The sequence below is a fragment of the Anabrus simplex genome, chromosome 1, assembly GCF_040414725.1.
Source record: "Anabrus simplex isolate iqAnaSimp1 chromosome 1, ASM4041472v1, whole genome shotgun sequence".
Classification (NCBI taxonomy): domain Eukaryota; kingdom Metazoa; phylum Arthropoda; class Insecta; order Orthoptera; family Tettigoniidae; genus Anabrus; species Anabrus simplex.
The window spans coordinates 1,238,047,753-1,238,559,647 of NC_090265.1; the positions used below are offsets into that span (position 1 = coordinate 1,238,047,753).

The following is a 511,895-nucleotide window of genomic DNA, read 5'->3' on the forward strand; positions in this document are numbered from 1 at the left end:
GCCAACCCACGTTCTCTTGCTCAATCAGTCAATCAATCAACCAATCACTACTGATATGCATTTAGAGCAGTCACCCAGGTAGCAGATTGCCTATCAGTTGTTTATCTAGTCTTCTCTTAAATAATTTAAGAGCTCCTGGGGCCCCTTTTTAGTCGCCTTTTACGACAAACAGGGGGTACTGTGGATGTTATTCTGCCTCCCCAACCCACAGGGGTAAAATAATGGGTGGTGAATGAGACAGAGGTGTATAATTATTATTTTTTTTAAAAGATATTTTGCTGTTGTCTTAAAGCTAATATAATACATTTTTACCTTTCACATAAATTTATAATAATGGCGTGTGGCCTCCGGGGAGGTCTGCTGCAGGTCTTTAGAGTTGACGCCGTACAGGCGATCTGCACGTCTGTGAGGATGAGGCCCTACCTAAGGTGAAGTCTAATGCTGAAAACGGCACGAACACCCAGTCCCCGAGCCATAGGAATTAACTAATGAAAGTTAAAATCTTCTACCCGACCAGAAACCGAACCCGGGACCCCCTGGACCCCTTGGACCCAAGGCCAGCATGCTAACTATTCATGAATAAAGCCGGACAACATCAAATTAAAGTAGGTATATTGCCCGCTGTCAGTAAAAAGAAACTGTCAGTTGGTAGTACTGGGGCTGAGATCCATTATGCGGCCAAGGCGGCATTTACTTCAATAAGGAATTTTATTTAGAGATATACATCAAGACAGTTAATTCACTCATTTAGTTTCAACATTTGGAGATTCATTTGGAAAAAAGGCGTGTTTCTATTTTTCGTAAGAGTTCATCTATTCGCTTATTTCAGTCGATTATCTACCCGACACAGAAAAATTTATTCATGGCGTATATAACTGAATGATATTTGAAACTCATTCCATTATTTGATTTGATTATTCATTCGATTATTTAAATAATCGGATATAAGTTATTGGATTATTGAAAGTATCCCATTATCCCATCACTAATAGGGTGGACATTTATCCACTCAAAGAAGAACTGGCCCTGCTCGTGAGTTTTGAGACTGGCCCAGGTAGAGAAACCTGTTCTTACTAATCCTCTTCCAGGAATTCGTGAGTTTTGAGACTGGCCAAGGTAGAGAAACTTGCTCTTATAAATCCTTTTCCTGGAATTCGTGAGTTTTGAGACTCGTGAGTTTTGAAACTCGTGAGTTTTGGGACGACACGGGCAGATGTATGTACTCGTATACATTAGCGACATCTATCTCGGTGAGGAAAGCAGCAGGAAACTACTTCACTCCTCATTTTCCTAGTATGCCTCTTCAATGGAACCTATAACGCTGGATGTGCCTTAATTAAGGCCACGGCCGCTGCCTTCCCAATTGATACATATTTTAGCTGTTGTAGTGCAATAGAGGCCGGCCCCGCGATGTAGGGGTGGCGTGGCTGCCTCTTACCCGGAGGCCCCGGATTCGATTTCCGGCCAGGTCAGATACTTTTACCTGCATCTGAGGGCTGGTTCGAAGTCCACTCAGCCTACTTGATTAGAACTAAGGAGCTATCTGACGGTGAGATAGCGGCCCCGGTGTAGAAATCCAAGAATAATGGCGGCGATGATCCGTCGTGCTGACCACACGACACCTCGTAATCTGCAGGCCTTCGGGCTGAGCAACGGTCGCTTGGTAGGCCATGGCCCTTCGAGGCTGTTGCACCATAGGGTTTGGTTTGGTGAAATAGAAATGTGAACAGTTAAAATATCATGAAGTAAAAGTTGCATCCACTTCGAAGGAGTATGCTCTCCACTATGGTTAACAGGCTGCTAACTCGCTCCATTTCCTGAGCATTTCCTAAATTGCTTCCTTTTAATAAAGGAGTTGAGACTGAAGTGGTGTAGTCTGTTGTGGCTTCCATTAAGCTGAAGGAGGAAACTCGAGCTATATTTCAAAACCCTTAGCTGAGCTTCTGTTGTCCTCTATTGCCATGATAATCTCACAGCCCCATTACTGAAGTTGAGATGTCACATTGCAGAAAGCTGTACGTACTTCGTGCTACAGTCTGCTTTACTACTGCGAATATTTCTACCACTGAATCGCCGTGAAACAGTAAGCATACTGGTGTTGAAACTCTGTGTTGTCCGGAAATATTATTATTATTATTATTATTATTATTATTATTATTATTATTATTATTATTATTATTATTATTATTATTATTAAGTGAAAAATAGATCCCGGGGAATCACTGGACAGGTGAAAGGAATATCTTGAAAATTTTCTCAGCGTAAAAGGAAAGCTTTTTGGTGATGTCGAGAACAACCGCGCTCATGGGGAGGAGGACAATGAACGTTGGTGAAATTATGCTTGAGAAAGTGGAAAAGGCCTCTGTGGTGTAGTGGTTAGCGTGATTAGCTGCCACCCCCGGAGGCCCGGGTTCGATTCCCGGCTCTGCCACGAAATTTGAAAAGTGGTACGAGGGCTGGAACGGGGTCCACTCAGCCTCGGGAGGTCAACTGAGTAGAGGTGGGTTCGATTCCCACCTCAGCCATCCTGGAAGTGGTTTTCCGTGGTTTCCCACTTCTCCTCCAGGCGAATGCCGGGATGGTACCTAACTTAAGGCCACGGCCGCTTCCTTCCCTCTTCCTTGCCTATCCCTTCCAATCTTCCCATCCCTCCACAAGGCCCCTGTTCCGCATAGCAGGTGAGGCCGCCTGGGCGAGGTACTGGTCATACTCCCCAGTTGTATCCCCCGACCAAGAGTCTGAAGCTCCAGGACACTGCCCTGGCGGTAGAGGTGGGATCCCTCGCTAAGTCCGAGGGAAAAACCGAACCTGGAGGGTAAACAGATGATGATGATGATGAAGTGGAAAAGATGGTAAATAAACTCCATTGTCGTAAAGCAGCAGTAACAAAATTAGACCTGAAATGGTGAAATATAGTGGGAAGTCAGGGATGATATAGCTTCACAGAGTAATAAGGTAAGTATGGAATGTTAGTAAGGTACCTTCTGATTGGATGAAAGCAATAATTGCACCTGTCTATAAGCAAGGGAACAGGAAGAATCGCAACAACTATCAAGGTATTTCATTGATCAGTGTACCAGATAAGGTGTTCACTGGCATTTTAGAAGGGAGGATACGATCAGTGATTGAGAGGAAGTTGGATGAAAACCGGTGTGGTTTCAGACCACAGAGGGACTGTTAGGATTATAATTTCAGTATGCGTCAGGTAAATGAAAAATGTTACGAGAGGAGTAGATGGTTATGTTTGTTTCGTAGATATAGAGAAGGTACATCACAGAGTACCGAGGGACACGATGTTCGCCGTACTCGGAGGACAATGGGATTAAGTGCAGATTATTAAAACCAATCAAAGTCGACTCTGGTGAAAGTCAACTCAAGAGAAAATATAAGTGTTATTAGTTATATTAGTGGTGTTATTATTTAACTATATCGCTGCATCTACATTAAGTAATAATATCGTAAAAAAAAATAATTTGGGGCGTAGAAAGACACGATCCACCCTTAAGTAATCCTTTCTTCCCCAAATGTACTTCAATAACCTATTCGTCGAGAATTTCAACGGTATGAACGGTTTGACTATGTTGTCGAAAATCCTTTCTTGTTTCTTAGCATTTTCCGCTATCATCTCTAATCAGGCTAGTATCTATTAGCCACAGTAAAGACGGTTCTCAAATGATCTCGATGGGAAACAAACATATAATCAATTTTAAATCGATAGAATAGAATATCGCGAAGAACCTTTTCAAGTTGGCGGGTTCAATCGTGGCTCAGTTCGGTGGTATTTGAAAGTGCTCTAAAACGTCAGCCTCGTATCGGTAGATTTACTGGCACTTTAAAGAAGTCCTGCAGAACAACATTCCGGCACCTCGGCTTCTCCGAAATATCCCTGTGTGGGGGGGGGGGGCGGTAGAATAACACACACGGTATATCCGTCTGACATTAGAGGCGACTTAAAGGGCCCCAGGGGCTCTAAGCCTAAAAGCGTGGGTTGGCGACCACGGGGCATTACTTCAACTTACTTGTGCCAGGCTTCTCTCTTTCACCCATCATATCCAACCTCCCTTGGCCATCTCTTGTTCTTTTCCGACCCCGATGGTATAACGTATAGAGGCGTAGGGAGTCTCATATTCTCGCCATTGGTGGCTTTTGTCTTTCTTTGTCCGATACCTTCATTTCTGAAGTGTCGAATCCCTTTCAGTTTTTCCCTCTGATTAGTGTTCATATAAGATGATTGCCTAGTTGTACTTCCTCTTAAAACAATTATCGCCACCACCGCCACCGTCTCCAAAACCCGTAAAAGTAGTTAGTGGACGTAAAGCCAATACGAAGAACCTATTTCACTGTAAGAGTTCTCCAGTAGAGACCACGGACTTTGGATAAATGCCGTATATCCTAAAATATCAGTTGACACTGCATGGGACTTGTTCACTATTATAGCTGTCCGGCTCCATGGCTAAATCGTTAGCGTGCTGACCTTTGGTCACAGGGGTCCCGGGTTCGATTCCCGGCAGGGTCGGGAATTTTAACCTTAACTGGTTAATTTCTCTGGCACGGAGGCTGGCTGTATGTGTTGTCATCATCATTTCATCCTCATCACGACGCGTAGGTCGCCTACAGGCGTCAAATTTAAAGACCTGCACCTGGCGAGCCGAACCCGTCCTGGGATCTCCCGGCACTAAAAGCCATACGCCATTTCATTTCACTATTATAGCTGTGTTCACTAATTTGGCTTGTGTGTTGTTAGGCACTCGTAGGATTGCTAGAGATTTCCAAGGGTTTACTTTCTGGGTGTGGTTGTTAGTCCAGTCTTTAATGTTCGTGAGGTGTTTGTTTAAATTGTTAATTGCTTCATGTGGGCTTGATGTCATGTGCGAGTACAATAATGATTGCTTATCATCGATATGTGCAGGACGATCTTCGTGTATTTTTTGGATAACAGCCGGACTGAGTAGCTCGGATGGTAGAGATCGGTCTTTGAATGTTAAAAGGTTAGCGAAAAATTGAGAAATATCGTATATATATATATATTCCATAGTGGCAAGCCAAATCACATACGAGTGTTAAGGTATTAGCCCCAGTTAAAAATTGTTGGTTTTAATTTAATATCGTGTAGCTATTTCTAGCCGAGTGCAGCCCTTGTAAGGCAGACCCTCCGATGAGGATGGGCGACATGTGCCATATATAGAAAACTGCGTGTTGTTGTGGTGGAGGATAGTGTTATGTGTGGTGTGTGAGCTGCAGGGATGTTGGGGACAGCACAAACACCCATCCCCTGGGCCATTGGAATTAACAAATGAAGGTTAAAATTCCCGACCCGGCCAGGAATCGAACCCGGGACCCTCTGAACCGAAGGCCAGTACGCTGACCATTCAGCCAACGAGTCGGACTAGAATTGTTGGTAAGTCTAAGACACTGAATGCAATTTGTAACTTCTACATCTTCTTCTTCATCTGTTTACTCTCCAGGGTTGGTTTTTCCCTCGGACTCAGCGAGAGATCCCACCTCTACCACATCAAGGGCAGTGTTCTGGAGCCTCAGTCTCTGGGTCAGGGATACAACTGGGGAGGATGGCCAGTACCTCGCCCAGGCGGCCTCGCCTGCTATGCTGAACAAGGGCCTTTCGGAGGGATGGAAAGACTGGAAGGGATAGACAAGGATGAGAGAAGGAAGCGGCCGTGGCCTTAAGTTAGCTACCATCCCGGCATTTGCCTGGAGGAGAAGTGGGAAACCACGGAAAACCACTTCCAGGATGGCTGAGGTGGGAATCGAACCCACTCCTACTCAATCGACCTCCCGAGGCTGAGTGGACCCCGTTCCAGCCCTCGTACCACTTTTCAAATTTCGTGGCAGAGCTGGGAATCGAACCCGGGCCTCCGGGGGGTGGCAGCTAATCACACTAACCACTACACCACAGAGGCGGACAATTGAAAACTAAAATCTTGACATTTCCATCACCTAACGGAAACGAAAAATAATTCATGCAGTAAAGGTAAGGTAAGGGTGTTTTCTGCCTGAAGGCAGGTCCAAACCTCCGCAGAGGTGTGCTTGAGCCGGAGATTACGTACGGTAGGGTGACCAGTTTCTTTCCGCTCCTCCATTCCCTAACCCCCACCAACAGCACGTGGCAACCCATCCAAATCTTGACCACGCCTATTATTGCTTAACTTCGGAGATCTCATGGGATCTGGTGTTTCAACACTGCTACGGTCGTTGGCTCATGCAGAAAAAGTATATTAATAATAATAATAATAATAATAATAATAATAATAATAATAATAATAATAATAATAATCTCATGTGAGGTTTTTCAATCATTTAGTTACTTGCTGACCTCAGTGACACAGTTCGTTAATTGTTGCCTCTGCCCAGGATTGTGGTTTCGATTCCGATCAAACCCGTGGAATTTGAGAAAGTTTAATGCGACAATTCCTAGTAGTAGACTTTCGGAAAGTTGAAGAATTATTGTGAGAGAGAACACATAATTTCGTGAACCCTGACGACGGACCCTTCGTGAAATGTTACACACGTATCTCATAGATCACCTTCGCATTTAGAGGCAGATACTTTTCGTATCGCCCATAAAAATTCCATCGATTTGCTGTGGACAAGGTTTTCCATTGTATGTTCATTCCTCAGCCCTAAGGCTGGTTGGATCCTCAACAGCTCCACCATTAAATGGTATAGATGGCCTAAGCATCACTGAAGAGGCGTACTAGGGAAATGAAGAGTGAGGTAGTTTCCCGTTGCTTTCCGCACTGAGCTATTATATATCTGTCTACCAAGCCCACTGAAATGCATGCACTAACCAACCCTATGAGCAACAATTTTACACGATTCATAGAAAAGACTGGTAGCACAGCTAATGACATAACTAGCATCGCTCATACCCCAGTCACTTTCATATTGTCAAAGCCAAGGATATGACAGAGACAGATCAGATCAATGGAAGTAACAACATTGCTCTAGCGCATACCAGGAGGTATAGTGCACTGTAAACACTAGGCCTCGCCAGCATTCCCTGCTAATATTGCACTTGTGAACTATACATTGTGTGGCGCTATCAGTGATATCAACAGCATTGTGCTCAAAGCGGGGTGGGATCCTCGTCCCTGTCAGGAGTTAAGATGAAAATGAAAATAAAAACCTACAACCTGTTTTCCACTCAGTGACCGGGTCAGGGATGGAATGAATGAAGCCTCCATCTTGCGGCGAGAATAGGAATTGTGCCGGCTGCCGAGGCCTGTCGTACTTCTCTGGGACAATGATTAATGACGACAGATGAAATGAAAGATGACAGGGAAAACCGGAGTATCCGGAGAAAAACTGTCCCGCCTCCGCTATGTCCAGCACAAATCTCACATGGAGTGACCAGGCTTTGAACCACGGAACCCAGCGGTGAGACGCCGACGCGCTGTCGCCTGAGCCACGGAGGCTTACAGGAGTTATGCTGATAATGTTTATTGTTATTAAGGAACAAAATAGTTTCCTCTTCGTGACACTAATTGGAGTAGAAAGAGGAACGTTACTGACTGCCCACAGAATTAGAGTATACCGAGCGAGTGGTTGAGGGGTTTGGGTCACGTAGCTGTCAACTTGCATTCGGGAGATAGTAGGTTCGAACCCCACTTTGGGCAACTCTGAAGATGATTTTCCGTGGTTTCCTATTTTCACACCAGCAAATGCTGGGGCTGTACCTTAATTAAGGCCACAGCCGATTCCTTCCCACTCCTAGTCCTTTCCTATCCCGTCGTCGCCTTGAGATCCACTTGTGTCGGTGCGACGTAAAGCGAATTTTAACAAAATTTAGGTACTGATTGACTAAAGAAAGGGGAAGAAATGAAAGACTCCCTGGGCTTTTCGGAGTTGGAAAACAACAAAAGCTGACAAAGGAAAGTCGGGAAAGTTAATAATAGATCAGATGATGAACAATGGCTTGAAATGTCGATCAGAATATTTACTATCTCTCAGCATGTACATGCTGTAATAAGTAGTATTAATTTGGCAGCGTACTTCAGAGTTTTGGATTTTTCCGGAAGTGTAATACTGTAGTATGTTCTAACGGTTGAAACTTCGGTGTGGGCCCTAAGCTATCGCCGAAATAGCATGCTGCAGCTGGCATGGAGGACGATGTTCTGTTATTTGTTAGCACCTTACTCATTACTCCTGGATTCAGGAGGCCAAATGGACTGTATTGCGATTGACCTATCCAAGGCATTTGATAGGGTAGATCATGGAAGACTCCTGACAAAAATGAGTGCAATTGGACTAGAAAACAGAGTGTGGCTATATTTCTAGAAAATAGAACTCAGAGAATTAGAGTAGGCGAAGCTTTAGCTGACCCTGTAATAATTAAGAGGGGAATTCCTCAAGGCAGTATTATCGGACCTTTATGTTCTCTTATATATATCAAAGATATGTGTAAAGAAGTGGAATCAGAGATAAGGCTGTTTGCAGATGATGTTATTCTGTACAGAGTAATAAATTAGTTACAAGATTGTGAGCGGCTGCAGGGTGACCTCGATAGTGTTGTGAGATGGACGGTGGGCAATGGTATGATGATAAACGGGGTTAAAAGTCAGGTTGTGAGTTTCACAAATAGGAAAAGTCCTCTCAGTTTTAATTACTGTGTTGATGGGGTGAAAGTTTCTTTTGGGGATCATTGTAAGTACCTAGGTGTTAATATAAGAAAAGACCTTCATTGGGGTAATCACATAAATATGATTGTTAATAAAGGGTACAGATCTCTGCACATGGTTATGAAGGGTATTTAGAGGTTGTAGTAAGGATGTAAAGGAGAGGGCATATAAGTCTCTAGTAAGACCCCAACTAGAGTATGGTTCCAGTGTATGGGACCTTTACCAGGATTACTTGATTCAAGAACTGGAAAAATCAATCCAAAGAAAAGCAGCTCGATTTGTTCTGGGTGATTTCCGACAGAAGAGTAGCGTTACAAAAATGTTGCAAAGTTTGGGCTGGGAAGACTTGGGAGAAAGGAGACGAGCTGCTCGATTAAGTGGTATGTTCCGAGCTATCAGTGGAGAGATGGCGTGGGAGGACATCAGTAGACGAATAAGTTTGAGTGGTGTCTTTAAAAGTAGGAAAGATCACAATATGAAGATTAAGTTGGAATTCAAGAGGACAAATTGGGGGCAAATATTCGTTTATAGGAAGGGGAATTAGGGATTGGAATAACTCACCAAGTGAAATGTTCAATAATTTTCGAATTTCTTTGCGATCATTTAAGAAAAGGCTAGGAAAACAACAGATAGGGAATCTGCCACCTGGGCGACTGCCCTAAATGCAGATCAGTAGTGATTGATTGATTGATTGATTGATTGATTGATTGATTGATTGATTGATTGATTGATTGATTGATTGATTGATTGATTGATTGATTGATTGATTGATTGATTGATTGATTGATTGATTGATTGATTGATTGATTGATTGATTGATTGATTGATTGATTGATTGATTGATTGATTGATTGATTTGTTCAGACAATGCAACCAATTGTTGACTCAAATGCTGAGCACTGGTTGTTATTTCTTTATTGGTGTGCGGACGTCCTGCCAAAACTAATTGGTCTAGCTTAACATGTTCAGGAAGTGTGAGACGAGCCATTGGTCTAACTGTTTGTTCCTCAATTGATAATGAATTCTATCTGTGTTGAATTCTGGGAATGAACGCCATATTTATTTATTTTCATCCAATAGCAATATTCGCTCAGCCGGCTAATTTGGAAAATGTAGCTTGATTTGTGATATATTACTATAAAATAAAATGACAGGCGGGTGGGTAGCAATGAACACTTCTTTCCTGCGTAAAATTTGAGGTAACTTTTCTAAGAGTCAACTTGCTAAATTGTGTGTCTTAACTCTTAAGCTTTAAACTTAGGGTCCATGCTGAAGTTTACCGACTTAACATTGCCATATAATAAAGTAAATATTTGATTCCCAGTTGTGTGCAGCAGTTATTATTAGATAAGGTACTAAATGTTATCAAAAAGCATTTCTGTGTGCATGTAAACATACATAAAGGGACCTTCAACTTGTTCGGCCGATTAAAGAACTGCATAACTGTCATTTACCACATATGTACACCTACATGTGAATAATTGGTGAAGACGACGTATAGTTTACAGGCCCTTGCAACTTATGATTGATTCAAGTCAACTCTCTCAAGCATATAGGTATCCAGCAGAGCAGCAAATTAGTATTTAGGCTAGAGAGTGATCCTTAAAATCAGCGCTGCAAAACTAGACACTTGAATGCCTTCTCATACTTTATTAATGATGATGTTAATTGCTGGTTGCAGTCGATTTGTGGTTCATGCTCTTCACTGTCAGATGGTGAACGAGCTTTTGCCTAGTTGTCTCATGACTAAGTCATCATCCTCTTCTCTAGTCTCTCGTAATTACGAGCAAGTGGATGCATTTACTGACGGTAGGTTTTATATGCTACCTAGTAGTCAGGAAAAAAAGACACACAAGAAAATTCACATTAACTGTGAGGTGAATTCAGAAATACCGTCGTACATTCCCCTAATACTGAAGTGAGTAATTTCGCTTGTCGGCGTTCAAAAGGAAATGTCACAAAAGCATGAGTTTGAGGAAAACTAATTTTAATGTCTGAAGGGCTTTCCACGAATCTCCTTTTCGACTTTAATCATAATAGATTCTCATTTAACGAACTGCATTACTCTGTTAAATTACATTATTGTTATTCTATCGAATACAGTACAGAACTCATTTTTCCCCACTAGCGAACGTATTTCCTTCTAAATGCCGACCACCGAATTGTCCCTAATGGTCCGTATTGATATCCAGCATGCCCCACTATGGGCGGAGGGTAGAATTCATCTGCGCTCCCCCTGCCTTTCAGAAGGGGTACTAAAAAATGCAAACTTCAGGTGGTTTCAAGTTGGTAGTGGGGCTTGGAGACCACCAGGCCTCTGGCTGAATCTGTCATTGCTTCCATCTGCTTTCAACTTTCTAATCGTCCTCCCTTGGTGAATCCTTGTTCGCTTCCGACACTGAGGATATTAGGTTCGCAAGGCTTGGAGAGTCTTTCACTCACGCGCTCTTCGCGCCCCTTCTCGTTCTGTAGCCCAAACTTCCATTAAAAACATCTCAGCAGGCCTCCCTCCTCATCAACAGCACAATTGTTCTGCAAATGTCATCCTCCAAATATCTTGGGACTCTAGCGACTGAGCACAGCGATCTTATCTAGGAATTGGCAACCTAAAATTTGTTCAATAGTATGAGGGTCCTATTCAGCAGCAGAGATCTCAACCTTCAGCTGCGAGTGCAAATGTTGCGATGCTATGCTTTTCCCTGCCCTTCTGTAGAATTTCGAAGGCTAGATGCTCAGCCTTTTGTTGCACAGGCGGATTGAAGATCTCACAATGTAGTTGTACAGAAGAATGCTTCGAATATCCTGAATAGCAAGGAAAACCAATGAGGAAGTCCTCAGCGTGTTAGATAAGAAAAAAAGGCTTCTAACAACCATCAAGGTGTGAAAGCTCAGGTACATGAACTTCTCCAACTCATCATTGAGGGACAACGATCTATGTTGATATGGAGAAATTCCTGGCTTAAAGACTTGCGCCGCTGGTATGGACGAACTTTCATTAAAATGATTCGAGCCGCTGTTTCGCGAGTTATCATAATCAATTGGATCGGCAACCTTCGTAGGGAGACGGCGTCCTAAGAAAAAGAGAAGAAGAAGAATCCCATTTTTCGAAGGGTCGGACCTCTTCCACTTTTTCTGATTATTGTTGAGAAAGGACGATTGCCTAATGTACTTCATCTTAAAACGGTGTCATTCAACATGAGTTCTGATCTATTGTATGGAAGTCGTACCGTCTGCAACTCTGTTACCGTTTCATTGTGTCGTTCTTAACGCCTTTCTTTACTATTTGCGCGTCCAGAACATTGCACATACATACATACATACATACATACATACATACATACATACATACATACATACATACATACATACATACGTACATGACAAGCTGACTGGCTCAGATGATAGAAGCGCTGATCCTCTGAGCCCAAGTTGGCGGGTTCGATCTCGGTTCAGTTCATTAGAACTTGAAGGTGCTCAAATGCGCCAGCCTGATTTCGGTACATTTACTGAAACGTTAAAGAACTGCTGCTGGACGAAGTACCGATACGTCGGAGTCTCGAAAAAATCATCATTACATATTACTATGCTTTTCAGTGTTAAGCCCGTAAATACAGAATCAGTCAATGAACTGAGAACCTCCACAGATTCCAACTGCAACTAGCACCGTGGTTTCATCCAATTCTAAAACTCTTGTCTTGACGTCATTAAAATCTGAGGTTAACCATTATCTTCAACGTCTTCCTCTACTGTCGCTTTTCCCCCTAGGTAAGCTATACTCTTCTACTCCCATTATATGACCCAAACACCGAAGCTGATTCCTAGAAAGAAAAAACTTCATTTTCTAATTGTTAAAACACGAGTTATTATTATTATTATTATTATTATTATTATTATTATTATTATTATTATTATTATTAGCTGCTTTACGTCGCGCCGACACAGATAGGTCTTGTGGGGTTCGAACCCACTATCTCCCGGATGCGAGCTCACAGCTGCGCGCTCCTAACCTCACGGCCAACTCGCCCGGTATTATTATTATTATTATTATTATTATTATTATTATTATTATTATTATTATTATTATTATTATTATGCAAAGCCTCCGTGGTTCACGCGGCAGCGTGCCAGCCTACCACCCCTGGGTTCCGTGGTTCTAATCCCGGTCAATCCATGCGAGATTTGTGCTGGACAAAGAGGAGGCGGGACAGGTTTTTCTCCGGGTACTCCGGTTTTCTCTGTCATATTTCATTCCAGCAACACTCTCCAATATAATCTGATTTCATCTTTCATTCATTAATCAACGCTCCAGAGGAGTGCGACAGGCTTCGGCAGCCGGCATAATTCCTATCCTCGCCGCTAGATGGGGCCCGGTCGAATGACTGGAAACTAGCTGTGGATATTCATTATTATTATTATTATTATTATTATTATTATTATTATTATTATTATTATTATTATTATTATTATTATTATTATTATTATTATTATTATTATTATTATTATCGTATGACCTCAGACAACGAGACCTTCTGAAGAGGTGCTGTCTTGTGGCCTGCCCTTCATTTTCTTGATTTCAATTATGCACCTATCTAGCAACAAAATAGGAATGCTAGAGCTCTGTAATGGATGTATCATTATATTTTCTCTTAACAGACAAGCAAACTACAATGCTATATTTGAACATCTAAAAACTCAGGACATCCAATACAGAGTCTGCTCTCAGTACACCTCAGGCACAGAAACAGCTATACAAACTGAACCTAACATGCAGCACTCAGCAGCACAAACAGATGACACTGTAGATGATGCACCCCTCACCTCCCCCCTTTCCCCCCAACCCGAAACCGATCCCGGGACTGAGATCCCATTAGTCTCACAACCGGGCACGGACACAGCCAACAAATACACGCAGACCAGGCGCAGACGTAAAAAACCTGCTCCCAGGCCTGCCAGACAGCCAACACATACACCCACACAGACAGTGACTCGAACCCACGACCCACCCCGCCCCTCCCTTGTCACACAATGCTTCAACTGCCTTCTACTACACCACTCTGCAGCTACTTGCTCTGCAGCTACCCGCTGCAATAGATGTGGCGGCTCACACCGCCACACTGATTGCACGGTACCGCGGGACCAGCCGAGGTGTGCAAACTGCCTAGGCAGTCATGCCGCCTCATTCCCTGGTTGCCCCTTTATCAAGAAGGCAGTGAAGGAACACTATAGACACGCCAAACATTTACAGAAAAACACTCAACCTACAGCACATACAGCCAAACATTTACAGACAAACACATACAACTACCAATACCCCACCCTACTCGAACCCAGGACCCTGCATCCAGCAACCCAGAAATCAGACCATTCAAGACACCACCACCATCCTAAACCTCCTACTGCTAAACCTCCTATCGACCCATAACCAGAACCCCCCACCCCCCATGCCAAGCAAACAAATTATCATAGACTAAAGTCTCCAAGTATCCCACCCCCGCCAAGTCAGCAAGAACATGCCCTCACTTCCTTAACCGCACAAACACCTCGCTCCTCAAAGCTCTAACTAAACAAAACACTGGAACACTCGGCCACCGAAGCGGGTGCACCACAACGAACTGCCGCATTTCCAATGCTGTAAACTTCCACACCTAAATGCTGTATTTCTAAATTATAGTATCATAACCACCCGATACTCAGGAATATAAATATATTCCAGCACACAATCCAGCGGCAAGGCCCGGTCAATCACAGCAACACCGGGCGTGGTCAAAACATGGATGGGTGACCACCCAGGCCTAGCCCTTGCCGCTGGCCCAAAGCAATTTAGAAACTTTTAATAACATCCAGTCATGGCACGTAAAGAATAATGTTGCGATTCACCATATTTTCCATACAACAGCACTCACTCTACAGTTTTAAACTTCACCATTTATTATTATTATTATTATTATTATTATTATTATTATTATTATTATTATTATTATTATTATCACTCTCATATATTTTATTCTTTTTATACTTATTTTTCTACAACAGGCCAGGTGAGGAGCGCGGCATAGCGCACCGGTACTGGCACCGCAAACGTCACCCCCTAGGGGGTGTCCAAACAGTAATATGGCGCAGTTCCTCTGACTGAGTTAATTTAAATGTGCATTGTATTATAATTATTCATAGCAACGGTTGTGGTTAAAGTAGTATGCAGTCAATCAGAAGTGAAGACCTTTATTTATTCATTCGTTTTTCATTCGTTTTACTTTCTTTTTCTTTCTTTCTTTCTCTCTTTCTTTCTTTTCCTGTTCTTTCCTTAGGATGTCTTAGTTGTGTGATATGAATTCAGCTTACCAAGAGCTCACCTCGGCGTTGCGGGCGAGATCACTTCCCGACTCTTTTCAAGAAGCAAAGAGAACTTTTATAGCTTCATCTCCCATTTTTCATCGAAACAACATCTGGTAAATCTCATACTCGTGTTTATTTCTTCCGAGTGTTCATTTCTCCACCGAGCACATGGCCACAGGCAAACAACTTGTGGCAACTCACCGTGCTTTTGCGCTCCCGTTCTCATGACCTAGTCTACTACCTTATAATCTCTTTAGAACAGCTAGATGAACATTTTAAAAGAAAAGTATACATTCTTTATTCTTGAAGGGGTGCCCATGTGAAAGTCGTTATTATTTTATGGTATCCTGGAGACTTCCTTGCAGTGTTCTAGGATGTAGTGGTTACGTAGAAATAAAAAAATACCATAGGGTAGGGTGGCATGGAGGGCTGCACAAACCAGTGTATGGACTGATGACTCAAACCATAGTACGATATGAACAAACAAGGATGTGTTGTTTTACATGACTGACAATATCATGACCGTAGCCACGATATTCAATAAGAACTACTGGGCTGTAGCTTTCGATTTCAAAAATACCACATGCACTGTTCAGCATTTGAAATATGACTATTTTGGTTGAAACGAATGATAAAGAAAATATACGAGGGTTTACCTCCTTTGTTGTCCAGAAACAAGGGAACGGAGTTCGCTCTCATCTACGTATCGATAAATTTTAGTCACACCGATAGATTGCTCAAGTCAATAAATGGCGACGGGAGGAACTTTTATAGCTTGAATTGATTGTGATTTTGCAACATTCGCGGTCAGAAAAACTCTCTAAACTCTGCGTATTCACCTATTTCTAATAGCCACCCAACAGTCCATAAGACCTGCGGCTTGGTTTTATCACAGCCCACGCACAGTTTTCAAACCATATTTTAAGTGCTTAAATCCAACGAAAATGATGGCAATTGAACTAGATAAAATAGTGACTGAATGGGAGGCTAAATTTCTAGAAAATTAAACTCAGGGAATTGGAGTAAGTGAAGCATTATCTGTTCATCTAACGATTAAGAGGGGCTCCTCAGTACGGTGTTATTGAGATAAGCGGATATCGTTTCAATTACTGAGTCCCTCGCTAAAAACCCGTGTGTCAAACAAAGTATATAATAGACTCTTTAATTATTTCAAAACTATCAAGTTTAGCAAAAATTTAAGAATGGGAGGTAGTGAACCTGGCCTTAATTAAGGTACAGCCCCAGCATTTGCCTGGTGTGAAAATGGGAAACCACGGGAAACCATCTTCAGGGTTGCCGACGGTGGGATCCGAATCCAGCATCTCCCGAATGCAAGCTGACAGCTACACGACCCTCTTTTGTCTGGCCCAATTGCCACTATTTTCGTTGGATTTAAATACTTAAAGTATGGTTTTTAAAATGTGCGTGGACTGCGATGAAGCCAGGCTGCAGGTCCTTTCGACTTAGATTACGTTGGATGGCTGTTAGAAACAGGTGTGTACGCACAGTTTAGAGAGCTTTTGTGACTGCGAATGTTGTAAAATCACACTATTTATAATCTCCAGAGACTAGATTACATCGTTTTATGTTTTCAGGCTTATCTATCCGCATGGTATAGAGAGAGCAGTAGGTTCAGACCTACTTGTTTGTAGCTAGTGACGCACTGCCGACCGACCAACCGAGCAGAGGAGGGGTAGCCACGATTCAATCGTGGCTGTACACCTCTGCATTCGGGAGACGGAAAGGGGCTGGTCCCCGCCGTTGGCTGTCCTGAGAATGGTTTTCCGTGGTTTTCCATTCCCTTTCACTAAGGCAAATGCCGCGACAGTTCTTATTACAGGCCATGGACGCCAACCCCCTCACGTTCACCATAGATATCTATCACCACCATAAATCTCCTGACTGAGAGATGGCGTCACCTTCTAAGAGGCCCGCCTCCCCATTCAGAAGACCAATTAAAACAATTTAGTAGTAGTGTTTCCACATCAAGATCTAATGCATAGGCACAATAAACCTGTTAAAATTTTAAATCTGTTTAGATACGCGCCCGTTCACTAGTTGTAACTGAGAGCCATACAAGCAGCTGCTCGGCTTCCGGAAGCTGGCTGCCTGAATATTGAAGACCACTGTGGTACATTGGACTACGGCAGTCAGAGGCGTTTGTAGCGGACAGTTATAGTATAGTGCTCGAGTATAAAGATAAAGCAAAATCTTTTATATCTGTACATTCATATTTAGTTATGTGACATAGTACTCAATATCAGAGACATAGTTCAATGTTTAACTGAAGGATATCAAACGGTGATGTGCTGGGGTCGATATTGCAAGTTTTGAAAAATAAAGACCGCGCGATAGGCCTTGTCCAAATAAAGTATGTAGTTACTATGGGACCGAGCGAGTTGACCGTGTGGTTAGGGGAGCACAGCTGTGAGCTTGTATTCGGGAGATAGTGGGTTCGAACCCCACTGAAGATAGTTTTTGGTGGTTTCCCATTTTCATATCAGGCGGATGCTGGGGCTTTACCTTATTTGTAGGGCCACGGCCACTTCCTTCCCACTCCTAGCCCTTCCCTATCCCATCGTCGCCATAAAACGTCTTTGTGTCGGTGCGACGTAAAGCTAATTGTAACAAAAAAAGATCACCATGGGTTTGCCATTGATGTTTTACTAATTATTTCGTAATTATAAACGAATTTACATATCTTCAAGACTATTAGATCGAAATTATTTTCCCCGCTGGGTCAGTAGATGTGCTCAGCACAAGCTCAAGCAGCTCGGAATACTCCTCGCGATGCTCGGCCGCTTTCACTTTGAAACGGTTCCAATAAGCCTTTTGACGTTGGTGATTTGGACTCTCTCGAATGCATTTTCGAAACCTTTTATTGTCCAAATGCCGCGACATTTTAACAAAGAGATACATTCTTCGCACTTCTCCACACCAGAATTTTTCCAAATGTTCACCACCATTTGCGTTGTTTTTCCGTACATATGTAGAACCCATCAAGCTGAATCAAACAATACCTCACACGACGTACTACCGCGCTGAAGTACAGAGCTACATTAACTAGCAACATTTCTATACTATTCATAACGGGGGCTGGCTACATAAGAAATGACATGACTAGAACCGTTCACATCTCAGTCACTTCCATAATGTCAAAGTCAGAGAGAGACTGAGACAGGCTCAATGTAGGTAACATTTGCTCTAGGCCCAGAAGACCTAGTGAACTGTGCTGTGCGGCATGGCGATTTTAGTACCTACTGCATCACTTGTTGAAGTCATACCGAGGTCAGACTATTGTTGCTATGTATAGTGATCTGAGAAATTGAACACTTGTCATCTCACGTGTTTTGTGAAAATAACTTGGATTTTAAAACATATGTTTTCTGGCAGATAAGGCACACATTTCAGGACAAAATTATAACTCTCAGCGTCTCTGGAGACCCCCTTCCTCTTCTAGTGTCGATGATCATCATGGAGTAAGTTTTGTGTTTATCGTATCGTGGATGTCGAACCATTCCGCGTCCAGAATTATCTTCTCTACCCTCTTCCGCGTTTCCCTTCTACCTTGTATTCTAGAATCAGTTGTTATTTCGGAAAATAGGCCGAAATAAGCTATTTTCATATGTTTTGCGGGAAAAACACTTCTTATGATTTCCCGGCGCATCCTCATTGGTGGTCTACCCATGGGATTTTGAATATTCTACGATACATCCACATTTCATAAGCATGCAATGACTAAGCCTTCAGTATCTATCTTTCGACATCTTACAGGAGCACTGGTAACACATAACTAAGGCCCGAATATTGATGGCGTAAAGAATATTTTAAAATGCACTGAAACATGTTAAAAATGGCTTTATTAAATGACCTAAAAGTCAAGAAAATGCACAATAAAATCCTTCAGAATAGGTCAGACACAATCTTACAAAGTACATCATATAGGCATTTTATTTGGAGCCTGTCTGAAGAAGAATACATAAAAGAATGAATAATGATTAAAAAAAGAAATAGCTTGAAAATAACTCGATATAATAAAAGACGATTTGTGATATTAAGATCTACAGAAACATTAAAAAATTATAAGGAACAACTTGAGAAATTAATTTCTACAAAATTAAAGATTCTTTCGATCACCTCATCGCCGGACCACAGATATTTTAGGCCTGTATTTGTGCAGACAACTACTGTGACCTTCTGCGCCGTAAAACATTTCCACCGATAGTTATTGCGTTAGCAAAACAATATTATATTGAAATGTTTTATTTCAATATTTGTATAAGTACTGTACTAGTTAAGGCTTTCAGACGTAATTTCATAAAATTATATGGTAACAGAACAAAAGGGACAAAATAATCTACAGTAAAGTGATAAAATTGTCCGCCTCTGTGGTGTAGTGGTTAGCGTGATTAGCTGCCACCCCCGGAGGCCCGGGTTCGATTCCCGGCTCTGCCACGAAATTTGAAAAGTGGTACGAGGGCTGGAACGGGGTCCACTCAGCCTCGGGAGGTCAACTGAGTAGAGGTGGGTTCGATTCCCACCTCAGCCATCCTGGAAGTGGTTTTCCGTGGTTTCCCACTTCTCCTCCAGGCGAATGCCGGGATGGTACCTAACTTAAGGCCACGGCCGCTTCCTTCCCTCTTCCTCGCCTATACCTTCCAATCTTCCCATCCCTCCACAAGGCCCCTGTTCAGCATAGCAGGTGAGGCCGCCTGGACGAGGTACTGGTCATACTCCCCAGTTGTATCCCCCGACCCAAAGTCTGAAGCTCCAGGATAAAAGTGATAAAATTCTCAAAAATTGTCATCATCATCATCATCATCTGTTTACCCTCCAGGTTCGGTTTTTCCCTCGGACTTAGCGAGGGATCCCACCTCTACCGCCTCAAGGGCAGTGTCCTGGAGCTTCAGACTCTTGGTCGGGGGATACAACTGGGGAGTATGACCAGTACCTCGCCCAGGCGGCCTCACCTGCTATGCTGAACAGGGGCCTTGTGGAGGGATGGGAAGAGTGGAAGGGATAGGTAAGGAAGAGGGAAGGAAGCGGCCGTGGCCTTAAGTTAGGTACCATCCCGGCATTCGCCTGGAGGAGAAGTGGAAAACCACGGAAAACCACTTCCAGGATGGCTGAGGTGGGAATCGAACCCATCTCTACTCAGTTGACCTCCCGAGGCTGAGTGTACCCCGTTCCAGCCCTCGTACCACTTTTCAAATTTCGTGGCAGAGCCGGGAATCGAACCCGGGCCTCCGGGGGTGGCAGCTAATCACGCTAACCACTACACCACAGAGGCGGACCTCAAAAATTGTACCGAACAATTCTCCAAAATCAAAGAAAACGCTGTTAAAATTTAAAAACCCAAAAATTCAAATAATACAAAATAAAAAGGATATATTTGTAATCGAGGTACCATGAACAGAGTTTGTATATTCTGTATCGGAACATTTCACCTGACCACTCAATGAATGTTATCAACATGCACATAACACTTCACGACACGCCAACGAGATTCGAATTGAAAGTCTTGTTTACATACGAGGTAATCTGGTATGTGGCAGTAATAGAGAAAGAGCAACCTGGCTTTGTTTCACTGTTTCTTCCGGAGCATGGCTGTGAACTGCTCCGGGAGGAGTCTGGTTCTTGCAACATCTGTAATTCATTGCTCCTGTCCCTTGGAGGAGTCTTTCGATTCAGAAGCATGTTATACATTATTCTGTGCTAAACTATAATTCAAAGTATTGGTTAAATCGTAACTTTGCTGTCATATTTATACTCACACATACGACTTCATCTTCCTATTTTCACTTCCGTTCGCAGCTTACAAGGGGGCATTCCCTACTCGTCACCACCGATTTCACTCAAATTTATAGAACATGCAGCGCTTGGCTAGAAATGAAAGTACCCGAAGTGGGAACTCCAGATGGCCAAGCGTATAGAAAATAAAAATGTTGTTGCTGATGCGGCTCTCGCACCGTATAAGCCACTTACGCTAGCGCGCACGCCGAGCAGTTGGCGTAGCGGTAAGAGCTCGGTCTGGTAATTCGATGGTCGTGGGTTCAACTCCCCGTGTGCATACTGGTTTTATTATTTTTATAGTATTCATTTTCCAACTAAACAAAGAGGTGAATAATTCATTTTATTTATTTATCTATACGCAAAAGGCATAGAAAAGGTAAAAAATTGGGATTTAATTGTCAGACTTTTTTGTACCTGCGCCAAGAATCTATTGTTTGTATACAGCCGCCAGGAGCAATCTTCACTTGTCAGGTGAAAACCAGTCTTACAGAGAAACGACTATTCACGTTTATGGCACATTCCCCAAGGAGGGAGGTAGCCAATAAAGGAGAAAAAAGAAGAATTTTTGTTTGAACACCTCGGGAAAGTTCGCAACTCCAAATTTTCTACAATTGTGCGCTCATTACAAACATGACGTCCCATATGCCTTTTGCATAAAAAAAGTAAATTAAAATATTTGAATAATATAAAAATTGAAAAAAATATTCTCCGCACGTGGAGTCGAACCCACGACCATCGAATTACTAGTCGAAGCTCTTACTGCTACGCGAACAATTGCTCAGCGTGCGAGCTAACGTAAGTGGCTTATACGGTGCGAGAGCCGCGTCAACATTATTATTATTATTTTTATTTTCTATACGCTTGGCCGTCTGGAGTTCCAACTTTGGGTACTTTCATTTCTAGCCAAGCCCTGCATGTTCTATAAATTTGAGCGAAATCGATGGTGACGAGTAGTGAATGCCCCCTTGTTAGACCTAATAGTAGTAATGTTTGCAGCACACAGTGCGAACTATAAAGAAATGAACAGCTCCCGCTGGTTTTAATGAGTAGAGTAATTCAATTGGACATTTCTATTAAACTTTCAGGACATACTCCTTTATCCAAAAGCATGACCTACATTGTTTGCTACATCTTAAACGACACACTAAGTGAAGCATACAACAAAGATACCAATGGAATAAATATCTTAAATATGTCCCCTGTTACCCACCTTCTTATATATATATATATATATATATATGTAGAGCAAAAGGTGTCAAATATCTAACCACGACGTCTTATTTTAAGTGTGATTTCTGATCGAACCGTTCCGTCTTCCCCCAGGACTAGTATATTGTAATGGCACGAACTGCATATCTGCCATAACATGTATTATATGTATATAATTTCAAGGATTATATTATTTCATTAATATATATTTAGCATTTATTTATTATAATATTGTAACTTATAACATAGCAGTGTGTAATAGCCTGGTAGACTGCGAATCAGAAGGATAGAAAATGATTGATAAGTAAGGGTAATCCCCCGTGTTTAATGAACTAAAAGTAAGTAAACTCGTGTCCTCCCTGACAGTATTGTAAGCGATGCAAGAAAGGTAGCTGGCAGGTGCAAACATCATGTCTTCTGAGGAAAAGGAGTATGTCGGTATTTCAAGGAGCTATGTTTTGTAGTGTGGCTCCAATGTGAATAAGGCACAGGTCAGGTGGCGACTGTGCATGTTTTATAACAGCGGTTTCCAACTGACCACCCGAGAATTTTTTTTTATAGCTCGTTCAAATAAATGTATTAATTTTCATACCCATTACTTCGTCATAGTTACGAGACTGGCTTTAGTCCAGCAAACCCACCTGCTTTACCTAGAAAGCACGTGTGTTGAACGTATATTATTATTTATGGTCTTCAAGACAACGAGATCGTCAAGTATAGGAACCATAAACAACCTGTACGTCGAACTAAATTTTTACTGTGACTCTTAACCTCATCTTCAAAAATGTTTTTTTTTTTTTTTTAAAGAGGATCCCCTTTGAGTACGGCATTAGTAAGGCGGTTTGCAAACATTCAATGCCAAGATTTTCTAAATATTATCAGCTAGCCACAAATCATCGTATTAGCGTATCCGTTAACTTAATCGTATACACTTTATTTAATATTAGGTTATTTTGCTGTGTAGATATTTCTGTGTGTTTATTCAGTTACACGTTTGCCTATCCGTAAAGTACGGTGTGGGTGAAATAAGACCTAGGAGTGCCGGATCACCGGACACGACCTGAGATCTATTGACTTCAATTGTGACTAATTTCACTTCATATTTGAATTTATATTTATTCGGAAGTTCATATTCCTGGCAAGCAAGAGTTACTTGATATTTTGTACACTCACAATGTATGTATAATGTAAATGTATGGACTCATTTGGGCATCGAAGCGTTGTAGAAAAAAAGAAATATACGGAAAATAAGTACCACCTGGTCATCTCATAGTTTTCATAACAATACATTGGAACACTGACGTTGCATTTGAATTGCCTCTCTACCTCTAATTCATTGTACACACCTGCTTAACATCTTTGTCAAAGTGTGTTCCGAGTAACCTCGATTTTTTAAAATGAGAATGAAATATCATGTAAAGAGAGTGAACATGAACAGGAGTATAGAATGATGTAGAGTAAGTGTGGAATGATGCGAAGGCATAGAAAACTAAGGAGATTAGAGGATGAGAGAGCTAGTTGATTTAGTGTAATAATAATAATAATAATAATAATAATAATAATAATAATAATAATAATAATAACAGTGATTTTACGTGGCACTATTTTTGCGGTTTGACGGGAGTTCTTTTATGAGTCGGTTAATCTACTGACGCGAGGCTGTTTCATTTCGGAAACTTCAAATACCACCGGATTGAGCCGAAATCGAATTCTCCAGCGCAGACTAAGAAGATCACCCAACCCAGCTATTGTTTCTCCGCATGTAAGAACTCTCATTTCGCTAATATATATGTATTGTTTTGTCAGTCATTATTACGTCCTCTATAGGCCTAGTTGAAGATAAATAAACAGATCAATAGACTTGGCAGTCATTGAGGTGTATGTCGTGCCGCAACGAGACAAATCGCAGGAAAGCAGTACGTTTCGTGAAGAACATGAATGCACGGAAGTGTCGACCAACTCCTAGGCCTTTCCTATCCCATCGTCGCCATAAGACCTGTCTGTGTCGGTGCGACGTAAAGCCCCTAGCAAAAAAATGACCTAGATGTTAGGCTCCTTTAAACAACAAGCAACACATCCGATCACGACGATTCTAATACATTCCCAGATAAATTTTCATTATAGACTGTTATGCTTTACAGCATTCAACCTGCGAACCTCTGAGAATTTACTATGCGCCTCGAAACCAAACCAAACCCCCGTGTTGCAACAGCCCTGAAGGCCCTTGGCCTACCAATTGGCCGCTGCTCAGTCCGAAGGCCTGCAGATTACGAGGTGTCGTGTGGTCGGCATGACCAATCCTCTCGGCCGTTGTTCTTGGCTTTCTAGACCGGGGCCGCTATTTCACCCTCAGTTAGCTCCTCAATTGTAATCACGCAGGCTGAGTGGACCTCAAACCAGCCCTTAGATCCAAATCCCTGACCTGGCCGGGAATGGAATCCGCGACCTTCGGGTAAGAGGCAGACACGCTATCGTTAGACCACACAGACGGTTTATGCGCCTCCACGATCCTCTATTCGCAACTATCCCTGTGGCTTCGTTCAGTTATCTTGAATCGATTCCCGGCTCTAGCACGAAATTTGAAGTGCGGTACGAGGGCTGGTATGAGGTCCACCTAGCGTCGGGAGGTCAACTGAGTAGAGGGAGGTTCGATTCCGTCCTCAGCCGTCCTCGAAGTGGTTTTCCGTGGTTTCCCACTTCTCCCCAAGGAAATTGCAGGGATGGTACCCAACTTAAGGCCATGGCCGTATCTTTTCCTCTTCCTTACCCGTCACTTCTAATCTTCCCAGGGCCCCTGTTCAGCATAGCAGGTGAGGCCACCTGGGCGAGGTACTGGGCCTCCTTGCCAGTTGTATCCCCGACAAAATGTCTGAGTCCGGGGGAAAACCCAGCCATGGAGAGTAAACGGGTTAAATAAATAATAAAATAAATAATGTTGAAAGTGGTTCAATAACACATTCCCGAAGAGATGAGTTGGTGGAAGGCCTGCAAGATCCCTTGATCAGTATATTTCTTTGTATGGGGCACCTAGTGTCAGTTGTTTTCAAAACGCAGCCTTCTACAAGTGAAGAACTCAGACAAAGGGTAACAAAAGCTTGCAGGAATATTCCTAAGTGTGTATTTCAAATTGTTAGACGAGCTCTCGAAAATATACTATATTTTTGTGTGGAACAAGAACATCCCCAGCATATATAATTCTTATAACATTGACTAGCAAATGTACCCGTGCTTCGCTACGGTTTTCAACATTATATACGGATATGGAAGTAAATTACTGTACATGCAGTGAAAAACATTTTTTTTTAAATTGCATGTCTCTTAGCGTTGTCCAGAAACAGCAGGGGGAGGTTCTCGTACGTCGTTTCCAGTGCAAAGTGCGAGTCCCGGTGTTGTGATGATAACGGCAGGTACACTTGCCTACTGCCATTCACAATCGAGTAGATAAGTTTTCATTATAATGGGAGGTCCCATTACCTACTGCGCGGTCACAATCGATTTGGGGAGTTTTCGTTACAATGGCAGGCGTCCTGTCCTACTTCCAGACAGATTACAGTTGAGGATTTTTTATTATAATGGCAGGCACCTTCCCTACTGCCAGTCAAAATTGAGTTGTGCTGTTATCATTATAATTACAGGTCCCTTTTCTTAATTACAGTCGTACCGAATTGGCGAGTTTCAATTATAATAGCAACGCCAATATGCCTAATGCCAGTCACAATTTAGATGGGTAAATTTGTTTATAATGGCAGTCACACTTGCCTACTCCCAAACACAATAGGTTAGGGGAGTTTTGAATATAATTGCATGCTCCCTTGACTTCTGCCAGTCAAATCGAGAAAGGAATTTTTAATTACAATGGCAGTCCCTCCTTACTAATGCTAGTTACAAAGAAGTTGGAGAAGCATCCCATTCCTACTGCCAGTCAAAGTCGATGTGGAGAGTAATGATTACAATAGCAGACGCCTTCCTGCTGAGAGTCATTATCGATGTAAAATATTAATTATAATGGCAAACACACCCTTTCTACATCGCTACAAATCGACTTCACTGAATATATAGAACGACAAACGAAATATATGCATGTTTACAATATTGCAAACCTTCAATTACAGATTAACTGCTGCTAAATGATACAGCATATCGACAAACGGATTGTACCAAAAGACGCCTCATTTAGCGGTCTAAATGGCTGGTCTTAAGATATTTTCCCCTGTCTCATCTATTTATGGATGAAATTGAGTTAGGAAAGTTGAATAGGGTGAAATCTGGGTAAGGTTTGCTCATAGTGCATTAATTTTAGGTACTAATATGACAGCTATAAGCATAGAATTTGGCTTACCTATGGATACTGGGTGGGCCAATGTTCGTGTAGAATTACATGATTCTACCTTTCATATAAGTGATTCGAACTACGAATGAATTATACGTGTACAAATAGCAAAATGTAGGTATAATCAAGAAATAGAGACAAATCTAACATATAAGGAATAGAGATACGACGAAACGTCAATGGGACCAAAGTTGTGGATCACTCCAAATTGAAGTGAGATTGTTCCATCCGTTTTGTGATACGACTTACCGTTTAGCCGCGAAATACCTCGTAACGAATGTTCGCACCGACATGAAAATTGCCTCAATATTCCAATATATTTCGGGGGTAAAAAATGTAATATTTAAAGATCTTGGAAACTTCCCGTCGATTACAGGCTAAGACATATAATTTTGCCAAATTTCAATTTTCTACCTCGCCTGGTAGATTGTGGCTCAATCTTACTTTTGGGGAGGAGAGGGGTTAAAAATGAGAACTTTCAGGAAACTAAAGCTAACAAATATGCAGATGGTCATTGTTACACCTAAAACAGATAACTGTACGAAAATGTCACCAAAATAGTCAATGTACAGACACACGGTCGTTACGACTTTATTTATAGAGATAGATATGGAATCTGCTCTACGTAAAACACCGTTTGGGTTATGTCCGCTGGACTTAGCCTGCAAAATCGACCGTTCATGATATCTCCCCTATTAATCCTCCTATCGAAAAAATTCACATGAGAAAAAAGCTTTAGAAATGGATTTCCATCAAGGTTGGTCGATTTCCAGTCAGGTTGGTCTTGTATATATTGTGAGAGAGTAAAATCACTATTTTGGTTCCCTATAAACCCCCAGTCCATTCCAGGAATTTGAAATGGCATGGACCTAAACGACCACCTTTGGACAGGTGGATGAAAAATATACTCTTTACACGCACCCGCTCTTGAGATAAGTCCGGGGGGACTTGTACCGAAAAACGGTCCGTTAATGACATCTCCCCTGTTAATACCCGTATCGAAGTGATGCATATGAGAAAAAAGTTTTAGAAGTTGATTTCCATTAAGTCAGGTAGATTTCTGTTAGGTTTGGTTGTGTACATTTTGTGGGAGGGCAAAAACTGTTTCGGTTTCGTATAAACCCCCAGTCAAACAATATTGGCCCTAAAACCTACCCAATGACAGGTGAACTTTGGTAGAAATATATCCAGTAGTTTTCAAGCTATAGACAAACAAACAAACAAACAAACAAACAAACAAACAAACAGACAGACAGACAAACACCAAAGTTAAAAAAATATGTAGATGGTAATTATTACACCTGAAACGGATAACTGTACGGAAATTTCGCCAAAATAGACAATGTACAGACACACGGTCGTTACGATTTTATCTATATATATAGATTAATGATGAACAGCTGTTATTTTAAAAGCAATTTCCCTTTTATGTGTTACAATTGTGAGAAAGGTAAACGAATAACTTAACTTGTTCATTTTAAACTGCTTGTGTGTATTGTTAAATGTAAACAAATGAAATTTAATGTCAAAGTATTAGCGTATAATATTTTTCAACTTTATTAAATACCGGTAGGCTACATTATATAATAATGTCTGTTTTAATAAATAATATTTCAGACGGAAGTTTTTTGCGTAAACCAGATTTTGACAAAAAAATGAGATTATAATATAAAAATATTGAGTTGATCTTGAAACGGCTTTCAAAATCCTCACTAAATAAAATGTAACTAATGCCACTGTGTTCCCCGCCAAATGAAGAAACATTTGCCATAATTAGTTTCTTGAAAACAGGCAGCTAGAAAGTTTTAAAAAAGACTCGTATTATACGAAAACATAAAGGTCGAATTATACGGCGTTGCGGAACTCCCCTCCCACCTTAACCATTACACACCTACTGTAACTTTCTGATTTCTCTTTTCTAGAAAATTGGCCACCAATTCCATCTATCATTTGTCTAGTCCAATAGTCTTCATTTTTTCAGTTGTAACCCATGATCTACCCCATGAAAAGCCTTGGATAGAACCAATTGATCTGATCTTTAATATCTGCTATATCTTATTGGATAAGCCCGTGTGAAGTACCTGAAATATGTGGGTGGTTTGAGGATATTATGCTCAAATACTGTATAACTGTGGGAATTTCTCATTTAAAATATTTTATTTACTTCACAATAAGATCGTACGCAACAGTCCGTCTACTTGTAACCCTGCCTAAACTCGCGGGCCCTGTTCACGTATTTCCAGACATGCTCCTACGGGGAGATGTCCTGGCGGTACAAGTTGCGATGTACACTAACAGATGGCAGGAGCAGCACATTATAGGCTACGCCAACTGGTTCACGAGGGTGTCCTCTGCGAGTATCTTGTTGGACAGAACCAGACCGAACTCGCTCTGGGAGATCCCAAAGTGACTAACCACATGCAGAATTAAACTGTGGTGCAATAGCAATTTAGTTTCCGGCTTACTGTCGTATTATAACTCACGTACGGTTAGATTCCCACCCAAAACCCTGTGCCAATGCCCTCTGCCGTAGTCCAGCTACTTTCTTTAGCTCATCCCAGTTATATCTGGGGTCGCTGGAGCTAACCAGGATCAATTTGGTTTTGGCCAGGGGATTTGAGACCGGATGCCATTCCTGAATCCGCGTGATTCTTGGGGTGAAAATCTTGACGGAGGATCGACCGGAATTCAAGCCTCAGTATTCCGGGTCAGAAGCCAGCACCTAAGTCACTGAGCTAATCACGACTCCCCACCGCCGACCCGTTCCCACTGTCGTTGTTCAACTAGAAAAACTAGGAGCGGTACTGTAGCTTTAGGAGAAAACATTCTAAACTCCACACCCAACAGCGGCTCACGTGTGCCAAGTTCCTCTCCGATATTCAAGACAGTTCATAAAAGTTTCTGGAAGTTTCCTCCCAGAAATAACTTTTCAGTGAAACCCCATATTTGTCCTAAATGTTACGTATTCGGCAGTAGCGTGGCGCGGGAATCTCGTGGGTGTCGCCGGTTCGAATATTATACAGCTGAGGAGAGCGTGAAGTTCTTTCGAGAGTTTTACTAACGTTTTATAGGGTAAGAGGGGTGTATTTTTTTCCAAATACAATATCTATATACAGAGTTATATGAAGAAGAAGAATAGAAGTATAACAATATTAATAATCAATGTGGAAAACAATAACTAAAGAACTGTATTGTAGTTGATTTTTTTAAATGTCTCTGTTAATGAGAAGTCCTTTTCCCAAAACGCGCTAGAAAAACAATGGATGCAGCATTATTTTTAGAATGTTCATGACGCGCGCGTAGAATACGGAAACTATCCATATTCTTGATACAATATTTGGTCCAGACGTTTTTTTCATTGGGGGGAAAAAATAAACACGACCAGCAAAAAAAGTATTGATAATATTTCATTATCGCACAGCCACGGTAACTCTGTATACCATGGTACATTCAAATGTCTTTCGAAACCTCCGTGTGATTTAATCTTCAAGTCTCTTAATTCAGGAGTTGGTCTGACATTCGAAATAATATTATTACTTTTCTCATTAAATGTCCGTGTTCCTAAAGATGGGTTAGGATCTCTATATCACAGTCAAAACCAAAGGAAAATGCTTTGTCAATTTAGAAGCCATGCTTAGGGAATGTAGGCGAACAAGAAAAACACTGTTATTATTTGTGTCTGACCAGCAAATAATGCATATCACCGAGAGCGACACACTCTCAACATGGTACTGAAAGTCACAGACACCCAGCTTGGGCGAGTTTGCCGTTGAACCGCTGCAGGCAACATCGGAAACATTGATGTCGTTTCGTGTATGTAGCCCGGTGTAAGAAGGATCCTTCTAACAACGTGGTGTGTATTATGCATCAGTTCAATTATTCGACATTAGATGGCAATCATATCTTTTCAGGCATGTTATGGGAATCTGGTGGACTTAGATCGCCGATAGAAAATCCACTTTATTAATAAGGAATATTGATCTAATTTCTATGTAACTGCATGTATTTGGCGGTAACACCTCTTGTATCGGAATTCATAGTAGTGCTCTACTATGTAGATTTACGAACGAGTGTTAGGACATAAATGACCATATATCACCACTGGTAATGATATTGGTTTTACGTCCCACTAACTATTTTTAAGATGTTTACAGACGCCGAAGTGCCGGAATGTTGTCCCGCAGGAGTTCGTTAACGTACTGGTAATTCTACCAGCACGAGGCTAGCGTGACTGTGCCGGGATTGAAAAAATAAACTTGATCTCAGAAAGCCACAAATTGATTCCTTAAGACTGGTCACGCCTCCCAGCCAGATATGTATATGCAGTGCGTCAGAATAATTTTCGTTCTGGTCATTCTCCTATGCTAATGTTTAAAGAAAAGTGAACCTTAAATATATTATACTGTAGGACTGCGTAAATTCCCCGTGCAACAACATCCCCTCAATACGGTACGGTAGGTCTATATTCCTTTACACACTAGCATAGAAAAATGAACACAACGAATATTATTCTGATACACTGCATATAAATATGTGGCTGGGAGGTGTGACCAGTCTTAAGGAATATAATGGGTAGGAAGAGCATTGGTTCATACGAGGTGTTAAAAGAAAGCCGTCGATATGTGCAGTGGCGGTGGGCCCTCAGGAGCACACGAGCACGTGAACACCCAATTCTAATGCATATTAACGCATTCATGGATAATTCAAAATTGTTTCCTTTGTTTCGACCTGATTGAATCAATCGATTACAAGCATTCAGCTTAAATCGAAGCTTTGTTGCACTGACAGTTGTTCGTTCGACTGACAGGAAGAACACTGGCTGTTGTGCTATGAGCCTGAAGACTATACGCATGTGCATGCCGATGACGTCACGGTTTATGCACAGATAACTCCCATGAGCGAGGAGCACGGTAAGGTATGTGCCTTTCCGTCTAAACCACCCTCAAAACAGAGATAGTATTACAGTTAACCACGTAATCGGGAGATAGTGGGTTCGACCCTGAAGATGATTTTCCGTGGTTTCCCATTTTCACACCAGGCAAATGCTGGGGCTGTACCTTAATTAAGGCCACGGTCGCATACTTCCCATTCCTAAGCCTTTCCTATTCCATCGTCGCTGTAAGACCTATCTGTGTCGGTGCGACGTAAAGCAAATAGCAAAGAAAACAGTTAACCACAAGGATCCCCCACCTCTCTTGTTACAGCTCCCAGAAGTTACTATTACCGAGCTCGATAGCTGCAATCGCTTAAGTGCGGCCAGTATCCAGTATTCGGGAGATAGTAGGTTCGAACCCCACTGTCGGCAGCCCTGAAGATGGTTTTCCGTGGTTTCCCATTCTCACACCTGGCAAATGCTGGGGCTGTACCTTAATTAAGGCCACGACCGCTTCCTTCCCACTCCCAGCCCTTCCCTCTCCCATCGTCGCCGTAAGACCTATCTGTGTCGGTGCGACGTAAAGCAACTAGCAAAAAAAGAAGAAGTTACTATTGCATTATATCGCCGAAATATTTCGCTAGTAGGTCATTCTGAACAAGTCTACTTAATCGTGGGAAGAAATTTGCTTTACGTTGTAGGTGGAGAATCGTTTCCAGTAAAATTAATTTGAGTACCGGTAAATGTGGTACGGTACCAGTACACATTGTTATGCTTGTTGTCATACCTAGGTGAACTTGGTACTATGTAAAACCAAGAAAAGTGTTCGCATCTTTTAGTATTTACTACAATAGCCTACAGCAGGGGCTCTCAAACGCCCAAATTCTCACGCATGCAGAGCGAGGCGCAAGAGCTCCGTGCACTGTGCATCGGTGTCGCTCGGTGCCGCTCGGTATGGCTCGGATCAACGCTTCGTCTCTGGGCTACTCGGCTATGCTCGGCTCTACTCGGCTATACTCGGCTCAACTCAGCCCGGATTTGGAGCGCTACGGCGCAAGTGGGGCAGAGGGAGACAGGCGGAGCGAGCGAGAGAGGCGTGAGGAAAGAGAGAGTTAGCGCTATTGCTCCAAATCGAGGAGTGGGGGGTCTGCACTCTGGTCAACCAAGCCAAGTCGTCTTTTGCACCGTGCACAGTGCATGCACCACGCGCATGCACCCTGAGAGGCCCTGCCCTACAGCATTGTACCAAAGTTGCTGTGAATTTTATTTTCACCGAGATGAGTAGCTTCGGCTAACAGTGGCCACGACTTTACTTGTGGCTTTTCGGGTGGCGGTGAGGTTAGTCTCTTCCTCCTGTCCGCTGTCCTGAGAATGGTTTTCCGTGGTTTTCTATTCTCCTCTCTAAAGCGAATGATGAAATACATCAACAGTTCTTTTTATAGGTCACGGTCGCTCCTCTAGGAGGCCCACTATCAGGGTACGGAAAGAAAACATTTTAGCAGTAGTCGTAATTTTAATATTAATAATGACGATGTTATTTTTCTACGCCCCATTAACTAGGTTACTTTCACGGCTTTCGGAGAAGCGAGGTGTCATAATTTAGTCCCGCGGGATTACTTTTACGTGCCAGTCAATCTGCCGATACGAGGCTGACATATTTGAGCAGTATCGAACACGCCAAGTTGGGGTCAGAAGGCCAGCGCTTCAACCGTCTGAGCCACTCAGCCCGGCAGTGGTAATTTTAGTTTTGTTGTACACTCAGATTAATCTCGGAAAAATTCATCCTCAGTTGCAGTGGTCGTACTGTATTATGAAAGGAGAAGGAACTTTTAGTAAAATGATTTAAGTAAATTGTTTTGTATTGATTTACGTTCTACGTTGATACATTTAAGGCGTGAACAAAAATGTTGCCACCGGGCGAGTTGGCCGTACGGTTAGGGGCGCGCAGCTGCGACCTTGCAGCCGGGAGATAGTGGGTTCGAACCCCACTGTCAGCAGCCATGAAGATGGTTTTCCGTGGTTTCCAATTTTCACACCAGGCAAATGCTGGGGCTGTACCTTAATCAAGGCCACTCCTAGGACTTTCCTGTCCCATCGTCGTCATAACACCTATCTGTGTCGGTGCGACATATTGTAAATAAACATATGTTTTGCTGTGAACCCCCTGAAAATTTTGTCACGAACCGCCACTGGATATGTCGCTGTTAAACTTTCCAGCATCTTACCTCGAAAGCATTACAAGACACAAGACAGAGTTTTCATACCTTGACGTGTTTCATCTCATTTCGATACTTTATATTATCTTCCTAATTGGCATAGGCATATGTGTGATTATAAGACTTTACAAAAAGACAATCACGACTACAAACACAATAATCCCCATGAAACACGTGTGTTTTCGCTGAATGTTCGTACATGATTGTAGGTTAGTCTTTTTAGGCCTACGTCTTTCATATTGCCAGAAAGTCTAGATATTGACCAGCTAAGAATCAAGACATAGTTCTCCCTCACTGAGTTAAAAGAAAAAAAACCTGTAGTACTTATAAGGAAATAGCTGTTTCTCATTCTTGTAGTAGTGTAGGAGGGGGAGATTATGCATTCAAAAACACATTTCTCACAATACATCAAAATCAATTTCTTATAAAAAGTGTTGTTGATATTATTTATTTAATAGTTTAGGAAGTATAAAATAACATTTCAACTTCTCAGGGAGTTTTTAAACATTACAAGAAATAAAAAACTGAACACATATTTACGTGAATATACAGAATGGCACGAAATCATACATTGTGTGAATTACCCCATCAACTTTTGTCTTCACAGTGGCATTCTATTTTCCTTTGGCAATCCTTTGAATGAAAACCGGAAAATTAATCATGGACTCAGCACCTAATAGTGCATCAAACTTACTGAACTTTGCTGTGGAAATCTACAGTCCACTATTACGTCTCATACCCAGATTCGTAAGCCCTGAACTTTTTCTTTGAGGTCGTCTCAAGGAATACGTCTAAATCAACAAGTCAGTAAGAAATACGGAGCTCAAGAACAACATTCGAACGGAAACTGATGCATTACATCCAGAAACTAGTATTAAAAGTCATGAAAGATGATCTGAAAAGAGCCCGTCCTTGCCAGGAACCGGATGGTGGTCAAGAGAATAACATCATTTGTAACCAGTAATGTGTACACACGTCCAAAGCATGAAGCATATTTCACGTTTGTCACAAAATATCGGCATTTCTTTCGAAACAAATGTGTTATTAATGATCCAAACACTTGCGTGATTTCTGCGTCATATATATGTATACCCAATTCAGGGAATTACTGGTACATAAACTTATATCTTCACAGTGTGTGGTACATACCAATACCATTACAACTTCATTATGCTGGTAAGAAGAACCACTTCTCTTTCAGAAGATTTTTTTTTTAAGTTTTGTTGTGCATCTGCCGGTTCCATTTCTCTCGTCCACAAACAGTCGTAAGCACTTTCTCCCTATCCATGAATCCTCAAGAATTTCATTAAACCCTGCAATATTTGATGCTTGTTTTATAAAGGGGCCTAACATCTAGGTCATGGGCACCCCTGCAATATTTTATGAACATATTTTGATCACACACTCCTAGTTCAATATTTTAAATTAAATTGTTTTACGTATATTAATTTACATTATACAAACTATGAAGAAACTACTCAAGAAAATCATAGGTACAGAGTACAGGCAGATTTTTAATTTGTCAAAGTTATATAGCAACACATTCACAACTCAACAGAAGAAATTCGTTATCTTGGCGTCACTTTTAAAGAAACACTCACCTTTGGTGCGAACACTTCTTTAAAAACCTTGCACAAGAAGTTAGATGCGCTTACAGCCTCACCTTTGTTAAAGGCAGATCAAAAGTTCATTGTTTTGAACAAAGCAGTCAGCCCTACTCTCGTGTATGCTTTTCAGACCGCTGAAATTACACAAGTACCGCTTAGCTTCCTGAAAACCGTCGACAAAATGGTAAAGAGCCCCCTAAAAGAAATTTTTCAATTACCCACGGATACACCCGATAGTGCTCTGTATTCTGATTTAAGATTGAAACTCCTCGGACTTTTCAAAGCAAGCTGGGAACTACATCTGCAACAAATAAGCGCATGCAACGCTCTTCGCCGAGCCAGCAATAGTTACGTTTTAAAGATACGTGATCTGACATCCGAAACGACGCATTGTCTACAGGCCCTCAACACCACAAATATTAACCGATTCTCCAATAAAGGCAGGGACCTTCCAAATCCAAGAAAAATCCGCCAAGAACTAAGAAGTCGTGAAATGGCAACTTGGTGCTCTTTGTCTCAGAAGGGGATCGGTGTAGAGTTGTATAAAGAATACACTCCGGCCAATAATTGGATTAGGCATCACCAGGGACTTTCTTGTAGCGAATGGCGAGAGACAATAAAGATGACATCAAATGTTTCTGCAGTATGAACTATTCCGGGCAGAACTCAGGACGGAGACATCTGTCGCAGATGCGTCAGAGAGAAAGAAACACTGGCTCACGTTCTGGGTTCTTGCTCCTACGGCGAAGTACTGAGAAACTCACTCACCACAAGATAAGATCACTGACTGCAGAAGAACTCCGTAGCAAAAACTTCCGTGTATGTGAAGAAGTCCACGGTTTGTCTACGACAGGGAATACAAGACGAACTGACATACTTGCCTTTAAAGATAACAACAAGAAAGGCTTCATTATCGATCCGACCATCCGATTCGAGCACCATGGTGGCCAGTCTACTGAAGGTCATCTTGAAAAGAAGAACATTTACGCGCCCACCATTCCGTTCTACAAAAATAAATACCAGCTGAATGAAGTAGAGGTTTTCGGCCTAATGACTGGTGCTCGTTGCACAATACCTGCCTTGTTCGTAGAATTCTGGCAGAAGTTCGACCTGCCTATGAACAACATCGAAGAATAGTTACCACCACCATACGTGGATCTATACACATCCTGAAATCTCACCTGTTCGGACTTCCATAACCTAAAAAATCCGTAGCATCGCTATATTTCTATGAGATAAAACATTCTCTATCCTGATATGCTTTACCTTGTCCATTGTGGCAACCCGTAATTGCGGGAGGTCGTTGATTCGTTCAATAACTATATATAACTTCATCTTCAGCATTATATTAAGGGAAAAGGTAGCTTTGGCAATTTAACCAGTCTAATAAATCATTTGTCCGACTCGTAGGCTGAATGGTCAGCGTACTGGCCTTCGGTTCAGAGGGTCCCGGGTTCGATCTTCGACCGGGTCGAGGATTTTAATCGTTTCTGATTAATTCTTCTGGCTCGGGGACTGGGTGTATGTGTTTGTCCCAACACTCTTCTCTTCATATTCAGACAACATATCACACTACCAACCACCACAGAATCACGCAATAGTGATTGTAGGGTTGGTGTCAGGAAGGGCATCCGGCCATAAAAAGAGCCAAATCCACATGTGCGACGCAGTTCGCACCCGCGACCCTACAGGTGTGGGAAAAAGCGGTAGACAAAAAAGAAGAATAAATCATTAATTGTTCTAGCCACTCGAATGTACAATGAACATTATCAAGTTTGAATTTCATAAAAGTTTCCATGGACGAAAGCACTAGGCACGCTATTGTATTAGTGTGGAAAAAAAACAATTTGTCTGGGAAATTGAACGCCTAGAGATCAGAGTGAAAATATCAAGATTGTTTATAATCGTTGTAATATAAATCTCTAATAAAGACAATTTAAGCCATACAAGTTGAAACAAGAACGTTATCAAACATATAATGGCATGTTTCGTCCAATAAAATGGACATTTTAGATGTCTTAAATCACAGTATATAAAAATGAATCACTTTAAAAAAAAAGAGCACTCGTCGTTGACATGTTTGTTTCTGTTCAATGCAGCGAGTATGGAACAGACTGTACTAACCCTCGCAAAATAACCAAGTTTGATCTAGAGGGTGCGACGGCCTGGTTGAACGACTTATTCCCCTCCTCAGTGACATCTAATATATTCAGAGTACGCACCAAAGTTTCAGGACACTGCGTAATGATGGTATTGAGGTGAGATTACCCTTTATTATTATTATTATTATTATTATTATTATTATTATTATTATTATTATTATTATTATTATTATTATTATTATTATTATTATTATTATTATTATTATTATTATTGTGCTGTCTGTTCACTACTGGATGTTAGAGATCACATATCGGAATTTCATTCGGTCGGATGCTGCATGGAATGAACCAGCTATTCTCAATGATAATCAGTCTGGTGTGTTTGTGATCCCAAACATTTCTCTTCTCCCTGTACTTCTTTTGTCAGTTAACTTGTCTAGAAAAAATTGAATTGGGATTTCTCATTATGTGATCTAAGACATCTAAAAATGTCCATTTTATTGGACGAAACATGTCGATAATAACTATCTCGTTTCAACTTGTACGACTTAAATTTTCTTTATTATAAGTTTATATTTAAACGATAAATTTTTTTAGGCGTCTCGAGTAATTCTCAGTTGGTTTAATACGTCTGTCAGATGGCTCCAAACTTCCCCACAGCCAACTCCTTTTCTCCCGATATCCTACCTGAATTTATATTATTTAAATAGATAAGGAAAATTGTCCACCTATCCAACATGGGTTTTGGACCTCAATATATAAAATTATGTTTACCAGTGTTAGTTTTCATGTAACGATTTATGATTCTTTATAAAAGACTGGTATCGTATAGAAATGATCATAAAACGCATTATTCCAAATGTTGAGAGAAAATAGTAAGGCCCACTTTCTCGGAGCTTCATTTTAGTATTTTTGTATTTTCTTCTGGGTTTGTAATTTTTTCTCATATGTTGTGCGGTGACGTGATTGAAATCATACTTTTAAAGGGATTAACTTCAATACAGATCAAGAAAATTAAGAAAATATTGCTTAATTTAATATCCGGCTCCTTGGTTGAATGGTCAGCGTAGTGGCATTTGGCCCAGAGGGATCCGGATTCGATTACCAGCGGTATCGCGTATTTTAACAGAGCCTACTGTACTTAATTCCTCTGGCTCGGGGAATAACCTTTTCATAAAAACGCAACGCATGGTACTACGAACCAGTACAGAAACGCGTTAGAGTGAAGAAGGGCATCCTGCTGTAAAGCAGGGGTAAGTCCACATATTCGATGCAATTCGCACCTGCTACTGCATCAATCTGTAGGAAAAGTGGCAGAAGAAAATCGAGTTTACAAGTGACAATGTTAGTGGAGAAGCGGAATCTGGTTATTCTCACCACAACAACTTCTCCAATAGCAGCATACTGACGTGTGCATGACTACTCTAGAAGGTGTACGGTGGTTTTACACATCGAGATGTGGACTATGGATTTTCATGGATTCGAAAATCCACCAAACTTGACCTACAGTCAGGGTAATTCTCTATTCATTGTTAAAATAAGCTACTGTGGTCGTGTCGGGGTGTGTGTATTTATGTGTACGTGAATATGTCTGCATTACTGGGTCTTGGTCACTCCTGTGGAGGCTTGCTTTAATTCCTAAAACCACTTGGCTCTCTCATAAGACTTTGAGGGACATCTCTCGATTGCTTTTAATATGTCCTTTCCAACCGTATACGATTTCTGATTTTCGACTTGGATTTCCACAAATATATCCGAGATTGTGTTGAACATTTTTATTTTCAAAATCATTTGATGGTGTTTGTTGTTTAAAAGGGCCTAACAGCTAGGTCATCGGCCCTGTTTCCAAAATCTATTCAACACAAAGTCATCAGAACCACTCAAAACTAATATTTTATACACTAATTAGGCCTATATAGACCACGATCGGAACTGTGGATTAAGACCACAACGAGCGTCGTAACTTCACTGAGTCAGAAGTTGTACTGAGTGAATTTTCTAGGCAGCGCACCCCACTCCATTCCGCGCGTGATATCGCAGTCTCCTCTGGGTAAATGTAAACTCGTGTCCTCATCCCGAGGTAGTGCAGCTCTTTTCAAGCACACCCCCAAAAACATGGCAGCACTACTTCTGGCAGTACCGGGAATCGAACCCGGGCCCTCGAGGACGGCAGGGCCGATGACCTAGCTGTAGCTACGCTACGGAGGCGGACTCCTTTGGGTGAAATAAGTTAATTGTGTTTAATATTCAGCTATCATGTAGTATAATTTGATTTTCGGTGTGATCGATAGTTTTTCATCTCCAACGCGACACTATAGCCATATTTCGTTATCATCGGGTCTTCTGTAATGCGCTGAGTATAGGAGCAAATTTAAAGACGTATTCGTGTAAAAATACTTCAGAGGATATGAAAAATGCGAGTATGAAAGGTGATATTCTCAGCGCCGTTACTTTACTCAACATTGAGATGTATTAACAGAAGCAAGAAGTGGTGTATCATATCGTCTAGCTGTACATCTACGTGGACCTTCTAGAAAGTTGCTTTCATTCCGGTAGTTCTTTACTGCTAATACAAAATGAAAGACACGAATTCTACTGTAGTTCATTCAAGTTCCCAAAGAAAAATCGATATATAGAGTAACATGCCCTGACAGACAGACTGACTGACTGACTGACTGACTGACTGACTGACTGACTGACTGACTGACTTATTCATCATCGCCGAGCCAAAACTACTGGACATAATTAAATAAAATTTTAAGGATACATTTATATTACAATGTAGATGCTTACTAAGGGAGTACTTTTGGATATTCCGTCGCTAAGGAAGTGAAACGGGAGGTGAATTTTTAATATGAGTGTATCTGTATCTCAAAAACTTAACGTATTACAGATGTGAAAACTGGTATTTGGAATCTCTTTTAAAAATAAGGAAACACATATTTTCTTTCGGAAAATCCACTTAAGAAGAGTGAAAAAGGTAAAAAAGGGGTTGAATTATTTTTATGGGGATACAAATAAGAAGTGGACTTAAACAGTACACCCCTAAGGGGTTTTGACCGGGGGGGGGGGTGAGGAATGATGACAAAATATGCATTTATATTAAGTTAAATTTTCAAATGATATCCTATGTGTTAAACAACAGAATGTTTGAAAAAAATTTAACTGTTCAGAGAGTTAAATGGGGGTTAGGATCCGAAAACAAATACATTCATTCCTTCCTCCGAAAAGGTTTAACGTACGAAGACAAAGTTCCAAATAGCGGTATATATTTTAAATCCTATGTGTGAAATTGGAAATACGTTTTAACGTCCCACCCCTAAAGTGTTAAATGAGGTTAGCTCCGTAAACGAAATTATTCATCTCTCCAAAATAGTTTGACGTACAAAGTTGTAATTTTACGAGAAGGGGCTTCTTTTATGTCCTCCTAGATGTAAAATATCGTATACTTCAAAATATATCTCCCCTAAGGGGTTTAGATGGTGGTTGACTCTCAAAAACACAATACCCACTCTTCCAAAACCGTTTCACGCACGAACTTAACGTTTTCTATGAAGGGTGGTCTTCTATGTCCTAGATGTTAATAAATATTTAAAAACATTCAACCTTTAAAATTGTATTCATTCCTCCATTACTGTTCGACGTACAAAATCAAAATTTCACAGGTTGGTCACTTTTACAGGGTTTAATACGACAGGGTTTAAAACATTCAAATTCTTCCGTACGTGTCGTACCAACTGCGGGCGTATTTTACAGGCTCAGTTGACAGTGGACTCTCCAAACTGTAAAACTTTGAATAATAACTTACAGTTTAAAACCGTAGCGAAGCGCGGGTGTCTTGCTTGTAATTTATAAAATGATGGAATATCAACTTGAGAAGGAATAAATACCATCTTATCCCTCAAAGTAATATACGTTCCATTATAGAATATTATTTTGATCTATTCAAAGTTCGGTAGATTTTCGAATCCATGAAAATCCGCAGTCCACGTCTCGATGTGTAAAACCTCCGCACTGCGTACATTAGGTGTCCACTGGAACATTTTTTGGACATTTAAAGCGAACTACAAGGAGTATTGACTGTTGTAGTTGTTTCAGACGCACCATACTCGTTAACGTGCGGTTGGGCTTTGGTAAAATCAAGTGACAATGTTAGTGGAGAAACGGAATCTGGTTATTCTCACCGCACCAATTTCTCCAATATTACTAATGCAGCAACACATTGACGTGTACATGATCACTCCAGGTGGTGTGAGTGTTGTAAGAAATCGACTACGAGTTTCTGCGATTGTCCCCATACCAGTGTCATCTAAACCCTATTGGGTGCGTTTAAAATCTGAAATAAGTAAAACAAGTGTGACCCCTTCACGAAGAGTTAATATGTGCGAAGTGTTACGAGAATGTTGAGCCTATAATTTCCAATTTATGTGGTGTTCTTCCTACAGTATATACCTAGGTATTACAAGGCGAGTTCTCGGAGCGAAAAGAAGCGAGTGTATAGCTACGACCTTAGGAATGTACATTTTTAACATTGAAATTACTACATGTAACTGCCGTATAAAGATAGAATTTAGCAGTTCCCTTTCATCATCACATTTTGACTACCATTTTACTAGTACGAATCCAGGCCTACAAAAAATTTCAACGTTTTCCAACATTTGGTCACTGCGCGCAATGCGTCTTTGTCAGTCGCATATATCGTTTCAAGTCAGCATTCACGATACACGATTATTTAATCCTATGAATCACGAAATATCTTTAATCATAGATATGCTAAGTAGTTACCTTGGTTGAACCTGCAAAATAATAATAATAATAATAATAATAATAATAATAATAATAATAATAATAATAATAATAATAATAATAATAATAATAATAATATTAATAATACTGTAAATACAAGCCGCTGTTGCTCGATGAGTAACTTGACGGGGTGCTATGACAGCACACGTATCTTTCATTCAGACTATTGGCACTCGCCTAACGGAGTGGATGTGATACACTACACCTTGCTTTTGATCGAGTAGACTGGGAACAACTTTTCCTTACCATGAAAAAAGCAGGAATTGATTGGAAGGATCGGCGCCTCATACTAAATTTATACAGAATGCAGAACACTCATTTAGAAATCAGTGGGACAAAGAAAAATCCCTTCAATATGTTCATCGAAGAAACCATCGCAGTCATGAAGGAGAAAACAACGGGGGTCAAAATTAATGGCAAACAAGTACACTCTATAAGATTTGCTGATGATATTGCCATACTAGCAGAAACAGGTAAAAGTATGCAGAGAATGATCAACATATTAGACACTTAGAATTCTGAATTGCTTGTATCAATTTCTCTCAGAACTGGAAGCCTTTCGGTGGTAACGAATTATTCTGCGCTCTAGCGTCCACTGAAGCCAATCAACAGGGTTGGTGAAAGGGGCAGGAGAGGCGGTAGCCATTTTAAGGTCACTCATTCGGTTACTACATCTACTTCAGACTGAGACAATATGGACAGAAAACGTTAAGGGGTGGGTAGTATGTTTGAGGATATTAAGTGCTCCACCGAATGAAATGGCGTATGGCTTTTGCTGCCGGAAGTGTCCGAGGACATGTTCGGCTCGCCAGGTGCAGGTTTTCTGATTTGACGCCCGTAGGCCGCCTGTTTGTCATGATGAGAATGGAATGATGATGAAGACGACACATACACTCAGCCCGCGCGCCAGCCAAATTAATCATTGCTGGTTAAAATTCCCTACCCTGCCGAAAATCGACCTCGGGACCCCTGTAACCAAAGGCCAGCACGCTAACCATTTAGCCATGGACCCGGACAGTGCTCCACTAATCTTAAGCTTCTCAATGAATCACTGTAGATACTAGTTACTCCTTGTTACTGTTGTTTCATTTTAGGGACAACGTACAGCGTGATCAAGAGGTCCATGTACTTCATCCGGATTAAGTCTGTATGATTAGTATGTTTGAAGTATGCGTATTGGCAAGTGAAATTCACCTGTGGTTGAAATTGGACGAATCACAGAGGTTTACAATACAATTCTCGTAACGAAATTGTGTATTTTTATCTTTACCACAATAGTTTGATCAGCTCTGTATATTGAACCTTCTTTGGCAATGAAACTTAAAAATAATTCGTATAACGGCTCAGTATTGCCGTACTGGTAAAGTTGTAGCCTGAAATTATCAACAAATATCCTCACACGAACTAGTTTTTACTGCACAAGTGTCTAATGCAACTGCATTTTATTTTGCCGATATGCACTATGGTGTTGGATCTCAGGGAGAAAGGCACTCAAATCAACCGGAGAATAACTATCCGTTGGACATAAATGCGATGGATGCTTCATCACTGTTCACACTTCCTCTTCTGTGAGTTTCCTCTGTTGCTCTGCCTCCTCCTCCTTCTCGTTGCGTACCGGTACCTCGTTCGGCGACTCGTCTTTCTGAAATAATGCAAGCAATTTTAAATTAGTGATATTCATGTAAGGGGAGATGAGGTGGATACGCTGTAAAAAGAGGAAGAGTGGACTGATTGTGTTTGTTTATTAGGAAAAACAGAGCGCACAATACGATTTTTTCAGATTGGTTACGGTCAAATCCCAAAATCAGCGATAGGCTGGATCCTTCGCACATTGGCTGAGTAGGCCAATATGCGAAGAGTAATTTGTCATAATTGTTATATCAACCTGGTGTATACACTATCAATTATGACCTTCTTAGAACTATCTCCTCAACTGCAAGTTAAAATACATTGACTCATTACATTGCAAGATAAATAAGCAGCTCTCAGCAAGTATTAAAGTTATGATAACTCAGATTGCAGAAACTATAAAGCTAAAGTCGATTTGACAGTTCTGAGATCATTTCTCTATGTTTCACAAGATATTTCTAATCTATAACAAAAATTATTATTACAATGACGCTTCAAATTATAAGGTAACAAGAGTTCGCAGAGAGGAACTTTATGTTTTAGGGAGGTATAAGGATACACAGTAGTAGAGCACTGCTACACATTACTATTTTGTCATCATTCTTGTCCAAACACTTATTCCAACAATACACCAAGGCATTGATGTCAGTATGGAAGAAATCTGCGTCCAGTATCTGAAGCCATGTCATGACGGCATGCTGAACAGCCGTATGATCGTTGAATCGCTTACAACCCAGGTGCTTCTTCAACGGTCCGAAGAGATAGAAGTTACTAGGTACCAGGTCGAGGCTGTAAGAAGGATGGGCTCCCCATCAGGGGAGCGACAGTGAATGCTGCCAGTTACTGAGACACATTGGAGCGTTTGCAGGTAGCAATTCGCAGAAAATTACCTGAATTTCTCTCAACAGGCACCGTGTTGCTGCACAACAATGCCAAACCACACAACAGCATGCGTAAATTGTTACAGCGCTTCTGGAGGAAAGTATGGACCATCCTCCTTGACAGATATGATACTGGAAAATTCTAGGAAGGTAAGGAAGCTAACCGAAGTGGAAATCGTCCGTGTAATAGTTTAGTGGGATTTTCACTGGCTTCCCATCAAGTCGGCAATAGTTCAAACCCAACCAATGCAACTGGGAGTTTTGAAATGAAAAGTCATGACCCTGCAGTTCGGATTCCACTTAAACCTTCTGGAGACGTGCCGTAATTATGATCACGATGTCAACCACTCACGTGTAAATTATCTACAAACTTGCTTTAAAACATTTATTATATCTAACATAGTCCTTGCCTATTCAAATTCTATACTCGGATATCACAAGTACGATTTGTTGCCCAGTAACTTCCATCTTCATTACCAATGAGTTTAGGAGTTCACCAAGGATATGCACTTTCGCCTCTGCTTTCCATCCTGTGCATGGACACAGTAACACGTCATGCAGACGTCATTTATTCTCTGTAAAACGCGGTAAGAGCCTTTCGAAGTCTTCTGGAGCTTGGAAGATAAGCCTCTCTTCCTTATGAGTCCTTTCTCACGATATCCAATAGCGTCCGCTCTTTGGTCTATCGTGCCTTCAACCGGTTGCTTTCTATACTCAATTTCTTCCAGGCTGCGTCCAGATCCAAGCAGTGTTGGTCAATCGCAACAGGGTGGTCCTCAGGTCGGCTAAACGCTACTCCCACCGGGAAGCGAAGTCATCTTCCGAACAGCGCCCTTGCAGATGTGCTTCCCGTAACCTCGTGCACTGCAGACTGGTATGCCAAGAGGAATGAACGGAGATTACGATCCGAGTCCCTCTAATGTCCACTGAAGACTATTCGCGAGTGATTCTCAATGGTTCTGTTGATTTGTTTCACCATTCCGTCGGATTGGGGATGTAGAGGCGTGGTCTTTGTTTTATGGATACCTAGCAGTTGGCAACGGTTTTGGAAGACCGATGACTCGAAGTTCCATCCTTGGTCGTAATGTAGTTCTAAGGCTACCTACGCCAAATTTTCTGACAAACGTATGAAAAGGGTTTCCGCCACCCTAGTTGCTTTCTGATTTGCATACGCCTATCGCCACTTCGTGAAGTAGTCTCACAGACGACGAGTATATAGTTATTTCCCGCGTCACTGGTAGTGAATGGTCCGGCCACATCATTTTCCACTCTCTCAATGGGCACGCCCACGTTGTGCGACTTTATTCGACTTTTATGTCACTCGTTGCTCTTCGTACAGAAGTGTTCCACGTCCGCTCGGCATCCCAACCAGTAGAACTTCCTCCAGGGTTTTCTTGACCACGAGACGTCCTCCACTTGTTCCCAGAACCATTCAACAATCCATTCCTGGTCACCAACGAATACCACTGTAAGCAGAATAACTTGTTCCTGGGACTGAGGCTACTGTCCTGTGCCCATCCGGGCCGCGGAACACGGGTAATCTTCGACTCGGGCAGTAATCCGATGTCCTTGTCGCACCTCTGCTCTTCCATCCAGGCGTCACGACTCCAGTTACCCTCGAACTCCACGGTGATCCTTCGACAGGGAGCACTGCGTTCACCATCCACGTCCACACGAGTATCCACCTTTGTCCTAGCTGAGATGGTTCAGTAGTCTCGCAGATTGTTCTGGCGTAAAGCAAAGCATTCCCGCGGTGGTCGCAAAGCGACTGTTTATCTACATACCAAAGTGTGTGGCAGCTTATGTCCAGGATGATTTGTGCTCTTTAGGAAGTCATGCCCGATGATTATCTCGTCCACGATGTCCGCCATAATAATCCGCCGTTTCACTGTCCTCCGTCCCATGGAGAATTCCGTCACCGTCGCACCGTAGGCAGGTAGTGTCTCTCCAGTGGCAGTCACCAGGCTAACGTTCGCCGGAAAGGGCCCAATTCTCCACTGCCACGCTCCCATTGGCTTGACGATGGTCCTCGTTGTTCCGGTGTCAATCAGCAATCTCTGCACTATCCTTTCAACGACTCCGTCTGCCACCAGGCTCCTACCTTCGAATCGTAGTCTCGTTATGTCGGCCTGAGCTGCTGGGACTTGACGACTATTATGAGCCAACCTTTATTTCTTACGCTTGGCTAATACCATATCTCTGACTTCTCGGCGGTCCTGACGTCAGTCTTCGGGTGTGCGTGCAGCTGCTGCTTACCGCAATTCCGGAAGGTGGCAGATCCTCGGTGTATCCGTTGGCTCGAGTCATTTCATTGCTCGTTCGCTGGGTTCCGCTTGGCATTAAGGGCGCAAGGAAGTCTATCAGGGACTTATCTTCCTGTGGCCGCGGAGTTTCGTCCACTTCCAGGTACCACACCATTGTCTGCACTCTTGATGCCCAGTACGTGGCCGAGAGCGTATTCGAACCTGAAAGGGTTGTTGGTATCTTTGTCGAGTATTCCATCTATGAAAATTTGCCTGCCGAACCGTTCGAGGAACTCTACTGGTGGTGACGAGCAGGCCAGGCGGACGAGTTAGGGAATATCCGTCTGGAACTCTTGGAGAGTCTCCATACTCCTCTCAGTTCTGCGTATCGGGCGGTTGGAAACTGAGGGCGTCCCAGTCACTTGATCATGTATTATTATTATTATTATTATTATTATTATTATTATTATTATTATTATTATTATTATTATTATTATTAATAGCATATAATTTGAGCGTTGCGTCTCAAGATACAATTTACTTGACATATTCAAGTAAAGTTATAGGATGTAGTATTTCAAGGATGAAATTATGAAACAGCCTAATGACTATTATGTTAGTTTCCATTGGTGAAAAAATGTGATGATTAAGCAAGTAAGCAAGCTTGTATTTTTACGTGACAATTTATACTGTGATCATAATCATGGACCTACAGATTTACGTTTAATCCAAACCACAGGGTCGCAGCTGTTATCTTGGTAAGAGGCCAGTGACTGTGCCACCCGGCTATCACGCCCCATAAATTCGATAATTTTGTGGGGAAACAAGACAGTTATGTTTAAACTAACATGTATGCTTTGTCTTATCTTTCTCTGCCCTACAAACAACTAGTGACACTGATAAGGTCGCCATTGTCCAAGACATTAAATTTAAACCCGACGATTAATCACCTATCAATTCTGGCTGAGCTCAGTGACATTTGACAATATGTAAAATAGACAGCTGTGCCTTATTGGCTTCTAAAAAGTTAAAGAAATTACTACGAGACAAAACCGAGACACCTCAGCATCCATTGACAAAGTAGGCATTTTGAACAGACATTGAACAGTATCATCATCATCATCATATTCTAAAGGCTAAGCCTTTTCGCTGCAGCCACAGTTGTCTATCTTGAACCAGTTTTTTCAGCTCAGCGTAGGTCTTGAGTAGTATAATTGGACAGTTCTGCGGCCACCGCCACCTCCGGCTCCCAGTGGCCACCTCCACCTCAGCCAGTGGCCTCTTCCAGTACTGCCAACTTAACCTAACTAGCGCGACAGTACTGCCAACTTAACCTAACTAGCGCGAAATTTGAATTTGTAAACAAAGCCACGTGCTTTTTGACAGCTGTCATCGACAACAACGCATCGCTAACCTCAGTACTGCCATCTTGACGGGCCTAAACCTCAGTAGTGCCAACTTAACCTAACTAGCTCGAGATAAACAAAGCCACGTGCTTTTTGACAGCTGTCATCGACAACAACGCATCGCTAACCTCAGTACTGCCATCTTGACGGGCCTAAACCTCAGTAGTGCCAACTTAACCTAACTAGCTCGAGATAAACAAAGCCACGTGCTTTTTGACAGCCACGTGCTTTTTGACAGATTTGTAAACAAAGCCACGTGCTTTTTGACAGACAACAACGCATCGCTAACCTCAGTACTGCTATCTTGATGGACCTAAACCTTAGTGGTACCAACTTAACCTCACTAGCGCGAGGTAAACAAAGCCACGTGCTTTTTGACAGCTACGTGCTGTTTTGACAGCTGCCATCCGCCATCTTTGAGCACCGTGCTGCCCTCTTTCGTCACCTGTCATCGGCAGTGCTGCCATCTTGACGGGTCTAAGCCTTAGTGCTACCAACTTAACCTAACTAGCGCGAGGTAAACAAAGCCACGTGCAGCTGTCATCCGCCATCTTTGAGCACAGTGCTTCCCTCTTTAGCTACTTACCTTTGAAATGTGGTGGCGGATAATTTGAAAAATGCTTTTTTGACAGCAGCCATCTTGCATCGCAAACCTCAGTGCTGCCCTCTTTAGCTAGATACCTGTGGTGGCAGGCAATTCCACGTGACAGCAGCCATCTTTAATCAAGAGAGCACCGTGCTGCCCTCTATGTGGTGGCGGCAAATTCCACGTGCTCTTGTTTGAAAACAAACTCACGTGCTTTTTTGACAGCTGTCATCCGCTATCTTTAATCCAGAGAGAACAGTGCTGCCCTCTATGTGGTGGCGGCAAATTGAAAAATTCCACGTGCTCTTGTTTGAAAACATACTCACGTGCTTTTTTTGACAGCTGTCATCCGCCATCTTTAATCCAGAGAGAACAGTGCTGCACTCTATGTGGTGGCGGCAAATTGAAAAATTCCACGTGCTCTTGTTTGAAAACATACTCACGTGCTTTTTTGACAGCTGTCATCCGCCATCTTTGAGAACAGTGCTGCCCTCTATGTGGTGGCGGCAAATTGAAAAATTCCACGTGCTCTTGTTTGAAAACATACTCACGTGCTTTTTTTGACAGCTGTCATCCGCCATCTTTGAGAACAGTGCTGCACTCTATGTGGTGGCGGCAAATTGAAAAATTCCACGTGCTCTTGTTTGAAAACATACTCACGTGCTTTTTTGACAGCTGTCATCCGCCATCTTTAATCCAGAGAGAACAGTGCTGCCCTCTATGTGGTGACGGCAAATTCCACGTAGAAACAAAGCCATGTGCTTTTTTGTCAGCTGTCATCCGCCATCTTTAATCACCGTGCTGCCCTGTGACGGCAAATTCCACGTAGAAACAAAGCCATGTGCAGCTGTCATCCGCCATCTTTAATCACCGTGCTGCCCGGTGACGGCAAATTCCACGTGGAAACAAAGCCATGTGCTTTTTTTGACAGCTGTCATCCGCCATCTTTAATCACCGTGCTACACTCTATGTGGTGACGACAAATTCTAAATGCTTTACAAACCCATGTGCTTTTCTGACAGAGCTGTCATCCACCATCTTTAATCACCGTGCTGCCCCGGTGACGGCAAATTCCACGTGCTCTTGTTTGGGAACAAAGCTTTTAATCCAGAGAGAACAGTGCTGCCCCGGTGGCGGTAAATTCCACGTGCTCTTGTTAGTTCGTGATTTAAAATCTAAGCTAGCTGTAAATCCCCGATTCTCGACAGATTCTTAATCCGAGTTGTCAGGAAGGGCAACCAAGAGCTTAGATACTGCTAGTTTTGCATCAGGGAGGGCGACTAGTCTTAAAAACAAATTCTTGCGATTTAAAATCTTAGTTTTGCGTCAGGAAGGACATCCGGCCGTAAAACAATAGTTCGTGATTTAAAATCTAAGAAGTGCATCTAGCTGTAAATCCCCGATTCCCCGTGTTAGACGTTGTAAAACAGATTCTTAATCCGAGTTGTCAGGAAGGGCAACCGGTCGTAAAACTATGAGGTTAGATACTGCTAGTTTTGCATCAGGAAGGACAACTCAACACATTCATGTGATTTAAACACATTTTTATCCCCAAGAGAATCGAACCCGAGACTACCGGGTGAGAGGCATGCATACTGTAGGCTATAGATTCGTTCTACAGTCCTCGAAGTATCGGCACAGTCATTCTGAGCGAGTTGTGTGGAATGCATGTGTTAGCTGAAATTGTATACGTATCTTCCGGCTCGACCTTGAGCGAGGACACTGATAAGCGGCTTGTAACTCGCGAACGTCTTCTTATGTGAGTACCATTCAAGCTCTTAAAACACAGTACTAATTAAGGTTGTAAAATATTCTGAAATAGTCCACCTCTGTAGTGCAGTAGTTAGCTGCTACCCTCGGAGGTCCGAGTTCGATTCCTGGCTCTGCCACGGAATGTGTAGCATTTAGCCTATGTAAGTTCCTAACGTAAACTATCATGATTGTACGGAGAGGTTAAAACACACACAGTGCCTACTCCTATCGAAAGAACCTGCACGGTACCGGCATGTAGGCTTCTCCTGGTGAAGGAGCTTGCACATGGTTTAACGCCTCCTATCAACAGCCCTTACTTAATGCTGGCTTTTTTGCACACCCCGCCTCACACCATAGTTTTATACGACCGGCTGCCCTTCCTGACTAGGATTTTAAATCGCAGTATACGCGATAAATTTGTTGTAGCGGGTTTTATAACTAGATATCCCGGTACCGACACATAGCCTACTCCCGACTAGAAGAAGCCTGCACACGGCTTATTGCCTCCATCCGACAAATGAATCACCGTCAAGTCATGTACTCAAAAAATCATTTTCGAAGGAGTCTGCACAAGGTTTAACGCCCCCATCAACAGCCCTTACTTATTGCTAGCTTTTACACACACCCCGCCTCACACCATAGTTTTATACGACCGGCTGCCCTTCCTGGCTAGGATTTAAAATCGCAGTATACGTGATAAATTTGTTGTAGCGGGTTTTATAACTAGATATCCCGGTACCGATACATAGCCTACTCCCGACTAGAAGAAGCCTGCACAAGGCTTATTGCCTCCATCCGACAAATGAATCACTGTCAAGTCTTGTACTCAAAAAATCATTTTCGAAGGAGTCTGCACAAGGTTTAACGTCCCCATCAACAGCCCTTACTTATTGCTAGCTTTTTTGCACACCCCGCCTCACACCATAGTTTTATACGACCGGCTGCCCTTCCTGACTAGGATTTTAAATCGCAGTATACGCGATAAATTTGTTGTAGCGGGTTTTATAACTATATATCCCAGTACCGACACATAGCCTACTCCTGACTAGAAGAAGCCTGCACAAGGCTTATTGCCTCCATCCGACAAATGAATCACCGTCAAGTCATGTACTCAAAAATCATTTTCGAAGGAGTCTGCACAAGGTTTAACGTCCCCATCAACAGCCCTTACTTATTGCTAGCTTTTACACACACCCCGCCTCACACCATAGTTTTATACGACCGGTTGCCCTTCCTGACTAGGATTTTAAATCGATATCCCGACATAGCCTACTCCTACCGAAGAAGTCAGCTTAACACCTCCATCCAACAAATGAATCACCCTCAAACACTCTTCAATCATTCTCGCTACTTCGGAAGATAGCGGGTTCGAACTGGAAGCCGTAAATGTTAGGCGAGGGACCTGCGTGATCGTCATTGCATGATCTAGCCGGATGCCCTTCCCGACGGTATAAGTTGCCAGGATTTGAATCGCGTACCCTGACTAGAAGAAGCCTGCACATAGCTTAACGCCTCCATCCGACGAATGAATCACCCTCAACACTCTCCAATCATTCTCACTACTTCGGGGGATAGCGGGTTCGAACTAGAAGCCGTAAATGCTAGGCGAGGGGGGCCTGCGCGATCGTCATTACATGATCTAGCTTTAGCTCAATACCTACAGGTAAGGAATACCGCGTATGTACCCTCGAGAAGTCGAGGATCGCGCGCTAACTTTCCAAGGCTCGAACTCTTAAATTCTGACACCTCGGCATCAACAGGAGGTTTGAATACGTCAGCCTGCAGGTGGGAGCTCTTGTTTGCATTCGTTCCGACTGTACCGCAGTTGTCAGCTCAGCGATTATCATATCCGCTTGGTAACAAGCAGCGAAGTGCTCACAGTTCTCTGTATGCGTTTATTACGTACACACGCATCTCCCGTCTGCAGTGAATATTATTCTTCAGCTTAAGGTAAGGTAGAACTGTTAATTACCTTTTTTTTTATTTGCAAAGCAACTTCTACGCTAGACATCTACATTCATATATGTTCTTTTCTTTTTAGGTACCGTTCGAAAGTACGCAATTTTATTCATCCGAGTAACAGTCTGCAGCACGTGCATTTTTTTTAAAAGGTATGTTTTCGAACTTTGAGTTGTAAAGATAATTAGGTTAGATGATGCACCCTACACTACATTCATATATGTTTCTTCTTTTTTAGGTACGACCAGAATATTATCATTCGAGTTTCAGGCTTGAACGCACGCATTTTATACATCCGAGTAACAGTTTGCAGCGCGAAGATTTTAAGGTATGTCTGACCTCTATTCGTTGAAACTTGGTTTCTTCTAAAACATCGTAACTTTAGTCTATTGATAAATAGTTGTTCTCTTTAATCCTCACGCTATAGACGTGGTATAATTTCAAACACGTACACATAGCTATGTCTGCCCTCAACTGGCTGAAAATTGGTTTCTTCCGAACATCGTAACTTTAAGCTAATCATAAATAGTTGTTCTCTTTAATCTACATACTATAGACGTAGTGCGTACATAGCTATGTCTGCCCTCAACTGACTGAAAATTCGTTTCTTCTAAAACATCATAACTTTAAGCTAATCATAAATAGTTGTCCTCTTTAATCTACATACTATAGACGTAGTATAATTTCAAACACGCACACATAGCTATGTCTGCCCTCAACAGGTTGAAAGTTGGTTTCTTCCGAACATCGTAACTTTAAGCTAATCATAAATAGTTGTTCTCTTTAATCAACATACTATAGACGTGGTATGATTTCAAACACGTACACATAGCTATGTCTGCCCTCAACTGACTGAAACTTGGTTTCTTCCGTAACTTTAAGCTATTGACAAATAGTTGTTCTCTTTAATCTACATACTATAGACGTAGTGCGTACATAGCTATGTCTATCCTCAACAGGCTGAAACTTGGTTTCTTCTAAAACATCGTAACTTTAAGCAATTGATAAATAGTTGTTCTCTTTAATCCTCACGCTATAGACGTGGTATAATTTCAAACACGCACACATAGCTATATCTACCCTCAACGGGCTGAAAATTGGTTTCTTCTAAAACATCGTAACTTTGAGCTATTGATAAATAGTTGCTCTCTTTAATCTACATACTATAGACGTGGTATAATTTCAAACACGCACACATAGCTATGTCCGTCCTCAACAGGCTTAAACTTGGTTTCTTCCGAACATCGTAACTTTAGTCTATTGATAAATAGTTGTTCTCTTTAATCTACATACTATAGACGTAGTATAATTTCAAACACGCACACATAGCTATGTCTGCCCTCAACAGGTTGAAAGTTGGTTTCTTCCGAACATCGTAACTTTAAGCTAATCATAAATAGTTGTTCTCTTTAATCAACATACTATAGACGTGGTATAATTTCAAAAACGTACACATAGCTATGTCTGCCCTCAACGGGCTGAAACTTGGTTTCTTCCGTAACTTTAAGCTAATCATAAATAGTTGTTCTCTTTAATCAACATACTATAGACGTGGTGCGTACATAGCTATGTCTGCCCTCAACGGGCTGAAACTTGGTTTCTTCCGTAACTTTAGTCTATTGATAAATAGTTGTTCTCTTTAATCTACATACTATAGACGAGGTGCGTACATAGCTATGTCTGCCCTCAACAGGCTTAAACTTGGTTTCTTCCGTAACTTTAAGCTAATCATAAATAATTGTTCTCTTCAACCTACATACTATAGACGAGGTGCGTACATAGCTATGTCCGTCCTCAACAGGCTTAAACTTGGTTTCTTCCGAACATCGTAACTTTAGTCTATTGATAAATAGTTGTTCTCTTTAATCTACATACTATAGACGTAGTATAATTTCAAACACGCACACGTAGCTATGTCTGTCCTCAACAGGTTGAAACTTGGTTTCTTCCGAACATCGTAACTTTAGTCGTTCTCTTCAATCCTCATGCTATAGGCCTAACTCACAGCCATGTCCAACCTCTATAGGTTGAGCATCGCAACTTTAGGCTAATCTCTATTGGTTGTTCTCTTTTCAGAACTTGTTGCATACGCTGTTCACCTAAACACTTTATTCGAAGAAAGAGAAGACACTATGTTCCCATGCGAGCTGTGTAAGGCAATGTTCACAAGACGTGACAGCCTTGCACGCCATGTAAAAACAAAACATCATCAGCTATCTGCTTGCGACTATAACCCTACTATGTTCCCCTGCGAACAGTGTAAGGCAACGTTCGCAAGACAGGATAACCTCGCACGTCATATAAAAGCAAAACACCCTAGCATAACATCTGCTTTATGTGATGTTTGCGGGCTGTACTTCGCTAATGTAGAGCAATACCAGGCTCACTTAGCAGAGGTACATCAAATATCTACTTGCCCTCAGGTAGTAGTAGGGAAAAAGCGTGCAGCTACTGATGTAGCTGTAGAAAGTACTAGTAGTAAAAAACCTAGGAAAAATGAACTTCAAACTATTCACTGCGAGCACTGTAACACTGATGTACCATCTTCGCATTTTCAGGGACACTTACGGAGTAATGCGCATAAAAATAATGCGTGTAGAAGTGGTAGTAACGCAAACATCGAGGAAATTAATACAGCATTTAAAAGTAGGATTGCTAGTTACCGAATTCGCACCAGTCAAAAGTTTCAGAGCACTTCAAACTTTTTAAATTGCGTTCAACCGGATGTACAACAGCTTCTTGCTAAATCTTTGTCCAATCATAGTTTATTTAAAGTTAATTTTGAACTTTTCGCCTTGTACATTAAAAGCACGGATGAATCCGAAATAACGGACATTAAATCATTTAATACGAAGAATTTTGTCATAAGTGAGTCGACTAATTTTGGTGATGTACTTAGGGATGTCTCTAACATTATTTCAACTAAGAGCGAGGGATTTCAGGAAAAAGAATCAGGGTGGGCTTTAGTTGAGATAATGTATCTAGAAGTTAACATCAATAAGTACAATCCCATGCGAGGTTCATCGTACATCGAGCTGCCGACATGGATTCAACAAAGAAAAGCTGTTGTAAACATCCAAAACAATGACGAAGCATGTTTCGCATGGGCGGTGATGTCGGCTTTAAATCCTGCGAAATCAGACGTAGCTAAGAGAACATCATCCTATCCACACTATTCAACGCAGCTAAATTTCGATAGTATAGAATTTCCCGTACAGTTAAAGGATATTAAGCGCTTTGAGGAACTAAATAACATTAGTATCAATGTGTATGGTGTAGAGAAAAAGTCCGTAGTAGGTCCTCTGTATTATACATGTCATAAGAAGAGTACTCACGTTAATTTACTCTATATTGAAAACAGTGAGAATAGCCACTTTTGCTGGATTAAAAATCTGAGTAGACTTGTTGGCAGTCAGTTGTCAAAACATGATGGTAAAAAGTGGCTATGTGATGGATGCTTGCAGTATTTCAGAAATGAAGATCAGTTAACGAAGCATTCCAAGAATGACTGCAATCATGTACGTACAGAGATACCTACTACAGGCAATAATGTTTTAAAATTTACAAATTTTACCGTTCGTGATTTATGCAGACTTTGAAGCCATCCTCACGCCATGCAACACATGCTCACCTAATCCTGACAACTCTTTCACTAATACTACGCACATGCATGTCCCGTATAGCTTTGCGTATTACATCAAGTGTAGTTACGATAGTACGCTTAACAAGTTAGAGCTGTATCGAGGACATGATGCTGCTAAAGTATTTTTAGAAAGACTTGAAAGTGATGCAGTTCGTCTCGGTCGTATTCTGAATAGTAATATTCCTATGAAGCCACTCACCGACATTCAGTTAAATGATCATGAACGTGCTACAAAGTGTAGCATTTGTGATGGGGAATTTTCCGAAAATGACCCTAAAGTTTTTGATCATGATCATTTAACTGGTTTCTACAGATGTGCCGCTCATTATAGCTGTAATCTTAAGTATAGAGTTCCTAAATTTATCCCTGTAATTTTTCATAACTTATCCGGTTACGACTCTCATTTCATCATTTCACAATTTGGAGCTTCAGATGAAAAAGTAGATATAATCCCTCAGAATAAAGAGCGGTACATTGCGTTTGCAAAGTCTGTAAAAGTAGATGCTGAGCATTCTATAAAACTGAGATTCCTTGACTCGTTTCGCTTTATGGCGAGTAGCCTCGATAAACTTTCTAGTCATTTACAGCCTGAACAATTTACAGAAATTCGACGCGTTTTCCCTGAAGAAGCGCAGTTTAATTTACTTCGGCGTAAGGGTGTTTTTTGTTACGAATATCTCGACTGCTTAGACCGCCTCGAAGAACGTGCCTTACCATCGAAACAATCCTTTTACAGCTCGCTGAATTCAGCAGATATTAGTGATGATGACTATTTACATGCACAACATATCTGGGAGCAGTTCCACATTCAAACGCTGGGTGAATACTCCGATTTATATTTAAAGACAGATGTACTTTTGTTAGCTGATGTTTTTGAAAATTTTCGCTGTGTTTGCATGAACACCTACAGCCTTGACCCATGTCAGTATTTTACTGCACCTGGGTTAAGTTGGGACGCGATGTTAAAATACACGCGTGTGAATTTGGAGCTGCTAACTGATATTGATATGGTGCACTTTATAAAAGCATCCATTCGAGGCGGTCTGAGTCAGTGCAGCGGCCGGTATTCGAGGGCTAATAATAAGTACATGCCGAGTTTCGATTCCAGTCAGGAATCTCGGTATATCGTTTACCTCGATGCTAATAATCAGTATGGGTGGGCGATGAGTCAGCATCTACCGGTGAGTGGTTTCCGCTGGCTGACGCAGTGCGAAATTGATGCTTTACAGCTACACGCCCTAGGTGATGAAGCTGATAAAGGTTATTTCCTCGAAGTTGACTTACAGTATCCTAAAGAGTTACACACTTCTCATAATGACCTACCGTTCTGCCCTGAAAATATGAAGTCCCCGTACATTGCATCAACGACGAAAATGCTCATTGCTAATTTATGCGATAAATCTAAGTATATCATTCATTACCGAAATTTAAAACAGTGTTTGCAGCATGGTTTGAAGTTATCCAAAATTCATCGCGTACTAGAATTTAATCAGTCACCGTGGCTAAAGCCATATATCGATCTGAACAATAATTTAAGAACGAATGCGGTTAACGAGTTTGAAAAAGATTTCTACAAGCTCATGAATAACAGTGTGTTTGGTAAGACTATGGAGAATGTTGACAAACGCGTTGATGTAAAATTGATTACAAACTGGGATAATATTAAGAAAAGGTATGGTGCTAACTATTTAATAAGTAAACCAAATTTCCACAGCTGCACCATCATACATGAGAATTTAGTTATTATACAGATGAATCGTGTCAAGGTTAAGTATGACAAACCTACCTACGTCGGCTTCACAGTACTTGAATTGGCTAAAACACTCATGTATGAATTCCATTACGATTATATGATGAAGAAGTACGCGCATAATGCGCAATTGCTCTACACAGTTACCGATTCGTTTATTTATCAAATCAAAACTGATGACTATTACAATGATATAAAGCCTGACTTGGGTAGGTTTGATACGAGTAACTATCCTGCAGATAATCAATATCATCTACCGCTAGTGAACAAAAAGGTTCTAGGTAAAATGAAAGATGAATGTGCTGGGAATATTATCGATTCATTTGTAGGTACTAAATCCAAGTCATATTGCATAAAACTCTTAAATGAATTACAAATAAAGAGATTGAAGGGGGTTAAAAAGAATGTCGTTCAGAATCAGCTAAGTTTTGAAAACTATAACAATTGCATTAAAAGTAATCCACCTGTTTTGCATAAGCAAATGTCTGTCATTAGAAGCAAGAAGCACCAGTTGTACACTCATTTAATTAGTAAGGTAGCCCTTAATAGCGATGATTGTAAACGGTTTGTCATTCCAAATTCTACCAACACGCTAGCCTGGGGGCATAGTAGTATTGATAAGTACTACTTTACATAAACATTATGCTAGAGGTGTGTGTACTTACGTTACGCTGTCTTACATCACAATTCGGGAGAGGAACGCTGGTACGGCAAGTCTAAACTTGTACATTCAAGAATTGCATCGAGAAGTACGCTAGGGTGAAATGATTCGAGATAAAACTTGTACATACAAGATGTAAATAAATAATGTAGAATTGGCATATTCTTTTATTTTAGGTTAGGTATCACCTTCCTCCCGCTCCTTATTTGCAGGATAGAGTTTTTGTTTATTACTCATAGAAGAAAGAAGGTGATGAGCAGTTTCGTGAGTATAGTTCGGTAAGTATCTCGAGAGCAGAATTTTTTTTTTGTCAAAAAGCACATAGCTTTGTAAAGCACGTAGAATTTGCCACCACCGGGGCAGCACGGTGATTAAAGATGGTGGATGACAGCTCTGTCAGAAAAGCACATGGGTTTGTAAAGCATTTAGAATTTGTCGTCACCACATAGAGTGTAGCACGGTGATTAAAGATGGCGGATGACAGCTGTCAAAAAAAGCACATGGCTTTGTTTCCACGTGGAATTTGCCGTCACCGGGCAGCACGGTGATTAAAGATGGCGGATGACAGCTGCACATGGCTTTGTTTCTACGTGGAATTTGCCGTCACAGGGCAGCACGGTGATTAAAGATGGCGGATGACAGCTGACAAAAAAGCACATGGCTTTGTTTCTACGTGGAATTTGCCGTCACCACATAGAGGGCAGCACTGTTCTCTCTGGATTAAAGATGGCGGATGACAGCTGTCAAAAAAGCACGTGAGTATGTTTTCAAACAAGAGCACGTGGAATTTTTCAATTTGCCGCCACCACATAGAGTGCAGCACTGTTCTCAAAGATGGCGGATGACAGCTGTCAAAAAAAGCACGTGAGTATGTTTTCAAACAAGAGCACGTGGAATTTTTCAATTTGCCGCCACCACATAGAGGGCAGCACTGTTCTCAAAGATGGCGGATGACAGCTGTCAAAAAAGCACGTGAGTATGTTTTCAAACAAGAGCACGTGGAATTTTTCAATTTGCCGCCACCACATAGAGTGCAGCACTGTTCTCTCTGGATTAAAGATGGCGGATGACAGCTGTCAAAAAAAGCACGTGAGTATGTTTTCAAACAAGAGCACGTGGAATTTTTCAATTTGCCGCCACCACATAGAGGGCAGCACTGTTCTCTCTGGATTAAAGATAGCGGATGACAGCTGTCAAAAAAGCACGTGAGTTTGTTTTCAAACAAGAGCACGTGGAATTTGCCGCCACCACATAGAGGGCAGCACGGTGCTCTCTTGATTAAAGATGGCTGCTGTCACGTGGAATTGCCTGCCACCACAGGTATCTAGCTAAAGAGGGCAGCACTGAGGTTTGCGATGCAAGATGGCTGCTGTCAAAAAAGCATTTTTCAAATTATCCGCCACCACATTTCAAAGGTAAGTAGCTAAAGAGGGAAGCACTGTGCTCAAAGATGGCGGATGACAGCTGCACGTGGCTTTGTTTACCTCGCGCTAGTTAGGTTAAGTTGGTAGCACTAAGGCTTAGACCCGTCAAGATGGCAGCACTGCCGATGACAGGTGACGAAAGAGGGCAGCACGGTGCTCAAAGATGGCGGATGGCAGCTGTCAAAACAGCACGTAGCTGTCAAAAAGCACGTGGCTTTGTTTACCTCGCGCTAGTGAGGTTAAGTTGGTACCACTAAGGTTTAGGTCCATCAAGATAGCAGTACTGAGGTTAGCGATGCGTTGTTGTCTGTCAAAAAGCACGTGGCTTTGTTTACAAATCTGTCAAAAAGCACGTGGCTGTCAAAAAGCACGTGGCTTTGTTTATCTCGAGCTAGTTAGGTTAAGTTGGCACTACTGAGGTTTAGGCCCGTCAAGATGGCAGTACTGAGGTTAGCGATGCGTTGTTGTCGATGACAGCTGTCAAAAAGCACGTGGCTTTGTTTATCTCGAGCTAGTTAGGTTAAGTTGGCACTACTGAGGTTTAGGCCCGTCAAGATGGCAGTACTGAGGTTAGCGATGCGTTGTTGTCGATGACAGCTGTCAAAAAGCACGTGGCTTTGTTTACAAATTCAAATTTCGCGCTAGTTAGGTTAAGTTGGCAGTACTGTCGCGCTAGTTAGGTTAAGTTGGCAGTACTGGAAGAGGCCACTGGCTGAGGTGGAGGTGGCCACTGGGAGCCGGAGGTGGCGGTGGCCGCAGAACTGTCCAATTATACTACTGTCTTGCACTTCACCTTCAGAAGCAGGTTCGTGAAATAGGACACTCTGGGTCGTCCTCTTCCTATTTTTTCAGTAATTCTTCCTTCAATGACATTACAAAGGAACTCCTCATGCCGCAGAATGTGACCAATAAATTTTATTTTCCGTTTTCCAATTTCAGTTATCAGATTCCGTTCTTCTCTAAGGACTTCGGCATTGCTCTTCATTTCAGTCCAACTTATCCTCTGCATTCTTCTGCAGATCCACATTTCAACAGCCTCTATTTTTTTTTTTACTTGCATTCCTAATGTCCAGCTTTCGCAACCATACAGAAGCACGCTCCATACAAAGGCTATTTTGCAAAGGCCTTCCGAGTTTGAATATCTATATGTTTGTTGGCCAGCAGATGCCTTTTATCTTCGAATGCTCTCTTTGCCGTGGCTATCCTCTTCGTGACTTCTGATATGCTCCGATTATCGCTCATGATCAGGGTTCCTAGGTAGCAAAACTGTTTCACTTGTTCTATTTTATCAGGACCAATTTTAGAAGTGTGTTATAGGTGTTTTCTTGTCTTTACACATTGTCATGGTTTTTTTTTCCCTTGTATTAATTTTGAGGTTCCATTTGCCTAAAGTTTCTGCTAATATGTTGATCATTCTCTGCATACTTTTACCAGTTTCTGCTAGTATGGCAATATCATCAGCAAATCTTATAGAGTGTACTTGTTTGCCATTAATTTTGACCCCCGTTGTTTTCTCCTTCATGGCTGCGATGGCTTCTTCGATGAACATATTGAAGGGATAAGGAGACAGTGGACATCCTTGCCTAACTCCTCTTCTTATTTTGGCATTTTTCTTTGTCCCACTGATTTCTAAATCAGTGTTCTGCATTCTGTATAAATTTAGTATAAGGCGCCTATCCTTCCAATCAATTCCTGCTTTTTTCATGGTAAGGAAAAGTTGTTCCCAGTCTACTCGATCAAAAGCGTATTGAACAGTATATTATTATTATTATTATTATTATTATTATTATTATTATTATTATTATTATTATTATTATTATTATTATTATTATTATTATTAGCGTAACCAGGACCAACCGATGGATGGGGGGGGGGGGGGGTTATAGTTACAAAATGATGACAGGACATAATGAAGGTGCTTGTGCGTGTATGGTAAGAGCATGCATGTCATTATAATGACACTGATACAAGTGAATCATGTGTCCGACTCGTTGGCTGAATGGTCAGCGTACTGGCGTTCGATTCTGAGGGTCCCGGGTTCGATTCCCGGCCGGGTCGGGGATTTTAATCGCTTCTGATTAATTCTTCTGGCTCGGGGACTAGGTGTATGTGTCCGTCTTAACACTCTCCTCTTCATATTCAGACAACATATCACAGTATACAGCATACCACAGGGATTACATCCCTCCATATAGGGTAAAACAGGGCCAAATCCACATGTTCGACGCAGTTCGCACCCGCGACCCCACAGATATGGGAAAAAGTGCTAGGAAAAGAAGAAGCAGACAAGTGAATTATGTAAATATTCAGATTGCAGTACCGATACACTTCAAAATCTTACACTAAAATGCAGAACAAGAACATTATGATCAAGGTCGAATGTTCAGATTACAATCTAAAGTCCAACTTTCGGGGCTTCTTAAAAAATAAATTCCAGAGATCTATTGGTTTTACAATTATATCTCTGTGAATGTTGAAAAGAACCAACCCATTGAGTCGACTTGGACCTGTTTATTGTCAGTTACTGTTTATTTTCTTTTGTAAAACTTCCATAAGTGCGGGTTACTGGAGGCTAGAACCTCCTCCCCCCCCCCCCCCGGCTATTTCCTTGATTACTATCCGTAGTATCCTTCGTTGACAGAACAATCAGTTAGTATGTACAAGATTACATTTTTTGTCCAACCTTCATATAGTTTCCCAGATGACACGTGGGCATGCCTCTCCCTGTCAGCGGCTTGTCTTGACACACCCACTTCCTTGCTCTTTGTGGCCCTTTAGAGTTGGCCGTGCGGTTAAGGGGCCCCCAGCTGTGTGCTTGCATCCGGCAGATAGTGGGTTTGAATCCCACTGTTGGCAGCGCTGAAGATGGTTTTCCGTGGTTTCCTATTTTCACACCAGGTAAATGCTTACCTTAATTAAGACCACGGCCGCTTCCTTCCAACTCTAGCCCTTTCCTATCCCATCGTCGCCATAAGACCTATCTGTGTCGGTGCGACGTAAAGCCACTAGCAACCAAAAATATGTACAAAGCTTTTAAAATGTTGCCGGAACGATCTCCATAGCAACTCACTATAGCAACCCACCTTTTCCTGACAGCCCTTGAAATCAAATTAAACTGTAGCCAAGGGATTGTTGTCAGCTAACAGTGAAATTCTGTAAGAAGAAAGTATGCTCCCAGACAAAATTATCCTGCCGACTTTGGTGTGCGAGAGTGAAAGCTGAGTGGACTCAGGTAACCGACATGAAAGCAGCGACAGCGATTGCTGATACAAACAGAGGTGGGTGAACAGGGCACTCGCACTGAGGAGATAAAGACTGTTGGGAATGAACTCGATGGACGAAATTGTGTGCATGAACTGGCTCGGGCGGTAGGGTCATGTGAGACGAATGAAGAAGATAGATTACCTACGAGAAAAATGGAGTGTAAGAGAGACAGCAGCCGTTGGCTAGAGTCAATTTTTAATCATTTTGAGGTACGAAATGGGAAAGTAGACGAGAGTAGAATCAAATAGAAGATTATGGATGCGCAGAGTTCATACACAGGAGCCTGCAGAATGAATGCTGAAAGTTGCAACAGTCTATAAAGAAGATACATGTGTTTAAGTAGGTAAGTAGATATATAGATATTTATGTATCTACAGTACATGGTTATTGCTCTCTTCTTCTTTTTCTTCTTCTACCACTTTCCCCACACCTTTGGCCGCGGAGGTGTGAACTATGGAGCACAAGTGGATTTGTCCCTGTTTCACGGCCAAATGCCCTTCCTGACTTCAACCCTATGTGGAGGGATATAATCAGTTGTTTCTGTGGTGGTTGGTAGTGAGGTGTGTTGTCTGAATATGAAGAGGAAAGTGTTGGGACAAACACAAACACCCAGTCCCCTAGAAAGAAGAATTAATCGAACGTGATTACAATCCCAGACCCGGCCGGGACTCGAACCCGGGACCCTCTGTACCGAAAGCCTCAACGCTGACTATTCAGCCAAGGAGTCGGATTATATGGTTATTGCGTTGCTATGCCATACATTATGTGTTCAATTTAACTCCTGATGATAGGAGATGAAGTTATATCCTTTATCCAGTTAACTTACACTCGGATGCTATTTTGCGAATTGCCCTTGATGGAGTTGATAAAGGAAACGGGTTCAACGGAAAGCGAATAAACAACACCTGCTATGCAGATTACAACCGTGATATTGACTGACAATTTAGAAGACCTTCAGTTCCTTTTGAACAGCATCAAAGAAGTAAGCAACGAGTCTGCCCTAAAAATTAAACATTCAGAAAACAATTCATGGTAAACAGCGTGCAAAAAAAATCTCTTATCTTCCTGAGAGGAAACATTCAAAAGGTTTCAAATTTCATGTAACTACGATGCTGGCTAACTATAAAAATTATTTCGGTTGTAAAAACCAAAATTGCCAATACAATAGGTGTAATTCTGAAATTAAAACGTCTTGAGTAGAACCATAACCTGCGATCCGAAATTCCTTGGCGTGTAATAAAGACGTGTTCTGACAGCTAGTTCATGGAGGGTCCGTTTACTGCCTGTCTGGCTGGGCAGAAGAGAATAGAGGTATGGTTGCCATAAAAATGTAGATGGCCCCACTGCGTCGCCATAGAGACGTGCCTGCTGTCCGCCTGCAGTTGCTAGACCTTTCACATCTCAGATCTTGGCGTCTATCGTTCAGTGTGAGTGCTATTGTATTTCTGCTTCTGTTGTGTAGTCGTTATTAAGCATATAGTATTTTATAGAACATGAGACCAAGTCATTCGTAGTCTGGCACGATACAACAGAATACAGCGGTCTGAACGAATGAAAACGATGGTGAGAAGAAGAAATGAATGTAGGAGTGTGGCGACACCTCGCAACGGCTCTGCAGTAGGCCCACACTTCTGCTCTAGCTATCAGAAGGCCTATTTTCATATTACCACTATAGTGAAGTGTTACTGCGTCCTGTTTTATGGCGTGGAAGGATGGACACTAAAGACTTAGTCAATGAACGGACTATAAGCTTTCGAAATGTCGATGTAACACAGAAAATCCAAGATCCCGTGGTTGGAGCACGTCGCCAACGAGGAGGTACTCCATCGTGCTGGGAAATAATATGAAATCTTAACCGTTGAAGAGCACAGGGAAGCAGCCTTATTCCGTTACATCTTCCGAAATGACAAATACAACCAAATACAACTGACCATTGAATGCAAGATGGAAGAAAAATATGGGCGTTAGCGGAGACGATTACACTGATAGTGGATCCTCCAACAGTGGCTCTATATCCATGCCCTGATATACGAAACGCTAAATAGAACAAAATATTATATGATAGTCGCCGAGCTTCTGCAAGGAGACTCCACCACATGAAGAAGGTTTGAAGAGACACAGAATATTATATTGTCCTGAAAAGTGTGCTTTCAAATACCGACTGCACAGCAATTTAACCACCAACGATTAATCGGGTTCGGTGTTCAGTCGAAAAACGGAAAAATGTATGTTAATTATTTGTTTTAATAGATCATAAAACATGTTTTGGACTAGTTTTAAAGTTACCGGGTGAGTTGGCCGTGCGGCTAGGGACGCGCAGCTGTGATGTTGCATCCAGGAGATAGTGGGTTCGAACCCCACTGTCGGCAGCCTTGAAAAAGGTTTTCCGTGGTTTCCATTGTCACACCAGGAAAATGCTGGGTCTGTGCCTTAATTAAAACTCTGGCACGCTTCTCATACCATGCCTTTCGTAACCCATCGTCACCATAAGACCTATCTGTGTTGGTGCGACGTAAAAAATGTCGTTGTTGTTGCTGTTTATTTTTGAAGTTGAAGCACTGATGACCTTGTAGCAGCCAACGCCATACGCGGTGGCCATACCCTATACCGCCAAGGTCTAATCCGCATTCTTGACCGTGCAGTAAATTGTACATACAGTAATAACTTCCGTATTATTTACGTAAATTGGAAGGTCTTTGATTTGTTTTGAGGGTAATATTTGAGGCATTTTGGGTATCTTTATTTTATAAATAAATTGTGTTGTAAATAAAGTGACAATTCAAATAAATTTTTATTGAAAGCATTCATAATCAAAAATTCTTAAGAATAAACATGTTAACTATTGAGAACTGCGTTATTTTATAGAGGTGATGTTTCCAACACCACATATATACAATTAGAACTTTCTATACAGAAATATATGCATATACATACATACATACATACATACATACATACATACATAATGAATCATATCGTTTCATGGTGACAGAGATAATATTTAACGCATCAGGAGCGCTGTACCGGGAGTCGAAACCGGAAAGGCGCGAAAGGTAGCTTGGATATCGAAGGGGGGGCAAGGGAACCTAGGCCGGGCATGGCAAGATGTCTGAGAGAGCGAAGAATCCAGGGAAAGGATAAAACGACTCGAATACTGTCTGGGGATTCATATATACCACCATTATAAGAAGAAACGCGGCATGAAGCAGGCCTGGCAAGGTTTGAAAATATGATGATAATAATTACTCCTGTGAACGTAATTCGACGAAGTTAAAATAACAGATAATTTTCTTATAATTTATTGTGTGCTCCCAACTGATCCAATGTGCTAAATATAATTGCCTTTCTTAGTTTGATTTGAGTGGGATGAGCGTGCGAACCAAGCTTTCGTTTGCACAAAGGATAAGCGTGTGTGTCATAGGGTTTCCCCGTATGTGGCGTCTCTGTCAAGAAGATATAAAAGGGAGCATTAAGTGGAGATGGCATTCTTTGGAAGACAGACGATGAGGCAGGGTGCGTCGTGAGCTTGTAGCAATTACACAAAACCAGTGTCATAATATATAGTGTTTGGTTAGTTTTTATCATCCGTAGCCTCGAGAAATAGCAATTACACAGAGCTAGGAAGTAATATTTTAATAAACGTTGATCCAGAAATCAGCGCGCAGATACGTGCTACAATTTTTAACAAATACTTTCCAATTACGATTAGGAGCTCTACGGAACGAACTATAAGCCCGTATGAGAGATATGTTCTATAGTTTCTTCGGTCATAACACACGATATGCAGAACTAGGAGTGACGAGAGTGTGCAGCAGGCATTTTAATTGTGTGCGTAAAGTTGCAGTTATTGACGGTACAGGAATCTACGACAAGAGCTGTTTAAGCAGGAGATCTTCCTACGAACCAGCACTCAAGCAGACGGCAGCACGATGGACCATACCATGGAACTGGACCGAGGACCAGCAGCCCAAAACGACGCTAGTGAAATTTTGGGCTAAATTCATATACCACAGTCCAGCAAGGAGGAGCCGTGAGGTCGCAATGTAACAGATAAGTTTGAACAGATTTTTCTTTAGCATGAGAGAGGGACAGATTAGCTTCGCATGTTTTTCTTTGTAAATAAACGTTAATTATGCCTTAATGGCTGTGAATTAATTATGCTTAGGACTAATGCATGTGTTCTCAGTGTTATTAGCTTTGTATCATTTGTGTATGGTTACGAGGGTGTTAGGATTGAACTAGGTTTCTACTATAATAATGTAAAGTAATGTTATTCTTATTGGGAAGTAATTTATGGAAGGTTGTGGAGCTAGGATCATTGCAATTTAAAGGACTGCATGTTATGTGAATGTGCATGAATTTTTCAGATGTGCATAAGAAATACCAACGTTACACTAGAAAGGGTTTTCGAAATAATTCTGGCAAACTATCACATGGCTATGCACGTGGCATGAACCGGAGTCTGTTGCATGAAGAAAAGAGATGTGCTGAGTATACTCTGGACATTCTGAATGACCTGAAATGAGGTCCAGCATGTAGGCCTGATTCCAGACCAGAGAGATATGTTTTTGTTTATTGAGAGGTCACGAGCGCCTGCTGTCTGTCCCGTGTTCAGGGATAAGATTTTGGTCAGCTGAGAGCTTCCTTGTACTTCAGTAGAGGGCCCATTAGCCATGTGACGGCTAGCAGATGTGAAAAAGGCTTCGCCATGTAGCTATGTGTATCTGCAGACAGATATATGCTTTTGTTTAAAACAGCGAGGGTAAGATGACCTTGCCATTCCCTCAGTAAAGGGAAGGTCAATGAACGTTGATCCGGAAGGACGACCCAGAGATGCGATTACATCACCAAGCCCGCAAGACCAGTGTGTATTTTCTGTGTTTATTTCAGATCCAGTGGAATATTTGTGATTGGTTTATTGTTCTTGTTTTCTGTGTGTCTCTATGTTCGTGTTTGTCATTTCGTTGTACACTGCTAACAGGGAAGCACGTATGCCTTTTAGGGGTTTCGAGGTTCAACCATACCGGGCGAGTTGGCCGTGCGGTTAGGAGCACGCAGCTGTAAGCTCGCATCCGGGAGACAGTGGGTTCGGACCCCACTGTCGGCAGCCCTGAAGATAGTTTCCGTGGTTTCCCGTTTTCACACCAGGCATCTTAATTAAGGCCACGGCCGCTTCCTTCCCATTCCTAGGCCTTCCCTGTCCCATCGTCGCCATAAGACCTATCTGTGTCGGTGCGACGCAAAGCAACTAGCAAAACAAAAGGTTCAATCCTCGTCTTTGCTGATGAGATCGGGCTCATATTAGCTTCAGTGTCTTTTGGGGGGGATCAGAAAGTCCTAACTAAGCATTCGTGTGGATTTTGTATCCCAGATTTAAATGAGAATAATTTTAATAGTTTTCTTTTACATGCGAAGTTTTCTGTTGCTTATCTCGTGTACCAGGACGTTTAAGTTCGATGCAAATAGTCGAGTCTATTCAAACTTATTTAAATGTACAGTGTAATGTTTATATAACGCCCCCACGGATTCCAAGATAATTGATTTTTGACTTGTTGCCACTTGATAGCTACCAACGCTAATTGCAATCTTCTTCTTCTTCTTCTTCTACTACTACTACTACTACTACTACTACTACTACTACCGCTTTTTCCACCTCTGTGGGGTCGCGGGTGCGAACTGTGTCGCACATGTGGATTTAGCCCTGTTTTACGGCCGGATGCCCTTCTTGACGCAACCCTATATGGAGAGACGTAATCACTATTGCGTGTGTCTGTGGTGGTTGTGTAGTGTGTTGTGTGAATATGAAGAGGAAAGTGTTGGGACAAACACAAACTCACAGTCCCCTGGCCAGAGAATTAATCAGAGGCGATTAAAATCCCCGACCCGGCCGGGAATTGAACCCGGGACCCTCTGAACTGAAGGTCTCAACACTGACCATTCAGGCAATAAGTCGGACCAACGCTAAATGTAATATAAATCGTATCAAGTTATTTAAGGGATTTTTTGTCCATCTTTAACTTTTAGTACCTATATCAATTTTTTTAAGAAATGTGTAATCCTCTTTCACTCACACAAATGCAATTCCTGTCCTACTTACATCTTTAAGAGATCTTATTTAGTGGTTCTTGGAGGCCAAAATTACGGACGTTCCGCGGGCGATGCCATTGAACTAGCCAGGTCAAGAGAAGACAGGAAATTTGGTAGATTGTGGCCCCACTTTATTTATTGTGATTTATTTTCTTACTGACCCAGAAAGGTACAATGCATACATACATACATACATACATACATACATACATACATACATACATACATCTTCATTATAGATTGTTATGCCTTTTAGTGTTCCTTCTGCCTCTACAAACCTCTGTGAATATACGAAACCCCGTCACCATTCTCCACTTGTAACTAGCTCTGTGCACTCATTTAGTTCTATACTTCTTATCTTTAAATAGTTACAAAGAGTCTAAACATCGTCGTTTTCGTCTCCCTCCATTTCTCTTACCTTCCATGAACGTGTCGATTATTCTCCTGGGTAACTTATCTTTCTCCATTCGTCTTGCATGACACCACCACCGAAGCCAGCTTATGCGTACGGTTTCATCAACCGAATTCATTCCTAACTTAGCCTTTATATCCTCATTCTGATTACCCTACTGCCATTGTTCTCAATATTTGTATAGGCGATCATTCACGCTACTTTCTTGTCTATTACTTCTAACTTATGAATGAGATATCGGGAGTCGTCCCAGCTTTCACTCCCGTAAATAAAAGTCGATCTGAGAGTAGACCGGTGTGAAGATAGTTTCGTCCGGGAGCTGACTTTCTAACAGAATACTGTTGATCGCAACTGTGAACTCACTCCACTAGTTTTGCTGCACCTGGATTCAATCACAATTTCTACATATACTACCCTCCTGAGTAAATACACATCCTAAATACTTGAAATGATCTACCTGTTCCAGCTTTCTATTCCCAATCTTACATTCAGTTCCCTTTGGTTTCTTATCTACTGTCATTACTTTAACTTAGGAAAGGCTAATTTTCATATAGTAGTCGTTCCACCTGGTCTCAAGTTCCAAGATATTGGACTGCAAATTTCAGCACAATTTGCCATCATGACCAAGTCGGCATACAAAGATAAAGTAACATTTTTATTACTACATTAACGTGATAATTTGCTAATACTTACATTATGTGAAAATGGCTGCCATTCCCGGCTAGTTTTCTGTAAAAACGATGACTAATATATTTCACTATGTAACGGTTCAAATCCCGTTACAAGATGATATCTGTATTTTATTATTTTATCTTTATTATTATTATTATTATTATTATTATTATTATTATTATTATTATTATGTCAGTATTATTATTTCATCTGTGAGATTACTATTATTTTGTTATAATTATTATTCAATTCCATTACGCAAAGCTTGTCCCTTGCGTATTTGTAATTGAGTGTATGCATATATACGTGTATGTAGATTAACATTAAATACCTGTACAGTGAGAGTTTCGATATATCAGATGTTGAGTGTGACATCCTTACATTGTGCAATATTGCTGGCGATTCTGCCAAGTCATCGCTACGTCATGGCTACGTCATCGTGAGCTTTTAGAAATTCGCTCAGAGAGTCGGCCGCCCCGGGGGATTTCACCATTACATGCAACGGTTTGAGGCGTTGTGGGAGTATGTCATTGTTATTTCTGGAGATTACGTAGCTGTGTCAACTAACGTCTATAAAAGGTGGCTACATCTTGTAGCGTCAGTCATTATTTAAACGGAAGCTGAACAGTGAAGAAGTCTACTAGATGAAGAGGCCTCAGTCAGTCAGTCAACGAGTGTGAACGAGAGATGGAGAAGACTCAGTGAGCCATTAATTATTGGTCATTGAGAGAGTGAGGCCAAAGTTAGTTGGTCGGTTACTTAGTTGAAGACACGGACGGAAGGGCTTACCATGGAGTCAGAGAGGGATACCATATTGACTTACAAAGAAGTCAGATGATATGGAGAAGAAGCAGTCACAAGGATGTATCACCAAGTTAGGCGTGACACATCTACAGTAAACACCAGATCAAAGGAATACGTCGTAATTACACTCAAAGTGTTGAAGGTACAGTCAAGTGAATCAGTGAGGGAAATATTTCGTATAAATTGTTAAATGTCCGGTCAAGAAGAATTCAAATTCATGCCTAGTTTCTTTCAGTTGCAATGTCATAATTTCATATTCTGATCTGTTTTATCGCAACAAGACTCACTATTTTTTATATATTATTTAAAGAATATATTTTGTTCTATCAAACGAATTCATAGTTTCATTTCAATGACAGTAAAATATCTTAACCTCAAAATTAATGGGGAAACCGAACGCCAATCTCCTTTTCCCAGAACTTATATGGTATGTTGTCAAAAGTAAGCTTATTACCCCACACCCTAGAGATAGTCAAGAGTCTCATTCTATTATTGCTGCACTGAGTGGCAGCTGGCGCCCTTCAAATAACGTATGTGTAAGTAAGCAGGTAACAAGTAAGTGTGAGTACAAGGTCCGACGAGTGTGTATTTTATTTAATGAATATTAATTTTCAGATTTTCATATTAAATGCAGATATTTCATATTTTTCAAGTTTAATCCAGATTTATGATATGTTTCAAAAGTTTGTCAGACAGTTAGGAAACTTATAACTACTGCACACAAACTGGACACGTCAAGATTCACTTTACGCATGAAAAATATAAGACAAACTATTTAGTAATATTTGGTCATATTTAGGACGCGCCCTAGAATCAGCTAACATCAGGAGGTTAAAAGCTAATCCTGTAACCTTGAGCACAAGTAAGTTTGTGCGTGACTAGTGCCATACAGCCAGATCTGAACATCAGTCAGGGTGATTTTAACCTACACCAAGTTTGAGGCTGTATTATTCAGTAGTTCATTTAACGAAAAAATAAGAAGTGAATGCATCGACTCACCTGTTTCTCAGCCTTCATCTTAGCCAGCCAATCGTAGCGGTGTCTCTCCGGGAAGCTGAAAGTGTCGGGGTGTATCAAACCCGATTTGACCTCCGCCGACGTGACGCACGCGAAAAGCAGAGCGGAGATGTTGAAAGGCACACTCATGATTGGCATCGGCACCTGTAACACAACTCATTGTTACCCACAGGGCAGGCAGCCAACAAATACAGTAACATAACTTATGCCCTATAGAGAACTCGCTTTTCTGTGCTCAACTGCTGTGTACTTACTGTGTTAATTAATTCATTGTGAAAAACCTGCATTAATTCAGTGTTTATTTTGTATGTCTTAGGTTCAGGGGATCTCGGATTCGATTCAGTTCAATTATTATTATTATTATTATTATTATTATTATTATTATTATTAGTTTTTTTAGAATTTGCTTTACGTCACACCGACACAGAGAGGTCTTATGGTGACTATGGGATAGGAGTGGGAAGGAAGTGGCCGTGGCCTTAATTTCAATTATATTATTATTATTATTATTATTATTATTATTATTATTATTATTATTATTATTATTATTATTATTATTATTATTATTATTATTATTATTCGCGAGAAAAAGTTTCAGTTTATTAGATAGTGTTCGCCGAAAGGTCATGTCAAATACTGGGTCATCATTTTAGTTGTTGTTAACTGTAGCATAGCTGTAAATTGTACATATTGTGACGGTGTCCGCCATTATTGTCCCCATTCGAGGAGGGGCGAGCTAGCTTGGTGTATCCTGAACAGTTGACGTCACCGAGGTGTTGGCCACACCCGCTGGCATGGGCTCGCAACCAGTCAAGAACGAGTCAGAAACGCAAAGCCAGCCCTTCTCAGACATGGCTCTTTCCTCTCTTTGGACGCTTCTCACCGCTGCTGGAAACCTCGACACGATTGGAGGCCGAGAATGTTCTGGGCGTTTCCAGCTTCCGGACTGTTCTGAAACCTTTAGTCCTGACTATTGAAGACGGTCAGTCAGTCAGTCAGTGGACAGCAACAGTTGAGCAGAGAGAGAGCAATCAGGCAGTAAGTGCCGTGAAGTGAGTGTTGCATCCGTGGAACTGAATTTCTTTTTTTTTTTTTTTTTTTTTTTTTTTTGCTAGTTGCTTTACGTCGCACCGGAACAGATCGGTCTTATGGCGACGATAGGATAGGAAAGGCCTAGGAGTTGGAAGGAAGCGGCCGTGGCCTTAATTAAGGCACAGCCCCAGCATTTGCCTGGTAAAAATGTAAATGTCGTATGGCTTTTAGTGCCGGGATATCCCAATTTGCCTGGTGTTAAAATGGGAAACCACGCAAAACCATCTTCAGGGCTGCCGACAGTGGGATTCGAACCCACTATTTCCCGGATGCAAGCTCATAGCCGCGTGCCCCTGACCGCACGGCCAACTCGCCCTGTGGAACTAAATCTATCGTTCTGTTGTGTCCGTCGCCGAGGAGTTTAGTCTCTCGTGTCCAGCTGTTGTGGAGTGAACGTTTGTGTACCCTGCTGCAGCGTGAGAGAGTTCGACTAGGGATAGACCAGGGACAGTGAACGAAGACTGTTTTGAATGTACGGACAGTGTACGACGTACAGAATTGTGAGACTGTGTTGTGCGCAGGTTGTGAACTAAGTGGCCGTGATAGAACACATCAGGTATAATTGTGGAACTGCCTTAGACAATAGGCGACACTAGTGGCACAATGTGTAATGTGCACTGTGCATTGTGATTGTGTTAGTCTGGAAGCGGTAGAGTGAACAACCAGTGTGACTGAGTTAGCGAGAGAAGAGATAGAGCGCAAACTGGTGTACTTGTGTGTATGTGCAGTGTTTAAGGATTAGAAGAAAATAAATTTTAGTCCTAGAATTTTAAACACTACCAGTAGCTGTGTTTTTCATTTACCATACCGATCTCGTTACAATTTTATGCATTCAACAATATTCTTTAACGTACTTATGAGTGTATACTGAGTTTTACTGACTACCTTCGTTGCAAGACAGTATTTCCAAATAAAATGGTACATGGGAATATCGAAGAGATGTCAACTAGAGAACAAAAATGGCCAACCGGACACCAGTGGGGTCCCAATCCACTGCTTTCCGATTTTGCGTCGGATGCTCTATCCCACTGAGCTATGGTGGCCTAGGTCGTATTTGTTCTGTTGGTTCGGATCCCACTACCAGCAGCCCTGGTTTCCATTTTCACACCGGGCAAATGCTGGGGCTGTATCTTAATTAAGGATACGGTCGCTTCCTTCCCGCTTCCGGGTTGATCCCCTGGCAGATGGAATGGTGAGGAAAAGGTTTATGACTTGTGCATGATACCTGTTCCCAACTAACACTACCACTGGACTTTTCCAGCCCACATCCTTGCATGTGCTATCGTTCGTTCGTAATCTGTTTACCCTCCAGGGTCGGTTTTTCCCTCGGACTCAGCGAGGGATCCCACCTCTACCGCCTCAAGGGCAGTGTCCTGGAGATTCAGAATTTGGGTCAGGGATACAACTGGGGAGAATGACCAGTACCTCGCCCAGGCGGCCTCGCCTGCTATGCTGATGGGATGGGAAGATTGGATGGGACAGGCAAGGAAGAGGGAAGGAAGCGGCCGTGGCCTTAAGTTAGGAACCATCCCGGCATTTGCCTGGAGGAGAAGTGGGAAACCACGGAAAACCACTTCCAGGATGGCTGAGGTGGGAATCGAACCCACCTCTACTCAATTGACCTCCCGAGGCTGAGTGGACCCCGTTCCAGCCCTCGTACCACTTTTCAAATTTCGTGGCAGAGTCGGGAATCGAACCCGGACCTCCGGGGGTGGCAGCCACACCACAGAGGCAGACTGCAGGTGCTATCACAAGTAAAATTTTGTACAAATTGTTAGCCCCATCTGCTGAAATCTTTTGTTTTAAAAATAGGTTATTGGTGTAGATGTTGTCTTGTATCTACCGTAGTCAATCGATTTGTACAAGATTTTAATGTCATTTCATCATATTTGCCAACGGCCGTAGCCGTATTGAAACACCGGATCCCGTGAGGTCTCCGAAGTTAAGCAACATTGGGCGTGGTCAGGAGTTGGATGGGTTGCCACGCGCTGTTGGTGGGGGGTAAGGGAATGGAGGAGCGGAAAGGAACTGGCCACCCTACCGCACGTAAACTCCGGCTCAGGAACACCTCTGCGGAGGTTCGGACCTGCCTTCGGACAGAACAACCCTTACCTCATCATATTTTATCTGTGCTGTACAGAACATACGTTTTACAGTACGTTATCTCACTAGAGACCTAACAGACATATATTTTTAAATATATCAATATCATATTGTTATATTTTATTCAAAATTCATCATCTGTTTACCCTCCAGGTTCGGTTTTTCCCTCGGACTCAGCGAGGGATCCCACCTCTACCGCCTCAAGGGCAGTGTCCTGGATCTTCAGACTCTTGGTCGGGGGATACAACTGGGGAGAATGACCAGTACCTCGCCCAGGCGGCCTCACCTGCTATGCTGAACAGGGGCCTTGTGGAGGGATGGGAAGATTGGAAGGGATAGACAAGGAAGAGGGAAGGAAGCGGCCCTGGCCTTAAGTTAGGTACCATCCCGGCATTCGCCTGTAGGAGAAGTGGGAAACCACGGAAAACCACTTCCAGGATGGCTGAGGTGGGAATCGAACCCACCTCTACTCAGTTGACCTCCCGAGGCTGAGTGGACCCCGTTCCAGCCCTCGTACCATTTTTCAAATTTTCGTGGCAGAGCCGGGAATCGAACACGGACCTCCGGGGGTGGCAGCTAATCACGCTAACCACTACACCACAGAGGCGGACTTATTCAAAATTAATACCCATTTTATGTCTTTCCAGTGCTGATGATGACTCAATTGAGCCGAAACAGGTGGAAATCTTGCAATTTAATTTAGACCTCCAAAAATTAGTTAAAACTCAGCCATAGATCACCCAAAATAGATACGGTTTATTTCGCCATCTGGTAGAGTAAAACGGAACGTCATAATTGACGTGCAGGCACCCTAGATGGCGTCGAATCAAAATACCTGCACACGGTAACTGAGGCCAATTTTTAATATTATTATTATTATTATTATTATTATTATTATTATCAGACGCATGGAAAACCATGTCCATTTACATAAAATACGAGCTCGATAGCTGCAGTCACTTAAGTGACGCCAGTATCCAGTATTCGGGAGATTCGAACCCGACTATCGGCACTCCTGAAGATGGGTTTTCGTCGCTTCCCCTTTTTAACGCCAGGCAAAGGCTCGGACTGTACCTTAATTACGGCCAAGGCCGCTTCCTTCCCACTCCTAACCCTTTCCTGTCCCATCGTCGCTATAAGACCTATCTGTGTCGGTATGACTTAAAGCAACTTGTAAAATATATACATGCACTGGCGGAAAAAAGAAAGTATCCAAACACCAAGAAGCGGTTGTGTTAGATTAATGAACGTTGTTTATACATCAGAAAGATGACGCTGATTCAAATTTTCCACACATCGTGTTTGCGTGGCGCTGGTAGCGGCCTCATGACGTTGCACATCAGGTTTGCTTTAAATACGGGCTGTAGGCCTACTGAAGAGGCTGCTGTCCAGGCCCAGCATACCAGCATGTCTGTCGAGTTGCAGACCTCGATGTGCGCCCCACAGTACAGGGAACGCAGTCGAGTGATAGCACCGACCGACGCCACCGCCGCCAGCCAGGAGGAAGAAGACGACGACGCAGCGGAGCCACTCGCTACCCCCAGGGTCACCAGGCCGGGATGAGGGCCACCAGGTAGAGGTCTCTTCCTCAGCCGAGAAGAGATCCCCGGGAAGAAGACGCCGCCCCAGGACCAGGAGGAAGAAGAACACGCCGGCCCACCAGGAGAGGGCCACCCAGCCGCAACACATTATTGCTTCCAGGACAGCAGCCGACCGAGGGGCCAGCCAGGAGAGGACCTCACCGGGTAGCGGCAATCCGGTGAGATCGAAACGTCCCCCTCGACAACTCTTGAAGTGTTTCCGCTGCTTGAGGTGGGGCCACCGGCAGGAGAGGTGTGGGCTCCAAGTGAGGTGCAACCGCTGTGGTGGTGACCACCACTACACGGCCTGCGCAACACTTAAAGAGGCGCCGGTGTGCGCCAACTGCACGGGCGGCCACCCTGCTTCCCATTGCAGTTTCCCTGTTTACCGAACCATGGCGCGGGCGGAGAGGAAGGAGGCCCGGCGTCATGACCCACCCCCTTCCAGGAGGCCCCCGCCTCCGCGGGCTTGGCCTCATTCTCCGGGATCGGAGACTGGATACGAGGGACCCCAGGGAGGTGGCGCTGTGTGGCGGGCCCTAGTGGTGCTCGACGCATGGCTCCGCAGCCGGCAAGGCCCGCGCTATTCACAGCAGTGCCCAGACGGGCTGATCCCCTGGCAGATGGAATGGCAAGGAATAGGTTTATGACTTGTGCATGATACCTGTTCCCAACTAACACTACCACTGGACATTTCCAGCCCACATCCTTGCATGTGCTATCACAAGATGTCAGGTTTTACATGTAGGCTATTTCTCCATTCTGCCTATGTGGTTTTTCCCTGGCCCTTCAATACCACACCTTAACACTATCCAACCAATACAATCTCGCCTGGTAAAGTGTCTGACATGGAAACAGGCAGATACTCCTTGCATCATTTCCCACTCTTCCCTGCTATCTCTTTCTTACTAGAAATTAATAGCATATCGGAAGCCATGTAGATTGAGTCGAGGGTTACGCGGGGGCAGCGGGCTTCGGGGGCCCCCCATGAAAAAAATACTGTGCGAGAGCGTTAGTTACCTGTGAGATTGGACGGAGTGACTGTGAGTGGGTCAAGAACGGCTTTACGACGACGAAGAGGCCGGTATCAACAGCTCACTGTGGTTGAACGAGGCCGTATAATAGGGCTACGTGAAGGTGGATCTTCCTTCCGCGCTATTGCGAAATGACTTGGCAGGAATGTCTCCTTTGTGCTTGTGTGCTGGCAGCAGTGGTCACGAGAAGGTACGCTTGCAAAAAGACCGTGGTCCGGAGGTCCCAGTGGCACCACTGAGAGAGAGGACCGCCGTATTCGGCGTATGTCTGTGGTGCAGCGGACTGCGTCTGCAGCAGCAATGCGAGTGGCAGTTGGCATCACAGTGACGCAACAAACTGTTCGAAATCTGTTACTTGAAGGACAGCTCCAAGCCAGACGTCCTGCAGCGTGCATTCCACCTGCCGAAAACCACCGTCGTCTGCGACTTCTCTGGTGTCGAGCAAGAACTCATTGGAGGATGGAGTGGAGGTCCGTTGTGTTTTCCGATGACAGGCAGTTCTGCCTTGGTGACAGTGATGGCCGTGTGTTGGTGAGAAGGAGGCGAGGTGAACGCATGCATTCCACCTGTCTACGGCTTCAACACACTAGACCTACACCAGGAGTTCTGGTCTAGGGAGCAATTTCCTATGACAGTAGCAGCACTCTCGTGGTTATCTCACGCACCCTGCCTGCAAATGTGTACGTCCGTCTGGTTATTCGACCTGTTGTGCTGACTCTCATGAACAGCATTCCCGGGGGTATTTTCCAACCCAACGTGCTCTACAGAATGTCAACATGTTGGCTTGGCCTCTTCGATCCCCCGATCTGTCCCCAGTCGAGCAGTATGGGACATCATTGAACAACTCGAGCGTCATCCACAACCGGCATTAACCGACCCTGTATTGACCGACCAAGTGTAACAGGCATGGAACTACATCCCACAAGCTAACATCCGGCACTGTACGACACAGTGCATGCCCGTTTGCATGCCTGCGTTCAACAGTCAGGCGATAACACCGGTTATTAATGGACCAGCACGGTACATCTGCGATGGCTTTTCTCGCGCGGATATTAACTTGTATTCTTGTACCTTTAATCAATTGAATGTGATACATCGTCAAATATACTGCCAAAATGTCCGGATTCTACATTCCTCATTTCATATATATATATTCCCCTAGATGTAGTGTAACATAAATACAACGAATTAATTCAAGAATTCGCCCAAAATGTACGAAGTATAACTTAAAATCTCCCGTTATAAATAACGTAGCATCATAATTACGACGCAGTCACATACAGACTCAGATATTACTTAAATATTTCTAATACCTTAATATTACCATTTACAGTGGATTTCGAACTAGCTTAACATTGTAAATAATAATAATTAATGTTATTTGCTTTACTTCCCACTAACTACATTTTTACGGTTTTCGCAGACGCCGAGGTGCAGGAATTTTGTGCTGCACGAGTTATTTTACGTGCCAGCAAATCTACGGAAACGAGGCTGACGTATTTGAGCACTTTCAAATACTACCGGACTGAGCCAAGATCGAACCTGCCAAGTTGGGGTCAGAAGGCCAGCGCCTGAACCGTCTGCACCACTCAGCCTGTCCATATTGTAAATACAACAGTCGTACAACAGTGTACCAGGCAAAGTATTCACTGCCATCTTGGAAGGGAGGATGCGATCAGTCGTTGAGAGGAAGTTAGATGAAAACCAGTGTGGGTTCAGGCCACAGAGAGGCTGCCAGAATCAGATTTTCAGTATGCGCCAGGTAATTGAAAAATGTTACGAGAGGAATAGATAGTTGTGTTTATGTTTCGTAGATCTAGAGAAAGCATATGACAGGATACCGAGGGAAAAGATGTTCACCCTGGGATTAAGGGTAGATTACTAAAGTCAATCAAAGACATTTATATTAACAATTGGGCTGCAGTGAGAATTGATGGTAGAATGAGTTCTCTGGTTCAGGTTACTTACAGGGGTTAGACAAGGCTGTAATCTTTCACCTTTTTCTGTCCGTGGTTTACATGGATCATCTGCTGAAAGGTATAAAATGGCAGGGAGGGATTCAGGCAGGTGGAAATGTAGTAAGCAGTCTGGCCTATGCTGACGACTTGGTCTTGGTGGCAGATTGTGCCGAAAGCCTGCAGTCTAATATCTTGCAACTTAAAATAGGTGCAATGAGTATGGTATGAAAATTAGCCTCTCGAAGACTACATTGATGCCAGTAGGTAAGAAATCCAAGAGAATTTGATGTCAGATTGGTGATACAAAGGTACAACAGGTAGATAATTCCAAGTATTTGGAATGTGTGTTCTCCCAGGATGGTAATATAGTTAGATTGAAGCAAGATGCAGTAAAGCTAATGCAGTGATCTCACAGTTGCGATCAACAGTATTCTGTAAGAAGGAAGTCAGCTCTCGGACCAAATTATGTTTACATCGGTCTGTTTTCAGACCAACTTTGCTTTACGGGAGCGAAAGCCGGATGGACTTAGGATATCTTATTCATAAGTTAGAAGTAACAGACATGGAAGTAGCGAGAATGATTGCCGGTACAAACAGGTGGGAACAATGGCGGAAGGGTACTCGGAATGAGGAGATATAGGCTAAGTTGGGAATGAACTCGATGGATGAAGCTGTACGCATAAACTGGCGTAGTGGTGGGGTCATGTGAGCCGAATGGAGGAGTATAGGTTACCTAGGAGAATAATGGACTCTGTTATGGAGGGTAAGAGGAGTAGAGGGAGACCAAGACGACGATGGTTAGACTTAGTTTAACGATTTAAAGATAAGAGGTATAGAACTAAAGGAGGCCACAGAACTAATTTCAAATAGAGCATTGTGGCGACGTTTAGTAAATTCACAGAGGCTTGCAGACTGAACGCTGAAAGGCATTACAGTCTATAATGAAGATGTACAGTATGTATGTATGTATGTATGTACTGTTCCCTATATAGTCAAATTCAGTTATTATCTCTCTCTCACCGAGCAAGTGGCCGCGCTGTTTGAGACTCGTAGCTATCAGCTTGCATTCGAGAGACAGTGGGTTCGAATCCCAAAGTCGGCAGCCCTGCAGATGGTTTTCCATTTTCCGTGGTTTCCCATTTTCACACCAGAAAAATACTGGGGCTGTACCTTAATTAAGCCCACGATAGCTTCCTTCTCACTCCTAGCCCTTTCCTCTCCCATCGTCGCCTATCTGTGTCGGTGCGACGTAAAGCAGAATGTAAAAAAAAAAACCTTTCTCTCTCTCTCTCTCTCTCTCTCTCTCAAGGTTATTCTGTACATACAAATGGAGAATGCAAATGACTCTCTGAATATTTCACAGTGAAATGAACAGCATGATGAGGACTATGAATATCTAATTGACGATGTAACATTGCTGTCCTGGCATGAAATCATCTTAACCATTTCCAGCATAGTAGAGATTTAAACCTCTCTCTCTGTAGCGCAAAAGCCTACTATTTTGTTTTTAAAGATCGCCAAAGCATATTCTTTGTTCATTGTTGTCCATAATGTAAAATTAAGTATTTTCTTGACAGTCAAATTACACATTGATACATTGCGACTGTAATAACGCTTAACCAATGAATATAAAAATTAAAGTAAGCTTCCTTCCTTTTAAGAGATTGTTAATACCGTGGTATTCCATGGTATTCCATTTTTACGTGGAATACGAACAACAGAGGTATTAAGTTTCAAATCCTAAACGCCACACGCATTGGCCGGAAATCAAACTGTGGCCGCCGATGAGAGAAGTCTGTCAGCTATCTCACCATCAAAACTTAAAAAAATATTAAGCGATAGACTCTTAATTACTGAAAAGGGTTAAATGTCAAATTATTTCGCAAGTGACTGATAACTGCCCAAAGCAAACAATGAGCAGTATCGTTGCTAAGCGTATTTATGCCCACTAAAAGAAATTTTACAAGAGAAACAAAATATTGAATATAACCAAACCGAGCGAGTAATCACAAAGCAGTAAAAGTGGTTATTCTACATTATGCACGTGCCCAGGAAACGCCAAAAATCAAATCATTTCGGAATTGAATTTTACGAAAATCGGTAAAAAAAACTCTTCGAACATAATATGATTTGATCTGGACAGTGTGATAATAGGACATTCACAATTGTACCGAATTACTTAATTATGGTACTGCATTTAACTGACGGAAATGAATGCTTTTATAAGAAATATTGTATTATAGATAAAAGAAAAGTGTGTAATATGACTGTTTTTCATGTTAAACGCTGAGAACTCACTCCATCATCATACTGCAACCGAACTCAGTCTGTAGAGTGCTGCTGTAAGCAAATGGTGCCTATTTTCAGAATATCCAACATAAGAATGCAACGAATTTCCACTTTATCCAACATAACAAAATATGTCCGTGGATATAACATAATTTGCTCCGGTCGTTTCGTGAGAGAGTGAAATCAAACGTTACAGTAAACTGTCTGAAAAATTTCACGTTGTATCCACTAGGCTACAACACCCGCCAAACCCTTACCGTCCCGTAGCCCATATTTGAACCTCCTCGTCCACTAATAATAATAATAATAATAATAATAATAATAATAATAATAATAATAATCTCGTGTTACTCTTATTGACCTGTTGAAGTTTTTGTAAGGCAGACCCTCAGACAAAGGTAGAGGCGCCTGCTGTGTATAGGAAAGAACATGATTTTGGGTGTTGTGTGAGTTAGAGGAATATTGAGGAAAGTACAAACATCCAGTTCTCGAGGCCAGGAAAGTCTTTCACGGTTAAAACCCCACGAGCCGGCCGAGAATCGAACTCAGGATCCTGAGATCCGATACCTAAGATGCTAACCAAATAACTACGGAGCCGGACATTGAAAGTTTTCATTCTTCATCCCGAAGGGTTAGGGCAGGACACCTAAAAGAGGCCACCCTCTCTCTGGGAGATTACAGAAGGGACAAATTACAATTAGCTTCATCAACACACACAAGATGCGACACTACGTTGTATTCGAACAAAGAGAGAAACGGACGATCAGGAATAAATGTGATGAAGTAAAAAAAAAACGGTTGCTGAAAGGTACAGAGCAGAGTCACTGTCTGTCTGTTTGTTAGGAAAGCCACACCATGCAAGGTTGTGCCAGCCAGATATGTTACTGGAGGTGCGAAAGCATGGCGCCATCTGGCCAAGCTCTTCAAAAAAAAAAAAAAAAAAAAAAAGCAGTGGCGCTTCGAAACTCGGTCAATGGCTGGACGAGTATCGAAATAGTTACTAAGTGTAGAGAGTCATTTTCACGCCTTCCGTGACCTCTCCTTTTCCTTTCCCGTTGCTCATGCTTTCATTCCCTGAATAGTCTGACCACACTCCTCTTTCTCTTCTAATGAGAAAGAGGGAATGGTTGCCTGATTGCATCTCCCCTTAAAACGATAAATCTAGGCTGGATGTCTCAGACGGTAAGGAACTGGATTTCTGAGCCCGTTGGCTTGTTCGATCCGAAGCTGAGTTCAGGGGTATCTGGAAATGCTCAAATATGCCCGACCACGCGTCGATGGATTTACCGGCATATAAAAGAATTCTTCCGGGACAAAGTTCTGGCTCCTCGACGTATCCGAAAACTGTATAGTTAGCGGGACGTAAAGCCACAACATTACTGTTATTTAGGACTGTCATCCATCCAGCAGGAATTTAAATTTTTCAACTGTCCGGACTCGGGATATCTTAAGCATAAAATGACATGAAAGTAGCAAAAAGTAGCAAAAATTATTGCTAGTGCAAACAGGTTGGAACAATGGCAGGAGGATACCCGGAATGAGTGGATAAAGGCTAAGTCAGGAATAAATCTTATGATGAAACTATACGTGTAAACAGGCTTCAGTGATGGGGTCAAGTGAAGTGAATGGAGGAGGATAGGTTACCCAGAAAAATAATGGACTCGGCCACGGAGGGTAAGAGAGGTGGAGAGAGACCAAGGCGACGATGGTTAGACTCAGATTTCAATGACAGAAAGAAGGTGTGGAATTAAACGAGAACGCATACCTAGTTTCAAATAGAGGATTGTAAAGGTGTTTAGTTAACTTACAGAGAATTGCAGAATGAACGCTGAAAGGGTATCGGTCTACAGTCAAAATGTATGTAAATACGTACCTATATGGACGGATGGACGGACGGACGGACGGGGTCCTGCGTTCGATTTCCGGCAAGGTTAGGAATTTTAACCATAACTGGTTAAATCTGCTAGCACGGGGTCTGGGTATATGTATCATCTCCATTATCATTTCATCCTCATCTCGACGCGCAGGTCGCCTATGGGCGTTAAATCAACAGATCTGCATCTGGCGAGCCGAGCTTGCCCTCGGACACTCTCGACACTAAAAGTCATACGCAATTGTATTCATTTATTTTCATACCTTGGTCTACCCCTGCCGTTCTTACCACCCACACTTCCCTCAAAAATCCAACTGAACAAGTCCTGGGTGTCGTAAGTTGTGTCCTATCATTCTATCTCTCCTTCTGGTCAAATGCCACAAAATCGTTCTCCTATCACCAAAATAATAATAATTTCGTGTGGCTATTTCTAGCCGAGTGCAACCCTTGTAAGACAGACCCTCCGATAGGGGTGGGCGGCATCTGCCATGTGTAGGTAACGGCGTGTTATTGTGGTGGAGGATAGTGTTATGTGTGGTGTGTGAGTTGCAGGGATGTTGGGGACAACACAAACACCCTGCCCCCGGGCCATTGGAATTAACCAATGAAGGTTAAAATCCCCGACCCGGCCGGGAATCGAACCCGGGACCCTCTGAACCGAAGGCCATTACGCTGAACCATTCAGCCAACGAGTCGGACATCACCAAAATGATTCAGTATCTCTTCGTTCGTGACTCGATCTACCCATCTCACCTTCAGCATTCTGCTGTAACACGACATTTCATTTCCATCGCCGAAAACCTTCGATGTATTAGGCGTTAAACAACGGTAACATCCACATTTCAAAAGCTTCTATTCTCTTTTTCTGAGCTAGAAGACACAGTGCACTGTTAACGCTAGGTCTCGCTAGCAAACGCAAGATGTATGTAAGCCTACCTATTTAGCTGTCCAGCATTAAATAGTAACAGGGTGCGTTTTATTCGCCTTCGCAGCTTAACGGTCCGTCCAGAGGACTCTCCGTTATCAATTCCCGGCCGGGTCAGCGATTTTAATCTTTAATTATTAATTCACTTGGCTGGAGACTGGGTGGTTGTGCGGTCCCAACATTCTTACAGCTCACACACCACATAGCCTACAACTCTACCTCTTCCACCACAGGAAAACCCAGTTTCCCACGGCAGATGTCATTCTCCCTCATCGCAGGGTGTGCCTTGCAGTGTTGGCTACTGAATGCATGATTCGAAGCAGTGTATCGATTCATTCAAGTGTCCGAGTGAATCAATTCACAGGAACGGCGAGCTCACGGCACACGATTCAGCTTACTCTCAGCGGACAGTGCTGAGTGGGCACTCAATGGACGTTGACGGAGAGCCGAGCTTCCGCTGCAGCGAGACAGTGAATCATGGCACATCGAATGAATCGTGAACGAGCGCGGCTCAGTGAGGCACAGGATACACACGGCTCCTTACCGGCACACTGGACACTGGCGGAGAGCCGAGCTTCCGCTGAAGCGAGACATACAGTGAGCCACGGCACACCGAAAGAATCGTGAACGAGCACGGCTCAGTGAGACACAAGATACACACGGCTCCTTATCGGCACCTTGGACACTGGCGGAGAGCCGAGCTTACGCTGCAGCGAGACATACAGTGAGCCATGGTACACAGAAAGAGTCGTACGCTATAATGGACTCTCGAGTTCAGCTCATTTGAAAATAATACCCACTTGCACTCACTGTCCTTTTCTTACAGGGAGGTTTAAATAATAGATGGATTTATTTGCAGTGTTGAAAAGGTAGTCAAAATATAATTCTGAAGTAGCTAGTAAGTAGGTAGGCTAATAGGTTATACTATTTATTAGTTTAATGAATCTTAGTATTATAACTTAGTTGACATTTGACAATTAAACTCGACTCTAGCCTGCTCTATGACTATGAGTCATGCTCATGACCACTCCAAAGTACCTGTTTTATATTGGGAAGAACGGCTCAGTATTCTCTCAGTTCATATGTCACATCGTTGCACAAGACTTCAATCATATGTGGACAGTAAGTGAGACGACTGACGCAATAACTTAACCAACAGTATGTTGAATCAGAAAACCAGCGGGCTACTGTACATCTCGGGTAGCCTATACAAAATATGACGATTTGAAAAATCCTCTATGCGCTTGCATTCGGGGGATGGTGGGTTCGAATCCCCCGTCGGCAGCCGTTAAGATGGTTTTTCATAGTTTCCCCATTTTCACACCAGGAAATGCTGGGACTGTACCTTAATTAAGGCCATGGTTGCTACCTTCCTAATCCTAGACCTTTCCCATCCTGCGTCGCCGGAAACCTTCGATGTATTCGAGTGACTAGCTTTTTTTTTTCTAAAAAAAGGAGTTCATAATATGAAGACCAGATGACAGCTGCGAGCACTGAATGCTGTTGCTGCTGTCTTACCAGTACATACTACACAGATGCAGTAGGAGCGGTGACTAATGTGCCGTGAATCGGGTAACTGTATCGATTCAGTAACGTGAACGGAATCAAATGAATCGAATCAGTAAAATGAATCGAATGTCCCATCACTAGTGCCTTGCAAGGGCTGCACCTGGATAGCATACAAAATTATTATTTCTTTCTTTCTTTCTTTCTTTCTTTCTTTCTTTCTTTCTTTCTTTCTTTCTTTCTTCCTTTCTTTCTGTTTTAATCCGTTTACCCTCCAGGGTTGGTTTTCCCTCGTACTCAGTAAGGTAACCCACCTGTACCGCCTCAAGGGCAGTGTACTGGAACGTGAGACTTTGGGTCGGGGATACACTGGGCAGGAGGACCAGTGCCTCGCCCAGGCGGCCTCAACTTCTATGCTGAAGAGTGGCCTTTTGGGGGGATGGGAAGGTCGGAAGGGATAGATAAGGAAGAGGGAAGGAAGTGGCCGTGGCCTTAAGTTAGGTACCATCCTGGCATTTGCCTGGAGGAGAAGTGAAAAACAACGGAAAACCACTTCAAGTATGGCTGAGGAGGGAATAGGAAACCCTCCTTCTACTCAGTTGACCTCCCGAGAATGAGTGGACCCCGTTCGAGCCCTCGTACCAAGTTTCAAATTTCGTGGCAGAGCCGGGAATCGAACCCGGGCCTCAAGGTGTGGCAACTAATGACACTACAGAGGCGGACATTATTATTATTATTATTATTATTATTATTATTATTATTATTATTATTATTATTATTATTATTATTATTATCCACCACTGAAATGCTCGCACCAATATCTGAAATTTCTGTACAAAAATGCGATTTATTTCGGTATTATTGCGTATAAAAACATGAATTTTGTATTCCTTCGCTTAAAAACTTTGGTTTTTAATGAAAAGTTTCGAACAGGGCTGTGTCGGGGTCGCGGCTACAAGTTTCGACGTAAAATTCGTACCACGTGATAGGTAGGGCCTATTATGGAAATGAAATACCTAGTCGGTATCGCTTTCATATTTTTTGTTGACATATTGATTCTTAGTTCTAAACAAATGTACACATCTTGAAGATTATTAGTTCCAAAACATTTTCCACCACTGGGCTGGGGCTTCAATCAGGCGGAACTTGCCTCACGACACTCACCGTTTTAACTTTAAGACCCTGCCGGTAAGACCTTTTCATGTTCGACTTCAGACTTTTTGAATTTTGACAATTCGCTCTATTCTGTCGAAAGCGTTTTCGATAATTTTCAAATCATTAACTGTCCGTGTGTCGCGATATTTCACAAGGAAACAAATTCGCACTTCGCACGATAGTTTACTGGTTTGGATTATTTGCCATCCCTACTCGAAGAGATGAAATACGCCTTTTACGCCACGGGCGGAGTGAAACAATTACATGCATTGGCGTCTCGGCTACCCGACGATTCACAGTCAGCAGCCAGTTCAGCCTTCAATACACAACACTTACTTCATGATTCGAGTATTTTTCGTTAAATGTTAAGCAAGAATTAGAAATTTCTGGAAGAAAAATCGTCTAAAAAATTTCGCATTATTACACAAGTTTGGACTAAGTTTTGATCTATGAACGATTGAAACAGAATATACTTGCTATACGTAAAATAGAATCGCGTTTCGCGAATCCGTCACTTGTAAGTATCCCTAGTCATCATTAAACGTACAATTCTATAGATTGCATTTCTAAAAGGAAATCGTAATATTAGCCTGAATAATTTGTTCTAATTTTCGTTTTACTCAAAAGTCCAGCATTTTCTGAAATAATGTACTAGATTTAAGAATTTTGACATGACAACCCTAAGCTCAGTCGGTAAAATATAATGACGTCCAGTGCAGATCTTTTGATACGACGCAGTATAGGCGACCTAGGATGAATTCTAATGCTGAAGACGGCACAAAGACCCGAGCCAGAAGAACTAACTAGCAAAAGTTAAAATCACCGATCCAGCCGAAAATCTGACCCGTGACTCTTTGGACTAAAGACCATCATGCTGACCATTTAGCCATGAAGCTAGACAAAATACATTCGTGTCCTCGTACCGAGGTGCTGCAGTTCTTTTCACACACAGCACCAATGGAGGTGAGCTGCATGTACCATTTTAACCACATTCCAGCCCTCCCGCCATACTTAAATCGCTGACACTACCGGGAATCGAACCGTCAGCTAATAATGCTAACCAATACGCTACGGAGGCGGGCAGCTCAGACCGTATTGTAAAGCGCTAGTTTTCTAAGCCCAAAATGGTGGGTTTTATCCCAGCTCTGTTCGGTGGTATTTGAAAATGCTAATCCTGAGTCGGTAGATTTACTGGCATATAAAAGAACTCCAGCGGGACAAAGTTCCGACACCTCGATGTCCTCGAAAACCGTAAAAGCAGTTAGTGGTTCATAAAACCAATAACATTATTTTTATTATTAGAACAATAATCACCCCCACCATTCCGGCTCTTTGGTTGAATGGTCTGCATATTGGCCTTCGGTTCAAATGGCCCTGGGTTCGATTCGCGGTGAGGCTGGAGATTTCATCTACTGTAGAGCGGGGCTGAGTGTTTGCGTTCGTCTTAATAGGTACACTTCTTTTCGTTTATACACAACACATCACACTACCAAACACCACAGAAGCACCAATAGTGGATGCACCCCCCCACACAGGGTTGGCATTAGGAAGGACACCCAGTCGTAAAACTGGTTCCGATTAAAATCAAGTCCAGAAATTTATTGGAAAAAGAAGAATAGAAGGAATGGCCACCACCACTTCTGCTCAGGAGGTGAGAGCCCAATCAATTGTGTTACAAACAAAGAAACCTTTGACACAACAATCCATTAAGAGCCTTGGCTTTCCAAGACGACTGCTGTCCAACTAGATGGTCTGCACATTTTTGGTGTTCCACTTGGTCAGCGTGACAACATTTTCAGCCGTATTGATTGGTTTTCGTGACCGGGCTGCTGTTTCTCGTATCAGGCAGTTCCTCAGCTGGTCTCACGAGGCTGAGTGAATCCCGTTCCAGACTTCACTCCAGAATTAAAATTCCTGAATGGTCGCGCATCGAACCCGCGGCCTCCGGGTACGAGGCAGGCATGTAACCACTACACCACGAGGCCGGCAATTGTAATCTAGCCTGAACGATGAAGGGCGGGAAGACCTGACATTAACATTAATAACCTCAATATCACGAGGTACATTGTCCTTGTGCTAGCAGACACAGATTACAGAAATAGAACAGTGAATGTATGAGTCACACTGACGTCATACTGCAGCATGCTGCGTAGGTATTCCACATTTCGTACAAGGTGACCCTGACGTCACTACTGACAATTATTACAGTTCATCCTCATGTGGTTAGCCACCCTTCTCTTCCAGGTATTCCCAATACATCAGTGATATTTCCGTGCTGGCGGGAGTCTCATGCAGAATGTTAAATGATAATTCATAAGGAACTTGATCGATCTTTTCACCAACTTCGTCACTAGGTCCTCACAAGGTGGCCATGGTTTGAATCCCGGCCCATACAAGATATATTTTCTTCTTCTACCACTTATCACACAACGTTGTGGGGTCGTAAGTATGAATTGTGTCACACATGCGTATCTGGTCCTGTTTCACGACCGGATGCCCTTCCTGACGCCAACCCCACGTCGAGGGATGCATTTACTATTGCGTGTTTTTTGTGGTGGTTGGTGGTGTCATGAGTTGTGTGAATATGATGGGGAGAGTGTTGGGATAAACACAAATTTCCTGTCCCCGAGTCAGAGGAATTAACCAGACACGTTTAAAATCCCCGGCCCAGCCGGAAATCGAACCCGGGACCCTATAAACCGAAGGCCAGCTCGCTGACCATTCAGCCAACGAGTTGGACTCGAAGTACTGTACATTACATTCGAAAAAGTGAGTTTCTTACGTAACAATGAAACTGACCAACAAATGGAATTCTCAAATGTCACTGGACAGAGAAAGAATGACTTGAAAGACAAAGTGAGTCATCTTTCTCAAAATTCGCTGCCCAGGTTCAAGTATATTACTTAGTATACACAGCAGTCAATAGAGAAGGAAATGTTCATTAACCCACAGAATTTCTAAATTCTTTACATCCGGATTGCCACCACGCAAGCTGATTTTTGAAAATGGGGGTACATATTAGGAAAGGAAAGGAAATGAGGAGTGAGGTGGTTTCCTGTCTCTTTTCTCACCAATCCAGAAGTTGCTATCTCATATCAGTCTACCAAGCCCAGTGAAATGTAGCCTACACATACCAACCAACCCTATGAGCAACACTTTCACACCATTCTTAACAGGAATGGCAATACCTACTAGAACTGCTCATACTTCTGTTACCCTCATGTTATTAAAGCCACGGATGAGACTGAGAAAGGAAGATGAAAATAACAAATTTGTTCTAGCGCATACTAGAAGGCATGGTGTACTGTAAACGCTAGGTCTTAACAGCAAAAGCAAAAACGAGAAGTAAGCATATTTAAAGGAACGGCAAAAAGAATGAAAGCAGAAAATTATAATAAGCAATCAAATGATGCAAAAATAATAATGGTAGCGGTGATGTTACGTAACCTACATCCGCCAAAGTTATACATAAATAAAATCGTAACGACCGTGTGTCTGTACATTGACTATTTTGGTGAAATTTCCGTACAGTTATCCGTTTCAGGTGTAATAATAACCATCTGCACAATTTTTAGCTTTGGTGTCTGTTTGTCTGTTTGTTTGTCTGTCTGTCTGTTTGTCTGTCCTTCTATAACTTGAAAATTACTGGATATATTTCCACCAAACTTCATATTTCGAATCCACCTGTCCTTGGGTAGGTTTTAGGACAAATATTGTTTCTAAATCCCTAAACTGTCTGGGGGTTTAAACTAAACCGTGATTTTGCACTCCCTCAAAATATATATTTAAAAAAACCAAACCCCATGGCACTAAAGCCCTTGAAGGGCCTTGGCCTACCAAGCGACCGCTGCTCAGCCCGAAGGCCTGCAGGTTACGAGGTGTCGTGTGGTCAGCACGACGAATCCTCTCGGCCGTTATTCTTGGCTTTCTCAGGGCCGCTATCTCACCGTCAGTTAGCTCCTCAATTCTAATCACGTAGGCTGAGTGGACCTTGAACCAACCCTCAGATCCAGGTAAAAATCCCTGACCTGACTGTGAATCGAACCCGGGGCCTCCGGGTAAGAGGCAGGCAAGCTACCTCTACACCGCGGGGCCGGCTCTCAAAATACACACAACCAAATTTAATGGAAATCTACCTGCCTTAATGAAAATTAATTCCTAAACCTTTTCTTTTCATGTGCATAATTTCTATAACAAGATTAATAAGGGAGATATCATTAACGGACCGTTTTTCGGTACAAGTCCCACCGGACTTAACGCAAGAGCGGTGCGTGTAAAGCGTATTTCTTACAACTTAAAAACTACTAAAGATATTTGAGCCAAACTTTATATTTAGCATTCACCTGTCCAAAGGCAGGTTTCTCTTTGGTGTCTGTTTGTTTCTATAACTTTAAAACTACTATATATACTGTATTTCCACCAAACTTCATATTTAGAATACATCTGTCCTTGGGTACGTTTTAGGGTAAATATTGTTCCTAAATCCCTGAACCGACTGGGGATTTATACGAAACCGAAACTGTGATTTCGCACTCCCTCAAAATATACACAACCAAACTTAATGGAAATCTACCTGCCTTAATGGAAATTAATTTCCTGAAGATATTTGCACCAAACTTTATATTTAGCATCCATCTGTCGAAGGGTAGGTTTTAAGGTCAACGCCATTTCAAATTCCCGGAATGGACTGGGGTTTTATAGGGAACCGGAATGGTCATTTTACTCTTCCCACAACATATAAAGTACAAGACCAACCTGACTGGAAATCGACCAAACTTGATGGAAATCCAATTCTATTTTTTTTTCTCATGTGCAGTTTTTCAACAGCAGGATAATAAGAGAGATATCGTGAAAGGTAGGTTTCTAAGGCTAAGCCCAGCGGACATGGAGCAGATTCCTTATCTATCTATATAAATCAAATCGTAACGACCGTGTGTCTGTACATTGACTATTTTGGCGAAATTTTCGTACAGCTTTCCGTTTAAGGGGTAATAATGACCATCTGCATATTTTTTAGCTATAGTTTCCTGAAAGTCCTAAATTTTATCCCCCTCGCCCAAAATCATGATTGCGTTACAATCTGCCACACGAGCTGGAAAATTGGAATTAAGCAAAATTAAGCCGGTAATCTACGGAAAACTTCCAAGATCTTTAAATTTTTCACTTTTGATGCCAAAGAATATCGAAATATGGAGGCAATTTAATTACGGTGCAGATCTCCGTTTCAAGGTATTTCGCGGCTAAACGGTAAGTCCTATCACAAAACGGATGGCACGATCTCCGTTCAATTTGGAGACATCTACAACTTTGGTCCTGTGACACTTTGTCATCTCTCTCTCTCTCTCCCTTATAGGATAGATTTGGCTGTATATTTCGATTGTTCGTAAATGTGCTTTTTTACACGTATGTTACTTAGTTTGACACACTTATAGGAAAGATAGAGTCATCCAATTTGGCACGCACATTGACACGACCAGCGGCTATATGCGAACCAAATTTCATGGTTCTAGCTTCCACATAAGTATGTGAAAAATAATGTAAAATGTTAAAAATATTCCCAAATTTCACCCCATTCAAATGTCGTAACTCAATCGAACCCATAAATATCGGAGACACGAAAAATGTTTCAAGACCAAACATGTAGAGCGATAAAAGAGGCGTCTGAGGGTGCAAACCGTTTGTTGGTATGATCTGCAGTTTAGTAGCAGTAAATCTCGAAATGAAGGTTTGCACTTACAAACGTGCCCATGCTTATCTGTCATCTATATAAATATAATCTTAACGACCGTGTGTCTGTACATTGACTATTTTGGCGGGATTTCCGTACAGTTATCCGTTTCAGGTGTAATAATGACCATCTAGCATATTTCTTAGCTTTGATGTCTGTTTGTCTGTTTGATTGTATGAGTTTTTACAACTTGAAACCTACTGAATATATTTCTACCAAACTTGATATTTAGAATCCACCTATCTTTGAGTAGGTTTTAGGACCAATATTATTTCTGAATACCTAAATTTACTGGGGGTTTATCCGAAACCGAAACCATGATTTTGCACTCCCTCAAAATATACATATCTGAAATTAATGGAAATCTACAATCCTTAATGGAAATCCATTTCTAAAACTTTTTCTGATGTGCATTTTTCGACAGGAGGATTAATAAGTGAGATATCATGAATGGTCGGTTTTTCAGGTTAAGTCCAGCGGACATAGCCCAAAAAGTGTTGTACGTGGAGCAGATTCCTTATCTATGTATATAAATAAAATCGTAACGACTGTGTGTGCCTGTACATTGACTATTTTGGTGAAATTTTCGTACAGCTACCCGTTTGAGAGGTAATAATGACCATCTGCATATTTTTGGTGTAATTTCTTGAGAAAGTCCTAATTTTTACCCCTCACCCAAAATCCAGATTGAGGCATAATCTGCCAGACGATCAAGAAAATTTAAATTTGGCAAAATTATAGGTTTCAGCCTGTAACGGACGGAAAACTTCCAAGATCTTTAAATTTTTTACTTTTTATCCCCGAAGAATATCGAAATATGGAGGTAATTTTAATGATCGTGCAGACCTTCGTTTCGACGTATTTCGTGGGATAAACGGGAAGTCCTATCACATAACGAATGGCACAATCTCCGTTCAATTTGGAGTGATCTTCACTTTGGTCTTATGACTTTTTGTCGTATCTGTTCCCCTTATACGTTAGATTCGTCTCTATTTCTCGATTTTAAATAAATGTGGACTTTTACATGCATAATTCATTCTTTCAATCACTTACAGGAAAGGTAGAATCATCAAACTATACACGAACATTGGCCCATCCAGTACCCATATGTGAGCCAAATGCTATGTCACGTAATTATCCGAAAAGTAAAGCAATGTAAGATAATCTTACAGAAAATTTAACCCTATTCTACGTTCCTAACTCAATCTGACCCATGAATAGATGAGATGCGTGAAAATATCATAGGACCAGCCATTTAGGCTGCTAAATACTGCGTCTTATGGTACAATCCTTTGTCGATATGACGTACCGTTTACCAGCAGTTAATCTGTAAATGAAGGACTGCAATATTGTAAACATGCATATACCTTCGTATGTCCATCTATATATATTCACTGATGTCGATTTGTAGCGATCGAGGAAGGGTGTGTCTGCTATTGTAATCAGTACTCCCCACACCGACTTTGACTGGCAGTAGGAATGGGGTCCTTCTCCAACTCCTGTGTAACTGGCATTAGTAAGTAGGGCCTACCTTTGTAATGAATAATTTTCTCGATTTGACTTGCAGAAGGCAAGGGAGCATGCAACTTTGTTCAAAACTCCCCTACCCGATTGTGTTTGGCTGTAGGCCTCGGTGCTCGCCATTATAAACAAACGTACCCATCTAAAATGTGACTAGCATTAGGCATAGTGGCCTGCTATTTTGGTGGAAACTCAACCCATTCTGTGTGACTGGCAGTAAGCTGGCTGGCAGAAGGACGAAGGGCCTGTCATTATAATGATAACTGCACAGCTCAATTCTGACTGGTAGTAGGGAAGTTGCCTGCCAATATAATAAAAACTCCTCAATTGTAATCTGTCTGGAAGTAGCAAAGGGGGCCTGCCATTGTAACGAAAACTCCCCAACTCGATTGTGACCGCGCAGTAGGCAAGTGAGCCTGCCGTTATCATCACAACTCCGCAACCCACACTTTACATTGGAAACAACGTATGGACACCTCCCCATGCTATTTCTCGGATAACGCTAAAGAGACATGCAATTTCAAAACAATCTTATTTACTGGACGTACAGTATTTACTTCTATATCCGTATACAATGTAGAATACCGTAGCGAAGCACGGGTATATTTGCTAGTGTAACATAAAAACTCTTATAACGGGCTGTGTGTTAAAGAGAGATATATGCTGTCGCGGAGTTTTTGTAGATCATTTTACGACGAACAATTCTTACAATCATAGTATAGATGTAGCCTTAACTAACGGTTTAGCCTGCGTAAGCTAAAATGGCGCACGAACGACATTTTTCTTCTTCGACTTGTTTCGCTGAAATCGATACTGCTCAGCTTCCTTTAAACATAGACGAATGTTTCTACACAGAAACCCTTTTCGATACGAATGGTGAAAACCGCATCAAAATCCATCCAGTGGTTCTTGAGATTAGCCCTCAAACAGAGAGACAGACAGGATCGAGGACTTTATTTTAAACTAAGTAGAGATTATATTTCCCACTTTTAAAAACTTCACTCAAGCCTATTCGTCTATTAATCTCATTGCAAGCCACCTCTCCACGGGCAACTTGGGACATACAGCTTAATTTTGCGATACCGTACTGTGAAAGGTGTTAATATAAGGAAAGATCTTCATTGGGGCAATTATGTTAACGATGTTGTAATAAAGGTTACAGTTCTCTTCAAATGTTTATGAGGGGATTTAGGGGTTGCAGTAAGGATATGAAGAAGAGGATGTATAAGTCTCTGGTAATAATGTTCCAGTGTATGAGTCACACACCAGAATTACTTGATACGAGAATTGGAAAAGGTTCAAAGGTTCTGCGTGATTTCCGACAAAGGAGTACTTACAGTATATGTAATAATAATAATAATAATAATAATAATAATAATAATAATAATAATAAAAATAATAATAATAAAAACAGACCCTCCGGGGACGCTGGGCGGCATTTACCAAGTATGGGAAACTGCGTGTTTCAGTATTATGGTGGAATGTAGTGTGGTATGTAAGTTGCAGGAATGTTCGAGACAGCGCAACAATCCAGTCCCCGAGTCAAGAGAATTAAACATTTTAAATATTAAAATCCCCGATCCGGCCGAGAATTGAAGCCGGAGTACTCTGAACCAAAGGTCACTAGCTGGCCATTCAGCCAAGGAGCCGGACTTCCTCTTGGTGAAACTTACAACCTAAAATACCTACCTGGTAGAGTAGACTCTGTCTCTTCCCCGGACGCCCAAGGGTGCAATTCCCTACCAGTCCAAGGATTTCAATTCATGACTGAGAGCTGGAACGGGGCTGAGAAAGCCTCGTGAGTTTAACTGAGTAACTGTCTGATATAAGAGGTAGCACATCCGGTTGAGAATGTTGTCACACCGAGCATGTGACATGCCACTATCATTGTACGCAGAGGCTCTTAATGGATTGATGTGCCACAGGTTACATTTAAATACTTGAAATGTCCCAGCTGTTCTAGCTTCAAATCCCTACCAGAAATTCAACACTTTTTTAAATCGTACAATTCCAAAATGTCCATAAAATTATAAGAGAATAATAAATAATAATAAATTCGTGCCCTCATCCTGAGGTGGTGCAGCTCTTTCCAGGCACAGCCCCAATGGAGGTGAGCTGCATGTACTATTTTTATCCACATACCAGCCCTCCTGCCATTCTTAAATTTCTCGCAGTACAGGGAATCAAACCCAGGTCCACAAGAACGGCAGATAATAATGCTAACCGTTTAATCGTTACGCTACGGAGGCCGGAACAATAACAATAATAATAATAATAATAATAATAATAATAATAATAGGACAGGTTTCCTAGGAGAATAATGGAATTTGTTATTGAGGGTAAGAGAAGTAGAGGGAGACCAAGACGAGGATGGTTAGACTCAGTTTCTAACGATTTAAAGATAGGAGGTATAGAACTAAATGACGCAACAGTACTAGTTGCAAATAGAGGATTGTGCCAACGTTTAGTAAATTCACAGAGGGTTGCAGACTGAACGCTGAAAGGCATAACGGTCTATAATGAAAATATAACAATAATAATAATCATAATAATAATAATAATAATACGAGGGTCGAGTCATAAGTCATGGCAACTATTTTTTTCTCGCGAACAGGGGACAACGCGGAAAATCTAAGATATGCAATTGGAAATATAGTGCATACTTATGCACAGTGCCTGAAGACAAATTCTGACTTCAGGAGATTTTCGTAGGAAAGTGACAGAACACAGGTCATTGGTAAACATTTTATTATGGTATAGGGAGCAAATACACAAGACCAGGGGGGTTCATTCCCGACTACCGCCCTTTGCTTCCAGCGTAACATCGCCTCATGCTGACGTCACGTGGAGGTCTGTCGGCAGCTGTTGCGGTGAACGATAAGGAACTCGCTTTCAGTATAGGTCTATTTTGCGGTGCGCAGTCTTGTAACATTTTCCGTATTGTGCTGATTGTTGTGTTAAAGATGAGTAAGGTTTCTAAATATAAAGTTAATTGTGCTATGGCACAATGTACTGATTGGGGATCGAAAACAACTGGTGTCTTGTACCACAGATTTCAAAAACGTGAGGAGCGCAGTAAATTACAAGGAGTCTGAAAAGACCGGGGTTTTGACATTTGATGAAATGAATATAGACGGACATATTTCAAACGATACATTGATGACCGTGTACTAGGGCCTAACAGCAACGTCCAGGTAGCGATGGTTCGAGGGCTCTTTGCTGCATGGAAGCAACCCATTTTTTTAACATTTCGACGTGACAATGACGTCAGATTGTTAAGAAACATAATTAGTAAACTTGAGGCTTGTGACATTCATACTATCGCAGTAACTTGTGATTGGGAGGGGGAATGCCAAAGTATGGAAGGAACTAAACATACACAGGGACAAGAGCTGTTTTGCCAATCCAGTCGATGATAAAAGGAAGATGTGGGTGTTCTGTGATGTACCCCACCTCTTGAAATTAATGAGAAACCACTTTTTAGATGAAGGTTTGACGTTAGCTGATGGGTCAGAGTTTTAGAAGACAGTAGAACACCTATTACAAACTCAAACAGGGGACCTATCAACTACACACATATTAATGAGGTTCATCTGAATGTAACAGGCAGATCCCGTCAGAATGCGAGAATGGCTAGTTATTTTGCAAACGCACAGCTCTGGCAGTGCGGTATACTTTTAAACAAGGACGCTGAAAGCAACTTCTTCGAGCTAGTCAAGGACACCTTCGACGTGTTGAACTCCAGAGCGCCTAAAGACGAAAAGACTCGCCTTAGAATTGGATACGGCTTAAACTTAAGGAGACAGGGAAATATTCTGAAGCGCTTTCTGGAGGTGATTACACAAATGAGATTTGGTAAACGGAAAACTTTACTTCCGTTTCAGAAGGGGTTCATAATATCTATAAACTCTCTCTTAGGACTTTCTGAAGACATGAAACATGCAAATATGTCTTACATTTTAACTGCCTTATTAAACCAAGACTGCTTGGAGAATTTTTTTTACGTATACATGGCCTAAGGGATTTTTATAGCAATCCGTCCCCTTTTGAAATTCGTAACAGAATTCGACTTCTATTACAGGGAGTAATGAAATCTCTCTCTCCTGTAATGTGTCAGTGGAAGCCGAAAATAATTCATCGCCGAGTGATACGGGTATTTTTCATCCTGATGCTGATAATGAAGAAGATTTCTTGAGCTTCGTAAGCAATGAACTATGTATAGAGGTTTTTGAGGGGCCGTTAACACCTCTACCCGTAGATGAACAGGAAGAAACGTTGGAGTTGTAAAGGATGGAAGACGAGTCAGGACTTCGAAACTGAAGACGTAAACCAGGGGCCTGTTCCACGAACGAACTTTGCAACTTTTCAACTTTGCACTTTTCACTTTTCAATTCTTACAAAGTGCAAAGTCTTTCTGTTCCACCATGATCTAGGTTGTACTTTTCAATTTCTTCGCAAAGTGAAAAGTCTTTGCGAATGACTGATCCGATCGAGTTTATTCCATGAGCAAACTGTATAGGCCTAATACTTTATGATTTTAATGCTTTACTTTTTGCGACAAACTTGACGGCATAATTGTCGTACCGTTAAAGTTTATATCATGGGAAAGAAAGGTTATTACAAGAAGCTGGCTGTGCTGGAAATTGTCAAGGAGAAACATGACATCCTTTTGTGACAACTTAAAACATAACCTCTCAAATGATGACACACATCAATGTTAACGAGAGTAGGCTTGTCTCAACACATCCACTGAGACTTTCCTAACTGTCTGACTAAATTCACAAACATATATAAATCTGAATTTAAATTGAAAAATCTAAATATCTGCATTTAACATGAAAATCTGAAAATTAATATTCATTAAATAAAATACACACTCGTCGGACCTTGTACTCACACTTACTTGTTACCTGCTTACTTATACATACGTTATTTGAAGGACGCCAGCTGCCACTCAGTGCAGCAATAATAGAATGAGAATCTTGACTATCTCTAGGGTGTGGGGTAATAAGCTTACTTTTGACAACATACCATATAAGTTCTGGGAAAAGGAGATTGGCGTTCGGTTTTCCCATTAATTTTGAGGTTAAGATAGTTTACTGTCATTGAAATAAAACTATGAATTCGATTGATAGAACAAAATATATTCTTTAAATAATATATAACAAATAGTGAGTCTTGTTGCGATAAACAGATGAGAATATGAAATTATGACATTGCAACTGAAAGAAACTAGGCATGAATTTGAATTCTTCTTGACCGGACATTTAACAATTTATACGAAATATTTCCCTCACTGATTCACTTGACTGTACCTTCAACACTTTGAGTGTAATTACGACGTATTCCTTTTATCTGGTGTTTACTGTAGATGTGTCACGCCTAACTTGGTGATACATCCTTGTGACTGCTTCTTCTCCATATCATCTGACTTCTTTGTAAGTCAATATGGTATTACCTCATAGCAGGTGGTATCCCTCTCTGACTCCATGGTAAGCCCTTGCATCCGTGTCTTCCACCAAGTGACGGATCAACTTTGGCCTCACTCTCTCAATGACCAATAATTAATGGCTCACTGAGTCTTCTCCATCTCTCGTTCACACTCGTTGACTGACCGACTGAGGCCTCTTCATCTAGTAGACTTCTTCACTGTTCAGCTTTCGTTTAAATAATGACTGACGCTACAATATGCATCCCCCTTTTATAGACGTTGGTTGACACAGCTACGTAATCTCCAGAAATAACAATGACATACTCCCACAACGCCTCAAACTGTTGCATGTAATGGTGAAATCCCCCGGGGCTCCCTAAGAAACTCAAAGGAACAGAGCTCAGTGCTAAGTGAGCACGATGACGTAGCCATGACGTGGCGATGACTTGGCAGAATCGCCAGTAGTGCCAAATATAACAACGTCACATCCACATCTGATATATTGAAACTCTCACTGTACAGGTATTTAATGTTAATCTACATATACGTATATATGCATACACTCAATTACAAATACGCAAGCGACAAGCAATGCATAATCGAATTGAATAATAATTATAACAAAAATAATAGTAATCTCACAGATAAAATAATAATAATAATACGGACATAATAATAATAATAATAATAATAATAATAATACAGATAAAATAATAAAAATACAGATATCATTTTGTAACGGGATTTGAACCGTTACACCACACACAGAAGGAAATTCGCCCTTCATTAGAAATCCCGTCGCTATATTAAGTGGATTATCTAGCCAACGTACTGTTAGGAAATATTACATTTACTAGAACATCTACGACTTTGGTAACAGTTCAGCAGATAATTGATTTTGATGTCCCATGCTTTGCTGCAACACCATGCAGCACTATTTACTAACCAATGTAAGCATACAAGAATTTGTTCTTTTTCGGAAAGGAATTGACTTATTTTTGTTGCATGTTTCAATAAATGATCGATCATTTCAAGAATATAGTCAGTCTGTGTTGGGGTAATACGAAATCACTCGCGAAATTCCGTCGAAGTGAGGTTATGAAAATTAATCCTGTCTTTGTACGTTCTCTTATTGGATTCTTCATCACTGTCCTCACTTGATGCTAACAAAAGCTCACGTTGTAACGTGTTTATATCACTAAACCAAATTCTACGCCGAGAAACTAGTGTACATACTTGTTAATTAACAGATGAAAAGGGAATCATCTCTTTGGAAGATTTATGAAAAACGTTTCACTTCATTTCTTTGCACTTTGCATTTCTGTACCAATGGAGGAACATAACAGGCTTGAAAAGTGAAAAGATTCCTAACTTTTCACTTTTCACTTTGCAAGCTAAATCTGAAAAGTGATGGTGGAACAAAATCTGAACTGAAAAGTGCAAAGTGAAAAGTGAAAAGTTGCAAAGTTCATTCATGGAATAGGCCCCAGGATGCACTTAAATACCTTGCAGCCTACTTGGCATTCAAATGTCGCTCTGTTGATGACAGCTTGGGTGATAAAGGTGAAATGTTTGCCTTACCACAGGAAGTGCAGCACGACTGGTTATCAATCATTTCAAACCGAAGAATGGTATTAAAATGTTATGCAGTTTTCACGGCCTTTGTATTTCTAAATGTGAAAGAGTAATGCAGGCTTTGACTTGTATAATGAAAATCCACAGCCTGTTTCCAGTCATTCGACCGGGTCACGAATTGAATGAATGAAGCCCATCTAGCGGCGAGGATATCAATTGTGCCGGCTGCCGAAGCCTGTCGCAACCCTCTAGCGCAATGATTAATGACTGACAAATGAAATTAAATGATATTGGAGAGTGTTGCTGGAATGAAATATGACAGGAAAAACCGGAGTACCCGGGGAAAAAACCTGTCCCGCCTCCGCTTTGTCCAACACAAATCTCACATGGAGTGACCGGGATTTGAACCACGGAACCCAGCGGTGAGAGACCGGCGCGTTGCCACCTGTGCCACGGAGGCTCTTTGACTGTTGTAATAAAATCAACATTTCCAGAACTTGACGAAAATATTATATCGCTGTACGTCAGAACTAGGACTTTCATTAGAATACGTCACCTCAACAAAAATCATATAGATGGTATGAAGAAGTATTCAGTGAAAAAGAGTCGACTGCGGGCAGCTTCAGCTTCTTCAATAACTTCCTAAGTCATCAAAACGTGAATTTTAAGTACAATTAAACCAATAACTATTTCAGTGTTTCTATGTGTGTATTGTTCTTACAGCCGGCTTTTAAGATGTAATTACGCAGAGTTTCTTCTATTTTATATCAACAGTATTATATCACTGATTGCAGGTGGTATGTAAAGTACCACTTTATTATAATAAGGCCAATCTTTTAATTATTTATAACACACTGAAGTTATTTTTCCTAATTATCGAGGTTTATGCTGCATGCAGGCGCGCGCTTCTAGCCCTCCCGGCTACGTCACGCGCGATCAACCAATGAGAGCGCTGTGAACGGGAATGGCCTACGTAATATATACTCTCTCTACCTTGACAAAAGACTACGTACAAAGGACAGGTCTCCACTGGTTACAGACCTTCGAAATAATCACCCAAGGTTTCCACTGTGCGTTGCCAGCGGAGAACTGCTATTTTAATATACGATCGTTGCTCCTGCTTGTTGACTTCCATTTTGTAACGCTCTCACTCACACACTGAACTTGGGGACATGATTAGACCCACACTGTTGTTTACATACACCACCTAGTGGCATCATACGCAAGTACATACCGTAGTTTCCAAATGCATATCTTAGATTTTCCGTGTTTTCTCCTATTCGCGAGAAAAAAATAGTTGCCATGACTTATGACTCGACCTACGTATGTGCTCCTAAATGGAAGTCGAAGTGTAGCGGCGGACAAAAACCCGATAATCCGGAAAGTCGGTTAATACGAAGTTGAAAAATTACTAAAGTTGTAATGAAATGAGAAAGTGTTTTTCTGAACGAAAATTATTGATATTATTCATGCATGAAATCAGTATAAAATAACATTGCATTCTATATTACGATAGTACTTCTAGAATTCCCATAAATTTCCGTTTTTTTAAAATTTCGTGTGGCTATTTCTAGCCGAGTGTAGCCCTTGTAAGGCAGACCCTCCGACGAGGGTGGGTGGCATCTGCCATGTGTAGGTAACTGCGTGTTATTGTGGTGGAGGATAGTGTTGTGTGTGGTGTGTGAGTTGCAGGGATGTTGGGGACAGCACAAACACCCAGCCCCCGGGCCATTGGAATTAACCAATGAAGGTTAAAATCCTCGACCCGGTCGGGAATCGACCCCGGGACCCTCTGAACCGAAGGCCAGTACGCTGACCATTCAGCCAAAGAGATTTTCGAGTGGAGTAGCTCAGGCAGTAGAACATTAGCCTTCTGAGATCAAGTTGGTGAGTTGGTGGTATTTGAAGGTGCTCAAATACATCAGCCTCGTGTCGGTAGATTTACTGGTAGCGGTATGTAAAAGAACTCGTGTGAAACTATATTTCAGCGTCTTCAAAACTCGTAAAAGTAGCTAGTAGGACGTAAAACCATATATATGTTATATTATTATTATTATTATTATTATTATTATTATTATTATTATTATTATTATTATTATTATTATACATTAAATTCATTCTATTACTTTTGGCACGCAATCTAATAATTGGAAATTGTATACCCTCCCCTACCCTGTCGGCCAACATTCTGCTGGTGATTTTTTTCGATCAACGGAACTCGAACCGGCTGACTACGGTATCAGACCATATTATTATTATTATTATTATTATTATTATTATTATTATTATTATTATTATTATTAATTTTCATTCTATTACTAGAATGACAAAAGTTTCAAATTATGTATTTATTTCTCTTCACTCATAACCGTGAAGGTGTACGTTGGGCCACTTAGAGGGTGACGTCCTCTTTCTGGCCAGAAGATATGTGGTGATTTGAAGTACAGTGAAGGACGAAGGACTATAAATAAGAACTCGTACCGGAAATTGCCTGGAAGTGAGAATGGAAAACCATTCTCAGTAAGCCGACGGTAGTGTTTTACACCCACCGCCTCCCGAATGCAGAGCTGTTAACCTGTGGATACTCCGCTCGGTTGATTTAATTTTAGTATCTGATGCTCCCCGTCTCTGAATGACTGCTATTTTCATACGAGTTGTTTTTCAAAAGTTACTTAATAGTACTCCATGTCGTTGTTTATTTGTTTGGCAGTATCCTACTTACCGCGCTGAAGAGAATGTTGAGCACGTTCTGAAGGCACGTGGCAAACAGCGCACACGTCAGTCCCAGGGCAACAGACTGTGGCGTGAGCACGAAGCAGAACCCAGACATTGCAGCTGCACATAGCAAACCATTGAACCCCCACACTCCTTGGTATACGTCCGTGTACGGCGGGGGACAAAACAGAAGTCCTGGAACAAAATGAATTCATTTACTAGCAGTTTCCCGCTGGCTCCACCCGCAATGTAGGCTACAAAGTATGGTGGTGTTTGTTACTATCCTCACCGATGTATTTGCAAAGTTTCGTGTTAGTGAAATAAAGCACATGATCTGCTGTGGTAATAGAATGTAACATTATGTCAACAAAACACTTGAAAATACATCACACAAAGAAATATAATTAAACGTTCCTTGGAACAACACTACGCGCCGAACTGTTAAAAAGTCCTTCAAAGATCTTCGTGAAGTAGACAAATGTACTCATAACTTTTCTCAGAATCTACCAATTTAAGTAGTTATTACCTCAAAAGAAATTGCTTGATCCACTGAGTGTTCTTAGGCAAAGACGAACTCCGTACCTCAATTAGAACCAAAGATATGATTGCTTCAAAGAGACAAAAAAATTGAAAAAATCAAATAATTTGAGGAAGGCGGAAGTCAAGTGTTTTGTAGTACCTGATGAAAATCTGTGCATGAATATCTCTCAGTTAAAAAAGAAATGAAGGAAACCGACCGGATAGAATGGCCGGATTGACTGACTTTAATTTTCAAAAAAAAATTAATATATAGATTTATTTATGAAACGGCTGTGCTTTTGCTAGCAAGAATGGTGTTTACAGTGCACTCACTATATCTTCCAGTATGAACTAGATCAAATGTGTTACGTTTTTGTTACGAGTTGCTTTACGTCGCACCGACACAGATAGGTCTTATGGCGACGATGGAACAGGAAAGGTCTAGGAGTGGGAAGGAAGCGACCGTGGCCTTAATTAAGGTACAGCCCCAGCATTTGCCTGGTGTGAAAATGGGAAACCACACAAAAAGCATTTTCAAGGCTGCCGTCAGTGGGATTCGAAGCCACTATATCCCGAAGACTGGACACTGGCCGCAGTTAAGCGACTTTAGCTGATGATGATGCTTGTTGTTTTAAGGGGCCTAACATCGAAGGTCATCCGCCCCGACTTTAGCTATTGACGTCCGAAATGGGGGAGGAGCTTACGGTCAGCTGTTTCCAATATGGCGGCGAGATAGTGACGGGAAGTAAACATGACAGTGATCGGGTGTGCGTCTGTAGGATTTATCAAGTATTCAAAATGTCTTTGGTGTCGTATGCGCAACTGTTGAGAGTTGTCGGAGATTTCACGCGTCCATTGGTGAAAGGGAAAGAAATATTCAAGCGTAATTACTTGATATGTGTAGGTAAAAAGTTTGAAACCGAAGATGAAACTGGTGTTGTAGCGTTGTGTTTACAATCACCCCACATCGATTCAAAACCGCACAAAGTTAATGTTGTCTTGAACAAGGGGGTGAAAATGTGAAGTGAAACTGTATATGTAAAGCGGGTTTGTCAGAGATATGTTACCGTTGACACGCTGATTCACCTTAACAGTTAAGCTACTGTAATTTTCCACTATTACAGGTTATGGAGTAATTTCTTGTTGATTTGGTCCATGCCAAGCCTTAGCCAGGTGACGGGGGAGTTACCTGTTTTGTAAACTGTAATCTTGGGGAAGAAAGAAAATAATAATTCTACTAAATAAATGTTGTAAAGCAAATAAATCCTAGGCTTTATACAGGCTTGTGTTGGAACAGCCCACATAAACTTAATGTTCTTCCATTTTTACCATCAGCACAAAATTTAGAACTTAGAACCGACAATAATAAGTATAAAAATTATAACTACCTACAGAATATGCAGACCAAAGTTGGAAAATTATAATTTAAGAGTACTATAACCTCTACAGTCACAGCTGTTTGGGGTTGAAGAATACTTGGTTTGTCCAATTCTACCAAATAATTAGGTTATGGCTTCTAATTTAAGATGACCGGGCGAGTTGGCCGTGCGGTTAGGATCGTGAAGCTGTGAGCTCGCATCCGGGAGATAGTGGGTTCGAACCCCACTGTCGGCAGTCCTGAAGGTGGTTTTCCGTGGTTTCCCATTTTCACACCAGGTAAATGCTGGGGCTGTACTTAATTAAGGCCACGGCCGCTTCCTTCCCATTCCTAGACCTTTCCTTTCCTATCGTCACCATAAGACTTATCTGTGTCGGTGTGATGTAAAACAAATAGCAAAAAAAGTTAATTTATGATGGAAAAATACTACATATTTTCTTTCATTGTTAGAAGTATTTTATAGGCAATTTAAATGCAGCGCTTAATTACTACCAGTTAAAGATATTACTCACATGTAGATAGTTAATTTACTGTCTGCTGTTACACATATGAAGAAGTTTACAAAGAGTGGATTACATTCTATGTGCGGCACAGATGTATTAGGCTACAAGTTTATCAGTATTTTTGATGTAGCTAAATCTTTGTGAATACAAATTAGAGACAATAAGTATCAATGAGTACAATAAACAGTACCGATACCTACGCTGTGGAAAGAAGTCGTCTTTACAAGAATGCAGACTGCACACTGTCATATATCACGTAACGCGTTTTCCAATTGACAGTGCGGAAACCCATCTTTCTCTCTGAACTTTTTGTACAGGAAAGTAGTGAACAGATTTCGCATCCGTTTTATACAATTTGCAACCGTATACAGAGCAGTAGCTCCTCAAATTTGACAATTTTCTTTCTGTTTCCATCACGACGTCAATGCTTCGCCATGTAAATAAATCTCACCAGTCACTATGTTGCAGCTTCAACATTCTACCGCGTGGCTGCGCCATCCAACTTTTCTGACGTCAATAGGGCTTGGTAATTAGTTACTTTCATTGACCTGCTTCGGTCTTATCCTAGGGTTTGAGAACATTAAATGTATGTCCAACCTTTGTCCCGTTTCCCTACGGGGTCTGGTATGAAGTGAGATGAGTCCCCGTAGCGAGTTTTTACGACCGTATATCCTTCCAGACATCAGCCTCATCAGACGAGTTAATGGGATGAAATTAATGAGGCGATATATGACTGTAGGAAGGGAGAGGGTGAAACTTGATGTCGGCACATAACCTACTCCTGTCGAATAGTACCAAGGGTTCTGATTAGGGCTTTATGTCTCCATCCGACGGATGAATCATACCATATGCTCCATATGAGCACTGCGGAGAGGTTTGCAACTTAATCCAGGCTTTTGGCACGCAACCTAGTGATTAGAAATTGTATACCCTCTCTACCCTACCGGCCAACAATCTGATGTTGAATTTTTTCGATCAGTGGGACTCGAACCGGATAACTACGGTGTCACCACATAGACTTCACGACTTAACGATAATGGCCACCAGGCGGGCTTTCACAACATTAAAATCATGTATTATTTTAATAGGGGGATTCGGGGTTATGGAGTCTTCTGCTCTGTCCGAATATACATTCAACTGCATTTGTACTAATGTATGTATTGAACCCATGACCTTTGTGCCCTAAGAATTTTAAGCATGAAAATTATTACAGGAGGCCCCATGTCAATTGCAATAGGAAGCTCGAATTTTTATATATCTCAGAGGCGACACGTGGCAAGGGGGGTGGCTACCTTCTGTCCCACGCTCTGAGATGTGACGTCATCCGCACGTGTCGAATGTGGAAGGACACAGAAGAAAGTTTAGATGAATAAATATATTAAATGAAAGAATTAGTGGTGAACACAGTATAATGAGGGTCCTGTATTTATCTATAAGACACTTGGCCTTTAGTAAGATGGATTTGAGACTGCTAAGCTATTTTTGTGTATTATTTCAGAAGGACGCGCGTGTCTAGCTTACCCACGCTAAGTCGACAGAAAATAGCGCCTATCAAATGAGGTAATTTAACCGGTTAATTTAATGAGATAAAATTTTAAATGTTCATGAACACTACTGCTAACGAGTTAACAAGTATGTGGTTGCATCAAAAACTCTTTTAAATACAGTTCATTTAAGTCGGAAAAGTTGCGCAAGTTTGGCGGCAGAGGGAAAATGCCTGGAGAGAGCGGGGTAATGTCTATAAATAAGAAGGGACGCCATGTTGAAACCCCTGCATTTGTATAATCGAAGCGTGAGAATGAGGGTTGAGCTGTGCAAGTAAATCGTTCGTCAAAAGAAGACTAAGTACTACAAACCTAGATTCTGCCGATGTGGCTGGGTCTTGACTCCATGTGGAAATAGTTTTTAGAGCATAAGTAATTTGATACATTGGATGGTCAAGATACCGAAGTAGTTTTGGTAAAATTTGTAACATTGCGAATAAAAGTAATTCGTTTGCGGGTAATAAATACAATTAGTTGAGTGCGATCAACGAAGACGCCGAGTGAAAGGGCATTTCATTTTTTACGTTTTATTTCCAGGAACCATGAAGAAAATTCTATGTACAGCCAGAAATGTAAAAATGGCTAAATAAATGACAGAGGGTCAGAGGTGAGCCCAAAGATGGACGCTGACGTAAAATAAGGTAGGTGACATGCCATCTTACCGCCTACTAAATCTTGTTTTATGATGTCAAACTTATATGTATTTGAAATGGGTATTTATGACGCAGTTGGTCACCCATATATGTTTTTTGTGAATGTTAGAAATATGATGAAAGGTCATTGGTTTTATTTTCTGCTTGGATAATTTTTTAAAGTATTGCGAGTGCCGTGTAATGTTGTAAAAGTTATTAATGAGGGTTTCGAAGTGATATCACGTCCAAAGTAGATCGTCATTTCCGTGAAATTATTGCCTATATTTTGTGATGTCAAATTAAGATGTTTATTCGACGTAAAATTTTGTTGGAATTTTGATGGAATTGGTGAAAAAGGATCCGTGGTTACCCATTTTCAATCGGGTGGAAGCGCTGTATGTAGTGTTGATTAATGCAGATCGGTAGATTTTGTTACGAAGTGTAACGATATTCCATGTCCGTTTAAACTGAGTCTTTGTGACAATAAATAACAGTAAAATTTTCAGTCATTTTTGTGAAAATCCAAGTTTTAAAATACGAGATCATTTTATGCGAGGTTGTTCATTATTAAAGTATTTGTGCGTATTATGCGTCGTGGATTCTAGTAAGGATTTTTATTCAAGTTCTTTTGTCAGTGAGAGTCGTCGAGTTGAAGGCAAGAGTTAGATTTGCCGTATGAGTTGAGATAGGTTTTTGTGAATCAGGTGATTGGAAGCCCGTAGTGAACCCGGGACTTCGGTGTGAGCCCGAGGAAGATTTATAATGTTTGGGATGGAAAGTAGAGTGCGAGAATCCACGCCGGTATTAAGTTGCGACGTGTACAATTATTGTAGGACATTTAAAAGCAAAATCTATGTGGATATTTCTTTGGTCAGAATATCGTACTTTTGTTCTATTTTGCGAAGTGAACGGGGTTCGTTCTTAGAAGCCAGTCAAGCGTGGCGAAAGACATGTGTTTCATATTAAAACTGACAGACAGGTAAGGGTCATTTGTGCTCAATGCCGCCAGCTGATCGAAGTTCGCCATTCGAATATAACGGGGTTGTGCGCTTACTACGTGTTAAAAATGAAACTGCATTCTTGGCAACGGAGATCATTATTTGCGAGAACTAGTTGAAAATATCATCCGGGAATGACGTGTAGGTTATTAGATACTGTGAGTGTGCTTAATTGAGATTGTAAAGTATAATTGAAACCACGACGTTAGAGTATAATGAGCGAGGTTAGCCAATTCCAGGGTTGTCCAAAATATAGAGTGGCGGTGATGATGATTGATTTGTTAGTGAGGGGTGCACAAAGCTTTATGGAATATTATGACAAGATATGACATCGTAATCGGTTTACATTGTACGGCGAGTTACTTATGGTTTGTAATTATTAGGGTTATCCAAGTATTAATAATGGTTAGGATTAGATTAGATTAAAGTGCGATGTCATGAAACAAGATATAATACTGGAAATAAATTATGTAAATTTTTTCCAGCTGTATGATAACAACATATAATAAACATGAGCGAATTAAAATTTAATTCCATCAAATTTTGAGTAGGGACTTGTGAAAGAAACCATTCGTCCGTGGAGATAGAATTTGTTGTTCATTAAGATTTCATCAAATTTAAATTTATTTAATTATTAAATTCAGTAGAAACCGTATTTATGAAATAACTTCAAACCAAGCGAATAACTTGAAGATGCATTCTGGAAATCTTAGTTTATTTTTCTGGGAATATTTAAATGTTAACGTAACGATTAAGGGGACATATCCGAAGGTAATGGATTTTACTGCCATAAAGTATTATGAGCGTTGTTGTTGTTGTTGTTGCATTATTTGACTTTGATTGAGCAGTAAATGTGCTGGGGTTAGTAAAGTGGAAACTTTGGTCATCAACCGATATAACTTAATTGTGTTTAGCCTTCAGCTTAGAAACTTGGATGGTCAGGGGGTCATCAACCTCCGGGACTTAGATTAGGGCCATATGGCACTGTAGCATCATTTTCCTTGCGGTCATTATCCACAATGACTTTAAAGTAACTTAGAAGTTTAGAGGTCGGTCCATGACATAGTCGCAGGTCACATCGATTCAATTAACGGTCCATGCTGAATAACCACTGTGTGGCACACACCGATTGGACTGCCTTAATTACACCCAGAGTCCAGAGTTCGTGTTACGAGGGCTGGATCATAAAGAATCATTATGATGGTACATGTAGTCTCTCATGGAAGCCGAAGTTAAGGATCTCCAGACTTTCTTTTCTTTATTAATAATTGAGACAATGGTTTCTAGTAAGGATGCCCATCAGGCAGTTAAGTCAAAAGCTCAAACCAGCGTTCGGCCCCTCTGTGTAAAAATGATTGTGGTGTTAAGTGGACAAGATAGAGTCCAAATTATACATGGATTACAAATTATTACTTTCTTCAGTAAATTTTTCCAAAATAATATACAAATATTTTATGAATAGACCTTTCATTTGAGTAGATCGATTAGACTTACTGAACCCTACCTTTTACCTCAGCAAGTGACGAAAAACCCGAAACGACCCAAGAGACAGATCTCATGAAAATTGCTGATAGGCAATGAAGGTAGGTATCCTTCATAGTGGACCAAAGGGTTCAGTATGTATGTATGTATGTATGTATGTATGTATGTATGTATGTATGTATGTATGTATGTATGTATGTATGTATGTATGTATGTATGTATGTATGTATGTATGTATGTAGGTAGGTAGGTAGGTAGGTAGGTAGGTATGTATGTATGTCTGTATGTATGTATGTATGTATGTATGTATGTATGTATGTATGTATATTCCGTAGCCCGAAGGCTACGTGATCCTCAAAAACTCCAGCAGCACAGACAGCCTTAGTGTCAATGACGAGGAGTGAGAGGAAAACGAGTGAGGTGGTTTCCCGTTACTTTTCTCACCGACCCAGAAGGTGCTGTTACGTACTGTATCAGTCTGCCAAGCGCAGAAAGACTTTCGCATCAGTCGTTACAGGGACTGCCTTACAGAGCGCTTACCGACTTTCATATACTGTTAAGAAGAAAGCCATTATGTTTCAGTATCGACTGATTTAAGATAACCTTAGAACTTTCAATCTATTGAAGCACGAAATATAACATTCAGACCGCCATAACATTCCTATGATTGTGTTCTTTTACAGGTATGTTACAGTGTTGAAAATGTGCTTTGACAGTCTGAAAGAAACGTTAACTTGACTTTCACACTGTCAAAATTAAAGATGAGACTGAGTCTGATCAATGAACGTAATAAACATGTTTTAACTCGTACCAGAAGGTACTGTGCAGAGCATTATGTACTCTGCATCTCACCAGAGATTTAAAATATGACAAAATTATATTTAATTAATAAAGTGAAAGTTTACAGTTATCTTATAATTAATCGATTTTAACTTAGTGTATATTGGAGGTTTAAAATAACTGTTATGTGTTAATTTAATGTTTAACTGTTAATATATAAATTCCACTGCTAGTTACTGCACTTTTAAACACTCATTTTCTGCACTGCTTTTAATTTCAGAAGGTAGGGATTGCCAAGTCCGTGATACCTTCATTTTACGAAGCGTCAGACCTCTTCCAATTTTCCCTCCGATTAGTATTAATAGATAATGATTTCCAAGTTGTACTTCCTCTTAAATCAATAACCACCACGATCACGAGTTATAGAAAGGTCTTCCCATACCTAGCGCAAGATTTATACTGTTAACAAATATAAAAACTATAATCGTGGTCGAACTTTTAAAGAAAGTCCCCGGGGCTTTTTATAGAACGTTTCATGCTCTACATTCCTTACGTATATAATCTCTGGGTATTAAAATGGTTTACACAGCATTAGCCGAGAAATAGTTCGTGTGTCGTCACTTTCCTCAACTTGTTTCGCAGAAACTGTTGCTGGACGGCTTCCTTTCATTTCACTTCAATATTAATAACATGAAAACCTTCGCCGAGAGATCCTATAGGCAACAGTAAAAACACATAAAATCTCTCCAATGGTTTTGGACTTGTAGTGGTTTAGGCAGCGTTAAGGTGAGTCTCACACATATTCCTACCGTACGTAGCACGATATTTTCTGATAACAAAATAAACACTGTTATAGTGGGTGACCTTTTAAAGTTAGATAAGCTTTCCCGGGGATTTGTTTGCAGAACATTTCATGGTCTCAATTTTAATGCCTTCTAATTCCTTCAAATGTATTGTACAATAATTTAATTTTATAAAATATCTGTTGCTCACGATCAAATTCAACTTTTATAAAATCTTTAATAAAACTTTTCATAGAATAGGACGTGTTCTATTCCGTAAAATTAATTTTGCGAAACGAACCAATTAGCGAAACGCTAACGGCCGCTACGACGAGAGAAGTTTGTGAAGCTAGTAGTTCGTAAACATAAACCACTGCCTAATCGATATGCATCCGATGGCTGCTTAAACTGCCTGCTCATTACAACATTATAACATGGCACTATATGAAATACTCCGTTTACAAATACCCACGGCAGATGGCAGCACTAAATGGCCCCATCCCTGTCGGAATGAAATAGCAGGAAATAAGGTAGTATTGTACTTATTTTCAGTGAAAATTGTGTACTGCTGCGTGTCTTTCTATAAATCAAAGAAAGGTAAACCAGAATGCCGCCAAGCACAGAATTGCGTCGAAAGTGGTTAGATATAATAGCAAGGGAAGTAAATGGATTCCTTTTGACCATTCCGTGGTTTGCAGTCGACATTTCGTAAATGACGATTTCAAAGAGACCAGTAAAGCGCGAAAATTAAAGACAGGATCTATACCCAGCCTTTTCTCTGAGAATCCAGCTTATAAACAACAAAACAACCATTAACATCGGCAAAGAGGAAGAGAAAGGATTCAAGCACAGAGGTGTCTAACAAGAGCTCTTCAAATATCATTGCAGAATATGGTAAGCGTTATATAAGTTTTGAAGTGTTGCATACTGAGTGATATAATTTCTGGAGACAATTGTACTGTTAATGTGAAAGAACAAATCAGATTAATATGCTGTCATAGATTCAATTACGAGTCGTTTGTTAGTAGCATAAAATCGTGTCAGTATATTATTATTATTATCATTCATGACGCCACTAGGGCTTATTTAGTTGTTTGGGGTTTACAGTTATACCTCTTTCTATTTCCAGTCGACTCTCCGTTTACGGATACAGAGTTAGGCGTAAATACTAGTAACAACGATCCGTGTGGCGTTCGTTGTCAAGTTGATATGTCGGATGACAGCCAAAATTTAAAGATAACAAATAGAGGGCTTCGTGTTGCGCTATTCAGAATGAAAAAAATAATAGACCAGGAAGAAAAATTACACCGATCAAGTAAACAGCTTGAAGATTGTAATACGCAACACAAACCACTGAACATTATAAAGAAAACTGCAGGTGAGGGTATTGAAATTGCCATTTATCTTCAAGATCAAGTAAATAACTTTCAGAAACGGCGCTCAATATGGTCTGAAGAATCTATAGACCTATGGCTATGTATTTGTTGGCGGATTGCTTCTCCAAAAGGTTAAGAGTACGGGCTGAGATCAAAATTAATAACTGCCACCATCACATAACATATTAGATAGACATCTAGGGACGGTGAAGTGTGGAGCTGGCATTTCACCACCAATAAAGGAAAGACTGCAATCAGAAGCAAATCATTTCAATGATCTGGATAAATTTTTCTCCCTTATTTGCGACGAAATGGCAATTGAAGAGCGGTTGCTCTATAATAAAGAAGAGGACGGATTCTATGGACTTGCCGAAGCAAAGGAAGTCTATAAAGAAGAAACTGGAATAAACCCTCAACTCGCCAACAAATTGCTGTGCTTTGTAATTCATGGGTTGACGAAGAAATGCACAATTCCGGTTGCCTACTTCATGGTGAAGGCATTACAAGAACATGAGCTTTTCCTTTTGGTTCAACAGGTTTTGAAAGCTGTCGAAGAGTGTGGTTTCTATGTTATTCGTCTTGTGACTGATACTCATATAACAAATTCTTCAATGTTCAAGAAATTTGGTGATGGAGAATTTAAGTCATGTGTAGTTCATCCGTGCAACTCCATGCGACAAATAAACAGTTCAAGAAAATTAGGGGAACATGTTTTGTAACATCTGGAATGTGAACGTTAATTTGGTAGATGGGATTCCAATGGTCGTACAGCATACCTTGAGATCTTAGCTACTCAGGGTATGTCAAAGCGGTTATACTCCTTCTGTAGGCGTAGCCATGCATTAAACTGTTAGGTGACCCCTCAAAACAAAGTGAATAGCGATGCGTCCGTGTATCGTTGTGAGTTACACAGACTACTGCGGTCATTTGAGCACGCTGTACGTAAACCAGCACATCCCATGAGACATCTTAACGAGGTTCAAGTCGGAAGGGCCGTCACTTTGATCCAGGAAAGATGAACTTTTCGTCGTGTTGCTGTGGATCTCAATGTCTCTCCGTCAGTAATTCAACGCTTGTGGAATCGCTAAGTGAGGGAGGGCATTTCACAAGGTGGGTAGGGCAAGGTCGTGGACGCATGAACAACCCCACAGGATTACCGATATTTGACCATCTGTGCGTTGTGGCGTCGTTCAGCAACTGCCAGAGAACTGCAACAAGATCTCAGGAGGGTCACTGGAGTCACGGTGTTTGATCAGACAGTAAGGAACAGGTTAAGAGAAGTGTCCTTACGACCCAGACGTCCTGTTCGAGTGCCCCGTTTAACGCAGCAACATCGCGCAGCTCGCCTTCTGTTTGGCCGTACTCACGTCAACTGGCAACTTCGCCAATGGAGACCTGTGTTGTTCACAGACGATTCCAGATTTCCCCTGACACAGCGTAACGGACGTCAACGTGTATAGAGACGCCTTGGTGAGCAGTACATGCCAAATGCTGTCCAGGAAGGCGACCGATTCGGACCAGGTTCTGTGATGATGTGGAGTGGCATCAGTATTAATGGCCGTATGGATCTTGTCGTCGTTCGTAGTAATCTTACCGCTGCGGGGTACATCGACAAGATACTGCTACAGCATGTGTTGGTTGCTGCATACGGTGTTAGCCCTGAGTTCGTACGCATACACGACAACGCCAGGGCTCATGTAGCGCGCATCACCAGAAATGTCTTGCGAGAACTAGGCATTCAAGAGACGGAATGGCCAGCAGTGAGTCCCGACCTTAACCCCATCGAGTATATGTGGGATAGGCTTGACAGAAGTGTTCGTGGGTGTCCTGTTCCACCACAGACTCTCCAAGACCTCGAACAGGCTCTCATTGAAGCCTGGAACCTGATACCGCAACGTGACCTCCGTCGACTTATACGGAGCATGCCACGTAGGTGCCAAGCTGTGATAAATGCTCGTGGAGGACATACATCATACTGAAGCTCTCCAACTGTGATAAAAATCCACCCTTGAGGACTGTTATCACTTTGTTTTCGCCCCTATTTGGACATTTCCGTTTGTGTTCCGAACATGAACGCGAATCCATCGATGTTCTTTTGTATACTCCAACGGTAAAGAATAAAGGTTTAGTTGGTAATATGGGTAAGAAAGCATTCATTTGTGCACGTTAAATAAAATGTTAGGCCCAGATGTAACAGATGTCAGAGTACATAGAGGCAGCGATTTATAAACAGGTGTGAGGTATTGTTTTTGGAGCATGGCATACGATCAAAAACATGTTCCCTTAATTTTTTTGAACTGAGTATATTTGTCTTTCGATTATTGTCATATTATTAAAAACATCAGATCTCGGTTTCTTGAGCATGATATGGCAGATAAGGTGGCATAATCACTTCATATTTCTTAAAGAAGCTGTATCACCTTCAGAAGAATCTCATAGTGAAACCAAGTTCTTTGGAAAGATGAATATACTCCATGCTGTGCAAGCTTTCTCACAACCAGTCACAGCAGCTTTGCAGTTCCTAACGGAAAACTCATCGCTCGTGACGGCAGTAGTCGATTTTCCGGTGGTTGGACCTACCATACGATTTATGAAATCTGTGTATAAATATTTCAGTGTCCATGACACCAGCGATAAAACATAGCACTTGAGGCAAAATAAAAAGGACGTTCTTTTCTACAGCAGATGAGCGTCTCCCGTGGCTGAAAGACTATTTCTGTCAATATCTTGAAGAGATAAAAGGAGCGTCCAAAGCTCTCAAAAAAGAGGGACTTACCAAAGAAACACATCAATCTATTATTGTTACTGCTTTATCTACTTCTTCGTGCACTGTTCATCTTATACAGAATGGATTTTTTTTATGTGCTTGCATGGGCCTTTTCAGGAGATCCAATTGAAACCATGTTTAATGCCATAAGAATGGGAGGAGGAAGTAATGACATTACTGAACCCGGGCTGCTCAGAATTCCATAAAGATGATTCTGAAATCCGATATTTTGAGGTTCACCGATGGTGCTAACGTTATCCACAAGCAAAATTCAAAATTTTCTGCCTCAGTATCCTCTCCCAGACTTGACGAAACAGAACTAGTGTTGCTTCCTGAGTATGTACTTGATTTAGTGGAAGATGTTTGTGAGGCCCCTGGATCAGTGTGTGTGTCACTTTGGAAACTGCTTCCCAAGCATTAGTGTGCGGTTATTTGGTGCATGTAATCGAAGAAAAATCCGAATGCAGTACGTGCTTTAATAACGTTTCCACCTCAGTTAATGCACCTCTAATGATGAACTTAATCGGACAGTCGAATAGAGGAGCCCTGCGCTATCCCCAGGCACAAATTATTGGCCTAATTATGGGCTACAGAAATTTGTTGAGACGGCTCTACCGTAATGCAAGAAATCTGCTAGTCTGCTCCAGACCTAAAGACTATTTACTACATTCTTTGTACCAGTGTAACGTTTTAAAGTGTGTTAGTAACAATAATACTAAGAACTTGTCAGAAACTGTTGTGGCCAAAGTCGTGAAACCTCTGGTTAGCAATGTAGGGAAGTATCATACAAAGTTTCTATGTGTTCATCGAAACCTCTTTCTCGAAAAGTCCTGATGCTATAAATCTCTAAAGCACTACTTTATACCTAAAATTCTTTATTTTTCTATTTTACGTTTAGATTTCCAATGTTGGTTGTATGCTTATTTAGCTGTATTCACGCAATAACTAGTGCTGTCAAATGTTGCCATCTAGCGGCGGATTGTTTGTAAGTCACCTTACACGGTTGAATATGGAATGAATGGGCAGTATAAGCAGCCACCGGATGCATATCGAGCAGGCAGTGACATAAACAAACTCCTCTATACTCCGCACGGCTTTACTTCTAAATTGATGTTTCGCAAAACAAAAATGAGCATCTCCTTACCCCTGTTGCCATCGCGCTACTGCCGCGAGAACAGCTGATGCAATATACCCACGGTAAATAGCCCTCGCAAAATGTAATACCGTACTCAGGAAAGTTAATGAATCGGGATTGAAAATAAATTCACAAAAACTACCCTTACTAATAATATCAGACTCTAAAAAGAAAATACATTATTAAGAATAAAAGAGAACGAGAAAATTACATATCACTGGCCGTTAATGGCTGGCACAGGAAGGACGTTATGGCCTACAAAGGGAACACTCCACTGATCTCAGACCCACTTTCTTGCCACTTGTCTTTCCCGAATTACACTGAGACATGCTAAACACGCACGAACTAAGTACACTAACCAATACACAGACGTAAATTAAAACTACAGCTATTTTCATACACTGAACTATTAAACCTGTATTGTACTAAATTATACTATGCTAAACTGTAAACTACGCTATACTGTTCTATATTAGAGAGATATACAATAATATGAAAAACACTAATTACTGAAGAAAAATTAAAAAGATCGCGAACCGTACCGAATACCTTACACGCTGAGCGAGACAGGTTAACCACGTGGTGTATGTAAATATTAGAGTTGGTAACTAGGTTTCGAGATCGCACTCTGCCACGGCCAACTCGATAGGTAGTTCCGGCCTGTTACACTTGACAGTTCCATAGGGACAGGGGCGTGTTCTCCTTGAATGCAAGGCATTCATTGCATGCGTTATGATAACACAAAGAACTGTCTGATGTACGATTTTAGGTTGTTTCAAGTCAAATATTAACGATTTCATCTCTCAGAAGTTCAAAAGTTCCACCCAACTGTACTAGTTCCGTTGCTTGACTACGTGTGGTGCTGGTGTAGTCTCGCCGTCTATTCCACTCTAGAAAGAAAGAGACAGCAAATGGAGGAGTTAAGGATGTAAGACATTCAATATTAAAATTGCATTCGGTGACAGACGTAGTTCTGAAACCCTCCGAATGATGTCGCTGCAATTGAAACTTGGTCAGAATTTGTCACCCCATACCCATGCTGCCCTCTGCCATCTGTTAGCAACTTGGAGAAAGTCGGCATGCATAAGTTTACAGCGAACGGGACCCACAGATTACCCCCCCCCCCCCAGCGAGAATCCAACGTGACGAAACTGACCAATGCCACTGGGGTGACTTACCTCCAGTGCATGAGTTGTGGCTAACTAGTGAGTTAATTCATTGTGTGTTTTGCTCATTAGTGAGTGCTGTTCCTGTGCTATTCGTCGCTTTCGGTGTTTCATTATATTTTGCGCACATGTGGTATTAACGATGGATGAGTCTAAAACGGATATAATTGTAAATCAGTTTGAAAAGCCATTTACTGGCCGTTCGTTTGATGAAAAGATTCAAATAGTTAAAGGCGGGAGACCTCTACTTTCCCTCGTAAATTTAAAAAACCGAAAACAAGAATTGTGTACGCACGTTCAATCCAGAAACTTACAGTAAAGCTGTTTGGCTCGAATTCACCTACATGTAATTAGGGTGAGTAGAATTGAAATTTACTATAGATTGTGTTAACTGCATGGTTACTAATTGCATGCCTCAGTGGAGATTCCAGGATACGCCACTGCATAGGGATGACATCACACTTTTAGTGCTTGGAAATGGAGGTATGGGTCTTGTTTTCATGGTGGTTTGGTAACACGTTGTTGTTATTTCAACATTATTAGAAGTGTTCGGTCGTGTTTGCAAGGGATAACTGTGCAAAAAAGTATCAGTAAAATATGTTTTTCAGAAATAGTATGTGTTAACTACTACAGCGTTGTAGTTTGAGCAGCGTGTTGTTAGGAGGTATTGCTAGGTCATGTGGTAGGTTAAGTAAATCCACCTTGAAACTATCAAGAATCATCTAACGTACTTTAAAGTTAATGATGATTATTATAATATGTTAGCGTAGTCTAAGCTCCTCTCTGCAATATGGGACGAACGTGTAAAGTGCCTGGATGTACGTCCAATTACCGTTCAAATAAGGAATTGGCTATCTCAACATTCGCGTTTCTCAGCCATAAGGAGAATTTTTTAACAGTAGGGATGTTTCTTCCAAAGTTTGAAAAATGAAAATTGAAGAACCTGGCAATTTCTGTGACAAACGTGGGTGTGTGCTGCAGAGTTGATGAGTGTTGTGTCCAAAATCACTCATACTTTTGGAAATACTTTATTTGAACACTTATTCACACCAAACAAGCATAAAACAATGACATTATTTTGAGAAACAACAATTTGCCTAGCGACCATCGTCGTACAGTCTGGTTAACAGAGCCTTCAAACATTTTGTAATATGTAATATATACCTTGAGCGCATATGTTTCCGTACTTGTATGTGATTTCGTTTGATAGCGCTTTCAATGTCATGTGTTTATAGGCATATTATTTTGTTTCTTTTGTCATATTATGATAAAAAGTATTGTATCAGTAGTATAGGAATTATACGCGTTAGCACCAAGCGTGTCACGTCACAACTATTGGTAGCAGGCTTCTATATCAAGGTGGCCGATTTAAGTCGATATGAATGGCAGCTTGGTATTGGTTGGATGTCTGTGTTTCAGCACATAACCACCAGACAGAGCCAAAATCGGCCAAAACGTCAATTTAGAAGTAAAGCGGTGCGGAGTATAAAATGACAGGATCTGGGTGGACTAATTGTAAGGAAGCTGCTAGTGTTTGTATGAGGTTAAAATGCCAATGTATCCCAACAGAAATGCAAGAAGGGAGGCAGTAAACTCAATCGCCGAATTTGTGTCAAAAGTTCGGCCGAACACAAGCCAGGCTGATGTGAAAGCGAAGATAAACGGGCTTTGAACTCAGTCCTTGGCAGCACATACACATCTTAGTTCACAATTTAGTTCTTAGATGACCATCCTGATCATTCCACGGATTTTATAAAATAATTTTACCGTGAACAACGCAACTAGTTTTCGTCATACTTTTATAAAATTAGTTGTACAACAAATTTTACGAAACAATTTACCGTGGGCAACGGGTATTATGCATATATTTTGTGTGTATCTTACAGGTTTAGGCAACTCAAGCATGTAAAACATGGCGTTATTTTCTTCCAGTTGTTGCACGGAAACGGTCACTGGTCGATTTCCTTTCTTCACAGTAATACACGGAAGCATTTTGCGGGAGATTCTCTTGACAACAGTGAAAACCAAGATTAAAATGCGCCCATCGATAATCTAGTTATAGCCGGACACCAATAATACACACGTACGTTAGGACAGACAGACGTTGAGTTTTATACTTGTAAAGATAACAGTTGTTATAGATGAGATTCTAAAGTGAAACGTTGCTGTACGTTCTGAGAGGGAGTAAGAAAACTCAATCGCCGAATTTGTGTCAAAAGTTCGGCGAAATTATAACCATAATAACATTAAAGAAGTACACTATTTAACCGTTTTAATAGTTTCTGGAGACACTAATAAACGCTCATGCACAAACGTATCAGCCACGACTAGGTCACTCACAAAGAATCAGAGGTAAGGCTTTTTGCGGATGATGTTATTCTGTATAGAGTAATAAATAAGTTACAAGAATGTGAGCAACTGAAAAATGACCTCGAAAATGTTGTGAGATGGACAGTAGGCAATGGTATAATGATAAACGGGATTTACTGCGTTGATGGGGTGAAAGTTCCTTTTGGGGATCATTGTAAGTATCTGGGTGTTAATATAAGGAAAGATCTTCATTGGGGTAATCACATAAATGGGATTATTAATAAAGGACATAGATCTCTGCACATGGTTATGAGGGTGTTTATGGATTGTAGTAAGGATGTAAAGGAGAGGGCATATAAGTCTCTGCTAAGACCCCAACTGGAGCATAGTTCCAGTGCATGGGACCCTCACCAGGATTACTTGATTCAAGAACAGGAAAAAATCCAAAGAAAAGCAGCTCGATTTGTTCTGGGTGATTTCCGACAAAAGAGTAGTGTTACAAAAATGTTGCAAAGTTTGGGCTGGGAAGAACTGGGAGAAAGAAGACGAGCTGCTCGACTAAGTGGTATGTTCCGAGCTGTCAGTGGAGAAATGGAGTGGAATCACATTAGTACACGAATAAGTTTGAGTGGCGTCTCTAAAAGTAGGAAAAATCACAATATGAAGGCAATGTTGGAATTCAAGAGGACAAATTGGGGCAAATATTCATTTATAGGAAGGGGAGTTAGGTATTGAAATAACTTACCAAGGGAGATGTTCAATAAATTTCCATTGTCATTGAAATCATTTAAGAAAAGGCTAGGGAAACAACAGATAGGGAATCTGCCACCTGGGCGACTGCCCTAAACACAGATCAGTATTGATTGATTGATTGATTGATTGATTGATTGATTGATTGATTGATTGATTGATTGATTGATTGATTGATTGATTGATTGATTGATTGATTGATTGATTGATTGATTGATTGATTGAAGAAATGTTGTGTGGCTAGGACAGTATTTGCACGAGGCTGTCCTACCTGGTTAACAGAGTCCTTGCCTTGTGTAGTCTCGTAGTTACTATCAGAATGTCTTCAGCATAATAATCAATGGCGCGTGAGCTGCCTCTGTGGGTCAGTGGTAGAGTGCCGGCCTCAGGATCCCAAGATAGCGGGTTCAAACTCGGCAGATGTAGTCGGATTTTTGAAGGGCGGGAAAAAGTCCATTCGACACTCCATGTCGTAGGATGTTGGCATGTAAAAGATCTCTGGTGACACATTTGGTGTTTACCCGACAAAATTCATTAAATCTCAGCCATAGACGCCCAAGAGAATTTCGGTTTACTCGGTCTGCCATCTAGTGGGCCTAGAGTAAAACGGAACGTCGAAATTGACGAGCAGACAGCCAGATGGCGTCAAATTGAAATGTCTGCACACGGTAGCTGAGGCCATACGATTATTATTATTATTATTATTATTATTATTATTATTATTATTATTATTATTAATGGTGCGTGGGCCTCCGGAGAGGCCTGGTGCCGGTCTTTCGGGTATGGGCGACCTGCGCGTCTGTGAGGATGGGACCCTACCTAAGATTAAGTCCACCGAGCTCGATAGCTGCAGTCGCTTAAGTGCGGCCAGTATCCAATATTCGGGAGATCGTGGGTTCGAACCCCACTGTCGGCAGCCCTGAAGATGGTTTTCCATGGTTTCCCATTTTCACACCAGGCAAATGCTGGGGCTGTACCTTAATTAAGGCCACGGCCGCTTCCTTCCCACTCCTAGCCCCTTTCCTGCCCCATCGTCGCCATAAGACCATATCTGTGTCGGTGCGACGTATAGCAAATTACCAAAGATTAAGTCCAATGCTAAAGATGGCACAAACACCCCGACCCCGAGCCATAGGAATTAATTAATGAAAGTGAAAATCCCTGACCCGACCGGGAATCGAACCCGGGGCCTATTTGACTAAAGGCCAGCAACCTAACCATTTAGCCACGGAGCCAGACTTTTTGAGCATGAATTTGTTTAAATGAAATATATGGCATGATCTGTTCTAATTAAACCGAAGGAATATTCACAGTGCATAGTATTTGCACTCAGTACCAACAACATTTGAAAATCCACAGTCTGTTGCTAGTCATTCGACCGAGTCAGGAATGGATTGAATCAAGCCGTCATCTAGCGGCTGCCAAAGCCTGTCGCTCTCCGGTGGCGTGCCAGACGCGACCGTGCCGCATGCGACCCGTACCACTAGCGACCGCATAATCTGTAACCGTGCCGGATGCGACCGGTGTTGACAAGCAAATTGTCATTTGATAAGTTGTGTCATCACCCAAGATCAGGTAAGTTAAACGAAGTGCCATGCCATTTCAGTTAGTCCTATAAGCAGCTACTGCCCCTACTTTACATAACACTTCTGGGGGAAACTCGTTTTACAACACAAAACATGGTGATGCGTTTACGCCTTTTCCCACCGGGCGAGTTGGCCATGCGGTTAGAGGCGCGCGGCCCTGAGCTTGCATCCGGGAGATAGTGGGTTCGAATCCCACTGTCGGCAGCCCTGAAGATGGTTTTCCGTGGTTCCCTATTTTCACACCAGGCAAAAGCTTGGGCTGTACTTTAATTAAGACCAGGGCCGCTTCCTTCCAATTCCTATCCCTTTCCTATCTCATCGTTGCCTTAAGACCTGTCTGTGTTGGTGCGACGTAATGCCACTAGCAAAAAAAAAAAAAAAAAAAAAAAAAAAAAAGAAGAGCCTAGCTCTCTGAAATTATTTACGACTTAGGCCTTCTTACTTAACGTGTCCTATTAGTACCAGGAGTGTCCGAGGACGTGTTCGGCTTGCCTGGTGCAGGTCTTTCTACCTGACTCCCGTGGGCGGCCTGCGCGTATGGATGTGGGATTATGATAATGAAGTAGGGAGAGATGAAACCCGGTTCCGGCACGTAGCCTACTCCTCTCGAATAATACCAAGGGGTTTGCTCAATGCTTTACGTTGCCATCCAACGGCCGAATCACCATCAACAGCATCATATCCCCTCATTCCATTTGAACACTGCGAAAAGTTTAGGATTTCAATCCAGGCTTTTGGCATGCAATCTAGTGATTAGAAACTTTCTACCACCAACTTTCCTACCCTGCCGGCCAACATTCTGATGGTGAAATTTTTTCATCCAGGCTAAGTGGCTCAGACGGCTCAGACGGTTGAGATGCTGGTCTTCCGACTCTAACTTGGCAGGTTCGATCCTGGCTCAGTCCGGTGGTATTTGAACGTGCTCAAATACGTCAGCTTTGTGTCGGTGGATTTAGTGGCACGTATAATAAGTCCTACGGGACTAAATTCCGGCACCTCGGCGTCTCCTTAAACCATAAAAGTCGTTACTGGGACGTAAAGCCAGCAACATTATTATATTTTTCTTTCGACCAACGGCACTCGAACCTGCTAACCACGGTGTCAGACTTTTATTTTAGAAAAGACCAAGTTAGCTTCTTATAAGCAATTTGCCACTTGGTGACAGCCCTTAATGCAGATCAATTGTAAGTGATTGATGGGTCGCATGCGGCACGATGCTTATCCACTCGGTCGCTATTGGCACGACAATGGCCTGGTCGCATCCGGCACGGTCGCATCTGGCACGTAACCCGCTCTCCTGTGGGGCAATGATTGATGAATGACAGATGAAATGAAATGATACTGGGGAGTGTTGTTGGAAGGAAATATGACATGGAAAACCGGAGTACCCGGAGAAAAACCTGTCCTGCCTCCGCTTTGTCCAGCACAAATCTCACATGGTGCGATGGGGATTTGAACCACGGACCCCATCGGCGAAAGGCCAGCGCGCTACCGCCTGAGCCACGGAGGCTCTAGTACCAACAACATTTTAAAACACTAAATTGTAAAGTTTCTGACTAGAAGGGGCATGTATTTCAGGAGTAACCAACAGTTTACCCTTTCCCTCAGCGTCTCCTTCTCACTTCACCATGTCTCAGGTACCGTAGGATTCAGAATAGCACTGTGCAAAGCAAACGCTGAAAAACTTACGAAGCAAATGTATACATGTATGTTCAGTCCGTCAGCGATTCCGCTGGTGGGATCCTCAACAGCTCTGCCATCAGCTGTCATAGATGGCCTAGGCGTCACTGAAGAGGCGAACTAGGGAAAGGAGGAGTGAGGTAGTTTCCCGTTACTTTCCTCACCGGAGTCAGGAGTTGCGATTACATATCAGTCTGCCAAGCCCACTGAAATGCATGCACCAACTGACCCTATGAGCAACATTTTCACACCATTCATAGCAGGGACTGGCTACATAAGGACTGGCATTACTAGCATCGCTCATGCCTCAGTCACTTTCATATTGTCAAAGTCAAGGTAAGACAGAGGCAGATCTATGAAAGTAACAAAATTGCTCTAGCCTATGCCAGAAGACATAGTGCAGTGTAAACACTAGGTCCTGCCCGCAAAGGCATGACGAAGCAAATGGCAAATGTTAACGACGAGACATTAACACACGTCACGAATTCTCACATGCCAGTGTTGTTCGGCGAGCCTTTGTTCCATTTGAAGATTAGTCACAAGGTTATCTATTGTAAAGCAGACTTGTTGATCGACATCTTGTGAAATGTAAAATGAGAACATGCGTCATACCACAGAATTCCCAGCAATTGTAGAAAATACTTGAGCAGTGATCCCAGCGGAAACAGTGTTGGTAGATATTTATCTGCGGTAACTTGTACTGTATGCAGAGTGTGCCGTCAACGTTACCACTCCTCAACTCGCAGGACGGCACAAAGTACCAAAACAATTCCATTCCCCTTATGGATACACAGTTAAGCTGCTTCTGACTGTGAATTGCAGTAAACGAAATTATTAATGCGTCCGGTTAGTGTGATTAGCTGCCACCCCTGGAGGCCCGGGTTCGATTCCCGGCTCTACCACGAAATTTGAAAAATGGTACGAGGGCAGGAACGGGATCCATTCAGCCTAGGGAGGTCAACTGAGTAGAGGTGGGTTCGATTCCCACCTCAGCCATCCTGAAAGTGGTTTTCCGTGGTTTCCCACTTCTCCTCCAGGCAAATGCCAGGATCGTACCTAACTTAAGGCCACTGCCACTTCCTTCCCTCTTCCTTGTCTATCCCTTCCAATCGTCCCATAAAGAAGAAGAAGAAATAATTAATGCAAAGCCACAGCAATCGAGTGATTTGGCTTCGGGGTTTGAGTCACGGAGCTCTTAACTTGCATTCGGGAGGTAGTCGGTTCGAACCCCACTGTCATCATCATAATCATTTTCCAGCTTCAGTTTCCTGGGTGTAATGTACAAGCGCTCGCCATCTCCTCTTAGCTTCACACATATATGTTCCAAACCATTTTCCCATCTGAGACCTCTCTCGACATCTAATTTTGCTGTCTTTTTCCAGCGTTTCATTGGCCTACCCTTGGCCTTTTTCCTTGGACAGTAAGGTCAAAGTATTTTCTAGCAGGTCTTTCGCTGTTCATTCTCATAATGTGTCCATACCACTAAGTCTACGCTTCTTCATTACACTGATAATAGTGACCTCCTATTTGCTACTTTTCTTATCTTGTCCTTTCGAGTAGTTTAATTCATAGTTGTAATGAATCTCGTTCCTGTTCTCTGAGTTCTACTATAGGCCTAAGTGAGGACTTGTGCGAAGTAGTTGTGGTACATGGTTGCTGTTGCTTTTTGTGGTGTTTTTCAGTCGCAGATTATGTTTCTGACTGGATTGTAAAAGTTTGATGCTGTCTGTGTCCTGCACTGTTGTCTTTCGAGATTGTGCATCCGTGGTACTTGAAGCATGACGAATAGAAGAACCAAGTGTGATGACTCATCGAGTTCAGGCGCGCCCCGCCAGGCAGCGCTAGAGTGTGGTAGGTCCACAATACTGATCAGCTGGTCTTAGGAATGGTGACACAGAAAATGTATTATTCCATAACTGATAAGTATATACACTGTCTTTTATAAAAAAAATGAGAGATTACAATTAAAATACCACGGCAGAGAACAATGGAAAAATATCATACACGGAAATAAGAGCTACGACCTTCATCACATGTTGCGAAAAGCACAAGTTACACATAACTCCCAGCATATTAAAATAAACACCAACTCAATTTGTCGATTACTGGACTTTCCAAAGCTTGCGTGAAGATTTGGCGGATGTTCGAGATTGTAAATCTCGCCGGATTTCTTTCATTCTGAAGAAAAATCGGCACTTCAGATAATGACAAACAAGTCTGGGGACTATATCCATAACATTTTGAGGACAACAGCCAGGTCCTGAAGGATCAACTGAAATTTTGTCTATAGAATCGATACAATCAAAAAATATTTCTCCACACATCGATTTTGAGTTCAGTTTTTCACGAATTACTTTATCGGCCTGGAAGTGAATGCCACATATACTTTTCGAAGGGCGTGTTAAAAACACTTCATTATTGCTTGAACCGTAGTCTGTTATTTAGGAGAGAACTGAGAATGTACTTTAATTATTGTCACGTAGAGAATGGGCACAGAGCGAACACTTAATGAACTTAGAAGGAAGTAGATGATTATTGTTACTTGGGTAGTAAAATAATAACTAATGATGACAGAAGTAAGGACAAAATAACATGCGGACTAGCACGAGCAAGGAAGAGCTTTCTTACGAAAAGAAATTTACTCACTTCGAATACTGATATAGGTATTAGAAAGAAGATGATTGTTGTTTAAAGGGGCCTAACACCTAGGTCGTCGGTCCCTAATGGTACGAGGTGCAAAGAAATGCAAATTAAAATTAAAACTTCAAAATGTATCGACTAGAATCAAAACGAATGGTGATTAAAAGGTATTTTCGGCATCAGAAAGCACAATAAAATAATAACCCAAGTTTTGATCAACATTAGACTGACCTTTTAGTTCTCCATTCGCTGATGTACTCCCGTCTTCAATCTTGTTTCTTCTTTTCCTAGTGGTGTCTAGATTATTTTTCCTGTTTGGAGTTTCACGGGACTTAATCTCACTTGAAAGATATTTCGACAAATTAGGGAACCTGGACATAATTTCCATCTCACACGAGACATAACCACTTTTTCACCAATCACTATAAAATTATCTGCATTTACTATTAAATCATCAGAGAAATGAACTTGACAATTTCTATTACTACGCGTTAACAAAGTATCCTTTCGTGGAATAGCTCTGGCCGATTTTCAAATTTATTTATTTCCTTCGGTGGTGAAAAGAATCTTAATACCATTAACTACTCTACCATAGCCTGACTTACAGCCAGGCACAAAACAGTACGGCATGTTGAACTATTAATTTAATCAAGCCACATAACATATGTGCTTTAAGTGCACAACACACAATGAACTGAGTTTAGGAACTGAAAGCAAAGAAAATTAAACTTATTGACATGAAATATCTCGCACAATAACATCTCCCGCCGGTCTGCTGAAGCACGTGTTGGACACCGTCGTTTGCAGTGCTCCCAGTGGCGGATCCACAAATCACCACGCTATAACGGTTGAGTCATCACACTTGTTATTCTATTCGTCATGCTTGAAGTGAGAAACGCATTCTAATATGGTTTTCGAAAAGAGGTTTGAGATTGTTCCTTCTCTGTTGATGGTCATTTATCTTCTTCTTCCTCTTCTTAATATGTTTACCCTCCAGGGTCGGTTTTCCCCTCGGACTCAGCGAGGGATCCCACCTCTACCGCCTCAAGGGCAGTGTCCTGGAGCTTCAGACTTTGGGTCGGGGGATACAACTGGGGAGAATGACCAGTACCTCGCCCAGGTTGCCTCACCTACTGTGCTGAACAGGGACCTTGGGAACGGATGGGAAGATTGGAAGGGGCAGGCAAGGAAGAGGGTAGGAAGCGGCCGTGGCCTTAAGTTAGGTATCATCCCAGCATTTGCCTGGAGGCGAAGTGGGAAACCACGGAAAACCACTTCGCGGATGGATAAGGTGGGAATTGAACCCACCTCTACTCAGTTGACTTCCCGAGGTTGAGTGGACCCTGCTCCAGCCCTCGTACCACTTTTCAAATTTTGTGGCAGAGCCGGGAATGGAACCCGGGCCTCCGGGGGTGTCAGCTAATCATGCTAACCACTACACCACAGAGGCGGACCATTTCTCTTATATATACAATTGGCTTTACGTCGCACCAACACAGGTAGGTCTTATGGCGACACTGGGATAGGAAAGGGGTAGGAGAGGGAAGGAAGCGTCCGTGGCTTTAATTATGGTACAGTCCCACCATTTTCCTGATGTGAAATGGGAAACAACGGAAAACCATCTTCAGGGCTCTCGACAGTGGGGCTCGAACCCACTATCTTCCGAAAGCAAGCTCACAGCTGCGTGTCCCTAACCGCACGGCCAACTCGTTTCTACGGCCTTTGCTTTACTCACCTTCAGCTCAAAGTTATTGAACATAATTATTGTTCCATTCAGTCAGTTTTTCTGTACTTTACCTTCTGTTTTCTACCATAACAACGCATCATCATCAAATACTAATCCATTCGGTCTATTGTCCATTTTTGAGAGACTTCATGATATTGTCCAATGACCCCACCACGAAAGATGGTTTTCCGTGGTTTCTCATTTTCACGCCAGGAAAATTATGGGACTGTACCTTAATTAATGCCACGGTGACTTCCTTCTCAGTTCTAGCCCTTTATTTCTCATCGTCCTCATAGTATGTCCGAGTCGGTACGACGTAAAACAGATAGCACAGCCACAGTAGCTGTAGCTTTGTTCATGCTTACTAACTGAAGTTACACCACATTAGCCCCTTGAGGTCAGCGGTATCGTGCATGAATCGTTATGGCTAGTTTACACCGGATTAGTTGCTCCTTCTGTGGATCAGTGGCACAGTTTCGGCCTTTGGATTCCAACCGGATTTAAATCCGGTGGAGCTTGCTGCTTCACTGATGGGCGGAAATAGTCCCAACGCTGGATGACGCCGACATGTAAAATATTTCTGGTGGCATATTTGGTGTTCATCCGACAACGGAGTTCAAGTTTCTCAATCTGGCGGAGAAAGACTAAAATAATGGTGACAAATAAATCTGTCTGCAACAAGGTAGCTGATGCTGAACATTGTTTACGAATTGGCTCCCAGAGCATACATTTTCGCTGCCCGAATTGGCTCCAAAGCACTGCATCTACCCTCACTGCGGTTCCACTTCCAACGTAATATACACCTCAAAGGAAAAGTTTGGAATATCAAGGATGAAATGCAATAATGAAGTTACAGGAAGTTGTTTATTATATCACAGAGACACCCAACCTGTATATGTCAACTTTTGTAGACTCAAATGTAAGCCATCTAATGTACAGAATGACCCCAACGTTCGTTAACATTTGACGAGGCAATACTTCACGGAATATTGGAGGTAGAGAGGTAATAATATTGACGCACATGATTGGCATGACATGGGGTTTTATTGACACCAAAATAAAGTACACAAAATGACCAACAGATGGCGCTGGGCAGCAACACGTCCGGTACAAATGGCACCAAATGCTTGACAAGAAATCAGGTCTCTCAGGACAGCAATACGTTAGTGACCCCGCATTAAACCCGTGTATGGTATAAAAGGAGCTATCGTGAGAGAGGGCGTCAGACTCGCCTGCAATCGCGGCATGTTGACGTTACCAGAAAAGGCACTGTTCGTGAAGCTTTACTCTATTGTATTTTGGTGTCAATAAAACCCCATGCCATGTCAATCATGTATGTCAATTGTTACCTACCTACCTCCAATATTCCATGAAGTATCACCTCGTCAAATGTTAACGTACTTCTGGGTCATCCTGTACGTAGGGCTTGTCTTTTTTCACTAGACCATCCGTAAAGTCTGTATCATTTGTGGTAAATAATAATAATAATAATAATAATAATAATAATAATAATAATCTATAGCAAATAAACAGTAATAATGGAAAGGTTACAAGTCATGTTTTTTAATTGGACGTTGTCCCTTCTTCACACTGCCTTATTACCGCGTATGGCCTCGTCTGGCATTGTATGGCTATGGTATGCTTGAGATCAGCACAGCAACATCATCTTGAGGAAGAAGGTCCCGTTCCTTCAGGGCAACTCTAATGAGGTATGGTATTGTCTGTGGAGGTTGGAGGTGGTTAAAAAAACCAGCCGTTTTCAACCTCTGTCATGCATACTCAATGGAGTTCATGACCGATGAATTAGTTGGCCAATTAAAATGGCTGATAGCCGCTTCTTTCATGAAGTTCCTCAATGATGCACCTCGATGAGGGCGAGGTTGATAAAAATGAATTCAGTACCACATTCATCAGTAAAGGGTTGTACAAATGGTCGTAAAATTTTATCGGTATAACGCTGGGCAATTGACGTAGGTCTACCTCGAACTGGTATCAAAGCTGTACGATGGCTATGCATAAGCCCAGACCAAGGTACGTAGAATACAAGGTAGGGATCACGAGAGAGGTGCGCAGTGGCAAAGCAGAGCTGTGACGTCACGCAGGACCCTCGCGTTGAATCTGCTCTGAGTGAGGTAGAGGTAGTTCGAGTAAGAATTGCTGTGCACGCAGATGCTAGGTGCTAATAATACACGATAGTAACATATCTGTGGTGTATAAGAAACCGTGTGTGTTTATTTTATGAGATAAAACGTAAAAAGCAGTAATAATGTACACTTTTCAGTATGCTTTGTCATGCCATTGCAGGCTGCACAAGTCATAACAGGCACGCGAAGGAACGAAACATACACTTTCATGAATTCCCTAAAACCACTGACGTAAATAAATGGTGACAGAAGTAATCAAGACATTATCGAAAGCTATCTTTCTCAGCTTCGAGGGTTCGGAAGGCTTTATGACGATCCTCTTCCGACAGCTGTGACGCGAAAGGTGAAATCATTGCTTCTAGCCTCAATGCTTCCAAGGCGATAAGAAATTCCAACTGTTCTCCGGAAGATTATGAAATATTACGCCCAAATATGTACTGATGAACTCGATCAAAACTCGGATATCGTGTGCCAGTCTAAGGCCAGCGTTGAGCCCACAACATCCTATTTTTTATCGGAGGATGAGCAAGGGTTCGTTAAAGCCCTTGAAGATCTAGTAAAACAGCTCGAGGGGAGTCGTGAAACCAAGGATCTGCTTGAAGACTTCACTGGCTATATAGCTTTTAGGATAAAGAAGAACCTCGATATAGAAAGTAATTACGGAGAGAAAACAGGTCAAACTACAAGGGGTGGAAATTAAATTTCAAAAAGATCCTCTTTTTTTTTGCAAGTTGCTTTACGTCGCACCGACACAGATAGGTCCTATAGAGACGATGTGACAGGAAAGGGGAAAGGGCTAGATATGGGAAGGAAGCGTCCGTGGCCTTAAGATACAGCCCCAGCATTTGCCTGGTGTGAAAATGGGAAACCACGGAAAACCATCTTCAGGGCTGCCGACAGTGGGGTTCGAACCCAATTTCCCGAATACCGGATACTGGCCGCACTTAAGCGACTACAGCTATCGAGCTCGGTAGTTTCAATTTTACCACGGGAAAGAACTGAAAGAGGGTTCTAACATCATCACAAACCTTACGGATATCCTGAAAAAGAAATTCTCCGAAATTTATGAGCTTGCAAGTTGCTTCGTGAGAAGCCGTTCTTTTATTCGAATGGACGCTTTAAACAAAAGTAAGACATTGAAGAGACCGGGTTTCTGTTAATACAACACCGATAAAGAAAGAAGAAAAGCAAAGAAATTCCACTGATGCTATGGATAAGTGTGTTTTGTTATATATTTTTTTAATATCAGCATTATTCTTTGTGTATAACATACCCGTTATTTTTTTTTAATGAAAGGCAATTTATTATGTTGTATATGAAACCAGTGCTAAGAATGTTGATATACAGGCTCATGAATATGGCCTATCTAATGTTAACGTGGAATTTGTCATTTCTTGGCACTTGCAGGAAAACATTTACTGTACTGATTGTATTGTGGACAGTTTCCTAACATTTGCTGTTTGTGTTGTTGACGGTGTATATAGTTTCCCAATACTGCTTGTAACAACGGACATATTTCTTGCAGTCATCAAGCTTTATGTTCGAGTCTGTAACAATTAGAGCCCCTTATTATTGTTATCATAGGTGTTGAGAACATGAACATATGGAATGGCCATTCCACTGCTATCACAGTCTTAGCATTGGTACATCCTTTTATACAGATCGAAATACTTCACAAACGCTGCTGGATTCACACTGTATTTGATCTCCTATTATTATCTCCTATTATTACTCTACTGTAATAGTGACGTGGAATGCATTTTCTTAGGTGATGTTAAAATATCAATGAAGTTATCTCTAACTTGTGGCTAAAACAGAATAGCTTACAGCTGTGTATTAGCCTACCTCATATAGAGGACAAGGCGCTGAGGGTTCAAGTGACGTCATCGACGGCCAAGCTTGGTGGGGAGACCTGCGCGTGATCCCTACCTCTTACTCTAACTACCTTGAGCCCAGACCAAAACATTACGACACCAACACGAAATGCATACACCTCTGGAATATACTGGTCATTTCCACTGTGTCCTTTACGACTCCACATTTGTCGTCGTGTACCTGGCTTAAGTGATATCCATGTTTCGTCTGCAAAACATGACAATACGCCATTCATACAACCCCCAAATTGGATGTATGATCCATTTCCTCCTCTCAACACGATGAAAAATGAAATGAAATGGCGTATGGCTTTTAGCGCCGGGAGTGTCCGAAGACAAGTTCGGCTCGCCAGGTGCAGGTCTTTCTATTCGACACCCGTAGGTGACCTGCGCGTCGTGATGAGGATGAAATGATGATGAAGACAGCACATACACCCAGCCCCCGTGCCATTGGAATTAACCAATTAAGGTTAAAATCCCCGACCCGGCCGGGAATCGAACCCGGGACCCTCTGAACCGAAGGCCAGTACGCTGACCGTTCAGCCAACGAGTCGGACAACACGATGATTCTTTAGCGGAACACGTCGAATCAGTCGAAATAACCTCATCTGGGCACTAAGCAGTCGATTGAGTAGAGTTTGTACTGATACACAGTCCCCGGTTGTCCTCAACAAGTCATCTCGTAACTGTTGAGCAGTTAAAGTTGGTCTCCTCAGCACTGTTACGGAGATATACCGGGCTTTATGTGGCATTGTCACCCTAGGTCGACTTTCCCTCGGTCTCTCAGTCACATCATTGGTCTTACGGTATTTTTTCCACATTTTTGACACTGCACTTTGGGTAACCCTTAAGTGCGCGATACTGCTGCTTGTGTACGTCCACCCTGAATCAGTGCCACAATTCTCGCTTTGTCAAACTGAGAAATACGCACTGCACATGAAAGGTAAATACTAGCAAAAGCTCGTGTTGCTCTGTATACACTACTACCAGTCTTCATCTGAAATAACATAGTTCACCCCAGGCTCAACACAGATGGCAGCGACATCTGGTGTATTGTAAACAAGCAACTGAATTACTTGTGTAAATACAGTGCTCTCTACCAGTTGCAACAGGACTTCACAAAAGCCACCACATAAGATGCTTAATCCCACAATATTCCAAACACTTTTTTTCAGATGTATGGACTTAGGACTGTCTTCGACACGTAGATCTAGTAAAAGTGTCATTTCAGTTTTACAGTGCTCTAGGCATTAGCTTAGTCTTTTTTAGTTATTTAGTTATTTGTTTGTTTATTTATTGCTTCTTACTGTTTAGTTTGATGTATGTGTTCATTTGGAAATAAATTAGATAATAATAATGGTATTTGTTTTACGTCCAACTAACTACTACTTTACCATTTTCATACCAAGCAAATGCTGGGATTGAACCCTAATTAAGCCTACTAACTCTACTTTCCCAACCCTATCTTTTTCCCATCCTTGAGTCTCCGAAAACTTTCTATGTATTAGTACGATGTTACACAAGTAGCAAAAGAAAAATAGAAGAGAAAAGACGATTGCTGAAAATTGCAAAATAACGATGTAAAATGGAAAGTATGACCTAAAAATAAAAAATAATGAATGGCGAAAACATTACGTAATAAATATTTCTGTAATTTTGGGGTCCATGATCGGGATTAATATATAGGCCTACGTTAGTATTGCCTATATGACATGTCATGAAAATCCAGGCCCGGTAATAACTCCGGTTGTTAACTTCTGGCAGGTATTTAATGAACTCTTGACGGACAAATTTCCGTTTATCTGACTTCTCTTAAAATACATAACAATGATTGAAAAGACGAAAATTGTTTTACCTGTGAGTGTAGACAGTGTGGCTCCCAGCAGACACATGAGCCCCGTGGTAGGAGAGAAGATTAATACTCCTAGGTACATAAGCGCTGCAGCTGGAGCGTTACAAGCTCCAAACACTTGGGTCATGGATAATAGTATACCAGTGAACACCTGGAACATAAATGGGATATTGACAGAAAATACTTCGTAGTTTCTTTTCTCATTTGCAAAGTGGACAAGCAATTTAACAAATCCAAGAAGAAAGGACAGACAGGTATTTTTTCATAAAGCTGGCTTGACATGCAGCGAATGTAAGGATGCTATTAAGATGAAAACCAACGTTTGCCTGTGCGTGTTCTTCAACAAAGGTCAGGGAATCTCAGGGTGCTTGCACCGGTGCATTGCGCGGCGCAAGGTGCAAAAGACAACTTTAGGTTGACCAGAGTGCAAACCCCACTCCTGGATTTTAAGCAATAGCTCTGTCTCTTTCTTTCCCAACGCCTGTCTCGCTCGCTCCGCATATCTCCCCCTTCCTCACTTGCTCTGCAGCGCTCCACCAACCGAGCCGAGTTGAGCCGAGTTGAGCCAAGTCGCCCGGAGACAAAACGCTGGTCCGAACCGAGCCGAGTCGGGATGATGAACGGTGCACGGAACCTCTGCGCCTCGGTTTGCACGCGTGAGAGTTTGGGCGTTTGAATGGCCCTGACATACTGTAGGTAAACAGCTCTTTGCTCTAAGGAGCGGACACTACACTGATTTAGCAAATGTCATGGGATAGTCACCTAATAGCGTGTGGGGCCGCCTCTGGCCCTGCGAACTGCAGTGAGACGCTGTGGAAGTGAGTCGACAAGTCCCTGGTGGTCCTCTGGACGCAGCTGACACCAAATCGTTTGCAGAGCGGCCGCCAATACTGGTCTGTTCGTGGGTGCAGGATCCATGGCACGGAGCCTGCGTTCCAGGACATCCCAGATATGCTCGATAGGGTTCATATCGGGGCTCCTGGGTGGCCAGGGCAGTCATTGGACCTCCGCTGCATGTTCCTGAAACCATTCCCGGGCGACGTGGGAGCGATGTGGCGGCGCATTATCATTTTGAAACACCGCAGAACCGTCTGGGCGCTGGAAGGCCAAAAATGGGTGGAGATGGTCTCCGAGCAACTCACATACCGCGTACCATTCAAAGTCTCTTCCAGAACAACTAGGGAGCCCATTCCATACCAAGAAAATGCACCCCAGACCATAACAGAGACACCGTCGCCCTGGACCACACCTTCGAGGCAGGCGGGATCCATCACTTCATGTGGTCTGCGCCATACACGGTGCCTCCCATCGGCATGGTGCAGTTGAAATCGTGATTCGTCCGACCATATCACGTTACGCTATTGTTCCAGTGTCCATCCCTGGTGACTGACGACAAGTGCGCGTCGTTGTGCCCGATGACGTTGGGTTAACAGTGGCACCCGTGTGCGGCGCCGGTTCCCATACCCCATAGAACCCATGTTCCTACGGATTGTCTACTGGGAGACGTGTCTAGCATGGCCTGTGTTGAATTGAGCCGTGATTTGTTGCACGGTTGCCCGTCTGTCACTATTGACAATCCGTCTCAGATGTCGCCAGTCACGGTCATCGAGGGTGGCTGGACGGCCGGTCGTTCGTCTGTTGTGGACGGTGACACCCGCATTCAACCATTCACGAAACACCCTGGACACGGTTGATCGTGTGAAGCCGAATTCCCGTACCACTTCCGAAATCGCACTTCCCATCCGTCGGGCACCGACCACCATACCCCGTTCGAACGGTTTCAGCTCACGACAACGTTCCATGTTACACCTGTCACATGCACAGCCACTGCTCACAAGGTCTCCTATACAACTGCTGCTGGCACAGGGTGCGTGTGATGCGCAGACAACAAACCTGCGCATCAGTGCTCCGCTATCCCATGGCATTTCCTCAGTCAGTGTACTTGCTCCGCTCGTGACAGCTGGTGCCGAGGGAGAACGGAGAGCAACAGGCTTCATGCATACTTCCAGTAACTGTACGAAGATAATGCTACCAAATGAATTATTTCTTAAATCGTATTAACTTATTTTTTATTTCATTTTTTTTTTTTTTTTTTTTTTTGCTAGTTGCTTTACGTCGCACCGAGATAGATAGGTCTTATGGCGACGATGGGGCAGGAAAGGGCTAGGAGTGGGAAGGAAGTGACCGTGGCCTTAATTAAGGTACAGCCCCAGCATTTGCCTGGTGTGAAAATGGGAAACCACGGAAAACCATTTTCAGGGCTGCCGACAGTGGGGTTCGAACCTTGTATCTCCCGAATACTGGATACTGGCCGCACTTAAGCGACTGCAGCTATCGAGCTCGCTATTATTATTATTATTATTATTATTATTATTATTATTATTATTATTATTATTATTATTTGTCACACTTTGTGGACGACAGGTGGAGAAAGAGTAAGCCCCACAAACTTTTCCTCCCACAAAGGGTTGAAATGTTGACGTCAATAGCCTCTGCTATGCTGAAGTAATTTCCATGCTGAGTAAAAGCTTTGGCTTGAGCGCGGTGTGGCGTGAGAATAACATAGGCCACCACTGAACTCAGTACGCATGACATCACGAGTTTCTTCTCCGTCGCTCACATATGAGAAACACTCAACTTGCTCAGATACTTTGTTCCTGTAAGTTCCTGACTTGTTCGACCACCGGATGATCGAGGTTCTTGCAGGAATCTCCGAACGATTTTGACACCATACGGTCTAACTTTATCATGCATGAATAGTGCGTTTTCTCCAAACTGCCTCACGTGACGAATCACGTGTGTCACTATCTCGTCAATGTACCGTCGAGCGATTAAGGATCCATTGTGAATGACCAAAAGATCGATTTTCGTGTCCACCCTATAACACATCCTCCTCCATAAGCATCGGCAGACTGTACAGCTGTAGCATAAAATCGCTCACCACGTCTTTTCCAGGTTCGCAGATGACCGTCTGAAAGATATAACTCGAAACGGGAGTCATCCGAGAAAAGCACAGGACGCCAGTGCCTTGGCCGCCAGTGCAGATGATTTGTAGCAAACTTTTACCACGATATCGTCTGTTCAGTGCAGATACTTGAGCGGGTCGTCTGGAATCATAAATTGACCTCTCAAAGCCTGTTTCTGATTGTTTGTCACTAACTCGTACTCCAGAAGCCTGCTGCAGGTCCTCCTGTAGTGCTCGTACTGGGAATTACTACTATTAAAACGTTTTCATTCCTCCCATGAAGGGGGAGGCGGGCCTCCTAGACGGTAACGACGTCTCTCAGAGCAGGAGATTTGTATCGAAGGTGAAGTATGCGAGAAGGTGAGAGGGTTGATGGCCTTGGCCTATACTAGGAACTGCCCCGGCATTCACCTTAGTGCAGGAGAATGGAAAACCACGGAAAACCATTCTCAGGACAGGCGACGGTGGGGACCAGCCCCTCTCCGTCTTCCGAATACGGAGGCGTAGAGCCACGGTAGAGCCGTGGCCACCCCTCCTCTGCTCGGTTGGCTTGTCGGAATGCAGAGATGTCGGATCATGGACCAGCCGTGGTCACAAGTGGGCCGCGACCCAATCTTCATCCACCGACTCTGTGAATTTTTTAATTTTTTAAGCAAGTTTATATTCCTTCCCTGAAGGGGGAGGCGGGCCACCTAGAAGGTAACGCCTTCTCTCTGGCCCTCTGTGACTTAGCGGTCGCGGAGACCTTGTAGACGCACGAAACATTCCTACCCTGGGGTTATTTCCTTTGAATATTTACTTTGAGCTGAGACACTCGTACCTTTCAGCTTACAGTGACACCTTCCAAACACCCGGATGGCAGTGGAGCCCTCTGTTATGTAAACAGGACATATAACTGTAGTAATAGTCCAACCCGTCAAACTATGATTCGAACCTCTAAATTTGTGACTATGTTCTTTATTAGTGTATTACATAGTTTCAATACTGCACATTGGATCTTCATATTCTAATACGAGTGGGTATATAATGTTTCTGTTTTAATATAACAAATTACTTGGGCATCATATAGACTTAGTATTCTTCTTCTTCTATCATTTTATCCTAAATCTGTAGAGTCGTGGGGGCGATCTGCGTCACACATATGTGGATTTGGCTCTGTTTTACGGACGGACGCCTTTCCTGACGCCAACCTTGTACGGAGGGATATAATCACTATAGCGGGTTTAATTGGTGGTTGTTAGTCTAGTGTGTTGTTTGAATATGAAGAGGAAACTCTTGGGACAAACACCAACACCCAGTCCCCAGATCAGAAGAATTAATCTCCGACCCGGTTGGGAATCGAACGTGGGACCCTCTGAATCGAACGCCTCAGCGCTGACCATCCAGCTAAAGAGTCGAACACGTGTACATCATATACTATAGCCAGGGCTGGCCACAACGAGGCTCGCGAGCCGCATGCGGCTCTTGAGTCAGTTTTGTGCGGCTCTTGACACCAAACTTAGAGTTAAATTAAATGATATAATTAATGGAATATAACGACATCTCGCGGCTGGCGTCAGTTAGTAGCAGTGATGTGCGGCTTAAAGTTATTAGCGCTGTAGGTCAGTGGTAAGACATGGGAGGTGAAGATAGTTCCGGCGCCTTCCCTTTGATAGTGCTTTGAGCGGGAGAGTGTGTCAGTGAGCCAGTGTCGTGAGGTGAAGCCAGTCGCGTTCACGTATAGGCAGTAGCGAGTGTCAATACTTTTCTGTGTGCTGTTGTGTGCTGTTTCAGTACAGTATCGACACTCGCTACTGCCTGTAGGTGAACACGACTGGTTTCACCTCACGTCACTGGCTCACTGACACACTCTCCCGCTCAAAAGCAATATCTTCCTTGTAAAGATATTTCTGAATTGGCCCAGATTGTATTTAGCTTTCATAGAAAGTTGAAGCTTTTTTGGGAAAGACCTTCATACTAAAATATTTTCTCACTTCAAATGTTTGAAGAAAATTACTGAAAACCTTCCTGACGTTCAGGTGGAAACTGAAGATTACACGAGTAAAATATCTGGCCTTGCTGAAGAAATTAATAACAGATTTAATGATTTGAGATCACTTAAACCTTCATTTTCATTCCTGGCAAATCCTTTCGCTGTTGATGTTGTGGGTGATGGCAGTCCTGTTTCATCGCCAATAACAAAGGATACAGCAGCTGTAGAGTTGGAGCTACAAGAACTGCAAGACGAAGGATTAAAAGTACTCAAACAAAGTGGCATTTCTACCATAGAATTTTGGAAGAATATTCCAGAATGAAAATACACACTAACAAAACAGTGTGCCAAAAGAGTAATCTCAATCTTTGGGACTACTTATGTGCGTGAATCACTGAACTCAACGATTAAATTCATTAAATCTACATATCGATCTGAACGAACTGATGAACATTTAAGTGAACTTGTGAGAAGTACGCTTACCAATTATCAGCCAGATTTCAAAAAACTAACAGCAAAAATGAACACTCAGAAAAAGCACTTCTCAAAAGTAAAATCTCATTCCTTGATGTGTAGCTGAAAAATAATGTTCTGTGTAGTGTAGAAAATAAATGTTCCTTCATTGGTTATAAAATGAAAAACGTGTCTTCATTTTATAAACCATTTTCTAAACATGATCCCAGTTTTTTGTCTCCTAAATTTGCGGCTCCAAGAAGTAAGGTTAGTGGCCACCCCTGTACTATACCCTTGTTATTATAAACTGAATCAGAATTTTTGGAATATTCCGGAAATTCTTAAGCCAACAGTACGTTAATGAGTAGGATTACGATGATTATGACCTAAAGAAGTACGAAATATGCAAGCAAATATGCCCTAAAAACAAGCTAAATACGACTTTAAAAGTGAAAATATGACTTAAGCATTTTAGGGATAGGCAGCAAGTATTAGAGCACAGTATTATTAACATTAAACATGCCAAAACGTTATTAGCGATAATACAGCAGATACATTTAGCATGCCAACAAACAGACAGAGCTACAGTAGGTAAGTTAAAATTTCATTTATTTAGTATCATAATTCTGAGGTGCAGTTCTCATCCTGTTTTCCTAGTAAAAAGAACCAAAAAGAGAAGCATATTAAGCATGATTTTCCGTATCTTTCGGCGTACGTTCGCACAGAATCTCTTTCTCTGAATCACGTCTTCTAAACCTGCTACCTATCTGTTTCGGGAAAATAAAGAAAAACATATCTACTACAGTATTTTTAATCCTGTGTCTGAAAATCGACGCAGATAGCATGTGCCTCGTCAAAAACGACGCTTCAATTTAAACAAATGCTTAAAATATAACCAGATATGACCGTATAGGCCAACTGACCAATGCAATTAAAATAGCCTGAATATGCATTTATATGCAACATAGAATTGCTTTAAACAGGTCCAGAGACCCATCATTCACAATTATTGTTCATATTTCGGGTAAAATGAGCTCAGGAAACTCAAGAAAATTAATGAGTATATCTAGGCTTATAACCTATTTCAACACTCATAGCCGTTTTGATGTGAGATCCCTGTTGTTGTGTACAAATCTCCACCTGATTCATGCAGGCCAAGCAAATCGTAAGATAATGCATTATAACCATACTATGATCTACACTATACACTTAAGGAGCGGAAACCCGTAGGAGTAGGGCAAGAAGGGGAAGTAAGTTTAGAAAATAATGTATTCAACCAATTGACTCTTAACGGTTCTAAACTAAGTTACTAACCCAGGATTCCTACAGACATTGATAGTCAGAGCGAATGTCAAAGGAAGGCAGGGAAATTGACTGTGGGACAGAAAAAAGGCAGGGGAGACTTTCATCTTAGGCCAAAAGTCAGGAAATCAGCTATTCTTTTGGGGACAGGAAAAAGTAAACTATACCATTTTTCCTGTTTTGAGGTTTTATTACTTCTCTCCGTATCTTTTGCGAGATGGAGTGTTCATTGTCCACTAGACAGTGAATTAGGACCCAGCAGTACTGACGAGTGTTAAGTAAAGTGCACTGAGTGGTCTTTAGAAGTACTCTAAGATTGCACACATCATTTCTGTCTGAAACACTTGAAGTTAAAAAGAATCTGAATATATTCGGGCACATCGTATACTATAATATGACGCAGCCACCGTTAAGTATGGCACTGAAGGAAGTAGTAAGAGTAATGATATAGCTAGCAAATGAAATTTGAAACAAAAGAGCATGAAAGCACCGAGAATATAGGCCTAACTGCCTCTGTGGACCAGTGGTAGAATATCGGCCTCCGAATTCCAAGATCGCGGGTATAAACCGTACAGAGGAAGTTGGAATTTTAAAGGGCGTAAAAAGGTCAGTTCGATACTTAGTATCGTAAGATCTCTGCTGACACATTTGATGTTTACCCGACAGAATTAAAACTCAGCGATAGACCACCAAACGGAGATACATTTCTCTGCCGTCCGTAGAATAAAACGAACCGTGTACGTTCACTCGCAGGCAGCGTTTGGCATCCAATCAATATGTTTGCGATACCGAATCCGAAGTGTCATACGCTTATTATTATTGTACCGGGCGGTACACCTCCACGCCGCTAATTTAAAAGTTACGCCTGTTGAAACTCCTCTGCTGGAGGAAGTCGGAACTTTATTGACGGTATTAATTTTCAAGTTTCTCAGAAGATGTCTCTACCTGGAAATTTTGGAGTTTTTGAACTGTGTCATTTTCGACGTATTTTTGTTTTGCTTGTAGTAAGAAGTGTGAACTTTCTCTTCTAGAGGACACTACTGAAGATCAACAATAGTGCACCCTAGTGCGGAGTGAAAGAACTGTTTTTTTTGGAGAAATTTTTATTTCAAAAGTTTGTTTCTTGTTAAATTTCCTTCTGTTATTGTTTAAGTTGGCTGTATACCCCTCTCTTTCTCCTTGTTTTGTATTCAACCAATCCCGAATTTCTTTTATTAATTTCTGACCAATCCGAGGTATCTTCCCCCAACTTGAATATGTTGCTGTATCCTACCCAATAAAGAGTTTGTGGGAGGGTGTTTTCATTCCCCTAACGCCTCGAACCTTCCGCGAGAGGATATAAACTGCTGATTTTAGGGTCTCCGGGCCACTTCTCTTCCATCTTTCAGTGTGTAAAGTACATTGCAGGGAGCGGGAAGCGCCTCTTTCTTCGGTGACAGTCAACAACCAGGTAATGGCCGATTAATTACTTCTTTTCTTGCTTGCTCAGCAGTTTAACTCTCGGGGCGGGTCCGAAGTTTTTCCGTTATGTAACCTTCCTTAAAAATGTAAAGAAACTGGTATCTATTCTATCTTTTAAACTACGTATTGGGATAGAGAGTGCTTAACCCTCTCGAGCTCCCACTCATATTGTTTTGAGGTGAACTTATTTTCTCAAACTATTCTTCCTTAACATTATGTAAATTTGTTTCTTTTCTAAAGTCACCTCCGTAGTATGGGATTAGCCCTTGCATCAGTGGCCTAGAGCCAAATTAGGTTTTAAAAACAAAGTGTATTAGGAGTGCAGATCGCCTCCTCTCAAATTGTTATTTTGGAGGTCATGTAATTACCCCTTTTCATTTAATAGACCTCAGTAGGTTGGGTATTTTACCCCTGTGTCTATGTCCAGTGAGGACAACTTGAAGGTGGAGTTTGGTGTGGCCTTTGAGAGGCTTAAAGTTGAGAGCGAGTGGCTCTTTTTTCGAAAATTGAGTGTTGTATGCCTCGTGGAGGCTTTTCAGTGTAATTTGGAGCAAATGTTCCTGAACATGAATGGGGTTTTCTGCCCCTCTGGTAAAACTTATTTTGAAGTAAGGTTGGGCTGATTGCCCACGAATTGTGAAGCAAGGGCGCTGAGCCCAAATCTAGTAAATATTGTACATACATTTTGTTGACTTGCTACTCTGTACCTGCAATGCTTGTTTTTTCGTCATTTTAAAAAGAAAATATAACCTTGTTAAATTTTACATTAACTTTGATTCCGTAGTTCGAGACCCGTTCACGCCCGCACCTTCTTTCACCTCTACCTACCGCTAAAACACGGTAACAGAGCGTGGTTGAATGGGTCTCAATTTAGCCCCTTTTGACGGCTAAACATTGTTTTGTTCCGAACTCTAACAATTTTCTCAGTTGCAGGAATTTTTTTTTTATTTTTTCAAAATTGTTCTGTCATCATGCCCGGCCCTCGCGATGTTCTCCATCTTAACTATTTGCGCAAAGAGGAGTTAATCTATGAATTAACTATTAGAAATGTGCAATCTGGAGGCACGGTTGCAGTAGACACAAATAAGCTTAGAGAGTCCCTTGAGTTGCCTATTTCCATCCCCACCTTGGGAGAGAAAGAAGTTGACGACTCTCTTTCCACGATCGTCGAAAATATTACTGGGCTAGCTTCTGTAGTTAGTTTTTTTGATGAAAATGACCCTTCTCCTAATCAAATTAAGCGGGTGCAAGCCAGGCTATATCACTTTTCAAATAGAGTTAACGATCTGTTGTCTCTGAAGTTGAATGACGCTCAGAGGAAGGAAGCTAGTACGCTGCTTGAAAATATTTCTGAATTGTCTAGCAAGGTCACTCAATTGTTAACGGGGGAGGTTCCTCCCAAAAGCGATCTACCCACCACAGTGAATGTAGGTAGTGAGGAAGAGCCTCCTAAGGGAGAAGCAAATAGGAAAACCATTGCTGCTCAAACAACCTCTGCCCCATTGGACGAGTCTGAACGCCGTAACTCATTAAATAACGTACGTCCCGAATTAACTTCCTTGCCATTGAAACCTTTACCTACTATGTCACCCGGGTTTAGTAGCTTGCCTCATCCATTGGCAATGTTGCTCAGAGGTATCTCTAAGTTTTCCGTTAATACCACCAGTGACGTAATTTCATTTTTAAGATTTCTAGTTGAATTTCAGGATCATGCCCTTGTGTTTTCTCTTTCTCCATGTCAAATTTTGCAAATTATCTATCCTTATGCAATTGGTATTCTCTCTGACAAAATAGTAAGAGCCATAGCTGAACAGTCATCTATTGAAGATTTTCATGCACACTTGCTTGCAAATTTTATTCCGGCTCGCGCGAGGTCATCTCTGATTCAGAAGTACTATTATCGTGTACAGCGCTTGGATGAAAAATTGGCTGATTTCATACAGGACATTAAGTTTTATACTAGGGTGTTTGCCCTTCATTTTCCTGAAGATCAGATTGTACAGGCTATTGTAGAGGGAATTTCACCTCCCTATAGGTCATATTTGTGTTTCGCGGCGTGCCCGCAAACTTTCTCTGAACTTGAAGCATTGGCCGTCTCAGCGGAAGGAGTGAGATACGCCGATTCCTTGCGTGTCGCGAAAGAACCCCCACCTTCTTTTAGTAATACACGGCCTCCACCTCGCCGACCTGTCAATTCCCGTAAATGTTATGCTTGCGGGTCGCCTGACCATCTTCGCAATAAGTGTCCACTGATCAAGTCGAGTGGGACAAGGAATGGGGCTGGTTCATCACAAGGCTGTTTTAAATGTGGGGCTTTCTCACATATCGCCAAGAATTGCCCAAACTCAAATAGCACCCCCTCCTGCTCAACTTCTGGTGCAAATTCCACCAATGCCAATAATAAAATGTGACTAGCGGCTTCGGCTGAGTCGACTAATTCTGCTTCCCAAGGCTCAGCCCCTGACAAAAAGGTCGTGAATTCAGGGAACGATCAGTCTTCAAATGCATCTTTTGAATGCCCTAAAGAATGTCTTAGGATTGCGACGGATACCCCCGCACCTATTCCTTTTCTTAAGATTGAGTTAAATAACGAGCCTATAACCGCTCTATTAGATTCAGGTAGTGTTTGTTCTATTATTTCGGACCAATGGTATTCAAAATTGAAATCTATTTGTAAATTACCTGACTATGATTCATCTCCTGTTCAATATGTTTCGGCTAATTCATCCCCATTAGAAATTCTAGGTTCTGTAAATGCCAAAATTCGTATTTTTAAATTTACATGGAAAATCAAACTGTTTGTGGCTAAGCACTTGTCTTGCCCCATCATATTGGGAGCGGACTTCATTTCTCACACTGGTCTTGTGCTCGATCTCCAGAGTAAGTCGTGCACATTCAAGTTTGCGTCCAATTGTAAAATTCCCTTGCTAAAGTGTAATTCTGTATCATGTTCTTCTATTTCGCCTACCCAGGATGAGATGTTGTTAGACCTTAGACATCTACCTGAGGAGCAGGCTGATAGTATTCGGAAATTATGTCAGTCATTTCCAGAGGTGTTCTCTGATACTCTTGGTGTTACTGACCTTATTGAATACAAAATTGAGGTCACGGATTCGATTCCTGTCCGTTTTCCACCATATAGGCTATCTCCACCTAAAATGAAGGCATTGAAAGAAATCATCGATCAAATGTTGAAGGATGGTATTATTAGGCCATCTAAGTCGGCGTATTCGTCGCCTATTTTTCTAGTCCCGAAACTCCAAGGAGGCTTCAGGCCTGTCATTGATTATAGGGCTCTCAATCGGAAGGTGGTGTTACAATCTGTGCCCCTTCCTGACCTTCATTCTTGTTTTTCATGGTTTCGTAAGGCCAAGTTCTTTACTATCTTGGACTTGAATCAGGCCTATAATCAAATTCCCCTTGCCGAAGAGTCTAAACACCTTACAGCGTTTGCCACGGACTGGAACTTATACGAATACAACCGCGTGCCTTTCGGGCTCCCCACGGGAGCAGCTGTACTCACTAGGCTACTAGATAGGGTCTTCTCCGACATCAAATTTGAGTACTTATATCACTACTTGGATGATGTCGTCGTATTTTCAGAGACTTTTGAAGAACATCTAGATCATCTGCGAGAAGTCCTCGATCGCCTTCGTAAGGCTGGGTTAACTGTCAAGTTGTCCAAGGTTGCCTTTGCTAAGCCCTCTATGTCATTCCTAGGGCATATTGTGTCACCTGATGGTGTAGCGGTCGATCATTCTAGAACACAGGCCATCCGTGATTTTAAACCTCCCAAGGACATTAAAGGTATCGCCAGGTTCATTGGTATGGTGAATTTCTTCAGGAAGTTTATTCCTAACTTCGCTAATAGAGCGGCGCCCTTAAACCTTCTTCGTAGGAAAGGCATCAAATTTGAGTGGGGACCTTCTCAACAAGCCGCTTTTGAAGATCTTAAATTAGCTCTCTGTAATGCCCCTGTACTTGCTATGCCTGATTTCTCGAAGAAATTCATCGTCCAAACCGACGCGTCGTCGTCAGCAGTAGCTGCAGTCCTTCTTCAAGAGACTGAACTAGGGAGGCGAACCATCGCCTATGCATCTAGGACTCTATCGGCTCAAGAAGCCAAGTATTCTATCTATGAGCTCGAAGGTTTGGCAGTCTTATTTGCCTTAGAGAAGTTCCGTCTCTATCTGGAACATGTCAAATTCGACCTGGAGACAGATAATCAAGCCTTAAGTTGGGTCTTAGGTAGGCCGCGTCGTACTGGTCGTATAGCCCGTTGGGCCATCCGTATTTCTGCCTTCCAATTCGATGTCAGGCATATCAGAGGTACCGAAAATATTGTTGCTGATGGACTCAGCCGTATGTTTTCTAACGACGTCGAGACCCATGAACCGGTCGGCAGTTCATCACCTTCCGAGTCCATACTATCTGATGTTAATGCCATCTTAACAGATGCTCCCATGCTCTTTAGGGATATCGAGAAATACCAACGTGAAGATCCGACGCTGGCTCCGATAATGGAAACCCTTTCTTCTGGGGAACATGTTGTCCCTTATGTTCTGAGGAATGGTGTTCTATGTTGCCCCTCGAGGCATGATAAGATGATGAAAGTTGTCGTTCCAGCTGTTCTTGTACCTATGATCTTCAAGTATTATCATGAGACCCCATTAGGAGGGCATCTTGGAATCTTTAAAACTCGTGAGAAGATTCGTGAAATGTTCATCTGGAAAGGTATGGACGGTGAAATCCGTGAACTAGTGAAGGCTTGCAAACCCTGTTTGCTTAGTAAACCAACCATGTCCACCAAGGTAGGCCTTTTGTCTTCTCATCAAGCGTCGCGCCCCATGGAACGCCTGTATATTGATTATGTAGGACCCTTCCCCCAGTCTAAGGGAAATGCTAACAAGTTTATCTTTGTATGCGTAGATGGCTTTACTAGATTTTCCTGGTTATTTCCGACTAAGCTGGCTACCGCTCAGTCCACCATTACTTGCCTAAATTCTATTTTTGCTTCTTTCGGTCCGTGCCAATATATTGTATCTGATAATGCTAAGGCTTTTACATCTAATTTATTTCGTAAGTTCTGCTTCGACTTGTCCATCTCTCAGGTAACTACTTCTGCTTATTACCCTCAACCATCTCTGGCTGAACGGGTTAACCGTAATCTCAGGTCCGCGCTTATTGCCTATCATCATGAAGATCATTCCAGGTGGGATACGTCCCTGCATTGGTTAGCTTTTGCTTTGAATTCGGCGGTTCATGAATCACATAAATTTACTCCAGCCTCTTTGATGTTCAAGTTTGTTCCCAACACGCCGCTCTCTAACCTCTGGTCTCTGAGTGACATTCTACCCGAGACAATAGATCCGGACAACATTAAAGATCTTTGGAAGAAGGCTAAAGCCAATCTTAAAGTGTCTCATGAAAAGGTTAGGGAAAGGTATGATCGTGGACGGAGACCCACCCCTTTGAAGGTAGGTGACCAAGTTATGGTCAAAAACTTTGTTCCAGCGGGCAAGGTTGCCCCCAGATTTCATGGGCCTTGTATCATTCTCGATTTTCTTACGCCGGTTACGTTGTTATTAAGTAATCCAGCCACCGAGAGGTTATTTAGGGTTCACCTGTCACAGGTGAAACCAGTGTAAATTTTGTGTCAACTTGCTTCATATAATCGTGAAAGGAATATGAAGGTTATATTTTTTTTGAGTTTTCACTTTTAAGGCATTCTGCCCCTTCTATAATGTTTTGTTTCATATGTAAGTTTTTGTAAACCTTCCCCGCGCGGTTAAACTGCCATTCTGTCCTTACCACGACCATTACCACGCTCCCGTCTCCTGCTATACACACTGTGGCTTGCTTATATTAAATGCCATGGATATCTGCACGCTGCTGGCCACTCAACCTCTCCACCAAGCCTGTGCCCTCAAAAAATGATGATGGTCCAACAATTCTGCCGCCTAGTTTTAATGTTTCAGTGCCCCCGCAGCCGCGTGGCGCCGTGCCGCGACTGGGCTTGAGGAAGGGCCCCCTCGACCCCAGCGAGGACGACATGTGCACGGCGAGCCGGAGCTCTCCTCCCGGCCAAGGCTGATGTGCGGCGCACGACCTGCTACTTGCCCGCAGCCTGTATATGTTCACCGCGGGCGCGGCGTGTTTCAACACCACTGCTCCCCTCATAGTGCGGGCGAGCGGTATCTCAGGGTACTTGAGGGGTCCGAGCGGCCTCCTTTGGACGCAAGCTGCAACGGCCGGTCTGGCCGTCCAACTTAATCAACATCAACTACATGGACAGTTACTATAAGCGATGACTACACTTGGGAATTCAACAACAAAATCTGGTGGACTTAGAAAATTTTTCCTCGATTTTAAAACTAAAGTTTTCCTTCTCAATTCAACTTCTACAAACATAAAAACTTTACTTCTCCAGTTACAACAAAAATTTTGAAACTGAATCAAACCACATTAAGAAAATCTTATAAATTCTTCGGCAATTAATCTCCATATCTACATCAAAACTTGGACCTTGTTTTCAAACAAATTTCATGTGTCACCCCTGGAGGAACTTTTTGGGGGGGGGGAGGTCTGTACCGGGCGGTACACCTCCACGCCGCTAATTTAAAAGTTACGCCTGTTGAAACTCCTCTGCTGGAGGAAGTCGGAACTTTATTGACGGTATTAATTTTCAAGTTTCTCAGAAGATGTCTCTACCTGGAAATTTTGGAGTTTTTGAACTGTGTCATTTTCGACGTATTTTTGTTTTGCTTGTAGTAAGAAGTGTGAACTTTCTCTTCTAGAGGACACTACTGAAGATCAACAATAGTGCACCCTAGTGCGGAGTGAAAGAACTGTTTTTTTTTGGAGAAATTTTTATTTCAAAAGTTTGTTTCTTGTTAAATTTCCTTCTGTTATTGTTTAAGTTGGCTGTATACCCCTCTCTTTCTCCTTGTTTTGTATTCAACCAATCCCGAATTTCTTTTATTAATTTCTGACCAATCCGAGGTATCTTCCCCCAACTTGAATATGTTGCTGTATCCTACCCAATAAAGAGTTTGTGGGAGGGTGTTTTCATTCCCCTAACGCCTCGAACCTTCCGCGAGAGGATATAAACTGCTGATTTTAGGGTCTCCGGGCCACTTCTCTTCCATCTTTCAGTGTGTAAAGTACATTGCAGGGGGCGGGAAGCGCCTCTTTCTTCGGTGACAGTCAACAACCAGGTAATGGCCGATTAATTACTTCTTTTCTTGCTTGCTCAGCAGTTTAACTCTCGGGGCGGGTCCGAAGTTTTTCCGTTATGTAACCTTCCTTAAAAATGTAAAGAAACTGGTATCTATTCTATCTTTTAAACTACGTATTGGGATAGAGAGTGCTTAACCCTCTCGAGCTCCCACTCATATTGTTTTGAGGTGAACTTATTTTCTCAAACTATTCTTCCTTAACATTATGTAAATTTGTTTCTTTTCTAAAGTCACCTCCGTAGTATGGGATTAGCCCTTGCATCAGTGGCCTAGAGCCAAATTAGGTTTTAAAAACAAAGTGTATTAGGAGTGCAGATCGCCTCCTCTCAAATTGTTATTTTGGAGGTCATGTAATTACCCCTTTTCATTTAATAGACCTCAGTAGGTTGGGTATTTTACCCCTGTGTCTATGTCCAGTGAGGACAACTTGAAGGTGGAGTTTGGTGTGGCCTTTGAGAGGCTTAAAGTTGAGAGCGAGTGGCTCTTTTTTCGAAAATTGAGTGTTGTATGCCTCGTGGAGGCTTTTCAGTGTAATTTGGAGCAAATGTTCCTGAACATGAATGGGGTTTTCTGCCCCTCTGGTAAAACTTATTTTGAAGTAAGGTTGGGCTGATTGCCCACGAATTGTGAAGCAAGGGCGCTGAGCCCAAATCTAGTAAATATTGTACATACATTTTGTTGACTTGCTACTCTGTACCTGCAATGCTTGTTTTTTCGTCATTTTAAAAAGAAAATATAACCTTGTTAAATTTTACATTAACTTTGATTCCGTAGTTCGAGACCCGTTCACGCCCGCACCTTCTTTCACCTCTACCTACCGCTAAAACACGGTAACAATTATTATTATTATTATTATTATTATTATTATTATTATTATTATTATTATTATTATTATTATTATTATTATTATTATTATTATAAGTTAGGCAGGAAAATAAGGTTCCATCTTCATGTCTGAATTTCTTTTCTTTTTGCTATTGGCTTTACGTCGCACCGACACAGGTAAATCTTATGTTGCGATGGGATAGGAAAGGGCTAGGACTTCGAAGGAAGCCGCCGTGGTCTTAATTAAGGTACAGCCGCAGCATTTGCCTGGTGTGAAAATGGGAAGCCACGGAAAACCATCATCAGGGCTGCCGATAGTGGGGTTCGAACCCACTATCTGCCGAATACTGGATACTGGCCACACTTAAGCGACTGCAGCTATCGAGCTCGGTAATTTCGGTTTTTAAATAACAAAGATTAGGGATTAGACGAGAGATGGTGTGTTCCGGCAAAGTTTGCTCTAACGAGGAGTTATAGTTGGAAATGTCATAAATAAAAATATTTCAGCTATATTTACCTGTCCCCAGTCTGCATGATTAGGATCGTAGAACGTCTCTAGAAGATCTACGTCGACCTCTGATGCATTGTAAATTTCGGTACTTGTTACGACTGTCTGTTCATTCGCGTCTGGTGACGTTCCATCAATGATGTATGTGTCATGCACGCTATCTTCTGGCAGTAAAACTCCTTGATCAGAGTGCGTATATTTTTTTTCCTGAAGTACACTTCCCAGCGCAGAAGCTCTCAGGTCTGTGAAAGAATGGTTTCTGACTAGAGGAACACTTTCTGTTATTGGAATTCCCTGATCTATGTAAGCAACATTTCTGTCCTGAGAAATGTCTACTGGCAAGGGGTTTCTTTGTGCAATGAGAGCGAGCTTAGAACTGTCAGGACTGACCGTTGCTACTTCCACATTGTCTTCTTGTCCTTCTTCCGCAGTCACTTTATCTGCTATATCTATATTGTGGAGCACTTCCATGTCGACGAAGGTATGGTTTGAGATTTCTGCAGAGAGGTCCCGCCTCATCCTAAAGCCAGAGGAGATATTGTGCTCAGTAACATGCAGTGGCGGAATGTAGGATGGTGAGTGCAAGACACATAAGAAGAGCATCATCTGTACCGTGACGAAGGGCACTGCGAAACACGGCAGGGGATACCGACCGATGGAGCCAAAGAGCGAGGATAATGCTGACGTCAGATAAACACTGAAACAAGAGCATGATGCAAGTAAAAATCACATAATATTATGGAGTCAGTCGTCATGCTATTTACAAAAAGCATTGTATACGATGAAGTTCTCGTTCATGAATCAAGTCTCATTCATTCGTTTACAGTGAAAAATCTCTTCAAACACTTAATGAAAATCTGTTTCTCTAAAAATACATATACTTATGAGACTAATAATGTTTTAAATGTTTATTCAGAGGTAACCATATTAAGAGAGGACTTCCTAACAATATTTCACTGCTTCAGGTTATCACTGCGACATTCCTTTCAGTGTTATGTTTCGTTATAAAGAATCATGATTTGATGAGGCAGCATTTCCTGCACTAAAGTCGTTCCATGTCAATATTGCTCTTATGACAACAGGGTAGCCTTATCGAAGCATCACGCTAAAAAGGCGTCGCGTGAATTTTTGATACTCAATATTTAAGTTCAAGATGAAAGCGGAAAGAAAATAAGCTGCATATTAAGCACAGTTTGCTTTTGTTTCTTCCTCAGCCTTATCCATAAAGTAAATACTTCACTGCATTAATGTTAAAAAAGAAATCACACACGTAGGCTAATTCATTACATAACACTCACTCAATACTAGACAAGTAGGCATTGATATGAAGACCAAAAAATATACGCAACACATAAATAGACGACTTCTCTAAAAAACAATAATAAGCTGCCAGGATTCAGAGTACCGGATTACGCATTGCGTGTACACTTATGCACAGAAATGGTGTCCGGACATAAACGATCAACACTGCTGTACTGAAAAGGAGGGGAGAGAGTGAAGGGGTAGAGTTGAAGGTCACTCCAGTACCGAAAGGAGGGGAAGGGAGTGAACGGGTAGTGCTGAAGACACAGTGTGTGTGTTGCTATACATCTACCACTGTGGCCATTCCAATCACAAAAGTCTTATAATGAGCTGTCTGCCTGCAGCATTGCGTTAAGCGAGGAGGTGGGAGGACACCATGCTTTGTTTATATCGGGATATCATTTCTGTGCATGTGTGTACCAGAGCGACACTGAAGGAAAATAAAAGAAGGTAATAAAGCAACGGCTGCTCCTACCATTGTGCTTTCTCCCTTGCATATGTATTTATGAAATTGGAAAGCTTCAATAATTATTTTAATAACGCGCGAGCAAAAATGCCTCATCTTTATTTCATAATACAATATAAAGTGCATTATAATATTCCTTAAACGCGAGGAATTATGCGTGTCTAAGATGTAGTGTGTTCACTCCTTGTAGGTCCATATTAGCAATATTGTTTTCTTAACATGGAATGATCTAAGAAATTATCCTCTTGGTGGCAGGATTAAGAAGCCAATTTTATAACATATGGAAGTAGTTCTCTACAAATAAACATATAAGCAACATTAAGGCTATACCTCCACGGATAGTGCCAGCTACGCCCAAGGCAACGTGACGAGAGTGTCTTTACCTGAAGATAGCGCCGATAATCATGTAGATCCAATACTGGTAGTTAATCTCCAGCCCGTAGAGCGCGGGAAGTGTGCCAGAGGTACAGAGTCCTACGAGAATCGGGCAGTAGACTGGAATACCAGCACGAATTACTGGTTTTGGCTGCTGAATAACCTGAAAAGTAACAATTAGCATAATGAGAAATTTGCAAAATAAGCTGAAACATAAGAGACCGATCGGTTAAGTGTCCCCAGGGATTTCTTCGATGAGGTAGTCTACACCTTTCGCTAGATATCTTCGACTTAGTAAAACTCAATATGTTTATAGCCAATCAACTACAAATGCCACTTGACCAATATTTCACATGTTTAACATACCGTATATCAATTATCATTCATGAAATAATAATCAGATTTATAACCCTTAAATTGACAACAATGAATAATTGTTCACTTACGTGGTCCAGGACATGGGACGAATTGAATAAAATTCAGAATTTTACAATAATTCCAAATTACAATGTACTACAAATACTGCTAATGTGCAAATTAATCAAGTATTTTGTTCTGTTCGTTTCTCATGCTAAAGAATAAAACTGTATCAAAGATCGTACACTCGTCCTGAATATTGATACATGGTATCTTACCACTGATGTTAACAGCCCAATAGAGCCTGTGATGAGTCCAGCAAGAGACATGAAGGGATCAGCTATCGTGAGTGCGATCAGGAATATCAATCCAGTTATCGGGTTGTTGGCGAACACTATCTGAAACACAAGGAAAGTGTCAAGTAGACAAGGTATAAGAATTACTGGAAATATTGCCTGGAACACAAGCTAAATACTAATTAGGTAAGCAACAAGAGTTATTGGTAAAACTATCTTCAAGCTTGAGTAACACCAAATAGGGCGGAAACAAGAGATGTTTTGTACAATACCAAATAAATCAGAGAGAGAATTGTTGGTAATGCTGTCTTTATGGGGGAGTCAATATGCGTCTAACTCCTTGACTGAACGGTCAGCGTTGAGGCCTTCGGTTTAGAGAGCCCCGGGTTCGATTCAGGTAGGGTTGGGCATTTTAATCGCACCTTATTAATATTTCGGCTCGGGTACTGGATGTTTGTGTTTGTCCCAACACACTCCTCTTCATATTCAGACAACACATCACACTACACTACCAGCCATTACAGAAACACGCAATAGTGATTACATCCCTCCTGATAGGTTTGGTGTCAGGAAGGGCATCCGGCCATAAAACAGGGCCCAATCCACATGTGTTACAAATTTCGCACCCGCGACCGCACAGGTGTGGGAAAAGCGGTAAAATAATAATAAGAAGAAGAGTCAACATACATCCGCACTTTCGCCACAGGCTAGGTTAAGTTGGCTGCACTGCCCTCGACGTTCGTCCAATAAAAGTTCATACACTTGTGCCAGTCTTTTCCTAGATAGTAAACATTATCTTGCTGTTGTTGTAGCACAAATATCACCGCTTTCTTGGTAGCTTGCACCAAAGAAGAATAGCGATCAATGATCCAATTTCTCTGATCTGGGTGTGTTTCAGAGGCCAAAATTCATCGTAAGATTCTGCTGGAAGACGGAGAAAGCGCTGTACCACGTAGAAGTTGGTATGAGTGGATCAAAACGTCTAAGAAAGGCCGAGGAAGTGTAGAGTACGAAGACAGAGCAGAATGCCTGTCCAATTTCATAACTGACCAGAAGATTCAAAAAGCTTAAGAAATGATTCTGGAGACTGAAGAGTGACCATGGATGAGGCAGAAAATATCTTTCACATCGGTCATGGTTCTGCGTACAAGATCACCCACGATCGAGATGAATGTGGAGACAGCTTCCTGAACAGCACAATCGTATGGAGGTGCATCAACGCTTACTCAACTGCTACCATGAAAGAGACGAGGCTTTCTGTGGAGAGAATAGCCACAGCAGATGTAATATAAATCTTGGCTGAGAAGTGATATTATGGATGCGGAAATTTTCTCACGGTATTGGGGTGTTTATCATAGAGGCAGGATAGGAACGATAGTAGGGGGAGTATGCATAGACTACTGATGTTTAAAAAATTGTACGCTACAATGTGAGATGAGGTCCAAATAACCTGAACAGGTGTATCAAACAAAATATTATAGTTGAAGAGCTTGTGTCACAGCATGCAAAAGTAAAAGGGATCTGGGAGTACTCATCAATCACCGTGAGGTTGTAGCGGTTTGTGTTGAACGGTAGGGGCCATTTCCAGCCTCAAACGTTCGAAAGGCATTGTGGCTTTGATAAGTGCCTTACCTCAGCACCTATCTTATATTTCAACGTAATCCACCCGATTCTTCTATAGTAAAGGAAATATTTTTTATACGAATGCAGTGAGTCATTCGCGTGATGCAGGGGTGGCAAAGAGATTGGTGAAGGGACGATGGTTTCTCATAATCCGTCTTGTGGCTGATGGAACACACTTAAACCAGCATCAGCAGCCTTATTATCACGGCCTGGTCTGTAGACAATTAAATTTCTTCTGCTTATCGCAGTTATTTCTGAGATCGCTTGAGCTACCCAGGACGATTTTGATTTTGGCCAGGGGTTTAAGAGCAGATGCCCTTCCTGACGCCACGTGACCTTTAATATGAAAATCTCCATAGAGGTTCGACAGGTCTGTATACAATATCGTAGGAATATGGAAACATTATTTTTCACAGCTCTTAGAATCAAACATGAAGGACACGGAGAGGTAAAAAAATGAAATGTCGTATGGCTTTTAGCACTGCCTTCGTGATGTCCAGGCCATACTGTAACGAGCGCGGGAAAGCAATCAGCTGATCGTTAGGGGGGAAGTTTAGCACATGAGTTAGTAGAGTTAAACATAGATTTTCGCAGTTTTATTGAAATTTTTAACGATGGCCGCATGCTCACTCAGATATATGTGAGAATGAGTCGTCATCGACTGCATTATTACGTGGAAAGTCGTTAATTAGTGAAGAAAACTTAGTGTGAGCGTGTATTTATGTGAAGCTATAGGTTAAGAAGATCGTTCTTCAGTGTTTTAATTTTGTAGTTTATTTGTGTAAAGTTACATTTATAGTGTAAAATTAATTGAGTTAATGCATTCTGTGTTTTATTATTAACCACGAATTGTATATACTTGAATTAAAATGATCAGTGAGGGAAATCACCATGCCTAAGAGTTGCTGCGTGCCTGGCTGCAAAGCCAATTATAAACAAGGAGAGTACACTCCGGTATTTGTGTTTCTTTCTGATGAAGAACCAGTTCAGTTATGGAGGAAGGCTATTTATTCCCAGGGAGAATTTAATAGTTAATCACAACACAGTTGTGTGTATCAAGCACTTTCCTGAAAATCACATCCTGAGGGAAATAAGCGTGTCTCGTCCAGATGGTGAGTTAATTTTTTTTAATGTCATAAACATGGGTAACATTAGGCCCTATATTTTTATGTAATCAGACCTACGGCTTATCTGAATTCGGTGTATTTGAAAATGCAAGTCTTATTTATGGGTATCACCGAGCTCCATAGCTGCAGTCGCTTAAGTGCGGCCAGTATCCAGTATTCGGAGACAATGGGTTCGAACCCCACTGTCGGTAGCCCTGAAGATGGTTTTCCGTGGTTTCCCATTTTCACGCCAGGAAAATGCTGGGGCTGTACTTTAATTAAGGCCACGGCCGCTTCCTTCCCATTCCTAGACCTTTCCTGTCCCATCGTCACCGTAAGACCTATCTGTGTCGGTGCGACGAAAAGCAAATAGCAAAAAAAAAAAGTATGAGTATCAAACAGCAGTGTGATTTATGTAAATCTTATCTTCTGACAGATTCAGATCTTATTTATGAATTACCTCCAGAAGTAAGATATCTGAATTTCCTAAATCGAGGGGGCTTAAAGTATCCATCAGACATGTCAATAGAACTTGGAATTGAGGTGTACAAAGTATTTTGTGTGTTAGTGTCAGATACATAAGTTATAAGATGGTATTTCTAAATTCAGACAATCCTAAATGTGTCACAAAATCTTTGGCTTTGGAGTCAATGCAGTTGGCAGATTCCCTAGTAATTTGTGACTGCGGGAAGAAATTGGAAGACCTGGCCGGACAGTGTATATATATTTGGGTGAATATATTTTTAAATAACTTTTCCAAAATTCACACATACTTGTGTATTCAACAAAAGTGCTTCAGAGAGCAGACCTACTCCATACTGGTGTAACTTCCTGTAAGAGGTCTAGGAAAGCTGCAGTGTTCATGGAGTGGAAACAGTGAGGTACAGAAATAATTTATATTTGTAATAAATAGTAATGGTAATTGGCTGCATGTTTTCTGTCAGTGGGTATGATGTGAGTGTTCTAGTTGACCGGAAAATGGATAAAATCGCTAGAATATGCATCAAAGTGTTAGGCTGTACTCACGCAAACGAACGTATATACGCGAGAAATAGAACGTTACGGAGAAGGATATGCATTGTATGTCAGAATTAACAAATATATTAGGATAGGTTTTGGTTTTATAAGGCGTTAACAGTTCTTTAAGTAATTTAAACGAGTGTGTTATTCAAGCGGAGCGTATGCGTATCGCCTTCAAGTCCCCCCCAAAGCGTGACGTCATCAGAGGTTCAGTACGGCTTGGACATTACGAAGGCAGTGCTTTTAGTGCCGGGAGTGTCCGAGGACAAGTTCGGCTCGCCAGCTGCAGATCTTTTGAATTGACTCCCGTAGGCGACCTGCGCGTCGTGATGAGGATGAAATGATGATGAAGACGACACATAGACCCAGCCCCCGTGCCAGCGAAATTAACTAATTATGGTTAAAATTCCCGACCCTGCCGGGAATCGAACACGGGACCCCTGTGACCAAAGGCCAGCACGCTAACTATTTAGCCATGGAGCCGGACAGAGAGCCAGTCAGTGTTGTCAACAATGTGGTAGTAGTAAACGTGTGGTACTTGATATTATGATCTCGTACTGGGACCGATTGACTAGTGATTGCAGTATTCTGAATAGAATGAGATAACTAATACTAATATTGCTAATAATAATAGTCATTGATGGGGTGAAACTACCTCATGGGGATCACTTTAAGTACCTAGATGTTAAGATTTTAAGGGAATGTCTTCATTATGGTAAAAACCTTAACGAGATTGTAAATAAAAGTTACAGATCTCTTCATACGGCTATGAGGGTACTTGTTGTAATACGATATAAAGGAGACGGCGTACAAGTCACTTCAGAGCTCCCAATAATAATTTCGTGTGGTTATTTCTAGCCTGGTATAGCCCCTGTAAGACAGACCTTCCAACGTGGGGAGCATCTTCCGTGTACGGGAAATGCGTGTTTTCGTAATGGAGGATAGTGTTGTGTGTAGGGTGTGTTGCAGGAATGTTGAGGACAGTCCAAACACCCAATCCCCGAGCCAGAAGAAATAACCACTGAAGGTTAAATTCTCTAACCCGACCGGGAATCGAACCTAGAGCCATTCGAACCGAAGGTGACTATGCTGACTATTCAGCCAAGGAACTGGACAGACCTCAATCAGAGTATGGTTTTAGTGTATGGGACCCTCACAAGGATCACTTGATTCGAGAAATGGAAAAGAACCAAAGGAAGTCAGCACGATTTGTTCTAGGTGACTTCCGGCAAACGAAAATTGTGTACATTTTGTGGTGGGAAGGTCGGGGAGTAAAGCAACGAGCTGCTCGACTAAGCTGTATGTCAGTGGAGAGATGGCGTGTTATGACATGAGTAGACGAATAAGCTTGAATGGAGGTTTTAAAAGTAGGAAAGTTCAAAATATGAAGATAAAGTTGTAATTCAAGAGGACGGAGTGAGGCAAATATTATTTATAGGAAGAGGGATTAGGAATTGGAATAATTTTCCAAGGAAGATCTTCGATAAATTTCTTCTTTTAAATTATTTAATAATAGACTAAGTAATAATAATGGCGTGTGGCCTCCTAAGACTCTTTCGAATTGACGCCGTATAGGCGCTCTGTGCGTCTATGACGACGGGGTTCTACCTGAAACGAATTCTATTGATGAAGACGGCATACAAACCCAGCTCCCGAGCCATTGGAATTAAACAGTGAAGGGATCAAAATCCCCGACCCGTCCGGGAATCGAACCCGGGACCCTCTGGACCAAAGGTCAGCAAGCTAAGCATTTAGCTATGGAGCCGGACATAACTAGGTGAAAAACCGATAGGAAATCTACCACCTGTTCGACAATCCTAAATGCAGACGATTGATTGATTGATTGATTGATTGATTGATTGATTGATTGATTGATTGATTGATTGATTGATTGATTGATTGATTGATTGATTGATTGATTGATTGATTGATTGATTGATTGATTGTAGAGGTACCGGGCGAGGGGCCGTGCGGTTAGGGGCGCGCAGCTGTGAGCTTGCATCCGGGAGATAGTGGGTTCGAACCCCACTGTCTGCAGCCCTGAAGAAGGTTTTCCATCGTTTCCCATTTTTACACAGGCGAATGCTGGGGCTGTACCTTAGTGAAGGCTACGGCTGTTTCTTTCCCATTCCTAGGCCTTTCCTATCCCATCGTCACCGTAAGACCTATCTGTGTCGGTGCAACATAAAGCAAATTGCAAATATGTATATAGTAGAGGTAGTAGTAACAAATATGTCGTCTTATAATTACATACTGAAATATTCCTACATATTACCTGACCATATCCTCTCAGCAAAGCGTCCACAAATTTCAGTGCTATCCAGAATGAAATGGAAGGTTTCTTAGCGAGGGCGTCACCCAGTTCTCGACAGTCCCCCACGAACAGCAACCACTGTTTAGTCCGCTGAAACATACACAATAACTCCGATAGAATGGTGGTTTGACTTACAAATTGATTGTCGCACGTATACTACTTGATGATCTGCTTGTCTTGATCGACATATTCAACACACAACATTATTCAGCTCTTAAAACCTATAAAAGAACAAACTTGTGTCCTTTAATCTTCAGCCAGGCGCAGTGCACTAGATCACATCAAGGGGCACAATGAGCTTACAGTTTCAAAACATAAGCTGTTGTTGACTATAAAACTCTTTAATGTAATTTAAATCATCCTTCAATAAAGGGGCAAAACTTTCAAGTGTTCTAAAAAAAAAAAGAATGGTTTATTGAAAACTACAAGTATTTTACTCTGAAAACCGTATATATTTTGATTATCCCCTCGCGAAATAATAATAATAATAATAATAATAATAATAATAATAATAATAATAATAATAATAATAATAATAATAATAATAATAATAATAACTTGAAATAGCCTACTAAACGTCACGCACGATCTACAACAAAAATGCCTTTCCCAAAACACTAAGATACGTCGCTATGAAACGGTTCTGAAGCCAGTAGTTATGTATGCAGCCCAAACCTTTATGCCAATAAAGGACTCATCGAAGAATTGGAGAAAAAGGAGCACAAAACCATTAGGGGAATTACGGAATCCAACTAGAGAAAATTACAGACACGATCGGCAAAAGACGGGTACGATTTTATGGTCACCTCAAACGAATGGATGAAAAAAGGTTCACCAAACAGATCGTTCAGTTGTTTGATTCAAACCCTAAAACCACGATGTCATGGTTTAGAAACACCAAAGAAGACCTTAAAGTGCTACAGATCTAACCGGAAAACGCCTTTGACCAGGGGGTTTTTCCGAAAAAATATAATGACAAACGGGCTAAACCGAGACGAACAATCGGAAAAAGGAGATGGTGTCCCTTGGACAGAGGAACGCAAGCAGGCCCACTCAGAAAAAGATGAGAGAATTCTGATCTCAAAAGAAGGCGAAGTTCACTGCCAAATGTAACAAGACTTATCGTGGTCATCGATGGCCCCAGAGAATAAATTATAATAGTAATGAGAAGAAATCGAGCACATAAGACTTTCGTGTTTACGTCATACCAACACAGATAGGTCTTATGGTGACGATGGGATGGGAAAGGCCTAGGAGTGGGAAGGAAGCGGTCGTGGCCTTAATTAAGGTGTGGTGTGAAAATGGGAAACCACAGCAAACCATCTTCAGGGCTGCCGACAGTGGAATTCAAACTCACTATCTCCCGGATACAAGGTCACAGCCACGCGCCCCTAACCGCGCGGGCAAATCGCCCGGTAACTGACAGATTTGCATTCAAACATCGCTAGAGAAGATATATCTACTCAAATACGCTATCTGCCTAGGAAGGGAAAGGGAAGATAGAATGTGAGAACTGTACCTACAATACGAGCTGCGCCCGACGTACATTAGTTGCACTCGAACTAAGTATATAGCCTGTATCTAAAATGTATACACTCCATACTTCTCAGATTCCTGGTTTGCCTATCAGTCAAAGTAAAAATCATAGAGTTAGTAAAATACAGACTAAAGGTAACATTAGAGCTGCAGTCGCATGCGAGGTTGGCAAAAGCTGGATTGTTTGACACCGTTATTACTGGAGCTTTCCGATAAACTGAAGTATCCTACTTCTCTGAAGGAAAATACTAGTCTCCTATGCAATTTAAGGCTGCACAGAAACGTTCATAAAGGTCAGTGGCGTATTATTTTACAGTATGTTTCTTTGAAATTTACATTCGTGCGTATAAAATAATGTTTTGCGTGATAATGATGTCATATAGATTGGCCTACTCGCACTGACATCGTAGCTTTTTTTTTCCTCTCAGCGTGAATGGAATTTTTTGGCCTTACCTTGAGGGCTGAAATTAACGCTTTAGGAAATATAAGGGATGACATTTTTCTTTCACTGACTGGCCATGCCTTTGAAAGTGAATATAGGGCCTACGGAAAATCATGTCTTCAGGTTGATCAAGCTGACTGTGAAAGTGTATACGAATGCATGATCCCAGTGTTAGAAGTAGGTTAACAACTACAATTTTGTTTCCTAACCAATAGGTTGATACACTGTTACTCTTCATTATAATCGGAAATGTTGATTTCTCAACATATTTCTTGCAGTACTGATAATATTGACTGGTATGTAACATGTTACTCATAGTCATGAATATTAAGTTTTTAGATAAAATCAGATTAAATTAGATTAAATTGCATGTCTTTCTTTTCCTTTCTTGTAATGCAATTGAAGTGCACGGTAGCCTATAATTGTACATAGTGCTACCTTTTTCATTTTTTTTTGTATGCGCGTTTATAGTAATAACAACAGTTATTGAATAAATTTGTGTTTATATACAGTTTGTCACTCATTTCATACAATATGTGTAGAAGCCCCCATTCACTCCTTAGCAGATATTATTATTTATAGACTAGATGTGCAACACCATGCGAACATCCGAGTCCTTTATTTCATCTATATCAGGGCCTCTCCGGGTGCATGCACCAGTGCATTGCGCGGTGCACGGTGCAAAAGACGGCTTCGCTTGGTTGACCTCGATTTGGAGCAATAGCACTGTCTCTCTCTCTTTCCCCACGCCTGTCTCACTCGCTCCACCTACCTTCCTCTTCTTAACTTGCTCCATAGCCCTCCAAATCCGAGCCAAGTTGAGCCGAGCTTTGCCGAGTCGCCCCGAGACGACGCGCTGGTCCGAGCCGAGCTGAGTGCGACCGATACACTGTGTACAGGACCTTTGCGCCTCAGTTTGCATGCGTGAGATTTTGGACGTTTGAGAGGCCCTGATCTATATAAATAAAATCATAACGACAATGTGTCTGCACATTGACTATTTTGGAAAACTTTTCATTCAGTTATCCGTTTCAGGTGTAATAATGACCATCTGCACTTTTTTAAACTTTGGTGTCTGTTTGTCTGTCTGTTTGTTTGTCTGAGTTCTTATAACTTCAAAACTACTGGATATATTTCTACCAAACTTCATATTTAAAATCCACCTGTCCTTGGGTACGTTTTAGGGCCAATATTGTTTCTAAATACCTTAACTAAAATGGGGGTTTATACGAAACCGAAACCGTGATTTTTCACCCCCACAAAATATACACAACCAAACTTAATGGAAATCAACCTGCCTTAATGAAAATCGATTTCTGAACCTTTTTTCTCATGTGCATCATTTCGATACGAGGATTAATAAAGGAGATACCTTAACGGACCGTTTTTCAGTACAAGTCCCACCGGACTTGTATGATCGGGTACGTGTAAAGCGTGTTTCTTATAACTAGAAAACTACTGGAGATATTTCAACCAAACTTCATATTTAGCATCCACCTATCCAAAGGTACGTTCATACCATTTCAAATTCCCGGAATGGACTGGTGGTTTATCGGAAACCGAAACAGTGATTTTACTCTCCCACAATATATACAAGACCAACCTGACTGGAAATCGACCAACCTTGACGGAAATCCATTTCTAAAACATTTTTTCTCATCTGCATTTTTTCGATAGGAGGATTAGTAAGGGAGACATCATAAACGGTCAGTTTTGCTGGCTAAGTCCAGCGGACATTGGTGTCGTGTCTGTTTGTCTATAACTTGAAAATTACTGGATATATTTCTACCAAACTTATTTAGAATTCAGCTGTCCTTGGGTAGGTTTTATGGCCAATATTGTTTCTAAATACAAGAACTGACTGGGGGTTTATACGAAATCGGAACCGTGATTTGGCACTCCCACATAATATACACAACCAGAATTAATAGAAATCGACCTGCCTTAATGGAAATCAATTTCTAAAGTTTTTTCTCATGTGCATCATTTCGATACGAGGATTAATAAGGGATATATCATTAACGGGCCGTTTTTCAGCACAAGTCCCACCGGACTTAAGAGCCGGTGCGTTTAAAGCATATTTCTTATAACTTGAAAACTACTAAAGATATTTCAACCAAACTTCACATTTAGCATCCAACTGTCCAACCGTAGGTTTTAAGGTCCATACCACTTCTAATTCTCGGAATGGACTGGGCGTTTATAAGGAACCGAAACTGATTTTACTATCCCACAATATATACGAGACTAACCTGACTGGAAATCGACCAACCTTGATGGAAATCCATTTCTAGAACTTTTACCTCATGTGCATTTTTCCTATAGGTGGATTAACAAGGGAGATATCATGAACGGTCGGTTTTGCAAGCTTAAATCCATCGGACATAGCCCAAAAGGTGTTGTACGTAGAACAGATTCCTTATTTATATAAATAAAATCGTAACGACCGTGTGTCTGTACATTGACTATTTTGGCGAAATTTTTGTACAGTTATACGTTTCAGCTGTAATAATGACCATCTGCATATTTGTTAGCTTTATTTTACTGAAAGTCCTCATTTTTAACCCCTCCCCCAAAGCGAGATTGAGGCACAAGCTGCCAGACGAGCTAGAAAATTGAAATTTGTCAAAATTATATGTCTTGGCCTGTAATCGACGAAAAGTTTCCTAGATCTTTAAACATTTCATTTTTTACCACCGAAAAATATCGGAATATTGAGGCAATTTTAATGTTGATGTGACCTTCGTTTCGAGGTATTTCGCGGTTAAATGGTAAGTCATATCACAAAGCGGATGGCACAACCTCAGTTCAATTTGGAGTGATCTACAACTTTGATCCTATGACGTTTCGTTGTATCTCTATTCCTTATATGTTAGATTTGTCTCTATTTCTCGATTATACCTACACTTTTGCTTTTTGTACACGTATAATTCGTAGTTCGAATCACTTACATGAGAGATAGAATCATCTAATTCTACACGCGAACATATCCCACCCAGTATCCATACGTGAGCCAAACCCTATATTTGTAGCTATCACATTAGTACGCAAAAGTGATGCACTGTGAGAAAACCTTACCGAAATGTCACCGTATCAACGTTCCTAACTCAATTTTAACCATAAATAAATGAGACATGAGAAAATATCTTAAGACCAACCATTTAGACCACTAAATGGGACGTCTTATAGTACAATCCGTTTGTCGATATGATGTATCGTTTAGCAGCAGTTAATCTGTAAATGAAGGTTTGCAATATTTTAAACATGCATATACTTCGTATGTCGATCTATAAATATTCACTGAAGTCGATTTGTAGCGATGTAGAAAGGGTGTGTTTGCCATTATAATTAATAATTTACATCGATAGTGACAGGAGGGCGTCTGCTATTGTAATCATTACTCTCCACATCGACTTTGACTGGCAGTAGGTATGGGATCCTTCTCCAACTCCTTTCTAACTAGCATTAGTAAGGAGGGTCTACCATTGTAATTAATAATTTCCTTTCTCGATTAGACTGCCAGAAGTCAAGGGAGCATGCAATTTTGTTCAAAACTCCCTAACTGATTGTATTTGGGAGTAGGCAAGTGTGACCGCCATTATAAACAAATTTTCCCATCTAAAATGTGAGTGCCATTAGGCATAGTGGCTTGCTATTATTATGGAAACTCATCAACTCGGTGTGACTGTCATTAAGAAAAGGAGCCTGTTATTAAAATGATAACAGCTTAACTCAATTTTGACTGGCAGTAGGGAAGCTGCTTACTATTATAATACAAACTTCTCAACTGTAATCTGTCTGGAAGTGGGACAGGCGCCTGCCATTGTAACGAAAACTCCCCAAATCGATTGTGACCGCGCAGTAGGTAATGGAGCCTCCCATTATAATGAACACTTACCTACTCGATTGTGAATGGCATTAGGCAAGTGAACCTGCCATTATCATCACAACTCCGCAACTCGCACTTTACATTGGAAACAACGTATGGGAACCTTCCCCTGCTGTTTCTGGATAACGCTAGGAGATACGCAATTTAAAATATACTTATTCACTGCACGTACAGCAATTTACTTCGATATCCGTATACAGTGTACAATACCGTAGCAAAGCACGGGTTCATTTGCTAGTTGTTATTATTCTTCATATAACACAAGCACAATAAATTATTGTAAATCATTTTTCAGTTTTCTCCAATCATGTATAATTTACCACTCTCCTTTTCCATTTAAGGAAGTCATTTTACAACTTAAAATTTTAAAGCGAATCAAACATTTTAGTGAAAGTTAAATAAAACTCTATACTAGACTGAAATCACAACCGAGTGTCGTATTTCTACTTGTAATCACGTTTAAAAACAGCGAAGACAATATTTTGTCTACTTTGCCCCTGAATCTCGCCAACGCTTTTAGGTCTAAAAATTCGCTCATTCGCTTCGATGAAAGAGAAAATTTTCGGTCGTTGGACAGAATTATGCCGGAAGTCCTGGCCATTTACACAAAAGATAGAGAAATATACGTATCCCTATTCTAAAAGTATATTGTTAGAAGACTTAACGCGAACGGTAAACTGATTTTGCGTTGCATAACTGCACATGAACACCGTCCTCTTTTAGCACCGTTTTCTCCTGTATTTAAGGTATTTATGCTTTATAGGCTTTCTTTCTACTGGACAGAAGCATCACAAATGTACTCTGGTCTCTGGGGATGTTTACATGTAAGAATTTTAAACCATATTCATACCCACACAGTTTTAAAATTCCTCGGTATACAATTATGACTGCAGCGGAGCGGGCTTTTTGCCAACCAGGGCAAACAGGTGAGATTTCAACATGCTCCGCTCGCGACAGTCACTCTCGCAGACGGTGGCGCCCCTGCTACCTCTAGCGGATACTTTACTAACTCTATGGTACATATGCTTAAAAAATTGTTTAATTGGTGAAAATGTTTGCGGTTGCTTCTCACAATCAGTAGCAGTGATTCCTGAAGATGGAGTCGATTCTTTCAGAGCCAACACCGGGATCTTCTTTAAGATGTCAGTCTGTACAGAAAAAATTCGCCAGAAATCCGCGAAGAGGCAAGAGATGGTTCCATGTGCTTCCACCATTACGCCGATAATGATTTTGAAAAGTGTACCAAGTTACAGGTGCAATTATTGTTAGCATATCTGCTGACTGTTCCATGGAGAATCCTAAGTTTCCATAAAATAAATAGGAAAAATGCTGCCTAGGGGAAATTAACCATAGGGCACATCTGATGTGTACCCAGATTTGACTAGTGAGCATTTCTTTCTACTGGACAGAAGCATCACAAATGTACTCTGGTCTCTGGGGATGTTTACATGTAAGAATTTTAAACCATATCCATACCCACACAGATGCATTCTAATGACGTATAATCTTATCTTGAGCGCAACTAATGAACAACGAAGTAAATAATATCTCATGAGCCGGGCTAAGTGGCTCAGACGGTTGAGGCGCTGGCTGGCCTTCTGACCCCAGCTAGGCATATTCGATCCTGGATCAGTCCGGTGGCATTTGAAGATCCTGAAATACGTCAGCCTCGCGCTGGTAGATTTACTGGAATGTAAAAGAACTCCTGCGGGACAAAATTCTGGCACGTCGTTATTTACGAAAACTGTCAAAAGTAGTTAGTGGGACGTAAAACCATTATTATTATTATTATTATTATTATTATTATTATTATTATTATTATTATTATTATTATTAGCTCAGGGAAATCTTAATTAATTACAAATTTGACATCATATATTTCCTTGTACTTCAAAACAGCTCGGATCAAGCCCTATTCTCAACGGTAACCCATCTAATGGCAGCTTTTCAGACTTATAGACAGAAATAAGCTTTCTCCGTAGATCAGTGGTAGAGTGTTGGCATCCGGGTCCCAAGATTGTGAATTCAAACCCAGCAGAGGCTGTCAAATTTTTGAAGGGTGAAAATAAGTCCATTCGACACAAAATGTTGAACGATGTCTGCGTGTAAGAGGTCTCCAGTAACACATTTGGGATCTATCCGACAACATTACTTAAATCTCAGCATCAGAGATTCGGTTTATTTTGCCGTCTGGTAGAGTACAACAGAACGTCGAAATTGACACATAAGCAGCCTAGACGGCGTCAGATTCAAATGTCTGCACAACAATATGTAGCTGAGGCAATACAATTATTATCGTTTTTAATGGTAGAAATAAACCCTTTACAAAATTGAACTATATGATCAAGTAACTGGGATGTCTTCAAAGTCTCACGTTTTTACGAAGCGTGATCGTAACAGTCCCCACAGAGTAATTATTTACTATTTAGACAATGTTGTGGGATGGATTGCGGTCAATGGTATGATGGTAAACGGGATGAAAATTCAGGTTGTTGCACCAAGAGGAAAATCCTCCCAGTTTAAATTACTGTGTTGATGGGGTGTTAGTACCTCATGGGGATCACTGTAAATCCCTAGCTATTAATATAAGGAATGATTTTCATTGGGATAATCATATTAACGAGGTTGTGAAGAAAGGTTACAGATCTCTTCACATGGTTACGTGGTTACGTCTCAAAACTCATGGGATAAAATTAGTAGCAAATAGTATCAAAACTCACGACTAAAACTAGTAGCTAAATTAACATTCTAACGAGTTTCAAAATTCTCGACCACAGGAGGGATTAGGTGCGCGGTGACTCACGCACCAGGCCTCTCCGGTCCGGAGGCCACACGCCGTTATTAGTATAAATTTATTTCAAAGGGAAAAAGGCATTATATTAGCTTTAAGATCACAGCAAAATACTTTATAATAATAATAATAATAATAATAATAATAATAATAATAATAATAATAATAATAATAATAATAATAATAATAATAATAATAATAATAATAATTGTACCGGGAGGTACACCCCAAAGCCGCGCATTCAAATTCAGCGCTTAAATGAACTCCTCTATTGGTGAAACAGTGAAACTGAAACTACACCAACTTAGAACTTTACTCAGAAGATGTCACCACAGAAATATGAATTTTGTTATTGTGCAGTTGCCTAAACTGAGTGAATTTCTCTTTGTTTTGTTTGCCATTCATCAAGAAGTTTGTACATTTTTCCACAAATGACACTACCCAAAAAACTATGATCATGCACCCTGGTGCAAAGTGAAAGAACTTATAATTTAAAGAAGTTTTGTATTTCTAGGTTTTTGTGACTGATTGATGTTCATTTATTTTTGGGTTGGCAATATTTCCTTTTCATTTCCACCAGTTTTGAATCTAGCCAATCACTCATTTCTGTAATTAATTTTCCGTCTATTACAGGCTTCTTGTTCGATTCTGAGTGTTATTTCTGAAATCAACCAATAAAGTTGAGAGAGTGTGGCTAGTTTAGTCTTGAATGATCTCGAACCTTCCCTGAGGGTTTATAAACTGCGGCTTTTCACGTTTCTTGGCCAATTGATCGAGGTCTATCTGAGTGTGTGTGTTAAGCAGGAGGCGGGCGGCCTCTTTCGTCGGCAGCTAGAACATCTACAAGGTAATGGCCACATAACTTTATTCCTTCTTGCTAACTCCGCAGTTTAACCCGAGGGAAAGGTCCGACTCTTTAGTATGCAACAACTTTTCTAAAATGTAACTTTCTTCCGGCTAATGTAAAAACTTCATAAAATCTTTAACTGTAAACCGGGGATAGAGAGTGAAGTACCCTCTCGAGCTCCCCTTCATCTTGGTTTGGGGTGACTACGTTTTTCTCTAACTGTTTTTCCTACTGTAATGTGTTAATGTAATTTCTATACGAGTCACCTCAGTAGTTTGGGAATAGCCCCTGTTTCATCGGCCTAGAGCTCTTTAGGTTTTTAAGTGTTCATTATATTGGAGCGCAGTGTGCCTCCATTCACTTTGTGTTTGGGCCAGTTATCTAACCTGTTCTTTTTCCATGAAGGCCCAGTAGGTTGGGTGTTATATACCCCTGTATAATTTATTTTCAAATTGTAAGTTGTGCCTTGAGAGGCCAGTAATTGTAAGTTAATGTTGCCTTGAGTAGGTTTGGAAAACTGTGAGCCTGTTAGCTCTTTTTCAAGTTTTGGTAATAGTAAAGAGTGCCCCTGGAAGGCTAGATATTTATATTTTGGAGAGCAAGTGCTCGTGAATTAGGGGATTTCTGCCCTTGAATAATTTGTGCTGTTTTGTAAATTTGAGCTGGGAGCTCAGGAAATGTAAAGCGAGGGACTTGAAGCCCAGGATCTGTTAAGACCACTTATCTTGTCTTTTCCTAGACTGGTTTTAAGATTATTACTGTACCTGATGTTTCATGGTTATGAAAAATGGTTAAGTTTGAAGTTCTGAAAATATGACCTTCAGTTTAAGTTTTAAATTAATTTTGATATTGTAGTTAGACCCATTCAACCCCGCACCTTCTTTCATCACCTCTGCGTTCCACAGATACCCCGGAACAATAATAATAATAATAATAATAATAATAATAATAATAATAATAATCATAATAATAATAATAATAATACACATCTGCCTCTTTCATTCACCAACCATTATTTTCCCCTGTGGATTAGGGTGAGAGGACAACATCCACAGTATACCCTCCCTGTCGTAAGAGGTGACTTAAAGGGGACCTAGGGGCTATTAAATTATTTAAGGGAAGACTATATAAACAACTGACAGGCAATCTGCTACCTTGGTGACTGTCTTAGATGCATATCAGTGGTGATTGATTGATTGATTGATTGATTGATTGATTGATTGATTGATTGATTGATTGATTGATTGATTGATTGATTGATTGATTGATTGATTGATTGATTGATTGATTGATTGATTGATTGATTGATTGATTGATTGATTGATTGATTTAGGAATGGTGACCGCCGGGCCCTTAGCAGAGTCCAAGCATTGCTTCCACTCACTTCTGGCAGGAACTGTGCTTTCATCTATCCTAACCGACTTTCCTTAGTCAACTCTTGTTCTTTTGCGACCCCGACGGTATTAGGTTTTCAAGGCCTAGGGAGTATTTCATTTTCACGCCCTTCGTGGCCCTTCTCTTTCTTTGCCCGATGCCTTCACTTTTCGAAGTGTGGGACACCGTCCATTTTTTTCTCTCTGATTAATATTAATAGATGATGGCTGTCCGGTTTTCTTCCTTCTTAAAAATGTAATCACCACCACAACCTTTTTCTTCATTGTTTTCAGCCCTTATTGATTTGTATTGACTATTTCTACATTTTCTCGGCTGGGGAAAGAACCACTATCACAAAATATCATCATCATCATTAGTAATTTGGAGTCTTTCTAAAGTCATTTAGTGACAGAATTTCAAAGATAGCGACCAGCGGCGTCGTCATATTTTGGAAAAAATTCTGACGAATTTTAATTTATGACACGATCAGTTTGGTGAGCCAAGTACTCAATACTACATCGCATTGCGCTTCGTGTAACGCGCGTGGGTGCGTGATCAAATATATTAGCCTAATCTATGCATTTTAAGTAAAGGCACCTCAGAGTGCAGGACTCATTCGTACGTGTGGAGCATGAACTTCATACAATTTTCGGAAAGCTTATCAGAGACCGGTCGTCGTGCCCGATCACTTCCAGTAAGGAAATGGAGATAGGTAATTTTAATTTCCCTATGATGAGATTGATGAGTTGATAACAACATTAGGATTACTTTTCAATCGGTTATTTCGAAAGCATTCACTATTCAATTGCCCCAATCATTCTAATGGAATTTCAAATGAATAATCGAAAAAATAATCGAATGGAAAAATAATATAATAAAAAATGAAATAATCGAATAAGCGATTATTTTGTATTTGATTATCGTATCAAATGAACGTCTAAATGTTGGAACTAAGTGAGTGAATTAACAGTTAATCTTTAATTTCTGTAAAATAAAGTTCCTTATTTAAGTAAATGCCGTCTTCTATCGCATAATGGAACTAAGCCTCAGTACTACCAATTGACAATTTCTTTTAACTAGCAGCAGGCAATGTACCTTCTTTAATTTTATGTCGTCCGGCTGCATGGTTAGCATGCTGAATTTTGGTCCAAGGGGTTCAGGGGGCCCCAGGTTCGATTCACGGCCGATATTTTAACTTTGATTTGTTAATTCCTATGGCTCGGGGACTGAGTGTTTGTGCTGTGTTCAGCATTAAACTTCATGGATTAGGAAAATGAGTATTTCCTTTTTCGTAAGAGTTCATCTATTCGCTTATTTCAATGGATCCATCCGACACACCAACCGAAAAATGTATTCATGACGCATCCGATTATTCTACGCATATAACTGAATGATATTTGAAACTCATTCGATGATTCGATTATGGAATGAATGAATTAATTAATTAACCGCATGGAAGTTATTCGATTATCCCATCACTAGTAGGGTGGGCATTTATGCATTCAAAGACGAATGGACCCTGCTCGTGAGTTCATCTCTTCGCTTATTTCAATGCATCCATCCGACACACCTAAACCGAAAAAGGTAGAGAAACCTACTTTTACTAAGCATTTTCTTGGAATTCGTGAAGTTTGAGACTCGTGAGTTCTGAGACTCGTGAGTTCTGAGACGACACGGGTTATGAGGGTATTTAAGAGTTGGCAGACTTCAATCTTGGATTGTAATACCTACCCTGGAGCAGACTGTGGTAATGATCATATACTGCTCTCTATGAAAATGCGGATAAAAATGAAATAATTGAAGAAGGTGAAAGTAAAACGGGTACGTATTACTGACAAACATATTCTCCATGAGTATGGTGAAAGAATAAGAAAAAATTCCAGCAAGTAGAGGAGGAAAAAGTTTCTGCTCAAACATGGAACAAGATGAAGGAAATCATCAATTCATCCCTTCCCGAACAAGTTCCTAAGACCCCTCAAGCAAAATATCCCTGGATTTCAAAATCTACACTACTGCTGATTGAAGAAAGGTGCACATTGAAGAAATGTGGTATACAAACTGCGGAAGATGAGGAAACATATAAAGCACTTTGCAGCAAAATACAGCGTAATTGCAGAACTGACAAGACACAGTATCTTATCAATATCTGTCATGAAATAGACCACCATCACAAACTAAGCTAAATAATACACGTGACCTTTACAAAAAGATAAACAATATCACCCGACAGTTCAAACCACGTAAAGTACATGGGTGATGAAGACGCACAGGGAAATGTAATTGGTGACAAGAAATAAGCAATAGCCAGGTCGAAACAACACTGCGAAACCTTATACTGCAAAGGCAAAAGCATAAGAGAAAAGAACAATTGCATGAAATATGACACAGAGCCTGCTATCAGTAACAAACATGAGGCAGATAATTTAAAAATGCCGCGAGTTATATGTCCCTGCCTATATTTGTTTCCTTGATTATAAAAAGACCTTCGACTGTGTCAAGTGGGACAAGTTGTGGGAAGTGCTCAATGAATGTAGAGTCCCAAAACACTTACCGTCATTATTGAAAGGTCTTTATAACAGTCATAATGCAACCGTAAGGGCGTATGGCGAATGCTCAGAATTTTGCAAAGTGACAAATGGAGTCAGGCAAGTTTTCTAGTTTTCTAGCCTACAACATCTACGCAGAGTATGTTATGAGAAGAGCACTGGATGGCTGGGATAGTGGAATTTTAATCGGTGGTAGGAAAATCAACAATTTACGCTTCGCTGATGATAGTATTATCGGCACACTTTATATGGATGCATTTGTGTAGGGGGGTGAGGAGTAAGGAGGGATCTGTCCCGGTTACAGTAGTGCTACCAACTGAATGAAAATGAAATCTGAATTGAATAGAGAATATGACCGATCGATATGAAGTTTCTAAACCGTTATTATCTTAAGCCAACAACTGTGTCACATACACAATATATACGATTTCTCGATGCGAATCTTATTCCTAGCATGAATTCTAGTTTGGCTTTGCTGTGTAATCAACAACAGTACTAGTACGTAAAGTGTACGCCAGATGTCGCACAACGATGCCTAAGCGATTCATAGTTTGTGTATCAAAGATTGCCAGTACGAATCTCAAAGATTGCCGAGGTCGACCGATTCAGCACTAGGGTGTAAATGCATCCAGATAAAGTGTGCCGATACTACACTCATTGCAGGAAGTGGACAGAAACTTGATTAATTTCTCTCTAGAGTGAAAATCATTATTTCGGATTTTGGTGTAGAAATTAATGAAAAGGACCAAACTAATGGTTATCAACCGACAAAGTCAAATCCTAATCCAAATGACAGGATGCCTGAAAGATCTGGAGTTGGTGAATGATTGCGTATATCTTGTTGGGTATTCAGCCCGAAGGCTGGTTTGATCCTCCGCAGCTCTGCCAACAGCTGTCATAAATAGCCTAGGCGTCACTGAAGAGGCGTACTAAGGAAATGAGGAGTGAGGTAGTTTCCCGTTGCTTTCCTCACCGAGCCAGCCGTCGCTATTACATATCAGTATGCCAAGCCCACTGAAATAACCCTATGAGCGATATTTTCACACCATTCATAACAGGGACTGGCTGCATAAATAATGGTATTATTAGCATCACACATACCTCAGTCACTTTCATATTGTCAAAGCCAAGGATGAGACTGAGACAGGTCAATGAAAGTAACAAATTTGATATAGCCCATACCAGAAGACACAGTGCACTGTAAACACTACATCTTGCCAGCAAAGTCATTGTGTATATCTGGGCACCATAATAACACGGGAAATTTTGATAAAGAAATAAAACGATGGATTGCCCTAGAGCGTGCCGCAATGGTTAAACTTACAAAGATCTGGCAGAACAGGGCATTATCCAAAACAGTGAAAATACTATGGGTTGAATCACTGGTGTTTTTTGTTTTCGTGTTCGGTTGTGAGACTTGGACTGTGAAAGCTAGTGACAAGATTCGAATAGACGCCTTTGAGATGTGGTGTTGGCGGAGAATGCTCCGTATACCATGGACAGAAAGAAGAACAACTGCCTCCATTATAGAATAAATGAGCATCACTAAACGTTTATCTTCCCACGTTAGTGAAAGTTACCTCCAGTTCCTGGCACACATTTTGAGGAGAGAAGGAGACAATTTAGAAAATACCATTCTGCAAGGCAAAATTGAAGGCACCAGACCAAGGGGCAGAACAACAAGTAGATGGTTAGACGAAGCAAAGATCACCGTTCTACCTCTTCACAATTCCTAAGAAGAGCTAAAGGCCGCTCAGGATGGTGAACTCTCGATAAGGATGCAGTTACTAATGAAGTGAAGAAATGAGGTCACGACGCTCAGCAATGAGTAAACCGACTGCTGATGATGAATAAGGATATAAAGGAGAGAGCGTGTAAGTTTCAGGTAAAACCCCAATTAGAGTGTGATTCCAGTGTATGGGACCGACACCAAGACTAGTGGATACGAGAACTGAAAAATATCCAAAGGAAAGCAGCATGATTTGTTCTGGGTGATTTTCGACAAAGGAGTAGTTTTACGAAAATATTATGAATTTTGAGCTGGGAAGACTCGGGAGTAAGGAGACGAAATGCTCGACTAAGTGGTACGTTCCGAGCTGTCAGTGGAGAGGTGGCGTGGAATGACATTAGTAGATGAATAAGCTTGAGTGGATCTTTTAAAAGTAGGAAATGTGTGAGTGATTGTGGATGAGCATTCTTCCGACAGCACTTTATAAAATACGAATTAATTAGCAGTCCTGCCAGCCCTGTGGTGTAGGGTAGCGTGCCTGCCTCTTGCCCTGTTGATTACTGACCGGTTCAATGCTTTTAATTCTGGATTGAGGGCTGCAACCGGCTCCAGTCAAACTCATAAGACCAACTGAACGGCTATCTGATATGAGAAACACATAACCTGGTCACGAAAGTCAAGCAGTGCGGCTGAGGATGTCATCACGTCGATCCCGTGACACTCCAATATCTGAACGCCACCTGTTCAGGAGTAGTCGTCTTAACAAGCTAAGGCAATCAAAGGACTGCGTGTGCCGCGGGTTATATATCTAGTTCTTAACTAATAGCCCACTATGTCTTATTTTCAAAATGGCCATTGGCAAATCATTTGCTATAAAGAAACTCTACACAACAGCAATGCACTTCCATAAAACGTTGATGCACTGTAATTATTTTGCTCAGATGACAGGATGCTGACCAGCCACTAACCTTGCTCTTTCATTATTTCTAGCATTGCGTATCTATGAGAGAAGGATTATTCTTAGTCATTGCGTCTTGCCTTTGTCTGTTCAGACATACTAGACTACGTAACAGTATCACTTTATAAACGTATCGAACATCGTGCGGCTCCTTGGCTGAATGGTCAACGTAGTGGTCTTCGGTTCAGAGGGCCCCGGGTTCGATTCCTGCCCGAATCAGGTATTTTACATTGTCTGGTTAATATCTCTGGTTCGGAGCTTGGGTGTTTCTGTTGGACTTAAAAAACACATTTCCATTTGCATACAACACATCACGCTACAGAAACAGGCAATATATCCATCCAGAGAAGGTTGGTGTCAGAAAAAGCATCCGGGCGTAAAACTGAGCTAAATCATTAAAAAAGTAATTAGAGAAGGGCCAGAAAGAAGAAGAAATAAACTTAACTAGCGTTTGCCCATGCCTTAACACACACAACGAAAAACGACAGTCTGTCGAACAGAAATAACTGAGAAGTTACTTTGTCATAACGGGTTACCTTTCCCCACTCTTTTCCTCTTTCACCTAACAAATAGTCTAGGATAAGTAAACACCCCTTCTCTAATCGCCACCTCAGCCAAACACAAGCGAGGTGATCCTGTCGTAGGAGGAGAACGATTGTTTCTTTAAACACTTCCTAAAGCGATACCACTGATCGAAAATACATACTGTTACGAATAAAATACTGTTTTATTAACCCAATTTGATCAAGGATGACCCAGTTAGTACACACACACGCACACACAATTATACTTGGCAATGAATGACATGTGTATATTCAGTCCTCAGCCCTAAGGCTTGTTGGATCCTCAACAGCTCTGCCATCAGCTGTCATAGATGGCCTAGGCATCACTGAAGATGCGTACGAGGGAAATGAGGAGTGAGGTAGTTTCCCGTTGCATTCCTCACCGAGCCAGAAGTTGCTATTACATATCAGTCTGCCAAGCCCACTGAAATGCATGCACCAACCGACCTTATAAGCAACATTTTCACACCATTCCTAGCAGGGACTGGCTGCATAAGGAATGGCATTACTAGCATCGCTCATACCTCAGTCATTTTCATGTTGCCAAAGCCAACGATAAGACCGAGACAGATCAATGAAAGTAACAAAATTGCTCTAGCCTATACCAGAGGACATAGTACATTGTAAACACTACGTCCCGCCAGCAAAGACAACACTTTGCTAATTACTGGCCATTTACAAAAGTCTCTTGTCCTTACAGCGAGTCTTTGGTTGACAGTCTTTACCTGTAACGGTGATCCTTCGTAATCTTGACTGACATGTCTCACCTTTCACTTTGCTTCGCACGCATCAATCACTTGGCACAGAAGTTTCATGTAGTCAGGTTCAAATCCGAGTCCGTTGACTACCACGACGCATGACTGCTGTACACTCGGATCGACTCCAGACAGGGCTGCTAACTTGCACAAACTGTGGCTTGCGTTTCCTCTAAGAGTATGTCATACTACAGACGTAGAAGGGGCTACGCTCCGCTATACAGATCGCCTAAAGCTCAAGTTCGTAAAGAGACTATAGTATTCAGTGTAACTCACGTGACCGCTCCACATACTGAACTACTTATCGCGCGTCCCTCGACAAGACAACAACACTACACCAACTACTCCTATTCAAGGCGAGCCTGCTTTTATGCACCTGGAGATGAAATTCTATTATCTTCGGGGTGCGTCCAGAATACGAGTGTTCTAGTTTCCCCTTCCAGAAAATTCACAATGACACCAAACGGAAAGGACAATAGAAGCCAAAATCGCCATGTTCCCGCAAGCCGGCCAGTAGCTCCCCAGTCTAACTCACTCACCCCTTCCAGAAAATACCGCAGGGGGCTTCGATCGGGCTGACAGGCGCATTACCACGTAACATTCTCCCCTTTCAAGAGCTCAGTTATCTTCTTCAGCTGCTCCTCCCTAAGGCGCCAACTGGTCCAAACGCACCATCTTCATCTTGGGCTCCATTGTATGCACTAGATGACGTCGTATATTCTCTTCAGAAAACGATAAGGTCCTACCCACGCTTTCTGGAGCTTGGGAGACAAGCCTCTCTTCCTCGTGGGATTATACAGAAACACTAGGTCGTTCCCAACGTACCCGGTAGCGTCCGCTCGTTGGTCGTATCGTGCCTCGGTTCTGTCGTTTTCTATCATCAATCTCTTCCGGACAGCGACGTGTACGTCCACCAATTTCCTTGCCAGATCCAGACAGTACTGGTCGATAGGAATAGGATGGTCCTCAGGTTGGCCAAACGCTAACAACCTTCCCCCACCACGGAATGGTGGTTCTCCTCCAAACAGCGTCCATAATGGTATGCATCCCGTGGCCTCGTGAAGTGCAGACCAGTATGTCAATAGGAATAGGGAAAGTCGATAATCGCAGTCCCTCTGCACTTCCACCCAGGCGTCACGCCTCCAGTTTTCCTCAACCTCCACAGTGATCCTTCGGCTGGAAACTTCGCGTTCTCTCTCCCTTTAAACTTGCAGACTTCGGAACAGAGTGTCGACCTGCAGAGTGGAGACCCTCATCGATCATTCTCTGCCCGTCTTCCGACTTCTTCTAATCTTTCATCTTCGCCTCTATCATCTTCTGGACTTCTTTGAGTCGATTTCGACGTTCCGTTTTACTCAGGCAGATTTCAGAGTAAACCACATCTCTGTGGGTGATCTATGGCTGAGTTTTAATTAATTTTGTCGTGTAAACGCCAAATATGTCCCCAGAAATCTTTTAACATGCCGACGTGGTACGACACAAAGTATCAAATTAACTTTCTCCTCCCAGTCAAAATCCAACTGCTTCTAGCAGGTTTGAACCCACGATCTTGGGATCCGTAGATGGACACACTATGGCTGATCCACAGAAGGAGCTATTTTTTTTTTTTAAATCAATAATGTCGTTTAAGTTCTTAAGACTGTTGCTCTGGGCAAGTAAGAGCAAGAGACCAGTTGTCTTCCACTTAGATTTCAAGATAACTGCATTATCACACCGCCATTTAAGGAAAAGTGGCCTTTGGAACACGGTTGGCGACGCGGACATGGTTCGCCTGCTATGCCGCTCGTTAATAGAGGATTTTACAGGAGTAAAAACCTGTCTTAAATGAAATCAAAAGACACCAGGAGAATTTTGTCCCTGAAGTCAGGTGTCCGGTTAATGAAGAGGTACTGGAAAAGAAAACACGTCAAACACTATGTAACAATAAAGATTTCCAGTCTGTAGAAAACACTAATTATACCATTATAATACACCTGTAATAAATACACACTAATAAACAATGACATGTTTCGTTCCAGAAGGACATCTTCAGATTCCATCAAATCACTTTAAAGCATGCGCATTTTGCTAACGTTTTAGCTACCGCTTTTTCCCACACTTGTGCGGTCGCGGCTGCGAACTGCGTCGCACATGTGGATTTGGCCCTGTTCTACGGTCGGATGCCCATCCTGACGCCAACCCTATATGGAGGGATGTAATCACTATTGTGTGTTCCTGTGGTGATTGGTAGTGTGGTGTGTTGTCTGAATATGAAGAGGAGAGTGTTGGGACGGACACATACACCCAGTCCCCGAACCAGAAGTATTAAGCAGAAGCGATTAAAATCCCTGACCTGGCCGGGAATCGAATTCGAAGTCTCCGAGTAAGAGGCAGGCATGCTACCCCTACACCGCGCGGCCGGATGATGTTATATACAAGTGAGATAAATTTTGAATGTAGTAGTCTTCCACTGTCTCCTTAGTAACGTTGAGAAATTTTTCTGTACTTACCTAAGCTCCTAATCGACCGTTGCCTCCAGCGACTAATGTACGCGCAACACACTATGCTACAGTAACATGCAATACCGAAAACCTTCCTCCACACACGTTTGACATAAGGAAGGACAGGCGGCTGTAAAACTGAACCAAGTACCCATGTACGACACAGTTCGCACGCGTGATGTCACCAGGGTGTGGGAAAAACGGAGGAAGAAGAGCAAGCAAGATTTAAAAAAAAAATTGTTTCTTTATTTCTTCTTAATCTGTTTACCCTCCAGGGTTGGTTGTTCCCTCGGACTCAGCGAGGGATCCTGCCTCAAGGGTAGTGTCCTGGAGCGTCAGACATCGGGTCGGGGAATCAGCTGGGGAGGAGAAGTGGGAAACCACGGAAAACCACTTCGAGGATGGCTGAGGTGAGAATCGAACCCACCTCTACTCATTTAACCTCCCGAGGCTGAGTGGACCCCGTTCCAGCCCTCGTGCCACTTTTAAATTTCGTGGCAGAGCTGGGAATCGAACCCGGCCCTCGGGGCTGGCAACTAATCACGCTAACCACTACACCAATACAACCTTACCAAAGTTAAATGCAACCCTTGTTTGTATAAGCCAAAACCAAAAGGCAACCATTACCAAAGCTATAGACACAATTTAACATACGAAAATCCCTTCAAATTCCTCATGAATCTGTCTAATGATGTTCTTTGACAGACAGAATTACAGTAACATAATAGTGCAGTGAATCAGGGAAGGCACAGATCGACTTTTTCGAGAAGGGAGCAAGAACATGAACATGCCACAGAATAAGCGGCTTGCAAACCACAGTAGTCCGTTAATGCAGCTGAGTTTCCTGCGTCTGCAGCAAAACATGAAGCCATTATATTATGGCCATTAGTTGTTGATAAACATCTTTATTTTAAGAACGAAGGAAATCGTGTCTTACATCACGCTTTAGGAAATCGAATGTAAGAATATAAGACCTGAAATAATTTACGTTTAACGCCAGCAACTTTTCATTGAATTAAATAAAAATATTAAAATTAAGATACCTTATTACTGTCGTAAGTAACAATGGCACCAGTACGTGAGAAATTAATGAAAATGCAAAGCTCAAGGAAAACTTGATAACAAACAATTCAGTTTCTGTCCTTTGGAGTACAAGAATATGACGAGGAAACTAAATTAGAATATAGGCTACAGTATAAAACTATGATACAAAGGTATGGTATTGTTACATAGACCTTTGGTTCACCCGGACATGGGTTCGATTCTCAATCAAGAAGTCGAAATATTTAGCAACGAGATTTCCACTTCCGGAATGACGTGGATTCTGAGGTTCACTCAGCCGACACCATCATGGTCTTTACGGAACTGGCTTTGCTTTACACCGTCAAGAAATCATAACTTCCTTCAGTAAAAGATGTTGTCAAACCCTCATCTGAAGTGTGTAGAATTTATAAAAATACAAGAACTGTCAAAATCCTCAGGTCAAATTTTTGGATGAATGGCACCAGTTCGTCGGAAATTAAAGAAAGCGCAAAGCTCAAGGCAAATAAGTTAACAATCAATTCAATTTCAGTCCCGTGGGATAGTCAGAAATGATTGATACTAAATGTTTCTCTTTCACAGTAACAATTTTGTTGAAACAAAATAAATACAGATTATATTGAACCCTTGAACTTACCATTCCATCGTTGGTCGGCCACGGCTGCTATAGTAGAACAATTTAGAACTCTTAAATCTTGGGTCGTTGCGGGAATAAATTCGGTCACGATCTTAACCAAACGATGGGGTTCAGAAGAGAGCCTAACTACTTGAAATGAGGAGCAAAAATGTGCTTACTAACTTTTATTAAACTGAAGAGCACGATAACATCGTTAATTTAATATGCATTCTGACCACAAAAATATAAAAAAAAATTAATTATTGATTTTTGAAAAGTTCCAAACACAGTCACATTACATCACGTCACTTCGTTTCTTCCAATGTCGAAGAGTTGCTTCGGAGAAGCTAATATGTTAGTGGACAGCGAAACTGAAAAACTGAAAAAGGGAAGACCTGAAAACCGGGCACCTATCATTCCAAACGAGAACTGAGAGTTAATCCACACGATCCGTGGAAAATCTGACTTTCAACAAGTAGAACGCCTGATTTTCTCTTAATTAAGGTTATCCACCAGTCAAATACCCTTCACGGATACGGAACATCCGCCGAATGGACCCTTAATCGAACCAAACTGACTATCAGTTGCTTTGGATAGGTTGCGAAATATCATGGGAAAGCATGGTGTTCACTACAAGTTAATGGCATCATTCACAATTGAAATAAAATTCCACCATGTATTTGTCATTCATGACACCCTTAATTGATAAGGTAATCCCGATGCTAAACGTGCATCACCCCAAACAGCTGTTCGGAAGGAACCAACAACAACATGATCCGGGAGGATCTTACGTTAAGTCGTTCTAAAGGAACAAAACTGCGAAATGCAGGAAACACTTACTAATCATGCATTTAGAAGAAATGCCAAACACTGAAGTTAATCAAAAAGTGAAAAGTCACTTGAAAATATTATTATTGAACCGATTTTCAGGTTAGAAATGGGTTTATTATGCTTAATAAATTTACCAGTCCACGCTAAAATTTACTACGATTTAAGGAATTCTTTCCCTTGACAACAATGCTACCAGTACAGATCTCTCTATTTACTGTCTGTCCCAACACACTACCGGTAAAGTGATTACTTACTTACTCTAACTAAGAATAAGAATGAAAATACGACAAGATGAAAATAATATAAATTACTGGCTGACGAATCGAAACCGCATTCGCAACTCAAGTCTCATTCTAAAACACTGAGTGTCAATTGCACACTCTCAACGAAAACGGACGTTAAAACGAGGAAACAATAAAGTCCGTAAAAATAAATTAACATCTCGAAGTCATACAGCTTAACACGCACGAAGAAACACAGTAAAAATATTTAATCTAGATCGGGTCGATGTCCCACACTTGGACAGCCCTCAACTCGTCTGATAGCAGTCCCGTTATCTCAATGAGAGCTTCGCATAGACCCTCTACAATAAATCATATCGTACTATAACCGCTACCTTCCTCCAGGCCACTTCACAAAAGAAACAAAAGGAAAAAAATCTAAACTGAGACTTGAGTGTGTACAGCTACCATCCCAGACCTATCGTCGGGCTCACTTGAAATCTGTACACCCTAAACCTAATCAGTATATACATGATGCCTTCCAAATCCTATCGTCGGGCGTGACCTAGGACGTCTCATCACCAATGACTCCAAGAATAAACACGTGACGTCCTAAATCTATCGTCGGGCGTCAAAGTGGGTCGTACTACATCTCCCTTCACATATCAGGCGAAATGCAATTCTCAAACACCTCTGATATTTAACACTAGATTTCGTCAAACAAAATACGCACGACGGAACCCACGTCTCTATTATCAAATGAATGCAAGTCGAAATACAGCAAGTGTCTACCTCTCGAAAAATACAGTAAGTGTCTACATCATTATAATATGTGAACTCAAAAATAAATAGACGTGACGAACGGTTCTCCACCTCGAACACAATCTCAGCCTGTGCACTGACGTGTTAGGGAAGCAAATGAAAATTCCCAACACACGTTTCCCCTTTTAGTGGATGCCTTCAAGATAATAATCATCACCACCGCATTCGAAATTCTCAAATCGCCTATCATCAATTCCAACCATCTTATCCATGACCTCTCCAGTTAACAAATTAAATATAACCCAACCGTGTGTCCAAAGTACTCTTTGATCCTGGAGATCGTTCATTCTCTTATCATCCATGCGGGCTTTACGTAACATAGATCACTGGATGTGTACTACCCAGCCTTTAACATTTTACAAGAGTTGTTTTCACTTGGAATCTTTCTATAAATTTCACAATGCTTCACATCATAGTCATCTCAAATTCGGATTGATTGCGGAAAACAATACAGCCTGCCTCACACAGCCTGTTCCTAAATACTTCCTCTACAAAAATACAGCTTGTCTCAACACTCTTTCTCCTCGCTTTCCAGCGGTATTACTTCCATCTATCTCGTCTCCACATACATATCAATTCATCGCACTCAATTCCTTTTCCTTCAAGATCCTTTTACATACATCGATCCCCTGGTGAAAACGACAACCATTATTAAACACATCTCTTACTTTACTATTATTAAGACTTTCGGACCTCAAGAATCCAAGAGCACACATCAACCTTTCGCAATTCAAGTATACACGATGTCTCAAAATTTCCTTCCCATTAATGACTGTGACTCTAACAAATTTTATTGACATTATCTAAATATGCTTACGATCCTTGTAAAAATAACTGGTTAAATGTAATTTAACAGAGAGGAATATCCTTATCCCGCGGTAAACATTATTATTATTATTATTATTATTATTATTATTATTATTATTATTATTATTATTATTATTATTATTATTATTATTGACCAACATTTCTGAATGCAACTGACACCTGAAATTACAATATTCGCCACGACAAATTTACACTTATAACGTTCACAAATCCGCACTTTGAATGATATCTCATCTCAACACAAAATTTTAAGCGTCGCATTTTACCGTTCTTGACATGAACTTTACACACTGAAATTTTCACACGCTGACCAAAATTTACAACGCCTTTCGCCTGATAATTACGCATATCACCCGACAATCATCTGGAAAAATTTGGTTAGGACAGACAGTAACTAACTAACTAACTACAACATAATATAAATTAGACAGACCTGCACATTGGTGACATTCTCAGCATTCTGATTACATCATCTCCAGCAACCTCGTACTTAGCCACTCATTTTCACAGATAACATTTTCATTTTCAAAAACTCACTCATCCAAACACTACCCTTCACACACACGAGATTAAAATTACCATATAAATAATGCACTTTCTCTGTAACTTGCACCACGAACTTCCCTCGTTCTGCAGTCGACTCTAACTGTCTGATGCGTTTCCCAGAGTGGTTTCTCTCCCCGCTGTTTCAATAAGAACAGGTGTTCGGCCGATAAGGGAGTCGAACTATTTTGATTCGCTTCCCCCAGACCCTCTTCACTTACAAGAGTACAGGAAATGATAACAATAAAATCTGCTGTGTATTTTTTCAACCAGCCTACACCTTCCCAGTTCGTCTGCAAACGTTCACAGCTTCTCCAATCACTTTCCTTCTTAACTAAATATATGGACCTTAGCCACGAACATGTATTGAATTATTGTCGGTCAATCTGGCGCGAATTTCTAATGACGACGGGCACAAGCTTCCGCGGCTTCAAGTTCCAGATCGACACTGCAAAATCTACGGTGGAGGGTTTCTTTTATAATTTCCGGAAGGACGCTATCCCCTCTATGAGGCTTGGTTGTGAAATCTGCCAAATTTGCTTCTAATAAACCGATTTTCATAAGACTTGTCCCAGGACTCCGGACAGACTTGCCCTTATGTTCGATGCTAATTTTATAATTTTTCTACACTCACAACAGGAGAAATAAATTGTTTCTGCCCGTGTGTTTCGCGCGTTTTCTTCCTTCCATGACCTTGGCACGTGTAGCTAGTTCGCTGGTCTCACGCTACCATGTACTTGGGCTTAACTGCACTTAAAATTTTCCCTGGTGTCTCTACCTTCACAGAGGGTGTATGAATAATTTTGCTTATTTATTTCATTATTTACTACATTGTCAAAATCCCTCGTTGTGCAGAATTCCATTAATTTAGAGAATTGTCGGGCACTCGAGCCCCGCCGAGGTGTCCCGGCAATTCACGAGCTCGCCGGGAAGGAAGAACCTCCCCACGCAACATCGGGCTCTTGGGAGCGCAAAATGGCTGCCCTCAAACATACAGTAGTTTCTGAATACCAAATAAATATTTGAGAAAAATAAAAAATTTCTCACCGTAGAATTATGGGTTCATAATCCACCTACAACGACGAAATGTTTACCCAGAAAGGGGAAATATTTAAACAGATATATTCCTTCAAAATTCTAAATTGTACATGGGAATTTTGACACAAATGAACCATGATTCTACGTAAAATTTCCCAGCCGATCTCACTCTTGACGTAGGGCTCTGTTACTTTCACGTATTTCCCTGTTTTCTTCTTCCAACAATAGGATTGCGTTACAGATATCATCAACAAAGTCTTCTCTTAAGAATGAACATTGTAAACATTCAGCGTCTTCCTCTTCTTTACTCCCACTGCTTGCCTGTCCTTGGAGTGGTGCCTCGACCTGTCTTTCTCTCGACGTGACGATCATATTTACGGGTTGTACTTCTTCTTCTTCTCCTTCGGTGACCATTTCCCCAGCTGGTAAGGCTGCGTCATCCTGTAGTGGAATTCTTTCTTCGGCTCTATGATAAACCTTTAAGTTGGCGGCATTGAATATAGCTTCGCTGCTGCCATCCAGACTCTGAATTCTGTAGGAATTATTCCTGAAACTTTTGACCACCTTGAAAGGCCCAACATACAAGGGAGCAAATTTAGCATAGATGTTTTCCTGCGGTTTTGACATCATGGGTCTCCTAACAAGCACCAATTCGCCTTCCTCTAAGGGGCGGTGGAATCTCCGGTTCCTCACCCTGCGCAACCTGCGGTCTGCCTGCCGACGTAGATGTTCTGCCGTACTTTGAATGCATAATTCCTGTGACGGGCGGGGATCGATGGGACACTGGATGACACCATGCCAGGATCTCACAGGATACCTATTGAAGTGCACGATAGAGGGAATCCTCCCAATAGATTCATGTATGGTGTTATTTACACAAGTTACTATCAGGGGTAGCACATCAACCCACTTGAAATGTTCTTGGGCGCAATAAATTCTACAGAATTTTGCAATTACTTGCATTACCCTTTCGCTAGGATTTCCCTCAGGATGTCTCACGCTGCTCAGGATGTGGTGAATTTCCATATTCTGAAGGGCAGTTTTGAACTGTGCAGAGGTGAACTGGGGACCATGATCTGTCAGGAGGAATTTCGGTGTGCCCATTTCCGGAATGATATTTCGGGAAATACACCTCAAGACTAGCTTGGTGTTAGCTTTTTGCATGGGAAATAGAGTCGTATACTTGGAGAAAACATCGATGGTTACCAGCACGAACTTGTTCCCACGCTTTCCTTTCACGAGCGGCCCATAGATATCCATCGCGAACAGCTCTTTAGGTTGTGAAGGTAAGAGAGGAATAGGCGCCTGCCTGATCAGATAAGGGTTTGCCTTGACCCGTTGGCATGTATCGCAGGTGATGATGATGTCTCTGACATTTTCCCTCAAATTCACCCAGGTAAACGTTTCTTGAATGGTTGACACAACCTTATCAATCCCTCCATGACCAATAACCCTGTGTACGTGCCAGATTAATCCCTTTCGAAGCTGCGGTGGTACCAAAATTCGGGATTTCACGTGATCGCTGTCCACGAATTTTACCAACATGTTATTCACGTACAAGTAGTTATTTGATAATTTCTGGATGGCAAAGTACCGTGGATCGTCAGCCGGAAGTGTCCCTCGGAGGAAAGAAATCATTTTTCCGCAGAAAGGATCTCCCAATTGCAAGTCTCCCAGTTGTCTCAACTCTAATAGGAAATCGTGGTCTTCCTGAACTAAGTCCAAATGATTCACGGCATGTTCTTCCTCATTAGGATTTCTGCTTAACAGGTCTGCCAAGATGTTTGATTTTCCGGAACAGTGCTCAATTTCGAAGTCAAATTGTTGTATGAACAGGGCCCACCTAGCCACTCGTTCACTAGCGACAGCTGTTTTCATTATAAAGGTCAGCGCCTTGTGGTCGGTTTTAATGATTATGTGAAAACCATAAATCATTTTCCTCCAATGTTGCAATGCCTGAACAATAGCCAACATTTCCAATTCGGTCACGCTGTATTTGACTTCGTGTGATCTCAACTTTCGGCTATAGAAGGATAAGTAATTCCTATTATGAGGCTGGTCCAAACATTCCTGATATAGGAGTGCCCCGATTCCTACGGTCGATGCATCAGTCTGTACGATAAAGGGTTTCTCGAAATCTGGATACCCTAGCTTAACGCTGTTTAGCAAGAGCTCTTTGGTCTTCCTGAAGGCCTCTTCGTGCTCGGGACTCCATTTCCACCTGTTATTCTTGTGAAGCAAGCTCTGAAGTGGGGCTACAACCTCCGTGTAATTCATGCAATGGTCCGAAAAAAAATTGCACATTCCAAGGAATTGCCTGACACTCTTAATTTTGAGCGGTCTTGGGAACTTGTCTATGGCTTGGAGCTTCACCGGGTTCGGGCGAACTCCTTCACCATCAATGACATGGCCGAGAAACAGGACCTCCTTTTGACAAAAATGTGACTTCTTCAAGTTGATTTTGAAACCTGATGCCCTTAAATTCTCCAGTAGTTTCCTCAAATCCCTGATATTTTCCTCAAAACTTGATGAAGCTAGCAAGATGTCATCGACATACCGAGTTGTAGCGGCTTTAACTTCATCAGTTAGACATCGATCTAGGGCGCGTATGAGAGCTGCACCGGCATTTTTCAACCCGAAGGGGAGACGATTGAAGACATACGTCTGTTGGTCAAAAAGGAAGCCAGTAAACAATTTAGACTTGAGTTCCAAACCGATATGATGATACGAGGATGTCAAATCTACGCTAATAAAACGTGATTTTCCTCTGAAACGTTTGATAACCTCTTTAATAGGAGGGGCATGATCATGCTCGGGGACTAGGCGTTCGTTGAGGGCACGAGCGTCCAAACACACGCGCAGAGACCCGTCCGGTTTTTGAACCCCGACCAACGGATTCAAATATGGAGTGGGCTGCTTCGAAATTAGCCCGTTCTCCTCCATTTCCTTAATAATTTTTGCAGCTTGAGCGTAATACTTGTCCGGTATAGGGTACGGTCTCCTCTTAAACGGTGTCCAATCCGTAACAGCTAGTGCATATGTGAAATTAGGGATTAGACCCGGTTTGGAATCGAACACAGATATATATTCCATTAAGAGAGCTCTAAGTTTTTCCTTCTCTTCTACAGTACCAGGGCATTCCGCGACCTTTAACCCAATTAAGGCCTCGTAATCAGTGTCAACCTCAGCTTCCAAGACGTCATGTAACTCTTCATGATGAATCCCTTCGTCATCTACACTGTCAATTTCACCAGCGACTCCCTCTAATGAATTTACAAAGTCTACACATTGGGCCTCCTCTTCGCCATATTCTAATGTTCTATCTTCTCCCAATTCCTCGTTTAGTGTAATGACTTCTGCTCCCTCTTCTTTCCTGAACTTTATCTGGTTCCTGCTCAAGTCAATGACTGCGTTGGTCTCACGGATAAAATCAGCCCCTAAAATCACATTGTAGTGCATTTTGGACATGACTACGAATGCATGAGCGAAAGTGGAATTTCCAATTTGTACGTCCAAATAAGTTTGTACCTTACAAACAGCAATTTTGTCAGGAATGACCCCTCGAATTTTTACATTTGACACCGGAATAATTGGCAGTTTATTTCGTTGTCTCAAATCGTCGAAAAGAGCTTGGGAGATGATGCTGATACTGGCCCCGGTATCTACCAAACTTTTGACATGAAAATTACAGATGCGGACATTTATTAAAGGCAATTTCTTTACTTGATTGCTCTCCTGTTTTAAATGGTCTTCCACCAAGTCATCAGAGGTAATGATCCACGAATCTATCTGTGCGACCACCCACTCATCTGACGTCTCTCCTTCAGAATCTGGGATGAGAGACTCTGAAAAATCTCCTACTGGGAATTTGAAGTTTTTTTTTCTATCAAGAGTCGACATTGACTCTTGCTCGAAATTCGGCGCAAACGGGTTCAGACCGGAGTTTCGTTGGTCTTGCCTATGTGCCTTCTGGAATTCCAAACTTTCAGCCCCGAAACAATCGGTGTTGACGTCCTGGCGCTGTATAGCCCCCTGCCATTTTTTCCTTTCGTGGTCCTTCCTTAACCCGTCGGTGTACTGAACACGTTCACGGTACCGTTCATCCTCATCACGGCGGAAGTTCTGGGTTCGATTATTTCCCCAGTCCCTGCGGTTATTAAGTCCATTCCTGAAATTTCTCTGGTTTTCTCTGTCCCCATCGTATCGCCTCCAGTAAGGGTTCCTCCTTTGTGGATAATTCCAATTACCCCTACGCCTTTTCCAATCCTCATTTCGTGGATGCGAGGGTTCCCAGTTATTGCGGAACTCACGCCTCCGCTCAGTCAACTGTGGTTTCCCCTGCTCAGGTGCCTCTGGACTTCCCTCTGGAACCTGGCTAACAGTGTTTACATGTTGCTCGTGCGATCGTCCCCCTCTGGGTGCTATTTGATTATGGGTATGATCCAATTGCCTAAGGATCATTTCTGCCTGCATAGGGGTCTCTACCTTTGATGCAATGAGCATCCTTTGTACTTCGGGAGGTACTGCTTCTGGATGGCCTGTACCAACTCTTGCTCCGAGGGCGGCGCCTCAAGTTCTCTGAACTTTACCATTTGTGCAATAAAGTATTCACTGAACTTTGTAGGGCCTATTGCAGTATAGCGACGTGAGTATAGCTCTAATCTAAGACTCTGCTGAATTTCCGTACTCCAAAATTTATTGAGAAACGCCCTCTGGAATTCATCAAAGGTATCAAAGTGGTATCGGAAGCCTTTAAACCATAAAAGTGGTGCCCCCTCTAAATATCTTTCAGCTACCCTCAACTGACGTTCCTCAGGAATCTTGGCGTCCCGGATGTACTCCCTGAGATCCTTAAGAAATCCCTTCGGCGTGGTATGTGGACCTCCATTAAATTTCTTAGGCTGGTCCTCATGTAACTTGATCATGTTAATAACGTTTGTGACCCCTGAGCCTTGAGATCGACTGGTATCTACATTTGAGCTCTGACCGTTATTATTCACATGACTGATATTTGGCAATTGACCACTGAGGTCAGAGTTAACAGCTGTCGAGGTTTGACTTAATACTTTGTCCACCTTGGACTGCATATCTACCACGCTGCTAATCCAACTGCTCACTTCGCTCTTAATGAACCCAACTTTCTTGTCTGTCTCTTCCTGGGCTAACGTGATTTCCCTTAAATCCTGTTCTATACTAATTTGCCTGTCATTGAATTCCCTGGTATGTTCATTTTTCATTTCAACTAACTCCTCTTGAATTTCTTTAATTAAAATTTCGGAGTCCTCATTAGCCACTTGGAGTTTACTAATTGCTTCCTCATTAACTTGCAACAGTTTCTTCTCCATGGTTTCGGTTTTTGACAATACCTGACTCTCCAATTCCACACTAATTTTATCTACCTTGTTGTTCAGTGACTGAATGTCCGCAGATAATATTTGACGTTGTTCCTCTATTATGGTTAACGTTTTCCCCTTTTCCTTATCACTGGAGATCCGCATCTCTACGACCTGTTGTGTAATGTCGTCCTTAAATTCAACCTGGCTGTCGATCAGCTGCTTATGCGCCGCCTGGCTCTCCAGTAAATGCTTGTCAAGTTCCTTCCTCATCTCATCCTGACTATCACATAACCTACTGTACATGTCGTGGCTTTCGTCGAAACGCTTGTCCATATCGGTTTTTAAACTGTCATGGATTTTGGAAAACTGTTCATCGAAATCGTTCTTTAAACTGACCTGCACTTCCGCAAATTGTTTATCAATCTCATTCCTAATTTCCACTCGGCTATCATCAAAACGCTGGTTGAGTTTACCTATCTCACCCCTGACTTCCTCTTTAAGTTCGGTGCACATAGTGTATGTCTCATGAACTACGTTCTTCAATCCAGCCTTCAACTCATCACTAGACTCTTTACACCTAGCCTGGGTATCCTCAATACTACTCTTTAACTCGTCACTAGTGTCTTTCAAACTAGACTGTAACTCCTCCCGAGTGTCTTTCAAACTCGACTGCAACTCCTCAATCTTACCATCCAAACTTTCATTATGAGCCTTCATGTCCTCTCTCAAATTCTCGCTCTGGACTTTCGCGTCCTCCATCTTACTATCAAAACTTTCTAACATTTGCCCTTTCGTATCCTCCATCTTACTACTCAAATTCTCATTCTGGACTTTCATGTCCTCTATCATCTGCATTAACTTCTCCAAGGTCGCCTGACCTTCCATCTCACAATACCACAAAGAATACAATAATGAGTACGCTGGCTGTCGATGCAACCAGAATACTCCGAACTACTAGGGAAAGAATTCACTACCTACTGCGTTTTCACATACAAACGCTGTTATAATTTAATACCGAAACTGACAACATTCCAACAGTTGTCTCATAAAATTTTGTTTAGGTGGCTGGTATCACAAACTTGTTTAATGAAAAGAAAATTCTAATGTTAATAAGTTACTCTGGATAAATATCCCAAATGGTTTCGCTTCCGTAAATTAATTAAACAAAGAACATGTTAACGCATAAACTTTGAATGTAATTCAGCGTTACCACTTCCAAAATTTATATTGGCAACATGACATAAGCTTCAATAAAGCTTTAAGTACTGGTTTCCTAAAATGCATTGTGACTGTTATTATTATTATTATCTACCAAGTAGTTACGCTCCTCATTAAACGTGTTAATATCTAGCACTCTCATTGGGCATAATTCGTTTAACTGTGGCTCAGCCATAATTTTCACCCGCTTGTATTATTTATAATGTGGCTTAAGCCTCAACATTATTTTATATTTTTCTAACATTTATTTTCAATGGATAATTTCATTATCGTTATCGTGACATCATATCGTTATCGTGACTTTGGGCTCCTCATCGTTATCGTGACATTAAGGCCCCAAAGTTGATGGCGCCACTTCTACTGAACCCTTGAACTTACCATTCCATCGTTGGTCGGCCACGGCTGCTATAGTAGAACAATTTAGAACTCTTAAATCTTGGGTCGTTGCGGGAATAAATTCGGTCACGATCTTAACCAAACGATGGGGTTCAGAAGAGAGCCTAACTACTTGAAATGAGGAGCAAAAATGTGCTTACTAACTTTTATTAAACTGAAGAGCACGATAACATCGTTAATTTAATATGCATTCTGACCACAAAAATATAAAAAAAATTTAATTATTGATTTTTGAAAAGTTCCAAACACAGTCACATTACATCACGTCACTTCGTTTCTTCCAATGTCGAAGAGTTGCTTCGGAGAAGCTAATATGTTAGTGGACAGCGAAACTGAAAAACTGAAAAAGGGAAGACCTGAAAACCGGGCACCTATCATTCCAAACGAGAACTGAGAGTTAATCCACACGATCCGTGGAAAATCTGACTTTCAACAAGTAGAACGCCTGATTTTCTCTTAATTAAGGTTATCCACCAGTCAAATACCCTTCACGGATACGGAACATCCGCCGAATGGACCCTTAATCGAACCAAACTGACTATCAGTTGCTTTGGATAGGTTGCGAAATATTATGGGAAAGCATGGTGTTCACTACAAGTTAATGGCATCATTCACAATTGAAATAAAATTCCACCATGTATTTGTCATTCATGACACCCTTAATTGATAAGGTAATCCCGATGCTAAACGTGCATCACCCCAAACAGCTGTTCGGAAGGAACCAACAACAACATGATCCGGGAGGATCTTACGTTAAGTCGTTCTAAAGGAACAAAACTGCGAAATGCAGGAAACACTTACTAATCATGCATTTAGAAGAAATGCCAAACACTGAAGTTAATCAAAAAGTGAAAAGTCACTTGAAAATATTATTATTGAACCGATTTTCAGGTTAGAAATGGGTTTATTATGCTTAATAAATTTACCAGTCCACGCTAAAATTTACTACGATTTAAGGAATTCTTTCCCTTGACAACAATGCTACCAGTACAGATCTCTCTATTTACTGTCTGTCCCAACACACTACCGGTAAAGTGATTACTTACTTACTCTAACTAAGAATAAGAATGAAAATACGACAAGATGAAAATAATATAAATTACTGGCTGACGAATCGAAACCGCATTCGCAACTCAAGTCTCATTCTAAAACACTGAGTGTCAATTGCACACTCTCAACGAAAACGGACGTTAAAACGAGGAAACAATAAAGTCCGTAAAAATAAATTAACATCTCGAAGTCATACAGCTTAACACGCACGAAGAAACACAGTAAAAATATTTAATCTAGATCGGGTCGATGTCCCACACTTGGACAGCCCTCAACTCGTCTGATAGCAGTCCCGTTATCTCAATGAGAGCTTCGCATAGACCCTCTACAATAAATCATATCGTACTATAACCGCTACCTTCCTCCAGGCCACTTCACAAAAGAAACAAAAGGAAAAAAAATCTAAACTGAGACTTGAGTGTGTACAGCTACCATCCCAGACCTATCGTCGGGCTCACTTGAAATCTGTACACCCTAAACCTAATCAGTATATACATGATGCCTTCCAAATCCTATCGTCGGGCGTGACCTAGGACGTCTCATCACCAATGACTCCAAGAATAAACACGTGACGTCCTAAATCTATCGTCGGGCGTCAAAGTGGGTCGTACTACATCTCCCTTCACATATCAGGCGAAATGCAATTCTCAAACACCTCTGATATTTAACACTAGATTTCGTCAAACAAAATACGCACGACGGAACCCACGTCTCTATTATCAAATGAATGCAAGTCGAAATACAGCAAGTGTCTACCTCTCGAAAAATACAGTAAGTGTCTACATCATTATAATATGTGAACTCAAAAATAAATAGACGTGACGAACGGTTCTCCACCTCGAACACAATCTCAGCCTGTGCACTGACGTGTTAGGGAAGCAAATGAAAATTCCCAACACACGTTTCCCCTTTTAGTGGATGCCTTCAAGATAATAATCATCACCACCGCATTCGAAATTCTCAAATCGCCTATCATCAATTCCAACCATCTTATCCATGACCTCTCCAGTTAACAAATTAAATATAACCCAACCGTGTGTCCAAAGTACTCTTTGATCCTGGAGATCGTTCATTCTCTTATCATCCATGCGGGCTTTACGTAACATAGATCACTGGATGTGTACTACCCAGCCTTTAACATTTTACAAGAGTTGTTTTCACTTGGAATCTTTCTATAAATTTCACAATGCTTCACATCATAGTCATCTCAAATTCGGATTGATTGCGGAAAACAATACAGCCTGCCTCACACAGCCTGTTCCTAAATACTTCCTCTACAAAAATACAGCTTGTCTCAACACTCTTTCTCCTCGCTTTCCAGCGGTATTACTTCCATCTATCTCGTCTCCACATACATATCAATTCATCGCACTCAATTCCTTTTCCTTCAAGATCCTTTTACATACATCGATCCCCTGGTGAAAACGACAACCATTATTAAACACATCTCTTACTTTACTATTATTAAGACTTTCGGACCTCAAGAATCCAAGAGCACACATCAACCTTTCGCAATTCAAGTATACACGATGTCTCAAAATTTCCTTCCCATTAATGACTGTGACTCTAACAAATTTTATTGACATTATCTAAATATGCTTACGATCCTTGTAAAAATAACTGGTTAAATGTAATTTAACAGAGAGGAATATCCTTATCCCGCGGTAAACATTATTATTATTATTATTATTATTATTATTATTATTATTGTTACCGTGTTTTGGTGGTAGGTAGAGGTGAAAGAAGGTGCGGGCGTGAATGAGTCTCAAACTACGGAATCAAAGTTACTGTAAAATTTAACAAGGTTATATTTTCTTTTCAAAATTAAGTAATAACAAAGAACAGGTACTTAGTAGCCGAAACACAATTTGAAATGTACAATTACAGAGATTACAGAATTTGGGCTTCGAGCCCTGAGTTCACAATTCTTGAGCAACTAGCCCAACTTTCCGATATACAAATTTTAACAAAGGGGCAGAAGACCCCAATCAAACCCTGGAGCACTTGCTCCAAATTACACAGTAAAGCCTCCTCGAGGCATACAAAAATTGAATTCCAAAAGAGCAATCTGCTCTCAAAGTGTAAGCCAATCACAGGCCACACCAAACTTCACCTTCAAGCTGTCCTCTAAGGACATCTACACAGGGGTAAAATACCCAACCTACTGAGGTCTATTAAATGAAAAAGAAGGTTAATTAAATGACCTCTAAAACAATTTGAGAGGAGGCGAACTTGCACTCCTAATACACTTTGATTAAGACCTGCTTGGCACTAGGCCGTTAATACAAGGGCTAATCCCATACTACAGAGGTGACTTAATAGCAATTTACATTACATTACGGAAGAATAGGTTGAGAACAATAAGTTCACCTCAAGACGATGTGAGTGGGAGGTCGAGAGGGTTAGCACTCTCTATCCCAGTATGTAGCGTTAAAAGAGAATATATGAAAAGAGTAGTTACATTTAGGAAAAAGGTTACATGGTGGAACGCTTAGAACCCGCCCCGAAAGTTAAACTGCTGAGCTGGCAAAGAAAGAATTTATTAATCGGCCATTACCTTGTTGTTGACCGCTGCTGAAGAAAGAGGCGCTTCCCGCCCCCCCTGCTATGTACTTAACACACTGAAAGATGGAACAAAAGTGGCGCAGAGACCCAAAAATCAGCAGTTTATATCCTCTCGTGGAAGGTTCTAGGCGTTAGGGGAAAGAAAACACCCGCCCACAATCTCTTTATTGGGTAGGACCCCGCAACCGATACAAGTTGGGGGAAGATATACCAGATTGGTCAGAAATTAATAGAAGAATTTCGGGATTGGATACATTCATAACAAGGGGAAGAAAGGGGTAAATACTGCCAACTTAAACAAAGACAGAAAGAAATTTAACAAAGAACAAACTCTTGAAATTAAATTTTCTCCAACAAAATAGTTCTTTGACTCCGCACTAGGTTGCACTATTGTAGATCTTCAGTAGTGTCCTCTAGAAGAGAAAGTTCACACTTCTTACTTCAAGCGAAACAAAAACACATCAAAAATGACACAGTTCAAAAACTCAAATTTTTCCACATGGTGACATCTTCTGAGAAAGTAAAGAATTAACAGCGTAGATAAAGTTCAGCCCTCCTCCAGCAGAGGAGTTTCAACAGGCGCACATTTTAAATTAACGGAGTGGAGGTGTACCGCCCGGTACAATTATTATTATTATTATTATTATTATTGACCAACATTTCTGAATGCAACTGACACCTGAAATTACAATATTCGCCACGACAAATTTACACTTATAACGTTCACAAATCCGCACTTTGAATGATATCTCATCTCAACACAAAATTTTAAGCGTCGCATTTTACCGTTCTTGACATGAACTTTACACACTGAAATTTTCACACGCTGACCAAAATTTACAACACCTTTCGCCTGATAATTACGCATATCACCCGACAATCATCTGGAAAAATTTGGTTAGGACAGACAGTAACTAACTAACTAACTACAACATAATATAAATTAGACAGACCTGCACATTGGTGACATTCTCAGCATTCTGATTACATCATCTCCAGCAACCTCGTACTTAGCCACTCATTTTCACAGATAACATTTTCATTTTCAAAAACTCACTCATCCAAACACTACCCTTCACACACACGAGATTAAAATTACCATATAAATAATGCACTTTCTCTGTAACTTGCACCACGAACTTCCCTCGTTCTGCAGTCGACTCTAACTGTCTGATGCGTTTCCCAGAGTGGTTTCTCTCCCCGCTGTTTCAATAAGAACAGGTGTTCGGCCGATAAGGGAGTCGAACTATTTTGAATCGCTTCCCCCAGACCCTCTTCACTTACAAGAGTACAGGAAATGATAACAATAAAATCTGCTGTGTATTTTTTCAACCAGCCTACACCTTCCCAGTTCGTCTGCAAACGTTCACAGCTTCTCCAATCACTTTCCTTCTTAACTAAATATATGGACCTTAGCCACGAACATGTATTGAATTATTGTCGGTCAATCTGGCGCGAATTTCTAATGACGACGGGCACAAGCTTCCGCGGCTTCAAGTTCCAGATCGACACTGCAAAATCTACGGTGGAGGGTTTCTTTTATAATTTCCGGAAGGACGCTATCCCCTCTATGAGGCTTGGTTGTGAAATCTGCCAAATTTGCTTCTAATAAACCGATTTTCATAAGACTTGTCCCAGGACTCCGGACAGACTTGCCCTTATGTTCGATGCTAATTTTATAATTTTTCTACACTCACAACAGGAGAAATAAATTGTTTCTGCCCGTGTGTTTCGCGCGTTTTCTTCCTTCCATGACCTTGGCACGTGTAGCTAGTTCGCTGGTCTCACGCTACCATGTACTTGGGCTTAACTGCACTTAAAATTTTCCCTGGTGTCTCTACCTTCACAGAGGGTGTATGAATAATTTTGCTTATTTATTTCATTATTTACTACATTGTCAAAATCCCTCGTTGTGCAGAATTCCATTAATTTAGAGAATTGTCGGGCACTCGAGCCCCGCCGAGGTGTCCCGGCAATTCACGAGCTCGCCGGGAAGGAAGAACCTCCCCACGCAACATCGGGCTCTTGGGAGCGCAAAATGGCTGCCCTCAAACATACAGTAGTTTCTGAATACCAAATAAATATTTGAGAAAAATAAAAAATTTCTCACCGTAGAATTATGGGTTCAATATTGAAGAAATTCCGTGCCAGTACCTCTGCAGGGAATTATTACGATTAAGTTGAAGTTCTATACTCCAATGACTGACACTATATTTGTTATGTATGTACTGGAAGCTGTGTACAGCATTTGATTTATGTCCGCTGATTGTGGCAGTTTCCTTCCAACTGACTATACAGAGTGCACGAAGGGTGTCGCTCAATAATCACAGGTCCTTATAAGGAGGACTGTCGTTTCGGGAGTACCGTATTCATATTTACGCAGTGAAGCATTGTCAGGAGTTATCCTGACACCTGTACTGGGCAACTGCCTGAACCAATCGTTGTAGGTGAACTTCTTATATTATCTGATAGACTCATCTAACATATATTGGACACGCACTTCAAACTGTTACTTTTCCGGATTTATAGAAGGAGAGTCAATCATTTTTAGTCCGACTCGTTGGCTGAATGGTCAGCGTACTGGCCTTCGGTTCAGAGGGTCCCGGGTTCGATTCCCGGCCGGGTCGGGGATTTTAACCATCATTGGTTAATTCCAATGGCTCGGGGGCTGGGTGTTTGTGCTGTCCCCAACATCCCTGCAACTCACACACCACACAAAACACTATCCTCCACCATAATAACACGCAGTTACCTACACATGGCAGATGCTGCCCACCCTCATCGGAGGGTCTGCCTTACAAGGGCTGCACCCGGCTAGAAATAGCCACACGAAATTATTATTATCTGATAAATTACGGTTGCAAACATTACATTACATTACATTACATTCCCTAGTTGACTGTGGATGAAAGTTGTGATTGTGATCAGCTCGCATTCGGGAGATAGTGGGTTCGAATCCCACTGTCGGCAGCCGTGAAGATGGTTTACTGTAGTTTCCCATTTTCACACCAGGATGTGCCTTCATTAAGGCCATGATCACTTCCTTCCCATTCCTAGCTCTGTCTTATCCCGTTGTTGCCATAATACCTATCTGTGTCGGTGCAACGTTAAGCAAATTTTTAAAAAAATCCAGCAATTCTTTTTTTTTTTGGGGTACTTGTTGCTGTTGTTGTGTAAACCGTGTTTCAATATCATTTTGTTGCTGTGCTATTGTAATTAAGTATTGACAACGGAATATCTCCCAAATGTAATGATTTTCTAAATAAAATAAAAATAATAATTATTATTATTATTATTATTATTATTATTATTATTATTATTATTATTATTATTATTATTATTATTATTATTATTATGTCCGGCTCCATAGCTAAATGGTTAGCGTGCTGGCCTTTGGCCACAGGGGTCCCGGGTTCGATTCCCGGCCTGGTCGGGAATTTTAACCATCATTCGTTAATTTCACTGGCACTGGGGCTGGGTGTATGTGTCGTCTTCATTATCATTTCATCCTCATCACGACGCGCAGGTCACCTACGGGTGTCAAATCGAAAGACCTGCACCTGGCGAGCCGAACATGTCCTCGGACACCCGGCACGAAAAGCCATACGCCATTTCATTTCATTATTATTATTATTATTATTATTATTATTATTATTATTATTATTATTATTATTATTATTATTATTATTATTATAGTTATGATAGAGGTATATATTTACTCTTTAGGCATGCCCTAAATTTATCTCCTCTGTAAGAGGGCACCAACGGATATTTCGTCCGGCTCCACGGCTAAACGGTTAGCGTGCTGGCCTTTGGTCACAGGGGTCCCGGGTAAAATTCCCGGTGGGGCTGGGAATTTTAACCATAATTGGTTAATTTCTCTGGCACGGGGGCTGGGTTTATGTGTCGTCTTCATCATCATTTCATCCTCATCACGACGCGCAGGTCGCCTACGGGTGTCAAATTAAAAGACCTGCATCTGACGAACCGGACTTGTCCTCGGACACTCCCGGCACTAAAAGTCATACGCCATTTCATTTTAACGGATATTTCGATGTCGTGTGCAGGTTTTTCTAGTTGACGCCCATGGGTGGTCTGCGCGTCTGGGTGTGTGTAGTTATGGTGATCATGATCAGGATGGTAAAAAGATAAGGAAAGGTGTCAGCAAATTGATCACTCTTGTCGAATAACACCAACGGTTCTACTCAATGCTTAACGTCCCCATCCAACGAGTGAATCACCATCGACAGCATCCATATGAACACTGTAGGGAGGTTCAGAATTGAACTCAGGCTTTGACACGCTATCTAGTGTATCTAGTGATTAGAAATAGTATACCAGCACTTCCCCTACACTGACAGCCAACATCCTGACTTGCCTTAACAAACATAGACACCAGGCGGGCACCAATGGCTATTAGAAAGAAAAGAAACCGAATTAAGATATTCAATTTCAGTTCAATCTTACAAATTTGCAACCATAAATTCATTTCTGATGGTAAACATGGGTTCACTGAGTGTACTCACAACATGCCACCCTCCCTTCAGTGAACTTGGATCATTCCTGGTTCTTCACTTACTCTCTCATTTACAGCACAATCGATCGTTTGGATGGAAGTATTGCCACCTGGGCCTGGCTATAACGTTTGGAAGGATTTCAAAATGTGCTTTCTTCTCCAGCCTTACGGTTACCATAGTAACAACCGACAGAGAGCCCCTGCTACTCTAAACTCATTAAACTGTGTAATTCAATAAAAACGCGTCTGTAATGTCTCGCAAAAAGTAAACAACAATTTATGGCAAGATTGTATTTGTAAGAGAGCATCAGGACTTCCCAGTTAAACTTGTTAAAGAATTATTTTTAAGATCAGTCAAGCATATCATTGTACTCTTCCTATCATGATGATTCTGATTGTTATTATACGGTATCTGTTGGTATCAAATGAAAAAAGAAAGGAAATGTCTTATTTGTCCTAACAAGTAGTTATTTGAAATATGCACTATGTATGCCAGCGCATTCGCTATAGAAGATACACTTAAATTTTCACCTCAAATATCTTTTGACTAGTTGAAGATAGTGACAGACGGTTTTCACCTAGATGCCTAACAATAAATAAACATTAAATATGTATCTCGGATGGAGTAGAGACTCTGTTGGTTCAGGAACGTGGAAATCATAGGTATTTTCGAGGAACACCTAGCAACAGTTTTAAAGGATATGGAATTGGAAACAAATCATTTTTGTAACACCCTTACACTCCTATCCTAATCGACTGCATGCTGTCCAGTAAGTAAATAAGTTAAAAAAAAATACTATCCCTTAATCCCGCTTCCTGATACGGGGTCGGGGATAAGGTAAGATGTATTATATGTCATATTTTATGACCGGATGCCCTTCCTGACGCTACCCTCAGTTGAGAAGCTAATTAATATGAAATGAATGATGGTGATTGAAATTGGGTAAGGAGGTAGAAGAAATCAGCTGTGGCCTATGAACAGGAACTGTCTCGGCATTTGTCTGGAAGTGAAAGTGGGAAACCCTAGAAAACCAATATCAGGCCGACGGTGGGGTTCGAACCACTTGTCTCCCGAATGGAGAGCTTGGCTTCATAGCTGTAGCACGTTAACACAGCGGCCACTTCACTCGGCGATGTTGTATATTTGTTAAAGTGACTAATTAAACAGATAAGGTATAATGCCCAAATACGTGTACATGTATTTGTTTATATATTGGACCGCTAGGCAACTATTGTATGACCCAAAACCAAACCCCATGGCGAAACAACCCCGAAGAGCCATGGCCTACCAAGCGAACGCTGTTCAGCCCGAAGGCCTATAGATTACGAAGTGTCGTGTGGTCAGAACGACGGATACCCTTAGTCGTTATTCTTGGCTTTCTAGACGGGGGCCGCTATCTCGCCGTCAGATAGCTCCTCAATTGTAATTATGTAGTCTGAGTGGACCTCGAACAAGCCCTCAGATGCAGGTAAAAATTCCTGACTTGACCGGAAATCGAACCCGGGGCCTCCTGAATGATATGACCCACCCTGTATTATATTACTCCACACATCCTACTAAGCTGAAAGTCTATTTCAGGTGTAACATCTCCGTTTCCTTCCTGTTCCCAGAGACATCATGTCTACCCACCATTCTGTAATTACTAAGAGTGGCTTTCAGAATTAATGTCATATTACCAACGGTTTGGTAAAAATGTACGACTTCAGAAACTCATTAAAATGCTAATCTGCTCGTACATTCCATTAGAGGGAGGCCATTTTGGAAATTAACTTTAAAACATTGTTGGTGAGATTTCTGAGCTCACATTTTAGAGTTTAATATTGATTAATCCATCAAATTCAGGAAATTATTATTATTAAAGCTGAAGTACGGTTACATGACATATCTCAGCCGTCTAACAACCTCTAGTAGAGGCGGAAAACTATCGATAGTGCTATCGATAGTGCTATCGATAGCGACCACTATCGTCTGACATCGATAGTCAGTTGCCTACTATCGATAGTCAACGATGGTTTTCTTTTTTCGTTATTGGCTTATCTTTCGCACCAACAGAAATTGTACAGATGTTTCACTGTTTGGTAGTAACTTTAATATCCCGGTTTAAAATTTAAGAACTTCATATATAGATGCCCAAAAGGAAGATACCTGACGTTTAGAAGTGGTTTAGGTGTAGTGAGAATGAAAAGTTGGCTAAGTGCAATGAGTGTGGAATACTGTAATAGAACCCCTACACCAGAATATCAGCAAATGGAATTATATTAGATCGTTCAGTATTTACAGGATTACATTTTTTCCACACGAATGTATGTGCTATATCTACCATCACCATTGTTTCCGACGAAATATCTTCCTCACGTTCATTAGAAATACCAGGTCATCCTGCGAAAAATCATTATTACTACTAACAGAATTACCAATATCATTTAGAGATTCATCTTTGATGTAGGCGAGTACCTTATTTTGTCATCAGACAAACATTTCATTCTTTTCGCGCTCGCCATTTCTGTTTACCTTGTCAGCTGGTGAATCAGAGATTGTATAACTTATAGGCGAGAGAAGATAAGGCAAATTTTAGACCAAAGGCTTCACGAAAGCAACTGAAAACTCTCTTGCCATCCGTTCAGAAGGCTGTAAAACATTTTTCCAAAGATATTACTATACCCGAGAAAATGTCGGGCGATCGCAAATGAACACTGCAGCTGAACGAAAATTTCTCGGGCGGTCAAGTTACGGGCAAGCGCGTGCAGTTCGAGAATGTCTCGGACGTGCCACTAAATAGATTTGAGTGATTCCGATTTGAATTTCAGAAATTACATAGCATGAAATAGTTGTAATTTTTACTGAATTTTTGTGTGGATTGTGTTCAGTGAAGGACCTATTTTCATGCATAATGATATGATTCGTTCCACTTTTTGAAAACTATCGATTACTATCGATAGTAGAGCTCATAATATCGGAAAATATCGATGGCGATTACTATCGATAGTTAGCCGCCTCTAACCTCTAGCCTTGGGTGACCAGGCGTCCCGTTTTTATTTTACTATTATGTTTATTGATCAGGCAAGTATCTCGTCAAGATCTGGTGTATTTAGAAGGCTATGAAAAAGGAAGACACCATAATATTGTGAGATTATCCGTTTTGTAGCTAAAACAAATCATTTTATGCTTTCATTTTTTTCTTCAGCAATAAAGCATTATGCACGCATTCAGTAGAAAATTACAAAAATGTGAGTGTAACTTAGCTAAAAGAGATATGTAGGCTATTACATTTGGTAAAAGAACGTACTTAATAATGTCCTAGTTGACATGTATATTTTGTGAATAAAATATTTAATGTAAAATTGTCTATGTGAAGAGTTATCCATTGCTCTTTCTGCATTCACTAGAATTATGATGTAACCTGTCACTGACCTCCTGAAATTATTTCATCTAAATGTTCAAGAAAAGTGCCTCCTTTCTTTTTCTGATTCATGATCTGGTCATCCTAAATTCTAGTCTCGATGTAATGTTGTAAGAACTACACAGTAAAAGAAGCTCATTAATTGCTTTTGTAGCTGCAATGTATAGCAGTCGTTTCCGGTTCAGTGAAGTAGAAATTGGTTGTACGTATTTAAAGGAGAACAAATTGAACTGGTTACAACTCCAAACTACTTAAATTAATTTTCTTTTTTTTTTAAATACTCTTAGTGAAAAGTAAATTCTTACAAACATTTTACTTTAATGAATATTTCAAACATACGGTCACATATCTGACACTATAATAGACTTTTCCTTTTTCAATCTGATATTCCTTTATTGGAAAATTCCTTTAAATACTTCACTCAGCAAAAGTATGAAAATGCCACTGTTAATTGTTAGATGATAAATGCACAATACGTGTTTCTGTAGTGGTTTGTAGGGTTGTGTTTAAATGCATAAAGGCCGCGCTCGATAGCTGCAGTCGCTTAAGTGCGGCCAGTATCCAGTATTCGAGAGATAGTAGGTTCGAACCCCACTGTCGGCAGCCCTGAAAATGGTTTTCCGTGGTTTCCCATTTTCACACCAGGCAAATGCTGGGGCTGTACCTTAATTAAGGCCACGGCCGCTTCCTTCCCACTCCTAGCCCTTTCCTGCCCCATCGTCGCCGTAAGACCTATCTGTCGGTGCGACGTAAAACAACTAGCAAAAAAAATGCATAAAGACAAGTACAACCAACTATTCCTCGAGCCAGAGGAAACAGTTGACGCGGTTCAGGCGGGATTCGATTTCGGGACCACCGGGCGAGTTGGCCGTGCGGTTAGTGGCGCGCGGCTGTGAGCAGGCATCCGGGAGATAGTGGGTTCGAATCCCACTGTCGGCAGCCCTGAAGATGGTTTTCCGTGGTTTCCCATTTTCACACCAGGCAAATGCTGGGGATGTATCTTAATTAAGCCCACGGCAGCTTCCTTCCAACTCCTAGGCCTCTCCTATCCCATCTTCGCCCTAAGGACCTATCTATGTCAGTGCGACATAAAGCCATTAGCAAAAAAGTAGCGATTTCGGGACCCTCTAAACTGAACCACATGATGGAGTAACATGTAATGTTGAAGTTGATACGCAGGAAGCCTAAATGGCGTCAGATTAAAATATCTGCACACACTAATTGAGGTCATTATTCTATGACTGTTCCCTTAATGCCGTTTCCTGATACGGGGTCGGGGATGAGCTGAGAGGAAATTATATGGCATATTGTATGCCCTTCCTGACGCCAATCTCAGTTGAGAAACTAATGGTATTTGTAGGAAATCTTAGCAACATTCTCAGAAATTCACAGAAAAACTCCCTGAAATGCTCACAGAAATGAATACACATATCTGCAGAATTATTCATAGAAATGTCCACAGAGTTACTCATAGAAATATTAGGAAAAAGTACTTACACAATTATTTATTGAAATGTATATAGAGATACTCGTTCAAATAATCGCAGAAATGCCCATACAAACATTCGTTCGAACCCATACAGACTCAAAAAATTCCACAGAATGATTCGTGTAAATGTTCATAGATATATACACTAGAAATGTATTGAAAAACTTGTAAAATATACTCGAATAAATAATCATTGAAATACCATACTCGAAGAAATATTGGTACAAACGCTGATATATCTATACAATGTTCGAGAAATTATTCGTAGAGACACTCTTAAAAATACACATAGAAGTGACTGTGGAAACTTATTAAAATATTCTTATAATGTCCAAATAAATTGAAATGGTCTAAGTCGTTGAAATATTTCTTCATCCAGGCCTTTATCCAGTATATTGGGGTCGACATTTGTTGTGGATTTGGACGAGAAACTCTATGTGCAGAGATGTGTCACTATTGCACAGCCAGACGAATTAACTATAAGCAGTTCAAATTTTCGATCCGGTTGGGAATCGAAACCGGGCCTGTACGCTGATCATTCAGCCAAGGAGCAGTACCGTTGAAGTACTACAGTGATTAAAAGAAAGAATTACCCACGGGTTGAAAAACGTCCTAAAAGAAGCAACTGGTCGAATAGTCACAGAATGCTCACGGTTTGTTGCTAATTGGAGTGTTTACAGGAAGACGGATTTATTTTGCACTTTCATAGTTTAAGTTATGGGATAAATATTGTTACGAATAAACCACTGACTGATTTATTGAACTAATTTAATCGAGTTAAACACAGTTAGTACACACATATGCACAAACACAATTATACTAGACATTGAATGATAACACTTCACTAATTACTGGCTATTTACAAAAGTCCTCATATCGGGTCTTCAGCTGGCAGTCTTTACCTGGAATGGAGATACTTCCCTAATCTTGACTGACAGGTTTTAACCCTACAGTCAACCCTACTACAGTTACTTTAAACAGCAGTTCCATGTAGTCAGTTTCGAACACACGAAAGTTGGCTATCACAATGCACGACGACTGTGCACTCGCACAATCGACTCACATGACTGCTCTACATACTGAACTCTCATTTCAACACAGTCTCGTAACCCAGTCGCGAAGCTCTAATAAGAGGAAGGTTCATCCATTTGACAGCTGAAGCGACACTAGCACCTCTAGCGGCGAGGTAGAGGCAACATGCTAGCAGACAACAGGGAACGTACTACCACTAGTCTAAAATGGGCATAACTTCTGAATCATTCATGCAAATAATGTCCTGACAAGGTTATTGTAATCCTTATCAAATAATGGAGGAGGTCAAACAATTTATTTCGATGAGGAGTTCGAGGATAACATCGAAATATTTATTTAATTTTAAGGAGTTTTTTACCGCCGGCTATAACATAAATTCGCTTCTAGAGGGCAATCGGTCGGAAGCAGGTATATACCATCGCGGACTTTTTTTTATTTTTTATGTAGAGGTTATCTATGCTCTACAGTTCGTGCGCTTATGCTTGGGGTCTATCGTTGACGGTTCAGGCAGCGTAAGCCAAGAAAGCAAGTGTCTGTACGACCGACATTTCCGACTCTTTATTCTTATTTACTGTATATCGGATCAGGGATACTGTATTATTTCACGAGCTTCGAAATATATTCAGAAGTATAAGTTATTAGAACATAATAATGTTAATGTTATTGGTTTTACGTCCCACTAAGTACGTATTTGACCGCCTTCACCACCGGACTGAGACAGGATCGAACCTGCCAAGTTGGGCTAAGAAGGCCAGCGCTCCATCATCTGAGCTGCTACTCAGCCTGGCTATTAGCACATAATAATATTACAGAAAATATAATTTCTATTCGGTTATTTATATCTGATACCTTTCTACCGTACGAGCTGTAATAATGGAGATATTCAAAAATTTATTACAAAGTGTATCAACAGCCAAGCATTGCTGACTAGGAAGTACTGTTATGCCATCAGAGTAGCAAATTAACTGGCTATGGTGGTTGTTGTCGTGATTGATTTTATAATATGCAAAATAGTAATGTTATTTATGTTATGTCTCACTAACAACATTTGCGGTTTTCTGAGACTCGAGGTGCCGTAATTTTGTCCCACGGGAGTTCTTTTACAGTAGGGCCCACGAGAGTTGAAGTCTGACGTTTAGCGCCACCGGCGAGAAAACGTTGACTAACGCTGCTCGAAAATGGCCTGTTGTTATGACAACGATAACAGAGTTGCAACATTTTAGGATGCTATCACCACGTGGGTTGGCTTGCTCTCAGTCGCTTTTGTGATATTATTCCTAATGTTACTGTGTTAGCTGTGCTAGTTGTTGCTGCTTAATGTGTTTGTTTTCAGAATATTAAGTTAGGTGTTAGTATATTTCTTTAAGTTTATCAGTGGCTAGTTGTTCAGTTTTCCTAGTTTTGTTCGTCTGTAGATATTAGCGGTCTTGTAGTGTGACTATAGTGTTAGTGTGAAGTACTCCATTATTCGTTAAGAATCCGTGTGGTTTTATTCGATCGGTTCTTTTGAGTGTTTAACAATGACTTCCAAGTCAAAAGAAACGCCAAAAAATACAACTGGCCGAGGTGTGACTGTTCGAAGCCAGGGAAGAGAAATGATTGTGTCAGTGCGGGATTTCTTTGAAAGGGAAGCAGACAGTATTAAGGAAACAGGATCTCCTCTAATTCCTTTCAACAAAGTTCAGGAACGCACTGCCAGAGCCATGGGAATTAGCAAAAGTACTGTTTGAAGGGTCTCAAAGGAGAAATTCACTTCCCCAGAAGAGAAATTAACAACTCCAGGTAAAAATAGGCCTAGGTGCGCGAATATTACGAGCATTGATTCATTCCAGGAGGATGCTATTCGTCGCCATGTGTATGATTATTATATTAGGCGGGAGCATCCCACTGTTAAGAAATTACTGTCCTCTCTGAAACGGAGTAAGTTATTTCGTGGAGAAAGAACGTCTCTGCAGAGATTATTACACAAAATCGGTTTCGAGTACAGGCGAATTAATGGAAGGATTCTTTTACTCGAAAGAGGTGACATTGTTTCCAAAAGATGTGAATTTTTAAAGAAAATTCGGGGAAATTTTTTTAGGGATATCGTATGGCTTGACGAAACTTGGGTGAATGCTGTGCACACGAAGTCAAAGTGATGGACTGACGGCACGTTGCTATGACTGGTGCTACCGGGGAGGGAGGAAGATTTATAATCGTGCATGCCGGGACGTGTGACGGTTTTGTAACCAACGCTCTCCTACTATTTAAATCGAAAAGAACTGGAGATTACCATGAAGAGATGGACCACGATAGGTTTTTAAAGTGGTTCGAACAACAGTTACTGCCAAACATAAAGTCAAACAGTGTCATTATAATGGACAATGCCCCATATCACACTGTTCAGACAGACAAGGCACCTACAATGTCGTGTAGAAAGTATGAAATGATCGAGTGGCTCGTTAGGCATGGCATTGAAGTAGACCGCACTATGACGAAGGGACTTCTTTTGAGTGCCATTGATAACGTTAAGCCCAGGATTCCTCGGTATTATGTCGATGAACTTGCTAGGAAACATGGCCACGAAGTCATTAGGCTACCACCTTACCACTGCCACTTCAATCCCATAGAACTCATATGGGCTCAAGTAAAAGATTATGTTGCCAGCAACAACAAATCATTCACCATGGCAGAGGTCGCAAGACTTGTCGTTGAAGGCATTGGACAGGTAACGCGGGAAAACTGGGAGGATGCCGTAGGACATGTAGAAAGGGAAATAGAAAAGGCGCAGAAACGGGAAGGATGTATTGACAGTGGAGTGGACGATTTAATTATTCACTTAGGCAGTTCTTCAAGCTCCAGTGAAAATGAAACGGAATGTGAAAGTGACAGTGACAGTGACAACGAGCAGGATAGTACAGGAGAGGATATGGATGGGATAGAGCTCCTTCTAGATGACTGATTGCTGTCGGCAGAGCAGTGAGTACTTTTTTTAAAACAAATATTTCGGTTCAGTGTTTTGTGTACATTACATGTCTGTACATTTTATTGCTATTTTCTGAGCAATTACGGGGGAAAGTCTAAATGTCTCCTTAATTCCATTATTGTCATTCATATTCCGACTAATTTCTTTTCTCGATGAAGTATCGTTTTCCTATTGTGTTCATTATACCGTAGTTTATTCCTGAATTGTACAGGTACCGTTAACAATCGGCGTTAAATAATAATAAAAAAACTATCAGTATGGGTAGTGTTGTTCTATACTGTAATTACCATGAGCATTTGTTGAGGTTATTGTCACAAACTGATGTTTTTGTTAGTGATTATGAAATCTTTTATATACACTGACTGACAGAGCAAATGCAACACCAAGAAGGAGTGGTTCGAAAGGGATGAAAGTTGGGGAAAAAACAGAGACGGCACGGACGAATAATTGATGTTTATTTCAAACCGATATGCAGGTTACACAATGCGCACGGCATCGACTCAGTAGGATGTAGGACCACCGCGAGCGGCAATGCACGCAGAAACACGTCGAGGTACAGAGTCAATAAGAGTGCGGATGGTGTCCTGAGGGATGGTTCTCCATTCTCTGTCAACCATTTGCCACAGTTGGTCGTCCGTACGAGGCTGGGGCAGAGTTTGCAAACGGCGTCCAATGAGATCCCACACGTGTTCGATTGGTGAGAGATCCGGAGAGTACGCTGGCCACGGAAGCATCTGTACACCTCGTAGAGCCTGTTGGGAGATGCGAGCAGTGTGTGGGCGGGCATTATCCTGCTGAAACAGAGCATTGGGCAGCCCCTGAAGGTACGGAAGTGCCACCGGCCGCAGCACATGCTGCACGTAGCGGTGGGCATTTAACGTGCCTTGAATACGCACTAGAGGTGACGTGGAATCATACGCAATAGCGCCCCAAACCATGATGCCGCGTTGTCTAGCGGTAGGGCGCTCCACAGTTACAGCCGGATTTGACCTTTCTCCACGCCGACGCCACACTCGTCTGCGGTGACTATCACTGACAGAACAGAAGCGTGACTCATCGGAGAACACGACGTTTCGCCATTCCCTCATCCAAGTCGCTCTAGCCCGGCACCATGCCAGGCGTGCACGTCTATGCTGTGGAGTCAATGGTACTCTTCCGAGCGGACGCCGGAAGTGCAGGCCTCCTTCAACCAATCGACGGGAAATTGTTCTGGTCGATATTGGAACAGCCAGGGTGTCTTGCACATGCTGAAGAATGGCGGTTGACGTGGCGTTCGGGGCTGCCACCGCTTGGCGGCGGATGCGCCGATCCTCGCGTGCTGACGTCACTCGGGCTGCGCCTGGACCCCTCGCACGTGCCACATGTCCCTGCGCCAACCATCTTCGCCACAGGCGCTGCACCGTGGACACATCCCTATGGGTATCGGCTGCGATTTGACGAAGCGACCAACCTGCCCTTCTCAGCCCGATCACCATACCCCTCGTAAAGTCGTCTGTCTGCTGGAAATGCCTCCGTTGACGACGGCCTGGCATTCTTAGCTATACACGTGTCCTGTGGCACACGACAACACGTTCTACAATGACTGTCGGCTGAGAAATCACGGCACGAAGTGGGCCATTCGCCAACGCCGTGTCCCATTTATCGTTCGCTACGTGCGCAGCACAGCGGCGCATTTCACATCATGAGCATACCTCAGTGACGTCAGTCTACCCTGCAATTGGCATAATGTTCTGACCACTCCTTCTTGGTGTTGCATTTGCTCTGTCAGTCAGTGTATATCGATAATGCCGTGTTCTGTCTTAAATGCTGGAATTATTAACACGAGCTTAGGAACCGGTCAAGGATAAATGAATTGCATTAGGCCATGCCTACATGTTTTATTAAACACTCAGCCTGTCTGAAAGGGTGGTAGGCCGCAGATGGAAGTAACTATGACAACGCAGCGTACTTCATAGTTACAGCTTTCGCCGCTCACCTGTCAGACTTCAACTCTCGTGGGCCCTACTGTACGTGCCGACAATGTTCTTGGACCATAAAACTTACCAGCGGTGGTGACATTTACCTCTCTGGATCTTTAGGAAATCTAAAGAAAGACACTCCCGGTGAATTATTCCGGTTATTGGAGCAATTTTTAGCACCACACGCGTTTCCGTAATATGTTGACTGCATTTTAATCAGTACAACTGTAGTGAATGTACAGTGTTTCCTCTACCTCGCCGCTTGGAGCGCTGTAGTCGCCTCGGATGAAAATATCATCACATCACAGCTTCGCGACTGGTATACTAGACTGTGATTTCACTATGCGTGATGTCAGTGGCGTATTCTGGAATCTCCACTGAGGCATGCAACTAGTAACCATGCAGTTAACACAATGTATTAAGTAAATTTCAATTCTACTCACCCTAATTACATGTAGGTGAACTCGAGCCAAACAGTTTTACTGTAAGTTTCTGGATTGAACGTGCGTACACAATTCTTGTTTTCTGTTTTTAAATTTACGAGGGTCCGCCTCTGTGGTGTAGTGGTCAGTGTGATTAGCTGCCACCCCCGGAGGCCCGGGTTCGATTCCCGGTTCTGCCACGAAATTTGAAAAATGGTACGAGGGCTGGAACGGGGTCCACTCAGCCTCGCGAGGTCAGCTGAGTAGAGGTGGGTTTGATTCCTACCTCAGCCATCCTGGAAGTGGTTTTCCGTGGTTTCCCACTTCTCCAGTCAAATGCCGGGATGGGACCTAACTTCAGGCCACGGCCGCTTCCTTCCCTCTTCCTTGTCTATCCCTTCCAATCTTCCCATCCCCCGCAAGGCCCCTGTTCAGCATAGCAGGTGAGGCAGCCTGGGCGAGGTACTGGTCATCCTCCCCAGTTGTATCCCCCGATCCAGAGTCTGAAGCTCCAGTACACTGCCCTTGAGGCGGTAGAGGAGGGATCCCTCGCTGAGTCCGAGGGAAAAGCCAACCCTGGAGGGTAAGCAGATTAAGAAGAAGAAGAAGAAGGAGAAATTTACGAGGGAAGGTAGAGGTCTCCCGGCTTTAACTATTTGAATCTTTTCATCAAACGAACGGCCAGTAAATGGCTTTTCAAACTGATTTACAATTATATCCGTTTTAGACTCATCCATCGTTAATACCACATGTGCGCAAAATATAATAAAACACAATGAATTAACTCACTAGTTAGCCACAACTCAAGTACTGGAGGTAAGTCACCCCAGTGGCATTGGTCAGTTTCGTCACGTTGGGTTCTCGCTGGGGGGTAATCTGTGGGTCCCGTTCGCTGTAAAGATGCCGACTTTCTCCAAGTTGCTAACAGATGGCAGAGGGTAGCTCGGGTATGGGGTGACAAATACTGACCAAGTTTCAATTGCAGCGACACCGTTCGGAGGGTTTCAGAACTACGTCTGCCACCGAATGCAATTTTAAGATTGAATGCCTTACGTCCTTAACTCCTACATTTGCTGTCTCTTTCTTCCTAGAGTGGTGTAGACGGCGAGACTACACCAGCACCACACGTAGTCAAGCAACGGAACCAGTACAGTTGCGCGGACCTTTTGAACTGCTGAGAGATGAAATCGTTAATATTTGACTTGAAACAACCTAAAATCATACATCAGACAGTTCTTTGTGTTATCATAACGCATGCAATGAATGCCTTGCATTCAAGGAGAATACGCCCCTGCGTGATGTCTACTCAACACTCCATACAATACAACAAAACAAAAAGTGAACTGAAAACAAATATCTTCTCTTCAAGGCAAGTATCTTCAGGGTGCGGCCAGATTACAGTTGTTCTAGTTTCGCCTTCCAGAAAATTCTCGGAAACATCGGACGAAATGGACAAAAGAAGCCAAGGTCGCCATGAGCCTGAAGGCTGGCTGGTAGCCTTCCAGCCTGACTCACTTATTATTTCCGGGAATACCGAAGAGGCTTTAAGATGACTGGCAGTCGTATTACCATGTAACAACATATTCAAAATCATTTTTAGCAGTAAGCGAATGTAAAATGCTTATAATCTGTACTTAGTATTGATAATGTGAATAATTAAGGGAGGTAGCGGACCGAGTGGATTAGACGGTAGAATAAAGGTCTTCTGAGCACAAGTTTCTGGCTCGATCCCGGCTCGGTCCACTGGTATCTAAAGGTGCTCAAATACCTCAGCCTTGTGTCAGTATATTTACTAGCACATAGAAGATCTCCTACGGGACAAACTCCCGACACTTCTACGTCTTCGAAAACAAAACAAAAATAGTTTAACTAGACCGAGTATTTATATGCAGTAAAAAATGTCCAAAATATGGAGTCCTTAAAATATGGCATTTAGAAATGCACTGAAAGTTAATAGTAATTTATGAAGCTCTTTACTGCAGTTTTATACGATGACTGTTAACTGGAGAATAATATAAGAATAAATGTCCAGGAGATAGAGAATGAGATATTCAAATAATTTTAGTCATCGACTATACTGACAAAAAAATATTTTCCCTTAATCATAAATTTACAGTATATTTTAAGGAATATTTGCCATGGTTCAAATACAGGAAATCAAAATTGACTATTTTTTGTATTTTTATTTTTGTTGTGTGGACGCCGCTATATAGGCCTACCGAAAACGAGCATTCAACATCATAGCTTATAACTCAAGCAAACTTAAGAAGAAGAATTCTAGAAAATTTATCCTGTATTTAATCCAGAATCCCTCTGCTTTTTCGGCAGAGATGCCACTTTCTGTATGTACATCAGCCCTGAATTTCTCTGGTATGCCATTCTGTTCAATCAATCCTTCAGTGGATGCTGTGTTTAGCATGTGAAAAATGGCAAAATTGGTAATTGGGCCTATATACAAAATAAAATAAAAACATGCATTTTTCTCCGAAACTCTCAAAAATATGAAAAATAAAATTGTTCCTATTTGATTATATTTCAGAATACGACGCTTCAGTAAAAACGTGCTTGTATATGCAAATCCTCGGTCTAGTTATAATCAAGTGTTCTATCGAAATCTAGACGTTGGCGACCTAGTCAGTGGCTCGAGCTAGGCCAGGAACCAATAATCCGGCATCCTGAGCGGAGTTTACTAGCGGTAGAGTGATGAGTTGCTTTACACTCATCGTCAAGCCAACAGCACGCGTCTACCTATCCAAGTTATGACCACGCCCAATGTTACTTATCTTCGGGGATCTCACAAGATCCAGTGTTTTAATATGGCTATGCTGTTGGAACAAAAATGGTTAGTGGGACGAAAAACCAATAAAATATTGTTATTATTAACTTATTATTATTATTATTATTATTATTATTATTATTATTATTATTATTATTATTAATACATTCGTTAAGGTCATCGATGGTCCACGTTTACATAATCCAACAGTTCTTCTATCTCTCAAACTTATTCCCTTTGTTTTGCCCTTCTTCCAGATGTTCTTAAATCTTTGTCTTCTCCTTTGACGCTCTTCGACCGAGATGTTGCATGACTTATTATTATTATTATTAATATTATTATTATTATTATTATTATTATTATTATTATTATTATTATTATTATTATTATTATTATTGTTATTATTATTAAGCTGGATCAGTGGTAGAGTGTCGGCCTCCAGGCCCAAGATAGCGGGTTCAAACCCGGCAGAGGTAGTCGGATTTTTGAAGGGCGGAAAAAAGTCCATTCGACACTCCATGTCGTACGATGTCGGCATGTAAAAGATCTCTGGTGATACATTTTGTATTTACCCGACAAAATTCATTAAATCTCAGCCATAGACGCCCAAGAGAGATCCGGTTTACTCGGTCTGCCGTCTTGTGGGCGTAGAGTAAAACGGAACGTCGAAATTGACGAGCAGACAGCCAGATGGCGTCAAATCGAAATGTCTGCACACAGTAGCTAAGCCCATACGATTATTATTATTATTATTATTATTATTATTATTATTATTATTATTATTATTATTATTATTATTATTATTAACGAAGGTAGCCAATAAAGGACAGCGAAAGTCTGGGCAGCCAATCTCGTGAAAGAATAGTTGGTGTGTCTCGTTGTTACGTTTTATTCCGACAGTGGGAAATACAGACTGATAATTAAACCACAAAATTAAATCAGAAAGCAAACATGACTGCAGTTTTACGAGACTAATCAGAGACTCCATTTCTATTTCAAAGCAGTACACAACACGTGTTTAACTTTTTGGATGTAACCTTCAGTACTTGGATGAGCTACATACTGCGTCCTTTCATTGTCGCCACTCACGAGTGTTAACTAGAAACGGGTGTTGAAAGAAGGATCGGCATTTCCAAGAATTTCGGCAACTTCGTCTACCGAAGTGTCAAATTTCGCTGCCATTGGCAACACTGGTGGTTAGTTCAATTGGAGTGAAAGAATGTTGTGCTATGACGTTCCACAAATATATTTCCAAGAAGATGGTGATGATCTTCCACGCCGGACGTACGATACCACAAGAAGCAGGAAGGATGTGGCGTGTGTAAGTGCAAGGTCAGCCAGCCGCACAGTGATGGCCAGGGGCTATTTCAGTCTTAATGTTAGCTTTTCATCGTAAACAGATATGGCTGGTTTAATAAACAGCCATCGAACGCCACTCAGACGAAACTTGAACTTTCAACTCTACGGAGTATGCGTGTCAATGGTAGATGAATAATGGGAAGTTTGCTATAAAAAAAATTAATAATGAAAATAAGGGGCATATTTGAGGTCATCCATATCAACAAATTTATAGTTCTGTCTGTATAAATAGAATTATAATTTGGTCTGTATATTTTTACCTCGTAGAAAAAAATTAATAATGAAAATAAGGGCCATATTGAGGTCATCCATATCAACAAAATTATAGTTCTGTCTGTGTCAATAGAATTATAATTTGGTCTGTATATTTTTACCTCGTAGTTCGTTTCTACCCCGATTGGGTATATAAAATTCAAACGTAGGATCAGTTCACTTTTTATCCCTCTGTTTTACGGCTTCACAGAAAACTGACTCAACAGAATTGTTTGATTAATATACAGTAGTATAGCAATATTTTCCGCCTCTGTGCTGTAGTGGTTAGTGTGATTAGCTGCCATCCCCGGAGGCCCGGGTTCGATTCCCGGCTCTGACACGAAATTTGAAAAGTGGCACGAGAACGGGGTCCACTCAGCCTCGGGAGGTCAACTGAGTAGAGGTGGGTTCGATTCCCATCTCAACCATCCTGGAAGTAGTTTTCCGTGGTTTCCCACTTCTCCTCCAGGCAAATGCCGAGATGGTACCTAACTTAAGGGCACGGCCGCTTCCTTCCCACTTCCTTGTCTATCCCTTCCAATCTTCCCATCCCCCCAGAAGGCCCCTGTTCAGCATAGCAGGTGAAGACGCCTGGGCGAGGTACTGGTCATCCTCCCCAGTTGTATCCCCCGATCCAGAGTCTGAAGCTCCAGGACACTGCCCTTGAGGCGGTAGAGGTGGGATCCCTCGTTGAGTCCGAAGGAAAAACCGACCCTGAAGGGTAACCAGATTAAGAAGAAGAAGAATAACAATATTAAGAGGCCCAAACGGCAAATGCAGTATTTCCCTTGAAAAGAATGAAATGGCGTATGGCTTTTACTGCCGGGAGTGTCCGAGCACAAGTTCGGCTCGCTAGATGCAGATCTTTTGATTTGACTCCCGTAGGCGACCTGCGCGTCGTGATGCGAATGAAATGATGAAGACGACACATACACCCAGCCTCCGTGTCAGCAAAATTAACCAATTATGGTTAAACTTCCCGACACCGCCAGGAATCGACCCCGGGACTCCTGTGACCAAAGGCCAGCACGCTAACCATTAAGCCATGGAGCCGGATAGCATTTCCCTTGATATTAGCTGTATCGAAACAATGCAAAGTCGTTCAAAAATAAAGAATGAAGGCATAGTGTTGTATAAGTTCCTCGTAGTTACGCTCCTCTCAGAAGCAATTGAACCTACAGAAGCATCACTAAAAAAAAAAAAAAATCTGGTCGTTTAAAAAAAATATATTCGTACCTTCGGCGTTCCTTACATGAGATAATTGCACAGCATGTCACAAACAAAGTGGTCCCTGGTCGTACATCAAAATGGCTACGTGGTAATTAAACGTGAAATATTGCCACCCGTCGCCTGGGTAACAGCTTTGCAAAGCTGACAAGGCGCCACACGTTCAGTGGAGGCAGACTTCCCCACTCTTACGAAAATACACCTACAAAGGCTTGTAGCGTTTGGGGTGGTGGAATTTTTGCTCGATCAGTTCGATCGGATTCAGTTCAAGACTTTTGAATGCTCTCCATTTGTTGCACGCTGTGCTCTTGCAGGAATCTCCAAACGATTATGCGCTTTAGCATTATCATGCATGAATACTGTTTTTATACCAAGTTGCCCCAAATGAGAAATTACTGTGGTGGTACTATGATCTCGTCAATGTTGCGTCGAGCAGTTAAGGATCCGTTGCGAAAAATCACGAGATCGGTTTTCGTGTGCCTGAGCACACCTTGTCAGATCAACCTCTATAAGCAACGGTAGTTTGTACAGCTATCGAATGAAATCGCTCACCACGTCTTTTCTAGAATGGCAGACGACCGTCTGAACAGCACTGGACACTTTGAATGCAAATGACCTCTAGTAATCTGCAATCTCGTACTACGATGTCGTCTATCCAGTGCAGATACTTAAGCGGGTCGTCGGGATCTTATATTGACCGCTCGAAGCCTGTTGTTGGCTGTTTGATCACTTCGCACTCCATAAAGGCCTGTTTTCACATGTAAGACTGTGCTGCGACTGTGCTTCGACCGTGCTGTGTCGTCCGCAATCGCCAAACAGTATAAACCATTCCATTTACATTGAACAGCAGTTGAGTATTTTCACATGTAGGACTGTGTCCCTACCGTGTTGGTACCGTGCTGTCATGGATCGCCAAGCAGAGCGATTACGGCCCACACAGTCGTCGCCTGGTCTCAGCACAGTACCACATGTGAAAATTAGAAACGGTCGCCCTAGTGTCGCCAAGCCGGACTTCCGTCTTATTTCGGTGGTAATCGGAAGCACTCGGTCGTACGTGATCCAGTGACCAACGAGCATAGAATAACATAGAGTGCGCAATGCGCTGTCTGAGTACTGTGCTCGTTGGTTGAGATACATTGTGTGATAGTTTGCAGTAGTAGGGTGGCGCAGTTGTCTTCCTTAAAAATAGACGAACAAGTGATAATTTTAGTTCAACAACATGAATGCCTTTATAATTCTTATTTCTCTTCTTCTTTTGTTGTAAAACAATGTACGCTGCGCAGGCAATAACTACGTCTTCTTCGTTCGGATCCATGTCTCCAACCTGTGAGCACAGATGCAATGAACAAGGACCACATGACCACAGCACAGTCGCAGCACAGTCCTACATGTGAAAAGACAGAGTAGGCGACACCGCCGCAGCACGGTCGAAGCACAGCCGAAGCACAGTCCTACATGTGAAAACAGGCCTTAAGGCTGCTGTAGGTCGTCCTGTAGTGCTCGTGCTGGAACTTCGTGGTTTCTGAGAGCTTGTAGACACACGAAACGATCCTGCCGTGGGTTTGTTTTGCTTTCGCTGCCCGTGCTTGGGCGCCGAGCAACCCTCCCAGTCTACTGGAAACGTTTCCACAGATAACAAATTGTATTCCGAGCATTCTGACAACGTACCTCAGCAAATAGACTTCTTGAAGGAGTGTACTGCACGAGGGGCTTCCGTCGACGACAACTGCTTCCCCCCCGTTGCGTGGCGCGATCCACAGTATCATTCATGACTTGTAAAGACAGACCAACCATCGTACAAACTATGAATTGAGGCAAGCATTGGGATGGCAGTGCAGCCCTCTATTTTGTAAACAAGACATATTATTGCCGTAATAATCCAATCCCCGTCATGTTACGTAATCGTACAATGTGGTTAGGAACGTCTAAAAACGTGACCAAATTTCTTTTTTGAACAGTGTATAATGTGCGTTGTGACTATGCAGAGTGTTTGAATTTACATAGGAGGTGAACTACATTTTTATAATAATTATAGTAAAATTGTCTGATAAAATATTAAATGCTAGCAACATACTTACTTTCATTGACCTGTCTCAGTCTCATCCTTGACTTTGACAATATGAAAGTGAGCGAGGTATGAGTGATTCTTGTAATACCATTCCTTATGCAGCCAGTCACTGTTAAGAATTGTGTGAAAATATCGCTCTTAGAGTCGGTTGGTGCATGCATTTCAGTGGGCTTGGCAGACTGATATGTAATAGCAACTTCTGGCTCAGTGAGGAAAGCAACGGGAAACTAACTCACTCTTCATTTCCCTAGTATGCCTCTTCAGTTACACATAGGCTATCTATGACAGCTGTTGGTGGAGCTATAGAGGATCAAACCAGCCTTTGGGCTGAATACCCAACATACATACAAGATACAATACCATACGCTCATTCATTTATAAGTGACTATATATCATCGTTGGTGGTGGTGTTTATTGTTGTAAGAGGAAGTACAACTAGACAACCATCCTCCACTAACTTTAAGAGGAAGGAAGAAATGGAAGAGACCTAATACTTGAAATAATGAAGGATTTCCTAGTCCCTGAATGCTCTAATACCGTCAGGGTCGGAAAAGAATAAGAGCTCACCAAGGGAGATCAGATAGGATAGAGGAAAGTGAGACGCCTGGCACAAGTAAGTGGCAGGAATGCCAGAACTCGGCTAAGGGCCCCGAGGTCGCCAACCCACGCTTCCAAATTAAGAGCCCCTGGGTCCCTTTTAGTCGCCTCTTACGACAGGCAGGAGATACCGTGTGTGTTATTCTACCGCCCCTACCCACATGCGGTATCTTCGTTGCGTCTGCGAAAACCGCTATAAGAAATATTTCAGCTTAGAGCTTTGGCCGGTAAGTTCTGTCATCTGAGGTTAAATATTGTACGAGTAGTTTCAAAGAATTCTCACTCTTGATGATTTATGTGTTGCGGGTCAGAATTTCTATCACAATATTATAACAGTGGTTTTCGCAGGTGCAACGATGATACGTAATTTCCGCATTTTTATGTTTCATATGTTCTTCACCGTACGAGGAACAACAACGATGATATTCGCGATTATTCGTTTTCAAAAACTTCCACGCATCTCCGGAAATAATAATCCCATATAAAAAGTGTACAGAAGAAAATGATAGAAAATCTAATTTCACTGATCATTTTACCGTAAGAGCTGTAATCATGGAGATATTTACGAAATTATACTCCATTGCTAAGTCATTCGCAAGCATCGCTGACGTAGAAATAGTTTTCAGTCGTCATAACAATGAACTAACTGAATATAGTGGTTCACTGTTTCTAAATATAAGCTGCAAAATCCTGCAATCATTATTCCCTATTGATTAGGTAGAAGCAGTGTTGCCAACCCATAAATATTTTCTCCGCTAAATTTTAGTTGAAAATCCGCTAAATTCCGCTAAATTTCGAGATAGCATATACCAGCTGTTTTCATTAAAGAGATTAACTCGACACTCACCAGTTTCAGAACAGGACTTCATCATCTTCTCCTCCCCGCACTATATGCTCTGAAGCAGATGTTCTGGGATGAGGTCCTGTGGTTTCATAATATGAAGCCACATGGTACCATTCTTTTTCGAAGTATATGCTGGCAGTTCACAGCAGCAAAGCACATACGGACATTTTCAAATCTATTTCGAAAGTTATTTTCACTTTCATTACTGTTTTCATTGTTTTTGATAAATGCGGAAAGAAATAATGTCAAACAATTTCGCATTTATATTGCACTGCCAATATTTGAGATCACTGGGGAGCTCAACCAACTAATCTTTTAAAGTGTAATTATTTAACCACTCTTTACGAAATATCTGACTACTTTTTAACCTATTCTTTCGACATATTGACGTACCAAAATGATCCTGATATCAAAAGAAACACGTTATCAAACACGACACTACCCAGCTCATCAAGAGTACAGTAACGATTGTAACAAATACCGACTGAGACTGTGGGCCAGAGCTGGTCTAGAAAACGAGTTGTAGTATGCAGCATAAGTTCAATACAACGGGAATAAGTAGACTATTACGTCGTAGTAAGTTCTATATTATTTTTTCCCTGGTGATGAAAGGTTTATATCGTTACCGCTGAAAAAAGTTATCCGTCAAAAAATCCGCTGTCCGCTAAATGGAAAATTTCTCCGCTGTTCTATTTAAAAATCCGCCAAATTTGGCGGAAAATCCGCTGAGTTGGCAACACTGTATCACCAATTAGCAGTGATGCAGCAGCGTACTGACGTTTGCATATGGAGTACGTGCAAAGGAGATCGGCGTTGCCAATACACTGACAAAATAAATAAATAAATAAATAAATAAATAAATAAATAAATAAATATAACATGAATATATTTTCAAGATTCTAACAACGACAGACATTTGCTTCACGTCAATATAGGTGTCTAGAAATTAGTTCACACAAAGACTAGGGAGTGGGTGAATAATACACGTGCTCTTAAGAGTTAAACATAATATGAGCTCATGTATTACTTTGAATTTATTCCTCAGATTAATAAATATTAGAGCCTCCGTGGCTCAGACGGCAGCGTGTCGGTCTCTCACCGCTGGATACCGTGGTTCAAGTCCCGGTCACTCCATATGAGATTTGTGCTGGACAAAGCGGAGGGGGGGACAGGTTTTTCTCCGGGTACTCCGGTTTTCCCTGTCATCTTTCATTCCAGCAACACTCTCCATTCTTATTTCATAGCATCTATCAATCATTAAGAAATCACTTTGGGAGTGGCGACTCCATCGTACTAATAGCCTATATATGATTCATTCATTACATCCCTGACCCGGTCAATGACTGTAAAACAGGTTGTAGTTCATTTTCATCAATAAATATTCTTTAGCTTTTTGAAAAAGTGCACCTATTCTTTTCCATATAAAAACGTATTTTCCAGTTAAAGTAAATGCTATTAAACATCTTAGATTGAATTGAAATCGAAGGAAATACTTCTACGGATTTTTTCCTTTTCTTGAACTTTAATTGTCATTTTACGGAAATTAGTGCATACGTATGCTAATATTGTACTATATTTAAAAATATGATTTTTCAGACTGAAAGGTATTCTTTTAATGTTCAGAATTGAGTTCCATTTTCAGAGAAAAGGCAGAAAAATTATTTAGGAGACCTGTGGAACGGTTTCCTGAGTCACATCTCATTTTATTACCTCTTACTTGTGATCTTAATTGAATGGGTGCTCGCAAAAACGGGCTAACCAACAAATTTGGAAAAAATGAGTTATGTGCTGCCATCAATTGCGGAAGGTTCAAAGTATCTTCTGTGAGTTGGGCTAACATGAGGCAATCCTGTGTGATAAGATACAACGCTTTGAATTTTATGCCATTTTATTTAGGCCAGTTTTGTTATTGCAAAATCGGGCTAACAGACGTTTACGGAGCAGGTCGTAAAGATGGCGTTGCTGTATATGTAGGATAGCAAACCTTATCCCCATGTATACTAGAGGCTGTGGGTGTTCCTTGTGTTTTTGTGCCAGATGAATGGAAAGATTTAGTAAAAAGAACTAAAGTTTAGCCATTTCAAGTAATAAAAATGACAAGTGATAAGTTTGTGAGCACTCAAACTTTGCTAGAAAAATTAACCAAGAGAATGGTATCTGTAAATAAGCAAAGAGTACTATTTAGTAAAGTTTCAGGCATACTATTTATGAAAGATGTACCATTTAAGTATTTTTAAAATATGTATATGGTATTGTTGAGGAATATGATTGTGTTGACCTTCATAAAAGGAACAATAATGGTGGTCGGCCATCACTTGCTAGTGTTCAGCTGTCACCAAAGTACTGTTACAAGGCCAATAAAGCCAGCAAAGCTTAAGGACTTCCTTGAGCTACTTGAATATGTTCCTGCAATATATCACTAGTATTACAGAGAACTGACAGCTGGCAATGGCCAAGAGGTGACTGAGGAATCATTTTCCAATGCATTAGAATATGACCCATATGACTGATGACTGTCCCATGAAGGAAAGTTATACCATATTTCAAAATAAGTCCGAAGCATCTTTATATCTAAAAACCCCATAGCACTTGTGCCCTTGGAAGGGCTCTGGCCTGCCCAGCGACCGCTACTCAGCCCGAAAGCCTGCAGATTACGAGGGGTCGTGTCGTCAGCACGACGCATCCTCTCGGCCGTTATTCTGGATTTTCGAGACCGGGAACGCCATCTCACCGTCAGATAGCTCCTCAATTCTAATCACGTAGGCTGAGTGGACCTCGAATCAGCCCTCAGGTCGAGAGGAAAATCCCTGACCTGGCCGGAAATCGAACCCGGGGCCTCCGGGCGAGAGGCAGGCACGCTACCTCTACACCACGGGGGCCGGCATCTTTGTGTCTAGTTTACTGCATAAAACACCTTTTTTGTATTGTATGATCATAAAATAAAGTTTGGTTACGAATCTAAGGTAAACTATTAACTATAGCTAGGTCAACGCAGAAGTCAATGTTCGTCCATTTTTTATATTCCTAATTTTGCAAGCACTTTTAATACAGTTCCAATATATGGTATTGATAATTTAAAGGTACTACATCAAGATAAAATAATGAAACAAATATTATTTTTATGGCATAATTTTTGTTTTTTGACATTTGCAAAAGTTGATTTATCTCTGTTCTGACAAAATGTTGGTTAGCCCGTTTTTGCGAGCACCCATTCAATTACATTTTGTGTTCTTCCCAACCATTAAATACAAGGCGAGTGAGCGTGTAGCCATGGACAAATAAGAAGGAGGAACCAAGAAATCGCCATCTATTTAGATTTATTGTTAGCAAACACATGATCACATGAACGTATAAGTGGGGTTACCAGATCACTGAAGTGGAAATAAAGTGCAATTTCCAATAACTCGTGGGAGCAAGATCAGATTTCATACAGATGGTAGGTGCGGTAGCAGTGATATAGGACGTAATGATTGTGAATAGAAGAAAAATAAATCCCAACGAAAACGGCCAGGCATGCCCTATTCAAATTAACTATCTATTTTCTATTATTAGTAGCCTCCGTGGCTCAGGCGGCAGCACGCCGGCCTCTCACCGCTGGATACCATGGTTCAAATCCCGGTCACTCCATGTGAGATTTGTGCTGGACAAAGCGGAGGCGGGACAGGTTTTTCTCCGGTTACTCCGGTTTTCCCTGTCATCTTTCATTCCAGCAACACTCTCCACTATCATTTCATTTCATCTGTCATTCATTAATCACTGCCCCAGAGGAGTGCGACAGGCCTCGACAGCTGGCACAATTCCTATCCTCGCCGCAAGATGCGGGTTTCATTCATTCCATTCCTACCCGGTCATTGAGTGGAAATAGGTTGTAGGTTTTCATGTTTTAATTTTCTGTTATTAATCTTACCTTACTTTGTATTTTGAAGAACTTCCATTTGTCCCTCAGAAAATGTTCATAAAACTGGATACAAATGAGGTATTTGTTGAACTGATTGTGAGTCAACAACAAGTTTCTCAGTGAATTACCTGACATACCTTTTTCCTTCTGGTGCCCACTGGGCTTTCATTAAACTAAAAATTATTTCCACATTGGAACTGTGAGCATAAAAGAACTTACATGACTTCAGAAATGCATAGCATAGTGACATTTTACTAACACTGAAATAGATCACCCAGTTTTCAATACTTTATTGAACTTTTTATTACCCTCCTTTCCTCAACGGAAAATTTTCAAAGTTGAAAATTGAGCAAATTCTTAATTCTACACACTTCTCAATATTTAAATACTATATGATTCGTAGCTAATGAAATGAGCTGTTTGGCTCGTTGTTGGTATCGACGCTGACTTTGCTGGCAGAGTTTTGATTAGCTATCGTTCCTACCTTAGTTTCGCCGTCTCGTTAATTCTAATCTGTTTGTTAGTGAAGATACTTCGTGTAAGAAAATAATACAAAAAAGTATAAAAGCAAAAACCTCAATAAAGAGTACATGCACTATTAAAAGAGTATGTCTGGCAATCCTCGTATAAGGAAATGAGGCAACAACGCATTCTTCGGAACTCGGTAGGTGACGCATGACGCGGAGCTCGGTAATGAGGATAGTGCGCGAGTAAACACTATTGCGTGAGCACAACAATATTGACTCGCTCTTTGACTTGCTAAACATTTCTGGCCGTTACTTCACACACTATCACATGAGCAGTTCCGGCGAGAGCAAGACATTCTGATGTGCGGTATTCAAGAATTCGACTTTCACTTCAGTGAATCAGTCTAGCACTCTGTGACTCACCTCTGAAGGTCTGAGAGTGCTTGAACCGAGTCACTGCAGTCCGCTTTATTTGGCATATAGTCATAAAAATACATTTATCTTATAGCAAACCGAATGCAGTTCCTCAGGAGCTCACAATATCTGAGACGTCGGGCTGAGTGGTTCAGATAGAAGGGTACGGTCCTTTTGGCCCCAATTTGACGGGTTCGATCCTCGCTCAAACCGACGCTTAAATAACTACGTCAGCTTCTTTTGGATCGGCATATAAAAAGACTCCTCCGGGAGAAAATTCCGGCATCTCGGGTTCTTTGAAAAGCATGGAAGTAGTTAGAAAGACGTACCGGTATAACAAATTAATAACATTATTTTGAATTTTTGAGGCGAGCATGAAAGCTTTGAATTCCAGTTGAGTTTGGTATTGCTTGTACGAGACTAGTGCCGTCTTTCTCGTGTGACTTCCCATGATCAACTCTTGTTCTTTTCCGACTCCGAATGCATTACATTTATGAGTTTTTTAGTTTCTCTACCTTCTTTAGCCGCTACACCTTCATTTCTTGAAGTGTCGGAATTATTTTACTTCTTCTTCGATTATTTGACTGATGATGATGCGAATACCCCTTGAACTGAAATATTAAACTTTATGATCAAACTGAGACAGTTTTCTACAGCCGAATACATTCGGGATTGTTAGACAGGTATGTTGTACGTGATTTAATTGTGTAGGGACATTATTATTATTATTATTATTATTATTATTATTATTATTATTATTATTATCGTATGGTTTCGGCTGCCGATATGCAAGTCTACTATCATAAGCTCTGTGCAGAAAGCTTTTAAATGACGATAACTGGTAAATAACAGTTGGAAGTTTGACTCGAGTGTTTCGTTCTTAGTAGTGTTATCAGATGTCCCACATAAATGGAATTGTTTCCAATTTTCTTCTGTCCGGTATCCTAAGGAAACTTAACGCAGCATCCATTTCTCTGGTATTTCAGTACCTTAGTCTACTGATTTATTTTCCTTTGAATCAAACTCCTGTGTGATTTCAAGTTGCAACACTGCTGATCAGCATATTATTAAAGAAAATTCAACGGAATTCGTTTGACGGAAGTATGACGACCGTAGCATGTCATGTATGTTAACACACTGAGTGCAAGCTAAAGACTGGTTAAACGTGTTGGTGGCTGGTTGAAGACGATGGAATTTTGTCGTCTGACGAGATGTGGAGTCTCCAGTTGCAACATATGCTACTTCTCCTTGCATAATTTCTGTCGAAAATGAAATTATCTGTCATAACCACTAGAAAATAAACTAAACAATGTTTCGTAGTAAAATAACTACAGGTCAGGCGGGCTACAGAAAAAGTCTTGGAGGGCCGGATGAGAACCCCTGGTCGTAATTTGGGCGTTGTCTTAGGGACTTGGGACAGTGTAAGCCATCACAGTTTGTTTCCTTCCGACGTAGCGATATTAGGGCAATCGAGGTCTAGGATTTTAACCGCCAGTTTTATGATCCCTTTCCTTCCATTCTTCATGTAAACGTTTCTTTTCGTTTCGAAGGAGAAATAGATCATAAGGTGTTCTTTACTGGTACGGTATTAAAAGGGGAAGGATATACAGTAGTGTGGGGCAGGACTGATGGTACGATAGGCATGTATATGAACGAATGGTGGGGATATAGGAGGACGGGAATCGTGTCAGTGCATTCTCAACGTAAGGGAGTAGATGAAAATGAAGAGACAAATTTTTATGAAGCACTGAGTGACATCAGAGTCAGGGTCAACAGTAAGGATAGGATAGTGCTATTGGACGATTTGAATGCCAGAATTGAAAATAGAACAGTAGGTTATGAGAAGGTGATGGGCAAATGTGGGGAAGATACTAAAGCAAGATGGAATAGGAAGCGTTTACTGGACTTCTGTACAAGTACTGTATGGGATTAGCAGTCGCAAATTCATTCCTCAAACACAAGTCTATTCACCGTTACACGTGGGAAGGCAGGGGCCCCAGATCCATGATAGGCTAAATCATGACTGACTCTGAATTCAAAAAATCCATTGGGAACATTCGGGCATTGTGGGGATTTTTCGACAATATAGACCACTATCTAATCTACAGTGAACTAAGTATCACTAGGTCTAGGTCTGCAGACGAACAAGGGTAGAAAATATCCAGGACGAGGTATACCACTCACTCTCTTACTATACTCTGAATCTGTTGAGTATCTATTCTTCGGAACATTTATCTAATGATTTCCATGGACGAGGGTGAGTCAATAAATAAGTCGCAAATCTGAATTGAGATAAAAATAAACAAAGTAACTTTCTGACATTTATTTCACTTTTCCACATATTCACCCTGTACATTCAGGCACCTATCCCGTGACTGAATGGGTGGCTATATTTCTAGAAAATAGAACTCAGAGAATTAAAGTAGGCGAAGCTTTATCTGACCCTGTAATAATTAAGAGGGGAATTCCTCAAGGCAGTATTATTGGACCTTTATGTTTTCTTATATATATATCAATGATATGTGTTGATGCTTGATGATGCTTGTTGTTTAAAGGGGCCTAACATCGAAGGTCATCGGCCCAATGATATGTGTAAAGAAGTAGAATCAGAGATAAGGCTGTTTGCAGATGATGTTATCCTGTACAGAGTAATAAATAAGTTACAAGATTGTTAGCGGCTGCAATGGTATGATAAACGGGGTGTAAAGTCAGGTTGTGAGTTTCACAAATAGGAAAAGTCCTCTCAGTTTTAATTACTGCGTTGATGGGGTGAAAGTTCATTTTGGGGATCATTTTAAGTACCTAGGTGTTAATATAAGAAAAGACCTGCATTGGGGTAATCACATAAATATGATTGTTATTGTTAATAAAGGGTACAGATCTCTCCGCATGGTTATGGGGGTATTTAGGGGTTGTAGTAAGGATGTAAAGGAGAGGGCATATAAGTCTCTGGTAAGACCCCAACTAGAGTATGGTTCCAGTGTATGGGACCCTTACCAGGATTACTTGATTCAGGAACTGGAAAAAATCCAAAGAAAAGCGGCTCGATTTGTTCTGGGCGGTTTCCGACAAAAGAGTAGTGTTACAAAAATGTTGCAAAGTTTGGGCTGGGAAGACTTGGAAGAAAGGAGACGAGCTGCTCGACTAAGTGGTATGTTCCGAGCTGTCAGTGGAGAGATGGCGTGGGAGGACATCAGTAGATGAATAAGTTTGGATGGTGTCTTTGAAAGTAGGAAAGATCACAATATGAAGATAAAGTTGGAATTCAAGAGGACAAATTGGGGCAAATATTCGTTTATAGGAAGGGGAGTTAGGGATTGGAATAACTTACCAAGGGAGATGTTCAATAAATTTCCAATTTCTTTGCAATAATTTAAGAAAAGGCTAGGAAAACAACAGATAGGGAATCTGCCACCTGGGCGACTGCCCTAAATGCAGATCAGTAGTGATTGATTGATTGATTGATTGATTGATTGATTGATTGATTGATTGATTGATTGATTGATTGATTGATTGATTGATTGATTGATTGATTGATTGATTGATTGATTGATTGATTGATTGATTGATTGATTGATTGATTGATTGATTGATTGATTGATTGATTGATTGATTGATTGATTGATTGATTGATTGATTGATTGATTGATTGATTGATTGATTGATTGTACAAGTCCTTGAAAGCCAGCAGCAAAGAAGTCCTTTGGTTGCTGTCGCAGCCAACGTGTAACCTCATAGATTACGACATCATCTGTATCAAAATGACGGCCACCCAAATGATCTTTTAGGGGCCCAAAAAGATGAAAATCACTGGGGGCCAAGTCAGGCCTGTACGGTGGACGATACAAGCGCTCTCCATCTCTGATGCTTTTCCTTCCATGGTTAAACTTCTGGATCCAATTGAACACAGCTTTCCGTGAGAAACAGTTTTCACCATAGACGGGACGCATTTCACGGTGCACTTCTTCTGTGAACAATCCTTTGGCCCACAAAAAACACAACTGCACGCTGTTCTTCTCGTGTACAGTCATGCAACATATGTGCCATCGTGTACAAACAGCCTCTGACTGACTGAATGCCTGCGAGATGTCGTACGACAAGCATACATATGCTGCCATCTGCTGGCAAAACTTGCGCACGTAATTTCAAATGGTATAAGGCACACACATGTTTGCGACTTATTTATTGACTCACCCTCGTACTTCTGACTAATGGAGAAAGACAGGTTACCTAACAGAATGATGGATTCGTCCATGAAGAGTAAGATAAGTAGAGGAAGACCAAGGTGACAATGGTTGAAACAATTTTTAATGATTTAATGGTAAGAGGTATGACGATGTACGTAGGTAACAGGGCTACAGTAGTTAGGAATAGAGGAGACGTTTAATTAATTCAGTGAACGCTGGAAAGCATTAAAGTCTATAATGAAGATGTATGTATGTTCGATAGTTATCTTCTGTTGTGAATGAGACAAATAAACGCAGCGTATTGCTACTCTCCTAACATTGTCGCTTACCCCTTACCAAAGACCTTCCGGTCGTTAGCGACGACAGTGCGCCTGCAGTACTTATTATTTATGTTAGTACCCCCTCTATCGTCTTCTTATTCTAGTTCTGTGTGTCAAATTTAGTTATCTTCTGACCCTGAAGAAATGTATTCATTTCCATGTATTTCATAGCCCTTCTCTTCCACTACCTTCAGTCTATGAGGAGAACATTATTTTCTCGCATTTCACTCTAATAAAATATTAATTTTTCTTTAACCTCCTCTAAGCCAGCGGGTTTTTTTTTTAACTTTGAGAGACCACAGACTAGTAAATTATTTTTCTATAAGACGAAGGCCCGGCCCCGACGAATTTACTCGTAAATATATTTTTTAAGTTTTTTAACTATAATAATGTTATTTGCTTTACGTCCCACTAACTAATTTTTTACGATTTTGGGAGACGCCGAGGTGCCGGAATTTAGTCCCGCAGGAGTTCTTTTACGTGCCAGTAAATCTACCGACACGAGGCTGACGTATTTGAGCACCTTCAAATACCACCGGCCTGAGCCACGATCGAACCTGCCAAGTTGGGGTCAGAAAGCCAGCGCCTCAACCGTCTGAGCCACTCAGCCCGGCCTTTAATTTTTTAAATTATTATGAACATTTATTTTAACTTATTTACGTTCATGCATTTAACATAAATATTAATAATTAAATATGGTGTATTCTTCTGTGTAGTTTTCCCCCTCATTTTGTTTTTTCAGGGTGACCGCTTTGTGGACTTCAATTGGATACATCATTAGTTGTTACGTCGCAAATACCTTCATTCTAACATTTCTTAATGCCACAATTGAACATTCTTCTTCTTCTTCTTCTTCTTCTTCTTCTTCTTCTTCTTCTTCTTCTTCTTCTTCTTCAGCATGACTAGTTCCGCAGACACGCGGGGTCGCTGATGTGGATTCGTCTCCACCAATAATTTTTAAGATCCGAGGTGACAGAATCTTTCCACTTGCTACGGTGACTACCACTAAGAGGCTTCTTTGCACATGTCATTTCCTCTCCTCATGACGAGACAATTCATCTGACTCCTGGATCTTGCCTTTAAGGGTTCGTCCAAGATGCGCGCTGGTTGTCTGAGTCAGACAGTCGGCGCTGACTGACTGACTGACTCCGAGCGGCAGGTGAGATGTGGCCATTATGAAAGCTGATTGTCAGCGCAAACAGCGCTGCCACAAAAGAAAATATATGAAATACAACTGATCAGTGTAGCATGGAACTAACAAGAGAACAGGATGCAGCTCTATTGCTGCTAAATGACAATGTTAAAACGAAGTTAAAATGAATGGGAAGTGATATACATCCAATTAATGAATTATGATCTATTTACGGGGAGTACAAACACCTTTTTTCACAGTTTCTTGCCGACGAAAACAGATTTTTCGAATATTTCAAAATGAGTTCGGATACGTTTTATTTTATTTTGTTAAAAATTAAACACAGGCGATGTTCCTATTTGAATGATCTTAAATTCGCTTATCTCATATCGGAGAATTAAGTTGAACTTTCGAAATCAAATCCTCGATATCCATCGTTAACAAAATGTCAAACACACTCAACACAAAAATCAACAGCCTGCGCGGCAGGTTGTCTGAAACCAGAATGAACTAATCATTCCGGTAAACATCTGAGTCAGACTACCAGTGCGCAGGCTTTCTGCGCGCAGGTGCTTTATGACCAGTCCCGTTTAGCAACAAAGAATATACTTATGCCGACTCGGTGCCGACTGTCTGACTCAGAAAACCACCGTGCATCTTGGACGTACCCTTAAACGCTGGTCCGCCTTTTACGCAGTCCGGCATAGCTTCATTTCATATTTTATCCTTCTTTGACACGTCGTATACTCATCGCAGCATTTTAATTTCTGCCACCTGTCACATTTATCACTTACGGTCTACGCCACCGTGCATATAATGGAGAAACATAGCGTACATGAATATTGTACAATAATCATAATACTAATATTATTAATCGAACTGCCTTTTCTACAGTGAGCATTTTTATTTGGCGTCATTCAAATTTGCCTTCGTGTCAATTTCGATGTTCCATTTCACTCTACCAGGTGGTACAGAATTCAGAACTCTGTTAGGTGACTAATTGAGGTGTTTTAATTTGGTTGTGTGAACACCGAATGTGTGACCAGAGATCCTCTACACGCTGACATCGTCCGACATGGACTTTTTCCCAGCCTTCAAAAATGTGACTATCCCAGCTGTGTTTGAACCTGCGTTCTTGAGATTCTGAGGTCGACACTTTAACACAGAACCACAGAGCGAAGTAACAGTAGCTGTCTGTGCTACAAGAGCCGAAAGCAAACTTTTACGTATGAGATTAGAGATGGCTTGGCCGGAATTTCGAAACGAATTCTTGAAAGAGTTTCGCACGTGTTGAATGTAAAGTCATCTCCGTACAGGCCACGAAGGTCCTTGGAGAGGTGGAAGGTAAAGGCTTCCACTATCCGTAACCTCGGCAACTGGTGGGGTAGAGTGATTAGCTCTACACCCGGCCACCTTTGCCCCCAGGAATTAAACTAGTACTCAGTTTTGGTGTAGGCTGAGTGAACCTGAGGGCCATATGTACCTCAGGAAGTGGAAATCTCGTTTCTTAAATTTTACGACTTCCTGATGGGAAATCGAACCCACGTCCTTCCGGGTGAACCGAGCACGCCTTTACCGCTTCGGCCACACAGCCCCTCTATGTTGAAATTATTTGTTTTTATTTAAATAATATTAAGACGATCACATTTTGCTCAGTTCAAAGCCTAACAGTTGAGGTCATCCATATCGATTTAGAGCTGTTGTACACATAATTGAGGAGTGACTGTTCAAAAGGCGCTATTTCCACTCTACGAAAGTTTTGAAAAAACGCAAGGAAGTTAGGCAAAATGCGGGTTTTTTTTTATTTGGGTGTTTATATCGAAGTGCCAAATAGACACAAACATATTTCCGTATGTTTGGCAACGGTAGGGCCAGTTTTTATTTTGCCTTTTTTGCCTATTAGAGCATCCGGTGCCTATTTGATAGTTTAATGCCCTTTTTGCCTCTTTTGAGTTGTTGTGGATATTTTCTGCTGTTATTTATGCTATTTAAAATTAAACAATGGAAAGAAAAGAAAATATGAATCCAATGTACTGTGTTCATAATAAAGAAGACAATTTCATTTTAACTTAACATATAAAAAATACATTTACATAAACGATATTTTAATATAACACATTGCATCCGGGAGATAGTAGGTTCGAATCCCACTATCGGCAGCCCTGAAGATGGTTTTCCGTGGTTTCCCCATTTTCACACCAGGCAAATGCTGGGGCTGTACCTTAATTAAGGCCACGGCCGATTCCTTCCAACTCCTAGGCCTTTCCTATCCCATCGTCGCCATGAGACCTATCTGTGTCGGTGCGACGTAAAGCCCCTAGCAAAAAAATATAACACAAATCCCTGCTGAAAACTCACTCCACAAGCCAAATGGTCGAGAAGGTTGCCAAGTCCCGTTCCTGCTATGTAAGATAAAGTGGTGGTGGTGATTATTGTTTTAAAAGAAAGAACAACTTGGTAAGCATCTTCTATTAACACTAATCAGAAGGAAAATGGAAGAGGTCTAACACTTCTAAAAAAGAAGTTATCGGCAAAAGGAAGAAAGGAGACACGAACGGCGTGAAAATAATAAACTCCCTGAGGTCCGAAAATCTAATACCGTCGGGGTCGGAGAAGAACAAGAGTTGACCAAGTGACCTCGGGTATGAAAGAAAAGAAACAGGAACCTGGCACAAATAAGTGGAAACAACGCCATACTCAGCTATGGGGAACCGTGGTCGCTAATCCACACTCCCAGTTTGAGAGCCCTTTTCCCCCTTTTTCGCCTCTTACGACTGGCAGGGGATACCGTTGTTATCACCACTAACCACAGGGGGACGTAAGATTAAGTAGTAAAATGGGATGCAGATTTGCATTTAAGTGACTTACATTATCATTATTATTTTAGTGCCCATTTTTGTCATCATAAATGCCTATTTTAATTACTTTACTGCCTATTTCCTAAATTTTAAGCACTTATTTGCCTGCCTATTTTAGCCAAAATAAATGCCTCAACTTCCGGGCTCTACATATAATAAAGGGCACATGCAACTTACGCATAATCGAGTATAATATTAAGGAATTACTTATTTCTGGTCTGTATTGGTCATGACATTCGATAGTATTCAACTACTGTAATGCATGTCGACGAAATACTAAAAAAAATTGAAATGAAAATAGCACCTTTTGAGCAGACACTCCTAAATTATGATGGCGATATTTATAGGAGTAACTAGTTCAAATTCGGTTTGGTATTAAGCTAACTGATCCGCCTCTGTGGTGTAGTGGTTAGTGTGATTAGCTGCCACCCCCGGAGGTCCGGGTTCGATTCCCGACTCTGCCACGAAATTTGGAAAGTGGTACGAGAGATGGAACGGGGTCCACTCAGCCTCGGGTGGTCAATTGAGTAGAGGTGGGTTCTATTCCCACCTCAGCCATCCTGGAAGTGGTTTTCCGTGGTTTCATCCTTCTCCTCCAGGCAAATGCCGGGATGGTACCTAACTTAAGGCCACGGCCGCTTTCTTCCCTCTTCCTTGCCTATCCCTTCCAATCTTCCCATCCCCCACCAAGGCCCTGTTCAGTATAGCAGGTGAGGCCGCCTGGGCGAGGTACTGGTCATTCTCCCCAGTTGTATCCCCCGACCCAATGTCTCACGCTCCAGGACATTGCCCTTGAGGCGGTAGAGGTGGGATCCCTCGCTGAGTCCGAGGGAAATTCAGCGAAAAGCAACCCTGGGGGGTAAGCACATTAAGAAAGAAAGATTAAGCTAACTGACTTTATATCATAGATATATTAACATATTTTGATTTCTTGGGGTCGAAAAGTTATTGATTTAATGTTTTGTACAAGGGTCAATCAAATGAAATGGGCCCGCCTACCAAATGTATACCCCAGTAAAACATTTCGTACCTCAAAAGTAATCACCAGAACTGTCAGTACAGTTATCGCACTGAGTGGTAAGACGATCAATCCTATTCTTGAAAACGCTGACGGGATGTTGACGGAATCACATCTGTACACAGTTACATACGTTGTCGTTCGACAGATCGATGTCCAAGAAAGTCTTCCATAAGCTCCCCAAAGATGTAAAAATCAAAGGGGGAGAAATCTGCTGTAGGATGATCGTTGAAGAGGTTCTCACCAAAACCTCCGACGCATACCCACAAAGTTGGCAGTGTGCAGGTGCGCGTTGTCTTGAGGAAGGATAATGCCGTTCGTTAGCATTCCCGGGCGTTTTGACTTGATGGCGCGCCTCAGTTTCTGCAACGTATCTTCATAGCGCTGCGCAATGATTGTTCACATTACAGAAAAATTGACTAACAAAGGTCAGATTGGAAAAATAAAAATTAGGATCTTTGTACAGGCAAGTGAAAGCAATGTCAACTCAACTAAATGAGCCGTTGTCACAAACCCACACTCCCAAGTTGATAGTTCCTAGGGGATACCCCCTTCAGTCGCCTCTTTCGACAGACAGGAGATACCATGGATGTAACTGCTGCCATCACGTTGTGATAACAGCTGGAACGGAACAAGCATTCAGAATGCCGCGTCATCTAGAAAATCATTCCAAACTCACGATCAGAGGAAATGTACAGGACGGTTGTGTCAATTGCTAGGTAAAGTAAAATCGTGTCCTCGTCTTGAAATGGTGCAGCTCTCTTCAGGCACACCGCCCTTGGAGGTGACCTACATGAACCATTTCAACACTCCTGCCATTCTTAAATTTCTTTCTATACCGCGAATCGAACTCGGGTCCCCAAGAATAGCAGGCAATGGCACTAGCCGTTACGCTACGCAGGCGGACAATCCCTTGGTTATTCATAATGAAATAACGGCGTTGTATGTTGCAAATGCAATGTCGCGTCTAGCTCACGCGAAGTGGTGCCAGCAGTTTGAAGGCGGTGACGAGCGAGACCAACGCTGATCGGCAAGGAATATCTTCAGCATTGATCGCAGGTGCCACTGTCAGGCGAAGTTTCATTTTTGTGAAATGCTGAACAAATATCCGAATTGACAAACATTTTCCAACAGTGAGCAGGTGAAGACAGCACTCTACAGTGTTCCGACAACCTAGGGAGTGACTTGTATCGAGAAGGAACCTAATGTTTAGTACCACATCGAATACATCCCTCCTCATTTAGTTGGCATGATGGGTGGTACATGACCGTAAAACTGAACTAAGACTACGTGGAAGCAAAAAAAAAAAAAAAAAAAAATCCGTACAGGACATTAAAGCACTTGTAAGAGTGGAAGGTAGAGCAATCCTTCTTCTTCTTCTTCTTCTGTTTACCCTCCAGGGTCGGATTTTCCCTTGGACTCAGCGAGGGATCACACCTCTACCGCCTCAAGGGTAGTGTCCTGGAACTTCAGAGTCTGGGTCGGCGGATACAACTGGGGAGGATGACCAGTACCTCGCCCAGGCGGCCTCACCTGCTATGCTGAACAGGGGCCTTGCGGGGGGATGGGAAGATTGGAAGGGATAGACAAGGAAGAGGGAAGGAGGTGGCCGTGGCCTTCAGTCAGGTACCATCCCGGCATTTGCCTGGAGGAGAAGTGGGAAACCACGGAAAACCACTTCCAGGATGGCTGAGGTGCGAATCGAACCCACCTCTACTCAGTTAACCTCCCGAGGCTGAGTGGACCCCGTTCCAGCCCTCGTACCACTTTTCAAATTTCGTGGCAGAGCCACTACACAACAGAAGCGGACGTAATTTAATGTTATATTCATAAAATTAAACGTCTGGATAATACATCTTGAACAGTCTATATCTCAGAAACATTTGCATCAGAGATTTTCCCATAGAGTCTATTTATTCATGGGATTTGTATTCTATAGATACGTGACCCTCAGTATACGTGACTTATCGGCGTCTGAGCGTGACACACTACTTGAAGATCCTTAAATTTCTTTCCTAACACAAAATGACAGCTGTTCTAGGTATATCGTCCATATTATCATGATATGTCACCACGTGACTTCTTCCTCTTCCTCTGACTAATGAGAGCCTTAATAGGAAGGTGACTTAAGAACATAGCAAATATTCAGAGACCTGTAGTGGGTGAGATAAGAAATATAACAGGTAGTGGGTGAGATAAGAAATATAACAGCCGAGCTGAGTGGCTCAGACAGTTAAGGCGCTGGCTTTCTGACCGTAACTTGGGAGGTTCCAGTGGCGTATGCTGGGATCACTAGACTTAGGCAAATAGCTTAATCATATTAAGCTATTTGACTTAGGTTACCCCATTTCGATGGTTGGTTTAGTGAACGTCAAGCCTTCAGCGTTTTGAGCTGCAGCGGCCAGCCAATAGCCATCAGAGAAGCCTGCTGTGTTGTCAAGGCTGCTTCCCAAGCTACTGCCCTGGCCTCTGCTACTGCCGATGCTCAACCCCTGATCAGTAGAGATGGTAGCCTAATGTTTAGCAAATTAAAGTCCGGCTTTGTGGCTAGATGAATAAAATGCTTGCCTTTGGTCCGATTGCCCCGGTTGAATTTTCAGAATCAACCCCCTCATACTGTTAATTCCCCTGGCTTGGGGACTGGATTTTTATGACGTCTTCGCCACTCATTTTATCCTCATTAGGTCACCACGAAGCCTATAAAAATGCCATGCACCATTATTTTATTATCATTATTAAATAAAAATGTTGAATTTTATAGCAGTCGTACCCATCGTTCACTGGTTAATTAGCTTCCTCGGAGATCAGTGGTGGTGTCCGATCCATTATCACGGGTTCGATTCCAACCAACAAAAGAGAACACTAAACCTGTAAGATTGTATTTCATTTTAGCAGATCTATCAATAAAAAGAAACCTATATTGCGCCTATAACATCAGCCCTGCACTGTCTTCCTACAAGGATGTGGACGTAAACGGGAGTTAAATACCAGCACTCTTTTATCTATATAATTAAGTGAGAAGTATGAGGTGAGGAAGTGTATACGATGAGTAACGCATGATTGATAGCAGTGGAGATCTGACGGACCGAAGCCTAGCACAGCACGGTCTGCGCTCCTGTACGAAATACAACAGCAAGCTGCGCGGGGCGAGTCGAGGGAAGAGAGACGAGAGTCTGGGCTGCAATCCCTCTCACCGATGCCTTGCTCTCAGAATACGTGCGACGTTTTTTCTCAGTGCGTTGATAGTTAGCATTGGCGATCTGACGGACCGAAGCCTAGCACGCCTATCTCCCCGGTCTGTGTTCCCGTACGATATACAACAGCAAGCCTCCAGGGAAGAGAGACGAGAGTCTGGGCTGCAATCCCTCTCACCGATGCCCTGCTCTCAGAAATACGTGCGACGTTTTTTCTCAGTGCGTTGATAGTTAGCAGTGGCGATCTGACAGACCGAAGCCTAGCACGCCTATCTCCCCGGTCTGCGCTCCTGTACGATTTGTAACAGCAAGCCGCGCGGGGCGAGTCGAGGGAAGAAAGACGAGAGTCTGGGCTGCAATCCCTCTCACGTTTTTTCTCAGTGCCTTTGGCGTTTCGTGAATGGAACAATATGTCAGATGCTTACGTTATAATGTGCTTTATACTTCCATCATTCTCAATTGAGGTTTGGGCTTCACTGATAGCCTTGGTAGCCCTCAGTATAAGCCACGGGGAGGTTCGATCCTGGCTCAGTCCTGTGGTATCTAAAGGTTCCCAAATACGTCAGCCCCGTGTCGGTGGATTTACTGGCACGGGAAAGAACTCCTGCGGGACAACATTCAGGCACCTCGGCCTCTCCGAAAACCGTAAAAGTAGTCAGTGGGACGTAAAAACAATAACATTTTTTTTTGCTAGTGGCTTTACGTCGCACCGACACAGAGAGGTCTTATAGCGATGATGGAATAGAAAAGCCTAGGAGTTGGAAGGAAGCGGCTGTGGCCTTAATTAAGGTACAGCCCCAGCATTTGCCTGGTGCAAAAATGAGAAACTACGGAAGACCATCTTCAGGGCTGCCGACAGTGGGGTTTGAACCACTATCTCCCGATTATTATTATTATTATTATTATTATTATTATTATTATTATTATTATTATTATTATTATTATTATTATTATAACAGATGTAACTTCAACAGGGTATTTCCAAAAATCTACTGCAACCAAGGCAGTTATGTATCAATTGTGGAATTTAAAAACTAACCTGAAGGAAACCTGGGTTATTGTTTGTAAAAAGAGAGGACAAACTTTCAAACAGTGAACATTAGTAGATGGATAAGACAGGTCGCTTGCCCTTGCGACTGGAGTGACTGACAGCATATAGAAGCAAGCCACTGTACTGCGGCGCGTGTTCTTACATAGAAGTATTGTATTCTGCCACGTATCATCACAGTATCTACAGTTTGTCCGAAAAATGAAAATGATTTTCACGTATGCTTTGTAGACATAATTCTCTGCTATCCCGTATGAGAGCTGTAGAACATTCGCGTCCATTCTGTATATTATTTGATTATTACACTGCGATGTAGAAACATAAAGGGGACCAAAACATGAAATATTATTCTCCATTAATATTAACCGTTCTAACTTAACATGATAAAAGTTATGTAAAATATAATTCTAGATCTTTCAATTTTCAAGCAATATTGCCGTGCGGGAAGTAATAACAGGGATATTTGCGATTATTATATAATTCATAAAATTCCAAATAACTCCGGAAATGTTAGTTCTGTCTAAAAACTGTACATAGTAAAAGTTACAGTTATAAAATTTGCGATCATTTAAATATTATACATTTTTACCGTACGGGCTATAACAGAGATATCCACGAATTTAATCGCTAATGACCAAGTGCACCAAACTTGTTTAAGATTCGGCTAACCAATGTGTACGTAAACATGGTTTAAATTTAACACCTGGTTAGAAGGAGGCGTGGAGTAATATTTTTAATCAATGTTTAGTTAAGCATGTTTAGCTGGCAGTCGAATTAAACACTAGCGTGATGTTTAACTTGCTACTGATGAATAGTGAACGCGCTTCGGTGATTTCATATTTCTTTTGTTAGAAGGAGGAATATTCATTTCTTCTTTGCTGAAAGTAGTTTACTTATTAGAAACATGGAAGAACAAAAGAGAAGAAGGTCGTCCAGTGTTTAGGATTTTGAAACCGATATTGCGGTGTAATTGCAGAAGTTATAATATTTCTCACGTCGTGTATAATCCGAGCTCCTGCTGATCTGTGCATATTACTAGTATCATCTACCGGATCTACAATTATTTTAAAGGAATCAGTGGCGTAATACCCCAATGCAGTGAGCAGTCTGTTGACAGCAGAAACAGGATGATTTTTCTAAGCTGGAAATTGTAGATGATTTTGCATTTTTTCCAGAAGAGATGTTTAGATAAGTGAATATTTTGCACAAATTTCCTATCGCTAAGTTCTTTAAAAATATCACCTCAATCCACTATTATACCTTCGCGCTTATTTTCATTCTGTTCCAGTTATAACAGTTCATCGTCAAACCATCTCCAAATCTGGCAGCCATTTTACTTTCACTGCTAACCACTGTTTATATTTGGTAACCGCTCGAACTTGACTGTTTAACTTTAATCGACAATAATCAGTGATTTAAATAATGATCAGGAATGATGCTCCGCAGTTTCATTTAAATACGCTTTAGGAAGAATCTTAACGCTGATTACGGTAAACAAGATTCGTGCACTTGGCCATAAGTGTGTCAACGCTGAGCATCGCTAATATAGAAATATTTTTCAACCGTTACGACAATGATTTAACTGGCAATGGTGGTGGTTTTTTTTTCGTGAATCTTTATAAAGTGCAAAACCACGTAGTCATCAGCCCATGTTGATCAGAAAGATAATGAAGAAGACCATCGAAATGAGAAGGAAAGCATAAAGAAGAAAAATAACAGAACAAGGGGTCACAAAATCAGGGGGGAATTGAAGGACTCGGATGCCCTAATATCGCCGAGCCAGAATAAAACTAAACGTGATGGCCTACGACGTACTAACCCCTAAAACTGATCAATAATAACATTACATTGACTGTTTCTAGACGAGATTTTTTCTCTATCTTTTCTGCTGTCACTCGTCTCCACTAGAGGGCATAACTGCTGCAATTGCACTGGTAACTAACCCAGCTGCCCTAACATCGCCGAGCTATAAGAAAACAAAATATTATGACGTAATATCCTAGACGACCCCTCTCCGCCCCTTTTCGAGCATGATGGCTGCGCGGTTCGAGTCAGGTAGCTATGAGCTTGCGTTCAGGAGATGGTGGTTTGGAATCCCACTGTCGGCAACCCTGCATATGCATAAACCAATAAACATCAAGGGAATGAGCAACAGAGTCTGATTAGAGTCACGGTCTCTAATCGGCCCATGAGTCTACCAAAAGAATGCTGTCTTCATTGAGGGAAGAAATTATAATACACATCCTGAAACACCCCCACCCCCACCCCACGAGATAGATTTCTTGTAATCTTCCCAGAGTTGTAGGGTAGTGAATAATACATTCAAGCCATTAGGCATTTTCTGCTTCACGAACAACAAGAGCCAACAGTATACGTATGAACAGTCTATTGACTGTATCGCACTGTAGTCAGTCAAAGTCTTAACTTTTGTATGCTCCTCAAATTGAGTATTTCCAATTCAGATTCAAATTTCACCCGATCTATGCTAAATAAGAACTCCCATCCAACAGTTTATACTGGGTACTCCAGATACATACTCCGCAGTAAGTTTGGTTGCAGCAATCGGCAGGCCCATGTCTTATGGTAACAGGATAGGAAAAAAGGTTAAAAGTGGAAAGGAAGCGGCCATGCCCTTAATTAAGGTACAGCCCCAGCATTTGCCTGGTGTGAAAATGGGAAACGACGGAAAACCATCTTCAGGGCTGCTGGCAGTGGGAGATTAATAAATAACTATATGCACTGTCTCCCAAATTCAAGCTCACAACTGTGCGACCCTAACCGCACGGCCAACTCATTTATTATTATTATTATTATTATTATTATTATTATTATTATTATTATTATTATTATTGCAGTTGTTGTTCTCTCACACACTTGCTAATATTGCCAGTGTGATAGTTGCTATTGCTGAGTGAAGTTTGTACACATGGTCAGCCTTGTTTGCAGGCAATCTTTCCGAAATCTGATAGTTGAAAGGGCCAAACAGAAAATTTCACTATCTTGAAGGCATAACTTGTTGAACCAAAACAACACTAGACACTACATGAGCAAATTTACGACATTTAGATAAAAATGTCATTTATGCTCAGGTGTGTGTTTGTTACTCACTTGTTCACAGGACGTCTCGCGACGGGCATGGTCATCAGGTTGGTGGTACTGAGTTTTGTGCTGTTTGAACCGCTGTCATGTTTAGTAAGATAACTATATACACTTAAGTATGATGTATTCCCAATCTGTGTGCCACAGCTCTAGTATTATACTTGTATGCGGTTCTGCAGCAGTAGATTCTCTCACCATATTCACTTCCTCCAGTCGTCTTTCCTATGTCATCAGTGGACAAGTTGCCACATGAAGCGTGCTATGTTGTCGTAGTCTCTTTTCTACATTCCGAAACATACAGGGATATAGATGTCGTCTGTCTAGATAACGTTGTGCATAAAGTGAATTTACTTGATTTTCATTTTTATAACACAGTTAATACAACCAACATATCCACAAGTTCGTCATTCGTACCTTGCATTGCACGGAGTCCTCACGCAAGGTTTCAGCAATTTCAGTTTACAACTTCTCTGCTATAGTTCCTCCCTTTTTAATATACAGTACATCCCACCTTTATAAAACCGTAAGAGAATTGGGTGCTCCTTATTTTTAACTAGCGAATGTACCCGTGCTTCGCTACGGTATTCTACATTGTATTCGGTTATCGAAGTAAATAGTGTACATGCAGTAAATAAGATTGTTTTAAAATTGCATGTCTCTTAGCGTTATCCGAGAAAGAGCATGGGGAGTTCCCCGTACGTTGTTTCCAATGTAAAGTGTTTGTTACGGATTTGTGATATAGCGGCAGACTCACTTGCCTACTGCCATTCACAATCGAGTTGGGATGATTACGTAATAATTGCAGGCCCCATTGCCTACTACGCGGACAGAATCGATTTGGGGAGTTTTCGTTAATATGGCAGCCCCCTTCCTACTTCCAGACAGATTTCAGGTGAGGAGTTTTTATTATAATGGCAGGCAATTACCCTACTATCACTCGAAATTGAGTTGTGCAGTTATCATTATAATGCCAGGCCCATTTTCCTACTGCCAGCCAGCTTACTGCCAGTCACACCAAGTTGGTGAGTTTCCATCAAAATAGCAGGCCACTATGCCTAATGCCAGTCACATTTTAGATGAGGACATTTCTTTATAATGATAGGCACCCTTGCCTACTGCCAAACACAATCGGGTAGGGGAGTTTTAAACAAAACTGCATGCTCACTTGCCTTCTGCAAGTCAAATCGAGAAGGGAACTATTCATTATAATTGTAGGCTTCCCTTACTAATGACAGTTACACAGGAGTTGGAGAAGGAACCCTTTCCTACTGCCAGTCAAAGTCGGTGTGGGGAGTACTTATTACAATAGCAGACCCACCCTTTCTCGATCGCTAAAAATCGACATCAGTGAATATATATAGATCGACATACGAAAGTATATGCGTATTTACAATATTGAAGACCTTCATTTACAGATTAACTGCTACTAAACGTACGTCATATCGACAAAGGATTATACCATAAGACACGCCGGATTTAGTGGCCTAAATGGCTGGTCCTATGATATGTCATCTATTCTTGGGTCAGATTGAGTTAGAAACGTGGAACAGGGTAAAGGTTTTGTAAGATTATCTCACATTACATTACTTTTCGGATACATACATAGCATTTGGCTCACATATGGCTACTGGGTGGGCCAATTTTCGTGAAGAGTTTAATGATTCTGTATTTCATATAAGTAATTGAAAGTATGAATTATGCATGTGAAAATTCCAAATTGACTTAACATCGATTAAAGAGAAAAATCAAACGTAAAAGGGATACAGATACGGCAAAAAGTCATAAGACCACGGTTGTAGATCATTCCAAATTGAACGGAGATTGTGCAATCCGTTATAGGATAGGAATTTCCGAAGGTCTGCACCATCATTAAAATTGCCTGCGTATTTCGATATTCTTCGGGGATTCAAAGTGAAAAATTTAATGATCTAGGAAGTTTTCCGTTCGTTACAGGCTTAAACGTATAATTTTGTCAAATTTCAATTATCTTCTTTTTCTTCTGGCAGATTATGGCGCAATTTGGATTTTGGGCGAGGCGGGTAAAAATTAGTACTTTCAGGAAACTAAACCAAAAATTATGGAGATGGTCATTATTACCCCTTAAACGGAAAGCTGTACGAAAATTTCGCCAAAATAGTCAGTGTAGAGGCACACAGTCGTTACGATTTGATTTATATAGATAAGGAATCTGCTCCATGTAAAACACCTTTTGGGCTATGTCCGCTGGACTTAACCTGCAAAAGTGACCATTCATGATATCTCCCTTAGTAATCCTCCTGACGAAAGAATGCACATGAAAAAAAGGTTTAGAGGTGGAATTCCATCACGTTTGGTCGATTTCCAGTCAGGTTGGTCTTGTTCTGTATATGTTGTGGAAGAGTAAAATCACCATTTCGGTTCCCTATAAACCGCCAGTCCATTCCGGAACATGAAATGTTATTTACGTTTAAAACCTACCTTTGGACAGGTGGATGCTAAATATAAATTTTGGTTCGAATGTCTTCAGTAGTTTTCAAATTTAAAGGAGTACGCTTTACACGCACCCGCTCGGGAGTTAAGTCCGATGGGACTTGTACAGAAAAACGGTCCGTTAATGATATCTCCCTTATTAATCCTCGTATCGAAATGATGCACATGAGAAAAAAGGTTTAGAAATTATTATCTACCAAGGTAGGTAGATTTCCATTAAGTTTGGTTGTGTATATTTTGTGGAAGTGCAAAATCACTGTTTCGGTTTCGTATAAACCCCCAGTCAGTTCAGGGATTTAGAAACAATATTTGCCCAGAACCTATCAAGGACAGGTGTATTCTAAATATGAGTCTTGGTGGAAATACATCCAGTAGTTTGTAGCACTCGCGTACATACGGCGTAATTAAGGAAGAAATAATACAGTTAAGAAAGTTGAAAGTAATAGAAAATGGATTATAACTGCGGACAGCCGGATAACGACAAATATGTAAATGCCAAGTGAATGTATTGGAAAATCAAATGCCCCTCAATAAATTATGCTAGTGTGAGTAATGGATATAATAAAGCGGTAACAGAGGAGAAATTTAGGTCAGTGATTCTTAGGTAAACAAATAATAAGAAGATGACTAATGGTGTTATTACTTAATCTATTCGAGGGCGGTTATAATATCCAACGATATTCCGCCAATATCCCGCAGATAGGCCGATTGACGCCTCTCTTGCCTTCTACCCAAGGAACAACCACGAATTTAAAAGCATGATGAGGAAAATGGCAATACGTTACTTCCCTGCTGGCATGCAGTCAGAGACGTTGCCATGGTAACCTGTAGTTTCGTTGTCGGTCTGTCGGTCACTCAATGCAGAGCATGATACCAGCGGAAAATTGTAAATTTCTCCGTCATGTGAAGAGTAAGGTAAATTATGAACATAACGAAAGTTGTTTATAATGAAGAGACGTTTCACGTACGGTAAACGAAGTTTACAGAAAATCAATAGTATAAGAGAAAATGGAGGAAACCCATTCTGGTTTTCCTATAAACCACCCGTCTATTCGACGATTGTAAAATAATATGTATATAGAAACCTTCCCCGAGATGAGTATTCTCTAAATATGAAGTTTGGTTGAGATCTATCCAGCCGTTTCGAAGTGATGGTGGAAAAACCATTCAGGTTTTCCTATAAACCCCCGTCTATTGAAAGATTTTAAAATGATATGCATATCGAAACCTTCCCCGGGATGAGTATACTCTAAATATGAAGTTTGGTTGAGATCTATCCAGCCGTTTCGAAGTGACGGTGGAAAAACCATTCTGGTTTTCCTATAAACCCCCGGTCTATTCAAAGATTTTAAAATAATATGCATATCGAAACCTTCCCCGAGATGAGTATACTCTAGATATGAAGTTTAGTTGAGATCTATCCAGCCGTTTCAACGTGATGGTGGAAAAACCATTCTGGTTTTCCTATAAACCCCCCGAGTATTGAAAGATTTTAAAATGATATGCATATCGAAACCATCCCCGGGATGAGTTTACTCTAAATATGAAGTTTGGTTGAGATCTATCCAGCCGTTTCGACGTGATGGTGGAACAGACAAACAAACAAACAGACAGACAAACAGACAAACAGACAAACAGACAAACAAACAGACACGAAACGTAAAAACCACCGATTCGGTCTTGAGTTGACCTAAAACGGATAAATATCTGAAAAATTGGCAAAACAAAAGAAATTACAGACAGCGGACCCCCTACAATTTTATTTATATAGATTTAGGGGCGGGCTCAATGGCCGGTTAGTCTGCAGCCCCTGAAACTTGGCAACTTTTCCGACTTTGTGTTGTTGCGTGTAGCCGTTTCGTGCAAGACGATGAAAGTTTCTATAGCAATTCAAGGTAGACATCTTATTCTACTGCGGAGTATGTATCCGAAACACTCGGTACGTACGATTTACGGTATTACTTTTGAACCTGGATCTGTTATCCGTAAGTACTCGTTTCACAAGATATTTCAGTTTTCTGGAAACAATTCTGTTCTCTCTTAAAATTTTCATAGCCCTGGGTGGTCATCGGGAGGTTGTCTGGGACAACCCATCTGAAGTTTTTCATTGCTGATAGTTTTAGATCTCTACTGGTACAAGTTCTTCTTTATCTACAACTTCTCTGCTATAGTTCCTCCCTTTTTAATATACAGTACATCCCACCTTTATAAAATCGTAAGAGAATTGGGTACTCCTTATTTTTAATTTAGGGGCTCAATGGCCGAGGCGGTGAAATAGTGCTCGGTTCACCCGGAAGGACGTGAGTTCTATTGTCCGTCAGGAAGAAGAAATTTTTTTAAACGAGATTTTCACTTTCAGAGGCGCACGTGACCTTGCGGTTCACTCAGACGGCACCAGAATGAGTTCCAGGTTAATTCTTGGTGGCAAAGGAGGCCGGGCGTAGAGCTAACGGCTTCACCCCACCCAGTGCCGAGGTTACTTACTTTTAATTTAATTTAATTACTTCCCACTTTATGGGTTATCATTACGAAGAAGCATATCATACCAAATAGGTTAATTAAAGAACACGATTCTTGTTGGCCGTACTTACAGACATGATATAGGACTTTGGGCTTATGCCGTGTCAAGAAAATAAGGTGAATGAGTTTAGAAGCCTTTCTCGTGGACAGTCGAGATTTCCTTCTGATGACGCAGAGCAAAGTTTTCTGCAAAACGTAAAGAATTTCACCTTATTTTCTTGACACGGCATAAGCCCAAAAGCCCATATCATGTCTACAACACGATTCTTGTTACAGAAAATATTTACAGTGCGGTTTAAGTAGTCTTCTTATGCAGGGTATGCATTTGATTTCTCAAAGTGTAAATGAACCCCTTCATCGCGAAAACACCTACGTCCTGAACAACTTATTCATTTATACTGAACCTGGCACGAATTAATTAGAAAATTGTTCCCCTACAGCCCACTAGAAGCCCTATAACGGCAACGCCCTTGAGATTGTACATGCTCTTGAAATAATTCGCCATGGACTCAAGAATCTACTTTCTTGGTCATCTAGTAACGGCTGATTTTTATGTCTTCAATTGAACTGTGGGATCAGTTATGAAGCCTGATCTCGTTTTCTTGTCGATTGCCAGGATGTCAACTCTACGAGTACTTTTCTTCGTTGCAATACATTGGACTACTTTATAGACCTCGCAGATTTTGATGGCCAGGGCTGACGCTGTGTGGCTCTTTATCAGAGAACGCCTTATGTTCCTCAGGTGATCCCCATACTTTCAGTAGACAAGAACACGTACAAGAGTATCGATCTCGTTACGGTGCCTTAAACGGGTGTTGTCCTGACACCTTCTACGGAGAGCCTTCACAGGGGTTACATTCCCATGATTCAGAACTGTAAAGTCTTTGTGTTAAGTCGAGCCTTCCTGGACATTCGTCATGAAAGAAATCAATGTCTTCGGCGTGAGTTCTTAGCTGTCACCACTTCCCGTATTCTTCTGCTTGCAACAAGCTTTTCACATCCTTAGCATCTCTCGAGGTGTAGGCTGATTACATATGCCCGGCTCAGAGAAACGATCTCTCCCTCAGCACAAGGTATAGGACTCCATTTAAGTACGACAGTCATTGTTCAACCTACATCCATTAAACTGCTGATGTTGATGAAGGATTCTCACTGTACTCTACAGAATCCTTGTCCTTTACAGTTTTTGGATGTTTACATTATAGAATTTGAAGTGTCAACTAGAAGTTGTAGAATATCCCTCCCTACATGTATATCTTATAATTTTTTCAAGGTTTATAATGAAACATTTACGAATTTTCAGTTTATTGATGTTCTGGTAAATGAAATCTCTGTAATTATAAGACTAACTGATTTATGACAGTGAATTTTTGTTCTGCTTTCATTAGAGTGCTTCAGGTGAATAAATAAAATTTCTCGCGTTTTTAATGGGGTCGGTTGAGCACCCAAGGTCTTGAGTAGAATCTTGGACCGACTGCTCTTCCTGATCCAGGAATCTCGGATTGGGAGTCACATGTTAATAAAAATAAACGTTAATAAATCATCAACTAGGCCACGGCTTTTCATATTGATGGAAATGTATGCTTTCTGATGAGAGAGGATTCTTGGTCGGGGATGGTCTTCGCTTACTGCACAACTGCATCTCTGCTCCTTTGCTGAATGGTCAGCGCAGTGCTCTTCGGTTCAGAGGGCCCCGGGTTCGATATCCGGTCGGGTCGGAGATTTTAACCTTAAATGGTTAATTCCCTTGGCTCGGAGATTAGGTGTTTGTGCTGTCCCCAAGATCCCTGCAACTCACACACCATACACAACACCAAGATCCACCACAATAACGCGCAGTTACCTACACACGGCAAATGCCACCCACTTTCATCGGAGGATCTGCCTTACAAAGGCTGCACCCGGCTAGAAATAGCCATACGAAATTATTATTACTGCATCTCTAGCTCCAAATTTTGCAGATTATCTTGGTTCTGAGGGAGAGAAGAAAGATCAATTAGGTAATGGTGATCGTTGTTTTGTTCCTTCCATCGCTCCAGGTTTCACAAGTAAGGAGCCTCTAGAGGAGTTCACCATACGAATGAGGTGATACACTTGAAAGAAGACCATTCACACCATTGAGTGTGTTCAGTCACCAATTTCTGACAAATGCACAACGTTATCCATCATACTTCAGATCTGAACCCAGTATAACAAGTATGGGTGGCATCGAAACGTCACATGAATAAACATTACTAGGGCCCGGATGTTTATGACCTAAAAATGTTAGAATAAACAAGCATTTATGACCTAAAATGTATTTAAAATATGACAATAAATATGACTTAAAAATATTTTACTCCTTTTTAGAAATCTTCAAAATCGTGCTGCTGTTTAAATTTATACTCTGTATTAAAAATATACTTTTAAAATTTAGAACATTCAATAATCATAAGTAAGTAAAAATAGTAATTTTATTGTGTATTCACCATGTAAGGGTGCGGATGAGGATGAAGTTGACAAGTTTTATGAAGCATTGAGTGACATCGTGCTCAGGGTCAACAGCAAGGATAGTATAGTGCTAATGGGCGATTACAATGCGAGAGTTGGGAATAGAACTGAAGGATACGAAAGGGTGATTGGTAAATGTGGGGAAGATATGGAAGCTAATGGGAATGGGAAGCGTTTGCTGGACTTCTGTGCTAGTATGGGTTTAGCTGTTACGAATACATTCTTCAAGCATAAGGCTATTCACCGCTACACATGGGAGGCTAGGGGTACCAGATACATAATAGACTATATCTTAACAGACTTTGAATTCAGAAAATCTGTTAGGAATGTACGAGTTTTCCGCGGATTTTTCGATGATATAGACCACTATCTGATCTGTAGTGAACTAAATATCTCTAGGCCTAGGGTAGAGAAAGTGAAATCTGTCTGCAAACGAATAAGGGTAGAAAATCTCCAGGACGAGAACATTAGACAGAAGTACATGGATATGATTAGTGAGAAGTTTCGAACAGTAGACAGTAAGCAGGTTCAGGATATAGAAAGTGAATGGGTGGCATACAGGGATGCTGTAGTAGAAACAGCAAGGGAATGCCTAGGAACAACTGTGTGTAAAGATGGGAAAAGGCGAACATCTTGGTGGAATGATGAAGTGAGAGCAGCTTGTAAACGTAAAAAGAAGGCTTATCAGAAATGGCTCCAAACAAGGGCCGAGGCAGACAGGGAGTTGTACGTAGATGAAAGAAACAGAGCGAAACAAATAGTTGTTGAATCCAAAAAGAAGTCCTGGGAAGATTTTGGTAACAACCTGGAAAGGCTAGGTCAAGCATCAGGGAAACCTTTCTGGACAGTAATAAAGAATCTTAGGAAGGGAGGGAAAAAGGAAATGAACAGTGTTTTGAGTAATTCAGGTGAACTCATAATAGATCCCAGGGAATCACTGGAGAGCTGGAGGGAATATTTTGAACATCTTCTCAATGTAAAAGAAAATCATCATGGTGGTGTTGTGAACAGCCAAGCTCATGGGGAGGAGGAAAATGATGTTGGTGAAATTATGCTTGAGGAAGTGGAAAGGATGGTAAATAAACTCCATTGTCATAAAGCAGCAGGAATAGATGAAATTAGACCTGAAATGGTGAAGTATAGTGGGAAGGCAGGGATGAAATGGCTTCATAGAGTAGTAAAATTAGCATGGAGTGTTGGTAAGGTACCTTCAGATTGGGCAAAAGCAGTAATTGCACCTATCTATAAGCAAGGGAACAGGAAGGATTGCAACAACTATCGAGGTATCTCATTGATTAGTACACCAGGCAAAGTATTCACTGGCATCTTGGAAAGGAGGGTGCGATCAGTCGTTGAGACGAAGCTGGATGAAAACCAGTGTGGTTTTAGACCACAGAGAGGCTGTCAGGATCAGATTTTCAGTATGCGCCAGGTAATTGAAAAATGCTACGAGAGGAATAGGCAGTTGTGTTTATGTTTCGTAGATCTAGAAAAAGCATATGACAGGGTACCGAGGGAAAAGATGTTCGCCATACTGGGGAACTATGGAATTAAAGGCAGATTATTAAAATCAATCAAAGGCATTTATATTGACAATTGGGCTTCAGTGAGAATTGATGGTAGAATGAGTTCTTGGTTCAGGATACTTACAGGGGTTAGACAAGGCTGTAATCTTTCACCTTTGCTCTTTGTAGTTTACATGGATCATCTGCTGAAAGGAATAAAATGGCAGGGAGGGATTCAGTTAGGTGGAAATGTAGTAAGCAGTCTGGCCTATGCTGACGATTTGGTCTTAATGGCAGATTGTGCCGAAAGCCTACAGTCTAATATCTTGGAACTAGAAAATAGGTACAATGAGTATGGTATGAAAATTAGCCTCTCGAAGACTAAATTGATGTCAGTAGGTAAGAAATTCAACAGAATTGAATGTCAGATCGGTGATACAAAGCTAGAACAGGTCGATAATTTCAAGTATTTAGGTTGTGTGTTCTCCCAGGATGGTAATATAGTAAGTGAGATTGAATCAAGGTGTCGTAAAGCTAATGCAGTGAGCTCGCAGCTGCGATCAACAGTATTCTGTAAGAAGGAAGTCAGCTCCCAGACGAAACTATCTTTACATCGGTCTGTTTTCAGACCAACTTTGCTTTACGGGAGCGAAAGCTGGGTGGACTCAGGATACCTTATTCATAAGTTAGAAGTAACAGACATGAAAGTAGCAAGAATGATTGCTGGGACAAACAGGTGGGAACAATGGCAGGATGCTACTCGGAATGAGGAGATAAAGGCTAATTTAGGAATGAACTCGATGGATGAAGCTGTACGCATAAACCGGCTTCGGTGGTGGGGTCATGTGAGGCGAATGGATGAGGATAGGTTACCTAGGAGAATAATGGACTCTGTTATGGAGGGTAAAAGAAGTAGAGGTAGACCAAGACGACGATGGTTAGACTCGGTTTCTAACGATTTAAAGATAAGAGGTATAGAACTAAATGAGGCCACAACACTAGTTGCAAATCGAGGATTGTGGAGACGTTTAGTAAATTCACAGAGGCTTGCAGACTGAACGCTGAAAGGCATAACAGTCTATAATGATAATGTATGTATGTATGTATGTATGTATGTATGTATGTATGTATGTATGTATGTATGTATGTATGTATGTATGTATGTATTATTTTACTAGCAAATGTACCCGTGCTTCGCTACGGTATTCTACATTATATACGGATATCGAGGTAAATTACGAAACATGCAGTAAATAAGATTGTCTTAAAATTGCATGTCTCTTAGCGTTATCCGAGAAACAGCATGGGGAGGTCCATATACGTTGTTTCCAATGTAAAGCGTGGGTTGCGGAGTTGTGATGATAACGGCAAGCTCACTTACCTACTTCCAGTCACATATTAGATGGGTACATTTGTTTATAATGGCGGGCACCCTTGCCTACAGCCAAACGCAATCGGGTAGGGAAGTTTTGAACAAAATTGCATGCTCCCTTGACTTCTACAAGTCAAATCGAGAAGTGCATTATTCACTGCAATGGTAGGCCCTCCTTACTAATGCCAGTTACACAGGAGTTGGAGAAGTCAAAGTCGATGTGGGGAGTGCTGATTACAATAGCAGATATACCCTTTCTCGATCACTACAGATCGACATCAATGAATGTAGATCGACATACGGAAGTATATGCATGTTTACAATATTGCAGACCTTCATTTACAGATTAACTGTTGCTAAACGGTACGTCATATCGACAAAAGGATTATACCATAAGACGCCGTATTTAGCGGTCTAAATGGCTGGTCCTATGATATTTTCTCTCATCTCATCTATTCATGGGTCAGATTGAGTTAGAAACCTTCAATGGTGTGAAACTGGGTAAGATTATCTCACATTGCATTACTTTTCGGATAATTATGACAGCTACAAACATAGCCTTTGCCTTACGTATGGCTGCAGGGTAGGCCAATGTTCGTGTAGAATTTGATGATTCTCTTTCCTACAAGTGATTCAAAGTACGAATTATGCGTGTATAATGTCCAAATTTACTTAAAATCGAGAAATAGAGACAAATGTAACGTATAAGGGATACAGATACGACAAATGTCATAAAACCAAGGTTGTAGATCACTCCAAATTGAACTGAGATTGTTCCATCCGTTAAGTGATAGGATTTCCCGTTTAGCCATTAAATACCTTGAAACGAAGGTCTGCACCGTCATTAACATTGCCTCAATATTTCGATTTTCTTCGGGGATAAAAAGTGAAAAATTTAAAAACATAATTTTGCCTAATTTCAGTTTTCTAGCTCGTCTGACAGATTGTACCGCAATCTTGATTTTGGCCAAGGGGGTAAAATTTAGGACTGTCAGGAAACTATAGCTAAAAAATATGCAGATGGTCCTCATTATTACCCCTTAAACTGATAGCTGAACGAAAATTTCGCCAAAATAGTCAATGCGCAGACACACGGTCTAGTCTTTCAAGGTGTTCTAGTTTTTATGAACATGAATGGATTAGTATTTCTTGTAATATTTTCTTTCTATGGATTTGCTTGTTGTACTCTTACTTTTGTTGTTGTTGTTGTTGTTGTTGTTGTGCAATTATATTTTAACTTTACTTTATTATCACTTGTGATGCTAAGCTAGTAGTAAGCTCAACCTATAGAATTGTAAGCTGTAATGTTAAGACCTGGAAATAGTTAAGATGTGTGTCAACTTTATATGATGATGCTGGATTTAGAATGTTAAACTAGTACCACTGAACATAAAGAGAACAAACGCCCAACTTCCCAAGTAAGGCTTTATACATTTTTGTTATTGAAGACAGTAACACACATGTTTATGTGCATAACCATCTTATAATTTCCTAGCAAATAAAAATACTACCATAAGTATAATTTTAAAAGACTTACTGATATACTTCTATAGCATAATGTTATCAAGGGATTACAGCTTACTAGTGAGTGGATAATAGAACTTAACATTTATAACTTATTCATTGCACAGGCTTGATGCTCTGTTTAGTGATCATCTTCTTCACTTTCAGAATCGAAATTTGTAGGTTCTGGAGCTCTATCAATAATCTTGCAGTCTCGGAGCGAACTGTATCAAGCATGATACATTTTTGGAATAATATTCTTTCGACAAAGTAATAACACGTCATTTTTCTTTTCTTTACAGTTGGGAAGCTATCCCTTGTAAAATTTCTGCAAAGTGCATCCTTATTGTTTCCTGATATTTTTACCCACATCCAGTTCTTGATTACCCCCATAATAATAATAATAATAATAATAATAATAATAATAATAATAATAATAATAATAATAATAATAATAATAATAATTTACCGGAAGTACACCTACGCCGGTCGGTTAAATTACGTGCCTTCTATAAGGCCATCTATACAATCTAACTTGAACTGATGCATTAAAAGATATTTTGGGTTTCAACTGTTAGATATCTCTACCATAGGTTTAATTGCTCCATCTAGCGGGGAAAACCATTATTATTTCATAAAGTAATTTGTATTTTGAGGTTTGTTAACCTGGTTCCTAGAATTGTTTTTGAATGTATCAAAGTTGTCAACACTTCAGTTGGTTCCTTCTTTAATAGTAATCGACCTACCAGAAAGTTGTAAATATTTTCTCTAGCCAATTAAAATTCGGGCTGTGTACAGGAACCCAGCCTATAAGTAAAGAGTTCTGGAAACATCCCCTCGAAAATACTATAAACGCTGAGCGCTTTAGGGCCGTATTGTCTTGATTGCTCCAGTGATTTGAGTGCGGCGTGTCCTAAGGGAGGCAGGGGCCGCGGGCGGCGTTCGGAAGGCCCAGCAACTCAAGGTAATGGCAGAATTTTCATAAACATGTGATAGCTCCTGCGGATAAGTTGAGGTGAACGTTTCAACCTCCTTTATTTCAAGTAAATTTCTACCTTTTTACATTAAGGCCATTTAGAATGGGCACTCATGCCCCCGTTTATTCGGTAATTGTTTCTGGTGTTAGTTCCAAGGAACAGTGTGTTACAAACTGTTGAGCAATAAATAAACCCACATCAGGGCAACGGTGTGTAAATACTTAAGGACAACCGACAGACTGTAAGTGCACCATAAGAAAACGGATGCCTCTACGAGGCTGGACTATGATATAATTGGAGCACAGACTCCCCTGTAGTGTACACGATTGGAGGAAATTGTGCTCTTGTAAATGTTGTACCTGCCAAGAGCAACCCAGCTCTTTTCTGTGTAAATTAGCATTTGTAATTCTCTCAAGTTTGGTACCTGATATTTGGACTTTTAAGTCCTTGTTATTGCTAGAGATGACAAGCTCATTGATGTTTTTATTCATTCAGATTCTCTATTTATCAATTTTATAGAGAAAAAAGGAAAGAAATACAATTTCAAAATTTGTTGTGTTAAGTTATGCTCTAGTAGTTAATTCCTTGTCCTCCCATTCAAACAGGACGCTCCCTAATCCTACGTGATCCGTGATATTTCCTTGACAACTGGTAGCAGAGCGTGGTTGAATGATCCTGGACAAAGTCTCTTTGGGCGGCTTTCTCTAAGATTTGGATTTGAACACTAGAAATGTTTCGGTCTTCCGACTTTTCAAAATTATCAACATTTCTTTCACTATGTCTGGCACTAGAGGGGTTCTATTGTTTGGTATTTGCGCAAGGAAGAAATCATTTATGAATTAGCTATTGGAAAGGTTCAGTCTGGTGGCACGGTTGCGACAGATGCGTCTAGACTCAAATATTCTTTAGTGTCACCTATTTGTATTCCTGTTTATGGATAGAAGAAAGTTGGTGAGGCTTTATCGACGATCACCACCAATGTTGCTGATCTTGCATCTGTTGTGTGTTTTTGAAGGAGGTGAGCCCTCCGGTAACCACCTTAAACGTGTTCAGGATAGACGCTTTCATTGTTTATAATAGAGTGCGTGATCGGTTGTCTCTTAAGCTTAGCGAAGAACATTCTAGTATGGCTAACTTCTTGTGCCAACATATTTCCGAGCTGTCCAGCAAAGTGAACAAATTGTTGTTTGGGTTTCTTAGTGGGAAGAGTGACTATGTTGTCCCATTAACTATGCATACGGAAGAGGACCCGAATAAGTCTTCTGATAGCGTGGAATCGATCAAGCAACAACAAGCTTCAGCCCCATCTGAACAGATTTCGAACCCCGTTGGATATCTACAACATCTTCCACAATTTTTTACTAGTAATGCCGCTTTCGATCCTCCTCAACCTTCGACGCCCTCTTCGGTAATATTCCCAGGCTTTAGAAGCTTACCCCATCCTTTAGCCATGTTGCTTAAAGGAATTTCTAGATCTTCTGTTAACTTCACGAACGATGTTATTGCTTTCTTGAGATTACTTGTAGAATTCCAGGACCATGCTTTGGTGTTTGCTCTGTCGCACTCACAAATTTTACAAATAATCTATCCTTACATAGTTGGTGTTCTATCAGATCATATTGTCAAGGCTATATCGAAAAGCAGTTCCATTGAAACTTTCCATGCTCACTTGTTGGCTAACTTTATCCCTGCGAGAGCCCTGTCATCTCTAATTCAAAAATATTATTTCCGAGTCCAAAGTCTAGATGAAAATCTAGCTGACTTCATACAGGATATTAAGTTCTACACTGGAGTTTTTGGTTTGTACTATTCCGAAGGTCAAATTGTGCAAAGTATCATTGAAGGAATTTCACCCTCTTATAGATCATATTTGTGTTTTGCTTCCCACCCTCAAACGTTTAGGGAACTTGAGGCCATGTCCGTGTCTGCGGAAGGGGTAAAATATACCGATACTCTGCGAGACGCTCGAGACCCACCACCTTCTTCTAGTATTTCTCGGCCACCCACTCGCCGAACTTTCACTCCCCGAAAATATAATGCGTGTGGGTCTGTGGACCATTTAGGAAATAAGTGTCCACTATTGAAAACAAGTGGATCTAAGAATGGACTTTCGTCTTCTTCAGGCTGCTTCAAATGTGGGTAATTTACTCACCTGGCTAGGAATTGTAAATTACAGAATAGAGTACCTCCTTGTTCTACCCCCAGTAACAACAGCAACTCAGTTTTACTAGAGTGTCCGGCTGAGTCCTCTCCCCTGTCCGTGTCTCCAGGCTCAGCCCAAATTAAATCTGAGGGTACTATTTCACGTAATAAGGAAGGAAGGCCGTCTAAACCTTTCGTTGAAGGTCCTAAGGAATGCCTAAAATCACCCCTGATACTCCTATATATGTACCCTTCATCAAAATTGAACCAAACAATGAACCTGTTACTACCCTCTTAGATTCAGGAAGTATTGTGTCCATCATTTCTGAAGAAAGGCATTCCATGTTGAAATACTGTTGTAAATTTCCTGAATATGTTTCTTCTTCTGTAAAATGTGTTTCGGCTAACTCCTCCCCATTAGAAATTGTAGGATTTATCCCTACGAAAATTCGTATTTCTAAATTTAGGCCTACATGGAAGTTTAAGTTATTTGTTGCTAAAAGGTTGTCATGTCCTGTAATATTAGGCGCCGATTTCATGTCTTACTCCGGTCGGGTGCTTGATCTTCGAAAGAAGTCATGCACATACAAGTTTCATAATAATGTACATATACTCATTTTGACGTGTAATTCTGCTTCATGTTCGCTTTTCTCGCCTCCTCAGTGTGAGATGGCGTTAGAACTTATGCATCTACCTGAGGGTCCGGCTAACTGCATTCGTAAATTATGTCAGTCATTTTCCGACGTGTTTTCGGAAAATCTTGGGGTGACTTAATTGAATACAAGATAGAAATTGCGGATTCGATTCCCGTAAGATTTCCTCCTTATAGGCTGTCTCCGCCTAAAATGAAGGCCCTCAAGGAAATTACAGATAAGATACTGAGTGATAATATCATTTGACCCCCCAAGTCCATGTTGAAGTACTGTTGCAAATTTTTTCAATATGTTTCTTCTTCTGTGTTTCGGATAACTCTTCCCCATTAGAAATTTTAGGATTTATCCGTGCAAAAATTCGTATTTCCAAATTTACCTGGAAGTAAAAGAATGTGGTCGCAGATGGGTTAAGCAGGACTTTCTCTAGTGATACTAATACTGTTGACTAGTTGAATACTCTTTTTCTGGTGCCAAAACCACAAGGCGGCTTCAGGCCAGTAATTGACTAGGATTGTTCCAACATCAGTACCCCTTCCCGACTGGCATTCATGTTTTTCTTGGTTTCGTAAGGCTAAGTTCTTCACCATCTGAGATCTAAACCAAGCCTATAATCAGATAGCTCTGGCGGAAGAATCGAAATATCTGACTGCTTTCGCTACTGACTGGAACCTGTATGAAAACAACCACATACTTTTCGGGATCCCTACGGGCGCAGCGGTTCTTACTATTCTGCTAGACAGGATCCTCTCTGATATTAAATTTGAATATTTTTACCATTATCTAGATGTTATTTTCTCTGAGAACTTCAAAGAACATATATCTCATCTAGAGGAATCTCTAAACCACCTTCATAAAAATGCTTTGACGGTCAAGTTGTCAAAAGTATCTTTTGCTAAACCATCTATATCCTTCTTCGGACATGTTGTGTTACCTGATGGAGTTTCGGTAGATCATTCCAGAACTGAAGCCATCCGTAATTTCAGGCCTCCCTGCGATGTTAAAGGGGTGGCTAGATTTATCGGTATGGTAATTTTCTTTATGAAATTCATCCCCAACTTCACTAATAGTGCGGCACCACTAAATCTTCTTCTCAGGAAAGGTGTCAAATTCGAATGGGGCCCTTCTCGACAGGCCGATTTCGAGGATCTTATATTAGCACTCTGCAATGTCCTGGTCTTGACCATGTCGGATTTTACAGCAAATTTATTGTACAAGCCGACGCGTCTTCATCGGCGGTCGCTGCAGTTCTTCAGGATTCTGAACTCGGAAGACGGCCCATCGCATATGCGTCTCGGACTTTGTCACCTCAAGAGGCCAAGTACTCTATATACGAGTTAGATGGATTGGCCGTTCTCTTTGCCATATAAAAATTCCGCCTTTACTTTGAGCACGTTAAATTTGAATTAGAAACTGACAATCAGGCCCTAAGCTGGTTATTAGCTAGGCCCGCTGGGCTATTAGAAATTTCAGCTTTTCAGTTTGACGTGCAACACATTCGAGGATCTGCGAATTGTGGTCGCAGATGGGTTAAGCAGGATGTTTTCTAGTGATACTAATACTGTTGACACGGAGGCAAGCCCTCCACCACCTCTTTCCACTTCTTCTAGTATAAGTGCAATTCTGAGTAATGCCGCTATTCTAGACTAGAAATTCCAACGTGAAGATCCGGTGCTGTCTCCCATTATGGAAACACTTTCTGCTGGGAAACATGTCGTCCTTATGTTTTGAGGAATGGGGCCCTATGTTGCTCCTCAAGGCATGATCAAAAAATGAAAATTGTTGTGCCAGAAGTTCTAGTACCTATGATTTTCCAATATTACTATGAGACCCAATTAAGGGGACAATTGGGCATCTTTAAAACCAGACAGAACTTAAGGGAATTGTTTATCTGGAAGAGTATGGACGACGATTTTTTTTTCAAGTTGCTTCACGTCGCATCGACACAGATAGGTCTTATTGCGACGATGGGACAGGAACGGGCTAGAAGTGGGAAGGAAGCGGCCGTGGCCTTAATTAAGGTACAGTCCCAGCATTGGCCTGGTGTGAAAATGGAAAACCACAGAAAACCATCTTCAAGGCTGCCGACAGTAGGGTTCAAACCCACTATCTCCCGAATACTGGATACTGGCCGCACTTAAGCGACTGCAGCTATCGAGCTCGGTGCGAAATTAAAGAACTGGTTAAAGCATGTAGAACTTGTTTGATTACCAAGACCACGTTTTCTACCAAAGTAGAGTTATTGTCATCACACCAAGCCTCTCACCCTATGGAGGGATTGCATATTGATTATATGGGACCTTTCCCGCAATCTAAAGGAAACGGGAATGAATTCATTCTCATGTGTGGATGGTTTCACGCGATTCTCATGGCTGTTCCCGACTAGGCTTGCCACTGCACAGACCACTATTTCTTGTCTCAATTCTATATTTGCATATTTTGGACCGTGTCAATATGTTGTTTCAGATTAACGCTAAGGCGTTCACTTCTAATTTATTTCGTAAGGTCTGTTTTGATCTATCTGTTTCGGATATCACTACGTCGGCATGTTACATACAGCCATCTCTAGTTGAACGGGTTAACTGAACTCTTCGATCAGCACTTATTGCCTTCCATCACGAAGATCTTTCTCATTGGACCAGTCCCTACATTGGTTACCATTAGCCTTTAACTCGGCCGCTTATGAGTTAACACTCCCTTGTCCAATTTCTGGTCAATCAATGAGCTATTACCAGAGAAAATAGATCCAGAGAATATCGGCGATCTATGGAGAAAGGCTAGAAATAATCTTATGGCATCTCATAAGAGAGTAAAAATCAGGTATGACCGTGGACGAAAACCCACCAATTAAAAGGTTGGGGTGGTCTAGAGAGCGGTGATAAGGGTACAGGAATCTGGAAGTCAAGTAGAGATGACATAAAAATATTAGTGTTGGACTGTAAAGGTATTGTAAAGAAAGGAATAGAATTAAGTAATTTAATAGAAAAAATACTTACCAGATATTGTAATAGGAGTTGAATCATGGCTGAAAAATGATATAATGGATGAAGAAATTTTCTCACGGAACTGGAGTGTGTATCATAGAGATAGGATAGGAATGGTCTTCCCAGTCCAAACTTTGCAAAATCATTTGTCGGTAATCACCCAGAACAAATCGAGCTGGTTTTCTTTGGACTTTTTTCCCGTTCTTGAATCAGGTAATCCTGGTGAGGGTCCCATACACTAGAACCATACTCTAGTTGGGGTCTTACCAGAGCCTTATATGCCCTCTCTTTTACATCCTTGCTACAATCCCTAAACACCCTCATAACCATGTGCAGAGATATGTACCCTTTACTCGTATTTACAATCCCATTTATGTCATTACCCCAATAAATATCACTCCTTATATTAACATCTAGGTACTTACAGTGATCCTCATAAGGAACTTTCACCCCATCAACGCAGTAATTAAAACTGAGAGGATTTTTCCTATTTGTGAAACTCATAACCTGACTATGACTATTAACCCCGTTCATCATCATACCATTGCCTGCTGATCGTCTTCTGTCTCCCAAGTCTTTCCAGTCCAAACTTTGTAACATTTTTGTTACGCTACTCATTTGTCGGTAATTATCCAGAACAAATCGAGCTGGTTTTCTTAGGATTTTTTCCAGTTCTTGAATCAAGTAATCCTGGTGAGGGTCCCATACACTAGAACCATACTCTATTTGAGGTCTTACCAGCGCCTTATATGCCCTCTCCTTTACATCCTTACTACAACCCCTAAATACCCTCATAACGCGATATGGGCCCGCCTCGTTCCGACCTAAAGTCTACATAAACTTCCTCCTTTGAGAATGTTAACATTGGAAGATGCCAGAAGTCTGGACTCAACCTCCCACTCCACCCTTCGACTGGACCGTGCTACTAGACTAGCTACAAAAACACACTAAGTCATTGGGAATGACAAGTGAGTTCTTCTCCTCGCATTAAAATTTATTAGTAACTTGGTGAGATTCATAAAAACGGCATTTACTGATTTCCATGCAACCAAATCACTTAATGAGTTATTCTAGTCTGTAGAGTGGACCTTCATTTTGACAATAAAGTCATTAAGTCAAAAAAGCCAAAATTTGACTTAGTGAGTTTCTCCAGCTATTGCGCGATTTTTATTTCCAACATAGGTTTATAATGGGCTGCCCAGCCGAGGTGCAAAGGCGTGCTTGGTTTCCTCATAAGGTCGCGGGTTTGATTCACCATCAGGAAGTTACAACCTCTTCAGAAGAGCCCTATAGCCCTGAGGTTCGCTCAGCCTACACGAAAAATAAGTACAGATTAACTCCAGGAGCGTATTCGGCCGGGCATAGAGCTAATCACACTGTCTCACTTAGTGTCAAGGTTACGGACAGTGGAGGCGCTTACCTTCCACCCCTCCAATGGCCTTTATGGCCTGTACGGAGATGGTTTTGAAATAGCTGCCTACATAACGTATGTTACGACTATATGAGCACAATTGTGAACCCCTGAGTCCATGAAATCTACACCAACAAAGGCTACCACCTGAGCCATACTGGGAGAGATACTATACAGCATAATTCTAATTTACATTATATTTTGAATGTAAAGTGTTTTCGTTATTGCTACATTTAACTATATTTTCTCACGCCTTCGTGCTTCGTGGCTGCGTTCATTGTACAGTTATTTTCAATAAGAAATCACAAAATATTGCAGTTCTGTATAAATACTAGGGTGCACATTTATGATAACAATTCTTTACTTTTTTTATGCTTAATATAAATCATTTTGAATATTACGCGTTAGGCAAGAGAGAGAAACTAATGGCTTTGTCACTTCGCTTATCCTTGGGTCTGAAGAGAATGCAGCAGTCGGGGTAAAGTTCTAATGACGCCGAATACACGTCTAGAATGCAACCTGCAAGACATCGAAGAACGAAAGAGGCTGCAGAGGTTCAGAAGGCATTGCTTGCATGTTTAATGTGCAGGAAGGTGAGAGGAGAAGGGACGAAGCGTTCCACCTGGGATCGAACCCACCAACTTGGACACAACTCTAACGCCTGGGCCACTCGGCCCGGTACACTGAGAAGAGGCCACTCGAAATTACAAAGCACCGGGGAAAATGATGGAATGGACTGAAGCAACTTGCGCGGGACAGAACTGAATACAGGAGATAGTTGGAAAGCCCGAGCCGAGAGGCAGAAGCCAGCGCTCATAATTTGGGCATAATCTTACATCCTATATCAGCTGTGGTCAGTCTTATTCGGCAACTCTATTTTTCATATCGGACGGTTCTCTCGCTAGCAACGCGTTAACCAAAACTGGCAAATATACGAGGAAGTCCCCAGACCATCCTTGTCAAGATCAATCAGTAGTGCCGATATTAAATTCACCATTGATTAGCATTTAGGGCTGTTGTCCACGAGGCAGATTTTCAATCAGTTGTTTACCTAGGATGAAATGAAATGTCATATGGCTTTTAGTGTCGGAATATCCCAGGGCGGTTTCGGCTCGCCAGGTGCAGGTCTTTCTATTTGACGCCAGTAGGCGACCTGCGCGTCGTAATGAGGATTAAATGATGATGAAGACAACACATACACCCAGCCTCCGTGCCATTGGAGTTAACCAATTAAGGTTAAAATCCCCGACCCGGCCGGGAATCGAACCGGGACCCTCTGAACCGAAGGCCAGTACGCTGACCGTTCAGCCAACGAGTTTACCTAGGATATTATTGAATGACTCTAAAGAAGTTGGAAATGTATCGAGCATCACCCGCGGAAAAATATTCCAATCCCTAATTCCTCTTCCTATAAGCGAACATTTGCCCCAGTTTGTCGTCTTGAATATAAAGGTTATCTTCATATTATGTTCCCTCCTACTTCTGAAAACTCCACTCAAGCTTGCTTTTGTCCACAATCGTTCCACGCCATCTCTTCTCCTTATTTCCAAATCTTCCCAACCCAGAAATTGTATTAATTTTTTAACTCTACTCGTTTGTCCAGAACCAGGACAAATCACGCTGATTTCCTAAGGACCTTTTCTACTTCTGTTATCAAGTAGATTAGCCCTGGTGATGGTCCCATACATTGTTTTAAGAGGAAGTGCAACTGGCAACCATCCTCTGTATAACACTAATCAGACAGACAAAATGGAACGGATCCGACACTTCGAAAAATGCAGGTATCAGCCAAAGGAAGACAAGAGCCAAGAAGGGCGGGAAAATGAAAGACGCCCTAGGCCTCGAGTGGTCTAATACCGTCGGGATCCGAAAAGAAAAAGAGTTGCCCAAGGGAGGTCGGATAGGATAGATGAAAATGAGGAGCCTGGCACAAGTAAGTGGAAGCAATGACAGGACTCAGCTACAGTCCCCGTGGTCGACAACCCACGCTCCAGAGTTAAGAGCCCTGGGGTCCTTTTAGTCGCCTCTTACGACAGGCAGAGGATACTGTGTGTGATTTTCTACAGCCCCCACCCACAGAGGGACCATATACTCGATCCATACTTGATTGGGGTATTACCAGTGACTTATAAGCCCTTTCCTTTACATCATTACTACAACCCTTAAACATCCTCATAACTATATGGAGATATCTTTATTTTATTATTTTACAATTTCCTTTAGGACGTCGCTCTGACACAGATAGGTAGGAATGGGAAGGAAGCGACCGTGGCCTCAATTAAGGTATAGCCCCAGCATTTGTCTGGTGTAAAAATTGGAAACCACGTAAAACCATATTCAGGATTGCCGACAGTGGGGTTCGAACCCACTCTCTCCTGAATGCAGGCTGACAGCTACGTGACGCAAACCACGCAGCCACTTGCTCGGTAAGAGATATTTTGCCTTTATTTACAGCCTCGTTAATATGATTACCCCAACGAAGTTACGTACAGGAGTCCCCACGAGGCACATTTACCACATACTGCGATTCTCTGAATTAAACGTAGACACCCATTCAATCACCCTTCGTTTAGACCAATAGCCCTCATTTTTGTCAATAGTCTCCCATGATCTTTCTTTCTTTCTTTCTTTCTTTCTTTCTTAATCTGTTTACCCTCCAGGGTCGGTTTTTCTCTCGGACTCAGCGAGGGACCCCACCTCAACCGCCTCAAGGACAGTGTCCTGGATCTTCAGACTCTGGGTCGGGGATACAGCTGGGGAGGATGACCAGTACCTCGTCCAGGCGGCCTCTCCTGCTATGCTGAACAGGTGCCTTGTGGGGTGATTGGAAGGGGTAGACAAGGAAGAGGGAAAGAAGCGGCCGTGGCCTTAAGTTAGGTACCATCCCGGCATTTGCCTGGAGGAGAAGTGGGAAACCTCGAGGATGGCTGAGGTGGGAATCGAACCCACCTCTACTCAGTTTACCTCCCGAGGCTGAGTGGACCCCCACTTTTCAAATTTCGTGGCAGAGCCGGGAATCGAACCCGGGCCTCCGGGGTGGGGGGTGGGGTGGCAGCTAAACACACTAACCACTACACCACAGAGGCGGACCTCCCATGATCTACCCTATCAAATTCCTTGGAGAGGTCAATAGCGATACAGTCTATTTGATTTCCCGAATCTAAGATATCTGCTATATCTTGCTGGAATCCTACAAGTTGAACTTCACAAGAATAACCTTCCCTAAATCCTGACTGCGTACATCAAACCAGTTCATAATTTCACAAGCGTGTCTAATCTAATCAGATACTTTCCCAGAGCTTACATGCAACACATGTCAAGCAGTGTCTCCTGTAATTATGCACGTTATGTTTATCACCCTACCGGGCGAGTTGGCCGTGCGCGTAGAGGCGCGCGGCTGTGAGCTTGCATCCGGGAGATAGTAGGTTCGAATCCAACTATCGGCAGCCCCTGAAGATGGTTTTCCGCGGTTTCCCATTTTCACACCAGGCAAATGTTGGGGCTGTACCTTAATTAAGGTCACGGCCACTTCCTTCCAACTCCTAGGCCTTTCCTGTCCCATCGTCGCCATGAGACCTATCTGTGTCGGTGCGACGTAAGGCCCCTAGCAAAAAAAAAAAAAAAAAAAAAAAAAAAAAAAAAAAAAAAAGTTCACTGGGGCTAAGATAGGAACTCAACATTCACATGATGTATCGCCGTCCATCGCCAAATATAACGAAGCGAGCTTTGAAAGGGATATTCTGCACTTCGGTGAGGTTGATACAGAAAAGGGAGGTATTTGCGAGCCGTGTATCTATAGAAAAGTGTCTGGGAATGCAACACATAACGATGAACAGAATCGTCTTGGTGATTTTATAAGATCTATTCGGCATATTACACCATTATTTTGTATCACTCTTGATTCGGCTTCGGTTTTAATTATTAGTTTAATTATTATATTATAAAACTACATTGTGAGTTTGAAAAATCTTGGTGGCTATTTTGCTTAGGGTCTACACTAGAACAAGAAATATTTATTGTTATTATTATTATTATTATTATTATTACCGGGTGAGTTAGCCGTGCGGTTAGCGGCACGCGGCTGTGAGCTTGCATTCGGGAGATAGTGGATTCGAATCCCACTCTCGGCAGCCCTGAAGATGGTTTTCCGTGGTTTCCCATTTTCACTCCAGGCAAATGCTGGGGCTGTACCTTAATTAAGGCCACGGCCGCTTCCTTCCAACTCCTAGGCCTTTCCTATCCCATCGTCGCCATAAGACCTATCCGTGTCGGTGCGACGTAAAACAACTAGCAAAAAAAGACCTATCTGTGTCGGTGCGACGTAAAGCCAATAGCAAAAATGGGAAACCACGGAAAACCATATTCAGGGCTGCCGACAGTGAGATTCGAACCCACTACCTCCCGGATGCAAGCTCACAGTTGCGCTCTCCTAACCGCACAGCCAACTCGCCGGGTAGTCTAAAATTCCTGTCCATCTAAAACTTTCCTGGGGTGGGTACTTTGCACCGATTTAGTCCAGTTTTACGACCGGATGCTTATTAATATGTGCATTAAAACGAACAAAATCAACCAGCCCCAAAGTTAAAATCCCCAACGCGGCCAGTAATCGAACCCGAGACCTTCTGAACCGAAGACCAGTCACATGTAGACTCCATATTCCAGGTTTTGTTACAAGTGATAGATGGCGCCAGTAAACTGATGTTCTTTCAAAAACCAAATTCTTTGAAAAAAACATTGGCAGAAAAGATAGCTAAACTGAGGGAAATTCGTCGTAATTTCTACTTCAAAAATAGATGTCACACCGGGCGAGTTGGCCGTGCGGTTAGAGGCGCGCGACTGTGAGCTTGCATCCGGGAGATAGTGTGTTCGATTCCCACTGTCGGCATCCCTGAAGATGGTTTTCCGTGGTTTCCCATTTTCACACCACGTAAATGCTGGGGCCGTACCTTAATTAAGCACACGGCCGCTTCCGCCCAACTCCTAGGCCTTTCCTATCCCGTCGTAGCCATAAGATCTCTCTGTGTCGCTGCGACGTAAAGCCAATAGCAAAAAAAGAAATAGATGTCACATTTTTTTAATTTTATACCATACATTCATCTGCAAAAAAAAGTTTCTCTTCTTACTAATGTTTGAAGTGATGTCCTTTCAAACAACTAAATTATTTTTACAAGAAAGAACTTGCGTTAATATTAGCAGAAATGTAGCTAAACTGGAGGAAATACGTCCTAATTTAACTTCAAAAATAAAGGTCATATTTTCTGGTATGAGTCTCACAACCAGTCTTAAATTATTTTTTCTGCTATAAAGTGTCCTCACACTTACCTCGGAGGCGAACCGGCGGTTGGTGAGCGGGAGCACAGGTGTCTCCTCCGTCATGGTGCTACTGAAGCTGGAAGACGAGCACTAAACAGATCATAAGTAGAATCCTTGACGGCACGAGGTGCTAAGTACTGTATCAGTGAAACGTCTACCGTCCTCAATTGTTCCCGTTAACATATACGATTACATAACAGCACCGAGGTTACACGCTGGCAAACTATCAGCACTTTCTACCATTTTACTGCACAATAAATCTATCTTTTATCTTGACTACCTTAAACTTCCTACAGTGCGTGGATTTCGTTTTGATTGTACCCCCCCCCCCCCACACACACACACACGGTATTCCAGTAAACATCATTAACGAGCTAAAGGCTACATATTGCCTAAATAGATTCTAATCATTGATTAATAATTAATTATGTGGCATTATCTTTTAACAGGGAATTTGAATGTACTTATATGGAAACACTAACGGAACATAAAATAGTGGCTGGGAAATAACAGAATGAAATCCCAGCATAGGTGCTGGAACCTGGTAGACTGATATTAGAATTTTAGCGGGAATATCATCTCTATCAGCCGAGAAGTTGGGGTAGGGGTAAATTCACAGACCCCTCGAACAACGTCAGTATCAAAGTTCACAAGAAGAGTCCCAGCAGGTAAAGGTGAAAGAACGAACGACTAAAGATATCGGATGGAAGTACTATCCGCACACTTTATGTTGGTGCATTTGTGTACGGGGTGAGGAGTAAGGAGGGAGCTGTCCCAGTATCGATAGTGCTGCCTGGTGCTGCCAACTGAATGAAAATGAAATCTAAATTGAATCGATAGTATGATCGATCGATACTACACCTTTATTTACATTAATGTACAGACAAATCCCTGTCACATTGAATGTGTATATGTATGTGCTACACCTTTATTTACATTAATTTACAGACCAATCCCTGTCACAATGAATGTGTATATGTATGTTCTACACGTTATTTACATTAATTTACAGACCAATCCCTGTCACATTGAATGTGTATATGTATGTGCTACACCTTTATTTACATTAATTTACAGACCAATCCCTGTCACAATGAATGTGTATATGTATGTGCTACACCTTTATTTACATTAATTTACAGACCAATCCCTGTCACAATGAATGTGTATATGTATGTTCTACACGTTATTTACATTAATTTACAGACCAATCCCTGTCACAATGAATGTGTATATGTATGTGCTACACCTTTATTTACATTAAGTTACAGACAAATCCCTGTCACAATTTATTTGTATATCTGTTTGTTACATCTTTATTTACATTACATCTCAGACAGATCACTGTCACAATCGTCACTGCATTCTCCTGTACTATGCATTATAATGTCGTCCATGGCTATTTCCATTACAGCGTCGTGTCTCCAGTAGTCCTCCTCCAGTTCTTTCACTTTCCGGCAGTACCCTTTCCAATCTTCGGCCGATACGGAACGGAATGCCTCGATGGTTAGTCGTCGAAGGTTAACGGCTGACATGTCTCCCGTAATGTTCCGTCCTTTGAATTCGCGTTTGATTTTTGCCCATGCCAATTCAGTGGCGTTCAGATCACAGTTGTATGGAGGGAGACGAAGGACGACGTGTCCTTTTTCAGCCCCCATGACGTCAACAGCATAAATTGTATCAGGAGGCCTGTGTTCCTGAACTAATCTATATAGAGCCTCTTTCCTTTGATTTGCGTCGCAGACAATGCCTTTCCCCTGTAGCCACTGGACCATTGTCACGCGCGTGTCATACCTCGATGGTATTTTATCCATCTGTCGAGAATGATATGGTGCATTATCCATCACTATCACAGATGCAGGAGGCAAATTAGGGAACACAGATGTTTTGAACCATTTCTCAAAATTATGGGCATTCATTTGGCCATGGTAATCGCCTTGGGTACTTCTGGCGTCAAATATTAATTGTGCTTCTCTAATGAACCCTTTCTCAGATCCAACACTTGCAATTATTAGCCTTTTCGTAGAGCTTCCCCAGGCTGTAACACCCACAACATCGTTTCCTCTCTGCCAACATTTTCCAGTTGTTGTATTATTGTCAATCCAGGACTCGTCCAAGTAAAATACTTCCTTGCCTTCCTCCCTAGCATGTTTCATTTGGACGAGGAAGCGTGCCCGCCAATCAACGACGTCTGCCCTCTCCAGCAATAAAACACGTTTGTTTTGGACTTTCTTCCACACAAAACCCATACCTTTCAAAACTTTTCGGAGGGACGTTGGGCTCCACGACCACTTAATTTCTTTCTGCAGCACAGGGATCAGTTTCTTCATGGTAGGCACCACTTTTTGGACGGTATAGAAGTTTTCGATGGTGTCCCTTATCACTCGTTCGTCGCTATCATTCAGTTCTATCTTCCCTTGCGTTCTCACCCTACGAGCAAGAGGAGAACAGCATATAACACTTGCACATGACAACCTAATAGTATCCATCATGATATTGGTTAGAACTGCTTAGATAGACTGGTCAGAGGGACCTACCTCTTTTTACCAGGGGAGCGTGGAGATTCGCCGGGGTGAGAGGCAGAATATGCCTTAATCCTATTAATAGTCGAAGCAGATTTTCCCGTATACGCGGCAGCGCGTTGAATAGCCTTGTTGAGGGGGACGAGGAGCTGTTTCTGTTTTTTCTCCAAGGCACAGCATTTTGCAACGTTTGCTATTACTTTTCGTGCCTCGCTGTGTATAACCAGCTTTAGTATTTTCCTTGGAGGAGTTCCAGGAGCTTCCTTGGATGTCGACGGATGTTCCGAACTCATGTTCCCTACTAACCTATAATATATGGGGGGGGGGCTTTGTTATATACACAACAACAGTACTTAACGTGTACGCCAGATGTCGCATGGCTTTGTTATGTCAACAACAACAGTACGGAACATGTACGCCAGATGTCGCACGGCGATGCTTAAGCGATTCATAGTTTGTGTTGCAAAGGTTGCCAAACGATATTCCGTCAATATCTCGCAGAATGCCTTCTACCCAAGGAACAACCATGAATTTAAAGGTATGATGAGGAAAATGGCAATACGTTACTTCCCTGCTGGCAAGCAGTCAGAGACGTTGCCATGGTAACCTGTAGGTTCGTTGTCGGTCTGTCGGTCACACACGCAGACCATGATACCCGCAGAAAATAGTAAATTTCTCCGTCATTTCAATAGTATGGTAAATTATGAACATAACGAAAGTTGTTTATAATGAAGAGACGTTTCACATACGGTCCACGGAGTTTACAGGAAATCAATAGTATAAGATAAAATGGAGGAAAACCGTTCTGGTTTTCCTATAAAACCCACGTCTAATCAAGATTTTAAAATGAAATGCGTATAGAAACCTTCCTCGGGGTGAGTATACTACAAATATGAAGTTTGGTTGAAATATATCCAGCCGTTTTGCCGTGATGGTGGAACAAACAAACAAACAAACAGACACGAAAAGTAAAAACCACCGATTCGGTCTTGAGTTGACCTAAAACGGATAAATATCTGAAAAATTGGCAAAACAAACGAAATTACAGACAGCGGACCCCCTACAACTTTATTTATAAGATGAGATGAGGAAGGTAATTTAGGCGCTCCCTGAAATTGTCACGAGCCACAAGTCCTAAACAGGTAAGAATATAACCCCTTGTGGTATTTCCTTGTCTCTTAACAAGGGCGACATTCCAGCGGACGTAAATACCCGTGATGCAAGTCTTACATTAAAGGAAGTTGTTCTAAAACTATGATCGTAATACTGACAGTTCTTAGAGGTAGGTCCGTTTACTGTCTGCATGGGTGGGGAGAAGGGAGTAGAGGGTATGGTTGCCATGGAGATATGCCTGGTGGCCGGGTCGAGTTAATTGGAGTTGTCAAACCTCTCACTCTGAGCGGTCTAAACGAACGAACAAGTGAGCCACAATCGTAGGGAAGAGAAAGAATGTGGCAACACCGTGTAAATGCACGTGCAATGCTCCTCCCTCCAGCTTTAACTGTCAGAATGCTTCTTTCAATATTAGGCGTATAGTGATGTAAACTCAGACGAGATACAGCAAACGCCAATTATTCAGCTTTATGCTATTTGCTTTACGTCGTACCGACACAGATAGGTCTTATGGCGACGATGGGATAGGGAAGGCCTAGGAGTGGGAGGGAAGCGGCCGGGGCCTTAATTAAGGTACAGCCCCAGCATTTGCCTGGTGGGAAAATGGGAAACCACGTAAAACTATCTTCAGGGCTACCGACAGTGGGATTCGAACCCACTATCTCCCGGATGCAGGCTTACAGCTGCGCGACTCGAACCGCACAGCCAACTCACCCGGTCTATTCGGCTTTAAAGCTCGTACTTCAAATTTCGTCACAATGCAACAAACACATTTACACAAGCAACATCGAACATCACAGTGAAAGTGCAGTACATTTCTCCATACAAAACATAACCAAAATATGACCAAATCAATAAAAAGTGGTAAAATGTTAATTTATATCCCCTATAAAATAAGGCTAAGTATGCTCATAAATGCCCAATTCGTGCTTAATTCCAACAAATAGCCGAAACGAAAGAGTGGGGATATGACACTTCCTGACCATCCGAATCCTACTCTAAATAATTGTTGAAAAATAGCTGGAAGGCTCAGACCAGTAAGCTGATGACCTTGCACATGCACTGTAGAAATACATCCATCATATTGCATGGTTGCAATTTACCCACTAATGTCTAATATGTATATTTATATAGTAAGTATATTGTTTAAATCATGGCAACCCTGCCTTCTTCGCAGCTAGAGACATTCGACTCACGAGTGGTAAACAAATCCAAACATCCAAACAAGCTTGTCAGTGTGTCTCGCTTCTATGCACAGTGCACTAAAATGCCTCGTCATACGCTGTCTGTGGAAGATAAGACCGAAGTCCATCACTTTGATAAAACAGAACATGACACAAGTTAACGTTGCCAACATTGTTCGCGTGAATCAAAGTGTTGTCTCCAGGTTGTGAAAAAAGTTCCAAAACAGTCATTCAGTAGCAGACCGACATAGTACGGAGGCCGTCTGCGCGAAACAGCAACAGCAAGATCTGGATAAACACATTTCTGTACGTAAACACCCTGCACTCACAGCTTCTAAACTGCGCCACGACCTTCCAGACATCACAGGAGTTACTGTAAGTACCCAACCTGCGCAATAGACTCCACGGCGGGGGATTGTATTCAAGAAGAACCCTTAGGACTCCTCCACTTCGACATCACAGAGTAGCTCGCATTCAATGGGCTAGATGACATTAGACTTGACATGAGATCAATAGTCCAGAATGTTGTTCACTGATGAAGTGCGAATTGGTTTACACCCTGATGACAACTTTCCCCTCAAATGGAGGGCAAGAGGGGAACGTTACTATGAATCATTCTCAGTAGAACGTTACCAACAGCTTGGAGGTTCAGCACTATTCTGGGCAGGTAACATGACGGCCGCATTGTGCAAACACAACATTCTCCGGTCCGTAATAAGTGGTTTTGCAGATACTGCAGGAGATGTGTTTACTCTACAGTACAGGTGGACAACGTACGGCCCGCAGGCCGGGCTCGGCCCGCGAAGGCATGTTATGTGACCCTGGCCGAGTTTTTATAATTTATGCTTTTCGTAGATACCGGAAAAGTTAATTAATAAAAATTTTATTTTAATTTACGATGAAAAGGGATAAAACCATAATAAAAATCTCTGAATTAATCGTAGTTTTCCTTGACATGATGTTTTTTTACTGGGCTGTAGAAAAGGTATAAGATGCATAATTATTCCCACCTTAAACGCAGGTAAGGGTTAAACTTCATCCGTTCATTTCTTGGAATTACAGCTGCAGACTTGCGTGGAGATTGTAAGGCCTCCTGCATTCCACGGGGGATTAAATAGGTACAGTTATCTTGGGACATCCACAGGAAATGGCCAGTTTATACCCGGAAAGTACTTTGATAGGTTCATTGTGGTTTACTACTTTACTGTGAACTAGCGTTCTTGCTAACTGCTGTTGTGCAAAGTATTTTAATACTTTATTTGTGAACAAAAATGTCCCTTTCCAAACGTAAAAAAGTGGATAGTGAGTGCCGTATTTTTAAAGAAAAATGGACTGACGACTATTTTTGTATTGAGAATAGTGGGAAAGTAATGTGTTTGATACGCAAGGAAAACATCTCAGTTTTTTTAAATACAACATCAGGTGGCATTGTGATTCGAAGCAGAAATCTGTATATAATAAATACGATGGGGTATTACGGAAGGAAAAGATTTGAAATTTAATGAAATGTCTCACCGCTCAAAAACAGATGTTCACGAAACAGGTCGAGGAAAATGTAGCTGCAGTCCGCGCTAGTTATAAAGTTGCACATTTATTTGACAGGAAAGGAAAACCATTTTCTGATGGGGAGTTTGTGAAGAACTGTATATTTTCTGTAATAGAAGAAATGTGTCCTGAAAAGAAACCACTGATAAATTCGGTCAGCTTATCGCGGAGCACAATGACGAGAACAGAAGAACTCGGGGGCCAATTTATGTTAACTACCTGCAAAATCTAAATCGTTCGAGTACTTTTCATTGGCTTTGGGTGAAAGTAAGTCCGTGATACAGCACAATTTTTATTTTTTTATTCGTGGGATAGACAAAGCATATGAAATAACTGAGGAGCTGGCATCTTTAAGAAGCATCCATGGAACTACAAAAGGCGAGGATTTGTTTCTTCAACTGAATGAAATATTGAAGGATGGAGCAAGGAATATGAGTGGTACGATACAAAAACTGGATTGATTGGAAGAATAACAAAATAATTTAACTAACAGAAATACTGATGTGCCTCTTGAATTACACTGCATTATTCATCAACAAGTGTTATGTGGAAAAGTACTAAATTTACAACATGTGATGAACACAGTGACATCTACAATTAATTACATTCGATCGCATGGACTCAATCATCGGCAGTTCCAGTCATTTCTGGCTGATATTGATTGTGATTACGGCGATGTAACTTACCATAGCGAAGTACGCTGGCTTAGTCGTGGTAATGTACTGAAACGCTTCTTTTATCTCGTGAAGAAATAAGCACATTTATGAACAAGAAACAAAAAGAAGTGATAGAATTTGGAGACGAAAACTGGATTTAGCAATACTTACAGATTTAACGCAACATTTAAATAAGGTATTACAAGGGAAAGGCGTGCTTTTAAATGAAGTGTATAGTTACGTGTTAGCGTTCCAAAACAAATTGAAATGATTTCTACAGCAATTAGAGAAGGGCACGTTCCCACACTTTTCATGTTGTACAAGCTTCAAGAAGCGAATTCAAACAGTTCAGTGCCATATGATCGGTTTATTAAGTTGATTGACTTACTGAAGAAGGAGTTTGAAACCAGATTTGAAGACCTTTCTGTGAATGCGGAGAAAATTAATTTGTTCGAAAATCTATTTTCAGTTGATGTCGGTGATGCACCTGTGCAACTACAGATCGAATTAATTGAACGTCAGTGTCGTTCCCAATAAGGAACAATTTCGTGAAAGGAAATCTTATTAACTTTTACAGGGCGCTTAGTAATACAAAAATTCCGGCTTTCTTAAAATTTGCGAGAAAATTCTTGTGCGCGTTTGCGAGTACTTGCATTTGTGAACAAACATTTTCAAAATTGTTTATAAAATCAAAATTACGCTCCCGAATCAGTGATGAACACATTCATTTCATTCTGAGGGTGACTATGTCAAATCTATCTCCAGACATTTCAACACTGTCACTTCAAGCGAAGGCCCAGGCCTCTCATTAATTGGTAAGTTTATTCCAAGTTACAGAGTATTGTTTGCTTTTCTCAGTTTGTTTTGTATTGTGGTTCAGGTTATTGTTTATGTTGACAAATAGCCATGTGAGAGCTTGGTTGGTTAACTGGTTGGTTATTGAAGAAGGGGCACCTGGTTGTGTGGATATATTTGTGTTAGGGAAGGTCGGGGGCGGGGAGAACAATGTGATCCCCGGTACGTTTACGAATCTGCCATTCGCCCCGCCCGCAAATTAAGTTGAGCACCCCTGCTCTATAGGACGATAACACTCGGTCGCATCGTGCAGCAACTGGGAATGGATACCTGGAGAGACGTGGGATCCCCAAAATGGACTGGCGATCGTCGTCTCCGAACATGAACTGCACAGAGTATGCGTGCACCATTCTTAAAAGAGCATCCACCACCGACGATTCGGACCCTAGGTTGCTGCCATCCAGGAGTGGGACCGTTTGCCTCAAGAAATGCTCAATGGTTTCACATTCGAGAGAACCTCAGGTTTCGTGGATAATGTGACTGAATTAAAAATTGTCTTTAATTTTTAATTTCTGCTGTTCTAACCGAGGAGGTTCCTTAATTTGTTTGGTTTAGTCACATACTTAGTGCTTTTTCTTTTCATACCGAGTCCAAAGTTACTGAGAAGTATACGTTTTGGTTGTATTTACTTTTCTGAGTTTCACATTAAATAATACGATATTGGTTCCACCTCATCGCAACAGAATCTGTTACATGCTTAGCTCTTATTTGATGTGTGTATATCGGCAGTTCCACTTTAAAAACACATAAAACACCAAGTAAGGCTTTCGCAGCCACAGATCAAAAATATAACAGCAATAACAACTTTCTTTTGGATTATTAGACCAAAGCGGTTCTTACTGCTGTGATCATCACATTATTTATATTGAAAATTATATTTTGACAACACGAACAGAATTTCTCGCTCTACATTTTTTAAAAGAATTTTGCTTTACGTCGCACCGACACAGATAGGTGTTATGGCGACGATGGGATATGAAACGCGTAGGAATGAGAAGGAAGCGACCGTGACCTAAATTAAGGTACAGCCCCAGCATTTGCGTGGTGTGAAAATGGGAAACCACGGAAAACATCTTGAGGAATTGTGCTGCGTTCGAACCCACTATCTCCTGGATGCAAGCTCACACGTCCGACTCACCCGGTGCTCTACAAATAAACACGTAGCCTACAGTTAATGAATACAGAATGTAACAATAAAGCACGACCAAACTTTCTGGACGCATTCATCACTCGAAGAAAGTAAAAAAATATGTTGCATGGACATGGGTCCGTAAACACTTTACTTCCATGTCAGAACTCATTTTATACAACTCTGCATAGAAGAAACCAGAAGTAATCGCCCACCATCGGAGGATCCTATCTTCCTTGATACCGTTGCTCCATTGTACGAGCAATGTCTTGGTGAAATTGCTCACCCTGCTCATCACTTACAGCCCCAAGTTTTCAGGAAAGAAGTCCAAATATGAATGTATGAGATGGATCTTCAGTGACATACGGCAACCCATTTCTTTTTAGTTTCTTAGTAACGTCTCTATTAACTGGAGATCATTTTCTTCCTTGCGATTTCCTAAAAATCCTTTGAAAACAGATGCAAAAGATTTTCATGCTCGTTATTCCTTTGGGTTAAGTTTTTCTCAAAAATGCTGTCCTTCAAAAGTTTTCTAATTAGTAGACCAACAAATATGCCTTTTTGTAATTTAGCATCACTGACTTTAGGGAACAGAGTCTTTAAGTATTGAAGGGCTTCTCCACTCTTATCTAGAGCTTTCACGAAATTCTTAATTAACCCTAATTTTATATGCAGAGGCGGAAGAAGTACTTTTTCACGTTGCACTAGTGGAGGATATTTAATATTATGTTCACCAGGAATATAACCTTTTCTGATAGTCCAGTCCTTCAACACATAATGCTGTGCTGTTGCTCGACTATCCCACAAACATAAAAAAACAACAAAACTTAGTAAACCCTCCTTATAATCCAAGCAACAATGCTATTACTTTCAAATCCCCACAAATTGCCACAAATCCATTATAATTTACCGCATTCAAAATTAGTGTCGTGTTTTCATAAGTTTCTTTCATAGCGACTGAATGAATGAGCCACTGGAATGGAAGGTTTTGTATTACCATTGTGTAATAAAACTGCTTTTAAGCTTAATTTTGACCAATCGATGAACAGTCTCCATTCTTCTGTATTGTATTCAATATATAATTCATCCATCAGCCCGATCACATTATTGCACGACAAACAAAATTTTTCATTGCAAAATAAGTAAGTAGTCATCTTATAAATTCGTTTTCTGAACACTGAAATCTTGGTATCTCTTGCTAATAAGTTCCATTCTTGTAATGTAGAACCTAATAGCTCAGCATTTTGTTTGGAAGAACCTAAATCCCTAAGTAGATCATTAATAATTAAATTCTGCCTGTCGTATCTTTTTTTTTTTTTGCTAAGGGCTTTACGTCGCACCGACACAGATAGGTCTTATGGCGACGATGAGATAGGAAAGGCCTAGGAGTTGGAAGGAAGCGGCCGTGGCCTTAATTAAGGTACAGCCCCAGCATTTGCCTGGTGTGAAAATGGGAAACCACGGAAAACCATCTTCAGGGCTGCCGATAGTGGGATTCGAACCTACTATCTCCCGGATGCAAGCCTGTCGTATCAGATGAGATGTTTTTATGATGTTCGGGAATGTAGGTAGGATCAGTGGAAGTTGAAGGGTGGTCTGAGGATTCTGATTGTTCGTGTTCCTCTGGAATGACATAAGCTTCCCCACTGGGTGGAGGGATAGGGACGGGAAGCTCTGGACAATGCGGCACGGATCTTGTAGCTGATGACAGATCCGTGACCACGTAACACGTTACACAAACACGTGTGGTGCCCAATTTTTATCTTGATCACCTACTTTGTAGCCAGAATACAAGTAGTATGCTTTTTTTTACAATGACTGTAATTGATCGACGTTGTGTTACATGCATACATACAGTATCATTATAGACTGTTATGCCTTTCAGCGTTCAGTCTGCAAGCCTCTGTGAATTTACTAAACATCGCCACAATCCTCGATTTGCAACTAGTGCTGTGGCCTCATTTAGTTCTATACCTCTTATCTTTAAATCGTTAGAAACCGAGTCTAACCATCGTCGTCTTGGTCTCCCTCTACTTCTCTTACCCTCCATAACAGAGTCCATTATTCTCCTAGGTAACCTATCCTCATCCATTCGCCTCACATGACCCCACCACCGAAGCCGGTTTATGCGTACAGCTTCATCCATCGAGTTTATTCCTAAATTAGCCTTTATCTTCTCATTCCGAGTACCCTCCTGTCATTGTTCCCACCTGTTTGTACCAGCAATCATTCTTGCTACTTTCATGTCTGTTACTTCTAACTTATGAATAAGATATCCTGAGTCCATCCAGCTTTCGCTCCCGTAAAGCAAAGTTGGTCTGAAAACAGACCGATGTAAAGATAGTTTCGTCTGGGAGCTGACTTCCTTCTTACAGAATACTGTTGATCGCAGCTGCGAGCTCACTGCATTAGCTTTACGACACCTTGATTCAATCTCACTTACTATATTACCATCCTGGGAGAACACACAACCTAAATACTTGAAATTATCGACCTGTTCTAGCTTTGTATCACCAATCTGACATTCAGTTCTGAATTTCTTACCTACTGACATCAATTTAGTCTTCGAGAGGCTAATTTTCATACCATACTCATTGCACCTATTTTCAATTTCCACGATATTAGACTGTAGGCTTTCGGCACAATCTGCCATTAAGACCAAGTCGTCAGCATAGGCCAGACTGCTTACTACATTTCCACCTAATTGAATCCCTCCCTGCCATTTTATACCTTTCAGCAGATGATCCATGTAAACTACAAACAGCAAAGGTGAAAGATTACAGCCTTGTCTAACCCCTGTAAGTACCCTGAACCAAGAACTCATTCTACCATCAATTCTCACTGAAGCCCAATTTTCAAAAAAAAATGCCTTTGATTGATTTTAATAATCTACCTTTAATTCCATAGTCCCCCAGTATAGCGAACATCTTTTCCCTCGGTACCCTGTCATATGCTTTCTCTAGATCTACGAAACATAAACACAACGGCCTATTCTTCTCGTAGCATTTTTCAATTACTTGGCGCATACTGAAAATCTGATCCTGACAGCCTCTCTGTGGTCTGAAACCACACTGGTTTTCATCCAACTTCCTCTCAACGACTGATCACACCCTCCCTTCCAAGATGCCAGTCAATACTTCGCCTGGTATACTAATCAATGAGATACCTCGATAGTTCTTGCAATCCTTCCTGTTCCCTTGCTTATAGATAGGTGCAATTACTGCTTTTGTCCAATCTGAAGGTACCTTACCAACACTCCACGTTAATTTTACTACTCTATGAAGCCATTTCATCCCTGCCTTCCCACTATACTTACCATTTCAGGTCTAATTTCATCTGTTCCTGCTGCCTTATGACAATGGAGTTTATTTACCATCCTTTCCACTTCCTCAAGCGTAAATTCACCAACATCATTTTCTTCCTCCCCATGAGCTTGGCTGTTCGCAACACCACCAGGATGATTTCCTTTTACATTGAGAAGATGTTCAAAATATTCCCTCCACCTCTCCAGTGATTCCCTGGGGCCTATTATGAGTTCACCTGAATGACTCAAAACACTGTTCATTTCCTTTTCCCCCTCCCTTCCTAAGATTCTTTATTACTGTCCAGAAAGGTTTCCCTGCTGCTTGACCTAGCCTTTCCAGGTTATTACCAAAATCTTCCCACGACTTCTTTTTGGATTCAACAACTATTTGTTTCGCTCTGTTTCTTTCACCTACGTACAAATCCCTGTCAGCATCGGTCCTTGTTTGAATCCATTTCTGATAAGCCTTCTTTTTTACGTTTACAAGCTGCTCTCACTTCATCATTCCACCAAGATGTTCACCTTTTCCCATCTTTACACACAGTTGTTCCTAGGCATTCCCTTGCTGTTTCTACTACAGCATCCCTGTATGCCACCCATTCACTTTCTGTATCCTGAACCTCCTTACTGTCCACTGTTCGAAATTTCTCACTAATCATATCCATGTACTTCTGTCTAATTTCCTCGTCCTGGAGATTTTCTACCCTTATTCGTTTGCAGACAGATTTCACTTTCTCTACCCTAGGCCTAGAGATACTTAGTTCACTACAGATCAGATAGTGATCTGTATCATCGAAAAATCCGCGGAAAACTCGTACATTCCTAACAGATTTCCTGAATTCAAAGTCTGTTAAGATATAGTCTATTATGGATCTGGTACCCCTAGCCTACCATGTGTAGCGGTGAATAGCCTTATGCTTGAAGAATGTATCCGTAACTGCTAAACCCATGCTAGCACAGAAGTCCAGCAAACGCTTCACATTCCCGTTAGCTTCCACATCTTCCCCATATTTACCAATCACCCTTTAGTATCCTTCAGTTCTATTCCCAACTCTCGCATTGAAATCGCCCATTAGCTTTCAAAGTTAATTCCCCACAAACATAGCAGAAACTATTTGGAGAATTTTTACATGAACGACGATTGCGATCCATTTAACATTATTTCAGAATAACTGTTACCGCTCACAACACTTCCACAATCAGAACTAAACGTTTCCTGTCACACAATACAACAGTAAGCAGCCGTATTTTCACAATACAACGGCAAGCAACCATTTTTCTTTCCATTAGTCAATTATAGCCGGATGCACCTACCCTCCGTATAGACGCATAATAAGGGTAATAAAATAATAAACCACCGCGAAGGGTAACACTCACTCAATCCACAAAAGATAAAGTATGTATCAAATGGTACTTTAAAAGAACGTAAATTATACCTCTTTCAAAGTGGGTGGGTTTTAACGCATTTTTATATGACTTGCTAACTAAAAAATATGAGTTTATAAAAAATGTGACGTGTAGGCAATTTTCCAATGCCATATTCGTTATCAGGACACACGAATTACCTAAAAATAGTTATTCTTGTCCATGTTATGACATGTTATGACAGTGTTATTATACAAAGAATTACGAAAATGTTACTTAGTAAGCCTTTTACTGCATATTAAATAACATTCTCATTATGTATTAATAATGTTTACATAATACAATTATTTGGGGGAAAATACTACAACTACCGAGCTCGATAGCTGCAATCGCTTAAGTGCGGCCAGTATCCAGTAATCGGGAGATAGTGGGTTCGAGCCCCACTGTCGGCAGCCCCGAAGATGGTTTGCCGTGGTTTCCCATTTTCACACCAGGCAAATGCCGGGGCTGCACCTTAATTAAGGCCATGGCCGCTTCCTTCCACTTCCTAGGCCTTTCCTATCCCATCGTCGCCATAAGACATATATGTGTAGGTGCGACGTAAAGCAAGTAGCAAAAAACAAAACAAAAAAAACTACAACTTGGTATGATTAATTATTCCTATTATTAACTAATTATTCCTTCCTTATGTCAGGTTCAATGTTTCTTACTTTTAGTCGTAAGTCTGAATCAATGCTTAATTTATTCATGTATTTTTCTTTTTATGTACACTACTGAAGAAAACACACACTTGTGCTAAAGGGGTCCAGAATTCTAATTTTAAATTTTCTAGAAAATAATCCTTGAAATCTGATATTAGGCTCTCACAATGTTCAGTTGTTGCTTACGATAGTTCAGAGTGTCGCTTATGGTAATACGGCAAGTTCAAAATGAACCGTAGTAGTTACGTTAATTTCAATTTTCACCCTTAACACACCACCTCTCGCTTACGCGACTCTAGCAGTATATGCAATTGACTCTACTTGATGCATTAACAGCGTAATCTTATCTTCGCCAAAATTGTCGGTTACGGTAATGTGGCATTCTAGGGATGATATGATTAGTGTGACGTTAAGAAAACAGCAAAAGAGCTCATGGCATAAATAAGAAGTGACACCCATTCACTGGGCAGTGTCGATTTGTATCACCTGCCGGTGCTTTACTGTTTTAGAAAAAGTTCTAATAACATTACACAACTTTGTCAATGTGTCCTAACAATGGCTTAACACGCGCTAACTGAGGTTCTCGACGCCTTGTATAAACAGGCCTGCCTTGGGTACCTTGAGATGATGTATTCTACTGAACTATCCACACGTTCTCAATTTTCCGCAGTCAGCACAATCCCTCTTCGTTTATTACGTGGTATATTAATTTAATTTTCACCATTCTACAATTATTTCAAAGACTTAAATTCATTTCCTTACGCCCGAGGCTGGCGGTGCAATCAGTCATTTGACCTTCTGTTTCTAAGAAAGCAGATTCGTTCATGTTTGATGTCGGTGGCATTTAATGCTGTTTAAATGTGACGACTCCCTGTTATTGGTATTTATTCATCGGTTCTTATATCCAGTACGTACAACTGATATAATAATTTATTTTTGTAATTTTGTAATGATCCCTTTAATAATCTGAGTGAAAATAGAAAGGACCAATTGAAAATGTTGTATTTGTTTCTATTTAACTCTATTTAAAAGGTATATGTATTTTTTTATTTTTTTAAATATTTTTGTGAATGCAAGCCATCTCTAACTTTTTAGATCGAAAAATAAGCGATACTCTCCTAGACATATCTGGTGGTTTTGCCTCGATTCTTGACGAGTGGCAAGTTTTAGGTCGTTTAGGGTTCACAGCTTTCGTTGGTAGACTTGAGCCTCCAGGTATCCCTAGAGAAAGAAAGGTTCCAGATCGGGGGAACGGGCTGACCACGGAAGGTCACCCTGTAAGGAGATTGGTGCTCGACCCTCTAGAAATATGTCACTTAGGAGGCTCATCAATGGCCTTCTGTGTGTGTAGTGGCACCATCCTGTTCCAACCACAAAGCACTTAAAAAATGGGTTATGTCAATGACTGAACTCCTACGGTCCTCACTAGTGGTACAAAGACAGTTGTCTAGTTCCCATTTATTGTAATTTTGTAATGGTGAAAAATAACTAATATCCAATGTCCACTACTTTGAAGTCCGGCTACATGGCTAAATAGTTAGCGTGCTGGCCTTTGGTCACAGGGGTCCCGGGTTCGATTCCCGGCAGGGTCGGGAATTTTAACCATCATTGGTTAATTTCACTGGCACGGGGGCTGGATGTGTGTGTTGTCTTCATCATCACAACGCGCAGGCGCAGGCGTCAAATCAAAAGACCTGCATTTGGCGAGCCGATTATGTCCTCGGACACTCCCGGCACTAAAAGCCATACACCATTTCATATTACTACTTTGAAAATTGCATAAACTTATTCGTCTACTAATGTCATTCCACACCATCTCTCCACTGAAGCTCGGAACATACCTCTTAGTCGAGCAGCTCGTCTCCTTACTCCCAAGTCTTTCCAGACCCAGCATTTTCGTAACACTACTCTTTTGTCGGAAATCGCCCAGAAGAAATCGTGCTGCTTTCCTTTGCATTTTTTCCAGCTCTCGAATCAAGTAATCCTAGTAAGGATCACATACACAGGAACCATACTCTAATAGGATCACTTCATGCTCATATCAGCGAGTTGAAAACTCCGAAGTGCTTGTATTCATGCTGAAGAGGCTTCAGTCCGCCTTCGTGGTAGTCAGTAAACGAGGAGTCGATGAGTACTATTCAAGGAAAAGGACCCTCAGTCACAGACTCAAGCTTGTTCTCCATAAAACCAAGGTGCTGTAACTCATTACGTTTTGTTCAATTACAACAGATTATGTACAAGCTCCCAATACAATAGTTACTTTTCCTTTTATTGATAGCTGTGTAAGGCATACCTTCTCTCTGAGACAATCAGGCCAAGATATCTCAGACTTTCATTTTCCGGGCATTCCGGCTTATAACTGCAACTGTGAAACATACTTTATGTATCTGCTTAGCATTTAATATATACATTGTGTTAACCTTGACATTTTTGTAATATTTTCACTGTTTGCCTATGAATGTTCGTGATTTGTACAGAAATGGGGCTGCTGACCGAGGCGATAATGGCATGCTCGGTTCACCCGGAAGGACATAGGTTCGATTCCCCGTCAGAAAATCGAAAAATTTAAGAAAACAAGATTTCTACTTCCGAAGGTGCATATGGCCCTCAGATTCACTCATCCTACACCAGGAAAAGGTGGCCTGGCGTACAGCTGACCACTCTACTCCATCAAGTGCCGAGGTTACGGATAGCGGAAGCCTTTACCTTCCACCCCTCCCAGGTCCTTCACAGCCGGTTCGGAGGTGACTTTGCTTTGCTTCTTTACTGATTTGTACAGAAAAGGCCTCAGTCCAGTGAGTAAGGAAAGTTGAGAGCAACTTTGACTGTAAATCATATTAAATATATCTGATTAGCGTTTTAAAATCCGTGATTGTGTTAACTTTGGTACTTTGTTCAATATGTTCACAGTTTGCCTATAAATATTTATGATTTGTGCAGTAGGGGCTCAGGTCTAGTAGATTTTCCAGTCCCTAAATAGAAATTACGCGGTTAAACATCTGCATGCTCTTACACAATCCATAACTGAACTTTAACCTACATAACGCACTTGTTTAAAGTGTTATTTGGGTGGTATATTTGTTCAAAATATTACTTTTTATGTTTCTCCGTAAAGTAACTGTTCTGGACCAAGGCCTGTTCTGCATACAGTGATTACGTTGGGGTCTTACCAGTGACGTGCACACCCTCTCTTACTAAAAGCACTGTAAATGCTACGTGGCGTCTTGGAAAGGCGTGCCAGTTCTACTGAGCAGCCCAAAGAGAACGACCGGGGCGAAAATCTGCACACCCATGCACACACATACGACCTAAAACCCAGTCAAATTCTGTTAATTTTAGAGAGATTTTATTAGTATTTCTTTCCTACAGAATGGCTTTAATTACAACGATACCATACATCTTATTCAAGCCATAATAATTACTTCTTGTTCAATGTACTTATAAGAGATGCCAAAAACAGTTCTACAGATTGTTCAGACATATAGGGACGTGAAAATGAGCAATTTTAACTTTAACGAGGTAAGACATTGCATTAACTGAAATGCTGCTACAGTATCTTCAAGTGCTAGGATATCAGTCCCTCATATAATTATGGCCAGTTCTCTGTCACTAACCTATAGCAACGCAATTTTACAGATATATCCAAGTATTCAGGACTAATAGCCAATGATGTCCCTAATATTATTTTACAACAAACTCAACAAAAAGTATCCTGAAACATTGAGATATCATTTTTTGTGAGGGCATTGTGAGAGTTACAGCCACGTACGTCTAAAGCCACTCAAATCAAAATATTTGACCGCTATAAGCTACTGTAGCATCATACCAAAAACCAGCCTTTTCGTATGGAGAGAGCATACGAAACTTCCTCACTCGCAGTAGTTGTAATCATAGGAGACATTCTACGAGTGCATCATATTGTAACAGACTAATAGTTCTTTCAATACAGGATGAAAATATTCAGAGATCGAGGTACTCACATATGTAGCTTTAGGCAGGGCCATTTTAACTCCACAGCGGACTCCTCGCAAGTAGTACTATGACTTATCAGCAGAGATACTCAAAGTCTGGTGGTATGCCACATGCTACAGTTTTGCCCATGTGTCCTTGACATGCCTATTTTGGAGGAATGTATGAAGAGCTCTATCTGTTGTATATAGTAACATGAAATGGGTTGTGTTACAAGACTTAATTTCTGATTTTAATCGTTTAACGAAACCCTGCATTTCTCCCACCATCACGGAAGCAGTATGCGTAGCAACAGACACAATATTGTGTAGGGATAGGCCAGTGCCAGTAATTGCTGCCCGCACGTGCAGAAGACAGCCGGTCTGTTTCCCGCCGAATTGGGCTCTACTCCCCTCACAGGAGAAGTGCTCTGTATCCCAGAGAGTTACAGACGTACTGTAAGCGAGAAAGAGGGACTGAAGAAGGACAGATGTAAAACTTTCCGAACTGTTTTGGGAATATTATTTTGTTATAATAACTTAGTCCGTCTTTCTTAATCCGCTTATCCTCCAGGGTTGGTTTTTCCCTCGGACTCAGCGAGGGATCCCACCTCTACCACCTCAAGGGCAGTATCCTGGAGTGTGAGACTTAGGGTCTGGGGACAAAACTGGGGAGGAGGACCACTACCTCCCACAGGTTGCCTCACCTGCTATGCTGAATAGGGACCTTGTGGGGGGGGGGGGGGAAGATTGGAAGGGATAGACAAGGAAGGAAGTAGCCGTGGCCTTAGGTACCATCCCGCCCGGCATTTGCCTGGAGGAGAAGTGGCAAACCACGTTAAACCACTTCCAGGATGGCTGAGGTAGGAATCGAACACCCCTCTACCCTGTTGACATCCCGAGGCTGAGTGAACCCGTTCCATCCCTCATACCACATTTCAAATTTCGTGGCACAGTCGGGAATCGAACCTGGACCTCCGGGGGTGGCACCTAATCACACTAACCACTACACCACAGAGGTGGACTTGTTACAATTATGCTATTTGTAAAATGCATACACCGGGCGAGTTTGCCGTGCGGTTAGGTTTGCCGGGCTGAGTGGCTCAGACGGTTAAGGCGCTGGCCTTCTGACCCCAACTTGGCAGGTTCGATGCTGGCTCAGTCCGGTGGTATTTGAAGGTGCTCAAATACGTCAGCCTCGTGTCAGTAGATTTACTGGCACGTAAAAGAACTCCTGCGGGACTAAATTCCGGCACCTCGGCGTCTCCGAAAACCGTAAAAGAGTAGTTAGTGGGACGTAAAACAAATAACATTATTAATGTCCGGCTCCATGGCTGAATGGTTAGCGTGCTGGCTTTTCGTTCAAGGAGCCCCGGGTTCGATTCCCGGCCGGGTCGGGGATTTTAACCTTAATTGGTTACTTCCGCTGGCTCGGGGACTGGGTGTGTGTATCGTCCTTAAGCAGAAAATGAAACGAAAACAAGGAAACAATGAGAAAAATAAGAAAATATCAGTAACAATATAAAATAAAATTTAAAAAATAAAAAAAAGTTAGGGGTGCACGACTGTGAGCTTGCATCCGAGACATAGTGGATTCGAATCCCACTGTCGGCAGCCCTGAAGATGGTTTCCGTGATTTCCCATTTTCACACCAAGAAAATGCCCGGTCTGTACATTAATTAAGGCTAAGGCCGCTTCCTTCCAACTCCTAGGCCTTTCTTATCCCATCGTCGCCATAAGACCTATCTGTGTCGGTGTGAAGTAAAGCCACTAGCAAACAAAAATGCATACAGTACAAAGTTTCAGTTCCCTGGGAGCATGTTTTGTCCTCTCGACGAATTTAATTATTTAAACACGAAGGAATCAGCCGCAGTTTTGGCATAATGACACGTTGCCATGCTTAATTCTGGAATGCTCATTCTACATGGTCGCTTGCAAATGAATCGTGATCTATATATGAGATGTTCAATATGAAATATTACATCTAGCCGGGGTTCTAATTCCTATATTTAGACCATAAACCATTTTGCACGTCCCTTTGAGTGTGGGGGCCGGTAGAGTACATCTACAGTATTCCCCACCTATCGTGAGAATCAACTGAAAAGGGGACTCTCAACTTGGGAGCGTGGGTTGGCGACTACGGGGCTCCTAGCTCAGTCTGGCATACCTTGCACTTACTTGTGCCTGCTTCCGCACTTTTATTTTTACTACCCGACTTTCCTTCGCCGACGCTCGGTCTCTTTCCACGGCAGCGTTCGAAGCGGAAGCTGACCGAACCATCAGAATCAGTCTAAAAGGTTCACATAACATATGTACGTAACATATAACAATGACATGTGTATGACATTGACACAAGCCTGGAATGAAACATCTGGCGGTGAGGAACGTACGAATTTGGAAAACACCGAGACGAAATAACAATAGTGAAGGGACAGGGAAGGGAACTACCTACGTACATTCTTTACGGCTGGCAACCAGATATTACTTAATTGATAGCCAGCTGCGAACGCTCGAGCTGTGCCACGTCCGGGGAGCCATCTGGTGGCGAATGAACGTACCATTTCCACTTCTATTATAACGTCTAAATTTTAAAAAGTCATTGTTTAAGAAGCATTTCTCGTGGACAGTCGAGATTTTCTTCTGATGACGCACAGCACAGTTCTCTGCGAAACGTAAAGAATTTCACTTTATTTTCTTGACACGGCATAAGTCCAAAAGCCTATACAGTGTCATGCCTATAAGTACGGGCCGTGAAAGCATCAATGGCAACATTGAAGAAAATGTTACTGATCACTGTATCCTCCCTTACGGGCGTGAGACCTGCACACTGAATGAATATGTCGAACAAAAACTTAAAACAGCTCAAAGAGGCATGGAAAGATCAATGCTAGGTTTCTCGCGAAGAGATAGAAAGAGAGCTGATGATGTACGTACAGTAACTGACAGCGTTACTGAACCTTTATGTTTTCTTATACATATGAATGATACGAGTAAAGAACTGGGATCATAGTTAAGATTATTTGCGGATGATGTTGTAAAGAGTAGTAAATGAATTACAGGTATGTGAGCGACTGTAAGGGGACCTAGAAAATATTGTGAGATGGACAGCGGACAATGGTATGATGGCAAAAGGGATGAAAAGTCAGGCTGTAAGTTTTACCAAAAGGAAAATTATCCTCAGTTGCAATTACTATATTGATAGGGTGATAATATCTCATGGGGAACAATGTAAGTACCTAGGTGTTGATATAAGGAACAATCTTCACTGGGGTAATCATATTAATAAAGGAGATTGTTAAGAAAGGTCACAAATCTATTCACGTGGTTATGTGGGTATTTAGGGGTTGTAGCAAGCATGTAAAGGAGAGGGTATATAAATCTCTGATAAGACCCCAGTTAGAGTATGGTTCCAGTGCATGGGACCTACGCCAGGACTAGTTAATACGAGAAATGGAAAAGATCCATGTGGCTCGTAGAAAGAACTATCAATGGACAAAACTTGTTCTTGAGTGGAGCGCTAGAGAAGAATACCACCGGACTGATGGAACAAGGACTTACGGAGAACTACTGGAGTTTCTTGACAGAGAATTGCCCAAAGAACTATTGCATAATTTCTTGCTCACAGACTTTAGGAGGCAACGTCATATAATGACTGAATTGGCTTATAATGAATGAATGAATGAATGAATGAATGAACCAGATACAGCTGCAATGAACTCCATTTTATACTGACTGTATAGCAATATCAAATATTAACAGTAAGAAGATACACAAGTCCGCCTCTGTGGTGTAGTGGTTAGCGTGATTAGCTGCCACCCCCGGAGGTCCGGGTTCGATTCCCGGCTCTGCCATGAACTTTGAAAAGTGGTACGAGGGCTGGAACGGGGTCCACTCAGCCTCGGGAGGTCAACTGAGTAGAGGTGGGTTCAATTCCCACCTCAGCCATCCTGGAAGTGGTTTTCCGTGGTTTCCCACTTCTCCTCCAGGCAAATGCCGGGATGGTACCTAACTTAGGGCGACGGCCGTTTCCTTCCCTCTTCCTTGCCTGTCCCATCCAATCGCCCCATCCCTCCACAAGGCCCCTGTTCAGCATAGCAGGTGAGGCCGCCTGGGCAAGGTACTGGTCATTCTCCCCAGTTGTATCCCCCGACCCAAAGTCTGAAACTCCAGGACACTGCCCTTGAGGCGGTATAGGTGGGATCCCTCGCTAAGTCCGAGGGAAAACCGACCCTGGAGGATAAACAAGTTAAGAAGAAGAAGAAGAAGAAGAAGAAGAAGATACACAATAAAATATAACAAAGAGGGGACTTAATGTTAACTAACAAGAGAGAAATAAGGCGGGATAACAGATATAATCATGCCCGTGTCACTAGTAGTGTTATGGCGAGAGTTCATATTTTTTGTTTGACAAGAAACGGGCTGTGAAGTACATCAGGCGGGAGTGTAAACTTCTTTCAGTGACTGCTGAGAGAATAGATGTGATCGAAATGAGCCTTAATGAGGAAGGATTTTGCCTATCACCGGATTTAAAAGTGGGTATTACATTAGCCTGCTTCCAAGAGCCAGGCAAAGAACCTGAGTTACAGCACCGATTGAGAATAAGAGAGAGAGAGAGAGATAGAGGGAGGGGGTGTTAGACGGTTGCCCAGTTGTCTTCTCCTTAAAGCAATAAGTTAATCACCATTTTCTAGTTATTATATTTCCCCTCCATAGCCTAATTCACTCTCATGTGTTAAGGCACTTCGGTGTAAACAATTTACTCCATCAGAATGTTGACCGTCCACCTCTGTGGTGTAGTGGTTAGTGTGATTAGCTGCCACCCTCGGAGGCCCGGATTCGATTCCCGGCTCTGCCACGAAATTTGAAAAGTGATACAAGGGCTGGAACGGGGTGCACTCAGCCTCGGGAGGTCAACTGAGTAGAGGTGGGTTCGATTCCCACCTCAGCCATCCTAGAAGTGGTTTTCCGTGGTTGCCCACTTCTTCTCCAGGCAAATGCTGGCATGGTACCTAACTTAAGGCCACGGCCGCTTCCTTCCCTCTTCCTTGTCTACCCCTTCCAATCTTCCCATCCCCCACAAGGCCCCTGTTCAGCATAGCAGATGAGGCCGCCTGGGCGAGGAACTGGTCATCCTCCCTAGTTGTATCCCCGACCCAGAGTCTGAAGCTCCAGGACACTGTCCTTGCAGCGGTAGAGGTGGGATCCCTCGCTGAGTCAAAGGGAAAAACCGACCCTGGAGGGGAAACAGATAAAGAAAAAGAAGAAGAAGAAGAATGTTGACCGGCATGGTAGGAGAGATGATGGTATACAATTTATAATCACTATATTGCGTGCCAAAAGCCTGGGTTCAATACCAAACCTCTCCGCAGCGTTTATATGGAGTGACAACATACATTGTCCATCGGATGGAAAAGTTAAGCAGACCCTTTGGTGTTATTAGACCGGGTTTCACCCTAATTTTATCATCATATCACACAAATATGAGCAGGTCTTCCAAAGGATAGCAAGTAGAAAGACCTGCGCAAGGGGAGCATAACATGTCCTAAAACATTCGCAGCACTAAAAGCCATACGCTAAATATAAATGAACCTCTAATCATAGTCCTATAAAGAGTCAGAAATTATGTCAACAACTCTGATCCTGTCTATATTATATTCAGCTGTTATAAAGTTACACGACATCTTTAGGATGGGACTATATTCGTCTCATATTATTCCCTTAAATACTCTAAATGTAGAGCTTTCTAGTAAAGCAGGTCATATCCTGAGAACTGTTTTTAAATACTGACAAACATAGCAAAACTGTTTAGCTGTAATGTTGCTATTAGACTCCTTTAGATCTAGACGAAACTTAGTAGATTGCTCAGGCATTTATGGGACGCAACAGGGTTTCATGCATTGTGGAAATATTTAACACATCAATCCACTACTCATTAACAGCGCCCAGAGGCCATGTGGAAAATCACTATAAAAATGTCTTTCTTGGCACCGACTCGTATTAGACACTATACAATGGAGAGACAGCCTCGTGTATAGGATGTTCCCAAGCATGTGAGAAGACCGAGCGAGTTGGCCGTGCGGTTAGAGGCGCGCAGCTGTGAGCTTGCATTCGGTTGATGTTGGGTTCAAAACCCACTGTGCGCAGCCCTAAAGATGGTTTTCCGTGGTTACCCATTTTTACACCAGGCAAATGCTGGGGGTGAACCATAATTAAGGCCTGGGCCGCTTCCTTCCCACTCCTATCCCTTTCCTATCCCATTGTCGCCATAAGACCTAACTGTGTCGGTGCGACGTAAAGAGATACAGTGTGAAAGCTGTGTCAGACTCAGCTACAGACCCTGTAATCGCTAACCCACACCTCCAAGTAATGAACCCTTAAATATCACTTCTTTTGGTCATACACCGTGACTGCATTCTATGCCCCCACCCACAAGAGGTAATTAGCATGTGTTTTATAACAACAGTACGAATGTTCTTTGCACATATGAACAGAAGTGTATTCTGCGGTTACTTTTATGGGGCATGCATTATTATTATTATTATTATTATTATTATTATTATTATTATTATTATTATTGTTGTTGTTGTTGTTGTACCGGGAGGTACACCTATACGCCACCCATTTAAATCTTGCGCCTTAAAGAACTCCTCTACAGGAGAAACAGTGAACTTGAAACTGGACCAACTTATAAATTTTCTCTGAAGATGACACCACTAAAATTTGGCGTAATTTTGTTATTGTGAAGATTCCAGAACTGTGTGAATTTCTACTTGTTTTTGTTTTCCATTCATCAAGAAGTTTGGACATTCTCTCATAGATGTCACCGCTAAAAAACTATGGTCAGGCACCCTGGTGCGAAGTGAAGGAACCTTTTTTGAAGAAATTTTGTATTCATAAGTTTTTTAAGTAAATGATGCTCATTTATTTTTGGGTTGGCAATATTTATCTTTTCTTTCCGCCTGTTTTGAATCCAAACAATCAAGAATTTCTGTAATTAATTTTCAACCAATCCCGCATTTCTTCTTCGACTTTGAGTGCAACTTTTGAATGTAACCAATAAAATTCTGTGGGTGTGTCTTGATTTTCATAAATGGTCTCGAACCTTCCCCGAGGGTTTATAAACTGAGGATTTTTACGTCTCTTGGCCATTTGATCAACATCTAACTTAGCGTGTGTGTCAAGCAGGAGGCGGGAAGCGCCTCTTTCATCAGGCAGCAGTTCTTCAGCAAGGCCAATTAACATCTTTATTTCTTTGCTAGCTCCGCAGTTTAACCTGAGGGAAAGGTCCGAAACCTTAACTATGAAACCTTCTCTAAAATGCAAGTTCTGCCGGCTTATGTAATATTTCATCAACCTTTAACTGTAAATCGGGGATAGAGAGTGAGGTGCCCTCTCGAACTCCCCTTCACATTGGTTTGAGGTGACTACGTTTGTAACTGGTCTTTTTCCTTTCCGCAATGTCTTAATTTATTTTTATACGAGTCACCTCCATAGTTTGGGAATAGCCCCTGTTTCATCGGCCTAGTGCCCTTTAGGTTTTAGAATTCTCATCTATGAGTGCAAGTATTCGCCTCCTTTCAGTTTGTGTTCGGGCCATTTATTTAACTGTTATTTCTTTTACACGAAGGCCCTATAGGTTGGGTACGAGATACCCCTGTTTCAGTTTGTAAGCTGGGCCATGGAAGGCCAAAAAGGTGTATACGTAAGATATTTTTGGTGTTGCCATGAACTGGCTTGAAAACTGAGAGCCTGTTAGCTCTTTTCAAAGTAAGATTACTGAATGCCTTTTGAAGGCTTGATATTGTGACTTGAGAGCCAGCGCTCCATGTATTTGGGGATTTCTGCCCTTGTGTAAAATTGTAATCTTTTGTAAAGTTGAGCTGAGAGCTCAGGAAATGTAAAGCGAGGGGCTGGAAGCCCTTGTTACTAAACAGTCACTAAAGTTTGGGTTTTCTTGCTTTGTCTAAACTTGTCATGGTACCTGATATATCATTGTTATCTCACTAAGTGAGATTATTATTATTATTATTATTATTATTATTATTATTATTATTATTATTATTATTATTATTATTATTATTATTATTGCCTTCATTCATAGTGGTGAAGTTGGGACTCATGGTCCTCTCTTCCAGTTAACCACACTTCTTTAACAGTGTACATGTGAGAAGTACACTGTGTTCCTCTTACATCCATTCTTGCGCAGTGCATTGTAATGACTTCGCCACGTTTAATCACTATACCAACTAAATGTTCTGCGGTTTTTCACTTGTTCTTTGTGAACAACTTCTAAAACGGACCAACGACTCTGTTCTTCACAAAGCCCTTTGTGATCTGCCGCGCGACACATGTCACAGTCTCATCAAAATATCATGTGAGAGCAATTATCGCTTTCTTCACTGTGCCAGAAGATGCTATTTCATATCAGTGTTATGCCTAGTGTGTCGTTTCTCAATGTTTTGCAGTAACCTATCAAAGTCTAACTGATTCTGGCATACTGCAATGTGTGTGGCTACTGTAGCTTTCCTCACTAAGCTCAGCTTCACAGGCAGCTGTCTTTCCCAACGATACCTTTGTAGTAGCGGTAGAATATCACTCACGGTGTCACCTGCCTGTCGTAAGAGGATACTAAAAGGGGCGTCCAGCGCCGGCCGCGCGGTGTAGGGGTGGAAATAATAATAATAAAAATAATAATCGTATTGTCTCAGCTACTATGTGCAGTTATTTGGATTTGACACAATCTAGGTGACAGCTTGCATCCGGGAGATGGTGGGTTCGAGCCTCCCCACTGTCGTCAGCCCTGATGTTGGTTTTCCGTAGATTCACATTTTCACACCAGGCAAATGCTGGGACTGTACTTTAATTAAGGCTACAGCCGCTCCCTTTCCACTCCTAGGCCTTTCCTATCCCATTCACGCCATAAGACCTATCTGTGTCGGTGTGATATAAAGCAATGCCTGTCGTAAGAGGAGACTAAAAGGGGCACCCAGCGCCAGCCTCGCGGTGTAGGGGTGGAATAATAATAATAATAATAATCGTATTGTCTCAGCCCACCCCTAGGCCTTCCATATTCCATCGTCGCCATAAGACCTATCTGTGTCGTGCGACGTAATTGTAAAAAATAAATTAAGCTAGTGATTTATAGTTTATTTCTAACTGCTGGTTTGTATTCTGCACTTCCATCCACACAGTGAGGATAAGGAGGATGCTGGCACACCATAGTTATCTTTTAACACGTATGTTGGTAGAATTTATCGTGATTTGCGAGCAATTAAATAAAATTAATAGATCATTTGTGGTGACCGGCGCTAGGTTATGGAATTCCCTGTCAGCTCAGGTCAGAGAAGCTAGCTTTTTATCAAGATTTAAGGTCACCTGCCGAGACTACCTGCTGAGGACAGCTGACTGTATGGTTGAAGTATGAATGTGTGCGTGCCTGAGGATTAGTCATTTTTAAGAGTTTTTAATATTGATTCGTTTTAATATTAATTTAGTATTTTTTTAAATTGATTTTCAATTCTATTAATTTATGTAGTTTTAACTATTTTAAGTACCTCAGTATTTTTTTATTAGTATGTGGTTAAATGTAAGAGAGGGCTTCGAGCCCTAACTTCGCCTCTGTAAAAAAGGCACTAATAAATAAATAAATAAATAAAAATAAATAAATAAATAAATAAATAAATAAATAAATAAATAAATAAAAATAATGTTGTCATATGCTGAAGGCCATTACTGGTAAATATTGGAGTGAAATTGATTAATAATTTATTTCACTGGTGGATTGTAAGTCTATTAACGCAATATAATCGTAGTATGCGCGAATAATGAATGTCATAACTTTATATTTATTAAATGAAAAGCGCACAATGTGCAAAAACAGTTTTTGTACAGATGGTCAACTATGCTAATGCCATTCTTATTATTGAGGTTGTCCTCATTTTGCAGTTTTGTGCATGGTATCTTTCACAACGGTCGTTGCACAGGTTACATATACAGTCTTCGTTCGGCTGGTGGAAGTTTTTTGTTTGGCAGAATCTGTGGTGAAATCCATGAGTGGCGTAACGTGTAATTACGTGCCGTAGCTCGTAATTTGCTTGCTTCCACTCTTCCGTCATTATGGCGTCCGTGGAATAGAAGTCGGATCAAATAGCATTTCGTTTCTCGTTTAAAGTTTGGCGTGCTTTCTCGTAGGGCTTGGTGTTTGGTAGACAAAACGGTGTTTTGATATCGTCAATGAGATAGTCCTCTTTGGTTAGAACATATGTTAACCTTGAAGGGGCTGACTTCCCAATGCCTAGAATTCTCTTGAGATATCGGGCCTTGACTTTTTCTATTGCCATCAGATCGCTGATTGTGAGTTTTTCCCAGATGATGCTAATCCCATAGGTTGCTATTGGTGATATGGCTGTCCTGAACAGTAGCATTGCTGTACCCAATGATATTTGTTGAGGTTGTTGAATGTTGTAGATGGCTTTTATTGCTGCGGCTGCTCTTTCTTTGACGTGGATATTGTAGGATGTTAGAGTAGTTTGGAGGGTGACTCCAAGGTACTTGAATTTCGGCACTACGTCTAGAGGTTTGTTGTGCATGGTTATTGTATTTTTAGGTGCATGTTTTCCTCCTTTCCTAAAGGTCATTTGTTTAGTTTTGTTATGGTTTATTTGCAAACCTTTCTGCCCATAATGTGAGCCTATTGAGGACCTCTTGGAGCTCTTCTATGTTTTCTGAGCCTATTGCCATATCATTTGCGTAAAGTATAAGCAATGCTGAGGTATCTGTGATGTCTGCTGTCATGATGTTGAATAAAATTGTAAGATAATATATTTTCATTAATAACGTACTAAGGTAAGTGAATCTCCATTATTCTACTTGCATCGAGATAATATCTGGTTTGGTAATGGTTGGTAACTCTTCAATTTGGCACTAATGATCGGTCATATTAAAAAAACAAAAAAAAAACAGAACAGAACAGAGTAGAATAATATTAAATATCATACAGTTTGTTGTTTTTTTTTTTTTTGCTTTACGTTGCACCGACACAGAAGATACGTCTTATGGCGACGATGGGATAGGGAGGGCCTGGGAATTGGAAGGAAGCGGCCGTGGCCTTAATTAAGGTACAGCCCCGGCATTTGCCTGGTGTGAAAATGGGAAACCACGGAAAACCATCTTCAGGGCTGCCGACAGTGGGGCTCGAACCCATTATCTCCCGATTACTGGATACTGGCCGAATTTAAGCTACTGCAGCTATCGAGCTCGGTCATTCAGTTGTAACTGACAAAGTTGATCACGTAGTAAACTAGTCGAATCTCTTATATATAAGGGTAAGTAAAACGAAGACGAGTCACCTGCCATAAAATTAAGACATTTTTATCCCACGGTCAATCCCATTGTTGAAAAAATTGCCGAGATGTCGACGGAATCACATCTGCACCCAATCGCACACGTCGTCGTCCGATGCGATGTCCACGAATGTCTTACTTCAGATCGAGCATGGGGTCATATATTGTAGAGAGTGAGGCGCACCATGAAGTCATAACCCCCGCCATGCTGTCGAACAGCGCTATCCTTCATGACAACGCCCGCCCCCACACTGCCAACTCTGTGAGGAATATGCGTCAAGCGCAATGAAGTCAAAACGCCCCGCCATGCTGTCGAACAGCGTTATCCTTCATGACAACACCCACCCCCATATTGCCTACTCTGTGAGGAATATGCGTCAAGCGCAATGAAGTAAAAACGCCCCGCCATGCTGTCGAATAGCGTTATCCTTCATAACAACGCCCACCCCCACATTTCCAACTCTGTGAGGAATATGCGTCAAGCGCAATGAAGTCAAAACGCCCCGCCATGCTGTCGAACAGCGTTATCCTTCATGACAACGCCCGCCCCCAAACTGCCTACTCTGTGAGGAATATGCGTCAAGCGCCATGAAGTCAAAACGCCCCGCCATGCTGTCGAACAGCGTTATCCTTCATGACAACGCCCACCCCCACACTGAAAACTCTGTGAGGAATATGCGTCAAGCGCCATGAAGTCATAACCCCCGGCCATGCTGTCAAACAGCGTTATCCTTCATGACAACGCCCGCCCCCATATTGCCAACTCTGTGAGGAATATGCTGCAAGCGCCATGAAGTTAAAACGCCCCGCCATGCTGTCGAATAGCGTTATCCTTCATGACAACGCCCACCCCCACATTTCCAATTCTGTGAGGAATATGCGTCAAGCGCCATGAAGTCAAAATGCCCCGCCATGCTGTCGAACAGCGTTATCCTTCATGACAACGCCCGCCCCCATATTGCCAACTCTGTGAGGAATATGCGTCAAGCGCCATGAAGTCAAAACGCCCCGCCATGCTGTCGAACAGCGTTATCCTTCATGACAACGCCCGCCCCCACACTGCCAACTCTATGAGGAATATGCTTCAAGCGCCATGAAGTCATAACCCCCGGCAATGCTGTCGAACAGCGTTATCCTTCATTACAATGCTTGTCTCCACACTGCCAACTCTGTGAGGAATGTGCGTCAAGCGCCATGAAGTCAAAACGCCCGGCCATGCTGTCGAACAGCGTTATCCTTCATCACAACACCCGCCTCCACACTGCCAACTATGGGAGAAATATGCTTCAGAGACTTGGGTGGGAAACTCTTCAGCAACCTCCCTACAGCTCCGACCCCTCCACCCCCACTGTGATTTTCACATCTTTAAGGAGAACAAGTAACTCATGAAGGTACAAGAATGGACACTATACTGTCTGGTGATGAAATTGTAATTTGAAGGGAAGATGTGGGAGGAGTCCAAGAACAGTCCTATATAGTAAATAATCAGAAGATCGAGGAATTGAAAATCAGTATGATTAAAAAGCAAGGCAAATGTAATGGCAAGATAATAGGAGGGGGGGAGGGGGGCCAAGAGATGAACAATAGAAATTGGGTATAAAGACTTAAAATCGCGGAAGGCTTCAAGTATTTGGAGAATGAAATAAAGGAGAATTCAAGATATATGGGAATCAACTGGACTAAATAAAAGGAGTCTTTTGTCACTGTATTTTAGGAATCAGTCGTACATTATGTCAACTATACAGAAGTATCACCTTCTCATATCTTTGAATAACAGGTTAAATAAATTATACCTGTCCTAAATGGTACTGTCCCGTTATTTGGCAATGACACACTAAAACAGATCTACTTTCTAAACGTCGCGAAAACGTAATTAACAGAAGCGTGTTATGTTTACATTGTGTTCTCAGAGAAGGATAACATTAGACGTTCAGAATACATCCTCCCTGTGTGTTGAAGAAGAGGCTTACATAATCAGATGCATTATGGCATGTCATTTTTCAGTTTGTTAACATGACAGAAAAGGAAGATCATCAATCTTTAGAAGAATGCATTCAGTTATTCGAAGTGTTCTGAGTGAATTCACAGATGAATATGTTTATGTGTTTGTGATCAGAAAGGAATTTCACTTTCTGGAATATATATTTAAAGATTTCACCATGATATATGGGATAAATTAGAGATTAATTAATCATACACATGTCTTCCATCAGCGGTAATTATCAGTCAAAGGAATTCAGCAGAAACCAAAAGAATTGAATTACAATTACCCTATGGATATGTGCTGTCAGTAGGATGACTGTGGTAAGATAATCTAGCCAATATGATGCATCTTTCTGTGAATATCCAAAGACACATGAGAATTCGCATTGTCTTGGTGGCAAACAAGTATTTTTGTACGTTATGTCTTTATTATACTGCTGAATATTCTAGAATAATTCTTCAACTGGCTATAATACATGTCCGCACTGATTGATTTTATTGGGAGTAGGTCATTATAAAATAATGGATTTTAAATTCTATCATACACAAAGTAATACCTTTTCTGCATAATGTAATGCACACTAGCTTTAAATCGTTCATTTTCCAGCAGAACTACCTCTCTTAAAACTCATTCAGTATTTTGTAATCCATTTTATTAACTCAGTAAAAATACACAGATTTAGTAGCATTGACTAACAGTAGCGTCGATAAGGGGGGGCGAGGGGGGCAGTCGCTCCCCTACTTTGTGGAGAAAACTTTGGCATTTGTATTCCATTTTAGCTGGATGAAACAAGCAATTTGTACAAGCCCTGTTGTCTTATCAGCTAATTATTTGCTTTAATTAATAATGAAATTATTAGCGGAAATACGCAACAAAGTCGTTCACGCGTTTAACCGATTTGTATAGCACCACAGCGAGTACTGTAGTGGAGACATTTTATGTGCTGTGAGGAAGGGTACGCGCCCATTCGTTAGTCTGGCAGTCTCTTTGGGGTCTGTTAGTTTTTTTTTTAGTTTTTAGTCAAATACTAAATTATTTTTAATTATATAATCACGCCGTACGTCTATTTAATTGTAATACATGTATAATATTGTTCCTCTCGTGAAAATAGTATTGAATCAAAATCTCAAATAAATATTATCAACACAGTTAAGTTGTTAGGCTGAGAATTTTTACCTCTCTGTCGAAATTCCATTTAGTAGCTTTCTTTTCCAGTTTTAATGTATAACGCATATAACCCCCCCCCCCATTATATCCCACAAACTCGGGTACTTTGTTGTCTTTACATTTTTTGTCCCCCCTACTTCTAACTCCGAATCACCGCTACTGATGGCTAAACTTCACACAGGAAGGCAATCAGACGTCATCTTGCAGGGATATTCTCAGCACATCAAGAGCTTTTCAAACAGTATCACAGCAAATGGAAATTATCAAACACATATATCAGAAAATGCTAAGAACTTTCTGAGCAAGCAAATAAATAAATAAATAAATAAATAAATAAATAAATAAATAAATAAATAAATAAATAAATAAATAAATAAATAAATTACATTTCCAGGCTTCGTAAGAGGAAGTATCACAGGTTAAGGTTTAGGATAATCATCCACATGATAGAAGGAGTAGAAGACGACGACGTGTGTGATTGGGTATACGTGTGGTTTTGTGGACAACTAGCCTGTTTTCTCAAGAATGAGACTGACGATCTCACGACCCTGTAGGATAAATGCCTTAACAGTTCTGGTAATTACTTTCGAGGTACGATGTATGCTACAATACTTTCTGGCAGGTTACCCATTTTCATTTGACCGCTCCTTATAAATTCTGTGTGTTTGTCATCACTAAATAGATATAGATCTTAAGAAACGCTGAATTGCCGAATATTTTTCAGGAGAATACAATAAAATTATTGGCCGATTGATCGACCGGTTGGGTGAATAAATAATGTATTTTATATTTATTTATTTACATATTTGCAGCCTTAAAACTAATTGGTTCTCCCCCTAAATCAGGCCTGGCCAATGCCCATGCTCCTGCCTTGCGCGCCGAGTACCAGTGTTGTCAACTTAGCGGATTTTCCGCTAAATTTGGCGGAATTAGAAGACTGTCGGCGGAGAAATATACCATTTAGCGGACAGCGGATTTTTTGGCGGAATTGTAGATTTATTATAGCGGAATTTAGCGTTTTATCCATTTAACTTTTTAAAAAATTTGTACTCCTGTCTGTCTCTGAGCTATTCCGTATTTCTTGTCAGGAGCTAGCAGTCACATGAGGAAAACATGTTATTTGAATTTGATGTTATGAGATCGTGGTATCATAAATTTGTAACGCGTGTGGAAATGGTACGTATCTCTTAGTTGACGAATGATGACAGATAATGAAACTGTGAGAAAGTAGCATTTATATTTATGCTATGAAGGAAGGCAGTTTAATAAACTGGCGTGTTCAGTGCGTGGCCCCCTTGAGGTAGGAGATTCACCTAGTTTGCACCCGGCAGTAAAACGCATACAAGTTTTACCTCGCCGGCTCGCAGGCAGGGGGACTCACAGATCAGGTGACTACTACTACTACTACTACTACTACTACTACTACTACTACTACTACTACTGCATGCTGCTATTGAATGGCTGGTGTTGTTTAGAGCTCCGCGTATTTGCTTAATTAAGTGGTGTTTTAAAGGCTGTGTATGGATAAAATATATTGCGATTATAGGTGGAAGTGCTGCCCTTCAGAACGCGGTGTTCTCTCTCTTTGATGAGCTAAAGAGGCATCCCTTTTCTGACAAGGTAAATAGGCCATTTATATTGCTTTAAATGATTTAAGGTTATGTTTTCAAAGAGAAAAGAGAGTAGAGGTACTGAGAATAGAAATGTCAAATCCAAAGAGGTTGAAATAGACGTAGAAAACCAAAGAGATACTATGTCGGATGAGGAGCTGGACGTAACCATGGAACTACAGAGTACGAAGACTATAGACCAAAGAGTAGGATTAGAAGAGATGCGACTAGAAATTGATAAGTTAGTCAAGCATAGTGAAGACTTATTAGCATTAGTTAAGATGACTCCCAATACCAAAGCGGAGATAAAGAAAGGTATTAAAGAAATGGGACAAATGGCAGAAGTAATCCGTAGTCGTTCGTGGGAATGGGAACAATTTGATGTGTATGAAGATCCAAAGGCTAGGAGTGATTTGGAACAGGGCACTGCCTCCAGTAAGAAAATAACCCGTGATGTTGGGACACAGGCGCAATTCAGTGACAGAGTGCTAGATATAGAGCAGACCCTCTTGGAAGCTACGTGCTTTGACGAGTTTGCGAAGCTATTGGATAAGGAATGGCCTGACTGTGTGTACAGTAACACGCACGTCATCTCCGGAAATATAGGGAAATTGACTGATTGGGATATATCAATGGTTGTAAATCCCAAACATCTTACAGAGGAGGATGGAATTATGAGAAGCATGAAGAATATGCATACAGAAATCTCTGACTTGCTGAACTCCAATCTGGAGGAAGGTAAGACGGAATTCCTGCGCACTGTTACGCAAACCTACACGAGTCGAGGAGGAGAGCGGTAGAAGCTGCGATATGTATATGTAATACCATATTCATTTAATCAGGATGGAGTAAATGACCTGCAGAGCCTGTATTCATGTCTCACCCACTGGAGAGAGATAATTGAGACTCATGCAAGAAAGAAGGTGCTGATAACTATCCCGGATACCCTTGATCGGAATTATGTAAGGAAAATCTTGGAATGGATGTTTCGTAAGAGTGATATTGAAATAGGGTGCTTGGAATCGGCTAAAACGCAGGTAAAACAGGCTGTTTCTGTGGGATTAACATCGAAAAAGAAATCCTTAAATGATAATACTCAGGAAACAGTTACGTGCAAAGCTGCGGGAAAAACGTACGCCGAATTGCTTAAAACAGTAAAGGAAGGAGTAAACATCGAAAAAATTGGCGTTAAAATAAAACGAATAAGGAAAACAGCAAAGGATGACCTTATACTTACTGTAGAAGGCAAAGGAAAGGCTGACGTATTACAACGTGAGATAACTAAAAACGTCAAGGAAATAGAGGTTTCAACAAAAAGGAAGGAGACAACAATTCTAGTGTACGGTATGGATCCGGATTTAAATGAAAACTATCTCAGAGCAGCACTCTCCTTAGAAGCTGCTGTCGAAGAATCTCAGATCAATATTACGTCCGTAAGACCGGGGAGGTTCGGAAATCTGAATGCTACCGTAATCTTGCCAACGGAACCATCGAAAATACTGTTAAAGAAAAAGAAAATAAATGTGGGATGGGCAACCTGTATGCTGAAGGAAAGAGTTACAGTTGCAAGGTGTTTTAAATGTCTTGGATTTGGACATAAAGCGACATTAAGGATGACCGGTCACGGAGCTGTCTAAATTGTGGACAAGAAGGCCATTTGGCGAAGGATTGTGGGAACATTTCGTTTTGCACCATGTGCCAAGTGGAGGGCCACCGCTCAGATCAAATGAAATGCCCTACTTACAGGAAGCTAATATTAGAGGCAAGGAAGTTGAATTTAAACGACCAATAATCGACATACTGCAGGTGAATCTCATGAGGAAATCCGACAGTCATGACATCATGTATGCGACAGCCTTGGAAAAGAAAGTAGACTTAGTGCTTGTTAGCGAGCCAAACAGAAGGCGAGTAGCCGAAGGTGGTTGGTTCACGGACAAAAGATGTGATGTAGCTGTATATTTTTTAAATGATAAGTTGGAGGTGCTAAGCATAAGGGCAGAAGAAGGATATTTGTGTATTCAACTTCAGCAATATCAGATTTATTGTTGTTATATCTCTCCTAACATCCCTTTTGATATTTTCAAAGCTGAAGTAGATGCAATAGTTCAGGACTGCATGGCGTCAGGTATTGAATCTATCATTCTCGGAGACCTAAATGTCAAGTCGCCTCTGTGGGGGGCACCAACTGCAGATCGTAGGGGAGAATATTGGGCAGAATGGATAGCGACCCTAGACTTGGTGGTTCATAATACTGGAATCTTACCAACTTTTTCCAGAGGGAACTCAGAGTCTTTCATAGACGTCACCTGCTCAACGCAGGGTATAGCATCATTCATTGTTGACTGGGAAGTTATGGAAGATGAATCTCTCAGCGACCATCGTTTTATTTACTTTCAAGTTAAGGGTTCGAAGAAGCTTAATGATATAACGAAAACGGTGTGGAACTATAATTGGGAAACTTTTAAAATTGCAATCGAGTGGATTTCACAAACTGTAGATACAGTGCAACATACTCTAAAATATGTAACTGCTGTTCTTAAAGATGCTTGTAGGACCAGCCGATTGAGGGGATCAACAAAATATAAAACACGAGTCCCTTACTGGTGGAACAATGAAATAGACATGCAAAGGAAAGACTGCAATCGCAAGAGACGAATTCTTACAAGATCTAGGAAAAAAATCATGCAGGTCAACTTAATACAATTAGAAGCTGACTATAAGGCATCAAAGAGGCAACTAATGAAGCTAATAAGGGATTCTAAGAGAAATCTCTGGCAAAAGCTATGCGGAGATCTAGACAGTGATATCTGGGGAGCGGGATATAAGATATTGACCGGTCGAATAATCAACAGGGTACCAGTTCAGCTCCCAGCTGATAGAAGGAAAGCCATAGCAATAGAGTTGTTCCCTTGTACTAATGACAGACTTAAAACGGAATCAGATTTTTGTGTTGCAGAACCGTTCACTGTGGTTGAGTTACAAGAGGTAGCACGCAATATGAAGACTGGTAAGGCACCAGGTGTAGATGGAATCCCACCAGAAGCCATCAAGTATGCAGTTGAGGTGGCACCTGGTTGGATCTTATCAGTCTTCAATGATTTATTAAAAAAGCGTGAATTCCCCGATGAGTGGAAAGTAGCCAAGCTAGTGCTGTTATTGAAGGCAGGGAAACTATCATTAGATCCATCAGCATACAGGCCACTTTGCTTATTAAACACCTTGAGCAAACTTTACGAAGGATTGATTAAAACTAGACTGGAGAAAGAACTTGAACAACAGGGAGGACTTTCTTCGAACCAGTTTGGATTTAGAAAGGGTAGAACCACAACCCAAGCTATTGAGAGGGTGATTCAAATACAGGCAGAAAGCAGTGAGAAATGGGCTGCCTTGATAACGCTAGATGTCAAAAATGCTTTTAACACTGCTTCTTGGAGCATTATTTTGAGAGAACTTCGTAGGATGAACATTTCTCAGTATCTACAACAAATAATCGTTAAGTACTTCAAAGGACGAAGAATACGATTTCATGATTTAGAAGATCTTGAAATGAGTGCTGGCGTTCCACAGGGATCTGTCCTAGGACTCACCTTGTGGAACATTCTATATGATGGTGTCTTACGCCTGCAGCTGACAAAAGGGACAACATCTATTGGTTATGCAGATGACCTTGCAATAGTGGTAATAGCAGAGAATGTAGACCTTCCGAGTAAATGAATCACTGAGACGAGTTAACCTTTGGATGGTAAATAATAAGTTGAGATTGGCTCCACATAAGACTGAGGCTGTAATTTTGAAAGGTTCCAGGAATTGGAAAAATGTCCGTTTCTTATTAAATGATACAGTGATTATCCCAGGAAAGTCTGTACTATACCTTGGGGTTCTTATTGACAGGAATTGAACATTTGGTGCACATGTGAAGGCAGTAACCCAAAAGGCAGAGAAGAAGGCATAGCCAGACTTATGCCTAACATCGGGGGACCAAGAACAGTTAAGAGACGGATTATGTGCTCTGCAGTATATTCCATTTTACTTTATGCTGCACCTATCTGGCACAATGCACTCAGGAGGAAGATTCACCGAAGAGCTATGGAAAGAGTACAGAGGAAATTGCTGCTCAGAGTTACCTGTGCATATCGAACTGTTTCGACAGCAGCTTTACAAGTTGTAGTTGCCAGTATTCCCATTGACCTCCTCGTTGTAGAGAGAAAACTTTGGCATGAAAGGGGTGCAACTATATCTGCTGAAGAAAAGAAAGCCTCGAGGAACCAACTCTTTCTAGACTGGCAAGACCGATGGGATGGCACAACCGATGTTGGCCAATGGACAAAAAAGCTAATACCCAACATAGGAGACTGGCTTAAATGTAGACATCGGCAGGTAGATTACTATCTGTCGGCAGGTCCTGACAGGACATGGAAGATTCGGCGTGTACGCCATGAAGATGGGAAAGACGCAGGGAGATGGTTGTCGGTACTGTTCTGAAAGGGATACAGTAGAACACACTTTTTTCTACTGTGTTCGATGGTAAGAAGAATGAAGGAAAGCCTGCCAACAACTTGGCCGACGACTCACGCCAGGGAATCTTGTTCAGATTATGTCAGAGAGTCCGTTTGCCTGGAACACAGTAAAAGCAATGGCGACAAGCATTATGGGGATGAAGGAAAAAGAAGAGAAAGGAAGAACTTAATAATATACATCACTCCATTCTGATGTCATGCCGACAAGCAGTTCCAGAATGGGCTGAGTGAAGAGGGCAGGGGTTTTTAGTTGGTGGAAATCCAACTCCCACACAGAGTGGTGTCTTTAAAAGATTTTCCCCTGCCATAACAAAAAACTACTACTACTACTACTACTACTACTACTACTACTACTACTGTGTGCGTATGGACCCAGTGGATCACGTAAAGCTCTAACGATACTGTTTTCTGAGTTGCCAAACAGCGCTCATCCGTTCTCCGTGGATCCTTTTTCGTTCTTCTGTCCACTTTGCTCCAGTCTTCTTTTTCACTTCGTTCTCTGGTTGCACTTTCCATCCATTAATTTTTATCCTATAGAGGTTTCTGTCCGCGGTATCATTTGAGTTCATCTGGGCTTTTCCCAGATCCTTCTTCACTTCCAGCACCAATGGAATATTTTTTAGATGTTCTATGTAGGTGAGAATCTTGTGTGTCAGTCTACTTGCCGGCAGTCTGCGGACGTGCCCATAAAATTTCAGACGCCTTTTGCGGATGTCTGCTGCAATGTTTGAAAGCTCTTCTGTCACTTTGCGTGACCTCAGTCTATATCTATCTTCTGTTTTTCTGGGGCCGAAAATTTTCCTCGGATTATTATTATTATTATTATTATTATTATTATTATTATTATTATTATTATTATTATTATTGCCCATTATTTGAGATCGAATCTCTTGGCGGAATTTTAGCGGATTTTTAGTAGTATTTAGCGGATCTTGAAAATATAAGTTGACAACACTGCCGAGTACTAAGCGGTTAGGTGCGCGGGGAGAAGAGAAGGGGAAGGTTAGCAGTCTGGCCGCAAGGTGGCAACACAGTCGCCTTGCAGTTGGTCTGTTTTCCGCGAGGTTTCAAGACTTCGAAGAACTCAGGATTGATTTCGATTTGAAGTATTTGACAGGCCTTTCTCGCTTTTGGCTTATAACTTGAGTTGATAGATCTGCAGTGCAACACCTAGCTCAAGGACATATTTCTGCAGTCCCGAATTGTGCACGACTTTTATAAAACACTTGGGGCCGATGACCTCGATGTTAGGCCCCTTTAAACAACAAGCATCATCATCATCATCATCATCATCATCATCATCATCATCATCATCATAAAACACTTCCTCGGCAGCGATATCCTCGACTGCACAGACAACCTGCTAAAGCTCTTCCAACGTCCGCTTCCATCATGTATCCGAAAGTTTTTAATTTTACTTTTTACGAAATTGATCAAATCCCGGCAACCTGCGGTTTGTACGGAATTTAACATGCGCATCTTCTTGCGGTTGTCTCTATCGCGAACCCTTGTTTTAAACACAGAACACTGTATATTCTAACCGTAAATAAACTAACACACGTTCCATCTCAGGTCATAGTGGGTGATTTTTGTTTTGTTGAAACAGTGAACGTATGTGCCTGTATCCAAAGTTCTGTTGTTGTAAAATACATAATATTATTTTGTCATATTATGTTCGATTATGAAGGCTGTGGAAGCGGGTTTTGCTTTTCATCAGCCGGATTTCACACCAATGATTGTCCCTGCCGTGACTGGCGGCATATATCCTTCTCTCTAACACATTTTCACCGAATATCGCAGTGATGGGGATAGCCGGAGCGCTCGCCAGACGTGGCCGTTAGCGTTTGAGGGGTGCTAATTGCCCTAGATGAATACAACTGAATGAAGAGTTACATCGAAATCCGAGCTAGCAAAATGCAAAGAGTTTAGTCATGCTAATGCATCTGAGATGAGAGATGTCCGAAATTGATCAGCTTGAGGCGTGATTGGTTCATGAGAGAGTAACCCCGAACTATAAACCGTGAGAGGAAGGAAAGGACTAGTAACTCTGTCTCAAGAAAACCAGCACTCAGCAGGCATCCTCAAATGAATCAACAAAGTTTCGTACTGAAAAAAAAAACCGAGTGACTGTATTGGTAGTGCAAGAATACTTGAAAATGAATTAGCACTTTTATCTTGATATTTTCGTGGTCCAGCGGCCGATGACCTAGCTGTTAGGCCCCTTTACATAACAAACATCATCATTTTCGTGGTTCAGAATACTAGATAAAATGTAATTTTGGGATTATACAATGTGAAACCATAAAATTGTCTTCTTTCACGTTCGTTTGTCATCTCTTATTAATACAAACCATTAGCATACCACAAAAGATAACTGCTTGACCTCAACTATCTTGTTCTGGCGTAAAGATCTGGTGACCCTATCGCCCAGTGGATAACCACTGCAATCAGTTACACGAATATTGGCGGTAAATCCGTAACTGGTGAGTTGGAGGGAAATGCCCAAATTCTGCCCGATCACCGTAACCGAAAGCTGTATGCCGAAAAAAACACTCTTCGTAAATTCTCCCTTCAGACGAAAACTAGCCGGAATGAAGTAAAACTAACGACCCTCGTCATGAAACATTGTACACGAATTGGTTACTGGAATGTTCGAACAATGTGGAAAGTAGGTAAATTACTCAAGTGAAGCAGAAATGATAAAATACTCTCCATCTTAGGGATTTTAATGGAAATGCGTTATTCTACTCTGGCAGAGAGAGTGAGGAACATGCACACAAGGAAGGAGTTACTATCGTTCTAAATAAAGGAGTAAGAAAGATCCTCATGAACTGGTATCCTGTGTTAGAAATAATTTTATTACAATGAGGATGAAAGTCAGACCAGTTATATTAATACAGTCATATGCATTCCCTGAAATAGTTAGTGAAATAGAAAATTACAAGTTTTATGACTAATTTTAGAGTTGTTAAAGAAAACAAGGATAACATCATAGTGAAGGGCGACCTTAATGACAGCTAGGTGAAGATAACAAGTAAATGATATGGTGATGAGCAAGCATGCGTTAGGGGAACTGAATGAGAATGATGAACATGTTCTTGGAACTGTGTGAACATTTTAATCTCATTATTTTCCCCCATACATCTTCCCGTAAAGTATCACGGATATCACCAGATGGTAAAGCCCAGAATCAGGATTTTAATCTCATTATTTTTCACCATAAATCTTGCCGTAAAGTATCATGGACATCACCAGATGGTAAAGCCTAGAATCAGGATGATCACTTTGATATAAGTAGGAAATTCATATCGTCCCTTGTGGATACACACAACTGAAGAGGGGTCGATTTAGTAAGTGATCACCAACTTAAGATGGCAAAGTTAAGATTAAGAATCGCAATAGTGAGCAACAAAACTAAAATAAGCCGAGATAAGCTTGATGTGAATAAAATGGAAGACAGCGATACCTCGGTAGAGTTCTATTTGGAATTATATAATAGATTCACACTATTGTCAAGAAAGATAAATAAAATGGCAATGAAAATGAGCCAAACACAACTGTTGAAGAGAAATGGGAGTTGCGAATTGAGAGCATGTTCAGCCCGGTCAATAACGAAGCTCTAAAGCCTGTTTTGTAAACGGTTATTTCTTACTGTTAAAGCCCTTTTCTAATGAGTTATCCTTGTTCTTAATTGTTGTTGTTTTTGAAAAGAGGAACAGAAATTAAAGGACAACAAAATATTTAGGAAATACATTCAAAATACAAAGTTTTTTGTATGGTCATTTTGGCCAGGATCCTCTCTACTGTCCTTGTACATAACAGTTTTAGAGCATGAAGATCTTGCACAGGCCTTATAAATACATTTATAATAATTATGGAACAGTCGTTAGAGTGGAATAGCTCACTGTATTTAGAATTCATTTATTTATTAAAACTTTTGATTCCATGAGTAGAAAAATAACATGAGAAAAGTTATAACAAAATGAAATGCCTGAAACAATCATGGGTATCATTAAACATGTGTATGATTACCATGTCAGTTACGTATCACATCAAAGTAAAATTTCTGCTCACTTCCCCTCTGCCAGAGGAGTCAAACATGGTTGTTTATTATCACCACTATTATACGTACATTCTGCTCTTGGATGACATAATAAATAGTGTTTGCAGCAGACTACTTAGAGGATTCTCAAATACAAGTGTAAAATTACAGTAATTAGACAAAATGTTCTTCATACAAATAAACATAAACCAAAAGTCATAGGGGTGAATAATACCCCAGAAACGAATCGTGTCCTAGAGAGTGAAAGGATAGAAGAATTCCCATATTCAGGTAGCATTGTATTTAAAGGACTAGGATCCGATATTGGGAAGGAACAGCCTACCTTTTCGCGCTTACTATATACATGGCAGTCTAATCATATATACTCAAAATTAAAAATTAAAAATCGAATATTTTTCTTATGGCGACGACGAGATAGGACATGGCTAGGAATGGGGAGGAAGGGACCGTATCCTTAGTTAATGTACAGCCTCAGCATTTGTCTGGCGTGAAACTAGGAAATAAAGAAAAATCATATTCAGGGCTGTGGGGTTCGAAACCACCACCTCCCGAAGACAAACATAAGATTATTTAATACAAATATTAAATCTATTTTATTACAAGGTTGTGAATCATGGAATTAAACAAGGGCAATAGAAAAGAAAGTAGGCTACTTGGAGCCACCGTAGTGGCCTCCACGGTATGCACTAGCCATGAGTCTTGGTGAGTGTGCTAGATACCAACTGATGAGCCCAACCTAGCACACGGGAAAGAAACTCTGGCAACCAGGAATGAGTTAGCTGGAAAATTTTTAATGTCCAATAACGGACCATTTATATTGGTATTATAAATTTACTCATTTTCTTTCTTAATCTGCTTACCCTCCAGGATAGGTTTTTGCCTCAGACTCAGCGAGGGATCCCACCTCTACCGCCTCAAGGGCAGTGTCCTGGAGCTACAGACTCTGGGTCGGGGGATACAACAGGGGAGGGTGACCAGTACCTCGCCCAAGCGCCCTCACCTGCTATGCTGAACAGGGGCCTTGGTGGGGGATGGGAAGGCCTTGGCCTTATGTTGGGACCATCCCGGCATTTGCCTGGAGGAGAAGGGGGAAACCACGAAAAACCACTTCGAGGATGGCTGAGGTGGGAATCGAAACCTCTATTCAGTTAACCTCCCGAGGCTGAGTGGACCCCGTTCCAGCCCTCGTACCACGTTTTAAATTTCGTTCCAGAGCCGGGAATCGAACCCGAGCCTCAGGGGGTAGCAGCTAATCACACTAACCACTACACCACAGAGGCGGACCATAAATAAATGTACTCATTCGGGACAAACATTTCAGGTTCCCCTTGGGAATAAACATCTATATCATCTACTGGCCAAACAGGCATCAATTTTTGGTAATGAGACAAAGTCTCTCATAGTGCATTGGCACTCCGGTGGCTCCAAGTAGCCTACGCAGTGGCTACCACGGTATGCACTAGCCATGCGTCTTGGTGGTTGTGCTAGATACCAACTGATGAGCCCAACCTAGCATTTATATTGGTATTATAAATACTTTATGTCAAACAAGTCAAGAATATGAAGCTCATTAGGCTAATTTGTACAGTAAGGGGTTTGTGTAAGTTTAAAGTTGGAGGAGGCACTTTTTCAACTATACATAGGAAAAGGCAGATTTTGGGACATAGTTTACAATAATATAAACTAATACGTTTCGGCTCTAGTCGACAACATGCTTTAATGTCGCATCTAAATGTTGCACTAGGGTCCCGAATCATCTCGATTATCTCTGTCAACATTACGATGTAAATATCACGCTGTTTACTTCTATACATGAATGCCCTGCAAACGAGCAAACCAGACTTGCTCAGGACAGGCTTTAAATACCTCAACAGAGTTCTCTCAAGGTCATTAGCATGACTCCTGCTGCACGTCACCATTCAGAAACTAACAATGAAGCTTTATATTTGAAACCTTGCAATGCTATCTGGGCTAAAATCAATTATATAAATAGCCCAAGGGAAAAGGAAGTGTCCTTAGTGTAAACCATAGAAAGTAAGACGCACATTGACAAGTTAGAACTGTGAGGGTTAGTAGCTACTCTCTCTTCTTTCTGACCCTGTCCCAGTCACCTAGGATCAACACTTCAATAGAATTAGCCCAGTTTTACGGCCGGATGCATTTCCTAACGCCAACACTATATGGAGGGATGTACTTACTATTGTGCGTTTCCTCACCAAGCGAAATGGCCGTGAGATTAGCGGCGCGTAACTGTGAGCTAGCGTTCCGGAGATAGTGGGTTCGAACCCCATTGTCGTCAGACATGAGGATGATTTTCCGTGATTTACCAATTTTACATCAGGCAAGTGATGGGGCTGTACCGTAACTAAGGACATGGTCGCTTCCTTCCCACGCCTAGCCCTTTCCTATCCCATCGTTGCCATAAGATCTATCTGTGTCGGTGCGACGGAAACAAATTGTAGTAGTGTGTTTTTTCAGGTAATTAGTAGTGAGATATACTGTATGCAGGTGGAGATGTGTATTGCGAAGAACACAACCATCTAGCTCTCGAGATAGAGGAATCATCCAGATCAGTTTAAAATCCCTGACATATAATTGCTTCTCTTTTCTTAATTCTAGCAAACACTCTGTCTATAGAAAGAAAAAAAAAAGGTTAGTCATGGGAAAGTAAAACTCCAATGTTTCTACCTCTGGAGGTGCATGGCAAAGAAACCGCCTAGAAGCCATTCCAACAATAATAAGAATCAATCAATGATCTGCATTTAGGGCTGTCGCCCAGGTGGCAGATTCCCTATCAATTGTTTGCCTAGCTTTTCCTTAAACATTTTCAAAGAACGTGGAAATTCGTCGAACATTTCCCTTGACAATTCATTCCAGTTCCTTGGTGATGGTGTTGATTATTGTTTTAAGAGGAAGACAGGAAGTACAACTAGGCAACCATCCTCTATGTAACATTAATCAGAGAGAAAAAATGGAAGGGATACGACATTTTGAAAAATGAAAGTATCGACCAAAAGGAAGAGAAGGGCCACGAAGAGCGGGCAAATGAAAGACTCCCTAGGCCTCGAGTGCTCTAATACCGTCAGGGTCGGAAAAGAACAAGAGTTGACCAAGGGAGGTCAGATAGGATAGACGAAAGTGAGGAGGCTGGCACAAGTAAGTGGAAGCAATGCGAGAACTCAGCTGGGGACGCCGTGGTCACCAAACCACGCTCCCAAGTTGAGAGCCCTTGGGGCCCCTTTTAGACGCCTCTTACGACAGGCAGGGTATACCGTGGGTGTTATTCTACCGCCCCCACCCACAGAGGGATTCCAGTCCTATAAATAAATATTTACCCCAATTTGTCCTCTTGGATTCCAATTTTATCTTCATATTATGATCTCTCCTACAAGAACCTAATTGTTGAAAGTAATGTTGAAGGATGAGAGTTGTTTTGGAGCAACTTTATAGAATTACTGTCGCTACCGCTGTACCATTGGAGAGAAGACCTACTTTGGAAATGTACAGAGTAGGTAAGTCATAGGCGAACTTTTCGATGCTGACACATTTCGAAACATCGAATTCAGGGACCTTTGATCCGAAGGCCACTACGCTAAGGGGCTGAACAATGTTAATGTAGTTACTATACTAGTTAAAACGCATCTTCTTCTTCCTCTTCTTCTTTATCTGTTTACCCTCCAGGGTCGGTTTTTCCCTCGGACTCAGCGAGGGATCAAACCTCTACCGCCTCAAGGGCAGTGTCCTGGAGCTTCAGACTCTGGGTCGGGGGATACAACTGGGGAGGATGACCAGGACCTCGCCCAGGTGGCCTCACCTGCTATGCTGAACAGGGGCCTTGCGGAGGAATGGGAAGATTGGAAGGGATAGACAAGGAAGAGGGAAGGAAGCGGCCGTGGCCTTAAGTTAGGTACCAACCCGGCATTTGCCTGGAGGAGAAGTGGGAAACCACGGAAAACTACTGGCTGAGGTGGGAATCGAACCCACCTCTACTCAGTTGACCTCCCGAAGCTGAGTGGACACCGTTCCAGCCCTCGTACCACTTTTTAAATTTTGTGGCAGAGACGGGAATCGAACCCGGGCCTCTGGGAGAGGCGGACTGTTAAAACACATACAGATTTAGTATTATGATTTTAGTGTTGTGTTGATAAGTTTAGTAAAATTGGTTTTATACTGAAAGTCGCGTTTTATATTTTCGCATTTATGAAGTCATCATTCCGTACATCGACTGGTGTTTCCTAAAGCCATATGTTGGTAAGAAAATGCCAGTGCGCATCTTCGGTGTTGTAGAACTGTAAACACCAGCCATGAGCCCTCCCAGCTCTATTAGGAACGGTCACCGCTGCTTCGCAGCACAACTCACCTCAGTGCCTGTATTCTGCACTTTGCATATCTCAACGGTTTCCTACACGTCACTAGAGACAGGCAAAGTATGAAATTTCATATTCCAAAACATGTCTTCTAGCGCTATCGGAACGAGTATTTTTATTGTTGCTTACCTTATTATACAAGGTGGAAGATGTCGCGCAGCGACTGGGTAATTGCCACCACGATCGCGCTCTAGCACCCTACATATGAGCGCACTGTATGAATTTATTCTAGAGATGAGACAATATACTGCCGGGCTGAATAGCTCGGACGGTGAAGCGCTGGCCTTCTGAACCCAACTTGGCAAGTTCGACCCTGACTCACTCCGGTCGTATTTGAAGGTGCTCAAATACGTTAGCCTCGTGTCAGTAGATTTACTGGCACATAAAAGAACTGCGGAACAAACCGGCACCTCGATGTCACCGAAAACCGTAAAAGTAGTTAGTGGGACGTAAAAAACAATATCATTATTATGATTAGAGAATGCACTGGATCTTGATATGCATATTTATAACTTTCAGGTTACTCAGTCATATGTACAACTCACCGGAAGATCATAAATAAGCAGTCACTCATTAAAACTTCTGTACTTTTCTGTTGAGTGGCTTAATGTGAAGCTGCAAAACTCTTTCATTCCTGCTCGAGCGGTAAAAGGCTAGATTGTCTAGGAATTATTTCATTCATTTTTGGAGAAGAAGCGGAAGTTTAGAAAGCTAGAGGCAATGAATTTGTCACACTTAAGTGTTTGAAGCAATACGTCTCTTAATAAATTTGTACAGTTTATGAGTTACTTCTTCGAGGCAGACGCGGGACGGCGCGGAATAAAATTGCATAACTTGCTCTAGTAACGCCACAAATGATGTTTTAGGGTACCTAAGCCCTCCACGATTTTGAAATCGTATGAGGCTGAGGACTGGGCTTTCACTCGCAGGAAGAGAAACAGATTGTAAACAACCTTCACAGTATTTTTCAGCAAAAACGAGGCTTTTGTTCATGCTAGATTTATCAGACATATGCAGTGGCGGCTCGTGAAAAAATCGTCCTACGTGCTACAAAAAACCCTAAATACGCTGTTTTCAATCTGCTTATTGCCATGATGAACAACTCACAAGTTACTTCAAACTTCTTAATAATAATAATAATAATAATAATAATAATAATAATAATAATAATAATAATAATAATAATAATAATTTCTCACAATTTATAACACAGAACAAACAAAAACATTAATTTGGAAGCAGATGAATACTTCGACAACTATCTACGAGATAAATAGTTATTTCGAGAAAGATTGTTTTTACTCACCTAATGGCGAAATACAAAGTCCATACGGCGATCTTTCTTGCTGCAAAACTTGTCGATCACCTTTTGGTTAAAGTTCTTTATTTCCGAGATAAGCTTTTTCTCTACTGATAGCATCGCTAATGCATTCAACCGTTCCTGACACATAGTATTTCGAAGGAACGTTTTAATCCTTTTAAGACTCGAAAAGCATCTTTCCGGTTCGGAAGTAGTCATTGGAATCGTAATCAAAATCCTGAGCAATTCTGTTATCTGGGCGAAGGTATCCTGCAGTTTGTTCTTCAGGATCAGTTGAAGTAAAGGAACTGCACCGTCAATTTCTCTGAAATCAGTTCTTTCATACAGAACGCTGAGCTCAGTCATTAGTCTATTCTTGTCTGGGAGTCTGTATACGTCACACACAGTATTCACTGCTTTTACAGGGAACTGTTTTGAATATTCGCTAAAATTCATCGAATCTAACAAATTTGCAACCTCTAAATAAGAAAGAGACTCAAATCTACGATCTAACTCTTCAGTGATTCGATCACAAACATCCTTAGCATCAGCCGTCCTGTAGGATTCCGTTCTGCGTTTTTTGCTTTGTGGCATTTCTAAAGAAACTTCATTTGCTATTTTATCGACAGAATCCCTGACTAAAGCAACATTCTTCTTAAAAATGCCAACAGCTTTTCCTATTTTTATTGCATCTGTCGATCTTGCTTGTAGCTGGGAGTACAAAATATCCACATGAGGCATAATTCTGTGAAAGAAGGACAGCCAAAATAAGAACTCTTCGTCCTCCAAATTGTGCCTGAGTCCACGTGCTTCTTGAACTGTCCTTACAGATTTCGACTGTTCCAGGTCCAGAAAGCATTGCAACAAAGCATCTTTGTTTTCATGCACGACATTGACGGTTCTAGACTTGAAGTTCCACCTTGTTGATGAACATCCTGGAATTCTTCGTGCTACCACTTTCTCCAAAGCTGCCAGACGTTGAGGAGATCTGGAAAAGAATGCAGGAAATGCAGATAGGCTGCAGAAAAATACGCGCGCAGCTTGATTTTGAGAGGCCGCGTGTTCTAATACGAGGTTGAGCTGGTGGGCGTAGCAGTGAATGTAATTGGCTAGGGGATAGTGAGCTTTGATTTTCTTTTGAACTCCACCTCTTTCACCACTCATCACGGATGCTCCATCGTAAGTTTGGGCGATAATTTTATCTGGATTAACCTGAAAAATGCTATTGACCTGCTGCAGTATGCACTCAGATATTGCATCTGCAGTTTGTCCATCTGGATTAAAGAATCCCCAAAATCTTTCAAGTGGTTGTCCATTTAATACGTATCTGAACACAATTGCTAACTGTAGCTCTTCAGAAACGTCAGTAGTTTCATCTGCTATAATAGCAGTGTACTTAGAGTTATGTATTTCCTCCAGTATCTTTTCACGGCAGACTTCCAGCATACAGTCTAGCAATTCATTCTGGATGGTTTTTGATGTGCCCTTAAATACCTTATTGGATTCCATGTGTTCCTTAATGGCACTGTCTAGACTGCTCATGAAATCAACTAATCCCAAGAACACTCCTGGATTTTCAGATACGGAAGACTCATCATGACCACGTAAAGCTAGTTCGAATGCCCCACAAAATTTTATACAGTCAATGATTTTAGACAAAATATACCTATTCTTCTCTATTTCTGCATTATGTCTCTGCAAATTGTCGTGATATGCCCTACTAAGTTGTGTTGCAATATTCACATTTCCTAGAGCACTTAGGTCCACTACATTATTGATGTGTTTTCTGTTCGACGAATGCTTCTTCATATACTCGTTCAAATGCCCCAGATCCTTCACACCTTTCGTACTCCAGATATCATTATTTCCAAATAAGACGCAAGGAAAACAAAACAAAGCATTTCTTATATCACAGCCACATATCCAACTGTTATTGTCGTAAACTTTACAGTTGAAATGCCTGATATAACTGGAATTTCGCCCTCTCGAAGACTTCTGAGTTAAATTTAAGACTGGAGTGGGACGACCTATTCTTTTTATGTTCACTTTTTCTTCTAATGTTCTCCTAGAAAATGGTTCTTTCATCAAACTGTCCACACTATTCATGCTGTATACTCACTTCCCAAATTGGATGATGGAAATATAAATCCTCACTAAGAATAATTTAATTTCACTTGATATACACTGTAGAGGATAAATAATTGGATAATTCTCCGTATGAACTTAAGCACCAACACAGTGATAGAAAAACACGCACCAACAATATAACCGCGAGATCAAACACCGCACAAAGCAACTGAAAGTGCTACCAACAGAATCATTGAGACCTCTTCTATTACCAGCATAAATACATTCTAATGCGGGATAACATTTAGGGTCAGTCCAAGATTCTTTTAATCACGTACGAATTCCTTATTTTTGACACAAAAGGAAGATGGATATTTTAATAAGCATTGGTTGGTTACCTTAATAACAACATTATGTTTGTGATAGATTGCCCCCAGTTACAGTTTGAGCCCAGACGATGCTACTCTCTGGTGGCAGAATCGCTTATCACGTTCAACATCACACGGCCGACTGGATACCTCACTGCGCTCCGCTAGCTAGAGCGACGCATCAAGTCGGCCGTGAACATCACGGTAGCAAGAGGCATCGAGCATTTCTACCCCCTTGCGGGAGAAAAAGTAACTATAGACGGGATCAGAGAAAGTTGATCCCGGTTGACGGTATACTCCACCGGCTACGGGGAGTGTTTCAAACTTGGCTGCGCCTGCGTATTGCTTCCTTCAGGCTACACGCCCGAGCTCATTTCTCGTGAGCACGAGCCAGGTTCCGCGGGAGAACGGCGCTAGTTGTTCGACAGATCTCGCCCTGATTTTCACAAAGCACAAATTCAAACTGTACTCAAAACAAAGAAAAGACACCAGAATAATTGTACTGAATATAATTAATTCCTTACACTTCCAAGCTACGTGCTGTAGCCCGGTAGCACGTATTGACCGGCCGCCACTGGACATATGGTTGTACAATTCATTCTGAAGATTATAAAGTGTTCTTCGAAAATGTTTAATAATGGTGTCGTCCTTAACAGTCTTTTTCGAAGAGAGTTCCTAACTACTGGTTTTAAAATCGACGAAAAGTGTTTTCCAAAATTCTACAATTTGCCTCATCTTCATACACAGGAGCAAAATTGCATATGCTTACAGTTTCTTGACAGACACTTTTTTAAAATGGTACTGCTATCACTAGTTTGAGTCCGTCGTTTCGGAGGTTTCCTAACTGCAGCGGTCACTTGTTTATGCTGAGGTAAGTCTTTGAATACTGAAGGTAGACTCTAGGATGGGTTTAAAGCAATTGTTGAGGAATTTGAAAATAGGTTTGTACTTTTAAAGGTCGTAAGGAATGGTAACGATCCACTATACTATAACAGAGAAGTAAAGACAAAAGAAGGAGGTGCAGGTTGGAAATAAATAGCAAAATGGGCGGTTATACAAATTTTAGTGAAACATGGAAGAGTAGCCTATATATAGGTACTTTAAGGCAGAAACCGGTTCAAACGCCAGAAGTATTGTCAGCAGTATGTAAATATTGTTGGTTCCAAGGATGTCCAGCTAGAGGTAGTGACTAATACTAAAGAAATATTAAAAGTTACCTATGGTAACAATGACATTTACAGTAAGATACAAAAGTTGAAAACTAGAAAAGCGGCTGGAATTGATAAGATTTCTGGGGATATACTAAAGACAATGGGTTGGGATATAGTACCATATCTGAAGTACTTATTTGATTATTGTTTGCATGGAGGAGCTATAAGAAACGAATAGAGAGTTGCTATAGTAGCCCCTGTGTATAAAGGAAAGGGTGATAGACATAAAGCTGAAAATTACAGGCCAGTCAGTTTGACATGCATTGCATGTAAGCTTTGGGAATTGATGGCTTAGATTGAATACGACGTATCTCACAAAGTTCTTCAAATCCATTATTTCCCTTAAGACTAGTTACGCCTCCCAGCCACACGTGGATATGCAGTCCATCAGAACAATGTTCGTTGTGTTCTTTTTTTCCTATGCCGGTGTGTGAAGGAAAATGAATCTTACCGTACCTCACTATAGGAAATTGTTTGCGTGACGTATTTACTAACTCCTAGAGTATAATTTTTATAAGGTTCATTTTCCTTTACTCGTAAGCATAGGAAAATAAACTCAGCGAACATTGTTCTGATGGACTGCATACTCAAATGTGGCTGGAAGGCGTGACCAGTCTTAAGGGAAATAATGGATAGGAAGAACTTTGGAATTTAGGCCATCGGAATGCATTATTTCTGATTATATTAGACATGTTTGTGAAATTAACAACTGGTTTGATAGAAGGCAGTTTGGGTTTAGGAAATATTATTCCACTGAAGTTCAAATTGTAGGGTTCCAGCAAGATATAGCAGATATCTTGGATTCTGGAGGTCAAATGAACTGTATCGCGATTGACCTATCTACGGCATTTGATAGGGTAGATCATAGAAGACTACTGGAAAAAATGAGTGCAAATGGACTAGAAAAATGAGTGACTGAATGGGTAGCTATATTTCTAAAAAATAGAACTCAGAGAATTAGAGTAGGCGAAGCTTTATCTGTCCCTGTAATAATCAGAGGGGAATTCCTCAAGACAGTATTGTTGGACCTTTATGTTTTCTTATATATATCAATGATATGTGTAAAGAAGTTGATTTAGAGATAAGGCTGTTTGCAGATGATTTTATTCTATACAGAGTAATAAATAAGTTACAAGATTGTGAGCAACTGCAAAATGACCTCGATTATGTTGTGAGATGGACAGCAGGCAATGGTATGATGATAAACGGGGTTAAAAGTCAGGTTGTGAGTTTCAGAAATAGGAAAAGTCCTCTCAGTTTTAATTACTGCGTTGATGGGGTGAGAGTTCCTTTTCGAGATCATTGTAAGTACCTAGGTGTTAATATAAGGAAAGATCTTCATTGGGGTAATCACATAAATATGATTGTAAATAAAGGGTACAGAACTCTGCACATTGTTATGAGGGTATTTAGGGGTTGTAGCGTATGGGACCCTCACCGGATTACTTGATTCAAGAACTGGAAAATAATCCAAAGAAAAGCCGCTCGATTTGTTCTGAGTGGTTTCCGATTAAAAGAGTAGCGTTACAAAAATGTTGCAAAGTTTGGGCTGGGAAGACTTGGGAGAAAGGAGACGAGCTGCTCGACTAAGTGGTATGTTCCGAGCTGTCAATGGAGAGATGGCGTGGAATGACGTCAGTAGACGAATCTGTTTGACTGGTGTCTTTTAAAAGTAGGAAGATATGAAGATAAAGCTGGAACTCAAGAGGACAAATTGGTACTAATATTCGTTTATAGTAAAGGGAGTTAGGGATTGGAATAACTTACCAAGGGAGATGTTCAATAAATTTCCAATTTCTTTGTAATCATTTAAGAACTGGAGGCCAATTCGCTGGCCATTCAGTTAGATTCTACACAAATATTGTACTAAAATCGTTCCCACCCTTTTTATACAAGGCCTGGAAATACATGCAGTTCTGCGTTAAAATGATGCTCCATTAAGTTCCGCCAGTCACCATTAGGATCGCATTGTACCACCCTAACTTCAGAATTCGTGTATTTTTAACTCACTAATGAGATTGCAAATAATGTTTGTTTTAATGAGAATTTCGTGAAAATGGTTTCCTGCTGTGTTCGGCTTTGTACCTCTCGTGAGGGAAAGTATAAAGTAGGGCGTAAAACACACAATAACGAACTCACTCTTTCGTCCCAATTAACGGAGTCGCTAGCCTCTCTCGCTTGTAGGACGATTCCCATCACGAATTCCCAACTGTAAAGCAAACACGGTGCTGTAGTAAGCGGGAAACACGATACACGAAGCCGACGGACGATACACTCGCCAAATAAAACATCAAATAAATGCGCTTGCAAATGAGGTTGCGTAAATTGCGCAAGCACATAAGAATTTATCCTAGGGAAGAGTATTGACCGTACTGGAGGATATATTGGTCAAAAATAGGAAGAAGTTAAAATAAATCGGAAGACGTTGTAAATGGAAAATTTCCAGATAAATAGGAAGTATTAGCAGGTATGCATATCCTTCCATTTTTCACTAAAATTTGGATGAGTGATCCCCTCTTCTCCTGGTCTCCCTTAACTTACCCAATGCCTGCAGAACCCACTCCATCCTCCCTTTTCTCCCTCTCACTACTGTACCCGATGCATTTACTGGACGTATTAAAAATGGCGCCTACAGAAGGTAGAGGCCAGCCAAGGCAAAGAAATGTGTAATAGGATATCGATATTGATGTATGCTAGAAGGCCATGACTAACTTAAAGCTACCACTATGAAGGCGGGGTACAATGGTGTAGAATCGATAGAATTGTTTTTTAAAAAATAAGAAGGATCAAACAGATTATTATAAAAACTGACTTAAAAAATTGACGTGGTAAGGACAAGATATCCCGAACATCGCTCTCAAAAATAAGCAAGATTTGCAATATCTAACGTGAAATTTTAAGCTGAGAGGACGGAAATATTGAACGAAACGAAGAGATAAACGTTGAAATACCGTAAAATCCAGAAGTTTTGAAAAGTCCGTCCAAATACTTAGACGCAAAGTCGTTTGGAAACAAGAAGTTGATTGAGACGTGAGAGCTCGAGGTTGAGCTATATTTAGTGGAAATAATAGCAAGGACAGCCTAAATAAAGAAGCAATCACTATAAAATATATATATATACTACGCAGAACCATGATGAATTCATATTTTCCAGAATCGACGCATATTGTCTACTGTGTTCCTGAACAGATGATGGCTTGCTAAATCGGCATAGATCAACCTGGAGGGAGATGTAATCCTGGCTGTTAAAACCACCCGACCCGTGTGGAGGAGGTCACTCTACCTGAGATACCAGTGGTGGAGATCCTGCCCAGTTCCCAATCCTAGGCCTGCGACCAGACCGAAGAGCAACTAAGGCCCGAGATATTGAATGGCGAGCTAAGTAATAGTATTAAGTAGTATAATTTCTTATGTAGAGTATTACCAGTATATGCAATAGATCTGAATAGCCTAAGCGTGAGATAATTAAGTGTGCAGTGAATATAAGAAAGTGCAGTGTGAAATATTTAAGACGATATCTCGTGACAGAATGGTAACGTGTTTACTACATTATTTTATCCAAGGATGAAGGAATACGATTTAAAAATGTGACATAGTGTAACAGCTGTTTTCAAAGAATCCCGGTTAGTTGGAAAGATCCATGAGTGATGTAATACCAGTCAAACCCAGTTACGTCACAGAGGGATGCATGTTTGAATTGGTTAAGTTAAATTACCATACTCTTTGCTGTGTGAATATATTGAAAGAATAGATTCTGAATTTGGGGTTATATGTTGAATTGTATGACAAAATGCGTTTTGAGGAACGAATTATGTGCTATTGAAGAGATACGTATCGTTGTGTTTAATTAATATTGGAGGTTAAACGCGGTAATTATAGATGTTAAATGAATTAACTATGGGTTGAATTGAAGGTTAATGATGAAATAATGGAAGTATATATGGTATTTTAAATGATATATTGCGCAGATTAACAGGGAGTAAAACGTATATGATATATATAATGTGCGATGTAGGAGCACATGTAAAGCGACTACGGAATATAAGTATGCCCCAGGGAGGAACTATAGCAAGGTATGGGCAATAAAATTACGCATATTTTAATGAAGTGTGAAAGTGGTTTGACAATAATAACAACCGGTAAAAATGAAATGTCGTATGGCTTTTAGTGCCGGGATATCCCAGGACGGGTTCGGCTCGCCAGGTGCAGGTCTTTCTATTTGACACCCGTAGGCGACCTGCGCGTCGTGATGACGATGAAATGATGATGAAGACAACACATACACCCAGCCCCCGTGCCGTTGGAATTAACCAATTAAGGTTAAAATCCCCGACCCGGCCGGGAATCGAACCCGGTACCCTCCGAACCGAAGGCCAGTACGCTGACCGTTCAGCCAACGAGTCGGACATAACAACCGGTGATGGGTAAATGAATACATGATTGTATCATATTCTGAATGAATGGTAATTGCGTGGAAGATCAAACTTGTATGCAACTAGTATGATAATGTAGTGTTGAAATATCTTTATGTAGGCATTTGCACATCTATATATGAAAAATGCTTATTGGCTATATGTATACTGAACTGGAATACGTTACATAAGAAATTATCTAGCTAGAGTAGGGAAATTATTTGAGATTTACGTAGGATATCATCGATGTTTTGTTAATCTGAAATATTATTAGAGCGAATATTTAGTTAGGAGCCGCAATTTAAATGGCAATCGGACCGAGAAACTTAGTGCGTCATTCAATATTTCATTTTCTTCACTGTAGTCTGCACCAACGAACTCAGATAATTTTCAATGTAACTTAGGTCACTGATATTTGTATTCAGGACACTTTATTCAAATTCAGTTCATTTCCGCGATAACTTGAACAATGTTATGGTTGTATTTTTAATGAGGGTGTATAATTAACACCGTGAGTGATGGAATAACTTATTGATATACCGAATTTTGACCGTGGTCTGAAGACTTTGATGTAATATATACTTAAGTGACCAGATGTAAATTTTAATAGGAAGATGAAACAAAGCAACAATTCATTTCAGGAATACGCGACCCAGAATGTTAAGATATGTAAACTTAGTTTAGGAGTAAGGCAGCGCTGACCTAGAATATTTGATTCAGTAATTAAAATATTTATTTATCAGGTTGATAATTGGAAGATTATGAGCAATATTTGACATTAACCATTTCTTTCGCGAATCTTGATAGTTTAATAAATGTGTTTCTTGATTAATTTTTATATAATGGAATGAGTTTTCATTTATAATGGTAGTCAGTAGTTGTACTTAGTGAGTAATGTTCTCGTTATGCGGATATGTTTTTCGAAAGGTTGACTGAAGTTTATGTTCGCAAAATCCATTACTGAGCGTTGAATTACGTAATTCTGAACCGCGTATGATACCGTTACTTTCTCTTTGAACACACGTTAAACCAAAACATAGAAAAATTAACCATTTTTCTGGAGGCATGAATACCCTGAGATATGTAACTGACTAGTTGGGAAAATACTGTGGTCACCCTGACCCGTAGGGTGCACTACCCTGTTCCATTTCCCTCTTCCTATCCTCTACTCTACATATCCCTTTTCTCCTGTCCAGCCCCTCTGTAATACTTCCCGGAACTCCATCTTCCCTCTGCCGATCTACCTGCAGTGACTCATACATTCCTCATTTATACTTCTCCTGGGCCCACTGCCTGAGGAAAACCCTTGCCCTCGTTTTCCTTGACCATAAATTAGCCCACCTGTCTTGCACAATATTTCTCTCCTTCCTTTCCCTACCTACCGTATTCTGTAATCCTATACCTTGATTGAGATAGACCTATTTTCATTCCTGTCCTCCATTACAAGTCTAATTATCTCCCTCAAACTCACTATCTCTTCCCTCATCTTCCTCAGTTCCCACTGCAGTGGCCGTCAGTTTATGTACTTATCGTGTATTTATCGCTGCATACAATGCCAGAATGCGTACCCTTCATAACTGTTACACTGCGTCAAAATAGACCTCTGTAGCAATGGAGGAAATGAACGCCCTAGTCACTTGTTGACACGATTTACGGAATGGATAAGGTCCGTGGTTGATCACTCGCATACTCGGCACAGACATCAAGCTCCGTTTACCTGTATGCCTACGACACGTTAACTGTATGCCTACGACACGCTACTCGTCACACTATAAGGACAATGCTGATTCCTGCCTGTGATGCCCCTGCTAAGGTAGATGGAATTAAATTTCCATTACTGAACTGAACGTCAGCACTTGGCGACCAGACTATCTCTAGAGATCTCCTGGACAAAGAAATAACATCTAATACCAGCTCTTTTCAGGGCCAATCAACAAAAACTCTCGGCCCTGCCTTAAGAATCCTACCGTATTCTGTAATCCTATACCTTGATTGAGATAGACCTATTTTCATTCCTGTCCTCCATTACAAGTCTAATTATCTCCCTCAAACTCACTATCTCTTCCCTGAGAAACAGTGCCTGCACTAGTCTCGAGAAATCTCGAGACCCCGTCTCAGACTGCCCATCACTAATATTTATACCACGTCTGCTGACGTGGAACGTTCCTCTTCCGACGTACAAGTACTTAGTGAGCGAAGGTGCAGCTTCATTGATAAATTATTAACAGTTTCCGGACGAGCGCATTTAATAACATTGTTTTTTGGGTTTTTTCTTAGACAGCCTTTTGAATACATGTGTAAATTTGTGTCCTAATATGTAATGGTATTGGTATATAGTTTGTAATTCATATGTACATCTTAAATGTGCTAGCTCTAATTATTATATAGCCTAATATCAGTTTCACGGGAGTGCAGAGCATGCGAGATTATTTTTGTTACGTGTTTAACGTAAATGCAGTTTTCGTCGTCAGTGAGAAAGGAGAGGGCCGGTGACCTAGCCCTTAATTAAGGTACATGGTGGGAAAATATGAAATCACGGAAAACCATTTTAGGGGTGCCGATGGTGGAACTCGAACCCAACATTTCTCGAAACAGAGAATCGTGTCTCCATGGTTCGGATTCCACCGCGACTTATGTTCACAAGATTTAGAATCACGTAAACTACAAGCTCGCCTGTTTTTATTATTTGTTTCCATTATGATTTTTTCTTATGCTTGAGACGCTAAATTGCTAATACAGTCCAACATTCAGTGCTGAATATAGATTAAAATTCAAATATGTGTGCGTGTGTTTTTTGTAAATCCAAAAGTTTTACGAGTGCTGTCAAAACTTTTGTAAACATTTTGAAAGAATCCGAAAAATTTTCGTATATTTTCATATTGGAAGGAAATTCGTATTATGGTTCTACAGCTTTAAATTTTAAGACTAATAATAGAAATTCCGCTTAATGTTGCTGAAGACGATCAAAATAGGCCTACTATGAATGCTGTAAAATGTTAATTAATTTAAACATAAGGTGTGATTTGATTTTTCAAATTTCACTATTTATTTTCATCACATTCTGGTGGCTCTTTCGCGCCGTGTTACACACGGGCCTTGAACGCTGGTCCTGGGTTTTAACCTCATGACTGCATGTAAAATTTGTGCTGGATAAAGCAGAGGTCAGACAGGCTTAACGAGATCTCCGATGTCCCCATTTCATTCTAGTGACGCTCTATTTATTCATTAATCATCTCCTCGGAGGTGCATGACAAGCCTCCCCAGCCGACAAGTGGACATCCTAACGTACTTGGGCGTAACCATCGACATACCTGCTCAGGAACTCTCCCTGCACTATGCTACTCAGCAGTGTATCCTGCAGCTCATCCCTATGGTCTCCGCCGCCACGGAAGAAGAAAGGCAGCAAATTGCGGGCTACTTGAGCTGGGTCATCTACGTCATGGGGTGGGCCAGGTTCTTGCCCAAACATGCCATATCGGGCGAAGTGTACTGGATTTGGAAGCTATTGACGCCATAGCTCACGCCCCCCCCCTCCCGACGCCTCACCGTAGCAGGTCCGTTCATGGACGTCCTCTCGTATGCAACCCCAAGGTCGATCTCTGCCATTGCACCCAGTTTTCATCAAGGATGGGCACAGGCCTACGGAACATCAGCGCCTATCCATGCAGCTGAAACCATCGCCACCGTGATGGCTGCTTTATGGACCATCACCGATCTTCCACCAGTGTTCAGCCACCTCCACATCTTCACAGACAGCTCCGTCGCTTTGTGGACCCTTCATGTCCATGTACATGCTTCATGTACATTTGTATCTTTTGTCTATGTATGTAAAGTTAATAAAGGAAGCAACGGAGAAGAATATCCTCCTCTCGTGGCTGCCTATCTCCTCAGCTGATGTCCCGTCCCGAGAAGTATTGTACACATTACACGCATACCCAGATCTTCTAAAATAGGGGTGCGCTCCCAGGGACGGGACTTCAGTTTAGGTAGCCACAACTAACAACTGACGCAGAATCTTCGCGAAGCGACCACTTACTCAGCCCAGATGAGCAACGGCCTCGAGACCAACCTGAAAAGCGTTAGATGGACCGTCTGAGGGAGGATATGAGACCTGCTAGTGTTCGTCCTGCGGACACTGGAGAGCAGGTGAAATGCAAGAAGGCAAACCCCACATAGGATGGGAAGAATACTAGGAATAAGATGAGAAATCGACGACCTCTGCTGGTTTTGAATCCGCGACCTAAGGATCATCCTTAGTAGCGGACGCTCTAACACTAACCTAGTGAAGTACCGGGTTGAGTATGGAAGTCACAACTTACACCGAGGAAGTAGTGTGATATGGCAGAGTAAAACGGAGCGCCGAAATTTATACGCAGACTGCGTCAGCTTAATATGCCGCCACCTGGTGGTTGAGGCCTTTCAATTGTAATTTTACTTGAAATGTGTCACTAGGGTTAAATAAAGTGCAATGATTGACTAATTAGTTGATTTACTCCTCCTGGCATATTTTCGTACCCACTAGGACTGACTGTCGAAGCCCCCCCTCTCCCCAAAATGCTCCCTGGATCCACCTCTGACGCCAATTCACCATTTTGTACAGTCTCGTCACATTGACATTGATAGAAAAGTGTTTCTTTTTTGAAATAATGTTTCGAATTATGGTACGTAAAAGGTATATAGCAGGCGTGATTGCTTATACAATGTAATTACTGTCAGGGATTTCGAAAACTTACAACCTGCATAGGCTGTATCTATACACAATTTTTCGATGTGATAACTTCGGACTCCCAGTGAATAGGTACTGAGTTATAACGAGTAAACCCGCTCGCTTCTAATAACCGAGTTGAATTATGCAATAGTGGAATTATCCAAGACCTGGCATCTTGGAGCAGTGAAGATTCAAATACTCATGATTTCATTTTCGTATTGTACTCGAGCAGGCATCCTTTATGAAGATTCCTGAAGTCTCAGATATCCTCGTGTGTATTAAGTCAACAGCTCAATGGCTGACTGGATCCTCAAATAGCACCATCAAAGGTTATGCAGTTATAGGAAAACCACAAAAACCGATAGCGGCGCTAAAATGAGGAGTGATGTGGCTTGCCATTACTTTCCCATTGGACCAGAAAGTACAACTGCAGCATGACTGACCCTACGAGTGGTGGCTTCTCGTAACACTCAGACGCCTTAAAATGAAGTAGATATAAATATCGACTACGGACAAACGCATTGTGTATAACATAATCATCATTATGCTAGAGCCATGCAATCAAGTAAGTAAACTCTTGTCCTCTTCCCGAGGTGGTGCAGTTATTTTCAGGCACACCCCCTTTGACGGTCAGCTACATGTACCCTTTTAACTACATACCAGCCCTCCTGCCATTCTTAAATTTCTGGCAGTGCCGGGAATCGAACCCGTGCATCTAGGACTCAGCTAATAGTGCTAACCGTTATGCTACAAAGGAGGACATTCAATCAAGTAATATAGGTGCATACTTTTTTCATTGAGAATGATTACACACATCGGGACTAAAGAGCGGTATAATCCAATACGCTGTGGTCGTTGCAGCAAGGCAAATCTGTTTATTCACTGCATTTTACTTCTACTAGTGGTTTAGTCACACTTACACATCGAAAGTTTTCGGCGCCGCAAGGATGGGAAAGGGCGTGACTATACATTCGAGTCATACATAGTTCTTGTTCAGGCAATCACAATGTGTAAGGTGATGAGTACATGAAACAAGACGTAATGCATGCGAAGTACGGTGCTTGTACAAAGGACGATTTACTGCAAGAAGAATACAGGCTTCGGATACGTTTCGAAGGGTTGAAAGGCAGCTGCGAGAAACGATGTCCTTTGGAATGGGCCTGTTCGGGATGTTCAGGTGACGTCTGATGGCAAGGAAGCTGTGCATAATGCAATTCAGAACCACTCGTAACAGCTGAGACATACCGTATGATCTGTACATCAGTCAGGCGTCTGTACTGCGCATATTGCATTGCAGTAAATTGTGTACGTCGAATGTTATCATAATTACTATCGGTCTTAGTTATTGTGGGTCATTTAGGATTAAAATAAATGCGTAAATATATTTACTAGCACGAGGTTTGAACCTCCAAAGACACGACTCAACTTTGGACACGGAGAAGTCGATTGCAGCTGTTCTTATATCTTAACTAGCTGATGTACCCGTGCTTCGCTACGGGATTCTCAGAAAGACTGACTTTGTGGTTTTCCTAACTGAAATTCCATAGGTCATTACAAAAACGTAAGTATGAATGTAGCGATTAAAAGCAATGCTATCATATAAAATACTCGATCAAATGGAAAGCCGCACGTTTTATCACTTTTAACGAACCGTGCTGCGGTTAGATTGCGGTGCCAATCTAATAGTCCAAACTTCCAGAGCTGGGACGACCAGGCCGCAGATTGCCATGAACACTCATCTGCCATTATTCCGCTAAATATGCACACTGTTCATTCTAATCAGTGCCTCAGAGTAGGGATTGAATAGCCCGAATGCTATGATGATCCAGTGTATTACGTACCAGTAGTATCAGAAAATGTATAAACCAGGGGAATGGCATGCTAAAGAAGAAAGTTACCTAACTCCCCAGCTACTTCCCGTCAATATTCAGGCAGGCTGTTACACTCTGTACGACTGGGCGAGTTGACCGTGTGGTTAGCGGTGCGCAGCTGTGAGCTTGCATCCGAGAGATAGTGGATTCGAACCCCATTGTCGGCAGCGCTGAAGATGGTATTCCGTGGTTTCCCACTTTCACACCAGTCAAATGCTGGGTCTGTACCTTAATTAAGGCCTAAGGCACTCCTAGCCCTTTCATATCCCATCGTCGCCATAAAACCTATCTATGTCGGTGCGACGTAAATCAAATAAAAAAATACTCTGTACGCAGCAGTAACCCTATCTACCGGACATGAGGGGCAACAGAAGACACAAAGCACAGCACGACAAACAATGATCAATGTAATGTTATTATTGATCAATGTTATGATCTTTCTATATTGTAGGCCTTCACATTTAGTTTTCTTTCGACTCTGTGATTTGTGAAATATTTTATGCCGTAAACTGTAGTTTCTTATTCTCCGACTCTAGTTTCTTATTTTCATTAAATACTGTTTACCCATTTTCTCGTAACTCGGCGCTGATATGGGCTTAGTAACAAAAATCCAAGTTCATGAATATCTTTGTGATCATAGCCAGTACGGTAACAATGTATAAGACATGAATAATAGGAAATTTAATACTATATAACCTTAGTTATATAGCATTCATCGATTACACCTCTAATAAGAAATATTTGAGAATTACATTTTAGGCCTTCCCCTAAACTACCATTTCACTTAGCGTGAATAAAATAATTTACAGCCTAGACTATAGCGACTTATTTTCTGACTTTGCATACCGATTTTCATCAAGATAGGACTACTAATAACAACAATATTTGAGAATTAAATTTTAGGCCTTCCCCTAAACTACCATTTCGCTCAGCATGAGTAAAATGATTTATAGCCTAGATTGTAGAGGCTCATCCCCCGACTCCACATACCGATTTTCATTAAATTCTCTTTAACCGTTTTCTCGTGATGCGTGTACATACAGACAGACAGAAATTACGGAAAAGTAAAAAGTGCATTTTCTTGTTACTATGGACGTGACCGATACAGAAATACCATTATTTTCAGATTCTGAGCAATGTACAGACAAAACTCTTATTTTATATATATAGATTACATTTCAGGCCTTCCCCAAAACTACCATTTCATTCGGTGTGAATAGCATTATTGATAGCCTAGATTATAGCGACCTATTCCCCGACTTTGCATACCAATTTTCGTGAAGATACAACCACTAATAAAATAAATATTTGACAATTAAATTTTAGGCCTTCCCCTAAACTACCATTTTGCTCAGTGTGTATAGCCTATATTGTAGCGACTTATTTCCCATCTTTTTCTAGCGATTTTGATTAAGACACGACCACTAATAACATAAATATTTGAGAATTAAATTTCAGGCCTTCCCCTAAACTACCATTTCACTCGGCGTGATTAAAATAATTTATAGCCTAGATTGTAGCGGTTCATCACCCGACTTTACATTCCGATTTTCATAAAATTCTCTTCAGCCGTTTTCTCGTGATGCGTGTACATACATACATACATACATACAGAAATTACGGAAAAGTAAAAAAAAAGGATTTTCTTGTTACTGTGGACATGACCGATATAGAAATACTATTCTTTTCAAATTCTGAGCAATGTACAGACAAAACTCTTATTTTATATATATAGATTTGTTAAACGTAATCGTTCAGCACTAAGGCAGTATCTGAAAATCCCTAAAGTATAAAAACTCACCGAAAAATTGAGTTTCATTTACCCCCAGAAACTCTCTGTAAACCACGCTTGTGGTGTTGCCTTTTGGGGTTAAGATGACCATGTGACATAGAACTGTACATGTGAGAAACAGACTTTTCTCAAGTCGAAAACAAGTTTCTTTATTTTTAAAGGAGATTCCAAATACCTATTTCCACGTTTGTAACATCTCCAGTTTTTGAGATATACCGGTAAGTATCCTCATAAAAATAATTCAACATTTTTCACTTCTTTTCAACCCCGTTAAGTGCCTTTTCCGAAAACAAACCAAAATACATGTTCTGTATTTTTAAGGACTTTTCACGTCTGTGACATGTTAAGTATTTGATATAAACTGTAGATATACCGGTACTCACCTTAAAAATTCGCCCGCTTTTCCAATTCTTTTCATTCCCTTGAGTAGATTTTCCGAAAGAAAACTGCGTTTTTCTTTCTTTTTAAAGGAGATTCCAAATACAGGATTTCACGTCTGTAACATCTTCAGTTTTTGAGATATAAGTATCTCATAAAAAGAATTCAACTTCTTCAGTTCTTTCCACCCCTTTCCCTTAAGCGCACTTTCCGAAAACAAATATGCGTTTCATTATTTTTAAAGGAGATTCAAAATACTAACATTCACGCCTGTAACATCTTCAGTTTCTGAGATATAAGTATCCTCATAAAAAGAATTCAGCCCCTCCTTTAGTGATTTCCACTCCCCCCCCCCCCCCCCTTCCTTTAAGTATGTTTTCTGAAGATAAAAATACGCGTTTCTTTATTCTTGTCCATTTCACCCACTTTGGGGGATGATAGATCAATCAATGGTTAGTGAGTCGTGTTTTCCTGTGCCCCCAGTACTTTTTCATCCTTTCAGATCTTGTCTTCCCCTCTTTTTCATAAATTCTGTATAGTCGTTTGGGCTTCACTCCGTCCTAGAACCTCTTTATTTTATCTTTGGTTATTTTCTCGCGCATTCATCTACATGCCTCTCTTGTGTAATTTGGAACTCTCGTAGGTCCTTCTCAGTCTCCTTAAACCAGTTCGGCTTGGTTTCCTTATTGCGGATCTAGTCGAAGATTATTTTAGTTTTCCTTCTCGGGTCCATTCTTAGAAAGTGGTCATAGAAGTCAATCCTCGTTTTCCTTATTGTGTCGGAAATCCTTTCTGTTTTCCTATACATGGTTTCATTGCTGATGTGTGAAAGTTCGTTATTATGGAATTTGGACCTAGAATTTTTCGTAGTATTTTCCTTTCCTTGATCTCCAACTTTTCCATTGGACCATATGTAGTTATAGACAGTGTTTCTGCAGCATAAAGGGCTTCAGGCTTGACTACTGTATTATGTCTGATCTTGAATTCCAGGAGACGGATTTTTTATAGGTGTCTTTCGTAAGCTGGAAGGCTGTTTCTCTTTTGATTCGTCGAGATTCCGTTGCTTTCTTCTCAAGACCATTCCAGCTGATCCATTCACCAAGGCGACATGTAACATGTTAATTATTTGACATAAACTGTAGATATACCGACATTCATTTTAGAAATTCGCCCGCTTTTTCAATTCTTTTAACTCCCTTAACTGGATTTTCCGAAAGAAAAATGTGTTTCTTTTTTTAAAGGATATTCTAAATACAGGATTTCACGTCTTTGACATCTTCAGTTTCAATTCTTTTCATCCCTGAAGATCTCTATGTTTTGTTCCCCCACCTTGAAATGTTTTGGAGGATTCTTAATGTTGGTTATAATTTTGGTTTTTCCAAAGGCGATTTTGAGACCTATTTTCTCTGCTTGCTTCAGCAGTTCGATGGACTATTCCTTGGCTTCCTCCCACGTCTCAGTAAGTAAGGCCATGTTTTCTGCGAAAGCTAAACATTTGATCTTGATACCCTTGTTCATCGATCCCAATCGAATGCCACCACTGGTTGTCTTATCCCATTCCCTGACTACCTTCTCCAAGGCACAATTGAACAGTATGGGGGACAGTCCGTCAATTCTTCCATGAATTTGACTTTGGAAAATGTATTAGTGGGAACTTCCGTAATGAGGTTTGTTGTTTTGTTGTCTAGACCGAATTCTTTGAGTTCGGAAAGGAGATTTTCCCGGAAGTCAATAAAGGTGATGACATATGTTTTTATCCTAGATTTCTGCTATGCTATGAGATTTTTAAGGTTCAAGATTTGTTCTGGACAGGATCTCCCCTTTCTGAATCCCGCTTGATATTCTCCTAACTGATGATCTAACTATGGTTCTGTTCTATATTAAGTACGGCCTTTGAGAATATCTTATACGTAATATCCAGAAGTGATATGCCTTTATAGTTGTTGCGGTTCATTTTATCCCCCTTCTTGTGGATTGGGTGGGTAAGGGCCATCTTCCGTTCTTCTGCAATCCTTTCTTTGACACAGATTTCGTCAAAAACTTCTTGTAGGGATTCTACTGCTTTCTTGTTGGCATTCTTCCAAAGTTCGGCTGTGATTGGACTTTCTCCCGATGCTTTGTTGTTTTTAAGGCTCGAAATGATCTTTTCTAGTTCCACGAAGGTTGGCGGCTGTGAGTCGGAATTGGTATTTGTTGGGACGTTAAATGCCATTTTTCCGACTGGCGTTTCACAGTTCAGATTTTCAAGGCAGTCGGTTAGTATCCTGCAGTTATCAGTGTTGTTATATGCTATATTGTCGTTCTTATCCCGTAACTGTAGAGTCGGTGACTTGTACTTCGTTGTTCTCTGTTTAAAGATTTGTAGAGACTGCTTGTCTTGTTGATTTATGTTTGGTATTTTTATTGACCATCTTTCTGATATTCAAGAATTTTTGTCTATTGCTTTTCGTTCGTTGCGACTGCCATTTGTGCCATGCTTCCTTCGTTTCAATAGATAGGCTTATAATATTCTTCCGACCACCAAGCATGTTTTTTGACTTTTGTTATAGGGGACAATTATTCGGCTTTTGATAACAAGTTCCGTTTCATTTGATCCCTATCTTGTTTGTGTATATCTTTTGTCGCAAGATGGTATTCTTTTGAATGTAAGATTTTCTCCGGGTCATATCGTTTACCTGTGTGTTTAAGGACCTTCTCCCTCCTTCTGGGGATGATTTTGTTCTTTATCTTCGACATGTAATGGTCCGAGTCTAAATTATTAATATATCTCAAAAACTTAAAAGTTTGCAGACGTAAAACTGTGTATTTGAAATCTACTTCAAAAATAAACACGTATTTTTTTGTTTTTGGAAAAATCTATTAAGGGGGTAAAACAAGGTGAAAAAGGGGTTGAACATTATTCCAAATGCCAATGTTCACGTCTGTAACAGCTTTAGTTTTTTTAGATAAGTATCCGCATTCTAATAAATCAACTATTTTTTCATCAATTCCTTCTCCACCCTTAAGTAAAATTTTCCGAAAACAAAAAACGCGTGCTCCAAATACGAATTACCACGACTGTAATATCTTCAGTTTTTGAGATAAGTTATATGAATCCTCATAAAAAGAATTCAAATCTCCCCTCCCCCAACTGATTTTCCACCAAAAATACGTGTTTATTTTTAAAGGAGATTCCAAATGTCAAATTTTACGTCTGTAACATCTTTAATATTTTTAGATGTATCCTCATAAAAATGATTCAACTCATTTTTCAATTCTTCCATTTCTTTATTTTTAAAGGAGACTCTTCATACCAAAATTTACGTTTGTAACAAATAAGATCACTATCCTAATAAAAAAAATCAACCCCCTTTTTACACCCACTTACGTGTTTTTCCCAAAAACAAAAAATGCATGTTGCTTTAGTTTCAAACGAGATAAAATATACCAATTTTCATTTCTGTACCATCTTACGTTTTTGAGATGTTCTGTAGATATGCTCATTTTAAGAATTCACCCCCTTTTTCAGTTCCCCTTAAGTGGATTTAACGAAAACAGATTTTCTATGTTTTGTTTACTTTTAGTGAGATTCCAAATACCAATTTTCACGTCTGTAACATGTTACGTTCTTGAGGTATACTGTAGATATAGTTTTTTTTTTAATTCTCCCCCTTTATCACTCCTGTTCACCCCTTACTATTTGGAGTTTTTAGAAACATACCAATTTTCATGTCTGTAGCATTTTCAGTTTTTGGGATGTAAGGATCCTCAGAAAGATGTTCAACCCTTTTTTACGTTCTAATCCCCCCCCCTTAATGGGATTTTCCAAAAGCAAAAAATACGTGTTTCTTAATTTTTAAAGTAGATTTCAAATACACATTTTTACGTCTGTAAACTTTTAAGTCTTTGAGATATATAGTCATTTAAACAATTCACCCCTCACCCCTTTTCACACCCTCAGCAACGGAATATCCAAAATCCTCCCTTAGCGAGCACCTAGACTCTAATATAAATGTATCCCCAAAATTTCATTTCCTTACGTCCAGTAGTTTTGGCTTAGTGATGATGAGTCAGTCAGTCAGGACAAGTTATCTATATAAATAAAATCGTAACGACCGCGTGTCTGTACATTGGTTATTTTGGCGAAATTTCCGTAGTTATCCGTTTCAGTTGTAATAATGACCATCCGCATAATTTTTAGCTTTGGTGTCTGTTTGTCTGTAACTTGAAAACTACTGGATATATTTCTACCAAACTTCATATTTAGAATCCACCTGTCTTTGGATAGGTTTTTGGACCATTGTTTCTAAATCCCTGAATTGACTGCGGGTTTATACGAAACCGAAACCGTGATTTTGCACTCCCATGAAATATACACAACCGAACTTACTGAAAATGTACCCGCTTTAATGGAGATCAATTTCTAAACCTTTTTTCTCATATGCATCATTTCGATACGAGGATTATTACGTACTCTATAGCAGACTCCTTATCTATATAAATAAATTCGTAACGACCGCGTGTCTGTACATTGACCTTTTTTGGTTAAATTTTCGTACAAATATCTGTTTCAAGTGTAATAATGACATATTTGTTAGCTATAGTTTCCTGACAGTCGTCATTTTAACCCCCCCCCCCCCGCCTCTCAAAATCACGATTGATTCACAATCTGCCAGACGAACTAGAAAATTGAAGTTTGGGGAAGTTATATGTCTTAACCCTTAATCGACGGAAAGCTTCCAAGATTTTTAAATATTTCATTTTCATCCCCGAAAAATATCGGAATATTGAGGCAATTTTAATGACGGTGCAGACGTTCGTTGCGAGGTATTTCGCAACTAAACCGTAAGTCGTATCACAAAACGGATGACACAATCTCAGTTCAATTTGGATAATACCCACATTTTGCTCTTTGTGCACGTATAATTCGTAGTTCGAATCACTCATACGAACGGTAGAATCATCTAATTCTACACAAGCATGGCCCATACGTGAACCAAATTCTATGTTTGTAGCTGTCATATTAGTACCCAAAAGAAATGCACTGTGAGAAAACCTTACCCAAATTTCTACCTATTCAATGGTTCTAACCCAATTTCACCCATAATTATACGAGACAGGAGAAAATAGCTTAAGACCAGCCACTTAGACCGCTAAATGCGGCGTCTTATAGTACAATCCGTTTGCCGATATGATGTATCGTTTAACAGCAATTCATCTGTAAATGAAGGTTTGCAATACTGTAAACATGCATATACTTCGTATGTCGATCTATATATTCATTGAAGTCGATTTTTAGCGATGTAGAAAGTGTATGTTTGCCATTATAATTAATATTTTACATCGATAGTGATTCTCAGCAGGAGGGCGTCTGCTATGTAATCATTACTCCCCCCCCCCCCCCATGGACTTTGACTGGCAGTAGGAATGAGATTTGACTGCCAGAAGTCAAGGGAGCATGCAATTTTGTTCAAAACTCTCCTAACCGATTGTGTTTGGAGTAGGCAAGTGCGCCCTCCATTATAAACAAATTTACCCATCTAAAATGTGACTGGTATTAGGCATAGTGTTCTTGCTATTATAAAGGAAACTCACCAACTCGGTGTGACTGTCATTAAGAACAGGGGCCTGTCCTTATAATGATAACCACACAACTCAATCTTGACTGGTAGTAGGGAAGGTGCCTGATTTTATAATAAAAACTCCTCAACTGTAATATGTCTGGAAGCAGGAAAGGGCGCCTGCCATTGTAACGAAAACTCCCAATTGTGACCGCGCAGTAGGTAATGGAACCTCCAATTATAATGAAAGCTTTCTTACTCCATTGTGAATGGCAGTAGGCAAGTGCGCCTGCCATTATCACAACTCCGCAACTCGCATTGTACATTAGAAACAACGTATGAGAACCTCCACGTGCGGTTTCTGGATAACGCTAAGTGGCATGCGTATTAAAAAATCTCACTCACTGCATGTACAGTAATTTACTTCGATATTCGTATACAATGTAGAATATCGTAGCGAAGCACGGGTACCTTTGCTAGTTACATGTGTGTGTGTGTGTGTGTGTGTGTGTGTGAGAGAGAGAGAGAGAGAGAGAGAGAGAGAGAGATTTCAATCTCAATGCAGTTTCTGATCAACACGGAGCGTTTCCCTTTGTAGTTCTATGCATTCCTTCATTATTACCTCCTTACTATTGGTTTGTCAGCAACGAATACATTATGTTTCACGCCAAGTAAGTACCTACAAAAGAATCTATCGGATGACAGAGAACATGATTTTACGTTAGAAACTGCGGTTGCATGAATCCGAAGAAACGGGGTGGCTGAAGTGGAGATAACCTTTTCCGATTAATTGCTCCAGGAGGAAATACAGCAAATGCCTCAAAAGAAAAGCAAATTGCATTAAGTGTATGTATGTCTACTCCTTCGTCCCGTTTCTTGATATGGGGTGGAGGATAAGGTGAGATTAATTTATATGCACGTTTTACGACCGGACGCCCTTCCTGACGCCCTCAATTGCGGAGCTAATGAAGATTAAATTGAATGGTAGGAAGTGGAAGGAATCAGTTGTGGCCTATGAATAGAATTTGCCTGGAGATGAAAATGGGAAATCAAAGAAAATCATTTTTAACAGCCGACAGTGGTTCCACAGCAGACGCGCGCTACCACCCCGCCCAACAAAAGCAAATTGCAACAATTAACAAATTAAAGATGATTAACCATAAATACTTAGAATATAATTTATCAAAATGTATGCTTACAAATTACACAATATATCACAGAAGTGAACCATTTCACACTGGACACAAAATTGCATCTTAACCTAGTGAATTGGAATAATACTGAACAGTACCACACAGTCTTAATTATTGGTACAGTATGTCATTACTAGGACCCGGATTCATATGCACTAAAAACTCCGAAAATATGCATGCACATATGCACTAAAAATGTTAAAAATATGCACGAAAATATTCACTAAAAATAAAACATATTGCAATTACCAAACAAATTATTTAATATTAACTCAGTGTTAAATTGATAAACAAGTTTCATTCCTTAGAAAATGATGCATGGCAGCAGGTTTCAACAGTTTTTCAATGTTTTCAGAAGTCAATGACAATCTGTTGTCGGACAGAAGTAATTTATACGCTGCAAATGATCGTTCTACGTCGACGGACGTAATTGGGCAATACTTGTACACCGGCACTGACTGCTCAGAACATTCTTCTGGCAAAGACTTTAAGGCATTTTTGCAGTTTAATCTGGTAAAACCAGGAAAATGCTGGGGCTGTACGCTTCGTTTCAACTCCTAGGCCTTTCCTATCCCATCGTCGCCAAAAGACCTATCTGTGTCGGTGCGAAGTAAAGCCCCTAGCAAAAAAAAAAAAACCCTGATAAAACACTGCAATAGACGAAGAGCAATTTAACAGATGCACGCACTTGTTTATAAGCAAACCTTGAGAGGCTACTGTAGGAGGAGGAGGAAGGAATGTCAGAAAGAAAGATATTGCTATTGTGAAAACGTCATTATCCATCCTCCTACTTTTATTGCGACACTGAAAGCATTTTCCTTGATCAGGGAATGTTTCTCATGTTGCCAAGTGATGTGCAACATACAGATTTCATTAAATGTTCATTTCGTTCAGAAATCTTAGACAATCGATCACACATAAGAGAAAAATACGTCTGTATATGCACTAACGTTCAAAATATGCATTTGCATATGCGCATATGCATTTCTAAAAAGTCCGGGCCCTAGTCATTACAAAATTAGAGAGGCATCGTCAGTCTTCATACCATCATCAGATGAAAGAAATAAGATGCACTTTTAAAATATAGACCATCTGAAAAATGTTCTGTTTCAAAGAGCACCTGTTCTTCGGAGTGCTAAGCATAAATCAGTTTTTAATACAACTTGAAAGCTTTTCAGTCTGTCGTAACACTAATTATAACACACAACACTAACGCACACCTGTAAACATTAAACAAAAGAGTAATAATAGCATATAACGTACTAGCACAATTTTACATCTTACATTTTGAAGACAGCGATTGATACGTATGAATGACATGCCAATATAAATAGGAAGGACAGCAAAGCATTTCAGATTAAGCTACTCCTTCCTGGCGTCAAGTGGTTAGTATACGAAAGAAAGAAAATAGGGGAATGAGGAAGAAGTTAACACACAAACACATGATCGACATCTAATCAATTGCCTCCCATATACAAGTACTTACCTTCATCTAAAGTGTACCCTCAAGTTTAAGGATGTAGGCAAACAAGAATTTTATAAAATGGCTGAAAATTAGGTAGATCTGTGAGTGACTTAAGATAGGTAGCTCTTCATGAAAAACAGGTGCTTTAGCACAGACTTGGATCACGGGCCGCAATGAAAGACTCAGAAGCCAATATACGGTTATGCTGCTTCTCGAAATGTAGCCATATTACTTAACTCAATACTATTTGGTACAAATGACATTCCCAAAAAAGACTTGGTAGTTTTAAGGATACTTGTAGTTAACTCCTACGTAGTAAAGTAGGAACATGGACAGGAACACACAGCATAGTCACAATGACAGACCAGAGGTGGGAAAAGGAAGCAACAGAAAGAAGAGAGAAGGATAATGGAGGCGCCAAGACAGATTAATAACCCAATTAGTCACACAATACACTCAAATATCGCTATAAAGTTTGAACCAGACAAGAACAGAGTAAAGGTATCAATAGAAGACATTTAACAGAAAAAATTATGGAAAAAAAAAGTTTTGTCTGAAAAGAACGCAGCTGACATGCCACACTATATCTAATGATAATTGTTGTTTTACGTCCCACTAGCTACTTTTACGGATTTCGAAGACGCCTAGGTGCCGGAATTTTGTTCCGCAGGGGCAATTTTACGTGCTGGTATATATACAGACACGAGGCTGACTTATTTGAGCACCTTCAAATACCACCGAACTGAGCCGGAATCGAACCCAACTCTAACTTAGGTCAGCGCTCTACCGCCTGAGCTACTCAGCCCGACACGCAATCTCTTGTCACGATTTGAGACTACCGCATGTAGCAGATGAGTGACGTCTTCACTTGCTATTTTATAACGAATTTTGCTAAGAACAAACCTATAAACTGGGCCAGAAAAGGCTGCGACTACTTACGTATTTGTGAGTGAATATGGCACGTCTGAATTGCTCTTAGTCGTACGGCTGCTGTAAGTAATGAAATAGAGATGTGTCCCGGCGTCCTGGACGCGTAAATGTCCCGGTTTCCATCAGACAGGAAAGAAAAGTTTTCATTTCATACAATTTTATCTTCCACTTATGGATCGGACAGAAGCTGAAAAGCTCTCATCGAGTCAAGGCACGGCGTGAGGGGTGGTCACTCAAGCTCCTTCATTTATCACCCCTTTACCTTAATAGTCAAGCCTTCACGGTCTATCCCACACACGGGTTTGCCTGTTTGCCAGAATGATGAGTAACAGACATGCGAACTACAGTAAGAGTTGCTGTGAAAACTAATACCCTTTTGATGTTACACGGTGGTGGTGGTTCTACTTTCTGTTATTAATTCTATCTTTGGGACAAGTAAATTATTTCATCTCTAAGCAAGTGTATTTTAAAATGAACTCGTGTTTTGCGAAAAATTAACTTTCTTCCTTGCAAGCTATAATAAGAAATGCAAATGGCAGTTACACTTAGCTAAATGGAACCAACCCCAGGGGTGGAATTTCTTAAATGAGAGAGCTATTTTGTTACGCCTAGTTGCGATTTTATTCTTTCACGTTCTGCAGTACGTGAGTGGAGTGAATATTCCAGTATCCAGCGAGAAAACATGTACAATCATAACTGACTGCCTGTTGAAAATGAAAATGAATGTTTTATTTTATACGAAGGTGAAAAATTGATGATGGATGTTTCAGGAAAATGTATTTTTAAAAAAATGCAAATATACCCTGCGTCGATTGTCCAGAAAATTTATAGTTAATTGATATTTTTGGAAGCAACGGAAAAGTAAGAAACCTTTTCACGCATCTGGCTGGGTTCGTCAAAATGTACCTTTGTGAATTTGGTGGGTATCTAATGATCTCCTGGGCTGCTATCGTATGGTTTTCTCGTGAAATTGGCGCATTTTTTTCGAAAAAGAAGCAGATGTAAAAAAAAACCTCTCACGTTCCCCGCGAGGTGTGTCACAAGATGTTTCGGTTAAATTTGCAGATTTCTTCAATGCAAAAGTGCGCGGAAATAACGGAAGTGGACAGAGAGGCCAAATGAGTTGATTTATGGGCGGAAGGCTGTAGTTTCATATATAAATGATCTAAAGGAAGTGCGTAAAAGTGCCGGCCCCGCGGTGTAGGGGTAGCGTGCCTGCCTCCTACCCGGAGGCCCCGGGTTCGATTCTCGGCCAGGTCAGGGATTTTTCCCTAATCCTGAGGACTAGTTCAAGGTTCACTCAGCCTATGTGATTACAATTGAGGAGCTATCTGACGGTGAGATGGCGGCCCCGGTCTACAAAGCCAAGAATAACGGCCGAGAGGATTTCGTCGTCCCTGACCACACGACACCTCGTAATCGACAGGCCTTCGGGCTGAGCAGCGGTTGCTTGGTAGGCCAAGGCCCTTGCGCCATGGGGTTTGGTTTTCTTTTGAAGTGCGTAAAAATCGCAATGTATTTTTCATTTATTATGCAAGTGATTGGAACTGACACGAAATCGAACTGACTTTTAGAAAACTTTTATTCTGCTTTAATTAAGTTTTAGTTAACAAGTTATAGGAAATAATGTTATTGCTTTTACGCCAAACTAACTACATTTACCGTTTTCAGAGACAAAGAGGTGCCGGAATTTTGTTCCACTTACGTTCTTGTAAGTGCTAAATCTACCGACAAGAGGCTGGCTTATTTAAGCACCTTCAAATAGCATCGGACAGAGCTGGGATCGGACCTGCCAACTCGAGCACAGAAAGCCAGTGCTCTCCATCTGAGCTAATCAGCCCTATAGGAAATAAAACAGTTGCAGTTTCATGCATTATTCTTTTAAAACTCCCCATGTTAAATGATCAACTACTAAAACAAAAACCAGTTATAGCATTAGACTTTTTCGTTTTATGCGATGGTCAACTTCTGAAGCAGTCACAGGTTTTTGAAAGAAATTTTACATATTTTGTAACACACCTTAGTTTTAATTTTCTTTCACAATATAACCAAGAAGAGCTGAATAGTGATTTCAACCGTTCTATGTTGTTACTTAAGGGTCGAAACTGTTAATGGAGTATTTTCTTCAACTGGTCAACTATTGATACCTTTACCTTACACACCACATGAGCAAATCCACATTAACTAAATCTTATTTTCACAGGAACATACACAATTATAAGTGGACTTCCAAAAAATGCCATGAAATGAAACAAAAACTAGTAATTTACTTTATAAAAAATTTCCTTGTAAAAATACCTTATAGGCCTAGGTATCAATAACTAAGTTTCTGTACAATAATTCTTATATTATAATACATGAACACTAATACTGTGAAGTATTTCACATTAATTTGATACCAACATTATACCTATTAGGAAATGTATACAGTGGTGTATTCATAATCTTTATGGCATGAAGTCCTTTGCAGTGAATACACGTAAACAAAAAACTCCAACACCGTAAAAGGAAGGGCTTTATATTAACCATTGGGGGCTACCTCTTGGAAATTACATTGTACTAGAGTTTTGCCTTCAGCTTCTCGAAGTTAATAACAAATAACACATCTTTTTGTAGACATCTGTCATCTACAGCTGGAGTTCATTTGCAACGTAAACAAACATGACAGGACAATGGCCAAGTTCTTCACACTACATTGCCGTTCCTGATTTTAAAAATCAGTCATGAAATTTGTTAAAAAGTGAACTTTCTTAGTTTACAGATTTTAGGATAGGCTATAATTTTACTTTGGGCCCTTTAGCTTGTATAAACCACCTTATGCAAGGGTATAAAAGATTAAGTTTTAATCTCTAAAAATAAATTCATAACTGTCTTCTTTTCATTTTTCTAGATGAATAAAGACCCAATGTTTGACATTTTAAGCCTATCACCCTCTAACAAGTCAAAATTTACAGCTTCTAATGCTACCTTTTTCTTACATACATCTTCATTATAGACCGTTATGCCTTTCACCGATCAGTCTGCAAGCCTCTGTGAATTTATTAAACGCTGCCACAATCCTCTGTTTGTAACTAGTTCTGTGGCCTCGTTTAGTTTTGTACATCTTACCTTCAAATCATTAGAAACCGAGTCTAACCATCGCCGTCTTTGGTCTCCCTCTACTTCTGTGATCCTCCAACAACAGAGTCCATTATTCTCCTAGGTAATCTATCCTCCATTCGCCTCACATGACTCCACCGAAGCTGGTTTATATGTACAGCTTCATCCATTGAGTTCATTCCTAACATATCCTTTATATCCTCATTCTGAGTGCCCTCCTGTTTGTACCAGCAATCATTCTCGCTACTTCCATGTCTGTTACTTCTAGCTTATGAATAAGATATCCTGAGTCCACCCAGCTTTCACTCCCGTAAAGCAAAATTGGTCTGAAAATAGACCTATGTAAAGATAGTTTCATCTGGGACCTGACCTTCTTCATACTAAATACTGTTGATCGCAACTGCGAGCTCACTGCATTAGCTTTACTGCACCTTGAATCAATCTCACTAACTATACTATCATCCTGAGAGAACACAGATCCCAAATACTTGAAATTACCTACCTGTTCCAGCTTTGTTATCAGATCACCAATCTGACATTCAATTCTCTTGGATTTCTTACCTCCGACATCAATTTAGTCTTCAAAAGGTTAATTTTCATACCATACTCATTGCACCTATTTTCAAGTTCCAAGCAGTCTTTTGGCACAATCTGCTATTAACACCAAATTATCAGCATAGGCCAAACTGCTTACTACATTTCCACCTAACTGAATACCTCCCTGCCACTTTATACCTTTCAGCAGATGATCCATGTAAACTATGATCAACAAATGTGAAAGATTACAGCCTTGTCTAATGCCTGTAAGTACCCTGAACCAAGAACTCATTTTACCATCAATTCTCACTACAGCTGAATTGTCAACATAAATGTCTTTGATTTTAATAATCTACCCTTAATCCCATAGTCCCCCAGTTTGACGAACATCTTTTCCCTCGGTACCCTGTCTATGCTTTCTCAAGATCTACAAAAACAAACACAACTGTCTATTCATCTCGTAGCATTTTTCAATTACCTACCTGGCACATACTGAAAATCTGACCCTGACAGCCCCTCTGTGGTCTGAAACCACACTGGTTTTCATCCAACTTCCTCTCAACCACTTCTTACATGCAAATGAAAAAACTCTGCACTTAGGTAGGTCAACAGTATATTGGAAATACAGCACTCAAAAGGTTAACATAATTAACACCTATTATTTGCTTTAATATAAGTTATTAAGTTATAAGTGGTGGTGGCGATTTTTATTTTAAGAGGAAGTACAACTAGGTAATCATCCTCAATATTATGAGTGTGTAATTACAGTTAATGAGAGAGGCCAACTGCACAGTACTACATCATTTTCTACCTGAAATGCAAATCTACAGCCTGTTTCTAGTCATTTCACTGGGTCAGGAATAGAATGAATGAAGCCCCATCTAGCAGCAAGGACAGGAATTATGCCAGCTGCTGAAGCCTGTCACACTCTTGTGAGGTAATGGTTAATGACTGACAAATGAAATGAAATCTAGGTTTATGCAGCTGCAAATTTACTACAATACTGAAAAACATCACTTTCTCTTCCTAATCCAGATGTGTGGTTATGGGCTACGAGACTGTGGTAATCATAATCACCACTGTTAATTCATTATAGGTACCCCAAATGAACATTTAAAATTAGCACAGATAGGAAGAACACTTACATTACAACAGGAAGTGCACACACAGACCAGGAATACAGGCTGGGAACTGCCGACTGCATACCAAGCCTCACAATATCTCGCTTGGCAAGGGTGCTTGCCTGCTGCCATTTCTTGATGCATACAGTACTTTTGTAACCATCTCTTGTCACAGGCCAGAGTAAAGTGTAGCTTTCACCAAATTCCCGGCTCATCCATGGCTGTGACAATATGGAAGCTGCTGAGTAATGACATTCAGAGCGCAATTAGTGCATCTGAGTGTTATGAAAGGTGTTGCTTATAGGATCAGTCGTGCTGCAATAGCACTTTCTGACCCAGTGAGGAAAGCAATGGCAAACTACCTCACTCCTTGTCTTGCCTAGTACGCCTCATTTTGGTGCTGCCATTGGTTTTTGCGGTTTCCTTATAACCGCGTAACTTTTGGTGGTGCTATTTGAGGATCCAACCAGCCTCTTGGCTGATGACCTAACAGACAGACAGACAGACAGACAGACAGACAGACAGACAGACAGACAGACAGACAGACAGACAGACAGACAGACAGACAGACAGACAGACGGCAAGGGTGCAGTCAAAGTGTGATAGTTGATATACAAAGCACTTCAAATAAGTAAAGAATATTTGTAACTGGCCACCAAGTAACAGAATAGGAATGTGAGTACTGCCTATAAACTGTAATAAAATTATCGTTGGCGCCTGTGCAGGAGTGCGTGCTTAAGCGAGCTGCTGTGCTTCCTAATATCCGTTAGCCAATCAGGAAATCCCTACCCTTTCCTCGGTTTGGCTGAGACAGTTACTTTTGTATTAGGGTCTCCAGTGGGACATAATATTTCTGGAACACCTTACTCTGATGGAATAGGACACATTATCATGTTACGACATGTAACTTCCATCTCTACTCCACAGTCAAAAATTCAGAAGAGTATGAACAAGCAAGAGTGGCGGAGAATGTCTTTAGTCTTATTTCAATACTTTAAGGCACATGTATGATATAATCTACAGATTTAAAAAAACAGAGCAACATATTGGATAATATGATGTACGATTTATGTAAAAAAAAAAAGAGAGAGAAAATAAAACTATTGCTTAATTTTATATTAATCAAGATTCACTTGATGAAGATCAGTACAGCAAGATGAAATAACACTCTCTCTTGTACATTAACGTAACCACAGTGGTACCACTGCTGCAAATTCTAACTTAAACTGCGGAAAGATCACCTGGCAATTCAAAACTTGTACTTGGAACATCTTTTGACCCAGAATAGTTGAGATGAGTGACATTCTCCTGCTGGTCTATTTAGGATATATGAAAAGAGTGTCTTCCAAATAGACTGGTTACATTTTCTTCATTCTCTGAACACACTTTCCATTCTCAGTACCTCTCGGAGGTCTGTAATATTTTTGTTTGATACATGTAGCACAAAAGTCTGCCAAACATGAGAGTAACAATATCTATGAATGATAAATTATCTACGTTTATGTAAAATAATAATAATAGGTACCGGTACCATAAATAGGTGACTTTCTGAACATTTTTATCAACAATTTACGCTTACATTTTGAAACAGAATATATCCGAGCAACCCATGTCCACAGTAATGGGGTTTTACTGTACACAGGAAATTGTAGACATCCATGTCCTTTGCAGTTAAAACAATATGGGTTTAAAATAATTTTAAAAAATACTCCACAGTATAATATTAATTGAGAAGATGTTCAGTTGGTAAAGATACAACTTTCTGGTTCAGAAATCACACGATTTGGCCAACACCTCAATGTAAATCTTTGTCCTAGTGTAAAATTTGATTAATAATAGAGAATTTCTGAGGATCTAGATAAATATTTCCTTGATGGTACTCAGAATATTTCTCAATATGAAATTGGAGATCTCACCTCTAAAATTTGAACTTTTGTCTCATCATTAATTGAGCAATACACCACTGTAAGTATCACAGGTTCAAATTGAATCCAATGAGTTGATCACACAGTATTACAACAATATCATAATAATAAGTTGAATCACATTATTATGACCACCTGCTAGAAGTGCCATCTGCAGCACGTAGCCCATGACATATGCCGCATAACGTGTGCAGATGAAGAAGGTATATAATGCGACCGAAAGATAGGTTATACACATTACACTTCCAACTGTCATGGATAAGGGAATCTATTTAACAGAGCTGCAAAAAGGGATGATCATCGGTTTTCAAGCAAAACTGGTCAGCATTTTGGAAACAGTGATGTTCGTGAACTGTTCACGTACCTCTGTGGTAAACATGTATCGTTAGTTGACAAATGGCACCACTGGGAATAACCATTGCTGAAACTGCAGAACTCTATGCGCCATTGATATTCGAGTTGCATGAAGGCCAACTGCCACCTCACTGTCCAGATGAACCTAGAGGCATCCAGACACGTTGCTATTGCAACAGTTCAGCAAACTCTTCTGCCAGTGGGGCTCCGGAATAGACAGAGGGTGACTGCACCCATGTTCACACAGATGCATTAAGAAAAACTACTGGACTGCAGTTGATTAGTGACAGGTAGCCTTCTCCGATGAGTTAAGTTTTCAGCTGCAGAGAACGGATGGATGTCAGCGAGAAACATCTGAAAAATCAACACCCTGCAACCATTGCTGGACGGACACAAGTGTCTGTGGGGGTAGTTTTATGGCCTGGATGATGTTCTCATGGTATTCTCCAGGTCTTATCACCCTTGTGGAAGGCTCTCTCGATCAATTTGGTTATGAATCCATCCTCGGCGATCAAGTCCACACATACATGGGGTTTGTCTTTCCTTGAGAGGATGGAATCTTCCAGCATGATAGTCACACAGCGAGAAATATCTGCACGTGGCTGGAAGAACACAATCAAGATTTCAAAGTTCTTCTCTGGTCTCCAAACAGCCCCGATCTCAATCCAACTGAACATCTGTGGGACGACCTCGATTCATATTCGCTGTCTGTCACCTCCACCATACAACTATCAACAGTTGTGGAACGCACCGCAGACAGCACAATTTCAAATACCCATGGAGATCTATCAGCAACTGACTGAGTCACTGCCAGCACACCTAGCTGCTGTCCGTGCTGCGAATTGTGTTAACTCTGGATGCTAGCAGGTGGTTAGTACTGTAATGTGATTCGACTGTGTATATTGCAGTGAAAATAAATACTCGCATACTGTAAATATGAAAATATACAGTGAATATCTGGACTGCACTAAACAGGAAGACATGAGAAAAAGTACCAAATTAATTTACATTTGCTACGTTTTAAAATGAGCAACAGTTTTGTTACACAGTTGTTTTCTAGCAGATGGCTAATTTCAAGGTTGCCATTTCAGTCAATATTGATAAGATATCTCTGCACTAGAAAATAATACTGTAAAAAAGTTCCTAAGTTCATCTTGCTCAAATCAAATTTCTGATAACTGATTTTCAGAATGAGGTGTAAACTTCATTAGAACTGTAGGAAAAAGGTTGCAAAATAAAACAGTTGTTCAAGTGATTCAATCACATGGAGCCAGAATACTACAGTACTCCCTTCAATAATACCCCAGCCATTTGAAGGATGAGCTGCCACTAGTTTCTAATAAGTGTCCTGAAGTGCAATTGCATCTTACCTACATAGTTTCATCCTTGGATTCAACACTACAATAAGGGAAGTGGGTGATGTTGATAAACACTGTAAAGATGTATTTAATTTGCAGAAGTTGAACTGAACTAATAATGAACTGTAATAAAAGTAAATGTTCTAGGAATTCCTAATACACCATTTGGAAACATTCATCATTCTCTATAACCATTCTTACTGAAAGTTTTGGCATTTTACTTTTAAACTTTTTCAAAAATAATTCATCAAGTGTATCACCATTAATATTCAGTACTTCCAAACGTTTCAAATGGCCAGGCATTGCACACAAAAACGGTTTGATATCAAGTGTACCTAACAAAGATAGGACTTTTAAATGTTCTAGATTTAAAAGTGGCTTCAAACCTTCAGCTGTAAAGCAGCCCCCATTTAAATTGAGAAGTTTCAATTTATGGCACTTGGTGATGTACTCAAGTCCCTTATCAGATATAAGGCTACAGCTACAAAGGTTGAGATGTTGAAGGTCTGTAAGACAGCCAATCGTCTCAAGACCTGTATCAGTTAATTTTGGACAGTAAATTAAAACTAGCCGTCTCAATTTCTGACAGTTTTTAAAAATTATGCATGCTAATTGATCATTGAAGTTTTCACACACACTTAACTCAAGCTCTGATAAATTAGAAACCATTCCATATTCAAACAAATCTATCATGTGCTTAACATCAATTGACCTAAAATATGGAAGCGACAAATGTTTTAACTTAGGCAGAGACTTGAGAACTTGAAAGGCTTCATCTGTCATAATATCACAATATTCTTCCACATGTAAATACAGTAAATTCTTACATGGTTCTATTATGGGGACAACACAACTTTTACTCTCACTGCACCATCGTAAAGACAATGATATAAGCTGATGCTGCTTCTTACTGATTAGATACTTCAGGTCTGCATTTGCATAATCATACAAATTTCTAAGGTCCAGATACTGAAGTGATGGGCAACCATCAGCTATTGGTTTGAAGACACACACCTTATCATCAGGTACATTTCCAGTTAATCTTAGAGCTCTAAGATTTGAACATTTGCTCAGCAGTTGAAAACATCCTTTCCTATCACACTCGATTTCAACGATAGACAAGTCTTCTAAATTCTTGCACTCGCGCACTAAATCTCTCACAATGTTATAGTTAAGATCATCCATATACAACTCTAATTTCCTTATATCTTTGCAATTCTGAATCACAGTCTTCAATACAGCATACTTCATATAATTTTCAGGAATAAAGACTTTTAATTTCGGAGACACTTTTAAAATGTTTATAATTTCTGTTTCACTTGTAGTAGTACCAGGAGTATAACGTAAATTATTCCAAAGCTCTGAATCCTGAGCAAGCACACGCCAACGACTGCTGACATGGCACACAGATAAAACTATTTCTTTCAAATGAAGATAAGAAAATATTTTTATAAGTATTTCATCAGGTAAATCTTCAATACATTTACTTGTAGCCATGATGTCTATTGCCTGAAACAATAATGCAGAAAGACAGCATGAGATACCTGTTTGCATATTCATTCTCAACAACAACAATAACAAAATAGTAGTTTAAATTTTCAGACAAAAAAACTACCAACGGTTCCAAAATGTTTCTAATAAGACTACGATACGATTAAAATAATATACCTCTGAAAATCTTTGACATAAAAAAAGACATATTTCAGTAATGTTAAACATAAACATGTTTTGTTCAGGCCTTGTCCACGCCTGAATGAATTATTTACAAAGATTATTTCAATAACTTTTACATTTTATTTAATGCACATCTATATGTAACACTTATAAGTCAGAATTAACTTGAATTATGAAATAACATCCTATGTGGAGTTCTATACACTGATTTAGTTATCTTTTAAAGGAAATAATCATGATTGATATTTTAAAAAATCTTAAATCAATAATTCTAAGTTTACCAACGACCTTTAAAAATTAAGGTCTTCAAAACATATGCTTACAAACTATAAGTTACAAATTCACAAGGGAAAATGGAAATTGCAGCACCCTAAAGGAATGAGTCGTACATGCTGATATTGGAGATAGGGAATTATGACAGCTATGTATGTGATAATGGTGTCAGGCCAATTGAATTGTTTGTATGGCTCTACCCACCTAATTAGCCATGGCCAATACAGCTTACCTGACGTGGCCTGTGAGATGCTGTGTTAGCTTGTGAAACATGTCTTGTCGATGGGTACAAGCAAGATATCAACAACTGTCACTAATTGAGACTGCATCATACAGAACCGCAAGCAACAACAGAAAATCAAGCTCCTGTGGGACTACATGTTATGTGACAAACTGGTAATAGTTTGTATACAGATGGCTTTCAATTCCATGTTCCTACACCACGTGTTCCACTGACGCCATAACATCGTCATGTGAGGCTGTCCTGGTGTCGGGAACGGTCATGCTGAATAGACGAATGGCATAGTTCGCCTTCAGTGAAGAACCACGTTTTTGTTCTGGCCACAGTAATCATTGCAATTATGTCCAATGGTGTGCTACAGAGGGGTCATGCTTTCTTATTGTCAAGAGGCACACCAGGATTTTATCATGCATCAGAGTCTGGGGAACAATTGGCTTTCATGGAAAAAATCACCATTAGTGATTGTTGAGGAGACAATGACTGCTCAACAGTATATGGACAAGGTTGTCAATTCAGTTGTTGTCTCTCTGATGGCAACTCTTGTAAACGTGATGTCTCAGCAGGACAATACCTGCCATCACACTGCAGGCATTTTCAAGGAAGCGCTCCAGCTGAATGCACCTCGTTTGCATTGCCAGAATTCTAATAATAATGCTAATTGTTTTACGTCCCACCAACTACATTTTTAAGGTCTTCGGAGACGCCACCAGAATTCTAAAGCCATGGAAGAAATGCAACTTAAAATATGAAGATTTGGTCCTTTACTGCTTGATACCTTAACAACGGCATTTTATTTTCTTTGCGTCTTGCATGTCCCATACTACTTCTACAGTACAGGTTGAAGTTGTTTCATCAAAGAATACTATATGCTTCTGCTAGCCAACAAATTCCAGTATTTTTTCTACGCACTGTCTTATCTTCGACTTGTTTTCAATTGAATTTACCCTATAAGGAAGGTTGTAAACTTTCTTCAGTGTTATTAAGTGTCCATCCTGAGTTCTGGACACAGTCTGCTGTGAATTTTCCGCTATCCACTGAATAATGGAATCAACATCAGACAGTTTAGGATCCTGCTTACCACCACATTCTTTTCGTTGGCCACTGCCTTTTTTTGAGCCAGTCATAAGTAGTCTCCATTAGCTGTAGCCATCTGTTTCCAGTTTTCACCATTTTCTGCAGCATTCAGAATTCGGTTACAACATTCCTCTGATACCTTTTGATATTTTCCTCTTTGATGTCGAATAATTTCTCCTCTGTTTATATTGCACAGGTAAATTATTATTACTTAAATGTACATGAAACAATATGGAATTGTACGGTCTATTTACTTGTCACTAAGACAACTGTAGCATTGTTAAGCTTCTCAATGCTGAGAATAAAATACACCAATACAGTAATGCTTTGTTCAGGTTTTCATGGGCTGAACTGCTTTTTCTGAAATTAAAATTGCTTTTTCTGAAGTCAAAATTACTTTTTCTGAAATTGAGGTTGAAAACCAAGAGGTGCGCTGGTGGGTCCCTGGCAAGCATAACGGAAGGATCTCTCCTCTCTGCTACTTCAGGTAGTTTCACATCATATTCACATGTGTATCTCCTTTCATTACTAAATATGCACCCTTGTTAGTAAATTCTAGATTTTAATTCTGGACCGAGGCAGGAACAGAGTTCACTCAGCGTAGCTAGACTAAGGGGGTGATTGGTAAGAGTCATAGGTGCAGCCGCATCAGATGGGTATCTGTCGAGAGACCAGAATAACAAATGGTTCATTGAAAGGGGACTAGCAGCAAGGGTTGTTGCAAGGGTGGCCATCTGGATGACTGACTGACATTTACGTGCTTAGATGATGATATGGCAAACTACAGCCATAACTAACTACCGAGGACATGCGACTCTTATTATTTATTCTCAGGTACAATAATCCCCCATTTGAATCTCAAGGTGTGGACTACACAAGAGGGACAATCATCCAGAAGATGAATACTGGCATTCTGCAAGATGGAGCATGGAAATTCTGCCATTTGAATCACCGTGGTAGATTAGAGAACCTGAAAAGGGAAACGGAAGCCTAAAGTTAGATATAGTTGGTAGGCCTATATGTGAAGTACGTTGGCAGGAAGCTCAGAATTTTTGGTTGGGCAACTACAGAATTATTCAACACAAAATCAAGTAAGAAAAATGCAGGAGTTGGTATAATGAATAAGAAAACAGGGTAATCAGTATGTTACTATGACAAGCACAGTTAACAGATTGTTATAATAAACACAAAGACAATGCCCAACACAATGTTGCAGGTCTACATGGCCAGGGTACTTACTAGTTCAGCCAATGAAGAAGAAATTGAAAGAATATAAAATGAAGAGTTAGAAGAGTTAATATAACATGCAAGAGGAGGTAAGAACCTCTTGTGATAAGACTGGAAGGCAGTAGTAGGCCAAAGAAGAGAAGGGAGTGTAGTAGGAGAATATGAACTGAGACAAAGGAATGAAAAGATTAAGTCGGCTGATAGAACTCTGCAACAGATCATAATTTATAAAGATGGGATTAAACTGCTTTCAAAAAAGCTAAATCTACATTTGCAGTGCAGTGTATAGCTAACAAAAGACCGGTGGCAATTTGGATTATTAAACATAATCCGAGAAGGGAGCCAATATTTCATCAGGCAGAAATATTAGAAGGAGCCCGTAAATCTACAAGGGCATTATTAGCAATTTTTTAGTCCTTGCAAATATCTGGCTCAAAAACCACAAACAATAGCTGTATACATGGACAAGACCAGGACACACTGGAAGGTATTAAGTTACACAAACATCATTAAGATAAGGCAGATATTCAGAAACAAGGTGTTGGATTGCAGAGACCCTCCCACGAGTGGATGTGGACTCTTGACCACAACTGGGTGGTCGTGAAATGCCATCTGAAGTTACAGAAATTGAAAAAAGGAGGGAATGCAAGGTGATGGGATGTAGACAAGTTGAAGAAAATTTTTTTTTTTGCTAGGGGCTTTACGTCGCAGTTGAAGAAAAAGAGTGATCGACTGTATCAAGGAACATGTAGCATAAGGTCTAAATGAAAAGGATGAAAGAAACACAATAGATGAAGAAAGTATCAATGGATATCTCAGGAAATACTAGACCTTACTGATAAACAGTGAAAGTACAAGAATGCAAAAAAATGAGTAGGGTTGGCAACTAAAGAATAAAGGAAATAGAAAGTGCAGGACAGCTAAGGAAGACTGACTGAAAAAGAAGTGCAAGGATAATGAAGGCTGTAACGCTGTAGGGAACGTAGATGCAGCATAAAGGAAAATCATGAAAACTTTTGAAGAAAGGAAAACTAGACATAAATACATTTCATATTGTGTTCCGTATCGACTTACAATTAAAATATTTCCTTAAATAAGAAACTGTATTGGTAAAGTCCACCTTTCAATACAATCATCTAACAGTATGTGTCTCAGTCCTTTATTGGACCTTCTTCAGCTATAAGAGTTGAATGGCATTATGAAACAAAATGAATCAGATATTTAAATTATGAATAACAGTATAGCTTTCATATTTCAAATCTTGAAATTGTCCTACTGAAAATTAAGTTCACACAATTGATCGTTGAGTAAAATGTTATTTAAAATGGCAAAAATTGAAAAGGTTTAAAACTCCATGTAGTCTTGAAGAGTACTCGAATATTCATTCCTGAATCAAAATGCTAAATGGGGTTAGTCACCCTTGTTAGACATATGTTGTAAAATTATTATACGGTCTTCAGAACGGAGATGTTTTCAATAACTAGTTCAGTCTGCAAGCCTCTGCGAGTTTACTAAACGTCACCACAATCCTCTATTTACAACTAGTGTTGTGGCCTCACTTAGTTCTAACCATAATCGTCTTGTTCTCCCTCTACTTCTCTTACCCTCCACAACAGAGTACATTATTCTCCTAGGTAACTTATCCTCCTCCATTCACCTCACATGATCCTACCACCGAAGCCGGTTTATGCGTAGAGCTTCATCCATCGAGTTCATTCCTAACTTAGCCTTTATCTCCTCATTCCAAGTACCCTCCTGCCATTGTTCCCACCTGTTTGTACCAGCAATCATTCTCGCTACTTTCATGTCTATTATTTCCAACTTATGAATGAGATATCCTGAGTCCACCCAGCTTTCGCTCCCGTAAAACAAACTTGGTCTGAAAACAGACCGATGTAAAGATAGTTTCGTCTGGGAGCTGACTTCCTTCTTACAGAATACTATTGATCGCAACTGCGAGCTCACTGCATTAGCTTTACTACTCCTTGATTCAATCTCACTTACTACAATAACTCTTGAATAGTATGTTGATTCTATCGGATATCTCATTTAAATTTAAAGTCAGATTGCTTATTTGATCTAAAAGTGGATGATGAGGTTCTGGAACAAAAAGAGGCTGTTGGTGCTGAAGAAATGGGAGGACAAATTTTGAGGTCAGAACTCAACAGAGCACAAGTGTTATGTTCTGAACACTCTACCAAAATGATATATTAAATACAAAACATACTTTATTAAACTTGGATATGCATCTGCTGCACAGCATGGTGTATCTATTCATTACAATGAAAGTCCCAATGAGAAGAACTGTTCTCTCCAGAGAGATACTAGCACACTCAACGTTTTTGAAAATGCACTACATTCTCCTCCACTTAGACTCGTGTTACACACTGAATTTTAAACAAACACTTTCAAGCTGTGAACATGTCAGATAAGTAATATAGACTGAAATAAGAGGAAGCTCAGATAAACTACCGAATTTTAAAAAGGAACTTTACTTCTCACAGACTAGTTGAGAAGAAGAAAGTTAGGTATCCGCGTTGGTTCACAAAATCTCGTGACCACAAAGGCAGTCGACAGTCGAGAATGTCTCGATCTACGGACACCTACATTTGCTGGAACATCGGGATTCTGTCGTGGTGTCATTACCCTATCAGGAGTTGGTGGATTTTCTACTGGAACAACTGGATCTTGGCGTGGTGATACTGTCAAATTAGAATTAACTGAGACATGGCAATTTGGAGCTCTAGCCACACCGTATGACTGGGCTGGTTCAAATATAACTGACTTAGGTTGCATCAGTGTCCCATGCAGTTGGTCAATATGGCGTTTCAGTGTTCTTCCTGATTCATCCAAAATAACTAGGTAGTGTCATTGGCCATACTTCTTTACAACTTTGCCAAACTTCCAAGTGTACCCGTACTTGTTATTGCAGAAAAGTCCGGCTCCAAGGCTAAATGGTTAGCGACCGAGCTCGATAGCTGCAGTCGCTTAAGTGCGGCCAGTATCCAGTATTCGGGAGATAGTAGGTTCGAACCCCACTGTCGGCAGCCCTGAAAATAGTTTTCCGTGGTTTCCAATTTTCACACCAGGCAAATGCTGGGGCTGTACCTTAATTAAGGCCATGGCCGCTTCCTTCCCTTTCCTAGCCCTTTCCCGTCCCATCGTCGCCATAAGACCTATCTGTGTCGGTGCGACGTAAAGCAACTAGAAAAAAAATTGGTTAGCGTGCTGGCCTTTGGTCACAGGAGTCCCGGGTTTTGATTCCAGGAAGGGTTGGGAATTTTAACCATAACTAGGGTGGCCAACCGTCCGGCAATTGTCCTTTTTTCATGCTTGTTCTCTGTCCGGCAGGGATTTATTATTTGTTATTAAATGTCCCGCTTTTTGCATATTGTATTCTTAGTCATTCAGTTTCCCATTGCTTTCTCTGTTGCAAAGCTATTTTTGTTGCACTTCCTCTATCTCAGTCCATATTCTGGGTACCCCTATCAGACTAAGTCATTTACTCACTTAATAATAAATCACATCTTAAGTTAGAGCTGTCTGAAGGGCCTGTCACCAAAGTGGTGACACTGCCCGACGTGGTCTGAACGTGTTCGGTCAGGGCCGGGGAATTCTCGGCGGGGATTCACCAGTCAAGTAATGCTGGCTGCGGTATAACGTAGTTTTGTGTTTGTGCTATTTGGATTTGGACCTTCTGAGTGAGTGGAGTGTTTGTGATTTTATTATGAAATTTGAATAATATCAGAATGTCATCACTTAAAAGTGGCGAGGCACAAAAGAGGAAATGTAAGTTCGCGAAGAAACTGAAACAGAAGTAACCGTGTTTTAGAGAGGGATGTAACGAAAGTGAGGTGAAATGTTATATTTGTGACTGTTATGTAACTGTTTGAAACAAAGGTGCAGGTGATCTCGAGAGACATATTGCTAGTGAAAAGCATGGAAAAACAATTAGAAGCATTTCTTCTAGCAGTAATATTGATTAATTTTTCCCGATTAAACATTCCCCACTAGACAGGAAAGTTCGGGCAACAGAGGCAACATTGGCATATCACACTGTTTCTCACCATCAGTCGTATAGGTCTATGGACTGCACATCAAAGTTGGATAAAGTGCTGTTTGCAGATTCTGCAATTGCTAACAAAATATCATGGGCTAGAACCAAAACTGAAGCTATCATAAATAATGTAATCGCCCCTCATTCCATTGACATTATCACTAAAACATTGAATAATAGTATTCCTTTGTTTGGAGTGGGTATTGATGTTAGCAACCATGGGACCTTTCCTATTGTTATACAATATTTAGACTATAAAGAAAATGGTATTCAAACTAAAGTCTTAGAACTACAAACATGTCCTAATGAAACTTCAGAGACAATACCCAATTATGTTTCCGAGACTTTAAAGAAGCATGATATTTCTGCTAAATGCGTTGTTTTTAGTGGAGACAATGAAAATGTAAATTTTGGAGGGTTTAATCATAGAGAAGCAAAAACGTATTTTCAGCACTTAAAAGTAAATTTAATGAACATATAATCGGGGTTGGATGCCCAGCACATGTACTGCATAATTGTTTCCAACGAGGTGCTGATGTACTGCCAGTTGATGTAGAGTATAATTTTAAAAGTCTTCAATTATTTCCATATCTACACAATTTGCACTGAACAACTCAAAGAATTCTGCAAGTTTGTTGAAATAAATTATGAACAGCTTTTGTGTCACAGCAAAACAAGATGGTTAAGTTTGTTTCTTGCAGTAGAAAGAATGCTAAAACTGTTTGCAGCTCTAAAGTCGTATTTTCTTTCTCAGCTTTACCTGTGGTTTGTTCATTCTACTATGCACATTTTTCACAACAAAATTTCATACGCTACATTTAAAAAAAAATGCTCTCTGTAGCAGAAGTTTGTGATATAATAGGTTCAACTCTGGCCACACTGAATGATAGGATGGAAAATAAATTCATACCTCTTAAAGTCAAAAAGTCTCTGAAATCCCTCACTGAAAATGGCTTCAAAAGAGAACTCATTGCATTTGTAAAACATGTTGTTGGTTTTTATGAAACGTGCATTCAATACCTGTTAAATTGGTGTAACCCTATGATGGAAGAATTTAAGTGTTTCCAATGGATGAAGCTTCATAGTATGAAAGATATTCAGTTTGAAGATGTTCTTCCTTGTCTCGAGTGTTTGCAATCCAAAGGTGTGGAGATTGACGATTCTAAACTTTTTGACCAATTTTGCAATGTTCAGAATTGCACTAGGAGTTGCAAAATTGATAAACGTACAACATTAGATAAGCAGTGGTGCGAGTTTTTCAAATATAGCCCTGACATTGAAACATTTAGTGAGCCGCTTAAAATTTGTCAGTTTTATTTCGCTATTCCAGGTTGCAATGCTGAAAGAGTGTTTTCCTTGATTAATATACAGTGGTCAGAAGAAAGAAAGAAATAGTGAAGTACGACTTTAAAAACATGTCATGTGAAGAGTTTTAGAATTATTTATTACAAGGAAATAATTCGTCCTTGCTGTTGAAAGTGGGTGCAGTCGATAAGTATCAGAATAAAATAGCTACAAATTCAAAATCTTCATCAACATAACAGTTATATGATATGTAATACTAAATTTTGTATGTAAATATTAAAATTCCATTTGTCCTCTGTTTTTAGAACAATTTTATGAAAAATGTCCTCCATTTGAAAATTTAGAGTTGGTCACCCTAACCACAACTGGCAAGGGGGCTGGGTGTATGTGCCATTTTCATCATCATTTCATCCCCCATCACGAAGTGCAGATCGCTTACGGGTGTCAAATCAAGGCCAAAGGCCATTATTATTAGTGCAGAAGAAGCGGACCTGAACTATCTCCCCCACTTGAAACGATTGTCCTGGTTTGGCTACGGATAATGAAGGCTGAGGTCTGATAGAGAAGAAAGCATCATGAATCCTCATTTTTCGGTTCAGGTACACTCGTGATAACAAGAATTCTGGGTGGAAAGGAAACCAGATAACGTTTGAGCGTATATTTTGGCCAACCCTGAGGATAAAGGGGAAGTAAGCCAGGCAATGTAACATGTGTTCGTCTTCCAGGAGGTGTGGCCCGTAACATTACGCACTCAGAGCTCACTCCCATCACCATTTTCTCAGGAACTGATTTAAGATATTTCTATGGTTAAACATTCTGGCTACACTGGCTTATCAAGGAAAACAATTTATTAACTGTAATTTGTGAAGAAATGTGCACGATGTAATCCCATCCCAATACATATGGCATTTAAATGTTTGATCAGCGCTGACAATAACTCCATAGGAACCAGTTTTCCAAACACCCTTGCATCTCTGATGTTCATTATTATTTAATGCCAGGTTATTTTTACGTTTGTTGGGTGAAGATAAAACATGATATTATTATTAATAATAATATTAATACATCCTATGGGAAATAAACTCAGCAGTTAATTAAAATTCAACGGCTTTATAAAGATAGAAAAAAGGGTCATTATAAGAAGGAATATCTTTATACCAATGGCAAGTACCTTCCCCTCTGTGGGTGTTTGGTTCATGTTACATCTCCTGTCATTCGCTATCACCCCTCGCTCTTCAGACGTTTCCATGTGTTATGCATCAGCATGGATCTGACCAATGAGAGAGAGTGTCAGCTGGTACTGGGCAGTTCTGAGGGCTGTACTGATTTCCTTGCCTGAAATGAATATTTCTGGCCCGAGACTTTAATGATCAGTAGAGTACAGCTCTGCTGGCAGCTTTCCACATTCCAGGGATGTAGCACTATCGAAACAAAATATTTTGTATTTTCACGTGGATTAGGATGTTATCATCTGAGGCAGAACGGAGACGATTCTTCAATATTTGAACATGTCTGCTAAGCCATTAATGGCTGGGTGACCAGGTGCAATGAATTTTTTGAAAAATTTTGAACAATAGGTGCAAAATTCATTGTCTTGAAAAATGGTTGCATTATCTCCGACAACGCTTGCTGGAAATCCATGAAAAGCAAATGTACGGTTTAGCAACAAAATTGTGGAGGTACTTGGTGTATCCTGTAAAATTTGCACTTTTGCCCATTTTGACTTGGCATCCACACAAATCAGAAAGTTGCAGTTTTCAAAAGGTCCTGCATAATCAACATGCACTCTCTCCTAGTTCTCTTCTGGTTCGTCCTATGGATGCACTGGTGATTCTGGTGGATTTGCTCTTGTCAATGAACATGTTTGACATCTTTTACTAGGTGTTCAATGTCTCTATCAATTCCAGGCCAATAGATGTAGCGACGGGCCAGCTGTTTCATCTTCATGATGCCCAAATGAGTTTTGTGAAGTTCTGAAGTTCATTTAAAACCTGACCTTAGTCTGGAAGGGATAACAACTCTATCTTGTCTAAACAGCACACGCTAATTCAGAGTATATTAAGAAACCATCCGTTCAGTCTGTAACTCAAAAACAAGTTTACTCAGTTCATGATCTTTACATGTTTCATACGGGATGGTGCAAAACGTGATCTGTTCACTTGAAATTTGAAAAATTAGGTGCGTAAATAACTGGTTAACTTTATCTCCAATGGAGATCTCTGTTGATGAATGTACTTGCTGCAGGGAAGCCTGATATAAACAGTCGACGTTTTGGTTCTCTGCACCCTTCTTAAACTGAACTGTGTAATCAAATCCTGACAATTATAAGATGCTTCAACTCTGCCTACTTTTAACATTGCTAATAGCTGTTGTTTTCGTTCTACGGATACTCAACCACAACACAATTTTTCTCCATGTATGTACATACAGTCAAATATTCCACTTGCCTCATAACCTAACCAAGAATTATCAACAATATCATCACACCAACAAGAAGAGCTCGATTATCATATTCTATTGGAACTGTCACGCGTGTTTAACATCTTTATTTTCATTTTAACAGAACCAAACATTTGTGCTCCAGCATTTTAAGAACATTCTCCAAATTTTTATCATGCATTTTAACTGACGTATTCGGTAACCCGACTCGTATTTTACAGTGTATTGTCTATTTTACTTATTCTTACAATTATTTCGGCTGATGATGTCCACCAAGAAGGACGAAACATATCCCGACATTTGTTAGTTGCTAATTAAACAGGAGATCATTGCCCTTACGGGATTTCGAAGGCTAGATTTAGATTTAGAAAGGTGGAACCTTTGACTGTACCTTTTGAAAAAGCATATCGTAATAGTTGAGCAGATGTCACCTGTGGTAGACCTTTGTTTTGCTAAAAAATACGTGTTAGCAGCACATCGTCAGTCACTAATGTTAAGTGCCAGCCAAAAACATAGGCGTAAAAGTGGTTGTCAGCAAACATAATTGCCAAAGCCTCCTAGTCTAGTTGACTATAGTTCTGTACTGATACAGTCAGTGATCACGGTGCATAAGCAACCGGCCTCCCTTCTCCATCAATTAGATGGCTAAGCACAGCAGCAACACTTGTTAGACTTGCATCAGACATCAGAACTATTGGTAATTTTGGATCACAGGGCGTTAAGACCCTATCGCTACACAACTCTGCCTTTAACTTGAGGAATACAGCTTCACATTCTGAAGTCCATATGTAATGTTGACCTTTGCGGAGGAGGCGCCGTAATGGATGTGACATGGTGAGGAAATGTGGTATAAACCTGGAGTAGTATGTGATTAGTCCCAAAAATCTGCATTCATCAACGTTTGTAGGATGAGGCATGTCATTAACAGCTCTAACTTTTTCTGGAGATTTACTAATGGTATTATGCTGGATAACATGGCCCAGATATTCAATTCTCTCTTCAAAGAAAGAACACTTAGCTCGGTTGACATGCAAATCAAAATCAGATAATCTCTTCAGACATAACCAAAAATTGTGTGTGCTCTCCTTCAGGGTCGATCTGTGTATGATTAAGTCGTCAAAATAGGCTTCTGTTTTTGGAAGTCCCCTGAGGATTTGTGAAAGGATTCGATTAAATTCAAATGGCACTGTTTTAATTCCGAAACTTAAGACGATTCATTCTGTATGTTCCACGATGTGTAGATAGTCTGGATTGTAGCACTTTCATCATCGACTTTCAAGTGTAGATATGCTTTAAACAAGTCCAATTTACAAAAGTATTAGTAATGATGTAGGCTGTTCAACACATGATCAATTCGCCTTATGGAATAATTTGCACAATTAAAAATAGGAGAGGATTTCCACCAATCAATACTTATTTATTGCATATATTAAACTACAGGACCGGTTTCGACCTCGTATACAAGGTCATCTTCAGCTGAACCATACATACATATTTATATAATGAAGCTTTGATTAAGATTGTGTTGTTAAAGGAATGCTATATGATGATTATGTACGTTTAGTCACATACAAATGGGGCACGTCTTAGCGTGAACTGGCGTATATGTCATTCTGTACAATATTGCAACTGTATGTCTAAAATATTATGTTGAAGGTCTTAAAATTAGTGTATAAAATATGTCTTACTTAAACTTATATATATATATATATATATGTACAAGATAAATACAATATATAAAAACACTTCATGCATATGAACATTCGTTCTTGCTTGTTGGTCAATACATCGACTAACTTCCGTATTTAAGTCTTATTTACAGTTGTGCACTTCAGCTGCTATTCTTGGAGTTTGTAAAATTGCATGGGTAAAAAGTTTTGTCTTCCTGTATATATGTGGGATAAAACACTTTCAATTTTTAGAAGGTGCCAAATGTATGGATGAAGTTCAATTAAAATATGTTCAGCTCTGCTGTGTGTGTTGCCCTTTTATTGGAACCAATTCATGTTGTCCTGTGGCGTCCGTAAATTTGGATGACATTGGGTTCAAAGTAGTGGCTCCTTTCCCATTTGTAGCTGTGCAATGATGTTATGTTTATTGTTGTTGGTGTAGCTGAGTTGTGTTTGACGTGCGAGCCTGTAATAATTTGCAGCAACAACTTCCTCATTCACCCCACATTTGTAATCAACACATAATCTAACTCCTCCGCCTAGCTTGGGAACGATGACCAATGGCGACCCCCAATCACTTGACGATACAGGAGATATGACCCCAGCTGCTTCTAATGAGTCTAGCTCCCTTTTAACTCATTCACGAAGTGCATAGGGAACATCCTATTCTCGCGCGAATACTGGTTTGGCTCTTTCACGTAACTGTAACTTTACTTGAAAATTTGGAACACGTCCAATTCTCTCTTCAAAAACATCAGGAAATGCATTAATTATGTCATCAACTAAAGAGATAGCGTTAACTGAATACGCCATCATTGGAGTTTCCTTGCTAGCAATTCAATACCAAGTCTCCTAATCCACAATCTTCCAAGTAATGCCAAATAGCCCTTAGGGACACTATATATATCATCTTGGATATCTTGACTTTATATACAGCTGAGACTGTTACCTTTCCGCTAGGTGTAATGATATTGCCTGAATATGAACGTAAGGCAATTTGAGATTGTTGTAAGGGTAAATCTAGATCCAGGTCAGTAAATGCATATTGAAGAAGCAGAGTAAAACATGAACCCGATTCAACTTCAAAACACTGTGTTTTTTTGTTTAGTGATACAGTAACTATATATTTATCAGCCAGGAGCAAGTTCAAATATTTGTATATGTGACAGAGAAAAAGTACGTTCTGTTTTACTCACACTGTATGAATGATCCTGGGCATCACATGGGATAACTGAAATTGATTTAGTTGATTCTAGACCTATCTGCTTTGGATTTGGAATTTGCATTAGGTTGGTGATACACACTTTGGCGAGATGACCTTCTCTTCCACAAAATTCACATCTAATATCATATCTACTGACTCAGCATTCTGATATATGATGATTCGGCTCAGCACATCAGAAACAGAGGTCATCAATTCCTAATTTTCTGAAATCTTCCACTAGAGAGAGAGAACGTTGACCTTATCGGATACTTTGATTTGGTGAACGTGTGCTGCAGGGATGGTCAGTCCTCAACGAATGGTTACTCTTGCTGTAACTGGGGCTCGGAGAACGATAACGAAAACTGTGATCTTGCCGAGAATGATGGTCTGAGCCAGCAGTAATATTATATATATCGCTGTTGTCGAATTCAGATGCTGATGAAGAGGCTTGTCTGGTTAATTCCCCACTTTTGATTCTAGACACTTTCAATAATCTTGCCTTAGCCAGGATTTCATCAAAAGAGGCGACATTGGATTGCAGTAGCTGTTCTCGTAACCAATTATCCCGTAAATCTTTTATGAACATCTTAGAAACACATCCAAAATTGAAACTGTACGTTAACACTGCCACTTGACTGTGAATTCACACTCAGCCAAATTGCATTGAAGAGATGCGAAAAAAATCGATGATAGACTGTCCCTCTTTCTGATAGATATTTAAAAAATAATGCTGGGAAACAATGGCACTTTTCTTTGGAAAAAGCATTTGTGTGAACAGTTTAACCAGATCTGTAAATGACCGAGTTCTGATCGATTTTTCGGGGCCTAGAAACTCAGATAAACTGCTGTGATGCACAGAACATATACAGACGTATAGTAGCTGTACTTTCTTTGCCTCATCTGTGATATTTTTCATTGTTAAATAATTCTCAAACCTCTCCATATAGCATGCACATTTTTCCTTCCGAGAATCAAAATTTTCAAATGGTTGTAAGCTTGAACAGTTATCGAAATGTGAGACTTCTTTTCCTGATTCTCTTTGAAATGTTGTTATAAACTGAGTAAGCAGAGTTTGTTGTCAGTTGAATGCATCTAATAGTTTAGCGAATTGTTCTGCATCCATTTTTCTGAACGTAAGCAAGTTGTTTGTGTCAAAACAGCGGTATATAATTTCGGTGGTCAATTGATAGTACTGTGTGGGATATCAGCAATACTTGAAATAAAATTCAGGAAACTCAATCGTCAAAAGTTACCAGTGTATCGCCCAGAGTGCGGCATGGGTTCATCAGTTGGATACCACACCTCCTCGAAGACACTGGCCGGCTAGCACGCCGGTAGCGACACCACTGCAAGCCATACATGTGATAAGCACAATGCAGTGCCAACGTACTAGGGGAGAATTGCATCTCCACTTGCTATATTGCCCTCCCGGGCTAGCATGACCAAAATACGGCTTCCGATTGAGATAGCTAGAAATAAAATTCAGGATATCCAACTGATGAGCCCATGCCGCACTCTGGGCGGAACACTGGTAACTTTCGACGATTGAGTTTCCTGAATTTTATTTCTAGCTATCTCAATCGGAAGCCATATTTTTGATCAGCAATACTTATATTTTCACCTCGTTGCCAACTCTTATGTTCTGAACACTCCACAGATCGGCATGAAATTTCCAACTCACCACTGGCTCTTCTTGTTGATTTACTCGGTCTACAAGTCAAAGCCACTTGAACTGCTTTAATGTTTTGCGGCGAACGTACGGTACGTGCATGTGGCCGCTTACACTCCAAAACAGATCCAGTACCTGCAAATTTGTGACTTAATCTGCATATTGTCTGTGGGCGGAGAGCCCACTGTGTGCCAAAATAAGCACGAAACCTTCTGTGTCAACGTAACACTGATCGTTGCCGTGAACAGTAACACAATCTTTGTCTTTTGTGCGACGGTCAACCGCCGTCTGCCATCGTGGCAAACTGAAATGGCGGCCTCAAAACGGAAGCGATGAACTCGTAATGACATCTGGAGTAATTTCCATGAACTGCACGAAGTTAAGCGCACAATTTGAAAGCTATTGCCCCAATAGTATACTTGTAGGATCAAAATTCAATCGGGTGACTTCTCATGCACCACACTGTATATTAAATACTTCACATACATTATTTAACTTGGATACGTATCTGCTGCACAGCATGATGTATCTATTCATTACAATGAGTCCCAATGAGAAGAACTGTTCTCTCCAGAGAGTATACATCTGTGTGTCCTTATGCTGATGATGCCAGTGCACTCAATGTATTTGAAAATACATAATAAGGCACATGACATTGATGATATACCCTCAGAATTAATGACTGCCTTTGGAGAAACCTGCATGAAGAGGTTATTCCATTTACAATAGATTGTAAGATGTATGATAAAAGAGAAGCACTATCCAATTTTAAAAAGGAATGTTTTTATACCTATTCCACAGAAAGTCAACTAACTTACTTACTACTACCTATTTTCACTGGATCAGTCGACACTGGCTAAGAAAATCGCCAGGAGCTGAATCCAGGCCTCTTAGACTATTAAACAGAGTGAAAGAGGCACGTCCCAAAAATAACAAAATAACGCAGATCTAGGGCTAATTTAAATTAAACACATTTATTATCACAAACAGGGAAGAAATCAGTCCAAGTCTGGCACAAAGGAACAAATAAATAGGGATATGGGAAGTCAGTTACATACATGATGCTCAACAATGGACCATCCACAGGGAGTGTTACACAATCTCATAATTCTTTAGTATACTTCTAGAAAGCACAGTAGAAGAATCTGATTTACAATATAATATTTCTCTCACCACACAGTGAGCACAACGCTTAAATTCAGACTCCGAAGTATTTCATTCTCGAAATAGGAAAAATAACTGAGGTACATCATCAGAATCTATAGTCTCATCTTATTTTTTAACAATCCCCACGCAGATTAAATCTCCAATAAAATCAAAGATGCCAGTGAAATCAAGAGCGGCTGAAAAGAACAAACATGGAACACAAAAGAGTAATGGGAAGGGTTGCCACAGTAACAAGAAATAAACACGCGGCAGAAAGGCAAAAAAGCTTAAAATCCAAAACAAACAGATAAATCGGCTAGGAAGGCCAGAATGAAGTAAGACAAAATGAGAACAATGATGATGATGATAATAAATAATAGCAAGGTACTTAAAAGTAGCATAGGCCCGGTAATCACACCACACTCACGCACACACTCGAGACCAGTATACGAAATATAAAGTACAATATTAGTACAGTGGCACAACACATGACAAGAATCGTGCAGCATAAAATGCTTCTGTCAACGACTCATGAGTTTGATCTGAAAGCACAGATCAGAAACCTGGATAGCTACAAAAGGGGCATGGTACACCCAGTCCAAACACACAATGTAAACAAGTGGAGGATTTTGAGGGTTAAAACACTGTATAAGGGTTGAGGGGACCCAAGTAATCCTGATTCCTACAGATGTATAGTGCTAGAGCGTCTGAAGAAGTACTGGTAGGACCGCAAAGCCCGAATAATCCCTTCAAAGAGACCTGAACGACGGGCTGACTAAAGTGATCCTATGTGGTCATAAAAGAAGAAGAAGAAAGTCCTGACGAAACTTCTGATCTTGAAACTGACAGCCATAGTGGACAAGTGTATCCCAGAAAAACAGTTCGGTTTTAGGAAATGTCGATCGACAATCCAAGCAGTAGAATGTCTACAGAACGACATAAATGAGGCCTTTCGACATCCAAAAGGGAAACTACACATTATCTTCGTTGATTATACCAAGGCATTCGACACTATCAACACAACTAAGCTAATGACGAAACTCGTGCAACTTGTAGGAGAAGAAAACTCCTATGCGATTCTGGTGAAAAATTATACTTTCGAGGAACTATATTGAAGTAGACGACGCACTTATTACCTCTAACCCGATCGACCAGACGACTGGAGTCTTACAAGGGGACCCACTTAGTCCCCTCCTATTGAACATTGCTACATACGACGTGGTGCAGGCAACGAAGACAGAAGACGTAAAGGTATACTTGTACGTGGATGATACGGCCCTGGTTTCAACATCGATCACTTTGCTACAAAAAGCGTTTGATCACCTAGTGGACTGGGCGAATGACAACGATCTCCAACTCAACAAGCTGAAGACGGTGAAAATGACCTTCAAGAAAGGACGGCAAGCAGCAGAAGACATAAAATACTCGGGCCAGCAACCATTAAGCAATGTGAACAGATTCAAATATTTGGGAATTATTCATCAGGCACAGGGGAGAACATTTTCTGCAGATGTTAGAGATAGAGTGGCCGGATCTCTGATTGCAATAAATGATATCAGACATATCAGGAAGATTTCACTCCGAACAGCGATGGAACTATTTAAATTTAGGGTCATACCCACAGCTACGTATAGGTTACAGTTAATCTGGGAATGCCTTAAAAAAGCGAACTTGAAGGATATCGAAAATGTTAAGGCCACGTATATGAAGAAAGTCATCGGCGTCTCCAAATTTTCCCCGCCCAGATTGAGCTACGAGTTGTGCAGCGAAACAATGCTTTTCCGAAGATCTCCGCCTACAGCTGGGACTGCCATCCACGCCAGCTTACGAAAAAATAGTCTCCGAACATCAAAGGAAAAAAGACATCTGGACTGACTTCTACAGCACAGACGCGATGATGACAAATGACTGGAAGGAAGCGAACTATGAGCTGAGGAACCTTGTAACAAGTTTCGCGATCCACGGCTTTCACTTCAAATTCTATTGCACAGATCGATTCCATGAACGATGTGAAGACTGTAGCTGTTCCTTGTGTGGCAAGGCTATGTGATCGATACCATGTGCAACTTTGTGAGAACCGGCGTATGTTGCTTAAGAAATTCTGCTCGGAAGAGGGTTAATACTGTGCAGACTGAGAATTATCTAAATGAAATTGTAATTTGTAATCATCTACTTATATACAGTATGTAAGTTTCTCTATGGCCATTGGCTGCAAAAAACGTATTATTAAACAACTAACTCACTGCATAACAGGTATTCAAATCATGCAGAAAGGTGAACATGTACCATACAGTATCAGCGACAAAACACAATGCAGAGCACGAACTCAAGCCAAGATGTCGAAGATAGAGAAAAATTAAAGGTCTCCAACCAAACCCATCACGCACATGAACAACTGGGCTGATACCACCTTTCGCTCTTAGCCGAAACGAGCACACATAGGCAAACATGTAAAGGAAGGGGGGTAACTGAAAATAAGTCTGCAACAAGATATAAAAGAAATAACACACAAAACGAGGGACCTCCTTATATACAGGCTTACTACCTATGGCAAACCGGGAATGATAGGAACAAACATTTCAAACCGTGAATGATAGGAATAAACAGAACGTCGAGAAGAATTAGTCATAGTTCCGACTCCAAACTCTGAGAGTCGTACAGGGTAATGTTATAAAACAAAAAAAAAATCGTCTCCATCTTATAATTCTTTCTCACTGTCAGACTGTTAAAGATCACACAACATGCAGATGAGATAGAAAGAAATGCTTTGGCAATCCTCCTAGCATGAGCTGCCATCTGTCTAAATAAGGATATACACATCGGTCATGGCATACATGAAGCCAAGCAGCCACGACAGACTGACACAAGACATCACATAAAATGCGGTATCTGAAGAATATGAAAACAAGACAAGTAGGTTACGAGGTGTGGCTTAAAAGCTAGTGATAAAAATTGTAAAAATAACCACATTATTAGTTTAGTAACTCATGCCTACAAAATTTTAACACAGGCTAGGCCTCTTATTTACAGAAGAGGTAACTGGGATCAAATACCAACAAAGGAAGCTCATCTACAAACTGTACAAAAATCAGTCTGCAGTGCTCAGAATCGAGGGCTAAAAAAAAAGTAGCAGTAATCCAGAAGGGAACAAGGCAGGGCAGCAGTTATTGTCCCCTCTCCTTTTCAATGTTTAAACAGAACAGGTTGAAAATAAAATCAAAGAGAAATTTGGAAAAGGAATCACAATCCAAGGAGAGGAAATGAAAACTCTTGTTTGTTGATACTGTTATTTTGTCTGAGTCTACAGAATATCAGAAGAAACTGCTGCAAAGTATGGACACAATCTTGGGGAAGGAGTACAAGATGAAAATAAATAACTCCAAAACATAAGTAAGGGAATGAAGTTGAACTAAGTCAGGCGATGCAGAAAATATTAGATGAGGAAATGAAATCTTACAAGGAAATATATGAATATTGTTACTTGGGTAGTAAACAACTAACAATGGTAGAAGTAAGGGCATAAAATGCAGACTAGTACAAGCAGGGAAGGCCTTTCTTAAGAAAAGAAACTTGCTCACTTCAAAAATAGATATACCAAACAAATTAGAGAAAGATTTCTAGAGCATGGCATTGTATGGAAGTGAAACATGGACAATAACTAGCTCAGAATGTGATGTTACAAAAGAATGCTGAAGGTGAGTTGGGTAGACTGAATCACTAAAGAAGAAATACTGAATTGAATTGGCAAGAGGAGAATGATTTGGTGAAATTTGACTAGAAGAAGAACATAGTACTATCTGCGCACTTTTTAGCAATAGATTTACACCCTAGTGCTGAATCGGTCGACTTTGGTTATCTTCGAGATTCGTATTGGCAACCTTTGAAACACAAACTATGAATCGCTTAAGCATCGTTGATACCAATATAATGGTCCGTTATTGGACATTTACTCATTCAGGACAAATATTTTAAATTCCCTATGGGAATTAACATCTGTATTATAAGCATCGTTGTGCGACACCTGGCATACACTTTACATACTAGTACTGTTGTTGCTTACAAAGCAAAGCCAAACTATAGAACTCATGCTAGGAACAAGTTTCGCATAAAGAAATGTTATGTATTATATATTGTGTGTGTGACACAATTGTTGGCGAAAGATAATAAAGGTTTAGAAAATTCATATCGATCAATCACATTATCGATTCAATTCAGATTTTATTTCCATTCAGTTGGCAGTATTACCGGAACCGGCAATGCTCCCTCCTTACTCCTCAGTCGAGTACAAAAATCTATCACTAAAAAGTGCGCGTACAGTACACATCTTAAGACTTCCAGGACTGCTCAGTTAGTTTTTGAGGAAAACCAGTTATGGATAAAATTCCAGACCCTGCCAGAAATCCGGAAATCGAACCCACGACCCGTGACCAAAGGCCATCACGCTAACTATTTAGCCATCGAGCCAGATTGTGAACTGATGACCCAAACAAAAACATTGCTAAATAAATATGTTGGCAAAACTGAAATAAATGACATCCTGAAGAATTAGTTTTGTTACCCAGGTTCTTGTGAAGAGGGGCTCTTGCATATGTTCGCTGAACTGTAAAGAGAGTGCACATAATGAGGGAAAGTCACTGAGAAGTGAATTAGTTTGGAGGAAGTATTCAATATAAATACTGAAATACATTGAAATCAGTGGAAATTAGAGAGGAGAGGGAAAGACTGCATCTCATTCTCCATATCTTGTACTTTTAGACAGGTGGAGCAGAGGTCTCTAACATGAGTAGCTTAGTTTCAAAGACAGATCCATTCTCCACGATTTCTAAAAATTATACTTTTCTTTCTGATACAAATGATCAGACTTTACTATTTATATATGTGCCATAGGCCTATGCCTACAAATAAATTCATCTAGAAACACAATAGTTATATGTGTTGTAGTATAGATTTCTGAAATGGAAATTAAGAAAATGATGTAAATTTGAATCTAAACTTGTCAGCTGTCAAATCTTTAACACCTTGTCATTTCTGTATCCAGTATACATATTTCAAGAAAGTTTGCATTGATCATGTTCAAAAATACTTGTTACTTGGATTATTGCCAACATTCTAGCATATTAACCAATATGCAGCTCAGAAAGTAAACTACTGACTGCAGAAATAAATGGCTATCTGTGCCCAAATCAGTGGGTTCAATCCCTGCACAGTCTGGTGGTATTTGAAGGTTCATGAATACATCGACATTGTGTCAGATTTGCCAGCACATAAAAGAACTCCTACGTGACAAAATTCCTATATCTTGGAGTCTCCGAAAACGATAAAAGTAGTTGGAGGAGTGTAAAACCAGTAATATTCTTAAACTAATAGCTATCATCCCAGTTTCATGAATCACATCACAAAATTCAAACACTACCACTGGATGCCCAGTGAGACGTCCTCCATATCGCGATTACAGATTTGTCTACTTCTGAACCTAACACATTTGTTCTCTAGTTTATGATATCTTATTTCTTCCTCAACAAAGCAAACCATCATCATTAGAAAGAGGGTTCAAATAATGCAAGAATTCACTCAATTCATTTTCGATCATACAGGCAGGTGTCCATTTCTCATCCTAGGCTACTCATGTTGACTTGGTGATTATCGTTTTACGAGGGAGTACAAAGCAAATATATTGTATATACTGTATGTGGTGCCATGACCATGAAGCATGAAATGTAGAATGACAAATGGCAAACATTTTTCCGGCCACTAATCCCATTACCCTTTCATCATGGATGACAATCGCCTGCAAGAGTTCTCTATTTCAATGCTCAAAGACACAAATCCAACAACAAAAGATCCTTGAAAATGTGTGGAACCAGTTGGAACATCAGCTACAGATTCTGGAATATTTAGATATTTTGAGAATCAGTTATCAGAACCTATAAACTTGATCATATTAACGGCCTATAATGATCCGTATCAACTACTAACAGTGACAATCTTCTAGCACTGAAAAAACAGGAGATAATGAGTCCGCCTTGTCACTACCATTCAAGAAACTAATATATTTCACTTAATCATGTATGTTTCAAGAAAAGATCATTTTGCTGGGCTGAGTGGGTCAAACCGTTGAGGTGCTGGCCTTCTAACCACAACTTGACAGGTTCTATCCTGGTTCAGTCTGGTGGTATTTGAAGGTGCTCAAATATGTCAGCCTTACGTCAACAGACTTACTGGCATGTAAAAGAACTCCTGCAGGACAAAATTCCAGCACCTTGGTGTCTTCGAAAACCATCAAAAGAAGTTAATGGGACTTACATATAACAACATTATTATTAAAAGATCATTCTCTTCTTCAGCGAACTATTATTTCACAAATTCCAATAACTTGATTAAAATGATAAAATAATTTGTTTTTAAAGATCTTAAACTAATAAAATGGTCCACTCAGATAACATTATACACTTGTTCTTCTAGGACTGAATGTAAATTAGTTGTGGCAAGCAATGTAGTGCAGGTAATGGGAACGTAGTAGGGTTGTGACTTGTGACTTCTTAATTCTTGTTGGAAGTGTGTTCTAAACCTTACAGGAATAAAGGCTGTAGATCAATTATTATTTCATTTTTCTTTCTTTTTAACATACGAGTTTGCCAATTTAACCCGGCATTACTCGCTAGGTCTTTACGTGCACCATTATATCGATGACCTAGAATGAATACCTCGTATCTCACAAAGTTCTTGCTATCCATTATTTCCCTTAAGACTGGTTACGCCTTCCAGCCACACATGGATAAGCAGTCCATCAGAACAATGTTCGTTGTGTTCTTTCTTCCTATGCCGATGTGTGAAGGAAAATGAACCTTACCGTACTATATGAAAGTGTGTTTTCATGACTTATTTACTAACTCCTAGAGTATAATGTTTATAAGGTTCATTTTCCTTTACTCGCAAGCATAGGAAAATAAACCCACCGAACATTTTTCTGATGGACTGCATACTCAAATGTGGCTGGAAGGCGTGAGCAGTCTTAAGGGAAATAATGGATAGGAAGAACTTTGTGAGATACGAGGTATTTAATCTAGGCCAGCGATATATATATATATAAATAAAAATAATGGAGGTATTTTTAATACGTCAATTTGAGAGAGTTATTTATTTAGGAACACGAGAGAGTGGAGTGGCCACACGTGTTAACAAGCTACATCTATGGAGTCGAACTCTGCATTCGGGGGACGCATGGGTCGAACCCCTTCGTTGGCTGTCCTGACAAGGGAACTGTCCATACTGTCATATCGAAATCAACAATGAAATTTCGTCGAGAGGATGAGGGGTCCATAAGAAAGCAATGTACAAACATTCAGCCACCATTTTGATCTGTAAGGTCCTAAAATTGATAAGGAAATGTCCAACAGAATTGCACGCTTTAGCGTATAGCTAGACGTGGACAGCCCTGGTGTCCAGCTGAAGCGACCAGGTTACCATGAGCTTTCTGCGCTAGCCAGTTGACACATGTTCCTTTGAAAGAGCAGCCATGAATCCGGCTAATGTTCTAGAGCCGGGCTGGCCACAACAAGGACCATGAGCCGCATGTGGCTCGAGTCAGTCTCGTGAGGATCTTGACACCAAGCTTAGAGTAAAATTAATTTATATAATTAATGGAAACTAAGAACATCTCGCGGCTGGCGGCAGTCAGTAGCAGTGATGTGGAGCTTAATGTTATAGAATGATTTGAGATGACTTAAACCTTCATTTTCATTCCTGGAAAATCCTTTTGCTGTTGTTGTAGGGGATGGCTGTCCTCTTTCATCACCAATAAAAAGGATACAGCAGCTGTAGAGTTGGAGCTACTAGAAATGCCAGAGGACGAAGGAGTAAAAGGACTCAAACAAAGTTGCGTTTCTCCCATAGACTTTTGGACGAATGCTCCAAAAGAAGGGTATAGTGCGCATTGGTATCACCTAAATATCACTATAAAATTTGTCACAAATGGAACATAATAATTATTTTTACACATAACAAGTGAAAAATCCCTGGCAAATTAAGAAATATATGTTTTTTGGAGAATATTAATACGTACTTTACTACTTTACAAGTACATTTGGTGTTGTGCTCACAGTGACACACGTATGTCTTTTGTCTTGCACTTTGAACAATTTCGTGTGTGATATCTGTGTTCACTGAAGTTCTTTGCTTTCGTTTCATTCTTCACTTGTCAATGACATCATTTCATGAATTGTATCGCGATATGCAATATTTAATAGGCGACAAAATGATATGGCCAATGTATATAAGAAAAATTCAGTGGACTAGTGATTTCGTTCGAACAGAAATAAAAATATTTATTGGTCCAGGGATCATGCTATTTTTCTTTTGACCTCCATTTTGCTGTTTGTACTTGCTGTTTGTACTGGCCAAAGATAATGAGAATCTACAGACATAGCACTCCCATTCCACGGTGCTAGCCCTGGACCTGAATAAAGTAACAAAAGACGGCACCAGCAGCGAATGGACAAAGATAATGAGAATCCACAGACATAGCCCTCCCATTCCACGGTGCTAGCCCTGGACCTGAAGAAAGTAACAAAAGACAGCACCAGCAGCGTAGTACGACATAAACCAGTCCTGTCTACAAGCCTTAAGTATGTTTTCATATTTCTCAAATAACGACGGTATTTCTTAATTTGCCAGGGATTTTTCACTAGATATGTGTAAAAGCAATTATTATGTTCCATTTGTGACAAATTTTATAGTGATATTTGGGTGATACCTTTGCGCATCATACCCCAGAAGAAAAATGCCCACTAACAAAAGAGTATGCTAAGAGACTTATCTCAATCTTTGGGACTACATATGTGTGTGAATCACTGTACTAAACACTTAAATTCATTAAATCTAAATAGTGATCTTAACTAACTGATGAACATTTAAGTGAACTTGTGCAAACTGGGGTTACCAATTATCAACCAGATTTAAAAAAAAACTAACAGCAAAAATGAACACTCGAAAAAGCACTTCTCAAAAGTAAAATCTCATTCCTTGATGTGTACCTGAACAATAATGTTCTATGTAGTGTAGAAAATAAAGGTTCCTTCATTTGTTATAAAATGAAAAACGTGTCTTCATCTCATAAACCATTTTATAAACATGCTCCCAGATTTGTCTACTAAATTTGTGGCTCCCAAAATTAAGGTTAGTGGCCACCCCTGTTCTAGAGTATGCTTTACGTTATTTCCGTGAAAAAGGTTTCTCCTCTTCCCGTGAAATAACTTCAGAAGAAAGGGAGATGGGTCAACATGTGATCGAACTAATTTAAAATCATCCCATAGGTGCCAGCATCGTCTCATGAGTCTTGTCTGGAAAGAAAAAGTGACAGTGAAAGTGATAGTTGGAAGCAGAGACACCTCATCTGCATTATCTGAAAGGGAAAGCAGCACACCATTGCCAGGAACAAGATCTGTTACGGATCAATCCAGTGAAGACACACCGCAGTCACCTAGCAAATCTACTAGTTCAAGCTATTATTCCAGTCCACAGAAGAAAGTGAAACAAACTGTAGATCTTGCATACAAGAGGAAAGCTGTAAATTTATGGTTAAATAAGGGGAGTAAGAAGCGGCTTTCATTAACCACTGTTCGCAAAAGTTGTTGTAAGGTGACGTCACTACGACAACTGTACAGGTGGAAGAACCAATTAGAATCTACATCAGTAAGCCCCACTGAACACAGGAAATTGATGTATACAAAATTACTTTCTCGCTTTACAGAAGCAAGAAGACTGAAGCAGAATGTATACGATGAAGACCTGAGACTGTGTGACCTTGAAAATTTCAAGAGAAATTTCAATGGGGCGAAACAATTTCAGTGCATGTTCTAGTTGGTTGAGTACTTTTAAGAAAAAGTACAGAATAAAAAGTAGAAAAATTACAAAATTTGTATCCCATATGTATTTGCAAGAAGACAACGAAAAAGATAATGTAGCAAGGAAATTTGTGGAAGCAGTTACAGAGCAATTTTTAAAGTACACCCCTCCTTCAATATACAATACTGATCAGAGTGGTTTTGTGCGCGAAATGAAGGCGAAAAGGATTCTATCGTTTCTTGGTGAGAAACATACTAAAACAGTTGCTCAATCAGTTAGAGCACTCACCCATTTGTACACAATTATGCCTACAATTAGTATGGCCGGTACTCTTTTTCCGAAATTATTCATTGTACTACAGGAGGCAAATGGAACTTTCGGTCCGAGAGTTTCCCAAGAAATGTTTCATGCCAGAAATATAATTGTGACAGCCATAAAATCAGGAAAAATGAGGAAAAGGGAATTAAAGTATTGGTTTAAAGAATCCTTCTTCCCATTTGCGGAACAGAAGTGTTTGCTACTGCTAGATGCCTGGACTACATATAGTGAAAAGAGCTGTCTTGAAGACATTCCTCCAGGCAACAGTAAGCGGTAGAAATTCAGCATGACTTACCATACTTTTATAGCATGATAAGGATGTAACATGTTAGAAATCTTAGGTGGAATACCTTGTAGAGGAGATATGTGTTCACTGCGACATGCAAGAACCCACTCACCGTCCCCCAGAAGTAATTTTGCTTTTATAACCTAATGCAACTTATCACACGCCACTGTCCATCGCCTAACTCTGTACCAGCATTTCTATTGGGTAAGACACAATGGCATATGACGTCACTCCCAGTAATAAAGTGAAATGGATTCCGTTACCGCCCCGCGCATAAGAAATACACAACTTTGTCACTAACATACCCTAACGTATCCAGACCAATGGAAGTGTCACACAGGATACTAGAAGCCTAGGGCCGCTTTGCAGCTTCTAACCTGGAGGCTTACACCCCCAGACCCCCTTTGATCGATCCAGACTAATGGCTTTGTCACTAACCTACATATAATTTACAAAGTTTATTCCACCTACTCAATTCCATTGGGTAAAACACAAGGGCATATGACGTCACTCCCAGTAATGAAGTGAAATTAATTCCGTTACCACCCCGTGCACAAGAAATACACAACTTTGTTACTCACCTACCGTAACGTATCCAGACCAATGGAGGTGTCACGTGGGATACTAGAAGCCTAGGGCTGCTTTGCAGCTTCTAACCTGGGGGCTTACGCCCCCAGACCCCCTTTGCTTGATCCAGACTAATGGCTTTGTCACTAACCTACCCTAACCTACATATAATTTATAAAGTTTATTCCACCTACTCAATTCCATTGGGTAAGACACAATGGCATATGACGTCACTCCCAGCAATGAAGTGAAATGAATTCCGTTACCGCCCCTTGCAGAAGAAATACACAACTTTGTCACTAACCTATCCTAACGTAAATTATATGTAATCTTAATTCAATACAGAGCCAATAATGAAATTTATAACCTTGAATACCCTAACCTATCCAGACCGATGGCTTTGTCACTAACCTACCCTAATGTATCCGAACCAATTGTTTTGTCACTAACCTACCCTAATGTATCCAGACCAATGGAGGTGTCACGCGGGATGGATTCTAACATGGGGGCTTGATCCAGACCAATGGCTTTGTCACTATCCTACCCTAACCAATCCAGACAAAAACACTGGCGTACCCTACAATCGAACCAACAGGTCTAACTGAATTAAACTGAGGGGTTGGAGAACAAATAGCGAAAAGACAGCGCCAATTATTATGAAAATTCCCATAATACAAAACAGACCACGAAACCCTCCAAAAGTGAATTTGTCACTGAATATAGAATACCAGTGTATTAAACGAAACTGTATCGCTATAACGGTACCTTCAACTAGCCATTCGGAAATTAACATTGGACATCAACGTCGTCTGGTAGAAACACAAGAAAATAGTCATCAAATTCACACACAAGGAAGGGGCCACCAAAGAGTGTAAGTCACTGCAGGGAATAGGTGAACATTCCAAATTCCAATTTATATCTTCAGTGTTCATTTCTCAACACAATCAAACCAAACCTATGGTCACCGGCCACCGATGATCAAATTTGTTACACGTTGAACATGTCAACCAACTTACGTAGTACACATCATCCGCACACACTACCTCTTAAGCTTAAGCTACCTTACCTTGGCTTCGTACGAGTCGAAGAAATAATGTTGGCTACCCTTTCATACAAAAATGAAAATCGGAAATACAGCTGGTGGCCAGGTCCAATCACGAATCACACTCGAACACTCCCGTGCAATGAATTTCATGTAGTTCTGATCCGGTTGCTACACATTTTCTGTATTTCCTGCACAGTTCAGTTCATTTCCACTCTTTTTCTGTACCAGTGTTATGTGCTTAAGGAAATTCGGGTGCGAGAGATCAAACTTCACCATTGTCCAGTCTTTCCAATACTGATCATCAAGAGCAATTGTACTGTCGTTATAAAGTAGTAAAGCGGGGGGCGGGGACAGCAGTTGCGTCATTAGGCTAACATCTGTAGAAAATCATATGACTCAGCAGCGCGTTGATACAAACTGAAAACGTTATGGAGTTTTAAAGAATTTCCGAACGAGATTTCATAAATATATTAATGAACTTCTGCTCTAATTAACTACCGTAGTAATCAGCTGCGTAGCGAAATTGATTTAGGTATTCTTGATTGCTCAAGATTCCGGGATCGCATCCAGGCGCAGTCTATTTACGGTACAATCCATATCTACTGAAAGGACGTATGATTGTTGATATAATATTTACTTGCCGCATGATTTATCAGGATATTACTACTGATTGGCGATTACGATTCACCTGGAAGGACGTGTGTCCCCGGAAAAGATAGAAATAGCCTACACACTGAGAACCAAATTAATTCCAATAAGCAAAGGTGGCCAGGCACTAAAGCCCTGTACAGACGGCGACATTGCAATCTGTTGTTACCATTTATTGTACAATGTACTGGTATGCCTTCTGTCAGTAGCACATGAACACACGATACCTTAAATGGTACAAATTCTGTCAGGAAAATGGCTGATAATGAAATCGAGTCGGTGGTAGCTGCCGTACAAGTTGTTATTTCTGTGGTAATTTTGCGACGCCGCCGAAGAAGAAAATTACGCTGGAAGAGTAGAAGATGGTGGACAAAACCGTGGATATTACGGCGAGACGAAGGTGGACACGAATTACAGTCTCTTGAATGATGAGCTGAGGACAGAGGACACTGATTCCTACAAGAGCTTTTTGAGGATGAATGAACAGGCTTTCAACAAACTGCTACAGTTAGTTGCGCCCAAACTCACGAAGCAAAATACAGTCATGCGAGAAATTCTGAGTGATTGAACCGTGTTTTCTTGAAACATATCCTCGGCATCAAAGCATCAGCGCCCATGTGACAGTTTGTAGGGGGGGGGGGGGGGGGGTGCCAGACCAAGGATACCTACGTAGTATTTTTAATATTTTGGAAGATAAATGGCAACTAGTATTCTGTGGTAGAATAACCCCCGGTGTTCACTGCCTGTTGGTCGGGAACGGTACTACCGCTTCTACGTATTACCGGTACTGACTTTTAAATCATTTTCTTGAAAGGAAAACACCTGACTAGACTAGATTTTTGCCTTTCTCTGAGAGCTAGAGGGGGGGCCGCGGCCCTACCCTGCCCCCGGGTATGGGCGCCCTTGCGATCAAAGACAATGCTCGGCATTGATTGTATGATTATCTTTATAGGTTTGTCCTTGCTCTCCGATTTTTTTATTTGCTAGTTGCTTTACGTCGCACCGACACAGATAGGTCTTATGGCGACGATGGGATAGGAAAGGCCTAGGAGTGGGAAGGAAGCGGCCGTGGCCTTAAATAGGTACAGCCCCAGCATTTGCCTGGTGTGAAAATGAGAAACCACGGAATACCATCTTCAGGTCTCCGATTTTTAGCAACAGGAGAGAGCTACAGGAATTCAATGTTCTCATTTTGAATTCCTGTAAGTACAATCTCTACAATTATTCCCGAGACGTGTGCAGCAATTTACCACAGCTTGAAGGAAACGTACATGAAGGTATGCCCATATTTTTTAAAAATTTAGTATGCTTTAAGTTACATTTTATGTGTTTACCTGATGTTTTTATGCTAATATTATGTTTTTTCTCTAGTTCCCATCAACAGAAAACGAATGGAGGCAAATATCACGGCGGTTTGAAGAATCATGGAACTTTCCGAATTGTCTTGGTGCTTTAGACGTAAAGCATCTAGAATTCCGACCACCGAGAAGTATGGGCTCTTATTTCTATAATTACAAGGGGAGAAATAGCATTGTTTTGCTTGCACTTGTAGATGCACAGTACAGATTTATTTTTGTGGATGTTGGTTGTAATGACAGGATAAATGATGGAGGTGTATCATGAACAGTCCGCTTTACTACATTGTTACCCCCAACACAAACAATTTTTCTCCTCCAGAAATATTACCTGGAACTGAAACTGCAACACCTTACACAATAGTTGCAGATGATGCCTTCCCATTGCATGAACATATCATGAAACCGTACAAGGGCAATCTTACTCAACAACAGAAAGTATTCAATTATCGTTTAAGCAGGGCAAGAAGAACATCCGAAAACGCATTTGGAATATTTTAATGGAAAAAAATGGAACTTCCAGTTGAAACTGTAGAATTAATAACATTGTCTGCATGTGCACTGCATAATTTTTTATTGGAAACCTGTGGTAACAAGTACATGGGACAGTTGGAAATGGAAGATACAGATACGTGTGTCATTACTCCAGGAGAATGGAACAATGGTCTTATGAGGATTGATAGATCTAAAGTTGGTGTACACAGATCAGGAGGTACACTTTTATGATTACAAAACTGAGAAAATGTTGCTTGGATGTGTGATTTTAACAAAGTTTAGTCCAAATTGTAAAAGTGATATACTATAGAACGAAAATATTACTTGTAAGAATGTGTTATTTTTTGGAAAGAAGTAATTTTTGACAATTCTCTCTACTCGTTTTCTCTCTCCTGTAGGTCCTCTTCCTGTATGGAGAGCAATACTTCTGAAATCTGCCTTTTAGCTTTCAAAACCAATTTCCTGTTTTTTATACTTTCCAGTGTTATGGAGACTAGTTCCCCTAGGACATCCAAGTCATTTTTTACTTCTTTAGTTTTTCTTACATTCTCAAGAATGCTGTGTGCTTTGTTAAGAATGTCTGTTTCTTGCGCGGTTGTGTCTCTGTACCTCTTTCTTTTTTTAGTAGTTACTCCACTAGTGGATGGAGTGCTGCAAGTTGATGAAGAAATACTGGCAATGGTTACAGGCTGCAGATGTTCATTTGAATCTTCAGGAACCACCCATTCTTCAATCAGAGAGGAGTCTTCAAAATCAAAATCAGGGGAAACTGTCTGAGATTGAGACTTGTCCTAAAACGAAAAGAAATATGTGACATGCGGTTAATGCTTTCTTCATTATTATTATTATTATTACTATTTATAGCACGTATTTCGATTTGAAACAATAATGAGGCTATATCTAAGAATGCATGTGATCACTATAGCCTCTATGCACTAGTGCATATACGGTAACAGCTTCAGCAGCTGTGGGGCCGACAAAATTTCCCTATCAAAATCTGTCTCCCAATTCGAACAAGTGCGTCTTTTAACCTCATAAAAGTAATAAACTATTTAATAATATCGAATAGGTTTGACAATTGTATGTTGGGGGTACACGATCATGTTAATTATAATTATGTATTTAAGCTGACTCCTTATCTCCAACACACAATTACGCAATTTATTAGTCGTAAAAATCTATGTTTTGAGATGGAACAATTTCCTTACCGTCACTATGTCATCAGAAGCTGGTACCAAACTCACTTCTGCATTACAAGTTCCTCGCCTTGGGAGAACATGTTCTGCTAGAAAACGTAGCTTTTCAAAATACCAGCTTGTCGGCTTAGGCCTATATATTTGCCCTGAGCCTGCTCCACTTTTCTTCGACTGTTTGATCTTATTCAGTTCAGCCACAAACGAGGTTCGTAAATTTTTCATTTTCATCATGTCGCTAGCAGTTGAAGATCTAACCTCACTCAATGCACCTGCAATTCTTTCCAGAGCTTCTTTTCTGATATGTTTATTGTGGTAATGTGGAGACTTGGTGTTATATAAACAAGTCTCTTCTTTGTAGGCATTGATTAAAACTTCCACTGCCAGCCTGTTCTACTACATTTTATCATACACAGACACTGATAGCACTATTTCAATAACCTGTACTAAGCTGAAATGGCTAGGAAGATGGCACAATATCTGGCGTCATTTGTTGGCATGCAATCTACAAGGAAGTTCATTGCTTGCCACCAGATTGTAAGCAGTGTCAATGTTCACACGAAAACATTGTGTTATTGCGCCACACCATCCCTTGATCTATACAGTATCGACAGACGAATATTATATTTATTTTTTTTATTTATTTTTTTTAAATCTAAGAATTTCATTTTTGTCCGTATTGAACTGAGAATATTATACAACCTTCCTTCTTTGCTTTTCTTTATCATCAACTCCTCAAGGATCCTTCATGGCCTGTACGTAAACAGCTGTGCAATCACTCATTTACAAATACAGGGTCTCTCTTATAAACACAGACTGAGCGCATGGTGTTTGTACTCTACGCTACAGCAGCTGCCTCAGCTCAACTTACGCCGCGCGCGGCCGCCCTGCTTTAAGCGTGTATACAATCTTATATGAAATCATATCTTATAAAAGATACCAGAAGTGTCATCCTTCATAAACACCATTAGGATTTTCTGCACATCAATAGCGAGAGTTATAACTGTTCACACGACCATTAAGATGAAAGCAGGCCTCATCTGAAAGGAACACAAGCTGTGGGTCGAATAAACGATCATTCAGCGATGCAAGATACCACTCACAATATCTCACTCTTGTGGCTGGATCAGCAGGTTTTAAACAATGGGCCCGCATAAACCCATACAGTTTGATGTGTAACAGCTTTGCAGCTCTGTGTGCAGAAGAAAACAAAACCCCTACTTGTGCTAATTTTGTGAGTAATTTATTCGGTTACCATTCAAGATTCACACCAATGTCATCTAGCTTTTCTTCTGTTAACTGTTTGTGTGCACGCATGTTTTTTTATTGAGCACTGAGCCAGGAGTTTCTTTATTTACAGTTACATGAATCTGTGTTGACTTCACCAGGAAACTTCTGAACAAATGCATTGCGTCTCCATCGAACTGACTCATACCTATGGTGTTGCAATGATAACTGTCTCACCAAGTTAACAGCTGAGATTATTATTATTATTAAAGCGTCTTTATTGTGGCAAAGATTCAGGCTGGCTATTGATTCTAGGTTGAACACGTGCATACTCCTTGCAAGGTCAAGAACTATGTGCGCACCTCCCGTACAGCTGCTTAGGTCTCGGAGAGTAGAAACGCCTCTGGACGGTGTGGGTTTATAGTAATTCAATAATATTACAAAAGTTTATTGAGATCCACCTATTCAATACATATTGGGTTCTTAAAATTAAGGTTTACATCTTATCATACTAATTTAACAGGACATGTTTATAGTGTCAAAATCAAACTAATCAGATAAGCTGATGATGATGATGCTTGTTGTTTAAAGGGGCCTAACATCTAGGTCATCGGCCCCTAATGGTACCAAATGAGACAAAATATAACAATTTAAAAGTTCAAAATCATCCACTGACCAGAATAAAAAACGAGATGATGATGAATGAATGGATATGAATTTAAAACAATCAGTGGATCCGACCTGCAATGCCCCACCTTCCCAGAAACTATCATAAACAATAGTATTACTGACCAAGGGACTGCTTCTAAAGCACAATCCTGAATCGAGGATGCTTGATGTCTAAAGGGGTCCAAAGTCCAGGCCATTGGCCCCTCATAATGGTACTTATCACTAGTAAAGTAGAACCATGGTATTTATCATATTGCGGTACTAATCAAAAGTAGCGTAGACTTGCCGTATTCCACACATTATGGTACTACTCACAGGTAATGTAATGCGCGCATGTAACACAGACCTATGGTGTTTCTCACATTGCGGCCCTACTTACAGGCAACGCAAACCTCTGGTGTTCCTCACATAGTGGGTACTAATCATAGGCAATGCTGTCCCACTGTGCCGCTCATATAGTGGTATTAATCACAGGCAATGCCCAGACCTGTGGTGTTTCTCACATTCATTCATTCATATCCTACGTTGTTCCATCTGTACGATGAGTCAATGAAGCCCCTCCACCAACTTCTGTCTTTGTACTTTTCTCCTTCTTCAGTGTTGTCTCAGTCCCCTCCTCGTTGCTGAATGTCGTTTTTCACCATGTCTGTATATCGCATTCTTGGCTGCCCTCTTGGTCTTGAATATTTTAACTGCAGATCATACATTTTTCTGGGTATGCGATCAGGATCCTAACCATTCGAGTCTACGCAGAGTTATGTTATCCTGCATTCTGCCAACCTGAGCCATGTCCCTGATGTTTTCATTACAAATTTTATCTCATCTTGTTTTGCCAACCATCGCTCGGACAAATCTCATTTCAGCTGCCTGAATCCTTGCTTCATCCTTTTTCCTCGTAGTCCAGGTCTCACTCCAATATGTCAAAATTGGCATGTAATAAATCAGATAAATTGCTCGCTTGCATTTCAATGGTACTTTTGGATTCCATATTAGGTCTCTGACAACTCTATAGAATGTTCCTCCAGCTTGAATCCTGCTGGTAAGGTCCTCTTCAATGGAGCCTGTTGCTGATATCATGCTTACAGTATTTGAATTTGTTGGACATCATGAGTTGTTTACCCTCTATTTCAATGTAACCTTCAGGTTCACCATTTCTCTGCATAACCAACACTTCACTTTTTTCCTGACTGAATCTTAGGCCGTACCCTTTAGCTGTCACTGTCCATGCGTTGATCTGATCCTGAAGTTCCTCCTTGGAATCTCCCCATATACAGATGTCATCAGCAAGTAGCATGACTTTCATTTTGTTGTCACCAACGTTTTGGCATACTTGTTGAATCTCATTCATCACAATAACGAAGAGAATAGGTGACAGAACTCCACCTTGTCTTAGGCCTGTAGTTATTCTAAAGGGTTCCGTCATTCCTGGTGGTGTTTTGATGTGACTACTGATGTCTTCATATAAATTCTCAATTCATTTTATTATGTCTTTATTGATTCCACTGTTTCTCAGCACTTCCCAGACTTTGTCCCTGCTTACATCAAAGGCCTTTTTGATATCCAGGAAGGCCAGCCAAAGGGCCTTATTATGTTCATAATACTTCTCCATTAGCTGACACAGTCCAAATATTAGATCAACTGTTGATCTGCCTTTCTGGAGTCCATATTGGTCCTCTGATAGCTTTAATTCTATCAATGGTCTTATTTTCCTTTCTAAAATCCTTTCATACAGTTTTCCCACTTAGAAAGTTAATGTAATTCCTCTGTAATTGGAACATTTCTTCCTGTCACCTTTCTTAAAGAGTGGAATGATGATACCTTTTTTCCAATCTGCTGCTATCTGCCCATCCTTCCATATCTTGTGAACAAGTCTATACATCCACTGCTTTCCTGATAATTTCACCACAGACTTCATCAATGCCTGGAGATTTTCCTGTTTTGATGTATTTCCATGCAAATTCTGTGTGTTTCTCACATAATGGTACTAATTACAGGCAACGTAAACCCATGGTGTTCCCGCATGTAGTGGTACTAATCACGGGTACTGTAAATCCCATCCTGATTCACACTTGTTGCTACTAATATCAAACCTATTGTGTACCTAACGTACTGGTACTACTCGCAAGTAAAGGCGACCCATGGTGTTCCCCGCTTGATGGTACTAATTACAAGTAGTGTCATGGTTCTGAATCTATCATCCCTTGGGCGACCCTTATGACAGGCAGGGGATACCGTGGGTGTATTCTTCATCTGCGTCCCCCACCCACAGGGGGTTGTGTGTTTGGTCCACAAGAGCTATTTTATTTAGCTCAAGTCCATCGGCAAGCCGGTTAGGACTCCCCTATCCGCCACCTGGGAGTATAACCTTTCCCCCTGCTACGCCAGCGTAGTAGGTTCGTGGATCAAGTAAGCTACCGGTACCTGTAGTTCTTAACTATACCCATACATAACAATGTCATCAGCAAATAGCATACATTTTACTACCTCAATTGGCATCTCTTCTACATTGGTTTGGATTTTATCTCTGACTGTGTGAATAATAAAGCGTGAAACACACTTCCCTACCTCAAGCCTGTCCCAATTTTGAATCACATGGTTAGTCATAATTTTGTTCTCTATGCTTTCAGTTTCACTCTTGGTATGAAACTAATACCATTTGCATGATTTTATCAAGTTTGCTTTCCACAACGTTTTTAATACCAGGTTTCTTGGACAGATACTGTACACCTCTTATATACCTCTATTAGGTATTCACTGGGTATTGCTGTCATCTCTACTAACACAAAACACTCAGAATTATTCTACATATAGAAAAGTCATTAACCCTTCAGTCCTATGCATTGTTGGCCAAGTAATGTCTTGTTCTTTGTGCTTTCTTGATACTCTTCCTTTTTTTTTTTTTTTTTCCTACACACCCATTCTTCCTCTACACTTCCTGTCTCTCCCATTTATTTAAGGTGTGTCTGAAACATTTCCGTTATATATTTTCCCTACAATATGTTCTTTTACCACACATTTATCATAGCTATCAGTACTCTATGATTCTTCAAGATTCACTGGGTATCGCTGTCATCTCTACTAACACAGTATGTCCACAATCTGGAAAGTCAGTGGTCAGGCAAAGACAATGTGGTTAGGGAAATCAGTCTAATTTTTGGAAAATTCAAGGAATTTTCCCCAATTATTGAACTTGAGGGGAATTTTTTTCCCAAACCTGCTGTAACCCCAGTTATAGTAGATATTTGTTTAGATGGTCGACACTAATGATTGTTATGGTCAATTCATTATTGCCTCATTATCCTGGATACTAAAAGGATCTGCCAACTGCTTAGTACATAGTGGGTTGAAGTGCATAACTGCCACATCATTGAGCAGCCATTCAGCTTTTGCTGTGTTGGTCATTAATTTAAAAATTATTTTTTATTTGTGTGAAGTTTATAAAATAAACATAAAAACAAATTAAACTGAAAACCAGGAAGAGAAGAGTTAGGCTAGCTATGGAAATGGTGGAGGCTGGTTTTCCTTGCCTTCCTTTTTCTGAATAAGGAATTGTCCAAATGAAATACTGTAGCTGAATGTTCATTTTACAATTCACTGGTTGGTCAGGGAATAGTCAGGAATTTTTTCTTTCAAATTAGTGTGGACACCCTGCAAACAGTTTCTGACTCCTTTCCTTGATCAAACATAATCCATCATGATTCTGATTTTGTTATGCCAACTATAACATGTTATTTACTTCCTAAACAATGTCAATCAATTATTAATGATCTCCATTTAGGGCTGTCATCCAGGTGACAGATTCCCTATCAGTTTTTTACCTACCCTTTTCTTAAATGTTTTCAAAAAACTTAGAAATTTATCAAACATTCCCCTTGCTTGTTTATTCCAATCCCTTACCCTCTCATGCTATAAATGAATATTTACCTCTTCAATTCCAACTTTATCTTCATTACCTTTTCCTACTTTTAAAGGCTTGTATCAAAAATCAATCAATACTGATCTGCATTAAGCTTGTTCACCTACTAATGTCAATCCACACCACCTCTCCATTGACAGCTCGGAACCTATCACTTATCATAAGGGAACCTGAAATATTGGTCCCAAATGAGTAAATTTATAATACCAATATAGTTGGTCAGTTATTGGACATTATAAATTTTCCAGCTAACTCATTCCTAGTTGCCAGGGCGAGCATGTCCTCTCCTTATTCCCAAGTCTTCCCAGACCAAAGTTTGCAAAATTTTCATAACACTACTCCTCAGTAGGAAGTCGCCCATAACAAATCATGCTGCTTTCCTTTGGATCTTTTCCAGTTCTCATATCAAGTAGTCCTGGTGTGGATCCCTCCCATACACTAGAACCATACTCTAACTGAGGCCTTACCAAAGACTTATATGCTCTTTCTTTTACATCCATACTATACAACCCATAAAAATCAAATAATCATTAATGATCTGCATTTAGGGCTGTCACATAGGTGGCAGATTACCTGTCAGTTGCTTACCTAGCTTTTTCTTAAATGTTTTCAAAGAACTTCAAAATTTATTGAACATTTCCCTTAATAATTTATTTCAGTCCCTTACTCCTCTTCTTATAAATGAATGTATGTCCCAATTTGTCCTCTTGAATTCCAACTTTATCTTCATATTATGATCTTTCCTACTTTTAAAAGCTCCGCTCAAGCTTATTAGTCTACTAATGTTATTCCATGCCATCTCTCCACTGATAGATTGAAACATACTGCATGATAAGTAAAAGTCTTTCAAGAATAACATTTACTATGTCCACCTATTCAATACAATTAAATTCTGTAGTGATTAAATCCTACATGAATTACATATACTAATTAGGTACATGTTTCGCCCTAGTTTTGGGCATCTTCAGCCTAATGATAATCTTAAGGTCAAGTCTTTAAACCAATTAAACATTTGAACTTAAAACTAAACACAATGGTCTTATGCTTAAAAAAGTTTTTTACAAGAGGTTGTGCTTTAGGTGATATTTACATAAGTTGAAAATGTGCACATTAATTAAAACCCAGAATTTGTGACAAAGCAATTAAAACTATCATATATTGACTAAAAATTGTCCAAAGTGCAAATTGGAATTGATAGTTTATACAATTGTGTTCATCCAAAGGTGCTTATGATCACCTATGTCGTAAGTACGGCAGTTACAACACCGGAACCGTGGTATGTCGATCTTGTTCAGCTTGAATATTCCATTAGGAAGAAGCGCGGTTGGATGGTACTGTTTTAGAGGTTAAAAACGTGTATGTTGGAAAATGTTGTTAATATCATTCATTGATCAGGTGCTCATCTGATAAAATGTTTCCAGAAATTTTGTGCCGTTCTTATCGGATTAATGTTCCCATTGGTACATTGTTCTACCCTTGGGATGATTTATGAGTATTGTCTGTAGTTGTCCAGTCGGATGTTAACTGGAACCACTTGTTCCGGTTCCGTCTGAACAACTTGGTTTAAAGACTTGACCTTAAGATTATCATTAGGCTGAAGGTGCCCAAAACTAGGATGAAACATGTACCTAATTAGTATATGTAATTCATGTAGGATTTATTCACTACAGAATATAAATGTATTGAATAGGTGGACACAGTAAATTTTATTCTAGAAAAAATTTTACTTATTGTTATCTTCAATACGGAACACACATAAGATTAGTTACTTGTAACATACTACGTGGTCGAGCTCTTGTCTCCTTACTCCTAAGTCTTCCCAACCCAAAGTTTGCAACATTTTCCTAACACTACTCCTTTGTCGCAAATCACCCACAACAAATCGTACTTTCCTTTGGATCTTTTCCATTTCTCATATCAAATAGTCCTGGTGCAAGTCCCACACAGTGGAACCATACTTTAATTGGGGTCCTACCGGAGACTAATACACCCTCTCCTTTACATCATAACCCTCATAGCCATGTGAAGAGATCTGTAACCTTTCTTAACAACCTCATAAATATGATTACCCCAATGAAGATCATTTCTTATATTAATACCTGGTACTGTACTTACAGTGATCGCCATGAGGTACTATCACTCCTTCAACACAGTAATTAAAATTGAGAGGACTTTTCCTTTGGTGAAACTTACAACCTGACTTTTCATCCCGTTTTCCATCATACCATTGCTGCAGTCCACCTCATATTGTCTAGGTACCCCTGCAGTAGCTCACAATCCTGCAACTCATTTATTATTCTATACAGTATAACATCATCTGCAGTTCTTTACTCACATCATGTGTATATACAAAAACTTAAAGGTCCACTAATACTGCCCTGTGGGACCCCATCTTAATCATTATAGGATCAGCTAACACTTCACCTACACTAATTTTCTGAGTTCTGTTTTCTAGATATGTAGCCACCCATTCTAACTACTCTTTTGTCTAGTCCAATAGTCCTCATATTAGTCAGTAATCTCCCACGATCCACTCATCAAAAATCTTGGATAGGTCAATAGCAATACAGTCCATTTGACCTGAATCCAAAATGTCTGCTGTGTCTTCCTGGAATCCTACAAGAGAAATGATATAATGGATGCAGAAATTTTCTTGGGAATATTCATTCTGGTGAAAGAGGAATTTGTAAGCTATGAAGTTAAAGATGACAAACATGAAATTCTAGATGTACAGACTTGGAATCGTTGGCACAGTCTTTTCTTAAATAATTGCAAAGAATTTAGGAATGTATTGAACATCCCCCTTGGTAAATTATTCCAATCCCTAACTCCCCTTCCTATAAGTGAATATTTGCCCCAATTTGTCCTCTTGAATTCCAACTTTATCTTCGTATTGTGATTTTTCCTACTTTTAAAAAGATCACACACACTTATTCATCTACTAATGTCATTCCATAGCATCTCTCCACTGACAGCTCAGAACATACCACTTAGTCAACCAGCTCATCTCCTTTCTCCCAAATCTTCCCAGCCCAACTTTGCAACATTTTTGTAATGCTACTCTTTTGTTGGAAATAATCCAGAGCAAATAGAGCTGTTTTTTCTTTAGATTTTTTTCCAGTTCTCAAATCAAGTAATCCTGGTGTGGGTCGCATACACTGCAACCATACTCTAGTTGGGGTCTTACCAGAGACGTACATGCCCTCTCCTTTACATCCTTAATACAACCCCTAAATACCCTCATAACCAAATGCAGAGATTTGTACCCTTTATTTACAATCCCGTTTATATTATTACTCCAATGAAGATCTTTGATAATTGAAGGAGTTTGTTATATGTGACTCCAAAACATTCTACATAGTTCCTAATTTAGAGGTATACTGTGATCTGCAGCCAGAAGGGCAGTATAAGGTGTTGAATACACCAGCTGACATTGCTCATCGTTTGCTCCAACCATGGAAAGAGAAAAATAGAAATGTAACTTGTGATAACTGGTACACCATTTACCCTTTAGCAGTGTCTCTTTTGAAGGACAAGTTAAGAATGCACTCTTCTAGTTGAAGACCCTAAAACTAAATAATGCTGAAATACCGAGACAATGTGGAAGTGATTTTGAAGTGGTTAAGTTGAAGAATTTTAGGCATACCTGGCTGCATGTTTCATTTCAAAAAGTTTACAGAATAATTTAGTTACATAAAACAGTTTTCAAGTTTTAGAATCAAAGGATGAAGAGGTAAACATAGAATGTGACTCAATCGCAGTGTTGAAAAGACTAAGAAAATCCTGTCAGCGATCATAGCAGAAAGAAGTCCGTACTTTAATTAAGGGGGGACTCTATAACAAGAAATGTTGGACCCGAATTTGGAGAGGTTATTGTGTACTGCTATCCAGGCATATGAGCGGCTCAACCAGCAGCACGTCAACAGTCACAGTATTAAAGAAAATACTGACGCTTTGATTGTTTTATTGGCACAAACAATATTTCTCAATTTCCCAACACCCAGTGACATAATATCCGAGACTGATGCATTTATTACTGTGATAAAAAGGGGGTTTCCAGCAGCAAAGCTTTATCTCAGTGGCGTTTTATACCGACAAAATGTTGATTATCATTATATAGATGCTGTAAACTCAACTCTTGACTGGTTATGCCATAACAGAGTTCTTTTCGTCGATACTGATAGTTGGCTTAGAGACGACGATTTTGATAAAGATAGAAGAGCAATTTCTGAGTTTAGTAAACTTCTCAACAGAATATCTAGAAGAATGCTCTTGGGAAACTAATTTAAAAAATGGGGGGTGCTGCAAGTCCTAATGGCCAAAACTTATGTGATACAGTAATTGATTTAGAAAGTACAACCCACATCAAGAAAGAAATACATGTAGAAAGGGAATCAGTTCACAGAGGTCAGATACATAATCCTAGGAAGGCACCAAAGACATCAGTAAAAAGGTTAGTTGAACACTTTAGAGGATATTATCAAAATGTAAATATACTTCGAAGCAAACTAACTGAACTTAGACTTTATTCATGTTTAGCTGACTATGACTTTATGATATTAATGGAAACAAACTTAAATGATGAAATAAGTGATAAGGAACTTGGACTCGAGACATATTCAATTTTCAGATGTGATAGGTCTTCCTTAACGAGTATGAAGGCATCTCATGGGGGTGTAATGATCTCTATTAGCAAGAGGTTTAAACCTACTCTGTTACCATACAATAGCACAGTTGAACAGTTGTTTGTGCCCCTGACTTTTAACAACACAAAATTAATCATTGGTGCTGTATACATTCTACCCAGGTCTCTTGCCCAAAAATATTTAAACCACTGTGTTGCTGTTCAAAAATTATCTCAAATCATGACAACCCTTTCTTGCTCCTTGTTGGAGACTACAATCTGCACATCTTAATTGGGCAGTAAATGATGAAACATTTCCTGGCCTTAAGTCAGTAAGTAACCGTACGGTGCAATCCAGTTTGGTTATAGACACATTTACGTTTTCTTATCTTTGTTTGAATCAGTTTAATGATATTCCAAACATTCTGAATCAGTTTCTTGATTTGGTTTTCAGTGACTCCAGTTTTATTGAAATAAAACCTAGTAATTAAAGTATTGTCCCCCTCGATAGACACCACCCAGTATTAGGGATTTCTTTTTTACCTATAAATGAGCTTTACAATTCCTTATCTGCTGATAGTTATTAGTTTGACTTTTTAAATGGAGATTATAATGGACTAATTTACATCACCTAGAAAAGTTATGTTCCTTAATGAAAGCACACATTGTTCTCGAAGTGTGCCTAATATAAACCTATTTAGTAGGGAATTTAGAGATTCAGTAGATGATTGTCAAGAGTTGGAAACCGAAACAGAAGATAGAGAGGGAGAGAGACAGAGGGAAACAAGAAGCTTCTCATTCACAAACGAAGATATTTTCAGAGAAATCCAACTGCTTCAGCAAGGAAAAGCAGCAGGAAGTGATCAAATTACTGGGGAGGTATTAAAGACAATGGGGTGGTACATAGTGCCTTATTTAAAATTTCTCTTTGACTATGTCATAAATAATAGTGTAATACCAAAGGAATGGAAGGAATCTATAATAATACCAATTTATAAAGGAAAGGGTGATAAAAGGAAACCAGAGACTACAGACCAATCAGCCTGACCAGTATAGTTTGTAAAATTCTGGAGAGTTTAATATCGAAGTACATCAGAGGGATATGTGATGATAAAAATTGGTTCATGAGGAGCCAGTATGGATTTAGAAAGAAATTTTCTTGTGAGGCACAACTGGTGGGATTTCAGCAGGACATATCAGATCAGTTGGATTCAGGAGGTCAGATTGCATAGCCATAGATCTTTCCAAAGCCTTTGATAGAGTGGAACATGGAATATTATTAAAGAAATTGGAGGGAATAGGATTGGACGTAAGGGTTACACGTTGGATAAAAGCATTTCTAAATTCAAGGGTTCAGAAAGTCAAAGTAGGAAATAATGTATCTCAGGAAGAGAAAGTTTGGAAGGGAATTGCACAGGGTAGTATAATCGGTCCGTTACTTTTCTTAATATACGCAAATGATTTAGGGAACAATATAACATCAAAAATAAGACTGTATGCAGATGACATAATTGTTTATAGAGAAATAAACAACATTGAGGATTGTTCAGAATTACAAAGGAACCTTGAAAGTATCCAACAATGGGTTGAAGAAAATAATATGAAGGTTAATGGAGGCAAATCAACTGTTACAACTTTTACAAACAGGAGCTTTAAAACTGAATTTGAATATACTTTGGATGAGGTAGTTATCCCAAAAGATGGCAAGTGCAAATACTTAGGTGTGAGATTTGAAAGTAATTTGCACTGGAAGGGTCATATTGATGACATTGTTGGGAAAGCATACAGATCATTACATGTCATAATGAGGCTACTTAAGGGATGCAACAAAGAATTAAAAGAAAAAAGTTACTTGAGTATGGTTCGTCCATTATTGGAATATGCAAACAGTGTTTGGGATCCTCACCAAGAATACCTAATAAAAGAAATAGATAGTGTGCAGAGGAAAGCAGCAAGATTTGTAACAGGGGATTTCAGGAGAAAGAGTAGTGTATCAGAAATGTTAAAGGAACTTGGGTGGGAAACTTTAAGTAAGAGAAGGGAGAAAACTAGACTTTATAGGATTATATAGAGCCTATACAGGGGAAGAAGCATGGGGAGATATCCGTGAGAGGCTTCAGTTGGAAAATAATTATATCGGCAGGACTGACCACAAATATAAAATTAGAAGGAATTTTAGCAGAAGCGATTGGGGTAAATTTTCATTCATTGGGAAGGGTGTGAAGGAGTGGAACAGTTTACCAGGGGTAGTGTTTGATCCTTTTCCAAAATCTGTACAGATATTCAAGAAGAGAATAAACAGCAACAGAGAAAATAAATGAAGTGTTAGAGGGCATTCGACCAGTGCAGGTTATTGTAAATAAAAAAAATGTGTGTGAATAAATTAATTCCATCCCCTGGTCTAAGGAGTTTGGACAGCCAAAGTAGGGGACTGCCTGTAGGGGTGAAGTACAGTGGGGACTTCGAGGGCCCTGGGACCGCTACGGTAGCTGTAAAGGCCCTTCAGGAACTCTGAAAAGTGGTGGCAAAAGGGGCTCTGGTTAAGACGCAGCAGGTCGTTATGCTACTTAGGATCCAGAACGGGTAAAAAAAAAAAAAAAAGTAAATAAATAAATGCAATGTAAATATTAATGTTATACCAGTTGTATAGTATCATTTGAAGTAATTCCACATACTGTATATCAGTTGACTATATTTGTAAGTAGTACAGGAGATATTATAAGTAGAATTTTGTAAACAATATAAATTTATTAAGGATGAGCTGTGTGTTTAATAGAAAACATTGTTAGCGTAAATTGAATAATATTGTATTATAGGAAAAATTTTCTTCTCTTGTTAATTTAATATTTAGTGCTTGACAATAATGTATTTTAGTGTACCACTTGCCACCGAGGTAGACACCTCATTTGCAAATAAAGAGATTTTTTGATTTTTTTGATTTTTTAAACCTTGCTACAAGTACAGGGAACTCTGTAGATACCTGGTTATTGCAATTCAGGCAAACTGTCCTTAGTTGGTCACAGGAGTTACCTAATCTTTGTGTTAATTTCCTTTTGTAGAGCAGACACTTCACAAATCCCTCTAGCCCTGGTAGTTTGAGTTGTAAGGATACCATGCTTCTGGGCAGGGTGATGGTGAGAATCTGCGTGGAGATATCTATTGGTGTATCTTGGCTTACGGTAAATGCTGTGTCCTAAAGATTCATCCTCTTCCTTTGTGACAAGAACATCTAAAAATAGTATTTTTCCATCAGATTTCATTTCCATGGTGAAACAAAAGGAAGGGTGCTGGTGATTAAGGTGATCCGGTAAATGCATCTGCATCTCGCATCAAGGAACATAATAGGTGTATCAGACTCAACCAACCTAATAAATCAGCTGTTGCTGATCATGCTTTAACACCTGGTCTTGATGTCATGTTCCAAGCAGTGAATGTTCTTGCCTGTATAAAACAATATCATCCCAGAATAATCAGGGAGGCAGTTAAAATATATAAACACCCAGGTAATTTCGATACAACCTCAGAGAATCATTGTTACCTATTATCAGAACCATCAGAAAGTGATGCATTACTGCTGCTATTCGTTGTCCCTAGCACGGGGGCTGAAAATGGCGTCCCTTTTACATCTTGGCACCATTTTAAGCTAGTTGTTGCTTTATCTTAGCAACCATTGATGCGTCGTGTCTCTTTTTTCTGTTTTCTCCTGATGAAGAAAGGCAAGGTACCTTTTGAAACGCGTTGAGTGTGTTTATGTACCTAGTCTTGCCATAAATTCTGTTACAAACTTTTGACGCACGCTGCACAACCAATTTGATGGGTAAAGAACTGCCAGTGTGCTCACGTTAACCTTGAAACATTATGAGCTTGTCTGTGAAAGAGGAAGCATTTAGTTGCACGTTTAAACATGGAATGGGATGACTATGAAAATCGTGTTGCCGTGAGAGTCTTACGTAAAGTTGGAAAATCTGCAATTGACATTTTTAAGACACTACAAAAGCTCAAAATCAGCTGTATGTTTATGTAATGGACCATTGAGCGATTCACTGACACCGGAGCTGTGCAGGATCATCCAAGAGAGGGTCGCCCATGCAGTGTCAGGACTCTAGCAGCACAAAAAGCAGTAGTGGCTCGTGTTCGGAGAAATGCACTACTGAAGCAGGATATCATGGCCCGTGAAATGAACATTTTGAGAAGGTCAATATCCAGGCTTCTGTCACAGGACATGGGCTTATCGCCGAGGTAAGGACATTACCTTGATGCACGCTTAAAGAAGATGAGATACTAAAATGTCAAAATCTCCTGCAATGTTACGCCCATAATGATCATTGGAAAATCCTCTTACTTCTCAGGAAACCAGTAAAAAATTTCCAAAAGCTCAGAGGGCCCATCATCCCTCCACAGTGATGGTTTGATGGGGGGTGTGAGTTATTCTGGCGCCACCCAGCTCCATTTTTGCAAAAAGGGCAGTGCCCGAGTGTACAAAAGCACCGTTTTGGAGCCTATTGTGAGGAACTTAAGTGGCACATTGTTTCAAAACCAACCCTGGACTTTCCAGCAGGATTCTGCTCCAGTCCACAAGACAAGGGCAACTCGAGGGTGGCTTCAGCATCGTGTCCCTGAATTCATTCCTCCTGAAAATTGGCCCAGTAGCAGTTCAGACCTGAGCTCTTTGGACTACCGACTGTAGTCAGTGCTTGAGCGCATCGTCTGCAAGAGGAGACACCCAACCATTAAAAGTTTAAAGCGTTCCTTGTTGGTAGCAGTGGCGGAATTTCCCCTGGATGTCGTGCGTTCCGCCATAGATGAGTGGTAACAAAGAATTAGAGCCTGTGTCAGTGTAAAAGGTGACCATTTTGAAAAGTGATTGGTGCTGTGTGTAGTCAATGTATGTAAGAACAACATACTGAAAGCAAATTAAGATATTTCTCATGATAGTTGTGTTTTTCAGTTTTTAAGTTGTTACAGTATTTATGGCAAGACTAGGTACTTTATTACCGCATAATCCCAAAAATATTACATCGTGAATAGTTACACAGGCCGTGAAAGTCTAAATGATAATATTAAAGTGGATATTGATATATTTAATTGCTCATTGTCAAAATTTAGAAATCACACAATCTCCAGAAGTGATTATTACTTTCCTGTGCTTACTTGTACTATAACTTCTGTATATATTTGTACATCTATTTGACCTTGGTCATTGACAGCACAGACCAAGAACATGTTTGTTTATTCAGACTAGTGCAATAATATTTTGTTCATGATTAAATTTGGCAACCAGTCGAACTGAAGAATTTGACGGTTAAAAAAGTGGCTAGCAAGGTCATCACGTAACCAACAGCATAGTAGCACCAATGTTACATCACTTTAATTTGTGGATAAATTAGATGAAATTAAGGATTGTACGAGATTAAGAGGAGGAAATTCTAATTCATGAGAGATCTCAGAATTATAGCAGACTTAATTAAGGAAAGAAGAAAAAAGAAAACAGAAAATATTTTAAGAGAGTGACTAACTTTATAGGTGTTATTATTTTACGAATTGACTATTTATTATTTTACGATTTTAAGATAGTGACTAACTTTATAGGTGTTATTTATTATTTTAAGAATTGGAAACTATTTTATTTTAAAGGGTTCTACTAAATGACAAAGTAAATGTTAAATTTAGACATGATGAAACATTTTATTCTTTTTAGATGTAAATAAGGATGTAAAATTAACATATAGTAATTAATTTAATAGGTTTTTATTTATGATTTGAAAATTCTAGTTTAAAGTCTGTAACAAATGACATAGTAAGTAAGTGAAAGGTGAAACACAGAGAAATATTGTAACAATTTCAAGATTTATATATAATTGTTCTATTTGCACACTGACCCGGTGTGTAACATCTGGTATGGGTCCCAGCTCAGGGTTACGAGTGAAGACCTCAACGGCATCTACGGCGGAGAAGGTGGACTTTGGTACGGCAGAGATAGCGGAAGGGGCATACCCGTAGCGTCTGTACTCCAGAGGAGCGGCTACGAAAGGCGTCTGTCTCCATGTTAGGGGTGGCCTAATTTTGAACCTGGCAGTAGGTATAAAATGCCTTTGGGTGTGGCGAGCCCATCGTAACAATAGCCTATATGGACAAAGCAGATATGGTGCCTCGGAAAAGGTTAGGGCGTCCCCTGCTAAAAGCGACGCGCAGCTCTTCAGGTGCTGGGGGAACTGTGAAAAATGGGCAACCAGCACCAAACTACATCAAAATTACAACAGTTAATATACTGACACTGACGGGAAAGACAGAAGAACTGGTTGACTTCATGATAGAAAAAGATATAGCCATACTTGGACTGTGCGAGACCAAGAAGAGGGGGACAGGGGAGATCCCTCTGAGAGAAGGATTCAGGCTGTATTACAGCGGAGGACCTGAAGCAAAAAATGGAGTGGCCATCATACTTAGAAGAGAAATCCAAGAATATCTGGAATATACAAAGTACATCAGCGATAGGATGATGAAGATGAGACTCCAGTTTGAAAATGGCGTGAAAGATCTATTTCAGTTGTATGCCCCACAAACTGGTTGCATAGATGAACATCTAGAGGACTTCTTAGAGGAAGTGGAGAGACAGATAGAAGATAAGGAAGTACTATTGATGGGAGATCTAAATGCACAAGTTGGAATGGAAAGACAAGGAAAGGAAGATGTTGTAGGGCCCTTTGGATATGGAAATGTAAATCCAGAAGGCGAGTTGTTGGTGGATTTTTGCATGAGGAATCAAATGATTGTTGGAAACACCTGGTTTAGGAAGAAGAACAGTCAGAAGATTACAAGGTATGGTTGGGGAGACAGACGAACAAAGACCATGATTGATTATATAATCATAGAGAAAGGACACTGGAAGAACCTTGTAGATATAACAGCCATGCCTGAAGAAGCCTTTGGTGGAGATCATAGAGTTGTGATAGGAAAATTGAAAGTTGGAAAGATTGAAAAAACCCAATTAAGAAGAGAGAAAAGAATTAAAGTATGGAAGTTGAAGGAGAAAAGCATACAAGAAGAATTTCAAAGGGAAATAATACCCTTGGTACCCAGGACAGAGGTGGGGAATGTTGAAGAGGAATGGAAAAGATTTAAGGAAGCACTGGTTGGATGTGCAGAAAAGGTGTGTAGTAGAACATCAGGAAATGTGAAAGACAAAAAAACACACTGGTGGAATGATAGGGTAAAGACTAAAGTGAAGGAAAAGAAAATGGCATGGAAAGCATGGAAAACATCTAAGACTGAAGAAAGTAGAAGAAAATATGTGGAGGCAAAGAATTTGGCCAAGAAAGTAGTGGAGGAAGAAAAGAGGAAAAGCTGGGCCTTATTCACACAGAAATTGAGAGATGATATGCAGTGCAGCAAGAAATTACAGTATGGTATCTTAAGAAACAAAAAGAGAGATCAAGTAAACACCAGATTTGTGAAGGATGAAGGTGGCATAATTTTAACAAAACCAGAAGAAATAAGAAAGAGATGGAGAGAGTATTTTCAGAAGCTGCTGAACATAAGAACGGATGACAGTCATTCAATGGACGACCAGGAAAGGCAATTAGTTGATGAAGAAATGGATAAAGAAATTACAATGAATGAAATTGAATGGCAGTAAGAAAGATGAAGAATGGAAAAACTGCTGGAATAGACGAAATTTCAGTGGAGCTGATAAAGGCAGCTGGAGCTGTAGGCCTGCAGTGGACATATTGGGTTCTCAGGAATGTCTGGGAGAATAAGGAGGTCCCTGAGGATTGTCAAAAAGGAATAATCATCCCAATTTTCAAGAAAGGTGATAAGAAAGTTTTGAAGAACTACAGGGGAATTACTCTAATATCCCATGTTGCTAAGATAATGGAAAGGATACTGGAAAGTAGAATAAGGTTGAGGGTTGAGAATCAGATACAGGAAAATCAGTTCAGTTTCAGAAGTGGAAGGTCAACAATAGAGCCCATTTTCATTATGAGACAACTAATGGAAAAGCATTGGGAGTACGGGAATGATATGGTGATGACATTCATTGACATTGAAAAGGCATATGACAGTGTCCCCAGGATGAAAGTTTGGGACAGTCTGGTGCAAAAAGGAATTGGACAGGGATTAATAAAAATGATCATGCATTGTATAAGGAATGTTGTAGTTGCGTGCAAACACAAGCTGGCAGGACAAGTTGGTTCAAAATAACTAGTGGGCTGAGGCAGGGAAGTGTTCTATCACCAATCCTGTTTACAATAGTAATGGATGACATCATGAGAACAGCAAAAGCAGCATATGGAGGAAGAGAAATGAACATGATGTTATTTGCAGATGATATTGTGATTTGGGGAGAAGACGACAGGAAGGTTCAAGAACAGTTGAATGTGGTGAATGGGAAGATTGAAGAATGTGGATTGAAAATAAGTGTAGAAAAAAGTAAAACTCTTGTTATGACTAGAGGGGAGAAAGAAGGGAAAGGTCAGATTAGACTTGCAGACAAGCCCCTGGAAGTAGTGGAAACGTTTAAATACCTGGGGAGTGAATTAATGGAGAATGCTCGACTGGATGCTGAGATTAGTAAAAGGATTCAAGCTGGAAGTTGTTCCTATCATAGTGTAAGAAGCATGTTATGGGACAAAGATGTGCCAATGGAAGCAAAGGATACTATGTACAAGATGTATTACGTACCCATAACAACTTACGGAGCAGAAACTTGGACAATGACAAAGAAGGATGAGAGTCGAATACAGGCAGCCGAAATGAAATTCTTGAGGAGTATGATACAGAAGAGTAGAAGAGACAAAATAAGGAATGAGAAAATCTGGGAAGAAATTGGAGTGGAAAAAATGAATGATAGAATAGAGAAGAGCCGACTAAGATGGTTTGGGCACATAAAGCGAATGAGCAATGAAAGAATGCCGAAAAAGGTGATGGAAATGCAAATCCAAGGAAGGAGAGGCCATGGACGACCACGATTGAGATGGAAGGATACCATCCAATGCAGCATTATAGAAAGAAACCTGGACTGGGACACAGTGTTAGAGGAGAAGTGGTGGAAAGACCGAAGACAGTGGAGAGGAACCATATTTGCCCCTACCCGGCTACAGCTGGATAAAGGGAAATGATGATGATGATGATCTATTTGTACCAATGCACCAAGTCCAAAGATTAATTAATGTTTGGCACCACTGAAGAAGAGAGTAGTTGGTTCTCGAAACATGTACGGTAATTAAATATAATAAAATATGTAAAGTATTGACAAGGTGGGAAAGTGTTCTATACAGATTTGACAATGTGGTTGTGCGGGATCAAGTGGTACTCATACCATATGTGTTTGTACTGTTATCAAAATGTGAACTGTTGTTGAAGAGTGCAAATGAAGCAAACTAATGAAAGACCAAGGCATCCACCTCTACTTACCAACAATATCTTGCAAATATGATGTGCAGTTCACACAAAGTAGTGTTTCTTCCAAAAATGTAGTGAATGTCCAGGAATAAGCAAGATCATAGTGGAAAATGTACTAGAAGCAAATGTCATTGAAAATATTCAAACAGTTGGTATTATCACAGATATCCACACTTAACACAACTGAGTCATGTGAAGATTTCATTGACTTGCACATATGCAGGTTAACTCAGTTACACTTACATTCTTTCATTGCTGTTCAGCAGTCATCTTACCTGAAACATCTGAAAGATGATATAGAGATAGGTGAAGTCATTGTACTGTGCAATTTTTCAGAAAATTATCCCTTCATACTGCATGATGAGGCACAGGGATTTTATTGGAATAATGCACAAGCCACTATTCACTCATTTGCTATTTATTACAGAGAGACAAAACCAGAACATATGTCATGTACAAACTTAGTGGATACTGTATGTGGCTCTGTTATTCATACAGGCTTCAATTTCTTATCAAGTCTCGTATATTCACATTAACTATTGAAAAACTGAAATAAAACGTACATTCAGTATAAACATGGTTTTTCAATGATTATTCGTTAGTCAAAACCATACTTATATACTTACAGGCAGGAAGAGTGGATATGAATGTGCCGGCATTGACAAACGGGTGTACCAGTTGTATTCGTACATACGGACAGGATCAAGTGTACCGTTTGTTTGCGATGCACGGAAAAGTCGCAGTGACGGCATACGACTGGTCAAGTGCATTAGTCTCCTTCCTAGTGTACCTGTGGTGGACATGGGTAAGAGTGCAGAGTTGTGTATGGAGCATAAGAACACTATATTTAAACAGGTACTAAAAGGATTTTTCATTGCGGAAGATTGGACAGCCGTATCGGCTTGACAACAAGTTTTTATATCATTTTATATTATTCTTAATACCACCCCACCTGAATTTTACAAGAAAGGATTGGAACACCAAGGATACAGTGACCTCACATCACAGCAGGACGCAATGCTCAACATTTTAATTCATACAGACATCATCCTACTGTGTTTTATTGCATATGACAAGATGGAATTTAATTCCATGCCCCCATCCTTCAATTTTTAACCTGTTACATTGTACTGGTCATAGTTTTAGATTTCTTAATGGGGGGCCCCCCATTTTCACTAGGTCTTATTGTATACAGGAATTTTAATTGAACTAGCTGAAGAAGAGAATGTGCATATTCTCGAAACATGTACTAGACATAATGTTAAGGTGAAAGGTAAATATTAAAAAATAACACATAGTATTGACTAGGCAGATCATCCACCTCTCTATTTACTGCAATATGTGGTTGATAAATTTAAATACAAAGGCACTATTAAGAACACGCCAAGGAAACCCAGGAAAAAGTGTTTAACTGAAAGGGAAGAATGGTTTGTTGTTTGGCTGCCATGACATTTTATAACATTATTCATTATGTTTAATTTCGTTGTCAGTAATTGCTTTCGTTCCAACTCGATTTGAGTTTTATTTCTGGAATAGTGGAATAACACAGTACACTTAGCTTCCCACGCTGTGGTTGGGGGAGCGAAAGTCGCCTGACAGCAGAATGATGCAAAGATTCCTCGTACCAAGCTCGAGAGCTGCAGTCACTTAAGTGCGGCCAGTATCCAGTAGTACCTAACATTGTTTCAGTATCCAGTATTCGGGAGATAGTGGGTTCGAACCCCACTGTCGGCAGGCCCGAAGATGGTTTCCCGTGGTTACCCATTTTCATACCACAATTAGAATTAACAATTAGAATACGGGAAAATGAAGTTTTTAACTTATGACATTTTCATACCAGGCAAATGCTGGGGCTGTACCCTAATTAAGGCCATGGCTGCTTCCTTCCCACTCATAGACCTTTCCAGTTCCATCATTGCAGTAAGACCTATCTGTATCGGTGCAACATAAAGCAACTTGTAAAAAAGAATCATCGTAAAATGAGAGCACTGCATAACAATCAATTTTCACGGGCAGCAATGTTGCCAGTTATGGGTTTTTAGATGCCTGAGAAGAGTTTTTCAGACCGGGGCTGCCATCTCACCGTCAGATAGTTCCTCAATTGTAATCACGTAGGCTGAGTGGACCTCGAACCAGACTTCAGATGCAGATAAAAATCCCTGACCTGGCCGGGAATCGAACCCGGGGCCTCCAGTTAAGAGGCACGCATGCTGCCCCCACATCACGGGGCCAGCTGGACCTATCACTATTCCTCTTTTTCCTTGTTATGGATACCATCACGTGTGATCTACATAATGTCGTATAAGATTCAATGCTTTACGAGTTTGGACACCGCTTTAACATAGAGAATACCGAGTACATGGTAACAAGCCCAGCAAACAGCTACACCCTCCTAGTCAACAACTAAGACCTGGCAAAAACCAACATGTTCTGGTACCTGGGTTCCTGCCTGCAGAGTATTGGCAATATGGATGGCAACATGCGAGTGCATGTTAATGCAACCTAGATAAGATGGAGGGAAGTTATCAGAACATTTTGCAGCTGAAAGATGCCTGTACGTCTGAAATTTATGGTCTATCGTCCATCCAGTGACATTTTATGGTACAGATGTCTTCACATCAGGGAAATGCAATGGTTCATTGAACAATGGTCATCTCACAATTACAATCATATCCACGATGACTCACTGAGAAGACATTTTCGTATCGGCCCCATTCAGGAGAAAATTTGATAAGGTTGCCTAAGATAGTATGGCTATGTCTCAAGGGGAGTGCCTGGACCTGTCACCAAAATGGCCTATCTTACAACCTTACGGCTGAGCGATCAGTTCCACTGTCAATTGCAAGGCAAGAAATGGCAACACATTTACCACTTGCCAGCCGCTTGCACAACCCTTCCCTTACCTCCTACTGCTCCTCCTCATCCCTCTTTCCTCTGTCTTTCCATCTCTGTTTGTGTTGCCTTGCTTCTGAGTCACACACTAGACCTGCTTTCCCAGCTGTATGATCATTTTGTGGACTAGGCACACTCTCGCCGTCAAAAGCCAATAAAAGAGGTTGGCGTGTATTATGACATTATGATTTTTAAGATTACAACTCTAATAAAGTTCTATTGATCATAAACATTATTTTACTCTGTGATTATAACTTACAGAATTCTATAACGTATAAATCATTTTTAGTCCACCTCTGTGGTGTAGTAGTTAGTGTGACTAGCTGCCACTCCCCAGAAACCCAGGTTTGATTCCCGATTCTACCATGAAATAAGTGGTACGAGGGCTGGAACGGGGTCCACTCAGTCTCTGGAGGTTAAGTAAGTAGAGGGGGATTGATTCCCTTCTCAGCCATCCTCGAAGAGGTTTTCGGTGGTTTCCCACTTCTTCTTCAGGCAAATGCCGGGATGGTACCTATCTTAAGGCCACAGCTGCTTCCTTTCTCATTCGTTGCCCTTCCCTTCCAATCCTTCCATCCCCAACAAGGCCCCTGTTCAGCAGATGAGAACGCCTGGGTGAGGTACTGGTCATACTCCCCAGTTGTATCTCCCCCCGACCCAAAGTCTCGTGCTCTAGGACACTGCCCTTGAGGCGCTAGAGGTGGGATCCCTCCCTAAGTTCAAGGAAAAAACCAACCCTGGAGGGTAAATGGATTAAGAAAGAAAGACAAATAATTTTTAACATTCTGTAACAAAACGCACACATTATAATGAGCAAATATTTTCCTGGTAAATGATTTTATTACTTCATTTACTTATTTACATTTCATATCATGTTATATTTAAAAAAAACCTTTCAGTATTAACCATCTTATTTAATAATAAATCATCACATCAATCTTTGAAGAGTTTTACCGACTTACATCGTTTCTTCTTCACCATATTATATCGTTCATGCAGGGGTCAACATTTTCCTCTGTTCCATATCATTTTCTGAACAACTTACATACGAATTTCACCCGACCGTAATAGCTACACTTATGCAGGTTTTTTTTTGCCCTGTTTGATGGTGTCTGATCTCTTCCTCTTTACCAGGCGAGTTGGCCATGCGGTCAGGGGTGCACAGCTGTGAGCTTGCATCCAGAAGAAAATGGGTTCGAACCCCACTGTCGGCAGCCCTGAAGATGGTTTTCCATGGTTTCCCATTTTCAGCTGGGGCTGTACCACTTCCTTCCCACTCCTAGTCCTTTCTTATCCCATTATCGCCATAAGACCTATCTTGATGGTGTGACGTAAAGCCAATTGTAGAAAAAAAAATCTACATTTTCCTTTTCTTTGTTGGGATCTGCTGCCTGCTTTTGTCGTTGTGCCTCTAGCACAAAGGTAGGATCTCAGATTTTCATGCCTCGAACAATTAGACTGTCTAGAATTTCCGGCAAAATGCACTCCTTATAAAATTGTACTAATTTTGAAAGAATCTTCCTTTGACATAATTTCCTTTTCTATCCTCTCAACAAAGCATTCTCTTTTGATACACTATAAAATCGCTCCTTTTTCTCCTGCTTATATTCAATTGACCTTGAACCTGGAAGTAGTTGAGGCTTCGTTTCAATTGCAATTTTCCTTCCGAAAGTTCCAGGCACAAATCATTTTTTCCTTGTCTTTTTTTTTGTTTGTTTGTTGTCACCTCTTCTCTCAAATCTGATTCAGTGATGGAGGCAACGCATTTCACTTCTACGAGACCATCACAAGCAACCAAAACATCAGAACTGGCTCTGAAGAATGGATGTCCTTGGTCCATGAAGAACCCACACTTGGTGATAATGTCGCCAGTTCTGTTTTCATAGTTATATAACAACCTCCTCATTATCTCTCTCAAATGCGACAGCAACTAAGGTGATAATTTTTTGATATAAAATGGTTTTGGTGAGATTGTGGCAAGGGGTATAAGGTAAACATTTAATGACTGGACAAAACTTGGAAGCTGTCAACCGATTTACTTTTTTGGTTGTGCCACATCTGTTTAGTGTGCTGCTCAAGAGTTCAAACCTCAATACTTCAACGGCCATTTTCTTCAAAAAGGTTTTACGTCTTATTTCAAGGACTTAGTTTTCAATGTTGGGCAACTGCGCTAGTGGCGTATAGTTTTCGTCACACTTTTCGTCTTTTCTCTCCTGGTGTATTATGAGAAAATGCCAATCTCCTTCTTGATCGACATTTCTCTCTGGCGAGAAGACACTATCTGGGCTTCCGTTCAGTTTACTCCAGGGATATACTGAGAGGGTCTAGCTGTGCAACTCAGGCCTGAACCTTTACAACTTCTCAAGAAAGATCCTCTACTAGTGTAGTTTACGCGTTTCCCTCCTTTTAATTTAGCCATGATGCCCATTAAAAAAAAAAGAAAAAAAGAAAAAGGCAAACATTCAAAACAATAAATACAAACTTCGGAAAATTATTCTATGATGAAGAAGAAACATACAAAAACCTAATCCACTTTAAAAAGTAGGTATCTACTAAAAATTGTTACAAGACCTTTCAAATAGACAGATTGACCTATGCAATTTTATTTTGTATAGCATAATATAAATATCTTACACGTTCAAGATATTCTTTCAGAGTAGAAACTGGAGCTAGATGAAGATGAAAGTGTTAATCCTGTCCCATTCTGTAATCCAGCTTATAGCTTTGGCATTCGCGCCGCATACGTCAGAGGTCGTGAGCTAAAATAAGTGTTTTAAGCAGTTACTCTACCTGTTTATTAGTTAATTAACTTATGCTTATAAATTGTAACAATAGTTTACTTACCAACTTGCATCATGACTTGATAGGGCAGTGCTTACACCTAACAATTTGTTATACTAGATGATGTACCCTTGCTTCGCTACGGGATTCTCAGAAAGACTGTCTTAGTGGTTTTCCTAAATGAAGTCAACATAGGTCATTACAAAAACGTCAATAGGAATGTAGCGATTAAAAGCAATGCTATCATATAAAATACTTGATCAAATGAAAAACCATACATTTCCTCACTTTTAACGAACAGTACTACGGTGCCGATCTAACAGTCCAAAGTTCCAGAGCTGGAATGACCAGGCTGCAGACAGCTGTGAACACTCCTCTATCATTATTCCATTAAATATGCACACTGATCATTCCAATCAGTGTCTCAGAGTAGGGACTGAATAGCTCAAATGCTATGATGAACCAGTGTGTTACGTACCAGTAGTATCAGAACATTTATGAACCAGAGGAATGGCATGCTAAAGAATAAAGTTATCTAACTCCCCAGCTACTTCCACCAATATTCAGGCAGGCTGTTACACTCGGTATGACCGGGCAAGTCGGCCGTGTGGTTAGTGGCGCGCAGCTATCACCTTGCATCTGGGAGATAGTGGATACCCCCTGGGGGTGGGGGCGGTAGAATAACACCCACGGTATCCCCTGCCTGTCGTAAGAGGCGACTAAACGGGGCCTCAGGGGCTCTGAACTTTGGAGCGTGGGCTGGCGACCACGGGGCCCTCAGCTGAGTCCTGGCATTTCTTCCACTTACTTGTGCTAGGCTCCTCACTTTCATCTATCCTATCCGACCTCTCTTGGTCAACTCTTGTTCTTTTCCGACCCCGACGCTATTAGGTTTGCGAGGGCTAGGGAGTCTTTCATTTTCACGCCCTTCATGGCCCTTGTCTTTCTTTGACCGATATCTTCATTTTTCGAAGTGTCGGACCCCTTCCATTTTTTCCCTCTGATTAGTGTTATATAGAGGATGGTTGCCCAGTTGTACTTCCTCTTAAAACAATAATCACCACCACCACCAGATAGTGGATTTGAACCTCACTGTCGGCAGCCCTGAAGATGGTATTCCGTGGTTTCCCATTTTCACACCAGACAAATGCTGGGGTTGTACCTTAATTAAGGCCAAGACAACGTAAAGCAAATTTTAAAAAAATACTTGATACGCAGCAGTAATCCTATCTATCAGAGATGAGTAGCAACAGAAGATGCAAAGCACATCACAACAAATAATTGTCAATGTAATGCTACTGTTGATCAATTTAATGAGCTTTCTATATTGTAGGCCTTCAAATTTAGTTTTTCTTTCGACTCTGATATTAGAGCATCTCACAAAATTATTTATAGCATAGACTGTAGTTCTTTATTATCCGACTTAACATACCGATTTTCATTAAATTCTGTTTATCCATTTTCTCGTGACTCGGCGCTGATATGGACTTGGTAACAAAAATCCATATTCATTAATATCTCTGTAATCAGGCAGTACGGTAAAAATGTTGTTGTTATGTTATGTTCGGCCTCAGCCCTAAGGCTGGTTGGATCCTAAACAGCTCTGCCATCAGCTGTCATAGATGGCCTATGCATCACTGAAGAGGCGTACTAGGGAAATGAGGGGTGAGGTAGTTTCCCGTTGGTTTCCTCACCGAGCCAGAAGTTGCTATTACATATCAGTCTGCCAAGCCCATTGAAATGCATGCATCATCCGACCCTTTGAGCAACATTTTCACACCATTCATAGCAGTTACAAGTTGCTTTACGTCACACCGACAGAGATAGGTCTTATGGCGACGATGGGACAGGAAATGGCTGGAAGTGGGAAGCGGGCGTGGCCTTGTTTAAGGTACAGCCCCAGCATTTGTCTGGTGTGAAAATGGGAAACCACGGAAAACCATCTTCAGGGCTGCTGACAGTGGGGCTCGAACTCACTATCTTCCGAATACTGGATACTGGCTGCACTTAAGCGACTGCAGCTATCGAGCTCGCTAATGGCATTACTAGCATTACTATACCTCAGTCACTTTCATATTGTCAAAGCCAAGGGTAAGACTGAGATGGGTCAATGAAAGTAATAAAATTGCTCTAGCCTATACCAGAAGACATAGTGCACAGTAAACACTAGATCCTGCCAGCAAAGACATGGTAAAAATATATAAGACATAAATGATCAGAAATTTAATACTACATAACTTTGTAGTATTTATTGATACGATACATAAATATTTGAGAATTAAATTTTAGGCCTTCCCCTAAACTACCATTTCACTCAGCATGAATAAAATCATTTATGGCCTAGATTGTGGCGACTCATTCCCCTACTTTGTGTACCGATTTTAATTAAGATAGGACCACTAATAACAAATATTTGAGAATTACATTTTAGGCCTTCCCCTAAACTACTATTTTTCTTAGTGTGAATAAAATTATTTATGGCCTAGATTGTAGCGACTTATTTCCTGACTTTGCATACCGATTTTCATTAACTTCTCTTCAGCCATTTTCTTGTGATGCGTGTACATACAGACAGAAATTACAGAAAATTAAAAAGTGCATTTCCTTGTTACTGTTGACATGACGGATACAGAAATACCATCCTTTTTAAATTCTGAGCAATGTACAGACCAAACTTTTGTTTCATATATATAGATATATTTCCTCAGTCTTCCACTTGAACAGAATTATTTGAAACATTTGCTAAGACTTTTTTATTTTCTCCCAAGATGCCCTTTGCAGCTCAGACTTTATTGGAAGGTTTCCGTGGAGGATGACGTTTTCGTGGGATTACTGAATAAAGTGTGCATATTATAAAATGAAAAATAGTTTTATAGGTATAAACTCCACTATAACTTAGTCACAAAATTAGCAAATGAAAGGCGTAATGGGTGCGATAATATTCTTCTGCTGTTTTTTCAAGACTCTGGTGTAGACTGACTGGATGAGTCAGTGGGAGAGAGATGTGTATAGCAAAGGTAGAACTATGGGTGAGGGATGGTGAGGGAGGAGAGGACAGGTGACCGTGCGCACTCTTGCCACTGTGTATGTGTTTGATTCAGCTACCATTCTGCAGTTTGAAAGGTACATACACCTCTGGTATATCGCTGAACCAGATTTTTTGATGGAGCCTTCTTACTGCTCAGAATAAGAGCCATTTCAAATAGCAATAACTTTGAAGTTAATATACCAATTTGAAATTTGAATTTCGAAGTAAGAATTGTTGCTAATTAAAGGTACCACTTCAGGGGTTGTTGCACAGAAATGTCGAAATCTTCCAATTATTAGTTTTTGCGTGGTGTATGTAACTTTAACCCTCAAAATAGCCACTTCGAAGCCATGTCCTCAGCGAAAAAGCCGACGTTATTTCCTTCAAAAGGCATATAATATGTCACAAAGACCTATATTAGAGATTAAGGATAAAAACAATAATAAAATTTTATTTTTCTAATGTACAGCCTTAACGTTGAGGACCAACGGCCCTGAGACAGACCTAAATAACTATGGCAGGACACCATCAAGGCAGATAAAAAATCTGCAGCATACTTTCAACGAAAGCCCAAAACAGAGCAAAGATCTAACAAGCGGAACCTGCACCAACCAGGACAATGCTAGGGAGATGATTTACTGGCATGATGTTGCTTGGAGTTTGTGTAGGCCTATCTGAAATGAATTATTATTTTTAAAATCTTGGTATCCATATTCAGAAAAAGAAGGTGAATACTTATGTTTTTTTGAGTGAAATGTTATTTCTGTAACTGTAGTTAGTGTCCTGGGGTCAATATAATTTTAGGTTTTCATCTCATTTCATAGGCTTACAAAGTCAGTTGGGACTTAGCACACCTCCCAAGATGCAAAGCTAGTGCACACGAGGGCGAAAGGCAGGCAACCAAGAATGAGTTAGCTGGAAAATTTATAATGTCCAATAACGGACCATTATATTGGTATTATAAATTTACTCATTCAGGACAAATATTTGAAGTTCCCTATGGGAATCAACATCTATATCATCAATATTTCTGTTATCAATTTAATGGAAAGGATAAGTAATACAGCCGACCTATTTTTAACATGACCACAAGGTCTTACATACTTTTACGTCCACAAAAATAAACTTAAGGTTACTTACTATCTAACATTAAATAAATGTGTGCATCTGCCCCATTTTGCAATTAATACATTTAATAACAGAAATATGTATATTTTACACAGTTTAATTTTTTTTTACTCATAAAAAGTCATCTTCCTGGACTTCAAGCCCCTATGACTATGCACAAAAGTATTATCAAAAATAGAGTTAATACTTCGACAATCAATACTCCTTATTAATAAAAGTAACATATCTTATTTAAGTTACTTATAATCACACTCTTTAAGAAAAGAACAGCACTACATAAAATATACACAAAACTAATTACCAGTAGTAAACATCACAAGACATGAAAAACACAACTATGCTTGGAAAGAAGACAATTTTACTCATCAGGTGATGCTGGATGATCACCGTCTTGAAACAGTCGAGTAAGTTGTGGATCCTTTAAACTACCAACCTTATATTCTGTCATAATCTTTAGTTCTCTTGGTACCAGGAACATTCTCCCTGGATATTCTTTAGATACCACACGTTCTGCATCACGAACAACCCTCAAATAAAAGTTTACACAGTACTCCAGTAAATCCTGATGTATCTTGCCCTCCATTGCTTTCTTCAGTGGGAGTAGGAGAACAACGTTCATTACAGCCAATCGACAGTTCTGTAATGATAAGGGACGATTTATCCAGTTCATTTTTATCAAGTCTGATTTTATAAAACCATCACGTACTTTGAGCAGATACATAAGATGTGTTGGAACTTGCAAAATGTAACCCAAGACTTCAAATAAATTAGGTGCAACCTGTGGAAATTTCCCATACTTTTGTACTGCTAGTAGCATATTAGCCACCTGTGTATCAAAAACATTATTTAACTTCACATTGTAACAGTCAAAAAGAAGGTCTGATATTATGCGGCAGTTATGAATTATTTTTGTTATTTTCTCTGATTCTAGAATTGAGCGTAGGCCAGCATCAAACATAGCATCTCCCATTATTTGCACATCTAGAAAATATGCATGTCCTTCAACTGCAATGATCAGAACCCCAACTTCTTTACCAAAACCCAAGTCTGCAGCAACCATTTCCATAGCTATCTCTGACACTCCACTGAGAATCTTCATTACCCCGTCCAATTTTTCCAACTGATCGACGTACATACTGTTGCGCGTTACTTCCATCCACTTCTCAAACTTACCATAATGAGCTGAATTAGTCGAACGGTTCCTGGATCTATCATGATCATTACTTGTATTTCTTTTAGAATAGTTCTTGGCAGTTTCAGAAAGAAGTTTCGGTTGAACACCGCCGGGACCAGCTGCTGGAACAAATTCCATCAAGCTGTGATCTTTGGTGTTAAGTTTCGGTTCTAATTCGCGCACACACTTAATTTCGCTCGCGTAGAAATGGTATAAGCCTTTGCATTCTTTCCCAGGAGGATTGAATATAACATCATATATTGTGAGTCTATTACTATCTCCCGAATGATACTTCCCTAATACTGTTCCATCCCGCCAAGTTTCAATCAGAAGATGATTACCTTGAATAAATTCTCCATCCATTACGACGGTCGTGGACAGTGTCAAAGTCAAAACTTTATTAATATTAACGTACACTACCGGTACGTCTGTCTACACAGTGAATTTACGGAACCACTCAACAAACGAGTCAGGACATTGTCGTCTCGCCCACAGTATATAACAGTAACAATTAAGCAGTACCCGAGCAGTACGGTCGTAGTCGTTATGTTTCAAGTGTCTCAAACCGTAGTGATCACAGAACACCAATATATAACGTAGTGATGGACGATATTTCACGAACTGTGATTTTTCACTGATATCTAAAATTCACGTGTAACGAGTGTTACTTCCTACGCCCTCACTATAATCACCCGTGATTATAAGGTTTCTCTTCAATGTGATTAAAACTGATTATCGCGCGCCCTCATACGCCGAACTACTGAACGTTACTGCATAAACTGTGATTGTAATCACTAGCAATCAGTCATGCTCATGATATCACAGTATGTGCTGCCGTAACGGTATCCATCATGCGTAGCGATGTGATCTATGGAGGGGAGGAGCCAAGCATCACCATGATCGCCAACCGTATAGATATTAGTCATTCATTCTTTTTATATAATCCAACTTATTGTAAGTATAAAGTATTTAAAATATTGAGAGCACATTCGTCCCAAACATAAAAATAACTTAAAACCTTGGCAGTACTCGTCATCGCTATCAATATTAATTTTAGGAAATTGTCCTGTTGACTCATTAGTGTGGTATTATTTTTAAGCGCGCGTTCAAATAGCATCGTGGTTTACGAGACTCGCCTAATAGAATACCGGAATGTAGAATACTAACAAACATGTGTAAATAATAATTTTCATTGGCATATTTAGTAGTGATTTGCGTGTCTTATTTGCTCTGTTTTTTATTAATTCAGTTTCTATTAACAAGTAGCTTTTTTACTTTCGGGTCATATGATGCTTCAATACTTGAAGTGATTAATGATTTTGTATCTAATAAGCAAAAGTATAATGGCAACCCTAACCTTATCTTTTAGGTGACTGGGAACAGAGTTATCAATCATTATAGTTTTCACATGTGCCAGAAAAAGGTGGGTTTTTTTTCATTTTCCAAATAATCGGTTACGCTACAGAACACGACCAGTTACGTGAAAGAATCGTATTCATGAAATTTCATTGTAATTTTTGTCCTAAATGGAGGATAGTAATTGCTTTCACACAAATCAACAGTAAAATTTGCTGTAAATTAATAAATACCATTATTTCTAGAGAAATATAGATACGTAACTACGGCGACTATTTCACTTTAGACACGACTCTCTCTTCCTGTCTGTGGCATTCCACCTAGGAACTAGGAAAGGTTTTTCATTCCCCTCTCTGAAGGGGAAGAGCGGGCCAACTAGAAGGTGACGCCTTCTCTCTGGCCTGGGGCATTCCGCTTCATCGTGCAGTCTTTTGTTTTCTTCTCGAGGTCCAGGACTAGCACCGGCGAATGGAAGTGCTATGTCTGCGAATTTTTAATATCTTTGTCCATCATCACTAGCGCGGCCAGTTCAAACTGAAAAATGGAGGTGAAATGTATACCGTAACACAAAAAGATATTTTTGTTGAAAAATAAATAGCATGATCCCCGGACCAATAATTATACTAATTAATAGAGTTATGGACTCAAGTCAACAAGTCGCCCCTCCATGTAACATGAAGTAAAGCAAAAGAGTTCAAAGAAGTTCAATGAGCGAAGACTGAACACGCAAAGGTATTAACGAACAAAAGACATACTGAAGCGTAGTGATGTAGTAGAATTCAAGTCGTAATGTAGAAGTATGCATGTATATATTTATCTAGTAATATTGGAATTTATTAATTTACCGCTAATTTAATCTTAATTTGCATAAAAACAATTAATATCTTCCCTTTACGACAAAAGTGGTAATGAAATTGCTTTGATACGATTCGTTCATATAACCCCAAAAACATATTATAACTCTATTAATTAGTATAATTACTGGTCCGGGGATCGTACTATTTTTCTTTCAACAATTGAAAATTTACGACAAAAATGATAATAAAATTGCATGGATACGATTCGTTCATATACCGGTACCGCCCAAAACAAACTTAGATGCAAAAAAATATTATGTTTATGCTCCTGGAAGTAAATTGGCAACGGTCGTATTCTGTACTGCAACCAAAATGTTTGCATATAAGACCACATATGACTGATTTTATTATAAATATTTGCATAGAGAGAAAGTCACAATTTCAAGGCCTCTCGTGATCACAAGCTACAAATAACAAGTAGCATGGGCGTTCCAGAGATTGTGATCACGTCACTGTTAAAAATAACATATTAGAAAATCACGGTATCACATCCAGGGTTGCCATCTTTAGTATTTTAGTACTATATATAGTACTTCATGATCATTTTTAGTACGATTGTTCTTTTTATTGATATCGAGTCCCTTTTACGGAGGTAGAGTATAAACTCTTCTACTGCAGCAAAATAACAAGAAAGAAATTGACAAGAAGTTCCAGAGCCATGTTGAAGTTTGCGAACAGATTTTTAAGACGGTGGATTTTTGTGATCCTATTTTAAGAAATGTGTCCATGGTGAACCTGAAAAATCACTAATGAAATGGCAGTTTCATCAGTATAATCCCATTAGCTATTACCTATTGTAATTACAGAAAGTGTTAATGAAGGTAGATAGGAAACAGTGGTTAGCTAAGTCCACAGAAACTTAAAAGCTTTTCAGCCTGGTGTGAAAATGGGAAACTACGGAAAACCATCTTCAGCGCTGCCAACAATGGGGTTGGAACCCACTATCTCCCGGATGCAAGCTCACAGCTGCGCGCCTCTAACCGCACGGCCAATTCGCCCAGTGTTTTTGAAATTAAAATTCTTGTAGGCGACTACACCTTTCCAAATTTAACGAATTTTGTGAAGGCAGTGTTCTCTTTACCGGTACTACATTCTTCTGCTGCAACAGACAACAGAAACAAACTCAAATCCTGTATGTTGATTGGGCTCCTTCGGACAAAGGAGAAACTAAAACATTCGTCCCCTTCCTATAATGTTCACATTTCAAAACAGTTCATTGCTTTGGCAATGTTTTTCAAGGATTAAGAGAAGAGCAAAATATTAAGATCAAAACCGGTAAGTTCTGTTCTTATTTAATAAATGTGGATTTTTAATAAGTATACTTTGCTTTCTATAACTTACTGCCTTTATGAATAAACCTATTCCATTCTAAATAAATGATTTAGTACTTTTTTCCAAAATCTAGTACCTTTTTAGGGGAAAATTTAGTACGAAAATATTTTGCCCCGTGACAACCCTGATCAAATCACACTGCGACTCACAAACCATGGTATCGCTCATCACTACAGTCAAAAGGGAAGCAGTGGAATTCTCGACTAGTCCGAGTCCCCGGTTTGTTTTGATTTCATTTGGTTTGAGGTAGTGACGGGACTATCGAATGAAAACTACCGATAGTTGTCAACTACCATCAAATACAGTCTATTATATACTATATTTGCTACCGTTGCAACCGATTGTTTCCGTTTGCATTTGATTTTTCATTCGGGTCGTAAATTCCAATTGTTTCCACTTGTCGGTGCTGAAATCGGCCTCCTCTTTTGCCATGAAGTAAAGTCAGAGTTGTTTAGAGTTGAGAGTAGACACTATACTCTTTGGCATGAACCCCTTGACTGGCGCGAATTATGGTTAAACATAAACTAATAAAGCGAAAAATATGTTTGGATTTATTTCCCCCCCTCGCATTCTCTGACTCAGATTTGTATAATGATCAATGAAATGTGATTATTGTGCACTTAACCAATAGATAATCAGGTTATAGATTTTATAAATTCTTTCCATGTACTGGGAACTGATCTAGGGAGAGTCTCTGCAACCACCTTGAGACTCTGACTAAATGGAGGTGTGATGCGATTATAAGAACTCAACAACAGAGTTCTCTTAGCCTCTCTCACCTCAATTCTCCATTTCCTACCTACACGTGGTGCTCCTGTCCTGTTAAGCCGAGCAACCCAGTGGAAGGTTGGGTACCAATCCCAGCAGGAAGCTGGGTCAGTGAGCAGACTGGAAATGGGGTCAGTGGAAGGCAACGGGAAACCACCACTGTTAATTTTGCCAAGACCACCTCATGGCTTTACTCAATCATAAATCAGTATCCGGAGTAAGTCTCCCAGTCGGATCTCTGGGGGAGACATGGTTGAGAGCCTCTGAACGTGTAACTTAATCCAAACCAACCTTGCGCGTAGTTAGAAAGATTGCAACCTGGAATGTACAAGGTCTCTTACATACAGGAAAACTGGCTATCGTTGATAGAGCAATGAGCCTACATGATCTGGACATACTTGGACTCAGCGAGACACATTGAAAAGGTTGTGGCCACTTTTTTTTTTTTAAATACTTATTTATTGTCGCTTTAACTTAGAAAGTTATATTGCAACATTCATAATTATACATAAGGGATAATTACATTGATTACATAGAGTTACAATAGCAAAAATAACAACAGTACATATTGATCAGATAGTGATTACATGTCATTGAATAGATTTGCTTCTCTAAAAAACTTAATGATGTTTTTACACTGAGTATCTTTGTTCAAGATGTCACATACACAATTATTCTGGTTTAAATTATACAATTGTCTTTGTTGATCATATAGATGACATTCTAGTAAAATGTGGTCAACAGTTTTTCTTTTGTGACAGGTGTCACATATTGGTGGAGGTTTCTTAGAGAATATATGTGCATGAGTCAGTTTGCTATGGCCTATATGTATTCTAGTAATGAGCACTTGTTCTCGGCGCTGAAGGAATGAAACATCAAATTTATCTGTAGATCCACGCCTCATATCATGGAGTCTTGTGGGTTGTTCCCATGTCCACTCAGGTAACCATTGTTTTCGGATCTTTGTAGTAAGAAAAGGAGCAACATCGGTGTGAGGAATTGGAAAGTTTGGATCATGTACAGGAAGATGAGTTGCTTCTTTAGCTGATATGTCAGCTTGTTCATTGCCTTTTATTCCCTTATGTGAGGGGATCCATATTATGGTAACTTGCTGTCCTTTATTTTTCATATTGTAAGTCTGCAGTATGTCTTGGGCTAATGTATTTGAGGATGATGCATTTTGAATGAATTTTACTGTTGATAAAGAATCACTAAGGATTTAAAACGGTTCTTTTTGGGGGGAGCTCTTTATAAATTCCATAGCTTTTAGGATAGCATACAGTTCACATGTGAATACGGTATGGAGCATGTAGCTGGTAGTGCATACTTCACTGTGTGATCAGGGTGGACAACAGCACAGCCGCTGCCATATTTTCTGTTTTTGAGCCATCAATGTATATAGGAGTGTGTCTGGGCAGACTTTCACATTTTTCAGATAGAATTTGTTTAAATACGGTACTGTCTGTTGTTTCTTTATTGAATTCACTTAAATCTAATATTATTGGTGGTGGTTTAGCTTTCCATGGAGGGAATATGATGTCTTTTTTAGTTCTTGAAGCAATCAGGGGAACTGAAGAATTAATTTCCTGTAAGTATTGCGTAAACCTAACGTGGAAGGGTATATGTCTCTTTTGTTGCGAGGAATAACGTTGAGGCTGATAGCATGGGAACACATATTCGTGTGCTCTGGAGTGAGGAGAGGGCCGCTATCTTCACTGCGTAGTTGATAGTCAGTTGTTTTCTGCAAGTCCGAAGCGGGGGTTCATTAGCTTCTATTAATAAACTTGAGATCGTGCTAGTTTTGAATGCTCCCAGGGCAATCCTGAGAGACGTGTTTTGAATCGGGTCAAGCATTTTCAATGAGGATGCTGTAGCTGAATTATATATAATAGAACCATAATCCAGTTTGGTGCGAATTATAGATTTGTAAGTGCACATTAATACATGAAGAACTGCTCCCCAGTTGTTAGCTGCCAATGATTTGAGTAGGCAATTCCATGTAGGCAATTTTTTTAAAAAAATTTCTTTTTTTACAGTTTTTAGATGAGAGTTCCATGTTAATTTTCTGTCAAAGGTCATTCCTAGTATTTTTATTTCATTTACTATCTCAATTTTATTTCCCTTGAGGTACAATTCTGGGCAGTTACTATCACTCTTTTGTTTGGAAAATAAGATGCATTTGGTTTTGGTTGAAGAAAAGGTAAAGCCTGAGTGTTTTCCCCATTTGGCAATATCTTCAAGAGAATTTTGTATAATTGTTTGGGTGGTTGACAGGTTGTGACCTCTGCAAAAAATAGTCGTCATCAGCAAAGAGGCAAGTTTTTACAGGAGGGTTAACGCATGACGTGATGCCATTTATAGCTACTAAGAATAGTGTTACACTCAGAACTGAGCCTTGAGGGACACCATTTTCTAAACTAACTTCTTGGGATAGGACACCATTAGCTCGAACTTGAATGCGTCGGTCTTGCAGGAAGTTATAGATAAAACTGATCATATTTCCCTTAATATTATGTTGCAGTAGAGTTTTAATAACGTTTTCCATACCATATCATATGCTTTATGAATATCTATGCAGACTGCAAGGAGATGTTGACCATAATGAAAGGCATCCAGGATTTCTGACTCTAATACTGCTAAGGTGTCAGCTGTTGAGTGAAACTGTCGGAAGCCACACTGTTCTGCAGTGAAGAAATGCTGTTGTTCTAGAACCCGTTTTAGTCTTTTATTTATTATTTTTTCCATTAGTTTACACATAGTGCAGGTTAGAGCTATTGGTCGATAGTTATCTGGTAACATGTGGTCGCAGCCAGGCTTAGGTATTGGAATTATTATAGCTTTCCTCCAAGCTACAGGAAAGACTTTCTGTGACCAAATGAAATTAAATATTTCAGCGAGGAATGCTAGGCCTTCAGGAGGAAGTTCTTTCAAGAAGTCATATATAATATCATCAGGACCTGGGCTTGTACTTCGACAGCTACTGAGTTCAAGTAGTACTTCAATAATACTGATATTATTGTTGTAGCATTGGTCAGCACTTAGATGGATGTGTGACTGTAAATCAGGACAATCTTCACGAGAGGATAAAAATTTTTGTTCATAGTTGGAATCACTTGAAATTTTTGCAAAGTTTTCTGCTAATGCATTTGCAATATCGTGATGTGTAGTTATAACTGATCCAGTCGTTTTATTGAGGGCTATGATACGCGAGGGTTTTTTTAAGCCCTCTTATTTTTTGTACGTGTTCCCAAATTGTGTTTTATGGGGTCTGATGAGACAGAGATGACACATACTTCAGCCAAGATGTCGTTTACTCTCTTCTATGACTTTTCGGGCTGCAGCACGACTTTCTTGGAACAGTAATTTGTTTTGCAAAGTGGGATGGCATTTATACTTGTAGAATGCTTGGTTTTTCTTTTTAATTGCATCTTTACAGGAATCATTCCACCAAGGAACTGATTTTCTGTAAGTTGTATTGTTGGTTCTTGGAACAGAAGTATAATATTGGTGAATTCACTTACAATATAGTCAATGTTGTAATTTTTGAAATGAGTAGGTGGTGGTAATCTGTATAACTCTGCCTTAATATTTTCTTTATATTCTTGCCAATTGGCATGTTTAGTATTCCATTTATTTGGGCGTACACTTGGGTGGGGCTTGTTGTTTCCATTTATTATGATAGGAAAATGATCACTTCCAAAAAGGGTTTTGCTAGCTGATGATGTATATATCGTTGCTGCATCTGGAGTGTTCAGACACAGATCTATAGTACTAAAAGTTCCATGCTGGATATCATAGTGAGTAGGACCATTCGAGTCTATTAGGATCAAATTTTCAGAATCTAGCAACGATTCAATTATCCTTCCTCTTGTGTTAGTGTAGAGACAGTTCCATAGGATGTTATGGGAGCTGAAATCTCCTAAGAGGAGGAATGGTTTAGGAAGTTGATTTATCAGATCTACTAATTCGTTTAAATCCATGTTCTGGCTGCTGGGCAAATAAAGATTACAGATGCATAGGGAAAATGTTAGAAAGACGGTAACTGCTACTGCTTCCAAATTGGTTTTCAGTGGTATTTCTTTTTGAGGAACATTGTCACAAATGTAAGTAGCAACCCCTCCACTTGCATGAATGGGATTGTTGCGGTTTTTGTTATATGCTGTGAAATGTCTCATATTAGCTACGTAGTTAACTCGAAAATTAGTTTCTTGTAAGCAAATTATTTCAGGTTGGTGTTCATTAATAAGTTGTTGTAGATATTCGTATTGAGGGTAATATCCGTTCATATTCCATTGCAGTATCCAAGAATTCATGATGGCTTTTAAGAGATGTATTTACTAGATTTGATCCTTATCAGTTATTGGGATTGTCTGATCTGGGGCAGGCCTATTGCTTTCTCCGTTTATGGCAGTAAGTAGTTTCTTTACAAGTCTGGTACTCTGGTTTTTAATTTTTTTGCCCTGTTAGTAGGGGTATAGTTTATGCAGGGTCTCGATGAGATCTTCAACATGGGAAGTATAAGATAATGCAATAGGTAAGATATTTGTTGCTGATGTTCCTTTAGTATTTTCAAATAAACTTTTGAATTGTATGAAATTAAGAATAAAATTTGAGAGATTAGCTTCTATTACTTCCTTAACAGGAAGTAGTTGTTCTCCAAGACTGAGGGGATTTAATACCATTAGTTTCTTCTTAGGCTGTTTAAAGTCTTGGGTTTTATGTGATCCTAGAACAGGAAATTCATCATCTGTTTTATCATCTCCCGAGATGGAAGAATTATCTAAGAAGAAATTATTACCAGCCTTGGAAGTGTTATTTGAAGAGTCACTTGAAAGCAAGGGTCATTTTATTCCTTGAGGTTTAGTTACGGTATGAGTGATTCTTTATTTGCTTCATATATTGGGACTGATGTGTTCAAGTTGAAGGAGATGTCTTGTTCAGGGAGGTTTCTAGAGGAAGATGATGTGTCATTAGAATATTCAATAATTTGCTGAGGGTCAGTAGTTGGCTGAGGATTCATAGTTGCATTTCCTGGGTTGGAGGTGTCCTCCTTGGAGGAAACTGAATGTTGATTAGGTGGCTGGTTGTTTACTTCTAGAGTCTCAGGTAGTGAGGGACATACTCGGGCCAGGTGGCCTTCTTCTTTACAAATAAAACAGGTGGGAACGTCTGACGAAGTGTAGATCCAATAATTGGTTCCTTCAAAACATATTTGTAGTGCATTTGGTAGTTTATTGAAATCGTCAGGTTTAACATATAGTTGTTGGCGGAAGCTAAGAATGTGTGTGAATCCCGGAATATTAATTCCAGCCTTTAGGCTGGATATAGATGACATTGGTTTGATACCCAGTTGTTGTAAGTGTTCTTCAATGACTGTGTTGGGTAAAATAGGACATACATTGGATAATATCACCCTCTTGTTTGCGACAATTAACGGTCGGAGAGTGAGATCAATATTATTTATTCTAATTATAGGGTGACTGAGTGACAATTCCTGAACAATTTTTGTGTTCGATAGGAATATACAAATTCTTGAGTTTGAAATACAAGATATATAACGTATGTTAGCTGGATCTGTTATTTTTCCTACAGCAAGGATGTAGTCTCTTATTGGGATTCCGTCGTGAGCATCAATAATAATAATGGCCTGTTCTTTTTTTTTTTGGTGTTAATTGCATTACAGAAGCATAACTTATCTGAGACTGCTTAGGTACATTATGGGTAGAACTGTCGGTAAGGTTATGTACGGACTGATTTCCTTGGTAAGAAGCCATTTCTTTGAGGGTGGAAGGCTTTGAAGCCTCCCTGAATTACGATGTTCAACTGTTGATTATTGATATCCTAACAATTTTCTACACGTAGAACAGAAAATAATCAAACAGAAAATAATCAGTTTGACTCTAATTAAATAAAATTATGTCGAGTCCAGTCCTCAAAGTTTACACTGAGTGGTAATACATTTAGTCCAGTATTTGTATTGAGAAAGGACTTGAAGTATGTTTATTTAGATTAAAACTGGCATCAATAACACGTTTGTACTCATTCACTGCCAACTCGATCATTCTGTGGCCACTTTGTCACTCACTCAGGTAACACCATCGAATGGTGTTGCTGTAGTGATTCCTAAAATACTAGCCAATGTTGTCGTGGGATATGAGCCGAACAGGAAATTTCTATGAGGTATGATAAAGAACCTGATATTTTATTCACTGAAATTGCGAATGCTGTCAATCATTTGAGGAACAACAAAGCCCCAGGTATGGATGGTATTTCAGGAGAAATGCTGAAAGTGTTGGGGGAGGAGAGCGTGCATGTTTTACATTCGGTATGTAATATGGTGTGAAAAACTGGTGAATGGCCCTGGACAACATCAATACTAATCCCTCTTCACAAAAAGGGGTCTACAAGGGATTGTTCCAATTATCATACTATTGAATTAATATCCCATGCAAGCAAAGTTCTGCTCTACAAAATGAATCAACGCCTAAAACCATTCCTGGAACCTCAGATATCTGCGAAATAAGCAGGCTTTGTTGCAGGTAAGGGAACACGAGTCTATCCTGAACATGAGACAGATAAGTGAGAAATATCGCGAGTTTTGTGTCCCTGCCTTTATTTGCTTCCTGGACTACAAAAAGGCCTTTGATTGTGTTATGTGGGACAAGTTGTGGCAGGTGCTAAAGGAATTTGGGGTTCCACTGCATTTAATATCGTTATTGAAAGGCCTGTATAAAAACCACGCAGCAACCATAAAGGTGGATGGTGATCTCTCAGGCATTTTCAATGTGGCAAATGGAGTAAAGCAAGATTGTATATTATCACCTCAACTCTACAACATCTATACAGAGTGTGTCATCAAAAGAGCTCTCAATGGCTGGAATGGTGGCATCTTGATTGGTGGCAGAAAAATTATCAACCTGCGCTTTGCAGATGGCACTTCCCTCATTGCTGGAAGTGAAGAGGAACTTTCTGACCTTCTTACAAGGGTGAAGAACACTAGTCTTCAACATGGCCTAGAGATAAACATCAAAAAGACCAAACTAATGGTAGTTGATCAGCAAGGTCAAATCCAACTTACAGGATGCCTAAAGGACCTGGATATAGTAAAGGAATTTGTATACCTGGGGTCAGTCATCAATGACAAGGGAAGCTGTGATAAAGAGGTAAAAAAACGTATTGTCTTAGGTTGTGCTGCAATGGTTAAACTTACTAAGATCTGGCAGAGCCAGGCAATAACAAAAGCTACGAAGATGAGCTTGGTAGAATCACTAGTGTTCTCTGTCTTTTTGTACGGCTGTGAGACCAGGACCGTGAATGCTAAAGACAAAAAGTGCATTGATGCCTTTGAGATGTGGTGTTGGCGGAGAATGCTACGTGTACCCTGGACAGAAAGAAGAACTAATGATTCCATTCTGGATGAACTCTGCATCAAGAAACGTCTATCTTCCCGTGTGAGTGAGTGTTACCTCCAGTCCCTTGGCCACATTTTCAGACGAGACGGAGAGAACTTGGAATTTTTTTTTTTGTTTTACGTCGCACCGACACAGATAGGTCTTATGGCGACGATGGGACAGGGAAGGGCTAGGAGTGGGAAGGAAGCGTCCGTGGCCTTAATTGAGGTACAGCCCCAGCATTTGCCTGGTGTGAAAATGGGAAACCACGGAAAACCATTTTCAGGGCTGCCGATAGTGGGATTCGAACCTACTATCTCCCGAATACTGGATACTGGCCGCACTTAAGCGACTGCAGCTATTGAGCTCGGTGAACTTGGAAAAGATCATTTTACAAGGCAAAATCGAAGCAGAAGACCATGAGGAAGAACAGCAAGTAGATGGATGGATCAGGAGAAGAAGATCACTGGTCTGCCACTTTAGATCATATTAAAGAAATGTGAAAACTGCTCAGAAGGGAGACATCTCGTCAAGGTTGCAACACGGAAATGATATAGTTATGAGGTCACGACGCTCAGTAATGAGCATAACGATTAACCGTGATGTGAGTCTAATGTTGTGTCAGTAAGAGAGACGAAAACACGTTGCTTCTGCGCAGGTGACGTCACGCGGGGAAAACTGCGAGAAACTGGCTCCACGGCTATATGGCTTGCCGCTGTTGTATTTTTAGTGTGATAAACATGTGTTGTGTATTGAAATACATGCCATATATAATTTGAAGCTCTGTTATTCTCCTCATTAATCTGCACGGGTCACACTTTAGCAACCGAGCAGCATACAACAGCATGGCATACCAAGCCTTCAGTGTTCCAATGTCTAAAAGAGATCTCAAAAATGAGTTGAACATTATTCGTAATATAGCTAAATCCAATGGATACAACAGTTTCTTTATAGAAAAAGTAATCAAAAAATATAAATACTGCTCTTCTACCACTTGAAAATAGATAAGAAAAACAACTCCTCTCTTTCTATCTTTACCTTCAACGAACAAATCTACTAAGTCACCAACATCTTTAAAAAGCATGATGTAAAAGTAGCTTTCAAAACAAATAATAGAAAACACAAGTCTTACATAATGCCACATCGATAAACAAGTTCAATAGTTGTTCAAAATCAGGAGTATACAGAACCATTTGCAACAGTTGTAATTCTTCTTACGTCGGACAGACCGGGAGAAATTTTAATATAAGGTACTCGGAACACGTCAATGTCCTAAAATACAATAAATTTTCAGCTGTAGGACAGCATATGCATGACTATAATCACAAATTCACGGTCATAAGACAAGATATGGAAATTCTCAAAATCATCAGAGACCCCTCCTTAACATTACCGAAAGCTGCTTCATACATTTAGATCAATATTTCAACCCAAATCATAATCTTAATGAAATTTCAGAAAAGCCAAATATCCTTTTTGACCTTCTAATTCCCATTTTCAATAACGTCAAACCAACAAGTCATAATTCAGTTTTTCATAATATTCTACCTTTCCTGAACAGCCATCCCTTTTCCCACATCCTTCAGCCCCGCCTTAATTCCTCCTTCCCCCACCCCACACCTTCCCCTCTCCCTCTCCTTCAGGACCTTCCCCCTCCCCTCTCCTTCCTTTTCATTTGAATCTCACAACAGTTAGTCTGAAGCACACACACCTCAAGCTGTATTGAGAGGTAAGTCTCATATAACCTATGCCATCTAACTAACACATTCTCTCATTCATTTCATTAATTTAATTTTATCTAATTTATTCAGGTTAACTTCATGGGCACCGCAATGAATTGCAAATTTTATACCAGACACAATGTATCTGTATTAACCACATCTTCATGTGCCGCCCTGACAATGTCCAACAACATTTCAGCATGATTTAACAAGCACCATGAGAGCATCTCATTTTATTACAATACCTTGATTGATGATGAAACAACATCTAACAGTTCTCCATCAGCAAAATGCTGGGGCTGTACCTTAATTAAGGCCATGGCCGATTCTTTCCAACTCCTAGCCCTTTCCTATACCATCGTCGCCATAAAATCAATCTGTGTTAGTAAGACGTAAAGCCACTAAAAAAAATTTCAATGGTTATTTATAGCGGTGTCCAATGGCTTGCATATGACTAACACCACTCAAATAGATTTGGTGATGAACTACAGGATCAACTTTTACCAATTCCCATTTACTATTGAATTATTAATGATTAGATGTTCTGTGTATATAAATTAACACTTGAAATATTCTCAATAATGAGCATACTCAAGAAGTTAGAACCTAGTTTATTTTCGAATTTAATTATAATTTCATCCCAGCTTTTTAATGTCAGTTTCTATATATTTGTTTCATTTGTTTTATGTCAGCTGTGTGCATGTACATTTGTTTAGTTATTAGATGTTTTACATTAAGGCTGAAGATGGCCAACCCCAGCCGAAACTAGTCCCTAATTAATTAATGTAATTTAGAATATTACATATTATAGTATTGAAAGGTGGACCATTACTACATTAATTTAATAATTATATTGTTAATAGCTTCAGTCGTTTAAGTGTGGCCAGTATCCAGTATTTGGGAGATAGCAGGTTCAAACCCCACTGTTGGTAGCTCGAAGATGGTTTTCCATGGTTTCCCATTTTCACACCAGGCAAATGCTGAGGCTGTACCTTAATTGAGGCCACGGCCACTTCCTTCCCACTCTTAGCCCTTTCCTGTCCCATTATCACCATAAGATCTATCTGTGTCGGTGCGATGTAAAACAACTTGTAAAAAAAAAAAAAAATATGCTTTGTGGTTCCCAGCATTTAATAATTCTTTTTCCCGTCATATATTCCATCGTGGTTTTGTGATTTACAACTATGTAACCTGGTAATCATTGGTAGCTTTTGAAGAAAGGCAGTGCAAAATATTTGAACTTATAACTGAGTTTTCATTTTCGCTTTAAGCTTAAATTTTTCATGTTATTGTATGCGCTCTAGTATTGTGAAAATATAATAAAGCTTTAGAGAATGGATCATAACTTTGAAAACAACGGCAGTCTGTGAAAGGAGTATGGCACTGCCTATTCTTGGCAACATTGTTTGGTGGTGTTTATTTATTTTCTGTAGTTCACTGCTTTGCCACTGAACTGTCAGGCTCCAGTTCTTGAAAACATAGTTTAATGAGGCAGATTCACGTCTCCAGTCCAGCAGTTAAAGGCCAAAGTATAACAGTAACTTGCGTTCTGCTCTTTTCCACTAATGAGTGACCCCCCTGGCAGGCAGTATGACTTTTGGAAGGATATACCAACTTACCTCATCAAAAGTGGGGTAGCAGCCTTTTGAAAGTTACAAGGGCTGCACTCTGGATGATTGACTGATATAGCCTTGAATGAATGATGTAGTGATGAAAGCATCCTCTCAGGTAAAATATTCCAGACTCAGCCATCAACAGTAACATATGTATCGAGCCTAACCACTCTTGGGCAGACAAGGGCGAATACTCAACCACAACACAAGTATGTATGTAAGTATGTATGTACACATGTATGTACTTACCGTCAAATATTCCGCCTGCCTCATAATCTAACCAAGAATTATCAGCATCATCATCACGCCAACAAGAAGGGCTTGATCATCATATTCTATTGGAACTAATGTGTGTTTAACATCTTTATCTTCATTTAATAGAACCAAACATTTGTGCTCCACCATTTTAAGAACATTTTTCAAATTTTATCATGCATTTTAACTGACGTACTTGGTGACCTGAATTGTATTTTAATGTGTATTTGTCTTTGTCTATTTCACTTCTTCTTACAATTATTTTGGCTGATGATGTCCACCAAGAAGGACAAAACATGTCCCGACATATGTTAATTGCTAATTAAACAAAAAACATTTTAGTGTTGTAAAGGTGGAACCTTTGACTGTACCTTTTGAAAAGTATACTAATGATAATACGGGCTTTGCAATTAAATTTATTTTATAAAATAATAAATGATTGCTCACATTCATCAATCCACTTCCAACTATTGTTCTTCTTTAGCAGCTCTTGAAGATGCAACACAGTGTCTGTGTAGTTGGGACAGTGCTGTGCGAAAAATTGGCAAAGTCCAAGAAATTGCTGAACATTTTTGATTCTACAAGGGCTAGGAAAATCCATAATACACTGAATCTTGGCTGGATTCGGGCGGATGCCCTCGCCGCTGATGACATGACCAAGGAAAGGAATCTCAGTTTTGAAGAGCTGACTTTTCTTCATGTTAATCTTGAAGTTCTTTTCCCTTAATTCTTTGACGACCTTGTGAACATCTTCTAAGAGCTATGAGTGGTTATGGCTTTTACCTCTTCATAAAACTGACTTTCTAAAACTCTTTATCAGAACAGTGCCACAGTTTTTAATCATGAAGGGTAGTTGATTGAAGACATAAGTAATGTTGTCAAAAAGAAATCCATTAAAGAGCCTGCTGTGTTCGTCCAATAGGATGTGAAAGTAGGACAAGGTCATGTCCATCCCTGTGAAGTATTTCTTTCCATAAAATCGCTTAATTACATCTTTAAGCAGAGGAGGGTGGTCGTATTCTAAGACCAGACAGTCGTTTAGAGCACGAGCATCAAGGCACAACTGTAGACTACCATTGGGCTTTTTTACAATTGTGAGTGGATTAATATAAGGCATGACACATTTAGAAATAATTCCATCAGCCTCCATCTGACAAATGATTACCCTGGTCTCATCCTTGTACTTCTCGGGTACCGGGTATGGTTTACATTTGTACTGTGATGTATCACTGACAGTGAAGTGATTTTAGAACCCTCAGATTTCCCCCGGCTTCTCATCGAATACATCAGGGTAGGAATGATAAATCTCTTCTGCCACAGCTACATCTGGGTTGTGTTCTGGGGCTACAATCACACTGGTGCCATAGGTGAAGAAATCAGGCCCTTTGCCACATAAAATTTCTAAAATGGGTCCCTCAATTTCGGATCACCCTCATCAAGTAACAAGGGTCCCTCTTCTTCTTCTTCTTCTTCTTCTTCTTCTTCGGGATTACCCTCTTCATCTTGTACGTTGTCTACTGGGGCAGCATTGCCAATCACATCATCGACTTTCATACTGGGCAAAATAATCCCCAGGAGTCTACTGTCTTCACCATCTACCAACTGCAGTTCGACAGAACCAACCCTGCATAGACTAATGATGTTGGCAGAGTAGTCTATAGTTGCCTTATAGGCCTACTTCAATAGAAAATCTGAACCTAGGAGATAAGGTTGAATTTCATTTTGGAGATTATCAAAGAAATATGTCAATCAATCAATCAATACTGATCTGCATTTAGGGCAGTCGCCCAGGTGGCAGATTCCCTAACTGTTGCTTTCCTAGCCTTTTCCGAAATGATTTCAAAGAAATTGGAAATTTATTGAACATCTCCCTTGGTAAGTTATTCCAATCCCTAACTCCCCTTCCTATAAATGAATATTTGCCCCAGTTTGTCCTCTTGAATTCCAACTTTATCTTCATATTGTGATCTTTCCTACTTTTATAGACGCCATTCAAACCTATTCGTCTACTAATGTCAATCCACGCCATCTCTCCGCTGACAGCTCGGAACATACCACTTAGTCGAGCAGCTCTTCTTCTTTCTCTCAATTCTTCCCAACCCAAACATTGCAACATTTTAGTAACGCTACTCTTTTGTCGGAAATCACCCAGAACAAATCGAGCTGCTTTTCTTTGGATTTTTTCCAGTTCTTGAATCAGGTAATCCTGGTGAGGGTCCCATACACTGGAACCATACTCTAGTTGGGGTCTTACCAGAGACTTATATGCACTCTCCTTTACATCCTTACTACAACCCATAAACACCCTCATAACCATGTGCAGAGATCGGTACCCTTTATTTACAATCCCATTTATGTGATTACCCCAGTGAAGATCTTTCCTTATATTAACACCTAGATACTTACAATGATCCCCAAAAGGAACTTTCACCCCATCAATGCAGTAATTAAAACTGAGAGGACTTTTCCTATTTGTGAAACTCACAACCTGACTTTTAGCCCCGTTTATCAACATACCATTGCCTGCTGTCCATCTCACAATATTTTCGAGGTCACGTTGCAGTTGCTCACAATCTTGTAACTTATTTATCACTCTATAGAGAATAACATCATCCGCAAAAAGCCTTACCTCCGATTCCACTCCTTTACTCATATCATCTCTATATATAAAGTAACTTGTCCTGACTGACTGACTGACTGACTGACTGACTGACTGATTCATCATCGCCGAGCCAAAACTACTGGACATAAGGAAATGAAATTTTGAGGATACATTCATAATAAGATGTAGGTGCTCGCTAAGAGAGGATTTTTGGGTATTCCATCTCTAAGGGGGTGAAAAGGGGGGTGAAAATTTAAAATGAGTGTATCTATATCTCAAAACGTTAAAGGTTTACAGATATAAAAATTGGTATTTAGAATCTTCCTTAAAAATAAGGAAACACGTATTTTTTTGTTTTCGGAAAATCCCAATGGGAGGGGTGAAAAAGGGTGAAATAGTGGTTGAATGCCTTTAATGAGGATACCGGTACTTATATCTCAGAAACTGAACATATTACAGACCTGAAAATTGGTACTTTAAATCTCTTTTAAAAATAAAGAAACACGTATTTTTTTGTTTTTGGAAACTCCAATTAATGGGAGGGTGAAAAGGGGGGGTGAATTTTTAAAATTGGTGTATCTATATCTCAAAACATTGAAAGTTTACAGATGTAAAAATTGGTATTTAGATTCTTCATTAAAAATAAAGAAACACGTATTTTTTTGTTTTCGGAAAATCCCAATAGGAAGGGTGAAAAGGGGTGCAAAATTGTTCGAATGCCTTTAATGAGGATATTTATATCTCAGAAGCTGAAGATATTACAGACCTAAAAATTGGTGTTTGGGAGCTCCTTTAAAAATAAAGAAACATGTATCTTTTTGTTTCCGGAAAATCCAATTATTGGGGGGTGAAAAGGGAGCGAATTTTTAAAATGAGTGTATCTATATCTCAAAACTTTTAAAGTTTATAGATGTAAAAATTGGTATTTAGAATCTCCTTTAAAAGTAAAGAAACATGTATTATTTTGTTTTCGGAAAATCCTAATAGGAAGGGTGGAAAAGGGTGAAAAAGGGGTTGAATGCCTTAAATGAGGCTACTTATATTTCAGAACATGAATATATTACAGACCTGAAAATTGGTGTTTGAGATCTTTAAAAATAAAGAAGCACGTATTTTTTTGCTTTTGGAAAATCCAATTAATGGGGGGTGAAAGGGGGGTGAATTTTTAAAATTGGTGTATCTATATCTCAAAACTTTGAAAGTTTACAGATGTAAAAATTGGTATTTAGATTCTTCATTAAAAATAAAGAAACACGTATTTTTTTGTTTTCGGAAAATCCCAATAGGAAGGGTGAAAAAGGGTGCAAAATTGTTCGAATGCCTTTAATGAGGATATTTATATCTCAGAAGCTGAAGATATTACAGACCTAAAAATTGGTGTTTGGGAGCTCCTTTAAAAGTAAAGAAACACGTATCTTTTTGTTTCCGGAAAATCCAATTATTGGGGGGTGAAAAGGGGGCGAATTTTTAAAATGAGTGTATCTATATCTCAAAACTTTTAAAGTTTATAGATGTAAAAATTGGTAATTAGAATCTCTTTTAAAAGTAAAGAAACATGTATTATTTTGTTTTCGGAAAATCCCAATAGGAAGGGTGGAAAAGGGTGAAAAAGGGGTTGAATGCCTTAAATGAGGCTACTTATATTTCAGAACATGAAGATATTACAGACCTGAAAATTGGTGTTTGAGATCTCCTTTAAAAATAAAGAAACACGTATTTTTTTGCTTTTGGAAAATCCAATTAATGGGGGGTAAAAAGGGGGTGAATTTTTAAAATTGGTGTATCTATATCTCAAAACTTTGAAAGTTTACAGATGTAAAAATTGGTAGTTAGATTCTTCATTAAAAATAAAGAAACACGTATTTTTTTGTTTTCGGAAAATCCCAATAGGAAGGGTGAAAAGGGGTGCAAAATTGTTCGAATGCCTTTAATGAGGATATTTATATCTCAGAAGCTGAAGATATTACAGACCTAAAAATTGGTGTTTGGGAGCTCCTTTAAAAGTAAAGAAACACATATCTTTTTGTTTCCGGAAAATCCAATTATTGGGGGGTGAAAAGGGGGCGAATTTTTAAAATGAGTGTATCTATATCTCAAAACTTTTAAAGTTTATAGATGTAAAAATTGGTATTTAGAATCTCCTTTAAAAGTAAAGAAACATGTATTATTTTGTTTTCGGAAAATCCTAATAGGAAGGGTGGAAAAGGGTGAAAAAGGGGTTGAATGCCTTAAATGAGGCTAGTTATATTTCAGAACATGAAGATATTACAGACCTGAAAATTGGTGTTTGAGATCTCCTTTAAAAATAAAGAAACACGTATTTTTTGTTTTTGGAAAATCCAATTAATGGGGGGTGAAAAGGGGGTGAATTTTTAAAATGAGTGTATCTATATCTCAAAACTTCTAAAGTTTATAGATGTAATAATTTGTACTTAGAATCTCCTTTAAAAATAAAGAAACAAGTATTTTTTGTTTTCGGAAAATCCCAATAGGAAGGGTGGAAAAGGGTGGAAAAGGGGTTGAATGCCTTTAATGAGGCTACTTATATTTCCGAACCCGAAGATATTACTGACCTGAAATTGGTATTTGGGATCTACTTTACAAATAAAGAAACAGGTTTTTTTTTGTTTTTGGAAAATCCAAATAATGGGGGGTGAAAAGGGGGGTGAATTTTTAAAATGAGTGTGTCTACATCTTAAAACTTTAAATGTTTTTAAAGATGTAAAAATTGGTATTTAGAATCTCCTTTAAAAATAAAGGAACACGTATTTTTTGTTTTCTGTAAATCCCAATAGGAGGGGTTAAAAGGGTGAACAATAGGTTGAATGCCTTTAATGAGGATACATATATCTCAGAAACTGAAGAAATTACAGAACTCAAAATTTTTATATGGAATCTCCTTTAAAAATAAAGAAACACGTATTTTTTGTTTTTGGAAAATCCAATTAATGGCGGTTAAACAGGAGTGACAAATAGGGGTGAATTTTTTGAAAGACTATATCTACAGAATATCTGAGAAACGTAAAATGTTACAGACGTAAAAAGTAGGTATTTGGAATCTCCTGTAAATGTAAAGAAACATAGGTGATTTGTTTTTGGAAACTCCACTTAAGGGAACTAAAAAGGGGTGAAATTTTAAAATGAGAATTTCTACAGTATATCTCAAAAAAACTTAACATGTTACAGAAGTGAAAAATGGTATTTTTATCTCTAAAAATAAAGAAACGTGTACTTTTAGCTTTCGGAAATACCACTTGGGTGGAGGGGGTAGTTAATAATGACTGAAAATGGTGTTGAATTCTTTTAATTAGGCTACTGATATCTCAAAAATGAAGATGTTACAGACGTGAAATTTGATATTTGGAATCTGCTCTAAAAGTAAAGAAACACGTATTCTCGGAAAATCCAATGAAGGCGGGGGGGTTAAAGAATTGAAAATTTAATTGACTTATTTGTATGAGAATACATAAGCTAATAAAAACTAAAGTTGTTACAGACGTGAAAATTGGTATTTGGATTTCCTTTAAAAACAAAGAAAAACGCGTTTTGGGGGAAACCATCTTGGGGTGTGGGGGGGTGGGGGGTGGGGCTGGAGTGAAAAGGAGTTGAATTCCTTTCATGAGGATAATCTTTACTGGGTTCGTTTTCAAGAACCATCTTTTCCTTCGGAGAACGTTCTTAGATTACCGTAGATTCTCCTGGCATATAAATAAAAATTTTAACACATTTGAAATAAACGATAGGAAAGAGATTGACCGTCCAATTGTTCACCTCTATAATAAGGTCAATAATGCACGGGAGTATGTCATTCGTATCGCCAGAAATCCCGCACACTTGCCTTGGATCGTCGTCAAATGCGCGGATCCCGCTGGAAACGGCTCCTGGACGGGTAATGACTAAGAATGCAGTCCGGCCGCGGGTTCAGTACCGCCAAGGCACCCAAGAAGACACCACGCCGGATCTCCTGAAGGATTTGATCCATATTAAAAATGCTTATAGGAAAAGATGGCAAAGATTTAGGGACCCAACTGACCGGGTGGAATACCTGGACCTAGCCGGGAAGTACGAAATCGATTGCTGGAAAGAAAGATTGAAAAATGGGAGGAAACTTGCCGTAATCTATTAGAAAACGAGTCAGATCGCGAATTCTGGCGGATTTTCGCAGTAAACGAGTCAGATCGCGAATTTCGGTGGATTATATATCTACAACAATAAGCATTCAATTATAAATTTCAGTATAATACCGTAGCGAAGCACGGGTATCTTGCTAGTTTATATATATAAGAAAACATAAAGGTCCGATAACACTGCCCTGAGGAACTCCCCTCTCAACTATTACAGGGTCAGACAAAGCTTCACCTACTCTGACTCTCTGAGATCTATTTTCTAGAAATATAGCAACCCATTCAGTCACTCTTTTGTCTAGTCCAATTGCACTCATTTTTGCCAGTAGTCTCCCATGATCTACCCTATCAAATGCTTTAGACATGTCAATCGCGATACAGTCCATTTGACCTCCAGAATCCAAGATATCTGCTATATCTTGCTGGAATCCTACAAGTTGAGCTTCAGTGGAATAACCTTTCCTAAAACCGAATTGCCTTCTATCGAACCAGTTATTAATTTCACAAACATGTCTAATATAATCAGAAAGAATGCCTTCCCAAAGCTTACATACAATGCATGTCAAACTTACTGGCCTGTAATTTTCAGCTTTATGTCTATCACCCTTTCCTTTATACACAGGGGCTACTATAGCAACTCTCCATTCATCTGGTATAGCTCCTTCGGCCAAACAATAATCAAATAAGTACTTCAGATATGGTACTATATCCCAACCCATTGTCTTTAGTATATCCCCAGAAATCTGATCAATTCCAGCCGCTTTTCTAGTTTTCAACTTTTGTATCTTATTGTAAATGTCATTGTTATCATATGTAAATTTTATTACTTCTTTGGCCATAGTCTCTTCCTCTATCTCGACATTATCCTTGTAACCAACAATCTTTACATACTGCTGACTGAATACTTCTGCCTTTTGAAGATCCTCACATACACACTCCCCTTGTTCATTAATTATTCCTGGAATGTCCTTCTTGGAACCTGTTTCTGCCTTAAAATACCTATACATACCCTTCCATTTTTCACTCAAATTTGTATGACTGCCAATAATGCTTGCCATCATGTTATCCTTAGCTGCCTTCTTTGCTGTTCGAACATTTCCTCTTCTATGGCAAACTCAAAAAAAACTTGTTATTTACATTTGATGTTTCTGTCAGAAATGATACCCTTAATCTTCATTTGTGCCACTGGTAAGATAAGAATATTATGCTTATCCTTAATCATGGTTACTAACCAGAAATCAAAGAAATAAGAGTACCTGAATCTGCTAATGAGGAAATCTGGAAGTCTCTAATGGTAATATTAATGACTGGTAGGCTACATTATATTCTTTGATGAATAGGTGACTCATCCTCGTGCAGTAATCCGGCATAATCCATGTGCCAATAATTGACTATGTCAACATAGAATGATCCAATCTCCTCATTTTCAGACAGTCTTGTTTGAGAAATTTTGTTGTTGTTGACAACAGCAGCTGTGGAATCTGAAGTCTGACCAAAGGTATTGTTTCTCTTGGAATTCGAGAGAAGTTGCTCCAGGCTGATTACCTTCCTATGTGAGTTGCTGGAGATGGTCCTGCATCTCTCTCCATCTCTTGTTCAGGTCGGCTTGATTAGAGTCTCTAATATCTTCTTGCTATTCACCTTGCCTTCGCCAGGTAGGTTTTGGCTGGTATGGCACCTTGCCATGATATGGGCATTTTCCATACCTTCTATATCGCATAGGTGTAGCTGGCTGAGTATCTCTCTCTTCCCTTCTCTCAACCTGTTCTGTACTTTGGTTCGGTTGTTCAGGAGTGCTGATCTGAACTGAATGTGCAGCTAGGTTTTAGAGTACCTTGTGCATGAGCAGTATCAAGATGCCTCAGTACCCCATCTAAGTGGTCTAAGTTCTTCTCTTGGACATGAGAAGGATACTGCAAAGTAATAACCTGAATAAGTTCCTTCTCAGGTGAAGGAGGATCCAAATATTACATCTTTTTTAATTGTGACAGTAGAAAATCTGAATAATGAGAGGTATTAATAGAAGTGTTGTACCTTCTCGAATACAGTTGAAGTTTGATTAGGTGGTGTGTTTCTGCATTCCAAAAATGCTTAAGCAATGCATCCTTGAACTGTGAGTAGGTTTTAATGTTAAATTTGAAGACAGCATACCATGAAAGAGCCTTGCCTTCTAATAACTTGGCGACAGTTAACTTCCTATCCTCACTAATCCTATGCTCTTGGAAGTATTCCTCTACATTAAGCAAGAATTCCTTGGGAGTATATTCTTCCTTGCCAGAGAATTTAGGAGGTTTTTCATCTTGGACTTTGATTACTGTCATCTGATGTGAAGTCTCTCATACTCCCTCTATCATACTACAGACTGGTCTGGATATTTCTTGAGGCTCTAAGTTGACAAATTTGTCTGCCAGCTGGTCTATCTTTCCTTCCAAATTAGTCTTAACATCTCCTAATCAAAGCTGGACAATCCCTTCCACCTGTCTGACGTCATTTTTGATATCTGTCTTTAGTTCACTATCATCTTTACAAATATGAGTGATTTACTTATTCATACTTTCAGCTTGTTGAGTGAACTATTTGTCAAAGTTGCCTTGTTTAGCTTTTAACAAACTAATTTCATTTCCTACTTTGGAAAAGTAATTTCTGAACAACTCTCTAAGATTTTCTTGCACGGAAACAATCTTAGCCTGCACCTGGGAAAGCTGACCATGTGACTCCTGAAATTTGCTTTTAGAAACTTCAATGTCCCTCGTGAGCCACTGGAATGAAGGAAGAACGTCTTTTAAATCTTCCCTAACAACTTCTATTACTTGAGTTTTAATGGTTTTCCTCATCTCTTTGACATTATTAGTCAGTTGGGAGGTAATTTCTGTGAATCGGTCATCAACCTTTCGATTAGATTCTGCAAACCATTTCTCTATCTTGGCACTTGCTTGATTGAGACATAACTCTCAATTATCATTGGTTTCAGAAAATCTGGCCTCAAATTGAGTAAAATTAGCCTTAGACTCGGCTAAGAGTTGAGCATTAGATTCTGCCAAATGCCTATCTATGTTAGCATTAAGTTCAACTGCAAGGTTGGCAGTAGATTCTGCTAAATGCCTATCTAGGTTGGTATTTGATTCTGCCTGAGATTGGGCTAAGTTATTTAAGCGCTGATCTAAGTTAACATTTGCTTCAACATTGGATTGAGCTAAGTTGATCCAAGTTAGCAAGTTTAGCATTAGTTTGGACATTAGATTCAGCTATACTGGAAAGATTGCTATTGGTTTCTGTAAGAGGTTGCTCTAAGTTAGCACACATTTCAGTAAGCCTGGTTCCTTAATTAGCATTTGCTTCATTTACACACTTGGAAAAATGTTTTATGTTCAGTCTTATCAAAAGAACAAATGAAAAATATTCAAACACTTGTACAAGAATAATTTAGCTACCACGTCCAGGGCATCAATTGCATTTTACTTGAACACCATGTCCAGGGTGTTGCATTTATCTGTCTGACTCTGATAGCACTGTTTTTCTTAGCTATCGGACCCCACGCTCTTGTGTGCCACGCTTATCTATTCCTCTCTGTACCAGTAAAAGATACCCCGTAGTAACTTGTTATTTGAAAACAGCATTAATTAAAGTTCTCAAGGTGCTTCCTAGGCAAAAGTAGTTAGGGCTTGGTACAGGAGGATAGGTTCTATCTATAATAAGTGGAGATGTACTTTGAACTTTCGGTTTATTCAACATTTTGGCACGTTTGAAATTCATATCACCTTGGTACCGTGAACCGTTATCTCTCAAATCATCTTCCAGAATGGTTCTCCAGGCAACTTGTACTCCAAGGTCCTCTCATTGCCATGGGGTTGTACTTGTACTCTAGGATCCTCTTGTCACCATGGCATTGAACTCGTGCTCCCAAGTCCACTTGCTACCATGGAATCGAACCTGTACCTCGTATCTCAAGGTCATGAATTTCTCGGAGGTCTATGGCAATCTTGATGCACGGTATTCACTCGTAGTTTAGCTTTATACGAGTGTCCACAGTCGTACAGTCTCCCAACATGTTCACAATCACTTGTCATAAAAATTTGCAAAGTACTGCTTTGAGGCAGACAACATGTTATTGGGAATATGCCAATAAACTTCGCTTGACACTTGCAGATAGAAATTAATGAATGTCACTTCAAATGTTAAAGTTGAAAATGCAGATAGCATTGATTTAAGAAATGAAAATTGTTACCAAAAAATGAAATAATGATGGAACACAGTTTATAGTATTTACCAGTAAAATGAAATGTCGTATGGCTTTTAGTGCTGGGATATCCCAGGATGGGTTCGGCTCGCCAGGTGCAGGTCTTTCTATTTGACACTCGTAGGCGACCTGCGCGTCGTGATGAGAATGAAATGATGATTGAAGACAACACATACACCCAGCCCCCGTGCCATTGGAATTAACCAATTAAGGTTAAAATCCCCGACCCGGCCAGGAATCGAACCCGGGACCCTCTGAACCGAAGACCAGTACGCTGACCGTTCAGCCAGTGAGTCGGACGTATTTACCAGTGAAAAATGATGAAACTAAACACAGTTCATCCCCCATAAGTCCAACCCCTCGTCCACGTTGTGGGGGACGGGCAATGGTATGAAGTAGGGGATAGCCTGTAAGGGTTAAGTACAACGGGGACCTTGTGTGCCTCAGGTCCACTACGGTAGCTATGAAGGCCTTACAGGAACCCTGAAAAGTAATGGCTAATGGGGCTCTGGTGAAATCCTTAATGGCAACTGAGGTAGAGAAGGTGACCTTTGGTATGACAAAGTTGGCGGAGGAGGCAACTCTTCCTCTTGGGGTAAAATAAAGAGGAAAACCACTGCCTTGTGGTGAAGAGGGATCTTCAAAGGCTAAGAGAGACTACCCCAAAAGAAAACAGCAGGCTTAGAGGCATATGTGGCAGCCCCACAACCAAACTCAGGTGATATGGGCCAATAACTCGCACAACCTTAAATTACCTTATTACAGAAACCTCAACAATGAGAAACCAGGCTGATCCAAAGATGACAGCCTTTGGCTTGAAAAGGCTAACGAAAATTGGGTTATGGAATGTGAGGACTCTGCGGGAAAGTGGAAGGCTACGACAGGTAGTGGCAAGTTTGAAGAGTTATGGCCTGAAAATCCTAGGTTTGAGTGAGGTGAGATGGAGTGAGTTTGGGGAATTGGCAACCCATGATGGAGCTACATTTGTATACTCTGGAAGACCTGAGGGCAACGGAGCGAGTTATGGAGGTGTGGGTATATTAATGGACAAGGAGGCCAAGAGGAGCCTTATAGAGTGGCATACAGTGACGGAGAGGATAATAGTGGCATGTTTCAAGACCAATATTAGAAACGTTTTGTTGATAGTATGCTATGCACCTACGGAGTCGGCGGAGGAGGAAGACAAACAGGCATTCTATGGACGTTTTAATAGTATGGTTAAGAAACAGAAAATGAAGGATATCATCCTAGTTGGAGGAGACTTGAATGTAAAAGTGGGACGGGACAACGGAGGACTTGAACATATTATGGGAAGGTATGGTTTAGGAGAACAAAATGAGAATGGACAGCTATTTGTGGACTTCTGTGCAAGCCACAATTTGGTTATTGGTGGTACTGTATTTCCACATAAAGGCTGCTGCCATAAAGTGACATGGGTATCACCGGATATGAGGAACAAGAGAGGTGCGGACATCGGTAGTGATCACCATCTTGTTGTGGCTACCTTTAGAATGAAGATCCAAATTTGTGTCTTATAAAGGATTTGAATCTTAGTATTACAATACTCGATCTGGTGTCCCACAGGGCTCAAATCTCTTCTTACTACTTATTAATGATCTTCCTAAATGCGTACAGTATTCAAACATATTGCTATTCGCAGACAATGTAAAAATTTTCAAAACTGTTCGTTCACAGGTGGACTGTAGATTTTTTCAGAAAGACCTCAATAGCATATCACATTGGAGCGTTATTAACAAGTTAGATTTTAACATTAACAAGTGTCATGTAATGGTATTTTCCAGGAATAAAAATAAAATTAGTCACTCATATAATATTTTGAATACTAATCTGTCATCAGTGAATTTTATCAAGGATCTTGGCGTGCATTTTGACGCTAAATTGACGTTCTCTCTACACATAAACGAAGTAGTTGCAGATGCTTACAGAATATTAGGATTTATTAAGAGATGCACATGTGACTTCACAAATCCCGAGGCAATAAAGCTATTATACAACTCCTTTGTAAGAAGTCGGCTAGAATATGCATCGACCATTTGGAATCCCACCTTTAAACTATATGAAAACAAAGTTGAAATGGTGCAAAACAAATTTCTTAGATACCTTATGTACAAAGTAACTAATAATTACCCTAAATTTGATTCGTATGATGATTTAATGAAACAACTTGGCTATAAGTCCTTAGCAAAAAGACGAGTAATTGCAGTTCTTCTATTTGTCTACAAATTATTTAGCAATTTTATTGGTAGCTCTAACTTGCTCTCTCTGTTCAACTTGTCTGTCCCTAATCCATCTACACGCCTGAAATATGTTACTTTGTACTGCTCTAGATCAAGAACCCAACAACATAGTAATTCACCAGTGTTAAACTCAATGAAAATATTTAATAAATATAGCAATGAGTATAGACTAGATATATTTGCAACTACATACACATCCATAGTAAAACAATGTAAACAAATAACTTAATTGTTTTCTGTTCTAAGTTAAAATCCCACTTTGCTGATTCCTATTGTTAAGCTCATAACTTTAGTTAATATTCTAGTTTCTAGTTATACCATCTACCTCATCATCATTATTATCTTCGATAACATCACTACCATTATGTATAATTACAGTACTAATGCAGCTTTAAAGCAGTTCGTAAATAATTTTAATTGTAATATTTTAAATACCTTGTTATAGTATGTGCATATGTAACTGAATATTTGTAATACTATGTTACTGAAGAAAAGTGTATTTTTTATTTCATTTATGACTTTATTTTACAAGGACTTTCATAACAGATATTATCATTTTAATTTAATATTTGTTTTTATCTAATGTAATAGTAAATGTATATGTGTTTCACATCATTACGTTTGTACGTGTCTCAAGCAAAGTAAGTAAGTAAGTAAGTAAGTAAGTAAGTAAGTAAGTAAGTAAGTAAGTAAGTAAGTAAGTAAGTAAGTAAGTAAGTAAGTAAGTAAGTAAGTAAGTAAGTAAGTAAGTAAGTAAGTAAGTAAGTAAGTAAGTAAGTAAGTAAGTAAGTAAGTAAGTAAGTAAGTAAGTAAGTAAGTAAGTAAGTAAGTAAGTAAGTAAGTAAGTAAGTAAGTAAGTAAGTAAGTAAGTAAGTAAGTAAGTAAGTAAGTAAGTAAGTAAGTAAGTAAGTAAGTAAGTAAGTAAGTAAGTAAGTAAGTAAGTAAGTAAGTAAGTAAGTAAGTAAGTAAGTAAGTAAGTAAGTAAGTAAGTAAGTAAGTAAGTAAGTAAGTAAGTAAGTAAGTAAGTAAGTAAGTAAGTAAGTAAGTAAGTAAGTAAGTAAGTAAGTAAGTAAGTAAGTAAGTAAGTAAGTAAGTAAGTAAGTAAGTAAGTAAGTAAGTAAGTAAGTAAGTAAGTAAGTAAGTAAGTAAGTAAGTAAGTAAGTAAGTAAGTAAGTAAGTAAGTAAGTAAGTAAGTAAGTAAGTAAGTAAGTAAGTAAGTAAGTAAGTAAGTAAGTAAGTAAGTAAGTAAGTAAGTAAGTAAGTAAGTAAGTAAGTAAGTAAGTAAGTAAGTAAGTAAGTAAGTAAGTAAGTAAGTAAGTAAGTAAGTAAGTAAGTAAGTAAGTAAGTAAGTAAGTAAGTAAGTAAGTAAGTAAGTAAGTAAGTAAGTAAGTAAGTAAGTAAGTAAGTAAGTAAGTAAGTAAGTAAGTAAGTAAGTAAGTAAGTAAGTAAGTAAGTAAGTAAGTAAGTAAGTAAGTAAGTAAGTAAGTAAGTAAGTAAGTAAGTAAGTAAGTAAGTAAGTAAGTAAGTAAGTAAGTAAGTAAGTAAGTAAGTAAGTAAGTAAGTAAGTAAGTAAGTAAGTAAGTAAGTAAGTAAGTAAGTAAGTAAGTAAGTAAGTAAGTAAGTAAGTAAGTAAGTAAGTAAGTAAGTAAGTAAGTAAGTAAGTAAGTAAGTAAGTAAGTAAGTAAGTAAGTAAGTAAGTAAGTAAGTAAGTAAGTAAGTAAGTAAGTAAGTAAGTAAGTAAGTAAGTAAGTAAGTAAGTAAGTAAGTAAGTAAGTAAGTAAGTAAGTAAGTAAGTAAGTAAGTAAGTAAGTAAGTAAGTAAGTAAGTAAGTAAGTAAGTAAGTAAGTAAGTAAGTAAGTAAGTAAGTAAGTAAGTAAGTAAGTAAGTAAGTAAGTAAGTAAGTAAGTAAGTAAGTAAGTAAGTAAGTAAGTAAGTAAGTAAGTAAGTAAGTAAGTAAGTAAGTAAGTAAGTAAGTAAGTAAGTAAGTAAGTAAGTAAGTAAGTAAGTAAGTAAGTAAGTAAGTAAGTAAGTAAGTAAGTAAGTAAGTAAGTAAGTAAGTAAGTAAGTAAGTAAGTAAGTAAGTAAGTAAGTAAGTAAGTAAGTAAGTAAGTAAGTAAGTAAGTAAGTAAGTAAGTAAGTAAGTAAGTAAGTAAGTAAGTAAGTAAGTAAGTAAGTAAGTAAGTAAGTAAGTAAGTAAGTAAGTAAGTAAGTAAGTAAGTAAGTAAGTAAGTAAGTAAGTAAGTAAGTAAGTAAGTAAGTAAGTAAGTAAGTAAGTAAGTAAGTAAGTAAGTAAGTAAGTAAGTAAGTAAGTAAGTAAGTAAGTAAGTAAGTAAGTAAGTAAGTAAGTAAGTAAGTAAGTAAGTAAGTAAGTAAGTAAGTAAGTAAGTAAGTAAGTAAGTAAGTAAGTAAGTAAGTAAGTAAGTAAGTAAGTAAGTAAGTAAGTAAGTAAGTAAGTAAGTAAGTAAGTAAGTAAGTAAGTAAGTAAGTAAGTAAGTAAGTAAGTAAGTAAGTAAGTAAGTAAGTAAGTAAGTAAGTAAGTAAGTAAGTAAGTAAGTAAGTAAGTAAGTAAGTAAGTAAGTAAGTAAGTAAGTAAGTAAGTAAGTAAGTAAGTAAGTAAGTAAGTAAGTAAGTAAGTAAGTAAGTAAGTAAGTAAGTAAGTAAGTAAGTAAGTAAGTAAGTAAGTAAGTAAGTAAGTAAGTAAGTAAGTAAGTAAGTAAGTAAGTAAGTAAGTAAGTAAGTAAGTAAGTAAGTAAGTAAGTAAGTAAGTAAGTAAGTAAGTAAGTAAGTAAGTAAGTAAGTAAGTAAGTAAGTAAGTAAGTAAGTAAGTAAGTAAGTAAGTAAGTAAGTAAGTAAGTAAGTAAGTAAGTAAGTAAGTAAGTAAGTAAGTAAGTAAGTAAGTAAGTAAGTAAGTAAGTAAGTAAGTAAGTAAGTAAGTAAGTAAGTAAGTAAGTAAGTAAGTAAGTAAGTAAGTAAGTAAGTAAGTAAGTAAGTAAGTAAGTAAGTAAGTAAGTAAGTAAGTAAGTAAGTAAGTAAGTAAGTAAGTAAGTAAGTAAGTAAGTAAGTAAGTAAGTAAGTAAGTAAGTAAGTAAGTAAGTAAGTAAGTAAGTAAGTAAGTAAGTAAGTAAGTAAGTAAGTAAGTAAGTAAGTAAGTAAGTAAGTAAGTAAGTAAGTAAGTAAGTAAGTAAGTAAGTAAGTAAGTAAGTAAGTAAGTAAGTAAGTAAGTAAGTAAGTAAGTAAGTAAGTAAGTAAGTAAGTAAGTAAGTAAGTAAGTAAGTAAGTAAGTAAGTAAGTAAGTAAGTAAGTAAGTAAGTAAGTAAGTAAGTAAGTAAGTAAGTAAGTAAGTAAGTAAGTAAGTAAGTAAGTAAGTAAGTAAGTAAGTAAGTAAGTAAGTAAGTAAGTAAGTAAGTAAGTAAGTAAGTAAGTAAGTAAGTAAGTAAGTAAGTAAGTAAGTAAGTAAGTAAGTAAGTAAGTAAGTAAGTAAGTAAGTAAGTAAGTAAGTAAGTAAGTAAGTAAGTAAGTAAGTAAGTAAGTAAGTAAGTAAGTAAGTAAGTAAGTAAGTAAGTAAGTAAGTAAGTAAGTAAGTAAGTAAGTAAGTAAGTAAGTAAGTAAGTAAGTAAGTAAGTAAGTAAGTAAGTAAGTAAGTAAGTAAGTAAGTAAGTAAGTAAGTAAGTAAGTAAGTAAGTAAGTAAGTAAGTAAGTAAGTAAGTAAGTAAGTAAGTAAGTAAGTAAGTAAGTAAGTAAGTAAGTAAGTAAGTAAGTAAGTAAGTAAGTAAGTAAGTAAGTAAGTAAGTAAGTAAGTAAGTAAGTAAGTAAGTAAGTAAGTAAGTAAGTAAGTAAGTAAGTAAGTAAGTAAGTAAGTAAGTAAGTAAGTAAGTAAGTAAGTAAGTAAGTAAGTAAGTAAGTAAGTAAGTAAGTAAGTAAGTAAGTAAGTAAGTAAGTAAGTAAGTAAGTAAGTAAGTAAGTAAGTAAGTAAGTAAGTAAGTAAGTAAGTAAGTAAGTAAGTAAGTAAGTAAGTAAGTAAGTAAGTAAGTAAGTAAGTAAGTAAGTAAGTAAGTAAGTAAGTAAGTAAGTAAGTAAGTAAGTAAGTAAGTAAGTAAGTAAGTAAGTAAGTAAGTAAGTAAGTAAGTAAGTAAGTAAGTAAGTAAGTAAGTAAGTAAGTAAGTAAGTAAGTAAGTAAGTAAGTAAGTAAGTAAGTAAGTAAGTAAGTAAGTAAGTAAGTAAGTAAGTAAGTAAGTAAGTAAGTAAGTAAGTAAGTAAGTAAGTAAGTAAGTAAGTAAGTAAGTAAGTAAGTAAGTAAGTAAGTAAGTAAGTAAGTAGCCTTCAGGATAGAACTAAAGAATCGATTTCAAGCAGCCACTGAGGTGGAGGATGAAACTATTGAGGAAAAATGGGTGAAGACTAGACCTGTATTTCCTGAGGTGTGTGAAAATATCCTGGGTTTTAAGGACAGGAGGAAAAAAGACTGGATGACTGATCAGACAAGGGAAATTATCAGACAGACGAAAGAGATAAAGGAAGTAATGAATGCATGTACGACATGAGCAAGGAAGACAGAATTGCAATCCAAATATGCTGTGAAGGATAAGGAAGTAAAGAGAAGTGCGAGGAGAGATCAAAGGAAATGGATAGATGACCTATCTCAACAAGCAGGGGAGGCAGCCAGAAAGGGAAATAGAGAACTCTATACCATCACCAGAGTTCTGGCAAGGAAGCAGATGCAGAAAAACCGTCCAGTCAGAAACAAAGATGGTGTCCTCCAAACAATCTCTGAGGATCAACTGAAGCAATGGCATGAACATTTTTCTGCGGTGTTAAACTACTCCTTGGAGGAGCAAGTAGATGTGGAAGAAGAAGAAGAAGAAGAAGAAGAAGAAACCCAGTCTGACCCAAGGATTGAAGTCTGCATTCCAACAGTGGAGGAAATAAAGTGGGCATTGAGAAAGTTACACATTGGTAAGGCAGCAGGAGTTGACAATATTCCAGCAGGCTCCGACGGTAACAGGCAGGTTTTTGATCAAATCGCTCGTGTGTAGACCAAATAAATACCTTGAGGATAATTCTGGAGCAGAGTGCTGAGTGGTTATCTCACCTCTATGCAGTGTTCATCGACTTCAAAAAAGCTTTTGATTCGATCAACAGAGAAGCTATGTGGAATGAAGTGAAGGAGTATGGAGTGCCATATGGATACCACTGCCAATATGTTGCAGCTGCTATTTGAAAAGACATGGGTTAATGGAGAAGCTTTTGATTTGATCAACAGAGAAGCTCTGTGGAATGAAGTGAAGTGGTATGGAGTGCCATATGGATACCACTGCCAATATGTTGCAGCTGCTATTTGAGAAGATATGGGTTAATGGAGAAGCTTTTGATTTGATCAACAGAGAAGCTCTGTGGAATGAAGTGAAGTGGTATGGAGTGCCATATGGATACCACTGCCAATATGTTGCAGCTGCTATTTGAGAAGATATGGGTTAATGGAGAAGCTTTTGATTTGATCAACAGAGAAGCTCTGTGGAATGAAGTGAAGCGGTATGGAGTGCCATATGGATACCACTGCCAATATGTTGCAGCTGCTATTTGAGAAGATATGGCTAAATGGAGAAATGCCGACAGACTGGAGATGTGGGTTGCTGGTGAAGTTGCCAAAGAAGGGCGATACGTCAAACTGTAACAACTGGAGGGGCATTACACTTCTTTCAGTCCCTAGCAAAGTCTTCACCAGGGTTCTGCAGAACAGAATTAAGGAGTATGTCAACTTGAAGCTCCGACGGTAACAGGCAAGGCTATCGATCGAATCGCTCGTGTGTAGACCAAATAAATACCTTGAGGATAATTCTGGAGCAGAGTGCTGAGTGGTTATCTCACCTCTATGCAGTGTTCATCGACTTCAAAAAAGCTTTTGATTCGATCAACAGAGAAGCTATGTGGAATGAAGTGAAGGAGTATGGAGTGCCATATGGATACCACTGCCAATATGTTGCAGCTGCTATTTGAAAAGATATGGGTTAATGGAGAAGCTTTTGATTTGATCAACAGAGAAGCTCTGTGGAATGAAGTGAAGCGGTATGGAGTGCCATACGGATACCACTGCCAATATGTTGCAGCTGCTATTTGAGAAGATATGGGTTAATGGAGAAGCTTTTGATTTGATCAACAGAGAAGCTCTGTGGAATGAAGTGAAGCAGTATGGAGTGCCATATAGATACCACTGCCAATATGTTGCAGCTGCTATTTGAGAAGATATGGGTTAATGGAGAAATGCCGACAGACTGGAGATGTGGGATGCTGGCGAAGTTCCCAAAGAAGGGCGATACGTCAAACTGTAACAATTGGAGGGGCATTACACTTCTTTCAGTCCCTAGCAAAGTCTTCACCAGGGTTCTGCAGAACAGAATTAAGGAGTATGTCAACTTGAAGCTCTGACGGTAACAGGCAGGCTATCGATCGAATCGCTCGTGTGTAGACCAAATAAACACCTTGAGGATAATTCTGGAGCAGAGTGCTGAGTGGTTATCTCACCTCTATGCAGTGTTCATCGACTTCAAAAAAGCTTTTGATTCGATCAACAGAGAAGCTATGTGGAATGAAGTGAAGGAGTATGGAGTGCCATATGGATACCACTGCCAATATGTTGCAGCTGCTATTTGAAAAGACATGGGTTAATGCAGAAGCTTTTGATTTGATCAACAGAGAAGCTCTGTGGAATGAAGTGAAGCGGTATGGAGTGCCATACGGATACCACTGCCAATATGTTGCAGCTGCTATTTGAGAAGATATGGGTTAATGGAGAAGCTTTTGATTTGATCAACAGAGAAGCTCTGTGGAATGAAGTGAAGCAGTATGGAGTGCCATATAGATACCACTGCCAATATGTTGCAGCTGCTATTTGAGAAGATATGGGTTAATGGAGAAATGCCGACAGACTGGAGATGTGGGATGCTGGCGAAGTTCCCAAAGAAGGGCGATACGTCAAACTGTAACAATTGGAGGGGCATTACACTTCTTTCAGTCCCTAGCAAAGTCTTCACCAGGGTTCTGCAGAACAGAATTAAGGAGTATGTCAACTTGAAGCTCTGACGGTAACAGGCAGGCTATCGATCGAATCGCTCGTGTGTAGACCAAATAAACACCTTGAGGATAATTCTGGAGCAGAGTGCTGAGTGGTTATCTCACCTCTATGCAGTGTTCATCGACTTCAAAAAAGCTTTTGATTCGATCAACAGAGAAGCTATGTGGAATGAAGTGAAGGAGTATGGAGTGCCATATGGATACCACTGCCAATATGTTGCAGCTGCTATTTGAAAAGACATGGGTTAATGCAGAAGCTTTTGATTTGATCAGCAGAGAAGCTCTGTGGAATGAAGTGAAGCAGTATGGAGTGCCATACGGATACCACTGCCAATATGTTGCAGCTGCTATTTGAGAAGATATGGGTTAATGGAGAAGCTTTTGATTTGATCAACAGAGAAGCTCTGTGGAATGAAGTGAAGCAGTATGGAGTGCCATATGGATACCACTGCCAATATGTTGCAGCTGCTATTTGAGAAGATATGGGTTAATGGAGTAATGCCGACAGACTGGAGATGTGGGTTGCTGGTGAAGTTGCCAAAGAAGGGCGATACGTCAAACTGTAACAACTGGAGGGGCATTACACTTCTTTCAGTCCCTAGCAAAGTCTTCACCAGGGTTCTGCAGAACAGAATTAAGGAGTATGTCAACTTGAAGCTCCGACGGTAACAGGCAGGCTATCGATCGAATCGCTCATGTGTAGACCAAATAAACACCTTGAGGATAATTCTGGAGCAGAGTGCTGAGTGGTTATCTCACCTCTATGTAGTGTTCATCGACTTCAAAAAAGCTTTTGATTCGATCAACAGAGAAGCTATGTGGAATGAAGTGAAGGAGTATGGAGTGCCATATGGATACCACTGCCAATATGTTGCAGCTGCTATTTGAAAAGACATGGGTTAATGGAGAAGCTTTTGATTTGATCAACAGAGAAGCTCTGTGGAATAAAGTGAAGCTGTATGGAGTGCCATACGGATACCACTGCCAATATGTTGCAGCTGCTATTTGAGAAGATATGGGTTAATGGAGAAGCTTTTGATTTGATCAACAGAGAAGCTCTGTGGAATGAAGTGAAGCAGTATGGAGTGCCATATGGATACCACTGCCAATATGTTGCGGCTGCTATTTGAGAAGATATGGGTTAATGGAGTAATGCCGACAGACTGGAGATGTGGGTTGCTGGTGAAGTTGCCAAAGAAGGGCGATACGTCAAACTGTAACAACTGGAGGGGCATTACGCTTCTTTCAGTCCCTAGCAAAGTCTTCACCAGGGTTCTGCAGAACAGAATTAAGGAGTATGTCAACTTGAAGCTCCGACGGTAACAGGCAGGCTGTCGATCGAATCGCTCGTGTGTAGACCAAATAAACACCTTGAGGATAATTCTGGAGCAGAGTGCTGAGTGGTTATCTCACCTCTATGCAGTGTTCATCGACTTCAAAAAAGCTTTTGATTCGATCAACAGAGAAGCTATGTGGAATGAAGTGAAGGAGTATGGAGTGCCATATGGATACCACTGCCAATATGTTGCAGCTGCTATTTGAAAAGACATGGGTTAATGGAGAAGCTTTTGATTTGATCAACAGAGAAGCTCTGTGGAATGAAGTGAAGCGGTATGGAGAGCCATACGGATACCACTGCCAATATGTTGCAGCTGCTATTTGAGAAGATATGGGTTAATGGAGAAGCTTTTGATTTGATCAACAGAGAAGCTCTGTGGAATGAAGTGAAGCAGTATGGAGTGCCATATGGATACCACTGCCAATATGTTGCAGCTGCTATTTGAGAAGATATGGGTTAATGAGAAATGCCGACAGACTGGAGATGTGGGTTGCTGCTGAAGTTGCCAAAGAAGGGCGATACGTCAAACTGTAATAACTGGAGGGGCATTACGCTTCTTTCAGTCCCTAGCAAAGTCTACACCAGGGTTCTGCAGAACAGAATTAAGGAGTTTGTCAACTTGAAGCTCCGACGGTAACAGGCAGGCTATCGATCGTGTCGCTCGTGTGTAGACCAAATAAACACCTTGAGGATAATTCTGGAGCAGAGTGCTGAGTGGTTATCTCACCTCTATGCAGTGTTCATCGACTTTGAAAAAGCTTTTGATTCGATCAACAGAGAAGCTATGTGGAATGAAGTGAAGCGGTATGGAGTGCCATAAATATTATCAACCTCATTCAAGAAACATACCGTGATTATACATGCAGAGTCATTCATGAGGGCCATGTATCTGGGCCTATATCTGTACCTTCAGGAATATGTCAAGGTTGTATCCTGTTGCCAACCATGTTCCTGGTGGTGATTGATGTGGTAATGAAGAATGTAACACGAAATGTGAAATGTAGAGTCCACTGGGAATTGGCTAACACGTTGGAAGACCTAGACTTCACTGACGATGTGTATCTCCTATCTGAGGCACATGGTGAATTGCAATCAAAGATTGAAGACTTGGTAAAAGACGGGAAAAAGGTGGTACTAATGATCAACTCAAAGAAGACTAAGGCCCTAAGGACTAACACCAACAAACTAGACCCATTTGTCTCCAGTGATGAACCTATAGAGGATAGTTTCACCTATTTGGGCAGTGTAGTTACCAAAGATGAAGGAGCAGTACAGGATGTCTCTCAACGAATACAAAAAGCAAACGGTGCCTTTGTTCGGTTTTGTCCGGTATGGAAGAACAATAGAATATCTATCAGGACCAAACTTTGCATCTTCCACAGTAATGTCAAGGCTGTTCTGTTATATGGGTCCGAGACCTGGAAAGTGACTAAAGTGATTACCTCCAAGTTGCAGACCTTTGTCAACCGCTGTTTAGGAAGATATTAAACATCTACTGGCCAGAAGTAATCTCCAATTATGAACTACTAGCAAGATACCCGTGCTTCGCTACGGTATTTTACTGAAATTTATAATTGAATGCTTATTGTTTTAGATATATAATCCACCAAAATTCGCGATCTGACTCGTTTTCAGCGAGAATCCACCAAAATTCCCGATCTGACTCGTTTTCTATTAGAATACGGCACGTTTCCTCACATTTTTCAATCTTTCTTCCCAGCAATCAAATTCGTACTACCCAGACTACGCTCAGGTATTCCTCCCGGCCAGGTGGGTCCGTAAATCTTTGCCATCTTTTCCTATAATCATTTTTAATATCGATAAAATCCTTCAGGAGATCCGGCGTGGTGTCATATTGGGTGCCTTGGCAGCACTGAACCCGCGGCCGGACTGCATTCTTAGTCATTATCCGTCCGGGAGCCGTTTCCAGCGCGGTCCGCACATTTGACGACGGTTCGGAACATTATTATTATTATTATTATTATTATTATTATTATTATTATTATTATTATTATTATTATATGTTGCTGGCATGAATGATGACAGAGAAAACTGGAGTATCCGGAGAAAAACCTGTCCCGCCTCTGTTTTGTCCAGCACGAATGTCACATGGAGTGACCGGGATTTGAACCACGAAACCCAGCTGTGAGAGGCCGGCGTGCTGCCGCCTGAGCAACGGAGGATCCTTATAAGTACATTAAGTACAGTAAACTCAATTGGTATCACCTCCTTCTACACCCCAACGCCGTTAAGTTTATTTACCGCCACCCATCACCCAAAAAAATAATTAAAAGAAGGCGTGTTTCTTTATGTTTAAAGGAGATTCCAAACACCAATGTTCACGTCTATTACCTTCACTTTTGAGATATAAGTATCCCTATAAAAATAATTTACTTTTTTCACTTCATTTCACACTACTCCCCCCCCCCCCCCACCTAAGTGAATTTTTCCGCAAAAACAATACTTGTTTCTTTAATCGTAAAGGATCTTCTAAATACCAATTATTACGTCTCTAACTTCTTCAATTTCTGATTTATGTGTCCTCATGAAAGGATTTCAACTCCTTTACACTCCCGCCCCCCAAGATGGTTCCCCCCCACCAAACGCGTTTTTCTTTGTTTTTAAAGGAGATCCAAATACGAATTTTCACATCTGTAACAACTTTAGTTTTTATTAGATGTATGTATTCTCATACAATTAAGTCAATTATTTTTTCAATTCTTTCACCCCCCCCCCCCATAATGGATTTTCCAAGAATACGTGTTTCTTTACTTTTAAAGCAGATTGCAAATATCAAATTTCACGTTCGTAACATCTTCATTTTTGAGATATCAGTAGCCTAATTAAAAGAATTCAACACCATTTTTAGAAACCTTTACACCCACCCCCCCTCCAGCCAAGTGGTATTTCCGAAAACTAAAAATACACGTTTCTTTATGTTTAATAGAGATAAAATATCCATTTTTCACTTCTGTAATATGTTACGTTTTTTCGGACATACTGTAAAAATTCTCATTTTAAAATTTCACCCCTTTTGAGTTCCCCTTAAAAGGAGTTTCCAAAAACAAATCACCTATGTTTCTTTACATTTACATGAGATTCCAAACACCCACTTTTTACGACTGTAACATTTTACGTTTCCAAGATATTCTGGAGATATAGTCTTTCAAAAAATTCACCCCAATTTGTCACTTCTGTTTAACCGCCACTAATTGGATTTTCCAAAAACTAAAATATACGTGTTTATTTGTTTTTAAAGAAGATCCCATATACAAATTTTCAGTTCTGTAATATCTTCCGTTTCTGAGATATATGTATCCTCATTAAAGGCATTCAGCCCATTTTTCACCCTTTTACACCCCTCCTATTGGGATTTTCCGAAAACAAAAGAATACGTGTTCCTTTATTTTTAAAGGAGATTCTAACTACCAAGTTTTACATCTGTAAATTTAAAGTTTTAAGATGTAGACACACTAATTTTAAAAAATTCACGCCCCCTTTTCACCCACCAATAGTGGATTTTCCAAAAACGAAAAAATACGTGTTTCTTTACTTTTAAAGTAGACCCCAAATACCAATTTTCAGGTCTGTAATATCTTCAGGTTCTGAAATATAAGTAGCCTCATTGAAGGCATTCAACCAATTATTCACCCTTTTACACCCTTCCTATTGGGATTTTCCAAAAACAAAAGAATACCTGTTCCTTTATTTTTAAAGGAGATTCTAAATACCAATTTTTATATCTATAAACTTTATAACAGTTTTGAGATATAGATACACTCATTTTAAAAAATCACCCCCTTTTCACCCCCCCCCCATTAATTGGAGTTTCCAAAAACAAAAAAATACGTCTTTCTTTATTTTTAAAGGAGATCCCAAATACCAATTTTCAGGTCTGTAATATCTTCAGGTTCTGAAATATAAGTGGACTCATTAAAGGCATTCGACCCATTCTTCAACCTTTTCCACCCTTCCTTCCTATTGGGATTTTCCGAAAACAAAATATACGTGTTTCTTTGTTTTTAAAGGAGATTCTAAATACCAATTTTCACATCTATAACCTTTAAAAGTTTTGAGATATAGATACACTCATTTTAAAATATTACCCCCTTTTCAGCCCCCCGTTAATTGGATTTTCCAGAAACAAAAAATACGTGTTTCTTTATTTTTAAAGGAGATCCCAAATGCCAATTTTCAGGTCTGTAATATCTTCAGTTTCTGAAACATAAGTAGCCTCATTAAAGGCATTCAACCCTTTCTTCACCCCTTTTCACCCGTCCTATTGCGATTTTCCGAAAACAAAAAAATACGTGTTTCTTTATTTTTAATGAAGATTCTAAATACCATTTTTTACATCTGCAAACTTAAAAATTTTGGTGATATAGATTCACTCATTTTAAAAATTCACCCCCTTTTCACCCTCGTATTAATTGGATTTTCCAAAAACAAAAAAATACGTGTTTCTTTATATTTAAAAGAGATCAAAAGCACCAATTTTCAGGTATGTAATATCTTCAGTTTCTGACATATAAGTACTGGTATCCTGATTAAAGGCATTCAACCCATTTCCCCCCATTTTTCACCCTTTTTCACCCCTCCTATTGGTATTTTCTGAAAACAAAAAAATACGTGTTTCCTTATTTTTAAAGAAGATTCTAAATACCAATTTTTACATCTGTAAACTTTTAAAGTTTTGAGATATAGATACACTCATTTTAAAATTTCACCCCCCTTTTCACCCCCTTAGCGAGGGATTATCCAAAAATACTCTCTTAGCGAGCGCCTACATCATAATATGAATATATCCCCAAAATTTCATTTCTTTACGTCCAGTAGTTTTGGCTTTGCGATGATGAATCAGTCAGTCAGTCAGTCAGGACAAGTTATTTTATATATATAGATGGAGAAGGATGGGTGAAACCGACATGGACATATAGATAAAGCGACAGAAATGGAAATGGATAGGGCATACATTGAGGAAAGGGAATGAAGTCATTGAGAGAGAGGCACTGGATTGGAACCCACAGGGTAAAAGGAGAAGAGGAAGGCCCAAACAAACGTGGCGAAGATCTGTACACATGGAGGCAATGGAAGAAGGCAAGACCTGGAGAGAGGTGAAGAGGTTGGCTGGCAACAGGATCAGATGGAGATGCTTTGTTGATGCCCTATGTTCCACAAGGAACAACAGGAATTAAGTCAGGTAAGTCAAACACAGTTCAGTTGCTATATACTCTCTGTGGTTACTTGCCACAGCATAAAAATAATACTGTCACACTTGACACACAAAAAAGAGTTTATCTGTACAACACTGCTAATTAAAATTGAAATAATTGATAAGGAGATTCCACCTATTCAATACCAAAGAATAAGAAATGTAGTGAATTACATTCTCATTTAATAATAATTAGAAATGGTACCGGTTTCAACCCTAGTCCAGGTCATCATCAGCCGATTAAGAAATGGAAAACAATGCATAGGATCAGTAGAAGAGGCAATATGAAAAGGAAATGAATGGGGGTAGACACTGTAAAACTTAGAAGAAGTAACATACAAGTCATTCAAAAGAAAAACAGTGCGAAATTCTCTTAGCGCCAGCAAGGCACACGCAGCGCTAGGCGAAGTCCCACAATGATTATGAATAGCGGAGAACTGTTCAAAGCCAGTTATTTAAACACTGTCAGGCATAAAGTCACATCACAATCGAACACACACGAAGGTCCATATTCGTGTAGGAGTTGAAGACGAGCAGATTCAATGAAGCAACTTGCCAGCTCCCGGTGATCAGCGCGACACATTCAGTATCAGGCACTGTGGTTTCAAACACCAAAGTAAAATGGAGAATAGCTTGATGATCCAGTTATTTTCCTTGGTTGCGGGAAAGTAAGTATATAGATAAATATAATTATATTATATTATATTATATTATATTATATTATATTATATTATATTATATTATATTATATTATATTATATTATATTATATTATATTATATTTATCTATATACTTACTTTCCCGCAACCAAGGAAAATGACTGGGTCGTCAAGCTATTCTCCATTTTACTTTGGCGTTTGAAACCACAGTGCCTGATATTGAATGTGTCGCGCTGATCACCGGGAGCTGGCAAGTTGCTTCATTGAATCTGCTCGTCTTCAACTCCTACAGGAATATGGACCTTCGTGTGTGTTCGATTGTGATGTGACTTTATGCCTGACAGTGTTTAAATAACTGGCTTTGAACAGTTCTCTGCTATTCGTAATCATTGTGGGACTTTGCCTAGCGCTGCGTGTGCCTTGCTGCCGCTAAGAGAATTGCACACTGTTTTTCTTTTGAATGACTTGTATGTTACTTCTTCTAAGTTTTACAGTGTCTACCCCCGTTCATTTCCTTTTCATATTGCCTCTTCTACTGATCCTATGCATTGTTTTCCATTTCTTAATCGGCTGATGATGACCTGGACTAGGGTCGAAACCGGTACCATTTCTAATTATTATTAAATGAGAATGTAATTCACTACATTTCTTATTCTTTGGTATTGAATAGGTGGAATCTCCTTATCAATTATTTCAATTTTAATTGTGATATTCTTCAATACGGAACAATGAAATTTTAAACTTTAAACACTGCTAATAGCGATGAAATAAATAATAACTAGGCAGTCACTCTTAGCACAGTGAGTCTCATAAAATAACAAAGTCACTGAAGAATATTTAGAAGCAGTTATATACAATTATGTGCAGAAATCAGTTTGAATCCAGTTAAGATTAACACTGTAATGGATTATCAGTTTAAGTCACTCATATTTAATAGTATGGTTGCCAGAAATCTAACATTTGAGCATATTATAAGAGCTTTTATGACAGAAAGAGTTGTATCTAATTACTGGTAGGTTCTTATGCTAATCCTATGGTTGTAAGTTGTTGCCGGTTGCGTCACTCAGATGGTAGAGTACTGGCCTTCTGAGTGCATGTTGGCTAGTTTGATTCTGGCTCAGTCCATTGGTATTTGATGGCATTCAATTATGCCAGCCTCATGTTAGTAAATTTATCATTATGGAAAAAAACTCCAGTGAAACAAATTTTTTTGCTTTGGCATCTCTGAAAATCATTAAAGTAGTTAGTATGATGTAAAACCAATAATATTACCATTATTTATTTAATTATATATTTACTTATCTGACCCAAAGTGGGTTTGCCACTTTTGAGTTATGTTTTACAAAATAACACTACAGTTAATTAATTGTCATGCAGCCCATACAAATAATGATTAGTATGACTACAGAATATTTTATAACTGTAGTCACAGTATTATCTTGTAAATTTCACATTTACATAGGATGTTTTTCGGTTAACAAAATAATTCATCAATGTTCCCCTTGAGCCAGAAAGTAGACAAGTCACCTCAATATGTTGGATTTGAAATGTATCTGAAACGTATGCTTATGGTATAGCTGGCTCATAAATAATAATCTTTTCCTTGTTGACATCCTCTGGTTGAGCACCAGGCATCTCAAATTGAACTGTTAGATCAAATGATTTCTTCAACCTTCTCTTGACGATCAATAGAAATAATGTGTATTTCTCCAAAAATGCTGTTATTGTCAGCCAGTGTACCTCTGCATAGATTTTTAATCCCTTACTCCAGAGAGAATTGGCCAATATCTTTCATACAGTGTTGTGTAGTTTAATACTCAGTGTTCACAGAAAACAGTGCACTACAACATGAGGAAGAGTTTCATATTCGCTGCACTGGCTTATGACAAGTGGGGTATCCAGAAAGAGATTGTACAAGTGCGACTATGGTGTTCATCTTTAAAATATCCCTCCCGTTTGGAGCTTGGAAGACATTCTTTTTTATAAACTCCTTTATGGGGGTAAGTAACCAGACCATGTGATGTGCTCTTTGTTTTCCCTCACAGATGGTTTCTCACTTGCTGAACTGTTTTGTCTGCTGCCAAATAGTTAATTTACAGTTCAATAAGGCAGTGTTTATTTATATGGTCTCAAATAGCATTAACATGGGGCTGATGAAGATTTCATAGTTTATATTGTTGATTGTAATCTTCCAAAGAGGCATGAAATGACAGACCCTTGTATTTATGGCTATCAATAAGTTGATATTTCATGGTTTGATGTGATTGAAGCAAACAGGTCATTATTAGTTTTTCTAAGATTTATCTTTAAATTTTCTTAAGTCATTCATGTATTGATTATTAACGATACCTTGTTAAAGGTTGTGCTTACATATTATCTCTTGTTCTGAAATGAAGTCTGCAATCTTCTTATTTGTGGTTTCTATTACACTCTCAGCTGGCTCCATATTGTGTGTATTTTTTTTTCCTGAACAATAGAAATCATCATAGGTAGAGCCTAATCCTCACAGACGCGCAGGTCGCATGTGCAGGCCTCTCCAGAGACCCTACACTATTATACCTTGGTACGCTGCAGTAATCCTATCTATCGGGGATGAGAGGAAACAGAAGACAAAAAGCACATCACAACAAACAATGATCAATGCAATGTTATTGTTGATAAAGTTTATGAGCTTTCTATATTGAAGGCCTTCACATTAGTTTTCTTTCGACTCTGTGATATTAGGGTGTCTTACAAAATTATTTATATCGTAGACTGTAGTTCCTTATTCTCAGACTTTACATACCCATTTTCACTAAATTCTGTTTACCCATTTTCTCGTGACTCGGCACTGATTTGGACTTAGTAACAAAAATCCAAATTCATGAATATCTCCGATTACATGCGGTACGGTAACAATGTATAAGACATAAGTGATTGGAAATTTAATAACTTCTTACATAACTACTATAAACTTACGACATAACTAAAGTTATGTTAGTTATGTAGTATCGATACGACCACTAATAACATAAATAACTTATTTGAGAATTACATTTCAGACCTTCCCCTAAACTACCATTTCACTCAGCGTGAATAAAATAATTTCTAGCCTAGATTGCAGTGATTCATCACCCGACATTACATACCAATTTTCATTAAATTCTCTTCAGCCGTTTTATCATGATGCGTGTACAGACAGACAGACAGACAGACAGACAGACAGACAGACAGACAGACAGACAGACAGACAGACAGACAGACAGACAGACAGACATTACGGAAAAGTAAAAAATGCATTTTCTTGTTACTGTGGACATGACCGATACAGAAATACCATTAATTTCAAATTCTGAGCAATGTACAGGCAAAACACTTATTTTATATATAGATTACATTTCAGGCCTTCAACTAAACTACCATTTCGTTTAGTGTGAATAACATTATTGATAGCCTAGATTATAGCGACCTATTCTCCGACTTTGCATACCAATTTTCGTGAAGATACGACCACTATTAAAATAAATATTTGACAATTAAATTTTAGGCCTTCCCCTAAACTACCATTTTTCTCAGCATGTATAGCCTATATTGTAGCGACTTATTTCACATCTTTGTCTAGCGATTTTCATTAAGACACGACCACTAATAACATAAATATTTGAGAATTAAATTTCAGGCCTTCCCCTAAACTACCATTTCACTCAGCATGATTAAAATAATTTATAGCCTAGGTTGTAGCGGTTCATCACCCGACTTTACATGCCGATTTTCATAAAATTCTCTTCAGCTGTTTTCTCGTGATGCATGTACATACATGCAGACAGACAGACAGACAGACAGACAGACAGACAGACAGACAGACAGACAGACAGACAGACAGACAGACAGACAGACAGACAGAAATTATGGAAAAGTAAAAAATGCATTTTCTTGTTACTGTGGACATGACCGATACAGAAATACAATTCTTTTCAAATTCTGAGCAATGTACAGACAAAAATTCTTATTTTATATATATAGATTATTACACTGCCTGACAAAAAAAAATGAAGCACCCAGAAGAAATGGTTGGATGTCAATGTAACTTTGTACATATACACAACATTGGCGGGTATGTTAATGATTAGGGTTGCAATTCTCTGTGACAGGTAGAACGGCCACCAGAGTGCATTAATATTGTTACCAGGTCTGGTAGGGTATATAAGGGGCGTGAACAGTTTAGGATATTGAGTGATCACTTTGAAGGACACGGAGATGCTGCATACTCATGTGAGATTGCATTATCAGCACCTGACAGAGTTTAAAAGGGGCCTCATTGTGGGTCTCCTTTTGGCCAGCTGGTTGAATTGTGCAATATCCAGATTTGTGCAGCATTCAGATGTGACTGTGGCCTGATGTTCATCTGCATGAAAACGTGAGGACAGGCATACTCGTCATCAAGATTCCGGTTGACCATGTCTGACCACCTCAAGAGAGGATCGCTGTACTGTGCACCAAGCATATCATAACCCCTTCGCATCTGCGCCTGTCATCCAAAAACAAGTAATGGATTCTCTGTAACATTCTGTGTCATCCCGCACCAATGGTTGGAGACTAGTAGCAGTTGGACTAGGGAATTACCATGCCATGCATAGGCTGCCGTTAACATCACAGCGCAAACAGCTGGGTTTTGGAGTGGTGCCATGACTGGGAAGCATGGACTGCTGATGAATGTCAGCATATTGTGTTGAGCGATGAATCACGGCTCTGCGCTACCCCGGATGACCATCATCTGCAAGTATGGCGCCGACCTGGGGAGAGACCCCATTCTTCCAACGTTTTTGAGAGACACAGCGGTGTTACTCCTGGCATCATAGTGTGAGAAGCCATTGGGTATGACTTCGGATCACAGCTGGTAGTGATTGAGGGAACTCAGATGGCACAACGGTATGTCACAGATATCCTGCATCCTCACGCATTACATCTTATGTGGCAGTCTCATGGTGCCATTTTTCAATAGGACAGTGCTTGTCCACACATGGCATGTGTCTCTATGAACTGTCTGTGTGATGATGAAGTACTTCCATGGCCAGCAAGATCTCCAGATCTGTCCCCGATAGAACATATGTGGAACCAGCTCGGATGTCAACTCTGTCCCAGTGCCAATATTCAGTATATCAAGGACCAGTCACAACAGTTGTGAACCAGCTTGCCTCAGGAAAGGATACAACAGCTTTATGACACCCTTCCCAACTGAATCAGTGCATGAATCCAGGCCAGACGGGGTACAACGTCGTACTGATAAGTGGGCTTGTACAGCAATTTGTAAATTTGACTCGATTTTTTAATTACTGAAATAACAACACATAGTCCGACTCGTTGGCTGAACGGTCAGCGTATTGGCCTTTGGTTCAGAGGGTCCCGGGTTCAATTCCCGGCCGGGTCGGGATTTTAACCTTAATTAGTTAATTCCAGTGGCACGTGGGCTGGGTGTATGTGTTGTCTTCATCATCATTTCATCCTCATCACGATGTGCAGGTCGCCTACGGGTGTCAAATAGAAAGACCTGCATCTGGTGAGCCGAACCCGTCCTGGGATATCCCGGCACTAAAAGCCATACGACATTTCATTTCACAACACATATCCTCTCAACACTTGTTCATTTTGTTTCCTCCTCCCTTTCTGGGTGCTTCAATTTGTTTGTCAGGCAGTTGTATTATTATTATTATTATTATTATTATTATTATTATTATTATTATTATTATTATTATTATTATTATTATTATTATTATTATTATTATTATTATTATTATTATTATTATTATTCTGTGGTTCACAGAGCAATAGGAAGCGTGTGGGCTGAATGGCTAGACAGGGGCTTACTTAGAACAACTTTTACTTTACAAATTTGGAAATTTTCTTCCTTTCCTTTCTTAAAATTGAGAGAGAGAAATTTAATAGTATAACAAAGAACAGTTGAAAATATTAACAACGAGCTTATCAGCTCTAACAATGCTCTAACAGTCCTAATTCAAATACAAAATAACTTGGGAGAAACTCTTAGTCATGAAATTACATACGAAAGAGCATAATTGCACCTGACAGGTAAAATATTATGAAAGGGCAAAGTTTCTCTGAACAGGTACAACTAATAGGAGTCTCAGCTCCAAGATACAAGAGGTTAGCCTCAAACTGGCAATCGGTTACTTTTACACTCTTAGTTACACTAGGCAACCCATAGGGTGACCCCACTTCAAAGTGTTCTTACACGATTGCTCCTAGGTGGCTTATTTATTACCAGGTTCCACAATTGGTTTAAGAACTGTTTCTAAAGAGAACCAAAATGCAAACACACTTACCCTAAGAATTATACAGAATAAACAGGGGCATAATTACTCATACTACAAGGCCTTAAGGAAAAAAAGAAAAGGTTACACATAGCAGGCCATTAACAAAAGGCAAGGAGGCAAAACACCATCACTCCTTAAAGAACATTCTGGAAAGACGAGAACCTAAGTGGGCTTAAGGCCTAATGATACAGAGGCTAATCCCATACTAAAAAGGGTGACTAAAGAGGGAGAATTTAAAAGCAGAGAAAAGATTTCTAGAATTTAGAGGTTGAAAACTTTAGTCACCCAAATCAAAAGTTAAAGGGGAAACAATTGAGGGTCACAACTCATGCTCCCTTACATTAAATATTTTCCCAGTAGGGAATAGAAATAGAGTCTGAAGACTGCACGGAAGGTCCTACATTTCAACCCCAAAAAGAAAAGATTACATGTTAAATATTAAGAAAAGAGCTAAAACCTTCCCCTCCAACTAACCTGCAGGCACAATCACATGTTTAGGTAAATTCTGCCATTACCTTTTAGCACTGGATCTTCTTCAAGCAGCTGCGTCCTGCCACCTAGCCCTCTCTGGCCTCTGTCAAGTCACAGTCCCAAGAACTGGAGCAATTCAGACAAGTGGTGGTGGTGTTTATTGTTTTAAGAGGAGGTATGACTAGGCAACTATCCTCTATATAATACTAATGAGAGAGAAAACTGGAAGTAATCCGATACTTCAAAAACTGAAGGCATCAGCCAAAGAAAGACAAGGGCCTCGAAGGGCATGAAAATAAAATACTCCCAAGGTTTTGAGTGCTCTAATACCATCAGGGCCAGGAAAGAACAAGAGTTGACCAAGGAAGGTCAGATAGGATAGGTGAAAGTGAGGAGCCCAGCACAAGTAAGTGGAAGCAATGTCAGGACTCAGCTACAGGCCCCGTGGTTGCCAACCCACTCTCCAAATTCAGAATCCCTGGGACCCTTTTTAGTCATCTATTATGACAGACAGGGGTTACCGTGGGTGTTATTCTACTGTCCCCACTGAGACAAGATGGCCCTAAAATATTCTCCTTAAATAGTTCCGTAGGGGAAAGTTCCAGACTAATTTAAAATACAATACACTGATAGGCTGAATTTCCATACATACCCCCAGGTTTGATTGGCTAGAGAATGTAGGTACAAGCATGTGATAGGTAGATTACAATAGAGGAGGGACCAGGTGAAGTGTTGACAACTTCAGTACATTAAAAAAAAACAATCCTCGAAAAAGAAAAGGTTTACCAACTCCCAAAACAAAATTTCTCTGGCAATTAGTTTGTTTTTAGTCCACAATATATTATTAGAAAAAGAAGAAAGATTTTAAAAGATTTTAAAAGTTCATGTCCGCTGGCATAGACTGCCGTAGAGAAGGCGCACAGTTTAAGTAGCCAGAGAAGGTGTACTCCTGGTACAGACCCAAGGTTTTACAGTGGAGTGAACAGTTTTGGAATCTTGAAGACCAATAAGATTTGGAAACATTTAGATTTAGAAATACATTGGCAATCTTGGTTAAGAGTCTTTTCTTGTTTGTTTGTTTGTTTGTTTGTTTGTTTGTTTTGGTTTTCTGAATAATAATAATAATAATAATAATAATAATAATAATAATAATAATAATAATAATAATAATAATAATAATAATAATAATAATAATAATAATAATAATAATAATAATAATAAGAAGAAGAAGAAGAAGAAGAAGAAGAAGAAGAAGAAGAAGAGGAGTTGTGATGGTTACAGCACTGAGGTAGTTCAAGTTCGGGCTGTAGTGCCCAGTGCAGACGGCAGGGGCGGCTATAGGGACTGATGTCCGAATGTGATGCTCGGACCCGTTGGGTACCCTGAGATACCATCCTCCCAACATAGTGAGGGCTGGAGCCGAGGTGATGAGAGGCCAAGACCAAGAAGCAAAGTATCGCCCAAGGATTGAGTGGGAGGTTGAGTGCTGCATTCCAGCATCTTCCCACGATGACAGGTCCAAAGAAGGTGGAGTTTTGGAGTCTTAGTCGGAGCAAAGCGGGCCCGAACCCCACACCAGCAACCCTCCCAGGTTGACTGCCCATAGCCTCAGATGTAATGTTGGGCACTGTAACATAAAATTCTGTGGCCAGAGTTACTGTTGTACAAGGTGGTACATTATAGTCTAGAACGTGACTGGTGACATCGGAGGAGGGGCAACACAGAGTTTCTGATTAAGTTTGGTGGCAGGGACGGCTTATGCAGAATACGTAGAAATCAGAGAAGGGAAGGTTTTTACAAATGAAGCTTTACAACAAAACAAAAGTTAAAATTTAGGATGCAACTTAACCATATGAATAAGTACTAATTTACATACATAAGTTGTGATGAACAAAAGGAGCAGAAGTCCTCCTGATCTTTACTTCATCCTAGATAAGTAACACTAGTTTTCCTAATAATACTTAAACTTACACTCATAAAATAATCTAAGGAAAGAAATATAATTAATCCAATGGTTTAATAACTTGGTGGCTTTTAAGCAATCGGGGGGGAAAGGCATTCACACAGGCTTTACTTGAGAAAGGGGAACACGAAAAATGCTTTCAGTCTTCGGATTACTCACCAAAAGGGTGACAGGAGTGAGAAAATCCATAATTACACAAGGTCCATGAAATTTTGGAGCAAGCTTGCCCAAGGGAACAAAAATTTTAACCATGATCTGATCTCCAACTTTTAAATTGGTGGGTTTTCGTTCACGGTCATACCTCGTTTTTACTCTCCTGTGAGAGGCTTAAAAATTATTCCTAGCTTTCCTCCATAGATCCTGGATGTTCTCTGGATCTATTGTCTCTGTTAAGAGCTCGATAGCTGCAGTCGCTTAAGTGCGGCCAGTATCCAGTATTCGGAAGATAGTAGGTTCGAACCCCACTGTCGGCAGCCCTGAAGATGGTTTTCCGTGGTTTCCCATTTACACACCAGGCAAATGCTGGGGCTGTACCTTAATTAAGGCCATGGCCGCTTCCTTCCCATTCCTAGCCCTTTCCTGTCCCATCATCACCGTAAGACCTATCTGTGTCGGTGCGACGTAAGGCAACTTGCAAGAAAAAAAAAAAGAGCTCATTAATAGACCACAAATCAGACAAGGAAGTGTTTGGAATGAACTTGAACATAAGTGAAATTGTTGAGAACTTATGGGACTCATGAATGGCCGAATTAAAAGCCAAAGGTAACCAATGCAAGGATGTATCCCAACGAGAATGGTCTTCATGGTGGAAGGCAATAAGTGCTGATCGAAGATTTCAATTAGCCCTCAGCCTGAGATGGCAGGGGGTAATAGGCAGAAGTTGTGATGTGTGAACTAGAGATCAAAACAGAACTTACAAAATAGGCTGGAAGTAGAAGCTTTAGCGTTATCGAAAACTATATACTGACATGGTCCAAATGATGCAAATATTGAATTGAGACAAGAAATAGTAGTTCGTTCAGTGGCAAGCCTAGTAGGGAACAACCATGAAAATTGGGTAAAACCATCCACACACACCAGGATGAATTTATTGCCATTTCCTTTAGATTGAGGGAAGGGTCCCACATAATCTATATACAGACGCTCCATGGGGTGAGAAGCTTGGTGTGATGATAACAACCCGACTTTGGTAGACAATGGGGCTTGCTAATCAGACAGGTTTTACATGCCTTCACCACTTCTTTAATTTTGCCATCCATGGCCTTCCAAATGAACAGCTCCCTAATTTTCTCTCTGGTTTTAAAAATGCCCAGATGCCCCACTAATGGAGTCTCGTGGTACTATTTGAAGATCATGGGTACTAAGATGGATGGAATAACAGTTTTCATCTTTTGGTCATGCCATGATGGACAATGTAGGACCCCATTCCTTAGCACGTAAGGGACCACATGTTCCCCAGAAGAAAGGGTTTCAATGATGGGAGCAAGCACCGGATCTTCACGTTGATATTTACCAATATCATGGTATAATATAGGGGCGTCAGTAAGGGTAGCATTAACGCATGAACTGGTCAATACTGGACAAAACCAGATGTATGCTACTGGGGTCAAACCTAAAGAAAACATTTTGGATAGATGGTGGTGGTGGTGATTATTGTTTTAAGAGGAAGTACAACTAGGCAACCATCCTCTAATTTTGGATAGAGGCAGCCATGACTGCAGTATACTTGATTAACAGGAGCCCAACAAAAGCTTTGGAGGATGGTAAGACACCTTCTGAGTTGTGATATGGGTATCGCCCTAATGTCAGCAAGCTGAGGGTTTTTGGTTGTGTAGCCTATGCTCACAAACATAAGCCTGAGATCAAAGGAAAGTTTGATGGTCGAGGTAAGAAATGTGTGCTACTTGGTTTTTGTACAAATGGGTATACACTTTGGAGCTTAGAAGATAGGAAGGTCATTGTAGCTTGTGATGTTACCTTTGATGCAAATAGGAACAAGTTTTCAGGAGAAGTAGGGAAGGAGCATGGGAAGACTCTATGGGAAAAGAGAAGGCTCAGTCTTCAGGAAAGACAAAAAGAAGGGAACATAGAAAGGTCACATGTAGGAGGAGAAACTGATAATGAGGATTCTGTAGATGAAAGTGTAAATAATGAGATGGAAGATCAGATAGGAATTGGAGGATTAAGAAGGATTAATAGAATAACAAAAAATAAGAAGCCCAGTTATTTGAGGGATCTGAGGGACTTCACTTGCTCAGGCAGAAAATTACCAACAGTTTTTAAGTGGAGAAAATTAGGAAAGAGAGATGCACGCATTCTTCATGACTGTTTCAACTGAGGGTAGAAATGATACTGAAAGTAATAGCTGGAACACTTGGGAAAAAGAAAGTCTGTATCTTGCTCTGAATGCTATTTCTTATTGTGAAGGAATACCTCAATCCTATGAAGAGGTACAGGGCAGGAATGACCAGTTACACTGGTGTGAAGCAGTAAATGAGGAAATGCAGTCATTGAACAAAAATAATACATGGGATCTGGTAGAATTACTGAAAGGTCAAAAGGCAGTTAAGAGTAAATGGGTGTTCTCACTAAAGAAAAATGCTGATGATAATGAGGATCGTTATAAAGCTAGGTTAGTTATAAAAGATTGTTGTTGACAGAGGAAAGGGCTTAAATATTCTGAGACATATGCACCAGTTAAAAAACTGGCTACACTCAGAATAGTGTATTGTTGTATGTAATAAATGCTAAGCAGTCCTTTGCTCATCAACTTGATATAAAGGATGCCTTTTAAAATGGAGTCTTAAAAGAAACTATTTATATGCATCCACCAGAAGGAATGAAGGTCAAGGAAGGTCTCTACTGTAAACTTAACAAGAAGTTATATGGGCTAAAGCAAGCACCCAAAGAGTTGAATGTTAGGTTCAATGTAGTTATGAAATCCCTTGGTTTTGTGCAATGTCAAACTGATAAATGTCTGCATGTAAGAGTGGAAGGAGATGTAGTTATATATTTGCTCTTGTCTGTGGATGATTTTATAATTACAAGTAACATGCTTGAGGTGTTAATGGATGTGAAGCAAAAGTTGACGAGAGAATTTGAAATGCGAGATCTATTGTTGGGCCCACGAGAGTTGAAGTCTGACATTTAGTGCCACCGCCGAGAAACAGTTGACTAACGCTGCTCGAATATGGTCCGTTGCTATGGCAACGACAACAGAGATGCCACATTTAAGGAAGATATTGCCATGTGGGTTGGCTTGCTCTGTCGCTTTTGTGATATTATTCGGAGTAGTACAGTGTTAGCTGTGTTAGTTGTTGCTGGTTTATGTAATATTTTAAGTGTTTGTTTTTTAAATATTATTTTTGTTGTTAGTATGTTTTTTTTTTTTTGGTAAGTATATCAGTGGCTATTTGTACAGTCCTATTCTCTATTTAACATGTGCATTTGTTGAGGTTATTGTCATTTTAGTGAATATGAAATCTCATATTTATTGGCAATGATGTGTTCTGTCTTAAATGCCGGAATTATTAGCACGAGCTTAGGAATGGGACAAAGTGTATTAAATTGCATTAGGCCAACATAGCTGATTAAATATTCAGCCTGTATGAAAGAGTGATATGCCGCAGAATGAGGTAACTATGACAATGCAGCATACGTCGTAGTTACTGCTTTCTCCACTCAAATGTCAGACTTCAACTCTCATGGGCCCAACTATAGGAGAGCTAAGTTACTTTCTGGGAAGCTTCATATAAGTTGTGATGTATAAGTGTTTTTAAGTTATGTAGTAAAACAGCATCAATATAACTGTTTTATTATTGATGAACAGTAACCTCTGAGGACAGTTAATTCACCCCACTAACAGATACTTCCAGAATCTAAGAGGGATGTGACAGGTTCATGGTTTATTCAATTTTGAGGAATGGCACAAATCCTGGAGCATCAGAAGCAATTTTCAAAAATTCAGTAGGGCCTTCAAAGAAAGCCTTATATGGTCTTTCTTTCCCAACACATGAAATGGTATAATCAGATTTAAACTGGTCTGAGCCTGGAGACACTGACTGGGAAGAGGACTCAGCCGGGCACTCTAGTCAAATTCCATTACTATTATTACTTGAAGTTGAACAAGAAGGCGTAGTATTCAAAGAATTACAGTTCTTTGCCAAATGCATAAATGAGCCACATTTAAAACAGCCTGAAGAGGCAGAAGATCAATTTTTAGAACCTTTGGAATTTAACAGAGGTCCGCAGACCCACAAGCTTAACATTTACAAGGAGAGAAAGTTCTGTGCGGGGGTGGCCTAGAAACATGGGAAGAAGGTGGTGGATTGCGCACAATTTTTAAAGTGTCAGCCTATTTCACTCCCTCCGCAGAAACAGACCTGGCCTCAAGTTCCTTAAATGTTTGAGGACAGGAAGCAAAGCAAAAATAAGAGCAATAAAATGGAGATATTCCTTCTATAATGGTCTGTACTATCTGACATTCGGAATAGTGCAAGGCAAAAACTCTGGCGTAAAGTTTTATGTCCTGAACAAAATCAGCTAGATTTTCATCTAGCCACTGAACTTTGAAATAGTATTTCTGAATTAAAGAAGTCAAGGCTCTAGAAGGAATAAAGTTAGCCAGCAGGTGTGCATGAAATGTCTTAATGGAGCTCCTTTCCATTATAGCTTTAACGATCTTGTCTGACACCAATGGTGTAGGGATGGATGATTTGCAAAATTTGAGAGTGTGAGAGAGCAAACACCAAAGCATGATCTTGGAATTCTACTAGGAATCTTAAAAATGAAATGTCATTCATGGGGTTGACCAAAAATCTTGAAATCCATTTAAGCATCATGGCTAGAGGATGTGACAAACTGCTAAAGCCTGGGGATAATACCAGTGAGGTTGCCAGAGGGTGAGGTGTTTCAAAAGTGACATTGGTAATGAAAAATGGGAAGCTGTTGTGGACTGCCCACAGTATTAGCCATCTCTTCAGATGGGGCAGACGCATGCTGTTGTTCAACCGATTCCCCACTATCCAAAGACTTATTATGGTCCTCGTCTACATTCATAGTTAATGGGGAACATAATCACTCTTCCCACTCATAAACCCAGACAACAATTGATTCACTTTATTAGATAGCTCAGAGATATGTTGGCATAATGAGTTTGCCATACTAGAATGTTCTTTGCTCAGAGCAAGAGACAACAGATCCCCCCACTCTGTTATAAAAATGAAACAGCCTAGCCTGAACACGTTTAAACTGGTTACCGGAAGGTTCACCTCCTTCAGAAAAACTAACAACAGAAGTAAAACCAGCGATATTAGTGGTGATCATGGACAATGATTCACAAACTTCCTTCTTTCCATAAACAGGAATAGAAATAGGTAGATCTAAAGAATCTTTTAATCTTGACGTGTCTGTTGCAATCATGCCACCAGACTAAACCTTTCTAATTGCTAGCTCATAAAATAGCTCCTCCTTATATAAGTACCAAGGAGCAAGAATGTCACTGGCACCAAACATGATGAATGGTAATTTTGACAAAATTTAGAAAAATAGGAAAACTGAAAAATTTCTAGTGTTCGAATATCAAATTTATTGAAGATAGTAAAAAAGTGCTTTGTCCAGACTCATTCAACCATGCTCTGCTGCCACTTGTTATGGAGATTCCATGGTTCACAGACGAATAGGAAGCGTCTGGGTTGAATGGCTGGACAGGGGATTACTTAGAGCAACTTTTACTTTAACAAATTTGGAAATATTATTTCTTTCCTTTCTTAAAATTGAGAGAGAGAAATTGAATAGTATAACAAAGAACAGTTGAAAATATTAACAACGAGCTCATCAGCTCTAAAAATGCATTGGACTTAGAAGTCCTAAATCAGGTACAAAATAATTTGGGAGAAACTCTTAGTCATTAAATTACATACGAATGAGCATAATTGCTCCTGACAGCTAAAATATTATGAAAGAGCAAAGTTTCTCTGAACAGGTAAAATTAATAGGAGTCTCAGCTCCAAGATACAAGAGGCTAGCCTCAAACTGGCAATCAGTTGCTTTTACACTCTCAATTACACTAGGCAACCCATAGGATGACCCCACTTCAAAGTGTTCTTACACGGTTGCCCCAGGGTGGGCTTATTTATTACGGTACCAGGTTCCACAATCAGTTTAAGAAATATTCGCAAAGAGAACCAAAACGCAGACATAGTTACCCTAAGAATTATACAGAATAAACAGGGGCATAATTACCCATACTACAAGGCCTTAAGAATAAAAAGGAAAGGTTACACATAACAGGCCATTGACAAAAGGCAAAGAGGCAAAACACCATCACTCCTTAAAGAACATTCTGGAAAGATGAGAACCTAAGTGGGCTTAAGGCCTAATGACACTGAGGCTAATCCCATACTAAAACAGGGTGAATAAAGAGGGAGAATTTAAAAGCTGAGAAAAGATTTCTAGAATTTAGAGGTTGAAAACTTTAGTTACCCAACTCAAAAAGTTGAAGAGGAGACAACTGAGGTTTATCACTCATCCTCCCTTACATTAAATATTTTTTGAGTAGGGAATAAAAATAGAGTCCAAAGACTGCAAAGAAGGTCCTACATTTCAACCCCAAAAAGAAAAGATTACATGTTAGATATTAAGAAAATATTTGAAACCGTCCCCTCCAACTAACCGCAGGCACGATCACATGTTTAGGTAAATTTTGCCATTATCTTGTACCACTGGATCTTCTTCAAGCCGGCCTGGTGTTGACCCCTAGCCCTCTCTTGCCTCCATCAAGCTGCACTCTAAAGAGCTGGAGCAATTCAGACAAAACAGCCCTAAAGTGCTCTCCTTAAATAGTTCCTTAGGGGATAGTTCTAGACTAATTTAAAATACAGTATGCTGATAGGCTGAATTTGCATACACATCCCCGGATTTTATTGGCTAGAGAATATAGTTACAAGCATGTGATAGGTAGATTACAATAGAGGAGGGAGCAAGTGAAGTGTTGACAACTTCGGTATATTAAAAGAACAATCCTCAAAAAGGTTTACCAACTCCCAAAACAAAATTACTCTGGCAATTAGTTTGTTTCTAGTTCACCAGATATCATTAGAAAATAGATGACAGAGCCATCTCACCATCGAAGAAGAAATATTTTGAAGGTTTTTAAAAGTTCATGTCTTCTGGCATAGACGGCCCTAGAGATGCCGCACAGTTTAAGTAGCCGGGGTGGATGTACCCCTGGTACAATTATTATTCCAGTATGATTTCTGAGTTTTCCACTAATGTGTTATTGCAATTACATTCAATTTTTGTTATTAATTTACAGCCCACTCTCTTGCAACAAGTTAAAATCCATTGTGATGCTTGATGATGATGGTTATTTTTTAATAATTAATATTATTGGCTTTATGTCCCACTAACTACTTTTATGGTTTTTAGTGATGCCAAGGTGCCAGAATTTAGTCCCACAGGAGTTCTCCTACATGCCAGTAAAGCTACCGACATGAGTCTGATGTATTTGAGCACTTTCAAATACCACTGGACTGAGTCAGGATCGAATGTGCCAAGTTGGGGTCAAAAGGCTAGCACCTCGACTTTTGAGACACTCAGCCCAGCACTTATTGTTTAAAGGGGCCTAACATCAAACTCATCGGCCCCTAAAACCATTGTAATTAGAGCTGTAGCAGTATTGACATCTCTTCCTACTATCACCAAATCATCACCAAAATAGAGTGTTGTTTCAGGGTCTGTGTAAGCTGGCAGTTTAAAACCGTGAGTTTCAGTAATGCTTCTTTCAGAAAGGGGAAATATTTTGTCAGTAGTATGTAAGGATAGTTGGACATAAAAATTATTTTGGAGACTCCGGGTTGCCGAATTGAGTCCCAAAGGAGTTCTTTTTCATGCCAGTAAATCTACCAACACGAGGCTGACGTATTTAAGCACCTTCAAATACCACCAGAATGAGTCAGGATCGAACCTGCCGGGTAGAGGTGACTAATACCAGCAAACTACTGAAATTTACCTTGGCTAGTGCCTAATCAGCAAATCATTTATAAAAATGAAAATAAAATAATTGTACCTGGTTCTAGTACCCACTGTCAAAAATTACACTGGATAATTACGTGCATTTTCAAGCTGGCAAACTGGAAGCCTCTTCAGTTCAGACAGGATCATTTCATACCTTGAGAATAGCATCACATGATGGTATGGGAGAAAATTTGAATAAAGTCATTTCATCTGAGGAAATTCCAGTTTAAAATCTTTGATATTTGCTTCATATCCATAAAGAATGTCATTTATCTTGCAAAGCATAGAGTAACCTACATTAGACAACAGCACAATTTTGCACTAATTGCATCAGCCACTTCACCTTTTGCTCAATTTAGATCATCCTGTTTATTTTACAATTTCTAGTGCATAAAACTGTGGAAGCCCAGCAGTTTCAAGATGATTGATCTTTATGTTCTGCCAAAGTCTGATGTCATGCATGCCAAGTTTCTGACCAAGCTCTCAGAAGAAATCAAATCTTGCACAATTTTAATACCTGGCAAATTAGAAGGATCAAACTCTGAATTAACCTCTCAGAGGATTTATAATTTCTGCAGTAATGTTGAATATTATCGAGTCACATCCCTCAGCAAGTAAGGATAGGTTGAGAAGGAAGACATAGGGCAGGAGCTGTTTCTTTCACCTTCTGTACTTGAAGTGGAGCTTTCAGGAACATTTTCATCCCTTTTGAAATTAGCCTGTCTTTATTGGGATAGTTGCTTCAAACCTCTTCTGCCACTCTATGCAAACTATGCATGAGATACATAACCTGGTCCTCTTGGGGTAAAGTACTTGTAGTTGAAGTCCTTTCCCTATCTTTGTCATGTATGGGGCAGCATTGGTTACAAACAGTAGAATGTTTTTCCTCTTTGTGTTGTCTGGCCAGAGTAGCTTCATACCATCATCAAACAGCACTGCATTGATTTACTTTCTCCAGAAATGAACTTAGAAGAAAGACTTCACTAGGCTGGTCCTCTTTCATGAAATTAGACCGATAATAATGTTAGCTACATATCTTCCATATACAGTGGTTGTTTCGTCCACCAAAACTTATATCTTATTGTGAGAACTGTAGATCTTCTTAGCAAGAAGATACATATTCTTTGATTCACTAGGAATTGTCTGACTGATGTACTTCTCTAAGAAGGATCTGGCACAAGACCATATTTCAAGACGCTCCCTCAAAAAGTAAATGCTGCCTGTTCTCTGCAGCAGGAAATCTTTTGATGTTTACTGGTATCAGAGTGTTGTTGCACATTAATGTGCTTTTGATCCAATAACTTAATTTCACATAGTTTACAGTATAAAATAACACCATCACTACTAACAGTCTGTTCCCCAAATTCTTGAATGAATTGCCTCAGTTTCACACTCTCTGAACCCTTTCATTTAGTCACACTGAAACCACACTGAAAGGCTGAAGTTATGATGTCAAACCAAGGACAGTTGAAGGGTGAAGGGGAGGTTAGCATAGCTGCCCTTGCTTTTCCAGGAAACAAAAATCCTCGCAATGTGACCATTTGGATGAGAACAAGATTAAGATGTCCCATGCCAAGCTGCCTCATTCAAAATACTGTCTTTTTCTGTGAACGTTGAGCTCATTAGGAATTTCCAATAAGCCTCCTTTATCCATACTTCTACTGCTATCTGCTAAAAATAGATTAAAACTGAGAAATATGCCTTCCACAGGCTCATGTTCCAGTAATATAAAATTCTATGGAATATGACAAAAATTATGATTTTATGTAGGATTAAGCAGAAATATGACCAATATCTCTGAAAGGTCCAAAATATGACTTTTAAGGCAAAATAAATACCCTGCAATTTTCTTCAGAAGACTTACACATATGTTTTTACATAGAAATCAAAATAAAGCTCTTAGAACAAATATGTCATGTCATAGAAGTCTGCCTCTTAGTTATGAGTGTATTTAGGGGTTACAGTAAGCTTGTAGAGATGGCATATAAACCACTGGTAAGATCCCAATCAGAGAATGGTTCCAGTGGATGCAACCCTTACAAGGATTACTTGATTCCAGAACTGGAAAAGATCCAAAGGAAAGCGGCATAATTTGTTCTGGGTTAATTCCGTCAGAACATTAGTGTTATGAAAATGTTATAAGCTTTGGTGTGGCAAGACTTGGGAGTAAGGAAACGAGTTGCTTGACTAAGCTGTATGTAATACACCATGGAAAATCACTGGTAAGAATCTTTGTCCCACCTTATTAATACTATAAAAAATTATTTAATCTATATTAATAAAATGTCATGCATGTTTTGAGAATCTAAATTATTCTGTTCATCAGCGACCAACATTCAACCAAAACAAATTGCAGACTTGGTACCTAACCTCCTAACAATTTACTCTAAATAAGTTATATTTAAAATACAAAAAATGTCATCTACATAAAATACAACCTGTGACAATAAAGTTCGGTGAATGAAGTCAGAACGGTCGATCCAACAACACTGGCGACACACAATGCTGCACCTGCGTAGCAAAGCAGGTTTTGACCACCTGCTCGCAACGTTGTTCGGTTGAACATCGTGTGTGTGCCGTATAGACCTGTTTGACACATTGCGTGTTTAGTGCATTGGTTCTGAACGGCGAACAGGAACATGAACAACCAAAAGATCAATGTACAGTTTTGTTTTAAGCTTGGCAAGACACCGAAAGAAACGCGGCACGTGTTTATGAAGATCAAGCACTGTCCTTGAAGTGTGTGTACAAGTGGTTCGCCAATTTTTGAGGAGGGCGGGGAAGTGTTTCTGACAACCCCCTAGCGGAAGACCGGCGACCGCCGTCAATGACAAAAACATTGAGAAGGTGAGGACATTCATCACAAATGATCGGCGATTAACTGTGCGCATGATAGCGGATGAACTGCAGATTAACCATGAATCTGTGTGACAAATCGTTACCCAGAAGTTAGGGAAGAGGAAAATGTATTCTCGTCTTGTGCCACATCACTTGACTGACAATCAGAAGCAGGCACGTTTAGAGGCTTCACAGGATTTTGTTGAAACGGCGGATGCAACACCAAATTTCTTGAACTGTATTGTCACTGAGGATGAAACCTGGTGTCTCAGGTACGACCCTGAAACAAAACGACAAAGCATGGAATGGCGTTCTCCGGGATCCTCCAGACATCTTCCTATTCCCATGACTCAGACTCGCTTTGAAAGGAAAAAGATTTGACGATATTCCTGACATCCAACGAAACGCGACGAGGCTTTTGAACACCATCCCAAAGGAAACCTTCTTGCAAAGTTTCCAGGACATGTATTGCCGATCTCAGCAGTGCATAGTTATGGGAGGGGACCATTTCGAAGGACAGTAAGGTCACTGTTAGGCATTGTTTATCTATTTTGATAGTAGAGGACTATTCACCGAACTTTATTGTCACAGGTTGTATTTAAAATTACATTACTCTAAATAAGTTATAATTAAAATGAAAGACTTGTCATCTAAACAAAATATTTAAAATCAGATAAAAACCACACATTTTTACATAAAATAAGCACCTCTTCTTAACATTCTAGTAATGTCACTAAAAACATTGTGTGCGTCTACAATTTATTTTTTTAATTTCAGTTCCTTCTGTTTGAAACTTGCTCCAAATGACTAATCTCTTTCTGGTCTAGTGTGATATACTTTACCATTACATGATATGGCTGCTTGTATGCTGTCAAATCATGAATACATGTGGCCAAACTTTACTTGTGAATAGATACCTTCCTTCCAGAAAATACGAGCTAGTTTTTAATTCTTGTGCCCTATAAAGCTGAAAAACAAACTCAGATCCATGAAGTGATGAAGAGAAAAGAAAATTTTGAAACTAGAACAATGACTATCTTACTGTGTGACAATGTGTCAATAACAGCTGGCTCGCATTTTCTGGAAGGAAGGTATCCATTCACGAATAAAGTTCGGCTGCATGTATTCATGATTTGATATGTAGAGTCATATCATGTAACAGAAAGCTATATCACACCAGACTAGAAAGAGGTTAGCCATTCGGAGGACATTTCAAAGGAGTTGAAATTAAAAAAAAAAAAATTAAATTGTAGATGCACAAAATGCTTTTAGTGACATTATTAGAACTTTAGGAGTAGATGCTTATTTTATGTAAAAATTCATGTTTTCTATGTAATTTTAATTTATTTAGATGAAAAGTCTTGTATTTTAATTATAACTTATTAAGAGTAATGTAATTTTAAATATTTTATGTAGATGATATTTCTTTTTATTTTAATTATTACTTATTTAGAGTAAATTGTTAGGATGTTAGGTATCAAGTCCGCAAATTACTTGGTTGAATGTTGGTTGCTGATGAAGAGAATGATTTAGATTCTTAAAACATATAGAACATTTTATTAATCTATATATTAAAAGAGTTTACTAAAAACAGATTTGGCAAATCCGTCCATCCATTCTACTGGACCAATTTGCTTCATTTTTGTTTTATTCTCTCTGGAATTACCTGCCAGCAAATAATACCAATATAAATGGTCCGTTATTGGACATTATAAATTTTCCAGCTAATCATGAGACAGTGATAGGTCTCTAAGTTCAGCCAACTTTGAGCAATCATAAAATCAAATCATTAAATGATCATTCCAGTAATTGCAGGCGAAGGCTTACCCTACCTGCAATACATTCTGTTCTTAGCAGGTTGTGAATTAACTAACACTTTCGTTAATGTTCTGATATGTATGATTTTCATCCTTAGAAATGTCATTGCATGCAGCCATGAGTGATTACTACCTGTTAAGCCAAAGAGCCACTTCCTCTGATCACAAAAGAATATTATTCCCTGCTAGATACTCTTTGATCCACTAACCTTTTCGAGCTTCTAAATATATTCAACAAATGGCAGAGCGTTTCTAATAACTTACATGCTGCAAAGAGAAAAAATCTATGTACAAACAGACCCCAATATGATATATGCCTTAGGCATTATCTGGGAACAGTTCTATATAGAACTGCTATAGAACTATGACACAATATCAAACTTTACATCAAGAACTGCAAGATAAAAAAAGTAAATATATGGATAGATTTTTTTACCAAACAGACTGCATGATGACGTTAGAATGGATGAATTCTAACTACGAACTGTGGCATACATAACGCACTTCTTATTAAATTTTTCATAAAACCGTTGAAAAGGGCAGGCAAAACAATATGACTGCGACAGGCATATCAAGATGTGTTATCTGACCTATTTATAATGAATGTTGCGGAGCAGTGTGGGTCCTCTAGTATAGATTACATTTTTTTATAGTATTGACACGGTGGACAAAGATCTTTTCAGTGATTTCAGTGTATTATATATGTCAATAAGGAGCAAAAATAAAACAATAATGGTTAAAATAATAAGCAGTATGTATCAAACTGTCACTGGAGGGGCAGTGAGGAATGACATTAGTACATGAATAAGCTTGAATACCTTTTATAAAAGTAGGAAAGATCGTAATGTGAAGATAAAATTGGAATTCAAGAGGGACTTCACAGCGGTGAGAATAACATTGAAAACTGGTGGCCAATATCTACCTGCTCTATTCTGAGATGGATTTTTGAAAGAAGACTAGATAATAAAAATCAATGTGAATTTTCTTCTATTCCTGGAACTTAAACTAATTTAGCATTCTACATTCAGCTAAACTGTACAAGGATAATGCCACAGTAGTTTTTCTTGATATTTCAAAAGCATTTCATGCAATTAGACAAACACACATAGAAAATACACTACAGTATAGAAATTTATCACCAAGATTGAGATCAGTCATATTGCAATTACAGAAAGGACATTAGAAACTTATCAAAACTAATGGGCAGAGGACAAGGCCAGTGAAATTAACTGTGGAATGCTGCAGGGGGCACCCCTCTCATCTGCTTAATACAACCTGGCAATGGATTTTGTCCATGAAGAACTGTCTGAAGAAACAGTATCCTCAAAGTATGGATATCAGCAGCAGCCGAGACCACACTGCAATACTGGCAAGTACAGCTGTTGAATTATTTAGTGAAATAAGGCTCCAACTTAACCCTTCTGAAGCCATCAACATTGTGAAAGGAAAGATCCATAGTTCACCCATAATTATAAATCACAGTCTCATAATTCGCTGTATAGATAAAAATAAGAAGACCCATTACCTAGGCATCGATTCTGCTGATACATTAATTTTAGAAAAGCATAAGGTATTGAATTATTTAAAACAGAAACTCGATCTTCCATTGAACAGCACTCTTCTAAAATTGATCAGAAATTTCTGATTATTAATCAGTTTATCTGGCCCACACTTACCTACTCACTACAGAATGCTGGCTCCTCCAGAATGTTAATAAATCAATCAGAAGTGCCGTTAAGGAAATTCTCCATCTTCTTGCTGATACGCCAGACTGCATATTGTACTCTTCTAGGAAACTAAAAGGGCTAGTATTTGTAAAGTTGAATGGGAGGCAGTGTTACAATATCTAAACATATACCACATTCTCAGAATGTCAGAAAATGAATACATTGTGAAAACATACAATCTTGATGCTGAGCAGAGAAGTTGCATTATCAAACTTAGTCTGCCAATGAAGCAGAGGAGCATACCAAAAACAGCAAAGAATTAAGAGGGCCGTTAAGAAAGCGAGAGTATAATGAATGGTGTGAACTGAATGTTCAAGGGAAAAGAGCTATACTTTATCAAGAACATATGTCATCAAACCGTTGGATTAAGACTCTGAATGGTTTGTCAAGATCTGAGTGGACAGAAGCCCTCAAGCTACAATATAACATCACTGCAGTACATGCCCTCCTAAGAGGAAGCCGAGACGGACCCGCTGCAGAGAGACCAAAACCCTTGCACAAGTTCTTGGATCTTGTCCAAGACGGGAGCTCCTTAGAAAAACCAGACATCACAGTATCTGGACAAAGATTGCAACTGGCCTTTCCCAGCAAGGTCTAGAAGTTAGGAAATGCTGGCAGCTCGACAGAACTCATGAACACTCACTTTGTTTCTCCTTTATTTTTTGTTGCAAGCTCTGAGAGTTGTAATGGTGGCACCGCAGATACAGGTTGTGTTTTGAAAGAATGCCTTGAATACTATGTAACAAATATTAACAGTACAGGTATTAAAGATAGTGAATGCAAATAATTAGATACTTCTTATATTTACTGCATATTCTGGTGAGTGTATGACTGTATGAGGCAGTTTCATGTATTGTCACTGGAGGGAGCAACAGGCAGATTGACATAATTACTATCAACTGAAGAAAGGATAGTGCTGTGATCTTGGATCCAACTATTAGATTTGAAGTGAGCTCCATCCAGCCAGTAAATGAGAGCCATGTATGAGCCAACAATAGAATATTTCAAACATTCCTACAGAATTTGTAGTGTTAAAGTTGTTGGATTGTTAATCAATGCCAGAGGAATAATGCCTAAATTTTGTGTGAAACATCTGAAAAATAGCATCCTCCTAGATGTACAGTATCAGTATTAGCGTTCAAGGGGTCACTACAAATTATTTGCAATCTCCTTTACAACCAATTTTAACAACCACTGTTTAATATTATTATTATTTTCAACACTGTTGATATGGTGTAATTTCTCGTGTTCAGCGACCCATAAATTGGGAAGGAATAAATTAAATAAATAAATAAATATGAAGGGGCAAATACTCATTTATAGGAATAAGAGATTGGAATCATTTATGAAGGGAAATGTTCAAAAGATTTCCATCTTCATTTGAAATTATTTAAGGAAAGACTAGGTAAACAATTGATCAGGAATCTGCCACCTGGGTGACAGCCCTAAATGCAGATCAGTGATGAGTGACTGAGTAGAAATTCTGTATCATCTTTGTTAACCTTTTAACTTAAGAACAGGTCACTAGGGAAAATTTGTCAAATAACTAGATACAACTTCATATAATGTAACTGTGTAATCTTATATTGAAAATCATGTTCAGAAAAATATACAAGAAATTATGTACAGCTTAATATTTACAATCAATTCATATATCAATATGTGTAAAACTTTTCTGGTAACAAACACAACCATTGCTAAAAGTGCTGATGATGTACAGAACAGCTTTGATATAGACAAATATAAACATGCATAGGTACATGAAATACAAAGCTAATTATATTGAAAAAATGTAACATTTTAATATTTAATACATCATTTTTTCAAATAATTTAAATGTTCGTTACATATCAACAATAAAAACAGTTTCCGTAAATTTGTGAATCTTAACATTTAATACAGTAAAAAGTGCTCTTATATAATAAATGTATACATTGAAGTGCATCATAATTCATTATTTATTTTTATTATTTATATTCTCTAAGTCACAAAGCTTGTAAAGGCATCAGTAGAAACACGACTATTTACACAGTGTTTCTTAATGGATGTACAATATATATACACTTGCCCATGCACACAAAGATCTAAAGTGCTGACAGTGAACTTATCCTTTGACTAACTACCAAAAGCCTCAAATTTGATTTTTGAACCAATTTTTCGTTGTTCTGAAGTTCCAAAAAACACTTCGATAGATTTATAATTAAACTGTTACATCTTCAGTATGGAAGTCTGCTTTACACATGGAAAGTAAGAGGAGAGCAATTTTGGTCACCCTTGGTGCATGTATTCAAAAAGACAAGATTATACTACTGCTTCTGACAATGTTTAATTTGGTAACTTTATAATTTATTTCAGACGAGTTTAAGCAACTACAGTACTTGTTGTACTATTTGATAAGAAAGTCAGTTACTTGTATATAATACGTGCATGCCAGTTTTTAATTTATTATTCATATTATAGTGCAACATTCGGTACCTGACTTTAAGAGTGCAACTCCTTAACTGAATAGTCAGCCTTTGGTTCAGAGAGTCTCAGGTTCGATTCCTGGATGGGTTGGGTATTTTCTGTGTATGGTTAATTCTTACAGCTTGGAGACAGGGTGTTTGTATTCGTCTCAATACAAATCTTCATCTACATGCAGCACATAACATTACTAACCACCACAGAAGCATGCAATAGTGATTACATCCCTTCACATAAGGTTCGTATCAAGAAGGGCATCCGGCTGTAAAACTGGGTCAAACCCACACCCATTCCAACTCCAAGAAGTTTGAAAAAATGCCAGGAAGAAGAACTGGGTATCTTTAATATTATTTATTTCTCTAATTTCCTCTTAAACATATTTACAATTGACCTCAAGATTATAGAGAAACAGTAGCCACTGATGAATACTTGATGTTTCCAAATGATGAAGTTCCTCTCATAATATTTTGAGCTTATAAACAAGTTATTGCAAGTAAAAGTAAAACAACACAGCAAATAATCATGCTGTTTTCTCCATAGAACACTACCACTCACCAAAGTAAAACAAAGTTTTTTTCATCACTGCAGTTACACTACCTCTGGAGCCTGATTAAGTTTAGTTATAAGCATGACTTTTGTGTAGAGTTTTTTTGTACTTACAGTACTTTAAGAGAGAAGAATACATTACCTAAAGTCCAACAGTAATCTTAGGTCCAAAAAATTACTTCTGCAGAACCATAATAATACTCACTATCACAAAATTTAAAACAAAAATGCATGGAACCAGTGATCAAAAATATGTGTAGTCCCTAAATAAACCTGATATAATAACAATAAATTAACTTTCCTAGTCAGTCTTATATTCACATACTCATATTAACAGTCAATCTCTAAAGTTCATTTTGTTACATATCCATACAGTACATTCTTACTCAGCCCTTTGGTGTAGAGTAGCATGTCTGCTTTTTAGTCAGAGACTTCAGGTTTGTTTCCTGGCCTGTCCAAGGATTTTAATCCTGGATTGAGAGCTGGAATAGGGAGTTCAAGTAGGGAACAGTAGACTCAGTGAAGAAAGCCAAGTAATATGGCTGAGGATTTTGTCACATTGACCATGTGACACTAACATCTCCAGGCCATCTAGCTGGACAGTAATTATCTTGGTTGGCTAAGTCCCTTAATGAACAGAATGTGTTTCAGATTTATTATACATTCCTTTGAACTGAAATTCATTTTTTGAACTGTTGGAGATAAAATGATAAATATTATTTAATGGGAAATGAAAGAAGAGGTGAAATCAACAAAAATTCTGAAATGATGTTTATTAGAGTTTGATAAAGAGAAGCTGTATAGAAAAAGGAAAAAAGTTTTAAAATTCAACTTCATATGCATGTAAAACTCCCAAATCACAAAAGCAGTAAGGAATTTTGAATACTTCAATGGAAAATGTTGCCTAGTTCTTCCCCCACACCTCTCTTGTCACCGTTAATAAGTAACTAGCATCTGCTATTTTATGTGAAGTGAGAACATTTGGAATGGTTTCTTCATGGTACAGATTCATTGTACTAAACACTTTGGTTATTGATGAGAGGCCATTTTATCAGTCTGTTCCTTCTTCCAAGTCAAAGATATGACAGTACACTAATCAACTCCACAGTCAGATGTACATGTTTTCATCTTACTTTGAGTATGTACCTGTCATCATCATCATCATCATCATCATCTGTGTCCCACTCCAGTTGTGCGGGTGTAGTTAACAAGCGTCCTCCACTCCCTTCTGTCCTTCCACTTTTCCTGCTCCATTACTTCCGCCACATCCAATCCAGCTTCTCTAATGTCCTTACAAATCTGATCCATCCACCTTCTTCTTGGTCTTCCAACTGGTCTCTTTCCCTTAAATTCCTTAACTTCTCTTTCCAATTCCTTTCTTGTTACCCATTTCTTTCCCATTCTTTTTACATGTCCAAACCATCTCAGTCAGTACTTCTCTGATTTTGACTGTATGAAATGTTTCCGAGTCACCACTCCCCACTTGTACACTGCTTTTACTCTTATGATACAACATTTTTATATTGTTAATTAATGATTTTGGTACATTCCTTTTCAGTAGGCATTCCCATACATGTTTTCTCTTAACTGTAACATAAGGTTTTTCAAATCCAAAATACTAGTATGTACCTGTATAGATCTGAAATATTTGTAACTGATGATGGCTGTAAGGTATTTAGAGAATATAAATTCACTTATTCAAAGGATTAAAATACAGATTCTTCCCTCAGTTTTTTTTCTATAAATCTTCATTTTAAGTACTATTAATATTTTTTATGGTTCTATAATATATGTATTGGTAATGCCAGGAATAAGCAACTATTTAGAGCACTTACTGCCAGGAGATTCCAGATGCTCAGTTGCTCAAAAAACAATGAATGCATAGTATTGTATGACCCTCTCATTTAATATTTTATCAGACTTAATTTCAAACATATATATCTACAGGTGTAATTGTTTCTGAAAAAAGTGTACCTATGAGGAGCTTGTACAATACCATGAGCCCTTCCATTTTTTGAGTGACTGTACTATTCTGTTTCCTACCTACTGTTTCGTTATCAGGTCAAGAAATTTACTTGGAAATTAAATAATAAACCCAATAAATAATTAAGCATGAATGTAAGTTGTCCGACTCATTTGCTCAGCACAATAATGTATTTTAATATACCCACACCAATGAATCTATAGTATATAGAGACATGCTCCATAAATTTATGGTTTCTATTTTAATTTATTTACTCTAAAAAAAAAAAAAATCTTCCATAATTTATTTATAGAAAATACTAGTAGATCATATTTATCACCAAGCCTAACTTTCCTGATACTTTCCATCTGTAATTTATTTCTTCAATTCTTTGAAAAACTTACCTGATTTTGTAAAATATTCACAGGTAACACTTATATTGAATTTAATAGTTGGCACTAAAGGAACATTATGATATCTTTTGGGAAAACGAAAATCACTCCAATACACAATGAAAAAATGTGTTATTTTATTCCTGAATCTCTCTCTCTGGAATTAAATCAAATAAGCCTTTTAATAGCATAAGATGTATTTTTTTCTACATTATATCCATATAGGTATATCGTATATTAACATTTTTGAACTCTTTTTTTTCCTAAGCAGGTGAGCATTGTCTTAGTTTCTAAGCTACAGGCCACGCATAATTTAATAGCTTATTTTTGTTGAGCAATTTTTCATGTACATTTACAACATAAGAAATCTTTCATAAATGAAGTAAATGAAATATTCTTTGATCTGCATTTCATTTTCTAGAAATCCAATAATATTCACGTAATATTTTTGCAAGATTACATTCTATACACCGCATTTCAAATTATAGTACGGTAATGTTAGGTGATAAATTGGTTAACTCTGAAACATATGGACGGAGATTCTATAAAGGTTCATTTAGTGAATAAATAGAGCCTGCTACTATTCTGAAGTAAAACAGCGTCATGTGTATTGTGGATTAACATAAGTATCCACAAGCATTAGAAACACAGATATAAAAAACAAGAAATATTAAATATCTTTCCTCTAAGCCTTCAATAAGTGTATTAATAATGTAAGGGAAAAATTGGGGAAAATAATAATTTATAGGAATATTATAGGAGGAGGAATTAGAGTTAGAATCATTTATCAAGTGAGATGTTCGATGGATTTTCAACTTCTTTGAAATCAATTAAAAAGGAATCTGTCAAACTGGTCAACAGTTCTAAATGTAGATCAGTGGTGACTGATTGATTGATTGATTGATTGATTGATTGATTGATTGATTGATTGATTGATTGATTGATTGATTGAGTGTAATACTCCTTAATGCAAGGGAGAGTAAGGAACTACGGTATTGTCATGATAAGTTTCAAGTGATAGAAGGTTCAAGACTTCACTTCAAATCTAGACTTTATATTAATATTTCCTTGTTTACAGTTCAAATATCATGCTCATGCTCATTTGTAAGTTCTTTTCACTTTAGACAAAAGAGTAAGGGAAACAGTATAACTCAGAGGAAGAGGGGAATATGCCTCTTTCCAATGATAAACATGAATTGGATCTTTTCAATAATATTTTTTATTCATTAATATAATTTTTGTTTTTAAATATATTTCTTACATATATAGGACATTAATATCCCAATGTAAGTATAGATACTACTATTTGTTGAAAGATTTTGAAAATAAAACTATAAAAAACCTACTATGCTGAAGTGTGCATCCATCTATCTAACTTGATAAAGCTATTGTGTTATTATTGATCAACTTTTACCTTTTAAGAACAAGTAATTAATTATTGTGTTACTGGCTTTATTTTTTAGTTTACCAATGTGTAATAACACCAATATTTCTTTTGTTGCAACTATTGTTGAAATGTTATTTACAACTTGAGAATATGTTGCATTTTAAAAATAATAATCCTAAGTGGAAATATTATTAAATTATAAAACATTTATTTAGTATGATGTTGCTGAAATGTAAGAATTTTAGGGACGTTAAATATTAACAAAGTTTATACTGTACTAATGAAATATGAAGTTAGATAGTTGTGGAAGATCCCTACCTTGCCCAGTTGCGGTATCTTTACAATATTTTGGGTGTTGAATGCACATCTTTCTAGGGTGACAGGTATTAAATAGGTTTGAAGTATATTTTGTGAGAGTTCATGCTATCTTAATTTTACAAGCTTATAACACAACACTGTGCAACAAGTACTTTCTAGGCTAAAGAGTAAAATTAATGGATAATTTATTGTACTTCTGTTAATAATTCATCTTCATCATCATCATCATACCATTACCAGCTGACACCGGGTGGGAGCAAATATGATTCCTCTCCACTTTGTTCTGTCGTTCCACCATTCTTCTTCCGACACGAGTGTTCCAATCCATGTTTTGTTTTCTAATGCTACTCTTCACAAAGTCCATCCACCGCATTTTTGGTTTTCCTCGTCCTCTCTTCCTTGTCATCCATCCTTCCAGTGTTCATCTTGGTAGTCTTACTTCATTCATCCGTTTGACATGTCCAAACCATTTCAATCTGTTTTGCTCCAGTTTGTCCTTTAATTTCTGTACTCCCAGTTCTTTCCATATATCTTTGTTTCTTACTCTGTCTCTCTTCGTTTTTTATACCATATTTCTCAGGAATTTCATTTCAGCTGCTTGTTCTCTGTTCTCATCCCTCTGAGTCATTGTCCAATTTTCTACTGCATATGTCATTATAGGAACATTATAAGTTTTATGCATAACTTCTTTAGCTTTCATCGGTATATACTTGTTTCATACTAGTCCTCTCACCTGTTGATAGAAAGCACTCTCCACTTTTATTCTTAATTTCCAAATCTATTCTTCCATCTTCAAACAATACACTTCCCAAGTATTTGAAGTGTTTTACTACTTCCAATTTCTTATCTCCCACTTTGATAATTCCTTTTCCTTCTTTCTTGCCTCTATTCATCACCACCGTTTTACTCTTCTCCACATTTATCTTCAATTTTTCAATATTTTTATTTATTGCATCTAACTGTTCTTGAATCTCCACTTCATCCTCACCCCAAATCACCACATCATCTGCAGACAACATCACCTTCGTCTTCTTCCTACTGTAATCGTTCATTGCTGCCTTCATGATGTCATCCATCACCATTAAGAACAGTAAGGGTAACAACACACTTCCTTGTTTTAGTCCATTCTCAATTCTACTGTAGCAATCTTTGTACATTGCATTTATCATGTTTCTCAATTCCTTGTCAATCCCTCTGTTTATTAGGCATTCCCAAACTTTTTTTTCTAGGAATGCTATCATAAGCCTTCTCCAAATCGATAAAGGTCATTATCATATCCTTCCCATATTCCCAACTTTTTCCCATATTTTGTCTCAAGATGAAAATGGGTTCCACTGTTGACCTGTTAACAATTATAAAACAGAAATTAATTCAATGTTCTTGTATCATATAACTGGGTATAAGTAAATTTCTACTCAGCAGTAAATGTTGTGAGGTGCAGAAAATCTCACAGTATCATTATAGTTCAGATCAAGAAAATTACATGGATGACTTCCAAATAAATCTAAATCATTTGAATATCTTTATATTACAATTATAATATTTAAGAAAAATTAAAATTGGGAGGAGATTTTCTCAATAGTCTAGTCTTCTGCAAAGTAGGTCCTTATCTGATTCTACAGTTTGAGGTTACTTTGAATTAATTCAATTAAGAAAAAATAACAAATGTTGGTGTAAAAATAAATTCATTCACATTATATTTAGGAATGCTAATATAATGCAAAGTGCACTTATTAACAGAAATGAGTAATCTTATAAATACTAAATACAGTCAATAAAAAGTGTATACATCCCTAATGGAAAGATAACTATGTGTTAGCAAACGACATCACAAACAAACAAATAAGTTCTTCTCTCCCTTGGATTATTACTGGCTTCTGAAATTGTGAATAAAAACTAAATACATTACAGAGAATATGTGCCACTTTGTAAGATATCGCAAGACATTGATTGCCAGCGCGCCTAGCGGAACAGCCTTGAAACTGAGTGTAGTAGTAATACCGATCATCTTATGTAGTGTGAAATCTTGTTCTTGGATTTGCATTAAGAAGAAGATTTTTGTGAAAAATTAATTTATCCGGTGATAAAAGTTTTTGGATTTACAATCATACAAGCATTGAACCATGTCTGGTAAAGTTTGTGCTGTTTTTGGCTGCAACTTGTTTAGCTATCGAAATCTTTCTTCCACTTACCTCGAGACAAAACAGTGGGGTCTTTCTTAACAATAGCAAATTTATTATCAGTGAAAAACATGCTCTGTCTTCTTAATGTATTCAGTTTTAGCCATGATTACCGTACAATATTATTTCCTTTATCTGCCTTGGTGAACATTAAGTTGTTGTGCTTGATTTTTATTTTAGTTTGTTAAATTGTTTGTTAGCTACTGAGTTATTATTATTGGCCTATTGTTTACGAATATTAACGAATTTGTGTTGATATATTGTTATTTGATGAAGAAAATTAAAACAAAATATATAAAACAAACCTTGTTCTTGTTCTTCTGCCCCTTTTCCCAGATGTGGGGTTGCAGGTGCAAGCTGTGTCGCACATGTGGATTTGGCCCTATCTTACGGCGGATGCCCTTCCTGACGCCAATCCTATATGCAGGGATGTAATCACTAGAACTCGGATTTTAAGGCAAGACCTATTTTGTTCCTGAAAAGATAACTTAAAATGAAGCTGTATTTACATGTTTCATGTATTTATAAGGTTAGAAACAATGGTCCTACAGTGCCTAAAAATGCCTGAATTGACGTTAAAACCTATATTCCTATTATTTGTATTTTTATCCCTAAATGGGTTAAAAATGCTTTTAATATCCCGAGAAAATAAAATATTTGCTCACTCGTTGTCAGTGTCTTAAACAAAATCTTAAATTTGGAAAGCTGTAAACCACACTCCCCAGAAAGTCTGAGGAACCTCCCACAGTGAACACACCCGTAGTCTGTCATGAGACAGGAGACAGTATCCATTCACCTGCTGGGAAAATAAACTCCATTTCATTCTTTGAGAACATTTCGGTATTCCCGTTTGTTTAGTGTGTGAATTATGCCGAAAGTGTTAGGTTCCAAGTTGTCTTTAATTCAAAAATAGTTACAAATGTTTGCCCATTTCACATCGGATGGTAAAGTTATATTCTGTGATGTTTACAGCAAAGAGGAGAGTTAAACTTGTTTTATATTTCCCCCTAACAAGTTATTATCAATTTAACAAAATAAACATGGTATTTTAATTGATGCCTATTAAAATATCTAAAATTGAAGTTGCCTTAAAATATTTTGCAACCTATTTGAGAGTCTCTTTTAGGCAGCTACAATAACATTTTAGCACCTAAAAATTTGAGGTCTAATAATTACTATTGAATGCTTCTGTGGTGGTTGGAAGTCTGAATATGAAGAGAAAGGTGTTGAAACAAACACAAACACCCAATCTGGCCAGAAATCGAATCCGGGACCTTCTGAACCGAAGGCCTCAGCGCTGACCATTCAGCCAAGGATTTGGACAAAACAAAATCATTATTTTCATTATTTCTATCAGTATTAACATTCAACTTCCATAGTAGAACACAACAAAAATCATTATTTCTATCAATTTTAACACGTAACTTTTGTAGTTTCAATCTTGTCGCCTGATGTTTAAGATCAGGCCGCCAGGTGCGCCACTGTCAACAGTCTCTCAGTTTAGTACAGGAGGATATGGAAGTGTCCAATATTGTCTATAGTGCATTTGTAAAAACTAACCTTCTTGAATACTTAAAATATATATGGTACCCTAATAAACAAACATGAAAATGTTGCAGAAAAGCCATCTTATTAACTCATTTGACACTCCAACTTCAAATGAAAACTATTTTCCGCAGCAGTTATTTATTTTGATCTCAGTTATTGTTATTTTAAGCTATAATACATATTTAAATAGAATCTGCAAAACTTAGCAAAGTGTTCACAAGTGTTCACAAGTGATGCAGATTTCCCTCTCACACATTTTTAAATATGATGTCTAGAGGCTGGTGACTTTCACTGTTCAATAACATATCAGTGGTTGGATGTTCGAACTGTACTTTGACTTATTCTGACAATATGTTAGCATCTGTTATGGTGTCTAAGGCTGTACATGATGAGTCCAAATGTTCTTAAAAGCCAAGATGGCTTTTTCATTTGAGGAACTGGAATATGATTCCAAGTTTCAACTATGTTCAAGAAGCTACTGAGCCTTCCTTTTTTTATGATAACTTGAGAAACTCTAAGGTTCAGTATATCAGTAGAATATTGTTAGTAGAACAAATAACCTAGTAAACTCAAATACAAAATCATTTTGTTTATTTCTTCACTGATGCAAGTCAGTATCTTCCACTCTTATTCCAAATTACAGAATAATTCTCTCATTCTATCAAAGGCAGCATTATAATATGTTATGCAATAATGTGTACCCAAAGGATCATTTTTATCTTCATAAAGGTTTTACTGAATCTCTATATCTCACATAGACTTCATTACATACCGGTAATGACAATTATTTGGTATCCTGCTTTAAGATCCAGACTCAATATAATTAGTAGCCTGTATTTTATACTCCAGGCATAGGGTCATCATTAAAACTTCATTTAAGGAAAAGTTGCAAATAATTGTTCTGGTTCCCATTGGGGTTCAATAGGACCAAGCAATGCATAATAAGTTTTCCAAAACTTTTGTGGAAGATGTTTCTTTACTGTCAGTGAAGTTGTAGTTATAGAGAAAGGAAGAGGAATGCTGCATACCTAAACAATCGCCCAGGACTTACCTAATGTGCATAAAGGAACATATTAGAGATTCCAGGAGTATAAAATGCTAAACTATCCATTGAAAAGTATTCTAATAACAACAACAATTATGGTGTGTTGTTATACCGAATAAGTAACATCACCTAAATAAGAATCTAAATGTGGGGTCAAGGATTGGTGGAAATGATGGAAGAAATAGATTTAACTATAAGCTGAGAAATATTACAACATCTTAGTGCAAGATAGCAGATGATGGATTGGATATTTACATCGATTGGTTATTTTGCTTCCTCAAGGAGATATTAGTGAAGACTAATGAACTAGAGTACCTACTGTACTTTTTTATCTACCTGCCTGAAACTAAAGGTGGCCACAAGAAGGCAGAATAGTACAACATGTTTTTAAATGAATAGCCTACAGCTATGAATAAAGGAACTGAAGTATAAATATCAAAGAGAAAGATTTGTTATTTATGATACATTGAGTGCATTAACATGAGGATGCATGTAGATGATGTCTCATTAATCATTATTACCTACATACCGTATTTCTCTTATGATATCATTTATTAGAACTCTTACAATAATCCGTTTGAATTTCTTAGTTTGCAGTATTAGCTTAAATTCATATTACTGTATTACATTGTAATAAATTAATGAAATAGCCCGCCTGGTGCCCACGATTGTTTAGACGTTGAAGTCTAAACTGTCTGATAACCTGGTTAGCCGGTTCGAGTCTTGTTGGTCGAAAAAAATTTCACCATCAGAATGTTGGCTGGCAGGATAGAGGACGTGGTGGTATACAATTTCTAATCACTAGATTGCATGCCAAAAGCCTGGATTAAATTGCAAACCTTTCCGTAGCTGTTGATGGTGATTCATCCATCGGATGGAGATGTCAAGCCTTGAGCAGATCCCTTGGTGCTATTCAACAGGAGTAGGTCATGTGCTGGCACTGGGTTTCACCTTCTCCCTTTCTACTATCATATATCTCAACATTCATTTCATCTTATTAACTCCTCTGATGAGGTTGACATCATTAAGGGCATCTGGTCATGAAAACCCACCACAACAGATTCATCTCACCTCGTACCCAACCCCGTAGAGAAACGGGACAAAGGTCGTCAAACAAACAAACAAACAAATGAATGAAATTAACAGAGAGGGAAAATAATGCAAGAGAGAGATTTGATTTCACAATATATAATACTTCCCCAGTTATCATCTGAGATCCATTTCACGATGCCACATTATTCAAAACAGAAATAAATAGGTTAGTTTTGGGATTTAAAGAATATAAACATTTGTTTATATCTTATATTGATAGAGGCTTTGGGAAGTGTGTATATATTATCATCTATATTACTATTTTTTCTAGAAAGGGAACCTGCTGGATTTATTGATTGTAGAAAAGCTAAATCTATAAATACTACCAAACTGAAAATGAGGAATATTGATTTTGGTAGGAACTGCTGGCAACTTTAACTTTCTATCAATGTTATACTGTTGTTTAAAATGCTAGGTTCTGGGAAGATACAGCTCCATGTAACTGATAAAGAAAGTGAATAATTACTGACTGATCATGGTATTGCAAATGCATATTTGATACTCATTTATGATAAGAAATGCCTAAAACAGCCACTTCCAGAAAATTTTATGCAATGATTTGAATGTTTCTTTTGATTTTCAAGTATTTCTATAAAAAATTAGCCATATACACACATTTTCAAGCTCAAGCACACATACACATATGCACAATCTTATCCCATAACAGTTTTTAATACATAGGTTCTTCAGTTTGATTGGACACTGTAAATGAGAAGTGGTTGAGGTAAGAAATATGTCAGATCTCAGCATTTGCTTAAAAGTTATAGTATTATCTATCTATATAATTTAATGGAACTCTGTGATTAAAATAAGCCATTTACAATATATTCTTGCCCATGCAATAGAAAACTGTACAATTCTCAACCACAAGTTAATTGTGGTTCACTTATGATGGTGTTCACTTATGTCTTTCAATGTAAATATTTATGAAATAATTGCAAAAATAAATTCAAAGTTAAGAAACATACCTGAATTTTACAGTAAGTTTTGTTTCTCATAAAATTATTCTTTAAGGAGGAATTTTCAATAATAAGGATCTTACAGAAAGCACATTTCAACTGTGTTAATATGTGAGACAGTAAGATACTGTAAAAAAAAATTAAAAAAATTAAAGGACAAGTTTTATGTTTCAAAGAAAAAGCAAGCTGTATATATTCCACTGTCTTAACCTTTTTGCTCCCACACATTTTGGCAGGGTATGTGCAAGAAATCCTAGGCCCTTTTCTTGCTTTGTTGTAGTATTTTACTAAAATATGCATATTTCACTTATTCATTGCCCAAATTGAACAATTTTAAAATGTTTTATTTGTAAATAGATACTCCAAAAGATACTAAATGCAAAAATTAAGTAGTAATGCAAAAAAGATATATAATTTTCCAAAATCTACTGACCACATCAGAAAGGTTTTGTATTTTTTTTTTTCACATTTCTTCAAAATTTCAAATATATATATATATATAGCTGGCCTCCAACCAAGAACTTTTGAAAAAACACTAAATTTCAGAACTACAGAACTAAAAACAGCACCGTTCACTTCCCTCCAACAATGTAGTCAGCTGGCGCACAAGGTCAATGCCTTCTAGATTTTGCTCGTTTCATTCGGCACTGTATACTATATTAAAGTTTGTTTAAGCAGTTCATATGAGTAGAACATTTCTTCCCTATTCATTTGCTGTGTGTATATTTGAGAGCGTATTCTATTTTCAAAACATTATTAACGCAATGTCCTTATATACGGACGTTGGGATTTCTTGTACATACTGCCGACTTCTGTATATACGGACGCTGGGAGCGAAAGGGTTAAAATCATAAATAATTACAATCAAACATCCTGCAACAATTTTAAGTTTGTTAACAAAATGAAAAAAAAAAAATTGAGTCATTTTATTATTTGTATACATTTTCAACAATAATGCATAACTTTTTTCTAAACAATGGTACATTGTATCAAAAACAATATAAATAACTGGCTCTTTGGAACAACAATGTTAAAGAATTTGAACTGAAAGTGATTAAAACAAAGACTGCAGAAATTACTATGAACAGAAGAGGAACAATTTCAAACCTACTTGGAGGGAACTAAATTAGAATCAGCTTCCCAATTCAAGTATGGTACCTCAGAAGTATGATCTCAAAAGATAAAATAGTCAAACAGGTATTTCTCATTAAGACCCAGAAGAGTATCTAACTTTCTCCATCAAGTTAGAAACCTACTTCGGAAACGCAAAATACCCAAGAAGGCCAAAGTTAATACATAGTTAATGTATTACATCAATTTTGTGCAAACTCTCATCTATGGTTTGGAGACATGAACTCTACCAAACAGTGACCCCAGAAGAATTCAAGCAACAGGAATGAGAAATGAGAATCATCAGAACTATTAATCAAATGACTAGAAATGACAAGATCAGAAATGAAGCAAATGGGAAGGAAGCCAGCATCAAGGTTCATATAGCCAATGTTACAGAGAAGCGTAGACAAATAACGAGAATGGACAATGGCAGAACTGCAAGGAAATACTTCAACCTCAAAGTGGAAGGACATGTATCAAAAGGAAGACCAAGGAAATGTTGGATAGTGTGTGTGAAATCAGATGTGGAGGAAAAGAGATTCACAAGGGAAGATGTCCATGAACAAAAAATGTCTGAAGATAGGAAGAACTGGCAAGTGTTTGTATATCTCACCTGGTAAACTGGAGCTGAGAAATAATGATGGATGTATCAATAACTACCAATATATGTCCTTTCATATATTCACTGTCCCTCCTGAAATTACCTTGAAATATGCCACTGTTTATAACCCTCGAGAGATTCCAGTTTACAGGTTTTAAGACAAATCTCTGCATCTCACTACATTCATTCTTAACAGGATTGTGTATTTGGATACTAAAGCTCATTTTCCTGTTTATCACAGTAAAGTGGCCTTAAATCCAAATATGAATTTCCTGAGAGTCAATGAAAGCTTGGTTGAAAAGCAGTCCATTATTCTAGTCAAGACAAAAGGAAGTTGCTTTCCTTGAGTAAAATTTCATTCTGACACTTTAATTCCAGTAATCAATAAATTGTAATCATCTCAAAGATGTGAGCAGTCTTTATCAGCCAATAAGCTTATAAACATTGGTGCAAATGGGTCCTCATCCTGTCCTGAGACTTGGCAAATGAGATTAACAACATTTACATTTAACTCTCAGGAACTCAGATAACCATGTCAGAAATAAAGTAATTACAGTTCTTAATATGTTCAAGGGGTAAGGGAGTTGACACCACTTCACAAAAATTCTTGTTTCGAGAAACATCTTTCTTAGTAACAACTAGAATCTTGCCTAATGGTCTGATGCTTCATAATATCAATGTACCAGTACTCTATAGAATATTCCCAAAATTATTCTAAGTATGAAAAAGTTTCACCGGCCCCGTGGTGTAGGGGTAGCATGGCTGCCTCTTACCATGAGGCCCCGGGTTCGATTCCCGGCCAGTTCAGGGATTTTTACCTGAAACTGAGGGCTGGTTCGATGTCCACTCAGCCTACGTGATTAGAAGTGAGGAGCTATCTGATGGTGAGATAGCGGCACCGGTCTAGAAAGCCAAGAATAACGGCCGGGAGGATTCGTTGTGCTGACCACATGACACCTTGTAATCTGCAGGCCTTCGGGCTGAGCAGCGGTCGCTTGGTAGGCCAAGGCCCTTCAAGGGCTGTAGTGTCATGGGGTTTGGTTTGGTTTTATGAAAATGTTTCATTGTTTATGTAGTATAAGTTTTTGATTTGTTGGTGATAACATGCAACTGACGCATTTCACCATATATTTGAAATAGAAATGTGTTTGCTGGTGTACCAGGGCTTATTTATTTTAACCCATTCTGAAAGAGGGTAAAAAGTCAGTTTTAATTCATACTTCAATCTGTCACTAATGTAAACTGAGTTGTGTAAGTTCTCATTCTTGATCCTACAAATCCAGTAACTCCATATTGCCATGTGTGCAATAACTCTCGAGTTCAATAGTTTCTTTTATACTACAAAATCTACTGGGAATTCATACATATTTACATGGCAAAGTCTGGCCTGGCCCATGAGCTGCTTTGGCAATAGACTGCAATGTGCTGTGAAAGGCTCGAACATACAAAGCCCATGACGTCATCGCACGGGCCGGTCTGGGCAGTTCTATGTCATTCATATGTGGTGAGCCAAGGACAGCCCTGTGGTAGTTCTATGGGCTGAGTGCTTCAATGTGTATAGTGTACTGTGTGTCAGCGGAGTGCGTTGCATTACGGTCGAGTGGAGACTATCAAGTTTGCTGTGATTTTCAGTTTGACTTCTCTGTTTATCCTGTTATCGGAAACGAATGTGGACTGTAGTTCCAAAAGAAAAGAAACCGTGGCAAAAAACGTGAAGTAAAAAAAAAAAGAAGAAGGAACAAACAAACTAAAAACCACACAATATAATGCTTCTGAACCGGATCCTAAACTTAAAAGTCGTATTTGGTTGGTATTCAAGCCTGCAGTTGACGGTGATGGGAAAGACATTAATATTGTGAACTGTACGATCTGCGGTGAACTTTATGTACACACTAGCAGTTATCCGCGGCTTCTTGCATGGATTTCGTAATTTAATCAAAGTAATCATTCCTCGGTACTGTACTAAGACATTATCTGAAAATCCTAAAGTATAAAACCTCACTGAAAAATTGAGTTTCATTTACCCCAGAAACTCTTTTTAAACTACATTTGTGGTATTGCCTTTTGGGGCTAGGATGACCATGCGACATAGAACTGTACACATAAGAACGTCTTCTGTCAAGTGAAAAAAAAGTTTCTTTATTTTTAAAGGAGATTCCAAATACACATTTCCACACCTGTAACATCTTCAGGTTTTGAGATATAAGTATCTGCATTGTAGATAGATATTTGCCTGATTTTTCAATTCTTTTCAGTCCCTTAGGTGGTTTCCCAAAAACAAAAAATGTGTGTTTACTGATAAAGAAGCTGCCAAATACCAATTATCATGACTGTAACATCTTCAGTTTTTGAGATATTTGTATCCTTATGAAAATAATTCAACACCTATTTCAACACTCCCCCCCCCCCCCCCCGAGTTGATATTACTCCTCAAAAATGAGTGTTTTTTTAATTTTTAAAGGTGATTTCAAATACCTATTTTCATGCCTGCAACATCTTCAGTTTTTTTTTTTTTTAGATATAAGTATCCTCATACAAATAATTCAACTAATATTTCAGTCCTCTCATCCCCCCTTAAGTGGACTTTCCGAAACCAAGAGAGTTCACATTTCTTTCTTTTTAAAGGAAACTAAATACCAATTTTTATGTCTGTAACAACTTCATTTTTTGAGATATCAGTACCCTAATAAAAATAATTCAACCCCCTTTTCAGTCCCTTTTAACCCCCAAGTTCAGTGGTTTTTCCAAAAACAACATAATACCTGGTTTTTTATTTTTAAAATATTAAAAATATAATTTTTCACATCTGTAACATGTTGCGTGTATGAGAGATATACTGTAGATATGCTCATCTTAAAAATTAATGCTAATCCACATTTCAGTCCTTTTTAACTCCCCCAAGTGTTTCTTCCGAAAACATAATAATACATGTCTTTTTATTTTTAAAAGAGATTATAAATACGACTTCACGTCTGTAACATGTTAAGTTTTTGAGATATATTGCAGATATGCTCAGGGATTATGAGTTACAAATTTTAGTTGGCAGCTATACCCAAACGTACACGCATAATCTCGTTGCTGTAGAATCCTGGAGCTGACGTTTCCATGATTACGGCAGTTATTTTCTTTATCCAATTCAGAGAGCAGGGGTAGTGTGGTGCCAATATCTCCATAACAGTTGGTTTTAGGGCCCGTAGGGCTTGCCGAGTTTTGTTCTCTGCATCAAGGGGCTTAAAATGAGCTTTGTCTCATCCTTGGATGACAAATTCAATATTTTGCCTATATTAGCCTATTATTTTTATATCTCCCGCGTCGCCCCACCTACCTCGAATTGTTTTGAAAATAAAATACAGCCCATGTCCTCAGGTATAATGTATATTTACATTAGTAAATGGATTTTTAGAATCGGTCCAGTAGTTTCTGAGATTACCCTCCAGATATACACACACTAACAAAATTCGCACTCTCTCTTTATTATATTAGTACAGATTAAAGGAGTTGGATTGATTTTGTCTTTTTATGATTAGATAAAAAACTAGTGATGAACGAGGTGTGTTTGAATGATGAACATTCTAATGTTTCTGTGTCATCAGAGTCCATGACTATGCCACAACCTGCCAAAGTAATGAAGTTTTCTTCGTGACTGATGTTCATGATGCTCCTATTCAAGTACATAAACTGGAAAGGTATTTAAAGCAAAATTGTGGAATGGAAGAAGATAGATATAGCATCCTATTGGAGAAGAAATGGACAAAACTATCCAAAATTTCACCAGATCGCTAAGAAAGTGTTATGTATGCAAGCATCAATTCAGTTTCAGAGATAAATTTCAGTTCAGCGGGCTTCATTCTCAACGCACGACGGTCTTTTCTACAACCAGACAATGTTGATGCTCGTCTTTTCATTCACAGTAATTCCATTCCACCACCATTAGTAACGACCAATAAACTACGCACACTAAGTAAAAGCTATGTTCAGGTTCGCTTCTGTTGTTGGCATATTGCACGTTATTTCAGTTTGTATTTTATTTTGAGGTAAACGCAAATGAAGTCCTATGGATATGCTTCATGTTATTTAGATTCATTTTCAGTTAACTTGATGTCAATTGCAGATGAATATTAGTTTATAATAAAGTTTCTGTTTGTTTTTAATTATTATTATTATTATTATTATTATTATTATTATTATTATTATTATTATTACAGTGTAGGAGAAATCTCTACCGTTTGATTTCAAAATGCGATTAGACTACTTTGAAATATGTTATTAGCATATGGGAATTCGTAGAGTGAGTGATCCGAATAGTAGTGTGACGTGAACATTTCGTTGTGCACAGCGCACACGTTATTGCGGGAAAGTGTACAAGGTTATTCTACTGAGCCCACCCAGTGTGGTGGACTGCGGTGGGCTGTGTGAGATCAGTGCTGTGGGCCAGTATGCGGCTGCATCAGAAGAGAATGGCACTGCACGGGCTGGGCTGCCGGAGCCCGTGGGTTTGAAGAGCTGCATGGTGGGCCTGGCTGCAGGACTCTGTTACATGGCTCTCAGTATTGCATAAAATAAATTTCATTATAAAGCCTGTATTGTTGTTCGTATACTTATTCAAAGGGTATAGTCTTTCAGTATTGTAAAGGTGGAACATTTGACTATACCTTTTGGCCCTCAGTAGACCTAAAAAAACATAGGACTCAGCTTCAAAGTATCCAGGACTGCATACATTTCAGCTGTCTACTGTTCACAGCTCTGAAATTTAATGCCAATTAGTTGTGATCTCTGAATCACTGCAGCCCACCACTAACTGATGGTCGTAGCACCATTGTGCAACCTCACTTTTGTTGAGTTGAGGTGTTCCTGAGGAAACAGAACAAAACTGTATCTAACAGCTACTCATTTATAATGGCATTCAATGATTTTAAAAGTAAACAAAGTTTTGGCATCAGTCTGTTGAATTCTAAATTTGTAAGTAACTGGATTTTTAAATGAATATTATAAAGAGACTTGGCTATGCTATGATATTTTCAGGCTTAAGGAGAGGATAAATTACTTTGAGGATGAGTGTCTATAGTGATCATATAAGAAGAATATATAAAGATAGAAATTGAGACCTAAATGATGATGGTCAAGGAAATGATTAGTCATGTTTGTACAGTTTCCTTTCACTTGTATCATTGAAAAATAAGGAATAACTCCACTATTTAAATTACTTGTCAATCCTGAGAAAACATTTCATGGAGTAAAGAAACTGATCAGCAGTGAATACATAGAAATAGCAGAATAAGTGTAGTATTTTGGAGAAAAGAAGGGAATAAAAATATTTGCTAATATAAAAACATATTTTTGAATCTCTTATTGAAAAAATGGAATATTCTGTAGAAAAAAGAAGACTTTTTTAAATCCATGTTATACAGAAGTTAAAGATTACATTCATAACAAGCCTTTTCATAAGTAACTTATGTCTTCAATATTATTTGAAGAATACAATGTGAAACTCAAAACTGATGGTTATGAAACAAAAACAAAAAATTCTCTGAATACAAAACAAAATACCATACAAGAAAAGAGTTAACTGTATTCAAATTCCAATCAAATTATAAATACAAACTGTGGAATTTCAAACAACATTAACAGTTGCAGTGAGCAAGAGTGTGCCAGAAAGCATTTCATTCAGACCGAATTAGGTTACTATGTAGGTACCAGTAATAGAATAGTACGGTAAAGCAAATTAAATGATTCAATTGTAATGTACAGTAAATGACTTCAATTCTTTTTCCCTTTTATTGTTGATTGTGGTTAAATGATGGTTTTCGAATTATCTTGATAATCAGTATACCACATGAAGAAACTTCTAAACCATCATTGATCTTTTGGTGTAGGCATGAAGAAACCACAATGCTACATATGTTAATAAAAATAAGTGTAACAGAATGTGACCTCAATTATTCTGAATTGCAGATTTATTTTTCCAATTAAGTTAAAGATTAAGATTGAATATTCAGAAATGCCATACAGTTACAAATAATATCATCCCTTCAGTAACCCAATACACAATATTTATCATCATACAAATGTATCTTAAAGATATATTTTGAAATTTATTTGGTGTACTTCTTTAAAAATAAGAGATGTTGCACTCCAATGCACATTAGTCCCTTTTTTATTTATTTTATGTATGAAAGATGCAATGATATACAGTGTAGGAAGCAGAAAGGCACAGTTAGATTAGAAGCTTTGTTGTAGAGATACTTGTATTTTCATATTCAAATACAGTTTTTTAAGTTGATCAAATGATGCTTCAGCTCATCACATAATACTGTATTGCAGTGGACATCTGAGGAATAAATAATTTTAGAGTACCCAAGAATCTTCTTTGAATTTAAACCAACTCAAACTTAAATTTTACTTCTTTATTTAAAACAAGCAAAAAGTATTAAAGCAGTGGCAAATTCCACCAGTGATAAATGTCTCAAAATATGAGGGTTGGGGCTTAAGTCATAGCAACTATTTTTTTCCCTCACATTTGCATGATACTACCATACAATGGTCACATGTCCTGGAAACCATGACATTCATAGTACGTGGACACAACATGAGATGGTGGTGCTTTGGACAGGTACCACACACAGGGCGATGAGATGGGAGCAGTGAGTCAGGCTCCATTCAGAATGAATGCCATGAGGTAGGAAGAGCATTCGTACGTCAAATTGGCTGTTCGCTGGGGTCACAATGCCAAGGAATTTTATAGACAGCTTGTCTGTTGCAACATGAGTAGCGGCATTTCAGCATCGATAAGAAAAGGCAGTGACGTGAAACAGTCTGGATGACCTGCTAGTGTTCAGACTGATGTGTCACGTGCAGCAATTACCTGGTGCATGGACAGAGACAGAAGATGGACACTACTTGAGTTATAAACCAAAACAGGCATCCTTCTCCATGACGATGTGACACCACATGCAGCAGAGGCTGTGTTAAGGCAACTTCAGCATTGGAGTGGGAAGTATTGCAACACCCGCCATACTCACTGGGCCTATCTCCATGTGATTTTGATGTCACCCCAGAGTGAAAGAACCATTGAGTGGGAGACAATCTGGGACACAAGAGGACACTTCTAATACTGTGAAATAATTGCATATTCACATATGGTGAGGAGACTGGTATCCAGCATCTCCTGCATCATTGGCAAAATGCTGTGGACAATCTAGGGGCTACTTTGAGGGTTTACTTTAAAGGTTACTGTACTCCCTGAGAATAAACATTAGGTAACACAAGGATTTCCTGCCCGACAGTTTCCTTGCTTTATATCCTACACCTGGTAAACCTACTTGGCACAATCCGTACATTCCACAGCTCCTTATGCTCCCCACTCTCATCTGTGTATTTTCATTTGTCTGATGGACCCGACATTTATGTGAAAACAATAGTTGCCATGCCTTATGCCCCAAGCTTCATATTTACTGAATAGTTAAAGGAATGCATATATGGGAAAGTAATTGGAAATACAATAAAGAAAATACAAGATAAAATTAAAAATGCTTTCCTTTTGATTTAGCAGTTAGCCAGCTAGCTTACCCAAGATAAGTTCATGTTGCCACTGTAATTTACTGTAGACACTTTGGGTTGTTATAGCTGAAGAACATCATAGGATCAAGAAAGAAATTGATGGTGGAAAAGGGATGTATACGTTTATAATAATGGTATGGTTTTTATTCGGCAATATGAAATTCAATTTCACCAGGAAGTCAGCAGCATAGTAATAAGAATTCTGTAATTCTGACAATTCACTAAGGAAACAATAACATTTTAGCTGCATTCACAGGCTATTTGTGTACATTTCAATCTAATTGAACTAGAGTTTATAAATAAGTCATTACACAAACCTCTCTGTGTTGAATGTTTTAGAATTTTCTGGATAACATCACCAATAAAATTTATATTTAATTATCAGTAACTTAATTTTTTGTATGTATCACTTACTTGACCACCATGTTACCCCATCAGGAGATGGTAAAATATTAACTTACATTTCTTCATGGTCGCCTCCAAGCATAGGCATACAGAAAATGGAAAACTTGTTATATATTTCATAATTCTATTTTTCATTTTTTTAATGCATTAGATTTCTGTTTGGAAATATAACTCTGGACAATGCCTTATTTTAACAATATGAACAAAACTTTAAAAGCCTGCATACTCCACTTTAATACAGTAAATATTAAAATATTTCTAAATACATCTTTCAGATTTCTTAACACAGCCTTAACAAGATCAAGGTTTTCACTCCATGTACATATAGTTATTTATAGCACAACATATTTGATATGCAAATTATAGCATAGTAAAAATAATCTCAAATCTGCTTTCAGATTATTAAATAAAGTGCTCTCCTTTAGAGCCAAGATTATGTCAATATATTTCAAAATTACTTGTAGTAATAATTATGATATTAAAGGTACCAAAATCGCCAGCGAAATGGTAAATTAATCTTTTACTTCAAACATTTTTTACGTATTTTTATATACTGTATATAAACTTCACATTTTGCACAAAAATATATACATATTAGCAAAGTATATGACAACTTTATACACAAGGGAATGGGATTACAGTAATAGTACATAATAAAAGATGCAGTCAGACAGCTGAGTTTCATATGTTCTTTTGCAATCATGAATAAAAGCCCATTGTCATAAAAGTGAAAGTCAAAAATAAAAGAAAATTCACATCGCTGGATAAAACAGAGCTTGCTGGTCATAAAATATGAAAAGAAAGGTAGTGTCCATAATGTTACCTTATGCTCTATTAGAAACATGTATAAGAAAAAAAATGGCGTATGGCTTTGGGGGAGTGTCTGAGGACAAGTTCGGCTTGCCAGGTGCAGGTCTTTCGAATTGACACCCGTAGGCAGCCTGCGCGTTGTGATGAGGATGAAATGATGATGAAGATGACACACACATCCAGCCCTCGAGCCAGTGGATTAACCAATGATGGTTAGAATTCCCGACCCTGCCGCGAATTGAACCCAGAACCCCTGTGACCAAAGGCCAGCACACTAACCATTTAGCCATGGAGCCGGACATATAAGAAATATATACCATTTACAGTATATAATGAATAAGTTCAAGTGCAATTTATCTCCACAACAGTTTCATTACATTCCATATTATCAATGGGAAATTATATGATCAGTGTATCATATAAAAAAGGGAAATTTTCTTAATATAAATTGTACTCCCATTGACATAACTAAGTTCCACTACAAGATACTGACAGAACTATGGCTCCTTATGAATATCCTCAACAGTGTGATCTTTGATGTGACAAAGGACTCTTTTTAATTATTCATCATCAGCATCTTTACTTCTAGCTTTGGAACTTCAAGATTATTTTCCTTGAGACAGCAACCACTTAACATTGTATCAACCTGTATCCTTGTGGTCATCTGCAATTATTCCAGATAGACAGAACATAAATTTCTTTCAAAAATTATGTATACACTTCTAGATAATACACACCTGAAGGCTATGAAATTAACAAGTTTTATGAATCAATAAATAAGTCTTATGTACTGCTTGTGACTGCTATCAGAAGCTACAAATACACTCTCCTGTATCATTTTACCTTACCTCCTTATTATGAAATATGATCCCTAATACATAGAGGATAAGAGATCTTTAAATGGCATGCTAATTTCATACAAGGTGTACTTTATATTATCCTGACCAAAGCAAACTTTATACAAAAGTCACCTTTGTCCAAACTACAACCTTGCCCAGTAGATATTTTCTTTCACATTTTCGTTTTACATTGCACAGACACAGATAGGTCTTATGGTAATGATGGGATAGGAAAGGGCTAGGAGTGGGAAGGAAGTGACAGTGGCCTTGATTAAGGTACAGCTGGCATGAAAATAAGAAACAATGGAAAACCATTTTCACGGCTGCCGACAGTGGAGTTTGAACCCACAGTCCCGAACGCAAGCTGACAGCTATGTGACCCAAAACGCACAGCCACTCGCTCAGTATCTAGCTAGTAAATATAACAGTATGAAATGAGAGAATGCCATTAAAAGCCAAGTTATGCATTATGGACACCAAATGGCTCTTATAAAGAAATATAAGACTTTCAGCAAGGAATAGATTCAAGTGTATGTGGAGGGAAATGAAAACTCGAAGGCCTATTCTTCATTCTAAAAAGACAAAAGCTTACTAAATTCATATATTCAAAGTATAGTTCATGAAGTTCTTGGAAGCTTTAAATTATGGAATCATGGTGCTTGCTTGGCTCTATCACCCATTTCTAACAGAGTGAGAAATTAAAGTTTATGATGGATAATTGAATTAAAGTGATAAGAAACATTAGAGATCCCAGAGGAAAGCTGCTTCAACTTCAAATTCTGAAGCTCAAAGATTATACAAAGTAACAAGGAGCCGGGATATAATCTCTTGAAAGATTGGGGAGGGAATCCTTTCTTTATTATGTCTAAGCCTATCAATTATCTACATATGTGTATCTATAAGTACTGTAATATTATGATGTGGATACTAGTAACAGTCAAATTAACAAACTTCCAATTAATTTTAATTAATAATGAATGATAAATAATTCACTCCAGATTTTGAGATAAATAAATTACATTCTTGAAACACTTTCATATAATCTTCTTTGGCTATCATCAGCAGAACAACATCAATTAAAAGTGTGTTAATGAGATATCTTGTTTACCATATAAATATGTGAAGTCATTATTGTTCATTGTTAATTCTCATCAATAACATGATGGATGTGAACACTGAAGAAATTTTTTGTTGTTGTTGACCAGACAAGCTCCAAATATAAAAGAGAAAGCTAGTAGCGACACTTGCACAACATGAAAGACAGAATAGGATAAATATTTTGATTACATCCAGCATTAATGCTCAGACATACGAAATAACGACACTTATTAACATCAGCTAAGGGAAGAAGAGTGGTTCTCTCAAATTCCAAGACAACATTTCTCTCACATGGTTGATAATGGTGTAACTAAATTATCTATCACAGGTGTTCTGTTACCACACTATCTGGTTCATTTTGTCCCTTCTTGATGACTGTAATATGTGGTCATCATGATCTGTTTTAGGCTATGGTTATCAATGTATGGTAAAATGAATGAATCTTCAGTACAATGCAAATGATAATATTTTTTTTTTAAATTGCCTTGATAAACTAAAATAAATATTACTAATTAAGACATCAAATTAACCTTGAAAAGAAGATAATAAGTGATGCATTTTGGGTGTCATGATTATCACGTTAGAAATGGATGCATGTGCAGTTCTATTTTTTAACATATTCCACACATAATATCTCAAAGCAAAAGCATAACTCTTAACATAATCATAGCCAAGGCACCTCCAGTTTAATGTGGAACCATAAGGACAGGAATTTTCAATTAAATCTCATATACAGTACGTTGACCAAGATTGGTGTAAAGAATGATTATGTCACTAGGCTATCAACAACACCCTCCCTCCAACTGCACTATAGTTGCTTTGGTAAAAAATGCTACTGATAACATTTCTAGGCTATCACTCCTCCCCCTTATATCAGCTTATTTACAGTGACAAATTGTCTAAACCAAAGACCACTCTTCAATTTTACCTCTCATATCTGCCTGTTTCATCTGGTCATCAGCTCTGAGGCTGGTTGCATCTGGAAATAGCACCACCAGAGGTTATGAAGTTGTAGGAAAACTGCAAAACCGACAGCAGTGTCAAATTGAGGCATACTAGGTAAGGTGAGGAGTGAGGTAGGTTGCCATTGCTTTCCATGGGCCAGTACGACCAGCCCTATGTTTAGAATATCCAGACACAGTCACTGTGCTCCGAATGCCACTACTCAGGAGTTTCTATGTCAGAGCCATGGATATGGCTGAGACTTCAGTGGAAGCTACATTTTTCTCTAGCTGTCATATACACTGGGATTAAACTTAGCATTAAAGTGGTTGAATCATAATTTTATTTAATGATCATGCTTTCATGTCTAATGTATATTGTACTGATAAAGAGATTCTGAAAAGTGCAGCTGAATACATATGAAGCCCGCTCTGTTTCTGACTGGACATATTAAAATTTCTGCTAACTTAGTAGCAGTACTTGCCATCTAACATTAGCATTGGTCCTGAGAATAAGAAATATGGATACTTATCAATAATGTTTAGGAAATGGTAATTAATTAATTCATTCATTAATTAAATAATACACAATTGTTTTGAGCAGCTTTGGCATCTTGTGATAGAGACTATAATGTATAGAAATTCCAAGAAGAGATTTAACAATACTGCACTTAATACCAATATTATAATAATTATTATTTGAATTATTAACACTAATAAATAAGAAAAGTATCATTTATGAAACTAGTAATTTGGTTTGTTTCTGACTATACAGGTTAATTAAAAACCTGCCTTTAAAATATGGAAATGAAAGTAATTGATAATAAAATTAAATCTGATGCAACATTTTGACAAGTGGACTAGGTAAAAGTACCAAAATTCCAATTCTGCAGTTTCATTTAACTTTTAACTCTTCAAATAAAAATAGTATCATCATCATCAACAACAACAACAACAACAATAATAACAATGCAATCTTGCTTTGTCAAATACCCTGAATGAAAATAGGGGATATAAGAAATGACTAGCTTAAATAATACATATATATGATATA

At 40.0% G+C, this 511,895-nt stretch overlaps 3 protein-coding genes across 6 annotated transcripts; all 3 read right to left on the bottom strand.

The window, feature by feature from the left end:
* Positions 1–43,141: 43,141 nt before the first annotated feature.
* Positions 43,142–383,399, bottom strand: LOC136858229 (urea transporter 1). Of its 3 annotated transcripts, none has more exons than XM_067137617.2 (9): positions 383,139–383,399; positions 161,749–161,877; positions 155,707–155,822; positions 155,080–155,234; positions 152,938–153,625; positions 136,208–136,355; positions 104,588–104,775; positions 72,078–72,239; positions 43,142–43,547 (listed from the first exon to the last, which is right to left on the bottom strand). In XM_067137617.2, the coding sequence occupies exons 3-9, from the start codon at positions 155,755–155,757 to the stop codon at positions 43,458–43,460; spliced, it is 1,482 nt and encodes a 493-aa protein (XP_066993718.2). In that variant the 5' UTR covers positions 155,758–155,822; positions 161,749–161,877; positions 383,139–383,399; the 3' UTR covers positions 43,142–43,457. The 3 variants fall into 3 exon arrangements, with proteins under 3 accessions (XP_066993718.2, XP_066993717.2, XP_066993716.2); XM_067137616.2 differs by having other exon boundaries at positions 155,707–155,826; XM_067137615.2 differs by lacking the exon at positions 383,139–383,399 and adding an exon at positions 270,089–270,225 and having other exon boundaries at positions 155,707–155,826.
* On the bottom strand, positions 342,838–407,321 carry LOC136858230 (F-box/LRR-repeat protein 2). Of its 2 annotated transcripts, none has more exons than XM_067137618.2 (2): positions 407,273–407,321; positions 342,838–354,588 (listed from the first exon to the last, which is right to left on the bottom strand). In XM_067137618.2, exons 1-2 carry the CDS (start codon positions 407,303–407,305, stop codon positions 353,233–353,235), a joined length of 1,389 nt encoding a protein of 462 aa, XP_066993719.1. In that variant the 5' UTR covers positions 407,306–407,321; the 3' UTR covers positions 342,838–353,232. The 2 variants fall into 2 exon arrangements, with proteins under 2 accessions (XP_066993719.1, XP_066993720.1); XM_067137619.2 differs by lacking the exon at positions 407,273–407,321 and adding an exon at positions 382,838–383,034.
* Positions 407,322–416,468: 9,147 nt separating this feature from the next.
* LOC136877886 (piRNA biogenesis protein EXD1) lies at positions 416,469–418,333 on the bottom strand. The gene has a single exon (XM_067152043.2). The coding sequence runs from the start codon at positions 418,010–418,012 to the stop codon at positions 416,834–416,836; it is 1,179 nt and encodes a 392-aa protein (XP_067008144.2). The 5' UTR covers positions 418,013–418,333; the 3' UTR covers positions 416,469–416,833.
* Positions 418,334–511,895: the final 93,562 nt, after the last annotated feature.

Excerpts from the sequence above, each read along its gene's own strand:
- LOC136858229 (XM_067137615.2), bottom strand. The coding sequence starts at position 270,142 with ATGACGGAGGAGACACCTGTGCTCCCGCTCACCAACCGCCGGTTCGCC. Across the intron at positions 136,356-152,937 it reads ATCATGCAGACTGGGGACAG|GTGTTCACTGGTATACTATT; the intron begins GTAAATATAGCT and ends TTTATGTTCCAG. Across the intron at positions 43,548-72,077 it reads AGATGAAGGCTGAGAAACAG|AAAGACGAGTCGCCGAACGA; the intron begins GTGAGTCGATGC and ends GCATTATTTCAG.
- LOC136877886 (XM_067152043.2), bottom strand. The coding sequence starts at position 418,012 with ATGGATGGAGAATTTATTCAAGGTAATCATCTTCTGATTGAAACTTGG.
- LOC136858230 (XM_067137618.2), bottom strand. The coding sequence starts at position 407,305 with ATGCCGGCACATTCATATCCACTCTTCCTGCCT. Across the intron at positions 354,589-407,272 it reads CATATCCACTCTTCCTGCCT|GCAATAGACATCATGGCTAC; the intron begins GTAAGTATATAA and ends TTATTGTTTCAG.